General features: G+C 41.7%; 5 protein-coding genes and 2 long non-coding RNA genes across 19 annotated transcripts; 2 read left to right on the forward strand and 5 right to left on the reverse strand.

Moving 5' to 3' along the window:
- Window positions 1-37,369: 37,369 nt before the first annotated feature.
- FAM76B (family with sequence similarity 76 member B) lies at window positions 37,370-50,107 on the reverse strand. Of its 5 annotated transcripts, none has more exons than XM_030234778.2 (10): window positions 49,810-50,107; window positions 49,636-49,700; window positions 49,095-49,149; window positions 47,417-47,572; window positions 46,369-46,565; window positions 44,418-44,465; window positions 44,137-44,217; window positions 43,329-43,461; window positions 40,582-40,683; window positions 37,370-39,942 (listed from the first exon to the last, which is right to left on the reverse strand). In XM_030234778.2, exons 1-10 carry the CDS (start codon window positions 49,912-49,914, stop codon window positions 39,853-39,855), a joined length of 1,032 nt encoding a protein of 343 aa, XP_030090638.2. In that variant the 5' UTR covers window positions 49,915-50,107; the 3' UTR covers window positions 37,370-39,852. The 5 variants fall into 5 exon arrangements, with proteins under 5 accessions (XP_030090638.2, XP_030090637.2, XP_050831544.1 ...); XM_030234777.2 differs by having other exon boundaries at window positions 43,329-43,464; window positions 49,810-50,085; XM_050975587.1 differs by lacking the exon at window positions 44,418-44,465.
- A 431-nt stretch (window positions 50,108-50,538) lies between these two features.
- CEP57 (centrosomal protein 57) lies at window positions 50,539-73,147 on the forward strand. 2 transcript variants are annotated; one of them, XM_009102768.4, is made up of 11 exons: window positions 50,539-50,695; window positions 55,626-55,782; window positions 58,693-58,872; window positions 59,189-59,310; window positions 60,216-60,332; window positions 64,831-64,908; window positions 66,049-66,153; window positions 66,306-66,383; window positions 66,731-66,972; window positions 70,389-70,533; window positions 71,928-73,147. In XM_009102768.4, the coding sequence occupies exons 1-11, from the start codon at window positions 50,663-50,665 to the stop codon at window positions 72,162-72,164; spliced, it is 1,494 nt and encodes a 497-aa protein (XP_009101016.1). In that variant the 5' UTR covers window positions 50,539-50,662; the 3' UTR covers window positions 72,165-73,147. The 2 variants fall into 2 exon arrangements, with proteins under 2 accessions (XP_009101016.1, XP_050836580.1); XM_050980623.1 differs by lacking the exon at window positions 50,539-50,695 and adding an exon at window positions 51,426-51,565.
- A 2,369-nt stretch (window positions 73,148-75,516) lies between these two features.
- Window positions 75,517-137,207, reverse strand: MTMR2 (myotubularin related protein 2). 6 transcript variants are annotated; one of them, XM_030234507.2, is made up of 15 exons: window positions 137,079-137,207; window positions 114,871-114,976; window positions 99,223-99,298; window positions 95,877-95,971; window positions 95,589-95,699; window positions 93,501-93,602; window positions 92,732-92,815; window positions 85,832-85,981; window positions 84,848-85,036; window positions 82,608-82,793; window positions 81,637-81,843; window positions 79,976-80,068; window positions 78,502-78,615; window positions 76,919-77,095; window positions 75,517-75,938 (listed from the first exon to the last, which is right to left on the reverse strand). In XM_030234507.2, the coding sequence occupies exons 1-15, from the start codon at window positions 137,159-137,161 to the stop codon at window positions 75,777-75,779; spliced, it is 1,935 nt and encodes a 644-aa protein (XP_030090367.1). In that variant the 5' UTR covers window positions 137,162-137,207; the 3' UTR covers window positions 75,517-75,776. The 6 variants fall into 6 exon arrangements, with proteins under 6 accessions (XP_030090367.1, XP_018763975.1, XP_050836466.1 ...); XM_018908430.3 differs by lacking the exon at window positions 137,079-137,207 and adding an exon at window positions 136,744-136,864; XM_050980509.1 differs by lacking the exon at window positions 137,079-137,207 and adding an exon at window positions 133,723-133,831.
- On the forward strand, window positions 136,886-160,748 carry LOC127060202 (uncharacterized). 2 transcript variants are annotated; one of them, XR_007778932.1, is made up of 3 exons: window positions 136,886-136,949; window positions 146,795-146,949; window positions 160,611-160,748. It is a non-coding gene; the product is annotated as an uncharacterized LOC127060202 (long non-coding RNA). The 2 variants fall into 2 exon arrangements; XR_007778938.1 differs by lacking the exon at window positions 136,886-136,949 and adding an exon at window positions 146,476-146,700.
- Window positions 152,187-363,353, reverse strand: MAML2 (mastermind like transcriptional coactivator 2). The gene is made up of 5 exons (XM_050980279.1): window positions 362,958-363,353; window positions 216,326-217,774; window positions 164,716-164,919; window positions 162,531-162,642; window positions 152,187-156,934 (listed from the first exon to the last, which is right to left on the reverse strand). The coding sequence occupies exons 1-5, from the start codon at window positions 363,351-363,353 to the stop codon at window positions 155,952-155,954; spliced, it is 3,144 nt and encodes a 1,047-aa protein (XP_050836236.1). The 3' UTR covers window positions 152,187-155,951.
- A 414-nt stretch (window positions 363,354-363,767) lies between these two features.
- Window positions 363,768-364,630, reverse strand: LOC108961360 (uncharacterized). Its single transcript, XR_001989608.3, has 2 exons — window positions 364,473-364,630; window positions 363,768-364,236 (listed from the first exon to the last, which is right to left on the reverse strand). It is a non-coding gene; the product is annotated as an uncharacterized LOC108961360 (long non-coding RNA).
- A 4,567-nt stretch (window positions 364,631-369,197) lies between these two features.
- On the reverse strand, window positions 369,198-383,349 carry CCDC82 (coiled-coil domain containing 82). 2 transcript variants are annotated; one of them, XM_050977916.1, is made up of 8 exons: window positions 383,155-383,349; window positions 382,420-383,001; window positions 381,698-381,935; window positions 380,456-380,548; window positions 378,346-378,470; window positions 377,622-377,792; window positions 372,532-372,717; window positions 369,198-371,974 (listed from the first exon to the last, which is right to left on the reverse strand). In XM_050977916.1, exons 2-8 carry the CDS (start codon window positions 382,978-382,980, stop codon window positions 371,909-371,911), a joined length of 1,440 nt encoding a protein of 479 aa, XP_050833873.1. In that variant the 5' UTR covers window positions 382,981-383,001; window positions 383,155-383,349; the 3' UTR covers window positions 369,198-371,908. The 2 variants fall into 2 exon arrangements, with proteins under 2 accessions (XP_050833873.1, XP_009101018.2); XM_009102770.4 differs by having other exon boundaries at window positions 383,120-383,349.
- Between the last annotated feature and the right edge of the window lie 193,367 nt (window positions 383,350-576,716).

Genomic DNA, 576,716 nt, shown 5'->3' on the forward strand with positions numbered 1-576,716 from the left:
GCAGGTGGCAGTCTTCAAAGGTTTGCACAGGCACAGTTTGAAGATGGCAATGCTTTCATACTCCTGGATCTAGGTCCCTGCTCTGATTTTATTCTGAAATTTTATCAAAGTAAGAATAATCCTTTTCCCCCACATTTATTTTCACCAAGGAAATGTGAGTTTTTGGGCTGCAGCGAAGAAATATGGAGTGGAGAAATGCTGTAGTCAGGCTCAGACCCTGCAGACCAGCTGTGTCACAGCTCACGTCACAGAGCAGATTAAGCATGGCCTTCCTTTGCCATCCATTCAGAAAGGATGTACCTCAGCAGAGTGAGTGTCTGGCTGTGCTGTCAGAGTCAGTGCTGGGTAAACACGGAGGCTGTGGTAGACAAGCACGTGTTTGCTTTACTTCCTCAAGAAGTAACTGCGTGCCAAATATGTGTAGCTATATCAATATACCAGAAGTATGCAAAATTCAAACACTTTGAATTTCATTTACACCAATTACACAATGTCTTTTAGACCAGAGAATATTCCAGTCTTTCTTGGCAAAAGGCACTTCTGGCAGAAGTGAGTGCCTGTACAAATATCAGAGAGAGATTGTGGATTAGGACCTAAACACCTTTGTGACATTGTGTCAGGGAAGGTTTGTATGGGATATTAAGAAAAGTTTCTTTTCCCAGAGGGTCTTCAGGTACTGGGACAGGATTCCTAATCATGGCGCTGAGCCTGCCAGAATTCATCAAGTATTTCAACAACATTCTCAGGCATGTGGTGTGACATTTGGAGCTGTCCTATGCAGAGCCAGGAGCTGGACTTCATGATCCTTGTGGGTGCCTTCCAACTCAAGATCTTCTATGATTCTATAACATTTAGGGTGACACCTCAAGCCTCTACAGTACGGCTGTTCATTTCCAATCTTGATATTGAGGATCCTATTCTAACTGCTGGAGGTCAAGGATTCCTTTGATTCTAAACCCATCTGAGATGCTATAGGGCATCCTCATCTCATCTGTAGCTGGTGCTTCAAAGGGGCACAGGTGTCCCTTAGATCCTGTGCTACATTTGACGGCTTTCAGAGGTGTCCCAAGCAGCCCTACTTGTGCAGATGTGTGTGTGGATGCTCTGGCACATCACTTCAGGTTCATTTTGCGTTTTCTCTCCTTACAGATCCGGTCTTAACACATCCCTCACAAAGCTGCTGTTTGTCAACTTTCCTCTACCAGACCATATGAATTAATGACACTTTCCCATTTCTGCTTTCTGTGCTGAAAGATCAGTGTGGCACTAACACTGCCTTGCTTAATGTATTGCAAAGACACCTGTAGTTCCTAAAGATGATTCAACCAATACTGACACCAAACCTTCCTTGCTTAGAAGAGCTGAGCCCTTCTGGCTGGGCGTCATGTCTGTTAAAAGCCATGGATGTTTTAACTACCTCCCCAAGCAAAATCCAGCATCATTTAGGCTTCAATTAAAGAGGAAATAAAAAAGATTAAATACTACACAACAGTGTTTCCATACCTTTATTTCATAAGCTGCTGCTTCCCAACCCCCATCCTATGTTTGCTTGCTCCTGACAGCCTGGTGAAGAAGAGGGTGTGGGACTGGGAGGGGGAGAGGCCAGAGGCAGATTAATGGTGACTTTCTGAAATTTATGCTTATTTGAGAGAAGTGAGACTACAACCAGAGGTAGCTGTTAAGTGTTAGTGTGACAGGGAGTTGCAGACGCCTCAGGCAACGTTGGACTTATGCTTCACATTTTTATTTTCTGAGCCAGCCCCAAATGAGTATGATCAGTAGGCAGGAAGGACCAGAACAGCATAAGGAATGTTTCCTCCTGCAGCTTCTGAGTGCTAAAATTGCTTGACCCTGCATTCTGTTCATTCACACTGTAAGCTTTAATCCATTCCCTTTTATTTCCTCATGTGTGTCTGCAAAATCTCCTCGGCAGGATGTTGGATACATGGCAAGTTGTGCTAACTGCATATCCAAAATTTGCAGCAGGCACTGGATTTTGGCTCTTACCCTTTAGATGGGTTCGAAGTGAAAATCTGACTCTGCCCTTTGTGTAGCCTCCCCGGAGAAGTGGGCAACAGCACAGATGAAGGAAGCACTGAAATCTTGTAGAAAGGATGTCATGAGCTTCCTTCTGTGCCAGTGCTTGAATAGCTGGGCATCCTCTGAAATGCCCCCTCACAAACTCATGCTTCTTCAAAGGATCAGTCCTTGGTGCCAGAAACCAGCCCATTTGTTATTGCCACTCTGGTGAAATTCTACAAGACAATTCAAACACAGACGGTTCGTCTGAGCAAGGCTGCACTTCCTTTAAAACCCTATGGCACCAGCCAGAGAAAACTCCCCATTTCTGTTTTGGTCCTACCCACTGCAGTTCATTGGAGGCCACTTCTGTGCTAGAGAATGAATCTCCCCACTTTGTGGGGAAGGCTTGTTCCTGTGCAGAGCTGTTCCTTGTTACCCACTTATTACATATGGATCCTTCGTTCCAGAAGCACATTGGCTGACGTACAGAGGAGCAAGGCTCTCCTCTCTGTAGCCAGAGTGTAGCATCATCTACCACTACACCCATTAAGCAGGGCAGGACAGGGTCTGGATGAGCTGGCAGGTACAGCCTGTAACTGTGCTGCCTACCAAAGTAGGCTCTCAGCCTCTGAGACAAAGTTTTCATTGGGAATGGTGAGAAAGATGCTGAAATTGCCTGTGCATGCATCAGCACAGGGCTCAGGATACAGGTCAGGACCACTCTGTAGGAAGAGTCATCCTTGCCCGCAGCCCTCGGTGCTGATGGATGCAGGCTGTTTGCCTCAGTCCATTCCAGCTAGGTTCCGGATTGCTGGGCACACAACACCCTCCCGTGGGCCTTTCCTCTGACTGAGAGGCAAAACGTGCAAACATGCCATGCATTCACTGCAGCCCCACTTCACAGGCTGAGCAATGCTTGGGGAAAGGCTATTTTATCAGGGAAAGGGCAGGGTGGAGGCCAGGGGGAAGAAGCCCTGCTCCCACATCAGACCTGATGAGATGCCAGCGATGTTGCACAGCCTCCAAGCAGGGTCCAATTTTAAATTCACATTGAATCTGTGCATTTTACCAGTGCAATACTCCTCATAAAACATTCACATGGATTGCATTTCTACCTGGTCTTCAGTGTTTTGAAATACAAGGTGCTGGCGTGGCACAACAGTCTTGCTGTAAGGCCCTGCATGCCTGAGGTCTTGTGAGAATTTTGCAAGCTTGACTTATTCTTTTGCTTTTTCTAATGTTCTGCCACCTGCACAGAGTTTTGGTGATCTTCAAGAAGGCTGTGACTGACACTACACGGGCAAGACTTCCTCAGACTATAATGGACAAGGCCCTTAATGGGAATGGAAGAGCTGGGGAAGACTAAACCCAACCTCTCATGTAACTTAAGAATCTCCCTGCAGAAATCACTTAGAACAGGATCCTCATTAAACACTTGTGTCACCCAAGGACATGTGCCCCTTTGAAACAGGGAAAGCTCTGTTTTATAATTTTCAATACCATTTTCAAATCCCACTCTTCTCCTTGACTGTCTGCTTTGTACTTTATAAACTACAGGGTAACTGTATGAATTTTTATATGCAATTCAGTGTGAGATGAGGCTCCTAGAACTAGTGGATATTTCTGCATTATAAACACTGTTAAAAAAACAAATCCCAGCCTTGTCTCTGCTGTGCTGTTTTGTTTTGAATTTTCCTCTGATTCATCTGAAGAGAGCATGTTTCAGAGATGTTCCTACCCACAGTGTGTCATATTGATCAATTTCTGCAAGTAGATAATTTGCCCAGTGATCTTCCCCATTCTGTCTTCCCACCACACTTGGTTGGGTGGATGTGAGTCTCTCAAGAAACACCCAGTGGCTTCTGAAAGCTGTGAAGTCATACAGGAGGAGGTAACCTCCTTCCTGAGTCAGCTCTCAGCTTATGTCCCAGACCAGTGCCAGTGAGCATTGCACATCCTTTGAAGGTGCAGTTGAAGAGGTTGGGGTTTTTTCCCACACACATTGGATGAGATTTCCCAAGGTCACTTTGGGACAGCTGAGCATCCATGGTGCTTCAAAGCTTGGTGGGAATTGGGAAGCAGACTGCCATGAGCAACTTCATGTACCAATCCATAACAAATATGTAGGATAGGTGTAAGGCATAAGGAAGATTTGGTCCTGCTGTTGCCCACTGAGAAAAGGCAAGCAGCACCTCCCCTCTTTAGTCTCATCCTGTCCCTTCTTTCCTCTTGTTATTCTAAAACCTGTATTCAGACCTGAGCCTTGGCTTGGTTGAGTCTTTATTTTCTTTCCCTCCCAGATCCTGCTTTCCTGCATAGCACAATGAAACATCTGCATTGCCTTCAGCCTGCAAAGCCAAAATGTGGCCAGACTCTCTCCCACTCACACTTTCCTGACTGCTGCCTCTTCCTTCTGGCTTGGCCATCGACCCCTCTGGTCTTTCTCAGATGTCTTTCAAAATTCAGCTGTTGGCACCATTTTCCAGCGCCCACTCAGTGTGAGCAAAATAACTCCTACACCCCTTTTTTGAAAACATCTTTAAAGCAAACAGAGAAACATTTTCAATTGTTCTTTTTTTTTTTTTTTTTAATAATCCTTCCCACATTGCTGGGAATTTGAGTGCTAACACTTGAGCAGCAAGTAACATTATACCTGGAAATGTCTCATCAGCCACTGGGGATTTTTGAGTGATGATGCCCTAAGCAAAGCCACTCCAGTTCTGCAGAGCCTTGATGAGGAGCACCGGAGCAGAGGGAGCAGCAGGAGAATGTGACCTTCCTCTAGTAAAAGACACAGAGAAAAATATGGAAACACAGGGGATACATTCAAAAATAGTGGGAACGTCCATCTTCCAACCATCTGGTGCCTTCTGAGGCTGCTCTCATTTCACGCTTCTTTGCTAAGGAACTTGGATCAAATATTGCCCAGAGTGGCTCATGGAAGAGGAGAAAATGGAGAATGAAGAAACACCCTGTGGAGATGGGCACAGTCCTGACGCTGGGACAAAGTGCTGTCCTGTGCCCCAGGTGAGACCCTAAAGCACCATTACTGATGTCCCCTCACCCGTTTGGTCAGTCCCGAAATTTCCCAGTGCACAGACTCCAAAGGAAGCTGGAATCTGTGTGCATCCCTCAGCTTCCCCCTCAGTCAGTGGGCAGCCTGGGCAGCCTGGGCAGCCTGGGGTGTGGGTGGAAATCTACAGCCTCAGACCTGTGCTTCCCACCTCCAGGATCAATGCCTCAAATCCCAGTCCAGAAGCACAGGGATGGGGTCACACCCCAGGCCAGCAACAGAGGTTGGATCCAGCCTCTTCAACCTGACTCTTCTGGGAGAATGGCTCAGGAAAGAAGCTGCAAGGGCACCTCGAGGTGCCCTTCAGCCATACACACACTTTGTCCTTTGACCAAGGACAAAGTGTGTGTATGGCTGAAGGGCACCTAGAGGTTCATGTTTTGCAGAGGACTAAGACAAGGGAATATATAATTTGATTGTCTGAATGAAACTACAAATTCCTTGATGCCCAGGTGAGGTGAATCCCACATTTGAGAAAAATAAAACAAAACCCTGTGCAGACCCTTAAGTTAATTTATATTTTATTTTCTTACCTGATCTTTCATACTAGAACACTTAATACAGACTACACAGCAGGTTGGTCATTATCTGCTGGAGAAGAATTAGAAGTCTAGAAGAGTCCATCTAGCCCCTACTTTTCCAAACACTAAGGTTAGGTGTAAGCCTTGGGTCAGACCTGCAGTTCCTATCAATTGACACAATTCTGTTTACTTTAGGTTGTATAACCAGAGGATGACAATCTTTACCTCATGAGGACATGAACCCTGTACACAAGAGCAAGGAATGATTCTCCTGCTCCTTGCAGGGCCCACCCAAAACCACTACAAAGTGGTGACTCTCTCCAGCACACCTGTAGAAATATGAGGAAGAGGAAAAACCAAAATAAGCCCTGCAAAGGCGCAGCACCATCAGCCCTAAGACACAATCCAGGTACCATGTTCCTGCCATCCCAAGGGTCTCAATGCTTAGTACCCAGACTTACATGGGGGTGAGGGTTGAACGAGCTGTTCTTCCCCTCCCTGATGCTGAGGTGCTCTCCTGGGCCTTTAGTAAACCTGCCTCCCTGATGAGAAGAGGGTCATTGTAATGGAAGAATAGTGAGGCAATGGGCAAACACATCTTCATATCCTGATCAGAACCCTCTGAAGTTCTATGAACAGTTTTAATTTTAAGAGTTTTGCTTTGCATTCTTCATTTGGCTCAGCTTTGTGTTGGTAAAGTAATTACTGTATCATCTCACCCTTGGCTTTCAGCCTTGTGTTATCATGCTGAGCAAGACTTTGAGAATATCTATAGCAGGATAACTATTTATAACTTTGCTGGAGCTGGAGCATTCTGTGGGACCTCTTATCTCTACTCTGAGACCTTCTCTTACTTCTATGCTTGTTGCTGTAGAGCCAGAAAGCTTTTATGGAGACTTCTTTAGAGGGAGGGGGAAGAAAATGCACACTGGCTGGAAACTGAAGGGAAAAAAACATGAGAAGGATGGATGCAAAAGAAAAAGCAGTGCCCAGTTTCTTGCAGGAACATGGGAGCCACACAGTTACAGTCTGGCCAGAAGGAAGGTGGCATGTACACATGCAAAATCATTAAACCATCTTAATGATGTTTACTGCTTTTTAGGACACACTGTACTGGTTTGCAAAACTTGGCTTTCCTGTCTCAGATCTCTCACTCTTTCTTTGTTAAAAAACATCTCTACAACCTGCCTCCTTGTGCTCATTCAGGAAAGGCTGCCAGGCTGCCTGTTTGCTTTGCCCTCTGCTTCCCGGGGGGACCTCAGTACTGGCTCCTGCCCCAGCATGGTGCTGGAATTACATCTCCGGTAGACGATAGCATCCCACAAGCCTGCCAGACAGGATTTTGCAACGGAGAATAACTTCTGTCTCTTGATCACTCCTCGGTTTTCCTGGTTACCAGCAGTATAACATAGCAGTCATCTTTCATTTAAACCGCAGTGAGAGCGTGCTGTCAAAACCAGGCAGGCATCTGTGATCAAAATGCAGCCCTGGCTCATAAATCAGAGTCGCATGCTGACCACACATGAAAGCATGCTCCAGGATCCTGACTGGCTGCCTGGCTCATGAGAAGATGGTATTTCAAGGTGTGGTTGTTAATCTCTGAACCCAGGGGTGGCTGGAGGGATGACATCTCCCCTGCCACCTTGCTACAGCTTTGACAAACAGGGGTATGTGAGTGAGTGCTGTGTTACTACACACACATGTGGGTCCCTGGCAGGCATTTCCCAGGGAGGAGGCAGGACAGGCTAAATTTGGTGCTGATCCTACCCCTTTTCTCAGCCCACATCTGGGATGTGTAGGGCATTTCACAAAACTTTTGTTTGTTTGTTTTTAAACATTTTTTGCATGTGCACAGATCTCCTAGCAGCTGTGACGGCTATTTAGCTTTCTGCAGGTTTTGATTACAAGTACTTTAAAAGCAAATAAAATAAAGTGGTGGAGGTTTAATTGTCTATCAGGTAACCAGAAAAACCAAGTTATTCCAAATAAACTGGCATATCCAGAATAAATAAATGGCAATCAATACTTGAGTGGAAGTTGGGCATTTCCTTATCAGTCATGCCTTTGTAACATTATTGTCAGTGATAATATCCTACATAGCAGGATTTGTCTGACAGTGCTCTTGGGTTTTGTAACAATAAAGAAAGAACTTGGACCTTAATCTCAGAAGCACAGATGAACTTTTATCTGGGCTCTGCTTTGACATTCCAGTGCAGGTCACAGTATGTCCCCAGCATAATTTCTGCAACTAAATCAGCCTAGAGGCATTTCTTCATTGATCAGAGGGAAAATGCAGCTTGGTGGAGACCTTGGGAGATATTCTAGCCTCACCTGAGGCAGGGCTAGCTTCAGGACTTGGACTGTACTGTGCTCCTGTGTCAACCACTGAGATGCTTTACTGGGCTCCCAGGAAGAGGTCACCAATGTTTAAGAGGATCCCAAGGGAATACAAAGTATTGTCCTGAGTTCTCTATTCAGTGAGGAGACAGGCTGATGGGGAGGGAGCTGGGGGTAGGGATGGATCTCTGTTTGCCCTTCATGGGAGGAAGATACTTAAGTTCAGCAACTCCAAATGAGAGTTGACGCACTGAACAAAGATTGAGGCAAGCAGCACTTCTAAGTAGTGTGTTGTCTCTGAAATCTCACCTTTCTTCAGATTTGTTGATAAGGCTGAGCACCTTGATTTTCTGTAGTCCATCTGAGAGTATGGAGACAAGGGTTTTTTTCACAGCATGTGTTGCAAAACACCCCCAGGAAGCAGGAGATGTAAACTCTAGAATGCCTGGGGGTTTGAACCCACAGCTCCCACATCACATGGTGCACTCCGCTGGCTCCCAGGATGCCGGAACCAGACCAGGATTAAATAAGATGGAGCCCAAGCATGCAGACCAGCAATGGGTTGGAGAGAGGTGGGATTTCTCAGGAAAGGAGAGTCCAGGAACTGCTTCTCAGCCAGAATAAGAGAGCCTGTGCATAAGCAGTGCCTGGGAGCTGGATGAAGGACAGTCGCCGTGCTGGCCAGGCTGGTGCTCCTCTGCCTGCTGTCACACTGCCTGCAGAGAGCTCTGCTGCTGGGAAGTAAGCAAAGGAGCAGCTCCTCCTGGCACCTGCTCCACCTTGCCCAAAAGTGCCTGGAGGTTTCTGCCCCGTGCTGCCTTCTGCTCTGTACACACAGCCCTGCAGACTAGCTCTGTGTGACTGCACATAGAGAGTGGGGGTATTTTTGGGACATTGCAGTAAAGGCAAGCAAAAATTATCCTCCCCCTCAAAAGCAAGTATGTAAGCACAAAAGGTTTAGGTGGCTGCTAACAGGACAAGTGGTGAGCAAGCATTGGAATATGCTAACAGATATGGAGAATTAATCTGAAACAAATGCAGTGAGAACATCCTCATCCTAGGGCAAGCTGAGTCACCCTTCATGGGATGTTCACTTCTAAAGAGCTGCTACTGGTAGTTTTTTACAAAGACTAAAGGATCAATAGGTTACCTGCAGCAAGGGCTTGCATCTATCTGTGATAATTCTGCAACACGTGTAACACATTTAACCCGTCCATGCATGTTTATTACAGACAATAATGATCACATAAGCTTCTATAAACTACAACTGCACAGGGCCCTAGCATGCTTCAGCACAGCCTAACCTGGAGTGCCATCATCAATTTAAGTCATATTCACACTTCTCATGTGTGTTATCTGTATTAGGGATCAGGTCATCAGGGCTTCAGTCCTCACAAGGCAAAAGAAATGTCTAATTTTCTGGGGTTTTAAAGATTATCTAAAGGGTCACCTTGGCTTTTCTGCACAGACTGTATCCCATTATTCCTGGCTCTGTTTTGAATTACTTTTCTTGCGCTGCAGGGAGGAAACTCTCACAAAATAAAAAGGGTTTTTTATTAAATGTCTATGCAGTGAAATACAGGTGCATTTATTGATAATATGTTGTAGCCTTGATAGTTTAAGGACCTAGACAAGGCATGCTTTATAGACAGAGGCAATACTTTTATTGAGTCGACTTTCTAGTCTTTACATGTTTTTCTGCAGTTGGAAAAGGGGATCAGTTCACAGGCAGGCACACAAGCCTTTCTCCAAGTCCCTGTTTGCATTGCTCCTCTGATCAGGACACATGCCAGGGCATGTTGCCAGGAGCCTGGGTGCATGCTGCAGTCATGTCTACGGCACAGCATTGCTTTTCACCCACACCTGCTTGACAGGCTCATAAGGAACTGTCCTGTGTTTTAAAAAAGGAAAAGAGTGTTTCCACCAAAACTGCACCTTGACAGAAGAGGACAGGCCAGTCAGGGTCCGAGGGCAATGGTGAGGGACAGGGCAGTGCCCTCCCCAGCGTGGCACTGTCCTGCAGCACCCAGCCAGAAGAGCAGGGCAAGGATGGGGGTGGTGACCAGGGGGCACAGCCCAGCACTGTCTGCCCCTGGCTGCACACAGCTGGTGGAAACACAGCCACAACTTCCTGATGGTCCGGCAGCCCTGAGAGCTTTGGCCTCTCGCTGAGCTGGACTGCCCCAGCTCAGCTGTCCCAGGCAGGATGCAGCACTGCCCAGAGCCCAGGAGGTTCTTGTATTAATGTTATTCTGCAGCACAGCAGCAGCAAGAGAAAGTTATCCTGCCCCCTGCTCTCTATGTGAACTGCAGCACACCCATAGCAGCATTTTTGTGTAGGTGTAGGAGGGATGTGCAAACACTGTCCTGCTTCTGGGCTTGCTGGTTTTGGCTGTAGAGAGAGGCAGCCATTTGCCACATTTACTGCCCTGGAGAGAAAGGCAAGTCAAAAATAAGTGTCAGGTGTTGTTTGAAGCACCACCACTGTGCACATGGTGTGGTTAGAGAGGCCTCAGCCCATGCTGGGTGCTGCTGCAGCAGCCAGCTCAGCATTGTCCCTGAACCCCACGCAGCATCTCCCAGCCAGGACAGATGGGCTGTGCTGTGTGTCTGCACCCCTGTAAGCCACAGCTTCCACACAGCCCCGGTCACAGCTGTCATAATGTGGAGATCAAAGCTGAAACAGCTCAAGAAGCGCTTCCAATGGTTTACAGATAAACCACTCTCAGAGAGGATTAAGGGAGACAATTGTAACTTGTATTATATGAGCCAGGAGCTGACTTGGTTTGAAAAAAGTTTGTCAGTGGGTAACTTCCCACCACAGACTGCTGTCAACTTGTGTAATGCTGAGTCTGATCATGCAGAGGTGCCTTGACAGGTCTGTGCAATGTTATTTTTCAACTCATTACTCAATGTTGCAGCTGAATCCATCAAACCAAAGGTGATTTTACTGCCTTTTGGATAAGCAAGTCAGTGTTTATTCAAAAGGCAGGCTCTTCAGTACAGCTGCTATCAGCCCTTTCACTGAGCCAGACTCAAAAATGAAATGTTTCTTCTCAGCAGATTGGAAAGGGCAGAGTCAGTATTTCCCCTGAGGATCTCAGGAGAGCTCAGCTCCAGGAGGTTGCTTCATTATGGTACTGCAAACAGATTCCAAGGCACACATGTCCATGTGTGTGCATGCCTGAATGCCCACACACACAGGTCAGATTTTGCTCTTTTCCTTCCCATGCACTTGCTGAACAAAATGAGTATTTAGGGAATGATTCTTCTACACTTTTTGGAAATTTCAGCGTTGAGCAAGTTGAAATTTGACCTGTTGTCACCTCTTCATTACCTAAAGCGTTAAGAGTTCTCTTTGCCAGGCTGTCAGAAGTAGCATTAGTAACAATCTCTTCCCTTGTGGACTGAGCTGGGGCAAGCTTTTGTTGTATTAGTTAGTAAGAAAATGCCTTGAATAGTTGATGATCTAAAAAAACAAAATAGGAATTAAAAGTCCCCTATTTTCCAGATGTTCAGCTGTGGTTTAGACACACAGAAAATGAAACCCTCTCTATGCTGAAGTCAATGCTGAAGGCTGAGTAGGACTGCAGGTTTTATCCCAGCTGCTGCAATAAAATATGGAAAAATGTTACGGACCTGGACACATCTCCTTAAAAAGCTTGATCTTGGAAATCTGCACAGAGGCAGGCATGGAACATGTTTCTTGGGTCCCATATCTGTATATTTTAAATCCTTCCTTTAAGTTGCTAACTCCTGATGCTAAAAGAATATAAGTGTCAATAAAACACTGGCCATGACATTGGGCTGAGCTATCAATGAAAAAAGCCCCGTTGCTGGTTCTTTGACAAACTGTTCTAAGCAAGTGACAAATGCCTGGTCTTGACAAAGGAGAGAGAGCAGTACCTCATGCTGTGCTGTTGATGAAATGTTTGCAAGCCCTCTGCTGTTCCACTGCTTTCAGTGCCCTTGTCCATGAATCCATTGCTTTCAGAGAGCTGTGGCTGGTGCCATCTCTCTCCTGTCTCCAGATGGCTGGAAGACAGATGTTTGTGTGGGAGCAGTCATTTCAGCTTCCTAGAGAGCTGATGTAGAAGGATAGGTGATTCTGAGGCACAGCACATCTCAGCCAAAGGCTGGCAGTGAAAGTGAAAATCTCTGAGCCTTATGCTTTTCCAGCCTCCATCACATGATTAGAGATTGAAATAAAGTAAAGAGGGACAGGAGGAAGACCCAGGGGAAGGAACTGACTAAACCATGACAAGATCCACAAGGCACCATCTGCACCTCTTCCAGCTCCTGTTCTCTCCTCATGAAGAGACCTATATGAACACACACACACACAGAATAAATGCTCCTTCATATAAACCAGCTGCAAATGTCTTGCCTGCACTGGATTATTTTTTTAGGTCTGTTTTAAAGGAAGGCTGTATGTGAGAGGGGATGATTGGAAATGGTTTGACCTTTCACCAGAGTCCAGCCCCAACACAAGCTGGAAGGGCTGCCATTTGACAACTCTCTAATTGTTTTCAGGAGACATAATGAGACAAAAACTATCAGCAATGAAAAAAATAGAAAGGCAGAGGTGAAGGTGCTTGCCAGCTGGACTAGGAAGAAGCAGCTGTTGGCTATAAAATGGCTGCTTTGGGTCTTTGTCTTGCCAAACTTGGAGAGAAATCATAGGGAGTACAGAGAAAAAAGTCTTGTACTTCAAAAAATGAAGTTGAAAGTACTCTCAGGTTATGATCTCCTTTAAAGTGTTTTCTGCAATTTTACAGCTGAAGTATGCTGCTTACAAGTGGAAAGGTAAAATTAAACTTTTCTCCAAAATTATTCATGATGGCAGGTTTTTTTGTTGCAGTAACTTCAACATTGATAACACAGAAAAATCCATCAAGAAGATTATTGTTTGCCTCCAGCCTATTCTCAGTCAATCTCTTCAGTTTCCCAAACATGAGACTGGACTCCCAGCTCTAAGATCTGTTACAGGCTGATGCCCTCACAAAAAACCCAAACTGCAATATGATTCCCCCAAAAAGTCTAAAAATCCACTTCAAGTCCCACTATGTAACGTGTCAAAGTCCCAAATAATATCCTGCTCCCCAGATTAAAACAACAACAACCAACAAGCAAATGATCAAGCTGGATGATAATTTTTTTGTATGATGTCGCTGTTGAAGGAAATTTTTATCGGCAATCTGTAGTATCCTAAATTAATTTTTGCCACTCAAGTCCATAATTTTTTATTGCATATGACATGCTGACTCAAGGCATCTCACTGTTCAACATAAAGCTTGCTCTGTCTTATCAGCCACGCAGCCCACAGGCAAAGCAGTCAGCGTGATGGACCCCGTGTGGCACAGAAATGTTCTGAATGAACAGAAACATCAGGAGGTGCATTCTTCTGCTCAGAATGAGCCTCAACAACAGCTGTTCACAGTTTCATGATAAACTTCTTCCAGTTTGGGGCAATGCTAGCACCCCCTCCCCCATGTGCACACACTGTTGCTGCGCCGTTATCTGTTGATGTCTACTCAGAAGCTGAGAGGAATGGTCTAAACACTGTTCACCTTAAAATAATATATTTGTCTTAAAACATATTTTTGGTGGGAGCAAGTAAATTAAATTAAAGCCAGTGTGAAAGAGTTATAGATTTTTTTTAAGGAAAAAAAGCACTCACCCTAAATACATCTTCTTACCTGCATATCAGCCACAGTCGACCAAATCAAAATTTGACAGAAGTCAGAATGCCATATCCATGGTATAAAAGATAATACCACAAATATGGATAATTTATTTTGATCGTGGACAGAAAAAAAATTAAAATCTCTGTGCTATGGAATCTTCATTAAGCCTTTTGAATACCATGTATTCCAGTAGAAGAGAATTCTTTGCAATAAAGTGCTAGTGAAAAACAACTCAACTTCATCAGCTCTTGGACTCTCCATTAACATGAACAAAGTAAGGTCACAGCAGTGAAGGCACTTTTGCTCTAGGGGCTGCTACCTGTTACCTCATTATACATAAGCCAAAGTACACTTGATGAGTCAGTGTAGACTTCAGTGAGAAATGTGCTGCTCATTTTCTGTGACCCTGTACAATGTTATTAATTCTTCTGTCCTCACAGCGGTTCAGTAATATGCATATGGATTTGAGATATGTGTGCTGAATGTGAAAGCAACATTGTTTTCAGATGGAGTACAGTTGTGGGGATTTTTAAGCAAGAACAGGCTGCTCCAAGCAGAAAACATACTGAGAGAATCAGCTCTAAAACCAATATGAGACAGAAAAGTGTATCTTAATATAAAGACACATTGTTTATAATTTGTATGGGTAAAAAGAGAATGGAAAGCAACATCTGTGTCCTCTTTGCTAATTTGGTTTTACAAATGCAGTCCAGCAGCACACACCACTTATTCTTGTGGAATAAGAACTGGTGCAGATCAAAAGAAGAATAGATAAACACTCTTCCATAATTGCAAGGTAGAAAGAAGGTAAAGAGGAAAGTTCTTCCCTATAATTATCCTCAAGCTTTCTGTCATTCCAGCATAGCTATTTATTGATGATATACATGTTGCTTACACAGGGAAAAAAAAAAAAAATTAAGGCATCAGGGAGAGACTAGATTGTTAATGGTTAATGGCTCAAACAATCAGCAGGGTGCAGAGGGGTGCACACCCACCCCCAGAGGCTACATCTGGGTGTTGAAAAAGAGAAGAGAAGAGGCTGAGAAGAGGCAAATCCTTCAAAGCCAGGTAGTGCTTTTTATCATGCCAAAGTCCTTACACCAGCGGCTCAGCTATGAAAAATCCCCACCAGGGAAGTACCAGGATGTTCAGCCTGAAGGCATTCATCCCTTCTGTTGGGCCAAAATTGACTCAACTACATCTAACAGGCAGTTGTGGTGTCTTAGAAGGTGTCAAAGACTCCTGAAGTGTCCCGTGATCCACAGCATCACATCATCCAGTGTAAAACTCCCTACAGGAGGTAACTGGGCATTCCCACTGAGCCAGAGCACAATAAAAAGCCACCAGACTTCATGTTTTGTGGGTCTCCCCCACCCCTGATGGATCAAGACTTGGCACTAGTTGTAAAAATGCATCTTTTCCATGAAAATGTATCTCAAGGAGTTGTTCTCAACCTTGGTAGCCTGGAAGAACCAAGATAGCACAGGGGACCTGTACCCCCAGGACTTGGAGCTCTGGAATTTGTTTTGTCTTTCTGCCTAGGGAAAGGCCATGGATCCCTGATGGATCAAGGCCATCATTTCAACCAAAGCAGTCTGGTTGTGTGATCCATGGGTAGTGACTATGAACCTTTCCATTCTTATATTTTCTTTCCTTTCCCTGATATGTTTTCTTAAGTGATTTTTTGGTGCTTTTATATTGTTTCATTTCTAATCAAAATGGCTACATTTCAAAATTTGCCAAGAGCCTTGCTCTACCTTAATGCAATAAAGTTTGTAATAGTTTGTTATTGGACTTCCCGAGAATTTTGTTGTTCCTCCTGCTCGCTGGCTCTCCTTGACTCTCCTCTGCTGACACCCTCCAGAAGCCACCCTGGGCTGGTGACTCATCTGACCTTCAGCCTTCAGCCCCTGTCCGGAGAGCCAGCCCAGCCTGGAGGCTGAGCCAGCAGCTGCCCCTGACCCTGCTCAGTGACCTGGGTGAGCTGCTCTCCTGAGCTGGCTGATGGATGGGTGCTGTGGTCTGCTCACAGAAGTCTGTTGTGCCCTGATTGTGGGGAACTGAGTGCTGTGTTGGCAGGGGTGTGCAAGCTCCAGGGGCACAGAAGGGAGACCTGAACACCTTGGTCCCCTTCACTGACTTCTCGGTATATTTAAGACGTGTTAGTAATGTGCTTAACTGGGAGCCATTGGACTTCTCCCTCCCTCCTCCCCAGTATCAACAAATAGCTCATGGCATTGAAGTGAGACAAAAGCTTTGCCTTTGCTCTCCCTGTTGCTGTGGTAAATCATGCTGCCACGTTGCCATAGAAACGGCAGCTATCACAAATATCACTACATAGTGGCATCAGAGCAGCTCCAACAGCCAGGTCTTCCTTCTGGGGCCGGTCATCTTATCCCTCATCCAGCCTCGTCTTCCCAACTCTTCTACAACGTGCTGCAATTTTTGATGGAAAAAGAGAAATTTGAGTTTTATTCTTGGGAGTGGAGAGTTTTATCAAGGAGGATTAACTGTGAAAACCCACACTTGTTAGCTCTCAAATACTCAGATGGAGTAGGACAACAGACTATGGAGAGCTGAGACTTTGGTGATATAAATTGTTAAGTTTACTCACATTTGAAAGACAGTGAAGAGAAAACAAATTAATCGCAAGTTGATTTGAAATTATTTGTAAACAGCTTTGGTGGAGAGGACGGAGAGTTATTTTTCCTCAAATATTTATGAACCTAGAGATACAGATGGGTAGTGGGTGAGATTTTTAAGAGACATGGTATGCTAATTTATATTCATCAGGGATTTTTGCATTTTCTATAGCAGGACTGGAAAGCATTAGAACATTTCCCTCTGATCCTGCAGCTCCCCTATGGAGAAATATCTATTACATTCTTTGAAAACCCATTATAACTTCAGTATTGTCCAAATAAAGGACATTGAGCTGTGTTTTAACTAAAATGAGCAGGTTTCTCTGCTCTAGTGTAATGAAGAGTATCTATTGGGATAGGTTTGTAAATTCAACACATTTCACTTACAAACGAGGTTTGCAGAGTAGAAAAGACAACTCTAATTTTTAAATTTTCTTCAGGGAACAGTAACATGAGTTTTCAAAGACACTGGCTTTTTATTTCATTTATTCTGCTTTTGCTAGCCACATGGTTGAAGTTAGGAAAACAAACAGCAGATACTTTCCAGTGAGGAATGTTTACATTACATCTAGCTTATCTGTGCAAAGAATAATCTATGAACTCTCCCTGGCCTTTTGGATAAGCAAACATAAACCTCATTTCCCTTTATTGTCCACTCCACATTATAACTAGCCTTTCCAGAGGGCTTCACAGAGGTTACTCAGTCCAGGATGGCTCCTGGGGATTTCCTTTAATGACTAAAGGGATCAGTGTGTGCGTTATTGAGCGGTCATATTGCAGTTGTGATGGTCGAAGGATAAAGCACACAAGTTTGTAGGGAGAGGTATCATCTCGTATCAAGACCAATCAATAGAGCTGGAAAAAGAGAAGGCTTCAAGCTTGAGTCTTCCCTTGTATCTCTGGAGGTAAACTGATATGCTCCACAGGCTCATGCCTCCAACCCCACAGTCCCATCTCTTTTTTGTGAGCATTCATGCAAATCCTCCGTGAGCTAAAACAGCTCAGGAAACTGGTAAAGAGCTAATCCAACAAAAAGCAGTGCATTTTTTGGGGTGGGTCAGCAATCTGAACTGGCTGTTTGCAGGGTGACACTCGGTGCCATAGGTACAGAAGCAAGGGAGAAAATGGAAAAACAGAGACAGAATGCCCTTTTTGGTGTCCATGAAATGTATAATTGTTGCAGTTTTCTCATTTCATGAGAGGTGAGGCTCTGGTTTGGACATTTCAAATATTTCTTTAACTTCTTTAATTTGCTCACATGACATTCTTTAAAAAAGAGCAATCAGCCTAACCTACGCAAGGATACACTTAAGCTTTCCAGAGCAATCCAGAGGGGGATGATGCTGTTAACACCTTTTATCAGAGCCTTTGCAACGCTTCCTGCAGCCCCTGCTCTTTTTGGCAGGTAGGCACTGAGACCCTGGCTTTATCAGGGCACTCACAGACCTGTTGCCAACACTAGCCAAAATAAGATTCCTTGTTACTTATCGTGCCTTTATCTCTATAAAGACACGCAAGATGAAATAGCTTGAGCATCATATTCTTAGTGTGAGGGTCTCTTCCCTAGAACACCAAAGTTATTGAAATTGTTCACACTTATTTAAGTGAGGTTTGGATCTGGTCTCACACAGGTTGGCATTCAAAGCATGCTGAGGAATCTTGTCCTGCTGTAAAGATTAGAGGATTTAAAAGGCAAGGTAAAACTATAAAATCTAAGCTGCAGGCTAAAACATGGCAAACGGCTCTATTTATTTTTTTATTATACGTTGTGGTATAAATCTTCATTGGAGTTATTAGATAATTTGTTTTAAGGAGATGTACAATTTTGATACAAAATTACAAGGATACAAAAAGTACAAGGATTAAGTATTTGCCACACTTATTCACATTCAGTTATTCACTCAAACTGTAAAAAAATATCAATGCCTTCTTAAATTTCTGCAGACTGGTAATGTATGTTTTGACAAAGCCAGCTAATAGCTGTGTATTTTTAAGAAGAAATATTTTTGAAGTAAATAAAGTTATGAGCTAAGAGGCTTAGAGCCCATGTACAGTTCTAAAGCCTCCTGTTTCATTCAGTCCATAAAACCACACTGTTTTATAGTCTCCCACATGAACACAACATGAACACAAGCTGACTGGACTGAGGTGCTTGACTGTGTCATGAGCACGAAATGCCTCACCCTTATCTCATGTTTTGGCTGCTTTCACTTGCTACAAACTTCATGGTGGTTCCTTTGAAAGCTGCTCTCTTTCAGTGACTCACTTGGACATTATGGGGGGGCTAAATGTTCTGTTATGAAAGAGAGAAAAGTAAAGATGCTTCACTGTTCTCTGATTTAAGTAGGTTTATGCAGCTACTATCAGCAGTCAAGATTATTTTTCAGTAAAGGCATGGCTCCGGGGTTTTACCTTCATATTTCTCTGTCAGAAACCTTCCTGAGAAATCTCTTTCCTAGGAAATATTTTTTTTGTTCACTCAGGTTTCCAATGTGAGCTTTGTACTATAGAGAGACAGACTGCTGTCTTCCTGGGCAAGAAGCAGCTCTGGGGATGTTCAGGGAGAAGTGGTAGCAGCACAAATTTCTTGTGCAGCCTGTGAATGGATCAGTCCTGCAGCCTGTTATGGAGCTCAGCTCCCTGTGATGGCTCTTGTGATCACACCCACGCCACCCTGACCCATCAGTCACAGATGTTGTGTGCTCCCATGCTGCAAGCCACACTGCAAGCCATGGAGCAAGCCATGGCCATGAAATTTTAGTCTTAGTGAAAGGCTAGGTCCTGTTGGCCAGAGTGAGGAAGTAGGAGGAACGAATGGTGCGTCCCTTCAAAGGCAGGGGTATGTTACATAAAAATCAGGCAAGCTCTTCTAAGCAAGCAATACCTCATACTATAGAGGAAGGCAGCTCTTCTCCCCCGAGTCATTGACTGTCTGAAGTGAAAGCAAATTTCTCATCCCAAATCATAATATAGGAGAATAAGGTGAATGAGCAAAACCAGGGTTCTGAGATACAGCAAAATACCCACACTGAAACATGGCACTAAAGTATCATCAATCTCCAGGGAAGGAAAACCCTGCTCTCTCCTCTTCCTGCAGACAAGTCCTGTACTTAGAGAGTGAAAATATTCTCCTTGACCCCCATTTTCTTACTGGCCACCCCTAAGTACTGAAAGAGCCCAGTTTGTCCCTCTCTGCAGCCTTCCATTCTCCAGACTGAACAAACCAAACTCTCTCATCCTGTCCTCACTGGAGAGGTGCTCCAGCCCTTTGATCAACTCTGAGACCTCCTTTGGATTCACTGCAACAGGTCTACACCCCTCTTGTGCTTGGGGCCCCAGATCTGATCACACCATTCCAGTTGGGATGTCACCAGAGCAGAGGAAGAGAATCCCCTCCCTCCACCTGCTGTCCAGTCTGCTTTTCAGACAGCCCAGCCATGTTTCTGCCAGCATTCATCCTGATATTCTGATTTCTCTCTCATTTATTGAGCCAGCATCTGAGAAACCTAGGTTAGGTTTTAGGGTTCACAACTTGGATTCAAGCCTTGCAGGCCCCCTGCAAGAAACAGGATTTCCCAAAGCACCTGCTATGTGCCAGATGCTTGCAAGGGAGAAATGTCAAGGTCTCAAACACCCTGAATAGAAGAGGGCTTTCCAGCTTTCCACTCCTCGATGAGGAACACCTTGTAGTATTTCCTAGGTCTTGCCCTTTGCTTTAGCAGGTGCCCTGACCAGCCCTTCCAGAAAGAGCTCAAAGCCATATTGGAAACTAAGATGTTCCCTGGAGGGCTTGCTATACATGAGGGAAAGTCTTCTCCATAACTGGCAGCACCTGGAAAGGAACCTTCAGATTCCCCGAGTCAAACCAGCTCAATCAGGGGATGCAGACTGGTTAGCTTACCTGGGCCCAACTCCTTATCATACTCAGCTTTTCAGACCTTTCAGATTTTTTTCTGATCCACCTGGGAAACTGAACTACATCGTGTCTTTGGGAAGGGTCTGTGTTGGGTCAATGCTCTGGAGAGAGATTGTAGCAGTGGGGTGCTCTGTGCATCCTGAAGAAAATAATGCAGTTTTGCAACTCGAGTGAATCACCACACCAATTTCTGATACAGACCTCCCCAGCACTCCTAAATCTGTGCACAGTATGGAGGAGGTTGAATGTCACCTCAGAGGACCTCTCAGAATTAGCACTCTTGTGCCAGAGAATTTAAAAAAACATACATTTTCCTAGATTTAATGCCAAATTCTGTACCTTTGCTGAATTTTACAATTTAATCTTCTCTTGCACACCTTTTTCACCATTTCTGTGACTGAAAGCTGCTTAGTCACCTCTGTTGCAAGACCTTTTGCACCTAATTTCCTCACATTTTCTACAAAAATAAAATTTAAAGACCTTAGGGAAAACTGATGCTTCCTAGGTAACAAAATCTAGGCATCCAGTGGTTTATTCCTTGTCCACAGATTCCTTTTAGGGTCTGCAGGCACTTATAACACCAAGACTCATTGCACTGCCTTCCTCAAATGTGCTACCAGTACTTCCAACACTCCTGCCACACCACCACATATTGCTCTAGGCAATCACCGCCATGGAAGAGTACCTGCTAGGATTCAGGTCTGTCAGGATGACATGATTCCTTTTTTCCTCCTGCATTTGATGTTTGCCCTTGCTTGACTTAGTTTGTATGTCCAGGGGATTCTGTTTTCCATCGGATATTCTGGGGAGGATAATATTGTAATTGACACTGCACTACTTTCCTGTTGTTGATTTCTTTCCCATGCACTGGGGAGAACATAATCTTAAGATGAGCATTTTACTTGTGCTGTTCATTTAGAGCATTGGTTGTTGGAGCAAAGATCAGAGAAATACAAAAATAACCATTTTCCTCTGCAGGGCACTGGAACACGTGGTCTGAGCTAGAGGAATGATCCCAGAAACAGCTGTGGCACGAGGCTCTTCACAGGGCCCAGCTGACTCTGACTTCTCCCTTGTCCCACAACAGGGACAAGTAGCAGCCAGTCTGGACTGAAATATGTTAGGGACCTGCTCTTCATCATTCCTTTGTTCTGTGGGCTGGTTCATGGGAAAAAGGGGGGAAGCATCATCTGTATTTTCCAGTGGATGTGAATTTAGCAGGAGCAGGGCTCAAGTGAGGATCCAGCCTTTCATCAAAAGCACAACATTCCCACCAGCTTAGTCCCACAGGTAACCCATGTCAGGGAAAAAATTGAAATTTCTTCTCACTTTCTTTCTCTCTGTAAGCAAGTGGATAAAGTCAATTTCTTTCTTTTCCTGCAGTACCTTCTGACTGAAATACTTGCATTCTATAAGTCTTTGCTGGAACAAAATCTGCACATTTGTTCAGCTTGGACTCCAAAATTCTAAATAATGTTATTTGGATTCTCCTCGGTTACACAGGTTTGGCACTGGCTATGCTGGAGTGATGTCTATCAAATTGGAAAAGTCATCTCACTTTATCATTTCTCCATCCTTGATTGTCTTTCTCTGCAGTTTATTCCTTTCCAATTATATAGAGATCTGTCACATGATTACTAGGTGGCATAACTAAGTTAAGCAGTTAATAATCACTTAAATTTCCTTGTTATGAAATTCCATGCAGAAAAGAGAAGGTATAGCAAAAGTTTATTTGGAAAAGCAAACGTTCCAGGTTGGTATATTCATTAAGGACTGCCTAATAGTCAAGTTCTTGGCACATTATTGTTGTAACTTTTCCCAGCAAGACACAGGAATTGGCAAAGCAATCATCAAAGCACATAAGCATATGTCTTAAGTAGATGCTTTAAGTTAGTCATATGGCCAAGTACTTTGCTGAACTGACAGCTCTATATTACACAGTGACTGCTTCCAGAGATCTGGCCCACAGACAAGAAGGTGTAGGATTGACAAAAGGAAAAGCAAACTTGAAATTATAGGATAACTACCTCTGCTTCAGAAAATATACAGTCTTAGTGATGTAATGAAGCACAAATTTAAATATAAAAAAAATTATTTTACTAGTCAAGACCTATCCACAGCCTTGTACTCAGCTCATAACCGTGGAAGGACATCCATGAAAAACAGGCAGAGGCCACAGAAAGAGGGTAGGGGCAGGCAGAGGTGATTTCTGGGAGATGAGGACAAATGACATGTCAAGGCTGATGCCACTGGCAAACCATAAAGGATGGTTGCTGTGAGAAGATGAGAGGAATGGATGAAACAGAAGTACAGTTCTGGTAGGGGGAGAAGCTTTAAGCAACAGAGATTGGAAGAGTAAAGACCTATGAACAATTAACTTCATGCAACCCTTCTGATTTGACTTGCTATAAGCATGGCTTGACATGATTGAGGGCACTCTGCCTGCATCCTCTTCCACAGCTCACCTGATCTACAGAATCATCTCCACACCATTTGTGAGCGTGTACGAAGAGGCATTTTGCTCCATTTCCTTATCCAGGGATACGTTTAAATTCTGTGCTTCTATCTATTGTTCAAAACTGATTCTTTAGCCTATGAGCCTGGCCTGTGATGCTATTATCACAAGAGTGTTTGAAGTGCTTTTCCAAATAAAAGACAGGCACAGACTTCTAAAAACACTTAAAGGACTGTTGTTCCATGAAACCTGAAGTCTCAAGATAACAGAGAGATAAGGCACTGATTGGAAGATTCTTCTGCACTTTCTGATAGGAGTGTCAGGAAGACAGAAATTAGCTGTAAAATGGCTTTAATGACAATGTAATTTTCCAAGAAAACAAACATCGTTTTCCACGCAAAGTTCAGGGAGTGCAGGTTTGTAGTGGAAGTCAACTGTGTTTTTAATATGCAAACAAAGTACTCAGTAAATATCAGTATCTAATCATGCTATTTTGCAGTAACAAAGTTCTTTCTATAATGGCTCCCATGGCAGGCATGCATTATGAGAAAGAAATAAATTTGAAACAAATTATCACCTCAAAAAAACATAATAGCAAGAGTGAGGACTGCTTTTGTTCAAATGTATTTTCTGTTTTGGGATGTGTGAATTATTAATCATCACTGTACAGGGAAGTGACTTCTTCCACTCCAAAAAAAGAAGACTAAAGTTAAAACAAGGTAGGCTCAGATTCATATCCTAAACACATGAATTTAAGAGAAGAGTGTCTCTCTGCCTTCAGCATAGTCTTTCTGTATTTAAGCAATTTAGACAAGTATAAACGAGATCAGCATACCTTTCAGACACCTGCAAGGAAAATGTTCAAATAGCAAAACATCATTTCCATGCAGTTCCAGTAAGTGCATTATGTTGGTAATTTAATGACTAATTGCAAAATCTATTATCTTGGAGATGAAAAGATTTTGGGAGATTTCAGATCAGATTTCAAGTTTAAGAAAAGCAGGAAACAAAAAAGAACAATAAACCAAATACTGGAAAACACATGCATGACTCAAAGTCCTGCAATAGAAACAGCTGTAACTTCCATGCACATTAACATGATTACAAACAATTACATGATATGTGGGAAAGTTGAGCTCTGTATCAAATGGAATTAAAAAGCTTCAGAGAGCAATTGAAAATGAAAAGGACAAAGAAGCATGTACCTCGCTTTGCCAAAACTGAGCAGCAGATGCCTAGGAGGCTGCAGCAGTAACACTTACCAGGCAGAACAGCAACATCTGGACAAGGCTTGGAGGGCCAGCATCTTCCAAAGCCATCCTTCAGAACTGCCAGGTGTGCAAAGTGTCTCAGGCACTGGAATGAGGCAACTTACTCAGCAGTGTACAGATAAAGGAGTAGGGGGACGGCAACACAGGAAAACATGGAGAGCAAACTCTTATGTTAGAGGTGGAAGAACTTATAAATATTGTTACAGGGACCTGGCTGTGTGAGCAACACGTGGTTGCACAGTGGGACCAGACAGTGACTCTTGCTGGGTAAAATCTGCCTCTGAAGAAAAGGCCAGTTTGTTTTGAAGACTCGAGTCGGACAGAAATAATGGAAAAGCCTTCTAATGGCTTCTCTCAATGGACTAAATTTAGCCTCCTGTGCCTACCCTAATGACTAGAAGAAGAAATTGAATACTTGGGGCAAGAAAAAGCATGCTGAGCTAATTTAGAGCCATTTTTCAAATAAGTTTCTGGGCCAGTGGTTGGTATTGACTTGATGATCCTTGTGGGCCCCTTCCAGCTCAGGGTATTCTATGATTCTAGGCTTCATGAACATTTTGGTAAGTTTGAAGTGTTTTCCCTTTTATCTCAGACTCTGAAAGGAAAATAATCTCCAGTTTTCTAGATTGTACATAACAGCTTCAAATGTCCAGAAGGCATAGAAACATGCAAATCCTTGGCCTGTCTGGGAAAAAGAGTGTCCTGAGAGCAGTCGCTGAAATGCTGGAAACCATGAGCCATCAGTGGTATTGGCATAGATACATGTAATGTAAACTGGCAGCACAGACTCAAAGCATTAGTACCCAAGCAAAATTAACTCTGCGCACTTGTAAGTACGAAGAAATGCCAAATAACTGCTTTGCAAAGAATGGTAAAATATGATGAAATAGAGAAAAGCAGATGATAAACACTTGAAAGGAAAGAAAAGTTGTGTTGGTGCCTCCATTTTTTTCTGATCTTGTTGACCTACTTCTAGAGATATACCCATCTTATGCACACAGCTTATGTGCACAGCTTATCCCTTATAATATATCAGTGTGTTAACTTAAATGATGCCAGTGCTTTGGAATGAGAAAATCAAGGATGATAGCAGATCTGTTGTGCAATGCTCACAGGCAAGGGAAGGATAGACACCAGCTAATTCACAGAAGACTAGCACAAAGAAAGTGCATTTCATTTGGAATGAAGGTAACATGCCCTTACCCAGTGGGACAGAAGCAGATTCCTGAACTGCTCCTACTACACCACCACCATTTCGTACAAGACCAACATTTACACACACAGAGATGATTAGGACAGGAAAGGTTTTCTGTGCACGCAAATCTTACCTCTGTCATAGACTCCAGGGCATGGTGTTAGTCATCCCTGCAGTAAACTCTAATCATTCAGGGCTATAATTAGACAAGCAGGCAAAGGTGGGCCAAATATGCCTTTTAGGAAAACCAAACCCAGTCTCTTGGCCATTCAGGTCAACCAAACCAGGGTGGGAGGCACTGGGAAGGGCAGAAGTGAGATCGGGCACTCACACATGCTGGAAAGCACAAAGATTCCTTCTGCTGCTTCTCTTCCTTCTACCCCAGCTCCTTTGTAACCATTGCTCCTTCCCACAGCCGTAATCCTGCCTCCAAAGGACCCTTAAGCCTGCACCTATTATCCTGCTCCTAGACGTTATTTGAAAACATCTCCTCCACAGCCCACCGTGGGAGAGGAGGGGATAAGCATCCTGCTCTTACTCTTCACAATGAACAGGAGAACACCAAAAGGGAAAGGAGAAAATGAAAATGTGTGAACATCTCTAGTCTAAAAGATCTAGGAAGACAAAAAGAGCATGCGAAAAAGTAATCTGAATTCCATCTGTAAATGGGAAACTAAAAGCAGAGGTGAAGTCCTGAGAAGGCTGGTGGAGGAACCAGAATGGCAATCTATCTCTCCTAAAAGTGATGCAGTGACAAGCTTAAATCTTATTTGCAATATTTAAGATTTAAGACAAAGAAATTAAGTATGTGTCTAATAACCAGCATTCAGCAGGTAGTTCAGCCATGTTTTTAAAGCTTCTCTAATTTCCTTCTTTTGTCAGATTTCCTACATCTAATGTCAGATATTTACTGAGATCTATTTATTTTCCTTTCTATGTTTCTCAGTCTGTGTAGCTATCAAGTATAATGACCTGTATTTTACTAAAATATCTGGAGTTACTGGGGCTTTTTTCCAATATTGTCTGTTCTCTTTGTCTTATCCTTGTGCTTTCCTAGTCTCACTATGTGAAAGCAAATACAAAATTATTATCCACAGCCAAATTGAGGTGCAATCCGTGAATACAAACCTAGAGAGGGATAAGCAGAAACTCCCTCTGCTGTCATGCATGGCATTCATTTCTCTGTTAATTAATGCCTCTTTTCCCTTAGGATTGCTTTGTCCATTGATAATTTCTCAAAACAGCTCATTATTTTGTCCAACTGATTACATCGTTGCTTTATAAAAGGCATTTCTTATTTTTCATCTTAAGAATTATTTTTATGGCCTCAGTGTAGAGACAAGATGTTTTGCTCTTGTTCTTCCTGAAGGGCTTGTATTTTAATCAATTCACAACATAATTGCAGTGTTTTATATAAACACCAACCTAAAATTTAGATCTTAACTAGAACATTCCCCATTTATCCAGTTAAGTGCTTCAGTGTTTCCCAATACTTTTGTGTTTGACCATCTAATGTTGCTTAAGGTATTTTCATAGGGCAGAGCTATTTTCCTGGATAGAGAACTGAAGCAAAGTTGGAGAGTTCATCAAAAGAACAAACAGATCCAGATTTGCATTACTGATGGGGGTTGAGCTTGTCTCCCCACACAGCCAGCCCAGGATGCTCCCAGGTTTCTTGTGCCAGCACCAGCTCCAACCCAGTGCAGCCAGCCAGGCTCACCAGTCACTGAATTACAGCTGCTTTTCCCTGGGTGTTTCTGCCTGATAAATCCTTTTATTGCATAAAGCAGGGATGGGGCTTTGAGCAGTCTGATCTACTCTAAAGTGTCCCTCCTTGCTCATGACAGGGATCTCGAACTAGATGATCTTTCAGCTTCTAAAATTCTGTCTTGTGAAGTGGTTGTCATTTGACAGGGATTCATTTTGTTTCTATAGAATTTAGTTCAGCCTGCAAGATGTGGCACGCAATAAAATTCTTCTTCTAGAAGGATGCATGGTGTTCTCCTGGAGAAGTCTGCCAATTCATTTTGGATATTGGCAACAAGCTGGATCTTTCTCACAAAGCCAGGACGCAGATCAAACAGGAACAGCAAGCAGCAATAGATCTCCTCTTTGTCATGAGCAGGTACTATAAATTCTTACTCAGGTTACTAAATCTCTTTACACTCTTTGACAGAACCAGTTGTGGACTTGACTATTTATTCTATTGCCAAAAGGAGGAAAGAGGAGCAAGATTACACAGCAGTGATCTCATGGTGTCCTCTCAGGATAGCCCAGGACTGCAGTTGTGATTGTGTAGCTGGCACTACAGCCCTCTGCAATCTCAGCCCTATAGGAATGGGACTGGAAGAGCTTATCAGCAACACAGATTGAAATGTCAGGAATAGTTCAGCTGTTAAAAAATGGCATAGGTTGGAAAATATATAGAAATGACAAAAAAGTAATTTAGGGTGAAAGGAAGTTCTTCTAAAAGGCTTCAAGCTATCAAACTGTGAGAGAGAAAAGATCCTTAAATCCTTAAGATGGTCTGCAGCCTGATATTTTTCACTGCTCCTGGATTTCCACATAGTTGTGATTAACGAAAAAAATACCTTGGCTATCAGTATCTGGTTCCTCTTCTGGGATCCTGTCTTGGCAGGAAGTAAGACAACCTTCCAAGACACGTTCTCCCTCCCCAAATACAACTAATTTTTGTTAGAAGACTAGCATCATCCCCATTTCATGCCTGCTTCCGGATAGGATTGCCCACTTCTAAGTGTTGATTGGAATCCCAGGAAGCCATCTGTTCAGGAGACATAGGTTTCCCAAAGTACACCAACCTGCCATTTAGCTCCATCCCAGACTCAGAGACAAGATTACAAGAGATGACCAGTTTGGGTTCCAGCTGGTGATACGAGGGAAGGGTTAATGACACCTTTGAGTACTCCTCGGTTTTGATAAGTATTAACTTACGAATAGCATGAAGGGTCATTTAAGACATATTAAAAACACTGGGGAATAAAAGAGTTATTCAGTTGTGTTGGTTTAGAGTATTCCTGTGATGTTATTTCAGCTCTAACAGTAATAAATTTGTTGTTTGTTTTTAATACTAATATGTTTCTATTTACTCAGCAAAAGTGATGACAAAAAAGTTCTGTCAAAAAGTCACTGGATAACATGAAAAAGTGAATACATACAATAGTGATTTGCTTAAATTATCTCCTCTGGCCTCCTTGGAGGTAATTTAGGATCACTGGGTTCTAGTATTGTCAAAAAGAGCCTTTGTAGAATACCATATGGCCAAAAACATAATGAGTTTTACTGAAGTTCAGCAGAAGGTGTGTGTTTGTATGCAGTGACTAAGCATATGCAAGTAGGAGGCATTTACAGATGGCTGGAAATATGCTACTACTGCAGAACACATATGATGTTTTGTATCGCAGAGCAGAAAGCAGAAATGCTCCAAAGTACCAAGCTTGGCTACTAGCTAATACCATGATTCTGAATTTGTGTTATTTAGGGCCACGGCATCACACTCAGCAGCTGCAGACCAGCAACAAAAAGTTGCTCGCTTCTGCTTCCTAAATTGAAAACAAGTTAATGCAATCATGGAAAGTATGGAGAGGTAAGGAGAACAGACAAAGTGGGAAATAGTGTGATACATCCAGTAAAAGCCCCATTAAAAACAAAGGTATGAATTAGCTGTGACACAGCCATGCTTAGAGCACTTAGGAAATTAAATTTCTTTACTACATGTGCCAGAGTGGTTAGCCTGCATTCTCTCCTCCATTTTGGGGTTGCCTTATGGATTTTTTACCATACTACAGTACTGAGATTGGTTTGGGCTGCTGCTGACTGTAAAATGTTAATTTGAGGAGTGTTCATTCTCTTAGGTAAACTACACATGTGTATTTGCCACTTTACCTAAGCAGTTGCTGGTGCATTGAGATATCAGCCCTCACAGTATTTGCAAATTTTCACCCTAACTGGAGAGGGAGGTGTCCTGGAGAAGCTTATCAAGGGATTGCTTTGGAAGTGCTGAGTGGGAACTGTCATAAAAGTGAAGTTTGTTGGAGAGGTCAGGGAAATAAACAAGTTGCAGTCCCTTCCCACCCATGCAAAGGAACAGAGACCTGGCATTGGATGACAGGTTTGTATTGGAAAAGAAGTATTTACAAAATAAACCCAAAACAACGACTTCAAAACCAAACCACAAACCACTCCCTATTCCACCCATTTATGTTTCAAACCAAAGAGCAATCCTACTGATGTTTACCAACTGGTCCAAGGTGGGCTGAATGGAAAGAGACGCCCTGCTTTTAAGAGAAAATAATTCTATGAAAGGATAGAAGGCATGACTAGGACTCACGCTACTGATCCCATCAGCTTTGCACTAGGCAAGAGAAAAGACAAATTACAAGGCATTTTATAGAGATATGAAAATATATTTATATTCTAAATAAAAAATATTATACAATACATTATGTATTATACAATACATTGTATTGTATAATATTATGGTATAATTATGTTTTATATAAATTATATATATAATTTATATAAATTAGACCTACTCATTTCTTTATTTTTCCCTCTAAGGTCTATTTAGCAACATTATTGTAGGGTCAGCAGGGCATAGAATTCTGCCTTTAAACCTCAAAATTCCATCAATTGCATCTTGAAAGTCTGGGAAAATGAAAAGAAGCAAGCATTTCCTACTTGGATATAAGAGGCAATATACATTAGCATACTCTGGCCAGAATTTGCATGTGCAGCAAAACCCTAAGAAATAAGTCAAACAGAGGCCTCTTCAGGGAAAGTTACATTAAGAGCATTGACACTTCCTCTGTTAGGGAGTTAAGACCCACATATAATGATGTAAAATAGGCTCATCCAGAGGACAAAAATGAAAACTCATTTTTGAATGAAAAAAAATGAAAACTCCAGATTGCTCTCTGGTGACTTGATGGGAAGCACAGACTGGCTGTCCCCCTGGTGGGCAGCGTGAATGGCCCGAAGTGCCAGAGATGTTTATTCTGGTGGAACTGAACATTGAAAACATCTCAGCTTGATCTTGAACAAGCTAACAAAGCTGTACTCTGAGCAAGTTTTGATCTGCCCCTCAGGGGCCCATGATCTGCACTGCCTTTTCCCTCTCAAGGCTCCCATCCTCTGAGTGGCCATCAGTGGTGGCTGTAGTGGGGCTGGCAGCACACCTTCTAACACCCCTCCAGAGGGACTGAGAGAGAGAACCCCCGGCAGGATGAGCACCCCACAGTTCTGACTGCCTCTCTCCTGTCTAAGAGAACAGAGCCCATGCTGCAGCAAGGTGTGATGAAGCTTCCTGGGGTGTGCAGTGCTGTCAGTCACACAGACCTATGCTCCACTGAGAGGTAACTTGTGGTGGCTTGATGGGAACAACCTCTGCCAGCCTCTTGGAGAATGGCTGTAGGTGGACATGGGCTGGACCTCAGCCATCCCAGGGCGTGGGATGAATTGGAGAACAGAGTCACTTCAGGGTGGGCCAGAACAGCTCTTTCACTGCTGCCAGCACCCAAAAACTGGGCATCATTACTGTTGGTAAAAAACAGCATTAGAAAAACAGCTGGAAATGCATTTTACATTAAGGAGCTGATGGCCCTTATTCCCCCCTGAGACATACGGTGACTAACTTATTGACTCCTGGAAGAACAAATCTTCCTGCAAAGAGGCAAAGTCAATGATGCTAATTAGCAACAAAGTGGTATAATTGAATGAAAGTACTAGGAGAATCTTTGAATACACTGATCCTTGAGGGCAGAGCCATGGTCTTTAAATCCTAAGCCAGTGAATGTATTAACGAAGAGAAACCAGCACAGAAATGGAGATGAAATTGATTGATTTATGGACTTTTTGGCCAGAAAATGCAACTACAGTTACAACACTAGTGAGATTTAAGAAGCAGAAGTTAGGCTAGAGGAAACTTCCAGCGGGTTTAAGCAGAAAATTTATATCTCAAGAAATGATTTTCTGTCAACTACCAAAAACATTCTTTCATGTTCTACTGAAGAAGCAGAGATATTTTTAGACTACATAAATTACTGTTTTTATAAGCTCAATTCTATTTTAGTAAATAATATATCAATATCTGTGTTGCTAACTATAGTCGAAGAATGAAAAGCATGTTTTTGTTCTGTTTTCTAAAGCATACTCATTTTTTTGTCTTTATAAGATCAAGCATGTTTATCAGCCTGATAGCAATCTTGACAGCAGAATCAAACTTATGAGTGCATTCTGAATCACTATAAAATTCATATTTACTGCTTTTTAAAATTACCTCAATAGCTTATGTTTTTTTTCCCACACTATCACCTAGCTTACTCAGCTTCAAATGTTAACTATGACAGAATTACGAATGGATTAAGATGGTATCTGATTTTTGCTCTGGTTTCTGTATGCCTCAGGAACAATATTCAGTGAGTTGTTGCAATGATACTTTTCAGGAAAACAGACGCAAATGTCCTCATGATAGCAAGTCAAAAAGAAAGCTACATTCCTTATTCAAGTGGAGGGCTATTCTCCTGACACAAGGAAAGATGTGAAGAGCTACTCTGTACTGTGAGTTTGCTTTTTCAACTGAATTAACAAATTAAAAATATATAATAATATAAATATTTTGTGAAAATAAAATATAAACCCCAACAGTTCCAAAATACTGCTTTTCTGACTCTTGACTTAGGATTTTGATACATAGTCAAACCCAGTCTTAAGAAAACAGAAGTTGTTTTAGAAGCACAGCGCTTGGGATTTGACTGACAAGAGGGGATACAGACTGAATGTGATCAACAACTGCACTTCAGCCACAGGCACCTGACAAAAGGCAGGATGTATTTATGGGTAAGGGAAAGGAGCACCACACATACTCTTGAGGTCCTACATGCTCCACACCAAACTTAGAATGCTGTCTCTAAACATAAAACAAAACAAAGCAAAAGGGCTTTAGAGATCTGGACAGCAAGATAAGTACTCTTGGGAACTTTACTATTTTCAAACAGACTTGTTTCTGCCTTTGCATAGTATGAGAATTATATCATGTTGGCAACAGATTAACAGGAAAGAAGTAGATGGGAAGTTACTTCTCCTTGCTCTGTTTACTTGAAATATGCTACTAAAAATAACTTTTAGAAATGTTTCTTCATGCAAAGCTATTTCTTTTACAAGCTCAGCGAACAATCTTGATGTTATGTAACAGTCATACATATAATTTGATATGTTTCCCTAGTGCAGCACTCTGCCTAGCAGGTGAATGGCTTTTACAAAAAATGTTGGGGTTTTTTTCTGTTCTATTCAAATGAACTGAATACTGAGAGGGAAAAACTGAACACATCAAAATGTTGCTTACCTATTTTTTTTTTCATTTTAAAATACTGTATTTTAACAGATGAAGGAAAAGAATTATTGCCCTGTTTAGGTTTCAGAGTTACAGGACAGTTAAGGTTGGGAGTATCCTCTGGAGGTCATCTGGTCCAACCCTGTTGCTCAAGCAGAGCCACCTGGAGCCAGTTGCCCAGGATTGTAACTGGGTAGCTTTTGAGTATCCCCATGGATGGAGACTTTACCACCAGCTAGGGAACTTGATCCACTGCACAGTCATTCTCACATAGAAAAAAACATTCCAAAGTACAACATTTCAGCATTTAGGATATTCTCCTTTTAGCCCCAGTGTTGTTTTTGAACAGGAACAGCTATCCACGGCGGGTGCTGGCTGCTGCACAGAAAGCACAACCATACACTGTGGGGTTCAAGCAGCACCTAGTGGCTAATCTTAGGTAGGCAGCCATCCTATTTCGCTCTATTTTCCCTTAATATATTCAACATCAGGAAGTAAGGGGAGAGATGCATTCCATCAGTTTTTGATAAAGAGGATCCAAAACTGTGCTTGCTCTGAGAAAATCTTTACCTATCACTACCTTTAGAGCCAACTAAAAGAAAAAAAAGCCACTCTGCTAATCACACCTTAAAAACTGGAGCATATTTCTCACTGGAGAAAGACTGAAGTATCTTCAGTCAAGGAATGAAGAAATAATTTTCAAATGCATCTTGTAAAGCAATTTGTTTTCTATGCAAAAGAGCACCATGCCATTCCAGTGAAAGAAGATATCAAGTGCTCGCTCCACTTTTGCAGGTAAGATACTTGGAGGCCCTGTGCACATGATCTTGTGCACAGTGATCATGAAACCTACCTCAGGGATGGGGAAGGTCATGGAGCAGATCACCATGTGTACATCACGTGGCACATGCAGGAAAACCAGGAGATCAGGCCCAAGGAGCATGGATTTAGGAAAGGCAGGCTCTGCTTGACCAACCTGATCTTATATGCGGACCCACTTAGTGGATAAGAGAAAGGCTGTGGATATTGTCTGTCTGGACTTTAGTAAAGCCTTTGACACCATTTCCCACAGCATTCTGCTGGACAAGCTGCTTGCTCATGGCTTGGACAGGTGCTGCTCACTGGATAAAAAACCAGCTGGATGGCCAAGTTCAGAGAGTGGTGATGAACACAGTTACATCCAGTTGGCAGCTGGTCACAAGGGGGGCTCCCCAGGGATCAGTACTGGGGCCACTCCTGTTGAATTCAAATTTCATGCTCCTGTCTTTATCAGTGATTTGGGGAAAGGGATTGAGTGCCCTCAGCCAGCTTGCAGGTGACACTGAGTGTGATTGTTGATCTGCTGGAGGGCAGGAAGAGTTGGCAGAGGGAGCTGAACAGAGTGGATTGATGGGTTGAGGCCAATTATAAAAGGTTCAGCAAGGCCAGGTGCTGGGTCCTGCACTTGGGTCACAGCTGAAAAGGCCCTGGGAGTGCTGGACAACAGCAGCTGAACATGATCTAGGGTGTGTCCAGGTGGCCCAGAAGGCCAGTGGCACCCTGGCCTGGATCAGCACTGGTGTGTCCAGCAGGAGCAGGGCAGTGACTGTCCCCCTGCACTCAGTACTGCTGAGGCCACAGCTCCAATCCTGTGTCCTTCACTGCAATAAAGACATTGAGGGGCTGGAGCATGTCCAGAGAAGGGAAATGGAGCTGGGGAAGGGTCTGGGGCACAAAGCTGATAAGGGCTGGCTGAGGAAGGCTGGGGGTGTTTAGCCTGGAGAAGGAGGACTGGCATGGAAATACTGCTCTCTAGAACTGCCTTAAAGGAGGTTATAGTGAGGTGAGAGTCAGTCTCTTCTCCCAGATAACAAGTGATAGGACAAAAAATAGCCTTCAATTCCACTGGAGAGGTTTATATTGGTTATTAAAAAACATTTCCTCATGGAAATGGTTGTCAAGCATTGGAACAGGCTACCCAGGAAAATGGTGGAATCACCATCCCTGAAAGTGTTGAGAAAATGTGTAGATTTTGTACTTAGGGACATGGATTGGGGGTGGACTTGGCTGGGTTAATGGCTGGATCTCCATGATCTTTTGTAACCTAAACTTCATTATTATGTGATAAAGGCTCTTTGCCTATAGTAACTTTATTGAAAGCAGCATCCTGTCAGGTATGTGACCAGCAAGCAAATCCTTGTAGATCTTGAAGGAATTATTGAAATTACTGTTCCTGGTTGTGTTTTGTAACATGCACTGCAACTGCAGCACGGCAACAGGTTGTATGAGCATTACTAGACTGCTTCAGGGGAGTCAGCTTGAATTAATTGTTTGCCATTCAGCAATGGTTTAAGTTATTCCAGCAAATACAGTTATACAGCTCTTCCCCTTTTTGGAAGGTTGTAAAAAGCTTCCCAAGGAACATCTATAAATAAAGCTAAAGACATGAGTTGATGCACCTGATAAAGGACAAATTGTGAGTGTGCTACACCTTTTGCTGAAATAAAGCAAAACACACTTATCTATTGATTCAAATAAGGGAAAACATCTTACAACTTTTCAGCAACCAGTTCAAAAGACATTGCTCTAAGGTACTGAAGAAGTGGGAGAGGCTTTACAACAGAAGGTAAAAATCAATTGGGAAAAATCAATTTGCAAATTATAATACCCACAGAAGCCATAGCAAGAATACATCACATTCCTCTGACTCAACCTGTAGTAAGATTGCCTGGGTCTAAACTCTCACCTATTTGTTAGTCCAATCTATTTTCGTTTGTCTACAAGCCTTCTGCAGTCAAAAGAAGACCCTATAAAAGTAGTCTTCTGCTTACACCTCCAGTACTGACCTTTTGCATGCAAAGGTGATGTGGGTTTAACTTTAGCCTTCAGTATTCTGCAGAAGCTGGAAGGCCAGTTTTACAACTGACAATTAAAAATGAATGTACTTACCAAGTACTCCAAAGTTAGAAACCCTTAGCAGAAGGAAAATGGATACTTCACAAACAAATATCTACTGTCCCCTGGCTTGTCTAGCAGATCAGCATCCATGGCACTTAAACCTCCTCCAGTCAAAATGCAAAATTACCTTTTCCCATGAGGAGATATACTGAAGAGAAATTGCCAGGAGCAACAAGGTCAGTTAGAACAGTGCCAGTGTACTACAATGAACATTTCCAAAGGCAAACAGACAAATCCAGACTTGTTTTCAGTTTAGGTTAAAGCAAGGGAAAATGTCAATGATTCATGTGCTGCTGAGTGGCATACCTTCAAGGACAATTTCTGTCTGATGAGTAAGAATAGAGAGATAGTCACCTGGAGTTGGATAGTGAAACTTGCACCATTACCCAGCAGGGGTTATGGTATGCAGTGGTCTGTTGCAGTTTTACCTGTTTTTTTCAACTTACACAGTTATGACTAACTGCTTAAAAGGTGGATGTTACATCTTCGTATTTCAGTTTAATCAAGTGGTTTATTCTGTTCATTTCTAAAAACTGGGCTCTAGTATTGCTAAAAACAAACCCCAACAAAACCAAAAATCTTCCATAAGCAATGCTGCATTTCACAGATAGAGAAAATACATATCTCTTAAAAAAACCCAGCTGTGTGATTCACTACATTCCATAAACAAGTAACATGGTATCTCAGAGGTCTCCCTTCCCCATTAGCCCTGACACCTCTATTACCCTCCTCCTTTATCCAGGAGCACCACAAACATTTCCTTTCACCTCAATAATTCCCCTGTCCAATACCCCCTACTTCTTCTGTGAGATTCAACTGAAATAATTTCTGTACCTCAGTAGTATCAGTACCTCTTCCACTAGGAAAGCTAAAGGAATTGCACATAATATATCCAAAAATGTATATTCTATTGTAGTACCAATATTTTAGTAATCATTGGAATGAATAAAAATTACATGAAAAGTTTTTACTCCATTTCAAAAGCTATAGTTTATAAATACCTGTGTTTTCATAAAAATCAGTGTGGATTCTCAACTTTTGAAAGTACTTAAGACCATAAAGAACTGCCTGAATGCCTATACACAGGTTATTTCAGTTTAAATCTTCTTTAAGGAAATTTGCTTCAAATGATGAAAATATCTTTTCAGGAGTCAATTGGTTACATGGCCAGTTACACACATTTTCCATGTGTCACATGGAAGCCACACCTAAAATAAGTACACCACAACTAATTTTGACTTGCTCTCAGCTTTAAAAATAAATGGCATCAAAGCTGCTGGTGCAAGTTTGCATTAGAATGAGTCTAAGAGCAATTCAGCATTAGAATAGCATATTGTTCATTAATATACCTAACACAAAGTATCAACAGCTTTGAGATGCTCTGAAACTCAAAGATTCTCCCCTTCTCAGTAATTGCCTTGACCAGATAGAGAACCTTACTCTCTTGTTGGACTTCAGTTTTTTGGCGGTTTCTTTTTTGGCTTGTTTTGTTTTGGTTTTGAACTTTAATTCTTGAATGAGAAGTATTCTTCCGGATAGGAGAAGAACAAAGATTGATTGCTGAGAAAAAGATGAGATTTACAATCTGCAGCCCCAGGGCTCTAAACACAAGGAGCCACTGTGACTGGCAGCCAGCAGGATGCTGCTGTGGGCACCTAACTCCTCTTGACACAAGAAAAGGAACAAAGAAATTATCAATGTCACTTTGTGTGTTTTTCTTCTCGATAGGAAAATATTTCTATATATTATAATTTTGTTGTAGAAAACAAAAATATTTTCATGACACAAAGTAATCTGTAGCTCTAGTTTGTTACAATCTGCAGACAGCCCAAGGTGTCTAATCTTAACAGAAATTGAAATATTAAATTCTGCCCATTTTCTGGCCACAGACGTTTAGTGAGTGATATAGCATGAAAGATTAACACAAAATATGCATTTTTGAATAATTTTTAAAGGACAGATGAATGTTTTGACAAGATTTTATTGTGAAACATTGGATTTAGAAAAGGTACAAAATGTCAACGGTCAGATGTGTGCCAGTACAGGATTTCAATTATCTATACATGTGGACAGCTGAACAGCTTCACTGCAGAACGTGGATTTGGACAAACTATCTAAAAGGGGGCTGCAATATTCACAGGCTTAAAATACATAAATAACTTGAGCCAAAATGGCCATTACTGGTCAATGCTAATCAACATCTGGAAACAGGCTAAAAAGCACAATACAGTACAACAATCTCCTTGCAGATCCACGTTTAAAGAACATCAGTTTATTATGTCAATAATCTACAGCTCCAGAACACGATTCTCAGGACTGGCATTCAGTTGGCTAGTTAAGAAATTAATGTTAAAAATCAGATCATGTAAGAAAACCCACAGGGTATTTAATTAGAACTAATTAGAACTAAACACTCTGAAACCTCTAAAAATTCCTCTGACTGGGATTTATGAAGTCAATTACTTTTAATACAGAAGTTCTGCTTGTCTCTTTAAAATGTCCCGACTGCAGCTTGAACCAGTATCATTAAGTAATCTTAATTCAAACATTTAATTTTGCTACGCATTTCTGTATTTTAAAACTCATTTCACTGAGTATGGGTCACCATCAAAATGTAAAAAAAAAATGACCCAAATATTAATTCTGAATTAATAAAAGTCATAAATTTGTATACTAAAAAAATTAATAACAACCCCAAAGATAGCAGCATTCTCTACCCTAGTTTAATATGTTTAAAGAGGAGTTTTCATAAATTTACAAAGTTGGTTTTAGGGTATAAAAATACACATACACTATATGTGTACGAGATATCTTAAATCTTTCATATTTTTCAGTAGTCTGTTGCTGCTGGAATTTATTTGAACTATTGAGAAAGTGTTCATAGTTCAGCACCTGGGTGAACAGCCAAGGGTCTGTAGACTTTTGTTCTTCAATTAAAAATGTGTAGCTGTTTCTACACAATTAAGCTTGCTGAAATATCAACAGCTACCCTGTTACCAGTCAGTATACAGAGCTGACTTAAACCTTTACCCATGTAAGTCTACTTCCTTTTATGCTGATTCATAACTTACCTTCCTGAACAGATACCTTGGGGTATACTAAAAGATTGTTTAAAAGAAATTTCTGAATATGACTCATGTCCATTAGGAGCAGAGCTAACCTTAAACTGATGTAATTTAGAATGAAAATCCATCCAAAACATTAAAACCCACCCTATGACACCACACCCATTCCCTTAATTAATTTCAAGACCACTAATTTTGGCTACTCTTTTCTCAGTGTGCATCTTCAGTGGGGGATGTGAATCTTGCAATTCATTAAGAAGAATCACCATAAGTTACAACCAAGTACGTTAATTCAGACAATGAGGAATAAACACAATTAAACTTTGACTGTGTATCACTAGCTAAGGATGTAACAATGGAATACAATGTCTGCTATGGAATTAAAATTAGTGCTGTGCCAAATGGAAAATGTATAAACAAACCACAAAACTCCAGTGTGGCAAAAAAAAATTGTTTTTTGTTCAGGCAGTGTTTGGCATAAGCAGCACTAATAAAATTCTACACCTCACAGACACAAGCTACAAGGGTTATCTAAAGCCAATACTCACTGTCCATCAATCAGCTAGCCAGCTCTTAATGCTGCCTCGAGCACTGCATTAGCCACTTTGATCTTTGTTTCAGATTCCTCTGTACACACATTTATATTTACATAAAACATTTATTAAACATGATTTTTAAAACATAAAAACCTTATGTACAAAATACCAACATTCCTATAAATAAACAGTTGGAGAAAGGCACTTGCAAGAAAAGTCTACAGTAAATCTTACAAAAACCACACTGCCTCTGTTACTGTACAATAGATAATCTTTCAGTCAGTCCCTATCACAAGAATGTAAAACACTAATTACTTGTTATAACTAAGAATATAACCGTTACAGTCGTATTTACACATACATATATGCCTCTTTTTAGTTCCACTTGAGAGCACCATGATTTCCATTCCAAATTTATATTCTCATACAAAGTAAAAGAACAGTTGCCAGAAACCAGTGTTCAGTGTCACTGCAGATCCATGAACGTTTGGCTGACGTCATTGTAGTTTAAAAGACTCAGTTGCTACTTTGTAAAAAGTACACCTAGTTTGTTATTGCATGTTGTCCTTTCAGAGAGAGCACTGCTATGTTCTCTATGCAATTGTTTAATACTATTGCTGGCAAAAGGTTTCCAATATCAAAAAAATAAAAACATTCTTCAAGCCAGTTGAAGTATTTCATCTGAACAGTAACTAAAAAATGCTGCATATTAATTATAAAAACATGTAGGAAACATGCCAACTAATCTGGTGTGCAAAAATATTTTTTCCACGACACAGGATTTTAAGGGCTTCACAGAATTACTCAAATGTACATTGAGTAGCAAACCCCACAAAGAACCAGTTCCTCAAGGAGATGTGAGGATACTCCCACTTTTATCAAACTTTTTACCCTTTGACAATGCTGCGACCTGTTTGAGCAGTTCTCTGTTTTTGGCCTGCAACACAGATTAAAAGAGTATGAGCTACTGAAATAGTAGTGTCATGCACTTTGCATTTATGAACAAATTATCAAAAGGCACATGCTAAGAACATTCAGAGAAGGTAATGATCACTTTTCAAAGAACTGTGTATGTTTCTCGATATGCATATTTTGTCTTCAACCAAGAAAGTAATCACAGTCCCCATATTGCAAAATTTAATATATCCACTATTGCATTGAGTGTTTGCTCAGTCTGTGATTTGTAAGGCAACTAATTCAGGCTTTCCTCCTGATAAAGCATACTTTAATAAGAGACATCTAGCTGCCAATGTGTTAATGCTGAGTGCTCAAATCAGATTCATAGCCCAATGATAACTGATAAATTGTCAGAGAACAGACACAAAAAAATAAACTTTGAGAAAGCACGTGAGGTAAGGCTTTACCTTTGAAAGTTCAAAGTGTGAGTTTAACTCATATGGAGACTGTTGACTCCAGAACTGCTGTACAATGCATCCAAAGATAAGCATAGCAATGACCACTCATGAACTTGGTGCTACTGTATTGGAGTGAACAATCCTGAGTGAACATGCTGAACAGCCTGAATATATTGATTCCATCTGAAGTATTTCCCAAGCACTGATAAGCAATTACGCACCTGCAACTGTTCCACAGTTTCCTTGTGAGCTTTCTCCATACTGTTCATCTTTGTCCTCAAGTTAGACTCTTGGTACTGGAAATCTGCCTTCAATTCTGTCAACTGAAAAACACAGAACCTATGAAAATTCCCTGAACTGCAACAGGATACATCTTCTAGTCAATATGTGAAATCTTTAGTGAAGGCTCAGGAATCTCAGGAAATGCTGTATTTATTTACTCTTGCAGTACTGACAGCTCAGCACTTGAGAAACAGTTTGAAAAATCTGTATATCTCTTTTATATGCAGAAAGCAACTGTAGTCATATAACCATACTATTGGAACAGAATTTTGTATAAAATAGGCTAAACCTCAACAAAAAAAAAATCAAATACAAGACTGGTGATTTATAGTTTGCTGTTCTTTCAGCTGTGAGAAGCTTACCACAATCTTCAGTTACATCTCTCAGTTATATAGCATGGTAACACCCAAAAAAATCTTTCCTACAAAGACAATAAAAAGGATGTTTTTGTGTCCTTTTATGCTACATTTTGTCCTAAGAAGAAGGAAAAATATATACAATATATTCATTCCAGATTTATTAAGAAATGAAGCCTCTTTGCTAGCAAAGATGCCTGCCATAACAAACCAGAGCATACCCTCATAATGCGACTACCAAGACTGCTATTGCAACCTTAGTATGTGTTAAATCACATGTAGTGAAACAGATATTGTTCCAAAGAACAGTCAATCAAATGGCCAAGTGCAGGTATGTTGCTATGATGGTACATAACTCCCTGAACACACACTGCTGCTCAAGGCATGCACTTACGGCTGTGGTAGCCTACAGGGCATCCGGTGCAAACCACATAGCTCACACTAAATATAAAGAAAACTAGTGGTAAACACAGTGAAGTATGCAACTAGGTGAGCAAACTACCTGTGAACATTCAGCAAACTGTGGTCCTGCCCTAATAATGAAGTCTCAGGGCCCCATGATAATGTTGTGGTTTCTCATTACCGTTTTGTGCAGAAAGACAAACAAGGCTAACAATAAGCAAGAAATGCAAACAATAAGCATGGATAATGACATGGCTGATATCTTGATTCATAACAGAAAGGGATGAATAAGTATTATCTGTAAAGCTGGTGTACTGAGCTGTTTTTGTTGCCATGCTAAATTCAGAGGTTTTACTTTTGGAGCATTCAAAACTGTTCAAATGCTGTCCCTTCACAAATCTTGAGACACAACCTTAACAGAAATCTCCCATAGGTAAGGCTCAGGCTTTTCACCCAGTACATGTCTTCTATCTCACAGCAAAAAAAAAAAATCTGCAGTATGTTCATTTGTTGTAATTTTTCAGCAATGCAAACACTGTCTTTTGTCCTCCCTGCAGCAGCTGAAAAAGTAAGTGACATTCTGAAAGTGAGGATTTCATGGCTGAAGGAGACTAAGTTCGAAGAACTCAAGCCAAATAGTTTTAGCAGTGGGGATATTAAATTCAATAGATGCTCTCCCTATGGAAACAGCACAACGCAAGTCACTGCAGTGGTTATGCAGAAGTAGGTGACATTTCCTTACCTACCACTTTTGTTAGCTTTGCCCAGTAGATTGAGAATAAAAAGAAGTAAGTGAATTTCCTACTAACTCATGATCTTCTCCTAGCTTTATAAGAGAGAGATCAGGGCCTAATGTCTGTCCTTTGAAGAAAATACCTAAAGAGAATCCATGACAGACTTTCACATTAAACACTTAAAGGCTTGAAATAGCAAGCACTTCCAACACTAGGTATATTTTAACAGTGACATAAACAAAAATAGATTCAATATCCTTTACAAAACACAACTATGTGTAGAAATGAAGATACTGAGCTATGGTTTAAAAGAGTAAGCATTTTCCTTTCAGTATGAATGAGTCTTTCTTAACCATCAATGTTTGGTACGCTACCACGCATTCACAATCAAAATTTTACTTGAAAATATAATACATTTGTTTAGAATACAATTCCATAACCTACTCAATACTTAACAGACATTCTAGAGCCACTGTTACAGTGTACTAAAAGCATCTAGTTATTCAGATGGCAGAGAAATAAAGCAAATGCAAATCAAAGCATGTATTTGTTGTTATTTCTCTTTTCTTGTTAGTCATTAGTTTGTCTGAAGAACGAATCTTCTGTAAGAGTTTTGCTGCAGCCACTTGGGCCTGTTGATTTCAATTCACTTTTGTTGACTGACAGCCACTGAATCCAAGCTTTTTTTCTAGTCTCTGACGACCCACAAAGACTTGACAACTCATACTACACATACTTACCAATACTATAAAAACAAATCACTTAATTTTCATACACTGCAAATGGAAATTTGGACATCAACTTAATATGGCTACAATTGATTTAGTTTAGAAGTAAAAACTATGCTAAACTCAGAATGGTTCCTACTCTTTGTCATGACTCAGTTAAGAGCATATAAAACATGCTCAAATTGTCTGGCACGTTTTCCATGACCTGTGGCACAAAGCCTGAGTAACAGGCTAACTTCTTCATGGCTGAAGTGAGGTAAGATTAATTATTCTTTGACTTAGGAGACAAAATACATTCATGATACAAGAGTGAAAAAGTTTTCCTTTAGATGTTAAGATCTGATTAGCTGCTATATAAAACAGTTGTATCTGACTGTTGTTGTATCTTATTGTTTTGACATTTCTAGGAGATGACAAAGCAGCAAACAAAATTATAAAGTTCTTATTAAGCAGCTGTAATTTTTACCTTTTTATCTTTCTCTAAAATAGTCTGATCTCTTTGCTGCAGAAGACGTTTAAGTGACATTACTTCTTCTTTCAGCTGACTTATGAGGACAAAGTTGTCAGTTCCTCCACTGTCTGCAGACTGATTTATAGAGCTACTAAAAGTGAAAACCAATAGTTACTTACAGCATCAAAAGAAAAAAGAAAAACACTTTTAAAAAACTTTCAAATTTGATAATTAATAATTCCATAAACATCCTTAAGGACTAATGCAAAAAAAGTATGTACCTGACAGAAATGGATGCAACTGGCAAATTACCTTACTAATGGCACACATTACATACACCTGCAGAAATATAATTCAGTATTAGCTTTGAGGGGGACAAATACCTTTTGACTGAAGCAGCCACTTTTAACTTTTATTCTAACCACTTGGCCAGAGACAGAATAAAGATTCAGTCTCCCACATTAAGTTTCAAAAGAATTCTCTAGATACTGGGTCAGCTTAAAGCAGCAGGTTCTACCCTGCATCTAAGTGACAGAACAATTTCCCAATGTGAGGGAACACCATTGGGTTGATAACTGTTACCTTGTGCATAATCTTTGTTTAATTTTGCCCCAAATAGCTTAAAAGCAGGAAAATAACTGCTAGTTTTCGGCTAATAAAGTAACTTAATTGATTGACAGCACTCAGATGCCACCCAATAATCCATCTGGCAGGACACAAGTTTCACACCCTCATTCTTCAGACAAACAAAGAAAGGCAACTGGCCACAAATCAGTGCTCTCTTTGGTTGAAATGGCTCAGCTTTACAAAAATGTAACTTTACCTATCTCCATTTGATGGCTTGGATTCCAGTTTGGGCTTTTTCTTTGGAGTTTCATTCTGAATAGCTGCAGAGGATTTATGGCTGAAATCAAACAAAATGTAAACCTAAAGCCTCATACTATGCAACTCTCTAGTATCACCATTTGGAACATGTAAAAAAAACTAACTCATGCTCCTAAGTGGAATGCTAGAGACTAGCCAGAAATGTAAGAAAAAAGAAATTCTTTAAATGAAAACTGCAAGACAAATGAAAAGAAAATTAATACATAATATCATATTTACCTCTGTTTCCATAGTCCCTGATCTTGTTCTGGACTCAGATTGCTGATTCTGAAATATGTGAAATGTACTTGGTAACTGATCAAAGACGCCATTATATGTAAGTTTATGTGAATGGTATCTGTACTTGAGAAAAATCCTTACCCCCTTCTTTTTTCCTAATATGGTGAGCATTTATGAATTTTCAGCTGGACACTGGAGTTCCTGACTATGCTTTAGTATGTCAGGATGCTATAAAATTTCTTCTGGCTAAACATCTACTCTATTACAAGTCACAAGGGGTAGACCTCAAGATTGATGGCTAAACGTTTTTGCTGATACCTCCCAATTTTTGTGAATTTTGTCTTGCTAATCTTGTACTCAGCAAGCTGGTCTAAAGCAGCTCTCCTGGGATTCCCATACTGCCATATGAACACTGCCTGAAATGGTGCTCATTTGGTGCCAGAAGAGTAAAGTTAAGTTTTGGATCCCTGAACATAACTGCTTCTCAGGTGTAACTGATTGCTTTCAATCATTTCAAAAGGAACTAATAGTGAACTCTGATATAACAACGGTAGAATGAAGAAGATTGCACTGAGTGAAATGGCTCAAATAATCTGTATTTCTACCTCATTGTCTCTATTGTCTTATCTTAACAATAACTGAAATGGACAGGGAAAAGGAGTCATATTATTTGGACCAGAAGTGGGAAACCAGGAGCATTGTCATCTGTATGGATATGAGTACTGCTGTAACTCTTGAGTATATCAGAAGCTCTGTCCTGTAGTAAAGAGTTTATTTTTTTTATTTAATCCCTACTGTACCTGTGCCAAATGCTTTAAATTAGATTTAACTTTCTGTATATCAATTTTCAGCAGAGATTTGAAAGAAAAGGAACAGTACAGTAACTCAATGCATAGATGAGAAAAATTTTTTCTTCAAATTCCTAAAATGCAAAATATTCTTGCTTTTTGAAAGTGAAAGTATGGGCCTTTCTTTTTTACTTATTACCAATATAATTTCATCTTATTTTGTTTCTATCTTTAAGTCACACTTAGGCAATTTTCAGACAAGATGAAAAATTATAAGCACTAGAAATGTGAAGCTTAGAAGGAAAGTGTCTGTGTGTCTGAGATCAGGGTCATTACCATTGCAGACATAGTATTTACTATCAAACACAAAAAGTAAGTAGTTCTGAACTTATGCTGCCACAAATCTATCAACGAAAATAAAACTCGTGACTACTATTATAGCAGCACAAAATCCAAAATTAATTCTGGAGTTTATGACTAAATAAATTTGATATGTACATTAAGGTTGGTTTATGCCATGGCCAGAGATGATGTGTTGAGAAAAGCTGCAGAAAATGGGACAAAGCTATGTGAAATGTTATTAGAGCGACAGTAACTGAACCGACAGTTTTATGTCCCTATGTCTGTATCACAGCCACTCCCAAACTGCCCACTCCAGCAAGACTTGGTTATAAAAGCTAGCAAAGAAGTACAAACTGGTCCTAGACTGAAGGCAATCCCACACTGTTGTTTCTGCTTCTCCTCTTGATTTTGAGTATTTGTACACAAATAAGTCAGGGTGAAGCAAGTCAGGATGAGGATTCTCACTGCTAATATACAACTCTGGAAAATGCAGGTACCACACAGCAGTTGCTGCGTAGAAACCCAAATAAAAGTTTGCCCTCAAGTAACTCATTTCTGTAGACATTCCATGAGCCTTTTTCCTGAACCTGTTACCTATTCTAACGTCAACTAGTTTAAAAATCAACAGGAATTCCTTTTTTTTAATGAACCACCTTCACTCAAACTCTAAGAATCCAAGGATTTTGAAAGACCATGAAGAACAATGTTCTGCTACTGCTTTTGAGACCATGTTTTAAATAGCTTTTCTCACTATCTCAGTACAAACAGAACACAAAAGATGAAGAGCAACTAACAACTATTTGAATTTTTGAAATACTTACTTATGATGACTGCTGCTGTGACGATGATGATGGTGGTGATGGTGGTGGTGTTTTGAATGATGCTGGTCTTTCTCAGTAAGAGATGAGGATGAGGAGTTAGAATGTGAAGATCCCAGGCTCTTCCTCTGTTCTTTTGTCTTCTGTAGCACTCTCTTGTAGGACAGCGTGCAGAGCCAACACAATAACTTTCCATCAACCTTGTGAGAAATAATTCAGGTTTGATTTCCAAGTATATTGCACTAGAGAGATGTATGCAATATTTGCAAAGAGATTTTGTTTCACTTCATCCATTATCTTTGGAAAAACAGACATCTTTGGTATGAAGCATCACTATTGTATTTCCAATATACGTAAGTTTCTTTTAATAAAGTGAATCTTATTCCACTTGTCATTTAAAGTTCTGCTACAAAGAGACCTAGCAATTTTTGGACCTGCTCTACATTGTAGAAAAAACAATAACTTTTTAAAAGGACGAGTCTTTTTTAAAATGTGTTACTTGTACCAAGTAAATTCTTCTGTAAAAACGGCATTATTCTTGGGTTCAGTCAAGAGGCTTTTGAGGTCATTTTCTCAGCACCTTCAGGAATGAGAAAGTGGCACTCACCAAAGCTATTTAACAAAACAGAACACAATGGGCTGCTCAGAGCAGCCTACCTCTCTGGTGCTCTACTTAAAAGCAAGGCAGGCAAATAAGAAGAGGTAAAGTGACAAATTCAAGTTATGAACATACATGAGATCCAAAGGATAGGAAAATAAAATAAATATCAAAACATGGGAAACCGTTGAGCTGGTTAACTTTTGATCCCCAGCTACAATTGTCTGCTAACACTTATGCCTATTTTTAGAAAGAGTGATTTAATTAAAAGTTAGCTCAGTAGCTAAAATAACAACAGCAAGTTACAAAATTTAATTCAAATATTGTAAAGCACAGATCAGTTACTTTAATCCAGTATCAGAGAACTTAAGATACATTCCTGTTAATCTTTCTCTTTTGAAAGAGGAACACTACTGTCAGCCTAAGCCATGAGAGATGTGGAACAGAGCCTACCTTCCTCCTTCCCTCCTCTTTTCGATCAAAAGCACATTGCTGTTTGCACTGCTCACAGGTCTGGGGTGGGCCATACTTCTTCTCTGAGTTGGTGCAACGCTGGCATTTTGTGCCAATAAATGCTGCAATAATGTTACAATACTGACAAGGCTTGGGCTGAAAAAAAAATTGAACTGAAGTGAATACATTTGTATTTGCAGTAATGAACACAGGTATTTCAATTTACACAATGATGCTTCAAAACTGGAAGGGCTTCAGATAACCATAAAGAACCTTTTTCCTACCATTTTTCTCTTCAGTACCAAAACTTTCCTCTAAAATGATGCTTCTTCAAGGGTTAAAACCAGCCTGGACTTTCCATGAAAACCCAAACACAATAAAAGAAACATACACATCTATCTGGTTATTTACCTCCTCAACTACTGCTTTTTATTTTTTTAAATATGTTGTCATTTTCTCTCAGTTTTACTACACTACTTAAGAAATTACTTACAGAACTTTAAAAGAAGAGTAACCAAGCGATTTTTTTTTTAGACTGGAAGTTTCTGATGGCATCCCTCTCCTCTGCACAGCTCAGGGATTCAATAACTCTACAGTTCCAAGATTAGTATCCTAATCCCTACAATTCTGCAGGAAACCTAAAACAAACCAAAAAAGCCCCACCACCAAACAAAAGCCAAGTTCAGTCTATTTTATTTGAACTATCAGGTCAGGTTATCAAATTTTATATCATACACTCAACTAGACTAATAGAGTGCTGAAAAAGAAAACTGATGTCAGTTTTCGTAGGTTAGAAGTGGTTGATTAGCTTCAGTGCAGTTCTGTTTTTTGATGAACTACTGATAAAATCATTGATGGGTCTGTTCTGCAATTCATTTTGCTGCATTTTAAGCTTTTGAAAGCATTTCTTTGTTCAGTTTACATACACATTCACAAAGTGCCTGACTACATACCAACAGCTATTATGTTTCTCAAGTAAGTTGAATTTCAACTAATATGGTTTATGTCAAGTATAGGAAAGTTATGCCTTTTTGTTTCACAACAAGATTATCTTGATAGCTCCCAAAACTCCTGTCTGCAGGGCAGCTCAGATACAATGTGTGCATTCACAGAATAGAAAAATTCATTTTTCCAACAGAACTGAAGCTAAAATTAAGTATGAGAAAATGCAAAGCAACATGAATGCAGATAATACTCAAAATCTTTTGTACTTATTAGCCCAACATGATTAACATGCATTTTTTAAGACTTACATAATATGAAGTATGTGGTATTACTAGATTTTCACATTTACCACTCATTAAGAACAACGAGAGCTAATGGTCTTCCTGCCATGAAGCGTGTGCTTATGAGAATACGCAGGGAATAACTCAACGTGCGTGGCATGACATAACATTGCTTTGTTACAAATAGCTATATTGAAATTATTCTTAACTGTTAAGTTATATATAACCCAAAGGGATTTCAATTTGGGGAAAGAAACAGTTACCCACAGAGGAAATCAAGAGATGTCAGGCTTTTCTATCACCTTTCTGGATGGCAATCTATAGCGTGGGTTTGGTTTTGGGTTTTTTTTCTCTCAAAAGAAAATAAGAAGATTAGTTGCAAGAGAACTTTGTTTTTGCTTTGAAGCACAAACAAGCTCAACTTCAGCATAAAGAACCAAGTAACTACTCACCGTTCCAAACTGCTTCACGTTTTGGGCACATTTCTTGCATATTGTGTTGGTTTTGCTAAAGAGATGAGATAAAATGGCACAACATTGAATTGGGTGGCAAACACCAATTTTGAGATTCTTCCCCACGCAATTACTGGCAGACAGAATCAGAGAAGAGTTGGGTTGGAAGGGACCTGCGGTCCAAACCCCCTGCTAAAGCAGAGTCACCTAGAGCAGGTGACACAGGAACAGGCGAATCCTGAGTGTCTCCAGAGAGGGAGACCCCATCACCTCCCTGGGCAGCCTGATCCAGTGCTCTGCCACCCTCAGTGTACATAAGTTCTTTCTCATGTGGAGGTGAAACTTCTCCTCTTTTAGTTTATGGCCACGACTCCCCGTCCTGCTGCTGGGCACCACCGAAAAGAGCCTGGCACCATCCCCTTGGCACTCGCCTCGGAGATATTTATATGCCTTGATGAGATCCCCTCTCAGCCCGCTCTTCCCCGGACCAGCCAGGCCCAACTACCGCAGCTGCGCTGCCCCGAGCAGACGCTCTCCGTACCTCTCCTGCTGGAACTCGGAGCGGCAGTAGGTGCACTTCACGATGGGGTGGGCGATGCGGCATTCCTGCGGGGGAAGCGCCGCGTTACTGCCCGGCCGAGCCCCGGCCCGCGCTCCGCCCCCGCCCGCCGCCCCGCCAACAGCCCCGGCCGGGGCCGCCCCGCCGCCGCCGCACCTTGCACAGCTGCTGGCCCTGCGAGAGCTCCTCGAACGGGTACCGCTGGTTGCACTTGGTGCAGGCATAAAGCGCCGGGGCGGCCGCCGCGCCCGCCGCCGCCATCCGGCGGGGCGGACACGGGCGGGCCGAGGGAGGGGAATGGGGAGGTGCCGCCGGGGCGAGGGACGGAGCGGCCGCCGGGGCCGCCGAGGAGGAGCCGCCGCTGCCCCCGTCCCGAAGCCGCTCCCGCCGGTGCCGCCCTGGGCCCCGCGCGCCGCCCGCCCGCGTCCCCCTTGTGTCGGCGGCAGCGGCGTCACCCCGCGCGCGCCCCCCGCCCTTCCCTCCCTCCCTCCCTCCCTCCGCCCCTCCGCCCCGGGCCCGGGCTCGCGCTGCGGCCGCGCAGCCAATCGCCGCCCCGCGCCAAACCTGCCTTCGAACGCCGCCGCCCAATCGCCGCCCCCGCCGGCCCCGCCGCCGCCAATCCCGCCGCGGGCGCCCTGCCCTGCGCCGGGCGGTGGCGGCGCCCCTGCGCTCCGATTGGTCGAGGCGCGGGGGCTCCCTCTGACAAAGGCCGGCCTCTTCCGCCATCCTCCCTCCGCGCGTGCCCACGCGCCGCCCCCCCGCCCGCGCTGCTGGCTTCAGGGGCCCGCCCACCGCCTGTCCCTCTGGATTGGCTGAGCGGCGCCCTTGCTCTTTCTTTATTGGGCAGCTGCCGTGTCACTCAATCCTGAGAGGAAGACGGGGCGGGACTTACACCCGGTTCTCCCTTCTCATTGGCAGGCTGGGATAGCAGTCAAGCGAGCCAGCGAGCCGCCGCGCGGGTGCCGAGCCTTAAAGTGCCATGGGCTGAGCGGGTTCCCTTTTGGCCGACATGGCGGCAGCTAGGGGCGGCTATCCGCTCACGGTGAGGCTCGGAGGGCATCCCCGCGGTGAGGAGCGGGACGGGCGGGTGGCTTGTGAAATCCGAAGGGCAGCGGCTCGGCAGTGCGGGGCCGGCGGCTTGCGTGCCGGGAGCCCTACAGGCTGTGGAAGCTGGCTTGTCTGTTAAATGATGTGCATATATATGTATGTATGTGTGTGTGTGTGTCTGTGCGTGTGTATCTACACGTGTATATAGGTGTTTATATGTGCTTGTGTACGTATCTGTGTGTGTATATATTTATGCGTGTGTATACGTATGTATGTGTGTGTATATACATGTGTATATACACATGGTTATATGTGTATGTATATATCTATATATATGTATATTTATGTATGTGTAGACCTATGATGCATGCGCACGTGTTTTCTAAAGCGACAGAAAAAAAGATACTCTGCTATTGGGTATCTCGCTGTCCCCACACCAGCGTCTGGAGCTCCTGTTTGTAAGTGAATGGGAATAAAATGCTGGCTTTGGTTTGTTCCCAGGCATGCCCCGGCTTTGGTGGTGGCTTTGGACACAGCTGTGGGCGGGCAGGCTGGCCCCCCCAGCCCGGCTGGCTGGGCCAGCCCGGAGCTCCCGGGGCAGGGCTGGCGGGGACTGCGCCTCTGGGTGTTCTCTTTGTTGGCTGGAAGCGCTGCCTTAAGCTGAGCTTTAGCTTTAGTCGAAGCCTGTGCCCTTAGGCAGCACCTGGCGGATTGGGACAGGTAACCAGCGACATTCACGCCGGGGAGCAGAATTCCCGTGCCCGCATCGCTCCCAGGCAAGGCGCTGGGTGTGCAGGAGCAGCGGAACACGTGGCTCACCTGGTGGCAGGTGACACACGAGGAGGGAGCCTGTGCTCGGGTCATGGTATGCTCCCAATGCCCACCAGGTTGACACCTCAAACAGATTCTCTGTTGCGGTTCTTGTTTGAAGTCTTGGCGTGATGTTTGCAGCTTTCTGGAATAAGTTGCGTTTTTAATTGCTTTTCCTTGGTTTGGCTTTTTTTTCGCGTGAGAAACTCTGTCTTACACGTGCTTTGGAGGAGCAGAGATGGGGAAAAGGCTGCGGTGGGATGGGCTGCACGGAGTGCGAGGTCACTCTTGTGGGGATTCATGGTCTGGGATCTCACTGGCTGGGTGGTGAGCACCCATCGTGGGGTTCTCTCTTGTGTGCCTCCTGCCCAGCACTGTGCTCCAATACTTGCACCTGGGCCAGCAAGAGGAATTTGAGAACTCTTATCTCTTTTCTGACCAAAATTGTTTCTAGCATGCCTGGAGAACAATGTCAGAAGACTCATTTTTAGTCTTCAGTAGGTAAATGTAGGCTGTTTAATCAATTTAGTTAGCAAAAAACTCCAACTTTTTGGGATAAAAGTTGCCCACTGTAGATTTTCTGTACATGTTCAAAAAAAGAAACAAACCCTAACTTTATATTTTTCTGAACTTTGAAAGTAATTGCTTTTAATACATCTGGCGCTCTATGGCAGCTATTTTTTCCTCCCCATTTGGTGTGGTTGCTCAACTAAGTTAACTTTTTTTATGTCTGCTTTTAACTAGAGATGTTATTGAAATGTAGAGTGCTCCTGACTCAGTCTATATCAGGGAGGCACAGCCAGCCCTTAATCTGGCCTGTGGGTGATAGGGGCTGTCCTTTCTTTCCCCCCTTTCCTAGTGCACTTATGAGGGATGGTAGGTAGGCTGCTAATTGAGACTGTCCCTCCAAAATGACTATGAAAGTTTGAATTACTGGGTGCTGGAATGTTTTATAATCACTACATTCAGTATCTCATTATTTGGGTTTCTTTTTCTCATTCCCTACCTAGTTGTCCCGGGTTTGCTTTTTTTTTAAACCACGTGCAAAGACTACTCTGTGTCACTTATGTCACTTAAAGCATTACCAGGTATTAATCTTTTTTTCCTCCTTTTTTTTTTTTTGGTTGTGAGCACCCAGATGAGAACTTTCAATAGCACCCATCCTAATTTAATCTCTGTTTTAAAAACTTTTTGTACGAGTTTGTGTCTCCCTCGCTGTGTTTGGCCTTTGAGAGCTTTGGGAGGTCCCTGTGCTAGTGATGTGTTATCTCTGGTCTGTGTTTTTAATATTCCCTTCTTTCTGCTTGAGTAGGCAGCTGATGTGCAGTGGTGAAAGCCATGAGTTCTGGAAGGCAGTGTTCTCTGACCTGTGGAGATAAAACGTGCTCAGCTCACTCTTATGTAATAGGGTGCACTTGGCTCCTTGTGGGACTGTTAAGCTTCTTCATTTACTACTCTGAGGCTTTAGTGTGGCTTAAAGAAGACTATGAGGAGTACCCTGAAAGAGAGGAGATGTAGTTAGCAAACATGACCTAGCTGAGATTCAGAACAAACATATAGAGTTTCCTGATTTTTTTTTATTTTATTTTTCACAATTTTCCTGGGCATAAGAGCATGATACTCCCTGTGAGACTTTCCAAGAGCAGGAACAATTAAATGATTATTAATAACTTCAGAGATAGGGGAGAAGAGCAGAGAATTGCTGTGATGTTTAAGCTTTGTGAGGAAGTTCCTTGATGCTGTTTCATGAACTTTCCCAAAGTATCCAGTCAAATTCTTTAAAGTCACTGTTTATGAAACTGAATATAAGCCACTCTTTTGCTTAAAAATGGGTAAGAAAAATATATGTGGTAGCTAATTATTATTTAGACTGAAAAAAGAAGGATTGCCTATGTAATAGATGATATTCCAACACAAATTTTTTGAGTAGCTATTTGAAGCAGATATCTGTACTGACTATTCACTATTCAAATTATTATTACTAACTGTTCAAATTAGTACCTATTGCCTGCATACAGGTGGAATTTAGAAGACATGTAACTAATCAAAAGCCTCAATTTGCTTTGTTTTGTGCTCCAGGGCTTTGAGTACACCAGCTTTTTCTTTCAGCTAGTTTGCTGTTGGCTAGAAAAATGTTAGTAATGGCAGCAAAAACAAAATAATTTCTTCACTTTGGTGTTTTTATGCAGTTGGATTTAATTTTGGATTTAATTTTCAGACAAGACTTTACCTGTAAAGACATAAAAGATGACAGTGACATCTAGAAGGATTGTGATGCTGTCAGCCCTACTTTGGCTTCAAGCCGATTCCCCTTTTTCTTTTGACTGTGTGATGGGGTACCTTTGGTTTGAATCAGTAGCAGACAGGATATTGATATTTGAATTGATAGTTGCTGAGGCTTATGTTGCTGCTGTTTCTGTACTGCCTGCTGCAGAAATGCTGTGTTTTGCATGGTTCATTTTTACTCCATCATTTGGCCTTCATATTCTGTGCTCATCAATGCCATATCCTGTAATGCTAATGGCATTTTTGATGTTATCACCTAACAGGCTTTTGATCAGATGGATTCATGTGCTCTGGTTAGACTTGTGAGGCTGCTGAGTGTGAAACAGTGTGTTTATGTAAAAAACACCTGTTAAAAATAGTTTTATTAAAATATTCTTAATTAGGGGTTAGTGTTTCAATTCACTTTCTGTGGTAGAAAATGCATGTGCAAATGCAGTTATTTTGAGAAAAGCCATTATGTTGTGGAGGAAAATGTTATAAACACAAACTGCAAAACAGTCATAAAACTGTGCTTAGAAACACCAATTGATACATTCAGAGTAGTTAGGGTCCTAATTTTCTTGCTCACAATGAATCACTGTGTTTATAAGAGGAAATCAGCTGTGTATGGGCTTTAAATAACTTTAAAATTTTCTTAATTTTTTCCCCCTTATTTGGCTCCTTGTAATGCATTTTGGGCTGTTGTGTAATTTGCTATGAGATACTTAATACTATCTGTATTTTAATTTAGGTCATTATATGCTCCCAATGCAAAAGCATAAAAGCACCAAGATCTGCAATTGCTCCTTTTACTTACTCATGTAGGAGCTTTACAGCTGCCTGGAGCCCACCTCTCTTAGGGTGCTTTCCAGTTCTATCACTGAAATGTTTAGTGATGGATGCAGTTAAGAGAAGTTAAAAATAAGCATTTCATTTAATTTGTGTATACAGATTATAAGGCTTAGGCCAGGTAGACAGTTTTTGAGTCAAAAACATAGACACACAATTCTGCCATGTCTCCTCTATTTAGAAGGACATCTTCCCAGCTAGGTGGTCCTTTCAGGTCATTGCAACATCCAAAGCACAGTGGGTGTTTGCAAAATTGGTGCAGACTGCTGGGAAATCCATGATCTCTACAGCCGCAGTTTTCAGAACAGTCTGAAGGTGATTTAAGAGTCCATTAGTGCTTAGAGGCAGGAGTACTTTCCTGGCTGTGATCTGCTGCTTTTCTTGTGCTTCTGCTGGTTTTCTTGTGCTGATACCACTAATCAGCTGTAGCATAAAGTCATCTGGATGTGTCTTGTGAAGTTCCACCTGCTAATGGAAAGATAAGGAAAATTAATTGAAGCGGGTGGACTTGGAGGGATTGGGACTCTTGGCTCACCTTCCCAGCTGCAGAGTGTCCTGTGCCCCATGTGTGCAGAGTGAGCTCTTGGGTTAGATCAGGGGTACAGGACCATGGTCTGGGGTGTGCCTTATCAGGTTTGGCCACCTTAGGGCAGTATCTCTTGCAGTAAATGGAACCAGTAATTAAGCAGGTCGTTGTTTTCCAACTGATTGTGGGTTGCCTTCTCCTAAGAAGTAGTAGACAGTACAAGTAAATGGAAAAAAAAAGTGTAAATCAGAAGCTAGTGTGGGAAAGATGTTCTTCTGTTTGATACTGGTTTTAGTGACAGGGGAGTTGGATGTAAAATGACACATCCTAAGGCTATAAAGAAGGACGTACAGCTTTTGAGATATGAGTCTCCTGTAGCAGTCCTTCTGCACATCTTCTGATAGAATCTTACTTTATTTTTGCTGTTGTGACAAAGAAACAAATGTGCTGAATAACAGCTTTCTTTTCTTTTCAGGATGATCTGTGCAACACTCAGAACTCTACATCAACTACAGATGGGCTCTCTTCAGCTTCATTTATAGAATATCCAAAGCACAAGCCATTCATTAATTCAGATTTGCAGCGTTCCCAATGGAAACCAGTAGTTCCATATCCTGAAAGCCACAGCAGAGGTAACTTCAGCAAAGTTGTTTTTCTACATGTTTACAAGTCGTGGTCAAATACTGTATGTCTTTTATCATTTCCCTTTGATGTCCAGGTCACTTGTTTTGTAGGTCCTTGGCACTTCTCTTTCCAAAGAGCACCTGATGATAAAGGTCATCTTACAAATGGAGAAATACGCTCCTCTTTGGTAGTAGAGATTTGTAAAAATTCTGTCAGTACAAATTCATTAACTACTCAGGTCTTTTTGTCTCTTCTTCAGTATTCCTCTCTTTCAACTTTTCCTCTCCTGAGTTCCTAGCTGAGTTAGAAATAAGGAGATTTTAGTCCCCAGAATGGCTTGGAGCAAAGGAAGAGGTTTGGTCCTGTTAAAATTGGAAGGCTTGTCATGGATGAAGGATGTGTTGTGAATATTTATCATATCAGTGAAGACTTAAAGGATGCAGAGAGGGCTTCAGCAAAGTGCTGAACTGAGAGCACCAAAAAGAGAGGCAATTTTACTCCCATTTATTCTTCTTGTTTCTAGGCTATTCCTTCTCCCTCCTTTCCCATGCTGGACATGAACAAAAAATTATTTGTGGTTAGTTTTCTGTTGTTTTAGGGATTAGCTTGTCATGTAGTGAGTCTTACTCCAGAGCTGCCTTGGGGTACATACAGGGTGCATCATGAGGAGTTGGGAGACAGAGCAGGACTGATCCTTTGAAGAGCTGTTTGGCTGAGGGTCATTGCAGAAATGCTCCCTTTAAGACTGAAGTGTTATGGAGGCTTAAAGGTATGAACTGCTTGATATTTTTTTCATTATGGAGAAAAGTGAGAAATGTTTAAGCTAAATCCTAATATTACCCAAACTAAGTAAAAAATCAGAATGATAGCCTCAAGTCCCTGTTCCAATAACACAATTCATGTCTGAGTTACTAGAGACTTGTGTGTTAATGACCTTAAAGATGAAATCTCAGTTCTTGCAGCACTATTTAAAATGCAGTATGTACTCTCAAGGCCATCCGTTTTGAGAGTGCTGTTGACACAAAACTAAAACAATCTTTACAGATGAAAAATTGGATGTGCAGGAAAGAGCTTCTTTATGAATTACTGATGCAGGTAATTTTGTAGAGTGTGCTGCATGTTGCATTAGCAATAAAGTTTTGACTTCCAAGTTTTCACTTGGCATTTTGTTTCTAATGGTGACTCTGCCTACTCTGAAATAAGGATGGGTAGTGCAAGACAATCGGATAAATTATATCCTGTTTTAGAAACTAGCAATTTTTTTATTTTCAAAAAATATTTAAATGAAGTGCAAGTCAATGTGAGTAAGTACTGAAATTTTAATCCAACACATGGATGATCCAGTATGTTTCTCTTTTTGCATAGTTTTTAAAAATGCAGAAATGTTCTGCAGTGTATATACTTTAGTAAATTTACGGATGTGGGAATTAATTTCAAATGGCAAAATTGATTTGATTGTTCTTGCTCCTCCCATTCCCCCTATTAAATAAATCTTGTTGAAAATCGTGAAATTGAGTATATTAAATTCTGTTTATTGTGAGTTTAATGTCTTTGTGTTGTATGTTTGTGTCAGCATGCACAGTTGGCTTTAATACTCTTTATAGGAATGACTGAATAATACTTAGCCTGTTGGGTTTCACCTTTATCTATTCACTGCTTGTGTTGCTTCATTGTTGTGTTTTGTTAGTCATTATTGTGTATATACAGAGATTTCAATGTTGCTTTTAACAATAACAGTAACAAACCTGTTCATTGTTTCAGCTATGCCCATTTCAAGTGAATCCTAGGAACAGTAAATACAGAAGAGGGTGCAGTTGGTGGTTGTGATATTGCAAATAGAGCCAAATTATCAGTAGCTTCCCCTTAACTGTGCCTGCTCCTGCTACTTCTTATGTACTTAACAGGCTTGATGTGATACTCTCATGTACTGTTATTCACTTCAAGATTTGATAATATTTCTAAATTTTTTTTGTGTTATGTGGACAAACCATTATGCAGTCCCAACTCTTCTAGTGCTCAAGCATGCTTTATTACAGGTACATTCTTTCTCTGGAGTGAGTCTAAGCACAAAGTAATGGGTTAATGTGACCTTGCAGATTAGTCTGCTATTTGAGTTGTATGTACAGATGTTCTTATGTTTAATTTCAGCAGCACTGTATAGGGGAAAGGGTTTGTGGTTATTGTTCCCTTCACAGAATTAAACAGCCTAACTAAGAGACAGGTAATACATCAGATTACCAGCAGATGGTCTAATTGCAAGGTGATGTGTGTTCTGTTAGAGCTGCTTTTCCTTTTGTGGTGAAGAATATAGAAAGGCTTTGTTTACAGAAGCTGGGAGTGCCGCAGAAAGGCAGAATGGTTCTGCACTAAGGAGATGTATGTTTTTAGATGGAGGAGGGGAACACAAAAACCAGAAGAATTAAAAAAGAAGTCCACCTATAAATAAGCACTTTTATGGCCCTTCTCACTGTTAACCTTTACTATGCTGTGTGGCCATTCATGGGAACACTGTTCATGTATTTGTTGTGGTAGGAATAATGTTAATATGGAAAATTGCTGCTGTTTTCACTATCTAGTTGTGACTTTTCATTTCCTTTTGATAGAGGGTCAGAGGATACTCTGTTTGTTCTCAATTGACACAATATTTATATGCCTTGTTCTGGGAAATAGTTGTATCTTTCCCAGATGTGTCAGGTGAAGGGTATCCACTAATGGCATCTATTTGTTTGAGACTAGTTTTAGAATCAGTTATGGTTTAAAGGGAAACAAGTCTTAATTCCTGGGAGGACTCTTGGATGCTGGTAAGGAACACTCTGACCTTCTTACATAACATGCTTTTATAATAACATTTCAAGTTTAATGTTGTCTTGAATTGATGATTTAATGGTATCTAACAAAATGTACTTGTTCAATTGTAGCAATATTTTCTGCTCTGAAGAATCTCCAGGAAAAAATTCATCACCTGGAGTTGGAACGATTTGAGGCAGAGGAGAATGTGAAACACCTCAGCAGGGAAACAGCAAACTTCAAAAAATTACTGAGTGAACAAATGCAAGACAAAGAACGGGACAGGACTGAAGTGTCAAAGAAAAATCAAGGTTGTTTGTGAAGTGTATATAAATACTATAGAACATTGATGTGGGTGAAGCTTGATTCCTATAAATGCATAAACCAATTCTAATTTACTTTGTTCAGCATCCTTTAATTTGCGGTGACATGGGGAGTTAAAAAGAGAGAATTTTAAGGCATTCTTCATTTTAGGGGTTTTTATACAAAAGTTCATTAGGCACAATATGTAAGTTTTAGATGGTCCTTTTCTTGTTTGTTTTGAAACTGTCCTGAAAACAACAACAAAAAAAAGTCCCAGAAACAAGCAATGCGTGATTTCTGCTTTCTGCCTTCTGTTATCTTCAGAACTGACTTCTCAGCTGGCAGCTGCTGAGTCTCGATGCAGACTTCTAGAGAAACAGCTGGACTACATGAGAAGCATGATCAAGCATGCAGAAAATGAGAAGTCACATCTCTTGGAGAAACAGGTTTGTTCCCAAAACTATCTCAGGGTTAAATCATAAAAGTCAGTAATTACTGTTGTGATTTTTCATAGTTAATGTAATTTTTATACCTTTAAGTGTGGATGTCTACTTCAGCTGGCCTTCATATTCTTAGGTATGGATAGCTTCCTTACTTAAATTTGCCAGTCTTCACATGACCCTGGTATTTTCTTTGTACACCTGTTTCTAAGGCAGTAGCAGCCTCTGGCATTAATATGAATTGTTTGCTTCTGCATGATTGGCTTACTGCAGTAGCTCATCCTTATCCTCCAGCGTTATACCTGTGTGCCACTGGGAGACAAACCTCCCTTTTGTGTTTACAGTCTTCGGGCCTTCAGGTATTTTCTTTACTATCACTGCTCTTGCTAAACTGGGGCTGAGATACTGATTCTGTAGAAATAGCAGTAAAATTTCTATTTCACATCATCACCCAATCATTCCCAATCATCAGTGATTATGATTTTGCCTATATCTAAAATGAACTTGAATTTTGTTTTATAGGTGTATGGGTCACCTAGAGCTATCTGTTCATTGGTCTCTGTGGCTATTCTATTCAGTCTGTTAAACAGAAGAACAAAAAAATCAAGAAAGCTATTTCTAATTTCTTCATAATTTTTTTGTAATGCTTTGAGTTGGGAGGAAGTAGGGACTGCATAATCCTCTCTCAGATGTGGTTAAATTCTGGCTCCCCAACACTGGTGGACCAGTGGTGCAGTTTGTTTCCTGATTGTGGCACCATCTAAAATTTCACAGAGGAATTAGTAATTCCTTTGGACTGTTGATGGACCTCCTTTGTGCTCCAGACACAAAGATGTTACAAAGATGCTTACTATAGCTGCTCTTGTTTTCTTGTGCTTATAATTGTTTGTCTTTTCACTTCTCCCTTCAAGGGCTCCTTGGAGAGAAATCGGCTTCTTGACCAATCACATGTTCGGTCTAAATTGGAAAAGCTGGATATACTGGAAAAAGAGTACAACAGACTAACTACCATGCAGTCCACAGCAGAGGTCTGGCATTTGTCTTGGATACTGTATCACATTTATCTTGCTTATTGTAATCTCTACTTAGTTTATGGCAATAGCAGAGCTGAGCACTTAGTGCTTTAGAGTAAGACAACAACTAAACTTTATTTTAAACTGAGGGGTTGTGAAAACTTGAAATTATTGCTGCAAATGTACATGTCCAGGTAGGCTTTGGGGCACTGCACTGCACGAGCTGGAGTTTTATTATGCCTTAACAGTCTGTTGGTGTTCCTCTTTTGTGCTTAGCTGATGCCTAGGCATTGTAAGATTGCAGCCATTCCTAAGCTCTTGACTTGCTTTCCATGCTACTGAATACTAATAGTTATTTTCTGTTATTACCAAGATTCACCCTAACTTGTATGAATTTGATGGGTTTTTTTCCTCTTAGCCCTCCTTCTTAAGAAACACAATTATTACTAGTTATTTTGTGTGCAGACTTCTATGGCCTCATGTTGCAAGGCCCCTAGCACTGGGTGACTCCCTGTGGGTTTAAGTCAGTCTGCCTTTTCAGAACTCTGTTTGAATCAGTAGCTTCCACAAACTCAGCGTGACTGTGTTTGGTCATACTCTGTTGTGGTGGGTTCACCCTTGAATTTTTATAATTTATATAATTTTATGATGAGAAATAATCTCACCATGGGCTGCAGGGGAATCTCTGCTCTGGCACCTGGAGAACCTTCCCCCTCCCTTGTTGACCTTAGGGTCTGCAAGGCTTCTGCTCTCAAACAGTCTCACTCCTTGCTTCTGGCTGCAGTTCCCCAGCAGGTTTTTTTCTCTCTCCCTGTCTGTAATCCCAGAGGTGCTACTGCCATTGCTGTTGGGCTCAGCCTTGGCCAGTGGTGGGTCTGTCTTGGAGCCAGCTGGCATTGGCTCTGTTGGCGTTGGTTCTGTTGACATGGGGAGATTTCTGACAGGTCCTCAGAGAAGCCACCCCTGTAGCCCCATGGCTACCAATGCTTTACCACACAAACCCCATGCATCTCTGTGCACCCTCTGCAGTGTTGGCCTCTGATGCTCCATTCACATACCTGCTGCTCTAAGAGACACCACAAGTGTCCCAAGCCTGGAAACTACAGAGAGCTTAACCAGGGAGAGGCTTCCTTCTGCAAATTTCTTCCCTGTCCCCCAAAAAGTAGTAGATAGCATATAATCAGGTTGTGATATTTTGGATGGCAGTTCTGGATTCTGTCAAAATCATAGGCTGGCCATCCTGCAAACCAGCCCTTACCTCAGGTGGTGAAATAGATGGTGTTTCTCCAGAAATACATAAGATGATGTTTGGTAAATCTTTAGCTGCTTGGCTTGCTGCAGGACATTTACATGCTGCAACTCTTCTTGGAAGTCCCTGAGCCAAAGCAACTGCAACAAGCTTTTTAAGATCTTGACCCCCTGTTGTGGTACAAGTGGTAGAGTATAAAAGTGGTTGCATTGTTTACTTAGGCCAAACACTTGCAAAGAGAAATAGGAGTCTCCTGGGTATTGTACTCTGAAACTAGCAGTGATTTCCTCCAGGGTTAGAGTTGAAATAACATGTTCAGCAACTGGCATTCCCTCTGAAAGGCTTTTACTAAGTTTTTGATTGGTAGTAGCTGAAGTTTGGTGAGACCGGGTTGTTTGTCTTTTTGTGCTGGGCTACTGAAAATAATTTCAGCCTTATGGCTCTTTTTGTATTCTTTTCTGGATCAAACCACAGGTCTTTGAGTCTTTATCTTTAGGAATTAGTAGCTGCCACAATTAAATATGTTTTAGAGGATTTGAGTGTTAAATTCACACAATCTTGAGCAATCCTAGGACCTGAAATAAATCTGGATTTAGCTGTAATGTGAATTCATTTTTCTTGTCATCATTATGTAGTTATGAGCCATTTTCTGGTTGCCAGGTCTGCCTGCCTCTGTGATTATAGGCTGTGTTTGGATGTGAGCATCCATGTGATAGGTATTACCTGAATATCTTCAAAGAGTGACTGCACTCTACTTAGTAGCATTATATCTATTCCCTCTTTGATCTCTGCTGTAGTTGTGGCAAGATTGTAGGAACATTTACAAGTGAATTTGAAGCAAGAAATAAGAGTCTGTTTTATACAGGGTGTGCTGAAATGGATGAAAAGTGGTGAGGTGATGGCTCATGAGTGAGCAGTGATGTATCTGCCTCTGAGTTCAGACACTGCCAGGCACAGGTTATGTGGGGGTCTTACTGAGAGCATTTAATCTCCCCAGAGACACTACCTGGCCCTATAAGTATTGTCTTTGTAATTCCACTAATGTCAGTAGTGGCTGTGAAAAAGAAATGCTGAGATTGCTTTTTATGTTGAGTACTTACCCTGGAAATGCTTTTGAGGCATCTTTATTTCAGCTGTAGTCCTGCAGTGCACTCTCTGGACAGTTGACTGAGAAGATCTGAACATGTCTATGTCTGAAGATAGAGTAGGAAATGTGGCTGATCCCTAAAAGTGCAGTTTGGGCTGTGGTCTTGTTTGTAGCCAGATGGCCAGAATTTGAATGTGTGCGTGGATGACATTTTCAGCAACTGTAGTTTGTAGTAATTGATCTTAATGCTGACAGTGAGACTTAAAACCACACCCCCCAGTTCTGTGGATTGGGTAAAACACTGGAACAGATTGTCTGCAGAGGTGGCAGATGCCCTGTTCCTGGAAACATTCAAGGTGAGTTTGGAGAAGTCTCTGAGCAACCACCTTGGGCTCAAGTGATCTTTAAAGGTCCCTTTCAACCCCAGCCTAAACCATCCTATGATTCTGGGTTCTGTGAGTAGGTGGTTGCATGAAATTCATTTTCTGTTAGAAAAGAGGTCGAAAATAGACATTGAAATATTTTATTTCTATTTTGTCATTAAAGTTTTTTGCAGTGGCTCCTGGTGATTGAGTGGATGTTCAGGCACCCCTTTGCTGACCTGCAGTCTGCTTGCTGCCCCTTGCAATGCTGTCTTACATGATGGGTAGCACCACTGGGCAGGGTCAGTTTACTTGCCTCTGTGGCCTCTCTCATAATACCTTCTTCTATAAACAAGAAAAAAATTATTTAAGGAATCAAAGTTGGATATATAGTTTCTAACAGGGTCTGTCACAGATGATACTGTAAGATACTTTCTTTCTGTGTAGTTTGAGCTGCACCCTGCAGCTGAACAGGTAGCTGGGGGAATGAATACTCATTCATTTCAGAATAAAAGCCTTGGCCCAGCTTCATGTCAATCTTTACTTTAAACAGAATATTTTCCTCAGTGTTTTCATACTAAAAATTCTGTCAGACTTTAGAGGTTAATAAAAGGTCTTTGAGACTGACCACATAGATACAAAGAGTTATACCAATAATTGTAAAGGGCAGAAGATGATTTTAAGTTACATGGAATACCTTTGTGTCGAATGAAAAAAATCATCAGAATGATTCTTTCATTCAAAAGAAAACATTGGTTCCTATATATAGTGCTTTTGTCCTCAGTGTTTATCCAGGCTTTTGCCTTTTAACACCTTTGTATAACAGCTCATTACATTATTCTTGCAGTTAACGCTTAAGTAAAGCAGAACTGAAATATTTAATACCTCTATGTAGTGGGTTTATAAACAAACAAGTGTGCAAATACAGCTGTCACTCTGTATAACATGCCTTAAGTTTCATTGGTGGCTCTGTGAATTATCAGTCTTTGGAGGAAGAGAAGGGAAATTATTTTGTGGACTGGAGCTCTGGGTTGTTTTTTCACTGCTGTATAAAGCCAGAAAGTTATTTGATAACTTTCACCCTGGAAATTTCAGTGTATCTTGTTTAAACAGTGTTTTCATCTTATTGGAGGTTTACAAAGAAATGTGCGCTTTCCCTGTTAACCTTTTCCTTTGAAAAGGAGTTTCAAAAGAGGTCTTAAAGCTTTTGTGATAAAAAGATGAAATTACTTCAGTTTTATTTAAAGGTATTTCAGGGGCATCATACAATCTTTCCTTCCTGTTCTTTATTAGGAAGGTGGCTAGATGTTCAAAAATTCTTTTCTTGTAAGAGTGTAAGTTACAGATTTTAGCAAAAATACCATTAAAGGTCTAAATAAAGCCAGTCTTCTCTTGCCTTATAATGACATGCCTTTGTTAGCTCTTTTGTAGTACAGAGTCTTGGAGGATCATGTACACAAAGCAACCCACTGTCTAGGGTGTTTTTACAATTGAAGAGAAAGGGCCTTGTCTATTGCTCTATGTGTATTTGGCTGTGACCTAACTTGAGATACCAATTGTGAAAGTAAGAATAGAAAAATGAATAAAAATAAATAAAATAAATAAATTTAAATGTTAAGCATAAGCTTTTGACTGCTGTATTTATACATATACAGGCAAAACATTAGCAATCACTCTAATGCTCAAATCTCCATTAATCCTTAAGTCATAAGATGAACTCACAGTTTTGTGCAAGCTCTTAATATTGTAGGCTTCAGGAAGAAAAAAATAATGGTTTCAATAGTAACACTATTATTTTGATTCAACTTTGACTAGAAAAAAATGAAAGAGCTGGAACAGAAGCTTTATGAGGAAGAACATGCAAGGAAGCTTGTTCAGGAAAAAGCAGCTGAGGTAACCAACAGGAAATTTCTTTTGTACTGGTATGCACTGTAATTAGCTCTTTTCCTTTTTATCAACTTTTCAGCTAAGCTTACTGAAAGTGCCTCCCATATGCCTCACAATTGTGAAATCCTGGTTTTAGTCTTTTTTTTTTCTTCTTTTTTTGTTTTTCCTTCTGCCTGAGGTACTAAATGTTCTGACGTTCTCTGAGCTTTTTGGAAACCTATCACCCCATGTGCACTGAAACTTTGATTTCTTTACTAAAAGTTGGAGAAGAGGAGTAGAAATTCAGACTAATCCATAGGCAACCTTTCAATATATTAAAGTTGACAAATGGACTCACTTGTTCATAACTGTAATTAAAATATTATAGAAGGAAGTAAAAAAGAGGCAACATACTCTTGATTATGAGACCTTAAGGATCCTGGGTGGTCTTCTAATCTGAAAGTGTGGTGTTCATTAAGCATTCATTGTATGCTGGAGAATTATGCACATAATGTGTTAGGCTCTAACATTAACCTTTGCCATAAGTTTGGTGTGATGAGGAAAGGGATACCTCAAGTTAATAATGAAAAATTGTGCTGTGAATGCTTCTTCAGGGCACAATTCCTAGAGCCTTGCAGTATCTTCCTCTTGAACAGTGACAGTTAGGATTGAACACTTAGGATTCTCACTGTTGACAGGAAGTTCTAACCTTAACTTTTTCAACAGCTGGTTTGGTAGTTAGTTTGTTTATTGGGGGTTTTTGTTTGTTTGTTTGTTTGAAAGTTTTTTTGCTGTCAAATTTAATAGACCAGAAGAAGTAGTTGCCTAGTAACTATATGTCATGGGATCAATTCATCATGGTTGGGTGGCTTGAGCTCCCCAATTTCTTGCCAAGAGTAAAGCACAGCTGATGTTTTGGCACTTTCCTGCATGGGACTAATGGACTAAGGCTAATTCTCTAATTTACTAGGATTACTGATGAGTAGTGCTAACAGAGGAAGTATTTAATGTTTAAGTTGGCCTTCAACTGCAAAAATACCTTAAAAATTTGCAGCCCTTGCTTCTGGAGAGCCTATGTTTTAAAAATTCTTGCAGTTTTCTGCTTGCACTGTCTCTGATTATTTATTAATATAATTTCAGTAACTCCCCTTATTCCCTCAATTGTAGCTTCAGACAGGCCTGGAAACCAACAGACTACTGATTCAAGCAGCATCACCACTGCTTTCTCCAAAAGTAAGACAACCCAGGAGAAAAGCTAAGCAGCCAGAGAAGGTAAGATGGGGGGAAGAGAAGGGCAATTACTGAGGAGTTGGATAAGGTTGTGTGCATGTGGTCAGGAAGCAGATTGCCTCTTTTACTACAAAGTAAAGTGGGCTTGGTGCAGTGTAATTTTTGCTGAATACTTGTCTCTTCTTTCTTTCCAGAAATGCTCTGTCAGACATTGCACTGTGCAGCCCCATTACAGGTTGTGTCTGGGTGATGTTCCCTTTGTGGCTGGGAAGGTGAGCTGTTCAATTCCAAAGCTTAGAGCCCAGTAGCTGCAGCTCCTTAAGGGACTTTGGATGGTGCACTTCTGACACCCAGTGGTCAGATCACTTAATTTTCTTTGACACTTTTCATACAGATTGTCTTTGAAATACTTATTGGATATTGACAACTAGCTGAGCTGGTATTTCCAAAAATAGGCCTGCACTATGCTGCTTGACAAGATGTTCTTGTTAGTGTATATCAATTCAAACAAAAATTACATTCTTGTCAGCAAAACAAAAGTGGCTTTTTTTTTTGAATGCTCTCCAGTATTATCAAGTTGTTGATAATGCTACTTAAAAGAAATCTCTTTTCCTTTCAGTCTACTGGTCCCAGTCATTCGGTTACTGCCAACGTGCAGCACGTGCTACACCTGATGAAACATCACACGAAAGCTTTGTGTAACAGACACGTGGTGAACGATACTCCAGCAAAACCCACCAGCACTGGTCATCCTGCCTGCAAAAGCAGGCGGCCATCCCTGACAATGGACTCGTCCTCATCTCAGGAAGAGCTCTCAGAAGTGTTGCTGACTTTACAAGACGAATTTGGACAGATGAGTTTGTGAGTGTGGCACAGATTTTCTTCTGCAGATGATTATGAATGTGGATGTTTCATACTTTTGCCTTGTTGATTTGAACTTGGAAGGTTTTGCCTGAGAGAGTTCTTAGTTTAGGAAATCTCTAGAATGTAATATTTGTCTTGCTGGCTGCAGAGGCTGTCAATTGTCCTTGCAGTTAGAGTCTCTGCTAAACAGTCTGAACACCAGCCCTGTGCTTATGTGCAGCAGTATTAATTTCAGAAGAGGTAAGGCAGAAGTGTGGTCACGGCCCCAGTGCAGTGGACTGCTGTGGCGTGGACCCAGCCAGCAGAGAACCCTGCTGCCACTCACACACCCCCACACCCATCCCTCCCCTGTGTTGGGATGGGCAGTATTCACCGCTTATACTGTTCCAGATACGCCCTGCCCAAGCCCTACCCTTTCCAATATGTCCCAGTTAACCACCATCACCTTTCCAGTCTTTTGATGTAGGTACACACAGATACCATTCTGTAGTCTATGGACTATCCCTTTACTGGTCCATAGAGTTAACTTAGTCCATGACTGTGGGCTCAGCTGTCATAACAGTCTTTCAGGGCAGGAAAAGGTGGTGGGTGGGTAGCTAATGGCAGAAGTGACTTGGGGATGTTGGTGGGTGTGAAGCTGGACATGACCCAGCCATGGGCACTCACAGCCCAGAAAGCCACACGTGTCCTGGGCTGCATCCAAAGCAGCGTGGGCAGCAGGGCCAGGGAGGGGATTCTGCCCCTCTGCTCTGCTCTGGAGAGACTCCACCTGCAGTGCTGCATCCAGCTCTGGAACCCCCAGCACAAGAAGGATGTGGGCCTGCTTGAGTGAGTCCAGAGGAGGCCAACAAAGACAATCAGAGCGGTGATAATCAGAGAGCACCCCTCCTTTGTTGAAGAGAGGCTGAAATCTGGTCTTCTTCAGCCTGGAGAAGAGAAGGCTCCAGAGAGACCTCACTGGGGCCTTTCAGGGCTCAAAGGAGGCTACAAGAGAGAGACTTTTTACAAAGGTGTTTGTATAGTGTTTGCCTGAGGGGTAATGGCTTTAAACTGAAAGAGAGCAGACCCAGATTAGATATTAGGAAGAGATTCGTTACTGTGAGGATGGTGAGGCACTGGAACAGGTTGTCCAGGGAAGGTGTGGATGCCCATTCTTGGAAACATAAAGATCAGGTTGGATGAGGCTCTGGGCAACCTGTTCTAGTTGAAAATGGCCCTGCCTATGGTAGGGAGTTTGGAACTCAATGATTTTTAAGGTCCCTTCCAACCCAAATCATTCTATCACCTCTTGTTCTTTGACCTTCAGCAGCACCTCATCAGAAGGGTCCTCTGAGAGACAAGGCAGGATAGACAGCTGCCTTGGAGACAAAGGAAATGAAGCATCTATGTGGAGATATCCCCTTTTGAGTCCTTAAAATGCCCCAGCCCAAGACAGTCTCTGCCAAGGGTGCACAGAGCCTCTGGGCCAGTCACAGTGGGATGATTCTGCCAGTCATTAGTCATTTTGTCAGGCTGGTTTCAGCCTCCAAGACCAACAGCTGTTGGGATGCCTGTCACTCCAGAAATACAAGTGGGTTCTGCCCCAGTACAGCTTGATGGCATTAGGGTATACTGCACCAGGCTCTGCTAAACCTTGTACTCTCATGGGGCTGATGTGCCCAAGCCATCTGAGCCACACAAACCAGTAAACCTGGTTGTCCCTCTCCTGCACCTGGCTGGAGACAGGGCTTCTCTAATACTAGTCCTAGGATTCTCCATTTCCTGTAAAAAAGAATTAGAATTCCTTTCTATAGGATCAGGAATAACATCAGCCCTACCACTCTGTCTGGGAGCTGCCCACTGAAGCCTTAAGCAGCAACTTTCCTGGAAGAATTCCTATTTGTGCTTCCTATTGTGTGGTTTTTTTTTCCTGCAATTCACATACCTGTGCCTCTAGGGTTGAGGCATAGATTTTCCATCCCACTTGATGTTCTCCCTGTGGTCCCAGAGGTGAAACTCGGGATTCCTTGTGGTGTGTACCCTCACTATCCTGTCTGTAGTGTAGAAGGTGGCTTTCTCTGTTGTGGTTTGACCAGCAACTCAGTCCCACACAGCTGCTCACTCACTGCTCCCAGACACAAATCCTCCCCTGATCTGAACCCCCTTCAGCACCATGCTGATCCTAGCACTGGGACCACGCTGGTTTGAACTCCCGCAGGATATTGTGAGTTCTCTAAGGCTGCTGTAATTGGCCTGGAGCAGAAGGGAAGGTGTGGGTGTAGTTACAGGGATTCCCCAGTGGGTGGCTCCCGCGGCGCGCGGAGGGCACCCATTCCCCCAGGAGTGCCATGGCCAGGGATTCCGTGGCACCGTAAACCAGCATTGCGACCCCCAGTACTAAACTGATACAACGATGCCTAGAAAAGATTTGTCTTCACACATTCTGGTCAGATCTGTCATTGTCCCCTCATGGCCCATGTAGGGTGCCAGAAAATACTGTGTTGGTTTAACCCCAGCTGGTGGCTAAGCACCATGCAGCTGCTTTCCTGCCCCTCTGCTCTGGTGGGATGGGGAGGGAAACTGGGAAAAGGAAAAACCCATGGGCTGAAACAAGGACAGGTTAGTAACTGAAAAAAAGTAAAACATAATGAAAAAGGGAGATGGATAAAATGCAAGGTAAAAAGTCATGTGATGCATAGTACAGTTGTTCACCACCTGTTCGTCCCCAGCAGCAATTGTCCCCTCATGGCTAACTCTCCCCCCGGTTTATAATACTGGGCATGACGTTCTATGGTATGGAATAGCCCTTTGGCCAGTTTGAATCAGCTGTCCCAGATACCTCCCTGTCTCAGCTTCTTGTGCCCCTGCTCACTGGCATAGCAGGAGACACTGAAAAGCCCTTGGCTTAGGGTAAGTACTGCTGAGCAACAATGAAAACATCAGTGTTATCAACATTATTTTTGTGCTGAATCCAAAACGCAGCAATGTAACAGCTACTAAAAATGAAAACTCTATCCTAGCCAAAAGCAGGATCTGGACAAATAGTCCATTAGAGGATAGCTTTGCTGGGTGTTTTGCTTGTCCTGGTTAACAGAAAGTGAATTGTTACTTTACTGCACAGCTGCAGATACACAAAATATTAACTGAGCGAGTGCTGAGATCAACTTCTCAAAGGGTTATTTGGTCATTTTGAATATGCATCTTGTAGTTGGAAGGAATTAAATTGTTGAGACTCAATGTTGCAGCAGCCTGTTGCCACAATGTGCTACTGTAATAATGCTTCAAACCAGCAGAACTGTTCTTACTGGTCTGTTATGGTGTGTTGCACATGTCTGGCTGCTGATTTCCCAGAAGTGTTATTTCTGAACTGGGTACAAGATGTAGAAGCCAATGGAACCTGATGCAAGCCTTGTTCTGTCTGAATTGTGTGCTAGTGATCACCAGCAGCTGTCAAAGCTCATCCTGGAGGCCCCAACTGCTACAGTGAGGGAAGAGCTGGAGAAGGAACTTGATGCACTGGTGGGAAGGATGGAAGCAAAGGCAGACCAAATCAGCAAAGTTCGGAAGCATCGTTTGCAGGTGAGTTTCTTTGCCTGTGGTCATACTTATGTGGAGCTGCTGACTTAAGCAAGGGTTTCTATGTTATACCCTAATCTAGCAGCAATTGCATAAAGCAGAAGTAACTAGAGTAGCACTGTCTCATTCTACCTTTGATGTCCCCAAGTTAGTCTGCATACCTCCATCCATCCCAGTATTTTTGCAGAAACATCCTTTCTGTCACCGTTGTGCCCATTCTTCACCCTGTCCTGGACAGGGCTTTTGCATCTGCTCTCACATTACATTTTACACTGCTCTTGTCCCTTGAACGCTGTTGAACAGTTTCCCTTTACTTGGATTAAATTACCTATTTATGTTTTAATTTGCATTTTTTAAGACTCAAAATACCTGTTTTTCTTATTTTATAACTTTCAGAATGTTTTAGATAGTGTAGACAGTGTTTTAAAGCTTTTCATTAAAAGCTTTAAAACATACAGATTCCCTGTTTTCTTTTTTCTTCATTAATTTTAGTGAATTTCTTCCAAAGAGTTTAACTCCATGTATTTAATCTGGTTCAGTTCATACAAACCACTATTCACCCTCACCAGATATAACTTATACACAAAACACATGCTGGGACCTGACATCCAGCATGGACCTGTGAAATGCTTGCTGTTAGAAGCATTACTCACTTTTGATATCTTATGATCCTCAGAGGAACTGCTGCAGAGAAGCAGATGTGCTGTAGTTCTCAGCAGTAATGATGCTGCATATGCTGTTGGCAAAAGGAGCTGGGGTTTAGGAAAAGTCTTACATGCTGTCAGCTAGAAGGAAAGGGCACCACCACCTGCAGAGAGGGGAGCTACAGAAGCCACCCATGTTGTGGTTTGGGTGTATGAATGTGTCTGAACCTCAGACTGTCCAGTTCCCCATTCAGTCTTTGCTGGGGAGTACTGAGACTGACTCACATGCTGTGATGTTACAGAGCTGTGTGTGGATACCACCTTTTCACCCCAGCAGAACTCTGATATTTCAAAGCTGCATCTCTGACAGTGACTAGCTATTAAAATTACTCGTATGTATGTAAAAAACCCTTGCTTTCTTTTTTAATCACTGGATGGTAACAGTGATAAATCAACTTTCTTCATCTGCATCTTTTTATGTTACATTCCTGATGGCAATGTTCCTCCATAATGAACATCTCAGTTTTTAGAGAGGAGGTAATCACTGTAAGCTAAACACAGCTCTAAGGATGCAACTATAACAATGCTTTGCAAGGAAAATAAAGTATTTATTGTTCAGTGTGACTTGGAAACAACCATTTGCTTACCTGGGTGAGATAAGTGGTGGGATATTTCAGCTGATTGGAAGAATTGCTGAACATAAAATTGAAACAAGATCACTTCTTAATGTTTTTCTTTGGGTTTCTCTTTCAGCTAGAGAGACTTAAGAGAGAATGCAAGTCCAGAAAGACTTCTGCTAAACAAATAAAAGACAGCAGGTTCCCAGTCAGTGAGGTTAAAGTAACAACAACAGTAACCACAAAAGGAAAGAATGCAGGTCCCATCAAAGTGAAGCCTGGAGAAAAGAGTCGGAGAAATCTTCAGTTGCTGAGAGACATGCAGACCTTACAGACTTCTCTACAGAAAGATGATGTCAGCTGGGACTACTGACTCTTCTGCAGGAGATGTTCTTGAAGCATCCTGGCCAAACTTACTATTGGATCTAAAGCACCTGCCTTTCTTGCTGTGTGGAAGAGACTACTGTATGCTAAGCACACTTTTGAAATACAGGCTTACAGGCTCTTGGCTCTCCATCCCTGCATTTGATTGTATATATTATGGTCTAGCTTAAATCAAATTCTATTTTCAAGGTACATGGCCAGTGAATCTTAACAGTAGGGTTCCCCCGGTTCCCTGTGTTATGGTTCCAGCAGTCCTTCTGTTTTTGTTCCAGCACACCAAGCACTGCACATGTATGTGGGTTGGTGTGTGTGTGTGTGATGTGCCAATGCCGTTTCTTGCTGTTGATCCGGGAGGCCTCTTGGGATGCATCTCGTGTGAAAACAGTGCTGCAGTCCTGGGTGTTGAGGGCTTTTGTCAGTTCTGTTCTGTGTGCAGCTGCATCTCTGGGAGTGTCTGAGGAGAACAGGTAAAACCCCTTCAGAGGTGTTCTGTGGGGCTCTCTTCAAAAAGCATCCCTGGTTCTTGATCTGCTACATGCATTATTTAGCATCAGTGGGGGTGGATGTTTGAGTGCTTAGAAAAGGAGCAAAGTAGCTTATGAATTACATTGCTGGATGATCAAGTGAAATTTTCCTACAGAAATTCTGCCTTAGGAAAATGCTGTAGGGTAGGGGGTAAAGGAGTGAGAGAAACCACACAGGTGTTTTAAACTGCAAGTGCCTCAGTTGTGCCATTTGGTCCTGGCATCTTGCTTTTAACTTAAGTATGTGCTTTGATGAGCTATCAGCTTTGGTAGTAGTGCAATTAAGTTTGTGCTCTGACTTGCACAGCTGATTAAATGTTATTTATTATGTTAATAATGTAAAGAATTTCCTGTTAATGGAATGTATAGAAGACCCAGATTACCTGTATATACAGCTGAAAAATAATAAAGCTAGCGTGCCTGTTGAATAAATTGTGGGAAAGCTGCACTTCCTCTGTATTAGCTGGGTGTTTGCTGCAGCACTGTGCCACAGCAAGCGGGCTTTTTATGGCAAGGTGATTTCTCCCTGGGCAGGGGGATGAATGAGAGCTGCAGCTAAGGTTAGAGTGAGAGTAGTGCACCCTTGCCTGTAGCTGAACAGGCAGGGAACTCTGCAGGTCAACACAGGCAGAAGGGAGTTGAGTTTGTTGTCTGTAGGTGATCCACCCAGCTTGTCTCCTTGCACATAAGGTGTTAGATGCTGCTAACCAGGTGTAATGGTTACTATACCTTACTCCTATACTTATAGTAAAGTTAGCATACTTTACTACTTAAAGAGCAGTTCATGCCAGGAGTCCTAAAAAATTGGTAGCTGAAACTTACTCTTGGTCATTTTGCTTGGGAAGGACCTCTGGAGATAGTCCCGTCCCTGAAAGTATTCAAGGCCAGGTTTGATGGGGCTTTGAGCAACCTGGTCTAGTAGAAGGTGTCTCTGCCAATCAGGGGAGATGGAACTGGATGATCTTTGAAGGTCCCTTCCAACTCAAACCATTCTGTGATTCTGTTTTTATAATACTGAGCAGCTAAGTGCTGGTCTGTATGGGATAAATGAAACTTGTCCAAAGATGAATCTTGGTTTTCTCTCATTCTAGACTATAGAGTTTTAACATTAGTAACCTGCAAGACCCTCTGCAGAAGAATGAGCAAGGTTTGGATTTCACACACTGAACTTGCAGTGCTATTTATTTAATGTCTGCATGTCCTGCAAGTCCTTTGGAAAATCACATAGTTGAAAATAAGAGCACAGGAGCCTTATCAATTTATCTGTTTTTATTAGCATTAAGGAAACCAAACAGCCTTCATCGAGAAACAAAATATACACACATAGTCAATTTGCTAATACAGAATGATGCTTGAAACCATCTTATATAGTGATTGTAGGTAAGAGCAGACCTGCCCTTTAACCTCAAAGCAAATCTGAGTCCTTTGGAAGTATTTTGTGTGGATTCTTTGCACATTTGAACCATACTGTGACAGGCCACCCCATAGCAAGCGTGGTGATGCTGTGCAGCCTGTTACTCCTCCTGTTGGAAGGTGGCTGTGGATTTCTCTGTAAGCATGGAGTGGTGATTGCAGCAGTAGAGCAGGCAGAGTGGAGACTGCAGGAGGAAATGACTGCTAACTGCCTTGGAAGGAATGTGGCTTTGGAAAGGCCATTTCTTAGGTGGGAATAGGTCTGCTCTTATGCTCCCTCCAAAAATCCTTCTCTGGTGGAATGGCAGCGGATTGAAGCAGCTGACAGGTATATTAAACAGGTGACAACAGTCCGGGATGCAGTCCTAAAAAAGCAACACAGGAACCCACACCACGCAGTACCCCTTCTCCTCAGCAGAGAGGGGAAGAAGCAGCCTTGCACATACTTAACTGCCTTTGCTCTAAGACCCCTCCTTTGCAACCCTGTGCTTACCTGTTTGGAAGAGCAAGGGGGCAGTCATGGTTTCACCAAGTATGTGTTGTATCCCCTACAGTAAATTTGTGTATTCAAATTCAATTTCAGCTTGAGCTTAGTTGAGTGACACCAATTCTTGAAGCAGACTATGAGGAAAAAGGTAGGGTTTAGAAAATGGCTAAGCTGTTCAGTCTGCCAGAAAAATCAAAGCAGCAGTTGCAATGCAGGCAGAAAGGCGTCTTTGGTTGATGCACAGTTGCTTCCATTAGTTAGCAGAAAGCTGAAATACCATAAGTACACCACAATAACCCTGCACAGAAGCATTAAAATTGCTAATTATGCTTACCCAAGCAAAATGTAATGGCTGATCCCAGCAGTTCACACGTGCCCCTTGGTATTCCACTACCTTTTCCCCTGATGACTGTGAGGCACTGGAGGCCAGAGGAGCTGTGGAAAGCCAGGGGAGCCCACTCTGCTCCCCTCTGAAATAAAGGTGCTTAAGCTGCATCCTGGCACACCCACTGTAAACTATAAGTGAGATTTTAAAGTTGCAGAGATGGAAGTAAACGTTGTCCTACAAAATCATGTCCTGTATTGTTGCTCCTCTACTGCAGTGTTTGATTGGGAGAAGCTGCCATTTCTTTAAATAAGGCATCATTTACATGGCTTCCTATGATCTAGGTTGAGGTGAAGGGAATGACTTGTTTCAGACACTGCTGTTGCTTATTTCCAGGTGTGCTGGCAAATGCCCTCATTGACTCTGCTGTGCAGGAGGGTGTGTGATGGCACCTGCATCTGAGGCTCCGATACAAAGTCAGGTTTGGCCTTTCAAACTTCTGAGCAGATGTTTTTCCTCCACAGTACTTCATGCTCATGCAGAGACTCTTTCAAGCCACGTGATTTCCAGCACATCAGTGAACAAAGAGCAAGCTCCAGGCTTCTTACAGGTGGCAAGTGGAATTGGCTTGTATTATAAGCTAGCCACTGAGAAGGGTAATTGCATAGGGGGTCTTGTCTGTGTTGGTTTTTGCTTTAAGCTTTCTCTAGTGCTACAGTACTAATAAATTACCCTGGAGAGAAATAAATAAATAAGTTGGCATCTCCCAGGCACCATGCTGGAAATCCAGGTGGTTTCAGAAAAGCTGCCCCCCATGGTCCTGGGAAGGTAGTCAGCAGAAAAAAGTCCGTATTATACAACTGTCTGTACGGGAGCGACGCACTGTGCGGGAGAGCCGGCACGCTCCGAGGATGAGGTGGAACGGTTGGTGATCTCTCTCTGCAGTTCCTCCACTTTCTTCTGCAGCTCAGCCCGCTTGGCCAGAAGCTCCTTGTAGCGATTGTGAACTGGTTCCTGCAAGGAAATGTGTGGCTGAGCACTGGGAGATCTGTATGGAAGAGGGAGCCTGAAGCAGAAAACTGCTGCTGGCCTTACAGCTATGAGGGAAGGAGGTAGATGAGTGTCATCGGTCTCCAGCCCGCAGGTACCTGGGGTTGCTCTGGCTCTTGGCTGCCCATTTGGATCCAACATGCACAGAATGGTGACTAAACTAAACAGTCTGTACGTATTTTGAAACGTGACAGTTGCCAAACTCTGATCTCTGGCATTTCTGGGGGACACTGGCCATGGCATCTCAGCCTGGACATAATTTCAGGGGCTTGGGAGGAAAAAAAAACCCAGCCAGGTTCTTCTAAACATTTTCACACAGTTCTGACTGTTGAACAGTCAGTACTGCAAAGTGTTTGCTGGTTCCTGTCTCTAACGCTGCAGATCTGCAGAACTCCTACCTGCAGACACTGAAGGGCACTGAAACAATTGGGAATTTTTGTCCCTTTCTACTAAAAAGTGATGTCAAGGTCATGCTCATACTGCTAGTCTGAGGTGCCTGCCCTGGGCAAGCCAGCTTTCCTGCTGGCTGGGGTCAGACCCCTGGCTTGCCTCAGGCAGCCAGAGCAAGCACCAGGTTCCCATCACCAGTAATTTAAATACAGCCCTAAAATTCCTATATAAACCCCACATCCAGAGAAGTCATAGGGGTTTTAAGATCTTTTGTAAAGAGAACTCAGATAATTTTTCCCACATTCTAAGTGACAAATTTCCCAGATTGCTGAGAATCTTCAGCTCCTGCCGATTTCACAAGGTGGTGATGCCCAGCTGGGCACCCGCATTAGGCAGCTCTAGGTGGTGCTTGCTCTTGGTGGCACTTGAATTTAGGGGTTTGTTTTCAGATTTGAGCAGTGGTGACACAAATCTGCACGTTACCTAAAGCTCTTGAACTCCAAAGTAAGTGTTGGTACTAGCAGAGAGGGCAGCAGGAGTGGGAAGAGGCGTACCTGAGGCTTCATCCTGGGGTTCCAGCGGATGTAGTAGCCGACCCACAGCTCGAGGTGGCGCATGCTGGCCACGGGATACAGGACGTGGTTGGAGTAGCTCACGTACAAGGGGTTAGTAAAGTCTTCCAGTTGGCTGTTGATGTAAGACCAAAGTGATACAGTCTTTTTTGGAAGGCTCTGTAAGGGAAGGGGGTGGAGGAGGCTTTATTTGCCATACGAATCCCAGCTATCTACAAACTGTAGCAGGATAGACATATGCCTGTCATTAATATGGAGCTGGTTGTTTCTTGTAGCTTTAAAAAAAACCCCCCAAACTGTTCTTTTGATGTGGTTACTGTACTCAAAGCACAGGGATGCAGGCAGGCACACATGCCCTGGAACGGAACAACCCCTCTGACCCACCCAGCTGTCAACACAGAACAGGAATCACCACTGCTACAGCGAGGGGACACTGGCATGTGAACTGCCGGTGCTTTAGTTAAACTTCACTTCTCTGAAGTGCTCCTGGAGGACTTGCTGGAGTATTTAATTGCAAAGGAAAAAAAGAAAACATTTGACTTAGGCCCTGATCTAGTGGAATAATTACGCCTGTGAATACTCCCACTGAAACCAGTGCTGAAGTACTTTCTAGATTAAGTACTTCACTGGGCTGAGGCCTTTAAAAGAAAAAAACCAAACCCATGTGCAAACAGCATGCAGATTTTCTTCCCTGGAAATGACAATTACTCAATCACTGTGGAATCCAGAGAAACAGGGACACTGATTTCACTATAGTAAAACGCTATCACTTTTATTTTCCAGCTAGTTTTTATGATTATTTTTAACTGATGTTCTCTCACATGTAATCACATCAGGTCCACACAGCACTGCCCTCGTGTACCTCCATGCTGTTAGGCTGCAGCCATTGGTGACAGAATGCTTCATCTTTAGGTAGGTGAGACAGAGTGAGGGCCACTGTTTTCCTCCTAATTCCAGACTGGGTCTGGATGTACACATTTCTACACTCCTCCCTGGGCAAACAAACCTTGCCAGACAGCAGGGCAGAGCTGGCTTGTGGCAGGACAGAGAGGCACGTCCTTAATAATAGTAGGAGAGTTGTCCTCTCCCAGGAAGATGCAAGCACAGCAAGAACACACATAAAGACCAGTTACTTACTGTAACCTCTGTGAGCAGAATGACAGCATGCACTAGGTAGTTAAAAGCACCCTAAAGGGATCACTTCAAAGACGAGGCATGACAAAAAAGTACCAGTTTCCACAGAGATGGTTACAGTAAACTGAAGATCAAAGCAAAACTGCATTTCCACTGCCTGGGAGACACCAGGAGTTATTCAACCACTAGTGACTAACTGGAAGTAGACAGCATGTCCAGAAAGGAGATGGTGCTGCTCTGAAACATGAAGCCTCCAACAGACAGCAGCTTATGCAAATTCCCCCAAGTCCCAGCTGTTGAGAAGGGGGCTTGGCATTTCCCAGACTCACATCTACAGCTATCTCTTGAGTGAGGAACCAGCTTCTGTAGCAATATCTAGCCAGCTAAAGCGATCAGGAACAGGCTTTCACCTTGGAGAGAAGCTGTCTTACCTCCTTCACTCTCTGCTGCTCACTGCTGCACAGGAAGGTCCCAAACAAACAGCTGTACAGGTGATCCAGGATGGTGATCAGGAAGTACTCGTTGAACTCAAATGCTGTAGGAAACTTTAGGCAGAAATAGAAAATTAGGATTTAAAACAGGAAAATAAACTTTCTCCCATGCTGTGGTCTTGGTAAGAAGTTGGCCTCTTGATTTCTAGAACTGGATCTGTCCCTGTTCCCTGCCTGGCTGGATATTCAGGGTCATATTTGCTCCTTCCAGGAGCAAGAGTTTCCCTCTTGGAAAGCTGCTTTGCATGTTCAGAGGAATTTTGAGCAAAAGCCAGAGGTCTGAGGGGTTAGAGCACTGTGTTTATGTACACTCAGTGCTGCTTCAAATTGAAGCTTGCTCTGCTATGCCTGTCCCTCATGACAAGCCATGCAGCCAGACTCTGAACAAAAGGCACATGTGAAATAAATACATTCAAAAAGTGGAAATTTCCCAGAGCTAAATGAAAATAACCTGGGTGCCTAACACGGCACTTCCCAGAGGGAACAGCAGGGAGGCACCTTGTGACAGAGGTCAGCAGGAGCAGAAGGTCTATGGGCACAGGCCATGTTTGTTGCTGAGTTCTGTGCAGAATCAATCTGACCTGAGACAGGGACAACTGAAGCTCCACAAAGGGTTGATAAGAATAAATGCAGTGAACTGCAAAGACATGCAGGAGTGATGGAGAGGAGATTGGGAGGCCTTCCTCCCTCACAACCAACCTCCTCTTCCCAGGCTGCCCCAGTTGTTACATCCTGACCTCATCAGCTGCAGGTCAGGATGCCTAGCTGTAGAAGCAATCCAAAGAGACCATAATGAAAGTGACTTTTGATGATGGTAAAGCCTCCTCTTCTCTCTGGATGAATGTGGTACAGTGTCATATGTAGTGGTATCCTTTTCTTCCATATATAGTGCCATCTTTCTCCTCCACTCTTCCTGATTTAACCCAGGGTGAGCCTAGCTTTTTTTCAGTGACCACAGCTAACTTTTGTGTCACAGAAGATCAAAAAAAACCTTCCAGGTTCCATGTTCCTGGGGAAAAATCTCCCAGACATAGGGGATGTCTCCTGGACTGTACCTTTGCCATTCCAGGTCTGAAGTGAGGCACTCAGCTCTGTACCTCACATTATGAATTGGGAGCAGTACATTTGCCTTCAGATGAAGTTAAAATGGAACATGTTACAGGATCAGCTTGAGCAGGGGCAACAGGGATCTGTTGTACCCACCGTGCTAGGGACATGCATTAGCAAGTGCTTTCAGGCTCTGTGCTAAACAGACTCCCAAAAAGCCTCCTGCCAGAATCAAAGGAACAGTACAAGCCCAGGAAGGAGAGCCTGCACATGTCAGCTTGGAAACCACTCCTGTGTCCAGACACCGTGCAATGTCTTGGTGCAGTGTGCATGGCTCTGTGGACACAGGTGCCACGCAGCAGTTTACCTGTCTCGTCATTTGCCAGACGCAGTCGATGAACTGCAGGAAGACGGGAGAGCGATCTGCATCCGCGTGGTTCTTGTCCCCATGGCCGACTCTCTGAAGGAGCAGGACAAAGAACATGAGTCACACAGGGCTTCGTGGGGTCTGCTCTCAGTCACCTAAACCTTTACCAAAGGCTTTAAAAAACTTCAAATGAGTCCTGGTATTGCTTTTTCCATATCAGTGGATAAAGGAGTAAAGGACAGCTACTCTCGTTGTCTTTGAAGTGAAAATTCTTTATGGGGATATTTTCATGCTAAGTTAAAACAAGAGTTGTTTGAGTAGAGGCTCCAGATGCTATGCTGGCACTGATTTCAGTTAATAGCTAAAGTTCAGAGGGAAGAAAAATGAGAATGCTTTTTGCTTCAGTTGCAGCTGTTGTCCTGGCTACTTCAGTAGTGGAAGGGTGCTAGATGCAAACACTACCTACAGGCACGATATGCGGCGATAACCGTCATGCAACACCTCGCCACTTCCAAGAGCTGTACAAACACCAGCCCAGCCCATCTCCTGCCACCTCCAGAGAGGCAGCAATGACAGTATTCCCAGAGGCAGCCTCCAACCCTGGCCGTGCTGTGTGGCCAACACATGTGAGGCACGACTCCTCAGAACTAGCAGAGTACATTGTTAATGATTATATATTACCTGGGAGCCCTGAGTACTCTACAAAGATAGAACAAGAACACGTAAGTAACAGAGATCCCTAAAACCGTTCTCCCCTCACCAAAGGAAATCACTGTTGGTATCTTCCTTGCCTAGACAGTGAAAGAGCTAAAACACTCATTGCTCAAATACCAGATAACAAGTTTTGCTGCAGCAGGACCTCAGTCGCTTTAGTGCCTCAGTTTCCCCACCCTCCTCAGAGCATTTGACAGTGCAACCCACCACTGCAAGTGCTGCACACAGGCCTTGCTCTAGCCCTTGCAAAATTAACAACTGCTAGAGAACAGCTACAATGAAAACATGATGGGAACAAAGACTGAAAGGATAGTACTGAAAGGCTCTCTCAATTCCCATCAGTGCAAAACATAACAAACTGCTGTGTCATAAGCCCACAAAGCTGCCTCTCTGCCAACTGCTAGGGCACAACCACAAACTGCTCTTGGTCCAGGCTCAAACTGCTGCTCTTTCACCTAAATAATTAGAAGCCTCTCCAAAAATAAAGTGTGCCTGAAGAAATGTGAGGTCAAGGCTATAAACAAATTCCCAAACCTCTTCAATACCAAAGCATTTCTTAGATGAGGGTGCCCAAGCAGTCTGAGAAAATGGACTGAACTGGAAAGAAAGACAAAAAATGCCCAGTGGTCTCTGCCAGCTCCCAGCAGAAACGCCAGCACCGAACCCAAAGCACACTGCTAGTTTAAGCCTAAGCATGGGAACATGACATTATCAGACACCTGAGACATTTAAATACCACCTGTTCCCTGTATCTAACCAATACAGTCCCAAGGAGGTTAAGAGGTAAATGGAATTATAGGTAGAAAACAATAACATCAGCATTCACCTCTCTTCTGCGAGTTCAGCCAGGAAACCTCTCACAGGAAATGTTAAACTCCTCTCCTCTAAAATCCTTCAAGAAGGACACCAAGTTTCTGTTCAGTGCCCTCCATGGGCTAGGGACTCACCAGCTGGAATCTGTGGCCGAAGCTCAGCCACTCCTTCTCCACGAGCACCTCAAAGCCCCTGATGGTGCGGTAGTAGCCATCCAGCATGAGCAGGGCCAGAGAGGTCAGCTGGGCTGTGCGGTCCCAGCCATCGCTGCAGTGAACCACCACAGATGTCTTCCCCGACTCCACTTTGTCAGCAATCCGAAGGGCTCCAGCAAGAATGAGCTAGGACAAGAGAAGAAACAAATTACAAAATCTCTTTGGAACAGAAACTATAAATGAAAAATGTCTAGTGACAGCACAGGACAAACCAAGGGCTCTGCTTGCCTCAAGGAGAATGGTAAATCAGTTCCAACTACTTTATAACTAGGACAGCAAACTGGTGAACACATTTTCTGCTCCAGCACAATGACGACACATCTAAACTGTAGTGTAGGCACAACCCTAGAAGTGCCTTTGCATAAAACTCAGTCCTTGGACAAGTCAAGATTTGAATGCAGGAGTGTATTGTGTCTGATAGGAATGGCCAACACCTTGCAGCTGCCCCAGGAGCAGATCTGCCCTGCCTGCATCAGCAGAGCAACAGTGTAAGCTGGACAATTTTAGAAAAGACCATTATTTGAAAAACAGTATCTGGAGAAGGCAAAACATTTTGCCTCCTTATTCTGACTCGCTTGGATTCCTGAAAGGCTGAGAGGGCCCAGACTCCCAGCATTTGCTTGTCTGGGCCAGGCAATAATGGGCCCAAACTCCCAGCATTTGCTTGTCTGGGCCAGGATGTCAAGGAGCCGAGCCAAGAACTTGGAAACTCTATGACTCCTGAGTTCTAAGCAGACCTTTCACAGTTACATGTCATCCAGAAACATCCTTAACTTCCAAAACACCATCTTTCAGTATTTCAGCCTCCTCTCTTGTCCCTCTTCTCATTTCCTTAAGATTCCTCACTCCAATAACTACAGTTTTAAATGCTTATAAATGGAAATGCGTACCTTGATATGCTCTAGCCAGTGAGTTGACTCTAAATTAGATAGCCAATGAGTCTCCTCGATATTGGGATACACAATTTCTTTCAGTTTTCTCAGCGACTCTCTCATAACATGAATGTTGTGAATATCCAGGAACACTAATTCTGCATTCTGATAGGCATCCTCGCTCTCATAGCCCCCTCCTTTAGCCTGAAGAACAAAATTCACATACAAATCATTAAGCAAAACCATATTTTGTACTTTATCCCAGTCATTTGTCCTGAGCAAACAACAGCTAACAAAATACCACAGTTGCTGGGCTATCTAAAGCAGGCAAAAACCATTGGCTTTATCTTACAGCTGGGAGCAAACATGTACAGGCACACACTTTGTGTCTCTCTTCTGCCATACCTAATGAATGCTGTAATTTTTACCAAAGAATATCACATTACAAGCCTTCTTTTCCTCTGTAATTATAATTTATCCCCATTCAAGCTGTTAACTCATTACATTCACTAATCTATCACTTAAAAATTTACCATACTATTATAGAGGAGGATAACCCACACACTAATTACCTTCCCTAAGTAGTGGGAAAGGCAGATAAAAAAAAAAAAAGAAAAAAATAAAAGATCTTTACTGCAACAAAGCAGCTCCACCATTAAAACAAAGCTTAAAGTGATGGCATGGAACACAATAACACAATTTTTAGAAGGGAAGAATGATGGACCCTGGGAACTATTGACCTGACAGCCTCACCTTTGTTAGGTGTGGTAGATCATGGAACAGATCCTTCTAGAAGATATGCTCGGGCATGTGGAGGACAGGGAGGTGACTGAGGATAGTCAGCATGGTTCACCAAGGGCAAATCCTGCCTGAGCAGCCCACTGGCCCTCTATGATGGAGAGACTACAGCAGTGGACAAGGGAAGGGCTACGGGTGTCATTTACCTGGACTTCTGTAAAGTCTTTGACACAGTTCTCCACACCATCCTTCTCTCTGCACTGGAGATGATGGGCAGACAGTTTAATGGGTGAGAAATTGGATAGTCACAGCCAGAGGGTAGGGGCCAATTGCTCAATGTCCAGGCAGTGACAAGTGGCGACCCTGGGGAGTCTGTATGGGGATTAGTGCTGTTTAATATCTTCATCAGTGACACAAACAGAAGAATCAATGCACCCTCGTCAGATGTGCAGATGACACCAAACTGAGTGGTACAGCTGACACTCCTGTAGGATAGGGTGCCATCCAGAGGGACCTGGACAAGCTCAGGAAGTGGGTCCATGGGAACCCCATGAAGTTAAGACCAAGAGCAAAGTGCTGCACTTGGGTTGGGGCAATCCCTTGCATCAGCACAGGCTGAGGGATAAACAGATCAGAGCAGCCCTGCCCAGGACATGGGAGTGCTGCTGAATGAGAGGCTGGACAAGACCCAGCCATGGGCACTCGCAGCCCAGGAAGCCAATCCTGTCCTGGGCTGCATCCAAAGCAGTGAGAGCAGCAGGGCCAGGGAGGGGATTCTGCCCCTCTGCTCTGCTCTGCTCAGACCCCAGCTGGAGTGCTGCATCCAGCACAGGAAAGACAGGGTCCTGTTGGATCAAAGCCACAAAGATGATCAGAGGTCTGCAGCACCTCTCCTGTGAGGAAAAGCTGAGAAGGGAAGGCCCTGGAGAGAGACCTTATAGCAGCCTTCCAGTGCTTAAAGAAGGCTCATAAGAAAGATGAGGACAGATGTTTTAGGTGGGCCTGTTGCGATAGGACAAGGGGTAATGGTTTGAAAGTAATAGAGGGTAGATTCAGACTAGACATAAAGAAGAATGTTTTCACAATAAGGGTGGTAAAACACTGGAGCAAGTTTTCCAGAACAGTGGTAGATGCCTCATTCCTGGAAACGTTCAAGGTCAGATTGGACAGGGCTCTGAGCCCCGTTAGAGGGAGCAGTCTTTCAACAATGTGAATTGAAAAATGGTGAAACACAAGGTCTAGGGTGCTAGAGTCTGACCTCAGTACTACTTCAATTTTCTTTTTCCTTTCCACTGTCATTTCCCATTGTAAATCAATAGAATGAATCATCAGCAGTCATACTGATATCTTACAGATACCAGTGAAGGTATAAAAGTCTGTCTAGAGAATCAGATCATTGCATTCAGACTTCTTCTGCAGTGGAAAACCCTTGTGATTCTTAAGAATAATATGAAATGGTGGTGGGAAATGTGCTCTAAATTATTACATTCCCAGTTTTAGACAGAGGAAAAATACCCAACCTTATTAGCTACAGCATTCACACTAGGCCTTGCATCAAATATGAAGATTTTATGGGACTGGGCATTAGAATCCATGATGGCTTGAAGGTACTTTTCATCTTCCTTGCTCCGCTTGCCACTCACGCCCACCATGGGCTGGCTACAGCGCGTGATCGTTGCTTGACTTTCTGGGTGAATCCATGACAAGACCTTCAGAAACAAATGGGAAATAAACAAAGTAAAAATGGGATTCATTAAACCAATGAAGTGAATTACCTGTAACGGCTTCCTCTGGGATTCTCTATCAGGGGATTCCAGAAGGCTGGATTCTATTACATCACAAGTGAATGAAAGAAAGAACTCTTCTGTCTTTATTCATTCTGGTGGCATTCCCAAAGTTTGAACAAACAAAAGGTGATCAAATTGTTTGAGTCTGACTTTTAAATATGAAGCAGAATGTTTTTTCTAGCTGTTGTGTGAGTCAGTATGTGGGCTATGTCTTACTTTATGTTACACCATGTAAAAGCTAAGCACTTTAGGAACAGACTGAATTTCCTATAGACTTGAGAAGTAAACCAGTTCCTTTTCAGTTACGTCTGAAATAATCATCATAACAATGTGCTTTGTCTTAATTTCATTAAGTAAATTCTCTCATCAAGACTATCACTACATATTTCTCTGTCCTGAAAGTCGGAGTAGGCCAGACAATTGTAAACAGCCAAACAGGGCTGCCTTGTGATTCCCAGGAACTGAACTGAGATTTGGTCTGAGTTGTGCTAAATTATCTTATCTTCTAGTTTTGGTTTAGTCTACATCTCTTTCACAATAGTAGTTTCAGCAGATACTGTTGTTTTCTATGTCCTCAAACACGTTGCTGTCACTTTTATTATCTTCTGACCATTTATTTGCTCCCTGGAATCCACTCAGCCTGATCTTGGTATTACTTATTGCCCAAAGGTATGTGTAACAAAACCACATCAAAGTGGCTTTTTCTGTCCCACTTACTGGTATGCGTCCTCTGGATCTGAAGGATGCCACTCTCTTTAACTCCTCGTCGGGAATGTTTACAGGCACAGCTAGAATGGCAGGGTACGTATCACACAGCTCGTAGCGCTCGTTAATCTTGGTCAGCCTCCAGCTTTCATTGGGAATTCCCTAAAGAGGAAACTGCAGGTCAGTAAACGAGCTGCTCTGAGACCTCAGCACAGACAAATCCCCAGACCTGAAATTCAAGGCAGCTTTTGTTAATGAAGGTCATTCAGGGCTGGCACCTGAGAATGCATTATCTTGGTAACTTGTATTTCACGTCTCTCCCCAGAGAGGTGGATGTTTTGCTCAAGCCACTGAAGAGCAGGGAAACTGGGCTTCAGGCAGGGTCACCAATGGCAAAGGGACTGTGGAGGCTACAAATGTAGCAACACAGGTGGTCCCCTTGAGCCCAACTTCAAGATACCTCCTGGTCTCATTACGGGCTTAGAGGAGAGCCAGGAGCAGGATAGAATGGGTGACCAACTCAGTCCCCTCATGGCACTTAGTTCAAATGTGTTGGGTGAAAACTGGGGATACAAAGTGGACTTAACAGATAGGATGGAGGGGAGGAGGAAAAGGGAGAACAGGCAGTAAAACACCTCAAAAAATTAGCCTGATTTGGGTTTAGTGCAGTGTTTGTGGCACAACTGTGCAAACCTCTAAAAACACCAAAAACTTAACAATTGTATGTCTCTGTTTGTGTGACTATGTGATGTGCAACTCCCATGTTTCCATCACACTAAGCTCTCTGGTTAACTGAGGACTTGGGCTGAGAGAGCAGGGAATCTCCACACATACATCATAGAGCTCAGCATGCCGTGATGGAGAAGCCACTCAAAGATTCCCAGACAACAACCTCCAAGTAACACCTGAAGCACAATGGGGACAACCCTGACAACCTGCAGATGTGGTTTGGCTGATGCTGGGAGGAAACAGATCAATGGGGAGTGGCTGGTGCAGCTGCCTGCAAGGAGAGATTTCAACAGACCCCTACTGCAGCCGGGGTGAGCAGTGACACAAAGCATCTCTGTGGGGAAGACACATCTGCTGCAGCAAACATGGCCAGCCTGTGAAGCACCAAGTGTGTTTTAGGGGAACATCAACTCCTTACACAATACATGCCTCTGTTCTAATAAACACTACTCCATTTTAAAGCAGGGTGGTGGGACACTGATCACCACTGTCACAGCTCCCACAGGAAATAAACAGCACATCTAACACGGGTCAGACGAGCTGTGACAATTACGGCCGACCCACACAGACTGTGGCCAGTCTCCCATCCCAGCAGCGAGTCACACTGCCAAAAGAGGTCATGGTGGGAAATCTGAGGGGAGGCCAGACCTTCTGTCTAGTATCAGTCACACACTGCTTTGTGAACCACTGCTGTTCCTTGGCCCTCCCTGGGAAGGCAATGTTACTACAAGGATCACCCCAAAAGCCTGAAGGAAAGCTATTTTTGGCCCAGTCTGAAGCTGAAGAATTGGCAGAACCAGACATGAAGCAGTGTGTATACACAGTTCAAGCTTACTGGTGGGTAAAAGATGCTCAGAGGTCTACCTGCTGTACACAGCAAAGATGGAATCTGCTGGGCCCACCAGCTCTGCTCCCAGTCAGGGAACAGATAGACTCTTGCCAGTGACCAGTCTGTTTACTACCTGGAAGTGAACTAATGGCTAATTAGTTCTCAGTCCTGTCCTAATAAGCACATGCAATGAATCCATAAGCAATTCCTGAAAATTTGACCTCCCCCAAATCTGAATGAAAATTATGCTATCAGAACAGTCTTGGCAAGAAAAATGGGAGCTAACAAGCAGCTACGTGAAAGAAAGGCTCCTTTTCATTTTACCCAGCAACTCTGCAAATGCTCATGGAGAAGACCAAGGAGCAAGCACTGGAAGCACCCCCTTCACAGTGCTGGGTAGTGTGGCTTCAGAACACACTGCTTGGGCCAGAACTGAGCTCTAAAGCTCTCCAAAGCTCTAAGTCTTTCAGCTGCCACACTGACAAATTTGAAGGACATCTGCAAGAGCCCAGACCAGAAAAATGCATGACGAGCCCCCAGATAAAGAAAAAGATGCTGTGCGCCAGCATTCAAATTTCTTTTGACTTGTGGGGAATGTCTGCTTTTCCCTGGCCCAGGAGCCTTGAATCACAGCACCACCCAGAACGCTTCGGATTCGGATCGTGACTTTCTCTAAGGACTGGAGGCAAACAGAAATAAGCCAAGTGGGCTAGAAGAGAAGCTGAATTTGCATCTTCCTTGGACGTTTGCCATAATGCAGTGTAGCTTCTGCATTTATTCGTGCTGCTTCAGATTTGCCCTTTCTCCAGCTGGAATCAATAGAAAAAGCTAAACGTGATATAAAGCACACTGGTATTTCCTCATCTAAGATGCATTTCACTGCTTCCCGGTAAGTTGTAAGCACCCAAAAGCCTACTATGAAACAAAACTGTTACAGATGTAACTCAATAGGCCTCTGCAGGGTAAGGAGCGGCTCTGGGCACTGCCTGCCTGTGCACCTGCAGGAGGAACTCAGGCATGCCTCCCTAAAAGCAGGCTGTGATCATCCTGCAGCCGCCAAGGTACATGGCAGGTCCACATTAGTGACCAGAGACTTCTGCACAGGTCTGTCTTCTTCAGACAAAGATCAATGCTGCTAGCAGCCCCTGATTCTAGGGGAATTCATATCTCTGGTGGATGCCAGAGGGCAAACTGAGGAAGGCAGCAAAGCCACACATACAGTCATAAATTAAAAATACCCATGGCCATTCTCACTGAGCCCAGCTGAAACAATGCATCTCACATCTGTACTAACAAACTCATTTATCCTCCAAACATGATATTTTGTCCAAAATGCCAGTGGTGATCCTTGATGTGCATCACAGGACCTTTGTGCATGGCTAAAGATGCTCAAACACACTCATTCAAAAGATGGATGGTAACAGCCTGGTCTGTAGCTATGCCTGAGACATGCCCCTGTGCTTGGGAACACTCCTTACAACTGTGTCATCTAACCATAGAGACACAGCCTTTGTGTCCTCTCCACACACAAACTAGACTTCATTTCCCTCTAGACAAGACACTCATGCCATACTTTAATGAACTTGAGTTTGGTTGTCACTTGATTTACACTTGATGTTGCGGGAGGTAGAGTTTTTTTGCAGGGAAAAACTGTTGAAGCCACACCAGCACAGAACTGACATCACCACCTTGCAAAGCACATGGTTAAGGTTAAGCACAAGAGGATCCTTCACTGACAGGAAAAAAGAAAATTCCTTGCTGTAGTTACAAGCAGTCACACCTCTCTATGGGATCAAACAGATCCACTCTGAGCTTACATATGTAAGTGCACCTTGATCTGCAGCAGGGAGCACAGGATACAGCTGGAGAGCCAAGCTGGTCCCTCTGCCAGTTACTGAGCCCAGGCTGTGTCCACTCAGCACCAGAGAGCTGTGATCTGTTCTGCAGTAGAGACATACACAGCACAAGCAGGACCTCAGTTAAACCACGGGACATAAAACATTCAATCCTCACTTTGCTCCCTTAAGTTACATCCAACAATCCTCTGGAGGATGATGTTACCAAGCTCTGCCTTTCCCACTCTGCTTGTATACTAATGCTGGACACTTCTTTAATCCTCAAAACAGGCCAGCTCTTCTGAGTTATTAGTTTCTATGTGTTTTCCCTAAAAGCAGCAACCACAGCCCTACACTTCCCCAGCAGATATGACCAGAGCAAAGGATATTAGACAAGAATGACTTTTGTAGGGAAACATCACACAACTTCACAACCTCTTGTAATATTTTCCAAATGCCCCCACCTTATTAAGGAAAATAAAGCTTTAAGTTACTCCAAAGGCATCTTAAGGACTTTTGGTTTCAAGTGAGTCTTATTCACTTTGCAATTCTGTTTTATATTCTGCCAGCCCATGTGTAATAAAAATCAGGGAGCAATTTCAGTTTTAAATTTCATTTGCCACATGTGATTCCATTTACCAACTAAATCTCAAACCTCTCTGAGTTCCTTTTGTTCTCTACAGGTTGTTTATTACTCCCCATAGTTTTACACAATCACAGATTTTTAATAAGTTACATATTTCCATCCTTCCCAAGAATGCTAACGGGGAAGTTAGGGGTTTACTGACTATCTTTCCTAATTGCTACAATTGCTATCATCTCAACATATTTCTATTAATCTTAATAAAAATTGTAATAAATAATTAATAGTACACTCAAACTTGCCATGTCTACCAGTGTGGACATAGAAATTAAGATGGATCCTGGTCTAAAAGTCTTTTCTGGATGCCTGATAGTTGTTGTTTACTTTTGCTCCACTCCCCTCCCCACGTGCCCTTGCTCCCCTAGGGAAAAGACTGACCTGGCCTAAGATATAGCAAGTGAATGCCTGGCCATCCTGCTGGGCTGCTGATGCCCTAGGCCAGCCCTTCTCTAACAGTTTCTAAACCAATTCCAGAAGGTCCTGCTGACAGTGCATATGTCCTGCTTTTCTATTTCTGATCACAACTCATAGAGTCAGAGACAGGTAATCCCATTATCTGATTTGATGATGCCAGTTTTGTTTCACTGTTAACGAATCCCTGCTGCCATTTCAAGACATAATCTTGATTTACTGTAGGATTTGTTATTGCTTTAGCAGAACCTGGCTGGATTAAGAAAAAAGGCTACGACACTCACACAGATAAATTGAACATCCATAGTTACAAATGCTGGAATTAAATAAACAGACCAAAATGCCTAAAAGTTTTGGAGGGGACACAAAGCATCATGCTGCAGGACCTAAATCAATCTAACAAAAGGGATGAAATTCTCCTCCTGGCCAGATCACAACATAAACATCTACTGCAGTATGGCTTGCTTCTTCTTCAGCAGCTGGTGTTGGTCACTTTTGGAGATAAGGAACTGGAGCAGATGGATTGTTTGATCTGGAATGGTAGTGACCGTGGCCCATCACAGGGGAAACTCAGAAAGGCTGTGGCTGCAAAAAATCCTGCTTTGGATTTGCTTTTGCAGTTACCAGTGTAAGGAAAACACCACGAGCTTCAGCACATGGACACTGGTTTCTTGACATAGAAGCAGTCAGGCAAGTTGTCCTCCCCACTCACAAAAAATTAACAAAGAAGCAGGCCACAGCACAGGTACACACTGCAGCAATGCCTCAGCTGTGTCACATCTTACACCCATTTTCTTTACAGAAAGGCCATGAAGAGCTGCAAATCACAGGTGTGCAAATACATGTATCCTTTCACCATGTCACCAAATTCCTGACAAATTTAAGGTGCACCAAATCACAGTCTAAAAACTAATATGGACAGAAAAGCTTCTATCATAAAAACCGACATGCCAGAATTTAGAAAGTGGAATAATCCACACTGAAATTATCTAAGGTCACCTTTTTTCTTTCCAGGTGTTGTAAAAGTGTCTTTTGTACTTCACCTGTTTTGACTGATGCTTGGCTGAGTCAATGCTGTGCCTTCCACGGAAGATTATTTTGATAGCACAGGTATTCTTTTAGGTGTTACTCAAAAATTTTCAGCCCTACAAAGAAGCATCTTGCTCAAATAACTTGGGCTGCAAATCCTTCTCTACAAGCAGATCTTCCCATAAAATAACTACCAAGAAAAAGGTAAAGCCTAAACAAAGCAGTAATCACTGCATTATCTGCTCAAGTTGACCTTAGACACAAAATGACCACAAACAATTGGAGTTTGTCTTGACCAGGATTTTAGACTGTGGCATCTCATTGCAAAATGCACTTTGCACTGAAGGCAGCACACAGTAAGATACAGTAAGATACATCTCGCTTCCCATTAGCAGTCTAGAAGCCAGCAATCTATCTTAGGCAGCTATTTTAGGAGAGAACAAATCACCCCCAACAGTGAAGCACTCTCTCCCATCTGTTAATGACAGGCCTAGATAACCAATTTAGAAGGCATGCCCAGCTTTTAGAAGGCTAGAGCTAGAAAAATGAATCCTTAGGTTTTGGATTCCAGGAATCAGATGAACAACTAGGCTGGGAGAGAGGTCTGGTATTGTTTGATTTGATGAGAAAGACCCAAATAAACCTTTAGATTGCATGATTTTAAATTTCTTAATTTTACAATAGAAAATTGGTTTTATTCTGATGGATCTGGAGGAGACAGAAGCTTATTGTGTCCAGGGCAAACGTGCCACCAAATCATGCTCCTTTTTCTACTTGAGAATTTTACAACAGGCATGATTTCATTATAAACATCAAAATTCTCCCATCTTTTACTCCAAAGAGGACTACTCAAGATTTTACCACAGTATTCCTAATCAACAGCCTAATCACTGCAAAATCATTAATACCTTTGACCAGTCTACTCTGGACACACCACAGCTGTAAATAACAGTACTTTCTGGGCTGATCCCTATGCTGAGAAACCATGCCTAAGATAGTGAAGGCATTCTACACTAAATTTTTTCCTCCCAAGTTGCTGTTTCAGAAAGGAAAATCTGGAAAGAATTAAAACCAACACAAGCAAGCACTGAGGTGTGAAACTCAACAATGGGATGCATGTACCTGGAACATGCACCCTCCATTCCCCACAGCCAGCAGAACCTGATCAACAAGCCAGAGCATTAGTTTTTTTCTAGCAGAGCCTAAAGTCAGCTCTATGCCACCTGAGCTGATGCCCATCAGTGGATGCCTCTATCTCTAAAGCTGTACTGCTCTCAGCAAATACTGCAGTGTGAAAAACAACATCCTAACCAAGCCTGCGCATAGCATTTTTCAGCAGACTAATTCTCTGCTCCATGTAACCTGTAATTTTATCACTGCACAGATCCTTGTTTCTGAACAGTAGAGGATGAGGAAGGATGTGGCACAATACCCACCTGTCTTCTGTACTCCCAAGTTGGGTCATATACTTTCCATCCATTTTCTGGGAAAACCTCTTTGTACTCAAAGGCAAAAAGTGGCTGAAAGAAAGAAAATTTACCTTTGAGAGCCCACTCAGAGCCCATTTATATGATGTTTGATATCTCAAATAGTAATTCATGACTGACCCCTCTTTTTCCCCACCATCACACTTTGATTTCAGGGTTTTATAAAAAAGATTAACACTCTCACTGTAGCAAGTAATTAGCCCAACAATATACTTTCCAATATGTCCCTGATCTTGCTTGGCTATTACCTAGTACTTCACAGACAAAAAAAGTTTGTTATTAAGGAGAGAAGATAAAACTACTTAGGCAAGGATGCTCTTATAGATTAACAACCAGAGCCTTTCAACAAGCATTTGAAACAATTGCAATGTCATAACATTAGAGAACATGGGGGCTGCATTCTAGATTTGGGGCAGTGCTGTCACCATTAGCTGTGAACCTCTGATGGATGTCACTGCTATTTGAGTACCTTCCCTCTGTTACAAGGCTTTATTAGTAAGTCGCTCCCCATGTGTGAAAGAAGGCACTGTAAGAGATTTTTCCTGTTTCCTATATGATCTAAACTCTTACAGAAGTTTAAAACAGATTTAAAACCAGCACTTCTCATCCCCCAAGAAAATGCACCCCAGGTGAATGCTGTATTAAGTAGATGGGACAGAACAAAACAGTTTACTGCTACTCTGTGTCTTTTGGCAACAGCTGAAGAGAAAACACTTACCAGATTATTTGAAACTGGAAAAGCATATTTCATTAGGTTCTCAAATATGGATCGTCTAGTTCTCCCTTCAGGCTTATGAGCAAACCGCAAGTTTCGAATATCCTAGGGGAAGAAAGAGGGAAATCAAGTTGCAAATTTCTGAACCACTTTAAAATCCAAGGAAAATCCAAAAGCCAGAATTCAAAGCGGGGTCACATGACAATGCTTCTTCTAGCACTGATTTAATACTTTGAACAATGTTGTGTTGCAACATTGGGTTTGGTTGAGGGGGTTGTCTACAGCCTCCAAAAACAGCAGAGCAGCTGAGGGAGGGCACAGCTGTGCCTGACCACAGCATTTTGCCTTCACATGAAGCTCTCCACCTGCTGAAAGTCTTTGTGAGAGCCCTGCTCAGGAAAAAGCAATGTTTGACTGGCAGGACTTTGTGAGACAGACATCCTTGGCTGTCACTGAGCTTTTAGGTCAAGCAGTGCTGTAAGACCACTGGAGGGGATGGCCTAACAAAGTACCTCCACAGAGCTACTGCATGTAGGGGCCCCAAGAACAGCCAGCTGGTGCAAAGCATCCAATGCCATCTCCCTTTAAAGCTTCCACCTCTCAGAGCACTCAAGAGGATATCTTGAAACCAAGAACTCCTCCACTTTGAGCAGCAGCACAGTTTAGACAAAAAGTGGTCATCCAGGACCTCCTTTCCAGAGTAATCTACAAAATCAAATTTGGAAAGCAAATAAAACATCTCTAAGTTTTTCCAGCCAAGCCTGCAACTAAAATGCTTGCAGTAAAGAGTCTAAAATTCATCAACAGGAAATGAGCTATCAAGTTCAAGTACATGAATATGGTAGAGCAAGTCACAGAATGAGATAAACAGCTGAAGACTTTGCTTCCTCACAGGGACTACATGACTGATCTCAGACAGAGAACTTTTCAGGATGCATGAGATGTATCTGTACCACTCTGTTATTGCACTAAGCTGCTGTGCATATCCTGGTGAAGCAGGCTGACATATATAAATATGCTATAAAGGGCCAAAACACCCATCCTATAGTTTGTGCCTGACAGGGAAATGATACAGTTCACTCCAAACCTGACCCAGTGTGCCTACAGACAAAATGGCTGAGGACTAGGAATCCAGATCAAAACAGGGAACAAATTAGCTTCCCAGCACAAGCCCCCCCACCCTATATTAGGTGGGTTGTGACTCCCACAGGACAAGGGATCAGCTGGATTATTTGGTACAGATTGCAGTAACTGGTCTTGACTCAGCACACCCACAGCTTGACAGTCTGCTTAGCTTCCTGGTGCCTCAAAACCACAGCAGTGACCAGAGCACTTTGGGATTCCTATTCATTCCTCCCTCTGCTCTTATCCAGCATCCTTTTAGCATTGAGGGGCTCTGACAAGCTCTAAACAGCCCAAGACCTACAAGGTTCTGAATCCAGCTCTTCCTATGTGCTCACTGAGGGAAGCAGAAAGGCCATGTCATCCAGAGTTATGGATTCAGGAGGGGAGATGGTGGCTTTATCTACTTTGTGAGTCTACAGGAAGCAGACAGGAAGAGGCAAACTCTTAATTTTTATTGCAGTGTGTATTTCCAGTTATTCCAAGGGTTCTGGAGAGGCACATGTGAAATATGTACTGCCTTGAAAGAAATGAAAGAACAGCCCTGAGGAGGACTGAAGGCTACTCACCAGTCCATCATGGTAAAGCACTGCAGTAGGTGGACATGAGCTAATGATATAGGGGGGAAACATTTCCTGCTCTTGAAATGCAAATGAATGAAAGGCCTACTGAATTCCACAGTAACTGGAGTCTACCTAGAATAAGTCTGGTGGGCAGCCCAGAGAAATGAGGATGCAGGCCTACACTTCCATGATGAAGAAAAGCACAAAGCCTGAAAAAAGGTTTGGATCTCTTCTCAAATGAGTGGAGCTGGAGAATACCAAAAACTACTTTTAAAATAGTGTTTTTTGACATCTGTGAAGTTATACTGACTAAAATATTTTGCAGAACTTCCTATGATACTACAGAGACAACCTTTAAAAATATATGTTCCCCTTCCCCTATTGTAAAACACAGATAAAAGTTTACCTTGCACACAATCTCCAGCCCATACGAATTTTCACCACGACTGGAAGCACCTCCAATCTTCTCCACTCTGTTGATTACACCTAAAGATGCATCTAGGACAAAAGGAGGGTCCTGTAGACAGTTGAAATTTGTGAGTTTAAAAAGGGGAGGGGGAAAAATCCCCAGCTCCTGCTCCCTTATGTCTATATTCCCAAACATATAGCCACATTTCACACAGAAATACTCTCAAACAACACCCAGGTCTAAAGATTGAAAAGGTAGCAAAAGCAGATTATTTCAAAAGCTTACCCGTTCCATGCTTTTAAAATACAGTCTATAATTGGTAACAGTAAGGGTTCCTCTGATTGCTCCAGTGAAGGGGCAGATGTAAGTAACATCCTTAGCTTAAGGGGGGAAAAAAAAAAAGTAAAGAAGTAGTTAATTTCACAGTTAATTTATGGAAGAAAAAGTATTCCAGCAACAATATTTGTGGGCTCTACCTTGCAGATTATGAAATTAAAACAAGATTAATCTGTGGTTCTAGCCTAGAGCTAACTTGCAAGTTTCAGTTCTGTGGAGAAGGTAAGAGTTTGGGTAGAGACAGCCCCGTCACCCAGAATCCTACATCTGCACAAAACTGCTACCCCTGTCAACAGGCCAGTGTTCAGTGCAAACTGTTTGGTCTTACTGCCAGTAGCTGAGAACATCATGCATGAAAAGAGGAGACCACTCGTGCCTGGATGCACACTTTTGAAGCTGATAACAATCTGCATAAAAGCTAAAGATTGTGCCCGAGATGGTTTGTGCCACCAGGGGCAGGAGAAGGCAGTTCTCATCCATGTGGTTTTTCGGATATTTGGGTCCTTCTGTACACCTTTGCACGTGGAGTCAGCCCTGGGATGAAGGCCCTCATGCTAAAAGCCAGCAGATTTACAGTGATTTGCAGGAGCCATGAATCTGGGTAATAGCCAGCTGCTGCTGATCTTAGGTCTGAAGTCAGTGATCAAGTTACTCTGCACAATTCAATTATTTTTGAGCCTGAGTGATGGTGACTCAAAACAGTCCCCTTCTTAAATGGCCTCAAACATTTCTCACTTGTTCCAGCAAAGGGAAAGAGGTGCTGCTGGCTTTCCACAGCAAACACCTCTAACTGCCCTTCTGTTTTATATCACTTCAAAATGTCAAGATTTAAGTTGTTGCCTCCTCACCTCTGCTGCCTATCACTTCTTCTGCCACTGAAGCAGTTGTCTGCAGCACTGTGGCAATGGTTTACACTATCACCAACAAGTAAGGACTCCCCTCAAAAACAGAGAGGAGACCCACTGAGCTGCCAGATCCATGAAAAAATTCCATGGATCATCTGAATAACCTTAAGCCTCCAAGCCCTAGGGGACCCATTTTCCAAGGGCTGTGTCAGGGGGATGGCTTGCCTCCCACCAAGAAGACAGCAAGCATGAGCATGAGGTGTGAGGCTACTGGGATATCAGAATGGGAACCTAAATTTCTTCCACCTTTATCCCATGAGATTTAGCTCAGAAGGGGACAGAGAAGAAGTCTGCCTTATTCCAGGGCACTGGCAACTCATATAACTAAATCATCCTCAAGTTAGCTCTGCTTCTGCATTGTCTTCCTTGACTCCCAAGATCTGGATGTGAAGAAAGATCCTTAAAACATCAGAAGTGACTAATTTGGAGCAAAATATGTAGCACACAATATCTGGCTAAAAAGAAATAAAATATACATATCTATAAAAAACATGCTAGTAATTCCATTATTTATTTATTTATATAAATTTACATGTATTTGTTTGAAGGACAATTAAACACAAAATGCTTATAGCCATTTCTAATTAAACCAAGTGTTTCATTAATGTTCGATTATTAATCACTTCTTTTCAAAGACTAGTTTGACAGAGGTTTGAAAGCAGACTCAGGAAGCATAACAAGGGTGAGGGCAGCCTGCCTAGTTTTTCCACTGGAGTTCCCATTATTCAAAAGGTAATTTTGAAATGCTTAAAAAAACCCCAACAAAATCCACTAATAAGAAAAGCATGCATTTACATCTAAAAAGGAGCAGGATTTCTGGGTAAAGAGGAAAGGTGCTAGAAAAATGTTTTCCAGGTAAGGAACCCAGGCATGATCTCAAACACTGGCCTTGCCAGTGTGTAAGCCACACCACCTTTCACATTTGCATTTTATTAGCCTGGTTTCCTAAGGAAACAATTTTACTTAATTACACTGCGCATGTACAAATGTACCTACACACATGGCTTGTCTGACCTTAAGTGCCACAGCTGTATGATTTCAGCAGTCTCTACTTGATAAACAGGGATCTCCAAGGCATTAAAGTGCTTCACTGTTTGTGAGAATGAATGCCAGATATAATAGAGAGGTTGTAGTGGTGCTATCACCACGGGAAAGCCTAATGAGCTCAGCCTTTGGTATGTATAAGAGAATACATATGGGAGAAAGAAACTGGAAACCAGATTTACCAATTCCCCTGCTTGTGGAATTCCTGTCTTTTACAGGCCAATCTTAACCTAGATTATTGGGTAGGCTGAAAATATTTTTCTTCCCTTCCCTGTAAAATACAAGGAGAATTACATTTGCCTTCCTTCACACTTTCAACAGGAAACAATTATTGCTGATGAATAACAAAGATTTCCTTTTTGCTGCCTTTAGCTTCTTGCTGGAACAGGCAGCTGCTGTCTGGGCTACTCCAAAAGCCACCCAGTCTTATAGATTTACATGGCTCATCACACCATTTGCCAACAGATAAAACATGGGTAACTCTGACCATGGGAATGGGTATACCATTCCCTAGGAACCCTTCAAAAATCCTCATTGTCAGAGCTAATAGCATCTGTGGAGTGAGTTAGATATCAATCTGCAGTGTATGGTTAGAGTACGAGTTCAAAGTCCTTAGGACTCTGAAGCAAGAGGCTGAGAAAAAGATTAATTATGGAGGTGGTTGTTTGGAGGTTTTCTTGCTTGTTTTTATATTGCTGTTGACAGGTGAATCTTTTTTGTGAAGTATTTTCAGTTTTCATTTTTTGATTTTTTATGTTTAGGACTGAAGTTGCACTCTTCCTTACCATTTTAAGGGGATGGCAACATGGTAAAAAAGCAAATGCAAAATCTTTCACAGAAAATTAATCAAGAGGCTTACTCAAGGCTTCAGAATGGAGAGCATCAGCAAATCTGATGCATGTCAGCACGTCCAGATGAAAAACGAAAAACCCCATCCTCCATCACAGTAAATTCCCTGCAAAAGCAGTGTATCCTTTCCTAAAGCCCATGACAGAGATTAGACACATTATTGTGCTGTGTCAGCCTAGGAAGTTACCCTGTGGCAAGGACAAACTGAAACAGTTGATCCATGTCCTCTCAGGAGGCAGCCAATGCAGAGCTGTACAACTCACACCCCATCATTCACGGCAAGAGCGTTGAATTGCTTTGTACTTGCTATGTGATAAAAGAAGACACAGTTACCTTGGCCCATGTGCTGTGCAATTGCTCAATTAATGAAACAATCTGATCATGGCTCCCAAAACATCTGCACTGCGCTGTTGTTGGTCAGTGACCGCCAAGATATTTTGCTCTATGCATATTCTACTGTTTGTCAGCAAACAATAAGGAATTTCCTCTTCACGTACCCATGTCTTTAATGGTCTCCCCTGGCAGCAAAGGTGGCTCTTCCATTTCAGCCAATTTATTAGCCTCCCTCAGGACCTAGGCAAAAGATACAAGTACAAACAGAAATTCATTATGTTTTTATAAACCAAGAAGTTTACACATACAGGTCAAGAGTATCAAGGACAACAAATATTCAGAGATCTTGAAGTACTGCCTGGGGTCTCTTCAGAGGCCAACACCAGGCTCTGTACTTTGGCAGCACACTTCCAAGGTGTCCTTTCATGCTCCAACCTTCTCTTGCCCTGGCCACCTTCACAAGTCAAATTCCCACACAGTTATGGACAGAGCCAAAGGAATCAGTTCCTCTCCCAGTTGAAGCGCTTAGTGATTACCACAATGACATCAATATTCAGCAAAGCAATTTCTAGCTTACACTGAGGAAAACTGAAAAGGACACCTTGGTCACTCCACTGTGCTCAGTGAGGGTCCCACAACTGCAAAAGTCCTGGCTTGACTCAGTTACAAAGGTATTTTGACAGGTATATATAGGAGGTACAGTTTTGATTTTTTTTTTTTTTTTTTTTTTTGGCCGGCCAAATGACCCCTTTGTCACTTTCCTCTGGGTTCATGTTATACCACAGAGCATGACTTCTCAGACCTCTGACTGCAGTTACACAAAGGTTTTCACAAGAACAGCTTCTGTCATGGGCAGATGGACATTTTAGGAAAGCATGGCTGTAACTAGGAAAGCATAACCTGAGGTCTAAACTGTAAGAACTAGGAGAGAAATGCAAATATAAGTGATTGAGATTAAGGCTAAGTCTATCTGACCAAATGTAGATGGATTTAATCATGTTGTCCCTGCCTCAAACTGGACAGATGACCACAACCTCAGCAGTACAATTTGTTCAACCTCTTAAAACAGACAGAGAGCAGGTAAGTTAGTCCAGACTCTGCTTCATGCTATAGCAACCACAACCTTTGAGTTCAGGGTTGGCATGTGTCCCACCTGGAGAAGACAGGCAGAGGGAGCTCATTGCTGCTCACAGCTGAATGTGCAGGCTTTCCCAAAACGTGTTTTTTTACCATAATGTAAGGAAAGGGAAAAAAATTGCTTCAATTTGGTATCAGGAAATCCCTGCAAAGAAAATTCAAAGACATAGCCTAGAGTGGCATTCTAGAACCTGACACGTCTGTGGTCAACTTTCATGTAGGATCAAGCCAGAGGGAGAGCCTCAGGGAAGAAAAATTCCCTAAACTATGCAAAAAAAAAAAAAAAATTGGAAACAAACCCAAAGAAAGCCCTTGCCACAATAAGAGCACATTCCAGCATTTTCACACAACAGATTGATGCATAGATGAAAAGATTAACAAGATCAAAGCCTTCTTGAGAACAAGATGTACATTTTAAAAAATGCATTCAAAAGACTCTTAGGAAAAAAACATTAATAATAAAAGCAAGTACAGTCCTGGCTTCCTAACAGAAACCTCCCAACTGCACCCACTTAGATCAGGTCTTACCAGGGAGGCTGTCATAGCAGCTGGGCTGGGGTCCACAGGATGAGTAAGGAGAGGTCACCAATGACAGAACTCACACTGGCAGCAACTTGCCAGGAAGCTTCTCTTCCCCCACATCATCAACATCAGTAAAAATAAGGTTTTGCTGCTATAATGAGCAGAAATCGATGTTGAGGACTTCTTGTCAGCACAGCTGTGCTGGCCAAAGATCACACACCCCATCAAAGCCCTGACTGAGGGCCTCCCTGACAAAAGCCTGTGATGTAGACCCACTCTCAACTCCTGTGCATCCAATTCTGTGCTTGAGTAACAGCCCTGAAATTAGCAGGGTAACATCTGGATTATGATAAATGAGATGGAAGCTTCTGGCTAATTAGCCCATAAGTGGTGGTCATCTTTTGGCCTTTTATCTTGGAAGGACATGAGTGAAAATACACCCTGCCTTCAGAACATGATCACAGCTTCTTTGAGAAGGTCCATACCCCACACGGGCAGCAGCTGCTGCCAGGATCACTTCGGTCAACAGCTGGACTCACTGCTCTCCTGCAGATGTCAGCGGGAGCACGTCCAGCAGTAAACATTTGGGAGACTGGGGTGTATCTCAAGCCAAAGCAAATATGAGGTAAGACACATAGAAAGCACTTGGTATGACAAACATCTGCTGAGGTGGCAGAGGTGGGTAGTGCTCAGGTGGGTTTTAAACCCTGTCCTGCAAGTGGGGGAGGGAATAGGCAAGCAGTATGAAAGACAAGGACCTCCCTGTCAACATCATTCTCTGTAGACAAGGTTGAAAGCCTTTCCAATTTAAAAAGTGTCTCTTCTAGGTCTAATAAAATCCATCTGCTCACTCACACTTCTCTAAAATGTCCCCAAGATCAGAGGAAAGGGTTAGCAATCCAAACCTGTGCTCACCTCAACCCAGGGCAGCAGATGGCTGGCTTCCTGGAAGCACAGCACTTCAAGGTTGGCCTCCTTGCCTCCCCTCTTACTATTTTGGGGTTTTTTTGCTACAGTCTTGAGGACTAAATTAATTTTCACCACCCCTCAAGTGACTTCAGCACAGTACCTATCTCAGGTAACAAAGCACTGACTCCATGGTGATTTCAAAGGTGCAAGCACATAATCCCTGGAAAACTGCCATCCTTTCCAGGAGGCTGAGACAGACATGGTCAGAAAGCCCAGGACAAACACTTCTCTCTGTTGTGCCAGTCTATGCACTGTCTGCTCAGCAGTAGATTTTGAATGAGCCTCTAGTTGGGCCACTGGCACTTGAAACCCAACCTGGCAGAAACCAAGAAATGAATGGTAGGCATTTTCCTGAAACCCACTTCCATCAATGGAATTTAAAAATTGATAAAATTGATTCAGAGAAATACAATCTGTGTGGGACTGAAAATGCAGGCAGCAGACAGGAGAAGACATCTGCAGCACCAGCCAAGGACAGGAGCCACCAGCAGGTAGAAAAAGTGGGTGGATGAGAGAAGAGGAGTTTTGGAAACAGATCAAGGAGAAAGAATGGTATGGGACAATGCACATGAAGGTCTGAGATGACGTCAGTGTCATAAATGGGCCCTTTGCGCCTTATATGACTAAGGAGATGACATGAAAAGCCCTTCCATCTTACTGCCAATCCTCCTCTCCCCCTCAAAATCCAAAAACGGTTCATTAAACTGTGAGAAAAATCTTTTTTTGTACATTAGCCTATTTTCAAGACTCTAAAAATAACACTCTTGGGCCCAAATTTAGCCCTCTGCAAACCTTACAAAATTAAATTAAGAGCACCAGTAAGGCGAGGAAGCAGGGAATGGAGCCAGGGACACGACTGCGGCAGCCTGGCTGCAGCGGGGGGAAGGCAGCTGCTGATACATAAATGCTACTGAGGCAGGTACCACACATGCCTGCAGCTGAAATGTGCCACCTCCGTGTGCCTCAGCCTTTGAAATTGTTCAGTGGGAATAAAACCAAAGAATTCTTAGAGATCTGCAATGAAGAGCACATCCAGAGCTGGGCAAATCATTATTACTTAGGAATAGGACCACAATGACTTAGAGTTATACATGGCTCTTTCTGTCACAATCATCACTAACATGGTTTCTGTAAGAAACAGATACAATGACCAAAAATCAGTGGAACACTCTGCCTTGCCTCTAAGAACCATGTCTCCATTATCTTTTCCCCACAAAAATGTTATGCCCTGACTGAGCATAGCAGTGTAACTGAATCTCTGGAGGAATGAAGTCCTGTTACACACCAGAACAGCCTTTATTTCTGTCTTCTTTTACCAAGTAACATCATGTACCCATCCCACCTGTCAGCAGTTCTCCCTCTAGATGAAACAGCTCTCTAAGAGTCTGAGAATGGGAGTACCTTAGAACATAAACACACGTCCTGGCTCAGCTCAGAGGGTGTGAGGACTTTGTGCCACCACCTACCTTTGTCCGCTGCTCAAGCAGCGACTTGGCAGAACAAACCCACACTGCTACATTCAACTACCACTTCTCTACTCCAGGATCCCACCTTGTGTAAGCTCCAGCACATTCACCCCCAGCTGAAGGTGCAGAACTCTTTCATGCCCTCCCAACTACTGCCTCCAAGACAGGGAAACTGCAGTTTTGTTGAGGCAACCTCCAGATCTAAGCAACAAAATCATGATCTCCTTTGTTTGCATGTATGGGGTCAGGGAAAGATATTTAGAACCTGCTAAAAAGGTAAGACTACTGCAATTCAGGGTACTGCAGTTCTGGCAAGTCTCTCCAACCACATGTTCACACTGCCTCCTAACACAGCAGCCTAGCTACAAAAAATAGCATGCTGCTACAAAAATCCCTCTCCTGGATGATGTTCCTGCACAATTTGTGCACACAGCTCATCCTGAGCAGCTGCAGCCAACAGGGGTGGTATAGAGTTGAATTGCAAGCACACTCTATGTACAGCTCTTAGAGGTCTGTGCACAACTGAACACTGTTCTAGAAAGACCTGAGAGGGTACATGACACTCTAAATTCAGGGTTTGCTTTTTCACCATGAAGAAAACAGCTGATGTGCCTTCCTGTTGTACTGCCACAGCCCGGCTGACAACCCCCGTCCTGTCCTGCGCTGGCTGAGGCCAAGCCAGGACTGCCTCCTCCTACCCTCCCTGCCAGTGCTGTCACTGTTCAGTGTCTAGCTCAGTCAAGATGCCCGGGGCCCTCTTTATGACTTTTATAATGGAAGTTTTTCCATAACCTGGATCATTTTGCCAGGACTAGCTTAGAGTGTGACTGCAGGAGTGAAGGCAAGCAAAACCCCGGCAGGAGAGAGGGAGCAGCTTGAACCAACCAGGGAGAGAGTCATTTTATCCCTGGATGCTGCATAAGCCTCCTGATAACAAAGATGCATGAGGAGAACACCTGAGGTCTCTTCTAGCCATCTACCAGGTATTCTTTCGTAACTTTCTCCTGAATGTTTGAGTCCTGAAACCCACAAAGGTCAGATTGTTTAGCTTCACACAACTTAAGGGGAGAGAGGTTTGTGTTACCAAATTGTTGTGTAACAGTTTTCACAAGTCCACAAAGATTCTTCTATCCTGAATCACAATAAAAATGAGAAAAAGGAATCTTTTTTGGCTTAGACAATATTAAAATGCACCCTTTTTTCTAACTTTTTTCCTTTCCTCTGATTTAATCTCTCCTTGGTAACCTCCTACACACTCCAAGTCACTTTGCACATTTTGAACAGAGTTGTTGTGCATAAAGCCACAGCACTGGTTCGACACGTTCAATCCGACAGCATGAACACCTTGCTTCTGTATTACTCCTTTCCCCAAAACCATGTCTGCTCCATCTTCTGAGAAGACAAGCTCTCCAAGCTGGAACTGCTTTTGTTCCAGCTACACAGTCCCCTTGCTTCTGCAGCCCCTGAACTCAGATTTGGCCTGTCTCTGTCTACCTTGTGAGCATGCACTGGTCAGCAGCAACAGCTGAAAGACATGCTGCAGGGACAGGAATGCACATATTGTACGGGTACAAAAACATCCAGAGAGAATGAGTAGTGTTTAAAAAAATCTATCTTTTCAAATATGGAATTGAAAGTCAAAAGCCAAGTGAGAGGTTTAATCTCCTATAGGAAAATATCTCTCTGATACTTCACATTTAAAGGACAACCGGTGAATATTTTGGTTGTACTTAACATATCTAAACTTTCCTTTGCTCCCCTTTTTTAAAATGTCTTTGTCTCAAGAAATGGAAAATTATTAAATCACCATTTAATAATTTTCACCATTTAATAATCACCACTTAATCACCATTTTTGCCACTTTGCAGGCAGCATAGTCAGTAAGCTGCAGGAATACCCATTTCACCTGAAACTGGAGAACTACACTTGTGCTGGTCCCTCCAGGTACTCTGTAGCAGTCAGTGGAAAGCAGGATACCTAGGAGCTGCACCTTTGGGATAAGTACCCTTCCTCCCACTGAAGGCTAAGAACTAGGGTAAAGGACTGTCAGTGCAGATCTGGAAGGGCAAATCCCAATTCTGGTCCCTCCTTGTGGTCAGCATAGCAAAACCCAATCTCCTGGACATCCCCAAACATCTGAGCAGTCATATCCTACACTTTTCAGAGATGTACAAATGTGCTGTGTGCAAAGAGGCAGCAGAGAATGACCCAGGTCAAACACAAATACTGCATGGATTTAATTTAAAAAGGCATGACTCCAGAGCTTGTAAGACAGGCTGTCTTAGTTGAGGTATAAAAGACAGATTTTGTGTCAGAGCTGGCTCTTGTCTGCTGTCACAAAGAACCACATAAGGGAAGTCAGCCTTCCTGTAAAGACTTAGCCATAGGATTACTTTTACATATTTGATTAATTAATTAACTTTGCTTTGCAAAACATATACACTTACATAACTAATGCTTCTCTGCTTTAAATGCCTTTGGGGGGGGTCTCAAACCATGTTCACCTATTCCTTCCCCTGAATTGCCCTACCACTTCATCCCTTTCCTCTTTCATGGCTGTTTCCATCAGTCAATCAATGAAGGACAGTGCCACTATGGCAGGTGCATCAAGATTCATCATTATTCCAATGATGAATGGAATATGAATATTGGAAAATGGAATGAATATTCCAAAATGTCTGAAACAAAACAGATAGAGAAGCCCTTTCCATTCATGTCAGAAAAAAATCCCCACAGCGGTCTAATTCTGGCCAGCTGACACTGACCGAAGATGCAGAACTGATACAGATCTGTGCAGAAACAAGATGAGAATGCTTCTTTAGGACAGTTTTTCACAGGTGGATAGGTTTCTTCTCTAAATGAAACATTTCCTAAAACAGGAAAAAGGACACATTTTTCTGGCATTTCACTGCTAAGGTGCTTCTGTCCTCTCAGTGCTCAACCATCAGGACCACTGAACAGAAGCCATGCTTACTTGACTGCAAACACTGCACTACACTGAGGAGAATTTCAGCTGCCATTTATGGCTATTTCAAGTGTACTTGGAGAAGATTTGTGTGCTAAGAATCCTACTGGAAATGCAATAAAACATAAATCAAGGAAGTAAATGGACTTTGTTGATTATTTTTGAATCATTAGGAATACCACAGGAGAAAGACTATGGGAAAGAACAGAAATATCTCTGCCTGACTGAAGCACAGGGACTTTTCTGAGGATTACGACCAGATGGCTTGAAAAACTGTTAGAGACATTCAGAGCTGCAGGATATTAATTGCAAGAAAATGCTTTATGTCTTATTCCTTTGGGATATTAAAAGTTCAAAGAGTAAAAGACAAAACACCATGGACACACGGATCATTTCAGAAGAGTACACAAAGAATCAAATATACCATCCAAAGATCACATCAAGCCCATTCAGCTCCTAAGAGAGCACTTGGCCAAAGGCAGCCTCCTAGCTTAGTTAAAAAAAATCAAAACACAAGAAGTACTTAAGTTATCAAAAAATGTTCTGACAACAGATCACGTATTACACTACTCTAAAGACAGTAATAATACACAAAGTACACTGCAACTGCCTTTTAACTACTCCTTCCTGACACAACTAAAAAAAAACAAATCACAAACTGTGATCTCTACCTATCATACATGTTTTGAGAAAGCATAAAAGTGCTTGAGAAATCACTTGCTTACTTACCACTGTCTTGAAAATCTTTAAAAAGAAGCTGAAGGTTATTGTATTTAAAAAAAGGAAATACAATCCCTAAAGTAATATAAAGAGACTCTTCTGCAGGAGGAAGCAGCCACCATGCAGTGTTCCCCTGGGGTTTTCTCCTTTGTTTTTTCCACGATGTTCTTCTCCACTCAGACCCGAATGTCCAGTGACAAAGAACAGCATCTCTGGGTTCCCTGGGCTGGTGAATCTCCTGGGCTCTTGCTGCACAACTAAAAGGCAATGCTTAGAAGCTCAAAGGAACACATTGTTGAGGGCCACTCGTTCAACCATGGCTGGCTTGTCTCTTCAAGTTTGTATGGCTTGGTGCCTCAAGACAATTCTCTCATTAGGCTCTGACAGAAAGTCGTCATTGACTCAACTCAGCAACGCTCCCTGGCACAGAAGGTTGCAGATATTATCTATTCAGACAAGTCCAACATTTTTTAATACAGAACCTTCTTCACTGCCAAGGGTTCCACATATGTCTCAAACCACAACGCCTCTGCTCTCCATGGGCTGCTCAAAAACTTTGGACAGCACATTAGCTAGACTCTATCCTTTATTTTTACTTAATTTTGTTAAGCAAACAATTTACATGCAAAAAGAAGCTTAAAAGTTTCAAGGAAATCATTAAGCTAGTTCAGTGACTTTCATATCAAGAGTCTTAAGTGACAGAAAAACCAGACAAAACTCTGACCAAAACCAGAGTTATAAATTCTACCAACTAAAATAAGTCACAGAATACTGCCTCCGTTACTAAGTATTTCACTTGTGAGTTTGATACAGATAAATATATATTTATAATGAGCAAACAATCATACAGAAGGCAACAAAGATGTTTCATTCCGTGCAAAAACATCTACAGAAAATCAAATCTTGGCAGGCACTGCATGCAATCACAAATCCATGTACTCGCTTTAAATACCATGCTTGTTCATTCCTGCCTGATCTGTCCTTCAGTTTACAAAACTATAACTAACAGGGGGCAGGGGGGGAAGCCACCTCTTACCTGGTTTTAGTCAACAAAAAGCAAATTCTTGCACTTTGTAGCTAGGAGAAATATGGCAGTCAATTAGGAAGAGATGAAAATATTTTGGAGAACATATGAAGGCCATTTGCTCACTCTCCTTAGCTTTCCATTCCTAATAGATGGCAATCATAAATGCTTCCAGAGATTTTTTCACTGTGCGTTACTCCACATTCAAGCTTTAGGTACCTCTATATAGGAAAAATTAGCAATGTTTGCTGTCTTTGCTCTTTTCTAACTAGATGAGCACTCAGGGAGTATTATTTCCATGTAAAGGAGACAGAAAACTGACTGCATCTGGCTTTTCTCCCTATCTAATTTGCATGAAATCAATATTTTTCAACCCAAAGGTTGGCTACTCTGGGTTTGTTTCCTTGAAAGGGGGAGGTGCAGAAAAGGACTTATTGGGGAGAGGTGCAAGGAGAGAACCAAGATTTTCCATCTCTTGGGATATTTTAAAATCAAAATTATTATAATTCTTATGAAATATGCAGCACTTACTATAAACTGGAGTTCTTGAAAAATGTGGCAGGGGCTAAATTCCAGTCACTGACAGGGCTGTCCTGGCATGACCATGCTTATGGACAAGAGCATCATTCATTCTCCAGAGCCAGTCCTTTGTGCTTTTGTTCATCAACAGCTTAATGCTCCAAAGAAAGAAAGAAAGCCCATTTTCCCCAGGCACACAAATGCAATTCATATGGTCAAAATCAGAATTTTGAGATAGTTAGAATATGTTTCCCTGTAAGACTTCCTTACTTCTATTCTGCTGCTCTTTAAGTCCCTGTGTTTGACACCTTTGATAACATAAAGCACTGCCTGTTCTTGGATTTGGCCCTTGGACTTTGTCCCTGCGTACAAAGGGACCTATGGAAATACAACTGGCAGGTCAGGTGAAGGCCACTTCTGCCTGCACAGCTTCTACTCCTGTACAGACACATGAAAACATGAAGTGCACCTCCATGTGAGAACAGAACCAAGTGATGATGCAGAGAAATACATGGTCAAGTCTTCATACAGTGACAGTAAAAAGATGAACAGTTTATTCAATTTCACTGCTGCATCACCAGCTCACATCTAGCCAAGTGTTTTGTGACCACAGGTCAATTATCTTCACCATCTGGTGGCTTGTGCAATACAGTCTGTAACTTAATAGCAGTCACAGTCCAGTGCACTGGGAAGGAAAGCTCCCAGCATGGAAGACATCTTTGCATTTGCTATGAACAACTGCTGCTTACAGGCAGCCTCATATGCAAAGAGTCAAGGGCTAGTCTGAAACAGGAATATTTATCTCCATATATTATCACGGAGCTGACTGGCAAGGCTGAAGGTCTTCAAATACCATGGAGGAGCTTAGGCAGAGATTTTGTCATGATTTAGTGCTTGCAAGCTAGCATCACTCACTGACTGAAAAGTCCCTTAAAATCAAAACTGAAAAACATAGCTTAAATGAGTGCTTGGAGTTTAAAACGTTATGTCACTCTCTAAACCCAGCTCTTGTTGAACATGTGTTACACATAACCAAAGCCTGACACACTTCCTGCATTGGCAGGGAGATAGTAATGGAAAAGCTCACTGAGGCTAGTTTTAGTGATTTACAGCAAAGGATGGAAGGGGGGGGGGGATCACATCTTTCTTCAATATGTTTTTCTACTAACAATATACATGTCCTACAAAGAGCTAGTCTAAGCTACTTTGCACTAAAGCTAGAGTAAAGCAAAGGTGGCAAAGTCAGTGTCTGGCATTTCAGTCAATCCTGCCCAATATCATCTAAGGGACACGATTCACCTCAATTGTAGAAGTCTACATCTGGAGATATTACTCTGCACTCTCTCCACAGTAAGAAGAGAAACACATTAGGTTCTCAAAACAGACAGAACTGCACCTTTACTTGAGCCAGGTTAAAGCTGGGATCCACAGAAATCACTTGCTGCCCCTCAAAGTATGTTCCCAACACCTACACCAAGAACTTCTCTAGCTCAACTCCACTACATTCTCACCTAACATGGGCATGTCCTTAAAGCTGAGCTAGATCAGATCATAAATGACCTATGTCCTTCTACTGAGCACAAAGGAATTGTGGTTGGCTAGCTTGAATGCAGACTTGCCCAAACAGACTTAATCCAGGAAACCTAAGGAGACTGCAACAGTATCCGTTTACTGTCTTGGAAGGAAATACTCCTTCGTATACCTTTTGTCATGCACCAGTTATGTATCTTACAAAATACCACATGGGCTTGTCGACAGTTTCTAACCATACACATAATAGAGAACAAATAAAGTTACAAGCCACTCTGTTTCTTCCCTTCAAGTCCTAACCTTTCTAACCTTCAAGTCCTGGGAATGCTACAATAATATTCTTGCACCTCATGCATTAACCTACTTACTGTAAATCCACAAATCCCTCGTATATTGCAAAAGAAAATCATTATGTAGGGAACAAACAGTCATGAATGGTCATATGCTTGCACACTATTTTGTCTGGATTCAGAGGAGTATCAGTATCACTGTTGCCCCTAAAGGGGAGAATGGTTTAGTGTTTGCAACAGCAATGCTAACAACAAAGATTTAAACTACTTTTTCTGAAGGCTGCACAACAAGGCAGGCGACACAGATCTGCTGTAGTTTCCTTCTTTCTAGGTGCAAGAAGCAATATAAAGAAAACAACATATGAGTTTCCATCCTTTGGTTTAAGCTTTTGCTGCATGCAATCCAAAAGCAGATACAATAGGCCTTAACAAATTATCAGGCAAAGGTACTGCTCTTAAGGGAAGTGGTAGCAGGCTCTAGGGCTATATCCACTGCATCTCAACTGCAAATGAACAGCATCCAACCCTTTTATAAGGGCCACTCCAAAACTTTGAACATGCTAAGCTTCAGGCATTATCCTATAAAGCAACAGCTACCTAAAAATGAAAATCCCTACTGATAAAAGATAGAGCATCAGCAGGAAACTTCAGTACTATAAAATGCACAGACACATCTCCTCATATGCATAGGAGAAAATACTGCCTGCAGAACTTAGGAGCAAGAAACTCACTGTATTATATTAACCACCAACTTCCCAGGTCTGTAACAGCCATTTATACACTTTGATCCCTTTGGCAAAGTGGGCTTTAAGGTGTTTTTAACATCTCAACCCAAATTACAAAGTATCTATAGATTTCCTACTATGGATTTCCATTTTCACTTCCAACTACTTCAATTCTGTTCTCGCCTGACCTATAACTTATGTTAAAACATATGGCAGGGTATTTGCTAAAAAATCCCTCAAAGATATATATACCCTAAATCAATTCTAAACAGCTTTAAATTTAAGATGAGGAAAGGGGTGGAAGGAGAACCTAAGAGCACTTTGTTGCTTTTCTGTTGGGTTTTGTTTTGCTGTTTTTTTTCTTTTTTTTTTCCTATGAAACTAACTGAAGCAGCCAAAAGTTATTTAGTTAGTTTATGAAGTGAAAATTCTGTAAACTTTCTACTGGAAAGGCAATTTAATCTCAGTTCCAGATACCGACACGCTCAATATTCATTAACAAAAAAACCAAAACAACAACAAACCTTTATAAAGGTTATTATTAAATACTTTGGAGAAAGATTTAGGAAAAATACTGCACATGCATTCAGTAGGAATCCCTAGTGGCTGCCTCATTTACCTCATTACACACATGTGCGTGCAGACACAGGGTGTTAATTGCACTCCAAAAGAAAACTGCAGGCACAGACTGCAAGAAATTAGGTGGGTCCTTCCTCTGGTTCTCTCCTCCCAATGGACGCCTACTATTCTTCTAAAAATTCCCCACAGAAAGAGAGAGTGCTAATTGTAGCTATCACAAAGTGTTTTTCCATCGTCAAAGAAATTTAATTCCTAAATTTGAGCCAATGCGCACGCAAAGGCAGAGACCAAATAGAGGTAGGAGTGATGATGAATCCACAGAGCAATTCACTCTAGCAGGAAAAATTTAAACACACAACAAGAGAATAATCCCATAACTGGCATATCCACATCAAAATTTTGAAAAGCTTATTTTCAGCCTCTTAAAGCTTATTTTCAGCCTCTTAAAGCAACACCTTCATGTGAGAACATGGCATAGCCCAGTCACTTGCCACCCATACCACAAAGTCACTACAAAATGCATCAGTTCTCTCTTCAGGGCATGTTCTCTTACTCTCATTCTTTCAGGAACAACATGGGACCTCTTTTTGTCCCATGGTAGTGAGATGCTCAGCTCAAATCTCAGTACCTCAGTACTCAAATCCAAGTAACTCTTGGGAGTTCATGCTGTCTTGTGCCAATGAAAGCTGCACAAGATGCTCAGGCAAGTAAGGAAAGAGCTGGAGTAGAGAACATGTTAGTGCCAATGTATCAGTTAATGGTACAGCCTCATCTGCAATATCCAAGGCAAGGCCACATCTCAGAAAGTTCAAAGGAAACAGCAAAAACAATCAGGACCTTAAAAAATCTCTCACAGAACTGACTTTCTCATGGAACAGTCACATGGCAGAGATGTCAATTCAAAGAAACCCAGACAAAGAATGACAAGCCCTGGGAAAGAACGTCCATTGTCCTCGACTTAAGACCTGAAAGAAATCAGCATTAGCTGGCCATCACTCATAACAACTGTTCCCTTTGGGAGCTGGCACCAGGCTGCAAGAGGAAGCCCAGGGAGCAAACAGCAACACACCAGCACTGACAGCGGTGATCAGAGGACAGATGGTGGGTCTGCAGTTGCACTGGCAATACCAACACAGGCTGTACACAGGTACAGAACAGATCATCTGACCCCCAAGAACTGCTCTCCAGCATAAGACACTCTCAGAATGAGGAGTGAAATGATGAACGCATGAGTTCCTCGAGGAGAATTAAGTCTATCTGTAGCAGTGGAAACTGTCTCTTTCTCCCTAAATTCTAATACAAACAGAAGCATGGGAATGCATTTTCTCCAGGTCTGCCTACCACTGACAAGCAGCCACTGGAGTGTAAAGGAATGACCCAGCTTTACACCTACACACAGCTGCACTGCAGCCACTTACACCACCTCTGCAAGAGTAAGCTTTAGGTGAAGCACAGAAGATATGCCAAATTGTGTTCACACAGAGTTGATGCAGGTGAAGACAAGAAGCCAGCAGAAGCAGGTGCTCACTCTTAGCCTGCAGTGACACTATTGTAAATAAGTAATCCTCTGCTTACCATCTCTCCTGAAACACTACTCTAAAATGAAAGAGGAGCTGCATTTGTTCCAACCAAGGCAGAATTTTAGATTACTTAGAGAAAAAAAAAAAAAAAAAAAAAAGCAGGCAGGCTGTGAAGAAATCACTCCTGCATATTATAGGAACTGTGGCACAGCATGAAATTATGGGCTCCTAACGGCCTCCAGGAACACATAGGCATCTTCTGCTCAAACAAATCTCACATGCAGCTAAGTGAACATTCCTCTGTGGACACTGTTTTTGATTGCTAGTGAGTACAGAGGCTGTGTTGAATGGGAAACCAGACAAGCTGAGGAGAGGTGGAATCCCTGCCCAGACAGCTTACAGTTCACACAGATAAGGTGACAAAAGGGAGGAAAGAGTCACAAAACACAATTGGGATTGCAAAGAAAACATGTTGAGCCGTCTTAACCACTAGAAGGGAAAGACAACTTCAGTTCTAAAAAGGAAATATTGGCTTGGCCTCTACCTCTAAAGGTAGCCCTCTAAAGTGAGAAGACAAGCTGCACATCAAAACTGAAAAAAGAATTCCACATATGCAAACTTCAGTAGAAAAAAAATAAATAAGAAAGTTTAATTTTTTATAATATTATATATATATAACATAATATTATACAGTTACAGCTGTAGCAGAATTTGCAATCTTATTCATATCAACAAGCCACTTAGCCTCAATCTAAAAATTATATTTTCTGTATGTTAGAGTGAGTGAATGGCCTAACTTCACAGGGGGAAAACTTCAGATGCATTTCAAATTTCCACACCTAGGCATGTTAAGAAGATAACTATTCGTATCCATAGGCAAAAGGTGCAAACTATCATAGAATGCACATAAACTACTGATTAATTTTCAAATGTTAGCTTAAAATTGGCTAATAAGCTGCCTTTTAGAAAGAAACTTTCACATACTTGACACTTACGAACAGGTGGACTCTGTTATTAATTATGGATGACTGAGACAGCACTCACAGGATGAAAAATCATCACGGTTGTCAAAGGAATTAGCTCTGCACTCTGAAAATTTTGTGCAATTTTACTGTGTTTACATTTTACAAAGATTCTTTACCACAGCTGAGAAATGCTGAAGTTGTTAATACAATGTATCAGTACCAACAGTTTTATACCCAAGGACTTCTTTTTTTTGAGCTAAGCTATATAAACAAACCCCTTGGTTTCATAAGAGGAACATCGAAACTCCTGTGACACTGAAATAGAACTCTGAATTCATAATTAACTAATCTAATAGCAGACTTTAAAGAACTCTGGACCTTTTTTATGTCAGAGCAATTCATTGTGACAGAAGATTATTTTTATCAGTTCGGAGATTGCAATCTTTCTCTGAAAGAAGGTAATTCCAAGGACTCAGTGTTTACAAACAGGCAGAAGCTCTCAGGATTGATCACCTCATGTATATACACATACACATAACATACAGACATAAGGAAGAAAAAGTATATACAACTGACTGGTTGAGGATTTCACTTAAAGCACCTAAAAGAAAATGGAGTGGCTTTGAAAATTCATCTCCAAGTGAGGATTGCAGAGTCAGCTTTTTCAAGATTAAACAACTTTATAAAGAAGGACATCATATGGTAGAGATTAAACTTCAATTTCACCTGTTTGACTTCAGGTCCTTTCAATAATTTGGCTAAATATATTTCGGCATTACTGAAAGCTGACATTATTTTACCATAGCAAACTCACAGAAGCAAGATGTTCTCTGAAGGAGGTCACATTTTTGTATTTTTTTATTTTTTAAGACAAAACATACCCTTAAATCTGGAGAGAAGTTGTCTGCTGAGGTGGAGATGGAGTCAGACGACAAAGCAGAAGCAGACTTGGTGTGAGTGGAATGGTCCGACTGCGACGTGGAAGCGCTATAAAGAGAAACAGCAGAGTGTATCAAAACTGTGCTCAAGAAAGTTCAAAAGCTGACAAGTCCAGCCACTTGCTTACAGTCATATCAGGCATTTCTCACTGTTCCTATCCTTTCCACTCAGTTATTCAGACCTCAGCAGTACTTTAAGAGAACCTGTTCTACTTGCCATTACCAGCGATTACCAAAGCGTACACAACTCATTACTAAAACTCGGCTCTGACTGAGCCAACATTAACACAACCACCAGCTTGAGCACAGGAACACACTCAGTGCCCAAAGCCAGGTGAGCAGCTGCAGTGGAGCTGCAGGTGTAGCTGTGTGTGATGAGAGCCTGAGGCAAGAGGCCAGAACTACCAACCCTTTGCACAGTGAAGGGCCTGGGGACCTGTGGCCCGGCCAGGTGACTGGACACTCAGAGACACGGCAGGAGCCAATGACCCCAGACCTTCCTGCATTTAGACTGGCAGGGTATAAAAGCCCAGGAGTCCCTCCTCAGAGGCACCGGCTGCTATTTTGTTATCTAGTTACTGCACCAAGATTGAGTTATTTTAAGGATCGAGTCATCTGAGACCCTGCTGTGGGAAACCCGGGGTCGAGATGGTAACGAAACTTGGTCTGTCTGTGAGTTTGGGGTGCGTAGCTGCAAAGGGGCTTTGCTCTCAGCTCAGGTGCAGAGAGAGCGACTGTCAGATTGGCTCCTGGATGGTTGGATGGGGAAGTTTCCTTAGCACTGGATCAAATCCTAAATTACAGAAACTAAGGGCCTCCATTTCAGCCCTTCAGATGGGAGATATTAGTGCACTGCAAGGGGATGAAAACAGACAGACTCCTGAACGCACGCCAGCACAGCCCCGACCGCAGCTGTGCAGCGGTGGAAGAAATTCAGAATTAAAACTCTTTTCATCGCACACAACTTTTCTTCTTCAAGGATACTCACAAAGCTGAAGAGAATAAAAAGACTCTCCCAGCATATGTCTCTGGTGAGACATATGCAAAACAAAAATTTTCCTTTTCTATACAGTTTTCCTAATATAGCTGTAAACAATTAAAATATGCTTATATTTTACAGCATTTTTATGCTGCAACCTCTCCTAGAACCCTAATTGCTTAAAATTAGCATTTGATACTAAGGCTTTTAAAACCCCAGCTGACTGCAAAGAAAGAACCTATGAGGTACAATGTTCCTCCCTGAAGTCACTGTACAGTGATAAATACTACCTGTGCCAATTAATTCCCACACTCTTACCAACCCCACAAAGGTATTAGCTGTGTGCAAAGATACTCTTAAGGATCAGCTATCAGACTTGGAAGTCTAGCCTTGGCCGAAGCAGAATATCAGCAGGAGTATTACTGCTACTACTTATATTAATTAGACATGTGACAATCTAGAAATAGCTGTATCTGAGCTTCCAAAGGGCCTGGAGATTTGGTTATTGTCTGAAAATTGTTTTGCTGCTGATAAACAGCCACCAAAAGGCCACAATGTTCCGTTTTTATTTCTATTCTTTGGAGTTTGGCAAAGTATTGCACAGGGAGTGTTGAAAACAAAAAGGACCACAGAAAAATTGGACTCTTGCTGGGAGTTAGTCCTGTCTGTTCAAGAACTAAAGAGCACTGGCACCTCTTTCATCCTATGAAGTAGAAACTTCAAAATGGAACCTTTAGGAACAGTAAAAAGTTATTTAAAATAAATTACTGGTGTGCCAGTCAATTAGCACAGTTCCATTGAATGCACTTGTTGTACAAGGTTCAAGAGCCAATCACTCAGCTTTCCAACATGCTCAACTCCTGTGGTGTTGCCAGGTAAACTCACATAATTCCGGATGGCCAGACTGACTTGTGCATAGGACTCCTGCCCCAGCCACCCTACAGTCTCTGTTCAGGCAGAAAATCATCTTACACTAAAACAGCAAGAACCAAATCTGTAAAACCTCCCATCCTTGTGAATGAAAAGGCCTCATATAAGCACTGTATCTGGGTATAGTTTCACATTACAACAAAAGAGATTTAAAGTTGCTGCTCACATTCCTCTCTCCTCTGGACCCAGACTGCACATTGCTGCCATCTCCATTGTGCTGGACAGGCATCATGGGATGCACGGTTCAATCTGCATCTGATGGGGCAGTAAACTATTAATAAACAGGAAAAAAGTCTTCTGTTGGGTAACAAGGCTGACTGGATTCATTACATGGCTATATAAATCATCAGATGCAGCACACAGAGAGGGAAGGAATCTGTATCTGGAGATGATGAGGAAGGCTGAGAACACTTTGCGCACAGCAGCCTGCAGGCATGCTAAATTAGGCTTAGCACTAAACCACATTTTTACATTACTCTCCTTAAATGAGCTCAGACCCCTTATGTGTTCCCTTGAAACTTCTTTCAGCCTGGTTCCTGCATGGTCAGTCTTCACCTTCGTCTTTGCACCAATTTATTTAATTTGATTTTTAAAAGCATTAAAAAAAAAACAAAAAAAAAAAACAAAACCCACTTAATTTAATCATTCCACAGAGCAGCACCCATTTACTGTACAGCAACCTATAAGGAGATGGTACTTAGAGAGTACTTTAAGGTACTCAAAAGCCATCAGTGAAGAGCAAGCAGATACTGTAGATGCCATTATCGTTGGGTGGCAAGCCTGACTCTTGTCCCTGGTCCCCCCTGCGCCTCCTCCCACACCAGCTCCAGCCGGGGGAGCCAGAGGCTCAGGGTAAGCCTCCAGAAGCCTTCTAGCTCCCTCCCCTTTCAGGGCCCACTCTTTTGTGTATTTAAATGCATTTTAAAGGTCAGCAGCTCTGCTGAGTTTACAAATCCTTTAGCACAGGTGTAAGTACCTAAGCCAGGGCACACCAGCAGCTGACCTGGCCCTGTACCCCATGCAGGACAGCTTACTCAACTAGACAACCATAGCAAAATCACAGTAACCTGTTGGCAGAAGCATTTGCATCAAAAATTTAAGGTCCTTTAGAGACAGAAAGGGGAGCTGGAAAGACCAGACAGGTTTAGTGGAGCGTGCTAGTCTCTGCCCCAAAGCGAGGACAAGCTAGACCCAAAAAGTTCCCAAGAGCTGTCTGTCTAACTTGCTCTGAAAAGCTCCCAGGGAGGGAAAGTGCTAACAAAAGGATCAAAATTTCACCAGTTTTCCTGCTGACACAACTTGTCTGCCCAGATACATTCCCAGTGACTGCTTAATACACAAGCAGTGATTATCTAATTATTGTAAACCAAAGATTTTTATGAAATTCTTAATTAATTTCACTTTCAAATTAAGGGGCAAACAGCATTATGCAGGGGAAAAAGAAAAAGGAAAAAGGGGGATAACCATAATCCACAGTATGTCTGGGCTGTGAAAGTGTTTTCTGTTTATTGATCACACTTGGCTTCAAGTGGCTGTTAAAGAAGGAAAGCATTTGCATTTTAGGAGTGGATTTTCAAAAGCTCCCCACACCAATGTCCCTGTGCACCTGCAGAAACTACCAGTGAAGCCTCCCTACAGTGACAGCAGTGGGAGCTTTTGGGAAGACACTCCTGCAGACACAGCGAACAATACCCCTGGATTATGCAACTCAGCACAGTATGCATAGGTTGCATATGTTTGGCTCACTACCTCTGTTCTCATCTGCCATTTCCAGGGAGCTGAGATGGAAGGAAGGAGCAGACAGCAGAATGGCCACTGGTTTGTGGCTCCCTCCTCTTATCGTTGTCAGGCAGCTGCACAGCTCCAACTCCACTGCTTAGCAAACTAATTAATCTGATGTCCCTGCATGCACATGAGAAGTTTATTAGTTTCAGTGGTTTAGTCAATCTTAGCTCCCCTTTGCTGCCAATACAACAGCAAAGATCCTCAAACCACAGAGTTTCATATGCCTTTGGGTGGGGGAGAACAGGAAAGCATCCTGGGACCGGCACACAAACTCAGAATGAGGACACCAGAGCTCCCTCCATGCTTTGCCACCATTCCCTCTGCATCATCTCAAGCAAATCATTTACTCATGCTTCTGTCATGGCTTCTGCACATTATCCCAGCTTTTGGCAATGTGAAGTTAAAGCTGTCACGTGCAGTACTTTTGGCAGCCTGACGGGTATGTCTGGCATCAGTTTAATGTGCTGAAGACCCCGCTGAGGACATTCTGTTCTCACAGGGACAAACCCTCAACAGCTGCATTTCACCAGTAAGGCAACACAGAGCAGACCTGAGGGATGGGCATGATGGGCTCATGTAAGCACTGGGTTGGGGGGCACCTGACAAACATCTGAGAACACAGGTAGGTTTGGACAGATCTCAGTCAGGGTGAGAAATACTAGAGCTATGCCAGTCATTGCTAGCTGCAATACTACTTAAACATGCAAAATTATGGTATTGGTTCTGAACCTCATCAATGTTCTGGAAAACAACATATACTCAGATTCACAAAATACTTTGAGTCCGCCTATAGAAAAATAAGTGAGCTCCTGTGAGGAACCAGGGATGACCAAGGACCTCCTTGAGCTTTTCTCTTCCCCATCCTTCAGGACCAGACAGCTCTACCTTTTCCTTGTTGATGGATGTCTGTGTTAAGTATGAAAAGAGACCCCTTCAACAGGCCAAAAGCACCTTCAGGGAAAGCACCTTACTCCTGTGACTGCCATCCCTATTTACTCCTCTCCTCATTCCTCCCCCATGCAGAAGCAGGAAACAGGTTTAGGGTGTAACTAACACTGATCTGTCTTTCATCTTGGTAATTATTTTTATTATTTAAATGTTTTTCTTTTAGCCAGATTTTGAATGATAAATGGTCCAAATGTGAGCTGTCGGCACAATGATCTTATACAATGTCTGCACACAGTAGTAACCCTTTGGCTATAAGGAATATATACATGCAACTAGTAGGAGTATTACACTGGAAACTGAGCACAGTGACTCAACTCCTGATAAAGTGTTCATTGTTATTATTAGGACTATCCCACAACATGCCAGGTGGTTTTCAAACATAATTCAGACTCAGACAGATGCCCTCCGGTGGTTCCTGTTCAGGCAATTGAAAGCTATTACTGCACCCGTAGCAGAATTGAAGGTATGCCAGCGTGCTGAGCTTAAAGTGTCAACAAAGATGGAAAGAAGCTGCAAACAGAAATGTCTGTGATGCACAAACCTGACCTGTTAAACTATGAACATGCAGGAGATGTATTTTGGGGGAAACACGTGATAAAGTCTTAAGCCACTTCAAAAAATATCATAAAATGTCATTTGCCAGGAAGAGAAACAAAATTCATAGTTGCCATTTGCTCTGGCTATTGTTACACTAGGAGTTTGAATATGAAGTTCTTTCTTTCCTAGCACAGAGAAGCAATAGTTTTCCTTGGAAGTAGAAAGAACAAGTACAAGCTTCTGAAGAGGGTGCTTTGACCTTGTGAGGATCTGAGCATGGCAGTGAATCCAAGTCAGGTAGAAGATAAGCACAAAGACGCAAAGAAACTGCCAGAATCAAACCATGAAGCCCTGAAGCTTTAACTTGATACAGACCAATGCACCATTTCTGATGGACTGAGCTCTTCTATCCTTACCCCTGTAGAACTTAATACAACATTCTTCATATTCCAAAGCCAGGACATTTTACTTTGCTGTTTTCACACTCCAGAGGAAAGAAAAACTCCTGCTCTGTGATCTCTGTGAAAAGCTTTCTGTGAACATCAGACCTAAGGATGACCACTCCATACAAACTCTTTTCTTATATCGTGTGACTCAAGAAGAAAAGTCACACATGTATCACTTTAAACCAAACAACAACTTCTGGCAAAATCTTAGAAGTCACAAAATGAATATAAGGTGTGATCTGGCTAAACCATCTCAGCCTGTAATTACTGAGAATGGTCATTTCTGAGCAAGCTCTTAGAAGTGTGTCTCATTCTGTTCAGCAAAAACACAAAGTATCCATACAGTATAGCATACTATACTTCTGATCAGCAAGAACATAAATCATATACACCTTCCCAAAGAGAAGTAAATCCTGTGCAGAAAGGGACTGGATATGATGAGGGTGGTGAGACTGGCACAGGCTGCCCAGAGAAATTGTGGATGTCCCACTCCTGGAAGTGTGCAAGGCCAGGCTGGATGGGGCTTTGAGCAACCTGGTCTAGTGGAAGATGTCTCTGCCCATGGTAGGGGGGGTGTAACTAGATTATTTTAAGGTCCTTTTTAGCCCAAACCATTCTATGGTTCTATGACACTTGTTCAGACTGAAAAGTTAAAAAGAGACTTTTGTCTTGCTTATAATTGGTAAGATACTGCCTAAAAATAAAAAACAAAAAACCAAAAAACACCAAAACAAAATAAACAAAAAAAAAAAAAACCCAAAAAAAACCCACAAAACCCACAACCAAAACTAGAGAACATAAAAAGAAAGAAGATAAGATTAAGCTCTGATCCCTAAAGTTCCCTTCCTAAATCCAGGAGTGAGAATATGTATATGAATTTAACACCCAGAACTCTCAAAAAAATTCATGGAACAGAAGAGAAACACATCTCTGGAAAATATGCCCACTTTGAGTTGCAGTACATGCACAGGGCTTGAGGACACCTATTTATTGTACTAATGTCTTAAAAACTAACCTGGCTCACTCCTATAAATAACACAACCAAAATCAGTAGTCAGTGATGATAAAGCCACCTTTCCAGCACCTTCTTTATGAATATTCTATCTCTGTCAGCACAACAAGCAGCTGCTTCATTGCTCACAAAGATGTGCCAATTACTCAGACACTAATTGGCATGAGCTGCTCACACCATTTCTTCTGTATCAAACAGAGTATTTTGTTTCAATAGTCACTGAACTGACAGAGAAAACAGGTGACAAAATGCACCACTGAGCAATACAGTTTCAGGCACAGAGGTCATAAATGAGAAAAACACTGTAGAGGGCAAATTTCCATTTCCTCTCTTCCTGTTTTTTTAAAAGTTTCTCATTATGTACATTCCTAAAAATTAATCAAGGTGAAAACTGCAAATTAATGATGACGAGTGGCAAATACAATTTAATTTAAAGTTTCAGATGCCAAGAGAGCTGGGTCCAATTGATTTGAATTTACAGCAGGGCCATGAATAGAAGCACTTGTAGCACTTGGGCCGTTCTCTTACAAGTATAATGCTCCAGAGGTATTGAGTGCTCCCAGCTCACTTCCCAAACTCAGACCGACAACATTCCCTCCCCAATACTTTCAACACTCCTGTTTCTTCAGGAGAAGAAAAAGCTTATACTGAAAAACCTCCTGGGTCACATCAGAGCAGAGAGAGACAGACCAGCGTTTGTTCCCCATGAATATGACTCTGTCCTAGCCAGTACTGGCTGAACTGGCCTGGGACACCCAGCTGTTGCCCACATCAGACTCTCCCATTTGCAGCAGCTCTCCATGGATCTGTGCTAAGTGGTTCCCATAATCCTTATCTGTGTATACACACATACTCCTAAGGGCCTCAGAAGTCCCTCCTACACCCCTCTCCAGGCAAGCACTTGAAAGCTCTCTTGGCATCTTACTGGATGCAACCAGGGCCTTGCAGCAGGAGCTGGGCACTCTGTGCTGGCTTCCAATCTGCCACAAACAGGTTCTACTGCTGTAAATTAAGTTTTAGCATTTTAACACCATCCCTCCCAAAACAGGAATTCCACAGTGATGGGCACCACATGTGCCCATTATCAAAGGCTATGCCTCTCCCAAAGAGATTTCACTGACCAACAAAGAAGTGGTATCTCCAGTGAGCAGTGACTGGATCTTAATTCTTCACAGTGAAATACAAAGTCAAAACAGACTAATTCTACCTAGACACCAAATGCCACAGGAAACTACCTATAGCATATGTAAGATGCAGCCTTACCCCTCTGAGCATCCAGTACCATCTTTTTAGGCGCATGCAGGACAGACAGCTATTAGTTTCAGGTGAGTTGACTGGAACTCACAATTTTTCTAAACATTTAAAGATCCCAGTTCAACCTCTGCTTGACATGTGACAACCTCAGAGAGAAAGAAATAAAAGCCATAAACAAATATGCTTTTGAAGGAAAAAAAAAGCACAGACTGCCAGGCTGCCTCCAGCATTCAGAGCAGGCATACATTTATATCACTTAATATCATACTCTCGCTATTTAAAAGGGCCATCAATGTCAAAGTTGACCATCATCTAAAAGAGAAGCCACTTTAGCAAACAAATCATGGTGCATGTATGTGACAGACCTAAAATAGCCCCCCCATGCCACTTGCCTGAATGAAAAAGTCGCTTCTGTTGCCAAGCAAAGCCGGGTCTCAGTCTGACTTCAATGTTCCAATGGAGGAAAATGACATTTTTTAAAAGTTGATCCTTCCAAGTAGCATCCTGAGCTGAATATACAGTACATCTTTTCCCATGAGCCATAAAGAAAATGCCTTATATTTTGACTGTGAACAAGCTTTTCTAGGAATGCAAATTTTGCTCTCAATAGTTACACAATGGACTACAGTGTCACAAGCACCATTAGTCATTCTTTTATATTTTTTTTAAACTGAAATCCACAAAAGGCCTACTGTGAGTGTAGAGTACTTGCTAAACAATAGGCTGATTGTTTAAAATATTTGCAAGATTCCAAGAATAAAGACCAACGCCCAAAGACAAACCAATATGCATCATGTAATTAATAACAGCAAGGAGCCCACAGTACCATGCTCTCATGAGTCAACAATCCAGAAGGTAAAAACCAGGAAGGACAAGAGCTATGAGACCCCTGAATCAATATTCTCTGATCAGCACAAGAAAGATAACTACAAAATGATCTGTATTCATGAGAGGAACAAAAGGGAAGTTCAGTTTCTAACAAGCTCCCAGCTGGTATGGGATGATCCTCAGCTACAAGAGAAAAGAAAAAAAAAAATAATTCAAGAAATTGTTAGACTTCCGCAGGGAACTGACATTTTGACTCTGCTCTACCAATTTAATTTCAGCCCATATCCAGGGAGTGCAAAGTTAGTTCCTACCTTCTGAAAGCAGGCTGATAATGCAGTATTTTGGTCTGATTCCAGTTCCTAATGGAAATGTTTGGATTGCAAAATCCAGCCCAGCACAAGCACTTTTGCTTGCAGCATTATGAGTTTGGGCAGGGAGTTGCAGGCAAGGCAGGCATCCCACATTCTCCAGGTGACACAATGGAAAGGCAGCCCTGTCCATCTGGCTCTGCCCTAGGCCTTGGGAAAAAGGTCTGACAGACCTCCTAGAGATGGTGCACACATCTGGGTCTGTGCTCCAAAGCTTATGGGTTTACAACCACCAGCACAAGCCCGTAGCATGACGATAAATCAAACCTATAAAATGAAGAGAGGTTCAAAACACAACTCTGTTTACTGCCAACATAAACAAGGCTGTCTAGAGAACAGCACTCTCACCTGTTCTTCTCTGTGGTTTCCTACACTGGGTTATTGCTATGCTTCTTTTTGGCATCTCTGGTATTGTTCAGAAGAAGCTAGAGCCTTTGTTTTCAAATAGCAAATGCTACAGAGGGCAGGACTAAACTAGAAATTAAGATCTTGCCTGCGCTGAGAAAACTATTTCTAGGTCAAAAAAATATGGCTGAGGTGGAGACATTCCAGCACCTCAGGCTTCAGATGGCTGAAGCAGTGCTGCACAGGGACAGACAGAATGCCAACAGGGAGATGGCTGATTGACAAGACGTCTGGCAAGAGATCTCCTGGGCTGCAATGAACCAGCACATGTCCTGACCTGCAGCTTTCTCCCTCAGACAGCCCAGGCAGCTGCCTCAGCCAAGGGAATCTCCATGCTGCAAGACTGCTCTGGCAAAACGGGAACTCACTACTCCAACCTCAGGTGGCCCCTGGTGGTACAAGAACACCCATTGTCTGCTAGCCCTGCCTGTGGAAAATGCTGATTCCAGAGCTCAGGATGTCCTGTGGCAGAGAACTAAGACACCTGGGTGGTCCTGCTATCTCCTGTATCAGAAAAAACTTGGATTTCTCACTGCCTCCCACAGGAAAAAGAGAGCTGGCAACATCCAACTGTCTCCACAAGTACTTTGAATAAAGACAAAAGCCATGATGGAAATCCTACATACAATTCAAAATCACCCTTGCAGTTAATCAATATTTATATCTACCTTATAAACACTGACATCCTTCCTTTAAAAACTTATCAAGCCAAAGAAAGACATACAAGTAAAAAACTATCAAGATTTTGATGCAAATTTAGACATTCCCATGCCAATTTGCAAAATTAGTCCAGAACCGGAGAGCAAGGAGAAAGAAAAAAAATTGGAAACACAGAACAACAAATCTTTCATTTTCTTGTCAATTTTTATTTTTTAGGAAAAGGCTATTAACTTGTTAAAGGAAAGAAAGAGAAACAAGAATTGTATTAATGAGTACTTACCCTAGGAGAGAAACAAGAACTCAATAAAAAGACAGATGTAACTTGTCTTTTACAATTTGTATTCTGGCAGCACCTCAATTTCTAGCTATGTACTAAGAACCAGTTGTGTTTAGATTAACCAAATATACGTGTACTTCTCACAGTTCATGTGCTGTCTCAGTTTTTTTCTTTAGCTTCCTTCCTATGTCCCTATTTAAGAAACACCTTAGTTAGAACGTAACACATATTGTTAAACTTTCTGATTTTCTTTAAAACACATACCACACAACCCCCTCACCCCAATAAACCTAACACCCACAGGAATTAAAAATACCAGTGATTTACTAATCAATGACATTACTTGTTCCATCCTGGGAAAAATCAAAAGAAGGAGGAAAGGATGGATAAATATAGCCAATGTGGAGAGCCTTGTATCACCTAGCAAAACTGTAACACCTTGCTAAGCTTTCACAGACAACACGCAGCCATGTGCTCTGCCACATTCAGCTCAGAAAAAAAGACTGGGAACACCTTTATTCTGTTGACAGTTCAGCCCCTGCATGAAATTAGTCCCTAACAAAATTTCAAGGCTCAAGTCAGACAAGTATTCAATAATTTAGCAGCTTTATTTCCTGAAATTCCCCCTAGGTCAACATAAGATGTTTCCATAAACACAGAAGGGATTTCACCAGTATCTCCCAGGTGGGTGCCAAGAGGACGGCGCCACACTCCCCTGGTAGTGCCGAGCAACAGGATGAGGAGCAAGGGCCACAAACTAAAATACAAGAAGTTCCATCTCAACATGAAGAAGAACTTCTAGGGTACATGTTGAAAACAAAGGTCTTTCGAATTCTTCTGCCTTGCAGTGAAATGAGGAATAAAAACTATGCAAGCTCATCAGAGGATTTTCTGTTCATCAGTTCTCATTCATCTGAAATGAGGGCTAAACTAAGATCACCCACAGCCACTTCCTCCTGCCACTTCTGCTTCCTTAAGCAGAAATCAGTGTATGTGAAAAGCCAAGTAACACAAAAAGGAATAGGATCAATGAGGTCAGAATAGTTTGCCTCTGGCTTGTGGATAACATGGATGTGTTTGCTTCTACTAAACCAAGGGGAACCCAGGCAGTGGAGTTTAGACAGCTATTCAGCCTTCTTGGAGTGGATCCTTATCTTTTCTCTACTGAATTACTTGTGGAGTTTATTGATTCTGCTGAGGGTAGAGAGGTTTTAGATACCTACTTCCCATGGAGATATAGCAATCTGAACCAGCTCCTACCCTGGTTTAATGGAGATCAGTGCCTTGTGAAAGAGTAGTTTGTATGAGAAAGTAAAGGGGAAGAAGGAAATGCAAAAATAACAGAATATGATGTATTTCTCCTACTTGAGAGAAGCCTTGTCCAAAACAATCTGCACATATTCATTATATCCTTCTCATCTAGGTATTGCCTTCTGTTGCAAATCAAATAAACTTTTTCTGTAAAGGAAAAACTGCTGTGCCCTCCCTTCCTATATCCATTTTTTTGCTTAAATGAAAAACTTGTCACAAGTTACTATTTTCACTCCTCTGCAACACAAGGCTAAAACTGTCTAAATGTTAGAAAAATTATCAGTGGACAAACTTGACAAATATATACAGATACATGGAGAAATGGGGTTTAGGAAACCAGACTACAAATCTCTGCTCTCTTCTCAGTTACAAATATATTTAGTTAACATATAAAAAAGAGGGATGCTGTGAGTTAAGAAATAGCTCCTTCCTCTTTTGGAGTTGAGAACAACCCAAATTCAATGCTCTCTTTGCCCTTACCACAATGATGGGGAGGGAGTTCTGTGTAGGTGGTCACATCTGAATTACTCACTGTAGGCTCTGCTTAGAGTCACTGTGGAGAAACTGAGATGACTCATTGTCTACAAAATTGATTTTTTCTCATTGTCTTAAAAAATAAAAAAATAAAAAGAAAAAAAAGAAAAACCACCAACCCAGAGACTACCAGAACTCTGTGTTGATCCAATCAGATGAGAAAAATCTCCTGCAGGATGCCTGTATTTTTCTGTATGAAAGGTGGAAGCATACCATGCTGGATTCCAAATGTGTAATCTAGAATCAGAGTATGTTTTAACAAAAAAAGGCGAACTCTGTCTTTCTGTGGTGCTGGAGACAGCAGTGATCAGCACAAGCTGTACCCAAACAGGTGGGAATACTGAAAACCCAAGACTGCTCTGCTGGCACAAACCCTGAACACATCCACAATAGTCCCCCACATCCCCCCCCTCCTTCTCACACCCCAGTGTTTAAGGACTACTTTGTTAGTATGTTGCTTCACCTTTGAGGAAAAAGACTTGGGAAGTACTCCCTCATAAGGTGTGGGGGTTCATTTGCTGTGTGGGAGTGAGATATCAATTCTAAGACTGGAAGACACAGCCTTAATTTTCAAGAACAGTCTACTCAAAAGTCAACTTGGGTAAAATATGAAGAGAGGGCCCCACATTTTTAATTTCTTTTCAGAGAAGTTCTACTTACAAGTGAGATGCTGATCAATTTCGATTTGTTAAAAGGTATCCATCTGCTGGTTAAATCAACTGATTTGGACAGTCATCCTTCAGCAATTCATCTCTGGTACTACAGGTCCCAGTGACCTGCCCTTACCTTCAGCATCTGCCCTCCACAGCAGGCAGGCCCTTCAAGCTCACAACTGCACGAAACTCATTCCCAGCCTCCAGCCCTTTCCTGGGCAGATTTAGCAGAATCTGTTCATGAAGGCAATCCTGCTGCCAATGTGTGCAATCTTTCTCTTTGAGTAGACCACTGAGCAGTGATATCAACTGAAGTCAACAACAGGATTTATTAAAACTGCAATAAAAACAGCACAAATGCTTTATTTTCACTAAAGGCAGAAGGTACAAATGAGGCTATGGTTCAGCTCAGTAATTCATTTATCAGTTCATTTTGTACTGGGGTAAAAACACAACAAACACTTTGATCACAAAACATAAAGCAATGATCACAGGTATATTCACTCCAGCAGTTATAGTTTGCACAGAAAAAAAATAGATGGGTTAACCTTTAGCCCTGCCATTCAGTACTGCCATTGTTCCTCATAGGCCATAAGCTTTGTAGTGAATTCTCATGGTCTTGGGATGTGTCACTTTTGCTTTGCCTTTTCTCGGCCTGCTTGTAGCTTTGGTTTAACTGGTTTAGGTGTGACTACAATTTCTGTAACTGGTCAGGCATGTATACCCCCTCCCACAGCTTTGCACAGACAGTAAAAAGCAGCTACTTTTTCCTATACAGAATATTTACCACTAATGTAACTTTGTAGAAAGAAATACAACAGTCTGGTACCACAGCAGAGGACTTGAGAAGTGGAGAAACAGGATATGGCATGGAGGAGTAGAGGCACTGGATGAGAAACGGGGCACAGGCTTGGCACCCGAGACCATGGCCATAAACAAATCACCAGTGGTCAACCAAAGAAATGCAGACCTGGAGCTCGACAAAACTGGCTTCAGAAATAGCAAAGAGAACAAAGAAATGGTGTCTAATACCCACAAAAGCAACTATGTATAGCAAAAGCTCAGATGCAATGTGGAACTGCAGACCAATGAAGAAAAAAGACAGGTGTAAAGTTGTTTCACCAAACTTACTAAAATGACCCCAGGTGGATCGCTTCAGAAAAAGAGAAAGAGAAGAACGAGAGAAAGAATATACCATATAGAAATAGAGAAAAGAGAAAGAGAGAAATAGAGAAAAGAGAGTAAGGAGAGAAGAAGCGAAAGAGGAAAGAGAGAAAGATAGAAAGAGAGCAATAGAGACAATAGAGAAAGAGATAAAGAGATAAATAGAGAAATAGATCAAGAGAGAAAGAGAGAAAGAGTAAATATAGAAAGATAGAAAATAAATGAGGAAGAGAGAAATGAGAGAACGAAGAAAGAGCTAACAGAGAGAAAAGGTCAAGAATACAGCGAGAAGATACTAATCTCAGAAAGAGAGAAAGCATCATCAGGCTAACTATATACAGTCCTCCAAGATATCCATAAGCAATAGATCCATAGAACACTCTACAGAGAGCATAGCGACTATCGAAATCGAGAAAGCAGACCTCTCTACCTAAGACATCTAGCCCGCTCGACCGCTCTCATCTCGTCCCTCTCTCAAGCCCTCTTCCATCCGCTCCCTCTGTCCGCCATACAACGCAGAGCCGCGCTCCCAGATCCCCTCATACTCACGCTCTAACTCTCCCATCTAATAAAGAGAGAACGAGAGAAAGAGGAAGAGCTCAATGAGCGAGAATAAGAGCTAATATATACAATCTAACAGCGAGAACGCATACTCTACCTCTGCGGAAATCACTCAAAGTCACATACGTAGAGCAAGAGAGAAATCCCACTTATGACTCTCAAACCTTTCCCAAGAAAGTATTCCAGATGCTGACAGTTTGTTCCAACACCCACTACTACCAGAATAAATCAGCAACCCTGGAGCAGAAGGGGGGTGAACCTAACACCAGGAAGAGGGATAGAAACCAAGAACTAAAGGTACAACAGTTTTAACTGCATTATTCTTCTTTATTTTTCTGTAATAATTGCATCTGGATTACTTGTGATTAGACTTCCAAAAATTCAGTTATGCTAATAAATTCTTTGCTGTGTAAAAACACACTGCCTTTTTGGCTGTGAACAAGGTTTTGAGTGTAACACTTTGTCTGGACATGCAGTCTTCACATCACAGTAAATAAATCCAGATAAAAATGTTGTTTCATTCTAAACAGGTGTTGCCAGTCTTCCCAGAAAAAAAGAAAAAAAAAACCAAAAAACCCGTAAACTACTGTTTTAGCAAACAGTTCAGCAGAAATATGATCATGCACCCATACCTGACCCAGACCAGATTTGAATCATTGGGTGACCTAGCATTAATGGTTCTGGAGCCATGGCCAGAAGACTACAGAAGCCAGAGCTGTAAAGTGGAAGCATTTGTAAGGAGCTAACAAAATTACTAGAAAATCACCTTGAAGGGGTTATGGACTCAAAAACTGCTAACACTTTCTCTTCATCAAATATATCAGGGTTTAGAAAGCAATGGCAAAGAACTGACGTAGCAGAGAAGCAAGAGAGAAACAAAAAAAGAGCTACCTTGAAATCACTGGAAAATTACTGAGTGAGAACATTCTCTGGCAAAAGTAACTACAGATGGTAGGAAAGGGAAAAGCAAATACTTGAAAAGTTCCACTGATTTTTTTTGTTGTTGTCTTTCACTGATTTTTTTTTCTTCAATTAGCTCCCAGTACTGGGGCAATAAAAAAAGCAAGATGCTATTTCAGTTAAAAATGAAGATGGGGTAATTACTGTGACAGTGTCTCTCCTGTATTCTCACTTCCCTGGGTTATCCCAGACATCTCCAGAAACCAAGCACTTAATTCCCTTCCTGTCACACTCTTCCCTCATGGTGTAATGGACTTCCCATGGACAATTCAAAAGACTTTTTCATGTGGTGTATTACAACTACACTTATACATAACAGCCATATATCAAGGTGACCTCTGGACTGTTTCCTTCATTTCATATGAAGGCCTGATGTTTGTTTTCCTTGACTAAGCTTTCTGGTAACACAGAATATCCTGAACTGGAAGGGAACCACAAGGATCAAGTCCAGCTCCTGAGTCAACAAAAGCCCTTTGGTGTATGGATCAAGTCTCTTTTTACACTGCTGATACACTCAGAACTGAAAAACCAGTAAACCAGCAAAGCAGGTCATCAGGAAAAGATTAATGAAAAAGAAGATGTGGACAATTGATCTTCTGAGCCATTAAAGAGGTATTATGACCTTTTCAAATGTAGTTCTTGCCTGTAGACATGAGGTGTAAAAGAGTTACCAAAGGGAGATAATAAAACATCAGAACTAGGTCACAAAATATATTCAAGGCAGGTGTTAACCTATCAGGAGCACAATAGCAACTGATAGGAATTGTGTAATTTGACACTGTCAGGTCATCCACAGTCTTCAAATTCAGGTTCTGTGACTGCAGCCATGCTGTAAATAGCCTGTAGTTAAGGAACTACGTGTACAACTCAGCGCTGTCTAGCAAAGAGACTGCTAGTCAACACAGCATTGCCATCTCTCTTCAGAGAAGGCAGTGCTTGATGGGACCCAGGAGAGTCGTGTTCTGAGCCCAGCTTCACTCCTTGCCAGTTGTCAGATCTTGCCTCATGCCTCCACTGCAGCTTCTCATCCCATCCTTAGACTTTCTCATGCTGTGCCCAATCTCTTAGCAAGGAGTCTCAGTACTCAACTGCACTTCCAAGAACTTAGTAAAATTACCCACCAGGCATTATTAAAAATAGAGTAGTACTGGCTTAGGCACAATTAAATAGCTAGTCCCCATCTCGTCAACACAGAAAGCATCACCATCTCTACTGCAGCTAGAACTACAATACTGCACATTCCTGTGAGGCTTTTAAACACCAGTGTAACCTTAATTACAACACAATGAACGGTGAGGGTCAATCATATTTTATATTCTCAAATGGAAAATATGCTTAAACCCAAATATTTTTGCCATCAATAAAAAGCATTTTATTGAATGGTCAGAACTGGGAGCAAGAGATGTGCATGTGCCAGACAGAGGAAAACTTTTAAGCTGAAGGTCTCGCACTCTGGGACCAGTAGAAATGGTTTCTGCTGAATGCAGAAGCAGAAATGTGCATGGCAAAGATTTCTAGTAAAAATAATTTGTGAATTCTTTAGAGGCAATGGTTTCTCTTCACTGCTATAAATTAAAAGCTCTAAATTCCTTTTCACTAAATGTTATTTTCATTATTTTCTGCCCCAAACCCTGATATTATAAAAAAGATTCTCCTCATTTTGCAGATCTATATGCAGGCAGAACTGCTATTTAACTTCGCAATACACAGTACACCAGAAAAAACGGCCTGTCTCAGAATGGACTTCAGTTGCAAGTAAGCGTTAGAAATTATCACTCATTTATTAAAATCAACAATAATGAGCCCATCTGGAGTCACTAATTGGTTGTAGGCTTAGTGTCAAGTTCCTGAGATGCAAAACCAGTTCATTATCAACACTCAGCCAGCAATGTACTTGTCTTTAATGTAACAACCTTGCTTTGCACTTACAAGAAATCAAATGCAAGAAATGCTCTCAAAGCCCATGAGGAAAAAGACAGCTACTCGCATTTCACCAAACACCAGAACTGGCAAAAATCTTCCCTTTCAAACTCTAACTTCAATGACTCATCACAAAACAACTCAATCAGCAAAGCTCACACATCTGGTAGCAATGTGGTGCTACAGCTAAAGCCCTCCTCAGCCAACAGCTCACAGACCCAACTCCTTCCAGCATCACTCTCACCCACGGGGAAAGAATTCCTTCAACACAGCCTTAAATCAGACCAGGTACTGACAGAGCCTTATTTGAGACAAGGGGGGAGTTCATACCTCATGGAGTTACCGGTTCAACAGACCTCGCTGCACTGATTTACACCGAGTTTATGTTTTCAGACTTATCCCTGCAAACACAAAGACAAGGAGCATGATTGCTCTCATATGCTTCAGCAAAATGCAGTGCATCGGATCCACAATGTCTGCAGACCTCTGTGGATGATAAACACCAGAACAAAGGTGATAACAAGCAACCAAGAAAGCCGTAACATCAAGCACTGCTACAGTCATGCTGCTGGGAAACATTTAGCCACTGCCTTATCTTTCCTTAATTTTATACTGATGTTGAAATATCACTGACATCTCCTATAGCAGTTTTTTTACAGTACAATCACCTCCACATTTCTGCACAGGCAACACAAATTTATCTTCAGCAGACCTAACAGAAAGCCTCTTAGCTATCTTATGGGACCATTGTTTAGACTGAACTGTGATATGCTTTTTCTGAGGAATACAGAGAGTTGTATGCTCATTCAGAAACTACAGAACATAACCACGTAGGCTGCATGAACAAAATGCCTAATCACTTCTCATGGAAAGTAAATATAAGAAGTTTGCTACCACTTTTTTCCCTAAAGTCATGTGTTCTGCTAAAGTCATACACAACTCTATCTCGCTTTCCCTTCACAAAAGGGAAAAATCATGGTAGAATTTTGTTGGCTGTCCCTTTGAATTCCAGAGGTCAGACAGTCCGTATACAACCTCAAATCTGCAAAAACAACAATACAACAAACCACCCACAAATTCATTTTAAGAATGGTCTTGAAGAAATCTGAATAATGAGCACAGCTGAACTGTGTTTATCACTCACTCACCTAGGATCCTCAGGCCATTCTAGAGATATAAAAGCAGTCCATAACATTGAGAAAAGCTCACTCTTCTGGACATAACCATACTGTAGCTCATCAAATGTTTGAATCAGTGTTTTACCTTACTCCTTCTTCTGTCTCACGGATTGTTCCTGGACAGATAATGCAGACACTCAAGCACCCTTTGCAAGCTGCTAGTCAAATACGACCACAGCTCTTTATGAGCAACTGGCTCACAGTCATGTGTCTTCCATGAGAACAGGATGGAAGGGGAATGTCCACCCTAAGTACTGACCTCTGGAAACCACAGAGAGCTGCAGAATGCAGCGCTGTGCCACACAAAGCCAGCACTGGGTGAGATGCCTGAGACTTGAAAAGCAGAACAGCTGTTTCAGCACAACCATGAGGGCAGCTGAGTTAATTAGCTGTGACCTGCTCATCTGAAACTAACTCGGTATTTTCACAGAGAGTTGGCAATTTTTTTTACCCTGTACAAACAGCTACACTGTAACTCTCACTAGTTTTTCAAATGTTTTTCTAGTTGGGACAGAAATTAGTAACATTTGTTTAATTATTCCTACATCTTCCTCAAGGACCACAAGTACTGCACATTACTAGGGTCTACTAAAATATCAAAGCAACTTTCACTGTCAAATGTCCTTATTGCCATATCTCACGTGCTTTATCAAAAGACAAACTTATAATGTTCTTCAAGATGTGAGCAGTGCTTGGTTTCACTTATTCAGATGTGAGCAGCCTTATGTATAAGTAAACTCTATCAAGCATGTCTCCTTGAGGAGCTAGATCTTAAGTACCTCTAGAAATAATAACAACACTTCCAACCAGGAGCTGAGAGAATCTAAAGAATGCACTGCTGTATGTATTTCATATTAACATCTTTCCAAGTCTTCTAAATCTTGCATAAAACAATTCAGTAACTACAACCAATAAGGCTTCAAATGGCTAGGTAATGGTGATTCTGGGATGAGTGACCTTTGAGTCATTTTTTGATTTTTGTTCCTTTTAAATAAAATGAATTATCAAAACTGATGACAGCATCCTCATGATTCATTGTGTTCCTCATATCACCCCCAAAGCTAACTTCTTTTTAAACAAAATCATTTGGTGAAAATGTATCATAGGTTACAATTTGAAGCCAGTCTAGCTGTTAGATCACAATCACAGAGATTAAAATATTTAAATGCATACAAATAGTCCAATTACCTTCAGAGAATTATTCTGATGTATAAGATCAAATTGCAATACAGCTTTAATGAAAAAACCCTGATGATAATCAATCTACTGTCCAATTCAGAGACAAATATTTATTTGTGCATATGCATCATTAGATTGGCAAGGGAAGCTGATAATAAACATTCTGAAGGTCACCAGCCATCTCTCATTACAAAACCCTGGTTTTATTTTCTTGTCATTTTGCCCTAACCTTGAACCATTTCAACTAAAAGTTTCACAGCGTACACCAACTCAAGATGAGGGTATTTTTATTAATAATTACTGATGAAAACCATTAATCTATTTCAAAGACCCATATTTTGTCTGGAGTCCATTAAACCCTCCAAACTGGCTAGCTATCTTCTACAGGCTCTAGATGTTCAAGCAGAGACTTGAGATTCTGAAAGCTTTTGAATAAACCTTTTTACATCCCAAGGAATCTGTTAAGAGTCTGGGCCTTTCCAGGGCTTGGAGGGCACAGCCTTGCGCATGCTCAACAGCAACAGATTTATCATCTCAATTTCCCCATGGTTTCATCTGTGCAGGGCATGCTGCCGAGAGGCTCAACAGGAGCTTCCTTGTAGCCACTGGCTCTCTTTAGTGTCCACAGGCCTCTTACAGTGAATGGCCTCCAGTTGCCTGAGCTGATGCACAGATAAAAAGAATATATTGGCTCAGTTAGGTAAGGGGGAAAGAAGCCTGCAGGTTCTGGCAGGGCACTGGTAAAACTGCTCAAGGAAACCAGTACAGAAAGCAGGGAACAGAAGAATTCGATGAGGAAGGGTGAAATGAGGGTCAGGAGTCATGAAGGACTCAAGCATGAAGAAACCCAAGTGCAAACTGGGTGCTGCCTGTCTGACCAGCAGTTGGTAACAGCCAAGCATGGGAGTTTTGAGATGCTGCCAACAAAGCGGCCACCAGGATCTTGGGCTCTAAAAACAGAGGCAGAGCCAGGAGATCCAGGAAAGGATCCCCCTCTTCTCAGCTTTCAGTAGAGCATTTCTGGAATACTTCATCCAGGTATTAGCCTCACAGTGCAGGAAAGTCACTAGGGAGCTAGAGGGAGTAAAAGGAAGCACTACTGGGATAGCAGGGCTGGAGCACCCTGCCTGTGCAGAAAGACTGGGGAGAGACTGCTTTAGGGGGACCAAAAAGGCAGCCCCAGTGCCAGTGGAGGATACACAGGAAATGCCAGTGGGCTGTCCAGAGAGTCTGTGTGCACTTCATCTTTGTAGGTTTTCAAGACCAAACTGGGTAAAATATCTGATCTTAAATCTGTCTCTGGTATGAGTGGGAGGCTGGAGTCAGGGATGCTGAGATCTCTTCACCCTGAGTTATCCAGTGATCCTACAAGTTGGGCATGGCAAGGGCAGCCAGAATGGGACAGAACAACTTTCAGCAGCCATCAGGATATCCTTCTCCCAGGCTCTACCACACCAGGGCTTCCCACACCACCAACCCTACCAGTCTCTCAGTGCCTGCCCTTGCTACCCTACTGCAACCTTCTCCATCAAACACAAGGCCCAAGCAGGATGTGCTTTCAGTCACTAAATTCAAATTTCACTGGTAGCTCATGGACGGTGGGAAGAATACAAGTCTCCTTTTGGCTTCCGTGGCTTAAGGACCTTGAATATTACCCACATGGCACTACAAGCCATTCAGACCACAAAGTAAGGCTCCCAGAAAAAAAACCATGGTGGCAAAACCACAGAGGTTCAACAGGCCACAGGAAATTTGCTCCTGAAGAGGACAAGGCCTGGCGTGGGCCCGGCAGCGTGCTGAAAGTCAGCTCCCGAGCGGGTGCCGCGCCCGCCCTTCCAGCACCGCTCACCTGTGCTGCCCATCTCCCAAATCCCTCCACCGCAGGTACCAAGGGCAGGGGCACTGCTCTGCCCATGCAGGGATTTACCGAGAGCCCGGTGGAGGTAGCATCTCCTGTCCTGCTTAAAGGCCTGAAAGAGAGAGCGGCTGTGCCGCAGCCGAGTAGAGTCCACGCCTGCCTTCCTGCTCCGTCACCCCACGGCCAGCCCCAGGGCAGGTACACCCCAGCAGGAGAGACCAGACCGCGGGGAAGAGCAGGAGCATGCTGGCCACGGAGGGAGCAAACAGCACCAGGTCCACCCCTTTCGCTTTCCTCTCCCCTGGCGGCCCCTCCCCGCTCCCTCCCTCTGCCCCCACGCCCCGCGGTGCTCCCCGGCCGCCGAGCCCCGCGGGCGGGGGCGATGGCTCTGCGGCGGGCGGTACCTGGACAGGGAGTCGCCGCTGGGCGGCCGCGCCGCCGCCGCCCGCCCGGCGCCCAGGCTCTCGCAGCTGGAGCTCCCCTCCATGCCGGGCGGCCCCGCGGCGAGCGGTGTCCCCGCGTCCCTCAGCCCCGCGGCCGGCGCCCGGCGGGGCGGGAAGCGGCCATGCTGGCCCGGCGTGCCGCGCGGGGGGCGGGCCGAGGCGGGGCGCTGAGGGGGCCGAGCCGCCGCGGGCTGCGGGAGCGGGGCCGGCCCGCGGGTGGGCGAGGGGCTTGTATCGCCAGGGTGCGGAGTGGGCCGCGATCCCCCTTTGTGTCCTCCTGAGAACCGAGGGAAGGTGTCAGCTCCCGGGTTCCATCCCCGGAGCACGGTGGTCGTTCCTAAGGGTAAAGTAGTGGTCTCTCTCAAGCATCGCTCTTGAAGTCAGCTCACCTACGTTAGGCTTTCCAGTTGGGTTGTGTACCCACAGTTATACCAATTGTGCTGCTCACGTTTGTAATTGCCCCCATCTGCTGGAGAACCCTCACGGAGTCTATCCCTGGAGTGGATGGAGCAGGGGCTGTGGAAGGTCACAATCACAGCAGGCACGGCTGCAGGGCGCTGGCACGGATCCTCTGCCAAGTCACCCGACGGACAGCTCGAATGCATCCACGGCGATCCGTGTCCCGAAGGCTTTGCAGGCACAGTTCGGTATCAAGTGTTCTGCAGGAAGAGCCATGGTATGCCCAGTTCCTTGAAGCAATCGAAGAGCAGGAGAAAAGCTCTTGGCGTTGCTTACAAAGACTGAGGGACTGCATCTTAAGCTCCTCATATCAATGATGCAGATGTCTTTCAAATGTTTAGCTGTTTGGGCAAGAATCTCATGAGGCAAAAAGAATGAACCGCTGGGGATGTGTTAGGAGGCTGATGGGTTTCCAGAAAGACGTGTTGGCAAGCAGCATCTGATGTCAGTAGCATCTGTACAGATGGACCTTCCTGTTTAAATACTACCTCAAAATAGGATAAACCCTCTGTCTTCTAAACATTAGTATATTTGTGGCTGTAGAATGGTTACCAAAACATCATCCCACTTCATGCTCCAATGAGTAAATTGGATGATGATGTGTTTTTCTCTGTTGTTTCCCATTTTGTTCCTGTTGTCAGAAGTCATGCAGGATGCTGAAGCAGGCTTGTAGCATCCCCACCTGAGACTGCATGATCCAGCTGTGAAACTGCCTCTGTTGCTCTTTCCTTTAGTCTCTATCAGCTGCTGTTGAACAAGGTTGATGTGGGATGGTTTTGAAGCAGGTTTAAACTTGAAAATGCAGTTTAGTTGAAGCAGGGTTTATTTTTGTATTTTTCATTTGATCTTCTGAGCAAAACGTTACCAAACTGGCAAATGAGTTTTGGGGGAGGGAAGGTTTCAGCCTAGAAAATTGAGTTCCTGGAGGCTTTTCTAAAATGAAAGCTCTATTTTATGGTTAAAAGCGAGATCGTTGTTCGAAAAATAAGCTAATTGCTAGTGGTTTATTGCAGCGTTAAAATCCAAACAAATTGGCTTGACATTACAATTGAAAATCATTTCAATTGAAAAATCTATAGGCTGTGCTGATTTTGTTATAAAATTATTTTAAATGTTCATCTTTTTTCCTCTTCTCTGGTTGGGGGCAATGAACATTTTAGAAGCACCATTTATTAATAAAAACTGAGGTATGAATGGCAAACTGTCTCTCTGCCTCTTCTGTTTAGCTTTCCATCCACACCTGTGTCCGGCGAGCAGATGGTGTCCTCTGTGGGGACATGCAGGCGGGGGTGCTGTGGCAGTGGTCCTTCAGCATCTTTGCTGAGCAGTCAGGCAGTTCCTGGTAGCCTTTTCCCACTGGTGTGCTCTCTTCCCAGCCCCTCCGGGGATGGAGTTCCTGGCAGTAGTAACCCTTGGGAGAGGTCAGCGCTGTAGAACCAGCACAAAACAGTGTCTCCCTTTCAAATCTTATCAAATTGCCTTGTGGTGAGTTGGTACTACTTCTGTCCCTCTGCTAAGCTTAGTCTGATAAAGGTGCAGTTGTTTAAAAAAGTCAAGTAGGAATAAAAACACCTCCATTGCTATGTGGAAGTATTAGAATGCCTTCCTTTCTTCCTAATTTGCTATTGATGTGGCATCTCTAAGTAGTTTATTGATGAAGTGCTCTATTTGCTTTTCACTGCCCTGTTTTGTTCTTGGCCTTATCCCCAGGGCCTGTGAAACCCTTTAGAAATTCCCACTGGTGCTTTGTAAATGAGAACAAAGCTAATCACCTCCCGCATCTCTCCTGCTGCTGAAAGAAACTAGCAGTCTGCTCAGTGAGTCTTTCTGCTCAACAGTACCACATTTTCAAAGTCAGTCAGAATATTCTCTCTGTGAAGTGTGTTTCCTCAGGGCGCTTAAAAGTGATGGAGAATTAAATAAAGGCCTGACATAACCAAAACCAATTAAGGACAATTCACAAGACTGTTGTATAACTGATGCAAAATAAGTGTCGTTCAGTCTGTTAACCTACTTTTGCTTGCCACATCCCCTACCATTATCTTACAAGTATTATCATTTGGATTTGGGTGGTTTTTTGTTTTTTTTTTTAATGAGGGAATGTTCTGTCATTTTGTGATTTCAACACAGGAAACAGTAAAATAAAATTAACATCATGGATAAGTAATAGAATTATCTGTGTTCATCTTTAATGCTGTGTGGCTGACACAGCTGAGTGATATCTGAAAGAGAGAATGACAAGGAGCTTCCTTGAATCAAAGGTATAAAAGATTAATTCCAAGTAAAAGACAAACAGACATCCTCCAATACTTCCTGAAATTATATGTGGTTGTAGCATTTACAAAGTGAAAAATGCATAGCCCCAGGCTTTCCTAGGTGTTTAGAGGCTCTCAAAGCTGTGGTGAACACAGCACAAAGAGAATAATACTATGTACATGTAAAACATGATTAAGTGAGGGGAAGTAAGACTTCTGCTTCGTCCTGGGTGAAAGTGAGATTCTGTTTTGTATCCATTGTATTTAAACTATGTGTCTGTTGAATTGAGGGCTTTCTAGCTCTGTATATATGTGTGGTCCATATATCTGCTATATCAATGTGCCAGATGTTGTGAATCCAGATGTTCTCATTCCTGGATTAGCTCCTCAGCTTTGCTGCTGCACAGCCAAACACAGGTCTGTTGTGTCTCACTTTGAGCATGGGGCTCACCAAAGCTAGGGACAGTCACACAGCCTGGACATCCTGGCACAACCTCTTTCAGGTGTAGCCAAACTTCGTGAGGAAGTTTGGCCACGGTCTGTGGCTTCTTGACTAAATGTCCCTGGAGCAGAGGAGGAATCGTGTTTCTACAGTGGTCAAAGGGTAGACCATGAAGCAGGATCGTGTACTCATATGGTCCACTCTGAGAAAACTTGCTCCCCTGCCTCAGTCTTTGTCATAACCTGTCCTTGCATGGTACAGCTCATCATTCCCCTCCCTCCCCCTCTTCCCATCACACAGCTCACCCCATGGTTGAAAGACTTATGAACAATAACGGAATCAGAGTCCTAATCCCTCGTGAAAATGATCACCTTTCCCTTTTGCTCCAATGCCAACATTAAAATCTTATCCATCCTAAAGCTAGCTTTCTTTACTGCAGCTCTATGGATCTCCCATATTTTTGCCACTGTACTCATATATTCCTGTGCCCTCTTAGACAGCAGTTAAATGGTTCATGGCAAAGTCAGCTTCACACACTGTGTCTTCTCTGGTCTAGTCCCCATCAATGAGTCCAAAATATTTGCAGCATGACTCAGTCCCATAATTGTTCTGAAAACCACACAGCCAGAGACACCCATGTCTCTCCTTTGATTCACTAAAATGGTTCTGAGATTTATTACATTTTCTTGTCTTCTTGATCTACAGCTTCAGGGCAGTGGGCAGGCAATAAAAGATTCTCAGTGCCTTGGGAAGGGCGGATTGTCACTGGTGAGATCCCACTGTGTTGTATGATCATCAAATCACACTGGAGGTGGCATGTGTTCCTTTTGTCAAGCCTCATCAGCTGATAAAGTATGAGGTCAGAAACAGCAAGAGCTTTGGCACAGGCAGAGAGGTTGATGAAGAACAACTCACTATGGCTGTGATTTGGAGCTGGAGCTGCTTGTGGTTGCAAGAACATCTGTTACAAGATGGTCATAGGGTACATGCACAGATTTGGTCCTGCTGATGCATAATGCCTGTGCTGTTGGAGTTGGAAACTAGTCTAAACAAAGAGAGGGACTTAGGACTTACAGCTACACTGAAATTGTCCCTGTGCCTCCAAAGTTACTATACTTCTGGTTAACCTGATCAGAGTGGTCACCTAAGCTCACCCACAGTGTGATTCTGGACTGGCTATGATGGCACCCTGACAGTGTTTTTGCCTTGCACCCCCTCTGTGTTTGACAGAAACAGAAGCTAATGATCAATCACCCTTTAACACCTTTTTTTAATCACTTGGTTTTTTTTGTTTGTTTGGTTTTTTTTATGCAGTCTACTATGGTGCTACAAACGTGGGGCTCTGGACTTGACCTGGACCTAATCCTGTACACTATAGCTTGTTACCTGTTTTTGAAGCACTTTTGATGGGCACACTGTTTTGTTCTTCCTGCTGCTCTGTCTGTGTACTGCTTTCTTGTCCTCATTCCCAACGCCAGCTCATGGCTGCCCACAGAACAGTCAGGCATGAAATATGCCACAGGCTAATGAGTACATCAGATTCCATCTGTGTGTGCTCAGTGTCACAGTCCGCTGGAGTCACCATGCAATTCACCTGGCTTTTAATTGCCTGATGCTTTTAATTCTCCATGGCCTGTGCATTATTGCAATGCTTGGCAGCCTGTGTTTGCTTACAGCTACGTGATGGCACCGGCACAGTCCAAGGCATGGACTGTAGTGCTGAGCAGACAGGAGCCTGAGGGCCTTGGGCACCTGGAGAGCTTCAGGCCTCGGGCTCTAAGGGCAGGACTTCCACTGCATGCTGCAGAACACACAGATCAATTTTGTGTGTAATTCAAATAAAGCATCTTTTCTCCTGAAGGACTAAATACATCCCAGCAGCTGTCTGGCTGTTTGGGCTGTTGCACTCCAGCAGCTCCTTGGCATCTGTGTAGTGGTCTTCAATCTGGCAAACATGAAGAAAGAAAGAATTACTCACAGGAGTTAAATTTGAAAATTCTGATGCTTGTTAAACCACTACTGCTGGAAATAAATGCATTTACAAAATCTGTAGGGTGAGCAGGCAGGAAGGAATTATGTGGGAGTAAGAATTGGTTTGGTACTGAGAGGCATTAGGAAGGTATCTGAAGTCTCAGCACTTGCAGTCTCTGAGATGGGAAAAGGTGTTCATATGGAGGAGAAAAGTCTCTGTACCTCTTAGATTTCAAATTTGTGTTTTACAGTCCTGATTTATACAACAATTTTCAAGCAAACATTCATTTAAAATTTAGTAATTTTATGTCTACATTGTCTGAAATGGTACTGTCTATATTGCCTATGTGCACACAGACTCAAAGTGAGATTTTAATCTGCAGCTGCTATGTTTAATATCTACAATTAGGGAAATGGTTAAGAATACTTGATTTTATTGCATTTATACTTCCTTTTCTGTTAAGGAGGATGCACATTTGTGGTACTGCTTTAATGAAACACAATAAAATTTTGATGGTAAGATCTAGAGATGATATTAAAATGAGAAGAACACTTCTAGAATATAAAACACAGTAGAAATTAATTCCTTATGGTTTCCGTTTTATTTACCTTGATGGCTGAAATTTCCATGTGAAAGACTCATACTTTCTTTTAAAAGCAACAGGGTGTTATGCTCTAGTGATGAAAGGGCTGGGGAGTTGCAAGCTTAACAGTGAGTGCAATAAAATGAAGTTTTTGAGAGTGTTTGATTGTCTGCTCTGTGTAAGTTACCTGTCTGCAGTGTGTGAGCTGTAGAAAATGTTCAGGAAGCTACTGAAGACATATTTAGCCCATGGATACAATGAGGGAAGACACTTATTGCCATTTCCAATGGAACTAAAGTTTGGAAAAGGCAGATCACAGGGCTTTAATGGGGCTGGAGAAGAACCAGGCTGAGTATTGTAGGGATGAAGCAAGACTGCTCCAGAAGGAACTGGTTCTAGTGTGAGTAGAAGCCAATTTGCTCCACCTGGCTCCATGGCCAGCATCCCCCTGACCACTTTTTATTTTAGCAATGTGGACTTACCCTTGGAGTTGTTTATCATTGACTCCAGGACCATCACACACCCAGTATGGGGATGCTGGGCAATGTTTCTTGGAGCACCAGACAGCTGGAAAGGAGAGTGTGGGCTTCTCCCAGGAAGGTGGTAATGAGTGACTAGTCAGGGAAGTGCCCAACTGCAGGAGCCTGCAGTGTCCTACAAGTGGTCTCAGACTCTAATTTTGACATGAGCTGGAAGCACTAGTTGCTGTTCCTGTTCTCCTGGGCATGGACAGCACTGACTTCCTCTTGAAGGTGGCTTTAGCTCATGAAAGGAGCAGACAGCTTTTATCCATTCTGCCACTTGTTAGATTGATGGATACATCAGTCTGTGTTGCATTCACCAAAGTAATGTATGAAAGAAATATTTGGATGCAATGTCACATGTACTAAAAGTTAGGAAATGGCTGGTTCTCAGATTTCCAGTATAACCTAAAGGAATCTCAGACATTCCATCTCAGCGCTGGATGCAGGGAAAGTTCAGGACAAAAAACATAAAGGAACTGTGCAATTAGAGGCCAGTTTTATGCCAGCACATAAGTGCAGGCTTCACAAGCAACTCCAAATATGCCACTTCTGGTCATAGTTCAGCATTTGGATATCAACTGCTTTTACCCTGTGATGAAACACAAGCTTCTGCAGTTTTTGAAGGCCAATATTAAGCATAAATTATCTTACACGAATGTAATAAGTCACCTTGCTGTTACCTACAGTGAGACCTCTGAACCTTCAGTGCGATAACTCAGAGACTTTGATAATCTTAATACTCTCATTTTTCTAGTGCACATCTGTATGATTTGGGTCTGGGATGTTTGAAAAGGATTGCTGTCTCATGTGTTTGGCTCAAAGGGTAAGGAGAAGGAGCACAATCCTGTATCCTCTTTCCTGCCCTTGAAGGACAGGGGCCTCAGGTCCCTGCAGTTTGGGAGATTAAGAGGGACATACACTGCTGGTGGTGAGTGTATGAAGAAAGATGCTAGCTCTCATTTCTTAGCTGGGGAGTTTCTGACCCTAACAAGGAAGGAGAAGGATGAGAAGTGAGCTTTAGTGCTGGATATGTTGGCACCTCTGTGCAAGGAGAACAAAGAAGCCTAAGGCAACTGTTCTTTATTTTCCTTTTGAGGGATGCTCAGGAGTGGCATCCCTCAGTCTTCATGGGGCCCCCAAGGTGGTGTGACAGGATGGTGACATGATGCACAGTCCTCCACCATGCTCCCAGGTGCAACCACTCTGGCAGCTCAGCTGTGTCTCTGTGTAATATCTGCTGCAGCTCTGCCAACTGGTTCAGCCCATCCTCAGCATGCTGACAGACAAGCTCAGGTGGTTCAGGAGCAGAGACAGTTTGGAGGCTGATGCTTTGGCTGGGACATGTTTGCTTTGGCCAACACTGCTACAAAAGCAACTGCAGAGAGCAGAGGTGCTTTTTGGAGTTGGCAGTGCCTGATGTCAGCAGGAATTCAGAATGAGCCCTGACTTGAACCATCAGCATGTGCCTCATAGCTCCCTCAATGCTTCAGTCATGCTGGAGTGTTGCCAACGTGCTTTCCAACCTAAAGAAACCGAGAAGTGAAATAACAGAGGTTTAACATTCAATGTCTCAACCAAAGCAGAGAGGAATTTCCAAGTCAAAGATACTTTATTACCCCAAAGACAGAGTGCAGAGTATGAATATGTGCTTCCAAAAGAATGGAGGTCTGATTCCTTCACAGAAAAGGATCACAAGAGTCCATTGCAAAGGCAAGGGTTAAGGGTTAACCATAGTTCTATGTGGTTAACCATAGGGTTCTATGTGGGATGGACCAGTGTCCCCAGTAAGAGATATTAATTCTCTTTGAAAAAGGAAAAGAAGGAAAGGAGAGAAATGTCCTTTTTCTGCTCCAGCATTCTTCATGGACTAGATATAAAGCCTTTGGCTGTATGAGCATGTTGCTCAACAACCTAAATATCTGTTAGCACAGTGCACGTTGTAAAAGTACAATGTTCTAGGGAGCACATTCCCACTCTCATTAAACATAACACAAACCCAAATACATTTCAAATTTATACTACGATGACAGTGAAGATGAATAAAGTTATTTTCTTCACTGTGGGGCTTCTGAAGTCACAAATAATGCAGCTGTTTTAGGTGATGGGCAGCCTAGGAAGTCAGACCTGTGTTTGCTCAGAATGAGGTTTACTGCTACAAAGAATTTTCCTTTATTCTCTAAGGATGATATAAATTGCTACTAGTCCCAATTAACTGTTTCAGTGATGACATCTTTCAGAGAAATAGGCTGGAACAGGAGAGGAGAAATATATAATGAGTGAGATTTTCGCCTTTGCTCTGCCCTTCTATAATGAATCAAATAAGAATGAGTAGTGAAGAAGAATAATCCATAAAACTCCCAAGTGCAGTTGGAAGAGATGTTCCCTCATGCAGAAAACAGCCATCGGTCTGCCTCCTAAAGATGCTTTCAGAAGCACTGGGCCTGGTATTTTGAGAGGATGATACTGGAGACAGAAGGGCCTGGAGGCAGAGTGCAGCCACAGCCACAGTTTGGAGCAGAGTGGCTGCCCTGGGCAGAGCTCTGGTGCCCGAGGGCAGTACTGCAGGCTGTGAGCCACAGCTTAGCCCGTGTCCCCAAAGCTGGCTAAGCTGTGCAGAATAGCTCGGTATCAGGGGCATGCCAAGATGTCTTAAGACCCCTTTAGCCCTATTTGTGGAGCTGCAAATTTCTCAGTTCAATAAAAATCTGATTTAATGTCATAGCCTCTCTGAGAAAAACTCTCCATTGTTCAAAATTTTGAACTTCATATCACTGTTTTATTCTGCAGGATAGCACGCTCTTCACCCATCCGGTAAGAATCGTGCAGCATCTTTGTGTATAGATCTGTTAGGTCATGCCTGCATTTCCCTGCTATTGTTTTAGGAGTCTCCTTCCGGTGTTTAAAGTCGGGGAGATATCTTCTTTAATATCTATAGTCTTCCAGCTTTGAAGCTGTGCTGAGCAACAAAGACAGACAAACATTTAATTCTCCTCTAATCCTTTAAATACCTCTACAAGCACAGGGCGTTCACACGCTGTTAAGCCCCTCTCCTGCAGCAGCGGTACATCTTCTTTTAACTCTGCCTCTAAAGCCTGCAGCTTCAGCTGGGGTGGAACAGGAGCACCCCAGTCATCCTGTGGTGGCTGTCCTTCTGGGTGGTATGCAGAGGGATGGTTTTCCATAATAAAGCAATCATCTGGATTTAATTGCAGATACCTAATCCTCTCACAAGGTACTCCTGTTTAGTTTTGTGAAGTGAACAAAGACATCAACTTAGACATGCTCCGGGCTGGATTCGGGTACCTCTGAGAGCTTCTGATCATTCCTGTGATTAGCCAGCCTGATCTGGTAACTTTTACACAAAAGTGCAAGCACAGGATCAAAATCTTTTTCTTCAGGAAAGGGAGCTGAAATAGGAAATTTCTTTAACTTCACTCCCCAGGAAAACATCTGAAGGAGCAGACATGACAGCTGGGACAAACCCATATCTCTCAAGACTCCTGCTGCTTTTTTATGGTGTGGAAGCAGAGTGGGATTTGAAGAGTTGCCTTACAGGATGGGAAGGGGGCTGCAATGCCTTGCTGTTCATATGAATTGGTAAGTATTGATTGACTTAAGCCCCAGATAACATTTTTTCCCCCTTTCCTTCCTCAACATGAAAACTTTTCATTTGTTTTCAATATTTTTGCTGCCTTTCTGTGAGGACCCACAAAGGCATTCCTGTTCCACTGGCTGAAGACAGATAACCACACCAATATAATTTCTGACAGTTGCCTAAAGCAGGTCCTGAGGAGCTTCAGACCCCTTACCCTCCTCAGACAGTCCATCCTCATGCTATCCTTCCTGTTAGAAAAATTCCACCTGGCATCTAACCTGAAGCCATGGTTTCTTGGCCTGTAGAGATCATTATGGAAAATACCCAATCTTTTACCCTGGCAGCAATGATCTATCCATTCAAAGACTCTCTTTCCTATTCCCACTCAAATCTCCTCTTCTTCAGGCTACAGAACCTTCATTCTTCTTTATATAATTTCTAGATTTCTGTTCATTTGCATTGCTTATTTCTGCCTGGACTACATCATATTCCCAGGGTGGCACTATTCTGCAAGCTAAAACCTGAGGGCCAGACATCATCATTTAGATCAATGTAGGCATGGGAGCTGGGCTTTGGGCTTCTTATCGAAAATCTTCCCTTTTATCAAAGGCTGTAAAAGCCTGGTGAAAGCATTCTCTGATGAGAGCTCAGATAATTTAATAAAAAATAGCATTTCTGGAGCTAATCTGTCATCCAAGTGCACAGCAACGCTGTGCCGCGGTGTTGGTGGCCATTGGGAAATTTTTCTTTATTGTACACTCTCACTTGCTGAAAGCTAAAACTGATCTAATAGCAGGAGGCTTTGGAGGCACAGTAAAGTGTATAAAAAAGACTCAATTCTAAATTTTTTTGTAAAAGAAAACCAAAAGGGGAAGCCAAAATAGGCCACTGCTGAGGGTTAAAAAGACAAATGCAACAAAAGAGTATTTCTGAGATTTTGTGCTGATTTGTGCTCTTGAGTCACTTATAAAAAGACTATATTCAATGTTGAGAAACTAATGAACTGTTCTTCAGGAAGGGCTTTTTTAATTACATTTTTTTAATGGTTTACTTGCAAGCACTATCTTGTTATCTGTTGAAATCTTCTCTTTGCAACCTTCTAAAGCACTCCATATATTTTCTGTGAGAAGATTCTAAACTCCCCAATATAAACAGATGGTCTATTGGTATTTGTATGTCGGATGCTAGCAGTTTATATGGTAAAACACACTAGATTAAGACTTTGGCATTGGAGGGAAAGGTAATGAACAAGATTATCGTGTGATGGCTTTACTCTAGTAAGATCCACACAATTAATCAAGACCAGTGTGGATATAATAACATAAAGATGCCATGTAACTATGGGCAAAATCTTTGGTTAGTGGATTTGCTGCTTCAATGAAGGGAAAAGTTGGCTTTCAGGACGTGTTATGCATGAAATCCTGATTTTAGCTGTACTAACGCAGTTAACTTGCGGCTCACGTGTGAGTGGGGACACCACACAGCCCTGCAGCGTTGATCAGCCTTTTGGAAACACACATGGGGATCCTGCCTCTGCTGTACTCCTCCTCTGAGCCTGGGTATCCAACAGGCCAAGGCTAACATGTTCACACTAAGGAAATCAGTGAGAGTACAACAGGTTTCTTTACACCGATTTTAATTTGCCTTTGAGTTAGGTTATTCATAGAGGTACTATGAATAACAGTATGCTAGCCAGAAGTCTTGCTGAAGGACAAGTAACATGGAAAAAACCCACAATCCTTAAGAAGAAACTCAAAAACAGAATAAACATTCATTGGCAAAGCTGTTATGTAGATTCACAAAGGGCTATATTGCCCAATGCATGTATTTTTAGACATTCTTCAGTATTTACCTTAAAGACAATGCTAAATTTGGGGAATCAAATAATATGTTATGTGGGTTCTGACACATTTCTCTTTTTAAAAACTGCACTGTGGGAAAACTCATCAGCTTCCTTCTCAAATAAGTTTGAAGAGATGCAGCCAAATTGAGGAGTTTCCCCATACATTTTTCCTTGAAAAAGTTAGATGTCTTTCACTGATGGAAATTTCACTGGTATACGAATTATATATGAACTGACTGCTATGTGTGCCCACTTGTTCATGAAATCAGCTTATGGAACTAACCCCATAGGCCACATCTACAAGGAGGAGCTTTCCATATCAGATCCTTAAACAATACCACAATAATTTCTAATAAATATTTCTCAGCAGCTGGTACTCTAGGACCTCCTCAGAAATTAATTCATTTAAAAAAAAAATTGTAGGCCTCTAGACTGGAACTTACCTGTTGTACTTAGAGGCCAGGTAAGCACAAAAAGCGATTTGAATACATTCCCTGGTTTTATTTTCACCATGACACTCCAATATAATGGTCTCAAGGACAAACCCTGCCCTTACCTGATGTTCATAGAACTTCACAACAACCAGGAACTTTACCTTTCATCTCAAATTGATATTGAGGGATAGGTTTTGCCATCAGATCTGCTAACTTCAAGAGGAGTGTATGGATGCAACTCAGCATTTCACCCAAACACTGAACAGCACCACAGGGTTTTCTCCATGTTCCTGGACAAGAAGGATAAAACAAAGCTACTGTGTCCGGTCAAACAAGGCAGACCAGTCAACCAGAGTGAAAACATGACAGGCAGCTGTCCAGAATAACCATAGATAGAGCATCTGAAGGCACATAGAGGAATGCAGGACAAGTCTGAGGAGAGCAAGCTGCTCCCCAGGCATGCGGCAGCGCAGCCAAGTGGGGCTTTATTATCCGCCTGCTCTGGGAGGCTCAGGCTGCCTCTGCCACTGCTTGTCCTGAGGCTGCTGGAGCAGCTCATGCAGCCTTGGTACCCAGGCACACCAGCAACACACGTGTGTCCACCCAAAAGGGCCATTGCTTGCTGGGTGCTCTCTCCTCAGTACACAGGAGGCTGGGTCATTACAGGAAAAACAATCATCTAAGCTTCAGCTCTTTTAAAGGAGCTTCTTGCAATGAAAATGCCAGCTCTCCAAATGTTATTTCATGTTGAGTTTTGTTTGGTTTGGTTTTGACTTGTTTTGTTTTGCTTTGCTTTCTTTTGTTTTGGTAGGTTTTTGTGTTTGTTTTGTTTGTTTGTTTTGTTCCATCTTGTTTGGCTTTGTTTTTGATTTTTAAAGACAAAATTTCTAAGTCCTAATCAACTTGCTTTTTTCAGCTTGCCTGACCTTTTCTGCACCCAGAATGCCTAATTTAAAAATTAGAATGAAGTAAAAACTGAAACTTTCATTGTGGTGGGAGGAATCCTGTCCGTGTCATCCCTGTCCCTGCAGCTGCTGGACCTCCCTGCTGCCGTGGGAGGGAGCAGCGCTCTTGGCTGTGCTGCCCGAGCTGGTAGTGGTTCCCACCAAGTGATTTGGATGCACTGGGAAAGGTCAGCCCTTGCCTGGGCCTGGTGCAATTCCTGCTGTGCTGCATCTGGCCAGGCAGGGAAAATATTCACTGCCACTCATGTCTCACACCCCCTCCATGTGGCCTCACTGGCTACATCTCCCTGGGCACAGGAGACAGGTCTGGGGACATTTTCTGGCACAGAAACCATGTGGTGCAGGGTGACTTGTATTTTATACTGTCTTATCCCTCTTGTCCCACACCCACAGTGGGAATGGCTTTTGATTGTGAGACCTGTAGGAGGGTGGTCATGGCCCCCAGGCACTACCAGGGACTCAGAGCCTGATGGCACAGACAACCACGCTCCAGGGGCAGGCAGGGGTCCCAGGCTGTTTTCAGCTCACTGACAAAGATGTACCTTCTGCTGGTGGGCAGCAGCCCTGCCTGGTGCTCCCACCTCCTGCCTGCCTTGCCTTTTACCTTTACAGCTGAGCTAGAAAAGACACACTTTTAGGACATGAGTTTCTTGATTTATTTTGGATTTACCTTTGGGTGAGTGGGTCTGTGCCTTCTTTTCCCCCTTGAATGCAAGGGAAGCACTTTCTATCACCCATACTGGAAATGCTGAAATGAGGAGAGAGCCACACACCTCCTGGGCATGACCTCACTTCAGCATGTCCACCCAGGATCAGGAGTATGGGCACAGCCTCTGCAATGGGACACTGGGCATCTGCCAGCATCCTCCCCCATCCCTCCTGTGAAAGCACCAGGTTTCAGGGCAGGACAAAGGAGCCACTTGTGGGTAGGAGTCAGATACAATCAAGGGACCGAGAAACATAAGCAAAAAACCTGAGAGGGCAGCAGCCAGTAGAGCTGGTGTTGTGAGGGGCAGCCAAGAGAGGTGCCTTCCCACTTATCCTGTAGGTGTAGGAAGGTGAGCAGACAGGGACTAAAAGGGTGGATGTGCTGCATGGCAGTCCCTCATCATGAACCACCAGCAGTGAAACAGTTAAGGTGTGGGGAGCCCTTTTTTTTTTTCTCCCTACATCTCAAAATAGCACAAGGCAGCCTTTGAGCACAGGCAGGGATGTGCTGACATTTGTCCCTTGGAAACATCCCCTCCACCACCCCTTCTGCTCAGTGCATGGGGCAGGAAGAGCCACCCACTTGGAGATGGAGCCCGGAAAGCCTCTCGAGGAACGGGACAGTTCCTCAGGGCTGACCTTCTAAAAATAGCCTGGTAGGGATGAATGCTTGTGTGAAACAGCCTGCAACGCAATGTGGGGTTGTACATGCTGGAATCTCTATAGGCTGGAATCTCTTTAGGCTAGAACGAGGTATAATGTGAAGGAGGCAAAGAGGAAAGGAGAAGCCAGTTGTCTGATTTCTGGCTTCTAACATTAGTGGTCTCTGATAGTGAGGGGAGTGGGGCAAATATTTCCAGAGAATGATCCAGGGCAGGGCACGGGCTTGGGGACCCAGACAGTCCTCTTGGGGTAACTGACTCTTGGGGGTACACAGTTCTCAGCAGAATCCCAGGGCAAATTGCTCTGGGATTCTGAATTTTTGCAGAATCCCAGGGCAAATTGCTCTGCTGCAAGATTCTATCAACCCATTCACCAGAAGCTAAAATAGCATTTTTGTTAACCATTATTTGTTAACACTTTCTGGTAGTGAAACCATGTCTTTAGTCAGTAGGAAAACATCACAGCTCTCTGGCAAAGAGGCAGGCTGAGCTCCTAGAAGCTGCCAGATGTTCATTTTTCTCATCCCCCTCCTAAAATATCGAAATTTTAATTTTCTCAGATGAATGAGCAGTTGACTAAACAGACATTCAATATAAAATTCATAGTAAGAAAAGAGACACTTGGGATAATTTTGATTGATTTACTTGGCAGAGTTTTGATAGCTACTGAAAAACATACTATTCATGTTTAGGTGAAAAATAAATGGAGTCAAATAAGTGTCACTGCATAGTACTAGGAGGTATATACAGCCACATGTAAAAATGCATAAACACAAACATTTCTGTACAGCAACGTTTCTTTTCAGTCTGTATAGAGAAACACTGGTTTATAATATGGGGAAAATATAAAGCAGACACACATGCAACAAGGACATGACAGTTACATAGGTCCCACCTGCCTCCCAACAGCTGAAATAACAATAATAACAATAATTATAATAATAAAAGCCTTTTTCGGGGAAAAAATTTGAAACCTGGAATGTTTTCATGTTGAGGTTTCCAGAGAGCTTCAGATGTGGAACATATCTGAAGGTGATTTAAAGGCTTGATTCAAAGCCCTGTGAAGGCAATGGAAAAACTCCATTGGTTTCAGTGAGCTTGGGGTCAGACCCAGCTATTTAACCATGATCCCGTTCTGCCCTCCCCCAAAACCCAAAGTTGAAATCTGCAGATAAAAATAATCATATCATACAAAACTTTGTATATAGAATACAAAAGGTAACAGTTGACTTTTTGTATAAAATACAACTTTTTGATAGTATATTTATTTCACATATGTATAAATATAACCCAAATAATATGATTTTTATTATTCCTACCAAAATATTATTACTTTTTGTTGTTGTTTTTACAAAAGTTTACAAAACAAATAATTCTTTATATTTACAACCCAATACTGTGAAGAGTGCCCAGTCAATGATGAAAAATAGATTTTAAGGGTAGTGCACTTAGCCATTGCAAAGAAAGGAAAAAAAAGACACTAGCTCCATTCTGATGCAAGTGTTCTGAAGAAATTATACTGGATTCAAGTTTTGGTTGCAAGAGTCTTTCACAAGCTCCCATTTCAAATGCATCAGGCATATATATACAGGACTGGAAATGGCCTCTACCTTTTTTGAATTTACTTAAGACAGGATGTAATTTTGCTCCCAGGGATGGCACTCACAGCCCAGTGTCTTCTTCACTCCAGGCTGAGGCCAAGAGGACAACACTCAGCATTGAGTCCACCACTGCAAGACATCATGGAACCATGGAGTCATAGAATATCCTGAGTTGGAAGGGACGCACAAGAATCATTGGGCCCAACTCCTGACTCCTTGGGACCAGCTCCTCAGCTGAACAATTTTTTTTTACATCATTTGTGGACCTTGAAATCAGTCTGGCCCTAATACAGAAACCAGTGGTGGCTTTTTCAATGGCATGTGGGGGTAGTTGAAGTTACCAGAATACAGTGCCCATTGCCCATGGTGATACTAACTCAGCCTGGCCTCAGTGGCATCCATGGCAGCTGTCTGTCCCTAGGAGTGTGCTGGCAGTCACTGCTGACCTGCTCGTGGACAGGCAGTGTATGAGGCAGAGAAGCCAATCTTCCTTTCACTTCAAACTCCTGCAGCTGCTACTTCAGTCTAGTTTTGCATGATTTATACAGGACACACTTGTTATCTCACATCTGTATCTCTCCAAGGTTAGGTGGGACCCCAGTGGCCTGAGCTGAAAAGCTCTTCAAAGACTTGGAAAAACTTGTACTGACATATCAGAGGGACTGCATGCACCCCGACCAAACTGGGGAGAAGAGGGAGCTCTCTGGGCAGCTGAGCCACCACGTTACACAAGGCAGAGGTGTGCAATGATCACTAGCTGGGATGGCAGAAGGGACTCTTCAGCTTTCTTGTCCCTCTTATTTCTCTGGAAATGGACAGCCTCAACTGGCATATCTAACTAAATGCCTATGTTACACCTTTTGTGGAGGTGCTGGTGCTCATTTGTGTGAGGATGCTTCTTGAAACATCCTGAAAAATTGTGCCCATTTGAAATGACAGGGTGAAATAACTGGAAAAGCCTTATTAAAACCTCTCACAAGAAGTAGGTCAGATAAGTGCAGAGGCTATTGTCAAATAGTCTACTCATCCCACTGCCACTAACAAGGATGAATAAAGCACTTGCACGGGCTGAGCAATGCCTCTTGGCACCAAGGCATGGGAACATAGGCATTGTATTCCTTTGCCACATCTAGTTTTAGCTAATTCAGAGGAGGCTGTGAAACACATTGCACCGCATCATTCGAAAGAACAGCACTTTCATTTGAATAGCAAGATCTGTTCCCATCCATGAATCCTGTCTGAATCACTGTGCAGCTGCTTTATAGTGACATAGCATATCCTTCTGATGCCATTACTGACCAGGTCTGTAGCAAAGAATTTAGTAAAGTCAAGACTATTCCCTGGCAGGTGTAGGACAGCCTGTATCCTTACTGTTCTGCTCTGTTAGCCTTCAAGGCAAGGTGGCTGCAAACTGCTCATGGGAATGGCCCTTGTCCCCCAGTATATCTTCTTTCTATGCACAGAAATTGCTCAGGACAAAATTAGCTGGTCCATCCCCAAACCCAGAACAGATTATTGAATCCAGTGCCCAGAAATAATCCCCAGAACTGTTTCATGTACAAGCACAGATGTGGCTGATGGAGCCTCCTGCTGTGAGTTATAATTGATGTGCATGCTAGTTTCAGGGGCAGAGCCTCTTGTACTCCAGACAGAGGCTGTGGGGACCTGGGCCAACACCAGAACTCTTTCAACTCCTCCCATATGGCAAAGGAGAAAACAGGATGGAACCAAAATGCTGTGCAACCAAAATGGCAGCTTCCTCCCAGGCTGGTAGATGATGGCAATTTGTCTGGGCTAAACCTGTTTAAGAGAAGAAGATCAGGCTGAACTACCTGATTGATACTCGCCATGATTTGAGATGAAAACAAGGACAGTGGCTTAGCTGAGCCACTTCAGGTATTTGCCCTCCTCTAAGCTGGACTGGACTGGGAGAATAGTCAGGGACAAATCATGAGCACCCTTCTCACTCAAGTTTCTATTAAGTCACTGTAGTCCCTGGGGAAGGGCAAGGTGGCAAAGTGAGGATCCTGAGCTTTGGAAGTAGTTCATCTCATGTTTCCCTCAATGCCCAGAATGACTGTGCTGCTGGCAGAACAGCAGCAGCCTCTAATACTCACTGCAAACACTGATGAAAGGGAGAACACAAATGCTAGAGCACACCGAATAACACGCTGGATGATCTGTTTCCTTCTTCCCTTGGATGAGACCACTTACCCTGCTGTGTGCTACAAAAGGTACAGGGTTTATAACAAAATCATTGGGAAAGCAAATGTAAGTTTGTACTGTGCAGAAGTAAACAGTTTTTGTAATGCCATGAGATTTACACAGGGCTTGATGCCGCCTGGGCCAAGCAGTCCCAAGGAAGTAAAGGGCTGTGAACAAGATGACTGAAGAGCTGTGGACCACTTGGGGTCTTACTTGCACTCAGAGAAATGATGTTCCACAGCCTATACCACTGTCTGGTGCTTCCATGTGTGGGAAGCTGAATGCATTTTTTTCCTGGAGCCCCTCTGAGAAGAGCCAATGAGTTTGCAATGGGCTGGGCACAGGTCTTGGGAACAGACCCTTCACATGTTTTCACTCCTTTGTGGCAGGCAGGAATATCACTTACACTTTCACTTCAGTTTTGTTCCTAGAGCTACTCTTCAAACAGGGCAGTTGCTCTATGTTGTATTTTAAAGGACAGCCCAGTCACTGGAGTGTAAATTAATGAAGCATCTAAAGTTGGCATCTAAAGAGAAAGCTAATGTCCTTGCTGCCTCTTCATCTGGTTCCCTCGTGGTACTGTCACTTACGAGTGGTTCCCTAAAATTTCATCGAGGTTGATGTCTTTCATCCAGTCATCATTACCAGGTTCTGTTTTCAGTAAAGAATCTATAAAATCCGAGTCACTGTTGAGCGCAGGTCCTATACTGTCCCCTTGCTGGTTCAGAAAGTCAAACGCTAGGTCACTACCATGGTCACTTCCTTGGTAAGCCCGGGAGGTTTGGTTGGTAGTTGTGAAACCGGTTGATGGCAGAGATGACGGCGGTGTCATACTTGTTCCTGGCTGATTCAAGGCAGGCACAGTCTGTCCTCTCAGCTGATTGGGTCTTATGCTGAGCCCTCGTAGTGAGCCAGCAGATTGTCCATTTAGAGTCTGGTGCATTTGGTTTAGAGGGGGCCTCATTTGGACCCCCGCCGTTAACTGGTTAGGAGGTGCCAATGCACGCTGAGGAAAATGCTGGTTACCTATGTTGCGCTGCAAAGACTGGTTGGGATATGGAGTGCCGGTGGGGAAACGGACTCCTGCAGGTTTCAGTGCATCCTGCTGCTTCACTGCAGCCTCTTGTGGGGCCCAGTTCTGGGCATTGGCAGTAGCCGTGATCATCACATTGGCCGGCCGTTGAGCAGGGATACCTGTCGCTCCATGGGTCAAGCCTGGCCTTATTTGCTGAGAGTTGACCACTGACCCTGTCCCAAAAGCTGCCCCGTTGTTCCCCTGTGCCATGGTTTGCTGTCGGGACACCATGGCGTTATTCTGACTGGGCAGAACTTGATTTTGGTTTCTGTGTGGCTGCATTTGGTTCATTCCTGAAGTCACATTGTATGTGCTTGGTTGGTTGCAAGGAAGGGTCCCGTAGCAGCCCAAACTCCGAGCAACAGGAACAGAAGGCATTCGGGTTCCAGCAGGGGTGGACATGAGGCTGGAGCTCTGGGGCATGATGCTGTGAGTTGAAATTGGGTTGGATAAGGACATGTTGTTGGAGCTCATGCTCACAGCTGGTGAACCACCTGGAAAGAAGAAAACAGAAGTGTTACAACAAGCGTGGGTGCATCAATATGTGGTGTCATTCAAATACCGACAGCTCGAAAATCCAGTTTCCTATGAGCAGAGTTTCTTGAAGAAGACACTTTGCTCTTAAGAGGACTTACATGAACTTGCTCAAGGCCTTGAAGATGCCTATCATACAAAGGGTTGTTTGATCTATACTAAGCCACCTGTGGTTTTTCATCCCTTCAGAGGAGAGCACATGAGCCAAAACTGATGCTCAATGTAAGAGAAATATTGGAGCAGGGAAGGACAGACAGAACCGCTGGGCAGCAGAGAAAACGTCCCTGCCTTCCTTTACAGAAGCACTAGACACGTCAGAAAGGACAAAGCCTCTCCAAGTGATCAGAGATCAAGAACTTTTCCTTACAGGGCATGGTTATCCTGGCTCCCTCTAGAGACAATGGGGAGCCAGAGGTACTTTCATCAGGCTTCTTTTCCACCTTTCTTAGACACCCACAGCAGCAGTATCCATCCTTTGGGAATGTCTGTCCCAGATGACAGCAGGAGCCAAGACTGCATCTCATACAGTTGCAGCATTATGCTGGCACAGGAACTCAGTCCAGTCTGTGACATGCCTGTCCTCCCACGGGGTGGCAGAGCAGGCATGGGGACATGAGCCAGTGCTGTGCCTGGAGAGCCCCACACATGCCCTTTCTAAACTCTCTTCCCAGCTGGGCTATGGCTATTTGCCTCTGCAGAAATAGACTTGCAGTGAGGGAGCCACACATGATGTGCCAGCGCTTGCTGCACCTGAACATCTCCTTTTGTGCATCAGAAAACTACAAGTTAGGAATTGGCAGGAATTTATCACTCCTGGCTGATTCTGCCCAATTAGGATTTTCCTGTAATTAATATCTGCCAATGGATGCCAAGAAGAGAGGATTTTCTTGCCTTCAGTCACCAAACCTTGACACAAGCTCACTTCTTTGGCTACATTGCCATAGTTTGAGGCCACAGCAGGTCATTTATACCATGAAGGCTGAGTGTTTATCCAGTGCAAGATTGAATTAATCCCTGAGAGACAGGTTGAAAAAGACCAACCACTTTTTAAACTCAGCCAGTGTAGATGGCACTGTGGAGAACCCTTTCTGTACACAATCAGCTGCTCCACATTGTAATTCCCTTTGCTACTGTTGCTTCCAGTACAAACCCTACAAAAAGCACAGCTCAAAGAAATCAGGTTGAAGGCAAATGAAAGATGTTTCTTCACACAATGTGTGGGTCAGCTGAGGAAATCTGTGCCACATGGCACAGTACAAGATAAATTCTCACACCTCTTTGGGTGGCCCCCAAAGTGTGAGAAAAGCTGTCAGATGAGCTTGCTACCAAGGTACCACTGCATTTCAGGAATTCTCTGAGCCTTTCCCAGAGGAGGAACAAGGAGATTTGCTATTTCATAGGTTGCAACTAATAGCAATTTTTGGGCATGAGACATTGCCTTGGTTTGATCCTTCGTACAGATGGCAAAACCAGATGGAATTTGACTAACTTCAGCTTCATCACCAAATCTTTATATATATTGGTCTGTGTGACTAATTTTATTAGTTGGTCCATCATAAATTCCTTCCTACTACACAGTGCTTCAAGACTGTGTCATGCTTGCAGCATTCTCCAAATACTTCAGTCTCAGTGTGGGGCATGTTTTCCAGTCCTTTGGTCCTTTGCAGGTCCTTTCAGAACTTGACAGTTTTTGATGTTGATTTCGGAGCTGTACATCATAGCTGGTCACAGCAATAACTGCTGCACTTCTCCAATGTGGATGTAAGCTCTATTTTTCCAGTTCAGCATCATCTTGGACAATGTTTGCCTGTCCAATTTCAATCACACAGCCTGCTCACAGTGATATCTGGAGACCTGTCAGCCATTTCCTTTTGAGCTATGTTAATTTTGTGCCACTCAAGTTTCTTAACCAAAACAGGCAGTAAGAAGTCAGATGCTTTAAGGGACATAACCTGAACAACTATTGCCTTTAAGGTGTGGTTTCATTGAAAGAGATACCATGCAAGCTTGGAAAGATTCTTCTAACATCAGCCCATGTTGCTTGAAATTAATTACATCTTCCCCTTCCTAAATTCTTTATTATTTGGGCTGTATCTGCTCCCCAGTAGTTTTGCTGAGTTCTGCATTAGGCTACTAGGGCTGCAAGCACCTACTTAGTAATTTAATTTTTATCATGGCATTAGCAGTCTCCCTTGGTGTTTCAAGACTAAATAAAAGGTGACACTAAGAATTTGGAGAACCTCTCAGCCAGCTCTTTTAAAACTCTTTTAGACAAATCATGGGCATACATATTTAAAAAGTCTATGTTTAGGAACAGCTATTTAATATACTGTTCCTGTTGAAATTTCACCATAATGATGTTCAGCTCCCACAGTCTGGAAGCAAAGAAAAAATTGTGTATTTCTGCTTTTTCTGCATTATTTTTATACATATGCTATTTCCATTTAGTAATGGATGTAAAGGATCCATTTTTTTCCTTAAGGACTTAAAAAATAACTCTTCCCAAATCATTACTAATGCTGAGTGTGACTCCACAACCAGAGGGCTTGTTTCAAATCAATATAAACATAGATACCTAAATTAAGAAGCTCCCCCTAGCCTGGAAGGCAGCCTGTTCCACAAACAGCCTCCAAGTGGGACTGTAGAGGATCTAATTATCCTAAGAATTGTGTTGTCCTAACTTAAGCACCTAAATTCAGTTGCTGAGCTGGGCAGCCCCTGGGACAGGATTTGGTATGAGGAATCCACCTGGTTTTAGCCCAACAGGGACAATCATATTCCCACAATCAGTGCTCAGCTGGCAACCACATGATTAGCCCCATCTTCGGCTTTGCTGTGGGTTGTGCACTTTTGGAACTACTGTAACATCTCCTATGAAGACAGGCTGAGAGAGCTGGGGTTGTTACAGTGGGAGAAGAGAAGGCTCTGAGGTGATCTAGTACTTTCCAGTACCTGAAGGTGGCTACAAGAGGGAAAGGGGACTTTTTGCAAGGATATGCAGTGACAGGACAAGGGGGAATGATTTTAAATTGAGACAGGATAGGTTTAGATTAGACATAAGGAAGCAATTTACTCAGGGGTGGTGAAACACTGGACTAGTGAAAGAGTTGTCAATGTCCCAACCCTGAAAGTATGCAAGGCCAGGTTGGATGGGGCTCTGACTAACCTGATCTAGTGACAGGTGTCCCTGCCCATGGCAGAAGGTTTGGAACTAGATGATCTTTAAAGTCCCTTCCAACCCAAAACTTTTTGTGATTCTGTGATTTTTCTTTTGCAGGGATGGTAGGGATGGGTCCCTGATTTTTGCTCTTATGAGGCCACATTAAAGAGGAGGAATGGTACAGAATTCAGTGTCATTTCACGAGATGGTTCTCTCCCTCCAGCTGAGCTACAAGTTTGTAGAGTCACTTCATTGCCACTGGGACAAAGCCCCTCCTGGGGTGACCCTGCCAGCTTTTGAGCAGACCTCAGGGCTACCATCACACTGCTCCTGCAAATGCTACACTTTTGAAAGAACACAAGTGTTTGGGAAGGGGTTGTACTTGTTTCCAAAAGACAAAGCTTCCTCTTTCTTTGTTTTGCTATTTTTGTGCTTTTATTTTTAACGCAAGTATTTTCCATTCTTATTTCTTCCAGATGGGAAGAAATGCCTTCCCCAGAAGCACTGTGTACAGCAGCTGGGCACCCCAGGCTACAGCAATTCGGAGAAACAGCTTCCCTTCCCAATTCACCTGCTCCTTTCTTGGGGGTTTCTTGCCATATCATGGCACTGTGGGGAAAAATATAGAGAAATAAAATACTCCAAATACAACCAAGCCTGTGTGATTTTATTTAGCTTTTTGCTTCTTCTTCCCTGATCTGAGCAAAGCTATTCCCAGAAAAAGGGAACAGTTTCCCTACTGTTACTCCCTTATACAAGAGTTTCCTAATCGCTCCCTCTGGTAGCTTTGCTGGAAGCTCCCAGCACAGCCCTTCCTCCCAGGCTCGCCTGAAAGGCTGCTGTCCTCCTGGGGCTCACTCAGCAGGGACTTGGGATTTGAATGGACAAGTGCTGCCATTCCCACGTTTCAAACTGAGGAGATGCGACTCCAAATACCACAAGACTGGCAGAGAGTCCATCAGATTAGCAACAACAAGAGCTGCCACATAACAGTGGTGATCTACTCACTTCAGAGCCTTTCACACATGTGGCTGCACTCACTTCCATTTTCTCTCTCAGGCTAGAAATGGATTGTTTTTAAGTAAAAGCCAAGAGTCTCAGTTAATCATTTGGTTCCAGGAACAAACCTTTAAACAACACACCAAATCACAAGATTCCTCAGCGAAATGCTGGGGTTGCCAAAGCATTTGTTTTGGGAGTACAGGAGGTACCAAGCCAGCGAGCAGGGCCCTCACCATGGGCTATTACCCTGGGATGCTTGAGCCAGTTTACTGGAGAAGATTAATGCCCAGGTCCATTAGAAAGCAGCAGTTTCCAGCAGTAGTTTCCAGCAGCAGTTTCCAGGCTGCAGCAAGCTTATCACTGCTAGAACTTGTAAGCAGAGCAAAGGAGTGCATGAACGCTGCTTGAGCAGCCCAACCTGGCCCATCCCTACATGTCCAGCAGAGTGGGCAGAGGGGTGGCATGTGAGTAAGCTGCACTTCAGAGCTCATTAAAATCATAATAGAAGCTGAAAAAGTTGTGCTGCAAAGGACAGGTAAGAAGGAAAGGCTCAGATCACTGCCTGAATCTGCAGAGACACCAATTATGGAAAAACAAAAAAACAAAAAACCAAACCCCTCTTCTTTTTCTTTAGCATGTTGCATACAAAAATATACTAGAAGGCAAAGAATTCTTTATATACTTACATGCACAGACACTTTTGCAGTATAGAAAACATCCTTTGGTCCCATCTGCTGCATTTCCCCCACCTCCTCTCTCCTCAGCATTTTTTCTTACCCTGCCTTTTCTCTCTGAGTGGCCTTCAGCCAATCAGCAAGGTGAACAGTATGAAAAGCCAAACAAACAATTCTGTGCTCCCATAACTAGACTCTCCCAGGAGGTCAGGGCACAAGAGCTGAAATGAAGGTCTAGTCCTGAAATGTTGGGCATTTCCTGCCCTGGGCAGTTCTGGCAGAAAGCAAGGGCTTTTACTCTACTGTTAGACTGATCTGTTGAAATGCTACTTGTAGAGCAGCACTAAGGCCATGACCATGGCCTGTGAAACAGACCAAAAGTACCAGCCATGATGGTGCCATGTGGGGTACTTAAAAACCCGTATGAGGGTCCTCACACTGTACATGAAGTGCCATTTGAAGGGAGTGATGGTCCTCATCTCAGTCTCTGAACCAAGATGTACCACATAGTGAGAGAAGTATCTGAACAGAGTGAGGCTGCATAGTCAAGAGGACATCTCTGCATCAGGTATTTGGGTGCACATCTGCCCCAGATAGTGCTAATGGGAAGGGTGCCAACTCTTCCTTCCCCATCCCATGCATGCATGGCTCTTATGGGTGGTCTTCCAGCTGGAAGGAAGGAAGAAAGGAAAGAGTTGCTTTGAGCCCATGGGTACTTACCAGGATATTGGTTTGCTTGTTGCATGTTGACCACATTCCTTCTTTGGTCTTTATAATCTGGTGGTGGTCTTGTCAAGTGTCTGTTCAGTTGGTCTTGTGGAGTTATTTTCTCCTAGAGGATTAGAGTAGAAGTACATTAATTTGCTTTTCTTTATGCTTTCCTGGCTCTGTGTTTTGCCAATCTCTTTCTTTTCTCAGTTGTGTACAAAGCTGAAGTATTCCTTCCTTTCACCCTGTCTGGTCCACAGACAGTCACTTGTGAAACTGTGCCATCACCTACTGAAGTCTATATGGAAATATCTTTGCTGTTTGCATTGTGTTTGAGTCTGATCCAACTTTCCTCTCAGCCTCTGAGAACAATGTCCATGTCTGCACTGCAGTACAAAGTGTATTCCAATTTCAGCTTGTCATCTCCACCCACAGCCATGCCCTCCCTCACTCTGTCATCCTACACTGGAGGAGTGACCACAAAACCCAGTAAAATCCTTGCTTTTTGCTCCCCCCAGCTCTCCTCAGTAAGGATAGCAGCAGGACACTTGGTTTAGGACAAGGACAAGGACAAGGACAAGGACAAGGACAAGGACAAGGACAAGGACAAGGACAAGGACAAGTATGGTGCTGGGCTGGCTGTTTTCATGCCACTCAGCATTGCCCTGTGCTTCCCTGTGTGAGGTGCTGTCTTTCCTCTTACACTGGGAATACAAGAACTGGGGCAAGGACAGCACGGAAAAATGGCAGGAAAAAAAATACCATCTGGGTAGACTTCTTTTTTTTTTTTTTGAGCTTGCAGGGAAATGCCTCTGGTGAGAGAGCCAAGTCCTTGAACTGAAATCTATCTAACTGCCCTATGCTCATAAAGATCAGGAAAGAGCAGGCACCAGAGTCAATGCCAAATCTCTCATCAGCATCAGTGTGATTTGATGCCTCCAGAGTGCTCCTGCTCACCCATGAGACATGGTTCCTTGGGATAAGTGCCCCCATGGCAGGAAATTGTGAGTTTGGTGCACATGTGCCTTTACTGGACAGCTGCTGGGACAGCATCACATGTCTTCTGCAATGTGCACAGGTTTTGTGCTCATGGCCAGAATGGCAAACCATCTTGTCAGTGTGAAAGAGTCAGGCCCTGACTGATGATGCAAGTCCATCTGAGTAATTTGGGGATAATCTGCCTGAAAACAGCATGCATATGGACCTTCTAGTGAAAAATCTGTATTTTCTTCTCCCAGGAGCACTTAAAAACACTGGGACAAGAGCCTTCTTTGTGTTATTTAGGCATTTCCACAATTCATGATGGGAGGGAGGGGTCTGATTAAGATTTGTAAGGTTTGTTTTTATATCCTGCTCAACCTGAATCCTTGTGAAGAAGACAGACTGCCATGAAATCCCTGCAATTCATGTAAAAACTAGGCAAGCTTTGTGAGTATTTCCATGTACACAATACAAAAGCAAAGCCAAGTGATTAAATTTCCATTTTATTTAAGATAAGATATTTTAGCAATTAAGTTTTTGCTCTGCTAAAAATTCTGACCGAAAACTGCAGCAGAGAAAGATGACTTTGAACCCCTTTTTCCTTCTGCATGAATTGAAAAGTCAAGAAATATTTTCTTTATAGAATCCCTCAGGTCTCCTAAAATGACCAGAAACTCCCAACTCGTTTCTCAGATACCAAAGGAGTGAGAACTGGCTGCAGATACTTAGAAATGCAAAAATAAAACTAGAGAAAGTAGGACTCATATGCAATTCTAGCCAAGCACACAAACTTGTGTTGAACCCCAAAATCAAGGTACCTGATCCTTGTTCACACACAGGTATTTTAAACTATGCTGCCTGGGTGACACCTCCTGGAAGTAAACTTTTCTCTGAGGTAAAAGTAGCATAGCAGTGCACCTTGGTTTATCTTGCAAAGAAAACCACTGACAATATTCATTGTCTCAAAACCAAGCACATGCTTGGACTGTTCCTGTGATGAAACTGCAGCAGCTTAGAAACTTGTTTCATACAGATTGAAGAAGGTTTCAAAAGGCTTAGAAAAGTGCTGAAAAATACAAGGAGCACTCTTGAAGTTCTAGGCATTGCCAAAACAACCTTGAAGTTTTAGGGGGCTTTCTTCTCCCTGTCTTAGCTTTCTTTTCTATTGTTTTTATGACAATATTTTCCATGTAAAATAAGAAATTAGTAAACTTACAGCTTCTGCCAACATCTGCTGCTGTAGAAGGAGTTGTTTTTGCTCCATCATTTGCCGTTGCAGAGCCTGTTTCTTTTCCATCAGCTGCTGATTCAACAATGATTGCTGGGATGAGTTCATGTAACCACTTCCAGTGTTTGGATTTGAGCAAGAACTGGAGCTTGGAGTGGGGCCAACTCCCTGGCCTACCACAGAGTGTTGTTCCTGAAACAGAAGAAAAGGCTCATGAAGGATGAAAATAATAACAAGCATCAAGAAAAGGAAATAATCCTTTTAATGTAATTAGCTGAAGCTCAGGACACAGCCCACAGACTCTCAGGACAAGTGATCAATACAAAGGCTATGACAGAGTAAGAAGAGGATTAAGTAACTTCATCCCTCAGGAAAGAGTCTGAAAATGTGCTAGGTGGTTCCAGTGGAAAACCTCAATATTGTACCAGGAGCTCGGGAAATATTAACAGAAGTAAAAGAGCTGTCCTGGGGATCTTTCAGGAAATGTGCATCAGGCTGTACAGCAGTTTGTTTGACCACAAGGGAACAAACTCGGTGTCTGCTGGTTCCTACCATCTGGTGAACAGCAGTCAGAAGCTGCAGACTTATTGGTAGAAGTGGCATCTATTCTTAGAAAATATAGAGGTGGGAAGTTAATACTTCACAGTGGGGTGAATGGTGCTGCTTTCATTCGTCCCGTCATCTCCCTGACAAGAACAATCTCTGAGAGACTGCTAATTGAATCCCATTAGCAACATGATTAAATAGGCTTAGAGTGTATCAATTTCCTCAGTAAAATAAATGTGTAACTGGCAAGGACCTTGAAAAGTCTCTTTGGTCTTTGTGAGGAACCTAGATCTGCTGCCTGTTCCCAGTGTGTAGCTCCATAATGAAGGGATGGCAAAAAGTCATCTTAGAGGGCAGTGGGGAAGGAACATGAGGACTCAGACATGCTCATATAAGATGAGAATGTACATGGGATGACAGTATGCTGCTCCTTTTCTCTGGGCCATTATTTCCCTTGGCAGCAATGTGTTTTTTGCCTGCTTGCTCCAGCAGTGTTTGGTACTTGGGCCTTTACCAAATGTGCTTTCTCAGCCTATGTTGGATCACTCGATACCCACATATTTCTGAGCCACACAGCTACAAAGAAAATGGGATACACCGAAGAGATCACAACAGCCAGGAGACACATCCATTCTGTGACCCCACTTGGCTGCAATTCACCATAAGAACCAACCACGTATCTCTGTATAACCTAAGAGGCAGCAGCATTTTTGCCTTGCAACACAAGACCCCACAGTGGGAGTCTGATGCTCGGTGTTGTGCAGGGAGGTGTACACTCTCTCGAGGGGTAGAGCCAGGATCTGAGCTGCTATCCTAGTAAAGCTCTGCTCCATGGCCATTGTCCCCCGGGGCATTTGGGCAAACACGGGCTGACCAACATTGAAACAAGGATTGGTCATACATAGCCTACCTATGCCCTGAAGACCACAGAGCACTGATGTTTAGCGCTTTGCAAACTCCAGGAAAGCTCATTCCTGCGCCTTGGCTTTGCATCCCTCCCCTCCCCAGTAACACACTCAGTACAGACTAATCCCACTTATCTTTCTACCATCTGGCATGGAAGAAGCACAATAATTGTTATGGGTATTTCTATTTTAAAATAACTCCATGGCTTCTAGATGGGGCCACATGAGTGCGTAGCTAGTTAGATAAAGTATTTGAAGGCTGTTTCTGAAATAAAAACCTTGACTTTCTTCTGGAGCCACCTGCACCCCCCAAGGCAGTGTTACAAACCCACCCTTCAAATTTATTGGGCTCTTACACAATTATATCCTGCACACTTTCTTTCAGTTCCAGAAGGAATCTAGGATTGCTCGGCACTGCCACATTTTTCAGCCCTTATGTTAACTGCAAGATAGAAAATACCTCCTCTCAACAGACCCGCTTGCCAAGTTGTTGCGCAAACTTTTTTGTCTTTCCTAAAATATTTTGAAAAGAAAAATATGTTACAATAAATTGGCTTTGACTTCTATATTCAAATGACAACTCTAGCTTGAACCCAGCCACATGTTCCATCCATTAATAGAATTCATCTGTTGTGTTTTTGCACAGATAGTGCAGGCTCCCCCGAATGTGCTTTCAGTCCTACGTAAAAAAACCAACAAAGCCTAAGTTTTTCTTTCCCTCCTTCCCTACCAGCCCATATAAGCAGTGGGGGGGATTTTGTCTTAAGATAAACTGTGTAGTGTTCATTCACAGTATCTATCAAAGAAAGCTCTTCTGTAATAGCCATTGGCACAAAACACCAGCTGCTTGGCAAACAGACCCTGAGAAAACAGTGTAAATCATCAACTTGGAGCCAGGTTGGGGGTTTTTTTGTATTTGGTCCTTTCTCTGCTGTTCATGAAATGTCAGTGTGAGCCTATGAATCTACGATGTGTTACTTCTCCTGCCTGCTGATCTTCCCCTGCAATGGGAGAAGGAAGAACAGTTTCCTAATAAATCAGGAGACTAGCTGCACAGCAGTTTGACCCTTCATGAACCAGTGCTATTGAGCCCTGCTCTCACCCTGCACTTCCATCACTGCAAATCAGACAGCAGAAGGGCTACACTGCTGTCAGGGACCGGTGGTTCTGCCCCTGTGCGGGACAAAGTGCACCTTCTGACACCCTTGAGGTTTGGGTGGAATTACCCTGCTTCTGTTAAACTGTTTCATCCTGCTCTAAACTCAGCTTTACTGCAGCAGCTTTACTACAACCCCATACATCTAGAACTGCTGGTTTTTAATGTCATTCCTGGGTTCCCATGCTGCAGTTCATGTGGTTTAACGGTAGAAAGCCCTGACCAAAGAAAATCTGGAGTGGGACGTGCCTGTCTCCTTCCCCAGGGGCACCTCTACCCAGCAGGTTGCAGAGGCAGCCCAGCATCCCTCCAGCTGGGGAGCCCCGAGTTCTTGCCTGCATGGTGTCACCACATTGTTTCCATGCATAAGGAAGGTAAACTGTCCTCTTTGCCTCCAGGGAGGCAACATGATGGGGAGCACATCCCTGCAGCCAGCCAGGTGTCAGGGACAGGCTGGAAGCGTCACACCCCCAACAGGTACAAATGTCCACCTGGGCTCACCCCCAGTTTCTGCCCTACTTGTTGGCACCGCTCATGCATGTTCCACATTCCTCTAGCCTTGCAAATGACCTGCAGCCCTTTTAGGGCCATCCCTGGAGCCAGATGGGGCTGGGTTAGTGTTCACCAACCACCATAAAACTCCATCTGCCCTGCCAGAGCTGAAGCTTCAGCATGGTGATGCTCGACATCCAAAGCAGATGTGTTGCACCACATTATTTGATGTTACAGTGCCATATAAAACCTATGAGATGCAGAAAGGCAGACAGTGAGAGTTCATCAGAGCTGGTGGCGGTTTTGTTCAGAAGCATCACAAAGAACATTACATTCAAATGTTTAAATTAGCAGTAAAACAAAGCATATAAGACCAAGTTTGCCTTTCACTATCCCTGCTGCAGCTGATTTGTGTTCATACAAATGAAGGGATGTCTTGGCTTCTAATACATATATGAACTTCTAAAAATAGACTTTTCTTTTTTGCTCCTCTCCTCTCCTCTCCTCTCCTCTCCTCTCCTCTCCTCTCCTATCTCCTTCTCCCTTCTTCCTACCCCTCCTCTCCTCTCTCCTCTCCTCTCCTCTCCTCTCCTCTCCTCTCCTGCCTCTCCTCTCCTCTCCTCTCCTCTCCTCTCCTCTCCTCTCCTCTCCTCTCCTCTCCTCTCTCTCTCCTCTCCTCCTCCATCTCCTCTACTCTCCTCTCTCTCCTCTCCTCTCCTCTCCTCTCTTCTCTCCTCTCTCTCCGTATCCTCCCTCCTCTCCTCTCCTCTCCTCTCCTCTCTCCCTTTCCCTACAGAGCTTGTCATGAGCTCTGAAAGCCTTTTGCAAGCCTTATGTCTCTGCATTCTTAGTTCAGAAGTGGTTTAAGGACAGTTGGCTGGAAAAGGATGTGTAAACCTTTCCCCTCTTTCTCCTGGAAATGCTTTGAATTGATGAATAATTTTGATGGGACAGAAGGGAAACAATGGTCAATTTTGTACGAAACCACAATGCCTGCAGAGGCTGTTTGCTTCCCAGCCAGGAGCCCTGACATCTGTGCCACAAGATGAGCTTCTGCTTCTTGCAGATTTTTCCCTCAAAAGGAGATGGGGAATTTTTCCACCTTTCTGTTCCTCTGTGGGGCAACTCATTCTGGGCCCTGCATCAGATTGGGAGTGATAGCTCCGACTTTTGCTCTTCTCTTGCATCAGTTCTGGCTTGAAGAAACAAAAAATTAAAAGAAGAAAGGAAAAGTCTTCAGATCCATCTACGGAAGTCTGCCTTACAAAAAGCTGCTTCCAGGGGAAAGGATGTGCAAAGTCATGTTCATCTGGTGACTGAACCTATGTGTGATGTCCTCACTCATAAGCAGTTTGTGTTAAATGGCATGATGGGCTTGTGCAGCTCTTCACTGCAGGTTTAGAGTGAGGATGGTGAAGGAAAAAGCTCCTCTGTGGATTTCTTCAAGGTACCAGTGGCTGTCTCCAATGTGTGAGCTTCTCAGGAGCTTTCTGATTTGACTGCAAACACCACCCTGGACAACTGAGCACTTGGAAACGGAGAAGGAGGAAGAGGGACAAGAGAAGGACGAGGAGGAGGAGGAGGAGGGGAATGGTTCAACCAAGTCTTGCAGTGTTTCATAGTGCAAGGCTGGTAGCAAAGCCCTGTGAGCCCCTGATGTGAGCCTCCACAAGCCCAGCTGGCATGCTCCTTTCCACAGGCACAGACTGAGGCTCTCCTGCAGCTGCTGGGCCAAGCACTTAGGCTTATTGAGAAGAGCTGGTCTGACTCATGCAACTTTAGGAAGCTGAGCACGGTGCTTTGCTGAACAGCCAATCTTAGTACCCACCAGCCCTCTTCTGAGCCCCTCTTTTTTGCTGAAGCAGATACACCCCTTCCTGCTAAATACTGGGCTTTTCATGCTCGTCTGAACTCCAAGCACTGCCTGCTTGTGTCCTTGCCTCAGACAAGAAAACAAAACTCCAGCAGAACCACAGCAGAGTGCCTGTCAAATAAGAACTCTTTCAGCTCTTTCATATTCCTAAAAATATGAAAGCTGGAGTTTTCATATTTTTAGGAATAACTCCCACTCTTGACTGGAGTGCAGAGGGCTGCTGTATACTGTGAAAGCACCAAGAAGTTCCTGAGGTTAAACTCATCTGCAGCAGCTGAGGATATGATCTGTGTATAAGGAAATAAGACAGACTGGGAAGAAACACAGCCAAGCAGATTCTCCCTTGCCTGCTTGTTCAGCTTGATGGGAGTGGAAAAGAGTATCTTCCTGAGCAACTCAAACTCATTCAACCTTTTTTCATATCTGGGATACACAGCATAAAAGTGAGTCTCCTTGAAGTTTAGGTCTCTAACAAGGAAAACTTGGAGCAGATTCTCTCTAAACTGCCTGCTGCAGCTCTCCCTTCACTATACAGGGAGATGGGGCTGTATAATTAGGCTTCAGATGTTTAATTTAGACAACTGAATTAGGAATCCAGATTAGATGATAGGAGCATTCCCTTACACTCCTCATCTTGGATGCTTCTAGTCACTCTGGAGTAAGATACCTGGAAGAATGAGTGTGAACACCCTATGATTTGTCAAGCAAAAGTAGATGACTTTCTAAGGGTGTTGTACAGAGTGATCTAAAAGCCTCCATAATTAACCAGGTGGAAGATACTATCATAGGCTGAATTTCCCCTAATATCTGTCAGATAATATTTTTATGCATTCCAGGAAGATTGCTTTTATATGTACAAACAGCATTTGAAAAACCTGAACATTGCAAGATCCCAAGAGCTGGCTTTGCTGTGTCTAATATCCAAAGATACAGCTGTGTGAAGGCTGCAAAATAGCTTCTTTCAGTAATTTTGTGGAGTGTTTATAAGAAGTTGGCTCAGCCTCATGGGAGTATCTCCTATGTTTTTCTTTTGAGAACATCTGAGCTCTCAGGACAAAAATTTCAGGGCCAACCATGTTTCCAAGGCACATACACAAGGAAACATGGACACTAGCATTGCAATTTCACAAGCCCAGGCTGTCTGCCAGAAATACTTGTGCCTTCATCCAGCCAGGGAAAAGAAGCGAAAGCTGTGTCACTCCTTCAACTGACTGAATGGTGGAGCCTGAAGGAAACGTGGACTAATCCCTTCAGACACTGAAACTGGAACTGCTCCCAACTGTAGGGAGCACACACCTGATTTCTGCATCCTCACAGTGTAAGTCACCCATTGGAGTGGTATGTTTGGACATCAAGTGATGCAGCAGGTATTCAGCATGCCGAGGGATAAGTATTTCAGCAAACACAACTGCTGCAGCTCTCACTGGAAGATCCAGGGAGTTCAGGCTTTTTAAAAATACATTTAAAAATACATTTTTTTGCATGCTGAAATTTCAGTGCACCCCAGAACTATTTTCAGAAATAGGTAACATTGTGCATGATCCCAAACATAAAAATGAGTGAGCAAATCCCTGAAAGGAGCCAACTCTCACTTTGACAGATAGTTAGTTATTTGGACAATTCTTAATAGAAACCTATTATAGCACTTTGCCAGTTCAACACCAACAGGGAAGCTGCTTGAACCCAAAATCCTTGTGAACATATTTTCAGATTTATTTGTAGCCCTGCCATAATCCCTCTCCAGAGAGCTGCACAGCCCCACAGCCACTAGCAGGCACTCTTAGAACAATTTTCCCAACCCCAACTCCTTCAACTTGGGCAAAGTGGGAGCTGCATCTTGCAGGGTGTAAGGCTCAGATTCAGGCCTTGCACAATCACATAGCAATAGGCCCAGGAACAGCGCCTCATTACCAGCCTTGTCTGACAATCAAGTCTTTAATGAGAACAAAGGTTGACAGTGATTAATCATTAAGACATTTCTTGTTCCTTGCTGCACGTGTTGAAGGCAGACTCCTGCCGAGGCAGTCTGGCAGATTTCCTGTCTGCTCTATACCAGGGCCCATGGCCGGACACACAGGGATGTCTTTTCCCAAAGCCAAGCACACAGATGAATGTCTTGTCTCCATTTCTGAGCACGGCAAATTCGGAATGCATGCGCATTCTGCAAAAATAATAAACCCTCAGCTGTAAATTTGATTGCTGTATATTCAGGCAAAATGACCTAAAGGAGATTTGTTCATGTCAGAATTTTTCCCAGAGACATCTAGGATAGATTATTAGTGTTTTACCATGTGCACCATGATGAACTTTTAATGTCATCTTCTGGCATACTGTATATAAGAAGGTGTCCATTTTAGAAATATTTTGTTTATTTGTAATGAAAATAACATGCATGTGTTGAAAGTTCAACAGAGGAGGTTATTGTGAAATGTCTGCATCAGAAGAGGAATGTTGGCTCCATCAAAGCCAATGGCAAAACTCCAGCTGACTTCAACAGGTCTAGAATTTCCTCCCAGATCTCCATCCAGCCACAGGGGCACAGTGGCACTCTTGGCTTGCAGTGACCTCATCTTACATTTTTTGGACAAAATACCTGGTTCAGAGACACCACTAGAGAGACTCCATTGATGGACTTGTGCAAAGACTACCCCATGCTCTGTATGGAGCTCTGTTTTTGTATGCTTCATGAGCTCTTATTCTGAAATAAGTTTGCCAATGACCATGAATGATGAAGACTCCTATCTGTTTTTTTGGACAAAACCAAATACATAGTGATTTGTTCAGCATTACAATATGCAATGGCTGCAATATGCAATATCTACACTACAACAAGCCAAGCCCTTTAGTTTATCATCACACAATTGCAGAAATTGTGTGATGATAAACTAAAGAAACTGCCCCTCCTCCAGCTGGAACAAGAGCTGGTGTGTGAAGGGACCTGTTTTGCCTAGTACTACAGGACAAGGTACGTGCACACTTGCAGGATCTGTGCTTCCACTAAAGAGTGGTAATTTCCAGCTGAGGAAAAACTTCCCGAACTGGTTGAATTAGACACTTGTGATTATCTGTCTGTATCTTTACTATGAGTATATGTTATCTGTGTATATGTATACTTAATTCACTTAATAAATGTTCTTGTCTCTCTGCCATATGTTTATTATCTTTCCCAAAAATTATCTAGCCTGAGGTCGATACAGAAAATTTCAGCCCACTCAGAAAAGCCATAATCAATGGAAATGAGAGTCTTGCAAGGGGAAATGCTGGGTAATTCAGTAATAGGGGACTCTCATACATACATGTTTATATTTCAACATTCAGTTTACAAAGCAGTGCTAAGAAGGACACTGGTAGCAGGCTTAGATATAATGTATCTCTTTTGGCATCTTGCCTTATCCTCATGTTTCCCCCTGGCAGCAGCTGTGACAGTCACAGTAAAGCAAAGGGTATGTGGCCAATGTACAGGGAGGTGTGCTCCAGAGGCTGCTGTGGAGACCCGGGCTGCTGGGATTCTATGGAGCCAAGTGAATGAGGTATATCATATATGATTCACCCTCCCTATTAATTGTAGTTTAAACAAATTTGTGTCACTTCTAATTAACAAGCACAAAAAAAAAAAAAAAAAGAGAAAAAAAATGATGATATAATATGGAAATTTTCCTCAAGCAATAAAAAAAGCAAAACAAATACCATAAATGCCAATTTTTCTGCAGGAGAAGGGAGCAGGCAACCTGAACAAAATATTTAATGAAGAGAGAACAAAATATTTAATGAAGAGAGAAAAAATAATTAAACACGCAGAACAATAACAACAACAGGATAACCACATCACTGGAGGCAAATATTTAATTCAAATGAGCACAACATGGGTGACACGACTGTCAGACGCATACTAAGATCAAAGCTCTCCTGCTGAGAATACATAGCAAGAACACGAGCACCCTTAAATTGGAGCCTCCTGGAATCAGCCTCCTAACACCAACAGCTCTGAACTCTGATGGCAAACAGTGGCCAACACTGAAAAGCAACGTGTGAAAAATGGCTCTGACCTGCGCCTCCCCTCTGACTGAAGCTGCAGAAGGGACGTGCCTCAGGTGGGACTGGACCTCTTTGTTCCCAGTTACCTGTCCCAGGACAATGACTGGTGCTAACCAAAATCAGCATCTGGGGCTGGTAGCCAAGTGTCTCTGGGCACAGAAGCAGGGAGTGAGATGAAACCAAATGGTTTCCGGCTGGGACAGCCCATGGCACCGGTGCAAGTGCATAACGCAGGGTTCAACGGGGCAGCTTTGCCTGCCCCTCTATGCAGTTTTAAATGAGTCCTTATCACACAATCTCAACTGTGGTCTGCCCTCTCCTTCCTGTATAACAACCACTGTCTTTGTTATAAAACAACTTAATTTGATGGGAGTTAATTTGCACGAATTGTCATAAACCTAAGCTCCTGCCATCCCCTCACACTGTGTTGATGAGTGTGATAAAATGGTGCCAGTGGCTGCAGCACCCGGAGGCTTTGACAAATCTACCTATCCCTCATCTCTCTGTGCCAACAGCAGTTTCATTAAAATGTGAAAATACTAGGTTTCCTAAAAAGCACTCCTGGGATTTGACTAATTTTTCATGATGAAATCAAGACATAGCAAGCAGTATGGTTTTCCCAGGAACCCCAGCAGTTCCAAATACTTCTCTGGGTCAGGCAAAGAGTAAAGTCAGGACCCTGAATTTCAGGAAAGCAAAATTCCAGCCATTTAAAGGGTTAGTCAGTAGAACCCCATGATAAACTGCCCTCAGGGACAAGGGAGCACAACAGAGCTAGGAAATCTTTAAGAAGGCTTTCCATAGAGTACAAGACCTCTCAATCCCCAGATGTAAGAAATCAGGAAAGGGAGGCAAGATCCCAACATGGATGAATCAGGATCTGCTGGTCAAATTAAAGGGCAGGAAAGAATTGCACAGGTAGTGGAAGCAAGAACAGGGATCCCAGGAAAAGTACAGGAATGGTTCCCAGCTGTGCAAGGATGGGGTCAGGGAGGCCAGTGTGGCTGGAGCTGAACTTGGCAAGGGATGCAAAGTGTAACAAGAAGGGCTTGTACAGCTATGTCAGCCAGAAAAGGAAACATAAGGAAATCTCTGCCCCCTCAATGAACATGACTGGCAAACTGCTAAGAATGGATTATGAGACACTCAACAACCTTTTGCCTCAGTCTTCACTGGCAATCTCCATTCCCACTTCTAGTTTTAAACTAAAAGAGCGCAGATTCAGTCTAGATATAATGAAGAGATTTTTTATGAGATTGGTGAATCACTGGAACAGGTTCCCCAGGGAAGCTGTGAATGCCCCAGCCCTGGAAATGTTAACTGGCAGGTTGGGTGGGGCTCTGAGCAATGAGATCTAGTGGAAAGTGTCCTCCCTGCTCATTGCAAGGCAGTTGCAGTAGATGACCTTTAAAGGTACCTTCCAACTCAACTTTATGGTACTGAGACTCTTTTTTTGGAGGGGTAACAGAGCTAGACAGAGCTCCTCCACTTCTGCTTTCAGCCCTGCAGAGTTTAGCTCTTTGCTTGGCCAGGACCCCATCATGGGAATTGATCTTCTGCCTCTTTGCCCTTCTGGTAGCATTACCAGGCATGCTGGTTACCTGCTGCAGGAATAAAAGGTTGTTTCAAAGGTGACATAGGGCCACCAATGCTGTATAATGGCACAGGCCCTTCAAGGAGCACCTGGCATCTCACTGAGCTCACAGAAAAGTGCAACAGTGCTTGAATGTAGTGAGTTGTTTCTTCTGTTCTTTATCTCCAACCTTTAAAAAACTGAAATGGAGCCAGCTAGGGAGGTCAAAATAGCTTGATCCACCAGGGACCAGTCCTGCCTTTGACAGCATGCCTGGGAGGAATTATCTGAGAAAAGTCTTCCTTAAATCAGATGAAGTAAAAAGTGAATTATACTTCTGGCATTTATTTAAGCTATTTACTGCCCAAATCTTGCAGCGTGGGAAAGAATAACAGACTATCCAGAGCCTGCCGTATGCCAGCTATCAGATAACGTGTGACTCCGGAGAATGGGAAGGTTGGTGCCAACAAAAACCTTCCTGGATGACTTCTGCTCATTTTGTATTATTCTTGTGCAAGAGCAGTAAAAACCTGTTTTGCATCCCTGTTTTTAAATAGACTTACTCTCTTATGAAAAAGAACAGGTGGACAGGGTATCACAGTCCTGCTTTCTTTCTCTGAGCAAGGGAAAGCACAAATGCAATTGCCTTTGCCAAATCACTCTCATATTTTGCTGTGGTATTTCCCACATTTGGGATATGGCAAAGGTAAATACCCCAGAGAGCAAGGGGTAGGGGGCTCTGGATAGTCTTTTATACTCACTCTGTCTGCTCTGCCAGACAAGCCCTGGGCTTTGCTGAGGGGGGACACCGTGCTGTGTTCTCGCAAAGCTTTGAAGAGACATTGGGGAGATGTAAGTTCTGCCCTCATCTTCACAAGGCTGGTCACGGCTACACAGTTAAATAAACACATAAACTAAGAAAAGATTCTGTTTATTGGTATCAGACTTTTTAGGGGCCAGGGTGTATCCTTCTCACTGTCTGGTGGCAGAGCTGAGGTGATAAAAAGTACAGTAAGGAGCTTTCACTGGCATCTGCAATGCCCATCGTGCTGTGTTGGACCGGACAGCTCAGACAAAACAGTGCAATAGAAGCACCCAGCTGACCACTTAATTGTGCTTACAAGGAGAGAGAGCAAAAGGGGAAACCAGCTGAACTAAATGAAGTTGTACTACATGAGTTGTACTACATTCTGCAAATAGTTGGTTAGACACCAAAGAGGTAAAAAAAAAAAAAAAAAAAAAGGAATTGGCTTGGTTTGATTTGAATTCCCTGTAGAGGTCATCCCTTTGCAGTCCTGGCAGTTGGACAATAGAGGGCAAGGGAGAAGCACTCATTTATTGCAAGCTTGGATTATTTTGGATTTTAGATATTTTAAACCTGCATATTTACTCTACAGCAAAACTATCTTAATCTCTGAAATCCTTTTCCCATCCTAAAAAGCAAAAGTTGGATTAATTCTTGGGCCATTGACAGCACATGTCTCCTTTAACTTAAAAATAAGGTTTAAATGGGATTTACTTGGCTCACTGGTTTGTACTATCTGGCACAGAAAAACATTTTGTCCAATGACTGCTTTGCAGGCTATTCCTGCAATTGACCGTCCCTGTGGGCCACACAAAAGTTTCTGGTAAGTTTTTAGAACTCATGGGCAGGAGAAGCCTACCAGGAGAATATGTGGGTTCAAACAACAGAAGAAGACTGGCACAGAAGACTTCACATACCTTTGTTAATTAGGAGAAGGGCAAAAATCTTTTGATGGGTCAAGTTGTGGGTTCAGAACATTTAAAATATCATGACAGAAGTTTCATATTGGATAGCAAGAAGTTGTGATATGAGATTTGTAGGGCTTGACACCAAAACTCTTGATAAATTGTACAGAGGTTACTAAGGCTCTGGATAAAACATCTCTAAAATACTGTGTCCCTCTTGTTATTACAAATCTAGAAGTGATGGAAAATAATGAGAATTTTAACCAACGACATAAAGTATACCTCAAATGAGTGTTGAAATATGTATGATTATGTAAATTAGATTGCTTGAGCTAGAAAGGGCAGGGTTACATAGTAGTTGGTTGGCGGGTTAAAGAACTCTTTCCACATACATCTTGTTCTCCAGACAAAAGAGGTGTCAAATTCAGGGAATAAACTCTTGCTAGCAAGGTCTTGCTCTGTAAAAATGCTTCCTTGATTTTTAATAATGTTAGTTAAGCCTCTTGATTTCTGCCCCGCTTCTCTGTAATATTTTTGTGTGACTAATCAGAGTTGAATCTTACAAAAATAATGTGTTAATTAAGCTTTATCTAATCTCAATCTAATCTGACAGCAGCAACCCCCATCTGCTGCTCTGCTGTGCTCTCCTATTTGGACCACCTACTGTACATGGATAATTAGGTGTCGCAACTACTATGGCATCTGAATTCAGGAGAGTGCTGAGCGATTCCGACAGCCATCTTTACAGTGGGACCACCAGTCCTTGCTTTCCCAGACATGCAGAGGACAGGACTTACTGTATTTTCCCATCTAGGAGCCAGAACAAGGCTTGTTTCATGCCTTCAGAAAGTTTGGTACCGAATCCAGTCACCAGGGCTCTCCTGGCTGTTCATGGAATGAAGGCAAATCGCTGTCTCCAGAGGCTTACTGGCCAAGTCTGGCCTCTGAAATGAACGGGATGAGTCTGGAGGTGCCTCTTGCTGACTGGAGGAGTGTGGGGGGCTAATTTTGGGCATACACTGAAATGAGACAATTCTCATTTGATGGTAAGATATCTGACTAAGAAAGCACATGGACACCAAGACTGTAGTAACAGAGTTAGGAGCCAAATGTAAATGCATTGGAAAGATCCCACTGGGCTTTGAACCAGGCTCTGTCATACAGACAAGTTAATAAGTGTAGGACGTGGAGAGCAATGTGCAGAGAAGTACAAATCCAAACACCCTCATGGTTAGACATATTTACTTCTGGCCTGCACCTCTCAAGTCCTCTGGGGGAATTACTGCAGCCAGTGCTCACCTTGTACACACAGTCATTCTGCAAGGATAAGGGATGATTTAATGTATTCTCCCTTGCTCAAATCAGTTATCTAGTCTTTGTCCACAAACACTGCATGACCTGATTTTCCTCTCTGAGATAAGTCTTCCTAAGCTGCTAAAAGCTTGTCTGAAAAGCCAGCTCAGAGGTCAAGTGAGCAGGATTTCATCATTTCACTGGATATCTTAAAGGAGAAAATGAAAACTTTGTGTTACACTGCTAGTCTGACAGCATTAGACATAATCTGGGTCCAAAGAAATCTTGTAATGCTCACTCCACTGGTGGAAAGCACAACTTCTTGAAATACCAGTGGTTCCCTATCCAGGGCAGCTCTCAGTTTAAATAAACAAAAACAAACAAAATGGAAAAGAAACATTAAATTAATCATAAGGGTGAGGCAGACACCTTGCAATCTAAAGTAAGTAAAGGTCCCAGATAGCCAACAAAAGGACTTTGCCTTTTCCTTGCTCCATGAACTCGGACAGAAATTCTCTGCTGAAACTAGGGGCAAAACTCCCAGCAGCATAAGTGGGGCCATGGGCTCCCCAAGAGTTTGCACAGCTCTGCATGCAGAACGATATCTGGCTTCTGCAAGGAGCAGACATTTAAAGGCACAGCACTCTGAAAATCTGTGGCATAAATGGCACAATGGATACACAGATAAGCAGACAGCAGCTGATCTATTCCTTCCTAACAAAGAAGGACAGCCCTCTTTACAGCTGAGAGACCTATCAGCATCTTTGATATCATTGTTCTTGGGGGAACTGCTGAATAAAGGGTCTCTGTCTTTTTGAGTGTAATTACAACTGATTTTTTTTTTCCCTGATAAAGAATGTAGTCATTGAGCCATAATGGCATTATTTGATGACTTAAATTCATCCTCTAATCCCTCCAAAATGGTATAAATTATTGAACAAGTCACTCAACCCTATAAAAGCACTTTAAAAACATTTTGTTCAGCACGATAATGATCAGACAGAATGCAGCAAGAGTTACAGTAAATTAGACTCATGCTCCAAGCTGGCTGCCACTCAATATACTCATAGCTAAATTCTCACCTACTGAGTAAGACACTCTGTCATGGATAAATTAAGACACAGTCAGTTCTAAAGTGTGTTGGCAAGGACCCTTAGTTCCTTCCCATTTTTTACAGAGAACATCCATGTGATTTCTGGAGGTACTATCAGAGAGCTACACAATGTTATGCCTTGGAGAGATGCTGTGGTACCTCTGAGCAAGCTCAGAAACAAGGAAAATTAGTTTGGGTAGAGATAATGCTCCCAGAACACCATTTCCAGCATGTAGATTAGCTTCTCAGCTTCTGCCTGAGTTTCTCTGCTGCCAGCCTCAAGTGGTGACACAAGTTAACCCTAAGGTGCCCAGAGGTGAGCCTCTGCTTAGCAAACCACACCCACCACTATCAGAGCCACCCCTGCAGTGTTACTGTGCTGTGAGTGAGCAGATCTACCCCAAATCCAAGACCAACACCAATGAAAGCCTTGCTGTGCCAGGCTGTGAAAGGCTGATCATGCCTCATCCTATCTCTTGCCCTTACGTGGCAACCACGATGCCCCAGTACAGTGAGGTCACTGAATAGTGGGATCCTCATCTCCACTGATGTCCCTCTGGATCATGCATCATTGGTGATCACAGCAACTGCAAATAAGGCACTCAGCTGAGGACATGGTTTGACAGTGCTTGTGATCATCCAAAATTTGTTAGTTTTTGTTAGTAATATCAGTGTGACAAAACAGTTATTCATGATGCTCCTTAACTCTGCTTGAGTGTTATCACTGACAAAGAAGGCGTACCAATAGTTACAACAACAGTGCTGTAAATTCTGCATTTCTCTGAATTACTGATTGGTAGCTGGCAATTTTACAAAACTGAATTGCCTTCACTAAGCATCAGAATGTGATTCTCTGTACTCCTGTTTAGGAGAGGTGCTACAGTCTTTAGATGTGGCACAGTCATGGACTAGCAGATACTTTTGAACCAGGTCTGTTTTGAGGGATTTGACCCATCTTATGAAATGCAGTCTAGGTTTGTTCCTTTGCTGGAATGGAGAGCCAGTGTGCTTGCGAGCCAAGCCAAAGCACTGATTCTGCCCAGTTGCCAATGTATTCTGGGAAATTTCTGCCCACAAGCTAAACTTCATCTTGTTTCTCTTCATTGTAACTGGTGCCTCAGCAGAAACCGTGGTCTGACCTACTCTGCTGCCCTTAATTCTGTGCAAAAATCAGTGAAACATCCACAACACAGCAAGGTCTAGTACAAGTTTCCCCATATGAGTAATGGTGTGTTTCAACAGCTTTCTTCTATCCCAGATTCTATTCTATTCTATTCTATTCTATTCTATTCTATTCTATTCTATTCTATTCTATTCTATTCTATTCTATTCTATTCTATTCTATTCTATTCTATTCTATATAAATGAGGATTAGGGCTAGCAAACAGCTCCAGTTACCTGAGTATCCTGTTTCCAGCAGCAACTGGTAATAAATACCTGGAAACAGAGGGCAAATAGAGTGCTTCTCCCCCTCATATAACTTCTTCATGTCAATCATACCTGCATGCCGTCATCAGGCCCTCCCAGATTTCTCCTGATCACCTTTGCTGCCTTTCTCTGATCCTCTTCTAGAGAGAATGGAACTGCACTGCAGCAGTCAAAATGGGAGTGAATTGTGAGTCATGGGTTGAAACACTGGGGTAAAGATGTTTTGTAGTCTGCTTTCTAGTCCCTTGCCAATATTTTGTACCTGCTATTTGCCTTTCCACTAACTGTTGACCTGATATTTTCGGAGAACTGCTCATAACAACCCAATATATCTCTGAGCAGTGGCAGTTAAGTCAGAGCTCATGATTGTGTACTGAGACACAGGATAGTTTCTTTTAACCATATCTGTTACTGTTACTCTGTATTTCTAGACATTAGGCATTTTAGAGTAATTTATTTGACAGGAACTTTTTTTTTTTTTTTAACAGCTGGCTTTTAGTTTTACACTGAGTAATTTCTCCTATGAGCAAATTTTTCACTCTGTTGCCCCTTTTAATAGATGTATTTGTCTGTTACACATCAAAGATCTTGGCTTTAATCCAAATGATAAAACTCCTTTATTAAGAACCTGACCATTTATTCACACAGTTTTTTTCCTAACTTGATTTGGCTGTCTCTTAGCCCATTGATAGTCTGAACTTTTTTAGATAAGAGTCTCCACATTTCCATATTTCTATAACAGCCAAAAGGAAATGGAAGTTCCTTTTAAGCAAGATGGGGAGCAGAAATCAGGTGTATGCTAAAACAGACCCAAAATCCACCCACACCAATTCTTCCAACTAACATTCCTGGCTGTACATTCTATAACCAACCATCAGACCACATCCAAAATACAGGGAAAAGACCCAACGATCCCAACATCCTATGTTCTGGTACTTAGAAAAGCCAAAACAATCCTACACCAGCTGGAATGGCCCTGCAGGGACCCACTGGCTCTGTCCAAGCCCCTCCTGGAGTGACCCTGTCCATGAACCAGCCCTGTGTGTACACAGCAGTGGAAAGGACAGACCTGGTGATCCTGCCTTTCTGCCTACTTGGGGATGACTGGGCTTGAAAATTCTCAGTTGCCCTTTGAGGACAAATGTCCATAGCTTTTGTATGATTGGAGCAAGACATTTAATACTATCTCTCCTCATCTTCTACTGGGAAGCCAACATGTGAGTGCTGACACCATGGACACCATGACCCTACTGCTCGTATCTTGGGGAGAAACAAAGCTATCACCCTTGAATTATTACCTTAAGGTTCCTTATTATCACAGGCATGTTTTAGGAAGAGAGGAAAATAAAAGGATCATAGAGAAATTCCTATCATCATGACCTTTCCTGCAATCTTCTGGGGACCAAACCAAGCATACAGCTGGTATCTGTGCAGGGAAGACATGGACTGGAGGCTGAAGCAGAGTCACTTTCATAAGCTCTGAAAAGGTAAAGACTGACATAGGCTTTTGGCCCTCTGTAGATATATCAGGCTGGAGCACCATTACATTCAGAAGAAGAGGTGAAAAAAGAGATTATAGATTTATAGGAGAAATGGAAAGATTTGGAAGGCAAGCTTCTGCTTCTTAGAGAAATAATCTTTCAAAGAAAGCATGCAGTGATAGTAATTGAAAGGAAAACTTCTTGACTTGCTTTTTAAGACCTCCATGATCTTTTCCTCAAAAGACAGAGTTCCAAATTTCAAGACCATCACAAGACCCAGCATTGTTGTACCAGAGGGCAAGGTCAACCTAACAAACACCTGTGCCAGACATTCCCATCATGGAAGTGTGCAGGACCTTTTTACTGGTTGCCAGACAGCTCATTTGGGAAGATTCGCTAAATGGCCCTATCAAATCCTGTAATCAGGAATGCAAGGCACCAGAACTATACTTTTCTGTGGCTTTTCCTGGAGTTGTGCTGTTCATAGCTGATGTTTTGACCTGGCAAGGAATAAGCTTTCTTTTCATCGTTTCTCTGATATTTTGAGATTCCCATCAGTAATGCTGGGAGAGCAAAGTGTGAATCATATGAAGCAAGAGTGGAAAACTGGCTGAGCATCCCCTGGAGAAGACAGAAGTCATCTGATCCACTGTGCTCACCCTTGCTTTCCATCACCCCCCTGCTATCCCCTCCCCAATTCTCTCTTGCTCGACCCTGTTGAGTTTTGAACATTCTTCACATTTAGATGGGAGAGGATTTGTTCAGTGGGATATTCCCTGAAAACTGGCCTTTGCTGAAGTTCTCTGTGCAACAGCAGCACTCCCCCTTTCTGTAATGACTCAGATGAGTAGGCCCAGTGACTCAGTGGCTTGGAGATCTTAAATATCAAGGGACTATTGACAATAGCCTTCCCTAGCTTGAGTAAGGATTACAAATCTCAGTACTTTGGGGTTGAAAGATTCCCTCAGCACCCTTACGCCTCTTTAAGTTGTTTGTACCCTCCCTCCCTTGTCTGGCAAAGCCATAATCAGGTAGTACACCACTAAAAACAGTGGAAATAAAAACTTTTTAATTTCCTGTGGCTGCTTGGGTATCACTTTGGGATCCTCAGGGAACTGAATTAGCATGCAGAGATTGATGTTATCCCACAGTTTCTGACCTCACAAAACTTAAAAGTGTTTTAGCATTTTCTAAAACAGTGCCCTTCAGTCTGTTTTCTCCAAGAAAAGAGAATATATGTTCCTAAAATTGTTGCCATATTTCTACTAAAATGCAAAGAACTGAATTGCCAGAAAACCCCTGGACTAACAAGCAATGGAAGTTTGAAAGCTGCAGATGAGAGCAGCATGGCCTTGTCTCCATGCCAGGTCCTCCCTTCTGCCCACCACGATGAATACACATGGCAGCATTAGGCTGCACTAACAGAGAGTAGGCAGCAGAAAAACAGATATCCAGGAGGTGGAAAAGCACATAATGGGAGATGAGAGACTGAGCAAAAAGAGAGAGGTTGCTAAATGACTAAAACCAAAAAATTGTAAAGAATTACTATTGATTTCCCTAATGTCCCTGTCCATATACACATGGGAAGCACCCAGAACTACAGTGACCAAAATAAACATGCTATACAGATAAATACATGTTTACATGTTTGTGGTGATGTAGGTTAACAATAAGGAGTAGAGGGGATCAAAACATTCTCAAATAATCACACTCTTAAAAGATTACATTAAGCTCTGATACATTCAGGCAGGAAGAAAAGATTATTTAAACTGAATGTGATTTTTACATATGTAAGTAATTTCATTTGTGCACATTTTTGTTCTGCTTTCTTGGGGAAGGAAAATGTGATGCACTTTGAGTGCCTAAAGACTTCAACTTGACATTTATCTCATTTGTTGAAAACAGATCCCTCTGAACTGATTTAATAAAAGCTTCTAGTGCCAAGTTTCCTGCTTGGAGCAATTGTTTTAAATAGTGAATGAAGGTATTTCAGTACCCTTCCCCCTTTTTTTCTCCAGTCCCACAAAATCCTGGTTTTTTTTACTTTCAGATGTTGCCTCTTCGTTATTTTTAAAAACTATCAAGTTTGACAGTGTGATTGTGACTACTTTGTTTTGTCCTAAATGCTGTCTATTCTGTCTCCTCCAAAATCAACAAGCAATGAAATGAAGATGGGAAAGAATTAGCACCAAACTTTGTTGGAGCATTTTGGCAGTATGTGTGTTCACAGTGAAAGTAAACAAAACATTATTTGTATGTATTTGCAAAAAGCTATCAAGTTTTATGACAATAAGAAGGCAGCTGCTTAACTACTCCCCTGGCATTCCAGACAGGATTTCAGGGCTCTTGGACTGACTCACATGTCACTTAGCACATTTTGTAGAGGGTACCTTATTTTTCACTAGGAGGATGATGAAGCATTGCAGCACTGAAAACAGCAATATTGATCATGGGCTCTGAGTACCCGCAGAATTCTTCATACAGTAGCATTTACAGCCTTACTTCTTCTTCTGGCTACTATTATTATTTGAGCTGTAAATTAGTACTGTAATAGTTTAATTTAATTGCATTAGCTGTATTAGTACATTCTGACAAAGAAGTCCTTGGGTGTTTTTGTCTTCTGTGGTGTTAAAGTGTGAGGACAAGCACAAAGAAGACTTTACAAATATGAAAACTAAACGCAGGAAGCTTGGAAAGCTTTGAATTTCAGTAGTAGTTAAATCTCAAGAGACACAAATTTGTCCTCCCTCTTCTTCCCAGAAATCTGCTTCCTTTCTCCGAAGTGGAACTATCCCTTAGTTTCCCAGAGTTCTGCTATCTGGAGCTCACGTGAAATTTGTGGTGGCAAGGACAGTGAAAATGATCTTACTTTCCCATCTTCATATTTTTGGAAGAAATCACCCAAACAATGTTTCCTTGTTTTTGAGAGGAGCAGCAATGATGCTCCTGATAGCACAGATTCCCTCTGCAGTAGCAGATCCACCCCCTCAGCTCAAGCAGAGGAGTAGGTGTGCCCTTGCCCAAAGGTGAGGTGCTTCATGGAGTGACTCCTGATGGAGAGCAGGATAAAAACCCCAGCAAGATGAAAATCCTTCAGTGGCCAGTTTCAGGACCCAGGTAAGGGAGAATAGACTTGAACTGTCAAGCAAATGAAACATAGGTCATCCAGAGGTTATATTCTTAAATCCCTGGCCAACTGACTGCCTGGTTAGCCACCTATGCACCCATCTACCCAGCCACTTCTGTGGCTGCCTATTATTTTTCATCACCTTATCTCCCTTAGATCTTTGAGAAATGATCTTTGAAGAACTTGAACCATACAAGTCTCTAATGATTCATGGTCTTGCAAGTCATTAATACATCCCTGACTGGCTTCCTTGTAGGTCCCCTTCAAATACTGGAAGGAATCCCCATCAACATGTGCATTCCTCCTTTCCTATGATAAAATGATACAGATATCTTTGTTGCTGTCAGCTCATCCAACTCCAGTTTACAGAGAACTTCTTTTTAATGACTGCAGCTCAATGACTCTTATTTAGATGGGCCCCCATGTGTGTTCTGCTTGTTTTCTTTTTCTTTTTTAATCATCTGGCATAGCCCCAGATACCTCCTGATAAATCATATCTAATGTCTGTCTTGTGGTTTTCTGATGTGAACAACAACAACAACAAAATAAAAAATCAAAGTGGTAAAAAGCAATATTAAAAACACATTTAGTGCAATCACGCACTGGGGAGAAATGAAAAAAGCACTAAACTCTACCTTCTTCTCTACAACCACCTTGAAAGTTTGAAAGTTACAGTGAAAACGCAGTGGGTTGTCGAGTGAAGCAGTAATGAGAATCAGAGGATTAAATCAAAAAACAATTAACAGTTTTATTCTTGACATGCTGTTTCCTGCTTTGGGTTTAAATTTATCTTTATCATTCAAGCATTTGCATAACTGCTTAAGTAAGGTGTTAGTAGCATTACTCAAGGAAGTTCAACATTTTGCTGGATTAGAGACACGCATTTTTCAGTCCCCAATGATGACAATTATTGTTATTGCGGTTCCTGCTATTAAAAGCTTTCCCTTCCAGAGCTTCTTTAGGCTTATTTATCTTTCCACTTACTTAAATTTCTAAATTTTTAACATTCTATTTTCCTTTATACCAGCTCCTACTGATTGCCTTAAATCTTCCCGTTTGACTTCTTTCTCTCTTCCCCCCTAGATGCTCCTTCCCAGCCTCATATGGCCACGAATAGCAGTGGAGGCTGTGATTCAGCAGCTGCTTGGCCAACAAGGGCTGGACAACCATCCCACTGGGAGGAAAGCAGCCGCCTCAGCGCTCCAAGCTGCAGAGAAAGTGGGAGGTGGGATTCACCCCTAGCTAGTGGCTAGACATAGAGCGTTAATTTAATCTTCCGTATCATTTGCTCGCAGCTGCTTCCAACGCAGCTTTTCCTTCTGACAATGTCTGCACTTCCCAGCAGATGGCATCTCCTCCCAACTTCTACCTGAGCTCACCATGTGCCCAAAGACAGAGCCTGAACCAGCTTTCTTTTGGAACGACCAGTTTTACATTCTATCTGAGCAGGAAACATGACCAAGGGAAGTGCAAACAGAAATGAATCTACACCATTATGTTTGTTTTGCAGCTCAAGCTACTTATGTTTCTGTCAATGTTCAGACAATTATGGAATTTTCACCGCTGGAGAAAACCCAATGTTTATTTGTAGACCAGCTCTAAAAAGCAACCAAAGAGCGCAAATAATTTGCATCTATTACACCAGGAACTCTAAAATGGAGTATGATCTTTTACTTGGCAAAGCCAAATGGAAGCTACAATAACAAGGCCAATGAGGCTGATGTACTAGACCTTCCCTTCCTAAGCAGCTGCTGGAAAACTGGAACTCAACCCTCAGCCTGACACTGCATGAACACATGCAGTAGAAGAACACTTCCTTGTCCTTCCCTATGTAGCAGCATAGTGTCTTTCCATTTCACCTCTGAGGACAATGTGAGCATGAGTGAGTGACACCAAGACCTTTGTCCCAGTGGTTTGGTAAGTTTAGATAGGCAGGATTTGGATAAAGCTTTGATTGGTACAGCCATAGCAGCACTGTCACCTCTGCACATCTGCAGGTCCAGCTCCAAATGCTCCTCAGAGCCCAATTCCTTTGTAGGCTGTGAAATAAACAGGGAGGGACAGGTGACAGAAAGCTGAGGAGGAGAGGTTTGGATGAGGATGGTGGGAGAGGCTTTCAGGAAAAATGTGAAGGATTACTGACAGAATGCACTGCAGGAAGAATTTAGGACAATACCTCTTCTTGGGACACCATGCTGGCTAGGTCCAGCTCTGTTCTACCTCTTGGCATTGCTTTACTGACCAATGAAAACCTGAAATGGCTAAAACAGAAATGGCCAAACAGAAATTATGCTACTGGGCTCATGTGACCACACATGAATTAACTTTCCCAACCTAGCTGTGAAACACTGAGAATTCTACATTAACAGAAATGCCTACTTTGTAATATAATGATTAAGACGAGATGAAGAGACTCTTGTGTTTAAAGCAGCTCTGCCTAATGAATGCAGCTAGCTTTATAATTATGATCCTACCACACATGAATTAACTTTCCCAACCTAGCTGTGAAACACTGAGAATTCTACAAAAACATGCCTCCAGGTAAAATAAAGCAAGGCAATTATCTGATATCGGGATTTGCATCGATGTCCAGCAAACAGAAAATGAGATAAGCATGTAGAGCAAATGAGCCACTTTCTCAGATCTAACTTTTGACAAGATGGTCCCCCCGAACGCAGTCTGCTGAGAATACCAGTGAGTCACATTCAGAAATGGATTTAAGAAGCAGATAAAACAACAAATACAGAAATTATAGTAAATGAGGAGCCGAATCAAAGACTATTTTCCCCCTGCATTGAGGCTTAAGAAGCCTGCTCATATGAAACATGATTAGCACTGGCACACTTATGGTATTTTTTATATTTATTATTGTTAGTAAACTACACCACTTGTATTCACAATGCTGCAGAAATGGTGATCTTAGAGTGCTTTCAGCTGCAAGCTGACCTAATGGTTTTATAATCAGAAGTCTCCTTCTTGGAAAGACAGAGAGAGCCAAGACAGAAATTGAAGATGAAAACTATATGTAGCATTTAGTTCAAAATCCTGCAAAAATAAAAGCTGGGTCTCTATAGCATGCTTGTTGGTTTTCGGTTCAGTCACGCTTCTCAGTAAAAAGTGAGATTTATTAAAAGCTTGAAAACAGCCAGAACCTGTTCCATTTGTAATCACTGATCATTTTTTTAGTTGAAGGGGGGCAGATAAACTGAAGTTTGGTATTTTTGATACTACCAACTTGTCATTTAGCTGGAATAGCAATTTCCTTTAACATTTTGGACATGAATTTCATTCTCAAAGAGAGAGCAGCCCAGCGGCTGCTAATGCAACACGTGCCAGTTTCAAAGCACCCTCATTTAAAGTAGTAGTCTAAAATCCCCTGCATTTCTGGGGAAACGGTCCCAGTGGGGACTTTCAAAACATAACTTAAATTATTATTTTAGCTAAAACGTGGGTTTTTCCTCTTTCTTAAATGCCCGGTTTGAATTCTAATTGGTCTTAAATTTCAGATTTCAAGCCAACAGTAAATGGGCAGGACATTCATTTGCTGGGCAATTTCCCCCTCCATAGGCAGTTTTGTGCCTTAGGCAAAAGACAGAGGGGAAGATTAGAGAACCACAGGACCCTTTTTCATCCCCCAGCAGAACAGCAGGAGGTGGTGACCTCGTGCCTGGGTCTCTGAGAGAAAGGCAGGGACCTTTGGGAAGAGACATGTCTGGGGGGGTTTAACACAGAAAGCTTCAGTCCCCAGGATGCTGGGAAACAACCACAGGTTTTCAACAGCCCTTGGTTTGGGCTTTTCTGTGACATGGAGAAGACTCCTGCCCTAGACTAGCACAAGGTGAGTGGTTCATGCAGGAGATGTGGTAGCAGGAGACCCTTAATCCAAGGGATGCCAAGCTGAAGCCAGGGGCTCACATGAGAGCAGTTGCTGAACAAGAGATGACAGCCCTGGCCGCACTGAAGTCCTATCTGCTATTTATGCAAATATGTGGGGCTCTTTGTTCCTTACTGAGGAAACAACTGAGAGCATCCTAATCCAGAGCTATGTGGGCTGTGCATGTGTAGGTGTGTGTGTGCTGCTACCTGCACAGGTTCAACACCCACCTCTCACCAAGTAAGGGTTGGCAAGGTCTGGAGGGCTCAGGAAGGAAGAAAACCACCAGAATCTCAGTCTCTTTTCCCCCCAGGCATTGGCTAAAATCCAAAGACACAGGTTTGCCTTCATTTGCAGATGTGGTGGAGACCATGGGGGATTTCAGTCTTGGACAACTAAGATCCCCTTCTGCCTATTCACTAGTAGTACAGGCTGCTCTGAGAAATGCCTTTGTGCTGGGCTTGTAAGGGGCAGCCTTAATTATTCCCGTTCCTCTTAAATCGTCTCTTTGTGCTACAGGCTCAGTCATGATGATTTTTCACTTGAGAGGATTGCATCACATCAGACTTGGGGCCATAAATCCCCCAAAACGGGCAAACTAGTGACAGCACTGGCCTGTTTTACAGCAGGAAAGTGTAAAGTTTATTGTCATTTTTAGAAGTGAAATGATTTTAAAGTGACATAATCTTAAAGGGGAAAAAAGCCCCACACCACACTAAGAGCAACACTGCAGGAAGTTAACGTCTTCCCCAAACAAAATGACCAGGTTATGGGAAGGGGTGGGAGTGGGTGGGTTAGTGGAAGTAGCCAGAGATGAATGAAAACAGGAAAGGAGAGTAAACTCTGATGTGGCTGCGATGGCCTGAACACCTTAACCCTTTGCTGTCGTCCCTTTCTGACATTCCTGTGGCTTGGGCTGCCTTGCCTAACAAAATGGTCTGACCCATGAGTGCACCCCATCCATGAGAAGGATAGACAGGCTCAATCATCCCCCAGGAGCTACGTCCCGGAGCACATCCCTCCAAGGCTGTCCCTTTCTTGGGGACTGCTGGCCATGAACACCTGCTTTATTTTGATGAAACATTTAGAAAGGACATACCGAGATTTGGTGGGAGGGATAGCAGAGCACAGCCCAAAGATCTGACTTGGCACTGTGCCTGGGTGCAGTGTTTCAGATTTAGAGGGGGAGGATTTTTCCCATGTGCTCTGTACTGGCTTTGCACTGCTCCTCTGGAGCCAACTGTCCCCACCCCACACTGAGAGCTTCAAAAGCCCCAATTTGGGCTTTCGGTTCTCTTGTTGCCCAGCCATGCTGGATGGGAGTACCTCCTCTGTCACATGGGATTTGCTGAGCTACTAAGGTGGGGAAAGAGGTGGCCCAAGGAAAAGCAGGAGCATAGAGGAAGAGGAACTGGCCTCTGCTCTTCTTTCTCCAGTATCACCTAAGGAAGTTGTGTCCTTGGTTGAAAAAGAATTCAAAGGCTCTCTTCTGCTGTGCTAAAAATTGTGTCTAACACTCAAAGGCCCTTTACGATCAAAACACCAGAGCAAAGCAGGACTGAACACTTCCAAGGAACACACTACCATCCCAAAAACACTGACAGCAGCCCTGAAGGACAGCACACCAGTCAGTCTGAATATGCAGAGCAAAGCTGTAGGGTCTTCAGGGAGCCCTGTAGCCCTAAGCGTTCCAAGCAATATTTGAAGCTAATGATGCTTATCAGAAAGGAGTCTGTACTCTGTGTCCACAGAGATGGAGCCCTGGCATAGAAATATTTCCAAAGCCTGCTCTTGGGCACAGCTGACCACATAACTCCACTGTGCTCCTGCAAATTCAGCTCCTTGCTCTGTGCCCATTACCTCAGTTAGCGACATCCCAAAAGCCAGCTTTCCTCATACACCCTGCCTCCAGCCTGCAAGAGTGGCACTGCATTGTCAATTGAAAAGGGCTCATGAACACAGGTCCCTTCTCCCAGCGCACCACCCCAGTGTCTCCAGAGGCTCTGGCATCTTGTGATCCTAACACAAGTGTGTCAGTGTATGTCCTCCCCAAAAGGCCTGACTTCCACGCTCAGAGCAAGGGTTTCAGTGAATTACAAGGGACATTTCTGTTCAGACAAACGCGTTTCTGCAGCCAGCTGCAAATCCATCTCACAGTAATGTTTCTATTTCAGTAGGCAAGTCTATTATGTCAGAAACTGTCTAGCCACAATCGTTCAGAACACAAAAGCAATCGCATAATCCCCTTACTCTGTGCAAGATAAGCAAGGCTCCAATAAATGGAACACTTCTTCTCTTGTGGATTTAATCCCCATTTGAGGGTTTTTTTATTGTTATTATTATCCTTTCTAATCATCCAGGAGTAAGCAAGGATTTCAAATGAAAACTGTGCCTAAAGATTTCTCTCTTTATATACATGTACATATATGTAACAAATATGCATGAATAATGCATACACATATACTTTTGCCTGTATGTATCACTACATTCACTGGTGAGATTCACAAGAACTTCTTTTATTCTGATTCCACAAGCAGGATTCCTTCCCAGCAGAAATATGAAGTGCCGCAGCTTCGTGCCAGTGGTTTCAAGTTGCAGGCTTTAAGCTTTCTCTGACCTTTGTACAGAATTTTAATTCTTTCTTTTCTTCCTTGCATTTCTAGCTCAAGGGTGATGAAGGAGATCTACTGACTCAATGAGGTCCCATCACCCCAAAAAGCAGCCGAAAAAAATAAAAGCTGTGAGCTTCATAAGAATTTTCACCCAGCCAGCAAACTAAGTAATAAAACAAACTTTATGGAAAATAATTCACCAGATTTCTCTTCTGTTATGACAGTAAAAGTGGAGATCAGTTCTTCTTCTTAAGCAACAAGACATTTGCAGCCTGGGAAAGACTTCATCTTCTCAGTTCCTGTCATGGGCTTGAACACATCTGTCCCTGCTGGGACTCTGTGTCTGACAGTCAGTAGTGCGTTTCTGGACTTGCTTGTCCTGGCTGCAAGCTGGGGAGAAGGAAAAGGCAGCTTCATACCATTTCCTTTGGCCTGGAAAGAACTGCTTTCAGGATAAGTAGCAGATTGCTACTTCAAATGAGGAGCGAGATAGAAGAATAAAAAGTCTGGAGATGAGAGGGTGAATCCAGTTTACAATAAACCTCTTGGTCATGAATGATTAAGTGAAAAGTTATTCCTTGCTGCACTAATGCCTGAAAATTAATGAAGCATTTAAAGGATACTTAAGACATGATATATATGAAACACATCTTACTGGGAATGCTTTGTCTTTGGCTCAACCTTCAAAGCCCAAAATAGTTTTGCTTAGGCATACATGGCTGGCAGGTAGACCCTGCTCCCTCATCACAGCAAGAATATGAAAGAATAGAAGTTAAAATGCAAAACACTGAGAACTGCAGAGTGCCTGGGACCACTTCAGCTACTAAAAGCAGGAGTGCAAAATGAGGGTAAGAAAATTCAAGTAGTTTAAGCTATTTCCCATAGCTTGGGAAACACACAGATGCCAGAGAGGGCATGGCAATAGCAGAGCAGCGCCCTCCAAGGGCATCTGGTCAGGCCACGGGCAGACAACAGGTAGAAAGAGATCAACTTGCTGCTATTTCAGAAAATATTGTCCCCTCGACTTGATGTCACCTCAATGTTAGCTTTAATGAGGTGATTCTATTTGCCATTCCAAGCAGAGATCCTGGACTCCTGTGGTTACTAAATACAAGCCAAGAGGTCAGGCTGAAGACGTAAAAGTGGTATTTCAAAATGGAAAAGATAAGCCTTGAAATCTGGTTGAAGAACGAATAAGTTAAAGTTGATGAAGAGCAATTTTTTGAACTGTTCTGACTTGGTTTGTAGATTTCTGCAGATAAAAAGTACTGTCAAATTTTTGCCCCAAACAAGTGTTTTTGAGGCACTTTCCACAAAATAAATATATGCATGAACAGTTCTAGTTATTACATACATATGAAGTATCACAATAGCATGTCACAGTTTACAAATGAGAAAAGAACATGTATCATTTTTAGGCACAGAGTGCCATTCACTTTGTCATTAAGCACACTGAAGACAGCACATCTGCGATCTGGCTTGCCTTTATCTGCTTTTACAATGGAAGTGTGAAATAACTTGCAAGAATTACTTCAAGTTATACTGTGAACCAAAAGATTCTGATAGTAGTTAGATTATTCTTAGGGGAAAGTAAGCTAAATGTAAAAATAATGGCATGAAGATATTAATCACAAGCTTCCAGCCTATGTGCACTGATCCATGATTCAGTGATGTCAATGGGAGAGATTAGTGTCTTGCCAGATTTTGGGATGCTACAAAAATAAAACTGTAGGAGTGAAGTTGCACATTTAGAAAGGGTCAAGCATATTGTTTTCAAATTATCACTGTTTTGTGGTGAAATTGATATTTCAAAATGGTTTTCTGTTGGGGGCTTTCCTTTAGTAGTTTTGGCAGGATTAAATTAAATGCTTATTATTTAAATGCAGAAAAAATTCAGAGAGCACCTTAAAATCATAGTCCTGATAGAAAGGAATTTTTATTTTATTTCTATTGCTTATTCAAATTGCACCAACATTTGATAAGCATTAGAAGAGTTCAGACATCATGGATGCTTCATTTGGTTTGATGATAGAATGAAGTCTTTCATTGAAATATGACTTTTAGGAGTAGAGTCAGCATTAGATTTAAATTCAGAAAGTATGAGGGTTTTTTTTTTTTTTCTGTGCCATAAATCTTTACTTCAACTAAATAAATTAAATATATATAATTAGAAAAGGTGTTTTATAGAACCAAAATCACTGAAGTCACTGTAAGGGTTCCAACTGACTCTAATGGGTCTGCAGGATTATAATGCAGATTTAAGCACATTTAATAGAATGAATTAAGACCTTTTTGTTAAACTAAATTAAATAACTCACAAGTCAAATCTATCCTGCAAAGGGACCCACCTAAAGAGTAGATTTGCCTGAGCTTCACTTCTAACTGATTCTTTAAGGAGCTACTGGAAGCCCCTTCCTTCAAACTGTTAATTCAATGGATGCACAGCATGAGCTCTCCCATCCCTCCCTGCTCCACTGCCAGAGGTCTGGCATTAGCTGAGGAGGAACCATGAGACAATAACAGTGACAGGAAATGATAAATGCTTTTTGTCTCCATCCCTGTTTTTGCCTCAAGGGCAAAACTTTTTATTGCAGCCTGGTGGTTTCACCTCTGCTATGTGCTGGCAGCACACTCAGAGCAACTCCACTGGGAGTGCTTCCTTGTGTGTGTGAGTAAGTGTACATAGCATGCACGTGAAAAGATCTGCAGAAACTGGAGGGAAAAAAGGCTGCTGGCACCAGTATCCATCCACATGTAATAAACTTACAGAAAGCTGAAATGATAGAAGTAGGAAAATGAATATAGGGGTATAAAAGGTTCATGCAAAATTGGCACCTACTAGTCCAGCTTAATTCCCTGTTAAATAAAATCTGTTTTGGTTAGCAACAAATACCAGAGACAGATACAACAGTGTGAAATGCATTGCCATAATCCCAGTTTAGCAAGCCTGTTGGGTTAAATCTTGCTTTCTGACACTGGAAACAGACTGGAGTATTTGGCCCTTAGGCTTTTAATGCAGAGTCATGGCACATGTAGGAGACTGAACATGATTTCCTTGGCATGAACTTCCTCAACTGACAAATCAACTAACCAGTTATTTTATCATTAACAAAATCATTTACACAGCCCAAATAAAGCCAGGGAGATTTTCTTGGGAAGGGAGCATAGGGTACCCTCCCACAGCATGTCCCAGCTAGTGATGCCTGGTGTGGTGAATGAACACCAGGCCTTGGGGCAGTAAAACTCCCAGTTTTCTATATGGCCTCTTGGTGTGTCCCACTGCCTTCCCTTTCAGCTTTGTTTCTGTCCCCCAAGAGCACATCTCTGTTCTCAAAAAGGGCTTGGGCTGGCTTAGGGTTTACTAAGGGTCAGACTTGTTCCATAGTTTTCTTTTTCCAAATAGCCTGTTGATCTGTCCATGGGGTTTTTTAGAGCCATGCTTTTGTATAGCATTTGCTGTGAACATGGACACTCAGAGGGCTGGGCTCACATTTTCTTTCCATTGCAAGATCCCTCATTTGTTTCTTCCAGCTGCCAGGAATGTGAACACTACCTGTGGTCTGAAAGTGTTCTTCTAGGCTGTGCATCATTGCAGCAATAAAAACATAGTTAATTCTGCTGTTAGTGACCTGAGAGCCAGAATGTGAGCCATCCAGTCCTCCCCTAGCTGTCAGCGCTATGTGTTGCTAATAGGAAGGGGGAAAAAAGAGTAAAAACTTGTTTCTGTCAGTGAAATAAGCAGCTATGACTCAATGCACACCAGGGACTGATCAGTTGAGTAAGAAGGTATCTTTTCCATTCCCTTCTTTTCTCTCCATAACCAGTGACACTTGGCCTCAAAACGAGTATCACAGTAATACTACATAGAGCCAAAGGCTTATCTTTGATGTTTTTCCCCAAAAACTTTAGAAGTTGGAAAGGAAATTGAAATTTAGACAAAACAGACATTCATTTTATTCTCCTGCTCCATTATTTTACCTACTTTTCTCCTCCTATGCTTCTGACAGATCTCAGTCTAACTAGAAGGGATAGAGTCACTCCTCCTTCCAGAGGTGACCGTATCATGTTTTGATAGACACCTGCTGCCAAGGGCTGGAATTGATTTATGTCTCAACTTCAAGATTCCTGTCAGCTTGGATCACAGAACTTTTCTAGCTGAAGGAATCAGTCAATAGTCCAAACCTCTCTCTGAAGGGACTTCAGTGCAGTCCAAACTGGGTGCTTAGGCAGCAGCAAGCAGTCTGCTTGCAAGCTAACGCCTCTGTAGCAGTACATGAACCAATCATTCATCCACCCTTTCAAACTGTAGCTACTCAACATCAAACCTGGGATGACAGCCACCAGCAGCTCTGGATCAGTTTCTCAAAATCCCCCATTTTTGACATTTGGCACCGAAGTCTTTGGAAAAGGTGGAGATGGCAGGTGCATGCTGACTGCTAAAATCAATTTACATGAATCTGACAGACAGCTGTCAAGCGAAGAGCTCTAGAATACCTGACCTCCAGCTTGCCTAAGCAATTTCATTTAAAAATGTACTGAGTTCTCATTTTTGCAACCTTTTAACACACAACAGCTCTCATGTGGTGCCCCTTCCATCATTAGCAGCTCTGCTGAGCTGAATCATGCAGGACTCATCCAGCGTATTGGTCATGTGCCTGAGTCACATGGAGGGAGGAGGCTCGAAGCAGTGACCCAGGTCACAGACATGGCTCACAGCACCAACTCAGGCCACGGGGTGGCCTCTGACCAGGCTGCTGGAGGAGGCAAGCACTCCAGCAGCACAGCTTCCCTGGGGCTTGTTTTCTGTCCCAGACCCTCTGGCCCACTGTGCAGACAGGGCTTGAGGGATCACAAATCCATCTAATAAACTCTGCCAGGCATGGGCTCTTCTGAGATATGGCAGAGGCCACCACAGTCCCTGAAATGGAGGTCTGCCTCCAGAAAGGCATGACACAGGAGCTCATGAGACTAGTGAAGGCTAAATTTGGGCATCTCTATGACACTGATGAGATGCCGTAGGTGCTGTGACCCAGTGGCCTGCATTGTTCCAGTGAGGAGTCCTGTGGATCTGAGCAGGATTAGGTCCTATACAGGCATTTGTCAGTTCCACTGCACAGCCTCAGAAGCTGCTAATCACTTCTGGAGATCTGGCTACCACCATGCATGCTGAGGGCTTGGGAAGACTACCTGCACTTTTGCTGACTTGGACATGTGCTGAGATACCTCCAAATCCCTCGGTTATGTAAAGGAGAGGGTGATACAACCAGGGAATGCCCCAGAGCTCCTTCAGGATGGCAGAAGGACTCCCAGGTTTGCCCACAGCAGGATGTTTCCCTTGCAGCAGACACCCCAGCATTGTGTCCAGTGGAGACTCGCTGTATGCTGACAGGAGTCACTCTGATGGCAGCATTGCTGCTGCTGAATGGCAGAAACTAAGCTGATAATAGCACTTGTCTGACAGCAGAGATGTGTCCACCCCAGGGCTTTAGCCAGCTCTGTGACCAGCAAGAAGGAGGGGAATGGCAGCAACCACCCACTGTTGCAGCTGGGACTGCTGTGCTGGTCCATGTGGAATTGTGGGGCAGGCCACTGTGTATTTGGATTTCATGGGTCTGGGTTCTTTACTGACCCTGTGGCACTCTCATATCATTCTGGGAGCATCAAGAGCTTCAAAAGAAGAAGTTACTGTGATTTCTACAACTAATTTAATGCCCTTGTACATGGTCACTGTGGCAGCATAAGTGAGGATACAGCTGGGCACATTTCTGAGTCATGGCTTTATGTCATGGCACAACATATTTGGATAACCTATATAAAGTTCTTGGGCTACAGCCACTAACAAGATGATCAAGAACAAATTCTCATCCTCCCTCTCTGGTTATAATAAGGAAAATATGCCTTTTCTTCAGTAGAAAGTGAAATTTCCCACTAGGAGGAGAGGTTTTGCGTGTGAGTATTCCACACAGCTTTATTAGCTGTCAACTGTACAAGCTAATCAAACACACTTTCATAACAGAAATTATTTTTTAATTGCATGAAGATTATAAATTTGCATGATGAATGAGGAATCACGTTGCAAAAGAGACAGAACATTCAAAACATCATTTTAGATCTCATCCTGCTCTAGCATCTTTTTTCTTGCATCTTCCACAAACCTAAGCTCTTCGATTTCCCCCCAGACACGTGGTCACTGGGCTGCAAATGGGACCTGGTGCAGCTCCAGCTGGCTTCCTGCCATCCACATCCATGGGAGCAGAACCAGCCCTGTTCCTGACCGTGTTTGAACACAAGAGATACACTACAGTATAATTAGGAAAGATTAACACATCACTCAATCCTACAGGGTCATATAATCATTTAGAACATGGGAATGGTGTCAGTTCCTGATTTAAGGGCCTCAGTTACAGATATGACAAGCTAGCTGTAAAGTAGCAGGAAAAAAACCCACAGTGCAATCTATCTTTCTTTCTGAACCAAAGCTGCCAGTAGGTACCCAACAAAATGTCCACCAGGACATGTAAAATTCATGTCTGCCAGATCACACTCGGGCCCAGTGCTTTGACTGTGCGGTTTCATTTCAGTTCTGTGTAAGAACACAGCCCAAAGCCCACTCCAACTAGTGCTACAGCAGCACTAAACTAAAGGCAAAAAAGGATTTTTCCCATATCCTGCAAGCAAGGTAAAGATCCTCTTTTCCATCTCCAAAGACAATGTGGTCAGAGAAATTTTTAGAAGAGCTGTACTTTTCTGGCAGATGTACACTTTCTCCTTCAGATCTCCTAAATCCTGGTTTTAGCATAAGATCAGATGCCCAGGAGCCCACAGATTACTTCTGAGGGTCAAAAGATAACTGAGGAAAACAAGGTTTTTATTTGCTGTACTGGGTCAGTGGATTTCCTTGAAATAATGTGGGCTCACCAGCTGGAAGAGGTTGCAGAGCAGTGTGCTGAGCAGCCTGACAGAAAGCTATTAGAGAAGAGTCACGGAAAAGAATTTCAGTTTTTAAAATTTTATCCCCTCGGGCAACATCTGCATCACCAGACTAAATGTTTGCAAATATATCTCTTCAGGATGTTCCTCTGCCATGAAATAGGAGAACAGAAGTTTCCCTCATTCCTTAGATCCAGTCCATAGAAACTGCTGGTGAATCATAAGCAAAGTGGGTGGGAAAGGAAAGAAGAGAAGAGAAGAGAGAGAAGAGAAAGAGAAGAGAAGAGAAGAGAATAGAAGAGAAGAGAAGAGAAGATAACGAGATAGTATAAGAGAAGAGCAGACTCATACTACTAGCGACCTCCACTCCCAGAGAAGATCCGCTCATCCGACGCGTCCCTCGCACTCTCATCTCGCTCTCCGCCTCGATCCTCTCCTCTCCTCGCTCCGCCTCTCCGCTCCTCGCCTCAGCCTCCATCTCCGCACCTCCGATCGCTCGCCGCCTCTCCGCACCCTCCGCTCCTCGCACTGCCTCTACTCTCCTCTCCCTCCTCCCTCTCCCACTCCTCCCTCCATCTCCTCGCCGCCCTCTCCTCTCCGCTCCCACCTCTCCCTCCCTCCAGCCTCCATCACGCTCGCCATCTCCCCTCTAGCCTTCTCCAGGCCATGTCAGCTTCCACACTGGATCTGTTATCCATGAGTAATAAGGGCAGTTATGGAGAAAAAACTGTTTATCCCTTGCAATTATTAAGTGTACCTTTCATCTTCATCACAAAACTTTGGTAATGAGATTATGCCATTTGGCTGTGAAAAACATCATTTTAGCTCCACAGTATCCTTTCCCCAAGGATTTCTGCAAACATTGCCTCAAACATCAAACATGCATATTTTAATGAACTGTGTTAGTCTGCCTTCTATTAAACTACAGTTCAAAACACTAGTGTTAATGAGTTTTCCCCATTTCTGATAAAATAAAAATAGCTAGGGAAAAAATTACTTTTTGCTGACAGGGGGGTTGAAAAGAATTGTGTTTAACAAATAAAAAAACCCTAGCTTTGTTTTCACATTTATTTCTACTGTGTAGCTTGGGGGATAAACCTCAGTGTTGCCATCAGTGAAGCCTTCCTGATTTTCCCCTTAGGGACTGTCCAATATGCCATGCCATGCTGTGCAGCCACAGCAGGCTGCAAAGTGCAAATGAGAGTGAGTTTCAGTGTGATTACTTTGGATCTCCACCCAGGTATAAGTGGGAGCAACACCCAAGCTCTGGAAAGAGCAAGCAGCGGTTTGGGGAATATTTGCTGGCATGTGAGGGCAAGGGCACCAGGCAGATCTGTCAGCCTCACCTTGTGCCAGGCTTGCTGCATCTGCTGCCAGCCAAGGGTGGATCTGCTCCTCCATCCTTACAAACAGGCTGCCACAAATGCACAGGATCATTCCTGCTATCTGCTCTGACTGCTCACGGCAGCTCCCTCCATTCCTTCCATACTAGGATGAAGTCTCATGGGGGAGCTGAGGCATCTCATTTTTGGCAAAGAACCTCATTCCCATGAAAGTAAGCACAGTTTTTACACTGCCGTTTAATAACATGCCAACAATCTCATGCATTAGACTCATTTTCTTGCTGCCATGACTTGGGAAATACACACTGCTGCAAAGCAAGCTTCCACAAAGTGGTTTGTCAAACTTGCCTTCTCCTCTGTGGCAATGGTTTAAAAAATACTCAAACATACTTCTGCCTGCACTATTTAGTGCTATTGCAGACTACACAGTGTCAACCAGCTCAGCTAGAGGGAAAAATTTCTGAGAAGCAGAAGTTTGTGTGTGCAAAGTTTTGTCCTGGCCAAAGTGCACAGCCAGAAGTGGAAAGAATCACACAGATAAAGACCAACCAAACTGCAGGAGTCTGACATGGGCTTAAAAGACTTTGCCCGCTGACCCCGGGTTCAAAAGCAGTTTGAAAAGCAGCCTGTGAAATACCAGGCAGATGTGGTTGCATAGCCTGTGCTGGCTGCTCAGGTCTAAATTTCTTCTCCACCTTAGCTAGGGACCAAATTTGCAATGCTCCTTTCTGGTTGCTCAGAGGGCCAAGACTGTGCTCACAGGCTGGCCCCACAGCTGAGCTCATGCCTCTCTGTTCACCTCTCTGATGAGCCATCCACCTCACCTGCCTCTCCAGAGCAGGGTAAGCCTCTTGGCACCTCCTGGGGGACAGAGTCGCTCATTCCCTGGAGGTCCCTGTCTCTCCTACGACTGCTGAGGCAATGGGGATTATAAGTGTAAGTGAGAAGCATCATATTTAGGTAAGTGTAGTTCAGTGAGGCAGCTGGGAACCTGAGTGATTAGTAGGTAAAATTCTTCCTCCAGGCCTTTTATATCATATTCCCTGAAATGCAGGAAATACCAGAGACCTTCATTTGTGGAGATGAAAAAGCACTGCGTAAAGGTTCTATGGCACCAAACCTTTCAGTCACCATCACAGTGTAGTGACAATTTTTAGTGATTTTTATATGTATGGTGTATAAAATTAACAAACATAATTTATTGCCCTCGCATACTGTAGCTGAATGTTTTACACAGAGGACCTATTCATCACTCTCTAACTAGTGCAAACAAACAGTCTTCCACAGTGTTGATTGATGGATATATTGGGTTTCTTTACTGCTGCTGCTGCTCATACTACTCTTGAATTAATAAACTTGGAGTTTACTTTGCACATTGTTATGTTATTTTTAAAGAGCATTTGGAACACCTAAAGCCTGATTCTTATTAACACTAAGTCCTTGTTACACCAAAGTGGTCTGAAGATGTAATTAAAGCTTTCTTCTATTAAAAATTCTTTCCTATGGTCATAATGATATAAAGGGGATCTCCAGCTGAATCAGAATCATAGACAAAATTTGCTTAAAAACTTGCGATGGTAGGGAGGAGTAAATGGTTTTGTTGTCACTATTTCCCCAGATCACCCTAGTGACCAACAGAAATCTTTTGAACTTAATGCAAAAAGCAGAATTTAGTATTATGGTGGCTTTACATACTCTCCTTGAAGAGGATCCTGATATAATTAGTTTATAAATCTAATTTCCTCCATTTATTGCAAGAAACATATGGAAGCAAGCAAGGCCTTGACACTATTGCTTTTGGCTCCTCCATCAAACGCCATTCCAGTTTGTTTAAGGTATAAATGGCTGAAAGTCACCATTTCCCTTCTGTTGCTTAGGATATTTGCTCCTTAGGATATTTGTGTCACCCTGTGAAAGCAGTCAGTAAACCTGCCCTGAAGATAGCAGCAGAAAGAGCACATATGGCAGTATGCACATACTTCTGGGGCTGCTGAGCTCTCCTAGAGCAGCCACCTTTGAAAAGACTTTCCAAGAGGTGCAGCTCCCGATCACATCGCTGTGCCTGCTCCACAGCTGAAAAGCCAACAGTACATCCACTTTCACGAGGTCTGGGGCTGTTGGGCCAAAATGGGCCAGGTCAACTTGAGACCAATCCAGTGAAAAAAAAAAAATACTGCCACAGTGAGGGTCTGTAGGTCAGGTGACTGTAAACTTCTTTGGAGGAGGTGGATTTCCCCCAAACCAGGCACCATTTCTGGCTCACTTTGTATCAGGAATCTTTTCTGCTATGATCAAGCAGCCTTATTTCTGTGGCTCCAAACAGAACTGTGTGTTATAGTGGTCACCCTCAGAGTGATCAAGAGGTGTTCAAAGATGGACTACAGGAACAGAGCCACTATGTGCTGGGAGGGTATCCAATATATCTTCCAGATTCTGCCATGTAGGCATTTTGAGTGCAGCTTTGCCTCTGCATCATACTGTCTGACTGCCTTCCACAAACATTTCTTCTGAATTAGCCCAACTCCAGGTTTCCATCCATGCTGACTTTTTGTATCCACCATGTTGTGTTGCAAAGATGCCTACAGGAAGTGTACACTGATATTAGGGATAAGATGCCTTCCTCCTGCTTGTTTTGCTGCCTGATGATATCAATAGGTGTCTGCAACTTTCCTGCTGGGAGACAGTGATTATTTCTTCCCAGTTTGTCTTCCCTAAGTCACTCAGGATCTTTGGCCACATGTCCTCTTTCATACTCATTCTCTGAAAAGTCTCACATTAATTGCAGGAAGATGTTTCTTCCCTGCCAGTGTTGCCTGAGATGGACCCACAGGTGTTTTGGGATGCAAACACTTAGAGGTGCAGGATGTCTCTGTATGTACATGTGTGTTTGTGTGCACATTTCCCACTTCTACCACACTTACTCCTGCACTTTACATCACTGTTTTGAACAAAACTGGGGAGGGAATTTGAGGTGAGAACAGGCTTTGTTTCCTTCTCATTCACTACAGAACGTTTCTCACAGGAGCTCAGTAACACCCTGAACCAATGACAAAAAACAGGCAGACCTGAGTCTGAACCAGGAACAAGAACTAGATTGCCTCACAATATTTGAGAGCATTGGCTAGGAAATCAAAATATTTAAATGTATCTTTTATTTTAAACTGTTGCTTATGGAATATAGCTATTATGAACAATATTTTGATTAACATTTCAATAAAGACAGAGTCGCCCTCTTCACCATCACACATGAAAATCACTTTTGTGTAAATAGACATATATGAAGTAGTTGAGATGTAAATTCAGAAGCCTTGGTGTGATATCAATTTCTGCTGTGCTCTACACTTGAACTGTAGCTCTTACCTTGTATTTGTGAAGTGCTAAGGTTCTACTGTAGTGTGCATGAGCTCCATCATACACGAATATCCATCATTTCCATCATAGATGAATATCAACAGATACAGCCTCCCTCAGCATAGAATGTAAACCTTTGAATTTTTTAAATGGTTTAAGCCATACATATTTAAATATTAATGAATTTAAATTCTGACCACTTTGGCGGCTTAAACCTCTAAATCTTTAAAAGGAAGTTTCCTCAAAACACTTTGAAATTTGCAGAAATCTTTGCCTGTCCGAAGTTTTAACAGGGAAGCACTTAGTCAAAACATTTTAATTTGAAAATTTTTTTACAAAATCCTCAAAGTTTATGCTAATTCTGAATCCAATCCTATTTTGAATAATAAAATTCAAAAACCATACTTATGCATTTAAATTGATGGCCTATTTTCACAAATACAGATCTACTTCATCTCTCCCCAACTCAGCCACCTTGTTCGAAGACACCTTTTTAGAAGCACCACATGTCTAGTAAATGCTTCCACTTCACCTGCTGTGTTAGAAAAAAGTGTCGATCTCACCTTGACAATTTTTAACCTTTAAAGAGAACAATTAATAGTTATTCACTCCACAGAAGCTTTATGGATGAATTAGTGTGTAGAAAACAATTAGCATAAATTACATAATTTCATTACTTCTGCTATCACTACTATCTCTGTTCCTACTGATATTTTTGCATGAACTCAATTTGGTTCATGCTTGGTTCAAATGCTTGTAGCATTTGCATGGCTAAAATAACACAAAATCTGGGCATTCTGTCTTTTTTTTTTTTTTTTTTAAAGTAACATTTATAGCATAATTCCACCTTCTGCATGGTTTTGTTGCCACAAAAAGACCAGAGATGTAAGAAAAATTTGGGAAAAGCACAATAATGACTGTTCCAAATATTTACCCTGGGGGACAGAGAGAGCAAAAGGCACCTTGGAAACGTCATTCGAGAGGACATGTCTGCTTGTTGCCCTGAGAGTAATACACTGTGTTGTCCAGATCCATAGGCTCAAATGCAAATATCAAGACAAAGTTATCTAATTAGCAGCCTCACAACTGCCTCTGGGTTTTATAAGTTGCTTTTGTCAGGGTTGGTTTTGTATAGTAGTCTCCTCTGTTTGAAAGAACATAATGAAGGTGATTAAAATGATTCATTAATATTGTGCACATTTGAGCAAACAGTCCAAACATTTCTATATTCCCTGGTATCAAGCACAGTGATCTTCACACAAATGTCCAAAATTCTTTTAGCTTTTTTAATTTTTCCACAACTTGACTTTAATTAATGTTTCATATGCAAATTTATATACAGTTACTGTACCAACTGACTAGCTTTTGATTTTATTTGGATTCTTTTGGAAGAGGAGAGGGAAGATATCCTCACAACAGACTGTATATTTAAATGAATAAATAACAGGCATTTGCCTGTAAGTCTATCTGGTGTCTCATGGGACACCTACTCCTCTTCACTTAGAGGTGGTCTCCACAGATCCCCACTTGGTTCCAACAAAGAAAGGGACATATGAGGTGCCAGTCAGAGGACTAGTTTGTATTTTGCTGTGAAAGCAGAGGAGTAGAAAAGAATCCCATTATTAAACTGAGTGCCTATCTATGACATATCTAACATTTATTTTAAATTTTATCTTAAAAGCAGTAACATTTTTGGCCACCAGCACTCTCCTCAGGAAAGCCAAACAATTGGGAATGTGCTGTTAATTTCCAGCCTGAGTTTACTTATGGCCAATATCAAAAGTGGTTACTAGGTGCACTGGTTGGAAAACTTGTCAGAAGAAAAACAGAGGTGGATATGTTAAAGCTATATGGCTTTTGGATGAACATTCTCTAGATCTGCATAAATAATTTGGCTATGGACACGTAGGTCCTACTTTGCAGCTTTAAAAATATCAGGCTTTAATAGACAGATGAATGTTTGTACCTCCAAAAATCCAATTTCCTTAGTATGTTCAGATGGTGACTCCAGCACTCCAGATAGCATTTCTGGAAGATTAAAAGCCTGAGGCCCTGGAGTTTGGCCCACCAAGAAGTGCTTCTGAAAAGGATGGGTGGCCTTGATAGAATTTCAAATCCGAAACAAGATTTTTGACATCACAGCTGTACTTGGCCCATGAAATAGCTTTCATGGTTACCAAGGAAGCCTGTAATTTGTGGACCAAGAGTTATTTACTTCTCTTAAAATAAACTCAGCAGTGCAAGCCCTACACGAAGAAGAGAAGATGCCAAAATCAAGGACTGTGGCACGCTTGGGTCTCCTGCATAGACCCACAGGATAGTGCTGCTGCTTTCTCACTGTGTTCGGCAGCCCACATGGCTGTGAGATATTTCTCAATGCTGTTCCAGCTCCCAAGAGCTGGGTGCTGAAGAGGAAGGAGGGCTGAAAAGGGACAGTCAGTGGGCTGGAAACACAGGATGAGAGCTTCAGGATTCACAGTAATGACAGGGCTGAGAGGAAGACAGCAAAAGAGGACTTTGCACGCTCCTTGTGCCATGAGGCTGTCATGGCACAACAGGCCAAAACAGAAGAGTACCTTTGGCTTTTTTTTAGGAAGCCCTTGCCAAAGATATAAAAAGCCAGTTTGTATGCCTTTGCTAGGAATATGTTAGTGAAACAAGTGAGCTGGTCATGCAAACAACTTGTTCAACAGAAAGCAAACCAAGTGTCAAAAGCCAGGCAGAGTTCAACAGCTAAGCCTGGAAATGAGACACCCAGATTGTTCTGGATTTGCTCTGGTTCAGCTGATGCAGCAGATAAACAGTTAATGCCATTAGTGAACAAATGGCAGCAATCAAAAACCAACAGGAAAAGGCCACCACTTGCCATAATGTGAACGAAACTATTGCGCCGAACGCCCTCCCCGCTGGGAGGTGGCAACACTAGATAAAAGCAAACGGAAAAAGAAGTATTTTGGAAAAAACCTCTCCCTGCCTCAAATAAATTTCTTTCTGCTGGAAATTTTTGAAGTCCAGTTATTACTGTTAGGCTAGGTTTGTTCACAGGAAAAACAGAGAATGATGGAGCTGAAGAAAGTCTCAATTCTCAGCCTGTGAAATACTCAAAAGACCCACTTTAGTGTTCATGGATCCCATGCATAATGAGGCTCATGTAGTCTGTTGTAGGGAGAAAACAGTGAAGAGAGACAGGTAGCAAGCTTAGCATGCTGCAGAAGGGGTTAAAAGTGGTCAGTTCATCACTCTCCTGTGTGGTGCCTTGGAAGTTTTCACAACACCAGATGTGTGAAAAAAAAAGAAGAAAGCAAGCCCAGTGAGCACCAGTAGACATCCTGGTGCCCTGGAAGCAGTTAAATTAACACCCAGCAGGGACAAATTTGCAGCTTTGGGAACAAGCTTAAAGTTAGTCTGTTTTCATTCCTGGAGTGAATTTGCAAGTGTATGACAGTGAAGTACAGCCTGGGAAGGAGCAGGCGGCTTTGGATTAAGGATGGATAGCCAGAATTTGCTCCCACCCTCCCTCCTCCCACTCTGTTTTGCACTTAGGCTGTGAAGCTCTCAATACTTCTGCTAATCCCTCTGTCTTCCCATGTCTTTTACCAGTTCCAGTAGGAAAGAAAAAAGTAATTCTTTTTTTTTCCCCCCATTCTAGCTGAAACCAGACAAGACTGGAGTCACCCCAACAAAACCTGCTTTAGCTGGGATTGCAGTTAACAGTCCTTCGGAGAAATCTAGTTCTGCAATGGATAAAGTTGGATGCTTTTCTAACTAGAACCAAAGCACTAAATCCTTTAGTAATTCATCACTCAGTTGGAGCCGGGCTGTGGCCCGGCTTGCAACCACTGCAAATTATAGAAAAGACTGGAAAAAGAAAAGTCTGTGAGAGTACATCTAAACCATCTTCACAGAATTACAGAAAGCCCTCACAGTCCCTCTCCCTCATGCAAGTTACATAACAAATTGGATCCATAAAAATACCATCTTTCCTCATTTTCACACCTTGGTTATTGCAAATATTTTGGCATCAGTCAATCACAGGGAACTTTTCAACCAAGGTGGATTACACAGTTTCTTATGAAGGCCTGAGAAGGCCAATCTCCCTCATTCCTCCTCGTGTATATCTTTGGCAAGGTAGGAAGAAACTTCAAACCCTGAAACAGCCTTCTCAGAAAGGTGGTTGATGGCCCAAGCCTGTCAGTGTTTAAGAGGTATTTAAACCTTATAAAAATGTTGGTCTGCCCTGATTTGGTGAGGCAATTGGACTCCATGATCATTGTAGCTCCCTTCCAACTGAACTGTTCTATATATTGTATTCTGTTCTGTTCTGTAAGTTAGTTATGCAATGGCTACACTAGCAGCTGTAGATGGTGGAGGAGCTGTAGGGTCCCCTGAAGGAAGAAAACCAGAGAAAGCGTTGTATTAGTTGCTTCCCAGTGGGACAAATACGCTGCTTATTCTGTCTCCCTGACTGACAGGATGAACAGCATGGCCTGAAATGTGTAGTGTGCCCTTTTAGCTGGCAATTTGAAAGGCTCAGGGCTGCATTTCCTGCCCTGTTCTGAAGACTTCCTGCAGATGCTTTGGGAACTACAGGACACGAAGTCCTTATGCTCCTTCACTTATTCCTGGCATAGGATACAGAAACAGTTTTAAGTGTTACCAATCTTCCACTTCCCCATTGCAAAGTCTGTAGGTTCCTGTCCCCTGTGTATCTGTAGCTCCTATTCTGCTCCATTTTCTCCCACACTATTTTCCTTGGATGTCCTGCCTTCCTCTACCTGCACCCAGACTCACTCTCAGCTTTCTCCTCCCAAGCTCCCAATCCTTCTCACTCATTCCCTCTCACCCAAGCCCAATTTGCACTCTGTATTACTGCCTTCCAGGCTTCTTCCTACCCTCAGACCCTCACTCTTTCTGTGCTTCACTCCTTTACCACCTGCTCTTACAGCTTTGTCCATCCCATCCAATTGCCCTACTCCAGGTCCAGTCCCATCTGGCTCTTTCTTGCCCTTGCACTAAACTTTCTGCTCCCTGACTCTCTCTGTCCTGTCCTTCCACACCCAGTCTCCTTCTTGCAGCCAGCTGTTCACCTTCCACTCCTTCTCCAGACACCCCCTTAGGTGAGGTTCCCCACCACCAGCCACCTGAGGTGAGTTTAGCAGCTCGCTGTTGCTGGCAGAAGCAATCCCATCTCTGCTTCTGGTCTCCAGCTGGGTGCTCCTGCCTCTTCCCTTTTTCAGGTGTTGGCTTTGCCTGACCCCACAAGCTGAAGGAAACCTACATAGAGAGAAAAAGGATAGCTCTCTGCTGGCCTTGTAAGAGCTCGTACAAGTGCCAGAGCTGGTGCCAGAGGAAGAAGTAGACACAAGGTTAGGGTGGGGAAGGACTTCTTGCCTTTTCTGAAGCGTCTAGTCTTTAGATTAGCTCTTCCATCCTGTGTAACCTCACATAAGAGAGTCCAAAGCCTCTGTCCTCCCCTTCTGTTGACACATTGCTACATAACTCAGTGTGAGAACGCAAGTTTCAGTCTGCACACGTCCATCAGGCAGAGCAGCAGAGCTGGGCTCACGGGTGCTGAGAGTCTTCTGCAGAGAGGTGATTCCCCACCATGTGCCTTTCTTGGGTACTCTGAGAGCGCCTTCCTCACTGGTTACATAGGAGGCTAGGGGGCTCACATGAAATACAGATATCTGGTATATATGGATTTATCCCTCCTTTTACTCAATTCCTGTGCTTTCTACTGATTCACTGGGTCTGGTTCAACTCCAGAATCTGTCAGAGGATTTTTCTGCAATGGTAAGCGTATCAAACAACTCCAGTGGATTGATTGTAATGGCTTTGAATGACATCTTCCTTCTCTATTTCTTTCCCCAAATACACAAGAATATATAAAATATACAGTAAGATTTCCTTCATCTCAAGGTTTGGCTGGCTTGCTTATTTAGCTTATAAATTCTTCAGGGCAAAACCTGTCTCTTACACTGTGTGTGTACATTACCAGAAACAGGCATGCAGCAAATGAAGCAGGCAGATGGTTCTGGAATAGTTCTGTTGGAGCATCTGGCTGATTTTCTGGAACAGCATCACATTCAAATGGTAAACTCACCCGTGAAAACTCGCATTAAAGGAACATTACTAGGTCTGTTGCTGTCTTAACAACAGTCATCTGTGGCCTGGGGCAGGTCTCCACTATTAAAACACCAGCAGTAAAAGTGGCTGAATGGAGGAATAAATATTTGCCATTAAATTATTCCTTCATTTTGAACCCCTAGAGAGATAAATTACTGGGACTAAGCACTCTTGAGCACTTCGGGGAATTAAAATAATAAGAAGACTCTAGGGAGAACTGGGGCTTGTTAATTTTTTTTTGTTCCTTGACTTCTTGAGGTATTCATAAATTGCCTGCAAACAAGTAAAAACTTACAGGAAAGGGTTTTTCACCATGCCAGCTCCAAATGGTTGTGGAATTATATTGTTTTTCCAGGCTGCCTTTCCAAAATCCCTGCAGGAAGTTGACTCAGGGCTTGACTCTGGCCTCAGATGCACGCATAGCAATAGCAGGAATCCTCACTTCAACCAGGTAAGAAGCCCTGGTGGACACCATAACTTTATGGAAAAGTTCACAGATCAAGGTAGGCTAACTACCTCCCTAGCAGAGAATCAGACCTGAAGAATCCTTGGCCCCTTTCCTTCTGGTTAACATGCCATCTTCACAGTTCCTTATCTCAGACTTGTCCTGTTACACTTCCTTTCCAGTTAACCTAATAAGCACAAGCTCATGTCCTGTTTTTGCTGATGACTCCTCACTTTACGCTACCACCCCAGGCCGGTAAACTGTAATCTCAGCCACCAGCACTGTGGATCTTGTAGTTGCCATTTGTTCCTTGCAGCCAACCTCATCTTCTATGTACACACTTCAGGACCTTGGCTGTGCCTCTGCTTTCCTTCCCTAGCCCATGCCTTCCAGGTTGTGGTGGAGTATAATCAGAGGGCTGAAGCAGCTAACAATTTTACTGTACCCTCTGCTTCCAACAACAGGTTTTTCCCCCCCACATCCAAGACAACTGACTGAGTTATGAAGGGTCTCTTGGATCACTGCAGTTCTCAAACCAACATCTTGAGACCCGCAGGTAGGGAAAAGTTCACACCTATCAAGTTCTTTCCATAATACCCATCTTATCTTTGAATCTTACAGAAGTCAGATCAATGTTATCCCTTTGAAACAGATGACATTTTTAATCTGAGTTTATACAGTTCTTCATGGAATTACATTTTGCCCTCTCAGTGGACCTCCCAGGCACTTTCACAATGTTAATAGATAATGAATGAGACTTCAAGTGTGCTGACATTAGCAAAGAACTCACCCAGGGAAGTTCAATGATGTTTTTCATTGGTACCTTCATGGAAGTACCTTGAAAAAGCAGTTCAAAAGAGATGTCAGGAACTGTCTCATCTACCTCCCAAATTCCCCGAGAAGTCTTTGACCATGGATAATAACCTACTATTCTTCCAGTGTAAGTGCTTTATGCAAAGAGTTCAAGAAATCTTATGGAACTTGGGGTGTCTCTGAGACTTTGAATTACAATATCCTCAGGGACTGACTGTCCACAATGGGACTGTGTATGTATTTTGTTCAGCAAACGGAGCATGAATGATATAAGGCACTACCAAGAAAACTGTCCATAATGACAATACAGGAACTGACAACATTTTCTCTCTGGTTTCATACTCATAAATCAGCTATGACTCTGCAATTGGTGGTGGTTATTGGGACATACTCAAGTTTTTATCCAGAATATTTAATTCAGAAGTCCTTGTACAAGGGAATGTGACCAAAATGGAGCTATCAAGAAGAGCTGTCATCCAAATATTATTTTTATAGAGAGCTTTGAGAGAAAGGTCACATTGTTATTTTCTAACACTATGGAACAGTTTCTATTATTACAGATTCCAAAAGCCTGGAATCGTTGTCATTTATGATCTAAGTAAAATTCAAGTCCTGGTTTGTACCCATTACCAAAAGCTACTCTAGGTTTTCTCTCTTCATTCCACAAAAATTTGTAAAATACTTCCTTCACACTTGAAAAGAGAGAGATTGCCTCACCAAAGTATGTTCTTCTTTTCTTCCATAGTGGTAAACACAGAGGTTTAGGAAAATACTCTTTTAATAAAGAAGACACATTTTCTTTGAGAAATTTCAGGGGCTAAATTAGAAATGTAAGTTACTACTCAGCAATGAATGGTAAGAGTTTTTTAATAACTAATGTCAAAAAAGACATTAGTTCTTTTGGTCCTGGTGCTTCTTCCTCACATAGCACCCTAGCTATATGAAAGTTTAACACATACTTTTTATTCAGTCCACATGGTACCCATGCTTTAAAAAAACCAAAAACAAAAACTAGAAGGTCATATCCTGATTCTAACTATCCTGCTGTGAGTTCAGTTACACTCTCCTGAAAATAAATGAAATTTCCCTGGGCTTACACTGGAGAAAATGAGAGGAGAATCTGTTTCAGGATCTCTGCAGAACTGCCAGGTTAGTTGAAATACCACCTCTGTTCCTTGGAGATATTTCAGATGTTGAATGCATATTAAGCTCTGGGCATTGGAAGGGCTGGTGTATTTGAATTGTTTGCTAGGAGGGGGGATCACATCAGCACCTGGAGCTCCTCTGTGGTGGCACATCCCTTGGTGCAGTGCTGATCAGTAATCCTACAGGGAAAACATGCTAGGAGCTGCTACTAGAGAAGGGACTGCTCAGTATTCAGTAGGAAGGAAGACTGGTTGGACATAAAAGGAGCCTGTTAAGTTCCAGCAAAGAAAATGATCTAACGTGTGCTCCAATTAGGACAAGTAAGGGCAAATACCACCACCACCCCTTAAACTGTGACTAATCACAATTCTTGGGTTATTGAAAAAGAGTGTAGAGGCATGAAAAAGGAGAAGGTGATCCCATCCTCAAAGCAATTCTTAAAGAACAAGGACTAACAAGGCCCTGAGTTTTCCACAAGCAGTGTTGTGGGTTGTATCTACACTGATGTATCCAGAGCCTTAAAAATACGGACTACTGGTTGTTCATGTAAAGTGGAGGGTGAAGCTCTCACGATCCCTTGTGTTATCCTTGCCTTCAAGGCCAAGACTAAATAGGACACATGCCCACATGTAGCAGATGAAGTGGCCTTGCTCTCTTAGGGTTCCTGTTCTCATGAGCTCAGCCTTCTATTCTCCCTTCCCTTGAGCAAATGAAGTTGAATAAAAACAATTGGAGAAAAATTCAACTTGAAATCCTTGAGTTTAATTTGGCTTTAGGTCAAAACCAGAAGGGGATGAATAATATTTTATTTAGTAGATACAAGCATTTGTTGTTGTTGTTGTTGTTGTTGTGGGGGGGGTTTTTGTTCGGTTTTTTTGTTTTGTTTTTATTTTTTTTACTTCTTCACAGAAAAGTAATAGATCGTATTCAACAAATAAAATGGCTGATCAAAAACTTTGAAAATGTGTGAGGAATTTCTTGGACTAGTTAAAAACATCAAGCCTTCAGTTCAAAAATCTTAAGTCTTATTTCAGAAGCATCTCTCACTGACTGGACTACATTCCTTCAAAAGGGTAAAGTTAGACTTTTACACAGGCCCAGTTACAGATTTTCAGCTGAGGTTCTGTAGAAGTATCACACACCTGATTAAACCTGTATAGAATTTGGAGCTTCCAAGTACTTCCTAAACAAAGAGAGTGTTGAATTTCCATGAGTTTTTTCATGACTATGTGTATGTTGCATTCAGATAGACAAGAGAAAGGAATCTTTCCCAGAACAACGGAGAATAAAAGAGAGAGGCAAACAAACCCTTCATTCAGATCAACCTTCCAGGAAACCAAGATGATTTCCATCATTTTTATGACTTTTCCCTAGAGGCAAAAGACATCTAATTAGCAAATCCCTCTGTAAGTTTGTTTCAATTGACAAAAAGGGAATGTGACAAGCAGAGAAATTATAAGCCTAACATTTCCAGTTAACCAGTTTGGACTGATAAAACCAAGCTCAGATGGGTTTTGGGGATCTTAAAGCTTGGGGAGGAAAAAAATCCAAAGGGTGAGCTAGTTCTGCTAAAGATGTGAAATTCCAGTGTTCTAGTCAGTGATTTCTGATGGCAGTGTCACAGCAATCCTTTGTGAATGTGCCCTCACATTACCAGCTACTAAGCACTGCCGTGAGTTGTGACATGGTCCTGTAATGATCTGAGGAGGAGCTGAATGATACCAAGCAGAATCAAATCTTGATTCCTCAAGCAGAAATAGAGCATGAGTAAAATAAATATTAATCATGAATTTAATTAGTAAATGCTGGTAATTAATCATGCATTACTTTTAATGATGTGAAGAAATACTCAGAGGTGGGAGATGATCCTTCAGGAAAGCAGGCTGTGCAGCCTAAATGAGGTAATGTCCCCATTGCTAAAATCAGCAGCAGTCGACCCACAAGGTCGCTTTGACCTTTGTTGTCTTTACTGGAAGATAATACTAGCAGTGTCTCCTCCCTCTTGATTTAATATCTAGATTTATGTGGCAAGCAGGCCCTGTCCAAGGGGTTGGTGGGCTCTTGCAGCAGTGCAGGCAGGTCCTGAAGGGTCCACAGGACTCATAAATACTGCCAGGTAAACGGTTACATTCAAACCTTTTAAAAACCCTGTAATTCATGGATCAATTATATTTCTAAGTATTGTTCCAGCAACTACAAAATACTCTAATTGAGAGAGACATCATTGATATTCTGAACTTCATCAGCACTTTGGAACAACTGCTAGGGATCTCTAAAAAAAGCCAGTTATCTCTCTAGAGCAGAGGAAAAACAGCATCCTTACTGCAAAAGCCCTGTAATCCGTGTCTAAAAAACTTCCAAGCTTCTCAACTGTGCTGTGGGTCAGGTAGCCACATCTTGCAGAAAACAGCTGAGGGAAGTGGTCAGGTGACTCGAAACACTGGAAAATTAGTTGGCAGAAAGAAATCTGTGGTGATGGGCAAAACCCCTCCTTGGTGTAATATCTAAAGTTACAATATCACTTTGGAGAAGTTTCCTAAACCAAAGACCTTGTGGCCACACAGGTGAGCAATCCCGCTATGCTCACGGTAAATCTTGCACGTACTACTAGGGCCAAGGTGCCCAGTTCCCTTCTTGTTGGCTGGACTCCATAAGCAGCAGCCCAAGTAGTTAACATTACTTCAAGCAGAGTTGCTCTCATGTTTTTATGCCTCTCCAGAATGTGACCTTGCAAATGTTTTCAGAAAAACAGACTTCTGTTTGCAGAAGTCTTGCCTGTCTCCCCTGTGATGACAGATTGCTGGAAGGTTCACGATGGCTGAATGAAGGAACTGTTAAAATTCTTCTGTCTGCCAGTCTTTTAAGAGAATGGGGAAATGCACCTAAGAAGAGAGCACGCAGTGGCTCAAGAAGAACAACGGCTTGCAGACACCTCCCATAAAACAGCAAAACTGTGCTTGCATCCTGCAAACACTCATTCTACAGCATCTTTCCACAAAGCAATTTCTCACACCTCTCCTTAGGTTTCACCTGGTACCTCTTGCTAAGGGAGTTGTTGGAGTAAGTCATGGTTAGTTGCACAGGAAATTTAAAAGAATTAAAAGGAGAAAGGTGTGCAGGCATACAACTGTATTTACTCTTATTAGAGCATCAGCTTGTTCATACAGTTTGGTGAAGAAACTCCAGCTTGGAAGGACTCGTTCACAGTGCTACTTTCTGGGAGTCCATGGAAAACTCAGGCTTTCATTTTTAAGCAGCTTCTTATAGCTTTTTTCACATCTACAAATGATCTCCGCACCTATACTGCAATTCCATATCTTCAAATATGCCGAGATGAAATCCCACCTAAGCTACTCAGAGTTGCCTAAACATTCCAAGGTCAAATACGTTTTACTTGTTTTGCACCTGGTTTCCAGACTCTGGGGTACAGCAAGTTTGCACATTCTCACTTTGATTGGCAGGTCTGAAACTTGGGATCTGAGACCTGGGTGCACAGGGACTTGGCATAGCACAACTAAGCTAAAACAGCAGATCTTGTCAGGGTACTGTCTTATGATAACACAGTGGGAGCTGGCTACATGGAATATAATTGTAGACATATCTGTGGCAACCTTCTCCTTCATCTCTCAGCATGTATTTTATCCACAGAATATTCCCAGAAGTGTGATGGGTGTTTAGAAAGCTCACAGATAAATCTTAGTTTTTCTTTGCCAAAACGATAGCAAATGTGCAAACAGTGTTTTTTGTCATATCAGTCAAAAGATATCTAAAAACAGAATTTCCTAACCCTGCCTCCCTGAGAAAAATGATGGCATAAAAATGAACATTGTAAAACACATTATCTATGATAACATAGGAATTCATTAAAATTTTGACTTTCAAAAGAGCCTAAATTTTTGTAAGCTAGAAAACTTAGATGGGAGTCCAAAATACACTTGCATCTGCCCTGCTAACTCACCTTTCTGACAAGTAGCTACATAATATATAGCAGTGACATATTCATTCCATTGCATGAAGAGAAAAGCATTATCAGCATGTCCTTCTTGAAATTGTTCTAAATGTGCATCCATGATACACCTGAAAAGGTTCTAAACGTGCCATCACCAGCTCTGCAGAAGTGCATGTTGAGAGGGTCATTAAGTGCCACTAGGACACATTGCCTGCAGGAATGAGGCCAGGCTGGAAAAGCCTTTTTATTACTGGGACCAGAACGATTCTGTAACAAAGAAGGAGGAATTGGTCTTACCTGTCTGTGCTGCTGAGAGACTGGATACTGCAAACCTGAGATTTGCTGGCTTTGCTGCATTTTCTGAAGCATCATTTTTTGCTGCATTGCTAGGGTTACGTTAGGTGGCCTCTGGAGAGACTGGTTTGGGAGAGGCTGAGCAGTTTGTGGCTGCGGCTGTTGTTGCTGCTGTTGCTGTGGCTGCTGCACGGGAGCTGAACCCTGTGCCTGCTGGGTGTAGTGCAGAAGGGCAGGCTTGTTTTGGGAACCCAAAACCGAAGGCATCTGCTGGTTTGTTTGCTCTGAGTTAAAGTGAAACAAAGGCTTTGTGTTGCCATGATGCTGCTCTAGAGGTGGCTGAGCGCTGTTGATAAAGTTTCTGTTGAGGTCCTGAGGCTTCTGTTGCATGATTATGTCCATGGGATTGCTCTGGGGAGTGGTTGGTTTATAAACATAGTTGTTCATCCCTTTTGTCTGGTTTCCATTCACTGGCACCCCAAGCATTGCTGAGCTTTGTGGGCTGAACTGCTGCTGGCGAAAAGAGGGACTGGGGATTTTCTCTTGCACAAAGGGTCCAGGGGAAGGTCCTGATGGAGAGAGAGTAGACCAGTTGGCTGACTGGTTCTGCTGCTGCTGTTGCTGCTGAATCAAGGCATGCTGCTGCCGATTGGCTGCAATCTGTTTGAGCTGCTGTGCATGAGACACCTCCTGCCAGTTAGGCAACGGCCGAGTGGACGCAGAAGAAACCTGCGACACCTGTGTTTGAGGCACCGAGGGGATGGGTGAAGAGGCAGACATGGCAGTGGAAGCCATAGTGAAGGCTGGACCTGTAGAAGAAGGCCTCATCTGTGGGGAGCCCACAGGAGCCTGATTCATGCCTGCTGCATACTCACTTTTTATCACCATCTTATCCATCTGCAGAGATCTCACAGGGCCCCTCTGGCTCTGCTGCCCAAGGTCAATGTTGAATGGCTCATCTTGTTTTATCGTGGCATTTATCATATTCTCTAGCTCAACATCACTCATTGGTGGCACCGATATGTTAGTCAGTTCATTAAACAGTTCCTGAAGCTCAAGATCCATCATTTGATCCCAGGAGTCTTCCCCATATCTGTTAGGGAACATGTTCTCGTGGGATGTCTGGCCATCTAAGTGTTTGCTGCAGGACATTGTTTCTCCTGGTTCTTTCTTTACCTCTTTCAAAGTCATATTAAACATGTCATTCCCACTAGCATGGGTATTGTTTGCTAGGCTGCTGGCCTTTCTTTGTGATCCTTGCCCCACAGTCATAGTTCCTGACATTGACTGGCTTTGGCAATTGTTAACATGTTGTCCACCTTGTCCCACTGGGATATTGTCACCCACTCTTATCCTCTTAATGTCAAGGAAAGAGCTCTCTGAAACACCATTGGGCCTTTTGTTGACAGGTGACAGATTTACCACCAACTTTCTCTTCAAGGAGCCTTGAAGCTGAAAGAAGCAGAGACCAAAAAAATATCATTAGATGAATACCAAAGAAATCATTTAATTGCTTGAAAGGCAACAGGCAGGTAAGCATTGCTTAGTTCAGAAAGCTCCTCTGGGCTTTTTTTTGTCAATGAAGCTGTGCAGAACTGTAGGCAAATAGGCTTTAAGTGGTGAATCTCCCTGCCACCACCACCCTTGCCATCAGCATTTTTTGAGCACTGCTGCCTCCTGTTCATCACAGACCCCCTTCCCCACACAGGTATGATGAGGGATGGAGGTAGCCAGAGCTGTAGTTGGTAAAGCCCCTTTGCTCCAGACCTACTCCAATCTAGCTGAGCCAGACAGATCTAAAGTATTTTACACAGCAGAGACAAATGCAGTTATGAAATCTGCCCTTGTGCCTACCAGTGGTGCAGGTTTTAATTTTCTCAATTTTGGTATTTAATCCAAAAAAACATTTTTGACAGCTGTAGAGTCCAAAAGTCCTTGAACACATTATAATGGCACACACAAGAGGCATCCTTAGCTCATGTAGGTTTATACTGGCCAGAGATGTGTATAATTAAAAATGTTAGATATTGTTGAAAACTGAGAATTAGTTCACTGGAGCCATGTCAGGTTATGTCAGCCAAGGGTCTGGCCCATGATGTACTTCCTGCCAGATTATTTCCCAAAGATGTACATTAAATTCTTGTTGTTTATGTCCTGAAATATCTCTTATAAAACATACAGTCCACCCAACTGCTCTGAGAGTTGTAACTCTATTTTCTTTTCCTTGAATATTTACAGTGATACTTCCATTTGCTTGCCAGCCCTGTGGGCCTACTGAAAGGAAAGAGGTTCATGGCTCTGTCTGCCCAATCTACTGATCTGCTGTGGCTGTACACACAAATTCCCACCCTGTGCACAGAAAACAGAGATGTCAGTCCCATGAGCTGAAAAGCCTGGGCTTGGTACATATACCCTCAAGTAAGATGCAGATGCCCTCAAGAAGAGTTGCTTTGAACACAGTTCATAAAAGAACAGATCACTTTGAAACAAGGGCAGCTGTCCTATATTTAGCCCTGTACATTTGATCTTAGAGGTCTTTTCCAACCTTAATGATTCTATGATTCCATGAGCAAAGGGGCACACAACGAGGAGTGTGCACATGCAGCCTTTGCAGAGCCAGCACACATTGTCCCTGTTTCAGCCACGAGCAATGCCAGGAAAATAAGCAGTGAAACAGAGCTCATCTTCTGCCTTTCTGCACTTGGGCAGAGGTGCAATGGCCCTGGAGGAATCAAGACAATGCCATCTGAGAAACACCTGTGTGCGCCAGTGAGAAAATAATAAATAATGCCTGTACACACTGTGATATCTTGGGAGGCTGTGAAGGGCAGAGAGAACCGAGAGCTCTAATTCTCCAGCTAAGTGAGGAAGGATGATTTATGAGATCTTCCACTCACATTATTTTAATCATGCTCTTTCATGTACAGAAGTCCATGGGCACGTAATACTCTATTGTGGCCTCTATGTCCCTCAGTTTCAGGCTTACCCATAGGTAAAAGCTCTTCCCAAATAACTCCAGATGTGAAAAATTTTATTCTGGTGTGAATATCAATTAATTGCTCAAAAAGAGTTTAACTGAGAAATACATATTTCCTCCAAATCCACATATTCTTCCATTGCATCATCAGGTCACTGATTTAGCCCTTAAAAATAAAGTTTGTAATTTCTCTCTCTGACACTGAAAACCCAATTTCATATTTCAAGTTAACTTTCCAGCATAGCTTTTAAATCTCAGATTCATGTTTTCATAAGGACAAACATGTTGGTGCCTACTTTATAAGTCTACAGACTGTGTGCATGCAAGAGTAATTAATTGTCGCTAGGTATCTCTCACTGGGGAGAAGTTTTGGTGGTCACTGCAAAGAGAACAGACTGTCTTGGATTAGCATGTTCCTTCTGACACATGAGTCACTGTACTTTCCTTTGGAACAAAAAAAAGGTAAGTTGCACTTCCTTTTACCATCAACTTTGCTGTCAGTGTGTTTATTAGAAACCATGCTTGTACACTCAAATTCATCTTCCTGGGAAATGGGGAAGTCCGCAGGTCATTAGAATACATGACTTGGCAGCACATTTTGCTTTCAGATGTGTTGCTGACAGAAAGGCTGAACGGAGTTCATCCCCTGCATATGTATATGTTTTATGTGGTTAATATGACTTTCTAAGTTAATTTGGGTTTGCCTGACATTTTGAAGCAGAGGGAGCTGTTTAAAAAACTCCGCATTTTCAGGGCACCTGCACCAAGCTTTCTGACACATGTAAAAATGCTGCTGTTACATTGTGCTGCGTGTAGTATCTGCTTTTCACCTGCCTTTGAAGTAGCTTCTAGCAGATCGCAGGGTGAGGTAGGTGAGCTGGGAAGTGGTTTGCCACACACAAGTCAGCAGCAGAGCCAGGCAGAGCCCCATGATCTCCAGACAGATCCCTTAACCAAGCACCCCCTCCCTTAGCATGGCCTGGAGGACTCGTGGTTTCATGACATCTGCCCACCAAAAAGGGGATTGTACATTTCTGAAGAATAACAAGTGGTAACTTATTACATGTCCCCAAAACCTTGCACACATAACCCTTGGAATGCTGACAACACCATCAGTCAATAGATGTCCACACCTTAAAGCAGAAATGAGAACAAGTGGGGCTGCAGAGGTGCAGGGAACTCAGGGATCTTCACTGAGGCTGCTAAAAAGGTCCTGATTTCACATCCCCTATGAGTTCAGGATATGGAGAGAGAGGGCATGGGAGTGGGCAGCCCACAGGGATGAAGCCCCCTCTACCTCCTTGCACTGAGCTGTTACCAATTATACGTCGGGGGGGCTTCAGGGCAGTGGTCTGTGTTTGTTCAGGAAGATGAGCAGCGTCCATCACAAGCCTCTCTGCATGCTGCCTTTGGCGGGGCACTGCTGCCCCAGCATTATGCCTCTTTTGTTTAGAAGGGAAAGGACCAGGGTTCCATCACTGAAATATTTGCATTTTTCTAGCAATCATGTTTTTTGATTACTGACTAAAAGTCAGTACTCAAGTCCTTTTTACCCAAGCAAAGCACAGACTCTTCAGAAGGAAAGAAAAATAAACATACCAACTTGCCAGATTTCAAGCTCCATCTCTTTCAATTTGCAAGCTAGGATTGATTTGGGTCAGTAAACATAACGCAAAAGTTCCTATAACATACACAGGAACATTCCTCAGATCAAAGAGGCTTGTGATTACACATCTCAAACTGCTTGAACTGTGTAATACTGAAAGGCCCTGTGATGGGAAACGAGTGACATGACAGTAAGTGGGAGAGGAGGAAGCCCTCCATGCCCAGCTCCATCCCACAGGTAGGTGGGCAGCACTGGATGAAGCATCACGGAGCACAGGCATTTCCTGGCAGTATGTGTTACTGTGAGATCTTTTGCTGAGCAGGCTCTGGTGAGTCAGTGTGAGGTCATGCACTTACAGCAAGGCAGTGCTGGATGATTGATCTTCTGAAGTTAGAACTGAGCCTCTGGAGATCATTTCTATGAGACTGCCCAGTGCTGTTCCTGGACAAAGTGCTTGGGAACAGCAGAGGGCAAACTCTAGAGAGGACTTGATCTAAACGACCCGATGTGATACCATGTCCTCTGCAGAGGGACATATATAATATTTATAAGTTTTATATTTAAAACTTATTCAGAGTCTTAAAGGAATTTAAGAGAGGCAGCTTTTTCCTCTAATGCTCTCTGACACCAGGCCAAATCAGCAGGAAATCCACTGAACTAATAATTAGGGCTCATCAAATCCTGGTACCAAATAAATTCTCCTTTTGCAAAAACAGAAAGGTTTTTGCTTCACCATTCTTTTGGTTGAATTGTTTTACTAAATATAAAACTAGAGGATTTTGCTGATTTTTTTTTTTTGGCTCATTTTATTTTTCCAGAAAATGGAAACAAAAAAAAAAAAAGTTTTGGTGCAAAAGCACAGCTTGTCAATGAGAAATTTTACAGATTGTTTTCTCCAAAATATCCATATTGAACAATATTTTTATCACATCATTGATACATTTCTGATATTACTCATGTGTATTCACCTTATATTTCTTTCCACAGGGTCTACCCGATATAGTCAAGAAAAGGATTGTCTGTGTCAGCAGGAAATAATAGTCTAACAGGTTTCTCTTTCAATAAAAATCTTATTTTTTGTGCATTTCATATAGCTTCAGCAGTTGGACTGCCTTTAGAAATTGCTCTTTATGTCATTTAACATTCTGTAGGAAGGAGCGCAGTGCTCAGCAGAGCTCTTAGACTAACCATCCAGCACCTTGAGTTTCACAGCTCTCAGGACAAGTAAAACACAAGCTGTCCCTCTGACTTGCCCAAGTAACTCCATAGTGCCTGCAGATCAAGCCTTTGTACAGAGATGTTAGTACTGTATCACACTGTCATTTTGAAATGTTTATAGCTGGACACTTAAAACTGGGCTAAAACACCAAAAATACCCCAAGGAAACTACAGAGTAAATACCACAGTTTGATAGTCTTAAGTCCCCACTAAGCCTTTTAGTGGAAGACATAAAAGGAAGCATCCTCCCACCTTTGTTCTCCCAACTCTCACAATTTTCTACAAAAGTTTGCAGTGTTCTTACATTGTGTGGAGGAACAACAGGGATGGAACTCCCAAGGTGCTACTGACTGAAACCCCACACTATGAAGCAGGCAGTGTGGCAGTGTCAGCAGTTCCTGTGGAACAACATCTCCGATGATAGAAAAAGCAGCTCTGGATTTTGGGCTTTTAATGCAAAAGCAGCAAACAAATCCACTTTAAAAGGTCCATTTTGGATTACCTAGACTTCTCACAATATATGTCAACTGCAATGGAAACAATGGCTACACTGTAAACAAAATACTCCATGTGGCTGGGGAAGCAAAAGGGCAAAGGATTTACAGGAAAAATATGAAAAATATTCAAACAATTAAAATTGGGCAAAAAATTCCTTTCAAAGGAGGAAAAGATGCTGAATGATAGTTATTTATCCTGTGAAAGCACCTTTGCATTACAGGGCTAGACCTAGCAAGCCACCCTTTAGCTTATAGCCTGATTCTGAATGACAGCAACTCTCAGTTTTAAAATAGTAGTTGGCAGTGTTTGCTGCCAGCACTATCACCTCCTGTGTTGTTCAGAGCTGTGCCAAGCTGGGGAGCACCTTTCCAGGCAGGGACCAGGGCACACCAGTGCAGAGCCTCCCTGTTGCAGGAATCTCTCAGCATGCAGGAGGACCAGACGCCTCTCTCCTTTTTTCTTACCCCTTCAGGCAGAAACCACAGAGGCACCCTGGGGCTGACATAGGGATGATGAGGGGCCATCTCTGAGATACCATCTCTGGGACCACCACAGCAACTAATGCCACAATCACACAGACACCCTCAAGGCCCATTTCTGACTACAGACTCAGTTTTGAGGGTTCCCATCACCACTATTTCTACACATCTGAAATCTGTTGGCTCTGATTGTTCCCCTTCCGTCCCACACCCAGGAGAATCAGGTTCACCCTGATGTCTCTCCTGAAAATCTCAGTAGTGTGATCCTCTTCTGAGGACCTCCTCCCAGCCCTTCTGCTCTTCACTTTCTCTGCACTGCTCAAGTACATTTATTTTTAATCTTTTGTCTTCAGCTGCAGCATCTACCTGACGTGGCTGAGGATGCAAGCATGAGAGTAGTCTTCAGAGAGATTTTAGCACTCTGATATGACAAAGTCCAATCTGCTGGATGATGCTGATCTGGTAAGCACTGTTAATTTTTCATGCAGGACTGAGTGACAGAATGGAGGCCTGGGCACTGCACACAGCCCTGAGAGCTGGTGTGTCCTCACAGCACCATGGCTAGGACAAGGTGGCTCCTCCATGGGTGCAAAGAGCTGTGCAGGGTAGCAGAAGATGTTTCTTGCTCCAGTCAGGTTGCAGGTGCTCAGCTCCAGGTGTCCTCTGCCACCTGCCCTGTGTTCATAAGAATGGGACCAGCTGTTCTCTCCTTGCCTGAGGAGGGGGAGGAGGCACAGGTGCCTTCAGCCCCACGCTGTTGGTGAGCACGGCAGCTTGAGACAGCACACCTGCATTCTGCCTCACTCCCCTCCTATTTAGGTAACCAGCTCCAGGGACCACGTGGATGACCAGGGTTTACTGCCATGAGAATTTTGCTCTACCCATCCCAGAGCTCCCCACTGCCCATGCCTGTCCTTCTGATCCAGGTGTCCATACAGACCTCTTGCAGTGGTCTCCTGACTCTGGCTGATCCTTAGATGTAAGCACTACTGGCAATAATAAAGCTGACTGAGAGGCAACACAACTTTCCTCCTTATTTACTGTAATGTTTAGTGCCACTAAAACTGAATTTATAGTAACAAATAAGGATATTTGGCTGACAAGTATCCACTTAATTTTCATTAGCTGGGACAAGGCTAGAATAGTAATCAGTATGTTAGAAATCCCACAATTTACCTTTGCTTATGGAAAAATTATGTCTCTTGCCAACTCAACATACCAACCTAAAAATGCATCCATATTATTCACAGTGTACTGCCTAGAAACATAATGTCAGGGCTTTGGTCCAGGTTGCTGAAGCACAATAATTATATTTTTTATGCAGATTTTACATCTGATGGATTATAAAATATCATGTCTAGTCACACTCTTTTAGAAAAATAGGAACACAGAAAAACAATAGCATTTTAACTAGGTCAAGATTGCTAATCAGAGTGTAGCAGTCGTTACTGTGTGCAAAACAAATAGGCATAAAAGATCTGTATTTTTTTATTTTGCAAGCTGTGTATCTGTCTTCTGGAGGAGTCTTTTCTGCTCTTTCTTTCTTTCTTTCTTTCTATCTTTCTTTCTATCTTTCTTTCTTTCTTTCTTTCTTTCTTTCTTTTTCTTTTCCTTTTCGACCATGAATAAATTAACAATCACTTTGTGTGAAATCTACAGAAATTTATGTCAACGTTTATTACCATGAAATGTGGAACAAAGCATAATGCAACCTGAGCTTTGGGAAATAGGACTGCTTAACTGATCCTATCCTGATGAGAAGGAAATATCAAATGCATTATAAATGCTGACAGGATGATCAGACATGTAAAAGAGGTCATCCAATACCACCCTCCACATTGTTTACCAGTTTCATAAGTCAGCTTAAGGTATTAAAAACACATACTGTCTTGCACAGGAAGCTCCTAATCCTTAAAAATGTGGCTGCTGTTATTTGATTTGCCTTTTAGAGATCAATAGCACAGCAGATTTCACCTAAAGAAAGATGCTGAGAGCTGTTTGGTTCTGGTATTTTGCTCAGCACTGCTTCCAAATTGTCACTCAGTAGGCTCATTAGAGCACATACCCATGCTCACATGTGGGCTTTTATAACCTATCTAAGCACCCATCTCTTCTGCAACATTCTGTTATCAAAAATTCAGTCACTGGAGGAAGACAGTAGCCCTCCATCCAGACTTGGAAAATAAGGAAATGTTTAGACTGTTTCTTCCTGCAAATCAATGCATCACACAGGACACTCAAGTCAACTGTTTGGCCTTGAGGTCTTCTTCAGGGTATGTTACAGTTCACAGGAGATACAGTCACCACTTGTCAATTGGAATAGAAAGATCCCTTCAGCTTATTACCCAGTCATGCTTCCAGCATCAGACTCCATCAGCCATAGCAAGGAGGGCCCATGTCAATGAGAGCTGCTTTCCATCATGCATCAACTAATACACTTAATGAGCAACTGGCAAAATGGCTTCTTGTTAGAAGGAAGGAGTCCTGACCCTCTGCCAAAACTTTAGTGGAGAAGTGATGTTTAGGATGAAATCCAGGCCTGCAGTAAGAGGTCTCCTACAAGATTGCTGCACTTACTTGATGGTTGGGTTTGACCTGTATTAGCTTCTTCCCCCTGGCTCTCACCCATCATGCACGGTCACCCCATTAAGGACATGAAGTATGAGCAGTACTTAAGAGCCTTTTTCAAAATCTTCAGGTTAAATGTGCAGTGTCAGGACAGGGTAAGTGCACCCCACTGATATTTGGACCTATTTGAGCAAAACAGGCAAAAAATTTGAGGGCTTTGGAGGGTTTTGAAACAACAATTAAAGGGCTTTTAAGATACTCCTATGAAGAGAATGGACAATGGAAACGACAAATAAAAAAATTATGAAAGTTTATATATTAAGACTCTAACTGATTACCTGCATATCAAGAGATTATTTAGCAAACTTGAGCAGCAATAAATTCAATCCCAGTGAACTGATACACTTTCTCATCCAAAGTGGATAGAGTCTGAGGAACTGCATGAGCGATTCAGAGTTCATCGAGGTCTAAAGAGTGACTGATTTTAGGAAATGGGAAGATGCTGACTTATAAAAGGTGATGATGACATATTTAGAAGGGGATGAAAAATATTAAACATCAAAGTTAAAACTAGTCTGTGGTTATTGGGGATTGGTGGTGTAGGGGAAAAAGAGGTAATGGGGTGGGGTGATGATTTTTGTAGGCATATCAAGGTGGTTGTGTATCTTCCCCCAATATATTTGTCATTGATATTGATGAGATGTCTCCAAGTTTAGTAAGAACTCAAGTTCACAGTTCCTCTATTTCTAACACTTTAGGAGTCTGGAGGAAAACTCTAAAAATGAGACTAACTTGACCAGTATCTAGGTCATTCTGGAATATGAAGATCAATATGGAATTGTGATCATTATGGATGGTCATTAGCAGGTTACAGGAAGCCCAAAGGCTTTGTTGTCTTGGACTGGCACATGTTCAGGTGAAATGTTGTTATTTGGTCTTTCTTTAAGTATCATCTTGATGAGAAGGTTGAAAGAGTCCAAACCCATAAAAATGGCCAGAGAAACTGATTGGAAAGGTTTGGAACCAAGGAATCCCTCAGGAAGGAATGCTTCAGGAGCTGGAAAAGGTCAGTGTGAATAGAGGGGACCTGAGCAGCCCACGGTAAGAAAAAGGCACCTATAAGCTAAAAGGAAACCCCAGCAATTCAGGTACTGAAAAGCTTACAAGATCATGTTTTAAAGGAATGTAAGAAATGAATAGAAATGTAAGCAGAGTGAAGAGGGTGAATTTGCACAGGAGGACTGAGAGGATGGTTGCACAAGCAGACAAGTCAAATGCCTGGAGACATCTCCGAAGAAAGTGAAAATAAGTTTTCTAGTTTTCTCTCTGGTTAACAATGAGAATATTTTATGGTACAGATCATCTAGCAAAAGCCTGGCTTTTGCAAAAATATTTGCTTTGGCAAAAGAGGTTCAAGGAGATTGCATCTAGGCAGTACTTTCAAACCTTCTCAGGGATGGGGTGATGCCATTTGTACACTGCAGCCCTCAGGTCCTTTGTCCTGCCCCCTGAAGTAAAGCCCAGCTGCTGAGCACCTATTATGGTTTGTGTTTGGAGCAGCAATGCCAGTGACTGTCGGTGCCCTGGGTAGCCGCAGTCAGCAGCCCATCCCCACCAGCGGTGGCAATAAGTGACAAAGGGTCACCACAAAACTTCAGGGTATTTTTGGCTGCTACCATAGATTTTTTGTGAAAGAGACATTAGTGAATTCATTACAACTGATGCTTTCTATATGGCTTATTTTCCTATGTGCACCGATCACTTGTTGAGTGAACTCATGCAAATAGAAACAGCACTGGAAAGTCAGTAGTTCAAGGCCTCTCAAATATAACAGCCTATCTCAAAGTCATATTTTCCTCCAGAGCAGCCTTGAATCTGTTTCTAGAGTCAATTATGATTGTTGACTTTGAAAATTCAAAATGAGAAAAATTCCTTGTTTGGGAATGACTGAGTGGAATAGCATCTCCTTCCTGACACAACGCACTGCGACAAGGGCACACATGCCTACAAGAATGGATACAGGCACCACAACCATCCCAAGAAACAGCATTCCTTTAGCTATGCAGTGAAAGCCTCTCAGCCAAGGACTCTTAAGGTTCTCTAAACTACAACCAAGATTTGTTGCATCAGAGTTGCATCACTTTTGTAGCCTACACATCAGGTGTGCACTGCTCTGCTGGCTTGGATAAGGGAGTCCAGGCACCTGGAATAAGTCCCCACTGAGAATCATGCAGAAACCCTCTGCAGTTGTACAGCTCCAATGCTGTGTACCTTAAACTTCATTTCTGCAGGCCACTAACACAGGAAAGAGCTCACTAGCTACTGTTTCATTTACCATGTTACTCACAGAAAGAAAATAGAAGTATTGTGGCAGAGGCCTTAGTGGAGAGTTTACTAGAAGACCTTTGGGATCATAAAATGATGGAGCTGTTAATGGCTCCTCTGGATATAGAACCATAGAATCATAGAATGGCTTAGAGGGACCTTAGAGATCATCTAATTTCAACTCCCCTGCCATGGGCAGGGACACCTTTCACTAGATCATATTGTTCAGAGCTCCACCCAACCTGGCCTTAAAAACTTTCAGCAATGGGGCGCCCACAACTTCTCTCAGCAACCTGCTCCAGTGCCTCACCACCATCACAATAAGGAATTTTTTCCTAATTTCTAATGTAAATCCACTCTTTTTCAACCTAAAGCCATTCCCCCTTGTCCTGTCACTGCATGCTCTGCTTTCAGCAGAGCTACTAACAAAGTTACATCAGGTTGCTCGGGACATTGTCCAGGCAAGTGCTGACTGTTTCGAAGGATGAAAACTGCACAACCTACCAGGGCCCCCTTCCAGCTCTCCTGTTTTCTTTACCTCTAGTCAGCAATTTGTGTTCCTTCCTTCTCATCCTTTTGTTGTTCACTTCTAGGATAGATCTGGTGTGTAACTGGAAAATTTCGAATGTATAACAAATGGAGGGAATGTATAAATTTGACTTGTCTCCAAGTTAATGACATATATGATGAGGGAGGAGGAGGAGGAGATGAAAGCAATAAATGACAATGTACATGAGAAATGTCAGTCTCTGTTTCTGCAGAGATTCCTTCAGGGAAGGCATCAGATCAGTAGTTTTTAAATGACATAAGCAATCAAAGGGTTGACTGAGCAAAGTGATGCTCCATCAGATGAATCTGAGTTGCTAAATAATGCTTTTGTTAAGACTGATCTAAAGTTCATTGAGATATACAGGTTTTTAAATGGACTTTGTTGGACTTTGTTTCTCTGTTCTTGATTATAAGATTCCATGACAAGGATTTTATCTCTATATATTTTTTTGAAAAATGCTCTTCATGCATTTAGACAATGTCAAACACATTAATAACGAGCCCTATTTTCCAGCTAAATTTCAAAAGACACCGATGCACATTCAGCACCTCTGAAAAGCAGACATCTCTTTAGGTGTCAAAATATGGATCCCAGCATACTTTTGAAAATATTAGCCAGGATAAATATAATTTTCTATTTTATAACAAACGTGAAACCTTTCACGTTTATGCTACCATTTAATGGGGACTAGAAATCATTACAGATGAAAGGCTTTACAGCAAGCTACTATATTTGAAAGGTAGCAGAGGATCCTGGAGGTAGCAGACTGGTTCCTAGTGGACAAATGGCCATATCAATCTAGGAGCTAATTAGTTTCTTTTTCTCTTTGTATGTTTTTCTTTCCTTCATAATCCTTAGCTAGGAAGCTCTGGGTCAAATGTACTCAGAGGGCACTCACCAACTTTCCCCTGTCAGAAAGAGAAACCAAAAACTCAGGGCTGTCAAAGCACTTCAGTGAAACTTTCCTTGCATTTTACTTAGACTAGGCTGGCTTTGGTATATGCATATTTATTCTCATTTATGGTGTGGAAATAAGCATTTTATAGCCTATTAAAATATCTAAAAAAAAAGAATCAAAGTTATTTATGTCTAGAAATAAAGTCTTTGTTCTCATAGACTCTTCTGTCTATGGTAGTCTGTACTCGGGAGAAGCCTTTGGGAAGGCTGTGTAATCTTTCTTGGGATATGGACCAAATCAGAGCAGCCTCCAGGGCAGCTCTTGCTCTGGCAGGCACAGATGAATTCAGTCATCCACAGGTACATTTCACACACACTGTAAAATAGATAGGTACATTCTCCAAGTAAAACTCAAATTCGAGGGACGCCCTCTATGCTGATATTTGTCTGCATATTTGGCCTTGTTTGTGAATCTGTACTGAAGCCTGATACAACAGTGAGCCAAATCTTCTGTTGCTGTAAACAGATGCAGCTACACTGACCTGTATCAGTGTCCTGTTAAGAACCAGCCCTGAAGCCTGAAATCTGGATTACGAACCAGCATTTACTGGAAGCATGGATTGCAGCAGGAACTTTTGTTGGATGCTTATTGCAACAGATTCCTCACTCCTTTTTAAAGTGCCTCTAGTGTTGCAGGCTTTCACTGAGGGAATACAATGGAGCTGGCAGGAAAGCCATAGCTCTTTAGCATCTCAGAAAAGGAAAAAAAAAAAAAGAAAAAAAAGGCAAAAAAAACCCCCAAAAACCTGCAGCAGTCCTTAAGGATACAGCACTGCTAGGTAACTGGGGCAATGAATTAACAAGGACTGACTTTTCCCTCCCTCTGTTTTCAAGGATAGTAAGTAACAAAATCTGGCAGGCTGAAAAGCCCCTGCTCAGAGGAGAGAGACAAAGAGGCTGGGCTGAAATTCATCGTGTCAGTTTAAAAAGGCAGAGTTTTGCATTTACACAATATGCCCATTCTTGTTCTCTTTGACTCATGGAAAAATATTGAACATTGGACAAGAATGTAGGAATGTGTCTGGTGTCTGATCTCCACAAAAATCTAAATGCCGTTTGCATTCACGTAAGAAATTAAGACTGGCTGTCCAGGCTCCACTGATGTGTAAAGAAAATAACAGTAGTGATAGCAATATCATTATAATAACAGTAGTAACACAATTTTTAAAGCTGGCTGTGTATCTAGTACAAATAGAGCACGAACCCAGGCGCTCCTGGCCCTCAATCCCAAACACAGCTCAGTAGAGCTTTCTAGACCATTTGCCTGTCACAAGCATCACAAAGGCTCCTCTCCACCGACACCATCTGAAACCACTCCTAGTTTTCCTGGTAAGCAGAGGTTAAAGCTTTTTATTGCTTTTTTTGCCTTTAGATGCTGTAATAGTTGCAGTGCCTATATTACCATCTATGGCAGACAGGCTGAGTGTCTGCCAGCTGTCAGGCAGCCTATTCATCTCCAGTTGCCTTTTGCCTACTTTCTGCAGCAGAAGAATTTCTCTTCACTGGATTTCATGTGCTGGAGTCCTGTTCCTGCCGACCTTCCTGCTGCTTGTTTTTAAACCCAGGCTGGCTACAAGCCTGGGGAGCATGGGAGCCCGCAGCCCTGAAAAACCTGGGGCTCCTATGTCACGTGCAGCTTGCCAGCCAGCCAGCTATGGCTCTGGGCCAGGGTAACATCATAAAACTGGCACTGTGTGAGTGGGGTTGCTGGCTGAACCCAGTCATTTGCCTCTCTCATTGGCTTGAGGGAGAGGCAACCAATGGGGTCACCATGGCCTACTCTAGGATACACCAAAACACCCTCCCTCTGCTTGTCCCACGGCAGAGATGTGGAATCTCTATTTATCCCTTACCTAGAACCCCTTCTTCTTTCCTGTTCTCATCTGTCTAAGTTATGAGGTCTGTGTGGAAGGAATACTGTACATGTAATGTCTGGTTGCTCTTGACCCAGGTGTTCCTGGAAATTCCCTCAGGTACCTGCCAGCATCATTAGGCACCAGTATATCTCTGCTATTGTGGTATTTTACAGTTTCACCAGGGTCTGATTTTTAAGTAGGACTGATCAGGAAGACAGGATGGCCAGGTCTCCAGGCCATAAAGTCCAGACCATTTAATCACAGCCCTATGCAATATCATCTTTTGCCTAAGCAAATCATGTTCCCATTTAAGAGAGGCCCTGAAATAATAAGAGGCAATGCTTGTATCTAGTAGTTGCCTCTTTTTTCTCTCAGGTTAGTGATCTGAAAATCTGCAGACCTGCATATTGCCTGACCCACAGTATGAGCTTAATGACTCATTCACAGGAGGTGGAGAGAGGATGAACAGCTCTGCCAGACCTTGTGACGGGTAAAATAGATCATTCAGTTACACGATGTTTGTCAAATTGGTGTGTTTATTCTAAATTTTCCTAGGTGTGACCCAACTCATCACCTCCTTACCCAGGCTGTGAGAAACCACTTGAAATTTTGCTTAAAACTCTAAGGCACAGTCTCATAGCTCACAATTATCAAACCCTGAGTCATGGGTTGCTCTTCCTACCTTTACTGCTATATGAAATTGCCTATAGAAGAGAAATGGCGCCTTAAAAATGCTCCCTCACACAGGCCAGCCAGGAAGCCCACAGCCAGAGGCATTTGCCCACCTCCTTGCTCCCCAAGGAGCCTAGGTTTTGAGCCTCTGAATTTAACAGAAAGACTGCTGTAGACATCAGTGTGTCTTGGATCAGGCTCCAGCTACCCAAGAGAAAAGATGGGCTTTGCAGCCCATCCAGATGGTTAACAGCTTTACATACAACCACTGCCTTATTAAATCGACAGTAAATTAAATGAACACTTAAGACACTCAACTGAAAGTGCTATTGACTGCAGTAATTAAATTGAAATACCTAATTAACCACACCAGAATAGGAAATGAATATATCATGAGGCACCACTCTGTAGTGACTGAGCCAATCAGATGCTGTCTATACCTTAATTTGTGCTGAAATAATTTTTAAAGGGCATTTATGATTACTTAAAGATGTGTTTATACAGCACATGCATATATATGTCTATATATGTGTGTGTATATATATATACACACATACAGACACATATTATATTATTATATTTAAGTCTTCTGTCTGAGCTTTTAGCCTTACATTGGCAGAGACATTAATTCCAGGTCAGCCACCATCCTCCAAGATAAACTCGCACATTATTAAAACATCTAAATCAGAAGGATTACAAATGTCCTTCAGTGGACTTTTTTTCCTTTATTAAGAACATTTACATGAAGGTGTCTGCAGTTTCAAAGCCATTTCAGACGGAGGCCAAAGTGAATGTTTGGGAAAATAAGAAAAAAAGAAAGAGTCTTTTTTTCTCTCTATTTAGCCTGTGCTGTCAGGTCTCTCTGCCTGCTGCTCTAACCACAGCCGCCCTAAAGGGAAAGTTTACTTTTAATTAAGACATCTAAGTGTCAGGATTCTTAGGATCTGAGCCTCTCTCCCTTTCCTCCCCCTCCTTTTTTCAGTCAGGAGTGGAAACTTTATCTCACCTACAAAGGCACACTTTGTGGAAATCTTGATAGAATGCAGTGATAAACCTTCACTCCAGAGGAGTATGGAAGGTTCTCAGCCATACTCTGTGACAGGCCCTCCCCAGAAATTTGGTGATTTTGGGGCTGCCTCAGCTCAGAGAGAACTTGGGCATGGCTACTCCACTCTGCTCTCCAAGAGATGTGCACAACACCCTGGCTCTGGTTTTGCCTTTGTTTGGAGGGGAATTTGCTCCCCACAAATCATGAAACTGCAGCCTCACAATAGAAGTACTTGGAATGACAAAAGGTCAAACTGGGTTACAGTCACTCAACCCTACTGAGTTATTTGGGTAGTGGCAAGAGGAGTTATTTTTAATGACTTCATGTCTTAAGTCTCATGGACAATAACCAGAGAGTGTCTATGAGCCTGCAAGTCTTAATCTTCAGCTCAGGAACCAACAAATCCCGGGAAAACAGCAACATGACAGGGCGGAAGGCATCTTCCAAATTTGGAGGTTTCAGCAGGGAACACATTTCCTTTCATTTCCTCAGTCATCCCACTCATCCTGGCATTGTCCATGGTATTTCCCCTGCCTTGTCACCTGGTGGTGACCAGGTCCTGTTCCTGCCTGGTGCTGCTAATGGCTTCATTATCTTGACACCGCATGGACAAAGCTGAGGCACGTGCCTCTCCTTGATGACCCTGGGCCCTGCATCCTTGTGGGACCACATTCAAAGGGTCTGAACTGCTGGCCCCTCACCAGGCTATGGAGCTGGGGAAGTGGAAAGGTGACTCTACCATGGCTCTGCAGTATTTTGGAGAGGTTGTACAGGTACCATTTCTGTAGATCCTCTCTTTGCTTTTGTCATGCCTCCATTTTGTCCACTTCCATATGTTTTCTGGACCAAACTGATCTCTTATTGTTCCTCTCCTCATAAGTGGAATTGCAGCCCCTGTGGCCCTCTGCCACTGTTTATGCTGGCAGAGACCAGTAGATATTGGCAGGCAAACTTGGATGGGATTCACACAGTGAGAGGGCAAGGAGGGAGGAAAGGGCACACTGTGGACCGCAGTGCCTTTTCCATCTTTGCAGAGAGCATGTCCATGGACAGAGGGAAGGGAGGTCACCAGGTGGGGTGAGAGCTCTCCTAGCTAGTCAGGAGACTGGACAGGTTTTAAAAGGCTTAGATCTGAAAGGTACCTTAGATCCTGTCAGGTATCTGTAAGGCCTGTAAGACCCTCTCTGTGGAACTCGCCCAGCTGGAGCCAGAAGCTTTCGTCTATTTATCTGACAACACTTCTGAAAACATCGTGCTGCCCACCCCATCTTGTGAAGAAGAGGTCATACAGCCAAGTAAAAAATGTGTGCTGGAACAGAGACACCTCAGGCTTCAAAATACATGGACATGCCTGAGCATCAGGGCAAAGCTGCGCTGCTTTGGCCATTCCTCCTCTACTCTGCTGCAGGGAGAGGTGGGAGAAGCAGTCTGCTGCTGACCAAGGTGTCCCACCTTAATGCTTCTGAGATGCCCAAGTGACCCAACCCTGACTGAAGCCAACAGAAAACTTGTAACAGGCCCTAAGGCCTGTCCTTGCTTCATCAGAGTCTAAAAGAAGAACCTGGCCTGGACTGCCTGGCTACTATTCAAAACAGCTCTTAGTTATAAAGAACAAATTGTAAGTTCTCATGTAATGTGCCTGGCAGAATCAAAACTTGTAAAAGAAAAGCCTGTAAACATCATTCCCACTCAGGAACTGTGCAGTGTTATTTTCTGACCCTGATGCACTTTGATATTTCGCAGAACTACACAGGTTGAATCTCCCCCTGATGGTCTTGAATGAAACATTTCAAAAGGTTTCTCTCCTTTTCTTTCTCTCACTGCCTAATACAAAAAACCACCTCATTTTGCTCATGTAGATCTAAAATGATGACATACAGCTTAGAAATTACTTCAAGTTCGGAGGAGAGATTACGAGCAAAAGCAGTTTGAGCTCTAATTCTGCATTTACCTGCTGTGAGGAGCAGGTCCCAAAGCCTGTACCTCTCTGACAAGCCCTGGGAGCGCATGAGGGATTTGTTTACATGCCCAGGGAACAAAGTCATGTCATGGAAATTCTGAAAAAAGCTTTGCTGAATTTTACTTTTCTGCTTTCCAGCCTAGTTGAAAGGAAACACAGCTTCTCTGAACCTGAATCCTCCTCCACTGGCAGATTATTTATTAAACAGCGATGGTAGGTTGGAGCTGTTTTCACTTAAGGACGATTCTTTCAAAGCCTAACAGAGAAGCAGAGTTGCCATAGTTACCTGAGCAAGCCCTCAGCACAGCTCAGTTCCTTCCTACAACCCAAGACTTTAGGTCAACTTGCAAGTTTGTCAGACAAAGCTTAATGGTTTGCTATTTCATGCAAGTGATTTGCATTTATCAAGCGAGAAGGTGACATGCAAACCACGGATAGGATTGCCCCCCCACCCTTTCTTTCTGTGCTGATTCAGAAGCCCATGGGGTTCATACCAGCTGGAAATTCTGCAGGGTATCTGGACAGCTGGGGAGGAGTTTGGAGTAAAAACACATTTAGATCTTGGCACTGGTTTCAGCCATCCAATCCAGCCCATCATTAACAGCTTCTGTACAGCACTACTCTCCTCTAGGGGCTGTAAAAATGAACAAAACCTTTGTTCAACCTAAACTTCCTTTCCTTGTCTGCTGTTCCTGCAGACTTTCCATTCTAGTGGTCCTATTGTTTCATTTGGAAATGTCAGAGAGCTGCACAGTGTGCCCATTTTATAGGGAATATGTTCCATTTTAGGATGCCAAAATCATACATTGTGTTGTTCCACAATTAATTTACTTGAAATTTGCATGAGTTCACTATGGCTTGTCCAAAATGGTCTCCTTTCTTTCTCTCTTTCTCTTTCTTTTTAATTTTAATTCTTTTTTCTTTCATTTCCTTTTCTTTTTTTTTTTTTTTTAGGCCCCAGTATCTGTATTTAGATTGGTAGCTACTGCAGACACTTGTTTTGCACCTGAACAAATAGGATTGCTGAGGACAAGATTAGCTCCTTTGTGCAAGCCAATTTGAACACTGGGCATCCCAATGAATGGGCATTTTGCTTTTGAACATCCCTTACTGGAAGCAGCAAAAAAGAGCAAATACCCTGATTGTATCTGTTAAGTGGGTCATTCCTACAAAGGGAACTGGAAAATCTGCCTTCCTAGTCACAGTTTCCTTCAGCTCTCCTTGTTGTAGTGCTGGAGAGAGCAAAAGGGAGAAGAATGTGCATAGAGACATAATTCTCTTGAGAACCTGATGAAATCAGGCAATCCACAAACTGGCAGTCTTACATCCCCACAGTGCCCAGGTTTCCATATTTCTCTGACCTTTTCCCCTCTCAGCTTCTTCCCCCAGCAGCTTTTTATCATGGTTTCAGGCACAAGAAATCCCCACCAATCAGCACAACTGCAATTTAATTAGGAAGCAGGTGAGATGGTGTAAGCACAGCAAAAAGTGGCCACATATATTGGCCACTTCTGTCATTTACAGCAGAAGTTTTGTGAGGGTCTTGCTAAGGTGCTGCAGTGTGGGATGGATAATGTTGCTGACCTGGGACCAGAGGCTCACAGGGATTTAGACCCCTTAATCCTACTCAAAATTAATGGGGATTAAGTGTCAAAGCTGAGCAGCTGTTTAAACTCCACTGGAAAACTTGAGCCTGAGTTAATATGGTGCCCACTCAAGCAGTCCTGCTGGCCTCAACTCCCCTTTCTGACCAAAATGGATGAAATGCATTTTAGAAGGCATGAGTCCATGCAGGCATAGTGCAATTCAAGTAGAAGATAGTAAAGAGGATCAGGCGACAGAGAATAAAAGAGTAAATCATGAGGCAGGGAGATTAGGATGAGAAGGAAACATGACAGGGGTAGAAGAGCAAAGAGATGCTGGCAAAGTTGGACATGGAAGGAAAAGGAACAATATTAAGGACATAAAAAAAGGAGGCAATGACCCATCTCAGAAAATGAGGAGGGAAGATCGACAGTGTTTGATTTAGTCTGAAGAATAATGGAGGACAGAACTCAATCTGTCCTTCATCAGCAAGATGCTGGTGAACTAAAGAATAAAGAGAAAATGAAGCAAAGGAGTAAGGATGCTTTTTTCTGTCTGTTGTGGAGCGTTAAGGGGCAGCTTATATGTGAAGTACCTTGTCATTAGTGAACTTTTGCAGGATGCATCCATATTACAATCTACTTTTAAATAGAAGGTTATATTCAAATACCATGTTCTTGGCTGGGTGATTGACACAGGGGACATTTGATTTCCAGAGACAATAAACATAAAAGAGCACCATGCCATTGGAATTTCAGTTACTGAGGGTCTTTGCATTTTCCTCCTCTCCCTGCCAACACTGAGTGCATTCCAGCCAGATTTGAGAGACTGGCAGGGTCTCAGCAAAGCAAAACTCTTACAGTTTTCATGAAAATTAGTGGCTGGAAGATAAGGGAGGTGCTGGTTGAACCCACACATTTTTGTTCACCAGAGGCTGGCACAGGTACAAAGTGACCCAGCTGGCATCTAATGTCTTTTGCCTGGTAGGGATGTGATAGAACACAGGAGAAGGAACTGGGTGTGTTGTGTTTGGTAAAAAGAAGGAATGCAAAGGAACAATAATTCAAATCTGTAAAAAAACACAGTTTTTTTTTTTTTTTTCCTGTTTCTTTACCATCTCAATTTTCAGAGGTAGATTACCCTGGATGATTTAGGCCATAAAAGCTTTTGAGTCATCTTCAGTATTTAGCTGTGAAAGATGAGACAGTTCAGTTCAAATCAGCCATCTGAAGACATGTTAAATAATTAACAGTATATAGTTTGCAATGCCATTTACCATCCCACGGGGTTGCTAGTCCTCTGACCTTGTAACAGCCTAATTTCATAAACAATGCTCTGCAGGACTGCACATTGACAAAACTTCTTAAAATAAGGAACTGTAATTCAATATCAGCCTAATCAATACGTGTGGTGGAGCAGGTAGTTTGTGCCGGTTCTTTTGGGCCCCAAATAAATAGAGAGAGCTGAACAATAGGGAAAACTGCAAAGGAAAGAAAGGGAATGTGGTATACACCAGTGCCAAAGCTCGAACACATTCATACTATGTAGTAAACTAAGGTCACTGCCTTTGTTAAGAAAATCTTGGCAAATTGCATCTGCTGTAGAGGTCAGGCAATTATGTTCACAAGGAAACACAAACTTGCACGTTATTTAATGTTTCCAGCCTCTGTAGAACAGTCCTACGTCAGTTTAAATATACAACATCCCTGATGAGTAACAGATACTGCTGAACAAGCTGCTTTCCTCCAAGCTCAGTTCTAACAGTGGTAGAAACATTTACAGCAAAGCTGGGTTTTCACTGAGAACAGCAACCCCTTTGAAATGGAAAAATATTGAGAACAACTCAAAATAAAATTGACTGCTTTATTTTGCCTCTTTTCAAGTTTTCTATTGTACGTGACTTTTATTACGCTTTGTTTCCAGATTACTGTTAGTTTTTTTGTCTTTGTCATTTCATTTTTGGTTTCCCAGGGCTTGCAGCACAGGTCAGCTACTCTACTCTCTGACTGGCTGAATGTCCTTTATCACAATATTTGTCAAATAGGGAAAAGATGAACTAGCAGATAATCACTAAATGTTACAGGTTGACATTAGCAGCAAACTAAAATGCCAGATCATTCAGAAACTTGCAAAACTAAGCTCTTTTCCAAGAAAACTAGAAATAAAGTTTGAAAAATCACTATTTTTTCTGCTTCCATCTTTGTTTAGCTGAACTGCTAACTATAATGTGCAGCTGTTGGCTGAAAATGATCTTGGCATCAGAACACTGGAAAGTGGCAAATATGGCACCATTTTTAAAAAGGTTCAAGGGAAAATGCTTATACCAGGCAAAACATATACATATAAATTTTTTTTAAAGAATAGCTTTAGGCGACACCAGCATAAGCAGATATACTGGAGAGGTCCAGCAAAGCTTTTGCAAAGGAAAATTGTACTTCACAGCTCTAGTAAGGATTTTGAAGTAGATAACAAGCATGTGAACAAGAGGTATCCATTTGACATAGCTTAACTGGAAAGCTTGTGCCCAAAGGCACTCAACAAGATCACTTGCTAGAGATGCTTAAAGAAATTAGGCTGTTGTGCTTAAGAGGGAAGCTCTTCACATTGCTTAAAAGGCAGAACAGAAGGGTAAGAGCAAATTATGAGTGAAAACTCACAAGCAAAGAAGATTACTAGTATCTAGGTGATAGAAGAGCAGATGAAAGCCAATATAGACAAATATAAAATCCAGCACATTAAAAACAGTCCTTATTCTACCTACAGTGATGGGACCTAAACTCAGTCCCAAGGTCAGAATAGACTGTGTTATAACACCACCTCATTGTTCAGAAATGCAAGTGCTCAGACAGAAAGCTGAATGCCAGCAAAGGAACAGAGAGCAAAGCAAAGACACATCATGCTTGCAGTGTCTAAAACCACCCCCATCACAGAAAGAAAAAAAAAAAAAAACTAGAAAGAAAAATATACAGAGAAGGGCAAAAAGAACTCTCAAAGGAAAAAAACCCAAAACCTACCATCCCTAGAGGAACAAGTTAAATAGTCTAAGATTTTTGCTCACCGGGAAAGGAAAATTTGAGAGAGAAATATGAACAAAAATCAATGAATCTTCCAGTTCAGGAGTTGGAGGACATCATGTGAAATGAGCACATGGCAAAGTAAAAGCAGACAAGGAGGTCCTGATGTGAGACACAACTACAGAACTCTTTTTAGTAGGATGTCATTCATGCTGTAAGTTTAAATAGGTTCAGAAAGCAAGTGGATAAAATAATTGACAAAAAATTCACTCAAGTTACTGAATGCAAATACTCCATTTATTGATGCTTAGCCTCAGATGGTTGGAGGCTGGGACAGCATTGTGGAGAAGGCTAGTGTTTGCTCCTCTGCTCATAATAGTGACCACTAGGAGTGATCACATACAGAATCAGACAAACTTTTGATCTCAGCCAGTCCAGACTTGAAATCTGTGTTGTTTATGTAATGAAATGAAAAATTGTGCTTTTTTTTCACTCCCTCTGTTCATCTCAAGCTGTTCTCTGTTTGGGGGTGAGCACTTAAGAAATAGATTGGGAAGGAATACAAAAAGTTTTTTAAGATCTCATGTCTTCTGGTCTGCAAATGTCATTTGTTATAGTTATGTTCATATAACAGCCACGAAAATGGAGCTTTCATGTGGTAGGTATCATTGGCTGCTGGTGTAATAAAACAAACACTAATGAATGCTGATGGGATCTGTTTCTGGGTATTTCTGTCCCATACTGTTTCAAATGAAGCTTCCAAACTCCTCTCTCATCATTATCCCAAATTCATCCATACAGCAAACAAACCACTAGAAAATGTAAGCATTCATCTGTCAGAAGCATCCCCCTATACAGTTCTGAGTCTACAGTGTTGCAGTCTTCACCTTCTAGAGATCAACTCAGCCAAGACTTTCAGAATAAGCTGGAATGCTATTTCCCTTGGGTGAAATCTGTTGAAACTGGTGCATATGTTGTTATTGGAAAACCCAGTAGGGCTGAGATTTTTCTTCCAGTGCTAAAGTCTTGAGAACACCAAATTACTTAGTTGTAGTTGTGCAATCCTGAACTGGACGCAGGGAATGGATGAACTAAGAACACGATTGTCATCTCCAGGCACTAACTACTGACAGTTAAAACTTTCCTTTAAGCACAAAGCATGAAGAAAAGTGTATAGCTGTTCTGCACTAAAAATGAGCAGGTAGATTGAACTGGGGGGAGAGGGTGCTCCAGACTGACACAGTCCTTGGTCTCTCTTCTTGCCTCATGTTTTCATCCTTCATGCTCCCTGTTTCTCCTGATAAAGCTAACAATGCCACACTTGTTTTCTCTCTGCCACTGCTGAGGGCTCTATTTTTAATCACAATTAATATGGAGACTAAAACAAAGCAAAACTTATCTCTCACCCCCCCATTGTTTGTAAAGGGGCTGTTTAGTCTGAGGTCACAGGGCCTGCCTCTGGCCAGGCACCTTCCCAGCCTCCCCCAAAGTCAAGCCATGCTCAGGCCCTGCATGATTCTGCCAACCAAAACTGCCTTACAGCTTTACTTTATACACTACAATTTATATTTTTTTTAATCACTTGAGGTCTTCCAGATACTCCCTGCAGCAGTCTGTGCAGGTGTGTGGCAGGGCATGGGAGCATGGTGGGGAGACAGCACTGCTTCTTGGGCTGTCTGTCCCTACCATGACCACCTCAGACCTTTTGGGCAAGAGTCCATTTTTAAGTAAGGATGGACTCTTAGGCATCAGCAGCTCCTCTCCTGACCATGAGTTACTTTGGCAGGACTCAGGTCACCTTGACCACCATGGACTTAATGTACCTGACAAAGAAGGATGCAGATAGGTTGACTAAAGTGACACCTGACTCGTGATGATGCCTAGGAGCTGAAGCTTCTGAGAATGCATTTCCTTGGGTATCAAAGGCTCAATGAATATGCCCCAAAGAATCCTAGTGCACACACAAAAGCAGAGATCTCAGCACCATTATGAGTTCAGAGAGAGTTCAGCTTTCTGTAATTCACTACAGAGTTCTCTTCAGTTCATGTGTCCCGGCCTTCCTCACCTACCTGGTCAGTTCTGAATGCACTAGAAGACAGAGCAAACAGCCTTCAGAGTTCACCATGCAGGCAGGCAGCTTTGGTACTGTGCCACCCTGCAGGGAGTCCTACAGCAATCTCAGGGGAACAATCTTATTTTCTTTGAATCTTTTTTTATGATTAATTCCTAAACTGCTTATTTATCTAATTTACAAGAACTGGTTGTATTCCAATTTTGTATACAAAGAAATAATAAAACCATCTTCATTTCAAAAGACCTTGCTTATCAAATGCATTTTTCATAGATTTGTTGAGCATTAGTGTATCAGACAGTTTTCTGTGCCTGTGCCAACAGCCACTTCTCCCTCAAGAACTGAATGTATTTGAAATATTTTGAACCCCCACTTTCTGCTTCATTTGCTAAATAATTTCACATTTTTTCCAAAAGCTGATACTCTTTCATCAGATAGCAATCCATATTATTCCTGGAACAGTGGAACGCTACTGACAGAATGAATATTTGGGTACACAAGTAATTTTATTTTTTGCTTCTTTCACTGCAGGAAAAGGCTAAATTTGCACATTTCTAACTAGCATATGTGTAGATATGCACTTCTTGCTTAAGCTGCCCAAAACAGGTTATGTCCTAACTAGTCCTCAGGGTTATTTTCTTCTACTTGCTTTTAGCATACCAACAGACAAAAATACAAGTGAAGGTCAGCTTTAACAGACTTTCATGCATTTGACTTTCCATATATTTAGGCAACCCTATGTGCATCACTAACAGATTCTAAAGGCATGCAAAATTGCACAAGGGAAGTTTTATTAAAAGATGCCTACACTATCAACTGCTTGCAGCTGCCCTATTAAGAAACAACATTATCAGCCTCAGAAATCCTGAAGCTGGTTACTAAAATGGTTACAGACTAAGCTGTCTACTTAGTTTGAGTATATATTTTATTTGAGCAAATGAAGTGAATAAGCTTGTGTGCAAATGATCAGACATGCTGATTTGTGTGTGATTACTCAAGTCAAATGTTTAATTTGCATAACTGAATGCAAATTAGGTACAGAACTGCAGGCTAATGTGAAGCATGCCATTTGGCGCCTGAGAGTTCTAAAAATCAGACTCAAAACCTCCCTTCTTAGTGTAACTAAATCAAAACAGTGGAATTCATCACAGCAGATATCTATCATTTGATTCTGCTTATAATTATTTACCATTAAGGGAGGTGACACATAAACAAGCACCAGAACCACAAGTCTGCTTCATTTTCTCTCTCCAAGAGAAACCACTGTTCTGAGCTTCTAGCATATTCTTTCTTATCTTATATTTTAAACAAAAATATCTGACAAAGGAAAACCTACAACTATACAAAGATTTGAAAGGGCTTCCTCAGAGTAGCTTTTTGGTAGTTTTTTTGGAAGTGGAGGTTTTCCACTCTATGTGGTCCTGAAATTATTTTTAGCTTTGTTTGTTTACAATCTGGAATGACATATTCAATGTGATTTGATGTTTCCTAGTATTCTTGATCCACTCTTTTCCAAGGGAAGCGGTGGAAAGTCTACAGTGTAGTAAACTGAATACAAGACCTATTGTAGGAAATATTTGTAGTGAACAATCTGACAGGGATTGGGAGCTGAACTGGATGATCTAATGGGCATTACATTGCTGGAGCCTAATGATTCATAGTAGCAGAATGGCAAAACGGCAATCCTAATGCTATTTCAGACCACAGTGAATAGGGTTTTCTGGTGTATTTGAAATTCTGGCTTACTGTAATATACAAGGGACCACATAAACTCTGCTCAGGATGTCTTTCTATAATGTTTATTGGTTTCTTATAAACCCAAACATTTCAAAGGCCAGACTTGGGAGCTGAAATATAGTCAAGAGATCAAACAGTGTCTGAAAAACGTCGTAGTCCAGCCTACCCCAAATTGTTGCCTTATATTTGAAGATGCAGTTTGGCTGAGACTGCTGCTGAACATGGAACTGCTACCTGCTTAAACTGGGAACTACAAAGGAAGGTTTTAAAAGAAGACACCCTAAGCTCCTGCAACCTAGGAGGCAAAAGATACAGAGCTTAAAAAACACAACAGCCCTAAAAGCCCCAAATGGCATGATTTTGCATGCCCAGTTAATGATTTATGAGTGACGGAGGTTGGCAACACTGAGGAACTGACTCATGAATGCTCTGCTTTCTCCATCAAGGAAAAAAGAGGCTGAGGGAAATGTCAGAGCTGCCCTTTGGCTGTCTTCCCCACAGTGGGCAGAGCCCCCTGCCACCCTGGCTGTGGTGCATAGGGGAGCAGGAGTGAGCAGCCCTGGGAGGTCACCGGTGCTGCAGCACACACGTGGCATTAAAGAACAGCCAATTCACTGCCCAGGTGGAAACTGAAGTTTGTGCACATGCCTCGAACAGGTGACAACTCTGGCAACCACTGGAGGAGAAAACTAGGAGGAACTCTAGAGAAAGGAGTACTCACTTATCTGCTGGACAATCTCAAGTCTCATGCACAAGTCTTCTGAGATAAAACCCAAACCACGAAAACAGAAACAAGCTCTATTTATTCAAACATGCTAAAAATATCTCTTACTACCACTCTGCATAATGTGAAAACCTAGAAGAGAGGCAAGTATTGATCAGGTGAGATTCACTGGTAGAAGTTTTTGAGAGAGCTGTATGAGCCTTAAACACACTTATTCACTGTACAAGTTCATTTCTGGGAACACACTGTATACTAGCCAAGAAATTCCACTGCTTCACACTAGGTGAAACAGAGCTAACATCAAGGACAAGGATTGTTTTTCAATGCCAATAGAGTAAGCAAGTCTACTCCTGAAGAACCAAGATATTAACAACTGCGAGAGAAATGCAGATATGCCGGGGAGTAGCTGAAATTAATGGAATCACACTTCATTATAAATCAGCTAAGAAATTGACCCTCAGTCAATACAAGTTCAATGGTAGATTCATAAAGATCAATATATATGTATGTATACATCACACTCAGCCTGGAGATGGATCTGTCTCAATACAGCTTCCATCCTTTACATACCATTCTAATTCTGCCTGTCTGGCTGCAGGGCTTTTTACCCATCTGTGGTACCTCATGCAGCAACATACAGGACTAATGAAGCCAGAGCTCACCCATCTCTTTCATAATAGAAACAGAATGAGACACTAAAATTCAATTCAGGAGCAGTTACTTCAGTTTTCTCAGACCCAGGATGGATATACTGGTTCTCCTCCAGTAGAACATACCCATATGAGTTCATATAACAGCTCTTGCAGCGTGACACGTTGGCATGTGTTGGCTCAGTCACGGCCACTCTGCATGTGTGTGCTTGTGTGTGTGTGTACATGTTCACAGTCCCTTACAAACGGGGTATAACTCAAGTTACCATAAACTAACTTATACTTCAGTGGCAGTGGGTTATGCTAAGTCACATTTCCATGTATCTGTCAGGAACTGGGAGTGTGTGCACATGGACTGTTACCACTGGCAACCAGAGGAGCACAATTACTGAAGCTGTACTGCTTGAGAGCCTAAATTCTGAATAGGTACAGGCCACAGAAGAGGCGTTTGATGATATAAGTCAAATTTCCCTGTCTTGATAACTACTTTATTCCTTTTTCAGTGATACTACACAGGCCTCCAGCAGTCGCCAAATATTGAGCACTGATTGTATCCTCACTTACAGAAGAAAAAAAAAATCTTTTGGCCGGGAACTGCTAACTGAAGTAGCTCAGTGATTTCAGTGTACTTTGTTAGGATTTATAATCTCTAGAGTAAAACACAATCAGCATTTGCAACACAATGTGAGTGTACAAAAAATCAACTAGAAATAGGAATATTCCCACAGCCAAGAATTCTTCTGGACTGGATCTGCTGATGTGCCGGCAGCTTCAGAGGCTTGCAGACAAGAGGCTTGCAGAACAGCATGTAGGATGTCTGAACTCATGGAGCAGGAAGAGACAGACAGCCTGGGAGACTTAATAGAGGTAGGGTACCCATTCTGGCATTTTCAAATCTTAGACTGTGGCTCTGTAGGGAAACTATTCTGATTTAAACAATAACCACCACTGAAAATGGTCCCTGCTCCTCTCCTCCCACTTCTCCTTGTGCACTGGCGTTTTTCTGGCCTCAGATGAGCTGGGTTGGAGATCTGAGCCAGCTGCCGGCTCTTGGCTCCTTTCTGTAGGGCTACTTTTCTGCTGATCTAGCTTTCTGAACACGCTTGCTGCTGGGGGCAGAACACTCGGTGCCAGCAGAAGGGGAGTGGTGGGGGAACAGACAGGGGAATGGAGAGAAGCAGAGCTCTCCTTGGCTGCAGCAGCTGAGCACTAAGTCCATTTACTGGCATCTAAGTATGACACCATCAGCATTCCTGTCCCATAAAGGAAGAACAATCAATTCAACTCCACTTCTTAGGGCTTCAAGTCTGATTTTCCTAGCAAATAGATTGCTTGATTGTAAGCTACTTCCCATTGCTTACTGCAAGTAGAGCTGGCAAATGCTGATGCAACAGGACAGCATTTTAAACCTTTCTTTTCCCCAAATCCTCACAAATGCAAACTGTTCCTGGCTGCATTTGTGCAAGCTCTCTGGGAACAGTGTTATAGGGAAGAGACCAGCTGTGGATGCACATGTGGATCCATGTGGGTGCCTTGGTCCTGGGCAGGTGGGCCCAGGCTTTGTTTACCCCTCTGAGATGATCAGCATAGCCCTCCTCCACTACAAGGAGGGGAGGGAGGACACAGGGAAGGGGAGGCATGAGGTCACAGGGCTGAGATGGGACCTCAGGCATCCTGACTGCAGGCCCAGGTGTCCAATGGCTTCAGCACACACTGCGCATTTCCTTGACTGCAGAGGAGCTGTGCTGTGTACTTGTCATCTCATGGCCACAGTGTCCTCAGAAAGCTGTTTGTATGGGGCCTGGCCTCCTTGGTTCAAACACTGCTTTACACAGGTCCAAAGAGCAGAGAAAGTGGGCCAAAATTAACCAAACCCAACCAGGCAGGAACCACCACTCACCCCTTTCTCAAGCTTACACAATGGAAAGGCTTTCTAATTGAATTCCCATCTGTCTAATACAAAACAAATACAAAACTCCAGCTTCAGAAATACAGAGGCTGTAAGTGATGTAAGGCATCTGGAGCTGAGGCTTAATGCTGCTCTCTTCTCCACTCTACCATGCTGTCCTGGTCTCACCCCAGCGTGCACACGGTCACTTTGGGGGTGCCAAGACTATTCCATTAGTGCTGCCTGGTGCATGTGGAGCGGTGTCAACAGGGCAAGCTAAGAGAACATAAATCATCCCTAGCACAGCAGCTAATTAGGCCAGGGAGAGCAAAACAACCTCAGTGAAGAACCACATGAACAACTTTGTCTTATTGTGACACTCCAGGCTTGTGAGGTCTCCTCAGCTTCTGCTGAGATTTCTTAGCTCAACAGACTTTTGATGGAGCAAGCAGCACATCAGTGTCTACATAGCCAAAAAATATAAAACTGAGAATTAAAAGGTCCCAAGTCTCCACTCTTCACCTTTATTCTCCCTCTCTCAGACTGTAATACTATTTTTTGTTATCAACTGGTAATTTGCTGACCTCTCAATTCTTCCCAACAGCTGCAGCTTACAGACTTCTTCTAATGTTATTCCAATGAAAGTTTAATGAGATCTTTGCTTTAAATAACCTAATGAAATAAGGGTACCAATTAATCCCTTTGGGCTAAAGTCAGTTCCTCTTTATTTTTGTTCTCTAAAAGAGCCTGTAAATGTCCCTCCTGCAGACGGTGGTCCTGTGGAACTTCATGGAGATTAACCCATGAGTTTCAACTCAAGTGTGGTGGGGAGTTTGAAATTTTTCAGTCAGAAAGGATTTTCCATTGCAGAAATGGTTTGTTAAAAGCAATATATTTTGCGGAAAGTGTTTCCAAAGAAAAAAAATTACAGAATTTCAGCACTACAGGAAACCAAAAAAAAAAAAACTTCCAATGTGAAATGAAACCAAATGACAAAATATAAAAATTCACCATGACATGGAAATTCCAATTTTCAGCTGATGTAGCAGAAATTTTCAACTTTGCAAATAGCATGACCTCCAACTCTTGAGTACCTTCTCAAGAGGTGCTCAACAGCCTCCATCCTATGCAACCATGCAGAATTCCCAAAACCAGAAAGGGCTCTTCATGTAAAATCTGTATACATCTTACTTGCAAAGCAAGACACAGCATGCCCCTCACTAATTTCAGCATTCCTTGATGAGCTGTTGCAATATTTGCTACACTTGCTCTTGACAAGGCCAGGTGGGATGGGGCTCTGAGCAACCTGGACTAGGGGAAGATGTCCCCACCCATGACAGGGGGATTGGAACTAGATGATTTTTAAAGTCCTTTCCAACCCAAACCATTCTGTGATTCTGTGACATGGGCTGCACCTCCAGTACAGCTCAGAGGACAAGATCTGGGGTATTTGGTGGGGCTAAATGGTCACTGGATAGCTGGGAATGGCTGGGCTGCAGCAGCACAGACCTCTGAGCAGGCTCTTCTATTCCCTTGAGCAATATCAATCTGGGATCTCCCTGACACTACTGTTGGATGGCTTTTGCTCTCTGAATTGGCTCACTTAATGTTCATGTATCTCAACGCTGCACTGTAATCTGCAGTGTAGACAGAGCATTATTTCTCATCTAAATTTATCCAGCTTTAATTTTCAGCCACTGGATCCTGTTATGCCTCTGTCTATCCATTCTAAAAACCTTCTATTATTAGAAATATGCTACAGAGTTGGACAGATCACATCCATCATCACTTTGTGATCCTCCCACTGTTTTCCTCACTTTTAAACCACAGTCTCCTGTCTCTGCATAGGGGTGTTCTTTTTTCAGCCTCTGTTTTACAGTGGGGAAGCAAGTGCAAGGCTGTGAGCGTGGCACAGGCTGTGGATGCAGCTCATACTGGAAGAGGACGATCAGAGGGCAGAAAATACTGGTAAGTGCATCTGCTGTGTGGCTGTGTCCAGCATCACTGCAGGCACACTTGCATTATGTCAGTGTTTCACATGGTTGGTGGTGCCTGAAAGATTATTCTGGCTTTGGCTTGATCTCTCACCTGATAGGTATTTAGCTTCTGTCCTGCCCTGCTTTGTTCTCACAGTTATACACCAATAAAACTACCTTCTCTTCTCCTCTAAATAGTTCTCCAAATCTTTAGGTAAACCAGCTACAGAAAACAGGCTCTGTCGTTCACCTGGCTGTCAAAGCACGGCTGGTTTTGGAAAGAGCTCAGATACGGATCTCATCGTGCGAGATCAGGTTCATCCACAGGGATGAGGAGAATCCTTTGTCTGCAAAAAGCAGCTTGCAAAGTTCAGTGCAAGTTTCCTGCTTAGTCCTGACGTTTGTGCGCTGCCCACACAGCTGAAGTGAACAATGAACTGTGGGAAACATTCCTCTGCCGCTCTTGCCGAGCTGCCAGAGTGGGATGCAGGGCTAGGATTTATAGAGTTAAGAATTACACAAGGTTATACTGCTATATAAAATGCAATTAAGATGCAAAGAATATTTTATAGCCTGACTGCATCAGTGTCATAGAATTTCATAGCTGACTGTGTGTTTTTCCATTTCCTAGAGCACTCTTTAAAAGCTGAAGGAAATGTATTAAAAGTCAACAAGATTAAATTATACATAGTTCCTATTACTTTGCTCTTATAAAAGGACCTCACATGGACACCTCAACCTAAAACACAGGAATGATGATGTTATTTTTGCCATAAGCCAAACATATGTCCTTTAGATTATGTAAGAAATATTTGTGGTTCCTGCTGGTGTTGTCAGAATGTACATCATATATTAGATTCCCGAATACACAGAAATACCCTGCTATTAAAGCTAAACAAAAGGGATTTAACTGGTTGGACTAATGAATTTCAGGAACTGATTATCCATGGCAGTATGATACTGGCTGACGTGTTAAAAACAGTGAAATAATGTAGGACCTTGCCTAAATAAGATTTACACACAGTGCCAGCTAGCTGGTAAAAAATAGCAATAACCTTTTAAAACATTAATTTAGGCTTTTATTAGAATACAAAGAACCTCCAGTTTTTGAAAGCAGGCATTGTCTCCCCTTTTAATTTCAACAGCACCATGGCTTGAATACAACACAGCAGGGTGTGTGTTTTCTAAAGTTGGGTTATTATCAGAGTGCTCAACGCAGTTTGCCAATAAGCCTTTATTTGGCAAAGCTTAAAACTGCTGACAAATGAGATTCTTCCTCCAGCAGTAAAACAAGGCACAGTTAAATATGCCTAATTACAAAAACACACCGAGAACCACTGTGAAGTATGCGCATTGCTAAAAAATCAAATGATCTCTACATCACAACCGAGGGGCTGGCATCCCAATGCCATCTAATCTCATGGAATACAAATATATCAGCACTAAAGACCTAGAGACAAGATCCTGCCTGGTTCGTTCCTTATGCCATCCCACCACACCCAAAAGACCTCAAGCCCTTCCTGAGAGTGCAGTGATCCACTGCCATAAGACAGCCTGCTTCTGCTCCTGCAGTCACACTGACTCTTAGGAACCACCTAACCATGCCAAGATGAGCATCCTGAAGGATCAGAAGCAAGTTTAAGCACACAGAGGAAGAAATCTGAAAATAAATTTCTCATCTTGAACCACAAATTCAATGAACTGATTGTCTGCCTACTAAAGTATGGCAGTGCTTTTTCCTCAGTATCTCTGCTACTTTCTCTCAATTGGTGTGAATTGATGCAGAACTGAGGGTGCAATAAAAACCTTGAAACTAAATGAGAAGATAAATCCGTTTAAAGTTACATAGCTCTTTATATTTTTCTCCAATGTAAGACTGGATCACTAACAGATTTGTTTCTTTTCTCTAAGAGTGTAGGATAGTATACACTTTGAGTTCAGATATGAATCTCATTCCATGACAACTATATGTAGGCATCAGTAGCACTGATGAACTCTATTCTAATTCCAATGGAATTAGTAATCTTCTGTGGAAGATTAATTTGCCCACTTGGGCTAAAGGTTGTTTCTAATGTACCTTTCACCCATCAGCATTTCAGTAGCCATTTGTGAGCAACATTACCTGACTGTCTGAGAATATAAGCAATAAAGAACCACAGTGAGGAAGACACAAAACAGAAAATTATTTTAAAATTGCATTTTGATTGAGAGACATAGCCCATTTAGTTATCATACCATAAAACCTTTGAGCAGAAAAATTCTCTTGACCTCAATTTCAGGACATTTAATAATATTCCCAGACAAAACTCAGACAAACAGGAGTAAATTGGTGCAACCATAAGCAATATTGCTGTTTTGTGTCTGTGGTGCATTTTTTTGCATATTTTTAATATTTTTAAATATATGCCTATTTTAAATGTTTCATATTTACCAGAAATATTTATAAAACATTAAGAAACACAAAGAAAAGTAGCTCATTACAGCAAAGGCAAGTACAGAGTAAAAATGCCAGGGCCTCAAATAAAATGTTCTCTAATATAATGGAGTGTCTTATTTACTGCCTTGTCCCATCACTTCCTTCAGCTGCACTGAGTGTCCCTGAATGGGGATTTACAGCAGCCACCACAGTGTGTCTAGTTGCTTAGTCTGTGACTACATTTAAGCCAGGACTGAAGGGTTTTATGTTTATTCTCACTACTTTCAGGATTGAATTGTCTTAGTTCCCAGCATACGTTTTCTGGCCATTACAGCCCTAAAATCAAATTTTAGTTTGAAAATTAAACTTGGTACTTCCCAGTTTTTCTGTGCTAGCTGAGGTCTGATACACTTGCACCTAAAGAACACTAGGAATCTTGTCAGAAATGCCTGAAATGCCAAAGGAACCCTAAATTCCCTTTTCAAAAGCATTTAAATTGTAAGAGAGGACAAATTTAACAGAGAACTAATTCACTTAGGCTTCTGAGTGCACCAAGTCACTTTTGAAAATAAGCCCCAGTCTCTAAGGTCATGTAAGCCCTTTTGAAAACTTTACACGGCAGCTCAAATTCACCTTAATTGTATTGATAACAGAGCTCAGGCTCAGGCTGAAACAGGATTCCTGGGAATCATGTATAACCAAAGAAAGATCCTAGTTTCATTGTGAGATCCCAGGTTAGGCTTGCAGAGCAGGCAGGGCAAAGAGAAGAGCTTTTCATTGATCACATGTGATCTGTAGATAACTGAGACCCAACAACAGAGCTCTAGATGTGTATCTTTCTGAAAAGGACAGTTGTTAAAAGGATAAGAGGAAACCTTAGGAGAACAATACACATTATATTGGTCTAGAAATTAACAGCTGACCATAGCAGAACTGGTATGAGGGGTACGGAAAGTGCACCGTTCAGGTTGTGAACGTACCTAAAGTTGTGAACAAAGGCATACTCATACCTAAAACTAAACTGCTGTTCATGAAAGGGCTGTGATGTGAGCATGTGAAGTAATGTGCTGTGCTCCCCAGAGCCAGAGGAGCAGGGAAACTGCAGGGAATTCAGAACACTGCCATAAATGAGATGAGGAAGACAGAAGGACCAAGATATGAGAAAAGATTAAGAGTTAACTGTACATAGCTTGCCTGAGCACTGAAGTTAAGTGCCCAGCTAATGTAAATGCCTTGGGAACAGAGTTATTATTTACAGGGGTGCTTTAATCATAATATCACAGGAAATGATGAGTTACAAGGGACCAAACAGGATCATCAAGTCTTGCAAGAGGCCTGCAGGAAACCATCCCCAAGAATCACACCCTGTGCCTGAGAGCAGTGTCCAAATGCTCCTTGAACTCTGTCAGGCTGGTGCTGTGGCCACTTCCCTGGGGAGCCTGTTCCAGTGCCTGATCACCCTCTGAGTGGAAAAACTTTTCCTGCTATCCAACCAAACCTCCCCTGACTCAGCTTCATGCTGTTTCCTCGAGCTCTGTCACTGGTCACCAGAGAGCAGAGATCAGTGCCTGCCCTTCCTCTTCCCCTCACAAGGAAGCTGTAACTGCAGTGAGCTCTCCCCTCAGTCTCCTCCAGGCTGAAGAGAGCAAGTGACCTCAGGCACTCCTCATAAGGCTTCCCCTCAAGGCCTTTCACCATCATCATTGCCGTCCTTTGGAGACTCTCCCACAGTTTAATGTCTTTTTTCTATTGTGGCACCCAGAACTGCCCCCAGCACTGGAGGTGAGGCTGCCCCAGAGCAGAGCAGAGCAGGACAATCCCCTCCCTTGCCCAGCTGGCCATGCTGTCCCTGATGCCCCCCAGGACAGGGTTGGTCCTCCTGGCTGCCAGGGCACTGCTGGCTCATGTTCAACTTGTCATCAACCAGGACCCTCAGGTCTCTTTCTGTGGCACTGGTTTCCAGGATCTCATTCCCCAGTCTGTGCACCCAACTAGGATTGCCCTGTCCCAGGTGCAGACTCCAGAACTTGCCCTTGTTAGACTTAATATGGATAGTGATTGCCCAGGCCTCTGATTTTTTTGAGGTCCTCTCTGCAGGGTCTCTCTGCCCTCAAGGGAGGCAACAGTTCCTCCCAATTTAGTGTTGCCAGCAAACTTAAATGTTCTCTTGAGTTCTACATCAAGTCGTTAATGAAGATGTTGAAGAGAACTGGGCCAACCAGTTAAACCAGGGAACATCAGGAATGGATTTAAAAACTTGGACACGTGTAAGGCATACATCAACTTGAGAAGTTACTGTGTGTAAGCAGCGCCATGGTAACTCTTTACCTGCACACTTTTAGCCCAAAATCTCATTTTCACTAAACTGCCCTGAAATAGGTTAGAGCAGGCTGAAAGTTTTGAGCGCTACAAGGGAGAAAAAAGCTACCACCAGAGCTGATCTCAGCTGGGATAACTTGTTCATGAGGCCAAGTGCTAAGGAAAAAAGAAAAATAAATATTCTGGATATCAGGAAAAAATTCTTAACTCTGACTTAATCTACAGACTTTATTGTTGTGTCTTCAGGAAGAAGGGGAAGACTTATTACTTGGGTTGCCTAAAAGTAGACTGACAAAATAAAAGACAGTGTACTACAAGTGTACAATAACAGAACCAGCAAGGAGAATAGTTAGATGTCCCAAAAGTCTGGACAGCTTTCTTCACCTCTTATTTCTGCAACTGTCAGATTTCTTTCTGTGGAGTACTGAGGGAAAGAGTCTAAAAAAATCCAAGGGCCCTTAATTTCACTTTTGTTCCAGGATTCCATTTACCAGACCATTTTTTCAACCTCTCTGATGTTAGAATAAATGTTTTCCCACTTGCTGTCTGAAATTGAGAGTGACAAAATACCCCAAGAAAAAAATGTTCTCATAGCATTTCCAGCTGGGACAAGACACAAAGGTTGCTAAAAACCTCATGAGAAAGTTTATTGTCAAGATATTTCCAACCCCATCTTTCAATGTTCTGCTCAATGCCACACTGCTGCCAAAACTGACTCTAAGCTTTGCTTCCCCTGAAAGCTGTCTGTCCGTGATCACTGCAATTTTATATAGGATCACTGCAATTTTATATATACCTACCAAGAATATAGGTAGGTATATTGCAATTAGGTGTAACTGCAAGAATTGAGGCTGATGGGCAGTGTCAGTGCGGGTTTGAGATGCAGGAGCTCTTCCCTGGAAGGCAGTGGGGAGCTCAGTGCAGGAAACAGGCAGGTTGGAAGCCCCCTCAGTCCTGCTCTGCCTTCCCAGCATGAAGACCATTGTTTAACCCATACAATTGCACAAGATTTCACAGCATCCCAGGACAGGTCAGGTTGGAGGGGATCCCTGAGGGTCATCTGGTCCAACCTCCCTGCTCAAGCAGGGTCATGCCAGAGTGCATGGCACAGGACTGAGCAGTTGCAAGAATAGCGAGGACTTGGTCCAAAGCACAACCACACATAACACGTACAGGTGAAGGCTGGGGTCCTTGGCACCCACAGAAGCCTTGTCCCACCACATCTCTTGCTAATCTTTGCTAAGAACATCATCACTTGCATTTCTACTCATGCAAGCATCTTGGTAATGCCACCCCTCTCAGTCTTACTTCATGGACTTCACTGAGTGTGGTGCGTCCCCACCAGACAGAGCCCTAAAGATCACTTTTCTGGAAAGGGCCTTGAGTTCTTTAAACAAAAGACATCCTGCAAAATATTACAAAAAAGCTTAAATCAGTAATAAAGGGCCTCAGTGCATGGGCCTTGTCTCATGATTTATCTTTATATAAATATAATATATATATATATATATATATATATAAAATTTCAAAAGGAAACTGTGATCTCCCAAATGTTCTTATGTTCAGTAAAATAACAAAGCTCTTTTTTTGTTCAACATGAAATAGAAAGGCTTTTGGTCTTCACAGTATTTTTTCTCACATCCCTTTCATTGAGATGACATGAGGAAAAAAAAAGAACAAAGAGGGGGGGAAAAATAAAAGATGAAGAAATTTCATTTATCAGCTTCAGATTTTTCTTTTTTTTTCTTTTCATCCCAATCTGAAAATGTAAACATAACTTTCTGATAAGATTCTTATTTTGCAAGAGACCTTTTCCCTAAAAAATTAGCATATACATTAAAAAAAATCAGCTATGAACAACATACAGCCAAAGCCTTGGCCTTGGGGCTTGCACAGGTTTTAGTTTACAAGCATGAGAAGTTTAAATACAAGACTGTAAGTGTTCTTTGATACTGGACTGATTGGAAAAATTCCAAAAGCCTTGAAGTGGAGAGAAAAGATGTATATTTAAGAAAAGAGCAATTAAATAAAGTAAACAATAATTAAAATACTACAATATAAAGAATAGGATGTTGAAAACTTGCATTGACTGAAGAATATATGACAAGAGTGCTTTATTTGTCTCAAACCACAATGCCCAAGATATCATTAAACTTAAAACAATGTGGAAGAAAACTGCTTTAGATCCACGTTTCTAAATGCATGACAGTGTTGTGATTTAGTTATAATGATTGCAGTGCAAGTACTGGTTTAAAGCTAGGGGAATGGGAAATAAGGTTTTATTTTAGGTTTACTTCCTGACACGAAAGCATCTGACTTTTTAGAAATATGATGGGACTGACCTGTTCCTTGTCTCTATGGGTTTATCCTGATGCAGACCATCTCAAATCCTACCCAATAAACTTTGCATCACTTGAATTTTATTAGTGCATGAAAAAGTCAGGATCTGAATGAGTCAGACTGACGGAGATGAACGGAAAAGTTATCAATAGAAAAATCTGAGAAAAACCAAAACCCCTCAATTCTAATTGAACTTGTAAGTTAGACAAGAAAAAGTAGACAGTCAGCTCGAGGCCATGCAGCCTTTGATTGCCAGCTCAGGGAATGTGCAGGTGTTGGATCACCCACGGCAGTGCTGCCCCATGGCTTCCCTCAGGCAAAACCCCTGCTCTTTGATCCCTCCCCCGATCTCAATGGGAGTTCCCCCCTCCCTGGTCCAGGTGGACTAAGGAAACTGGGAAAGCTCTCTCTGAAAATGAAATCCACTTTGCAAATCCTGCACCTCAGCCCCTCCTCTCCACACGAGTGAACTGGAAAGTGGAGAACAAGAGTTCCACCCATTTTTCCAGAGGTGAAACAGGGCATCTGTCCAAATGCCTGAAGAGAGATGCACCACGGACAGGCAGTGGGAAGGACAGGTCTAGATTACCTGTGCAGCACAGACCAGGATAGATGGTGACAAATCAGCATGCTCCCACTGTGGAAGAGCAGATGCACCTTTCATCACTGCTCTTCCCTGAGACAATACCCACATGTCAAAGGTTTGGGCTTAAACTCCTGATGGAATCTCCTGATGAGTTCGTATACAAACGGCAGCATTTGCCAGGAAAGTATCTTGCAATGTTATATGACAACTTTACCATAGTCTTTGAAAGAGCCCAGATCCATTCTGCCAGGTCAGACTTGTGCAGATCCCTACAGGGATCAGGCTCTTTTTCTGCAGCACCCATCTACTCTGCGCTGGCAGTCAGATTCAGATGACCTTTACATTATCTGAAAAAAATGAGAGGTCTGACTACATTTGCTACAGCAACAAGGAAGGAAGGAAGGAAGGAAGGAAGGAAGGAAGGAAGTGGCGGAAGGAAGGAAGGGAACGGAAGGAAGGAAGGAAGGAAGGAAGGAAGGAAGGAAGGAAGGAAGGAAGGAAGGAAGGAGGAAGGAAGGAAGAAGGAAGGAAGGAAGGAAGGAAGGAAGGAAGGAAGGAAGGAAGGAAGGAAGGAAGGAAGGAGGAGAAAGAGAGAGAGAAGAGAGAGAGAAAGAGAGAGAGAAAGAAAGAGAAAGAAAAAGAAAGAAAGAAAGAAAGAAAAGAAGAAAGAAAGAAAGAAAGAAAGAAGAAAGAAAGAAAGAAAGAAAGAAAGAAAGAAAGAAAAGAAAGAAAGAGAAAGAAAGAAAGAAGAAAGAAAGAAAAAGCAGAAGAAGAAAAAGAAAGAAAGAAAAAAAAGAAAGAAAGAAAAGAAAGAAAGAAAAGAAAGAAAAGAAAAAAAAGAAAGAAAAAAAGAAAAGAAAAAAAGAAAGAAAAGAAAAGAAAAGAAAAGAAAAAGAAAAGAAAAGAAAAGAAAGAGAGAAAACATTTTGAGCTTTTAGAGACCATCAAGTCAACACCGCAGTCTCAGCAGGTGTCCATGGCAAGGGTAAGGCCTGTCTAAGCCAGATGCAGGGCATGATGTGGGACAAACTATGTCGATGGAGTGGGCTCTCTGGAATGGCTCTGAAGCCAAGGGTTTGTCACATTACTCTTTCACACAATAAAGGTGTGACACAAGCTGCAAAACCATACCTCCAAAAATGCAGAACAGCTGGAATAACTAATTAATAAATAAATTATAAAAAAACCAAAACGTCACCACTGCCATGGGCTAATGCCGTGGCTTAAGGTGCTCAGAGTACCACAAAGACAGTAGAGCATGAAAACCTGAGACAGAGAAAGGAAACAGCAAAGGAGAGAGGTAAGGAATGCTATAACTTGGCTATTTTTGTATGCTTTGAAGATTTTAAAATTATACCCATTTTTGTGCTGATAATCTTGAAACAAACGCAGGCATACAATTGCAGCCCACAGGAGGGAAAAGAAATCAGGAATATCGGCATCAGTTTTGGTTTGTAGTCTTCAATCAAGTCTGATGCCTGTCACAAGAACAAGAACACCAAATGCTGACCTGAATCCCCTCTCCACCAGCTTTTATTTCTTATCTTTTAATTCTTGCTCCTCTGAATTCTAAAGAAGAAGAGAATCAGAGTCTTGTATCTCTGAATGTGGCATCCTCTATAGCTACTGATTCAGTGGTTTAATTCTGCTGTGGCACTACAATGTGAATAAAGGTGGGTATGTGTTTAAGCATTCAACACAAGGATGTTTGGGGGGCTCACTCATAACTGTCTGCCCTGAAGGTTATTCAGTTTGTTTGTTTGCACCTTTTCCTGTAATACCTCCAATAGTCACTGTCATGGAGAGGATATTTTGGTAAATGTATGTTCCCCCAAATTAGCAAGTTAATTTCTAGGCAGTAGGAAATGTTCTGACGAGCATTCAGTCATCACCACACTAACAAATGACAGTAGCAAAAAAAGCCAGAAGAATTGCACGGCCAAAGACCCCAGAGTATTTTAGAAGTGAGTTGAAAGCCTACAGGGCCAGATCCTCCTCCCTCCTTTACATTTACACAGCAAACCACATCCTGTCATTGAGAACCTGGTGAAAGCGAAAGTTTGCTGAGCAGAAGAGCCCCAGTGCACTCATTAACAGCTCTGAGCAGGAATCTGACCCAGCTCCTGCCTGAGAGGCAGCAGGAAAAAATACTGTCCTCTCAGGAGCATGAGGCAGGTTACAAGTTTCTACCTTGACAGCAAATCTGCCCTCAACTTCCCTTGAATGTGGGAGAAGACAAGAAATGCTGTATACTTAGCACAACAGAAATGCTTTTCTGGCGCTTGGAACCCATCCCCGCCAGGGAATAATGCAAAACTGGCAATATAAACCACAGGCAAAGGGATGGATCTGCAAGTGGTAAAAATTGATAGGGTTGAGAGAACCCAGCTGTCTGATGCTTTGAGGCTACCTGGGGCTTATACTTCCTTTTACTGAAATATTCATAAGTACCTTTCACATAGCTTAGTGAGAATATATTTCTGCATTCCTTTTCCAGCAAACCTGAACTGGACTACACACAAAAGGTTTGCATGCCCTGGAAACAAAGCCAAATTACAGGCATGGATTTCAAGTAGATCACTTAAAGGACATTAAATACTAATATGGAAAGTTTCATTCTGAAATAAAGTAACTGTAACTTGGTTTAACACTGAATTAAGCAAACTAAAAGCTCCTTTATGTATGAACAAAAGCATGTACCCATGGGTTTAATAAGTTTTACCTCAAACACTATAAATTCACCTTTTAGTTATTCCACTCTATCTTCCATGCAGATAAGCCAAAGCAGTACCACTTTAACTGAGTTTTTGTCTCTGGTGCCAGCTTACCCTCTGTAACCAATCTTAAACCAAAATATGGGTATCTCTACAGGGGTTTACACTAGTTTTCCTAAACTAGTTTACAAAATAAAACTAATTCAGATAAAATCTAAACTGCTGAAAGAATGGGATTTATAGATAAATGCGGAGGGATGGCATAAAAGCTTCATTGAATTCTGGCTGTGCTTCTGTTCTAAATCCCATTCTCTCCTAGTCTTCTGCCTCTGTTGAAGACTGTAGGACCTTTCTATTTTGATTTAAAACTTCAGCTGAGTTTCAACTCACTTCACTAGACTGACAATGAAGACTTAATCCCTCTTGGAATCTGTAAGATGTAAAAGGCTGTGAGTTAGCCAGGCTTGATAGGACTTTGACTGGGAAATTGCCAGTGCTTTTTGCTGTTACAGGTTGTTCCCATTCATCAGAGCCATCCCCATCTTCAGCCAGGACTCTGCTGAGGCCCCTAAAAATGGGGTGGTGGTACATGGGGCAACAGAATCCCCCTCTTTTGCATATGAATTCAATCTCATTTCATCTTCTGGTTAGATGCAGACTTCTACATGGCCACAATATCATTACATGGTCACATGGTTTTCACACTCCTTGCAAAACACTCCAGATTGGCTTTTGGTATCTTGGATGGGACTAGTGGAAGGTGTTGCTGCCCATAGCAGTGGGGTTGATCTAGATGATCTTTAAGGACCCTTCCAACCCAAAATATTATATGATTATAAAATAATCAATACAATAAAACACATAGGAAAATGAATCTCATCCCATCCAGCCACTTTGGTCATGCTTGGTAGAGATTGAGTCCTCATCGTGCACGACCCAACAGCTGGTAAAGCATTTAGAAAATGCTAATGACTAACGACAGTGACAAACATCTTTTAGGAGGATATAATTTGCAATCAACTAAGGCAAATATTTATACATGCCATTATCACTTCCTGGTGGGATTACTGTAATCCATTATTTGCAGGTCTTCATGCTACCGTACTTCCTTCGGGGATTTGAATTTTTGCAGAACTGTGGCTCCAAAATGCTCATCCCAGCCAAGATTCATTACTCACGTTACAGGCAAAGCTCCACCGACTTCCTCTGCAGCACAGAACTGACTTAAAAGACTTTTTGCTTATATGCAGAACCAAATGGTGATTAATCCATCATGCCTGTAGTGCAAAACTGGTTTGGGTCTTAATTCCAAAGGTTTTCCATAAATTGCTGTCATTTTGCATAGTATCTAAGGGTTTACTCACAATCTAAACATGTTAAGGACCAAAATAAATGTTGTTAACACAAAAATCACTTCACTGCTATGGCTGTAAAAAGTGTCCAGAGCCTTTTCAAGGGCCTTGATTAACTGAGAAGTAATTACATTCTGAAAAATGCTGAGTAATTTCACATTTGTGGCACTCAGAGACTGGCCTCCATTCCCTTTTGCTTTAGTGCAGATAAATGCTAACTCCACAAGTTTCCACCGATATCAGGGGCTGCTGCTTAGCACTCTGAGAGATCATGCTGCTTCCCAAGGTGCAGTTGAGAGCAATTCCAGAGCCAACAGTCTTTGAGTCACAGCCAGTCAGCACATGGTGGCAGGAGTTTCAAGATGTTGCCACCAACTTTTCTTATTCCTCAGCAACAAACCTCTGTCTCTGGTCCAAAGCTGCAGACAGGACCACAGGAGGACTGTTCAGCCTAAAGGACAGAGCAAAGCTGGTCTTACACTGGTGCTGAACAGTTCATGGCAGAGGCTGAGCCAGAGGCTCCAGAGCTGGCTCCTGCCAGTGCTGAGCCAAGGCTGGTTGATAATCCTGAGACAAGAGTCAGCAGAGATCTGCAAGAGGGAGATGCTTTCATTTTTGCAGTGAATTTTGTCAGGACTTTTTCTGTCAGCACCTTGATTTTTGCAAGCGTCAGCCTACAGAAATAGCTGATGTTGGGCAAGACAGCCCTGACATTCCACCCCCCCTGGCAGAGGCCCACCAAGCACCACTTCATCACCTGACCACCTCCCCAAGAGGCTTTGACAAGGCACACGACAAGCTAAACCGGGAGGGGTTAATTTCCAGGCAACCTCCAGCAACTAATACAAGGCTGTCATCAGCTCAGCGCTAAGCAGATGACTCTGAACACCTTAAAAAGAAGACACTATTTCTGCAATAGTGGCAGGGGCATAATAGCTTAAAGAGATCACCTTTAAACTGTAAAACATAGATGACAAACAACAATTTTTGGAACATCCTCCCTAGCATTATCTGATGTGGGATAAAAACAACATCACTTATTATAAATTTTGACTGACAGTTTCAAACCCCATCACTCCTGAAGAACACATAATTTTGAGACTGAGTAATCATAAGAGCACAACAATGTGATAACAAAGCTCTTCAGTGCAGTTGCACTGCAGAGCAGTTTTACATGCAGTGTGTGTGTCTTGGGGTGAAAAGGAGTCCTTCTGACAACTATATTTGTCTGCAAGATGTGGCTCCTTCGACATCAAAGAAGGAGACAGCATGCATTCCAGGTCCAGTCCATAGGGTGGTACAAACCTCCCCAACAATCATTGAATATCAAAGACCTCACCACTGTTTGCTCCACAGGCAGAATGCCACTCTTCAACCATATCTTGAAAGGATGTTTAAGGTACGTGCTGGCATGTTCATTTAACAAACACATAATTAAACTCCCTTCTAAGCTCTCTGTAACTGATGTTTGTCTCCTGGAAGAGGCTGGCAAACAAACTGCATGTGTCCAAGGGACAGTCCCTGTTGCACAACACACTACTCAAAGGTGATCAGATGTAACAGCAGTGAGCAGACAACTGGTAAGAAGTGAGCAGAGGCAAAGATAAAGCTTAACTAATTTGTGAGCAGTAGTGATGTTCTGAAGTTTGTCCAAGTCTAGCTCAGGTCCGTGTCTTTCTTCAAAAGAAAAAGGGAGACAGACCAAAACACCCAAGGGCTCATGGTGCTTGGAAAGAAAGATGGAGCTGTAATCAAGCTGACTTTAGCAGCATGGAGAGCTGCATCACTGCCTCTGTTTTCTGCACAGACAGAAAAGGTCAGATTTCTAGCTACTAATCAGTAGCTAGAAAGCAGCCTCAGGATTTAGTCTTGGCATCATTTCTGGAAAAGGCTAAGAAGTCAAAGTTTATTATTGTGACATTCTCAAATAATTAACTTATGGATGAGACATGATTTTTTATCAAGTGTAAACTGAAAAAGCATCTTATACACTCAGCAATCCACAGTCATAGAAAAGTCTGGGAAATAGTTTTCTCTGCTTTGGTGTGTTAATCTGAGACCATGAGAAAATGAGAAAACAGAAAGAGGCAAGGTCTCTCCTGGTACCTGAAGAAATAACAGAGCAATGGTAGATGGAAAAGAGAAATCTCTCTCCAGAAGATGGAGATAATTTGCAGACGCCCTTTTCCTTGAAGAAGGCAATGTAACAGGCTCTGGGAAGAAATTATTCCACTTTAAAGGCCAAAGCTGATGAAGAACACTTCAAACCTCTCACCCTACGGAAGTACAACTTTGGTTCATAATTAGGTGAGCTAAATAAGTAGTCTGCAATGGAGCAAGGACATCAGACATGGTGGTAGGTCTTACCTAAGACAGCAGCAAAAAAAGCAGTGAACATTAGAGAGACTTGCTATGAGATAGGCTGCACTGCTTATATGTTGCTGCTTTGAGTCCTTTTTGGAACCCTAAAAGCTCCCTCTGCATTTCTAGGAGCAATTTGGACGCATAACCCCAACCATGCTGATATCTAGCATTTCACCAAAGCTCGTATTTCCTCCTTGTTTTAAGAGCATAGCTTGAGATTCAGGCTATGTTAGCAACTTCTGCGTGCAGTCCTGCTGCATACTGCATGCATCTTATCTAAGGCAGAATTCAGCTGCTGGGCTTGGGGTAAATAAGGTTTGAATGTGTCTTCATAAGCCCCTTTCACCCACAACTATCTGGCACAATGATGACAAGGAGGTCTTTAATCATTACTTCTGGTTGCTGTCATTGCTGTAGTCAGTGACTCAAATTTTCTCCTAGGTGAAACCTGACAGCAAAGCAAGTTGGAGAATGATTTTTGTGTGGAAAACAGTAGGGGGGCACAGAGTAAGGTTGTGTATCACATAACATTAAATCATCTCCTGGTGGCAGACAGTGACTCTGTCTCATGTAATAACGGTCTGTTTGGTCATAAATCTCAATGAAGCAGTCAGCTGTGCTGACAGAAAAAACAAAAAACCAAGAGGGCAGGTGGGGCAAAGCAAAAGTTCCTCTGACTGCCTAAATATTAAGCCCGGGTTCCATGAAGGCTACACGAACAGTTAACACACAAGCATCGTTTCCTTCTCCCTGTTGCTCTTGACCTGGTAGCCAAAGAACACAGAGCACATGTGGCAAATTTGATCTGTAGATAACTGCACTCAGTAGAATTGTAACAGTGCATTAACATGAAAAATAACATACTGCACAGCTGCGTGAAAGTGGATCTGGTGCTTGTCACATATATTTTAATAGAAGATGCCTAGAAGGTGATCTCAGAACAAACATGCCACAAAGCAAAAGACAGAAAGGAGAAAAAACACCCCCAAATCTCTGCATATTCTTAAAGGGGTATTGATAAACAAAGTGTAGGTTTACAAGTGTTGAAATGAAATTGTTTTAAGGTAGAAATCTCTCTAATCCTTTTCATAGAGTAAACCTCAGACACCAAGGGCTTTGGCAGATGGGCTTGGGACAATATGGCTGGGGTGGTGCAAGAGAAGCATCTTGCTGGCACCCCATCCTTTCCCTCTAGCAGTTGATGGAGGGGAGTGTGGGTCAGTGCCTTGGCCAGCTACCTCACTGTCTGCTGTTGTGGGCTGAGGTCACCTTCATCAGGCTATTGAGGGCAGGAGTGGAAGAAGACCCTCCCTTCTACACACTCGTCTCCCAGAAAGGACAACCTCCCCAGGGCAGTGGGGGAGATGGCTGAGGCAGCAACAACTTACCAGCCCAGCAAGGTTCACAGAAGATTAGTACCCTTAGAGAAACAAACACACTGGACTGTCTTGGTTTGGACCAGATTTTCGCTGTAACCTTAAATGTGCAGCATTTTCTGTGAGTCCCTAATCAGAACCATCTATGTATGAGCTTTTTATTTCAAATTCTTGCAAAATGATTTCGCTCTTGTAAAAGACAGAATGATGGTAGCTACATATAAACAATAAATATTGCTATGGCCTCTTATCTTTGGAAGGTTCCAAAGCTAACCTCCTCCAGTGTCTTTCCAGCAAATATTTTAGAGCTGTATCTTCCCAACAAAACCTTGCATTCCTCAACTGTTTATTGTCGGTGAGCTGATAACCTTGACAGTCCATTTTTACAAGGTCTCAGCTAAAACTTTGAGGGAGGTTGGCAATCTCTGTGAGCTTTCCAAAACTGTTGTTTTCCACACTCATGCATTTTCCAGCATAACAAATCACTGACTCTTTAAAAATCCCTTGTCATTAGCATTTTGGCATGTTTCACTTCAAGAAGAAGACAAGCCAAGAAAACTCAGTGATGATGTTATTAAGCTAGACAGGGAGCACCTGAGGATTTCAGCTCCTCTGCAGTATTAGGAGAGATTTTATTTTATTGAATGCCATGAGTGTATTAGGATGAATACCTCTGTTTGCATCCTAGAAAGCTCCCTTAACTACCAGACAAAGGCTTCATCTGGCAACTTTAACTCAAGCCCCAATAAATATTTTTCATGGCTAGAAAACTAAGCGTAAATGACAGATTTAGCTCAGGGGAGCTATGGTCAGGCCTGAACTGCACTGACAGAGCTCTGCTGGGAAGCCTGCATGCTGCCTGCATATACCAATATAATAAGCCCTGTGACCTTCTCAGTTCTGAGCATTTGACAAGGGGATGAAAGTACTGCATGAAAAGCAAATCTCTGAAAGCAAAACCCAGTACTCTCTTCCCGGGGTGCACATGACCAGGTACTTCTGTTTGGTGGGATAGCAGGCACCCCAGATGGTTTCTCTCAAGGATGCACACTCAGACACTGGGGTGATGGGTGATCTCCTTAAAAGAAAAAAAAAAGTGTGTGGGGGGGATAATAGCCACCAAACTGAGGTCATTTAGACCACTTTACTGCTCCTGAAAGATAATGAATGTCTTCCCTTGCTTAGAGAGACAGTGGGGAGAGGAACTTCTTCCAAGATTCAGGGCTCCCTTGCAGAAGACAGGAGGGGAGCTTCAAACCCCCACACTTTTCTTATTTCCAACAGGGAGAGACTGCAGCCACCGTAATTTCCATGAGGAAAGGAAAAAGACCTCTGGAGCAGTGTTTGCAAAGGTAGCTGAGGAATCAGCAACAGAAGAGGTGGGGGAAGGAAGGAGCCAGCATCCCCTGATTGTACCTAGAGCTGCCCCCCTTTGGGAAGGTCTGAGCCCCTGTCAGGCTCTCAGTGTGATTCGGGCTGTCACATGGGCTGTGTGAGAGCCGCAGGCGCTGAGCAGCATGCGTGCGAGTGCTGCCAAACCTCGGTCCCTCCAGGGCACAAAGCCCCTGAAAGCTGGGCCAGACCCACAGGGCAGAGGGGAAAGACCCCATCCTGCAGAGCGTGGAGAGGAGCTGGGCAGCCTCAAGCAGGGTTTTGCTCTTTGGACTTTCATTAGGGATTTAGAAGCAAAGTCTACACTTTTCAAAACCCTCCAGGGGGTGAAGCTGGGCTGTGGGTCCAGCTGGGATTCATGGCCTCAGATAGCCCAGGAGAGCTGGTTCTGTCAGTCCTGCTGGTGAAGTAGGGGAATGAAACAGGAGAAGGCAGTGAGTCCACCAAATTCCAGCAGAACCATGTCGAAATCTAAGCTTCTCCTTTAGGCTGCTCAGCTCTGCTGAGTCAGCAAATTCCAACAGAAAAGCACCATTTCCTGTGTTTTCTGGTGCTGAGCTCCCTCACCCAAGATGAAAGTCCCACATGGATCTTAGAGCCGGGAATGTAGTATAGCAAACCCAACCAGTAGTGAATGTGAAAAGAAGAGGGCATGGGAATTGTGCAAAGAGTTGTCATGGGGGTAAAGCTAAAGAGAACAGATGAGTGGTGCTGCTGAAAAATCAGATTACTGCAAGCATTGCTCCTGGTTCATTTCTTCATCCTTTCCCTGCACACAGAACACAACCAATGCCAACAACCACCACAAGTTGCCCAAGTGAGCAAAACTCATAATTAAATAAACAGCAAAGTGTTATTCCATGCATGGCCATGAGCGTGGCCATACAGGGAGACCCCACATTGTGCTGAAGAAGCATGGGAACCTACGTGGAAGCAGAAGGACCAATTCCCCCAGCCTCTGAGGAAACTCAGAGCCATACAACACCAGAGCACATATCTGTGGGACAGATCCCCACAACTTGGGCCCTTAACTGCAACCACAAACAAGGTATCTTAGCCTTCAGAAATGATCTTCAACTACTGCAAAGAAATAGTTTTGTAAGTTAAAGCCTTTGTGTCATTGCCTTGTCTCCCCTTCATTTAAGTGTATTTATTTTCAGAAGGCAGCAGGGAATCCTTGCTGGATGTGTGTGTGATGGTCAGCATGCTGGGACTGAGCTCATTTGGAACTCAAGGCTCATTTCAAAATCAGGCTTTGCAATATGCAATAGCATTGATGAAGGACAAGGTGTGGGAGAAGGGGTCAGATCTGTGTTTGCTGAACGTGCCAGCTAAAGCTATGTTTGAGGAAGACATCCAGGACTCAAAGCCTGAACTCAACTCTGCTAAAATTCATTCCTGCTCCAGTTAGAGGAGGAAGGGACTGGAAGCCAAGCAAGAGCAGGTCTAGCTGCCTGTACGAAGTGGGAGAAGTCCCTCTGTTGTACATGTACTTTTGGGAATGTGCCATCCCACCAAAGAAACACCTGAAGCTCAGCCCTGCAGACTTTACTCAGGCATGGAATTTCTCACAGCTCAGCAGCCAGCAAATTCATGGGCAAAACATTGCAGAAGCAGCTCATGCAGTATTAAGTGGCATCTACATTTACACAGCTATCATGTAGCTGGGTAACAAATCATTTAATTTCAGAATGGATGCAAAAACTATTTGCTCCTGGAGAACCCAAACTCATATGCAGGTGCAGGATATCACACTGGCTTCAAGAGAAGGATCATGCCCTTTTGACCATTTATACCCCATCACAAACTGTGTGAGCAGGCAGGGCCAGCCCCAAGGACATGCTGTTTTTCTGTTTTTTTCTCCCATCAGGGACCACTGCCCCATCTCTACATGTAGGGGTTGCCTGGCCAGCCCTCCCTGCTGCGGTCTAAATTCTACTGCATCTAAATGTTACAGCAGAGCTCACCAAAGTCATCACACAAACTCTCATTAAGCTCAGCTCAGTTTATTTTACAAACAAAGAAATGGTTGTGGAGACGTTCAGATCCCTCAGTTGGCAGAAATTAGCCCCTGACTCAAGCTGGAGGTCTGGCTCCCAGATTTTTTTAAGGCTGAATATAAAAGGCAGTGGAGCCAGGATAGGAACTGGGTGAAGGATGCCTTGGTACCATTGCCTCTCCAATGCTGGGACTGGCAAGCTGCTGCTGACCACCAAGCTGCTCACCAGTGTGACCATGCAGAGGGACATGTCTGCTGGGACCAACAGCAGGTCTGCTCAGCCCAAGGAATTGGCATGGACATTGTTCTTCAGTGGCTTTATAACCCCACAGGTTATCAGAGGGGTTTCCCAGCTGCCTGCATGGTTCCTGCTCATGTGGTGCTCACATGCCATTTTCCTACCACAGCAGAAATAGTTTTCATTTAACTGATAGGGGATTGCAAAAACTTCTGAGATAAAATAGAGAATAAGCACAAGACAACACTCAACTCCCCAGTTAAGTGTCATTCCAGCTGCTTCTCACTCATGGTTGTTTAAATTAGGGCTGCATTTTTAAAGCTATTCTGTAATTAGGTAAAAATTTGAAAGTGACCTGGAAAAATGGAGAAATTAATCTCTTCTCTTAGAATGTGGGAGAGGGGTATCAAGTTCTGAGATTTTCACATATTCTTTTTTTTTCTTGTCACCTTATTTCATTCAAAAGTGATAGCTTTAAAACACCATGATGAAAAAGTTACACTGGTCTGGTGTCTTCTAAAATAAATTTCACATGAAATACAGTATGTGTTAAAGGCATTTGGATTCCCAGGGAATGTGGGTATACATTTCACTTGTCCTGTTACAACTTCCTATGAATTTACTCAGCTGGCTTCAATAAAAAAAAAAAAAAGGGAAAAAGAAAGGAAAAATCTGTGGGAATCTTTCTGTGTGTACATTACGAAGCTACTAGGTCTTTACACTGATAATTTAAAACCAGCTAAGCACATGTGCACAGATGGGAAAATCTGAGTAATTTGGTTTCATGTGCTTTCCAGCTTGCTGTAGATTTGGATGCTGAGCCCTGCCTGAGCGCTGAACAACCAAGTACCTCTACAAAGACTTAGCATGGCTCTTGCAGAAGATAAAGGCAGGCTATGGGACAGTCTTGTGGCAGAATCTTTCTGGGTAAGGAACCCATAAGCTGAATGCTGCTGCTAACATTTTTTTCCTTGAAAGGGTCCAGCTAATGCCTAGTAGAGGTGCACGACTAAGCTGTTTCTCCAGCAGTGCCTGCCAGCAGCATTTTGCTCTTGCTTTCAGATGAGTTTTCCAGTGAGGGAGCTGTCGGTGCTTGCTGTGATGGGAGCATCCCTGCTTGCTGTGCTCCAGGAGGAAGCCAGCTCATGTGCAAGGGAGCAAGGCCTCTTTCGTGAGACCCAGCCAAGCAACCTGAGTTCGACATTACAAAAGCTACTGAGTGCTGTAGGAGCTGAGGCTCTGTTTGCAAGAGGACCTTTCAGCTTTGACTGATAACTCTGATAATTTGTGCAGGGGTAAGAGATTCAATAGATTCAGCTGTGTGCAGAGCCCCAGAGTCAAGGGCTGTGGCCCTGGAGTAGCACTGGTGTGCCTGCCCTAAAACCAGACCCTGCTCCCTGCTCAGCACAGGGTGTTCAGCTACCCTGGACTTCATTTGGCACTTGATGTAAGGGCAGGGAGCTGGTGGTGCTGGTGCACAGTCCAGGCTGGGTTTAACCTGAATGGCTTAACAGGTGACAGTGCCCAGCTTTGCTGCTCTCCAGCTACTTCTGGTAGGTCAGATAGGTGTAATGAATTATATCCCTCAGGTACATAGGGTCAGCCTTCCAAAAGCTCTGGGAATCTGCCATGTAAATAGGCAACTGCAGACTAAGAGGTGCTTTGCACTTCTAGTCTAGAGTGCACTGGCTCTTTCAAACTGGGTCTTTACAAAAGCTCTGTGCCAGCTGGCCCCTAGAACCCCTTGGCATCAACAACATTTGACTAAAGACCTCTTAAATCCTAGCAGCTCTCTACACCTTTAGGAAATTAAAGCTCATTGCAGATGTAGGAGGAGGTTAAATTTCATGGAAGGGGGTTCCAGTTGGCTGCGGAGCCGATGTGGCCAGGACACACCAAATTCCCTGGCTGGTGGCAAGCAGGATGCTGTGGTTAGCATCACGTTGACTGGCAGCTGGCTCTCTGCTCCTAATAAGGAGGTGCAGCTGGGCTAATGGGAGGCAGCTTTCAGCACTGAACAATGCTGGAACGCGCTCCACGGTAGTGGCTGCAAGACAGCACCACTGCTCTGCCCCACATCATACCCTGGGTGGGAGAGAGGCACATAAACATTAATGTTAGGAAGAGTGGTCAGCCTGTGACCTGACTGGGTGACAGGCGATTCTGTGGTGGCTGCCACCTTGCCAGCACACTGAGGAGCACAGACCTCCGTGGATGAACCTGGGAGGTAGTCATGCTGTAAGCCAACAGACTGAGTGTCTTGTCTTGGCAGCAGCCTCTTATGGAAACCTACAACACACAGCGTCCTGGCAGTGTGTTGGCAACGCTCTTCAATGACCTCTAGTAGTGCGTTTGCAAAGGGTGAAAGCACATCTGTAAAATGCACTGCCTTTGGTTCTGTGCTGTAGTCCAAAACAAACTATTTAGCAGCTGGAGCTCTTGAAGGAGCACATATCCAGGTATAAATTCTTCTTTAATAATTCTTAGGCCTTAAAAAACTATTTATAGTTTTTATAGATCTCCCATTTACCAAATGTATGATTTCACTACACAGCATGGCTTCCATTTGGTTGCACTACCATTCTCAGCCAGACATATACAGATGTTTTACAGTTCTAAACCCTCATGGAGAAACTCATCTAAGCTTGAACAGTGGGGAAGATCATTCCACTTCCTCTGATATTTTTGCAACATTCATGAATTCTCTATTCTTTTCCCTCCTTTTTGGGAGCATAGGAATCTGAGATCCTCTCAGCTGTGCTTTTAGAGGTGGCACGATTGCCCCTTGTAAAAGCTAAAAATTAACCTGTGAACCTCAATTACATTTTCTAACATCTTACTGAATTATGTGCAAAGCTTATCCTGGCTTTTTAAATTAAGGAACACATATACTAGGAAGACAACTTCATATACCACAAAACAAGTTACTCCCAAATTTTTAGATCTGCTAATTTCCACAAGGGAGCTTCTACTCCCTTTATAAACATTGGAACTACTCAACAGAATAGCAAAATCCTTTCTCTCAAAAAAACATAATGTAAAGAAATCCTAAAGAATATTTAATGTCCATAAAACATCTTTCTGGAAAAAAGAAAAAATGCATATTTCAGCCCTGTTTAACATTATATGGAAATAATAGGAATTGGTCTTTCATTTGTCTCTGTCTTTCTGAGGTCTTTACAGTGTTTTAGCTGTTATTTGCTGAATTGAAAACATTGCTTTGACCAGAGGCTGGGTGGTGTCACTTGTCTAGCTGCAGATGTCACAGCAGGGGCCGTATTTTCACTACATTACCACAAACAACACAGTTCAAACTGCATTTAATTAGTGGGTACCAAATATTGCTGCCCGCCTTCTCTTAAAGCCCAGGAAACAGCCATGGGTAAACATTTCACAAAACAGCACAGGGTGAATTTAGGTTTTCATCTGCTACCTCAGCTGGCCCCCTCTCAACCCCCTGCACCAACAGACATGGACATACACTAAGGGCAATGAAGTGGATAGAAAGGAAGGAGACTGGTGTGATTCCAGCATGGGAAGAGAGGACTGGGGGATCTGTCTACCAACAATGCCAGCAAATGGAGCTGGGGAAGGCAACACAGGCCACCATTTCTAGACAGATGATAGAAATCATCTGTTTAGAAAAACCCCATCAACTATCTGGAGTTGGATATCACAGACAGTGCTTCAGCATAAAGGCTAAAAATCTTTAGGATGTATAATGATTTAAATAAAATCTAAAAGCAGCAGAAAGCATTCTTTCTGGGGTTGGACAACTGCTGAAGCCTCATCCAATCTCACTACAGGCTGAAACTTCTGGAGCTATTTCTGAATGCCCAAGTGAGCACCTCCTTCTGCAGGAGCTTCCCTCCCTGGCACCTTCCTCTTTGGGAAGTGCAGCCTTCCTAATCCCCTCCTCCAGCCATCTCTACTGGTTCTCACAAACAAATGACAAGTTGTTCCCTAAAGACAAGCTGTCCTCTCAAGAGACTTCTTCACAATGCCAGACTTCTACATTGGATCGTTAAAATCTTCCTCCATGATAAGCAGGTGAAGGAGGCCTTACGATAACTATCACAGAACTCACATAAACCAAAACCAATTTTCATGGGATCCTATTGAAGAACAGCCACAACTAAGGATGTGTCCTCAGTTTTCTGAGCACATAGCTGGTGGTTTCCTGAAAAGAAGACTGTTCAATCCCGAGTTTACTGCCATAGAAGAGCTGGGGGTGAGTCCGAGAACTGTAAGATAAAGAACTGTAGAAGCTGGCAGAGGATGCTGCAGGGTTTTTGGGTAAATCAGAAATCTCACTGTAACCACAAGAAGGCTGAATACCTCTGTACACCTTCTTATCAAAATACAAAGATATTTCAAATACCTCCATGAAGGAAAATTAGGTAACTTTATAGATTCCTAATCAGTACCTGCTTTCATGCTAAACAAAAAAGGTGTGAGGTTTCCAAATGACAACACCACCATGGTAACTTGGCTGCATGTACAGCCCTACAGTAATGTACATAGCATGACAGAGAACAGCCACCTGCCCACGGTATAATATTGACCTGTGTTTCATAAAAATCACTGACTTGAGAATCTGCCTTCCAGACAGTTCCAAGCCTTAATATAACCCTTGAAAAGCCTCAGAGGAAAGAGGCTTCAGTGTTTTTAAGCCATTAGGCATAAAAGTGGTGGAAAAACCTGGAAACCACCAACTGCATAAATCAACCAAATAACAGTCAAGTCATCACCTAAGATTTTCAATTGGAGGTGAAACCATTTGGATTTTGATCTGTCATGCATGTGCAAGACAAATAACACCATGCATGCATGCTGCCCCTTCAGGGAATTATTAAATCTCAACACACCTTACAGTGTTTATGGACAGTCCTGCAGAAATGATATTACAAACTGTCAAGAATAGGGATGTGTCAGCCACCTTCATGAAAAACAATAGTAAGTAACAGTGCACAACGTGGATTTGGTTATTCAGTTAATCTGGCTGCAATTCACCAATTTTCTGCCCCTGAATAAGAAACATATAACTACTTTTAGGTCAAGCATCAACACTTGGGGCTACCTTATATTAAGGAAGACAACAGACCCATTTTTAAACAGAGAAAATAAGAAACTCATGTCTCAGTCACATTGTGACTCAAAGCCAAGAGAAGCCAAAAAATTCAAAGACATTGGCTAACTCCCACAGAACTGCTTGCAAAGCCAACTTTTAGCCCCAAGTGAATTTCTTCAGCGAGTTATAAGTCACTAAACTTGGCTTTTAAATGTTACTTGCTGACACAATCTTAATCACAATGCTGCAAAAATACATAACAACAACAACAACAACAACAATAATAATAATAATAATTTTAAACTAAATGTTTCTAGTGTTCAGAACTTTTCAGAACTCCCACAGATAGCAGTATCTGAAATAAAATATTTAGGGAAGAGCAATTTAACTGTGGTGACTAAAGGTAGTATATGCAGCAATGGTTCTGTATATCTATTTGAATTTAAAAAATACATCTGTTTAAATTAAAAAAAAACCACATAAAAAAACCAAGCAACAACAACAACAACAAAAACAAAAAACCACCAAAAAACCCTAAAAAACCCTCAAAGGTCAAAATACACAGACTAAGGATTCAATTCTGATGAGATGAGAACAAATATTTGCCCATTTGCAATTCTGTCAGTTAAATGTTAGTGCTCACAGCAAGGACCTTATACCATAACTCTTGGGGTCTTTGTCTCACATAAGTCTGCACTTAGTGCTGGAAATTATTATAAAATTCTTTTAAACAACTCCTTGAAAGGTCCTAGGTGCAAAGCATTTCTGAGGTAGACTGATATTTTAAAAAAGCTTAAGAGTTTTTTCCCAAACAAGGAGATCATCAGGCCAAGATTTTCTCCTTATCTGAATAAAACTGAAAAACCTACACTCCACTACCTCAATACTCTCCTACTCTGGGATTTGCATGGTCATACAGCCAGGGAGAGACTTTGCACCCCAGAGCTGACAAATTTCTGAGCGGTCTCAGAACCCTGGGATTTCACTGGAGTCTTGCTTCCCAAGTACTTCTGAAAATGAAGCTTCTTTTTAATTGTCCTACAGCATTTCTCATGCCAAAAACATCTGTGAAAAGCAAGAGCTGACAAAAATGCACCAACATTTTTTTTCTTTTTTTTCACTCTTGCACATTGTTTGAAAGAGGTTTAAAGCTAAAATAAACTTCTCTGAAGCAACGTGCAGTTCACAGACAATGGCAGCAGCTGCAGATAGCAGAAGTTCATTCCTGTTTATTATATTCATTAAAACTGAAGGGAGAACTGTGGCAGCACCAACTTAATGGTCATCTGAACATAATTATTGAGAAAGCATTGTTCTTGGGAAAGATGCAAAGTGTCAGACGGAACTTCACACCCTTGTCATAAAACCCCCACTTATTTCCTACCATTAATTGGATAAAATGGGCATTGTAGGATCAGAGGTGGAGGGAAATGGGTTAATGAGCATGTGTAGGAGGCAAATGACACTGGAAACTCAGTGTCTACAGAGAGTGGGCAGAGGAAACAAAATCAGATGTGAGCAAATTTCTGGAAGGGAATCGGGTTGACAAAACTCATGAGACAGCATTTTGTGTTCCTATCATCCTTGAACAGTATGAAAAGCAAAACTCTGGCCAGTTTGCACATGTGTTTCAAACAACAAGTCAAGAGAGAAACAAAACCAAGTTGTGAATCAAGGGACTGCATTGACAGCTGCAAAGAAAGCTCCTTTTGGAATCCAGACACATCCTTGCATCCTACAGCGTGCACCGTGCAGGGGTTCCCAAGGTGCCTTTTGGTACCATGAAATTCCCTCCATCTCTCTAGAAGCTGGGGCAATTCCTCTCCATAAGCCCAGTGAGCCTCCTCAGTGTTCACTGTCAGTCTGTCTTCTCTTTAGTTTCCTTCCTCCTTTCCAAATCAACATTCACAGCCTTCTATTGGTTGTCTGATGCTAAAGGGGGAGGGAGTTCTCATTGCTCCCCACAAGCAGGCTTGATGCCAAGAGCAGCACATGGGTTGGACTCCATCCCCTCCTCAAGCAGGCAGTGGGTGGATTTGCTCTTCAGGCTCTTTTGGGTCAGTGCATGTGGCTGTGCCTGAAATCTGTGTGTCCCTCCACGGGCAGGCATGAAAGGTAAATAATTTTGAGTCTATAGGCAACCTCTCAGCTCTTCCATCAGTCAGTGTTCTTCAGTGGACAGATCTATGGGGCAGCAGTGTGGGAACATATGTCCAGACCAAGTGCAACAGCATTAGTCTGTACAGCCCACCACATCCCATGGTTCAGGATCTGTATGTGAACCATGAAGTCCATCCATGGCCTTGTCTGCCCAGCTGAAGATCTGGAGAACATTACACACCAGTGTTGCATGGGGCTACAAGCTCAACCATGAATTCCACTCCCTTCTCAGCCAGGACCCCCACTGATTCCTGTGAATGCTTTATGTTTCAGAGAAGGAACTGTTGAGCTCTTCCTGGACTATAAAACTTATTTTCCTTAGCTGGTAAAAAAATGTGGCCTTCAGGCTTCAGCTGGCCAACACCAACTGTCATTCCATAGCTATTCCCAATGTTCACTGCTATCTAACAGCAAAAGCAATTTTTGGACCCATTGGAAAAATACATTATACCTTTCAACAGAAAGAACAGTGATTCTTTTAACAAAATGTACTCCCTTTTTCTGAGGCTGATCTTCCTTTGTGCTCTGTCTTTTCCTGTGAGTACCTGGGACTTTTTGGTACAAGGATAATTAGTCTCACCATTCACTCTTATATTAGTTGGTAATTTATTTGTTTGTTTATTTATTTAAATTTACTTCTGCTAGTCCTCATGCATTTGTAGTTGGTGCATCTAAGTCAAGGACATCCAAAACATGCTTTTTGAGCCTGGTCTTCCAGTGCAATGATGTTTATACAATTGTGTGCTCACCTGCCTGACAAATTGCCTTCTCATCCCTTCCAGGAGTTTTAGAACACTTGGAAAATTTCTTTAGTGGGAGGCTGGAGTCTCAGAGGACACAGCTGAAGCTCTAGGAGGGCTTCCAATCCTCTGTGAATGACCATCATGGCCCCTCCTCACCATGCACAAAGATAAAGCACAGGAACACACAACTTCCCACTCTACTGTTGATCCCCTGATTCCATTGCAAGGGCCGTAGGCTGTCCCCAAAGAGGTCCCCCATCAGACAGCTGGAGAGCCAGGACTGCAGGTTGCCTCCTCAGGTGCTTTAGAAAATATAACTTTTGAACCTCCACTTGTTTTGGTTTCATCTTGTCCATCAGTTCAGATAAAATTTTGCTTGCTCCAGCAATCCTAGGGAGGAGAATGCATTCCTCCACTCAGCTGGATATACAGGGAGCCTCTCCGTCGTCACTGCTCTTGGCCTTCTCACTCGATCTCAGGAAGTCATTACATGTTATACAAGTAATTAAATGTGCTACAAACTCTGGGTGATTCCTAATTCCTTGCTGCCTTTGCTCACTGGGTTGGGTGTTGACAGTACTTGGAGCAAGAGACCCACACTTTGAGTGTAAAACTAAACCAAAGCTCTGGTTAGGGTTCACATTTTAGGAAATTACAGACTGCAGTCCAAAACTGTGCTTTGAGCTGCTCTGTAGTCTGTGTGTTTCACAGTACTGGGAAATAAGAGTTAGTTCACCATAATTCTTTCATAGATGACAAAGTGGGAAATTCACCCTTCAGTCCTTCTGAAAGCGCACTCTGTGCTCCACATGCCAATTAGTGCTTCTGAAGGCTGCTGTAATGCTGGAAAATTGCCAGCCAAACTCAGAGAAGGGCATCACCTATGCAATAATCTCAAAGTGACCAAAGCTTACTGAAGTCGTTACACACTTGTCTTCCCAGTCAAATGCTCTTCTCAGATTGTGTATTATGGTTTCCATCAAAATTATTGCAAGTTTTTCAGTGGCATCCAAAAATCTTCAGTGACATTGTGAAAAGCAGAAATTTATAGCATTTCTTTTACACCATTTAAACTCTCTCACTCACAGGCTGAATGCGAACTTACCACCAAAAGAAGAAGTGAGTTCAAAAAGCAAATAGACAGGTTCACACAGGACTGACCTGGTGGTGTCCACAGGCAGTCTTGATACCTTGGTGACTGCTGCAAACTGACAATGTTCACCAAGGGAATGATCATCTGATTTCCTGCACTCTGCTCTAAATATTTACTCCTCATCATTACTCGACACAGGGACCAGGTTAGATACACTTTGCTCCTACCTCCTGTGGTAGCAAGCAGGATGTTGTTGTAGTCAGATGAATTCATGACTTCTTACAAGGAAAAAAGACTCAAAGAAAAATCTGAAATTAGGGCTTACTTTCAGTACATGTAGTGAGTAGTCATCTGAATTCCCTCAATATATTTCCCCCAAATAGGAGTATTTTGAATTTTTTTTCTTTTTTTTCTATAAATCATAGTTGAGACGCCTCTGGGTGCTTCAAAAACTGACTTAAAATCTTAATAATGTATTAGTAAACTAAGTAAAGGAGACACAAAATTATTCTGTAACTTACACATTCCTTCCCTTGACTTAAGCTACATTTTAAAGAATATTTTCAAGAAAATTGTTATTTCATTCTCTTCTTTAAAAGAAACGTGTGAGTTATTGGGAATTTTGGTACCTTTATTGCTCACTTTATTCAGATAGCATTGCATTTTTTAATCCAATTTAAATACAGTATGCTTTTCATTAAGAATAAACAAGTTTGTGTTACATTTAAAAGTTTGAAATCTTGAAATCTTTTATGTGAGACTGAACCAATCTATTTCTGTAATTTAAATTAAACACAAATAGCTTTCAGGCAGTGCATGCTGTTACTGAAGTTTTAAGAAAGTACAACAACAGGCTTCGGGGAAGTCACTTGCTTAGCACCTGGAACAAGAATTTGCTGAAGTGATAAACCAGCATTTGACAGCTGCAACTTGTTGTGCAGGTGCAGAAAGCACTTCTTCCTCTCAGTTCCTTCAGCTTAGTTCAGTTCAGTAATTACTTCACTCAATGCTAAGACACCACTTGAGAAATACAAAAAACCAGCAAACCAATTTTCCCTGTCTAGTCTAGGAATTAAAACTATATACAAGATATTTTCACCCATGAGTTCCAAACTGAAGGACAGGACAGCCTGAAATAATCTGTCCAATCCCATCCCTAAAGAAATGTTTTCTATCATTTAATACATTAAGCAGTTCTTAAAAAATAGATTAGTTTTGACATACTTATTTTTTAATTATCTATCATATTCCCTTAATAACCAGTAACTTATTATGGTTTTCTAAATGTACTTTTGTATTCCAGCTCTGTGCATGTGCTATTTGATACAAATTACCAGAAAAATATCCATAATAAAAATGGCTTTATTTCACAGTTTTAAGTAGTAGTATTGAAATCTGAATATATATGTGGTAAACTATTCTATGGCTTCAATCTGTATGCATTATACATCCTCCAAATTGTTGAAGCCCCCTCAGTTTTAATGTAAAACCCTTTTTTAGCTTCAAGGTATTTTAGTTGTTGTGAAACAAAGACTTCAGTTTTTCATTTGGAAAATCTAAATTAGACAAAGCAAACCAAGACTTAAAATAAAATTATTTCAATGAAAAGTTTTTATTTACTGATTTAAATAACAATGGTGACCAGTACTTTAACTCATTCTGCCTTAAATATATACATTAATATTGGCAAACCTTTAGCTTATAAAAGAGGCAAAATTTCTAGCGCAGCCAGCAGATACATAAGACAGAATTTATAAAAAACCCCAATAACATGAGCTCAAAATTGTTTTGTCTTTCTTTCTACCACTGGATATGAAGGAAATTCTTGAAGGACTGAATTTATGTTAATACTGGAGCATATATGGAGAGTAAAAATGTTATAGTTAATTCTATATTAAAGATTAAAAAATGAAAATGGTGAAGAGGGGAAAATAATGTTTCCACATGCATTTGGGAAAGGCAGAGATGATGAGGTAAGGCAGAAAAAGAGTTTACATGACCTTTGCTTCTTTTGCATGGTATAGAGAGCCAGCTCACAGAGAAAGAAGAAAAGGTAGGGATTTTAAAATCTATTTCCCCCACCAAAAAGCTTTATCATCCAGAAACGTGTGCATGAGAATTTCAAGCTGCTACATCTTTTCCTTTCACTGTTTCATAAATCACTCTGCTCTGATCTCACAAATACTTCTTGCTTCCTTACAACAAGAAGCACTTTTTTTTTTCACTGCAGCTGCAAAATCTATAACTCCAAAATCATTGAGGCGCTGCCCTTTGAGGGGTGAGGGGGAGGAGGGAGGGGGAAGCCATTTGCTTTGAAGCCCTGTGCTCCAGAGGATGTCATCCTGGTTCCTTGCTGGCCTATCTCTTAAGCCTGTTAATGGGCACTAAAAGAACTGTCAAAACTTCCAGTTCAGTGCAGCAGCACATTCTCCAAATCCCATGAATGTAACTGGCTTGGTGTGATAAAACAAGCTGGAAACAGAAATGCTCTTAGTTAAATTGAGCTGAGATTGATGATGCTTCACATTGTCCCCTTCCCAATACCACACCACCCTTTCCTGCACCCTTTATAATCAAGGGTGATTATAAAGACGACTCTTGAATCACCTAATTGGACATTCTGGTTTATCATTGCCCAAATCCTACTACACTGACTCCAAAGATTTCAGTTCATTGATGTCCTTGGGAGAGACCAGTGGGTGCCCCAAGTGGAGGATAGAAGAATGCTGCTGGTGGTGACTCATGAAATTACACCTTGCCTCATGACTGCATGATTCAAAAAGCCACTTACACTTCCTCAAGTGTGAGCATCAAGTCTTACTTTCATTCATCTCCCCATCTCTGCTATAATGTCACATACACTTTATGGTCACCGGTTTGCAAGGTGGTCCCTGTAGCACTCAGGAACACGCCCACCAAGCAGAAAGGTAAAACTCAGGGTTAGAAATAAAGCATGTAATCAAGAACAAGCAGTGCCTAGAAGTAAGATGAGAGAATCCATCACAAGGGAAGATATCCACTGCCCATGTTAAGAGTGGGAAAATATTCCCTCTTCCAAACACAGTGGTCAGAACTGCCCAGCAAGAACATCATAGAGGAAATGCAAGGGTAATGCAAGTATTCACAAGGCAAAGGATAAAGTCCCCAAAGTTAGAACGATACAGAGAAAACCAAAGAGCAAAGATAGCTGAAGTACAACCAATTTGGGATTTTTTTTTTTACTGGCCCCCTGGGATATATTTGCCCAGAGATCAACTTTGTATCATTTTTGGCCTTCTTTTTTTCTGCTCAAAACATAAAACTACAATGACAGGCAGAAATCAAATGCTTCATGGAATGCTTTTAAATAAAAGATTTGACTCTGGTTTACAGAGTCAGGATTTAGTGGGTTTCCTTCTCTCCTCACACCTGCCAAATTAGATAACAGCAGACTATGTCTGATTTTACAGATAAGGTGAAAATGCAGCACTATCCATGTTACAGCACACAGCACAGCATGATAACAAGTTCAGTGCACTTTGGGAATTCAAAGCCTCAATTTCTCATGGAATCAGTCTGGGGTACTGGAGCAAAATGCTGTGGGCTTTTGGATTAAATACAATCTGTTGACAACATCAGCATCCAGCCTCACTCAGGAGTGTTCAGCAGAGAAGCATGCAGATCCTCTGAAAGCAAAGGATCATCACTGCTCTCCTCTAGCAGCACTTAGGCTGCTTTCAGCCCCCATTTAAAAAGTAAATGCTATCATAGGTTCTCCATAGTATAGAGCCATATTGTTCCTCCTCCTCTCAAACAACATTTTAAGCAATAAACCTGTGGTGCTCACTGAGTTAAAGCTAGCCAGCACACTTCCACCTAGATGAGCAGGCAGCAAGGCGTGCTTGGAGATGTAGCAGGCCACACCTCAGTGCAATGGGTTGGGGTCATAAAGAGAAATCAAATTCGCTAATTAAGGAGGTTCTTTGTTTCATTTCATGGAAGTTTAGGAGGCACCTCATCTTTCTGCAAAGCTGGAAATATGTTCATAAAAGTGGCACTGCCAATATCCCTAGATTAGATTGTGTCCTGGCCACAAAACAAAGAAATCCATGCATCCTCCACCCTTTTATAGGGGAAGCAGAAGTCTCTCAAAAGTGTAGTTAGAGTCCTTGTGGGGAGGGTAGAAGGGTGGTTTTACTACTGATGTCACTGCCAGCATAAGCCTTTTATGGTCATGACTTAGTAGTTGTCTCTGTGCTTCAAAATCAACAAAGAGAGGAGAAAAAAGGCTTGCTTCCTCCTTGGGAAATGGTGTACATTCAGGGAGGAAGCTGCCTTCCTGTTTTCTCCATAATTGCAGCTTTGCATGGTTTTAGCAAGTTCCACAATTTTAAGCCTCTTCCATATGGAACATGTTCCTCTAAACATCTGGCTTCTTTTTTATTGCAGTGATAAAACAGATTTATTTTCTACAAACCATGTAAAATATTACTTTCTCAGTGTACGATCTACTGTGCTTTTAAAAGTAAAAAAATATGCAAAGAGATCAATGGTCTTGCTTTTTTTTTTCTTTTACTAGTACCAAATCCTTTTCTAAAGCGGACTTAAGGATTAATTCTGAATCTGGAAAGAAAGAAAGAAAGCCTGAACACCTACATTTATTATATCCAAGTTTCTTGATGCAGACCAATGACATAAACTCAAATCAAAAAAAGAACTATAAATCCAGAAATGGCAAATTTCTTAGGTCCAGGTCAGATTAGAATGTGTATCCCTTACACTGGTCCTTAGACTATATACATAATCTTGTCACTATCACTGGAAGAGAATTAAATGCTTTGATTAGTTTAGAAGTCATCTGTCTAATTTGCCTCAATGATATTAGAAAAGAATGTCTCTTGCAAAGAAAATTCAGAGGCCTGTATAGTAAGGAAGAGAAGAGTATTCTTTGATTTTCTAATGGCAGTTGGGCTGCAATGTCAAATTTCAGTGGGCAAGGCACTCAAGCAATAAACCAGGAAAAAACCCATTATAAATCAACAGATTGTCTTGGCTTCCCATTCCATTAGCTGTTATTTTTAGCTGTACCACATGCATGGCTGAGCAACAATGCAGCAGAGAGCTTCTTCGGAAGTTTTAATCCTTTCCTCTCTTCTCTACTTCACCTGCTGCTGTCTGAAATAACACAAGGATTCACTGCATGAAACAAGCCTAAAAATGAGCTGTAAACAATATTGTGAAAGATCTGGCCAATACTTGATACAAGGATGTAGTCCAACTGTGGCTTCTGTAGAGAGCTGGAAAAAAAATGAGTCATTTTCTAGATGCTTTGACACATACTAAAGTGAGCAAAGTCTGGCTTCATGCATCAAAAATGGTGATGCTTTATTCCTCAGCTGGCAGCTTGATACCATTTCCAGATTTATGCTGCCTGCAAAGCCCATCTGCCCCTGTGGGATGCAACCAAGAAGGGGAAAAATTACTAGGGCTGGGTGATTTACTTGGGAGATGAACAGGAATGAGAAACAGTGATAAAAAGGAGGGTCAAGAAATGGGAAAAGTCTTCATAAGGCATGCAAGCTGCATGAGCAATGCTGTCTGGAGGTCCCTGTGGTGCATTCCTGTGCCTCACCACAGCCTAAATGATGCCAATAAACCCAACCAGCTGTGCTTGCTACACCTCATATGCCAGACCTGCTCCTGGTCAGGAGGACCAGGACTGGGCTGGTTCTCACCAGCAAGACAACACCCATGTGGGACAGCACCTTGGTACCACCCTGTCAACGTCCTTTCCAGGTCCTTCTGCACTGGCATCCATCACCTCCCAAGAGAAAGTTTACTCCAAAATGTTAAGGAAAGAGAGCACAGCTCGTCATTTAAATGAACACTGCATCCTTGAATGTGCAAGGGTTAAATTTGACTCTTTTGAGTCTACAATCAAAGCCAAATCCAGGCCACTCAGGGTAGAGAGTGACTTGAAGCTGAAGTAAAACCAATTGCTTGGTGTCCTTGCTCAGCCTGAGAGAGGGGGGATGTAACCATAAACCATTTCAGGAAGGGCTAAATCCCATAAAAAATGTCACTGGTCCCATCAACTGTGATGGCACCAAGGGTCTGCCATCTGCCATTCTCATCACAGATGAGAATTTGTACATTTTTAGGTGGCACAGCCACAGGTCATCTGTGCTCCTCAGGCCTCATTGTCCTACTGAAGAGAGGAGACAGGGCAGAGACTTGGCTTTGGTTCTCCACCATCACATGTCTGATGACAGACACAGATCTGAAGATGCAGATCTGCCTGAAGGGGTCACAGTCTTCCTCCTGTTATTTCCAATCAATAATTAACTCCCAGTCTAACTCAGTGTGAAGATGTTTTCTTGCAAATACTTATTATTTTTGGGTGTCTAAGAGTAACTGTGTAATGCAGCAGAATAACATGAAAAGTATTTCACTTGAAGTAAGTAACACCCCTTTCTCCTTAAATGGCTTTTGCTATCTTCTCCACATAACTGTTTCATTTCAAAATTTATATATAAATTGCATGAAAGACTTATTAAAAGCCATTAGATATCCTCTTACTAAACACACCCATTTTAAAAATCACCTCAAATTTACTTAAGTTCACAGTACACACAAGGAAGCTGCTGGTGGAAAATTATGAGACATGGAGAGACCTCATTACAAAGTTTACACCTATATATATCATAATCACTTTGGATATCGATGCAAATTTTTCTAATGTTCTGATAAAGGTAGATGCATGCACCCCAAAAAAATACCCTTACACCTTAGTGGTTTGGAATCACCAGTACTTAGAACCTTGTTTCCGTGTGAAGTAGGTGAATGAGTAAAACCACACATAAACCTACTCTCATTATAGTAATATCCTATAATTTCTTTTAATCTGGTCCCAAGCCACCAAAGGAAACTGAAACACAGTTAAGTACCATAGGACAGGTTGCATTCGGAAGATTAGGAATCTTGTTGGAGGTTTGCAGGAGCAGGCTACGCAAGTATCTATCTGATTGAGAAGTTGATGATTGTGCCTTGAGATAAGACAGGGCTTTCACTTGCAGGAGAGGCAATGAGCAGAGAGGTTTACATCTATTGTATGGGCTTTCTCTCATTCTGAGTTGGAAACCCTCGCTGTGATCAGAAGGAAATCACCTGCACTAATGAGTGGTTTTGTTTAAACTGTACAGTTTTAACCATCAGTTGCACTAGAGAGGTAGCATCCATGCTCCTAACCCCCTCACAAAGCCAGATGTGCACTCCATTTAATTAACAAAATTAACAGATTTAACTCCTGAACCTCTCTTTCTCACTTTCTCAAACTGGGGCATTTCCTGAAGTCATACAAATTGTTTCCTACCTGACACAAAGCTTGCATCCCAAAGAAAAGCCCAAGTCCTCTCTCTCCTCTCTTTTAATTTCAAAGCCCAACACTACCTTGAGTCCCAGGTTTACGCATTTCAGGAGCAAAACTCCTTGTGTCATCCTGAGAAAAAACCTAAGAAGAAATGACTCAGCTTGGTGTTCCAGTGTGCAACTTCTTTCTAGCTACAACTGCAAAAGGCATGACCTAGTAAGTGATTCTTCTAAACATTAGAAACACTGCCATAAAACCAACCAACCAAACAAAATTAATTACATCCCAAAAAACCACACAACCAAACAAATGCAAAGAAACAAAAAACCCTGAAGAGCTATACTTTTGTGTGTAGCTGTGTTACTTTAGGTGAGGCAGCTCCTAACAACCAGAGACAAGGTTTGTGGCATATCCAGTTCAATCCCAGTTTGCACAGGGTGAATGTGGGTAGATTTAGCTTCTCCATGCCTCATTTTACGTTTTGACAAACTTGCTCTGAGGGTGTCATGCTGATAAACTTATTAACATAAGGAGAGATCTTTGTATTCCTTGGATAAAATGACTGGGGAAGTGGAAGCATGCCATTATCATGTTTAGGTAATGAAGTAAAGAGTCCTCAGTTGGTGACAATGGCAGGGATTAGCAGATGTATGTAAAGCAATTTTTACATAAACTGGCTCTCAGAAGCCTGTAGAGTCAGATGCCATTGATCACTTCACTGTATTTGATATGTGTAATTTTAATTCATGTAGAATGAAATGCACTTAGGAAATGCAATTTAAAAGGCTGGGTCCTGAGTCTTTTGCTGCAAGTGCAAAAGGAAAGCCAAGTGCCTGTAAAATGAAGCCCTCCACTTTGCTAGTGCTTCATGCTTCCTTAGTATCAGCAACAGTGAGTGAGCTGGGTTCTAAAGCCAAGTGAAGTGGCTGCCCAAGACTCACATTTATAAACACAGGAGATTTTGGATGGATCATATGAGCAGAAACCTGGCTGGTGAGACAACATCAAGTTGACCAAGTCACTGAAATGTTTTTGTGTGCAAGAGGTCCCTGAGACCTGTCACAGTCTCTCCCTGCCTGAGGACCAGTGCTGCCCAAGCTCTTTTTGCAAAGCAGATAATGGAGGAATTCATTACTTTAATCAAGCAAGATATATTCTCTGTTGTTGCAGGCAAAGATTGATTGCGTTTTTACCCATTTCCTTCCTTAGAAGACCAAGGATTTTTATTCAAAGTGCTAAACCCTTCCTCAAATTAGCTGTTTTGGTGAGAAAAATACCCAATTTTTTAGACACTTTGAGATTTTATGAATGCAGGCAAATTAAAGCACTTTAAAAATAAAGGCTACCAAGTCTAAGGGAAGTCTGGAGGGCAATCAAAAGTGCAACATGCTGAAAAGTTGTTTGTTGTGTTGGTTTTTCTGTTTCCCTCAGTCATTTTACTAGTTAATCTTCCTGGGAACAGACTGATATTTACTCATCCCATGAGAGAGTGGAGTTGTCAAACAGCCAACTGATACTAAGGGATAAGGTTTAAGGAACTCTATTCATGGTCATCAAACGTGAGGGAGCAACACAGTTCTTTGGTGATGTACATATTACATATTAGCTGAATTTCTCCAGGTTACATGGGGAAATGTCGTATATTGTCTGTGGGTAAATAAGTTACAAACTCTGAGAACGATCCCCCAGGGAGTCCTACGGAAAAAGTCTGTGGCCATCAAGGCTGTTTGACAGCAAGAAAATGATAATGTTCAACTAGAAAATAATGTATGGAAAGATTCAACCACCACATTTTCCATACTAGCTTCCCCTGACACTCTCATGGCTCCCAGATGGCTCCCAGCATTGTTCCATGTTGTGCTGTGCAGACTCACCAGCAGAGATCACCACCAGCCTGGGCACCACTGCTGCAATCTTCTCCAAGAGGAGAAAGTGCTCTACCTTTTTGCATCTCCTTATAAGCCATGCTTTGCTTTCTTCTCATCTGGTTGCCAGTTATGTTAAACTGCTGTTAAATCAAGGGTTTAGAAGGCACAAAATCTGAGTTCATTTTCTCACTCTGTGCTAATTCATGTGCAACTTTATGGAGAACCGATATACTTGTGTTCCTGCTAGGAAATTGAATACCATTGGGGTCATTCTCCAATGTTCACCACCATCAACACACCACAAACCATATTCAAGCCCTTATACTCTTCTAACTTCCAAAGCAGGGTTTGAATATGCATTCAAATTGTCTATTGGGGATGGTGAGCTGTGTGAGTAAAACATTTGAGCTGGTTTGAGACAGAAATCAACCACAGGCCATTTAAACAGGTGATCCCATTTGTATAGGCAATCATGTCCCACTAGCTTGCCTCACTGTTTGTGATGGGTTGTCTATGGCTCTCTGCACTCCATCTATCAATGAAGGATCACATCAGTTCTGTCCCTATGACATGGAGTTAAGATGCAATAATACATCATCTCACTGTAACAGAAATGATCACAGGTAGGAAAGATCAATGTGAGTATAATCTTATGAAAAGCTGTATTTTTCCAATATGTTTCTGATTTATTTTGTCCAGTGAGTCAACAAAGGCTGCTTGAAGTTTTGACCCCAATGATGCAAAGCACTGATAATGCAGCCCTTTGGAAACATATCAAAGATGAATGTACTTTGCAAGAGTACTTCACATCTCACTATTTCAGTGCATTTCATACCCTAACCCAGGATCTATAGAGCCTTGTTCCAAAACTGGTCCCAATGGCAGTTAAGTGATATGAACTGACATCTCAGGCTCTAACATGCACAATATGCTAACATGGATGAACACAGGCTCATTCATATTTAGGAAAAGGCAAAGTTACATCAGCTGAAATGCTCCTGACTACTAATTGCATTACCCAGGTGCCCATCAAGTAAAGAAGGGGTTTAGATACTACAACAATGTGTTTACAATCTGGAGCTGGATCCTGCAGCATGGGACAGTTGAGCCATGGTAATTCACCTTGAACTTACTGGAAAACTGATGCAAAGTAATTTGTCATAGTTTAGCCTGTAATTAGCTGGAGTTGAGATTAGTCTTTTATTCTGGTCCCAGGTTTAGAGCTTGTATGCACATAGAAAACTCCACAGCTCAGCTAAGGTGTTGTGGCTTCAAACATGCTAATTTGGGTCTAAATCTGACCACAGCATCTTTTGAACTAGATCCAAGCAGAAACTGCAAGGGGTAAAGGTTTTGCCTAAGTGCTGTGAAATATAAAATGGGCCTTGCAATCACATGTTTCTTAACTCACCAAGATTTATCATACTTATTACCACTTCATTGCCTTCCATAGAATTATTTCTAATTCACCATAGCATATGTCAGAGAAAAATCAAGAGCACTGTTTCCCCTGATAATTCTCAGCTACTAATTCATTGGTATTAGACTCAGAAAGGCAAGAGACAGAGAAAATAACCCTTCTGTGAAAAATAATCCACTTGAGGATACCTGTATTTCATAATCATATTGTTTTTGTAAATGAACCTCCAGAAAATCAAGGTAGAGCATCCATGTAAGTAGTGAATGTACTCCCTCCTGAGAGACAGAGGTCTGTACAAAGCCTGTGACAACTCAGACAACTCAGTCAGTCTTATTGCTCCTCTTATTGCATGCATATATTTTTGCTCTTCTTCCATATGTCTTTGCTGAAGTTGAAGAATATTTTTGGACATGTGTATATGGCTGTGCGAAGAGAGGCCAGTCCAACCCAGTGGATGGGAGCCAGCTCTAGTCCAGAATTATGCTTCAGTTAATGTGTCCTGCTGATCTGCTGACAGCAAGGAGAAAATAAACAAGAGGTGACAAAAAGAAGACCCACAGAGCAAGGAGACCTTGGAGAAGGACTTCAACCTCTGAGACTGGTTACATATGCATGGAGAACTGAGCCTCTCCTCAAGCCATGAAAAGCACCTGGAGCTTTTCTGTTCCTACACATTCAGGTTTGTCCAGTCGTGTCAGATTGGCTGAAAACAGATGGGGGTGAAGTAGCCACACATCAAGTATTTGTGCAGAAAAAGAACCACACTGCTTTTCCACAGCACAGCACAGCCATGGAGATCCAGCTATCTGAGGCATGGAGCTCACCACCAGCCCTCCAGGGTGGTACCACCCGAAGGCAACCAGGATGTGAAGTGTCTCCTCAAAAGTTTGATTGCTTTTTAAGAAGCCCCGTGCTCACCATCACTCCCAAGAATCACTTCAGCAGCTCCCAAGAGGGCTGACCTGTGGACGGAAGCCGCACTGCTTGAGCTAGGAGGGAGCACAGAAACCCATTCCAAATGTGCATTACAGCAAGGGCTATTCCATGGCAAGTCACTTAAGCCAGGATGTATGTGGAAGCTGACATCAATGATGAACAAGAAGCTGAACACTGGAGAAAGCTCACTCAGAGCCAAAGCAGTTTAACGGACCCTGCGAAATGTCTCACTGTCACTGAAACCAGGATAAGCTCTGCACACAAAATCAGGACAAGCTCCCCATGGGAGACAGAGGGGACAGCACAGTGACAAACACAAAATCCACAATGCAATCAAGAACTGCCTTTCCCTGTTCAAACACGCACCAGTACTCAGATCCTCAGGCAGGAGGGTGGAAAGAAAGCCCACACCAAATTCTGCATTACTGTGGGGAATCCAACATTGGGGCACAGTTGAATTGTAGCCTTGTTAATTTCACACAGGAAAGTAAAATAACTAAGTATGGCTGCCAAAACTGTACAATTGCAGATTTGGCTCATGAAACCACACCACGGTTTCACCATCTTTCCCTTAATACCCTTGACATCACTGCAGGTTGCATGGATTAAATCCACTCTCTCCACTCCACAGCTCTATTCAGGGATTAATTTCAGACCATCATGGCATGGTAGACAGCAAAGGGTTACTAACACTAAGCACAGTGTGGTGGAGCTTGGCATTGTCTTTCCCGATTTCTTATCTTTGTTTCATCTACTGAAGGCAACCAGCTCTACCTCATAGTGATGACAACATCACACTGATGCAAGGAGCTGTCATTACAGTCTTCTTTCATGGTCACTGCTTGTCCCATCACACAAAGCGGAGCCTGCATGAACATCAACAAGTGCTTGGAACAGGTTTTCCCTGCATAGCTTGGCTTTCACACAGCTGTGGAGAATGAATTTCTGTGGTCCCTTGTAAGGAAGCAGTGTTCTTCCAAAACAAACAAAAACCTCAAACCAAATGAAACCAAAAAGATGGTTTTTCCCCCTAAATAAACCCCAAACTGGAAACTTGCATTGTCATAAAAGAAGTGCTGACTGGTTCCCAGGAAGGTAACAAAAATGTTTACCCTCTGGTAAAGCAAATCGTTTTGATCATAGAGAAATACAGCACAGCATGAACTTGTTCTCGAGGTCAGAGCCTTCCCTCTAGTATATTTCTGCTCAGGGCAGGCACAGCATTGCCTTAGACTCCTCCAGACTTTCCTGATGGGCCCCTAATATTTCAGTTATCTGAATGTAATGCAAAGGCAAACACTTCCCCACACTGGTGTCTGGCATGGTAAACAAAGCAGCCACTGAGCTGAGGGGCACAGTCCTGCAGAACACAGCCCCAACTCCAGAGCAGGGATGTTCCCTGGCAGCTCCCCACACCAGCTACACCCCAGCTCTCCTGGCCACATGGGAAGATTGGATTCAGCTTTCCAGCTTGCAGATGGCACCCTTTGGAGCAGGCTGCTGGGGACTTGTGGGGACTCTCAGTGCCATGTTCCATTCACCCCGAGAACAGCCCCGATGCCAGTCTGCATCGGCACGGGTGCTGCTGCTGCCGGTCACTGCGAGCAGTTGGAGGCAGCATGCATTGTAAGGGCTGTCAGCACTGCAACCAGTTCCAGGGACACTCTTTTTGATTTACATTTTCTACATCCTTTCTGAGAAACCTCAATTGTCTATTTAATCCCTTAGCACTGGGGCAAAAGCATTCAGCTGTGCAACCCAGTACAGCAGGCGCAAATTTGATACCCATTGAAACTGAGAATTTACCAGGCATAAAAACCCATATGGGGACAATATAATCTCTGGTGTAATTCCATTTCATTTTCATGTACCAGTGATGAATCTGACTCAGCAATCAGTATTTCCATCTCACACCAGCTTCCCACATCCCTCTAGTGTGTTCAGTAAAAGCGATTCCATCTTGCATTTATATGTGTGTGAGCAGAATTAGGTTTACTCTGCTGATGTTCTCTGATGTTCCCCTGCATGCTCTGGTCACAAGCAGGGACCACAGCATTGCTGTCTCTGTAAACAGTTTTCCATAACAAATAGATCTCTTTTCAACCACATAATTTTCAACTCTGCTTACTTTCAGAGTGTGATGGGAGCAGGGTTGGGAGTACGCATAAAGACAATGACATGAAACACCAGGCTGCAGAAAGATTCAATTAGGGCAACCTTGGTGCCTGAGTAGAGCACTGCTCTCTTCAAAGGGCAGAGACGTGCTTCAAAAGACTGTCACACAGAAAGTCCAAAGGTGACAACACGGGCCTGATGGTTTGTAATATACTTACCAGTGGGTGCAGCTGAACATGTGTGTCTCTTGTGAAGTTTTATTGTCCGGATAACAAATTACACATCAGGATGTATGAAAGTCACAAGCATTATACCCTGACTTTATAGGTCTGGCACTAATGTATGCATTTGGATTTAAAGCACTTTCTTGCAAGTTAAAACCCAGCTCTACTAAGAACTGGTGTAATTCAATACTTCCTTTGAAAAACCTCCCATAGGAAGATTAGAACAATCTTAGTGATTACAGTCTATCTGGGGTCCACAGATGCCACTAATCTATGGAAATTGTGAACTCAAAGGATTTATGTCTAAATGTGATTTAAAAACCACTACCAAATCTCCATCATGGTGGTTTTTTTTTTAAATTATTTCTTTCTTTCTGCTCTCTCTCCCTTCTTTCCCCCTGCCCCTAGACTGGATTTCTGTACGTGGCTGCAACGTCTGTCTGGAGGACAAACAGGCAAAAGCTGAACAAGCGCCTGCCTCTTCTGTGGCCCATGGTGTGTGTGTACCATCCTCCACAGCAGTAGCAGCAATTGCCCCAGACGAAGGCTGGACCCTGGAGCCTGTCTGCAGCCCTCGCCCTGATGAGAGGCAGCTGTGGGCAGATTTTGGTTTATTCTGTGTAAAGAACTATCATGGACTCCCACATGAACAGGAATGTAAAGAGAAGTCACAAATCAAACCTGAACTGTGCAAGCCACTTAGGCAAACGCTACTTGGGCCATATGTTTTGCAGGTTCATTTCATCGGCATAGTAAATTGGTCTGAAATTAGAGCCAGATTTTAGAAGGCAGCACCAAAGATGTGTCCCTCCAGCATGCATGCACGTGAAATCAAATAAAGGGACAGATCACTCCAAACCTGAAAAGAGGCTGGGTAAATGGACACGTACATGCAGGTCACAGGCATGGGCATATCCCGTGGGTTTTATGTTTGGTGTGCTCATTTAAAGCCCTTCCAGGTGACTCCTTAGGGTCTGTCTCCAGATCTCTGACTTTGGCACCAGCTTTGTCCTGTATGGACACTTCCCAACACTGGATACTCCACACACACACCCTTACATATTTCGGTGGGCATACATCCACAAATCGTTAGTACAAACTTTTAAATTACAGGGCTTTCAAACTACAACAATGACCTTGTCTTCCCAGCCTGTGCAAATAAACTATTGCAGATTACAGTCCTGAGTTTTTGTCAAGTCTAAACAAACATGTAGAGCACCAGAGTTCTGCAGTATTGCATTACCATGACAGCCAGCTCTCAGCAGCTCTCCGAGGCAGAGCAATGCCCTCATGGGATTCCTTGCCCACCAGCTCCCCGCTCACCAGCTCAGAAGATGCAGATCCAGCAGGTCCTTAATCCAAACCAGGGTTTTTGTTTTACAGCTCCGTAATAAGGAGGTTTTGCTTACCCCAAACCTGGCTTCAATTTTATCTCATTTCCATAAATAGCACTAGGAACCTTTGGCAATGTTTTGCCACATTTTTCCAGTGGAGGACAGGCAAAGACTAAAGGCCAGTGCTATATAAGGGTATCTGAACAGCGTTTCTTCTGCTTCTTTGCACCTAAGAGCCTTTCAAGCCTCCTGCCCAAATGCTTTATCCTCTTCTGTTTTTCAGTCCATATTTTCGAACTGTCATTCCGTTGTGTTTCACCTCATGTCCTCTGAGTTTCCACCTCCATTTTGTCACTTAATCATGTGGGCCTCTATAACCTCTCGTTTGCTTAGGGTAAATCTGGCATCTTTAGTAAATCCAGACTGTTTCACTCAGGGGGCACATTCACAGGTAAATCTCCTTACAGGCAGCCACCTCTGACTCAATAGTACATCCTGCAGCTGTCAAACAGAAGGTGATAAATCATCTACCTCTGATCAAATAAATCCTGACTCTTTTCATTCACCCATTAAACTTTTCCCACATTGCTGAGGATGGAGTGTTGAATTGGGTTCTGATAGCTATGGACCGAACTTTTCAACTTAAAAATCGTCTCTCTCATCAGCAACATCCAAACACTGTTTGCTTAATCTGTGCTGAATAAGGGCCTGAAGAAAGTGAGATTTGCTTTGTTTGGTTTCTCTGAGGTATTTGGAGGGTGGTTTGTGAGGGTTTTTGAGTGGTTTTGAGGTTCTTGTTTGGGTTTTTTGTTCTTGTTTTTGTTGTTTTCACATGCTTGGAAGAAGGAAAAGAATCCTAAAAGGCATTCTTGGATCAAAATCCTGCCACAGAGCTAGGAAAGGGTTAAAAGCAGCCTGTCTGCATCTCAGGGAGGGAAAAAGGAGGCTGCTCTGTCGGGCAGCCCCTGCCTCTACACAAAGCTCCATTGAGCCGGGGCAGGATGGGGCAGGAGGGGTGTGCAGAGCAGTTGTAACTCCACAAGCCCCTTCTTTTCACTGCAAAGACCCAGCAAGCCCCATTGGCAGCTCCCGCCGAGTTTGCAGGCTCTGCCAGCCAACTGCTCCCTGTTTGTTCCTTTTTCTTAAAACAACAAGGCACACAGGGAAAATAAATACAAAAAGCCCCCAGTACGTGCGTACATTAAGCTGCAAGAGCTGCTGCTCCAGTCCAAGGATTTTAAAAACCTATGGTTTCTTCTACCATGCTAATTTGGCTGTGTTGCACCTGCAAAGTATTTTTTACTCCACCATCTTTCTTAAACACAGATGTACATGCTGAGCCAGAAGCCTTCAGAAGTGCTCTGTGTTGATTTAACTCTTTCCCTCTGGCCTCCAGCGATTTCAATAAGATCACTCATGCCAAGGCTGATTGCTTTGAAAACCCCCGCTCTCAGGTGCAGGGTCCTTGTGCTCCAATTTGTGTGCCTAAATTTCAGCTACCTATATCTACTTCTTGACTTTCAAATATAGGCTAAACTATACAGCCCATAAGTTTTGATTTCAGTAAGGCTGTTCAGTACCTATAAAAGAATCAGACCACTTGTTTTGAAGAGCTCAGACACGGATTTAGGCCCCAGATGCTCAAAAACTACAGCTTAAATTTAGACATCTGCATCTGTACCACTGGCAAAGAGTTTTTATTTTTGGAAGCACTGAGCCCCAGCAGCTCCCATTAATTTCAGTAAGAGCTGCTGGGAGCAGAGAGTCTTGGAAAACTCTTCTAGGGAAGCTGTGCTAACATTAGACTCTTGTTTTCAAAAGCGTTGGCTTGAAAAGAAATGACACACAATCAGGAGGAAGGAAAATGTTTGTTTAGCCTTCCGATTTAATAAAGCCGTTCCATGAGCAATGGTTCTGGTAAACTCCAGTTTCTTGAGAAATGGTGCCCAGTGTCCTCAAAATCCCACCACCAAAAAGCAGTCTGCACAATTCCCTCTAATACTGCCAGCCTGTTTAGTGGGACAAACTCCTGTGGCCAGATCCTGACGGCTGGCTGTGCAGTTGGCTGCTGCCTCTGAAAACTGAGTGACAGCTGCCTTTCCTCCAGTGCCAGCTTAATTTCTTCCTCTTTCTTCTAACCAGACTAATTTTCATGGAAACTGCAGGAACTTATGTGTTGCAGACCTTTAACCTTCTATCAAATTTGGTTGAAAAATTGCCCAGAACTTATTACAGACAAGAAACACAACTGGATGAGATTTGTTTCCTTAGGAACCTAGACTAAAAGGAACAATTAATCAGATACTTGTGGATATCTGAAAAATTCAGGCTAGCAAAATGAGTTATAGACAATGGAAAAGAAAAAAGAATCTACAAAAGACAGAGCCAAAAATGTTTATAAGTCTATGAGACCTGATGGCAATTAGAAGTCTAAATGCAGGCACAAACCTGAAGAAAAATTATAGAATAGACAATAATATGTGGCATTTTATTCCATTTTAACCTGTCCCTGTGTGAAATAGGTGAGAATGGTGGTGTTTATGGTTGCTCTAGGTGGAAACCACGTGGCCCACGTGAAGTGTACAATTCAAGAAAGCTTCACATGCAGGTAAATCTCTGAGCAACATGCAGAAATAGCTACAAAAGCAGCTTGAGGATCCCTGCCTTGGGAGTCGCAGCATTTGCGAAGTGTGTGGTGCCTGAGGAAGAAACAGCCTAACAGGAGTCTTTGTAGATGGTATTTGCTATGCTTTTAAAACACTTATAAATACAGCCCCAAAAGCCATAAATTCCATCTGTGTTCACAGCTGAAGGAGACACCAGCAACTCCGTCTCCTCTTCGATGAGACAGGAGAAGATGTCAGAGAAGTACACTGTGATTTTCTAGAAAGCAATGAAATGAGGAAGAGAAATACATGGCAGGAGTAGTTCAAGTATCTTTAAAAAAGATGCTTGGGAAATGAAGCTTGTGAGGGTAGTGGAACTTCATTGAAAAATATAGGAAATGCCCCATCTCAGGACGTGAGGAAGAGCTTTGAGGCTGAATCCATAGCCTTGTATTGCTCTTTAAACCGTGACAGCTCTGGATGTAGTCTCCAGGATCTGCTTTTGGAACAGGCACCAGCAAGTTGCAAGATGGGAGAAATTTCACTCTCCTTCCCCTTTTATCTTTCACATAAGAAGAAATTGGTTGTAAAATTTTGCTACTACATCTTTGTAAAAAGAGACAAACAGAAGTTGCATACACCAGACATAAGGGCTCAGCTGCCCTTGCTGGCAGGAAATATCATTAACCCCTTTGGCTGCAGATAGTGATGCAGTAGGCAGGTTAACACAGCTAGGGGGATGGCAGTGCTGAGAGGTTCAGGAGAGGAGCATAAGGCAAGTCCTGGGATGGACAGGAATAACATGCAGGGCTTTAATTAACTTCCATTCACTTTTCTACAAGAATTGTGAAGGAAACTCACCAAAGAACACATTTTCACAAATCTTGCAGCATTTCCTTTTGACAGCTGTCAAATGCAATGCCTCCAAAGCACACGTGGTGGCTGCTGGGGATGGGTGTCCCGGGTGCCCTGGCTGAGAGGCTGCTGGGGCTTCCCTCATTTCTTCCCACCTGCTCACTGCATTGGAGAGAGAAGCTGGGAAAGATTGTGGACAGCTTCCCAAGCTTTAAGGCTCCCTGACCTGAAATCTTTCATTCTGCCCAACAAACTGGAAGGATGCAGCAAAAGGCAGCCTTGGGGCTCCCAGTGGCCAAGGCTCTGTAGTCCGGCAAGAGGACCATCTGCAGGAAGCCAGCAAATCCATCAGCAGTGAAGCACTGACACCTTTGCTATTCTTCTCCCATGTTTCTGATCAAGAGATCTAGTGCTAAATCTGTCAATAAGCCCACAGGAGACCTCTAGTCTCCAGTTTCAGTAGCAGGAAACATTTTAATTCCTCTCTAGGTTTTAGGTTAGCAAATTTCACATGAAACCTGTTAAGAACAAATTTTTTCCCCATCTTCTCTCAAGGCAATGAGGTGGTAGGGAACGTGACTCCGAGGGAATGCTGCCTCACACAGTTTCCCTATCTGCCTGCATTTGTTCAGTTTTGTAGCAACGCAGAAGCAGCTTTGGCCAGTCTCATGTCACTCTAACTAGATTGCTGAGAGCTGTTCAAAGAAGGCAACTGAAGGAACAGACAACATGAAAATTTTCTAACTATGGCAACGGACTAAGATTCTGAAATGGGTGCTGTAATATCGTAACGTGAAAAAAGGGCTACGCAGCAATAAAATATAAAATATGACAGTAAATTCAGAGTGTGAACCTAAGATTTTGTCTCATTCAGGTTTTGTAGACTGTTCTCAGAAATGCATAGCACAGGGTTAACAAAAAGCACCGAAATACAGACCAATCCTTTCTCTTACTGGGGGCCTGCACTCTGCCATCCTGTTTTACTTCTTATTCATAGGGTGAAAAACACCCATTGGTTTCAGAAGATGTTTCAGATCAAAGACTGAAGCATTTGTGCCTAGATTTTCAGTCCACGTATTTTACACACTTCTGAACGCTAACAACAATGCTGTGACTCTGTCGGGATACATGCATTTAAACCAGCATCAAAACTCCTTTATGAGCAGGATTTAAAATGTTGAATGCATTAGAGAAGAGAAACGTTTGCACTGTGTTTCTTATTGTTGGTTGCTTTTCTGTAAGTGCTTTCAACACCACCAAATTAGTCCAGAAGTGGTTAAAAGCAGCTAAAGGCAGCTTTGGAGGACTCAGTGTCAGCTGGCATTCTAATGAGAATTAGACAATCGGAAATAGACAGCTCTGAGGCCAAACAATTAGCCAGACAATTAAAAGGCTCTACTGTACAGGGTTTTATGTGGGATAGGATAATGCAGCTGCAATATTTGTGCTAATAAGCTAGACGGATAAGAATGAAGTTAATTTCCCTTCTCAGCCACTAAATGAACAGATTGCTCCATTTTAGCCTAGCCCAAAAGGACATGATTTTTCCCTGATAGGAGAAAAAGATGAGAGAAAGAAATAAAAATGTTCTATCCAGTCTCTGTCTGGATAGCCAGCTGGTGTGGAGTTTGCAGTGGTCCAGCAGCAAAGCCACCCTGCTCTTCTCTGTCTTCTGTCGTCTGCAAATGCCACTTTCACCTGGGTCCCAGCTGGCTCTACCCTGGAGCTGGATTTTTCTGGAAATTCTGAATTTTTTACATATGTACAGGATAAGATTAAACATATCCAGTTTGACATTTTTGATAATATTTTGCTCAATACAGATGAGAGGTATGACAATTTAATGTGAGAAATGAAAACAGGAAAGATTATAAACACAAGCTGTCACTATCTCAAAATATGCATGTAAGTTTTTTATATTTGGAGAAATTGCAGTGTGTTGGCACCCCATGGGGCGCAGAGAATGAGCCTCCCTATGGAAAAACTCCCTTCATGGTGATATCCCCCTGTGAACACTGTACACTGAACTATGGAAATGGCACATGTGGGAGGCCAGAGTAATGCAGAAACATGCCTGACTCCATAAGGCTTATCTTTCCCTATATTCTGAAACCCTATACCTCTCTAAACCCATAGCATACCAATGACATGCCAAGAGTGCCAAAGATCCAAACCTCATTACCCATCCAGTTTTGCGAGGTGCTAGTTCAGCTACTGCAGCAGCATCTCACACTGGTCTCTCCCTCAAGGCAAAACCCTCTGAACTTTAACATCTACCTGGGCTATGCAGAACTGTACCCAAACCCCAAGGCCCAAAGCAGATGATACCAGCTTGGTGCAATGGGACATGGTCCATTTCCCCGGACATTATTCTGAGCAGCTGGCTCCAGATGGCTCTGCTTGAGCAGGAGGGTTGGACCAGGTGACCTCCAGAGATCTCTGCTGACCTCAGCTGCTCTGTGATTATGCGGCTCTGTGGTGTGCCATGAACCAAGGGCGTAAAACACCACAGAGACTTCCACCACTTTCTTTTGCACTGAAAGGGTCACATGTGGGAAGGAGCGCTGGGAGTTTGTGGAGATGTGTCTAGGATCCCCTCTGAAAGCACAGACACAGACAGGACCATCGGAGGTTTCTGGTTCCCTGTCCTTTAGGCAGTGCAGGCTGCTGCCAGAGCCTGCTGTCCCACTTTGCATTAGATTACTGGCTTCCGTGGTGGACCAGCAGCCATGTGTTGCTATTTAGCAGAAAGCATCAAGCATCCCCAAAACAGTGAAAATGAGCTATTTTGGTTTGGTGGCTCCTTGCAGTTACAAAAGGCCAGAAGCAAGTGTCATGCATGGGATAATTGATTCCCCAGGAAAACAAGCCACTTGGATCACAAGCCACAGGTCCATTTTACAGCGGTCGCACTGTTGTTTTTCTGCTGTGACAGCAGTGGTTTTGTATCTTTGAGGCTTACCGCGCTTGCACAAGACAGATCAGACGTGGTCAGCTTTCCACACTGCCCCTCTCTCCTCCCTCTTCCCTCAAAAAGCCATCTATCTGAAAGGACACGTGACAGTACGACACACTCAGAGGCACATGCATTTACAATGCATTGGCATGGCTCAGTTCAGCCTGTAATTACCACATTATGGCTTCAGCCAAGCCATTTCTCCAATAACACCCAGATGTACCAATTACTGCTCCTCTCTAATGAAAATAGATGGGAAACAGGTGACAAGCCCAGTTTGTAGCAGAGGGAGGGAAAGAAAGTTTTTGTTAATGAAAAAATGGCTCTGTATCAGAAGAAGCTGAAGCACAGTGAAGCTGCCCTAAAGTCTTTGCTCTCTGTAGATCTGATATGGAAGATCACAGAGCTAGCTATCACTTTAATAGAGGCATCTGCATTCTTAACCAAAATCTCTTTTTTGCCACTGGAAACTGGAAGCATGTGTTTGTGGCTGTGCTCCCATCTTGCCAGACCTGGCACATGAACTCTGGCCAAGTTCTGCTCTACCAGGCGCCTCACTTTACAGATCCTGAGCCAGAGGCCCCTTTGGAGGGTCAGGTGTGCATTGGAGTCCTTAGCCCTTCTCTACCCTGTTTTTAATAAAGCCTTTTTGTATGACTGCTCCCTGGCTCTTGCTCTTTTTCTGAGCAGGCACACATGGAGTCAAGGATCTCCACACTGTGAAGATCACTGACCAGTAAAAGCTGCAGGGCCTCAGTTGCCTCTTCCCTGGGCAACATGATACCAGAGACCAGGGCAGGGATGTAAGATGCAAACAGCATCCCTCTAGATGACTGGAAATGGCATTTTTGACCAAAAAGTCTTTCCCAATAATTGCTATATCACAGCATTCTAGGTAGGCAATTTTGTCCAAAAATTCCAGAACAAATCAAAGCTCCTGGAAAACAGGCAATGGCTTCTTCCACTTGGTATCATTCTACCAAGTGGATAGGTAGAATTTGCAAGCAGCAATAGGGGAAGTTTTGCCAGGCTGGTGTGCAAAACACTTATATTGATACTAGCTAGCACTGCTGCCTACGAACCACAGCACTGGAGAAACAGTAGTGGCACAGAGCTTCATCAAAGGGCTTCAAGGATGCATTTGCTCTGTCTGGGATATACAACTGAAAGCTAATTAATTCTAATTTTGTCTTTCACATACATAACACCCGCCCTAATCACAGTGAGGTACAGTGATGCAGCGCTGGTGGAGAGGCAAACAGACTTATGCCAGTCTGTAAAAGAACAAATTCTTTAGAACCATAAACAACAGTCGTTGAGGGCTTTTTCTGCTATGACTTCATGAAGATTACAAATGATGCTGGAGCACTTTTACTAGTATGTGGGGAAGTGTCAATCACATATGACTAATAGACAGTTGTTAATCATTTACATGATTAACATGTTAGTGCTTCCCCCCACACTGATTCAGTCACATTTGTCAACTTGCTTTTGTTTATTTTATTTTAAGCAGCTCTAGCAACAAGATGTGCAAAGCAGCACAGTTATCTGATGGACTGAATCACAAGTCCTCTGTGAGCATCGCTGAAGGATTTCACTGGAGATGTGGGTGCAGAGCCCAGGCAATCAGCAGTGGTTTCTAGATGGGTTTTGACATACTGCCTGTAACCAGCTGAGACCCAAGTCCACCTGAAATCATTGGAAGGTCCTGCACAGCTACAATTTCACCCAGCAGGATCCAGGAATGTCTGTTACTCCAGGGTATTTACTACATAAAGAGGGCCAAGCTGCCCAGCTTTTGTTTTCTATTGAATTTAGCTATGATTTTCTGGGTTTCCCCATTGTGTGGCTTTGGCTTCTGAGCCCATCTGCTACACTTCAGGGTATGTTTTCATTGTGGTGCGTGGGCTCTTGGCTCATTAACATGGTGTTAATGGAGTATGGCAGCTAGAGCCTTCCTCCACTCACTGATAAGATGCTCCTTCCAGAAGGAGGTTTGCTCACAGCAGATTCAGCAGCTGAAGCATTTATCTGCCATGGAGTGTTAATAACTGTCGGGGTATAATTACCAAATCTCAATATTTACAGAAAACCAGCCTCTCCATTGTGCAGTTAATAGCACAATCCTGAGTGTACAAAATGCCAATTTGCTATGAATGAGGAGCTGCTTGCTAAAATTCAAAAGCAATTAAACTGTAAGCAGTAGCTGACATTTAACGACTGTACTGTTTGCCAAGGAGTCACCACTTACTGGGTGTAATTCTGGCAGTGAGGATGTTTTTTTGGGACAGAAGGACCTGGGGACCCTCCTCCCCAACTACACCACAGAGAGGATTAGTGCATGCTGTGCCTCTGCTGGGAGACTGGATAACTCAAACCATTCTCAAACCTCTAGCTATAAAGAAGAAATTTTTTATGATGAGAGTACTGAAACACTGACACAGGTTCCCCTGAGTTCTGGATGCCCCATCCCTGGAAACCTTCAAGGCCAGGTTGGACAGGGCTTTGAGCAACGTGGTCAAGTCCCCGCTTTTTGCCATTGGTTTGGAATTGTATGACCTTCAAGGTCCCTTCCAACCAAAATAATTCTATGCTTCTATGATTTGAGTGGCTTCAAACAGCTGGCTGGCAGCAGATCCCACTACACCTTCTTTAGCTCTTCTGATGTGAGATCAGGTTGTGCACTGAGAGATGAGGCAGCTCCTCTGTTTTCTGCTACTTGAAGAGAGGAAAGGTGATTTAGTTTCCCTGTCTTTATTCTTTAGCTCAACTGGTTTAGTGTGTAAATCCAGAAATGTATGTTGTGTCTTCTCTGCATGAGTAAGGGACCTGGTCCTCTCCATGTGATCTGCTTTCTCCTATCAGTAATTATGCTGCACATTGAATTAGACAGAAATTGGGAATATTATTATTATTATTATTATTATTATTATTATTATTATTATTATTATTATTATTATTATTATTATTATTATTATTATTATTATTATTATATTATTATTATATTTTATTATTTTATTTTATTATTACTTTCCACTACTTGGGCAGTGGAAAAATCCACTTTTGTTAATATTCAAAGAAATGAAAAGATCTATTCAGCTTGGGTTGAACAGAAAAATATCCATTCAACTTAAACTAAAATTTTGAAGTTGAATTTAGTTTCTCTGGAATGATATTTCTGTCTTACTGTACTCTATTATTACAAAGCTGAGACAAACTGCAAAACAAAACTTTGTTTCCCAGAAAAAAAAAAAAAAAAAAACCCAAAAAAACCAAAAAACCAAACAAACAAACAAACAAAAAAAACCAAAAAACAAACCCAAAACAGTTATTTCAAAAATGTCAAGATATGCCTGTTCTGCCGTCACTAAAACCACTTGCTAAATTTCACAAATATTGTTAAGAAGCTTTGGTTGATCCAAAGCACTTTTTTTTTTTTTTTCAGCAAACAAAATCTGTGCTGTGCAATTTCTTCCCAAGCTCCAGAAAGCAGCCTTTATCCACATTGTCCTAGAGCACCCTGGAAGTCAGGACTGCAGGGCTTCCCCCAATAAATTGAAATAATGAGAGAGTCATCTGCAGGAACTTTACAGAGGATTAAACGGGGCAGCGAAAGCCTGCCTGGTAATCACAGCAGATCTGTGGATATTGTGCTTATCAGCCAAGGACTAAGGCCGGCACAGGACACGGTGCAGGAAGAGGCCCTGACCCAGCCAGCAGCCAAGCCGTGCTGACTGCAGCCCTGCAGGGGAGGAAACCTGGCAGAGGCTGCTTTTGTGTCCTCACCCCTCATCCAAGAGCCTGGCCAAGGGGGATGGAGGGCAGCTGGTATCTGTGCATGGGGCACATCTTGGTTATTATTTCTCAGCTTCAGCCAGGTCCTGTGTTTGCCCTGAGAAATGTAAATCCATTTTTTGACCCTAAGTCTTAGGCAGCTTTTGCAACCCCTCTTTTCCATTTTCCCTGCTCTCCTACAGCCCAGTGCTGTGTCCCAGAAGTACATCCCATCATCTGACCCTTTCTGACAAGGAGATAAGGATAAGCAGTTCCTGTGCCTACTCTAATTTTTTGGATAGGAAAAAAATCCACTTTTGCTAATACTCATTATGGCTAGGGATAAAGTTCTCTATCTCTCAGCACATTTGGTAACTATTTACTTAACTAAATGGTGAAAAAGAGAGGCCTCAATTCTCCAGAGCTGCCTCCCTCAGCTTGTTTATCACTGTGTTGCAATGGTTCTGTGGTTGTGAAATCTTGAGCTGAAAAACTCAAAAGGAAATTTCTAGTGACAAGTTTCCTTGAGGCTGTAAACAAACAGAATTCATTAGGAGGATGGGAGAGAAGCAGGAAACATCAAAATTAGCACTTGCAGCGTGCATACACATACACACACACTCACCAGCTTGATCTAAAGCTCCCACAATAGATAGGAAACTGAGTTTTTTCTGACCACAGTGCAAGTGGGATTGTGTTTTCAGGCAGCCTATTTCATCTGCCATGCCCTGAGAGTGCTTTACTCTTTCTACACCTGCTCGTGCATACTCCAAAACAGGGCTCTCTAAGAGCTCTCAGGTGTTTGCTTGCTTAAAAGAAAAATAATGAATAATGCTTTAAAAAGAAGCTTCTGAGCCAAATGTACTAATGGCTTTTTACCTGTAGCACCAAGAACTTGTATATCCTGGCTTCGTGTTAAAAAGCACGCTGATTAAACCATAATATTATGTTTTGATCTAGCCTACAGCTGAATGAATTACTGGCAGGAAACACAGCTCATGAATTCAATCAAAAATCCTTTCATTTGTCACAGCCGCTTCCTGTCCGTCTTTTAAACATCTGCTTCTCTTGTTCACGACAGAAAAAGTCTTTGTTAAAATAATAAGCATTTACCGATCCTTCTCTCGAATAAAGTGCGCGGCTCCTCAATGAAACATGCTTTCCCCCCCACTCCAAGTTTATTTTATATATCTTTAATAGCTTCCTCATATCCCTTTCTTTCTTTCTGCTTGGAAATTCTGGAAAATCTCAAGCTGACAAAAGATGGCACTTCCAAAGTGTGAGCTCAAGCTGGCCTTGGCCTTTCTGCCAACGGGATCCAGAGTTTGGGATGCTTTGCTGCAATCCCTGCCAAGAACCTCTCCAGCTCCTTAAATGGAAGCTACTTCCTCCCTGAGAAGGACAAGCAGCCATCTAGTATCCCAGGGAGAGGTGTGTCTCCAAGGTGCTTGCTGTCCCCTGCATGTGAAGCTGCAGCTGGGAGGAGCATACACTCGTGGAAAATGTCACCAGTCCCTCCTCATCAGTGCCTGAATACCACAGCTCCTCCTGGCCAGAGGGTCAGGCTAGAAGAGAAACACAGAGCTACTCCTTCCTTAACTTTCCATTTCCAGTCATTGCAGTGACCCCTTGGACCATGGCTCTTTAGTGAGCTATTTGTGCAAGTGATAGTATCAGTAGTGCAGCCTCCTCCAGCTGTCCTTAAGTGTCTCAAAAATCCACAATCTACACACTGGGGTTTATGTGCATGTTTAGCACTATCAGCAGCTCCACATTTCCTTACAAGCATCTGCAAGGAGGAACACCAGTCTTCCAGATAAGTTTTAAATCCCTACTTTGATGCATACCTCTTTCTGTGCTAATTACTTCTTAATAATTAATTACCTACTTCCTGCAGCTCTTTTGAAATCACTCGGGGTGTTCACTTCTAAACTTGATGATCCATTGACCAGCACCAAAGTGAAGCTAAATGTGTGGTGAAGCCTAAGAGTTGTCTAACAAATCTTAATAGCAGCCAGAAATCTGTCAGTGCAGGCATCAGGCTAGAAAGTTTAGGGCTGGACAAGAAACATCTCTGTTAGAAAAAAACAGAATCTACAAGGGCCAGCCTGAAAGATGCGCACCCTATATGCCAACCCTGTGCCTCTTCCTAAAGCTATCCAAGGAAGGAAACCCTGAGTGACTGCAGTGGTGAGAGTAAGGACAGATGGCTGTCTATGGGAAGTGGAATTAAAGTGTTCTTCCCCATTCTAAGGAGCTGGAAAAACCAAGCCAGTCCAATCAACATATTTTCATTGTTTTTTGCATCATGTAAACTTTCAAAATGTGAGAGATGATTGAAAGCTAAGATCGTATGTGAAATAAGCTGACGACAGACAGGAGCAGAAAACTATTAGGGAGACTTGCATGATGCTTTTCCAATGCTCAAATGACTACTTTTTAAATTTCAATTTTCTCACTGAATTCTTCTTTAAAAAAAAAAAAATTAATGTGATCCTTCTGAAGCATAGGTTACTTTTCTTGCAAGAGAATCTCACTTTCACTCTGATTCTTTATGACTCATGATCTGAATAAAAGTGGTATAAATAAGTGTTATGACAAACTTAATAATTTTAGTCTCGAGTCAGCCCAAAGGTCAATCTGTCTCAATGTCCTATCTCCATCTCAGACTGAATGAAGGTACATGGGGAAGAGGATGGGAATGAGGTAAACACATAGGACTAAATCCTTTATATTTTCCATCCATTGCCAGGTGTTACTAGTTTAGGGATCTCCTGAGACAGAGCTGGGATGTTTACACATCAGGGCTGTCGTTTTTTTTTTTCTTCTTCCTGAGATACATTTAATTGCTTTTTACCTTGCAAATTGTTAGCAACACAGAATCATGTGGGAGTGAGTTCTACAGTTTAACTGCAACTGTTCCTTCTGTTCATCCAAAGCTCAGCACCACCATCACTATACTGGAGGTCCCATAGGTCTTGTGTGAAAAGAAACAGCCTAAACCATTTCCAGCAGACTCTCTGGAGGGCATTCATGGTTGTCAGCACCTCTATACTATTCTTTCACTCCCTTTTCTGACAAGGGAGCTCCAGATATGTAGAAATTGTCCTATAGTTCAGGTTATCCTCTCAAATTTGGTGCCTTTTTATTTCTAATACATCCTTTCTGAGATGGAAAAGCAGAACTAGCAAATTTGTATAGCTCTGTTTTTTCTCTTTTTCCTGATAACTCCTGATGTTTGATTTGTTTTGCACTGCTGTCAAGGAAAAAGAGGCTGTTTTTACAGAGCTATTACAACTCAGGAATCTCATTCCTGAACAGACACAGCTAACTCAGAGTCTATCACAACTGGCATCTACAGTTAGGAGTTTTTCCCATGCACAACATCCTAAATTTATCTAAAAGTTTTACCCTAAATTTATCTAAATTATCTGCTTTTTTATTGCCTAACTACAGTGAGTGCCTTCTGCAAGTCTTTGCAGTCAACTTTCATTTTTATTACCCGTAATAACTTACTATCAATAGCAAACATTGTCACCTCACTATCCACCCTCTTTTCCTGAGCGTGGGAGATAAGATCTTCAGTCCTGCCCGGAGCCATTTCTCTCCTCATCTCTGTTACAGTGACAAACCCACACTTGTACTGGTAGAACTTGTTTTGCTTGTGAAAAGAGGTTTTCCACTACCAGTACAGCTTTGCCAGATGTGTCCACACTAGGAGAACTTTGCCAGATTAAGCTGATGGTATTTTTGTACCAATGAAAAGAAAAAAAATCCTCTCATATGGTTTACAAGCATCCTTCAGACACAGTACATGAAACTCGTGGGTGAAGTGCGTCCCTCCCAAAGAAGGGGGGCAGTTTAAACAGGGTGATATCATGGTACAGCATAACTTGTGATTTGTAACCTTGGCCTGGGGTTTAAATCAAGATGGCAGTTTCTACTAGTCAATGAGAAAAGAGCTTCTCCAGAGATATAAATTAAGAAAGAAAAAAATGAAGCTGACAGTGAGCTTTGGAGCATGAATTGTTCTCTCTAAGTAAATAAGCAGACAGTTGGTGTCAGAGCTTCTGGTGCACATCCCCGCATGGCCACACTAAGATTTCTTTGATGGTACTTGGATGGCATCTGAAAACTGGCTACTTCAGATCTGCATAATCTTTTTGTTCCAGTTGACCCAAGCTGGGGCACTTGAGCATCCCATTTTCCTGCCCTCTGCATTATTTGGCAACCGAGGGGTGTGGAATAGCTAACTGACTGCAAAGCTTGCATAAGAAGAAATCCTGGGCAGTATCAACTTGACTTTGAGCTAGAAATGATAAAAGACACATAATGGAGCAAGAGGGGAGTCTGGGTCACTGTCCATTTACCTGCTGAACTGCAACAAGCAAACCGGCACCGGGGCTTTGCCTGCTGGAAGCTGCTGGTGAGAAGATCACAGTTCACCAGACAGTGCCAGGGCAGGAAGCTGACCCATGCAGTGACTGCATGAGGTGAAGCATGAGCCAGATGGGGCACCTGTCACCTGGTGAGTTTGGAACATCCCATCCCTCCTCTTCTTTTTTTCCAAAGGAGGACATTAAATGCAATTAGAAGGCATCAGGTTTCAAGCAAACCAAAGTAGGCAGGTTTCCATCCAATGCAAATTAAACTGTGGGACTCATTGCCATCAGCTGTTGCTGAGGCCAGAAGTTAAAGCAAACTTGTGGAGGGAAAGAACGTCCATTGGAATTATTAAACAGAAAGATACTGTCTGTGACCGAGGAACTCTGAGCCCTACAACTGCATCAGGAAAAGGACCGTGCTATGTTTGCCTGTTTTCATATGTTTTTCCTCCAGCATGCACTCCTGGCCAGAACTAGGACAGGATCCTGGAGTTGACATACTCATTTCAGATCCAGTATAGTTATTCTTCAGCCATGTGCAAAAGTCCTCATTTTACAGTTGTGTGTGCTCCAAAAAATGCCTCTTGCTTTTAATTTTGAAGGTTTGACTAACAGACACAGGCAAAGTAAGCCCTCCAAAATATGATTTGTCTAATGTACAAAGTCCTAGATATATAAGTGATGCCAGTGTTTCTCCTCCCATATTGTTCCTGTGTTGTGTATAATCTGATTGAAAAAGGCAATGCAATCCTCTCAAATGAGAGCTGTGCAGTGCCAAACATGGCAGATTCACAGCAAGCAAGAGTCTGGCTTTTTGTACCAGACGTAAGTATGTCAGCCCGGAGTTCAGAGGTGACTATTCAGACTAAAGAATTACTCTCCCTCTCTATGAAGCATCTATTTTGCCTCATTAATTGTTAAATGCCAGAAACTAATTTTGTTTTAAATTATCTTTAATACCATGCATTTTTAAAAAGGCTATAAAGCTCCTACGCTTCAGAATGGCAACTTGACACCCAATTCCCATCTGTCTCCTATTAACAAAAACAATCTAGATAATCTTCAGTCTCATGTGGAAAAAGATATGAAAAACTGATTAAGGTGATACAGTGTAGACCACCAAGCAGTCAACAGCATCTTAACAGTATCCATCTGACCTGGTGGCTAGTTTAAGGAATAATTGAATGACAAAGAGATAAAATGGATAGATGAGGCCAACTATGTACATCGACAAACTGAGACTCATTTCACAAGGCATAGAGGGTGATTTTTTTGAGTTTCAAACCACTCCAAAACTCCATGTTCCGGCATCAATTACATGAGCAATCTTGTCTTCAGATGCTCATCCTAAGTGCCTAACTGAAAAGAGACAAGACCATGCCAGGAATAGTTTGGATGAGACAGGACACACATGCACGATGAAATGCAGACTGGACCAGCAGCTGCACTGCTGACTCCCAGGCATGCACTTCAGCAGGGATTTCAGGTGAGCTTTATCAATGAGCAGCTGCAGGGATTTCCTACAGAGCTTGTGTGGTCTGGGTAAAGCAGATGCAGGTAGACTGCAATGGAGTGGCTGGATGCCCTAGCAATAATCCTGCAAGTTGGAAGCTTTGGGCTTGAACAACAGCCATGGATGTAGCAGAAGAGTGTTGGAGTCAAGGGGCTCAATGACCTTCAGCTCAGCCCGTATTGCTCAAACGTCCCAGTGGTCTGGTGCTGGCCCACTTCAGGACACCAGAGAAACCTTTTCCACTCCAGGAGAGGTTCCACCTCCATGTGGCCCCACAAGCTCTCACTTTCCTGGACACACTACACTATGCTGACTGCTGAAGGGTAGAAAAAACCGTTCAGTGGGGAAAGAAAAGGCTGATTTCTGATCTGCAGCTCCTAGAAGGGATGGGACAGTACAAAAGTGGGAGACCATGAGCAAAATCTGCTGCTGAAGCACAGCACTTTGCAGTATTTCCCATCAGGACCTGAAGAGCTCACTTTGCTGTTGCTAGGGCCCAGGGTGCCAGTTGCTGCTGTTGCTTCTATAAATAAAGTTTCCATTCCAGGATAAACTAAGCAAGCAGTAGTTGATTTTTAGAAAAAATACCCTCTTCATCCCCTGAATACACAGAGAAGCAAAGGACCTCCACATCCCCCTGCCACTTGGGCAGCCCAAAAGCAGGGAGTAAGCTTACACAGTGCAAGGCAGCTGAGGAAGAGCTCTGTGGTGGCAGGCAGGGACAGTCCCTGGCTGCAACCTGGGACTGCTGTCTGCGGAGCAAATGGGAACTTTCTGCAGACACACAGCCGGTTCCTCATGCCGGGAGGATCACACGCGATTGTTGTGTTTGGAGAATTCCACTGCGTATAATTATTCCTTTGATCATGTTGAAAGAGCAGTCACCGTGCACTTGAATCGTGGCTTTGCTGGGAATTACCAATTTGAACAGGGAAAGGAGGCTGTGAGAACAACCAGTCCAAGGAAGGGCCTCTATTACAAATTCCTCTTTTATTCTTTTTTTTTTTTTTTTTTTGTGCATATTTCAACCAAACTGTGCTGCTGTCAGGACAAGCAAATCATTCCAGGAACTGCTTTCATTATTGTTAGCAAAGTGGAACTCCTGTGCAGTGTTTGCTTTTGGCCCAGGCAACTGCCCAAAGACTGAACTTCAAAGGTCCCTCCTTGACTCACATCACAGCAGCATGACCTCGGTTTCCTAGCCACAGTCTCCTCCAGCTCAGGATCTGCTTCTCCTTGAAAATCTCCACATGGTTTGGGCTCACCAAACATCAGTGACCTCAGTCATGTGCAAGTATCTTGCAGCAGAAAATGAAGTGTCTAAGGCAGCTGACTTTCATTACCTCACTGGGTTGCTAATCCATGAGGACAGCCTGTAGCTAGCAAGTGTCAAGAACTGGACTTTATAGTAAAAAAAAAAGACTAATAGGATTTTCCTGGAGGATAAGGAAAACTCCCTTCTGGGGAATTCTCCAATGTCCAAAAGACTCAGAGTCAACAGAAGGTCAAATGCTATCAAGTCCCTGGCAACAAAGCCAGGAGTCTCTAAGTCCCATCAGCACCTCACATCGTGGTCTAGTCCAGGTAAACACTGAGACAGAAAAAACAGAGCCTGGCTTTGGTGCACAATGCTTCATTCCTCACTGAACCAGACTATCCAGCTATGAGAAAGAGAAATCAGTGGCTCTGGCTCTCAGGACTTGCCCACTAACCTCTGAGGCTTGCCTCTGACACACTGGCACTCACTGCGCACAGCCACTGGAGAACAGTAAACCAAACAGGCAAGCACTTCAGCTCGAGTTGCCCAAATCTGAGCCAGGCTGGGTTTGACAAAGTAGCACTGACTCCATTAAGCTCTTTAGGGGATTCAGAGACTGCCTTCTGTTTTTGCTGCCTACCAATCCTTCTGCTTTTGGGCATGACTCTGTTTTGTGCCTGTGTTTGAGCAGCTTTGCATTCCGAATGCTGGCGTGTCCCTCTGGGCTGACGGGCGCATGAGCTCTAAAGCCACTATGGCCTCTGCTACAGTCAGATCACTGCAGACGCTTCTCTGCTACTCTGCCAGCTCCTGGCTTATATTGACTCCAATAATTAATTGCTTTTGCTATTTTTAAATATGAAAGGGTCTCTGTTTGGCTGTCAAGTGTAGTTATCGCAGGCATGAAAGAACCAGTTTTCAGCTTAAATTTATCCAGAGGTTGCTTGGGATTCGTAGAGTAGATCTAGGGGCTGCAATTCTCTCCTGAGTACGTTCCTCCATGGCTTCATGAAGATTTGCCAAGTCTCACACAGTTTCACCCTCCCTTTCTCTGCAACATTAGGGCTGGGATGGAGCACCACAGCCCCAGGTGCTGCCTTGGCTGAGCTTGCTGGAGCTCTGTCCTGCAGCGCTTGCCCCCCTTGAAAGGTGGATCCTTCCTGATCATAAATCACATTTTCTGGAAAAGGCTTCATAGGTGAATTTAATCTCTTCGTGCCAGACTACACTTGAGGGCCATGAAAGCATCACTATCCTGATCTGGGAAATGTCCCAGTGGTGGAGAAGCAGCACAGGTGTCAGCTGGTGTCACAGCAACACCTGCTTGTCTTTACTGAAGCAGGATCAGAGTTGCCTCTAGGGACAGTGGTTTAAACTGTAGCTTTATATTTTTCCTAATGGGATCCAAACAAATGTAAGCCAGCAACTTTAAAGTAACAGGTCACACAACCCTATGTGACCTGGGTTGATTGGAGGCTGCAACAGGAATGATCAGGACAGCATAGGAGCAAGAGAAAGGCTTCACAGCACCTTCCCCCTCTTGCTGTTTATTGAAAGTATTACTTGGGCAAGTAGCTAAGGGTATTCCTGCTGTATAAAGTAAAAAAAAACCCTGAACTTTATTAATTTTTTTAAAATTTATCTTGACTTGCCAAGTGAGTTGACCATAGACTAGCAGGCTGCTTACCCAGGCTACATTGGCAATGCTCTTTCTTTGTCTGGAGGCACACTGAGCTTGCTGCACCTCAGCACACTGGCTACGGCCACAGGGTACCACCTGCTCCCACTGAAGTGTGGGGCTGGCATAAGCCATGGTGCTTGCTGGGATAGAAACCATCAGCTGATGCCCTGAGGATCTGTTTGGGTCACAGAAAAGCCTTTTCATAGGGCTGTTATGGCACGTCCCACTGCAGGGACAAGCCAGCTTCTTCTGGCAAGGTGTCATAGTGCCAGCCAGGTCTTGCCATGGACAGCCATATGACACCAGTGATAGCCTCACCCAGCCATTTACAGAAAATGCCTCTCCAGAAACAGCTGCAAGTTGCTGTGCCTACCCTGAATAAAAGGCTGAGGTTAAATCAGGTTTGCTAGCTCATGTTAGCCAAACCCAATGGAAGACAGACTCACTTTTGGTAAACAGATGTGTTTGTTTAAGATATTTACCACCCTGGGTGTTTGACTCTGTCAGAATTACTGCCCTTATCCAAACTGGTGGATAAAACAAGCAAACATGCCTCGGGCATCTCAGTTCACTGCCTGGCGTGAAGCAGCCTCCATGTGTCTGTCTCAGCCTTGGGCTGCTGGGATGCCTGTGGCTCAGGTATGTGCTTCTGGAAGGCTGGGGAGAAATAATCTAGCAGAAAAGTGGGGATTTATGGCACCACAGCACAAGTTCCTAGAGCTAGACTTTCAGAGTGAGGGTGGTACTTGAGGAGCAACTCAAACCACTCAGACCTGACATTTCTCCCTCCCTTCAGCCTAGTGTTAGGGGAGTAGACAAGGAATAGAGCCATAGCTGAGTTATCAGAAAGTCACAGGGACATCCATGGTCTGCACAGGTTATCCCCCCTTTGTGCACATGGCATTGTGACTCCCCAGCACGTGCCCAATGGACCACACCAACCAAAGCAGGTTCCAAGACTATTGCAAGGCTTTGGCAATAAAATAGGGGGACATTCTTCCTCCCACTCTGGAAAACTTGGCAGCAGGTATAGGAAGCCAGACATGCCACAAAAGCAGCAATCAAATAGTTTTCTTAATCAGGGTTCACTTTGTAAGAACTCCAGCAGGTTCCTGCATTTTACTGACTGTTTTGGAGAGTTGGTATTGGTATGTCTCAGGAATCTGGAGAAAACATCCAGCAAGTAACAGGGTATGGGTATTTCTTAATTTATGTGCAGTACAAAAGATGTCTACAGTGACAGTGTGTGGCACCTCTGTCTAGCCCCATCTGCATAACCCAGGAGCAATCCCCACACCAGGCAGTGGAGACTCAAAGCCTCTCATTTTCTCTTTGCTTCACCCTGACTATCAAGACGAAGCAGGCCAGCTGAGATAGCAGTCCTTATGTTTTTCCACTGAATGCTTCCTTTCCAAGACACTTATGCACCAAGTCCCACAGAAGCCAAAGCCAACAGTGTAATAATACCTGTGCAGCACTGCTGAGCAAAAGGTCAAAATCAGGTTCACTGTATCACTCATGCTCCCTGTCTGAGGAACTGAAGGTAATCTTAAAGATTATGTTAGGACTTTTGGAGATTTATTATATAATTCCAGGCTGTCTATGGGCTTTCTCCCTACCTTGTCTGGTTGCCTACAAATTATAATAAATTGGAAACACTGAATGCCTGAATATCCAATATCCAGGGTCCCTGACACACCAATGACTGATGTTTAGAGTTTTACTTCTCAAAGTGAATAATGTCAACGTGTGTGACCACGGTCAATTTATCACTGTGACAAAGACGCAGCTATAGCGATTGGGGACAAGAATGTAACAAACCCCAAAGATGTAATCCTGGATGCATAGCTCAACTCTTATTTCATGATGTTGCATTATTGTAAAATGGGAGAGCTGACTCTACAGGCTGGAGACTGTGATTCCATTATTGACCTGCTCCTCCTTGTCTCCTCACAGGAATTTTACTGGGTACAACACAAGATCTTTGTGGATTTTGTAAGCTAAGCATTTTCTGAACCAATTTATGCACCATGCTCTTCTCTCATCTGCAGCATAGTAATTCTGGAGTGATTCCATTTCTTTTTCATTAACAGGGAAGAGAAATCTCTGTAATATCACTGACTCCCCAATATCATTCTACCTTTAGGGTTACAGCATGGTGGTTTTCACAAGTAAATAAGAAGGTCGCAGGAAAGTACATATGTTGACACTGGTGGGAGAATTTTAACTACTAAACAAGTCCTCAGCAATTGACCATATCTGTAAAGTACCAGAGGGAAAAATATTTTGCTTCCACACAAACAAGAGTGATATTTTCAAACATGTATCTAAAGTAAAAAAAAAAAAAGAAACCAACAACCTCAGGAGCAGCACAAAACATCCTTTGTTGCCGGACGTGAGAAAAACACTACAGTTCTAAAAAAAGCCAAAGGAAGGAAGTGGAAGAACCTCAGAGGCGAGTGGGAGTGCGAAAGGAATGTGACTGCATTTTTCCCCCTCCCTGCATGTAAGCTTGCTGTTTGCAGGCAAAGGGAGAGCTGTTGGGAGAGTTTTACTATTTGGGAACTTCGCTGTTCAGAAGTGCAATGCATATTAAAGCAACTGACTCTTAGGTGTTTTCTTTCTGAACTTCGTAGTTAAAAAACCCAACATCCCAAATGACTACCAGGTTCAGCATCCAAGTTCTGCTCTTGGTTCTACTTCTGTAAGCTCGAAAGGATCTAATTTCTTCTGATTACTATACTCTTGCATTTTAATTTTACCACCCTGATGCCCCCATTTTTTGCACTTTCCTTGCTACATCCAAACCCAATAAAACACAGAGGGGGGAGCAAGCACTGACAACTTTGTCTGTGAAACATTTGGAGACACTCTGAATTATATTTTGTGTAGCTCCCAAGCCACTGAGATTGCCAAAAACCAAGCAGAAGAAAACAGAAGAGTAATTTGAAAACAATGTCATGAAAAGGAAATCAATTTCGTATGCATTTCTGAGAGTAATGACCAGCATAAAAGAAAAAGAACTCATGGACCACAATCTTAGGAGGACTTTATGTCATACAGTGGCAGATACCTTTGGGCAGAGTTACAGGTACTGCATCTTTAAAGCATCTATCTGGACCACCATGCCAGAAAGAAGCTCGATGGCCCTGGATAATGAATGACTTGCTAAGCCAGAGTCCCTGCTGGCAGGATGTCTCCAAGAGACATGCATTTGCTGAGCAGTGCTATATGGGCCTTATTTGCTTTACCAGAGAAAAGGGCTTGTCATTTCAGCATGAATTTGAATTCTCTGGAGAGCCAGCAGTAAGAAAGAAAATTTGAGATGTTGAACCGAAATAGGAAAAAAACCCAAAAAACAAAAGAATCTGAAATAGCAAAAATCTTGACATAAAATGATTTCTTTGTTTATTTTTAAGTGATGTTTGTCATCCCACTGCCTGGCTAAATGTTGCAGTAACTGTGAAATAGACTGAAGTTTGTTTTATGAAGAGTGATGTAAGCCTTCTGAAAGCCTTCACCTTTCACAATCCCTCTTTGCAGCATGTTCCCTCTCTTTCCAACAAGAAATATCTTGTTTTTTGTACCATTTCTCTTCACTAGCTCTCCATTATTAATGAGGTTTGCATGAGAACATACTTTCTGTTTTGTTCTAGGGCTTGTTTTTTTCTCCTCTGCCCACAGCCACTCCGTGTATGTCTGTACGCTGCTGCAGAGAGCAAAGGCAGCCAAAGGGCACAGGGAGGACAAGAAGTAGTAGCAACAACCCTCCTGACAAATCAAGCTAACCATCTGTCTCCTCTTTCTCAGGAAGGTGAGAGGAAAAGCAATTTTGCTTCTCCACAAAAAATGTGACAGAACCCTCACATACCCCATGGCTACGGTGGCTGCCATGCTTCACATTCCTACTTGCTAAAGATTTGCTGTTATCCCAGTATTAACCTGGATGAGCTTATCTCTGTGTCCAGCATTTCCTGTGGAAAAGCATGAGCCCAACTGCTGCCTTGCATTCAGCAGGACTTTTTATGCTGGTGCAAAACAGGTGGGAAACCATATCTCACTGAAGGACGCCTCAGCCATGTCTGTGCAGAAGTAGGGAACAGTAACTTCATGTCTTTTTCTTACTGTGGGTCCTCCCAAGTACTGAGACCAAGAAGAGCTCCCAAAGATGATCTGCTTTAAGCTGAACTTTTTAAAGTTACTTGGATGTCTCATAGTGACTATGAGAGCCCCTTACAGCTCTCTGGTGAGACAGAGTAAGGCAACACCTTCCATCTTACACAGGCAGCCAAAGAGAGCTGAAGGATGTGCTTAAAGCACATGTGGGAAGTCTGTGGCAGAGCAGAAGGAGTCATGGCTGCCAAACCATCAGGATAAGTCCTTTTCTGACACAGGCCCTTCTTCCCACCCTTCATAACAAAAGCCTGACTCAGGCCCATGGCTCTGGGGCCTCTGCAGTGACCCACTCTTCACCCAGACCCTTCTCCAGGGGTGGTCAGAGCTCCCGGGTTTTGGTGTGAACTTCTCAGTGCCGGTAGTTGAGAGCAGCTCAGGGGACACCAGATGCCAGGGTGATGAGTTCCTTCTAAACATACTGACTGACAGTTCCTGTGGTTCCGCTTTTTTGTTAATGTGTGCAAAACTGGCCCTGATGACTCTTCAGCTACTTCTGCACTGAGGGACATATGGAACCCTGATGGCCAGGGAGAGCTATGAAAGAACAGTTCTGGTGGAATGAGTGTTTACAACAATGAGCTGTGATTGAGGAGCTCAGTGACCAATTCTGTCTTCAGCTTTCTGAGTTGTCCTGAATAAACCTCGATGGACTTAATCCACAACTCCTCTGTTTTCTGTTTTTGCCTTCAAAGTCTACCAGGTTTGAATTTAGATTTCTCTCTGGCTGTGGGCCCCTGTCATCATGACCATTATATCCTTTCACCAAGCCCAAGAAGAGATCCAAGCTGTCTGCAGAGAGACCACTGGTCCCTGCACCACTAATGAAGACGGACAGGCTTGACAACTCATGAGCATTTCTAGAAGGCAACATGAATGCTGCCTTCTCAGCTCCCTTGCTCAGAGGGGCAGCTTCCTTTCATCTTAGTTCTGCAGCTCTTCAAGGCAGCACCTCTCTCCTCCAGCCTGTGGTACAGCAAGGACTCCCTCTGGGCTGGGGCCCACCATTCCTGTGTAATGCTGAGACTCATAACAGGACGCTGCCCGTGGTGGGAGGCAACACCCACACACGCAGGGAACGACGCTGGGAAAATTCTTCGGTGCTCCTCCCATGGCCCACGTGTCCCAGCTCTGCTGGCAGCTATCTGTGGGGGGCCCTGGGCTGCCTGTGCACTGCAGCCCCTGTGCTCCCACCCCTCCCTCCACCAGACAGCAAGACCAGTGTGACGTGCTGGTGAGGATGCACGTGTGGTGGTGCAAGGCTGCCCCGCATCACTGGCTCTTGTAGGGTCAGCAGCAGCCACTCAGAAAATGGCTGAAACCAGAAACCACTCTGCTCTCACGTTAATGAGACCACTCTTTAGAAAACAGCATGAAAAGTTAGATCAGATGTGTTTTTCACCGTGGGAAATGCACTGCTATTTGTCATTCACAGGATGACAGTGCAAAGAGCTATGTGCACTCTTCCCCTTCACTTTCCATCTCCACTTGGGTGAATGGGGTGTTTTCCGTGTGCCTTCCACCATAACCAGAGTTAAAAATAAACTCACTGGCTGTCACTGTGCCTGCTTGGTGACTTGAAGTACTAACAATAGCTTGAAATTGGCTGTTACAAAGCTGATACTCGACTTATTACCAACCAATTCAGGTTTTGATTCCTGCTTAGTGGCGCTGAGCGAGGTGAAAGTGCTGCAACCCATTACCCAACCCCTCAGTTAGCCCAGGCAATTTTTTTTGTTTGTTTTCTTTACAGCAATCTCTTGAGTGGTTGCAGAAATGCAAACAGAAAGCGCTCCTGACAGATTGAAAACAATTAGGAACGTCTCAGAGTCACTGGAGCAGAGATTTTGTTATGATAATAAAGAATGTTCTTAGCTGGTGTATTATTTTAAAAGGAGAAAATTAAAAAGAAATATATCATGAAGGAGCTGACAGTGCTCAAAACCCACATCCTGTTGTTATCCATGGGCCTGGTACTATATACTGCTGGCAGCTGTGAGATGAACTTTCCCATTAGGCCCCTTCCAAGCCCTTAACCCTGACCCAAAGGGACCTTCTTTCCCTCTTTTAAAGGGAAAGAGAGAAATCAATCTCCCTGCTGATTCAGCTGTGGGCCTCTTATGTCCAAAGAATATCAGCACTGCAAAAAGAGAAGGGAAAAAAAAGTGCAGATTGAAGTTTTTTTAATGATGTGGATCAGTGATATTTATGGACTAAGGTTCCTATCCCTGGGATCCATTTGATGCAATCAAATTACTTTCCTAAAGCATCAAAGACTCAGATACTAAACTCAAACCCCTTGTTTGGTCTTAATTCCTTCCAGCATGCTTAGAACTAGTAATTTCCAAGACCAGATTAAAGTCACGGATACTACTACTCCTAGATCTTGTAAACTTCCTCCTGCAGGACTGCCTTGCTTGAGAATCACAGACACTTTTCTCAGGCTTTTTAACAGCTACACACATGTCTTTTTAATTTCCTAAGACAAGGCTAGTTCCTTTCAAGATGTTCCACTGGTTCACTGCTATTACGGTCAAAGCTTGCTTGCTTTCCCTCTTGTGACTGTTTTTTCTCTATTTACAGGCTTCTAGGAATATATCAAGCTGCTTTTTTTTTTGAAACAGCAGTGTTTCCCTCTTCTTACCTGCTTTGTTTTGCACAAAAGAGAAAAAAAAGAGAGAAAGGAGTAAAACTTAAAATACTCAGAAAGCAAAAAGAAAAGAAAAATAGAGAGAAAGAGAGAGAAAGAAGGAAAGAGAGAGAAGAAAGAAAGAAAGAAAGAAAAAAGAAAGAAAGAAAGAAGAGAGAGAAGAAAGAAGAAAGAAAGAAAGAAAGAAAAGAAAAAGAAAAGAACAAGAAAAAGAAAAGAAAAAGAAAAAGAAAAAGAAGAAGAAAAAGAAAAAGAAAAAGAAAAAGAAAAAGAAAAAGAAAAAAGAAAAGAAAGAAAAGAAAAAGAAAAAAGAAAAAGTTCCACCACACTTAACTCTACCTAAGGCTCAAATCTTTTCAATCTTCGTAAAAAGCTAGCAGTGCCTCATTTAGAGGCAGAAGTAAAAAGTTCACCAGAAATGCCCCCATCTGGAAGCATTTACTGGCTTAAGGTATCTCTGTCTTTTGCCATGTTTCTGTGAAGTCACATTTACAAGCTAAGCCAGCCTTTCTGCTCAGACAGTCAGGATACAGAGGCAAAATAAACTTTAGCCCAGAGCCTTGAGGACACTCAGAGTGCCTTGCAAAATGCTACTGTCACAAAAGTCCCCTAGAGCAGCACTGCCTGCAAGACACACTCTTGAAGAAGAGAACCCAGACATCTCAGCAGGTCTTGTACTCCTCCAAAGGTTTGTGCCTGGTCCTGTATACCCCAGAGTGACTTCTCAGAAGCTACTGAGCAGACTTTGATGGAGGTAACTTAGCTTGTGCCAGGACAAGCTGGGGCAGGTCCAGGCAAGGAAGCTGGATGGGGATAAAAGGAGGCAGTTCTCTGGAGAAATCCAGCCCAGGTGAGCAGCCTCACTGAGACAGTTCAGTGAAGATCAGTTGGTTAGCAGACCCCAGCCTTGACACACAGGCAGCTCAAGGAGTGCTTCAGGTCCTTGAAGTCTCACTCAGAGCTCAGGGCCCAGAATGATTCCAAGGTAACTCACTTAAACTTTGGCTGGTTTCCCATAGATTTCCCCTGACTTAACCATGTCCAAGCCATTGTTTTGTTGTGCAAATTCATGGCAATATTCTTATGCTCTGTGTGCAGATGTGACTGGTCAGGCCTGGCTTCTTCAATGCAAGAGCTCTGAGAAGTAGAATGAGTGAGAACTTGATGGGAGGCACCTCTGCAGCTGAAGGTGCTGAAGGCTCCAATATCTCTAATGCTTTTACCATGAACTGGACACACAAAACCAGAGGGAGGGAAGATGAGAGGGAAGAGGGGAGGATGCTACTACTTTGTAGAGTGAGAAACCCTCCCTTCAGCAGAAAATAGCAAATCTGCCTCCTCTTCGGCCTTTCATAGATAATTCTGGTGGAGGCAGAGGAGGTATCTGGTGTTACCAGATCAGAAGTAGGCCACTGAATCCCACAGACTGAATAAATCAAAAATAAATCCAGATACTTTGTTACTGTGGCAGTAGAAGCATGCATAAATGCACTTTAAACCCACTACATTTTGAAGTTATTTCTAGCTTTGGTATCTAATATGAAGTATCCAGGTTGGAAAACTCTGACCTAAAGACTTGCTCCATTTCATCTGTGAATGAACTCAGCAAAGGTTTTCCTGGCCTGACTAGGAAATTTAACTCATTCATATGTCAAAACCACTTTAAAATCTTTGGTGATGAAGCATTATGGAAGAGCTGAGTGCTCAGAAATTGTGACTCAGCCTTTCCTCGCTCCTGTCCCACCCCAAAAAACTGCAATCAGGAACTGGCTCAAATAGTGAAACAGTGCCTTTTTTTTTTTTTTTTTTTCATTATGAGTAGTAATGGAGAAGGGAAGTATTTTATTGGACTCCTAGGTTTAAAGTGATTGTTGATCTTTCCCAGCTTTTCTCTGCGCCTGATTTTTTCTTCTTGATGCAGATTGAGATGTAAGGTATAGGATGTGACCTAGGAGGAGCCCCAGTACCTCCAGTGATGGGGAAGGGCTGTGCAGTCTGTGTGTCCTTTTACAGCACTCCCTCTTACAGCAATGCAACTTCACAATTTCTCTTCTTGCCTGTGATCCCTGAGAGTGCCACAGAGCAGTGGTGAGCTGGACTTGATGTTGGGATCTCAGAGAGGGAGGGAGGCCACAGAACCTCAGCTGTGGGGGTGAAATGGACCATGGTGGGAGACCTACACCTTTGGAGTAATCACAGCACTCAAGGACCTGGAAATTGAAATGAGACCAAAACCCAAGGCAAGACCACTGCTGCAGTCAGGCAAGCTGGCAAGTTGCCAAGGATAAGGTGTTATCATCATTCTAATTAGCTGCTGAGTTATGATCCCTGATTTCATCATTTTGAGAAGTGCACAAAGAAGACTCTGGGGGAAGAGCCTTAGCACAAAGCACACTTTCAACACAAAAAACTAGGCTGCCAGGATCACATCATCCTTTGGCTTGTGGACTTACACAGTGAAATGTGCTGAAGAAGGAAAGCCCTCTCTGTGTCTGAGTACCTCTAAGGTTAGAGATGTGACTGAAGCTTTAAGGGGAATGAAAATAAAAACTAAAAGAAAAAATGAATATAACCACATATAATCAACTAATTTTGTGAACATTTTTCTGTTGCCATCAAGTTGCAAACTGGACACTACTGCACATCACAAACATGATAAAAATTGTTACAGAAAATAGGAAGAATGAGTTTCTGTAGGCTTCACATTTGGAGAGAGGAAACCTAGAGACCAGAGAGAGGAGCTAGCAATAGAAAGGACAGCCTAGGAGCTGGAAGTTATAACTATGAGACGTTGTGACCTTTCAGGCCTTAGACTTCAAGTGAACCCTGGCAAAACAAGACTCTGTCCAGAGGGCCAGGCACAATGGCAACAGGGTCATGTCACATGAGATGAAAAATTCTGTATTAGACAAATAAGAATCAGTGAGCTCTGCAGCTGGCCTCATCAGCACAGCTTCCCCCCCATGGCAAGCTCTGACATCTGCCAACTCCTCCTCAGACCTGCACTCCTGTTAGTTGGTACCCACAGCTCTGGCAAGCACTGAGAGACCTTTGCTCTCATTTTCAGTACATTCTTGCCTTTCCTAACTATGTATAAACTGTATTAGAAAAGAAAAGGTGCATGTAATTAGTCTTCCCTAGTGCCTGTCTGAAAGAAAATCAGTTTTCCCCAAGTATGCAGATTTGGCATCCTAGCTGTCATTCTGTAAAATGGTGGAGAGTTTTAAGCCTATGGGTCTGCCCTGCAAAAATGCCAGTGAACACGGGGCCGTGGTGGTTTCATAGAGACACAGGCACCTACACCAGAGTCCTCTGCAGCTCTGTCTCACAGTCAGCAGCTTCACAAGAAGCTGTTGCTATCACACATAGTCAGCTACTGTAACCACCAGGTTTCAACCAGGCGCTCAACAGCAAAGGTACAAGAAGCTCTAATAAAATGCTTACAATTGCCTTGGGAATAATACCCCTTCCTACTACTATCAGTGGAGAAACTGAGGTACAGAGAAGCAGGCAATTGCTCATGGCCACACAGAGAGTGAGTGGCCAGACTCCAATCTCTTCCACTGACACTCTCAGCTGCAATCGCCCCTTTAGGCCATGCTGGCTGCCACCAGGAAAAAACAAGAAGCAGGTTGCAACTTGGCAGCTTACGAGACTATAAATATAGTTCAAGGTTCTGCTGATATAATAATAATCCACAAGAGTGAAATTTGAGCCATTTATATGTGTGTGCACAACCAGAGCTGGAAGATATGTTTATAATGTTGCTCAGAGATTTCCTTTCCATTATAGTCTAAGCAAATGCACACTGTGCTAAAGACAAAATATTCTCTTCACATGACTGCTTTCCTGGACCTTTCCCATCTTCCAGATGCAGTTTTCTTTTCTACCCCTCCCTTTCACTTGTTCTCCTTGCCATCAAAATCCTCCTTGCTCATCTGGATGGGTCAATAGGAGCAGGGAGCCACCAGATTTTCCCAGATGGGAATAATGCACTCAGAGTCTCTCCTTCTTGCAGAATCAGTAACAGGATACAGAGGAATAGGAGGCAAGTGTAAGAAAAGGGAAAAAATAAAGATAGTAAAAGGATAATTTGGTCTTCAGAACACTTCCTAGGAAGTCTCTAGTTTGCACAGTTAGTGTACAGCTGTACACCAAACTGTAATTTAGAATATGGAGTAATAATGGCTATCCCTGCCTTCCTACCAGCAGAATTTGTGAGTGAACTGAGAAGAAAGGTCACTACCTCCTTTCGCTCGTACATCCCTCCAGAGATGTCCTTCTTGCAACTTTCTTTTCCTCTCTCCTTGGCTGCCTTGCTTTGTTCAAGTCACAAGGCACAAATAGACTCAGGGACAGGCAACTGGGCCGGCACTTCTCCCCCTTTTTTGGTTGATTTTACTCACACCTTCATGTGTTTTCAACATACTCATCAACTGCTTTCTGTAAATAAGGGAAGGCTTCACTTCTACCCACTCACAGTTTTTGTTTTGTCAGTTTCTCCTGTGAATTCACCCCATGTATTATAATGCTGGATCATGTTTAATTTATGCCATTTAGTCTTTCCTTCAGACCAGCCTCCCTGGCCAGCAGCCCCAGAATTTTCATACCACTCTCCCAGTGCAAGTACTTGGAAACTGGACCCTTCCCTGTAGAGCTCTCTTGGCTCTTCCACTCTGGTTGGCTCCTTTCCTTCCCAGCCTACCAGCTGTTCTGAGAGCAGCAGCTACTTCAGAGCACCACAGGCAAGGGCCCAAACTGCTTTGTGCCCTTAGGATAATCAAAGTATGCTCTAGTTCAGGGTGCTTTCATGTACCAAATCACTGTGGGGCCTGACTTCTCAGAGCACTGGAAACTCATGTCAAAGTCAGTGGGTAACAAGAGGTTCACCATCCCTAGGAAGCACAGTCAGGCATGTGGGAAACAGTAGCACCCCAGCTGAGGGGACAGATTAGACCATAGGACCTCATTCAATTCCCAGGGAAATGAGCTGAAATCTTTAGGTGAAGGTCATAACTAGTCCTAGTCATGTCAAATAAGTAACTCCCACAAGCACAGTTTGCACCAACTGGCTCAAATGCATCACATTCCTACTCTAATCACTGATTAAAGAGGAGGAAACTGCACATAAATTCTTTTATTGCAGAGGCTGGACTTAAACCCCTATCAGCTCATATCTTGTTGCAACCATAAATCTTTTTCAGTGACAGCAAGTTTTTATCAAGAAGACCCATATATTCCTAATATCTGGCAGCTAGCCTAAGATCCTAAGTTTATAAAACTTGTTTTAAAATAGGCCAATAAATTAATTACATATACTAGTGTAAATATCCAGAGTTTAAAATGCAAGTTCTGGACCACAAAATCATAAGAATGGATTAAAAAACCCAAAAAATCCAAGAGATTTAAGAAAAAAAAATAAAGAAAAGAATTCAACATTCATTCACTACCACATTTCTGAAGCTAACACATTAACTAAATGTTCACAATATTTTTTCCCCACAGACATTATGGGGTCAAATATTTTTGAACAAACTTGAGATTGCTACTTTCTCACTTTCTTTCAGTGCTGCTGGCTTAACAGAGAAATAGTATTATTAGAACTTGCCATCATAAACGTATGAATTCACTGCAAAAAACAAATGAAGTTGGTCATTATGGAGTAAATCTTTCTCCTAATAATGACACTAACTATGATGGAACCATGCCAGAAGTCTGATGCCATTTTGGTTAAGATTGGAACTTTATATTGTCCCAGAGATACTAGCAGACATTTGAATTAGCTGTCATAGTTGGCAGTAAATCCAGACCTGCCCAATCCAATACATTCTTTAGCTTACGAAACGGACCAAAATGATACAATGGGATCTTCATGGGCATTAGAAGGAGTTGGAAAGGGTGAGGCAATTTGGCAGGTGTAGAAATGAGATTGGGAAAAACAAGATAAATATTTTCCCTGTGAATAATTGTCCACAAAATCTGCAAGTGAGACAATAAAACCCAGCTTTACTGGAATAACTTTGGTCTGTGGAAGAAAGGTCTTTGGTGAAGAGGATTTAGAATGATAAGGGAGAGCAAAGGAGCATCCCATACAATGCAGCTGTGAGGCAGAACTGTGTGAGGGCAGGGTGGCTTTGGGAACACCAGTGTCTGCTGGGGACTGTGCTGACCAAATCCTGTTCACTTCTGGAAGTGGAATAGCACAGTCAGGAGCTTCCAGTGGTTCCTCTGGGAAAGGCAAGCAGCTTCAGGTGTTTTTACATGGCATCCCCATTACAGAGGCTACTAATTTTTCATAAATATTTTGGACTATAGTCAGACCACTGCCTCAAAGTATCTAATGTATCACTCTACCAATTTGATAGCTAAGATCAAAAAAGGGGCTCATGTTGTTTACTACTTGCATTGCCTAGCTCTTGGCTAAATCAGCACATAATCTGTTCCTATAGTACTTACAGGCATCATGTCTGAGCTAAGAAACCTCCCTGCAGATTGGTAAGGATTTGGCCAGGTAGCATTTGGATTGCCCAAGGATATGAGTGGAGAAAGCTTAAAGCTGCGTAGAAGTCATTGAGACATTTAAATAAGGCACAAACCACAACTGGCCTTCTGCTATCCTATTCTTTCTGCAGACTGTACAAGAAGCTGGAGGAAGACAACCCTACCTTGTCACAGCCCCAAAACAGGCATGATGTTTGCTATAAATTGACATTGGGCAGAACAAAAACACCAGTCCACATGTCAGAGAGCTCTTATCCTCTATATACCTAAAAGATGCCTGTTGCAGAAAGACTTAAGATGACAATTTTATTATTGATTCTGATTATTTTCATGTCAAAATTGATCTTCAAGCCTCCACAGATTTCTGGTACAATTGGTATTCAAAGATGGATAAAGAGGGAAAAGATTTGTGCTTGCTGAGAGAAATATGCAGTTATGTCTGTATAAACTTCTGAGCAGCATTTGGCCCTAAATGTCTAGCTGGGACTCAAAATATTTCTAGAACAATACAGCTAAAAACCCGTTTTTTCTAGGCCATGAGATGATGACTGTGTGGCTCCCCTGAGGATGGTGTAGCCCTGAAACAAGGCTTTGTAAGCCTTTTTGGAAAGGTTGAAGACCAAGCAGAAGGCAAGTCTGTCCCAGGTCTGTCTGGAGCAAACATGCTTAATCCAGAGCAAGCAGGAGGTCTGGTCTCAAAGAAGGGATGCTACACTGCAAGGGCAGCTTGCAGAGGACTGTTCATCCTCCCCCTCCACTGTATAGGAGGCGAACACAAAGTCATACAAAGCAAAAGGGAGGATTTTGCCCCTATGGTAAGCCTTGAGATCTGTATTAGAAATATTTCCTGTAGATGACACATTTACAAACAAGCAGAAAGCACACAAAGGGAATATCACTATGCAGTCAGCAACGAAGGATCTGAGACTCCCTTGATTTCATAAAGTACAGACATTTTTATTTTATCCATTGCATCGTGTCAGGGGTTTTGAATATTCGGACAGACTTAAACTGTTTTACTTTTGACAAGGCAGAAGGAAAAAAAAAATGCTTCCAAATGGCTCTGGTAGACACCAATGGTCCCTCCTAAACACTCAAACAACAAGAAGGTTGCAACACAAACTGACCAAAGAAAGAAAATTTATAGATGTTGCTGCACTATAAAGCCAACCCAAACATGTCCTCTGTGACACACAACTGAAGGAGGTCACTTGCATATTTTGATTCCCAAAACAACAAAACAACCCAAACTCCCTGCCCCCAGACTCCCAGTGCCTGCTGATGAGCAAACCATGGAGTGGCTGCATGTACACAAACGGGGCAGGTTTTCCATCCAAGTGTGTGGTCCAGCTGTTCCTTGTGGTGGGAAGAACAGCCACAAGGCTATTTCATCTTCTACCATTCAGGACTTGGGAGCAGGATGGGTAAGTGCTGCATGGGCTCTCATTGCACAATGGAACCTGTGAGATTCTCCTGGGCTTGAGGCCAGGATTTTCACACAGAGTAAAGGGAGCAGGGTAAGCTGCTCTGAACATCATCCCAACTGATGGCTAAAATTCTGTCTTAAGCTGTACTCCTTGGTAAGGGCTCCTGGATATGCAGGGTTTGAGTCAGATAGTTTATCAAAGTTTATCCCATTCCCTTCTTATAGGAAGGCTGTTAAATAAAAATTCTAGGGATGGAAGGTGATAATGCAGCCACATCTTTCCTCATTCTTCCTTACTCCCTTTTCTCTGCCCCTATTCCAGAACTCTGTTTTGGTGGATGTACCTTGTTCTCAGAATCGCTTGCATTTCCTGTGGCTTTAAAAAAAAACCCCAAAACAAACAAAAATAAAAACCAACCAAACAAAAACAAACATAAACAATCACCCCCCCAAACAAACAAAACAAAACTGAAAAAAAAAAAAAAAAAAAAAAAAACCAAAAAAACCCTAAGAAAATTCCCTAGCACTTTCAGGAGTATGCAGAGAGAAAGAGCAAAGCCTCTTTTTATCAAAGAGCCCAGAGCTTTTGCTCATCTGTCACCTGTAGAGACGAATTCTCTCTTCAGACCAACCTAAACATGTAAGAAACTCCAATGCTTGTCACCAGAGTAACTGGAAGAACTGGGCTATGTGACATTTAACAGGCACTCTCTCAGACATGCAGGTAAAACCTGTATGTAGTAATTGTGCCCATGTACAATCCTCCTTGTCTCTGGGGATTTTGCTACATAAATTAAAACACATCAGCATTTCTGTTATCTAAACCTTTCCTCACTAGGGTTATATATCTGCTGCAAGCCTTCATTCTGAAATCAGCTGTGAGTTTATTTTTCTGTATGTGGTCTTAATAATTGAAAACCAGCTATGATCTCCTCAGCTGAGTGGCATTTTGCAGCACATTTGTCCATATTGAGAACTATGTCTGCTTCATATTTGCAAACCAAGATAAACAGAAACAAAAGAAAGGCAAAACAATTTGCAGCTTTCCCGTGCACACACATCCAGCAACATTTTTCTCTACCAGCAAATACATCACAAACACATTAGGCCAAGAGTGGCAGATGTGAGGAGTGCCAGTTCTTTGAAATAGTTTATTTTACAACCAATTAGACCAATAGTCCACAACCTAAAAATTCTCAAAGTTGGCAGTCATACCAGGGAAATAGAGACCTCTGTTAACATGGCCTCCAAAGATGTGGAGGTAAACATACTGGCTAAGTCTGTTTCTTTTACATAGAAAAAGAGAATTTACTCACAAAACTCTGCTACTTTCTCTTTTTCCCCCTTAAGTATGCTCAGACAGATTTTTATAGCACATAGCCATCGGATTACTGTATTTGTATTTGAAAGGTTTGGGGAGGAAACTGTGATCTATATGGTCTGCTTGGCCTCTGAAGTTTTTTACTTTCTTTCTCTGTAGCTCAGGGACATGGGAACAAAGCTGCCTGTCACAAAGGCTCTTCTAGGAAGTGGTCACTGGAGCTCCACTTTCTGCAGAGTATTTTGATAAGACACAAGAATTCACAGTTCTTACTGATTCTGCAAATATCGCCAACCCTCATAACTCTTGCCTTTCTTTATGTATTTCTTATATTTTTAATGTTACTGCACAATATGAGAAAGATGATGGCAAAGCAGCAGCCTCCCAAAAATTGTCCCTATCTGTTAAAGGTGGACTGTCTACAATGGACAGCAGAGGAAACCACCAAACAAGGAGACCACCATGGCCACAAAATGGAAAGCTCTCTTGGCTCCTTCGTGGTTGCTGAGCTGTGTTTAAGGATCTGCCCATGACAGTTTTAGAGAGAGCTTAAACATAAAGAGAAAAAATTTGCCTGATGTTTGTTTCATTTGAAAAATTCCTCCTCAAATGTGCAGACAGACTTTCTCAAAAATTCTATTAGTGGCCAAGGGGCCTCTACAAAAATCAATTAGTGGCAGCAGAACCAGAGCACATAGGGAGTGACCAGAGAGTCCGCAAAGCAAAGACAGGTAGCTTGTGTCTGGAGTGGGTGAGAAAGGGAAATCAGTCATGAGGCAGAAAGACAATGGTGTAGTCAAAGAAATCCTTAGGAAACTTCTCCTTTTGACATAATTTTGAATAAATTAATTTGCCTTTCTATTCTCACTGCTTTAACATTTGGAGGCTTTCTTGAGATGAGTTTTTAGAGTGCACTCTCAGCACTCTCAAATTATAGTAATTATGAATTAGTCCTTTCAGACAGAACTGAGGTTTTACATGAGATTTTTAACTCACATCTTTGCCAAGTTCTCATATGTCCACGTTTCAGGCATGGATAAGAAGGCTGGGTCAGAAAAGTTGCTCCAATTTTGATTGCTTACACCAAGAAATTCTCACCAGCAGGACCAGGCTATATAATGAAGGTCAGAACTGTGAAGAAGCATTAGAAAATGCAAGTAATGCCGAAGTGCTCAAGGTGATACTTAAAAGGATTTTACCAGAAATTCTGACTTGCTCCCAGGACCAGAAACATTCCCAGGAGTACACATCCAGGGTACATTAGTCACCATTGGACTAAACAGCAAAACACGCTGGGTATTTAATGAGTTATCCTCAATTTAAGGCCTATAAAGAGCCTACTTTTCCAATAGACCTTTTTTAATTTAGCCCCATTTGCTGAAGATTGCCCATTTAATGCAACACATCATTATGTTTTTATTGTTAGCTTTTTATGAACTGTACCAGATTAGCTGCAGAGAATTTACACTAGATGCTCTAATTAGACCTTTATAGGTAGCCATAATTTTCTTTTCATGTGCCCATAAAGACTGATAAATTAATCTGCAGGAACATGAACTCCGTCATCTTTTCTCCCTCTTCACCACTCACTCCTTGTTATGATAAAGCCCTAATGAACCCACTTGCACAATTCCCTTCTGTTTTGTTTTCCTTTAAAGGCTAATTTCAGCTAGACAATTCAACTAGCTGCAATATTTTTCCATATATGATGCCAGAGAATAAGCGGCAAGCATGATCCTTTCTTATATGGTTTAATCATTTCCATTCTGAGTGGAAAATGATCCGTCAACAATGGCAAACAAAGAGGTGTGATCCATAAAACTTTGGATCATTTGTTTAACAAAGGGGAAAATAAGGCAAAAAGATAAACAATAAACTCTAGGGCTGCTAATTGTCAGTTAATTAGCAAAAATTGTCAGAATAGGACAAAAACCAGTAGCAAGGGAAAGAGTTTCCTCATTTACAGTTTTGAATATGCTCCTCGCACAAAAGACAGCACTCTTAAAGGATCCAGTCTCTGATTCAGCAAAAACCATTCTTAAGCAGCAAAATCTTTAAAACTGACTTAAATATATACAAAAAACTTTGTTAACTAGAAGGGATGTTTTGCTTTGAATGGGATGCCAATCTACTCTACCCACCCCTGATCCTATTGCAGGATCTCTATTAAATATTTTTTGTCTTTCTCAAGACAGAAATCAGTGAAGACAAATAACATGGTCTTTTCATTAGTGCTGGCACTTGCAAACTGAAGACCATAGTTTTTGCTGCACTAAGTCCTTTACAGCAGCTTGTCTTAAATATTGGCTCAGATTCAGCAATTGAAAAAGAGGCTTTGCATTGACACCTACAAAAAAGGCTTACTGCACTCCCAAACACCTGTAAAATTTCCTTCTTGGGTACTGAAATGAAAGAAGTTATGCTACCAGTATCAGCCATCAGCAATAACGTGGAAGCAGCAAGCTTGCTAAAGAACTGTTCAAGACATAAGGTAAAAATGTGACTTTGGGTTATTAAATGAATGAAAACTGTATTAGTGAGGGAATGTGGTGTTCAAGAGGTCTTGGGCGTGTTTCAAAATGGACACTATACCAAAGTGCCTGCTGTACTCCTTTATACCAAATACTAAGGAAGAAAAATGCAATTTAAAAAAGCCTGGGTGGGGAGGATTCACCACAGGTAGTACCCACAGCAAATGGTAAAGGAGCTGAGTCACTGCTGGTCCTCTGTGGGATTATGTTGAGTGGAGGAAGTCAGGTGAGGTCCTCATGCACCCTAGAACCAGAAAGACCCACCACAAAGCTCTCCTTAACACAGGGCATTGTAGTTTCCCTTGGCCTCCTCTCATACTAGGCTGGTTTTTTTCTTGCTTTGTTTTCTAAGGAAAAGAAATACATGTGGTCCTATGTGTACTCATATCTGAATCACAGAATCACAGAATCGTAGAATGTTTAGGTTGTGTGGTAAATAGGTATGATTCCTGATGACATAATTGAAACAGTAATCAATATTGATACAGTAATTAATATTCAGAAATAATAAAACAGTTAAAAGGTATAATGCCAAGAAAGAAAGGGAGAGGAGGGGTTCCACCCCCCCACACCCCGCAGATGTTCAAGGCAGGAAAAATCAAGAGATAACAGTTACTAAAAATTAACAGAAAGAAAGGAAAATCTGGTTGGGTCCCAGGAAAACGTTAATTATATGAGATTTATTGCTTTGATGCTTAAATATAACATGACCTCGTATTATGTTAGTTTTGGCTTACATTATACTAGCTTGGTGTGCATGTGTAACCCAAAAGTGAATTAAAGGACATTGAGGAAGAGGAGAGGCCTTCATCAGTGACGACCCCCAAAGAGAGGTGCAGCCACCTAAGAGTGGTGGAGCATGCGCAGTAAAAGTGGTGATGAGGGCGGAGGTAGAAGTGTGATGAATTGAAAATGGGAGGAGATGGCATTGACATATGGCATAAAAGGGGGAATTTTTGTTTGACAAGCTTGTATGTGAGGTGGCAGGGGTCCAAGGACCCTGCACTCCGTACCCCACGGTTATTTTTTTGCTTATGGGCTATTATTGGAACCAAATTATCCCTTATTTTAACCAAATTATATTGTCAATATTTTAAGTGTATCCGATTTTATATATTCTAAGCTACTCAATTAAAATTGCTGCTACCTTTAATATTGTTTGGGTTTTTTTGATGAAGGGATAATTGGGCAAATAGAACAGGTTGAAAAAATCTTCCAAGATCATCAAGCCTACCATTAACCTACACTGCCAAGTTCACCACTTAAACCATTAAGTGCCATAATTACATGTCTTTTAAATACCTCCAGGGACAATGACACCACCACTTCCCTGGGCAGCCTATTCCATGCCTGATGATCCTTTCAAGGAAGAAATGTTTCCAAATGTATGGTCTAAGCCTCCCCTGGTGCAATTTGAGGCAGTTTCTTCTTGTCCTTCACCTGGCTACACCCTCCTTTCAGGCAGTTGTAGAGAGGGATAAGGTCTGCCCAGAGCCTCTTTTTCTGTGGCTAAATAACCTCAGCTCTCCAAGATGCTCCTCATCAGACTTGTGCTCCAGACCCTTCCCCAGCTCTGCTGCCCATCTCTGGACATGCTCCAGCCCCTCCAGCACTGTCTTGTAGTGAGGGGCCCAGAGCTGAACACAAGATTGGAGGTGTGGCCTCACCAGTGCTGAGTACAGGGGGACGGTCACTGCCCTGGTCCTGCTGGCCACACCAGTGCTGATCCAGGCCAGGATACTACTGGCCTTCTTGGCTACCTGGATATACCCTGGCTCATGTTCAGCTGCTATAGACCAGCACTCCCAGGGCCTTTTCCACCAGGCAGTTTTCCAGCCTCTTCCCCCAGCCTGTAGCACTGCCTGGGGTTGTTGTGACCCAAATGCAGGACCCAGCCAGCACCTGGCGTCACTGAACCTCATACAAATGGCCTTGGCTCACTGATCTAGTCTGTCCAATCCTGCTGCAGAGCCTTTCTACCTTCCAGTAGATTGACACTTCTGCCCAAATTGGTATTGTCTGCAAACTGATGGAGGATCTCTCAGATTATGGATAAAGATATTAAAGAAAACTGGTCCCAGCACTAAGCCCTGGGGAACACCATGTATGACCAGCCACCAGCTGAAGTTAACTCCAGCTCACCACTCCATTCAGCACCATTATCAGGGCCCAGCCATCCACCCAGTTTTTCATGCAGTGATGACTGCATGCATCCAAATATGAGCAGCCAGTTTCTCCCGGAGAATATTGTGGGAAATGGTGTGAAAGGGTTTGCTAAATCCAGGTAGATAACATCCACAGCATTTCCCTCATCAACTAACTGGGTCTCCTTATCTTAAAAGGAGATCAGGTTAGTCAAAAATACTGGCATGTGCCTGGCCTTAACCACTAATTCTTATATTTGCTGGCCAATTTTACAAAACATTGAGATATTAAAGAACATAAAAGAATTTGAAAACATTTTACACAATGACATAACTATTGACAATAGACAAAACAGAAGTATATTCATGACCTCACTGAGGCAAAGGTGTGAGATTATTTACTCCTTAGTAGACATCAATGAATCCACTCACGGCAGCCAGGACTCACTTGTTCCCATTCCACAGAACAACTAGATGTATTTCAAGGGGATGCTCCCCCTGCATCTAATCTGGCCCTAAACTGCCCTCACAGTGTCAGCTGTGAGCCTACTACATCAATTGAGGACAGGGGCTTCTTGCCTCGGCCCCTCTCACACCTCTCTTCTGATTTTCCTGTGGAAGAGGAAAAGGTACCTCGCACCATGCTGGGACCCTTATCCATCTCATACTGACTTCAGGCACTCATTTCCTGCAGATCTCAGCATATCTGCTTCTGCTGTGTGCTAAGCAACCAGCACTTCTACTGTTTGCAAGACAGCAAAATTTAAACATCCCAAATCTCACAATCTTGGATAATGCAATCTTGCTCCTAATTTGTGGCTCTTATTAATTTATGATAATTTTGATCCAAAACAACAAAGTTAAAAAGGAGAAACAAAAAAGTACATGAAGAAGGGAGTGAGACTGCAAAACATAGTTCAAACTCCCCCTAGATGTAACCGTTCCAACAGAGCAATGAATTTTACACCAAACACCAGTCTTGGCAGTTTCATTTAATTATGGGACCCTATACACAACCCCATCAAATAAGTAATCGGGGACGTAGTTTGGCTCATGGACTCAGGCAGTGTCTCTCAATTATATTGGGGGAAAGAACATTAGGCCTTTGGAACAGCTAAAGCCCGTGTGTGATTTTTCACCTTATTACTGGCAAGGATACAGGATGTGTTTTTGCAAATGCACGGTTCATCAAAAAAATCTGAAAGGACTGTGGAGGTCTCAGCAAGAAAAAAGCTCCTTAATCCCATTTTACAGGTAATTCTGAAGGGAGTTTGCTCAAGTAAAAATAAGCTAACAATGCATAAAAGACAGAAGATATTTTAGTTCTGCTTGCATGCATGGCAGCAATGCCAGACTTACCATGTGTTCTGGACAAACACTGGCATCACAGTGAATGGCATCATCTACCAGGTGCTGACACTGCGTGTTACAGGGCTCCCAGAGGGAGCAGGTTCATTAGCCATGTCTCCTATTGCTATCATCCGCCTTTGTTTAAACCCAGAAACTGAGAAATGATTCCCTAACAAAGAATAGTTACTACTGCCCTCAAAGGCACCAGCTTTTGCTTTCTAACATCCAACCCACCACAACGTGCTCAGCCCTGCCCAGGTCCCACACAAACTATGTGCTCACAGAACCTTCTCTGGGCTGGCCACAGACGTTTAGAGGCAGGGGTCCAAGGGGAAAGGCTTGGCTCACAGCCTCGGTTAGAACTAAGCTACGGACACGTGAGCCGGTGCATCCTATCGTGGCAATTCACACCAAAGTTGCTTCCCCAAGCAGCACTGCTGCCTAACTGAGACAGTGAATTATGCTGCCCTAAAGGAACATTTACACAATCTTTATGAGGTGCTCTAACTCTGAAAGGGGCAGAAGGGGCTTTTTAGGAAGTACAAAAGTCCCACAAGCTCAGTATCCCTAAAGGAACTGAATATACACAGGATGGGACCTTTTGGTCAAGTCTATGTTGTGGTGAACTCGGATACTCTCTGTGCATACCAAAAGGCATTACAATTCATCTTTAGGGATTTGCATGGGATCTGCTCAATGTTTCTGCGGCTCAGCAAAAGCAAAACAAAAGCATGTTCCATATATTTTTAAAGCAGGATCTGTCTGATACATCTTACCAAATAAAAACATTTATTTGCTTTAAGGAGCTAAAGCATTTTGTGAAAAAAAATTATTCAATAGATTTGGAAACACTAGTGGTATCCCCAGTGTAATAGCACCACTCCCCAAGCATTCAGAAATCATGAGTCAGATGTCTCACTCCAAAAAAAAAATCATACAATTGACTTCAAACCATGCACATAAAAAGTGTAATCAATTCCAAAGATGTTTTTGGATTTCTTAGTATATAATTGGGGTCATGTTCCAATCATTTTTCTGACAAAAAAAAGCACTAGATATTTTCTTTGCTTTTCAAACAGAGCTGAGAGATTCTCACATAATCCATTGTTTCTAGGAGCTGAGGTTTTAAGCAAAATAGAAAACACTGTCTGATGACAAAATCATAAAGCTGGCGCTGTTGCTTGTGTGATACTTTTCTCCTATCATTAAAAGCCTAGCAAGGAAGGAAAAAAACACTAAGATGTTCAAAAGGCTCTAAACAAACTCTGCTTTTGCATATCAAAAAGTACTTTTTTTTCAATTTCTGTTCTGTGCATTAAATTCAATAGGGATCAAATTCTTTTTATCAAGTCATCACTAGTGACTAGCATAGTCATCTGCAGCAAGAGTGCACTGGAGACCTCTATTTGTGACAACTTTAGTGTCCTTATAGAGGTGTTACTGGGATGTGAGGGCATTCAAGTCCTGAGACCAAGTCACTGGGAAAAATCCCAAGTGCAAGACATGCCACATTGCCACAGAAAAAGGCAGATATGTATCCTTGCACCAGGCAAATCAGTCCCTACAGTGGTCTCCTCTCCCTGTGGCCAACAGCAGTTCAGACTGATAGCTCCAGGCTGGGCTTCCACGCAGACCCAGATGTTGGCACCACCCTCTGTAGTGCCAAGAGCTCTGTGCTGTGCCCCACAACCACCTCCTGACCCTTCAGCTGGCACACAGCTTTGTCTGGCCATGCATGGTGGCTTGCTGAGCCACAGGGCAAGCACAGGCAGTGGACATTGCAGAAGCTTTGAAAGTTGGCCTTACATGTGAGCCCTCAAGGGCTGCCTCCAGGGCCTGTTTGACTTGCATTATAGAAGTACTCTGAAAGCTTTCACCTCTGTCTTAAATGGTCATGTTTACCTTTCTCCTCCTGTGGCAAACACTAACACGCAGGCCATATTTCATCTGTTTGTAGAGCTCTAAGAAGGAGTGGTTCATTCTAAACATTTTTGGTTTTATTCAATGGAAAAGAGTAAGCACTTTTAAAGGTATACTTTTTCTGACCTATTTTGATGTTCATAGATCAAATACGACCCAAAGTATTCTTATTTTACTCCATGGACACAACAGGATCCAGGAAGATCAGATCTGCTACAGAAGTTTTGTTTTGGAGGAAGGCACTGGAGAACTCAATAGGTGCATGTAAAATAGGATTTCCTTATTAAAGCCACAGCTCCTGCAAGGTTTTATGACAGGACAGGCATCTGCCTTATTAAGAAACAAGAAGGGATGACCATTTCCCAGATCACCATTCAAACCCTACGGTCCCCCCCCCCAACCACAGGGGACCTGTAAAAAAAAAAACCTAGCCTGTAACCACTAATAAAGCATGTTTTGCATCCAGCTCAGACATAGACTGTTTCTGTGCTCAAAAAACCAACACTATACCCAAAATGTCAATGGCATCATATGTTTCTTATTGGACTCTTTGGACAACATGAAAACCACTGCCACCAGTCAGTTTTTAGCCAGTGTTAATTATGGGCCCATAGTTTGTTTCCTAATGAAAAGACAAAAACATGCTTGATCTCTTCATAGCCTCTACTTCTTGTAGAGAGTTTATAAAAGTCTATAGGAGTTCTCTACAGAAATAACGTGTGTCTTACCTGGGAGGACATTTGTCACTATACTCCCCTCCTGTCCAATTTGGTCACATGTAACAGCAGTGAGCTCAGTTAAAGGTTGCTGATGCTCACTAGGAATAGTGTTTTTGAAGATGCACTTGAAACTTAGTGAACACAATTCACTCCAGTATATAACCTTGCCTTCCTCTGTACCTCAGTCCCCTTCAGGTCTAGGAATAAACAGAACAATTAACACTGACATCAAGAGTAAGTAATTATTCTCATGGGGCCAAAATGGGAATCTGTATCACCAGGAAGATCAAAATACGGATACTCCTGTTTTCCTGAGAGAGGGAGCTTACACAATTCTCATGGGGAATGTTAAGCCAGGAACACTAAGCCTTTGAATGAAAGGCAGTTTTTCTGAATCCCCTAACACTGGGCTCGACCGCAGAGCCAACTGCCCTGCTTGGTGGGAAGGAAGTGAAAGACCAAAGAAAAGCAAGCATAGTAGTGCTTTTTTGATCCTGGAGTGATTGTAGTAATTGTAATCTTTTACATCTAGCCACTCTTCACAGTAAAATAATGAAAACTATATCAAGATGTAATAATTTGCTAAACATCCAGAGGGAAAAGGAAACCCAGATAATAAGCAGCATAGATTTAAAATTAGTGTTTCCTTTTATTTTAAACACACACTATTATCACTGGATAAAATCTTAAAAGAGGAATAATTCAGTATGCCAGAATAGCGCCACTGTGATGTGGTTTGAAAACTGACTGAAGGTTCATAACCAAGGGCTAATTCGCATGTAAATGTAATGAGTTCTGCCCTGTGAGGCAATGCATGAATCAGTATATTAAAGTGGAATTTTTTTTAGTACTTACAAATTATCTGAAAGAAGAAATAAACAGTTCAGGAATGAAATCACCAACTGCTAACAGAACTGGAGAAACATCAAGAAACAATGAAAACAGCAGAATATTGCAAATGGAAAGAAACCTGCAGTTTAAAAGTGTGAGAAGCTGACATTCAATTCAGGCACAAAAATGGCAACTTGTTGCCTGTGGAAAATACTTGGCTCACACACATTCAGCAAGGTGGAGTCCAAATCCAGATGAGAGTACAGAGGAAGAGCAGATGAATGCCATAAACATGCACAACCAGAGGGTCAGTGGAATCCATACTCTCACTTCACACTTTACACAGGAAGTAGGTGCCTCTGTCCTCCTGAGAGATCAGTCCTACAGCACAGCATCACCAGCCAGAAGGTGGGAGTTCGCAGGTGTGTAAGCCCAACACACAGAACACAGGCTCCCACCTCCTGGCATTGCTGTGCTGGGAGGAGACAGGCTCAAGGGGACTGAGCATGGCCACACAGTGGCCAAGTGGCTGAGTGCCCTTGATGTCAGGTGTCTCGGAGGGTATTCTCAGCTGGCAGCGAGCTAATAGGGCTGCCCTGCCCAGAGCTGGTGTCACTGGGTCTGCTAGGGCTCAGCACGTGTGGCACCAGCCCTTAAGGCTTTGGGTGGCCCATAAGGTGATGCTGTCTTGGGCAGAAGACAGGGTGAGAGAGATGGGGGCAGTTTGTTCCCTGGCAAGAACAGGATGGACAGAAGCAATTGAGTCCAGGAGGCATGATAGCATGATTTATGAGGAAAACTCATGCACTGTATGGAGAATCTGGCAAGAACTTATCAGGAGAAGCAAACATGGATGACAACAACCTCAAAATGCCTAAAGGATGCAAAAATCTGAAAGCTAAGAGTTTATGGCCCATTTTTCCACAAAGGATTCAGACTTCTGCTATTTACATCTGTCTGTGGCTAGTACTTGCGAAGAAATGAGAGCTGAGGCCTTCTGAAAATTAATTAAATAAACATAATGAGAAAGTGAAGCAGGAATTAAATCCATGCTGAATCTCAGAAAAAGACACCCTGACGCTGTGAAGCTGTGGAATGGTATCCCAAGGCATGCTTCTTCACTTGGGCCTTTCCAAACTGGACTGAAGAAAGCCTTAGCACTAGTCCTGCAAAGAATCTGTGCTTCTCTGGGTAAAGACTCAAACTGCTTGCACCACCAGGTGTTTTCCTCGTCAGTGTCAAACTTAATTACACAGCACAGGTTCACTTTTGAGCACGTTACAGGAAAAGAACATTCTGAGCTGAAACCCATAGTTTCCCAGCCTCCCAGAGCTCTCACCCATTTGCAAACAATTGCGAAGGTGGAAGAATTCAGGGAACAGATGTAGCCTGCCCCCCTAGTCCCATCTGTTCACATCAGAGAACCACCACGCAATCTGGCAGGGAGAGCTCTCTCCACTCAAGATAAATGCTGGCCTGGGCTAAGAGGGGAGAGGGAAGGGGGGTCAGGGAGGGGCGGTGGTCGCGGGTCAGATCCGAGAGGCACTGCCAGTGCTGCGTGGGAAGCTTGCACGGCATCTGCCAGTACCATGTCTGGCTCAAGTCAGAGCAAAATCCTTCAGCAGAGTCTGTCAAAACACAAAGAACTTGCCTGAAGCTTTTAGCATCCCCCTGAGCACACATCTTCCCACGAACACCACTGCGGCAAGGAAATGTCTCTCGCTCCCCAGTCAGCCAGAGGAGGCTTGTGAATTTGGGGATGTAGGCATGAGAGGATGTGCCAAATACACAGTGTGGAAGGGAAGACTGAAGTAAATGGGTGCTCAGAGGTGTAGATATGAAAGGCAGGGGAATATGGCTTGCAAAGCATTTGTATATTTGGTTTCTTGCACTGCAAATCATTAACAGCAGTGCTGGACACCCTTGACTGGGATAAAATCCCTGTGATTTGGGAGCCCCAGTGATACAGGCTTAGATCCTGTGTATCTAGCAGTCCCTGCTTCTTCTCTTGAAGTCTGACTTAAAGCATGGCCTGCTCACCCTTCTCTTCTTCATCACCAGCTCATCCTGCAGCCTTTCTGCTCATCTGGAGCTGCTCCACATCTCTGGGGAGCACACAAGGCAGTGGCGAGGTGATGGAGCTGTGATGTGACAGCCACCGGTGCTGGGCAGAGAGCAAAGTTCAGCTGCCAGTTCACACTCCTCCCAAGCCTCCTCCTTCTCTGTCTACAAAAACGTGCTGGACATGACTTTTCTTCTCCTTTTTAAGGCTGTTGCAAAGATCTAGATCCATGAAGCATTCAGCTAGAGTACCTTCAGGCAAGTATCCAGGCTGTAACACAGCCTCAGCACTGCTCTAACTAAGCCATCCTCCAGTTCTCCCTATGGCAAAAGTAGTGTAAAAACAGCACGCAGCCCAATGTACAGCAATAAAATGATGAGAAAAGTACACAGCCTGCTTCTAAGTAAATAGGGAGATATAACATCAATAGAAAACAGCAAAGCTGACCCTCCTCCACTCTTGGGAGTAATTCAGCACTTCAGATGTGAGATCACAAAATATTAATGGGAAAAGGCAAAGCCATAATGCTTTTCTACTGATAGCTGAGGTGCAAACTATTTTGAATCCTTTTCTCCTTTTTTTTTTTTTTTTTAATAGATGTTCTTGTGGTGGTGTTTGGGGGTGCTTAATATCCTCTGGGAAAGATAAACATCAGTGATTATTTTAGGCCTGTATGACCTTGCTGAGGAGTAACATGACTCTTTGCAGGGCTAAGAGCAGACTTGGCAGAGCCCAGTTGTAAGGAAGTCTTCTATTGTGCAGACTTGCTTTGCCTGTGAAGCAATGTTTTTTTGTCTTGCAGAGCGGAGCTCAGAGAAAAGGCTCAGCTTGCACCAAATTCTAGCAGAAAATGACTGACTCATTTTTAGAAAATCAAACAGGATCACAGGAGGAAGTAATAACTGGCCTTCGGAGCTGAACACTTTACAATTATGATCTTGATTCACTCACAATGGCAAGGGAAGAAGATAGCAAGTGACAGTGGAAAGCAACACACATTCTATTCAGTTTCAATCAATCTTTGATTTATGACAAATTTCACTAAATGTTAAAAAAAATGCCCACCCAAACATGTTCAGCAATGTTTTCATTTAAACTAACAAAGCAGCGTTTCAAATTTCTGACCACGTCTTGGTTGGCCAACAGCAGAGCCTCTTTCCTGAACAAAATGATTTGTTGTAGCAGAGCGGAGCAAGCCACAACAGTTGTAAATCTGCGTTTGCTTCCCTGCACAGCTCTGGTGCACCTGCAGATGAACTTTCAGTTCTGAATAAGACACAAACAGCCCTCGCAATAAATGAATTTATTGGCTGTCACATGTCCAGACTTCTGCAGGGCACTTGAGTCACGGATGGAGTTATGAACAAGGGACACGTTATAACCAAAGCAGCAGAATGCAATTATTTTTAATGCTGCTTCCACCTAGTCTCTCACTCCTTTTAAGTCCTCTACAGTTTTGCCAAGGAAGCCCAGGTACTGTAGTGGTCTGATCTTTTCTCCTTCCCCTCTCCCTCCCACTCACGTATAGCTGTGCTTGCCATGCACACTTGCACTATGTGGCATGTGGCTGCAGTCCTATGCAACATCTCTTGCCCCTTCCCCCTCAGCCAGGTGCTGCACCCAGCCCTTAACAAAAAGTAACTCATTTGGGGTTAATGAGTGTGGCTGTGAGCTATCCTAACTGAGCTGAGCTTTCAGCACAGCTCAAAATCCTTTCCAGATTAAATTTAGTATTATGCTTTTGGGTTGATGGTTTTTGTCCTGTTTTAAAATGTCATAAAGAAATGCAGGACTGCTATCCCTGGATTCAGCAGTCTCTGCAATACCCTGAGTGATGAATTTGGCAGGATACTAAGAGCTTTGGTTTACATATGGGTCAACCTCTAAGAAGTAGCACTTCTATATAGAACAATGAAGCTCCCAGGCATCCACAGACTTAATAATATCCACTTCACAAGCTTATCTTAGCTATCTTCTCCCTGTTACAGTGATTTAAGTATTATCAAGTAGGCTGAAAATCTGCCTTGGTCAGCTTGATGAGACTTGTAGGAGAAGGAAGGTGTCCTCTTGCAGCTGTGTTGATGTGTAACATGAGCTATTCTGCATCCACAGAGCTTCCACCTGGCTGAGACAGAGGTAAAGAAACACCACAGGAATTCACAGCCCTTGCATAAGTTTGTAGTAGCCACGTGAAGAAGCAAGGCTCTGTTAGCAGGAGACTGGGGAACCGTGGGTACCTCCTCATCCCTCTTTTCACCAGGCTGTCCACACAATTGCCAGCACCCTTGATTAGTCCCTCTAATTAGTCTCTGCCTAACCATGGCCTTTCCTTCTCATTTGGCTAGCTTGAAATGCTGATAGCTGGAAAAGTTATGACTTTAGCAAGAAGACACCGCTAAGCCAAATGGAGAGTACTTCACTGTATACAGGGAAGCTTTGTACACCGCTGCCTAATAAAAAGAGGCATCAGGATGAGGATGCAGTTAGGTTTGAGGTGAGTTTACAGCTTCACTCCAACTTCCTCTCTGCCCACTGCCCTGAAGCTCAGACAAGCCCAGTGCAAACAGAGCAAAACCCCTGGGGGGCCAGAGGAAGGAGTGCGCAGAGCTTTCCTTCCCTTTTCTTCCTTCCCTTCCCACCTCACCCCAGTTCTGTCAGTTTAACTTCTCTGATACTTGTAGAAGAACATAAGCACCACTGACACCCATATCTGGGGGTCTGAAAATGTTATACACTAACACAGCAAGACCTGCTGTAGGACATATCCTTATTGAGGGACCCTATCCATTGAGGGTCTCCCTCAATACTATTAAGACCATTTTTGCCTCGGGGGAGGAAAATAAAACAGGAACTCTGGAAGCTGACTTCCCAGATTTCTCTGACACCACAGCATGCATGACCCTAGAAAATTGCTGCTGCAGTTTATACCAGCCAGCTCCTCTCTGGCTAGTGGAGAAAAAGCTGAGAAACATTAGGATCCTTAAGGAAGGAATCTTCAGTAGCTGCTCAGATGGAGCAGCATTCAAAAAAACATCCATTTTCAAGACATGGTTCAGTTTAAGGATGACTCGCTGAATGATAAACAACTTTGTGGATACTTTTGCTGTGCACTCAGCAGTAGCTTTTCCTTTGGAAAAACAGTGATATAACTGGGTTCAAAGTGTCATTAAGAAGCCCAGCCTTCATGCACACCAACTATTAAAAACAATCCCTTCATTTCATAAGACCTTACTGGCCTTGGATCCATCCACAGCTGTTGTTCTCTTGGTTTTGTTGCTGAAAAGACTTGGAACAAGTTATCTCCTGGAGCAAACCGGTGTGTTGTCAGCTGATGTCAGTAGTGCTGCGCCAGTTTGCACCAGTGGCAAATCTGGCCCCAGCCACACAAGAATCAGGAAACTGAGGTTACAGAAAGGGTTTTTTGTACTACAGGAATGAATGACAGGGCAGTTTCAGTTTCCTGTGTGACTACATTTCTTGCATCCCTCACTTTTGGTCTTTCTCACACGCTACATCCCGAGCACTGCATGCTGCACGGAAAGATTAAAGACGTTGCAGATCTCATTAATCTGGAGTGTCCCTGAACATGTAGCTACTACAATTCTGTGGGTAGGACAGAAATTTCTGTACTGAACCAGTAATGTCACAGAAATAAGTAAGAAAAAAAAATTGCAGGATAAAAGCAACTCCTTTGAGCAGACATTTAGCTTTAATGCAGCAACCTTTCATCTCCCTGGCTAAGTCCTCTGCTGGTGTAAACTGTCACATCATCATCAAGCCATATTATTTACACTAGTTGATTTGTCCTGCTGTATTTGGAACACAAAGTTAATCTACTTTGCGTTGTAACTTGAGATATCACAGCCACCAAGTAACTAGACAATCATCTCCAAAGACAAATCCTGTTAAATGCAATGAGATAGATAAAAGAGGCAATGGCTTCACTGACAAACCGTAGGTGGATCCTGTGGTAACACCTAACCTTTAGACCTCACCTAGATCACAGTGAAACCAAAAGAAGTTTCTGTTACCTCCCATGTTGGCAAGATCTGTCCCCAGCTTCTCAGCTGGAGCTTCCAACTCAATCACAGAACACTGCAAGCCAGCCTAACATCAGAGACTGTGATGGTACCCAGGCAGCTTTTTATCTTTGGAAGTAAACAGGTAGTGATGCTGTTGGCTGCAGTTGATGGGAGTCTCACATGGTCAGAGGTTTTGCAGGATTCACCTTCTGAGTATGATCACAGGGGGGCTGCAAGATCCAGAAGTTTGTCACTGACTCATGCAGAGTCAAGATTTCCCTGTGTGTTCTCTGGCCAACCCCTATAGGAAGTAATTTTGCTTTCTTCTGTTCTTTTAGAAATCAGAACTTTGCTAGATGAAAGTTTATGTTGAACAATTGTAACACCTTTCCCTGAGAAGTGTATGTTAAAATAGGACACCTAGGTCCATCTATTATACCACTGAACAGTCAGATAGGAAATTCTAATTCAAAAAAGAAAATCAGAAAATTACCCCAGCAACAGTTCTTTCCTATAAGAATGGATTTTTTGAAGCATCCAGAAGTCATGAAAGAAAGAAGAGTCCATAACAAAATCCTTTTATTTCCCACCTTCTCAAATACATTTCAGGAAGAGGCAGTTGCCTCTATCTCAATTAAATACAACATAAGAACATCACGTGGCAGCCAGATTTGTAGAAAAATAGCCAGTTACAACAAATTATACTATGCAGTGGTGTTTTAATGCTTCAGAATAACCCAGACACTTCACACCTAGATTCTGTACATTCAGAGGGAGTGTGGTGAGAAGGCAGTGGCTAGCCAGGGATTCAGGCAGGGCTTGCTCTCCTGGATGAGTCCTGTGGCCCCAGTTATTCATTCTCTAATGTGGGAGTAATGGAACTGGATGGTTTTGTAAATTGCTTTGAGATCTGCCCATAGAAAGTGATTTGTAGAAAGCATGCATCACTTTTAATTCCACCTCCAGGGAATAATGGCACTACTCAGAGTACGGGAAGCTCAGTATGAAGATAGCTTTTTGCTGGACCTAGGCCTTGATTAATTTTTTTCCCTGTTTACACTGTGTATTTACTTTTTACACTTCATTCAGAATAGATAATGAAAACAGTATAGTCTGCTTCCACTTTTGTTTCTGAAATAGATCAAAGACTTTAATAGACTCAGCAGAACTCCAAATGCTCCTTTCAGTACAGATTCAGCCAATTAAATGGCTCTGTTCACTTTCAGGAGGATTACTTGAGATTTGATTATTTGCACTGCTCTAAATTCAGTCCTTAGAAGAGAGTGGAACCCATTCTGCCAAAAAAGTGGAAAATAGCAAAGGATTTTTTTTTGCACTTCTGTATTTCATGCAATCAGCCTTAGCAAAGTGAACTGCACCCCTCCTTATTAAAGCAGTCCTGTCCTTTTCTTTTTCTCCCTTCCTTGGAATTGCTACAGAGGGATAAAGTTCTGCATGGCTCACTCACTCACACAGTTGTAATAAGTCAGAGCAGGCTGGCGCCCTGCCCAACAAAACACAAACTCCCCTGAAGTCTCCAGCTTTTCCATGGCAACACCACAGTCATCAACACAGCAAACAATCATTCCAACCCCTTTTACTTCTCCCCTTGTAGCACAGGGAAGGATAGCATTGCACCCAGCCCATGGACCTGTGCTAATTATTGGGCATGAAAGAAAATAGTGATGGAGATCATGTAACCCTCTGCATGGAGTTTTACTGAGATCAAAGGAAAGAAGAGGCACTGAAACACTTAACACTTCTCACTGTATTTGCTTAAATGAAAAGATTGTTGCTCCATGCTCAAGACATGAAACACCAAAAAGAGTAAACACACTGAGACTGAACGGGGGGGTGCAAACAGCACTACAAAGCAAGAGTCTAACCCTGAGCAGAGCCCCTTGTCACCTGTCACTGCAAGGTGTGTAATGGCCTGATCCTTGCCATGGTTATTGATGTGCCAGGCCAGTGCCTGGCTTTCAGGGAATAACCGCAGAATGATGGTTCTGCAAATAGAATTGTTCCCCACCTCTGCTGAGAGTAGTGCTGCTCAAGATCTTCATGGAGGAAGAAGCAGTTACCGGTGCTCCAGCAGTTACAGTGCTGGGGCCCTGATCTGTCACTGCTTTGCACTGGCATCCTTCACACCTGTCCAAATAAAAGCCAACACCAGAGCTGAACACCACCATCCTCATCTGGTAGCATTTTACTCACACTTTGCATAGGTATATAAGACCTCACAAGCTGCAAAGCTATAGAAAATTAGGCCCAAAAGGCCCCAAAGTATCTTGTTTAAACTAAGAGCTAGTGGTTTTCAAGCTGTGGTCTGCAGACCCATGAGGGTCTGAGGACTACTTCTGAAGGGTCTGTGAAAACGAAGTAAGAAAAGCAAGTCACTTGCCACAAGGCTTAAATTAGTTGCAAATGAACCTTCATATGTATTGGAAAACTTTTAGAGGATCTGTAGTTTATAAAAGATTGACAGGTATGTCTACAGACTTTATACTCCCCTGTAGACATGGTATGAACCTGCTCTGTTCAAGAAAAGCTACCTTGTTTTTGGATAATTTCAGGGTACGTGTGACAGCATGGATAAGCATATGGGCAGTTCTCTGCCACTAAACCTCAGCAGTGTAAACTCAAGAATGGATGTAGTTTTCCTGGCATAAGCAATATTGGAATTTCTTTAGACTGAGATTTTTTTGTTGAGTTTTTAGGCCCTCGTTAAAGTAAAAAAAGCTTTGTAGCCTGGAAATACCATAGGCTGACTAGCTCCTTGTGGACAAAGTAGTTTTTAAAGTAAATTGGCCCCCAAACAGCCATTTCCAATTCAAATCCTGATACAAAAGAATGTTCTTCAGGCTTTAAAAAATTATGTAATTATTTTTGTAGCATTTGAAAAAATTATTTATTTGGAAAAAGTTCAAAATGGAAATAATACTCCCAGTATTCAAGCTTAAATGTAGGCTGAGGTAGCCCCATGCTTTGAATGTGCCTGGCCTTGGAGTAAGCCTGTGGGAAGGTGTGAATCTCTGCTGCAGGACAAGTGGCCTTAGGGTGTCAGTCCCCACTGCAAAATCCTGCCACCACTAGTCTTTCTTCACTGACACACGTGTGACTGAGGCAGTGTGGGGTCACAGTCCCTTGCACAGAGCTCTGCAGCACAGTACAACCTGTGGGAGAATTCATCCTTGATGAATGGTGAGTGATACAAACAAGGATTCTGGGGGACTAACAGCGCTTCAGTTACATGTGTTTCAGTCCAAGTTAGTGCAGGAGCACTCTGAACCATAATCCCAGCCTGAATAATTTGTTCAAACTTACATTAGAGACATTTTGGTGTGGATAGCTTAAGAAAGAGGGTGAGTTTTCTACACTGTAGACATACACATAGCTCAGGCAGGATTTGTTGCAACTAACACAAACCTTGACACCCTAACACTGAGCTGAACTCTCATTGGCAAGAGAAGCACTTCATTTGATACCCACAGTCTGATGAGGTCCTAATGATGGTATGTTCCATGTCATTTTAAGATTGCTTCACCCTGGCTGCTGGGTTACATCTGCAGTGCAGGCCAAAATGTAACCCACTGGTCAGTGTGTGTTATGCATCCATTTCTGTGGCTCATCCACAGAGGAAATGAGTCTCTCAGCTACTACCCTGAAAGAGCTGGTTTGTCCACCCACACTATGATAGCTTGTAAGTTTAATTCTAGAGGTCCCTGACCTCTAGAATTTGGTGGTGGTGAAAACAGTGGTTAGCATGCAAGTTTCTGTGTGTTAACATGAACTAGGACACAAGAAAAGAAGCAACCCTATGATTATGTACTGATGACCTGAACAAAGCCAGTCAACCCAAACGGAATTCTTCTATGAAAATGATTTTGAATTTGATTTTTCCTTATCTTAAAAAAATAGCATTACACTTTAAGGCTGGGGCCAGTCCTTTTTTTCTTCAGTGGCAACATGAACACTTGTCTTCTGTATGAACAGGCTCACTAGTAAAATCCCACTGGCTCCTACTGAGACACAACAATAAAACTTCCTCCTAGGACTCTGTGATGCACTGCCACAGCCGTCTCAGAACCTACAGACCCAGAAAAGCAATCTAGAGCTTTGCACTAGTCTGTCTCACCTGTGATAAGATTCCTTTCAATAGGCTGGGGAGCCTTAGGATGAAAGTGACATTCTCTCTGTCATTCCCTCATGTGCCACTGGTGATGGCTGCAATGTGTGTTAGGATGTTAGCCCCATGGGGCAGCCTCAGCTGGAGGAGGTCAGATTGGTTTCCAGCGAGACCAGTAAAGCAAAGATCAAATGGCTTATTAATCAGAAGTGAAATTACAGCCTTGTTACTATCGGTACAGATTTTCTTCTTTCTCTCATTGGTGTTAATCAGAAGAAATTAATGAGATTGGCTATAAAAATGAAGGGTCCTGCCCTAGCCAAGGGTCTACATGTTCATTTTCTGCTTTGTATCCAGCTGCTCAAGTGTCCTTCTGCATGCAAAGCCACTGTCTGTCAGCAGCTCAGACTTTTTCATTCTGCAATGCCAGGTACTCCTTTCCTTCATAGACAGATGGGGTGGAAGTTCTCTACCATCTGCCTAGTGTTCCTTGCAAGCAAAGGAATCACTTAGCTCACACCAGGAAAGCAAATGTGAAGCCCTTCATATCACCATCCTACATTATGGTTCATTCCTGCCCAGTCAGAAATGTCCCTTGCCGTTAGCCACCGCAGCCCCAGGTACGAATTGCTCTGGTTTGCATGCCTGCACCCCCCATCACATGGGTCTGCTATCTTCTGCTGGCTGACAGCCTTTAGACACACCAGAGGGCATCATCATCAGTGCAAGCTGCTAGTGTTTCAATAGGAATCAAACACTCCAGCTTAACTTTGCTTTCTCTTTTTCAGGACTGTTCTTCATGAATAAGCAGACTTTCTTCTGCCTGCTGTGAGTGGGAAAGGCACTCACTGTGTCTCCTGCTAAGCAGCCCATCCTGGCTAAAACTAAGGGCCTTAATGGGCCCTCATAAGCACCTCTGGGTGCCTCCCTGTCGTGCTTGGCTTGGGAATAACTTGTGTGAAGAGTGCGTCTTTCTTATCAGTCCTCACTGGAACAGGTAGCCTGGAGAGGTTGTGGAGTCTGTCTCACTGGAGATATTCAAGAACCATCTGGATGTAATCCTGCTCCATAGGACACACAATTCTGCATCTAGAACAGTTCTGCTTGAACAGGGGATTGGATCAGATGACCCACTGTAGTCCCTTTTAACCTTATCCATTTTGGGATGCTGAGTTTCTGCATAACTAGACAGCTCTTTGCCTCAGTAACTGTTATGTAAAGGGAATTGCTGGAAATGTTTTAGTGATGAAAGAACAGACAAAAAAATTAAAGGGGGAGGCAGCGAGGAGGAGGATTGATTAACTGGACCATCCTAACCATGTGTTACTGAGCAGTGCCACCAATAAAACTAATTGAAAATAAACACTGACAGTAGCTGTAGCTCATTCCCATCAAGGAAACCAAATGAAATCCGATGGCGTTTTCTTCAGAAAATGGTCTCATTAATAATGTTTCTGAGTGGGGATCAAAGGTATCCACGGCCTTGCATTTGAATTTTGCTGGAGAAACTGTCTAAGGCACAGGAAACCTTTGAACAATCCATTTCTGTTCTATAGTGTCTCAGTCACCCACACCAAGTCTCTCCCACCAGGTGCTCACCACCTCAAAGTCAGTGGGACAGGAGAAGGACAAGAAGGTCTGCTGTTTGCAATGCTCATTGCCTAATAGAAGAGCTTGTATAGCTCTTTAAACCTTTGCTCAACATTATGTCTCATGCCTCTCTACCTCATGCTTTTACCAAGGCCCCAGTCTCCTTCCTGCCATTCCTTGATAAAAGGATAATAAATGCAGTAAAGATACTAATGTGTTAGGTTAGATTAGATTAGATAAGAGATAGTTACAAAAGACCAGCAGAGTTGTTCTTGCAGGACTTAAATGTCTCTGCCTCTAAGCAGCTTTGTTTTGCTTTCAGATCCATTGCTCCTGTAATATTGTACCTTTAAAGATCATTTCAGAAGAAGCTAGGTCCTAATAAGTAGTTCATTACCCCTGTGAGAGGCAAGGGCTCTGGCCTCCCCAACAAAGCACTCACATTGAGTTGGTGCCCACACAACCTTCAAAGTGCACACACAGAGTGGTTTGTAAGCAAGAAAAGGTGATGGCTAAAGAGCGATTAAGTGCTGAGGGGGAAGACTTGTTCTGTGGAGACAAAGAATATGTTCTGAGGAGACAGAAAAGCACAAGTTTTAGATGTGCATTTGTCTTGCAATAGGCCTGATAAAACAGGAGGTCTGGCCACTGGCTCCTGTTGCACAGCTAGAGTGGAGCCAGTGAACGTGGTTTCTTGGTTTCTTCCTTGGAAAATGACAAAAAATAATTTTACTGCTTCTTGTAAAAATGGCTATCCTGCTCTGCATCAATTTGCTTTCCTAGTCCCAGGGTAATTTTTTCAAGTTTCCTTTGCTTACATGTCATAGGATTGTACAGAGCTAGACACTTGAGCACTGACAGCAAAATTTCACTCTCTTCCTTTGCCCTCCAGCTCTTCTTCTGCCTTCAGCTCCTAGCACTGGCCTCTTAACACCACTGAGATCGATGGTTACCATGTGTGCTGGGAAGTCCAGGCATCCCACCACCCGGCCAGGACCGTGAGAAACAGGGAGTCTGAGAGACATAGTTTCAGCCCTAATACTGCATTTCCCAGCTGGGACCTGCCTGTGTGTGGTATGCCTAGAGTCCTTCACAGGTAAAGCCCTTTTCAATAAATTATTGCCTTTAATTTTTTAAAATACATTTTCAGTAATATATCTATAGAATGAAAAGCCAAAACAGAGGGAAAGCAGAAACAGTGACAGATCAGAAGGCAATGATAATAACTCAGCCTTCTCTAAAGGCCCAACACTTACAACACTGGCAAGAAAAGAGACTGGACTGTCTCCTACTAGCACAATTCAGGATTTTTCCTAGACCACACTTACAAGCAAGGAAGGAAATGGGCCTTTTACATTTGTACTCTAGTATTTCTAACTGTTCAAAAAACAAGAAAGCCTGTCTTTATACAAGGCATTTAAAATAGTGTTTTCACTGTACAGCAAACCAAAATGTCAAGTTAGTACTACAATTTCAGAAAGTAAATAGGTAACTACTTCTTAGGTAAATACAAAGAATACTTTGTCCTCTGGCACTGATGGATGACTCATTGACTGATGCACTGATGTCACATGTTGGCTTTTTTTCTTTTTTAGCCATGGCTTCAGTTTGTATTCTTGACTCCAGCAAAATCTCCTAGGGATAAATGTTCCAAAAGTCTCCAGAGATTTTAGGCTGAGATTCAAAAATACAATTAGATGTCCAGTTCTCCTTGGTTTCAGTTCAGTACAGAGAAGATTTGATGCCTACATGTTTTGAGTCAAAAAGATTTGGATTCCTAACTGTTCCCAGAATGTCATTGGGATGCAGGAGAGGAATTCAAGAGTCCAAGGGTCTAACTCCCTGTCAAACACAGTCATAGAAATAAGGTTAACTCTGTATGAAGAGTTACCTTTCTAAGATGTAATTGCTCTTCATTTAATGGCAGTTGCTTTAAATAAACTGCATCTGGGTACGCACCACAGTTACGTTATTGAACATTCAAGCAGCACAAAGGTGGTAGCACTACCAAAATGTGTTAACAGTTCAGAGACACTCAGATTCCAGAGTGAAAATGTAAAAGTGGCCAGGAGAGCCCCCACATTTTCTGCCTTGACTGCACCACCCAGCCCTATTTAAGAGTCACTAAAAATACAAGATAGTGGATGAACTACTATTCTTAAAACTTTGGTATACTCTTAAGCATTTTCTGAATCAGACCAATAAAGATGCCTCCTCCAGAATGGGGTCCACTTCCAGAATGAAGCAGCACTCAAACTGCAGAAAAGTATTTAATCATATGTTTATTGTCACACATGTTTTTTTCGTATTTTTCTGAACTGGAGCCTAAGCACTCGCAACTCTATGCCCAGTCTGTGAGTGCTCATGGCCTGTGGTGAAGGGTCAGAGAACCTACAAGTGCCTTGTCAACTCACAGATGCTTTTGCTCTAAGTTTCTTATGACAGCGACACAGGAACTTTGAGCTCATCCTTTATAAAACTAGTAACAGAAGAGAATATGCTCATGGTCATTAGATGTCCAATTTAAGCAAAAAACTAAAGACAGCTAGAGAAGCAGTATGAGTGAAGATGAGGAGAACATGTGGAAAACATGTGTTCAGCATGTCTCTCTTAGCCTGGCCCTCTGGCCTTTCCAAACTAGAAAAACAACATTATGAAGCAGCAGTGTCAGAAGCATGAAAGGAGAGATGGGAGGGCAATAACCCAGGTGAGAGGGGGTGCATGTGGAGGAGGAGACATGGCTTATAGCTTTAGGAAGTGGAGGAGGGGGACAGCAGAGAACTTTACCAGGGGAAGGGGGTGAGTGTGACTTCAGTGACCAAAAGTGGCAATGCAAGGCTGGGGTGAGGAGTCCTTCTGACCTGGGTCAAAGAGCCTGTGCTTTGATGGCAGCCTGGGAGACCCAAGCACAGACAGTACGTCCTGGGAGAGGGCTGCAAGAACCACAAAATAAAGTGTTGCAGTAAATAGCCCTTTTGGTACAGCTGTCATACAAAGGCTGTTATCCTTCAGAGGCATGACAGAATGAACACACATTCAGTACACTGGCAAGGGGGTTATCAACCTCACTAGCCTTCCTGGCTCTAGCAGGGTCCCTCAGATGTATTGTGTATGGTACAAATGTATGCCAAAGGCCTTACATATGGTTGGTTTATACAGAAAGTTTTAGAAGTACATAGTGTTTACTCAAGGGACTGGATTAACTTCTGCAGAGCTATTCTGGTCCACCTGTAAACACACGGACTAAAGGGCCTTATGAAAAGTAGTTACTGTGTATTTCCAAGTGGCACCTTTTAAAACTTGGATATCTTGTGTTATGAATGCTGGGGGTTTGTTTTGGTTTCTAAGTACCAAAAATGACAAGATCATGCTATACAACTACTGGATCCAGTTATTTTTTCCCCCAGTTCAAAGCTGCTTTTTTCCCACCAATCCCCTAGGGCTGAAAAAGTTGTGTGTTAAACTTGCAGCAGTGTAAACTACTGCTGGCAATTGCCCTCATCCCAATGCCCTTGCTTAGATGAATAGCAAGGTCTGTATGGGATTGACCAAGGGGATGAGAGGGGAGAGGGCTGTGGTGCTCCCAGGCCTGCTTACACAGGAGCCTCACAGACATCAGCCCAGGCACATCTACAGCTTCCTTAGCTGCTGAGAGTGGCACTGATGGCATTTTAGGAGCTACTACATGAAGGATGGTCATGCCTAGTTTGAGGATGGCCTTCACACTGCACCTGGGCTGTGCTCTCAGATTCACCATCCACAGACAACATACAGACAGTATACTGTGCCTTCAGGTGGCCACAGGGCACCCCTTGAAGGACAGTCTTGACTTATGCAAAGGGAAGGAATTAACTGAGCCTGGAATTAGCCATTAGCTCTGTTTTCTAAACTATGACTTTGATGGAAAGCAAGAAGATTTTGTAGTAAAGGGGGGAAAAAAGCAGGAAGCTGGGGGCTGGAGGGGAGGGGAGGAATGGAGCCAGATTGTGTTTGCAGCTGCTGGCCATCAAATTTCAATTCAATCAACATGACTGAGTTCCAGCTCCTGAAAAAGAGAGCTTTTGATGACATATTGACATAGCCTGAACTACAGTAGTCCAAGTGGCAGTGCTATAATTATAAGGATTATATTTAATACTGCACTTAGAAATGAAGGCCTGAAACACTGTGACACTCTCTCTCTCCCTAAAAGCTGGCCAAAATATGTCCTAGGAACCATTATGGTAATACACAAAGTTGGTAGGAAAAAAGAAACGTCAGAACTCAAATCGTTATAAAAGGGAATCATGTGGCTGGCAGCTCAGGTCTGTTGGGAGTTGAGCAGTGAGGAGGAAAAATGAGTGTGAAAGGAAGGGCAGTTGGATTTGCAGGAAAAACGGCAAGTAGTTTTTAAAAGTACAGAATTAACTGGTTTAAGGAAATAAGTCAATTGATAATTATTTCACTACTTACTTGTGAATTTGGATTCTTTTTGTAGCATGTCGTGGACTTCAGCCAGGCTGAGGCCTGTTTGTTGAACAAAGACCAAACCCTGCAAATATTTCTTGACTTGCTTAATTCGACACATCTTGATTTCAGTGCGATTACCCATGTGTGCACAATTAAGCACACGCATAAGCGTTTCCGGGAACTGGGCCATGGAGGTAAGCGGCCGCATGTTGAACACCAACTCTATCTCACTTGGAAGGATGTGGAACCAAAAGCTTTCAGAGAAGCAGAGAGAATGCATTTCTTTGGAAAACAAAATAATTGACTATAAACTAGCATAATGATCAGAAATAAAAGGCCTGATCCTACATTAGGCTGATGTTCCACAGTGCCACATCCACAGTATTTCCCATAGGCGGTTTCAGGAGGGGCAAATCAGATCATAATCAGGACTGAAAATGCAGATGTTGAGATACCATAACAATGAGGGAAAGGGGAAGAACAAAAAGGAAAAAAGAGGGAAGGAAGGGAAGGGAAGGGAAGGGAAGGGAAGGGAAGGGAAGGGGAAGGGAGGGAAGGGAAGGGAAGGGAAGGGAAGGGAAGGGAAGGGAAGGAAGGGAAGGGAAGGGAAGGGAAGGGAAGGGAAGGGAAGGGAAGGGAAGGGAAGGGAAGGGAAGGGAAGGGAAGGGAAGGGAAGGGAAGGGAAGGGAAGGGAAGGGAAGGGAAGGGAAGGGAAGGGAAGGGAAGGGAAGGGAAGGGAAGGGAAGGGAAGGGAAGGGAAGGAAGGGAAGGGAAGGGAAGGGAAGGGAAGGGAAGGGAAGGGAAGGGAAGGGAAGGGAAGGGAAGGGAAGGGAAGGGAAGGGAAGGGAAGGGAAGGGAAGGGAATGAACCTGAAGATGGTTTCTAAAGCAACAGAACCCTAAATAAATGGTCTGATTTTGCAAAGTGAAAAACATAAACTGAACAGCCCATGCAGCATTTTTGCCAACTGTCACTGAGGTGGTATTTCTAAAATCTGGTGGGATGACTCATCCCAGAACAACAACTGTTGCCAACAAGGTCTTTCCTTCAAGTCTAGATATTTGAATAAGAGAGATACAAAAACAAAATAAACAGAAAAATCAAGGACAGCTTCTTGTCTTGGGGTTCAACTCTGAAGCTGCCTGTGAAGTCACCCACTCTCCAAGGTGCCTCCCCAGTCTACTGAGTAGGCATCCAGGTAATCCTCTGGGCCAGGGAAGGGATTGAGTTTGTTAAACCAAATTCTTCCTTGTGCACTTAGCCACCACCTCTCACACCATGAATATGTACAGGATGCATCCTCCTGATCCACTCTGTGCTCCACAGCAGCAAACATTACCAGGAGAAGCACAATCCTGCCAACAGGTAGCACAGTCCTCAAGTAGTTTGAGACAGACACCCTTAAACTCTGTAGGAGTAAGCCTGGACCAAAGACTCTACTGTTGTGCAGTAACTAAACAGAGCCCTGTCAGCACCAATGAACGCCCTTCTTTGGCTAGTACAGACTAGCAACGATTTCAAAGATGCTTTCTGAAGCAGTGTTATTTTGCTGAATAATTTATGTCTCTGAGTCTTCTGAAAATGAGCAGCATACACTTCAGTGCTGCAATAATACTATTCAGTGGAGACAGTGCACATTATGTTCAGTAAGCTCATTGCTTAAACACCGTTGCCATGACTATAAGAAAGTGATTATACTATTGTTTACAAGAGACTCTCAGTAAGTCATTACCACAGTAGCCAGAGTTTTGCCTCAAGTCAAAATTTTTCAGAAGGAAAAAAATAATCTCACAGGTATAATTAACTTTGTGATCAAGATAATCCATTGAAAGGCTTTGGAAACTGAATACATCTTACAGTAAGGAATGAAAATAAGTAAGGATCACCAGTCTCAGGACTGTTGACTTACTGGTTTTCTGACTGTTTCATGGGTAAATTCCATTGAGAAGAAAAGCCCTGCTAACTAAATAACTGTTACAGCTAATTTTTAATTTATAGGGCAAGCACCAATATAGGAGTTCAACTGTGATAGGTAATGCTATAAAACCAAACCACTTTGTACATAAGGTAAGGGGAAAAAAAGACTAAAATTTTGACTTAGAAGAAACATTTGGGATTATGAAAAATGGCTTTTCAGTGTCCTGGATTGAAATCAATACCCAGAACACTCAGTTCTGAATCCTCTAGTGCATATACATGTACAAGAGTCCAGTACATGACCTCTGTATCTCAATAACATGCTGATGATCAATAGTTTCCAAAAGTAAGAAGCAATTCTGAAGCTGTCGGAAAGTCATCCTCACATTTCCTAGGATCAGTAACAGGCCAGGAACACAAAGCAAAGAGATGATTAATAGAGTGCTGGACTAGGAGTCAGGAAATCTGGGCTCTGTTCCCAGCTCTGCCACTGACCTGCTGTTTGGCCTTGGGCAAGACACTTGACCTTTCTGTGCTTCTGTTCCTCCTTCCATTCTTTGTCTATCTTGTCTCTTGAGGCACTGAGCTCTGCAGGGAAGGGCACAGTTCTCACTGGGTGTTTGTATAACACCTACTCTAGGGAGGTGGCTGCAGAGATCTACAACAAAGCCAGGGTACCACCAGGATGACTCTTGCACAATAGCATGTTTTGTTTTAAAACAGAATGGCCATGATGAACGCTCTTGGGGTTTCATCTGCTAGTCCAGGATCTTACCAAGTCTTTTAACCAGCTTCAGGCTCAGGCAGCAGGTAAATGGGTTCGCAAGATCTACATCCTCACTTGTCAGAAGCAATTTCACATTGATTCCTAATTGGTAATTTCTCTCCACCTTGATTCAGCTGGGTTTGCAAGCACATCGGAATTATAACTGAGTGACATAGATAAAAATAGCTACAGGAGCCATTTATGAATATAAGGAATTTCTTTAGGGAAATGACAACACCTGTAGGTGAAACTACAGTCATGAGGGTGTTTTCAAATTAAAACTAAAATAAATTATAATTTTTAGGTAAGTGTGTTGGAATTTAGCATAAATTATTCAATTAAGCAGTATTTCTCAGTGTTTTTCTCACCCTGAGCCATAAATGTGAACCACCCTCCATTACTACCAGATGAGAGACAACATATGCAGGGCAAGGTGGCTCTCACCTGCTCTCACTGGGGAGCAGCTGCAGCCTCAGAGAGACCTGATGACTTGTGTATATACTCTCAGTCCAGTCCCACTCTGCTCCCAGTTAGCTGAAGCATCAAGTACATGAAACTTGGACACAGAAGACTTAATTGGGAGATTAATTTGAGCACATACTAATGCAGAATCAGGAGCAAGTAAATCAAGAAAATATAAAGCATACACATCCATGATTATGAAAAGAAAGTAAAAAAATGCTTTTCTCTGCTAAAAAGAAAGGTCACTGCCACATCTTGTGCTTTTATTGCAAATAGTGGCAACATGGTGCCATGAAAACCTAGGTCTGGAGTCATGTGATTATGTAAATTACTCATTCAAGTTTGTACTTCCAATACTCACATTGATGGGTCAAAGGCTAAAAAGGTGATTTGAAGCTCCTCCCAGGCTTTGTCAAAGCAAACATTCAAAACTCCTGTTTTAGGCTCCATCAATAATGATATTGGCTTCTGAGCAATAAACTCACCATCACATCTCAATTCACTTTACAGAAGTGATAAATAGTATCTTTCATAGAAGAAACTGAGGTTTATGGAAGTGAAATAACAGGACTAATCTGTTGAATAGATCCTAGAGTCAAAGTGGAAACACTTAGATTTCGGTTTACAGCATGCTCACCTAAAAGCAGTTGCTTGAGAGTTGCACGTATTTTGGTTTAGGTATTAGTGTTGGCACTACAGTGCAAATATGGACTGATTACTTGCATCTAAAAATACTTTGGACGAACCCAACAAGGTATAACAAATTTACAAGCTGGCTCTCAAGTGGCTAAAGGAAGCTTTCCAATAGGAATCTAGGGCATAAATAGTTTATGCTTTTATTTAAATGAAAAAAAAAGCATGGAAAAAAATCTATATCTTAGTACTGCTAAGTTGAAAATTTGATCTAAATCTCACTCAGCACCAGCTCCTTCTTTTCTGCAGCCAAGACTACTGCCTCTTTCACAGCTCAAAGCTGTTCCAAAATGAAGCAGCATGATATAGGTAAGAACCTTTTCAGGTTTACAGACTGTGATTAAGATTTGTGGAAAATACAGACCTGTCAAGAATCCCATCAGCCTCATCTTACTCCTGCTGGGAGTACCACCACTGGGAATTCATACAGGGGAATACTAACATGCAGACACCAGAGAGAGGTCAAAGAACAAAGACCTTGTTCTTCTTCTCTTCGGAGCAGCCAGATGGCCAAAGCTCCTCTAAGCACCATGCAGCTGATTTCATGCCCTCTAAGGTGCTACATAGAGGTTGCTTTAATCACCTGCTTGAATTCCAGGATATGATCATGTCAGGTCATTGTTGTGTAGAGTTGAGCCTTCAGCAGAACCCAAGGTTCCATGTGCTAGTGAGACTGTACCACCAGAAAAGCTAAAGCATAGAAGGGAAATAGTGCACAGCAGGAGACATTTGCAAGACCACAGAGACGCTTTCTGGCAGAGCTGGCATCTCTATGCCAGTGCTTTGTTAGCTGGAGCAGCTTGCCTGCTTCCAGCTCCTCCTACACCACATAGGGAGCACAATATAAATGAAGCAGTGGAGACATCACCCTTCCCAAAGTTGTCAAAAGGACCTGGATGGAGCTATTCTTTTCCAGTAATGAGACAGTAGTGAAGTTTCAGCTTTATAAGGCAGCAGACTTAATAAGAAAAGCAGACCACAACTGGCCTCTGAAGACAATATCTTGGGAGAAGGGACTGTTGACAGCAGTTAGGAAGAGAGGCACTGTGGCCTTTCTTAACCTGCTGACTAACCTAACTGCTGGGGCTTTTTTTGGTCACTGCAACCTAACTGAACCTCACATACTCCTGCAGGGAGTGCTCTTTGCGAGGGGAGAAGTACCAACAGTGATGCAAGTCAAAGTTTCTGCAAAACAGCTTCTCTGACTCAGACATACCTGTCTAAGGTTCAGATTTCCCCACAGAACAGCTCACATTTTTGCTGGAGTCACACTTTTCAAAGTAGAACAAACAGAAGCTGAATATCACTTTCCTTTGTTGTGGTGCTACAGAAAAGGGACTCAATTTGAGTACTGCAGGGGATGCAAGAACTCTGTCAGAGGACATGCCAAAACAGCCACAGATGTTAATAGGCCCACAGGTTGGCCGTGGAGAGCACATCAAGTCCAGGCAGAGACATTGTTCCTCTGCTCTCTGCCTACAGAAACTTTGGTGGTGGAAATAGTCTGTTAAACAGTTTCAGAATGGAGGAGACTTTCATTAAATGTATTCAAAGTGGAAAAAGCTTTAAAGGGTGCAAGTGATTTGATGGGAGAGCTAGGCCTGAAAAGGCTCCTACATACTAGCATAAATTTAACAAATTCACTTGTTGAAACCCTCATTAAAAACAGCTTCTATGCAGCTTGGTCTGGAAAATATTCTCACAGTTAAGGGGAACAAAGATTTTTAAATGGCAGCCATGTCCATCCAAAGCAAATAGCTCTCAGCAGGCCAGAGGGCCCATAACAGCAGATCAATGTTTTCCACCCACACAGACAATGTGACTTACTCCTTTTACCTGACTCAGCTACATAAATTGTAGCTGAATTATCAGAACACAGCTTTGCTCCTGCAGAAGCCCAAGGAGCAGAGAGCAGTCCTTTATCTCACAAACAGAACATTTCCATTGCTTTGGCACCAAACTTTGTGTCAGTGAAAAGACTGCACTCTAGCTTTACAGAATGGTTCGTGCTTTAACCCACCTGTCCTCATGACACCATTATGTCACTTCACCCCACAGCTGGTCACCTTATCCTGCTTGCTTCAGAGCGCTTCCAAATGTTATGTGCATCCACAAAAATGCAGGTATTTCTGCAGGGTGCCCTGGCAGCCAAGCAGCAAACAAAACAAAGAACTTGGGAGATGGGGCTAAGTGTCAGCTTGGGCAAAGATACCAGAGCACAGTCGCTCCTTTTAAAATACTCAAGGATGTTTAACACTAGCACAGAGGAGGCCAAACCTCAGCAAACACAGTGTGGATCATTAAAAAAAAAAAAAAAGTCCTAAGGAAATTAATTCAGGATCTCCAAATAAAATAACTGACTAAATTGAGGTTTTACAAGTCAGTCTTGGCTCTTGGTACCAGTCAGGCAACCCTGGTTCTCACTGAGATCCTCTGGTAACTGGGACAAACCCACTGACTCTTCTAGATCTGTATAGCTGTTGATAAGAATTAAGGGAGCAGGAGGAATTAACACATTCCCCTCTTCCTTGGAATATATCACTTTTATGGGATGGTTTTCCCTTTTCTTTTTTCACCTGCTTGCAGACTATATCGGGGGAGCAGATCACTTTTACAGTCACTTTTCAAGTACAGAAAATATTAATGTATTTAATTACTGTTTTAAATGAATTCTTGTAATGATAAAATCAGCACAACCATGAGATGGGTGAAAGTAGAACAAGTCGCCTGTGACTGATGACAAACATTGCTTAACACACTCAGAGCCACCGGGGTGATGGCTGCAATGGAAGAACCTGGCCAGAATAATACACTAATTCCTATGAGACAGAGTTCCCAGCTCTCACAGAGCAAAATGAGCAGTGCTCAGCCTGTGTCAGAAGGACGATGGAATGAATTGGCTGCCAGAGACCTGAAACTGCAATGCAAGAAGTTTAGTATTACCAGTTCAGTGCTTAAGGCACTGAGGAATGCCCTCCAGAGCTAACTGTTTACATATAACGTAAATAATATAAACAGCTAAGTGCTGGAGGGCATATACATACATATAGATGTATGTATTAAAGAAAGACAGAATATTTTATCTGTTCCACTCTGCACCACGAAAAGTAACACCATCATATAAATAAACAAATGTCAGCTCTTGGGAAATGCACGAAGGCAGAAAGTACAAAAGCTTCCCTAGCTGCGTCCCGAAGAATAAATCTCTCATTCACACACACCCACATCCATTGGTCCAGCTAAAAAAATCTGATCTCCAGTCAGCAATTAGAAAATGCTGTTGCTAAAGATACTTTCTCAAAAATCAAAGTAACAATGTTAAATTGAGGCCAAACCAAACTCCTCTAAAAACTCTCTCTTCTGCCAGTTCTAAACAGCCCACTGGGAAAAGATAATTATCAAATAATAGTACCAACAATGTCAGATAATCACTTCAAGCTCTTTGATATGTTCAAGGAAACATTGTTTCAAATGTTACCAAGTGTCAAATATTTACTTTTGAGTCCAACTGTGTAAATGACCCATCCAGTGCCACTAAACACGGCAGGCACATGTGTAACAAGAGCAGTGGGACCTGCAAAGCAGAGGAAACAACCCAGCTGGGTTTTGCAGACAAAAGAGCATCCTGGTAGCCAGAGCTCCCCAGCGAGAGTTATGACTGCCTTTGCACTTATCTGTGTGGAGCTGTGGGGTTTTTTTTTAAACTGGTGGGCCTACAGCAAGGCACATAGAGCTTTACGTTCCCCTTGGAGTCAGCTGTGTTTCCAGCCTCACATGCTCAGTGTGAGACTCCAACCTGTGCTCCTGTCTTGTACTTCCCTGTGCTAGAGCTGTACCTGCCACAACTGAAACTCAGAGCTTGCTCCAGGACCCTGTGCACCCTGTCTGCTCTGAGGAATAAATCTGGAATTAGAGGAATAGCACATGTAAGGCTTCCACTGGATTTCCTCTTGAGAATCACTCCATAGAGGATGAATTCTGCTTAGAGATTGTTCTCTTCCCATCCATTTATAATGCACAGGACAACAGGCTTAGTCTACCTCATCCTTCCTCTTCTAGTACCCTTGGAATAACTAGCAGAGATAATTCCTTTTCCAGCTATGGCTGGAGGAAAAGCAAGACTTTCTTCTTTCCTGGTCCATCCCTGCCCTATGAATTTCCAAGAATAGGAACACAAAGCTGTACTACCTCAAAGCTGCATGACCCTCAGCCACTTGAATACACCCCACTCAAACACTGTGTGTTTTGCTATTCCTTGTTGATATTTGCAACACTGTTCTAAGGAGCTCTCGGTACGAAGGTGTATCTCCACGACACAGAGGTGTGACTTTGAACCAATGCCTTTCTCTGTTTCCTAATCAGAGCAGCAAATGAGGAATGTCAGTGTCAAGCATAGAATGGGAGGATGTGCAGTGACACCCTTACAACAATGCTGTTCCATGAGCCAGCATTTACTCGGTGTCAAAACATGGTTCAGGGCCCCAAACGTCATGCTCACTGAAGTCACACACCTTGTCAGCATGAGTACCAAAGCCTGGCATGCAAAAATGATGGGGACTTTGTCAGACCTTTTGCTTCTCAAGGTCATGTGTGTGTGGAGTTTTCTGGGAGGTAATGCAACATGCAACATAGCGAGGGCTCTGCATAGCATGCCCAGCAAGCAGCAAGCTAATAGCCATTAGTAATATTTCAGAAACAAGAACAACCTCTCTGCACTTAAAATATGAAAATCTTTCAGTACTTTCTTGGGAGTTGTTTCATTTAGCATTTCCAAACAGCTGTCTCCAGCTATTTCATAATAATAGTAACAACTAGCAAAAAAAAAAAAAAAAAATCAAAAAACAAACCAAAACAAAAAAAACCCACATAGGCCTGTTGCCTAATTTCAGAAAGTGAATTTTTCTGGGACTATAAGGCAAAAGCCCTTTTTTTTTTTTTTTCCCATAGGGCAAGTGCAAAGCATTACATTAATACACACTGGAAAAATAAGATAATGGCTTTCTTGATTGTGACGAGGAATGTGGGGAGATTTAATCTGAACACTGAGTCAGGTGGAAGCGCCTAAACTCCCCTCGGACACAATGTTATCGCATTTAACGCTTACATCATCACCCTCACGAATGATGCTGAGTAACGCAGCCCCAAACGTCGATCCACGCACCGCACGGGTAAGAAGGGAGAAACAGCCACAAAGGTCCCGTTTTAGCATACGTCAGGCACTAAGAAAGATAAGTTTGATGTCTGGAGCAGAGGGAGCGATCTATTTTCAGCTGTTCGAATAGCAGCCGTGGGCCTATCAGGATGCAATGCAGTCACTCCTCTCAATGTTTCGCATGTGTGCCGAGAATTAAGAGTTGGGAGGCAGCACAGCGGAGCAAACGCCTTCAAAAGCGTGGTGCACTGACTGCTCGTAATAAAGTAACAGGAGACAAGGCTTCGCCTCCTTGACATGTTCAGAGCAATTTCCAGTTGAAAAAGGTCAGCGTATCATTTACAGAGCGGCAGTGCCTGGAAAACTCTCGTAACTCTGCTCCGCGAAACACTCTGGGTGACAATAACAACCTGAGCATCGCTGCCGGGGCCATCGCCCGGAGCTGCCCCGCAGGCGCGGGCGCTCCGCTCCGGACAGTGCCGCTGCCCCGGGCTTAGGCACCGCCTAAGCAGAGTTCCAGGGGCACGGCTGAGAAACGACCTAAAATTGGTGCCTGAAGCCCTGGCGAACGGGATGGAGCGGGGCAGGGGGAACAATCCTGAACGCGGGTGATACTCGAGCGCTACTTTTTAGCCTCGCTCGGGAACGCGCTGACAGCGTCGGCTGCCAGTGCCCTCCTCAGGGACGCCGCTGTCACCGCCTTGGCAAGGCGCGACGGCAGAGGCGCGCGACGCGTTTTTAGGTGCACGGCGTGATGTAAAAAAACCCCAAAGCAGCACCCCAAGCAGTCCCAAAATCCCTTCGAAGAGCACACACACACACCCTCAGCCCCCGAGCTCGGCGCCTGCCCACCGCCCCTCACACACTCGATGCCGCCGCGGGCCCGGTCCCTGGCAGGGCCCGCCCCGCAGCGCAGCGGGCCGAGCCCACGGACACAGCCGGGCCCGCCGGACGGCGCGGGCAGGGCGGGCGCCCCGCGGGGTGAGCGGGGGCTCGGCGCGGCGCCTCCCCGCCGGCAGCGGGCGCTGTGACTCACCGCCAGGAGCGCCGAGGCGCGCTGCTCCCCCGCCGGCTGCTCCCCGTTGATGCCGCCGTTGCCGAGGAGGTGCTGGTGGTAGTCCGGGGGCGCCGCGCCGGCGGCAGCGGCTGCGGCGGGGGCGGCGGCCGCCTTGGGGTGCTTGCCGGCCTTGCGGGCGCCCTGCCCCTGCTGCACGAGGTGGAGGAGCTGCAAGGTGCTCTCCCGCTCGCGGTCGGAGCTCTCGGCGCGGCCCCGCTCGTAGCGCCCCTCGCAGCTGAGGTGGTGCTGGCGGCAGACGGCGATGCGGGCCCGCAGCCGCTCCACGATGGCGCTGTGCACCCGGGGCGCCGCCGGGCCCCCCCCCAGCAGCCCGGCCCCCAGCCCCGCGGCCTGGGGGGGAGCCGTGTCGCCCATCGCTGGCTGCCGGTCCTGGCCCTCCGGATGGGTCGGTCCTCACTGCCGCATGGAGGAGGGCGGGGGGGATGGGGGAAGGCGGGGGCAGCGGCGGGAGCCCGAGCCCGGGGGCTGGCGGCGGGGCGGAGGGCGGTCAGCCCCGCGCCCCCAGCCCACCCCCGCCCGGCCCCCGGGCGGTGACGGCCCCGCGGGGGCTTGACAGATCGGGGGGCGGGAGGGGGTCGCTAGGGCTGCGCCAGCATCGGCCGGCGAGAGGGGCGGGGGTCGGGGCCGGGCAGCCCCGGCCGAGGGGCGCCCGGTGAAGGGGGGACGGCGGGGCTCCGCCGGGGGAGGAGAACGGGGGAAAAAAAAAAAAGCCAAATAAAGCGAGCCGCTGCCTTCAAAATGAATCCCTGGAAGGAGCTCTCCGTCGGGAATGAGTGAGACTTGGCAGGTTTATTGGGTTTATTTTATTTCGGGGGAGCGGGGGGTGTTATTCCTTGAAGTGAAAATTTAAGGCATTGCCGTGGTCGGCGACGTGGAGAAACCCCCGGCGGACCGAAAATCTCGTAGGTTATCTGGAGTGGGTTTGTTGGGGTTTCTCTCTCTCTCTTTTTTTTTTTTTTTTCTTTTTCTTTTTTTTTTTTTTTCTTTTAAGTCTTAAGTAAATGTGCAAATAAAGAGCCGGGGAAGGAGGAGAAAGAGGAGGGTCGGGTTAGTTCAGTCTTTGTGCTTTCTCATTTCTCTCGCCCGCTCGTTGCTGGCCACTCTGCGGCGTGGTGACTGTGTCCGGCTGGCTGCCGCTAAACTGTAGTTCCTCTAAAAATCAGAGAGATCCCCCGGTCCGGAACAATGTCAGTCAGTGGACTTCCAAACCACGCTTCGCCTTCACTTAATTCAGCCACTGGATAAATCGGTATTGCTTTCAGTGCTCATCTGCCCCCTTAGTATTAAGCAGCAAGCTACGGACTCAAGTCCTCTCGCGTACTTTCCCTTTTACTCCCAGATATCGAACAGTTTCATGTACAGTTTCAAGAAAAGCACGGAGGAGGGGGGAGAAGGGGAAGAGGGGAAAAAAAACCCAAACAAGCAACCCAGCCCCTCTTCAGACAGTAATTACAAACGGAGAGTTGCACTTACAAACTTCCAGCATTTTGCCCCCAGAACAGTCCAGCAGCCACTTTTCCTTTGTGTTTTTGTATATTCCATGCCCGCTCCGGCGGGCGGGTGTTTGCCGGTGGGCTGTCGGCGCTGCCGGTGCCGGAGCTGCCCGCGGCCCCTCCGTGCGGCGCGGCGCGGAGCGGAGCAGCGCGGAGCGGAGCGGGGGCGGGAGGCGGGTGTCACCGACAGAGAGCGCGGCCGGGGACGCGGCGCCCGGGAGGCCGGGGCGAGGCGCGGAGCCTCCCAGCGGCCGCCGAGGGGAGTCGGGCTGCCGCTGCCGCTCCCCGGGAGGTATGTGCATGGGAGGAAGCCAAGGAAATCCCCGCTCCCCTCCTCGCCCTCTCTACCTGGGTGCCGGGCCGGGCGCGGAGCAGCTGCCGAGGAGCGCAGCCTCCCGCGCTCTCCCTCCTCCCCCGGCGGAGAAACCTTCAGGCGAGTACGAGGGAGTTCTCAAATAAATCACGGCGCTGCGCTCCTCTACCAGCTGGATTTCTCTGGAACAGACGGTATAAAAACAAGCAGTGCGTTCTAGGGCGCTCGCATGCACGGGACGAGTGCACGACACGAGGTCAGGCTCGGGATGTGGGAGCTCCGCGCGCTGACAGGAGCTTCTTGGGTGTCCGGGGCAAGTCACGTAGAGCCTACACTGTGGTTCCTTCCCGGGAAAGCCGCAGGCTTAGTGCTTCTCTCGCCCGGCTCCTCTATTTAGAGCAGGGCAATTTTAGACTGCGAGATCTGGCCTCTGGAACTGGCCTTACTGCAACTGGCAGCCGTCAGGTTCTGCGTGTTGTAGGTGAGCTGTAAAGGAGGATGCAGAAATAGTTGGGAGCTGGCCGGCTTTATTAAAGCAATATGCTCTTGTACTACTGTGGCTGCATTAGCCAAATTCCCAAATACCTCTGAGAATAAAAATGGCCCCCAAACATGCAGAGACACATCCCTGATGGAAAACCTCCAAAGTCTTTTGGGACTGTACAACCCTTAGTAGATGGTTGCGTTATCTCTTTAAGTTCTGCAACGGGTCCAGTCAGAAATATACACAAATTTCATCTCAACATACTGAGACCATTACGCTGAGGATGAGGAGGAGCTGACAATAACACTCTCAGGTGTTTTTATCGTCTTCCAAGGTCATGCAAATAAATACTTTGAATGCCAGTGATGGAGTGACACATTCCTGGAAAATCCCCCAGAATATAAAAGATATGCAGCATTAGACATAGGGGAAATATAAATCCCCCTACTTTCATGATCCCCATCTCCTTCATGCAGCAACAAACATGAGGGTTTATTGCAAGATGTGGGTTTCCAGGTTCTGGCTTGGTGAGCACCAGCCAGAGCCTCCAGCACGTTCAGCCCCATGTTTGTCTCAGCAAATGCTTTGAGACTGCTGAGGAATAAGGTCTGTGGGAGAGGGTTTGGGATCATGCTGCCTTCAGGGGAAAGCATTATTGCTAACAGGAAAAAGAGTTTTTTGTTGTTGTTTAACCTTGAACAACTGAGGAAGAGTGGGTTATGATTTGATATGTAACAGTAGCTTGAATCTGTTGAGAACAGTGGGTTGGCACAGCTGGAAAATAAAATGAAATTATAATGTTTGTAAAATAGTAGACAATGTTACCTTTGCTTCAGGCCTTGCTTGGGCTTTTATTTGTTCTGTACTGCTCAGATGTCATTGCTGTGCTTAAGGGGGTCAGTCACAGAACACACGTGACACAGTAACACACGAATCTCATGGAGACTAAGTGAGAGTGTTTTAAATGATGGCTTAGCTGTGTTTTTCAAAGTGGCTGTGGGAATATGAAATCCATGGTGCTGCTTTGGAAGCTACCAAGACAGCTGGAGGAATTCTCTCTTACAAGACTTCGTAGAACTCAGAGAGTAATCTTTCCAAACAAAGATTTTTTTTTTTTTTTTTTTTTTTTTTTTTTTTTGTAATTTTGACTTGAGACGTTTAAGATGCGCTTTTTGACAAGCAGCATCTCGAGAGTTCGGTTTGCGGTTTGATCTCTCCCTTCCGAGGCGAGAGGCAGCCGGCTGCGGGGCTGCGCTGCGAGCCCCGCTCGCTCAATCCGCGGCAAATGCTGCCCCTGGTGTTTCCGAGCAGGAAATACCCTACAACCATCCCTCGGCTTTCCAAGTTTTGTTCAGAAGACCCTGGCGAATGTCAACACCCCCTGGATACTGACATCAGTTTCGGACTGGTCGGTTGTCAATTTTCTTAAAAGCAAACGGTTCTTAACACGTTGTAACATCCCTTGCGATTAGTGGCATTCTCATAAGCACACTCAGGATAAAACAACCTAACAGGTCCTTGAATAATTAATTACTTTATTCCTTCTGTTGACACTAATTTGTGACCTTCTTAACTGACATTGTAATCTCACATGAACTGTCATGCTTGAGCATTTTTTCTGTTTGAATTCCCTACTGCTGTTGAAGCTCTGAGTTTCCAAAGCAGTAGCCCCCTCCAGATGAGAAAAACGCTTATTTGTGCTGGGTTCACAGCCAGGAATTCTCATCATAGACATCCCATCATGGTAATAACTTTCCAAAAATGGAACAAAAAGACTGTGCTGAACCTGTGTTGCCTAAAATCGTGAGTGCATGCTTAAGTCTTAGCACATGCCTCGTTCATCTGTGTTTAGAAATCACACATCGAATTGCTTCAAAGTTACATTAACTCCACTGGAACGGCATATACTTAATATCAGTCCTACAGAGGACTTTCTGAACTCTGAATGTTAAGCCATTTCCATTATTTACTTTTCAGAGAGGGTTCTTCGCCCTTTGTCATTTTGATTTCCTGGGCTATTCCCTGCTAGGCTCATGTACAATGCTGCTCACCTGGCAAATTGTTTAACTTTGAAGCAGAGCTGACTGCACCTGAGTCAGTTTTCCTGTCTTTAAATTTTGGGCACAAGGTGCTTACAATTGCTGCTTTATTTAAACTGTGAAGTAAGAAATCTTGAACAGAGCATTTCTGTTCGGTTTGTTGGTTTTGGTTTTTATTTTTTTAATTAATACTAATTAATTCAAGGAAAATGTGTTCATATCTTATTTAATAAACAATAGGGGGGAAAAACCCCGAACAATCCTATGCCACCACTTACTACCTAGACAATTACCAAAGTTCACATCAACTATTCAGGGAAGTGGAGCCACTGATGGGGTTATTATCAGGTTCTTTTAATATAATTTTAACATGTTTCTCCTATTACTCTTTGGCTGGTAGATCATACTTTTTTACATTATTTTGTCTAATCTCTGAATTCAGAATAGAAATTGGAAGTTTTCTTCTCAAAGCAGAATCAGAAAGGCAACTTTTTAAAGTCTACTTTGTGTGTGCTGGATATTTCTCTTGGAATCGTATCGTATTTACAAGTGTGTGTGTAGCACACATGCATACTAGCCCACTCTGTTTATCCAGACAGACTTAAAAACAGATAAAACTAGAAGTCTTTATCCAAATAAATGTAAACTAGAGGAGTTAAGTATGGGAATCGCCTGTAATTGCCTGCTGAAGTGCTAAAAATAGCTGCTTTTTACAAACAGGAGAAGCCTTCACTGTTGAAAAAGTGGCAGTAACAGCTACCTACTATTAGCAAACAACTTTCTTTCCAAAAACTGAAGGACACAGATGGAAAAAAACCATTTCTTTTCATACTTTACTGCAAGAACTGGACAGAATACAGACCAAAGAGAACCTCCTGTCCCAGAAGTACATCGTGTTAGCCTGATCCTGTGCATAAATACCTTGTGTGAACTTCATCATTATCACCGTCTCTAGTTACAGAACTTAAACTGGAGCAGATTATCAAAACATTACAGGAACTAAAGTAATTTCCAAGTATGATCATTAATCACCCATGCAAAGTCTAATCACATACTGAGCTCTCTTCATTGTTCCATTAAGACAGGTACTTTATCTTAATTAGAGCTACTTCAAAAATTAACACTAAAAACAATTTAAAATGTCCTACTGGAACAAACATTTTATTCTCTCACCTAATTCCATTCAGTTTCTCTGATGTAGAAAAAAAAGCATGCAAGACTGGTCAGATTTCTAACTTTTCCCATCATTAGGTCTTTGCACTTTTTTTTTTCCTGCTAGAAATATTCTGATTGATTCTATATATAGAAAGTCTCAGGGATGAGAGTCTATGTGCTTCATGCTGTACTAGCATTTGCAGACAGACCTGGAAAATTTGATCTAAATTTTTACATATTTACTCTTCTAAAGAATTTTTTAACTTCCTGTGGTGAAGACAAATGTAAAAGTGATGTAATGACACTTCATATTTGCTGTCTTTTAGAAACACTTCAGATAGAACAACAGCCACAAAAGAATTATCACTTCCTCCCATCTCAGTGAGGTGAATATCAGAGTTTAAGAGACACAATACACTCAAAAACATCAGCTCCTGCCAAATCAAATATCTGTTTCTTAATGAAACAGAAATGAGTGCTTTCAATTTACAGCATTTTTTTAGTCCCACTGGTGATACCAAAGCCAAGACTAGTAAACCTATGGAAGCACCTTTCTGTCTAAAAGTTCCATCAGAATATTTTTGAATACCTGCTAGGAACAGAAAAAACAATGATCTGGAAAAAAAATGCTGTAGATTGCACAAGCTTTTTAGGTCAATAAACAGGAGGTGACAAAGAAGTCTGAGATATCAAAAAACAAGCAGAATGGACCAATTCAATTTCCAATCAAACTGTATGTATTCTTGAAATATTACTGTAAACAGCAAGCCAGAGTTTCACAAACTTATTCTTTATTTTGGTAGTGAATTGTTTTAATGTAGCAAAATGAGAGATCAACCATTCATTTTGACAACAATATTATGAAGCAAAGTCATAGTCTTGAGTTTTCAGAAAATTCAGAGTAGCAAAAATTAGGACCAGTCAGGAAGGCTCTAAGAGGACATATTCCATTACATGGTACAGAACTCATTTCATTATGGTTTTCCTTTGTAAGAATTAAGGTATGTTATGTTCTAGAGAAGCAAACCAAACTATTCAGAGATTTTGTTAACAGAAAGAAGTGAGATATCAATAACTAAAAAGGATATATTCAAGATGGATTCCTGAGTACTTTTAAGTTGATGGGTGTGTTCCCACCAATATTCCCAGAAGAACAGAGATGAGGGAGGAGAAGGAATACAGAAGGAAACCTTCAGCTTTGGTAACCAGGGAGATAGATGTAAGACATACCAAAACCTCAGAATTTTATGCCTCTAACTTACAGATAAGGTATGGAAAGAATATTTTCAACATAAGTTTACTTCAGAGCAAGTCTCAATCTGTTTACTGGGAATTTTCATCTTGGTTTTCTGTATCTTGTATCTGTATGTGGTACAAAGGAGTACTGATGCTACTAACTCAGCCTAATAGCATTTAAAACATTGCTGAATTTCAAGTCCTTAAAAAAGTGAAAGCAGTCAATTTCTTACAATGAATGCTTGAAAAAGAATAGTGAATGATAAATCTAAGGTAGAGTCTCTATGTAAAAAGGCAGCAGATGTTCATTGTTAAGCAATACATCTGGCAGCAGTTGACTACCCAATCTGGATATCTGTTCCCAGTAAATTGGCAAAATAAATGTGGTGACTTCTTATGGACAAATCTATGAGAAATCAGGTTCCATTAGTTTTGCTGCTGAGAGAGCAACATGTTAAAAGGATTCAGAGTGTTAACAGTATCTTCCACTAAGCAGTTCAGCCACAAAAGACTAATAGAGTATGTGCAATACAGCAAGATGTAGGATTCAGAAGGCTGTGCCCTAATTTTATCTTAGGCTATATCTGATTCTTTTTATATGCAGTCCAAAATAAAGGGACAGAAACACTGAATAGTTTGGGTTGGAAGGGATCTTTAAGGATCATAATGGCCAGGAATATCTTCCGATATACCAGGTTTCTCAAAGTCCCAACCTGACCTAACCTTATCATCCTTCTAGGGGTGGGGCATCCAAACCTTCTCTGGGCAACCTGTGCCAGTGCCTCACCAACCTCACAGTTAATTTTTTTTCCTCTATATCCATCTATACCTACCTTCTTTGAGTTCAAAACCTGTTGTCCTCTCACTACAGACCTTGGTAAAAAGTATTAGTCTTTCTTCATCTTCCTTGTAGGCCCCCTTTAAATATTTAAAGGTTGCAATATGGTGTCCCAGAGCCTTCTCTTCTCCAGACTGAACAACCCCAACTCTCTCAGCTTATCTATAGCCAGCCCTCTGATCAATTCAGTGACTCTCCTCTGGACTTGCTCCAGCATGTCCTGTCTTTCCTGTGCCAGGACCCTAGAGCTGGATGCAGCATTCCAGGTAGGGTTTTATAAGAGTAGAGGGGCAGAATCACCTCTCTCAGCCTGCTGGCCATGCTGTTTTGGATGTAGCCCAGGACACAGTTGGCTTTCTGGACTGTGAGTACACATTTATAGTTCTTGCGCAATTTTTCAGAATGGGCAGTACCATACTTAACCCTTCCAAAATCCTTGAAAATCTACTCTGATTTGGGTTTCATGCAATTCTGGTAAGCCATGCATCCTGTTTCTGACTAACTCCTACTTTCTCTTAAGTTACACTGCAAGAATTTTGCTTATCTTCATTGGGCATATTAACCCATTCTCTTAGGATTGCAATTACTCCAAGTTGCTGCCATTATGTTTGCACAATGTAACCCAATGTTTAAAATCTCAGTAAATTGCCCCAGCTACTTATCAGAGACAGCAATGTGGGCCCATGTGTTCATTTAAATGGCGAAGCCAGACTCAGTCTGTATGACGCCCATACTGTGACTCATCACCTACTTTCTCAAGAGAGGAATGACTACTCTGCTGCAAATGCAGTCAGGACTGCAGAATATTTCCTCTGTTGCCTTGCAACTGTCTATACTGATTCCTCAGAGGAGAAATAGATCTTTGCATTTGGGTCCTGTTTGTTGTAACTATCATTCTAACTGACTGGACTTACTTACACATTATGAGCAATAAGGAAGGTAAGATGCAAGTCCTAAGTTCTGGTATAACATGTTCTTACCTTTCCAAATACATCCACTTCAAAAGATCTCAGCATCTCCTGTGTTCTCTACAATGCAGCTCAATCTGAATAAGTGGAAGTTTTATTTCACAAGTAAATAGATATTGAACTGCTATTTCTAACAATAGGAAAACTAAAGTGATTAATGCAGTAAGACTGCGAGGACTGATTTGGTAAAACTTTGGATTTGTATTGACACAGATGAGGAAAAAAAAGATACAGCACATTATCAACCAGTAATTTAAAGGCATATGAATTTACGTGTAACAGCCTACATAGAAATCTTGAAGTCCACGCAGAGATAAAGTGCATGCTGATGAAGTAGGTCATTTACATTTTTAAAGGTGTCTTTCAAAGAGCTATATGACCTCTTAATCAATTTTCTCTTCTTGGAAATTGTCTGCATCTTCCAGGTAATCTTCAAGATCATTGTATCTCTGTGAATGAAATAAAATTTGTACAATTTATCCATATTTAATAACTGTATTAGGTAAAGACTGCTTTTCTTGTTCAACACGCGACCAAGCATGCCAATAACAATTTAGAGGCTATATCTAAAAGCATACTAAATGCAATTGTACTACAAATTGTCTTAAAATTGTTTGTGAAGAGATACTGAACAAGTAAAAGTTCTTCAATGTAAACAGAATTGTAAAATACTCTTGCTGTACCCAAAGTACATCTTTCCCATCTTTCCAAGTTACAGTTCAAGTTTGTTATGTTGCTGCTTTTAAATGAAACAGGGGCCTGCCCACCACAGCCCAGAGATCACGCAGCTGTCAAAAAGCTTCATGTCAAAAGCTGATACAAACTCTGTGCGAGCACAGCAGCAGACCACTGTTTGAAACACTGGGTCAGCAGAAATGGGGGAATGGTTCAGCTGAGTTGTATTATTGATGAACAGTAACTTAGAACTGATCCATTAAATCAGACATTTTATCTGAACTTACTTTCATCTGCTTGGAAAAGAATACAGGGAATAACCCAGTCATACCTTCTGAATCCATCCAGTCTCTTCCAAGTGGCTGAAAAGCCGCTCTACAGTGTCTTTGACTGGTTCATCCTCAACACCATCCAGTTCAACAATGGAGCTGCAATTCATGTATAGCTTGTACTTGAAGTGTTTCAAGTTGTGATAAACTCTTGTACGATTTGCACACACCGTACCAACCTTCAAAACCTAGGCCAGAGTGAACAAATCATTGCCTTGGATAGAACCATGATTATCTTTACAATATACAGAATTAGTGAGCTAATCTAATAAGATTTAACCAGTCAGTCCAGGAAATTGTTTGCAATAATGAAATAAACAGAATGCACTACATGCATAAAATTAGCCCAAGCCCATGTAGTTTCCACAGCCACAGCAGAAAGATTTTTGAAAAAGCAGGCAGCCAGCAGGTCCAAGCAATGGCAGCTTATCAGTGCTGTCTTCTTGCAAACACAATCGTGTTTGTAATTGGTTGTATCTTTCCCATCTCCTGGTGGAACTTTGTTACAAAATCACCAACACTTTAGACAACCATCACATTGTGAAAGCAGAGGAAGAGGAATTGTTTGCTTACTTTTGCTTAATATCTAAGTACTTCCTAGGGAGAAGGAATACCAGTTTTAGCATTTTGTAGACTGAAAAATATTCAATATTTCTTCAAGAAATACATATAAATACACACAGGCATACACCTCACAGCACTTAATAAATGGAGAGGCTGAGTTTCAAAAAAATGAAATCTGAACTTGAAGCTTTATACAATACAAACATTAACTGGCAACTGTCTGGGAGGAATAGCTAAGCTATGATGGTACAGAAAATAAAGCCTCTGCATCTCCCAGTTATTACCAGTTTTACCTCTATGATTTCCATGCAGAAAAGATGGAACTGACTTATTTCACAGTTTTTTCAGAGCAGTATTTATAGGTAACCAAATGGTAAAATGTGCCTGTTTTGAACTGATGTCTTGTCACACCTTTCCATAACAAGTATGTAAATAAAGTTCTCTGCATTAGTAATGCAAGCTACCTGCAATTGCATTGTTGTTTTACATTACACGCAGATATATATACATAAGAATCAACTAAATTTTACATTGTAAGACTATTTCTTCTGAGCCACAAAAGTGATACCTTTTATTGCTAATAATCTGAATACTCTCAAATTACAAGCAGGTTAAGCTTTAATTCATGCTTATATCTCACATTTTCAGGGAGCTTTTCTGAACGCATGACCAAATGTTTGCATCTGTGAGCAGTCATCCAGACCACCTGACCTATCTGTGCAATCTAGCACTAGCTCTATCTGCTGACAATGAAAGTAACAGAAAAGTGTATTTTTAAAGATTATGTAAATGGAATTTGTATGTGTTAGTTATCTATTCTCTTAACTATATGAATATATCTTAATTCCTTAAATATATGAATCAGCAGCTCAGTGGATATCACCAGGCATAGTATCAGTTAAGTCAAAAGAAACACACTCAAAAGAACTTTTGATCTGACCTACAGTAAATTGTTAGTAACTGAAATTTTAAACATTTTGAGATAAAAATGCCTATTACTATATTTTAAGTCTCTACTGATCATGTAAATGTTGTACCTATATACAGCTCCATTTTCTAGTATCCCCAAAACTGAAAAACTAAGGCTTGTTTGGTGCTGGAGGTGCTTCTGAAGTGCAAGAGCTATCAACTAATGCTGAGCCTTGATTAATCCAAATTTCCAGAAGCACCCTTTCAAATACTGCAGCAATGAAGAACGGAATCGCCAGTGTTTCGTAGAGCATTGCACAACTTTTCAAGTATCACAAGCAATGAGGTGTGGCATTTGGAACATTATGTGATATAAAGTAGGAGATACCATCTAAAATCAAACTGGTAGCCCAGTTTTCTCCCTTGTGACAACAGCTAGCAGGAGATAATTAGAAACTTAGTATAAGATAGTTAATATAAGATCCAGCACAAACATTAGAATGATCATAAGACTGCACATTTTCTGGCAGTCAGGAGTTAAGATCGTCTGTATCATCCCAAATATCATGTTCCAGAGTGTGAAAGAACCTTCCCCAAGAACCTTCCCCTGTCTAATTTGTTTTGTGACCCAATACTATTTTCCCTTCCAAAATATCCTGTGGCAGTGAGTTTCAGAGCTTATTTATGTGCGACGTGGAGAAATGCCAAAGGCAAATAGCTAAATATCGTATAAATGTAACCGTGTATTGTGTTTTTAAGCAAGAAAGATAGTCTAAAAATACAATGCTATTTCAGAATGCAGCTTTGGAAAGAATCTCAGTACTGCACTCTAATTTTTTTCCCCCCTCACAGCTCTCAGTTGCTCTGTGTTAATGCTTAACTTATCTACTCAAGCGGGCCCTATCAGCCAAAGTTGTGTTAAATCACTTTATAAAGAATGCAGGAGCATGGTTGGACACTAGCATAACATGTAGTGACTGAATCCATGTCCTCTAAGCATGTTTATAAACAGAACACCAAAACTGAGAATAGAAAACAGTTTATAATCCAGGTGACACAAGGAGCAAGGAAGTGTGGGGGACACTTATATCACTAAACCTTGTGATTCTCCCTGAGCAGAGGAAAATGAGAATTGGCACCTAAACAGTGAACAATCACTGCAAGCCTAAGCAAAATTGGAACAGCTGTTTCTCTTCTCTTTCTACTGGCAAAGCAGAATACTTCAGAGATGAGAGAAAAGTTTTATGCAGAAGAAGGAGGTTGGAGGTCTGTTTTTGTTCTCTTCACATCCACTTTTCTCGGGTATTTTCAAACAAATCTATAGAAACTAGTCTAACTATGTGTTTCTGTTCAATTTGATCTGTCAGTGCTGAACTGCCTTCTCTATCAGTCAATCAGGCTTGTGAAATGGCAATTTTATGCAGCTCTGTGAGCCTCGTTTTCTTTTATATTTTTTCTAAATTGGCAGGACAAGTTGCTCAATGCATTGCCAGCAGAGCTTTAAAGACAACTTGAGAACAGTACTTTTAGTAGTTTAAACTGCAGGTCACCATAAGAACACAAATGCTGCATTACAAGACACTATCAAAAATGACTGGAAAGTGCTCAATTACTCTCTCTCCTGAGCCTCCTTAACAGCCACTGAGCTATACTGAGCAGGCTCATAGCAGACAGCCCCAGATGCTGGTGTACACAGGGTAAAAAAAGCTCTCATTTTGTACTGCTAAGCCAAAGAGGACAAAAATGAACTAGCAAGTTAGTTCAGTATTCCATAGGATATTTCAAGTTTTTTCCAAAGTGAAAAATAGCCAACACTTTATGCAGCACAACATTTGGTCAGCAGTGAGGGAACTGCTACTGTTATTTCCACAGTTAGGCTGAAAGTTAGGTAAAAATTAAATTCTTGTGCTAGTTCACTAATTATTTCTGGTTAGGTAAGGCACACACTTCCCATGAAAAATGGTATTTTTAAATTAGTGATCTGTATGTAAGGAAGAATGCCTATGACAGACTGTAGTGTCAGTGCTGGGATGATTACAGAGGACTTATTGTTTTCCCCTTATTAAAAAGGGGAAAAGCATTGCTGGAAAAGGCTAGCTTTCTTGACTATCATGCACATACATACTTTTCAAAAACAGAATATCAGCAACTGCTGCTCAGAAAGGTCTGTAATATAAGAAAAACTCTTGTCACAGATTTTCAAGCTCCTGCATTACATGCAGAGCCTGTATGATGACAAAATGATAATCATACTGATAGCTCTCAAATCTGTAAGTTAAAGAATTTGCAAACACCCAAACAATACAGGTTTGAGCTTCAGCAAGCTATACTTCCTGTTTGACAAGGGCTTCACTTTATTTTTACTTAAGAAATCAAATCCTATTATATCTCATTACCAAATATACTTAAAAAAACCCCTGGTTCTGAAACTTTTGTATTTTCAACAAATACTGTGAGGAACTTCAGCTGTGTTCAAAAGTTCTTTTACACTCACAAATAAAATACCATCTGTGTCTCCTGAAAGGGAAGAAAGGCAGAACTTGGATACCAGCTTGGTAAAACAACTGTAGCAATATTTTATTATTGACAAATCAAGTGCTTTGAATTTATCATAAGAGGTCATGAATTGCATCACTGAAGTCATATGCATACCTAAAACCCATAACAATTATGTGTAGCTGTAATTTTGAAGGGAAGATCTCTAAATATTAGAAACAACCAGGTTCTTGAGAGTCAAGGTTTTCAAAAGGCTCAGCTGTGAAATAAAATTGTATTAGGCTATTAAATTATTTTAGATGACTTACTAAATCACCTAATGGAACATTATGTAACAATATGAAAGATGCCTTTTAGTTAAAAAAAAATAAATCTAATCCAATATGTTCTACAAGTGACAACTGAGGGAGAAATAGATGCAAGACTACCTAAATGGAAGTGTTCTCTAGTTTGTACAAGTAATTCCAATAATGCTGTAATGGGGGAAAGGCTCTAATAAAATGTATTGCTGTAGCTAGGAACAAGTTTTCTTGAAAGGAGATCAGCAAGTGTAAATGTATCTGAGATGCCAAGATAATTTGTCCTGAGTGAATAGCTAAGTGGAAAAGAGCAGATGTGGGAAAAACATCTGAAGAATGAAGCAATAAATTTTGACAAGGTCACACGTGGACTGCTAGAATGACCATTGCACTGTTTCACTCAGTGTTTGAACCTAGAGCAAACAAGAACTGTTGGAGTGAACATGGACCTTCCAAGTGCTAGAGGCAGAGCAGGCACAGAATTACTAAACCTAGCGACGCAATGTTGAACAAACCTTACCTGCACCAAAACAGAAAACACAATCATTCAAAGGAAATGATTGTCCCTTTTACAGAAAGTTACTTTTACAACATTTCTGACCACCAATCAATGCAAGATTCCTGCTGGGAAAGTCTTAAGGGCATTATAGGCAAAGGTAAAGGAATGGCTTTTTCATTAAGGGGTAGATGTGGGCAGGAAACAGCACAAGGGTCATTGTGATGCAGGCAAAACCAAAGGTCATAGAAAAACATCTGATTTATTTTCTTGATAAAAGAAAAACTTAAAAATAAAACTTAAAAATATAGTGCTGGTTTGAAATTACCTGTTTATCACCTGACATGAAGTCATCCACTTCCAAAGTTTTACTATTATAAAGCCTTCCAGAGAGCAGCACATTGAACTTACACCACCGCTTCAGCTCACAGGCCTGACAAGACATATTTGTTGCACTTTGCAAGCTTATGCGAACATCTGGGTAACAATCCACACGCTCCTGAAAAACAGATTCCAAATAACATTAAAGAACCTCTGTAAACTGAACAGTGCCTCTACCAGGCTGCTGAGTACTCTGTACTCACACAAAATTAGTCCAAGAGAAATGAAACCAAATTTCATTATTCCAGTGATCATTAAATCATCACACCCATGACACTAATTCTCTTCTAGTACTATACATACAACAACTAATTGCTCTATACTGACATATTTTTTGTAGTAGTAGAAAGTTCATGATGAAAATACTGTTTATCTTCTTGTGGGAGGAGGAAAAAATCTTGTTGGAATGTTTAGCAAGTGACAAAAAAATCCTCAAATGTCAACTGCTGAAGTTAGCAGGAGACACATTCAGGTAGCTGAGAACAGATTCCATTCTGCTACCTGAATGTTTGTCTGGTTATCAACATGTAAAATATTTCTGGTATTTATATAAGCACCAAAACAAATTATTTAAGTTAAAGTACAATAGTTGGTATCAAAAAGGATATATAATTATAGTGATTGTTGCACCTTTACAGAGAATTTCAGCACTTAAAGTAGAATCTACATACCTTGTATCGATCCTTCCAGCGACTCCTACAGATTAAGTTCTCAAGACGAGGCTGAATGAAGCGGTCGTCCAAATAATGAAGTGAGAGCAGCATCTCTCGTGCATACTTCTTTTGTCTCGTTCCATCTGTTCAGTGAGAATCATCACTAATATGCTGACCACCCGATGCTGTACCAGCTCTTTAGATAAAATTTTCAAGGACATTATGCTTCTGCATACTAAGAACTATGAATGATTTTACTAAACTATTATTGAATGCATTTGCTACTGCTACCCATAAAAGTGATCCAAGCAATCCATGCATCTTGCTAAAGGGATAGATTTTATTATTTAAAAGGGATACAAGAATAAACTCTACAACCAAGCCAAAAGCTCTCATCCCAAATGGAGATCCATTCACTCAATCCTATTTAAAACAACAGAAAAGGATGAAGCATGTGGGGGAATATCATGCTTTTCAGCCAACCTGTTTACGTTGTTTGAAATGTATAAGGGAAGTGGTTGGAATCCACAAAAACGAACTGCTCTGAGCTTCTTCAAAGCAGAAATTTTGACAACTCTTTGTCAATTACAAAGATCATAGAGAAACTGACCCTTGAGTTAGCCTAAGTACTTCCAAATTCTCAAGCAAAATAAATAAAAAAGCATGAGGATGAGTAAAACTACCACTATTACTGTTTCCCAAATACATGCGGGACTCCAGGAATTAAACAGGACTTCCCTAGATGGAGGCCAATGCACACTGCCCCAAAACCTCAGTGTGTACAGATATAAAACTTAATTCAGCTACCTTCCCATGCCTTCTAGCAAAGCTGCTATCCTAAAAAAAAGCAGACCTGAGAAGGACCACTGGCTATCCAGCTTTCTATATAAACATAGTTAATTACCATTATAGCCACCATAATTGCAATTACCTGTTTTTCCATACTTTACACACACATTTGCAGCATGAGTATGAAGAGGCTGTGCTAGACCTCAAAACAAAATCCCTCTCAATAAAAAGCAAGGGTGAACTCCAATACTACAGTAGCTGCTCTTGAGTCAAAACTAATGAAGAGAGTCACTTCCATTAACTCAGAACAATTCATTCTACCTTACAAAAATACATTTTTGTAATGCTAGGCTATGTTCATACAATGTTCATGTGCAACCTCCAGCTCACCCGCAGAGCTCATTTACTTCCAACCACTTGGCAGTAAATTGTTACATTTTATTGAGAAGATATCATTTGTAATAGAAGGAAGTTATTACAACATTATTCTGGCAGTGTTTACTTATTACTTTTCAAAGGCTTGTTTTTACTCGTTGAAACAAAACACACCAAACACCTGAAAGAACTAGCAGTGGTAGATGAAAGACATTTTTTAGCTCCAAGAGTACACAGCCTTTATTCTGAGGTCTGTGGTGTACTTCAATTTCTTCATTCCCTTTAAGTTCCTGATGACACCAAAACCTCCACTCTTGGCATTTCACTAATTCCTTCTATAATCTGACACTGAGAGTCCTCTCCTTAATCCCATCTTTACAGGGCTTATGAAACTATGTATGAGGCTGTTATTCAGCCACACTAGGCCAAATGCCAAAAAGTACTTCCTAAGAAAGAATAAGACGAGTACTGGCTGCAGCTGAAGCTTATTTATCTCACATGTTAAGAAAAAAAGAAAGGGAAAAACTATGACATAGCGTCATCTCCATAACTAAAAGCATTTATTATCTATCAAATTCCTAAGAAAAAAAGCTGTGAAGCACAAGAGATTATGATAAACCAGCTGACCTTGCAATGTTTTCATTGAGATATCTGCTTTGAAAATAATTTGGTTTTCATGCTGGAAAGGCTACTACTGATTAGGAACACAGAAACACATTCCTACATCTCAAGAAGGCATTTCAAGCCTTCTGTGCTCACGAATTAAGTCTACACATTTTTCCAAGATTACTGTATCATTTTCAGATAGAGTCCCCTCTGATCTCCCCCACCAAGGTTATTTAGCAGGAAAATCACAGAGTTCAGGACCCTCAGTTCTATAATCAGGAGAAACACTATTCCCTAGAACAAATGGCTTTGTATGACTTTGAATGCATTAATATATTATTTAATGAAATTTACTTACCATATAATGAGCTCAGAAAAGTGTCATCAATTGCATTTATGAGGAAAGCCTTTACTATTCTTTTGAAGTGTACATAATGATCACAGCGAGATACTGGGAAGAAAGCAATACAACCAAAATTTACTAAAAGAAGGGGAAAAAAAAGTCACATTAGAAGTCCTACAAGAAGAATTTTTCTCCAGTATTGTAAGTTTATAATTATAAAGTTATTTAAATATAGATTTAGAAATAGTTTAAATGCACAACATATACACCCACAGGATTTTGCCTTAAAATTCCCAATGATCCTACAGAATTGTAGCATTCTAAAGTCACATGTCCTTCCAGGAAGAAGAGTCCACAGTAAGACCTACAAACACTAAGAGAAGAGAAGAATTTGTTCTACAAATAGCAGAAAATAATATAAATCGGAGAAGACCAAGCTTATGTTGTAGTCATGGGTTTTTTTTGCTTGTGCTTTGTTTGTTGTGTTCTTTTTTTTTTTTTCAAATACAATTCTGCTGAGGCCTTCACTGGGGAAGAAATACCACAAATGCTTGTGACTACCTACAACTAGCACTGACTGTCCAGTCACTACATACCTACTTCTGAACAACAAAATATGGAAGAAAATAACTTGCATATGGTTCTGCTTCAAATCTCTCTGCTCCATCCAGAAACTGGTTTTCATAAAAGAACAGCTTGAAGAGTTTTCTTGCTCTGTGTAATTCAGCCCAGACTGGCCAGTGAAGTGAGAAACCCCTCTAGACCTCTGGTCCCAAGTCTTACCACCACAGAATAAAAATATAAATATACAGTAAAAAACCCAAAACAAAACAAAACAAAACAAAATCTCAAGCCCCAAACTCATAGTGAGAACAGAATTTGGACAGATTAACATAGCTGCTCTTAGCATAAACCACAAGACTGCAGGATGAAAGATGATGCCTTCAGGTCTCCATAGGAATGAATGCATCATAGGCAGTCTACTTCATCCTAAATCAGACCAACTGAAAAAAAAAAATCGTGCAACAAGGTTTCACTTTCTCCCCTCCAACTTATATCCTCTCTTTAATTAGATATTTAAAGACTGCGAAGTTTACTGTGGAAATCAGAATACTTTCATAATAAATTGAAACCTTTCAGGTATCTGCTTTTAAATACCATATCCTATTCCTTAGCATTTGTATTTAGCCCATTATTTTTTATTACAGTACTACGAGCTAGTTATACATGAAAAATTATCACTAATTTTGATCTTACACTGTGGGATGTAGCGTGCCAGCAGCTCACTGTTTGATGGATTTGGTTGCTTTTGATGTGGCTGATTTTCATTCTTCACATGCTCTGTGTTGTCAATGTCATCACCATCATCACTGTTTTCCTCTTCCTCTATTACAAAATCTTTCATGCTGTCACCATCAGTTTCACTGCCTTCTGATGGTGTGAGGGGCAACTGACAGAATGGTTCCTCTTCTATTGCTGCTTCACTATTAGAATCCTAATTAAATTTTAAAAAGTACTTCAAACACAAGAATTTTCAGTATTTGCACAGACAAAATGCTACATACACCAGCTAAGATTTCTGACCATCTAATAACACCATTTGTTCAATTAACAAGAAAGCACACATTTCAAAAAAATACATCATTCTGTACTAGACAACAATTACTTTCAGCTTTAAATTAGCCATTTCCATGTACCTCCCTTGAGTCTACTGCTAGAAATTAAGCTAACACATCTATAAGACTGACTCCAAGACTCTAATACTTCAGCAAGTATTCTGCTTCCTGATAAAAATAACTTGATAGATTTTCAGCAGTCAATAGTTATCCAGTTAATGCGACTGTTAAAATATTACAGAACTACTAATTTGTCATGAATTCAAACCCAAAAAATCCAACTGATTTGTACCTCTTAACCTCTCCTGAGATTAATTTTTTTTTTTATTTCCTCCAATTAAATTTCAAAGATAAAACCCTGACCTCACAATTTGCACTGCTGCGGGATCTCCGAGCTGTGCTGCGTCTTACAAGTTCCTTCAATTTTGCAAGCACTTTCTGTTTCCTGCTAGTAGAAACATTCTCTGTAGGGCATGTTTGATCGGGCTGCTCTTCTTCAGAACTCTCATCGTCATCCATTGTACAGCGGCGTTTGGCAGAAACCTTTCTAACAAGTATGTCACTGCCCTCACTTTCATCGCTGTCGTACATGACAGAGGTTCTCAACCTCTTGCGCCTGCCAGGTACAACGCGCTCATCGTCACCATCTTCTGCAACTTCCCCATTGTGGTCCTTCTCCTCCTGACCCGCAGGACTGCTCTCCACAGCCGTCGGATCTTTCTCATCTATTTCACTTTCGGATATGGCAGACTCCTCCTTCTCCTCCTCCTCCTCAGAGGTGGCTGAGGATTCGTCATTGCTGTCCAGCAGAATGAGCGCCCTTCTAGTGCGTCTCCAATCGACTCGGGATCTGGGTGATGCCAGCTCTGTCCCGGCTGTCTTATTTCTTGTTTCGTATCTTCTGACAGCTGTTTCTACCCCCATGGGAAAGCTGTAGCAACACACCTAAATATAAGCCGGCAGAACAAAGCACTTATTACATTGTACTATTCAAAGGGGGAGAAAAAATAAATACATTTTGCTCCGCATGCTCATGACTTAGCAGCACCATTAAGAGACTCACGCGGAAACCGGCACCAAACAGCACTCCGCACGCACAGCTACTTCTCCAGAGGATACACCTCACTCAGGATGCGCAGAAGCGCCCGGCGTGGCTGCACGGAGGAATGAATCGGGTCTGGGGTGCCGGTGCCGCTCCCAGGGCCGGCTCCGGCTCCGGGGCCGTTCGGAGCCGCTCCCGAGACTCGGGACACCGCGACTCGCGCGCCGCCGTTTCCCGCCGCGCGCCGCCTGCAACCGCCCAGCGCGGGCTGCCGCCCCCTCCTCCGCTCCGCGCGCCGCGATTGGCCGGCACGCCTGTCACTCATCCCGCCGCGATGTTTACGGAAGTGCGGTCACGCCGCGGTGGGGGTTGGGTTATGTTTGAGTTGGCGCGCTGGTGAAGCGGAGGTGGTGGCGGGTTCGAGTCCCGCCCTGGCGCCCTCCCCGCGCCTCACCCGGAGGTCTCAGATAGAGCCGTTGTGTGGTGGTTTAATTGTTTATGCCTGTCCTCGGTGCATCCCTGAGAAAAGTCTGGGTGGGCTTGTGGGGTACGGCACCTCCGCAGCGGGGCTGGCAGGGGCCGCCGCTGGTGTGAGGCGCTCCCCGCCTCAGCAGCTTCCTCAGCAGCCGTGGGAGCACACCCGGTGGGTTTGTGAGGGGTGCCTGAGCTAGCTGGGGTGTCCGACCTGGAGCCCTTATCGTTCCCTACGAGTGCCTGAAAGGAGGGAGGAGCAAGGATGGGACAAAGGGAAATGGCCTCAAGTTGTGCCAGGGGAGGTTTAGGTTGTACATTAGGAAGAAAATTCTTCCCTAAAAGGATGGCCCACCATTGGAACGGGCTGCCCGGGGAAGTGGTGGAGTCACCATCCCTGGAAACGTTCAAAAGACGTGTGGCTACAGCACTTGAGGACAGGTTTTAGTGGTGGTGCTGGGCCGGTGGTCAGGCTTGATTATCTTAAAGGTCTTTTCCAGCCCTAAGGATTCTATGGCTCTGTGAGTAATGAGCTTCTGCTGGTTTTCTGCATAAAGCATCTTTGAATAGGATGCTGGATCCTGTTCAGAGCTAATGAGCTTAGAGATGCATTTTAATAACAAGATTCATGTCTTAAATTTTCTCTGCTTTTCTTGATCTCTGGCAGAAAACTGCTGTTACCTTGGAACTCGTTCTGCTGATATACTTTGGTACTCTTAACAAGATCTTGTAATTGCTTCCATATATTTCTTTAAAAATAGCTGCTAACAAAACCATAAGGAGAGAAAATCCTTGAAAGGACAGACAATTATTTCTCCTCTTATTTACATAATGAATTTGATATGGTGAAAGGCGTGTACAGGTGTGTTGTTGAATTCCCACCAAAATGTTTATATTGAAAGGATTATAATGGTTATAATTCAAGGATTATATTGCATTAGGGGATTTGTAGTCCTGGAATGACATTTCTTTTAATTGCTTTACATTTAAAGCCAGTATATGGATTTTCACATAAATATACAGATCAGAGTTTACCCATGATTTATTATTTTCTCCAAAGTGTGGTGAAAGTCAGCATTTTAGGGTGCTGCTCTGTCCCTGGTCTCCACCATATTTCTTGCTTCCAACGTCGCCACCTTGTGACAAAAGGCATAAAGAAATGCTGGTGGTTTTACTCCTGTAGTACAGCAGACGGGAATAACATAATTACAATAAAAATATTGTATGTAACTAAAAAAAATATCTAGTAAATACATTTTTTTCCTACTTCAATTACATGAAGAGTTTCAGTTTTGAGTACTGGCGTCTGAAAGACGGCAAGACGATTTTACTATTCACAATATTTATATCCTGATGATTTTCCAGGGGAATTGACAGCATGGAGTCATGTTTGATCTTAGACTTTAGGAGCAGAATTCAGTCAAAAGACAGAAGATTTCCAAACAGACAAATTTTTGTCAAAACTCCTCTCTAAGTATCTTAATATGTTCTGTACACATGAAACAAACACATTTGTCTCATAGGAAATAAAGGCAGTTTATTTTCTTGTGTACCATAGCATTTTTCCTGACTTTGTGCAGTTACTATGCCATGTGATGGCAGCAGCATCTCCCCAGTACAGAGTTTTATATTTTACCGAGAGATTCCAGTCCCCTGTGATTTTAGATAATAGAGAAAATATTATGTTGAAATATTTATTTTAAGTGGCAGTCCCCAGTAACCCCTTCTGTTGCTGGCTGCTTTAGCCACAGAGTGTTTGCTCTGCTGCTTCCCAGCTGGTCTGTTAGTTGTCTGGCAGTTGTTGTGTTCGCATTGCAGTTTCTCTGGAGCTTTAGCTCTTCTGGAGTTCAGGGTTATATGTCCAGGGTTATATGAACATTCCTCCCACAAACCAGACCCTTCCTGCTTGGGGTATTCTCCTTTCCCTAAGGTAAGCAATGGGAAGCTCAGAGCCCGCGGTTCCCAGGGACTGTTTCCTGCAGCAGTGTAGCATTTGCAAACACCCCATGACTCCCAGGCATACTGAGCATTAGGCTGGCTCATGCCCAAATAGTACTGTTGGAATTTACCCCAACTGGAAAAAAGAACAAAAACCAAAACAAATAAAACATCTTTAAAAGCTCTTTTTTGACTTTTAAACTTATGAAGAGGTTCAGTCTGGCTGGGACTGGCACAGGCACCAGAGTTGCTGTCTGACAGATTGCAATAGCTTAACAGCGTGTTAGAGAAGAAGTGGTAAGCCACCTCTGAGTTTGACCAGGGGTTTAGGTAGTGGCACCCATGACAATGAGCTTTAATGCTTTTGAAATAAATTTTCAGCATTGCAGTTCCTTAGAAAGGACTTTTTACTGGTCACCAGCTTACATCACCAGGGACTCCCCATCCCTGTTCAGTCCTTTTATGTCATGCATTAAATAGAGACATAAATCAACCACACAATAACAGTTTCATCACCAGAAAGAGCTGCTAGCACTCATAGGGAGGTCCCCAAGTAAGACTATACCCAAAGTGTAGAAATTGAATGTAAGGTTGTCTTCTTTTCATTTTTTTATTCTTTTATTATTTCTCTCTGTCTTCCTTGAGCTCAGCCTCCTGTAGGGTACATGAAGAGGATATTACAGGGGACTCGCTATCTTGCATTTCTCTGCCTCCTATTTCTTGTCAAAGGAAGACCATTTCCCTAATTTTAGGGAGAATCTCTGCAAATGGTAAGCCTCCCCAAAAGCCCTTTCAGATGCTGGCTGACTTTGACCTGATTCTTGTCATTTTTTGTTATCACTCTGTAGTCAGTAGCAACAGAGAAATTGACTTTATTAATTACAATTTCTTAAGTGAAAACATTTTAAGATTCGATTTTCAAGGCCTATTTTAAAGAGCATACATCTCCATTTAGAAGTGTGTTTCTAAAAAAAGTTTTAAAAGTTTCCTGGAGCACAGTTTTCATAGTAATTCTAAAGAACCCCCGTCCCTCCCGCTTTTGTGAATAGTACAACTTTTCTCAGAGACTGGAATTCATTTCAGCACAGAAGCCTTTTTAAGGAATTAAATGGGGTTTATGAGAGCCTTAATCCTGATTCTGGCTCTTTGTGTGGTGTTGAATTTCATAGAAAGAGTGAATTTCAGACAAAAGAGACCAATGGAGTTAACATTTAATCTCTTTTTGAAACACTGAGAGCTTTCTGGTCTTGTGAAATTTTGAAATGATGTTTCATATACAAAAGTTTTCTTTGTGTGTCTTGTAGGCTGGATCATGATTACTAGATGACTTGCATGATATGGTCAGCAGTGCCTTTGGGAACTCTCTTCCCTGCTATTTAAATAGTTGCTATTTATCTAATAGTTTATAAAATGTGTAGTTTACCTTGCCCTTTGGATATGTAAGGTACAATCTTTTATCTCCAGTGCCTGGAGTATATACAGTCGAATGGTAGGAGGGTACAAGACTGCATGTAGTTAAGGTTCATTATTACTATTTGAAGATCACCTCTCCTTTGATCAGTTTCACTCCAGTAAAACTCAGTTTATTCTATTTTCACTGCCTTAAGATTTCAGAAGTACCTTGGTCTTTCAAAGTCACAGAGAGTATGAATTATATCCTTCCGTGCTGAGGTAAGAGACTGGGGAATAAATAGGATTTGATGTTTGTCTGGTGCTGGTATAAGGGTGAGGCATTCCTGCAAAATCCTGGAGAGACTGTTTGAATGATCTCAACGTTTAGATAATGCTTGCTATAACTCAACCATGTTGATGTGCTGAATTTTGAGCAAGAGCAAACCAAGGCATAACTTACTAGCATCCCCAAGAACTGTGTAAGGAAGCTCAGCGGTTTTGTACATTGAGGGGAGGGGTATTTCATCCTACTTTCAGAGTTCTTCACCTTCATTTTAATATTTCATGGAGAATTTACTTAAATTTACTTAAACTTTTGTGTGGTTTCTTTTCTCTTGATCACAAGTCAAACATAAACTCTTGGCAGCATGTCTCTAGTTGGAGTAGGGTCTTTTGCCAGGAGGAATGTGATGAGTCATGATATGTGACCAGAATAGCTGGGCTGTTAAAATTGCCAAGAGCTGATGGAGTTCCACCCACAGAACTGTGCTTAGGTACTTGAATATATTCGTTTGTGGCAGCAGAAACAAGAGACTCTTAGAATGAACTGTAGTGGCAAAAGCGTTTATCTGCTTGTTAATGCATGTGCACTAACTTCTTACCATGCTATATACTAGAGTCTCTGGACCTGCAAAAGCCTTTCAGCTTTAGCTTAGCCTTCATTTTTGGCTTGGCTTGATAAATGACTATTAAAAGCTTTCCTTTGTGTTTGCATTGCATTATAGATATAAAAATAAGGTATTTAAACTATAATGAAGAGAACACCTGCCTGGTTAACCCAAACTGCATGTACTGCAAACAGGATACCAAAATATACACAAACAAACTGACATCCCTACATTTCTTACTGTGTATATTTCTAACTTAATTGAGGGAATGAAGGTGACGTAACCCTGCTTGTAAGGAGGTGCAGTTTACATATTGTATCTCTAAAGGTTAGAAATCTGTTAAATTATTTGCGTAACAGCAAAGTCAAAATAAAGGACTATTTTGTCCCAGGGCTGATGGTGGTTCTCTCAGACTTACTGTTTGAGTAAAGCACCTTTCATGTGTAGGTATTTTTTCTATTCAGATCATTGGCAAAAAGAAGAGGTACAGGTATCAGGACAATTGCAGACAGAGAGATTTTAGAGTCTTAACCTGCTCCTGCGGAGCCAACAACAGAAGTTCAGCTGACTTCAGCCACACAGATTCAGACAGAAAGATCTTCAGAAAGATTAACACAGGAAAAAACATGTGTGAAAAGGTATACAAGAGAAAAAGAGAAAGCAGGTTTCCATGGGTGTTCTTCAAAATAGATATATATTTTAAAATGTAATTTTAATTGTAGATTTACATGTTTCAACCATATGAAAAATGTAGATCACATGGAGAGTTCTTTCATTGTTAAAATAACTAAAATAGAAGATGGATTTTCACTTTACATATTCATCTCTGAAATTCTTTATTTTTTCTTATTATTGTGAAATTTGCACATCTGCTCTGGTTCAATATTCTCCCAGCCTTCCCAGATACTCTTTTGTATCTGCTCACCACTGGCCTGTTACACAGCAATACTGAATTTAGAGGGCTTATTTTTCATTGTTAAAATCTGTGACTCTTTCAGCATAATTGGGGGTATATATACAAAATAACGGTATTAACAACAAGTATTATGTATCAAAAGTATCCAAAAGCAAATGGTAGACAAGAAAGACACAAATGCTGGTACCTGGTAAGTAATTAAACCTGTTCCTAAGAGCAAGTTCTTTGTAAGTACAATAACTACTTGTTTTCTTAACAAGCTATGTTCATCTAATGTCCTTAGCATAGCTATGTCTTTGCAGACACCAGATGTTGCAGTGGGGTTTTTCCTCATCCTAACTCTTTAAATAAAGTTTACCATCCCCTCTACTCTGTGCTTGTTCTCCAGAAATAGCCTTTGAGTTCACACACGCCCAGCTTACATGGGGCTGAGGTTGGGATGTGGTCTCTGGTAAGCCAAATGAAAGAGTGTTACACAAACCTCCTGTCTTGAAATTCTGCCTAGAAATTATCAAAACCACAGACAAGTAGGCAGAGCAGAGGATCTCAGCTGCTGAGGTCATCCACTTCCTTTGAGATTATATAGATCAGAAATATTCAAACCTCTACCACCTTTCCCCACACATTCAAGGAGTATTTAGTCCAGAATAGCAGCATTTTCAGCAAGGTGAAATGGCCTGAAAGAAAGAAAGCAAGTCATTTACTAAGTAAGCAGTCCCAGACTGAATTGCCCCTGAATGCTGCGAATGATGAAATAATTTGGTCATGTGAAAGACCTCAAAGACCTGTGCCCTTAGAGGTCTGGGCTAGATTTTTATCTTAGATTTCTTAGGCTAATGTAGTTTCTCAGTTCCTTTCCCATGACTTTTTTATTTCTGATGTTATCTAAGCATATGTGACATACTTTCCCATTCAGATCTAGGGCTATATAGTTCATTAACTGGTGTCTTATAGTTTAGCTGTACAACATGCTTAGGAATTGTTGTGGCTACTTTTTAAGGACATGGGGATACTGGGGGAGGGAAAGAAAGTTCTTGGTGGGGAGTGTTGGTAAAGTTGCTTTTATTACATGTGAATGTTTGCCAGTAGCTTAATTTTAAAACTAGTGCTGACTGTAATTTTCATGTATTATAAGGCTTTTGCATCCCACTCCCCCTCTTGACTTTTGTGTAATTTGACTTATTAAAAAAATATGATTATTATTCTTTATATATTCCAATAAAAGGTTTAAACAACTTATTTCTGTCTGAAATCTCTCTATCCTACCAATATATTGGTTATATAACCAATTGTGAGCAAAACTGGTCACAATGAAAAATTTACTTTAGCCTTCTGTGACTGGTTATACCAAACACTTTGGAATTTCTTACATTTGGATGTAATAATATGCAATGACAGGGATTTTTACCTTCACATAAGGTGCCTCCTTCGGTAATAGAGCATAACATATTTTGAGATGACGCTTTTCTTACAGTATTCACTTTTTAAATAAGTACTCCACACTTGAAGTTGGTAAAATGGTGGTTAAAATGGCATGTTAGATTCCAAGCATCACATTTGCAAACTGCTTAATATTGTTTGAAAACAGAAGAGTGCAAAGCAGAACACTAGAATGCAATTGTGTGACTGCTGCGTCTCTGTTTTGCCCACGTACCTTGTGCAGCTCAAACCACAGTGGCCTGATGTTAGCTGCCCGCAGGGGAGGCACAGAAGGGGTGTTTCAGTTTCCACTCACTGTTGCTGTTCTGAGTAGTCATTACTTGTGTTAGAGAAGAACCTATCAGCTCAGACATAGTCCTGCACTGTTGAGTATTGTGAAAAGATGGTTTCTGTTCCTTTGAACGTATGATTTAAGGATGAAGTAAGAGACAGAAGGCGGATAATGGGAAACAAAAAAAGAACAGAGGGAGACAGCCAGTTATTTATGATTGCAATGACAAGTGGAGGTCACATAACCACAGTTTTGTAAACAACATGAATCAAATCTCAGAGAACTTTGGAATTTGATTGTTGTTTTGGCTGAAAACGTATCTGTAGCCTTAAGTTATTAAATCACTCCCTTCTTCCTCTGACAATGCCAGGCAAGTAGGACCATGGGCAGTTATCTCAGCATTTTAGCTGGGAAGCTGAAGAAAGTAAAAGAAGTTGAGAGAAGCACCTAAAAACTTAATACAGACAGGAGACCACTACTGTTCTTATTAAAAAAAAAATTAGGCAAAACGAGTTTTGTTCACATATGCATTCAGACAAACTCAGGGTGACCACTTTCTCCACCATGAGCATGATTAAGTGATTAGTGCTGAGAAGTGTTCTGCAGCTGGAGAGATTTGCACTCTAAATTGGCTGTAGTTTCTGCCATCCTTTAGACCCCCTAGGGTATTTTGCTTAGTCAAAATTGACATCACTGTTGCAGTCCAAAGATATATTTAAGCAAAATTCTGTGGAGGACCTTCCAGAAGGATGTGGTGACCAATGGTGGAGGTGGGAGCAGGAATGATGGATATTTTATGGAAATACAGCATGGTAAGATTGCTGTGTGCTGCAGGTCTTCCAGCCTGCTCTGGGTGCAAGGCTCACAGGGCTCACTTGCTTGCACCTAAACCACCTAAGGGTGCAAAAGGAAGAAGTGGAGGAGGAAACAGAGAAGAAATCATGGAGAATGGTAAGGAGGAATATGCAATGGTTGCCTTGTACATTTATCTAAGATTAAGGGTGGTCAAGGGTAGAGAACGATGCTGCCTGACTTGAAAGCAAAGTTGCAAAATAGATAGGTGTGCTTGCAGTAAACACCTGGCCCAAGGACTGGGGCCAGACCTCTAGTGAACTTCAAAATTTGGGAATGTGTTCTCCTCCCCTGTGACAGTGGCTCAGAAGCATCTGGCAGATCTTTGCTTATTCTGCCTCTGCTGTGTCAACAGAAACAGAATAACTGACCCAGAACAAGCCCTTTTCTTAACTGCCAAAGTAAAGTATTTTTATCTTTCATAAAGTATGCAGTTTTACTGCTTTCTTGTTAGAATGTGGCTCTAGAGAAAGAATCTTAAGAGATTTTTTAGCATGGGGATTTATATTTTATGACAGCAGTCTTTTCAAATAGGCATTTAAAGCAGGTTTTAAAAGTGATTTTTGAGGAAAGGAGAAAGAGCTGTTACTATGGAATAATGTAATGATAACCCTTCCTCATTAGTTGACAGGTGCTGATTTATCTTTTTCTGGTGATTGTAGATTATGTAACACTGATTGTATTTTGGGACACAGATAGATTTCTGGATTTATCCAGTATGGTATCAGGATATTGCTTTCTTGCTGGGTTTGCTTTTATTCTGATCTGATGAAAAATTACTAGTTGCTAAAAAGCTGTAGTCATTTAGTAACTATTTGAGAAACTGGTTTATTAAAAAGTGATTTTTTTTTGGTACAAAACATGTCATAGAAATGGGTTTGTTGAAATTACCCTCTGAAGTTAAAGATTGATAGAAGCATTTGCCAAAATTTTGAATATATTAATATTTTCAAAATTGAGAAATCCCTGTCTCATATTACAAAATAATTCTGTTTTAAACTATAAATTAATAACAGCTTTTTGTAAATTATACACATAACCATATTAGAAATCACACACTTGAATTTACACAAATAAAATGGTTAGTACCTTGCATTAGTATACCATTTTGGTTAACCTTTTTGTTCAGATTTAAAAGAGTTTGTAAATTTTTCCCCAGTTCTACCTATTCCTCACAGTTTAGAATAAGATTTATTCAAACAAAAAGTTTCAAAGCTTTTCTCATTAAGTAGGCCAATTCCCACTGGTCCTATTAAAATGAAACAACACTGCAAAGAAACCAACAAAAAAACCAAGTCTGATTGTTTGTCTGTATATCTACAGCCTTGGGAGATGTGTGTGTGGGAGAGAGGGATGGAGAAGGGGAAGGATAGATGAAATTACCATATGCGTACTCCTAATCTGATGCAATGGAAGATTAATTTAAACTGCATGGTAGCTTTGCTTTGTAGCTTATCAAAGAAACTTAAAAGGGGCCTGAAAGCCAGAACTGTAGCTTGCAAGAGACTGCTTAATTTGCAGAATAATCTGAGGTTTTATTAGTCCAGGACCCAAAAAGATCCTGTTCTGCTAACACTGTCCTAAAGGGACCTGCTTCCTTGAATTCAGGCTGTGAGCTCCACAGGCAGGGACTCTATTGAAGGGGTTGATCCCTTCTGGTTCTGGTGCAGTGCTGAAACAAAGTCTTTGAAAAAGAGACTACAAGTCATCAACTGTGGAGGATGCTTACTCAGAAAAACTAGGTAGGACTGCCAGACTGACTCCAGCCCAAAACCTGACGTGGACAGAAAGCCCTGCTGACTGCAGTGCACTTGCCTTGCACGGCTTGTGCTGTGACCCAAAACTTTGATGCATTCGTGTTTCCTTTAGGCTTCTTTTGGTTCATGCTTTTGGGCTTGTGGGGGCAGGAGGGGCAGGGTGGTGTTGACGTTTTCTGTTTGTATCTTTTTTATAGTCCCAAGTAATTATTTGGCTTTTTTGTAAAATATATCCTTTTTCAAGGTGACCTATGGTTTTTAGGTGCTTGGGAGTGCTGTTCCTGACATGAATCATGCTTGTGCTCTATCATGCTGAGCTTAATGCCAAAACACCTTTCTCTCTTTAGTGTCTACAAAGAACTTTGTGAGTGTTTTTAAATTAAACCTTTAACACATTGCAATGAGCAACTCTGTCTCTTTCCAGCATAGGATATGCCCAGTAGATGGCACCTGGAACCCACACAGTGACAACTGCTTGCCCTGAATTCCAATGTATCTCAATTCGCTACGCTGAAGTGATTTTTAGTTAACACACACCCTATGTTTTCATTAAGACTGGCCAAAGGAGGTTACTTTAACCTCGATTAATAAAATGTATAATCATTTTGGAAATATTTGGAGTCGGAGACCTGCCAACTGCTTTTTTCTTTCTCTTTTTTTTTTCCACCCCCTGGCTCTTGCAGTAATCAATACAAGAAACTAAAATGCAAATCACGGAAAGTGTCTCCCATTTCACATCTCCTCTCAGCCTCCTTCCTGCCTCTCCCTGCATATTTTAACCCATCCTGGAAATCACGGTTGTCAGCGGACTGGTGAGGGAACCATCAGCCAAATTTGCTCTTTCTCGGTATTTTTCAAGGAGAATAAACGAAGCAAATGCACAGAAAAGCACCGCTGCCACTCCCCGCGGTATTACTGGGGGAAGGAAGGGACGGACCTTGGCACAGTCCCGGCCTACCTGGGGGCTTCTACTGACAAAGAAATGTTTGGGAACATTTCGCCAGAACGAGGGCGAGAGTCGAGGCCGGCAGGGGCCGCTGCTGCCCTGCGGGAGCTGCTGGCCCGAGCCCCCGCATCCTCCGCATCCCCCTCTCCGCGAACGGCAGGGGGGCCTGCGAAAGTGTCCTCAGCACCAGCATGGGTTCCTGCCCATACTCCACAGGAAAAAAAACAAACCAAACCCAAATTTTATTTTATTTTATTTTATTTTATTTTATTTTATTTTATTTTATTTTATTTTATTTTATTTTATTTTATTTTATTTATTTTTTTTTTTTTAATGACTGGCCCCTTCCCTTACAAAGTTTTCAATACTCTGTAATTAACTACCAGCATCTATTTAATTTCATTAGTTTATTTATTTTGCAGTTATTCTGTGGGAAGCAGGCACATCTTGAAAGCAGGTTAAGCATATTCCTGTTTTGCATGTTGAGTCCATCAAGGTCTTCTATAATAGTCAAATATCCTCTCGATGTTGAAATATGTACTCTAAAGGCACCTAAAACCAAGATTTTCTCTTACTGCTCCAGGAGATGTATTCTGGAGTACACCTGTGGTTGTGTCATCTCCACGTTGCTGTGTTGCAGGTATTTAATGATAATTAACTGAAGTGTGAAGCACCTGAGTGCATTTTAACTCCAAGTATACAAGCAGCTCTCCTGAAGTCAGCAATTCCCTTCAAGCACTTGAGGTTAATCATGTGCTTAAATGCTTGACTGTCTCTTCATTCACCACATCACAGCCTGCAGAAGAGTTGTGAAAAGTATTATGATTAAATATGAGGTAGGGGAGTCCAGGCTGAGATCAAGGCCGGTGGCTCTGGAAAAAGCTTATTCTGTCACAGTCCTGCTGGGCACAGGATCCTGGATTTGGGGATCTGAACATGAAATCAGTGCTGATCTCAGTAGTCTGCTTGAAGATTAATGGCACTGTCCTGCTGGAGGGGCTGTCACAGCATGTTGTAAATCCACTGTCATGTTGGATGTAGACACTAAAGAAGCTGCAAAATGCTTTAACAGAGCCTGGATCTACACTAATGGCCAACTTTCAGCATGAAATTCCCTGCTTACACACATTCCTCCTGCAGCTTCAAATACCATCAGACATTGTGTAAGCTGATCTGAGTTTAAGTCAGCTGATATTGATTTAAAAGGATAATCTCTACAAAAGCATTGACCTCTGCATATGAAAGAACTGAAAAAATCCAGCAGGGAATACATTGTGAAACTAAGTCCTAAGGCACTCACAGGCTTTGTCTTGCCCAAACCTAAACCCAGCCATGCACTGAGCCCACTCAGGATAAACAGCCACTGCTACATGAAGGCTGCATCATCAGCTCTGCAAAGCAGTGGCAGTTGTTCATATGGTGAAATGTAGGGGGATACAGCATGGGTAAATGAAGGTGGTATAGAAGGTAATCTTATGCCCCAATGAGTTGCAGCTGGGCCAATTACTAAAGATTAGAAGCAGGCCTGATCTTAACAGGCCATACCCATAGCCAATAAGAACAAGTGGTATAGAAGAGAGGATTGGGGGGATCGGGAGTCAGAGGACTGCTGCAAGGACTAGGACCACTCAGTGCTCAGAGGAGCTGCCTGCGAGAAACATCAAGGAAGTACAAAGCTCTGGCCATATGAAATCCTTGCACTATAATGACGTAAGAACTCATGCTATCCAAGACAACGCTGAAATCCTGATGAGATGTCAGGACTAGCAAAGCTTGGGGGAAGGTGGAAAAGGAAGGGGAAGAGAAGGAAAGGAATAGGCTACACAAGGATAAGGCTACACAACATGCAGGGAATAACAGTGAATATTACATGTGATTTTAAACATCACAGTAATGAATACGGTGCAGAGGCAGATGGGAAAGAGCAAGCAGTGTCTGCTTTCCCCTGATTTAGATGTGGACAGGATGTGAAGGTCCTCAGCTACATACCTGGAGCAGCGAGTCATTGTAGGCTAAAGTTCCTTCTCAGTCATGTAAAGCTATTATTTGGACCTTAGTAGCTTCAATAATAACAGCAAATATGTTCATTATGTAAGATAGTGCCTAACTCAGTCCAGTCAAATGGCTGTTCTGTCAAACAGAGGCTAAATGAGATAGAATTATTTAGCTCAGTACTGGAGCCAATCCTATTTAATATGTGTACCAAGGATCTGGACAATGGAATCAGGTGCACCCTCAGTCAGTTTGCAGATGACACCAAGTTGGGCAGGAGTGTTGATCTGCTGGAGGACAGAAAGGCTCTGCAGAAGAATCTGGACAAGCTGGATTGATGGACTGAGGCCATTTTTATGAGGTTCAACAAGGCCAAGTCCACCTGGGTCACAGCAGCCCAGGCAGTGCTACAGGCTGAAAAGGGCCTGGGGTGCTGGTGACAGCAGCTGAACATGAGCCAGCAGTGCCCAGGTGGCCAAGAAGGCCTGTGGGATCCTGGCCTGGATCAGCACTGGTATGGCCAGCAGGAGCAGGGCAGTGACCGTCCCCCTGTACTGGTCACTGGGTGAGGCTGCACCTGGAACTGTGTGTGCTGTTTTGGGCCCCTCACCTAGAAAGAGAAGAGGTGTGCAAACACCCATCTGGAGACCTGAGGCACTCTCCTTAGAGAGGTGTGCTGCTTACTGGTGGCTCACATCAGGGATGTCACTGAGGGACTACCAAGCCTTGTACAGGACACCATTACCCACTGCTGTTGTTTCACGTGGCACAGACAGGAGCACTCTGAGGAGTATCAAGAAGGATAACACAACCCTAGGCGTGCTGATAAGGGATTCTGGACCACAAGTACTAGATTCTAGGATTATATTGGATTCTCTTGAATTTAGACATAGACAGGCATCTGGTAAACATCAGTAAACTCGTTTTATTATTGGAAAGCAATTTTTTGAGTATTGTTTTCTACTCCTTTAAAGTTAGCTTAAAAGGTAAATTTGAAACAGTCTTGAAATATTTTGCTTTGTAGATAAGCACTTCAAAAATAACAAAAATGCTAAATAGATTTAATAAATATATTTTTAGCAAACCCATTGAGTACAGTCTTCTGAGTCAAATGCATAGCTCTGAACTCACGAACCTCACCTTTTTCTGCCTCTACTTCTATTTTTGTTGTAATATTTTGTTTAGAAAGTGAAAACAGATTTCACACTGCTGAAAAGCCAAGCCAAACTCCTAAGGGAGTTTATTTCAATGATGTGTGAAGTTACCAGAGCCTTTTTCCCTCCTTAATTTCAGGTAGTACAATATGTAAATTGGCCAGAATACTCTGGAGAGTTTCTTTTGGGAGTCCTCCTGAAACCTGTGATGTCTCACACTTTTGATTCACTTCTGTCTGCAAGTGCATGTGCAGCACAGTGCCACAGCCTCTCTCCCACTCCCTGACTGGTATTTTTTTAACCTAACTTCAAGCACCTACCCTGCAGAGATATTTTTTTCTTCCACTGAGCTGTCCAGGCTTTCATAGTCGATGCAAACAAGAGAAAGGCATTTCTAAGGCATGAGTCACCTTACTGTAATGTACACAACTAAAATCAGGTAGAGTGCTTTTGATTTAAGAGGAAATGTGAAATGTTCCAGGTTCAAGGCAATAAGAATCATTGAAATTAGGATTTCAGCATTATATTTGATTTCTTTCTGCAAAGGGAATACATTTGAGTACTGCTTTCTTATGGCTCTTTGTTGAAAGTGTAAATAATTCATTAATTATTCTGAAGTGTTTGGATAGTAGGGTCACATTGGGTAGGTAACTATAGGGCTATCTAGGCAGCATAAACATTCAGAATGAATCATGAGTCTGTGCATCAAAAGTGAGGTTCATTAGTCTCAGAACTGAAATTAAACTAATGTACTCAGTGAATAGACAAATTAATTTTAACAATGTCATTGTCACTCTGTGTTTTTACCTTGAGGACAGGTAGAAACCCAAGGCAAATAATTTTCCCAAGACATGAACCATTAGGGAAAGAAAATGCTGCTCTCAGATCACTGGACTCTCCATTGTGCACACTGTGCTGCCAGGATGTTAGCAAGCCAGCATTCCTATGCTAGATTAGGAAAAAAAAAAAGTTTCACTCATATCATTGAGGCTTAAGATGAAACACAGTCTTTTGGCAAAGATACATGACTAAGGGATCTGTGATCCCTTCCCAGCTCTCTCTTTCGTCTCTACAGCCGACATTTTCAGATATAAGTGACTTAATTACCTAAAGTTCTAGGCAGAGAACACAAACAAATGATTGTTTTTTTAGGACTGCTGAGTCACTGAAGCTGAATTTGAAAATTAACCTCTAGCTTTTTAATTCTTTGAACTTGCTATGAAAGCAAATGGAAGGTACTGTATGAGTACCAAGAATAATTATTCTGTAACTATCACAGTGTCAGAAAAAGAATATTTTGAAAGATCTATTTTTTTTTTAAGTATGGAAAGGCATCAGTAATCACAAAATGCCTCTGAAATCTCCTTGAAGTGTTATAAAGCCAAAAAAGACAGCTTCAGCTAAATCTAGAGTGGTTCAGCCACTAAGATATTCAAAGACTGACTTCCAGCAGATTTAGGTTTATTACAGCCCTGGCTAACTCATCCACTGAGAATCTCACTTTTCTGGCCCACCTGGTATAGCTGCTGTATATGGACCACAAAATGTCCCAGATCACATCTCAGTTGTTCTAAATGTCCATTTTGGCTGGTGCAGGGGACAGCTCTAATTGGTTAAGTATGTTCTAGTGTCTGGCCACCAGCTGCCAGCCACAACATCACACAGTGTTGCCTTAATGCTGTTTGTTCCAATCAGTTAATTTGTCTAGATTATGAACTCTTCTGTCATCCGGAAGAGAAAAGCACTTTAAGGCTATTTCAACCCGTCTGCTCTGCCTTCCCCTGTCAAAAGTCTAATTTGCAATTAGGAATTTCAGCAGCACTTTCATGTGCTCAGAAAGCAGCAGAGCAAAGCTTCCAGGGAGATTTGTTTCCCATAGAAATAGAGGTATCAGCAATTCCCAAGAAGCTGGTCTTTATCAGAAGTTAGTAAATTGTTAGTATTGTCGTTTATGGGGCTATAAAAGTGCACAGAGCTGAACTCTCCTCCGGAGGCCGGCGTGGTAACGTGCGCCTCTCATGGTTGGTTCCTCTCAGGCAGCCACGCTGCTGGGGGATCAGGAAAGAACTCTCTGCTGGGAAGCCTCAAGCTCAGGGTAGGCCTGTCGTTTATGATGCCCTAATAATGTGCTGGTTTGAGTAAAATAGGGATGAGATACATGAAATCCTCCTGGTCTCCTATGGGACTTGCTGCCAAGGTTTACTTATGTAGCTGTGCCTTAACCTTTGCTTGTAGCTGAGCTTCCTCATCCCCTAATTTAAAGATTATTTTCCTAATGAGACCCTAATTCAGAAAGATGCTGAATTGCCTCCTGGAAAGACATTGATTTTTCTATAGTTCCTATCTATTTCTTCCAGCAATACCTGTGAAATTATGGCCTTTGTTTATTAGTTCTGTTGTTGTTATTATTGGTACAATGCAAGATTCTTCCAAATGAGTGATCCATACTTCTGACGGTGTTGTTTTATAATTAAATCCTGGGGCCACAGTTTCTAAGGGATTTCAGTCCAATGAGTAATTGCTCAGTGAAATAATCTGTAAATGAAGAAGACAGGGATGAGCAGACTGGCATGAATACAGAAAGTAGGAATCATATTCTTACAGGTAGAAGTCCTGGTAACTCTCTCTCTTGGAAGTAGCTGCCTTGAACCATTTTATAGTCAGTGTAGGAAGGTGAATTATTCTGGGGTGCAGTTCCTGTCAGCACACAGCTAATTAGACAAATACCTGCTTTACTCAAGTGACTAGAAAATGAGCCCAGAATGGCTAGATCAAATGTAGATGTCTACACAGTAAATATCCAAAGTGAAGTTAAATGAATCTTAGGGTGAATATGTTTTGAGGAAAAAAGCCATTGTCCTCAGGTTGTGTGGCAGTTGCAAAGAAGTCCCGTGTTAAGCTCTGAATCTTATTACCTTCAAAATTAGAGTATTGTCCTGTTTTCTCTGGTGTTGCTCCATCCTTCCCATGTCCCTCTCAGTCCTGGGGCTCACAGCAGTGGGACGGGTGGGAATGTCAGCAGCCAGTGTCCTCAGTTCTTATCCAGCAGGGTTTGATGGCTGGAGATCCCAGGGTCACTTTGGGTTTATGTTTCATTAGTTTCTCAATACAGCCTGCATTACATGGACTTTATTTTCTTTAGTCCTCAGTTATTTAATTCTGCAGTCTCTTTGTTATATCTAAAGTGGTTTAGACGGTTGCCTGCCTGTAGGAACTACTGACTGACCACTGGGATTTGTGTTTACAGTCTGGGACCTCCAGTACATCCTGTGTTTGCATTCTTGCAAGCTGTCTTTTATTCTAGGATCACAGGTAGTATAATCTACACACAGAAAATCTACTTGTTATCACTATAAACTAGAGCTAACTCAAAGCAAACCCAACTGCTGAACATTTCCTCCCCCAGTTAAATAAAACAACCTCATTATCAGCTTAGGCCAGAACAAGCCCAAACAAACCCCGACACCCTTTTCTGTCAGGTCAATAAAAAACATGTGGCCTTTTAGTAGGAATGGCAAAAAAAGTAATATTTACTGGGCTACACCAAACACCATCCAGGAGCTGTTTGGCTGTGTTTGCATAGTGCTGTGCCTCATCTGTTGTGCTCCAGAAGTCGTGTAGCTGTGTTGACACTGCTGTGCTAATACAGCTACACAACTGCTGAGCAGCGTTTAGCTTGCGTGTGCCCAGCTCAGCACACGGACAGAGAGAGCTTCCATCTGTCTCCAGCCGTCTTTAGAGGCAGGTCCACAGTCTGTCTGCCTCCTGTAAAAATGCAAGCAAGTAAGAGGACAAAGATCCTGGAACTGCTTCTTACAGTGATGGCTTAGTGTTTAGGAAAGCCATCTGAGTAATTCTAAATGCCTGGGTATTTGGCACACCTTCTTGGAACACGTTTGGAACATCCGATGTCCTGATCATTGACCACCTTGAAAGTGGTTTCAGCAGGCATTGGCTGACTGATGAAACACAGATCACTAGTCCCCTAAAAAAGTTTTTTGTGCCTCTAGTTATTCAGTAGTATAAATTGAGGATCCGTTAAAAAAATTAGGCATCTTCTTCAGTAATTACAATTTCCAAGGTCTTAGCATGGTATTTTTTAAATGCAATTGTGGGATTACTGTACTGAAAAACCAGAATCTTTCTAATTGTTTAAATTACTCCCCACTACCAATCAGAACAGAATACATACTCTATTAAGTTGACAATTACCATATATTTGAGCATTTCACAGTCCACTTAGTCTCCTGATAGAGTTCCCTGAATGATCTCTCCCTCTCGTTTCTTCCTGTCTAGCAGATTGTTTTAAGAAATGTTTAAACAGCAGATCAGGTGATAAAATATTTCTGGTAATCCTTTAAGGTGAATTATAAGCTTCTGAGAAGAAGGGTTGACTTCCATTTAAAGGATAAAATATGGCCAAGTTCAACAACCATGGAAAAGTAGCAGCCACCTGGCAGTAAACAGCCAGAGGCGCGCTAAAGGGACTGGTGGATTTTTTCAAATTTTTTGGGGTTCACTTGAATAGATAAATATCATAGAGATGACTACATTTCAGCTTGTTCTCTTTTAAATGAATGTAAAGAATGGTGGCTCCCAGGGCTGGAGTAATCATGTTGTGAAAAAGGGCTTCTAAACTAAATGTGGCGAGTCTTGTTCCATGTGTTCCTTTTTATTCCTTTTGCTAACCATGTTAGGCTCTGATGCCTAGCTTTGATGCAGATGCCTACTTCATTGACATCTTAAGTTAGATGAGATAAATTCCATATGCATCCTAAAGGCAATGCCTCCTAGCTAGAGTTTCCAGTGATAAATAAGGACTTTTATAAAATTCTGGACACACGTGATACTGAAATTTTAGCATGCAGCTTTATTTTAAGAGGCTATATCAGATGAAAACAACACAGACACATGGGACAGGAACATAACTCATGCAAGCTCATCCTGCCAATTCAAATGGAAGGCTTTTCCCTTTTGAAGGGATGACTTTGTGTCAGTGGACTCTGTTCCAGGGCAGAAACTGTCTCATGTCACTCTCCTTTTACAGTGGACTGGGCATTGACTATCTTTTCTAAGTTGCAAGGAGTTGATGTAAATACCTTATCATTTTTTTTCTAACATGACATAAGTACATGTGCTCCTGTCACATGTTCTTGTCTGACCCAGATCAAATTTCTACTGTCTGGTAATGCATGATATCAATGAAGGTGGAACCAAGGTTGTTCTGTAAGGGCTTTTATGCCTCAGCAATGACATCTGCCATCTGGCTTGTCTCCTGTGCTGATCTGTGCTGGCAGACCCCATTTTGAACAGTGAATAAACCTTATCAGGCGCAGACATATTTCTGTTCATTGATCCCAGTCACCTGCTTAAGTCTTATTTGTGCTGTCTGACATGTCTTTCAGCCCAAGGAGAGCTCCCTTCGCATGATGCGTGAGGAATGGGGCAAACATGTTCTGGCATCTTCCAGTGCTGAGACTGGCTCCATAACAAGCTTCATACTCTGAGATGGCTGCTACTTTGAAAGCTTTATTGACCTGATAAATGTTCCTAGCTCATGTTAAATGGGCTGTGAGTCTGATCCAGATGGCTTGCTGGATACGGCTTTGAGGTCAGAAGCTGCTGACACTTGAGCCAGCCATGTGCATAAGCTACAGCATCTGGGATCAAAAGCATAATTCTCTTGCTAATCAAACCAGGCCTCTGTCAGTTGCTGCTGGTTTTGCAACATAATTTTCTCACTAGATGCACTAACAAAAATAGAAATATTTGCATCTAATAACTTTGGATAATTGATGCAGGGAAGACAAACTATCAGAAGATATTCTGCCTCTCTTTTTTCATTTTCCTTTGCACGCAGAAAGGTATCCATGTCAACACTGAGCATCCTATAAATGGATTGTGCCATTTCTCATCAATGCTTGAAACAGATTACCCGGAGTTATACACATTTTCAAATCAACTGAAAGATTAGTGTTCAGACAAAATAAGACATCACATTTAAAAATAAAATAAAGAATACAAAATTGGGCCAGCACATCCAATGTTTTTGCTGACAGATATAATTTGTTTTGCTAGAAGGAGGTATGTTAAAGCTTTGGTGAGGACAGCACAAATATATTCAGTCAATAGAGTAGAAATTCTTAGCAAGTTCACTTTGATTTTGGTCACACCTTTCTTCCAGTACTCCAACAGAAAATCCATAGCTAGTTAGTGGTGCAAGACAAAACAATATTTAAATCAAATAGCAAACAACTTTTGAAAAGTACAGTTCTTATTCATAATTCTGTGGTTGCACAACAGTGCAATCCTTGTCTGAGAGAATCAGCTTTCCATGTAACTAGTGTGTCTACTCAGAACGCTTCATGTTTTAAGTATGAAAAAAGCTTACTAAACTGATTTGGTTGGGATGAGAGGGGTGGTGGTGGTGGTCAGATTTCTTGGGAAAATTAGACAGCTGCCAAGACCAGTGTTTTTTTGGAATTGCTGCTGAATGGCCCCTTTTAAAAAAAGATCTTTACCACAGCTAAAGTGTCACTTTTGCCTCTGTACCGTCCACCCATGTACCAGCTTTTCCAAGAGCCATGAGCCTTCCAAATAGTGATTCTAAACCTTGGAGGGGGGAAAAAAAAATCAGTACCTAGTCAAGGTACTTGAGTCTTGGGCAAAAATTGATAGATCATGGAGATTATGGCACTTCTGCTGTGGCGAGCAGAAGGCTAGACCCCCCCCAGTAAATGAGGACTAGTGTGACCATGTTTGACTGAGGATCGGGTGTGATCAGGGACTAAGTGGAGCCCCACCGGGATGGGGGCTGTGTGTCTGTGTGTGTGTCTGTCTGTGTGTCTGTCTGTGTGTCCGTGTACCCTGCTCTCCCTGTGGACCGAGGGCGCTTCCCTTGGTTGGAGACACCGCGCAAGGGAACTCCTGGAGGCTGAGAGCCTTCGAGGGACCGGCTTCCCGGGCTACCCTGCTGGCACCTTCAGGATTCTGAAGCCGGTCGGGTCGTACCGATTGCCTTGGGGCTAAATCCAGATCAGTAATGAGGAAGAAATTAAAAGCGGCCCGCGGGCTCCCGCCCCGCTGCCGCCGGAGGTGCCGCACGCGCCGCGGCCGCTGGGTGGCGCCGTCAGGAAGGAGAAGGAGCGCGCGCGAGGCGGCGGCGGGAACGGGCCCTCCTGTGGCGCCTCGGGCGGAGCGGCGGGCGCTGCTCTCGGCAGAGGGACGGAGGGCTCTGCGTGGCTCCCAGCCTCCTGCCCGGCACCCCGGCGTTCGCCCAGGCTGCGGGGGCTGAGAGCACGCCACCATGCAAACGAGATGGGCTTGGGGGCGGGCATGCCACCACTAGTCCTGCCGGCCCCGCTGGTTCTGATAGAAGACGGCGCTGCCGCGGGCAGGGCAGTGCCCAGCCGGTGTGAAGATCATCGTCCTCCTCCTTTTCCCTGCCGTCTGTAGCACCCTCAGAGTCTCCCCCGTCCCACAGAGACCATCTGGAGAAGACCCCGTCCCGCGGGCTTCCATCAGCTGGCAGCCCTGGTTTCCGTGGTGATGTTGCAGCCGCTCCTGCGCCCCTCTCCTCTGTGCCCCCGAGTGGGGACGGGCTGGCACCAGGCACCGCTGGTACCCCCAGGCCCGGGGCAGCCTCTGGTTTCCCAGCGGGTGTGCTGGTGCCAGGGGCGCTGGGTGGGCTGGGAAAGACCTGCAGGGAGCTGGCAAGGGGATGAGCCCGGCACTGCCAGTGATGCCCAGGGTGTAGGGGTGCCCAGGATGGTGGAGGTGAGCTGTGTGGTGGTGCAGAATCGCTTTCCCTTTCGTGGCTGCTTTCATGCAGGGCTCCTGTCCAAGCACATCCAAAAGGGAAAGTGGAGCACTGCTCCTCCGGGCCATTTTTCAGAAAATACAACGGCTACACCAGTGTGCTTTCAGTAACAATTAACTTCTGTTGTGTTTAAATATGCTGAGTGCTTTAATACTCAGCTTTGCTGTTGGAGTGTGTGCCTTGAGGAGAGTATGGCTAGCAGAAGGAACCATCTAGCTGAAAAAAGTAAGTATTCTGTGAAAACTGGAACCACTTTTCCTTACCTGATAAGAAATTCAAAAGTTATGGGATGTCTTTTCATTTCCAAACTGGGAAAAAACCTATGGTTGAAAACTGAAATTTAATGTGAGTAAAGCTATCACATTGGCTTGTTTGTTTCAGATTTACAGTTTAGACAATATTTTTTGTGATGTAAAAATGTTTTTAAGCAATATTTGCAAACAATACTTCAATATATTATAGAGGATTTTCCATTTTTTTTTCTTCCAGGCAAGATTTAGACTTTGTTAGGGAGCTGTCCCAAGACATTCTGGCTTAAAAAAGCCCCAGTATTTCCAAAGGGGTGAAGTGCTCCATTAGTTTTGTAACTAAGTGTAATTACTCACATTTTTATTTCTTATGATCAGCATTTCACTAATTTTGAACTCCTATGTATCTTATTCAGAGGATATTTTCAGCATTAGCTGTTTTAGTGGGAATTTTTATCTAGGTGTCATAGACAGGAAGTAAATGTAAAAGGTACTTCAGATGTAAAGTAAACAATCATTTAAATCCTATGGTAGGAACACATTTATATTTCATGGTTTCTAAAATCAGAGTACTGTAATATCTAGATCTGGATGGCTGCTTTCGAGTGGAAATGATAAACAACATTGTCCCTTGCAGTTAGATAGCAATACTGAGAACAGTCCATTCAGCAACAAATCAAAAGATTTATATTAAAAAAGGAAAGTCATATTAATCTTGCCTAAGTTGCACCAATGTATGAAACTTATTTGAAATAGAAGGTAGAAACAGTAACCTGTAAAAGATGGTGATTACACTTCAGCATAGAGAAGCGATGATAACATGGAAATAGTTCCTTTTCTATCTGTAACTTGAAACTATTTTTTTCTTCTGCATTGAAACAGAAAACTCAGTATCTGCAGTCACTGACTGAAAGGATGGTCTTGTCTGATGTTACCCATGTATGCTGCTTCACAGAATACATGGGGAGAGGTGCATTGCAGTATGCAAAAAGTCTTTGTCAAATATAGAGTGCTTTTGATCTTGGTTTTTTATCTTGTGTGGATGTTTGTGCAGTGGGCCTGTATATGATGTGGAATAGTGTGTTTTACTGATAGTGCAGGCAAAGTAAATATCTAATGCAGTATGCTAAATGATGTGGATATGTGGATATACAGCTATTTGTGAGTTTTGTGCTTTTATTTAGGTATTCCTGACTGCAGAAGGGAAAATAAAAAATTGTAACTGGTAGCTAGATTTATTTGAACTCACAGTTTTATAGTAGCAGGTACAGATACCATGTTTATGATTGTTTTCCTTAGACACTCCCAAATTCAGGTAAGATAAAATATTTTCATGGTCTCTGACCAGGACTTGGGAGTTTTAGGCTAAACTTTGACTTAAATGCTGCAACCGAGCACAACCAAGCAATTGGCTTTATGGGCATGACACAATATTTTATTTTCCATTTGTAAAATGGATGAAACCACTAAGACCAATGGCTGATCAGCCATAAGTGAGTCTGCTACACATCCCCAAATGGATAAGATGACCTCTTGAGGTCTTTAGCAGTTTTATTTTCTGATTTTTTTTCCCCCTGCCTTTTTCCATTTAAAATGCAGTGCATCTGATTGGTCATCTCAAAGGGCGTATCTTTTCCTGTATATACTCAGTTTCAACAGTGACATCTAGTGCCAGCAAGGGGCTCAAAAATACAGCCTTGGTGTGAGTTGGTTATTACTGCTCAAAAGCAATACAGCAGATATTTATTATCTCCCAGGAAAAAAGTTTTCACTGAGACAAAGAGAGAATTATTGCTTTATGAATAAACAACTGTATAGACTTTTCAGACAAAAAAAGAAGTGATTGCAAAGGGCTTTCCAGGAATAGTATAATTCCTTTTGTTAAGTTGCTCTAAAGGACACTGTGTTCCTTGCCATTTTACCTCAAAAATGTATTTCTCCATCTGTGGGGAAATTTGTTTTCCGACTTGGTGAAGTATGGTCGGGTTTTAGAGCTGTTATGAATCTTGTGCAGGAAACATGGGAACGGTTCTGATATATGACAGATGTAGTGCAACTACTGTGATGAAAACCATTTGAGGAACTCATATTTTTTCTTTCTTCTCTGCTGTGTTCAGAGAACCCTTCACTGTCTATCATCAGTCTGGAGTTACAGAGCTCCAAAGCTGAATGTCAGAAAACTCAGAAAACATCTCTGGTTCCAGCTCATCCCTCATGTATCTCCATGGATTTGGATGAGATTATACTAGGAGTAAGCTGAGCCCAGTGATCTTCACTGAGCCTGCTTGACTTCATGAGATTCAGCATGAGGATTTGTAATGCTAAACTCTCAGTAGAGGCCAAAGAATTGTGTAAGTGGAGTGAAGGAGTTAGGAAATGGGGAGGGGGAGGGAAGAAGAAAAAGTAAAGAGGGAAGATAAATCTGATTTCGAGTTACTGTCAGTTCTGACTATATCCTTGCTCTTTATATTTCCTCTGCTTTTATTTGGTTTTCTTTTTGTAGTTCTTTTATTAATTTTATTTTCATGGTTTAGTGATTTTAGCCAGCCTTTTCTCTGTGCTGCTTATTCAGTTTTTTAGCACTGTAATTTGAACATCATTTAACCGTTACACGTATTAATCAAGTGACAGGGACCCCCTGGGGAAGCAATTCAGCCTTTTAGCAGCACTTGGGAAATCTCCTTTACTCTGATTCCATGGAGCTCTGCATATGCTTAGTAGCAGAAAGGAGCTGTGAAAAAGGGAACTTCCATAGGTCTAATGCAGAGCAGGTGGAGACCTTGGGCTGTAGATCTACTTGAAAATAATAAACTCTCTCATTTAAAGGAGATAGTCTAGAATGGGTGTAGAATTTACTAATGTTTGTGAATATTGTGCTTTTGTGGTTGTTATTTCCCTGTTAAGTACATTACTGCAGTGCCCAGATATAACTGTCATGGACTATGATTTGTACTTGATACACAGACTGGCTGTAAATCTGAGCACCTATTTTGGGAAAGATCTCCTGGATGAAGATTATGTTTTTGAAGTGAAAAACAGGGGGAAAAAAGAGTAGATTTGAAGTTCTTCTCTGAGTTTCGTTTATCATCAGCTCTTGGTGACATTATCAGGAGCCAAAAGAAAAAGTCAAATTAGAAATCAATTGAACCGTTACACTCCACACAGATACTGCATTTAAGCTCGTGTTTGACTCAGAGTCAACCAAGAATCTTGAAAGCATTTTCCAGGAAACACCTAAAAAATCAGGGAAAAAAATCAAGGAGGAACATGGAACATTGAGGGGAAGATATGAATGAACTGACGTGGATAATGAAAAAAAAAAACAAAAAATGACACCAAAGTGAAAGCCATCAAAAGGCATGGAATGCAGTGAAGTGCATGCAGAGACATGGACCATGAAAATTTTATTTCCTTTGGGGAAGGGAAACAGGATCCTGCCAAACAGAAAAGAAAGGCTCTGGAAAGGAGTTAGTAAATCTTTGGATTTTCTTGGTTTTTTGGGTTTTTCAATTGAATTTCATTTGATCATATCTCCTTTCAAGAGCCTTTGTCTTCTGATTGGGTAAGGGAAACAAAATCTTGCATTTTCAGTGGGGATCCATTGGGCAAGCTGTGGTGCATGTTCCTGCACTTGATGGCGTACCATGCCTTTGGATGTCTTTCACTAAAAACAAGACTTTCTTTTTTTTTAAGTATCCATGCCATGTCCCTCACATCTTCCCCTCCCAGTTGTGTCTTCCTTGATTTTTTTCCCTGCTTTTGCAACATCTGTGAAGTATGTTTTGGCCTCTTTCGGTCCTTTGCACTACAACTGATGTAATCCCCATCCATTTTCTTGTAGTCACTAAATCTCCCCAATTTATTTTTCTTCCTTCAATTTCATTTCCCTAGTTTGTATCTCCATTCCAGAGTGTTGATAAGTCCTTCTTTTCCGTTTCAGCCTTCATTGGGGATCAATTTGGGCAAGCTTTGGTGCATGTCCCTGCACTTGATGGCATGCCATGCCTTTTGATGGCTTTCACTATAACCGAGAAATTTTTTTTGTGTTTTTTATTTTTTTTTTTAAGTATCCATGCCATGTCCTACATATCTTCCCCTCCAAGTTGTGTCTTCCTTGATTTTTTTCCCTGCTTTTGCAACATCTGTGAAGTATGCTTTGGCCTCTTTTGGTTCTTTGTACTGCACCTGATGGAATCCCCTTCCATTTTCTTGTCACTAAATATTCCAATTTTTTGGTTTTTTTCTTTCTTCTTTGGTATAGTGAAAGACATCAAACTTACAAACTCTCTGGAATGGAAATACCATTAAAGGAAATGCAATCAAAGCTAAAAGAAAAGAAATTTGGTTAATTTGGTGACTACTAGAAAGCGGTCTGGGAGGAAATAAGGTGCAGAGCAAAGGACCAAAACAGGCCAAATCTAACCTCATAGATATTGCAAAAGCAGGGGAAAACATCAAGGAGGCAGACAGAATTTTTAGGGAAAGACATTAGAGACATGGCATGGATACATTAAAAAAAAAAAATTGTCACCAAATTGAAAGGCATGTCTTGCCATCAAGTGCAGGGACACGCACCAAAGCTTGCCAAAATTGATCTTCATTGTAATTGCAAGGGTTTTTTTCCCTTTCTTTTTTTAATATCCCTGCCATATCCTGTCAATACTGTGTTCCTTCTTATTTTTTCCCCTGATTTTTCTACATCTGTGAGGTTTGTTTTGGCATCTTTTGGCCCTTTCCCTACAACTCATGTAATCCAGGTCCTTTTTCTTTTAGTCACTAAATTTTCCAAGTTTCTTTTTTTTTTTTTCCAATTTATTTCTATTGATCATATCTCTTTTCCGGAGTGTTTGTAAAGCCTTCTTTTCTGTTTCCTGGATTTCAGAGTGGATCAATTTATGCAATCTGTGGTCCCTGTCCAGGCATTTCAAGACATCATATGCCTTTTGATAGCTTTGAATTCAGTGAAGGCTTTTTCAGCATCTGTGAGGTCAGTTTTGGCATATTTTTGTTCTTTGCACTGCACCTCATTTCCTCCCAGACCATTTTCTTGTAGTTACTAAATTCCCCAAGTTTTGGTTTTGTTTTTTATTTTTCATTTTGTTTGTGTCTTATCTCTTTTCCAGACTGTTTTTAAGTCTCTATCTCCTGTTTGCAAGATTTCATTTCCTTTACTGAAGGAAGGAATGATCAGTTTACCTCTTGAAATTATAATTTGGAAGGGAAATGTTTTACAAGAGGAAATGTGCATGTTTTCTTTTCCACCACAAACTTTCAATATATCAGGACAAAATATGAATGCTTTTTTTCATTATGTTTTGCTTTCTGTAACTTTAGGGAGAATGTAATGGTAGTTAAAGCTGTTCTCTCAGTAAGGATAAGAGGCAAGCAGAGTTATCTGTGAGATTCTATTTCTGTTTTGTAGTCCACAGGCTAAACACATTTGTGGCAATAGTAGTTAACGCTATGAAGGGAGATTTGATGTGCACTTTCCACTGCAGCAAAGTCTCCATGTTTGAACAGGTTTCCTCCAGGTTTGAGAATCTGTTTCCTCCCAGAGGAAGTTTGTGTAACAAAACAAATAGGAAGTGGTGAATATGTCATTTTTGATAGTACAGGCATTACCTGAATGGTTTTTCTATAAGAAGGTTCAGCGATGCTAAAAGTAAAACAAAAAATCTTGCTAGCATTGCTGTATTGATTGAAGACACAAAATATTCTGGTCTAACTGATGCTTGGATTCATCCTATGTTTAGTCTTTATTCTCTCTGGCTATATATATGTGAAAATGCATTCTTGTTAAAATTAAAACCAAGTTATTGATCTGTCAAGCTGCTTCTAAAAACTCATCCTCTGTCAAGAGCTGTGCTGTACAACATGTAGCCCAAAGCAGCCAATTTGCAAAAGACAGATACCTTAGAAGCAAAGTTGTCATGACAACTTTAACTCCATATGCACCTTTTCCATGCACACATTATGAATGAAGGCATGAAGGGGTTGTCAAGGTAACTTAAACTGAGCATCATAATTTCTGGGATTCATAGTTTAATCTAAGCATTGGTTTTGTTGGGTTTTAATTACTGCTTTGTATTCAGAATTCTAGTCCTGTATTTACACTTTTAGTTTATTTTGGAATCTTACAGATGAAGGACATGCATAATATGCAAGAAGAAAAAAAAAATACTCCCAAGACTTCTGTTGAAATTTGCATAGAACTCCAGGTATAGCATTGTGTTAAATCTCACTTTCAGCAGTACTTTCTGTGAAGAGAGGGATCTTTGATACCTTTACTCTAGATACCGTCCATGGTTTCGATTTCATGGCAGTTTTACCTTGGGATAGCACCACAGAGCTAAATGGCACTGTTTCTAATGCACAGCAGCGTAAGTAAAGCAAATCCAGATAAGCCTGTTCTTTAAGAAATGTAACAGACTTTCCTTCCTTTTTTCTTGTGTAAACAAAATGAAATAAATACAAGGATCTTTTACTCTGGTCAGTCACTGGAGCACTTATGGCTACCTTAGTCCAACAAGGAACCATCTTCCTTAGATCTCACTTATGGGTACAGCTAATGTGGAAGACGAAGCGATGTTGGATGTCTGACTTGTTTTGTCAGAGCAGAAACCACTCCCTAATGATTTCCAATAACATCTTCAGGGAGAAAGCATTGGATAGATGGATGTTTCTTTCCTGCGCTAGCATCAGTAAAGCATGTTCACCAACACTGTTATGGAGAAAGCTTTTGCTGCCTGCCACCCCCAGGGACCTGCAAGCCCACCTTCCCTCTGTGCATTCAGCTGACTTTCCCAGTCTGTCCCTGACCGTGCAATTTCAGCAGAGCCTCCCTGTCAGGCTGCAGCACTGTTGCAAGTATACAGAAAATTTGGTATCATGTCCAAATACACGTTGTTACATGTTGGAAGCAAATTGATGAAATGTTTCATTTCAGTCCAGTGTTCAAGGCTCCAGTGTGTAGGAGAGAAATTGCCATAGTCTGCACAGTCTGCACTGATTCATCTGGACCTGAGCTTTGAACTTTGGGCCAGATGTTGGTACTAGCTGATACAAGTGATACGGAGTAAAAGCTGCTGGAATGCAAGAGTCTGAGCATGAATTGCAAATTGGAGACATACCAATGAATGCTTTCAGCAATAACTTTTCACTACAGATTCATGAGGTCCATCTGTGCTAGAAAGTGATCAGCTGCTGACTGCTGTTTTTAACAAGAGTGCAACAACATCAGGAAACTCTCCAGGGCAGGATTAAAATTGAGGCAATAGAAGGAAGCTTTCCCTGCTGTTGCCCTGAATCACCTTTTCCATGGATAAGGGCCTTTTCTGCTGTGGTGCCTTGCCAAAGGCACCGTTTGTGGAAAAGAAGGATGCTCAGAGTAAAGCAGATGAGAGCTTGCCCAAAGGAAAAAGAATCACCAAACAGAAGCAGGGTTGTGTTCTGAAATGACCCCTTGGGGGAAACTGGTCAAAGCCAGATTCCTGGGCAAATCTGAAAAGCTGCTGCCTCTCTCTGCAGGGATGAATGTTTGGGACAATCTGTGGAGTAAACAGCTGTGTCAGGAGGAGAGGAAGAAGCACAAGCTGGAGAATATAGAGGCAGCAGTTGTCAGCTGAGTGGATGATTCTGATAAACTGAGTCTTATAAACACTTTGAGCATAATTCTGTACCTGCTTCTGGTCTGTGAATGTTCCATCCCTGTGGCAAATCTCTTCCATGCATACTGTGCAGTTCCTACTGACTTTGAGGATGAGTTTGGAATAATCAATCATATCCTAAAATGTACCCAATTCACAGTGCAGGTACCACACCTGTATTACGGAAGGTCCATGAAGTGTTGCTGGCTGTGTGTTATTGTTGGGAGATGTGTAAATGAATTTTAAGTGGTAACAAAGTTTTTCATAGTCTGATAACTGAAGGAGATGAGAAAGACCTATTAGTATGAATTTTACTGTCTTAAGCACAGCAGGTTTCCCACCACCTTGAGGAAAACATTTGAATTGACTTAAAATAATTAAATGACTTATCCACGTATGGGAAGGAGTGGGAGCAAAGCCAAGAAAGCTTCACTGGCTAATTTTGAAACATATGGCACAATTAATAATGGACTGAAACTGCAAAATTAGAGCTGGATATTGGGAGTTTTGGATAGTGTGCGTTGATTCAAAATGAACAGCACTTGAACACCACAGTGACGGGTACATAGAAGGATCTAATAATGCATACATTCAGGAGATATAAAAGTGTAGAAGTCTGCTGATGCATAGGGGAAATAAGTGAAATTCAGCTATTACTTTTATTGGCTATAAACATTTCACTAGAAAGGCTTCATTACCTAGCAAGAGCTGACATGGAAACCCCTTATATTCTTAGTGGCTGTGAGCATTTTCCATATGATTGAGACATGTAATGTTAAAGCAACACATCTGTTTGGACTCTTGACTGAAGAAATGTGGCCTCCAGGTCATAAATTTTATGATTTCATAGCTTATTTGAAAATTCCCATTCCTCTCTTCCCCCAGCAAAGTTTGCTAGGGGTTCAAGTGGGCATGTTTTATGTTGTTCATATTGGGATTCTAGACAGAGCACATGCAAACAGAGTTCCCTTGGTCTTAATGGACCATCCTTTCAATATCAGCATTTTTGATGAGTGTACACTCATTTTTGGTGTCACTTAGCATCTTTTCTGACCTCATTCTGCAAATTGCTACCTGTGAGTGCTCTTGCTAACTTCGGGGGAAGTAGTTTCATCACTATGACTATGTATACTTGAATAAAAATTTGAGGGAGGGGAGCTTTCCTTTGTTCTCATTTATAAATACCACTATAAAGGTTAAAGCTCTTGCTTTAACTAAAGAATGAAATGTAAGTTTATATATATGACATTAAAAGACCACAAAATTGGGTGGCTGTGTGGGAAAATGCCGTGTTTGAGGTTGATATGTATTATGCCCAAATTCTCCCTCTCTTGTAGTGTCTTGTAAGGTTTATGGCCAGAGAAAGCACAGGAATTGGAGCTAATCTGGTCCCATTATACAGGGTTCATAAGCTTGCACAGACAATCTGAAGTCAAGTCAGAGGGGCAAGAGCTGGCTGCTCTGTCTGGTTTGCTTTGACAACATCTTTTGCAGATAACTCACTACTGGCATCACGTACCATTTTTATTTTTGGTGTGATCAGGCATACCTTTACCCAGAAGAAGATTGCTACATAGCTTTTTAAAAGCAGTTAGATTTTTTATTTGCTAGACCTACTGTTTCCTTGGTTTATTTTAGTGGCTCAGGTACAGGCTATGGTACCTGCTCTAGGATGGGCATGTAGAAATGCATTTATCTGTTTTATTTTCATAGCAGAAATGGAAAGTCTGGAAATAATTTTATAACTATAAAGGGTACCTCCAGATCCCTGACACAAGTTCATCCTTGTTGTGATGGGGGAATGAACATTTCTCTGAAGTTCTTAACTGTCCAACATTGAACACAACTGGAGTGGAGAAGTGGAATAAGCAAGAGAGTGGAGAAGAAAGGAATAAGCAAGTGTTTTTTCAATCATGCAGTGAAATGCTTTCCCCTCTGAGCAAGACAAAATAGGAACCTGTGATTGTCTCCCAAGGCTCCTTCCTAATGTGGCATAGCTAAAAGTTACCCTCTATTGAGAGCTGTGTCTGAGTGTCACTGTCAAGCCCCAAGGAAACAAATTCAGAGAAAACAATTGGCCTTCATGCCTCTGGATTGTAATGTTAATTGCCTGATTTAATGCAACTTCAAAATTTCAACTAGAGACAGTTCAGCTACCCTCAGTCTCTGTCTTAGATTCCTATTTCTTTCCTGAAATAAAGTGTCATCTATAACTTTGAAATTTTTGTATTTGTCACTTTGTAGTAGATCAAACAAAGTAAGATTTAAATGCAGAATTTTTAATATATGTGTCTTCTTATGCCTTATTAATGCAATCAGTCAGCTTAGGAAAAGTATGCCAAAGATAACAAACTTGCTGAGTGCATTCTTTCTTCCTCCTTCAAAAAATATAGGTTATGCTTATGAAGATTAACTGCTTACTTTGGAAAGTGGAGTGATCTATTTTTATGCAGGTGATGTAGAATATGGACAGCAACTGTTTATGCCTTTTATGTCCTTCAGGACCTTATTCTGTCAGGTTCAGAGCAATATGGCCCACAAAGCCTTAGCCTGGTACAGGCAGAGCCCAGGATGTCAGGGAGAAAAGCTAGGTGAGAGCAGGTCCAGAAGGAGCTTTGGCTGGTCTGTAGCTTCGGGGCACATTGCACAGTGGGCACTTGGTCTTCACAAACCTCTTCTTGCCCACCACACAGGGAGGAGGGTTGCAAGGACAGCTGACAAATCCCACAAGAAGCACAAAATTCCCACTTGGGGGTGATACTTGGTGAGGAGGAGGAGAACACATCTCCAACTCTACCCTGGCTTTCTTCTCTCCTGCTGCTGTTTTGTCAGGTGAGTCAGATCAGCCATATGGTAAATAATAAATAACTAAATTATTTCCTTTTTATTTTACTGGATATTTTTAACCTTTGCGCAGAAGATAAGCAAGACTTGATTATGCATCTTCATAACTGAATGTGTTGAGGATTTCCAGGATGGAGCCCACACCAAAATATTTCCTCTCTGGCTGCATTGCTGCATGATATGGTTCTTACCAGCACAGGGTTTTTGTGGTTGATAGGCTGATAGGTAAGAGGGGTACATGCAAATACTCCTTCAGTTCATTTGGTTACTTCTGCAACTGGTCCTTGCTGGGGGGGTATTTTCAATGTCTGCTAACCCAGACCTATATTACAAGCACAGAAAAAATGAGGACCCGATTTAATGCTTTTGCCATGTAGTGGCTTAAAACACATGCATCCTAAAATTATCTATTAATTAGATTTTACATGCTGAATATCTAAGCCTTGTTTGCAGCAGGAGGGGTGAGGATTTGCAATTTGCAAAACTTCTAGGTGGTGATTAGTCTGTTAAATCCTATTCAAAACTGGCCTGGCTTATTTCTCAGCTGTGAGAGAGATCTTTAGGCAAATACGTTCACCATATGAACACTTTGCAGGTCAGTGACTGTACATTCAAAAGTATTTTACTTAGCAATAAAATCTTCATCACAGTTTCATTATCATAAACATGTGGTGACAAAAGCAGTTCAGAGCTTTGCACACCGTGTGTTGGCTTTATATTAATTTTTAGTTACAATTCTTCTGGGGTTACCTACAATGACTCAAGGTCTTGCACTAATTGAACAGGAGGAAAGAATAAAACTAATGGACCACAAAGGTCAGTAATGTGGCTTATGACTCATATAATAATTTATTGTAAATATATGAGAGTGGCTGTATATGTGTAGTCAGATGGCAGCCCTCCTCTTAGTAGTGCTTTGGTCATTCATGATCTATTTAATTTCATCTGATTTGCACATATATTGCATCTTTTGTTATTTTTGGTCTTTTTGCTTCAGGTGCTGCTAAAGAAAATGAGCAAAAGTTCTTCTAAAACAGTGCTGTGTTCCCAGTAGTGAATGCTTAAATTAGAAGAAACTGAGCAATAGTATTGCATTTTTTTCTCAGAAATCTGTCCTGACTTCCAGTTCAAGTTTGCTGGATGTTGTTGGAAATGTTATGCGTCTGGAAAAACTTGTGTTGGACTGGTGTGGATTGCAAGGCTCTGACCTCTGTGGCATGCAAGAGTCTTTGTAGCTCTTGGGTGCCATCATCACAGGCTTGCTGCAGAATGGATGATGCTTGCTGTAAATACTCTGTAGAGTGGTTCTGCATATTAGCAGAACCACTGTGATTTCCAAATTTTGATGAAGCAGAGAAATACACACAGGGGAGAGACAGAGACATTATAAAATGTCCCAGCTGTGAAAAATGCATTTCTTGTTGTTTTGCATTTTTTCAGACAGTGATTTTTTTCATAGTTGTCGAGCTGCAAGACAGAAATTGCTAGAAAAGTAGACTCAAACATTAAAAGATGCTTTGTGGTTTGGGTTTTTTTAATACTGTTCCATAATTTCCCAACAAATGTTCTAAGGGCTTCTCTTGAAAACACAGGAAAAAATTGCTTTCAAAGTTTAATAATTTGAACTGGCAGGGATATCAGATTGGCAGAAGAGAAATCTGGACCTGGTACCTTTCCTAGGTCTGTAATGCAACAATTGACTAATGCCAGCTGTGGCAGCAACTATTTGTCCACTGGAATGAGACCAGTCATTAGATACTAATGCATTCTAGCCACTAATGAACTCTTCAAGATTTGAACCAATGATTTACAGGTTAATGATCTCAAATCTTATTACCAATGTGCATGGAAATAATTGAGAATTGTGGAGCAAGGGGGACTGAACTGCCTAGTAACACTCCTTAAAACAGTAAGAAGCATTTTTCTTATAAATGACTTGCTTTTGAAGTGTTCTAAAGTGATTGTACAAACTTCATATCATAATTATACCCTTGATTTCCTGAGTAGAAGAATTATTGTTTTCCAAGTACCCAAAAGTGTAATCTGGGGTCAATAAATGAACAGAACCAAGATCAACTACGCCACGCTTATTTTGAGTCCCTAACCATACATCCTGAAAGTTCCTTTTCAACATCCAGTTTACCTGTGGAACCAATAATTCCAGTGTGACTTGTCTTCCTATGAAATTCTGTCTGTTGGTAGAAAATTTAGGCTCATATGTCTGATTTAACCCCTATTCACAGTGTGAGCCATGGCTGAATGAAATTTTTCCCTTTGAGGTGATGGATAGAGCAATATATCTCAAACTCATTCCATTGTACCTGTATGGCTTTGCTTGCTCTTACAATGAATGGTTTCCATATCCTAGGTCTCCAGTTCCTGTACCTGAAACCTATGAAAGATGGCATTTGGGTGAGACTGGGCTCTTGCCTTACATGTTAAGGTAAGACCCTTCTGCCACTAGGACATTCTGAGGAGTATAAATTTTTAAATCATATCTACAGAGTGTGAATGAGAGGACGTGTGGGTAAGGCGTTGGAATTAGTGGCAAAGTAGTATTTAAAGTAATGGTGTATACATGGTAGGTCAAAAAGACAGAGAAAAGATAGATAAAGTAGAGGAATGCTGTAAATAAAATTCCAAGTGTTGGAAGTAGTGATAATGGTTCCATGACCTCAGATCTCATCACAGATACAAAGCTGGTGCAAAACAGCTCACACTGGATATGAGCTTTTTTCGTCAAGAGAGGCTGTAAAGGCTCCAGGGTTCATGCATTTCATCACTACTCATAATGAATCCAGAAGACTGGATAAGAACTTTCCAACTGGTGTCCCTCACCCTCTGTGTCACCATAAGGCATCCAGGACAAGGTACTAGAATACACAAACATCTCAGTTCTTATAGCCATAAAGGAATGAGAGAATTTTGAGATAATGGGTGTGGGTGAAGCAAATCTGTTTCTTCAAAAAAAAAAGTCTACTTCTCTATCTGTGTGGCCTTGCCTTGAGTTTTGCTTCTTTGACTGCTGTATAGGAACCCTTCTGAGCTATCTGAGCCTGCTCCAGACCTTGCTATAGCTGCCTTTACAAACCCCATGTTGTTATCCAACTCCTGGAGACACCTGGTAATTTACTGGGCTTTATAAAAAGAATCTGCATCAGAACAGGCAATTCTGGCATAGCCATAATCATCAGGTTTTTATCTTCTAAAATGCTGTGAAATAGTTTGGCACTGGATAACAGAGGATAATATAGGACAAGATTATTGACCTACTATGAGGAAAGTTACGTGGTGAAGTTAACTAATTTCAAACCCAAGCTAATCCTGCACTGCTGCCAGTTGTGGAATGACTTTGTCAAGGTATTATATTAGCTTAATTCTTGCCTCGTAACACACCACTTTGACCAGCTTTTTGACACAGTGTATAGACAAGAAATAAATTAAAGCTTTAGAGATAAACCATATATACAGCCTTTTTTATTTTGTACAATAGCAGACCTAACATTAGGAAAGGGACTGCTAAATTATGGTACTGAAGTTTTATGAAATGTAATTATAGGTCCAAAGATATTTTGTATGGAAGGGAAAAGCTTACTGTACACTATTAAAGTGTTTTATGTCCAGAGATGACTGACACAATGCATTATGGGGCTAGAATAAGCATAATTGTCCAGGAAGAAATAATTGAAAATAGTCCTTTAGATGTCAAAATAAAGCTATACATCATGTGAGACTGTCAGCAGTTATTACATATCTTTGGTTGTAGAGACAAGCTTCCTTGGGGGCTCATAACTAATGCTTCAAACAAAAATAACGTTACTTAGGGCTTGTGCTTCACCATGTCCATGTGGGCACTGCTGGGCTGGTTGAGTTTCAAGTGGCCACACATTTTGCCATTACCCTGCTGGAGTAACGGGGGTCTGTGAACCATGGGGAGGCAGGACACCCCACAAGTCCCCTGATCTACTGACCTTGGTTGTTCCCAGTGCCTCAGCAGGGTGGGAGCATGGCAAAGACATGCTAGTGCCTACAGCAGTGTGAGCTTGTATGTGCTAGCTGCAGCTCCAGAAGAGCTGGAGGTCACGGCCTTAATGATCCACAAGGGTCATGTGCATCTGCTCTGCAGCATTACAGCCTGAATAGCTGCAAGTAAAGTCCAGGTAAGAAAGCAAAAAGGGCCCTTGCATGGTATCCACAGATGTTTTATTCAGCCACCCAGTGGGATGTTCAGGTCCCCTGCACACACACATGGAGGGTCTAGGTTTCTCTCTTGCCAAGGACCAGGGGGTGAGCCTGGTCTGGGGCAGTACAAAGATGAAAGCCAATCAGGGAATAGGGAGGGAGTGGCTCAGGGACATAAGAAGAGGGGAAGGAGTCAATGGGGTCTTAAACAGCTTTCTGGGGAAAGCTTCTTCTGTCTCCCTCCCCCAGGGGATGCCCCCAGGATCTCCACACTGCAGGATGGGAAAAATTCTCTTTGACCATGAGAAGTCACAGCTGTGGCTGTGGTCTTGGAATGGAGGGGCAGAGTCATCAGCAAACATTTTTAAATTATATTGTGTCTTAACTAAAAAGAAATCAATAAATATGTGACTATATTGAATTTTTTGAAAGCTGAGAGTCTTTGAATGAATGTTTTCATGCATTTTGCATACAGGTGATGTTAATTAGTTCAGTCAGCTTGTTGTAAACTAGCAAAGTTTATTTTTTTTGCAAATAACAGAAATGTATCACACAGGAACACCCTGAGAGTTAATTAACTTTGGATAACCAATTTGATATTCCTTAGATAAAAGCTCTGTACAAGCTGAATACTCTTGCTGTTCAGGAAAGGCTGTAGTACCTTTATTCACATGCAGCAATAACTTTGTAAGAAAACCCAGTAGAGCTCATTGAACTTACTTCAGCAGCAGTGACATGCACTAAACACGAGCCAGCCCTCCCTTCTTCTGTATTACCACTGATTAATACATATTTATCACCATTGCAGTGAAGAAAAATCACAATAATTTTGTTTGTAAGTGTATGACTGTATAGTTAAAATAAAAAAAAAAAGGTTTCTTGAAACTATAGTCTCTATCTGTATATGAAAGCTGATGTGAAAAGTGTATTCCACTTTAAAATGCAAACCTCATTTAGACTGTAAGATGAATATTTCTGGGCTGTAGTTTTTCCGCCAGAATAATAATTATTCTTTCAGTGAGGATCTTGAATAGACAGGGAGGAGAAGGAGATGGAGGCTAGCAGTGGAAGAGGGCTGTAGTTTGCTGGAAAGGATTTTAAGAACTGGTTCTTCATCTGCTGAGGATTTTCATAGCTTGTTCCGTTGAGTGAGGTAGAATCACACACACCTTTCTGTATAAGTGAATTTACATAAATACATAAATACAGACATAAGATGCAGTCTCACAAATCCATGCTTTACATCATAATTATACCAATTAAACAGAAGGGACCCATGTCCATGCTTACTTAAATGTCCAGGAAGTAATGATAGGAGTTTTGAAAACACCTGGACGAAGGGAATAATAATGTAAGCATACACACATGAAGTGGTTTATTGGAAATGACTTGATCAGGTCGTGAAGTGTGAGAAGTGTGTTAACAACCTGAGGAGCACTCCAAGGGCAGGACTGGTAATGGTGACAGCCAGGGAATAAAAGTCCTCTGGACAAAGCGACCTAGCTGGACACACACTACCGAGCTGTGGGTTTGGAAATCTGCTGGAACAGGTTTTTTTGCATTTTTTTGTTTGAAATGGGCAGAATTATTAATATAACATGAATCAAAATTAGAAGGTATCTGGGGAAAGTTATTCCAAAACCTTGTAATTCCTAATCCTAAAGGAAAGAAGATAAAGAAGCAGCTCACCAATCAATTTTCCATCTAGGAAGAAAAGCAGGTATGTATTAGAACTTAAAGATCCAAGAGTCAAAGAACCTCTCATAAATTTGCAACAAATATTTCTGAAGATAAATACTGCCATTGTTATGGTCAAAATAAGAGAACAGTGTGAAATACAGTCCAGATAGATATGAATATAAGAAAAAAGTCTATATAGCTATCAGAACAACAATCTGACAGGGACCCCAAGCATTTTGGAAGAAGGGCTTAAAACTGGAATGAATCTGCTTCAGACAAAAGATGTAGTTTAAAATCACAAAAAAAGGAATTTTATGAAGACAATCTGAAGAATATGTTTTAGGGAATAAAGCTCCAGTACAGTTTAGGCGAAAGTAGTAATTCTACAATGCTTTGCAAAAAAATTTGGTGGTGGTACCCGATTGTAAAGTGGAGATGGGTCAACAATGTAATGTTGGCTTAGAAAGCACTTATGTCTCTCCTGAATGCATTGGCAGCCATGTCCTAGGTGAAACATGATGTTAGCTAATTTAGTTTACCTCACATTTACAAAATCTGTGTTGGAGGAATGTTTTAGATGTTATATTTTAAGAAAATGCAGAATAACTTAAAAGATGGTCAACAGGGAGAAATGTGGCCTATGAGAAAAAGCTGGAGGAATCATCTCTTCTATAAAAGAGAGGAAAAAGTGGATAACAGGACTGGAGTTTTCAATCATAATGGAGGTGTAAGGGCACTAGTGGTCAGTGGTTCCCCATGTCTGTGGAGAGAAGGATGAGAAGCAATCAGATTAATTTGTAGCAAAGGAGATTTAGGTTATATATCAGAAGAAACTTTCTAATTATAATGATATTTAAGCACTGGAACAGATTGCCTCAGGAGTCTCTGTGGACTCACTGCCAGTTTTAAAGAAAGATCTAGTTTCTCAGAGGTGGTCTAAGGCTGGCTGAACTTGTCTGAAAGCTCCTCATCAGTAGGAACTGATGACCACTTACAACTCCCCCCTTTCCCATAGGACTGTCATGTAAATTATGCAGAAAAAGTAATATAGAATAAGCAAACTCTTCCATAAAAGTTGATGGGTTTAAATGTTATTAGTCACTATGTTCAGAAGAGCCTGTGTTGGGGCCTTCACAGGATGGGGAAGCATGATTCATGCAGCAGTCCTGGGAGTGTGAGAAGTCTGAATATGAACAGCTCCCTGCATATAGTTATGTTACATAACTATATGAAGAGAAGTGTGTCTCTGCAAGCTACCTTTGTAGAAATTAAAATGCAGGAAAGAGATTAAATGCACTATGCTTCATTCATGTGGCTTTCTACCTATCAATGGGCTCTTTACTACAGTGCTGTGCGTCCCTGTAGAAGTGACTAGAAAGTGTCATGCACCATTGCTGGGTAGCAACTTTTATTTTCCTTAAAGCAACTGCACACTCTCTGTGAAGCAAGGCAAAAATAGCCAAAGTAAATAAAAAAAAACCCCAAAGCATGCATAGTTATAACTGAGGGGTTGGTTCTGAAATCAGCTGTTTGGAAGCCAACTGCAGAGTCAAGATTTTTTTTCAGATGCACAGATAGGAAAAGGAGCATGTAACTGAAATATCTTCTTCATAGATGAAATGGAGTAAGGAATCTGAAAGGATGAAAAAAATCTGGTTTTATCTGTAAGTCACTAAATAGTTAATGAAAGATGATTTATTTGTAATTAGATTTAAAGCAGTTTCCTTTATGGCAGTTTTAGGAAGGTTTGTCACAAAATTGTAGACTAGTAGGAGGATACAGGCTGGGAGGTACCTGCTCTAGTCCAAGTCCCACCTAACAGCAGGTCCAGGATCTTGTCAAGTTGTAAATATTTGCAAACACAAAGATTCCACAACCTCTCTGTATAGCCTATGCTGATGATTAACCACTTTCATGTTCAAAATGTTTCCCTGATGTCTAATTGCAATTCCCTATGTTGTGTCGCGTGACTGTTACCTGTAGCCCTTTTGTTGTCAGCCTCAGCCTCTAAGTGCCTGCCTCTGGCTTCCTCACATCCTCCTATTAGGTATTTCTTTTAAGGGCAACAACAAGATCCCCTCTGAGCCTTCTCTTCTCCAGCCTGAATGAGCTTAATTCTCTCACAAGGCAAGAGCTGCATCCCTTCATTGGACATCCTCCAGTTTATTATTTCTTGTACAAATCTGGTCATAAAACTCTAGATGTGATCTCATGAGTGCTGATAGAGAAGGATCACCCTTTTCAATCCGACCAGGAGAATTTTTACCTTTGTTGCTGCAATGGCTTATTGCTGATTCATGCTGTTGTCCACTGGGACCCTCAAGTACTTTGCTGCAAAACTACTTTCCAGCCAGTTCTCACTATGCCTGATTTGTTATATACAATTGTTGTGTCCCAGGTGCAATTTTAAAGGCAGATTTGAAATGCCATGTCAAAGAGCTCTGAGGGTATGTTTACACTAGTAAAAATAAATTTAAGCTTGCCAGAGGTCTGAACATCAAAACCTTGTTGTGCTCTAGCTGAATGTTAATGGTCATTTTGTAATTCAGCATTCCTAGGTGTATGATATTAGGAACATATCTAAAGGTACAAATGAATGTCTTCATACATTCTGAGGTTTAATTGTAGGAAAAGGTGTGTGCATAGTGTCAAAATGAGGAAATATGAATCACTAGGAGTTGCAGGGTGTCATGCTTAGTAAATACTGTGTAAAAATGCAAAGCTCAAACAAATGGTTCATAAGTGCTTAGTTCTCTTTGGGAGAATTTAGGATATTTTAAGCATTTTTTTTTGCCTAGTCTAGATAAACTTCGTTGAAAATAGGCAAGGATCAGAAGTTATTGTCTTTGTAACTCTTCACCTGCTGGGGCTGAAGAGCTGAAGAAAGGTAAAACAAGAGGGTGCTTTTCCTGGCTCTGTGCTGCACAGAGAAGTCATCTTTCTGCATGGGTTTGGTGGGTCATTGGACAGCTGGGGCTACCACAGTTTAGACATTTTGTTCACTGTGGGCAGATGCCAGACACAGCGATCTGTGCATGCCTGTGTTAGATAAACCTCCAAATGCAGCACTTTTTAATATTGTGTCAGCCTATGTGGTCATCAGCATAAGAGGGATGTAGACCTCATAAGTGGGTCCAGAGGGGGGCTGAATTCAGTGTGGTAGGTGTAGCATAGGGCCTGTCTGGCATTGTTGGTTGCTTCTTTGTTGCCCGTGTTAACCCAAGTGACTGGAAAGGAAATACAGACATTCTTGACTGAAGTCTATTCTCCTGCTGAGGCATCCACCAGAAAGAGACGAGATACTTATGTCAGGTTTTTAATTTTGCTTTATAAGCCTTACTGCAAGTTGTTTAATTTTAGAAATATTAGGGTCTGAAAACATGCAATATGGATGTTCAGCAATTACTGAGAGAGGAGCAGAAATAAGTAATCCTCTAGCTCCTTTTCTGGCTTTCATCCAGTCAGTAGAGTGGTCCTTACAAGAGACAAGCAATGGGAACCTGATGTGGCCCCTCACAACATTTTAGGACTACTCTGTCTGCAGTAAACAGATGTTTCCATACAGTCCACTCACAATGCCCCAGTGACATCTAAAAGGATTCTTCTCATCAGTTCTGATCATTGGGAATGGCAGGAGGGACCTGCAGCTGGAACGGCCTGGTGAAAGTTTCCTATCCACCATCACTGGAGTTCTCTCCAGTGTGTATCCTCAAGCAGCCTGGTTAGCCTTGCTCTTGGAGCACACTTTCTACCCTGCCCTTATCATTTAGATGCAGTGGATAGCAGCATCTATCATGGAATCATACAGTCATACAGTTACAGAGTGCTTTGGGTTGGAAGGATCCTCCAAGATCATCCAGCTCCAAGCCCCCTGCCGTGGGCAGGGACACATTCCAGTAGACCACATTTCTCAAAGTCCCATCCACCCTGGCCTTGAACATTCCTAGGAATGATGCATCCACCTCTTCTCTGAGCAATGTGTGCCAGTCTGACTGTCACAGTAACATCTAATCTAAACCTGCCCTCTGTTCAGTTTAAAGCCATTTCCCCTTGTCCTGTTACTACTTCATGCCCTGTAAAAAGTCACCAGCTCTCTTGCTGCCCCTGCAGGTACTGTAAGGTGCTAAAAGGTGTCCCTACAGCCTTTCCTTCTCTGTGCTGAACTACCCCAACTCTCTCAGCCTCTGTTCATAGGAGAGATGTGCCAGCCCTTTGATCATATTAATGACCCTCCTCTGGACTCACTTAAGTGGTTCACATCCTTCTTATGTTGGTTACCCCAGAGGTGGACAAAATATCAAAAAGTTCTTCATTTGGAGGGTTATCTAACACAGTAACAGGCAGGATTAAGTCCTGAACCTGTCAGCATACATCTACAAAACAAAGCAGACAGTGTGGACTGGGTGGTGTGTACAGCTCTGTTTGTAGAATCCTGATGGACAAGTTGAACAAGGGCCAGCAACATGCCCTTGTGGTGAAGAACAATTCAAAACCATATCCTGGACTGCCTTAATAAAAACAGCAGGTTGAGGACCATTATTCTTTTCCTCTCTTTGGGATTTACGAGTGGTGCTTGGAGCACTGTGTCTGGTTTTGGGCTCCCCAGTAACCTGGAATGTACCCATTTATTCCTCAGGTGAGTCTTATTTTGGCCTGTGCACCTGGTCTACCTCAAGTGAGAGAGCTAGTCGCAGCTAGCCAGTGCCCACATAACAGAAGGTTCAAAACACATAGTGATTTTTAATGGGAAGGCTGTGCTGCAGATTCTTGTGAGCCTGTTTGATGATCACATCCATGCTAAGGAATGCTTAAGGCAGCCCTTGGGCAGAGACAAAGGTCTGTGTGTGCGGGCTCTGCAGGCAGACGGGATAAAGGCAGAGAAAGTCTGTGCCTCATCTTCACAATTATTATCTCCATTAATAATTGCGTTCAGCTTGTCATTCACCCTGGGATTTTAGGAAGAGCCCCCCTGGTGTGCCTTGAGCCTTTAATTCACCCTCACTTTCTGCACCACCAGGCCTCAAGTGTAAGTTATGAGAGAATAAAGCATATAACAAACTCCTACACAAGCCATAGGTTTTGGGCTATTTAAATTACAGCTGGGAGAGGGGAAATCGTGCAAAATCTTTGGGGGGTACTTGCTCAAAGAGCTGGAAAGATTCAGCACAGTTTCTCTCTCTCAGTTTTATGGCTTCTTCACTCAGACGCAACAATAAAAATGTTCCACTGGTTTAGCTAGGTGGCTGAACTGTGATTTCTCTGCAACACTTTTTCACACTCTAAAAGCCTAATGACAAGCAAGCAAGAACATGTTAATTGGGACAATTGCTCCTAGGGGACCCCAGGGTCCTGGGAAGTTGAAGGTTTTCATTAATTCTGTAGAGCTGGCTGCAAAAAATAACATTTCTTATCCCCGGGAAATGTCTTAGAAATGGGGTAAAATATGAGTTTCCAAGTAAAGGTAAAGCACATCAGGTTCTAGAGGGTCTTTTTAAACTTTTGTCACCAGGGCTTCCTTCCCTCTTGATGGTTACTCACAGATTTGTCCTGAGTGGGGTTAGGAGGACAATACCCATTAGTTCAGGTACGCTGAAGGGGAGCTGGTGGCCAGATTTCTTCTTTGCAGGCCTGCAGCCACCACACAGTCTGTGACCCCATAGACCAGAGGTAGCTGTTCCTTTAACCACTTGGTCATCTCAGCCATCCCTGACAGCCTGACCAGCTAGAAGGCATGCTAGAAGGCATGTTTCCCTATGCCATGCATCAGCCTCGGTCTCATGAAAGAAATTAAATGCACTGGCTGGATTTTCCTTTTATTTTTTTAAATTTTGAATAAAATTGAAGATAATTGAAGAGCCTGTCAACTAAACTGCTATCAGTAAGCTTGTGGCAACAGCATGTTGAATGGACAGCCTGCTTAACACATCCTGAAGTCAGTGCCTTGGCTTGCCTGCCTGCCAGGCTTGGGGGCTTTGTCTGGATGAGAGCCACAAAGAGGGGTGGCTGCCTGCCCTGGGGGCGTTTTGTGGCAGTTGTCTACAGGAGCTGCAAAGGTCTGCAGAAACGGGGCCATGCTGTGTGTCTGAGGCAGCAGTAGTTGCCTCTCTTCTGTCCTGCACATTTGTAAGATTAATGTGGATTTCCTAAGAGATGGGACAGTTATTTGCTCTCTGTAAAGTTAACGTACCAGGGGAATTCACTGGAAAAATGCTCCAAGAGTCATCACTCAATGTAAGTGAATTCTGGCAACAGAAGCTTTATTACTGCCATGGCTTAGACAGATGATGATGTTTGTCTAAGTAAATGCTTTCTTTCTGAGTGTCTCATTACCATTAGGAGAGGATCCAGCTCTAGAAAGGGGAGGGAATTCCTACTCTCCCAGTGGCGGCTGGTACCATGGAGCTGGTGAGCCTGAACTGACCTCTGTGGTCACTTCAGCAGCCCTCCTGCACCAAGCCTCAGTGGTCCCCTCTCAGGGGCATCTCACTGGCCTGTAAATAGCCATGCTTTCTATCAACTGCACACTGAGGACCACTGATAACCTTTTGCTCCATTAAACAATATTATTTTCTGTATCTGGATGATGGTTTTTATGAGTCTTCCAGGCAGCCCAGACACTGCAGTAGATTCCCTGAAACACATGTGACCTTGCTTGGCTACTGCAGTGGCTTTTGCTTTTCCAGCAAATTCACCTTGTGAAAATGGGGCTCATTTGGCTAAAGCTCATGGTTAATAGGATAAGCATCCCTCAGGCTGTGCTATATGTGTTGCTGAGTCTTGCCCCATGTTCTACCTCTCCTCTAGCATGGGACAGACTCTTCTCTGAAAATCAGTGCAAAGATGAGGGATGGACCCCTGTGAACGCTGCAGGGTTTAATTTGGGATTTATTGCTATGTTGTGCACTTCTTGTCTGCAGATATTTAACATTAAATACTGCAGCAAGCTTGCCCAGCTGAAGATTAGCAAATCAACACTTCACTGGGGTCACCCAAGAGTGACAGAACAGGGATAAGAGCTCCTGTCCAGACTTCAAAAGCTCTTCCCTGATCCCTTGGCTGCTCAGTGTCTCTCAGCTGTACAGGAATCAGTCTTTTTATCTTTTAACACAATCTGTCATGAGGGCTGCACTTCTGATTCCTGATTTCTACTCTGTAACCAGCCTTGGTATCCTGATGAGATTCTAGGTCCCCAGGAGTTGCCACTTGCAACCATTTCTGAGCCATCCCACCTTGCCCTTTCTTTCTTGCACTCCTCTCCTGGCCTGAAAATGAAAATCGTAACAGGAACAAGTATGAACTTACATGTAAGTCATTCTTTAAATAAACTACCATGAAAGGATATTTCAAAAGAAGGAATATTTTGAAATCTTCACATACACCTTTCTACAGTCTGCTTGGTAAAGGCAAACCAAGCAAGTACAAGAAAACACAACTCTGAAGGAGAATATGGGTATTTTGGATCCTGCATGAAACACTTAGAAAAAAGGTGAAGTTTTTTATCTGTGTTAGAGAGTACTGACCATGAGCTGTGTTGAGAAGAAAGGGTTAGATGGTAGATTGCTCAAGTGACGTTGCAGCTAGGAATGCCAAGACCCCAAGGAAAACAATGTGGAAACCTGATGGTACCTGTGTCCCTGTGTTGTGTGTCTCTGCAGCCCGATGTTTTGGGCTCCTTCAGCCACCAGGTAATGAAATGAATTTACTCTTTGCTTTTCAGCTGTGGTTTTTTGGTTGCCCTCAATCACTTGTCGGTGTTGATTCACACAAGCTGTGATTTATTTTGCATTTGTATGTAATTATCATGGGGTTACAGTCCCAGGAATGATTAATTTCTCCACTTGTTATCTGTGCTGACAGGCAAGGTGGCTTTTGCTATCACCAAAGTGCAGGTTCATGTCAAGATCCAGATCAACAGCTTGCCTATCCAGAGTTCCCATCAGGACCTCAGGAAACTCAGACAATGGGTAAGGTGCCTCTGGGCTCCTTGTGAAGACACTGGTGTGTTTTCTGCCTTATGCCACACCTGAGTGCCTTCACAGATAACTCTGTCGCTCAGCACATAGTAAAGGAGACTTAATCCAGGGGAAGGCTTTGCACTGTTGTTCTTCTCTGTACTGTTGGGGAAATGTTTTCACAAATATTTTACCCTTGTGTTTTGTCTTTGAGGATCTTAAACAAAAAAAAAAAAAAAAAAAAAAAAAAAGAAGGTGAATTCAGAAAAAGCAGGTTTAAAAACAGCAGTGAAAATGTGCTTTCTGTGAAGAGAATTTCCTTCTTCCCCCTGTAGGTTTTTTTCCCCCCAGCTTTTCTCTATCTCCCTGTTCCTCCTCTTTCCAAGCTTACTACAGTCCCCTGCCTAGGGAGGGACTTGACCTGTGGTGAGTAGCTCAAGGTATCTCACTGGCTGGGCTTGTATCTTAGCTTGATCAGGGTCGTGCAAGTTACTGTGAGAGAATTGGGAACCTCTCAATGAGCTGGGGTGGCCCGAGGCTCACTCATCCTCCAGGGGAGGATGCTGCAGTGTGTCTGTCTGCTGCAGATGCCTTACTCCCTCTACCTGCACTTCAAAGAAACTCATTAACATCCTCTGTGACTCAGAAACACTTCATAGATGAGGCTGCAGCCAAGAAATTGTGCAAGCTCAGCGCCCGAGTTTGTGTGCTGTTCATGTGTATGAGGGGATCGTATTGGTGCAGGGCTGTGTGTACCGCAGAGCTGTAGTCAGGAAGAATCTTCAAAGTTTTGCCTCTTCCTAAACTACAGTTTTTATTGCTCTGTTTAAACTTCACTGCTATTTTTTTACAATGCTCTGACACATATATTAGTGGGGATGTGCTGTATCAGAGCTGCAGAACAGCCTGCAATTCCCCAGCTTCCTCTGTAGATTTTTATGCCGGTGCATCCATAAAGGAACTCCAGATCTTCCAAGTTTTCCCCATGAGAACAGAGTAACACCTTTCCTCTGGAAATACTGTAATAAAACAAAGGGAATACAGCACTCCCATTATGAAGATCCCATGGATGGCCTTTATCATTTATCAAAAAGAAAAGGTGTTCTTGTAATATCTGCTAGAACTGTACACGAGGGAGGCTGCTTGGTAGAGCACATTAATAAAAAGTCAGAAACCTGAAAGATATGCCTTTGCAGATTCACAATTGTGCATTAATTTATTTTTGTAGCTTTTTCTCAATAGTCCAGTGGCTTCTGTCATGAAGCAATTTCATTAAGGCTTGGAGTGTAGTGGTAATATAAAGCCAAGCTTCCTGCAAAGGCTTCATTGCCCTAAAGAGTGTGTAATTGGCCAAATGCCTTAGAAAGTTTTGCTTGGTTTCTCCAGAGCACAAGTAAAAATTAATTGCCCCAGCAGTAGCTGCAGTGCTATCATCTAAGGGTGTCAAAACCAGTCTTTCCAAATGGCATATTCTAACTGAGCAATAGATATGAGACTTGCCATAAATGTGATTTGTGAACATCGTTAATGAAGTACTAGACCTAATTGACTTCTCCTGGCTTTATGACAGCATAAAAAAAGTTCTGCACCACCAATGATATTTCTTTTAAACTTCTCCAGCTGAATCTCTAACACTGCAGAGCTCTCTTAAAAGCAAGCTCTCACTGATATTTATTTGGGAAAAAAGAAACTGACTGTTAGACCGCATTTTCAGTCCTTTAGAAGTAATAAGAACAGACCTTCTATTGCAGAATGAAATTAAAATGCTCTGCAAGTATCCCTGAAAACTAAAGCACATTAGAAAAGATCAGCTGAGGGTAGTTGCTAGTCTGATCATTTGAGAATTCAAGAATGGACTAGCAGATTCAGGCTCAAATCCCTGTCGTGATTTGGTTCAGGGATTTACATTTCTTATGTAATCACCTGTTCTTGATCTGAAATAATATTATATTTTTGTCAATAATTATCATTCTAGCAAGATATTTTGTTTTTCAACTATCTTCTGTTCAGAGATACTGAGGTCTGTGACAGCAAGTGTCACCATTCATACTGGTGCTTGCAATTAAATAGTATAGCCCTTTATATTACTTCTGGAAGTCTAAACCAGCCCAGATACAGCTTTACCTAGTATTTTTAAGGGATATTTTGCTATTTTCCTGTATTTGAGGCTTATGCTTAGCCCTAGAAAAACAAATAATTTCCATGTCCTGAAATTGATTTTTTTTTTTTTTTGCATTTACCTTTTCTCCCCCCAAAAATTAAACATTTTATGTGCTAAATTTTATGTTTTGGCTGCAATTTTGCTCCTCACTACTCAGTGTAACTTTTTGCTCGGTGCCAATACAAGTGAAAAAAATCTGAAAGGTAAAATCAAATTAAATGAGTGACCTCTACGTATTTGCTTGAAACATTTGTAGATTACCATTTCACACATTAAACCTTCGCTGATGATGAAGGTTGCTGTAATGTCAGACATGGCAAACACCCCCAGCCACTGCTGAGTTAATGAACACTGAAAGAGGACCTTTGAGTTGATGGTAAATGATAAATCCTGTTGACTTAAACAGTCATGTAATCCTGTGTTGATTAGTCTTGCTCCATTTTTGTTGGCAGTTTGGCTAAAGGTAGAAAAGACTTTTTGTGGGTCTGCTGGGTCATCTGGCCCAGGCTGTGCTTTGGGCTTCTTCTGATTACTCTAGGGAGTCCCCAAATCTTAGTGCCCCCAGGAAAGGGCAAATGGGTCTTACTTCCCTGACTGTCCTCCTCCCTTTCTGCTTTCCTCTGTCAGATCCCTGGTGCTGTCAGAGTTTGCTGGATCTGTTGTACTTTGTTTTGTGGAGTTTGATAAATACAGTCAGCTGAAGAAGTGATTGGAGATTGAAAGGTGCGGAATTTCCCAAACAGTCAGCATCTTCAATTTACTGATTTGAGTGAAACTCATAGTGATTGTATTAATATTAATCACAGCTCTCCTCTTTCTTCACTTCATTCCCTCAAGCAGTGCATTTATATATATATGTATGAGGAAGGCAACAAAGGACAATTATAGGGTGGCTTCTGGGATGTGCCCTGAATCATGAGCACCCTCCTCATAAAGAGGAGTTGGCTGCAAGCTACTGGCAGAGAAGGATCCTCCTGCTTGTGGGATTTGTAGTCACTGGTCACAACGCAGAGATTTGAAGCAGAGTGAGGAGCATGGGGCATCAGTGGGGTAGTTCCCAGACTATTGGTAATCAACAAGCAGTCTAAAGAGGAATTCTCCAAGTCCCCCAGATTTTTGAGGATCCAAAAAGACTAATCCCTGAATCTCCTTTGGGGAGCCCCGTTTCCTTCTGAATTTTGATTTTAACTGTGCATCACCTCTGGCTGTGTTTGTATCAGCCATGGTGCGGAGCAGTAGCATGAGGCAGTAGGGGTCAGCCTGTGCAGTTGTTGCAGAGGTACTGATGTCCACACCATGTGCATCTCAGAAGTTTTACACTGGACCTCCTCAGGAGCCCTGTGGTCACCTGTGGTCAGTGTGCAGGGGGTGCAGCCCCTCCTTGGCTTTGTTGGCAAGGAATCCAGCTGCTCTCCTGTGCCTGCTGGAGCCTGGAGGTGAAGGTGATTGCTTCCAACATGAATTATCATCCAGACTAAAACACTGAGTAGTTGGAACCTTTGAAACTGTTAAATTGGAATGCTCTTAAACATTTTTGAGAGTATTTTCTGTTCTTGTACTCCTGCACTGAAGAGATGAATTTAGTTGCAGCTGTAAACTTACATTTAACATTTTGAAATCCTTGTGAGTTTGCTGGCATTGAGGCGGCAGTTTGTCTTTTGATTACCTCCCTGCTGTATAGTGTGATTTGTGATGTGAACTTTCTTCTGTCTTTCTAATAATCTGCAGCTTGAGTATTCTAAAAGCATTATTTATGCAGCATGCTCGACACTGAACTATGCTGTGCTGCTTCCATGGAAACCTCTGACAACATATCTGCCTGGTCTGACAGGTAAACAATGCCTCCTTTTCCCTTATGTCAGCCATCTCAAAAGCCCTGCTATGTCAGACCAAAGGTCCATCTGTCCAGTGTCTTGTTTCTAACCATGGCAAATGACAAATGACTAGGGAAAACTGCTGAAACGGGCCAAGAATTTATCAGTGCTGCTATAAATGCAAACCTTCATAGTTTTGGAACCTTGGGAGTAAAATATTTAACTCAAAGGTCTTTAATATGTATGTGTGTGTATATATATATATATATATATATATATATATATATATATATATATATATATATATTTCTTTCTGGGTATTGTCACTTTTTGGACCTATGTAATAATACAGAATAGGAACACAGGTTAATTTTTTTTTTTTTTTAAGAGACAGCAGAGGTTTCTAGACCTCCTTTTCCAAGCTGGATCAGCTGTGAAATCAGACTACATTTCTCAGGTCTTTATTTGGTTGTGTCTTCACAGACTCCAAGGATGGGGACTTCAAACTGTTTCCGGGGAACCATTCTTTTTTCCCGCCTATGAGATTATAAATAAGAAGTCAAGTAAACTTGCTAGTACTAGTAAACTCTGCACTTTGCCATTTAAAAGTCATCTATCTGAAATCTCTTTGCTTTATATTGTAGACTCGAAGAATTTGCAGAAGGCAATTTTTTGGAAATCTCTGTAAACTGCTGAAGATGGGAAAATCCCCAGACACATAGTTTCAGAAATCATGAGCTGTGAAAAGGATTATTTCTGTAGTTTTTGGTGTGGAAATATATAGGAGGACCCTGACGTGGCTGGTTGTAGGAAATGAACAAGTCATGCAGTCAGCAAGTTTTTTCTGATCTGTGCTGGAGATTTGATAGGACCCTATCTTTTGCCTTCAGTAAATCCTCAAAACAGAGATCAAGAATTGTGTATAAGGCATTAATGGATATGGTGGGCTCGAAGGAAATTGAGATTGTTCAATGCTGAGGGTACCATATGTGAGATACCCTCTCCTTTTTCTGGGCCCTGGGTTTTTTTCTGTGTAACTCCAAGGTTCTGCTACCATGCCCAGATACTTCAGGCAGAAAAGGAGGAAAGAAAAGAAAAAAGTGAGAGATCTTTTTCTTTCCCACTTAGGAGCTAATAGACAAAGCTCTTTTTTTTTTTGCATAACCTGGAAGTTTCACCAGGTGTTTTGTTCTTAGCACATGAATGCTGTCTGTTTTTCTGGTCTCTTCAGCCCCTTTACAATTTCCAGAGGTCACTTGTGCTGGGAGAATGAGTGTATGTCCAGTAAATTCTTGCTCTCTGCTCATCAGGCTGGTGTGCATTTCAAAAGTAGAAGACTAATTTCTTTTTTCCTTTCCCGATCCTGGAAATGAATTATTGAGTTTATCTTGTTTAAGCTAGAAGGATTTTCTAAGGAGAGTAATGCACACATCTGGTTTTACTTGCTTGATTTCAATAAAGATCAAAGATAATATCCATATACTTCATCCTCTCTAGATGTGTTATTTATAGGTGGCAAAAAGCTTTCTTCATGGAAACTTTAATTAAGCTTAATTTGAGGCCACTCCTTGGATTTCTTAAATTAATTTCTCAGTGTTGAAAACTGAGTTGATATTTTTCTTCCTGCTTTCCCAGAAGAAGGGCTCTGAAAGTCTGTTTAATGAATAGAAGTACAGAGGTACAAACTCTACCAGTACTTAATAATATTGTCAGAATAAGCAGCACCATTAGACTACAATCATCACAATAAAAGATCTTTATTTCAAACATGGTTGCATATGGCTGAATCACTCCCAGGTCAGAAAAGCATTTACTATATAGCTTTTCTTTGCAATAAACAGAATAATCAATGAGTACAGTTGAACATGGCTTTCTTATGATCTTTGAAGAATGTTAAAAAGTCGCAACAGAAATATTTTATTGTTCATTTGTTTTCTAGTTTTATGCTACTTGCTTTTTATCTGTTAAAGAGAAGAAATATTACCAAAGGCTGTGTGAGAAAATGTTGCCAATATGTTTTAGCCATCTTCTCAATGACTCTTTGAATCATATCCATCAAGGTAACTGCTTTTTCTCCTGTTGTTTAGTTTGTGACAAAGATGTGATAGTTTTTGGCTTTGTCTTTTCTTTCATGCTTTTATCCAATTTAACTCTATCAGGAAAAAAGAAAAATGCATTATTAATACATTTTTACTGGTTATCATCCTCCTTGTTCATTCTGTGGACATCTTACACTCATTAACTCTTGAAAAGTGTTGTAACAGCTATGCTACATCCCCGTTTTCCAGGGCTGGCTTTTGGCTGCTTTATGGCAGGGAAAGCTCTGAATTGAGCTCTATGACTTTCTAACTCAAGTGTCTTTCTGAGTTTATTTTGAATTACTTCTGATGTCTGTAGTCTCAGGATACTCTTGACCCTCATGTGTCCCTTCTCAAATTCTTACTGCATCACATGATAGTTCTTACTGGTGTCTATAAATGTTTTATCTGAATTTGTGTTCATAGTCTCTACTCAGTGGCTGTTTTCCTTTTCTATTTACACCTTTTTTTATACTTTCTCTTTTAAAAATATTTTTTGTATATGTCATCCTTTATGAAGTGCGCTTCTTTAACACAATTTCAGTCACATCTGCTATCATTAGAAAGGTCTTGAAAACATCAAGGGCTTCACATAATGAAAACATCAAGTGCTGCAATAGAGGCATCTATTGTCAGAAATAAAATTCCCTCTCCTCTCCTCTCCTCTCCTCTCCTCTCCTCTCCTCTCCTCTCCTCTCCTCTCCTCTCCTCTCCTCTCCTCTCCTCTCCTCTTTTCCCCCTCTTCTCTCCTCTACCTCTCCCTCCTCTCCTCTCCTCTCCTCTCCTCTCTCGCTCTCCTCTCCTCTCCTCTCCTCTCCTCTCCTCTCTCCTCCTCTCCTCTCCACCTCTCCCTCTCCTCATCCTCGCTCTCCTCTCCTCTCCTCTCCTCTCCTCATCCTCTCCTCTCTCACTCCCTCTCCTCTCCTCTCCTCTCCTCTCCTCCTCCCTCCTCTCCTCTTCCTTCTCCTCCTCCTCTCCTCTCCTGCTCCTCTTCCTCCCTCCTCCTCTCCTCAGTCCTCATGTCCTCACTCGCTCCTAATGCCTCTCCTCTCCTCTACCTCTCCTCGTTCCTCTCCTCTCCTATACGTCACGTCAGAGGTCCTCTCCTTCGTCGGCGTCCGGGTCGTCTCCCTCCATCCTCTTTCGCAATGCAAAATTCGCTCTCCCTCCGGATCAAAGTCCTCTCCCCAATCTCCTACCACCGTCTCCTCGGCGAATCCTCCCATCCCGTCATCCTCTCCTCCATCCTCGTCCGGCAAATCCTCTCCCTCTCCTCACTCCTCAACACCGCTCCTCCTCCTCTCCTCGCCTCTCCATCTCCTCTCGCTATCCTCCTACTCCTCTCCATCTCCTCCTTTACCTCTCCTCTCCTCGTCCTCGCCTGCATCACTCCTACCTCATCTCATCTCACCTCTCCTCTCGATCCTCTCCCTCTCCGTCTCCTTCCTTCGAATCTCCTCTGCGCTTCATCTCTCCTCTCCTCTTGCCTACTTCCTCCTCATCCTCATCGCTCTCCTCTCCTCTCCTCAATCCTCATCCCTCTCCTCGACCCTCTCCTTCTTCCTCTCCTCCCCCTTTAATTTCTCAAGGTCACAAAGGCAGAGACAGGTGGCTTCATTCAGTAGGTAAGGAGCTGCCATTTCTAGCAAAGGAAATACAGCTTTGCATTGGGCAAAGGAGCTGCTCTGCCAGGGACTTAGTGCAGGAAGGCAGAAAGAGAGGCAAAGCTGTTGTGAAACCTTAGCAGTTGCTCTCTCTTGTTTTGACAAGAGGTTATTGCTTCCATTGACCTCTGGTAGCCAACTTCCTACTGGGCATGTGCTTATCCTCAGCCCTGACCTTGACTGTGATATAGTGGATAATCTCTTCAGAAGGAGTGTTTGCTTTTGTGGCTTTGGAGTACTTTATCAAGGAAGATGTTTTTCTCTGACTAGAACCCTGAATTATCTACTCAGCAGGTCACAGACAGCATCTTCACAGAGCACCCTCATTCTGTTCAGCTCTTCTTAAGGAGACCAACATTCCATCAGAGAGGCCTTAGAGATCTCTGAGGAGCTGAAGAAGGGGAGAGACTAGAAAGGAGGGAGGGAAAGATGAAAGGAGAGTCAGAGAAGGCCTCCAGAAAAGCTATTGGAGATCATTCTGATTTTCAGTAGGAACTGGAGGACAGAGATTAGGTTAGGTGTGATTTAGGATGTGTTGGGTTTACCTGGCTGGGCTATGAGTACCCACCAAAAAACTCTATCACTCCCCTCCTCAGCAGGGCAATGGCAAGGAGAAAATAGGATGTTAAAAAAACCTAATGGGTCAAGATAAAAGCTATAACAAAGCAAAAGCAAAGATTGTATGCCAAAGCAAAGGTTAACAGGGGATTTATTCTCTACTTCCTTCCCATCAGCAGATGATGCTGTGCCATTTCCCAGGGGACAGGCCTTCAGTACATGTAGTGATTGCTCCAGGATAGAAACATCAGAGTAATGAATGCCACAGCTTCCTCACTTTCTCTTAATTAATGGCTGAGCAGGCATCATATGGTATGGAATGTCCCTTTGGTCAGTTGGGGTCAGCTGTCCTGGATGTGTCCCATCCCAAGATTTTGAGGGAATGTTGGAGAGACAGCCCCAATAACTTGTCAGCACTACTCAGCAGGAGCCAAATCAGTGGGGTGTTATCAGCTCCTTTCAGGTACCAATGCAAAGTACAGCCCTGTGGGGGCTGCTGTGGGGAAAATGAACTCCACCTCAGCCACACCCAACTCAATAATACATGTCCACCCAGGAAAGAAAACCTTCCCTAGACTGAGAGTAGGCAACACCTCCTGTTGCAGAGAAAGGAAATCTCTAGCAAGGATGTGACTTTACACAGCTCAGCTCAGGCAGCCCAGCAAATTTACCATCAATCCATCATCCCCCTAAGAGGAAGGGATCCTGCAGCTGGGGCAGCTTTGCTTGGTGATACCTTAAAGAAGATTCTCTGTGCTGTGTAACATCACGTTGCCAGGGGAAGAAAATCCTTCTTGCTCTCTGAAAGAGAACACAGCCTTTCTGACAGGCAGGCTTTTGGTTCAGAGTCAGAATGTGTACAAATGCTCAAGCAGGCAGCTAAATGTCCTCAGAATTTGTTAAGCTAATAGATATTTTCTGCATAGGCTCCTAACAACTTCGAGTGATATCTAAAATATTTAAACAAAATTGCTCATCTGGTCTAGGGTAAATCCATTCATATGATAATTTGTAAGGTTGCTGCTCTTCCTTTATATTTCATTATTTGGGAAAAAAAAAGTCTGTCTAATGCCTCATTTAAGATTCAGTGGAATCTTCCTTGCTTCAGTAATTTTCCTATTAAATTACAACTATTAACACTTATTTCTCACCCTAAAGGAAACCAATAGAATCACCCAAACTAATGAAGTTGTTTTCAGCAGCAAGCACCTCGTTACGGGGGTATTTCTAATTACTGTTAAAATGAACTGGAACACAATGCCTCCAGAATGGGATGTCCCAGAGCTATCAACCCAAACCACAAACATCTGTGCAACTCATAATCTCTTCATTTAACCTTTGTAATAGCAATATAACCTCAACTAATTTTTAAATGCTGATAGACATTAAAATAAATAGATATGAAAATGTCACTAACACATTTTAAATAGAATTCTAATTTATGAGCCCTGACTCCCAGTAAGGAATGCAGTTTTTGTCTTTCAAAAAATAACTGTGCCACCTGGAGTTTATCTTTCCTCTTATATTGTCTAGTCTGAACTAATTTTTTTTTCTTTCTGCACTAATTGTTATATTTAGATATCATCACCCAGAAGACTATGTTGAGGAGTGATTAGGGTATAGCTTACACATCAGAATGCATGAGCTAACTAGAAAAGCAAAGCTTCAGATCAGATTTAATTAAGATAGCTTACACTCTCAGTTCAGTTTTCTGCCTAAAGCAAGGGAAAAAAATGAAGATTAACAGTTTCTTCCAGAAACATGATACTCCTGGGATAGAAATTTAGAACTCCATAAGCAAAATAACTTTTACTCCTGTGAGTAGTGCTCCTGAAATCAGCATGACTAGTTACGTGAGTAAATGGTACTCTGCATAAATTAATAATGCACAATCTGGCCATATAGAATCCTTGCTCTGGTGCAGATTACTAATTGCCTCTGAGTCACTCAAATAATAAAAAAGGAAAAAGAAGTGATATTCATATGAGTAATGGCTTGCAGGATTTTCCTTTTTAGTTTTCATATATGGAAAACTGAACCTTTAGCACCTAAATAAATAAAATTGGGAATCTTTGACTGGAGCTAGCTAAAGGGCTGTGTCTGCAACTCATAATGCATTCACCTCCTTACAAGAAGAAAGTTGTTTTTTAATACCAGCAGCTTAGTCTATAAACAACATGCATAGCTGTAATCACCATCAATTTAGTGCTCACATTATAGGGCAGTTAGAAGGTTGGGGGCAACTGAGATCCATTTCCATAAACAGCAGGCAAGTAAATAATGTGAGTAACTGCACTGGACTATCTATGTTAAATCTCATTCGTAGATCATCCTTAGGCTTTAATGTTACAGAAGCATGAGCCAAAATCTCTTCCATCCTTTCTCCTGCTTCTGGGTGCTAAGTGCTGGGCTTTGCAATGCTTACTGAAGTAGAAGGCAGAAGAGTAATTTTATAAGCAATGGAAATGTGAGGCCTGGTGTTCTTTGGATTTATACCTTTTGGCAGATGACGGGAAGGGAGAGAAAAGATGATCTTCATCTGAATCTTTTCTCTTTGGGCTCTGTTCGAGGTGTATAGCCTCACGTCTATAAGCTGGTGTACTTTCCTTTGGCTGGGGAATGAATGGGATTTTTCCTCTGCTTCTGGCCATTCATTTATTTGCATGAAATTTGTAGAAAATTAATCATCTTTCAAACTCTTGTTAAATTGCATTGAAAGTCAATCTGTAGGTTCCAGTGATATTGAGAAGGTTATGCAAACACACCAGTCAAACACACATACCTAGCTTCAATTCCACAGGAAAAAAAAGGTCTAAAATACAGAGGTGGCTTTTTTTCAGTAAATTAGGTGAATAGTAAAAAGTGGGAATATTTTCAGTTTAAGATTCATATAGATGTGGACATAATTGTAATTTTTAATATAATCTGATCTTCAGTGGGAAAAGGTGCTATGGAGACAAGAAAACCCCAGTCAGAGGCGATGGCTCACTTTGCTAGTTGCTATTCAGGTCAATAAGGACAGTTCTGTTTTCACTGAGTTGTTTATGACCTATGGAGACAGAACAAAGGTTGAAATACAAAGAACAAAAACCATACTCTTAATGCAAATGATATCTCTATTCTTTCCATTTTTTATTCCTGACCACTCTCTGAGCCTTACTATAAAGCTTGACAGAAGTGTATCTGTGCCCTGATAAACTGATACACGGGGAGAAAAAAAGTGCCTTGGTTCCTAAATCTTGTCCCCAAAGTGCAGGAAATTATGCAAAAAAAATTTTCAGAAAGTTGTTTAAGAATGTCTTTGCATGGTCTGAAAGAAGATACAGAAACTGTTGTGAAAGAGGCAGACAATTGACTGGCATAATTTGCTGCATAGAGGGAACAGGGAGACAGGGTAAGTGACAAGAATAACAGCACCAACTGACAGAAATGTACCTCTGTCATGAGCAATTCAAAGCCTACTCAAGGATATTATCCTGCTGCACATCAATACAGAGCCTGAGTTGAACTGGAGATGCTGGATGATTTCACTGAGGCTTTATCTGTTTTCCTCCCTTTTTAGGTAATATTACTGACAGGGTTTTTGATTTGTTCTTGTTTTAAATTATGGCCATCATTAAAAACTAGTGTGTAGTTGATTTGCTTTGTAGTTCATGCAGGTTGTTTGAAAGCCTTTGGAGGGAAAGAAAGCAGCAGGGGATGAAAGGAGAGCTGGGATGGAGAGGAGGGCTGAGGCAGGTGGAGCTGTTCATGGCACTCTTCCTGCAAGGCTGCAAGGAAGAAAGTGGTTTTGCAACTTTCCCTCAAGGAGTCATATTCCAAATTTGTGCCAACTTCTCTTCCGGGTTAAGACACAGAGGTGTCAACACTGTGTCAGATCAGAGGTGAATCTGGCTGCTCATCCTGTGTTTGACAGTGGTTAATAGCAGTGATAGAAGAGGGTAAGATGCCTTCAGCCATAGAGCCCATACAGCCTCTTGGGGTTCAAAAACCTGAATGACATAAGTATCCCCTCTGAAGACAGAAAGAGAGAGTTGGGGCTTTTCAGCCTGCAGAAGAGAAGGCTCTAGGGAGATCTTAGAGCAGGCTTTCAGTACCTAAAGGAGCCTACAAGAAATCTGAAGAGGGACCTTTCACAAGGGCACAGAGTGACAGCACAAGGGGAAATGGCTTCAAAGTGAAAGAGAGTAGGTTTAGATCAGACTTCAGGGAAAAAAATCTTTACTTTGAAAGTGGTAAGAGACTGGCACAGGTTGCCAAGAGAACTTGTGGAGGCCCCATCCCTGGAGGTGTTCAAGAACAGCTTGGATGGGGCTTTAAGCAGCCTGATCTACTGGAAGATGTCCCTGCCCATGGCAAGAGGGTTGGAACTGGATGATCTTTAAGGTTCCCTCCAACCCAACCCATTGTGTGATTCTGTGATACGACTATCTTTGATAGTCTTTGGTCAATTTATTTTCCATTATCTTGTCTACTGTCTTTTGGAAGCCTTGTGTGTCAGTAGGATCCAGGAGGTCTTGTGTTTTATTTCCCAAAAAGACTCCATTCACAGCCATTCTGTACCTTTGTTTTGAACTCTGTGATCTTACCTTCCTGGAGCTGCACATAAATCTGGTGATTCACAGGTCTGCAGTTACTCTTACTAATCTGATATTGATAGAAGGAGCACTGAAATAATGAGAATTTAAATTCATTGAAGTCATTGCCATGACATCATCTATGAAGAAAGATGGCAGGTGTTTCCTGCAGAGCTGAGATAGTGAACTGTGATCAGATTCAAATGCAGTAATCCAGTTTGAACATGACGGACCAAGTGATCATTATGCTCGGAAACATGGTTAGGGGAAAAGAGAAAGTTTCTTAGACTTTAGAATTAAATAAACCATGATCTGTGGCAACACTAACAGATAAAGCCTGAAGAATTTACACAAGTCCTTATTTTAGTCCAAAATATAAGATTATAAGCTAAACATAGGTCCAGAAGCATGAAAGAGCTGATTTGAGATGAGCATGTGCAATGGAAAATTTTTTTCTGTTCTTTTAAATCTATTAGGTCTACTAATCTTAACTCACTTACATGGATCATTAGAGATTCAGTGCTGTCAGTGATCTGAATAAATCATTTGGCAATACTGATGGAGACTACCCAGAGGCCATTACAACAGCAGCCTCTTCCTTTGTCTTTCTGAGCTATGAATGAATCCTTTCCAACAAACTTTTAAAGAGACTCATTTGTCAGAAGCAGTAGCCTTCCTACTAATTTATTGTTTTATATATAATGGACCATTCCTTGAGCATGATAACATTCTCTTTCTAAATGCTCCCTTTTCTATGTGACAAAAACGTGGGAAAATCAAAGCTTCTTTTTGATGGAATCGTGGTTTGATTCCTTCCCTCATCCTTCCCCAATCAAACTGAATTCATACAAGGGAAAGTGTGACAGGAAGCTGTTAATTTTGTTGACAGCATTGCTTAACTGCAGAGATTAATCTTCATATGGCTGTTTCTTAAATCTCCTATTCATCACTGAATTATATCCAGGTGAACTACTCTGGAATAACAGCATGCTGAAATTTCAGAACATTTTAACAATCTACAAGAGATAGTGCGATATGTCAAAAGAAGCTAATTTCCACCAAAATTCCTTTAAAATAGAGTAATAATGATATGGCATGGCATTTATAGGGAAAACTGAGAGCATACCACAGAAAACTAGGAAAAAAGTGACAGAAAGGCAAGAGTGTTGGGCAGTTTGCAGCCATGGCACACACATGATTGTCATTAAGAATATTTATTTCCAAACTGTTTTGTTTTTTTACTAGCTCATTAGATTAGTTCCTCATTGTGGAGAGATTTATCTGAGATTAAGAATTATAACAAGCAATGTTATGAACTAATAAGCACATCTAATTTGGATGTTGTTAGAGCATTAAATGGAATTAGTGACAGCACCATTTCATTTCATTTTCGTAAGGTTATTATCACCTACATATTCCTTCCATGAAATGGGACCGTAGCTGCTTCAGTGGCTATAATGGGAGCACACTCAATATTTCTTTGTTTCTGTTTTCAGGTCAGCTCTCTCTATTAGATCATGTTCATCATTAGGAAGGAAAAGTGCTCTATTAGAGGAAGGCTTTTCCTTTGGTGATACAGGAAATATTAGGCTGGGGATTGGAAGGGACATTGAAGATCATGTACTTCCAAACCCCTGTCATGAGGGATGACCTTTTTTGCCTTAATGTGAAAGAACAGGGAGCATGCACCTGGATCTACATTTTGCAACAAATAATTGCCAGGAGTATCCTGATGGCTTCTCATGCCATGGGCGACAGGGGGAACAAGCTTTCCATTTTGCAAAGCTTCCATGCAGGGTGTGGTTCAGATGTGCTCCGCCACCTTCCTCTCATCAGGGCCACCGAGAGCTGCGGCATTTATCAGATGGCTTCCCTTCTTCAGGTCTTCATTGAGAAATTCATTTCTGTGCAACAATGCCCAGGACAGCGCTAATGAGTTTGCTGAAGTGCTGGAAGCAGGATAGCCATGGTTTTGTGGCGCTCTGCCCAGGTTAATCAGCCCTGTTTCTCAGCAGCGTTAATTAGGCGAAGCAGAGATCTCTGTGGTGGTGAGTATATCTGTTCTGATGCTCAGTTATTTCAGGCAGCTCCACGTTGCATTGCACTGTGCTGGTAGACCTACACTCAGCATCAAGGACATTAAGAGGCAACCCTGTCCAATAGCTCTGTAGGCTTCCAGCTCTCTCTCTTCCAGTAAATGTGGTGCAAGTTTTTCATCATAAATTATCTAAGAGATACTCCTTGGAGACAGACCTAATGCTGGACTGAAACTCTGCCCCCCTGCTATGAGTAGAAATACTGTCATTGACTCAAATAAGATGAAATCCTGATTCCAAGTGAAGCAGTGTGAAGTAGACAAACCTGTTTGAAATGCTGCAAGTTAAACAGCTATCTAAAAAAGAGAGTATTGGACATTAGCATGTCAGGTGTTAATGGCTTTTGTCAGTAGCCACCAGAGGCAGAGCAGCTTTGCTGGCAAAGGTAGGGAGCTTGTTTTACCATTGCTGGGTAACCAGTACCCCACTGTGGCTTGCAGCAATAGAAAGCAGTGCTCAGATCATGCAGGTGTCCAGTGCCAGGGACAGCTAAAGCATGCCTGCCACTTTGCACCCCTGGTACAAACTCACCAGACTTGCTAGCATGGGTAGGGAAAGCTAGGGATGGCCTGAGCAGCCCTTTGGGATACCAAAGATCTGATTTGCACATTTAAAAATCAGGAGTGAAGAAATAAAACCTTCCCAGTATATACTGAGGGGTGGTTGGGGGACAACTCTCCCTTCCAGCTGAACAAGGTTTGTTAGGTTTTTAGGTTAGGTCCCAATTTCCCTTCTGTACTAGCCCATCTCTTTTCTTTTCTGTCATGGCCAACACACTAATTATTCTTGAGAGACAATCTCCTTTGTACAACCTGTGCATAGTGAACACCCTGTGAAATCCCATGTGGCACCTCCTGGGACATGCTTCAGACCCCTGGCTTGGGAGCTGCAGGGGAATACTCATGGCTTGTCTCCACAGGGGGGTGCAGCAGCTGGCCTTTGCCTGGCTCAGAATCTCCACTGCTTGCCCTGGTAACAGTTTCTTCTCTCTTTCTTTACAGGTGATCCAGAGGTCATGAGGATGTGGAAATAAAATAGGAACTGGAGTGTGAACCTATTTCTTCTTACAAAAGAAATGGCTCATGCCTGACACAGTCAAACCATTACAGTGCTTGCTCCCTGCTTGCTGCTGTGGCAGAGCTTTCTGCTGCTGGTATTGTCTGCAGAATTAGCAGGGTGAACAGGACAGAGGAATACATGAGGAGACCTATATTATAGAGTCATAGAATATCCTGAGTTGGAAGGGACCCGCAAAAATCATCAAAGTCCAACTCCTGGCCCTCCACAGGAGAGCCCAAGAACCTGGGAGTGTCCAAAGTCCACTCTGGCAGGCACCTGGGAGAAGGCATGCACTCACTTGAGAGTGTATCAGGACAATACTTTGGTTTAAGGGAAGTAAAACTTTGCAATGTCCTACTTGTGAAAGTTCATAGCAATGCAATTGTCATCCTAGCAAAATTAGAGCCAAACAGACCTTCACTGAACATGGGCTACTTTCAGGCAGAAATCTCTCAATTCTTCCTATTTTCTTTTCTTTTTAAGAACATTATGCGAGCCTGCTTGAATCAGAATATACTAATTGGATTATTTATGCTGCATTTGATAAAGTAATTGAAATAAATTGGAGGGTTAACGATGACTCACTGTTTTGGTGAACCCCCATGGTATAAACAGTAAAAACAGGGAATTAGGCTGTTTCACAAAAAACATTTTCTGAAGCTATGGTCTTTGATCAGTTCTCCCAAGTAAATTGACACCACACTGATGGTCATAAAATCAATGTGAGGTGACAGAAAAAGGGCTGCTCTTTTTGTGGAACAAGAGCATATCTTCTGTGCGCCCTACACATTTTTTTTCTCTCCTGTGACCTTTTTAAAGTCTGTTGGCAGGGATAAAAAAATCACACAATATTTCACACACAATATTTTCCTCAAAATGAGATTGTAATGTAGTTCCTTCCCATAGCTGCGGCTCATCTCTTGACCTCCAGCTTCCCACATAATCTAATTCACTCCTTCTCTTGCTTGATGCCCCAGAGACATCTGCTGCAGCTCTGAGGAGCCCTGAGTCAATCTCTGCTCACATATCTGAGTGCCATGTACTCCCTAAGCACCTCTGTCTTGGGAAGATTGTGACTTCCTTGCCTGCAGGGGTAGCCACAGAACAGCAAAAGAAAAGGCCACCTCTCCCAGCTTCCAAAGCTGTCATCCCCTAGCACTTGTCTCTGCTCAGCCGTGCTGCAGCGTGTGACTAATAGCAGCGGGCTGCTGCTCGGCGCTGCGCATCAGGGCAGAGCCGAACCCTCCCCTGCCATGCCTGCGAGCAGCACTGTGCTAAAGGTGGTCTAAACATTTCCTACCATATTATCAGCCTATCCTGCAAGCCACAGTGAAGGCAGCAATGCAGGGAGATGCACTAAATACGCACTGCCGCTGTCGGCTTTAAGGATAACCGGATCGGTAGAGGTAGGGAAGGGGTATCAAAACAAACCTTTGGCTCTCAGTGGATGTGATGTGTACTGTTGGAAGTAAAAGAACTGATAATCAGGAAACTATTCTGCTGCATCAATATGCTTGACAAGCTGAAAAATAGCTACAAAATTTCATGAATATTTCTGTGTAAATTGCATTTAAACTAATGTTAGTGCTTCTCCTTGTAGATTACGAATTAGCAACTATTCTTCTGTTAATGTAAATTTAACTTGTTGTTGTTCTCTGCTTTTGTACCAGCTCTACTCCAGTAGAAACTGAAGTGCAAACTTCTCAAAGCATCCAGATGGCAACAATAATTATTATCTTTAGCTACCATGATTACGTTGCCCAATCTGTGATATTGTAAATCAGTTTTCAGATGGTCACAGGAGTTGTAGCAAGTTTGTGAAAAACATTGCTCATTATATGTTTGTTCAGAAGGATTGAACCAGACAACTGCAACTCTTTCGACGTAAGTAAATCAGTGTGGAAGTTTAGATCTAAAAGGGACTCTCTGTGTGGAGAGACCAGTATGGTGGGATGCACACAGTGAGGAATCCATCAGTCATGTGGCAGAGTCCAGGTTTATCTGAAATCCACACTCCCAAAGCGGGTTCAATCAAGGGCTCTGCTATTTTCTCCTACTGGAACCAAACTAAAGTGTAAAATGAGAGAAGTCTCTTCTTTGGGCCAAGGCAAAAGCATGACATTCAGTTGTAGAACCACAGATATTCAGCACCACTGAAGTGAGGGTTCAGCCCTGGTGAAATTTGTGAGATTTGCATGTTTTAATTACAAGCTTGCATAGGTTTTGCCCTCCAGAGTTTATTTTTCCCCTTAACCTAATTCTATCCAATCTGTCATCTTTTCTTAGAAACATTCTGAGGCCACATTTTTTGTCTTGCTGAAAATATTATCTCTAAGTGTTTTATATTCGCAGGGTAATGGTGACATTGAAATGATAGGAATGAAAAACTGATTTTTAGCAAGGCTTTTATAAATTGTCTTCTTAGATTTATGATGTGTCATTTGATTTACAGCACTCCCATTTTTGTGGATGCTGCTATCTGTTAAAAATTCTACAATACTCCTCTTTTTTTTTTTTTTTTTTTTGACTTCTCAAAGGCTAAAGTAGCATGTCTTTACTCTGATATTTTTAAATTTGGATAACTTGATAGTCAAAATTGCTGACTCCTAATAAAAACAGAGCTTGTTTTCCAAGATGCTATTTTATCTTGAGCCTCTGATTTTTTCATCTTACAACTACTATGGGGAAAAAAATGCTGTTTATTTTAAATCTTTAAAATTTTAAAGGTTCCAAAACTTACTCTGACAAATTAATCTGTCTTTTGGTGCTCTCAGAATTGCTCCTGAGTTTGATGTATTTTAGATTTTTTGAATGTCTCCAGATATTTTTTCCTGAAGATTATCAGTAGTCAAAGGTGTTAAGCTTCTATTTTCTCAAGGCATGAAGACTGAATTTTTCTATAATGAACTCACTGTAGTATCTTGATTGGAGGGAGTTAAGGAATTTTCCCTCACAATCCTTCTGGCTGTACATTTATGGCAATTAAGAGTCTATTTATGGTGCAGAGCATCTTTTCCCATGCTCAAGTATAGGAATGCTGCCCAAGTGAGTGCCTCTTCCTGCCTGTGTGCATTACTGGGGTCTGGTCTTGCCACTATCGAGGGTATATTAATAGATGATATTTTCTTTCCTGCTAAAGGGAAGAAAAATAATGGCTCAGATAACTATTACAAACTCACAGGAGGCCCTTCAGCTTCCACAAGGCTCCAGTTTACCTTTTGCCCATACTTGTCAATGGAAAACTTTTCTTAACGCATGATGTTACCTGCCCTGGCCCATGCTGCTCTCTGAGAAAGATGCTCCCTTCCTTCATGGTACCCATGAAACTTATGAATAAAGTTTCAGAGAAAGGCACAGAGAAAGACACTATTTTTAAAGACTGGTAGGAGAAGGAATGTAATGCCTTGTTGTTTGCCAGTTAATGGGTAATTGTTTTCAACAGTAGAGAAATATGGATGCACAAGCATGGCAGGAATATATTAGAGCAGTGTTAAAAAAGAGATTACTATGTTTAGAAACAGATATATAGAACTATGAAAACCATGAAAATATTTCTGTATTGGACTAACTCCAAGGTCAGGTCTGTTTCAGCTGACAAACTGCCAGATGTCAGTCTTGTGGCAAAATCCTCAGGTCAGCTATTGCCTTTATGGTCCAGGAACAAGCACTGTGGTGGGTTTGCTTGGTCCTTTGTGGATGAACCCCTCCATGCCTGTCTTTAATCCCTGCATTCACAGCTTTATGGTACTTAGGCTGGTCCAACACCAGGAGTGTGATGGAAACAACAGCTTTAGAAATAATCCTAAACATGTAAGGAGGTTATTTTTTTTTCATAGCCACGGTTCTAGACTGTTGGACTTCCTGTTGTACCTCTTTTTTTGAGCACACTGCCATATAGCATGTGGGCAATGTGGGAGGTAGTGAACTACAAGGTGGATATTTCATGTGACTTTTTTCCTTTTTTTCCTCTTAGTTTAAGGTCCATTAATCCTATGTAATCTAACACTGAAGATATTGGGGTTTGTAGGGTTCCACCACCACACCCCCCCCTCCCCCCTTACTATAAAAGTTTCATAGAAATTAGTGAAATTTTCTGCAACTTTTAAAAGTGTCCTGACAGATTTTTACCCCCTAGTTCATTAGGTAGCCACAGTTAGGCTTTCTATGATGCAGCCTAAGGTTGTGTGCTTGTATGAAAAGCAAGGAAGTGAGTGAAGTTGATGATAAGAAAGGCCACTGATGTGGATCATGTTCTCCCTGCTCTTGCACAAACACAGGTGATTTCTGCTGTGATTTGGGAGCATGTATGTCTTGGGCAGATTTCACATGGAGATCAAAACAACGAGATTCTTCAGACAGCACTGCTGAGGGAAAAGAAAAATAAATGCTGCCCAAGCTAAGAAAAGAAAAGGAGAAAAATCTATTTCATATTATCTTGAGACTGTTGTCTAAAACAGCTTACATTTAAGGCCTGTCTTGTAAAGATATATAGCAACACCTGTTTTTGAAAAGTCTTTGAATATAGACAAAGCAAAAACCTGCCACCTGTGTGACAAGTGGACTCCACGTTCAAAATAGCAAAGCTTTTTCAGACCATATCAGGCACGTTACTGGCATCTTTTCTGGCAAGAATGATGAAGAAAGATGGAGCATAGATTTCCCACTGAAGATGATAGTTTGTCTAACTTTATGCCTTGAATCCTTTACTGGAATCCTCTGATTTAGGAACATAGCAACTTCTCTTGAGACTTTGGCTGCTGCTCTTATGCCTCCCAGCTGTCCTGTTATCTCTACTGCAGGCTAGGTAGAATCAGTGAAGGCGATTTTGGAAAGCCATGATGTTGGCTGTGGCCTTTTCATGTCTTTTTTATGAGTATTAGAGCTGTCCATATGCTGAGTGGAGAGGGGAGGTGGAAATCTCTAAGCCTTCTTAGCTATCCTAGAAGATAAGATCACTGAAATATTCAATGATAAATGCTGTCTGTATGCTGTTTTAAAGATGTTTTGGCTATTCGGTTGGCTTCTACTTTTCTCTAATTATCTTTAAGTTATAATTCTGTATTTCTAGTTATTTTCTGAGGCAGAGAAACACAAGAATTGCCATGGTCGAAATAAAACCTTGAAGGAGAAAATACCAGTTCCTGAATGGCCAGGGGTACCTTGTCCTTCTGCCAGGGTGCTAAGGATGCACTAAGTGCAAAGCTTGCCAGCTGGCAAACTCAGAATTTTCTTGAAGGAGAGAAAAACATCCTCTGAAAGACAAAACCCTTTAGACAATTATTTTTCTCCCCACTTCCTCTAGAGAAAAGCAACTGAGGTGCACTAATGGTAAAGTCTGACACAGCTGAGAGCAATCCTGTGCACAGTGATTGGAGGGAAGACACAAGGGCCAGGATTGTCTTTTAATTTGTCCATTGACTGAGGATGAAAGAAAACTGCTGTCAGTCACAAAATGCAAAGGGAGGTATTCTAGTGTGCTTAGGACTGCAAAAGGGACTCTTTTATCCCTTCAGTGATCTATGAGTAATTTCTGAAATAAAACCTTCAAGTCACCTGCAAAGCCAGTTTCAGAGAGAACAGTAACAAACATTTCTTCTAGGAGCTCTGGAGGGAAAAAGAAGAAAAAAAGGAAAAAAGAAAAAAAAACATTCCTGCCCTTTATTTTGTCTGGTATTATCTCCTGTACAAATGTCATTAAGTGACATTTTTCTCCTACAGGCCATCCAGTATATAGGAGGATTATTATTCCTTCCTTCTCTCTTCCACTGAAAAACAGATAGTGGCTGACAGTTAATGAGGGGGACTCTAATCTGACAGCACTATGAAAGCTACTGACAGAAAAGATCTTGATAGTGGCATAAGAAATTCCTTCTATCTCAAACTACCATTAAGGTGCCTGTCTGCAGCTGGGAAGTCAGGATATTCTCCTCTAATCGAAGCTTGTTAGATCTGTATCCTCTTGTACATCTGCAACCTCTTTAAGAGGAAAACCCAAAACAGCTGTAGGGAAATAAGAAAATAAAGGCATTCAAAATATAAGGACCTACTAAGATTAAATTCCTAAAGAGAAGTTTGTTGCCATCTTTCTGTGCTCAACAGTTAAGCTGTATTTTGCTTTCAGTTGCAGCGTTATGCCTGACCTACTCCATGTGCATCTATGTGGATAAAGAAATGGAGATTTAACAGTGGGAGCTTCTGTGTATCACATGGGACTGTCCAAACTGTGGAACATGATGTCTAAATTTACATGACAGACAGCCTCCTCCTGATTTTGGATAGTACAAACTGTTCTGGATTACTTGCTCTAGACCACGTGGCATGAACTACAGAGCTCAGCCTCAGCCCTGTACCTTCAGCCCCAGGGGACCACTCTGTGGTACAGGTATTGACTTTTCCCTGAGGTGGCCCCTAAGTGTTTCAGAGCAGAAGTTTGTTCTAAATATGCACTCAGGATTTTTACTCTGGTATGCTCAGGCCTATGGTTTTAAACTATTTAAATTCTGGACACTGCTGGTGTTAGAGACAGAAGTTTCTGACTGATGAAGGGCAGATGATGAATGTCAACCATTTTGACACAGCTTCTTTTTGAGGACATTCAATGATTTAACTTTTGAGATCTTTTACTGTGCTTGAAGAAGGGGTATTGCAGACCTATATTGGAGGCTATGAGAAAGGCAGGGTGGGAAGTGCAGCAAACAAAATGTGGCCAGAGAAGTTAAAACAAGGTTTTGTTTTCACAGAGTCTGAAGCACTGAAGACTTTTTGTATCAAGTTTGTTACTTGTTCAGTCTTTATTGTACTTTTCCAAAGAGTTGTCCCTTATATGTGTATTTCAGTAAAAAAGTGAAATTTTGCTTTGATGTAGGTTTTCTTTCTTTGAGCAAAGAACAGGCCATCCAGGTGCTCAACCCTTCCTAACAGGAAAACTTGAATAAGGCAGTCATCCTACCCAGCCTGTCCCTTGTATTTTGTAGAGTTAAACTTCATGCATTCTTGCCAAAGCTCTGATCATTTTTGAAGCTGGCACATATAAATGCATACTGTACTCTCTGTATTTTTCCCACTGCTATGTTGTCTGCTCACAAAAGGTTGTAATTCTATGTGCTTTTCTCTAGCTAGCCCTACTTTTTTTTTTTTTTTCACCTACACATTCAATTTTAGTGTGCCATCTGCTTTCAACCTTCTTAATGTTATACTCCAGCTTTTAATGACAGAAGATATCAAGTGCCATGGTTCTTACTTTATTGCTAAAGATGGCATGCAGACCTTCTTTAAATGATTCCAAATCATCTAAAGCCTCTCTCTGGATGGTTTTCAAAGGCAGCCTAGGGTTGTCAAGCTTCTACTGCAGAGCTTGCGAGCACTTTTCATAGGTTAATCTTTTTAAAGACCTCTCTCTGAGGTTCTTTAGTTTCCTAAAGGCTCTTTTTTGCCTACTTCAAAGCTTTATGTGAAAATTACATACATCATTGTCTTAATTTGTCCTGACAGGTGCAAATTCTTGTTTGACCTAAAATCTAGGCAAAAAAACAACTAAAAAAATCCCTACCTTAAAAAATGCATAAAATAATTTTTGTCATTTTTATGCACCAAACTGAGACTCCCTTTAATACCTGATGTTTTAAAATCTTGAGCCCTGATTATTTCTGGAAAGAGATTGAATCAAAATAATGTGGACCTTCAGCTCAGGAATCTGATCTTAATTTTGAAGTGGAATAGCTTCAATAAGTACCTTAGTCAGTTTGAGCTACTTTTTGGTTTCCTAGCTGTGGAAATTGCAGCTTTTCTCTGGAGGTCATGTTTCTGAGGAGCAGCAAATAACCTCCATGAGTGTCCTGGGTTTGTTATCCATGATGAACACTTCCTCCAATTCCCTGATATGTACAAGGGATGGTGCTGATCTGGAGGCAGACTGCTGGCCAGGACAGAAGGCACTGAACCTTTCTTTTGGCCAGCTTAGGGATGTGTGTGCAGAAGAGCCCTGCTTTGGTGGAGCCTGTTGTGTCCCAAGTGCCAGTCTAACCAAGAAGGCCATATAGCCCAGCAAACAGCAATAAAAAATATTTTTTTCTGGGGCTTTCATACAAACAGAAGACTGGTTTTCTTGGGTGGATTTCTGAATAGGTGTTTTATTTCCTTAGATTTTGAACTGTGGTTTCTGCTTGCACATAGGTCTATTAAGGATTTTGGAAATCCCTGTGGGCACCAATCTGCATCTTTAAGTGCTTTAAGTATCTTTACAGTGTTGTTCTTCGCTTATCTACGGGGAGATAGCTCCTCAGCAGAAGTTAAAATTCTTTCTAGAAATACCTCTGCTGTACAGAAAAGATATTTCTCTCTATGAAACTTGTAGATTGGTTTTTCTAATACTCCCAAGCAATTTCACAGCAAGGATTAAATTCTCAGTTACACTTTGTACATTTACCCAGGTATCTAATAGAAATTTTTCCTTTTCTTTTTTTTTTTTTTTGGTTAGTAGAAAAGTCAAATTGGAATAGATGAAATGACATTATTAAATACCAGAATGAAGATCACCAGGGAAATAATCTAGCTGCTGTACTCTAATGTTAACTCAGTGCTTCTAAATAATCAGTAATCAGCAGCTTGAATTAGACTGAGATAGATCGAGCTAAGTGCTTGACTATTCAAAGTGAGTGCAAGAGATCTGGGGAAAAGTTCAGGGCAGTCAGGGGAAAAAAATGTACTTCATTAAACATGCAGGACTAAAGAAATCATGCCTCTTTTATTTTAAGTAAACACATTATCTTTTGATATATCTTGGTCTTTCTTCATGTGAATAATGAATCATGCAGCACTTCAAGCCCTGATTAATATTCTTAATTGCTCTCCCTCTTTCGTTCCTGCAGCTGGCAGATGGAATGCTGCAGATCAGACGGTGCCATGTCAGTGGTGTTTGCACTGCCTGTGTACAAATGGTGTTACAGACTGCATGTTTATCCCCTTTGATCCACACACAACTGGAGCAAGGTGCAATCATCAGGATTGGCATTTCTTTTTTCTTTCTTTTTTTTTCTTTTTTTTTAAATCTTTTTCCCCCTATCTCTGTGGTATTAACCCTGTTGGGAGCAGTTGATAGAACACAGACAGCCAATTGCTGTAATGCCAAACTGTTTCCAGCAAGGAAGTCTGGAAATCATAGGAGACCTACATCAGGTCCTCCATCTTCCACATCTGTCCTCCCTGGAAAAGTATATGCTAGAGAAATGCTTGTCTTCCACCAAGCTGGGCTGAAAACTCCTTAGTGGGAGTGTCAATTGTTTCTGTGCTTCTCTGTGCCACTGCTAATTAAGATGGATATACAAAGAATCTAAAAGAAAGAGCTTCATATTAGTAAGAAGCTCAGTGATGGTTTCTAATTAGCTGAAAAGTGAATGAAGGTTTAATTCTGTTTGCTGGGGGCAAAGAATGAGTTCTCGAAGTGAAAGAATCCTAATTACTTTAGAAATTCTAAGCTATTCAGATCTTTCTTTTTCTTGTGAGTTTGTGGTTATCAAATTACCTTCCAGGTGAAAGAATTACTTTTCTCACTAAATGCAAACTCTATTTTGATAGGCAAAGCAAAACCTTCCTGCTCTGTCATGACTCTTAGCAAAAACCAGTAGATGAAGAATGACCATTTTATTACGGGCACATTGTTTTGTGAAGCTAAAGTTAGATGAAATTTTATGTGGTCAGCATTGCTATCATAGTCTATGCATTTGCAATGAAAATATTTTAACTTAAGACATTATGCTATGCATAATTCCCTTGTTTTTGGACATGGGAGGGTTTGTGTGTTTTTCAGTCAGTTTTTTAAGAGGATATTTGTTTTCTCATGTATCATGTAGGACTTATGAATGCACCATCCCACAAAGGTACCAGAGACTCATTAACATATCAGAAGGTGATTGCCTAAATTTGGGACTCTATTTTGAATATTATTCTTCTTGGCAGAATGTAGGTAATGAATCAAATGACCTTCTGTGATTGCTTGGATACAATTATTAAAAAATTAATGGAAAAAAAGTACAGTATCACAGGATATTAAACCAGTACACAGAACTGCAGCAAAGCCCCCAGGCTCAGACATCATAATCCCTCATCAGCTGTTTCTCTGAAATATTTTGGGACTTTGGCATTTAAAGGACTCAGTGATTATAACCATGATGTCAGCTTGTAGGAATTCAAAGAAAGGTGTATTGGAGAACACCCAGAGAAAATAATACATGTGAGGCTATGAGACATCCATTTAATTGCCAGAAATATTCTGAACATGTTTGCATTCAGGACACGTCAGTGCCACCCTGGTTGCAGCCTCAGGTGACAACGCAAAGCAAGGCAAACTCAGCTCAATAATTTCTGTAATTTCCAGCTGTAAGGTGATAGTCTAAAGAGCTTCTCACAACATCCTACTTACTTATGAAACTTTCTATTTCCTGTAGTTTAATCTTCTTTGGACTGAAACCATATTCCAGTCATGTTGTTGTTCTCACTATTAATAGCTGAAGGCACTCCTGTAAGCTCCAAGTGTCTGGTTGCAATTTCCTGGAAGTGTCAATTGTTCTCTCTATATTGTTGATGTTATCACTGAACTTACATTTTTGTTGCAGTATTTGTCACAATGCTAAATTCTCATTGTTGTGAAATGCTTTTTGCATTCTGTGCTGGAAACCAGAGCATTGTGGGGTTACATGCTGTACCAGCTCCTTTCTTATTTTCAACCAAACTATCTCATCCTTTTATTTTTCTGGTCCAGTGTATAAAATAATAATAATTAAATAAAATTTGTTGAGGTGTTTCATGTATCTAGTGGTGTAAAGATGTGTCATTTTGATTTGATTTACCACTCTGATGTGCAAAAAGGCCAATTTTCCCTCTGGAAACATGTGACAGCTCTTACACAGTTTGCATTCCAGGCATGTTCCAGGCCAAAACCAGAGGTGTATTAGAGAATTTGTCTGACACAAATTTGCCCAGGTCTTGCAGGATGCCAAATCAACAAGCCCAGCATCTGCAAACCAGGTTTTTTTCCCTCCTTCCACGCAATCCATCACTGTTTTTCTTCAGCATCTGAACTCGTGGTGAACTGTCTGTTCTAACAGGCTTCATCTTCATTACAGGATAATATAATGTGTAAGTGTAAATTGGTAATGAGATGTTAGTGCTCTTGGAGAGTGATTTATGAGCAGGAAGCAAAATTCTAGTTAAACAAATACACTTCTGTTTGAATGCTGACAGAAGATGAGTAGAGCATCTGATCATTCCTTATATCTTTAAGAAATGGCTTCCTAATGAAATCAGATACTTTAAATATCTAGCTCTCGAGCTCAAGACTTATTTGACATTTCATTATCATATGAATTACATTTTTAGTTGGGCAAGTTTAGACATAAAACTTGGGTACTAAGTACTGTGTGAAAAATTGACTAGGGGAATTATAAAGATTCTAATATCTCAGCATTTTCTTTGCTTTTATTGATCATTGCAATCTAGCTGATGTGTCAGCAGCCAAAAAAGCATTCTAAGTAAGTTGATATATTAAAAATGATACAACCTCACATCTAGATTTATATTAGATGAAATCAGGTGACACACAAATGTGATCTACTTTGTGACTTTCAAAATTTGTTATGTCAAAATCAAAGGAAATTAGACTGAATAATATTCATATTTTAGTGCTAGTTGTGCTTATTTATTCAGGTACTTACTGTGATATGGTCCCTAATATTTATTCTGAATGAAAGCCCAGAGAATTATAACTGCCCTAAAAAATGTCATTTTCCAGCAGAAAATTGTTTGTGTTTGAGTATAGTTAGTGTATGCTTAGTTGTTACAAAATTGTTGCATCACCCTAGTTATCACATTTTGGTTTTGCACAGATTTTATTGAATTATATCCTGAATAATACAGGGGAAAATTATTGTTACAAATAGGAAAATTTTGGTTGGGATTTTTTTTAAAGTTGCCTACTTTAAATTGGATTTACCTGAAACTTGGTGTGTCATGTAGTAGTCTGGCTGGGTGCTTGGTTAAAACAAATCTATCTCATGTTACCTAAATTATATATGCTAAAAACCACAGCATTTGCTAGTTGTTTAAAATGCATATGATAAGTAAAACTTATAGGGGAAAAAAAAGAAAAAGAAAAAAGGACTGAGGATTTCAGAGTAATATTTAACAAAGAGGTAGTTCTGTTTCAAAATAAATCCCAGCTGTGTCTAAATTATTGCCCTGTCTGCTGTTAAATGTTTCATTTTTTTTATCAGGCAGACCACAGGTAAGGCAGGGGAATCAACAGCCATGTAGATGAAAAATTCTTCCTTGGATAAGTCATTAAAAGAGATTGGTCCAGGGAGAGATGTGTCTCAGGGAAAGATGGGCTCAGATTTGTATTCTGACACAAACTTCCCCTGAGGTAAGTGGGGAAGGACCATAAATCCCATATTCCAAACAAAAGGGTTTGTTTTCATTTTCAGTGGATCAAAAAATCCCAGGGGCTGTTGTAGACCTAAGGAGAAGCTTGTGCTCTACTTTTCTGACTTTTCTAAATGGGGTTTAATGAACTTTTCTTTTTTACAGTGTATTCTGCAGTCATAGAACCACTGTTTCCTTTTGTCAGTCTGGAAACACAGATAATTTCACAAGGCAGCCCAACAGCATCCAGCAGAAATGTTCTGGAAACCTCTGATGGGATGAAGAAAGAAAAAAGTGAACAATAGGATTGTATCAACATGTAAGAAAACATGGGGGGAAAAACCCACAAAAATTATACTTTTCCAGGCTGTGAGTAAGGGAAGGTGGAGGGAAAAGTGATGATGAAATAGTGAAATGATGATCAAAAGGAAGAAGATGTAGTCTGAACTGGGGCTCACTGAGGAACGTGCATGTCTGGAAATTCAGGACCCATTGTGTCCTCCTGCTTCTATCTACTTCTTTCTTCATCTGCTTGGGTGGCACTGCATTTTTGGGAGGGAAAATCACAGAATAGTCTGAGGGGGAATGTTGAAACGGACTCAGTTGAAACATAATCCTCAAGGAAACCTAACATGAGAGGAGTTTGTGCCTGAAGATTATTCATATTGTTGAAGTTGATGCCACATGTCTTCCTTTTTTCCTCAAAGGATGCTTTTTTCCTTTGACATCCATAGGGTTAATCCAGACCTCTCTGTGTCTGGTGTCTTTCATGGGAAAGCTTTGGCAACAAAGCTGATCTCAAACTTCTCCACCAGGTTACTTCCTGCCTTTCTCCTTTACCTCTGAAAAAATTCATTAATTTTTATGCTATCCTCTATTCCTCTTTAGACTACAGAATGTGCTCAGAACCCATTTGGCTTCCAACTCAGTTCTTTGTCGTCCTGCAAATTTACTATATGTTGCATACAAAACCAGAAGCACACCTTTTCCCCCTTGCTGTTGTTAACTATTTCTTTTTAGGTAAGATTTTCTTCAAGGAAAAATATCACTAGTGCAGCAGATATGAAAATATATTTTTTTTTTCTGCATGGATATATTTGTAATGTCCTTTTTCAGCAATATTTCAGTAAGGAAAGCAAAAAAACATTATATTGCTGCTTAGTCAAACTCTCTGCCTGGCATGTAGTCTGTCTGCTGTGCTTGTGCACGTTACAGCTGGAATGCACATCAAGTTAACCAGCTTCATCTCTTCAGAGCAGCAAGGTGGGCTTTAATCTGCAGTTAGTAGAAGTCCCCCTGCTCTTTCAAAAGCCTTCTTTCTATTAACTCTAATAGCCCACCACCTCTCACTGTGCTCCCTTGCTTTTCTTCTCAATTGCTATTTCCAGATTGACTGTCTGATCTTCAGCTGCATGATCCTGACCACAATATCCAGTGGCTCTTTTAGGTGCTGTTTGTCCTGCCCGCTCCCTCTCACCCTGCTGACATATTGCATCTCCAGAACTAGGGGAGATTTATCAGGGCTCTACTCTCCTTCTCCCAAATCACACCTTCTTTGAGGAAAGAACAAGTGCTGTCTCCTGTTTAACACTGCTGGCCTTTGTCCAATTTTCAGTATCTAGTGGGAGGAATTTTGTATTTGAAAAGTGATGCTTGTGTATGCTGCCAGAATTAAAGGCCATTTTTTATTCGAGGCAGAGCTCAAGCAGTCTCTGCCTCAGGTATTCCTGCCCTGTCGTTCCAATGATTCTCTAGAAGCTGCAAGTTATGAACCCAGTTTTTAACCTGATCTTTACCAGACAGGAAACCATTCTAAAACAATAGAAAATGACCATTGTCTTATTTGTAAGTGGTAATAAAAGTGTAAAAAATACACCATGCTGAAGGTCTGTAAAACCCTCAGTGGCCAATAAAGCCATCTGATGGAGCTGAAACATCTGATAGTGTCTGGAAAGGGCACTTTTGGGTCAGTCTCTGCTGTGGAGGAGCTGAGTGCTTTGCATATAGAAAGGGGTATTGTTTGGGAGGAAAAGGACAGAGATTTTATTTTTAACTACCTAGGTTGAAAAGAGAAGACAGGTGGGGGTTTCTGAGAAAGTTTGTCCCAGTCCCAAGGAAAGGGACTGGAAAGATGGTTTCAGTTTCACCATCCCTGATGGTTCCTTGGGACCGGCCTTATGAACACAGTTGAGCCTCTAGACAGTTAACAGTGGGGTTGGGGCTTCCCAGAGGAATCAGCGATGGAGAGGGCAGAGGTAGAAGTGAAAGACCAGAATATTCTTAAAAACAATTTGGAAAATATCCTTCTAAGATGCCCACCAAGAAGAAGCTTTAGTAGCTATTCTGAAAAAGTGCTGTGAGCAGAGCTTTGGAGGAAAGCAGGCTTTCCCAAAGCCTGGAGTAACAACTGGAGACATGAAACCAATGCACAACACCGACAAAGTGAGGACTGTAAATACTGAGTGGAGGGAAGGGCTTAAGTCAATATTAAATTTCTTTCCCTAATTTTCCTCGACTGCTTTATACAGTGCTCTGGATTAGTACACAATTTTGGAGTGCATGGTACTTTTCCCAGCTTTTACTCAGCCTAGTGAGCAGTATTGGAGCAGTGAAGATTTTGTCCCTAGGGCAGGTCAGTGCTGTTCTGTTCCTGTTTCTGTCCAGGATTCTTACTTGCAGAACATCACAGAAATACCACCCTCTCCCCGTGAAACTGCTGTTTTCTCCCCATGCAATTTATTTTGTTCCTGTTCTGCTGCCCCCTGCCATGGTTTTTTGCAGAGAAAGCTCTACACAAGGCCCTGCATTCACCCTAAAAGGCCTTTGCATTTGGATGGCTTGCTTGGCACAGATGGGAGAAAGATGGAAGGTACAAACCTGCTCCTGTCAGAAAGGGTAGGTGTAGTGGGGCCAGGGGCTTCTGTGGATGTAATTATGGCTGAATAGTCCTCTCTGTGTATTCTGGGGTCCTTGTGACTCCAGTGTTGTATCAGTGCAGCTTTACTGATTGCAAGAGTTATTTTCTGATACATGCCATCTTAAGGAGACCAGCACCTGAGGAATGCAGCTCAGACCTGGATTGTCAGCTACATCTTCATGGCATCCCAGGTGGCTGAGGGCAGAGGCTTTGTGTTGGGGAGTTTCACCTAAATGAAAAAAAAAAAGCTTTGGGAAGATCAGACCTGCACCCAGCACCCAACACCATGGATCCTTCCTTCCCCCAGCATTGGTAGTTTCCAAAGCACAACTACAAAAAAATTCAAGTTGCTTGATTTTACAAGGAGTTTGAGTATGTACACATATTACAATCCTGTACTCATCCTTCTCTGAAATGATCCATTAATGATCATTTGATTTCAGTAAAATAGGATTTTTACCCCTCCACAGAATGGGGGTGGGGATTTGCTTTTTCATGTGGCAAAATATGAATAAACTCCCCTACAGACACACAGTGTTGGGGTCATCCTTCACATCTGAAGTTCTGTCTTAGTTTTCTCCTCATCAAAATATCTCTGGAATTACAGGTGAAGAATTTTGATTCTGTAAGTTACTGAGAGCAGGAGACCCCTCCAAGAGTTCCCAGATTCATGGTTTTGGTCCATTTCTGATGGGCCTGCCTTGTTTAGTGTTCTTATTTATGGACCTGTTAACAAAATACTGATTTGGGATATATATTTTTTCCTTTAAGGGGAAAAGCTTTCACATTTGGTCTGGAAATGAGACTGTTTAAACTGCTGCTCATTTTGCACTGGAGTTGCCACATCTGCAGCTGGAGCTATGCCAAGGCTCTGATGGAAAAACAAGCAGATGGACTTCTAACATTTACAAAGGGTATATTACAGCAAAGCAAATGGGAATTAAATTAGTGAAGCCATACACTCGGGCATCTCATGTGAAAGTTCAGGCATATCTTTGAATTGGAAACTGTTCTGTGCTCTGGTTTCATTTTATTTTGTTGAGAGGGAAAGGAGCAGTTCCTCTGCCCCAGCGGTCATAGTGGGAAAGTAAAAATTCATTATTTTGTTCCAGACACAAAAGTTCTTGGTGTGACTCAGGGAAAACACTAGAGTGGAATGTAGAATTGAGTTCACTGAAAAGTGTCATGGTTTAACCCCACCAGGCAGCTATCCCCTATCCAGCCACTTGCTTGTTCCCCACTGGTAGGATGGGAGAGACTTGGAAGGGTAGAAGTATGAAAACTCATGGGCTGGGATAAAGACCGTGTGATATGTAAAGCAAAAACCTCATATGCAAGCAGAGCAAACCAAGGAATTCCTCCACCCCTTCTCATGGGCAGGCAGGTGTTCAGCCCTCCCCAGGGGAGAAGGACTTCATCACAGGCAGTGGGGGGTTAGAAAGACAAATGCCACCAATGTCAATGTTGGTGGGCATCTTAGGACCTGCCAGGGTCAGCCCACACCACCCAGGCTAAACCAGGACCATCAGAAATCTCATAAAGCTGAAGATAAAGACATTCATGGAAAATGAAATGGGAAACTTTTTTTCCTTGTGCATTATAAATGTGATCCGGTTGAACAAGTATAGGTTCTGCTCCTGAAATTGCATTTTTCTTCACTTTCTTATTTGATTTGATGTAAAAGATTATTAAGTGACACTTCTTGACCTAAGATCCAAGTTTGGAGGGTGATGAATTCTGTTTTAGCAGATCACATGTTTCCATGGAAATTTTGTTTGGAATGAAAAAGCTGCTGCTATCATTAGTCAGTGTCAACAATATATAGATACAAAAATCATACAGTTGAATTGGAAATGAGAAAGAAAGGATAGGACTTGTCTTTGGCATCCTGCCAATAAACATTTTTTTAAGACAGAATGTCTGTGGTTTTTTTACAGTCAAAGAAAATGTCTCCTCTCCTGGTGTCACAGTGAACAAAGCAAACTGGACAAAACTGCTGGAGTAGGAGACCAGTCAGCTCACACAGATCATAAGTTTTAAGTAGAGCACAAGGTAGAAAAATATGAATAAGTACTCCTGCCTACAGAGAGGTTGTTAGCAGAAAGAATTGACTACATATTTAGTAGAAAGTCTCCAGTCTGTGTTGTATTCAGGTTCAGTGATGCTACTGTGTTGCATTTGATGTGCTTCTGGAGAAACTAAAGCAAAATCTCATTAAACTGTAGCTCCTGGTGGTTCTTGTAAAGGCTGCATTATCCAGAGCAGGTGGTAGCAGTGACAAAAAGGTGAACACATCCATTTCCTTGTCTGATTGGCAGCTCCATAATAAATGCTACAAACCATGCTAGGAAGAGTATAAGGGCAGGTCATGGAAACACAGCGGTCTTGATATTTCAATGAGTTGAGTTCCAGCCAAAAATGCACATTTTAAACATAGCCAATGATAAAATGATTAAGGTTATACTGAGAATCAGATAATGATATGGCTACAGGCTGAGGGGGAAATCTAATCTCAGAGCAAGAACTCTGAAAGGAATATGGGATGCTAAACATGCTGTGGCTGAAGGGAATATTTTGATTCTTTAAAGAACAAAAGCCCAGAATTGCTCAGGAGAGAGAGGTATGATGATACCTACCTTGAGTTTAGCAAAGCTTTTGACATTGCTTGTGACACCTTCCTTCTATCTATCCAAGATGGGATATTACAGGTTGGTGGGGTGAGCTATAAGATTGGGTCACTGCCTGGGCCATCAGGCTCAGTAATTAATGAATTGTGTTCAGTGTGGAGCTCTGTGGGCTGCAGGGGCAGTTGCCTCACCATGGGCTGCCCCATGGGCTGCAAGGGGATCTCAGCTCCCGTGCCTGCAGCACCTCCTGCCCCTCCTCTGCACTGACCTTGGTGTCTGCAGGGCTGCTCCTCTCACGTTTTCTCACTCCTCTCTTCCAGCTGCTGTTGTGCAGCAGTTTTTTCTGCCTTATCCAGGAGTGGGCTCATCTTGGAGCCAGCTGGCATTAGCTCAGCTGGACATGGGGACATTTCTAGCAGCTCCTCAGAAGCCAATCCTGCAGCCCCATCACTCCCAAACCCTTGCCACACAGACCCAACCCTTCTGTCAGTGACCTGGGAGAGAAGGCAGATGATATCTGACCAGCTTTATGGATGATAACAAATCGAGGTAAACAGTTCCATTTTCAGGCAGGTTTGCTGCCCAGAGACCTAGAAATATGGGCTGACATGAACCTTCTCAACCTGTACAAGAAGAACAGCCAACTGCTGCAGCTAGGAAGGATGAGCCCCTGCACTACCAGAGGGGCCTCCCTGGGAGCAGCTTTGCAGAACAGTCCCTGTGGTTCCTGCTGGTGGTAAAGCTGAGCATAGAACCAAAGGGAGGCTGGTAGGTAGAGAGGGCACCAGCACACTGGGCTGTAGGAACAGGGTCAGAGCCAGAGCACACAAGAGAGGGTTTATTTGCTTTCTAGTTGGCATTTGTTAGACCACATCTAGAATACTGAGTCCTGTTTTGTTCCCTCTAATAAAAAAAAAAAAACATCAGTAAACTGAAGCGAGTTAAGGGGGGCCACCAGTGTGGTGCTGGATGGAGTACCTGACCTGTGAAGAGAGGTTGGAGAGCTGGGCTTATGCAGCCTGGAGCAGTGACAGCTTTAGGGAGACCTAACAGCCTGTGCTGAGGAGATGAGGAGATGGCTCTTGGCTTCTTCACTGCTGATCTTCTCCCTGGTATCCAGAGACAGGACACGTGGGAATGGTTTAAAGCTGTGTCAGGGGAGGCTTACACTGAACATTAGGAAGGCAGCCTTTCTTTGCTGACAGAGTGATGAAACTCTGGAACAGCCTTCCTAGACAAGTGGTTGATTCCCCATGACTGTCAGTGTTTAGGAGGCATTGGATAATGTCCTTAACAGCATGTTTAACTTTTGGTCCACCATGAATTGGTCATGTAGCTGAACTAGATGATGGTTATTGCTTGGTCCTGTCCTGTCCTGTCCTGTCCTGTCCTATCCTATCCTATCCTATCCTATCCTATCCTATCCTATCCTATCCTATCCTATCCTATCCTATCCTACTTTTTTAGTGGTGCAGGTGGGAGCATGACAGAGAGTGGGGAGGTACTGATAGAAGGAAAAATTTTTTCACCATGACAACAGTTTAAAGACAGTAGGACAGCCTAGGAGGCTTTTAAGACCCAGCAGGATAAAGCCCTGAGCAGCCTGATCTGAATTCAGTGTAGACCCTACTTTTAGATTAGTCTAGACCTCCCCTCTGAATTATTCTGAGACTCTGTGATGTTGACTGCCAATCTTGCTTCTGGAATTAATGTAGTTCTGGTGTTGCTATTAAAACAAAAAATTGTCTAACTGCAAGGAGGTTCAAAGATCCAAAAGGGGGGTTTAAAGGAACTCCCAGAAAAACACCCCTCAGCATGAAGCATGAATAATGATTCATCAGTTAGCTTACAGATGTAAGCATGAGAAAACTTGGTAATAGTAGGCTTTTCACACTAAGAGGAGATTATTTGTGCCTATATAACTATTTGTGAATGAGAATATCAATTTATATGTACGCTTAAAATCAAAAGGGAAAATTATGCATATAATTGCATAAATACTATGTGTGAAGTTAAGTACTGAGGATGTCCACAGAGATAATACTCTGAATATTTTCTGTTGATATTACTCTCTGTTAGAGAGAAATATCAACAGAAATCAGCAAATAAACCTGTTGTCTAATTGGTCTGGCTAGATTTGCAGTTTTCTAAGCATTGCTAAGAAAGATTCATGCTTGGGTACAGCATGTTGAACTAATGGGTGGCTGCAGAAAGGATCCGAGCAATCTGTGATTAGTTATCAGATGCAGTGCATCAAGGCTGGCACCTGGGTGCATAGCTACTCTCCATCACTAGAAATCTGCAGCAAAGGCACCTGTATGTGCAGAGGTTTGCTCCAGCTGAGCTCTGACTGCAGGCTTTGAAGCAGGGCAGTGCTGTGACTCCTGGCATACACAAGTTCAGGTTAGTCTGTTGTTATAAGCCCCCAGACCGTGCTGGTGGGGTCACTGGGAGGATGGGAGGGCATAGCTGGTGTGTGTGTGCAGAGGCTACAGGTAAGTGTTTTGGGAAAACTTGTGCTGTCTGAGCAGAAATCTGGACACTACAGAGTGTTGACTTCCTACCTGTGAGGCTGTTCACTCCTTATCACTGGAGGAGGGTGTAAAAGCTGTTTACTTTTTCTTGAGAGACGTCTTAATTTCTTAAAAGTCACCATTAAACAATTAAGTTCTCTTATTCAGTACATAAGAGGACCTATAATTTCTAAAAACTGTTTTGATGATAGGATAACACAGATATAATTCATTTTCACAGTGTAAGCAGCACTTTACAGCTACAATCCATCAAATTCTTACAAATCTCTGTAAGCATGCTTCACATTGCAAATCTATAGTGCCGGGTTTATTTTTAATCCATGAGCCTCTTCTGCACAATTATTCAGAGGAGTTTCCATGGTTATGCCTATAACCTGTAAATGAAGCAGGGTCAGACTGTGGGCACATGCAAGGGCTGTGTTCACAGTTAAGCTGTTAGCCCAGTCCTAGCAGAGCCTTGACCTGCTTTCCAAGAATATGCTCAGCTAGGTCTGGGGAGACAGCACAAACCAGGGACAGTTCCCAGAGAAGAGCCTGAATGCAGTCACTGTTTCTGAAGATGAGAGTTTAGCCAAAAGGATAAAGCTGTGCTTTATCCAGTTGGTCTCCAGGCTGGAGAATGGTCCCTGGCCCCTTTCACTTACTAGAATAGACATAATCCTGGTTGTTGTGTTCACAAATATATCCTTAGCAACTTGGGACCCTGGTGGCATTCCTGTCAGCCACTTGACTGTTGGTACATAAAGCTGTGGTCCTATGAAGGGCAGAAGCTGTGCTGCATATTCTCTGTTTTGTGTAACTTGGTGCTATTACAGTGTGAGAGGATAGCCTGAGCTGCCACCTGTGCAAATAAAAACTTGTTCCAATTAACACGTATCGAATGAACACAGCACCAGATAATTGCAGGAAGATATCTTTGGAAGGATAAAAAAGTACTTTCCTTTGGAAAATCAATGTGCTCTCACCCTACCTCTTTAATGACTGTTCATACCTGTCATTGCAGCCTTCCTGTTGAGACCACATGTCTTCCTCCCCAGGCCATTAGCTGTCTCTTTTCATTTGTGTTGCCATGCCATAAAAAAAGAAAACAAACACTGTGGGATCACAAATGTGGCCATAATTTTTTATCAAGCAATTTAAAGCAGAAGCTAATAACAAGGAAAATGACTAATACTTGAGTAGGTTGCTGCATATACAAACAACACAGTAATTGTCTCTCAGTCTGGGCAAAAAGATAATAAAAGTGTTTTACAGTGCTCCTTAATCGTATGAAAAAAACTTAAAATCAAGACTTTATTGCAGAAAAAGGAAGCATTAATCTGTCTGAGGGCCATTTTGTGGAGAATGCTTCCTGGGGAGGTGTGGTGATAATTACTTATCTTTAAAAGACTTCTGGGTTGTGGAACCAAGATGTGGTGGTGAAGGAGGTACAGCAGTTATTTATGAGCCCCTAAGCCCCCATGCTCCATTATATCCCACATCTAATGTGACTTGCAGGTCTGCATTTTCAGCATGTTTCTTTGGGTCCCCTTCAGCATCCAGCTGCTGCAGGTAGTCAGAGGAAACACACTGGCTGAGTCATTCTACAGTGTCATGTGAATTTTCTGCTTTCCTCAGTGAAGCATCGAGTTGGCAGCTCAGAGTGCAGAAAGGACAGGGAAAGCACGGTGATGGCCACAGCTTCATGGGAATCAGGCAGGCAGCAGAGAAAGAGTCACAAAGATACTGTAAAACACCAGGTCAGAGGAGCTTGTGACCACAGTGGTAGCAAAAGCTGACAGGGATGAGCTTGGCTGAAACAAGGTGCAGCCAGGGGAGGCAAAGGAAAGTTGGTTTAAGCAAAATACTGGAGGAGAACAAGCTCTCTTCCTGTTTGAATCAATGGCAAAATTCTCAGGAAAGGATCTATTACATATTAGGGTTTGGTTCTTGCTAAAGGGCCAAGTTAACTACTCAACAAGGTGTTTAATGTTTTTTTTAAATTATTTTGATAGAAGCCATCTTTTGACATCACCTTTTAGCAGAACAACAAAACCCTTGTTCTCTGTTAACTGTTCCATAACTGAGACCTGGCAAATAATTCTGGCTTTTTCCCCCAGAGCTCCTATATGGTCATGCATGAACTTTTCTCTGCTTGGTGGATATCAGAATTCTTTTTAAGTGTAGATGTTCAACCTTCTTCCTGTGGTTTGTGTTTTGCTTGTACTTAATCTGCATTCTTCCAGGACACATTTGTTGTAGATTTCTGCACTCTGAGCATACAAACACTAAATTCAACTGACAGCTCCTAGAAGGGAATGAACAGAGCTAAGAACTTCTCTTCAGTTATTGACACCTAACTCTGTGAGTGGAATAAAGCTCAGTATCTGAGTGCCAGGTAAAACTGTATAGATTATTTATTTAATCTTGAAAAGCCTGGTCTAATGAAACTGAAATATTTCTCTAGCAACTCCATTCTAGTGAGACATGGAATATTAGTCTCGCATACCATTTTTGTGTGATTTTTTTTTCTTTCAGTATGATTGTAGTCACATTATAAGACATGAGCAAGAGTTTTGGTGTAAGACATCATATATAAAGGGGTTTAGAAAATTGGACAAACCCCCCTGAGCCATCTTTTGTATGGATTTTAAGGTCTGACATTCTTACCTTGTCTCCACACTTTCTGAAGCCTCCCTTTATATTGTTTATTATATGCTGTATAAGTACTGTGCATTATGTAAACCAGTGAAAATATATTAATAATTATTTAAATTAGTAGTCTCTGTCTTCTATTTGCATACTCCAACCTATTCCCTCACCTCTGCCAGGGAGAAGCAAATTACTTCAGTATAGATGACAAGAACAATTCAGCCTCAGAAGGAGAAATGCATGGCATAGTAGAGATGAACAGATGAGAAATGAATGAATGAGCAAATTTAAGAATAAATTAATAGAAGCAGGATATTTTGATAGCATCTTTAATGCATGAAACACAGGGACATCAAGAAACATTTGTGAAAATGTTTCTTCTGTCAATATGAGCAGGTAGTGTGGTTATATATATGGTAAGTGGAAAGTGAATGGAAAAATAATTTTGATTTATTTAGAATGCTGTGTAACTTTGAGGCAAAGCTGGCTGTAGAAGCACTGCAGCACATATGTCCCCTACTCAGCTCTGCATCCTCCCAGAGACGTGCTGTGATGGAAAGGCAAGCTCCTGTACTTGAATTAGTTGGGATCCAACCAGGGTTTTGCTTAGCTTTTTTTTTTTTTTCTTCCTGTAACTATTAAGTATTGTCATCTATCATTGTTAGAAGAAGTACTTAACGACACCTTAAACATAATTTATCACTCACTCAGTCTATAGCAGTAAAAATCTCTAATTTAGAAAATCCAGATTGGAGGCTAGCACCTTTCAGGCTGATCTGTGTAAGGGAGTTGGATGTAGGAACAGGCATTAATTTCAGCACTGTGATTATTACAGGTTTTTGGCTTACAAAGACGGAGGTGATAACTGGAGCACTTTAGGGATGAGACTAAAACATATCTTCATGTCTTCTGCTGGCTCATGGTGTGGAAGTAACTCTGTCCTAATAATGAGAAGCCATTCTCTTAGGCTACAGATAAATGTGGGCTGTCATTTCATTATGCAGCAGGGTGACAAACCATGAAGTGCTCTGTTACCCTTCTAATACCTTTCCTCACTTGCTACATGGCTGCAGGGAGTCTCTGTGTGATGGAGAAGGAGATTCAAGGCTGAATATGGGTGGTGCTGATGTGGGCAGAAAGAGCTGAGGTGAGGGGGAGCACTGTGCAGGGATGAAGTGACTCCCAGGATGGGGACAAGGAGCAGAAGAGAGCAGGACTCTGAAGTCAGCAGACAGCAAGCTGTATGGAGCAACCTCTAGCAAGAGCAGGCTCACAATGAAGCACTAGCAAAGGTTTAACTCCTGTGAGCTTGATGAGCTGGGATGACACCAAGCACACGCATCCTGGACACATCCATGTGTTCTAATACCCCAAAAATGCTTCTCAGAGGACACTGATCTTTTGTGATTGGCCAGTTGTCAGCATTTTGCAGCTAGGAGGCCTTGGCATGAAAGTCAGAAGAAGTGTGAGACCTCTTGCAGAGAAGAAAAATTAATCCCTGGGCCTCATGTTGTCAAGCCAAAAGAGAAATCGATGCCTTGGACTGACTACCTAGAGCTGAGGCTAGACAGAGTTAGAGAATAAAGTAGGTATTTATTAAAAGGCCTTCAAAGGATACACCTTGGGCAGTGCAAAAGCCTAGCAGAGGCTACACCCAAGATGGAAATTCAGTTATGATTTTTTTCAGACAGATATAAGTTTGGTATATTTGCATATCAGAGGTTAATTGGGGAATTATAGCTTCAGGCCATAAAGTCACATTCCCCCAGTTTGCTTGTCACCCCGATGCACTTTTGTTTATATTTTTCAGGCCTGAGGCTGGGATGATGACCGTGGTTCTCAGGTCCAGAAGGATTGTTTAGTTTGACCAAAATGTGAAGAAAGCTAGCCAGCTTCTCTACAGATTTCAGAGTTATACACTAATGCAGTACAGAATCTGAAAAATATAAAACTTATGGCATCAAAATGACATGGCATTTCACATACCTGCCTAAGTTACAATCCTCCAGTAGAAACTGTGACTTTTTTAAAAAAACATTTGTTTAAATATATCTTTCCAGGTGCATGGTGGAGGTCACCAGATCAGTCTTTGCTCACTCACACCTGTCCAAGCATCTCAATATTTTTCCTGCTCAATTTAATAAGATCAAGTCTGAGGCACAGAGCATATAACAGATTATGAGCAAGTATATTCCAAAACTCCTCATACACATGAGATGCCACTAGGCTTCCTAGCTGCTGTGACACAATTACTGCATTACAGCTCTTTAATAACACAGTGGCAGTGAGATCAATGGCAGCTGCAGTACATCAGCTTTGTCACTGAAACCTTACGGATGTCAGAGATCCGTGTGCTCTCCGAGCAGATGGCCCCCATGAGCACTTTTAATATTTTCTGCTTATTGTATGATTTAATTTTTAATCTAAAAATCCTTAGAGTCATAAACGTTACGATCCTTTCCTTTTCTGTGCAACTAGTGCAACAGTAATTTATTCCAGTTGTTTAACCCTGCTGAGCACAGAAGCTGGGGGTGCTCTGTTTTACCCTGATAAAGGTTTACTCAAGACCCTGTGGAGTTCATGCTGCTTCCCCAACTCTTGCTGAAAGCAGCAAGTGTGTTTGTTCCTGTACCTACCACAGTGGAACTGAGCTGAATTCACAAGTGGGCAGTGGCAGACGTCTGGTGGTGTTCACCAGCTGGGGAGCACCCATCACTCCAGCCAGGTTTGACTGGTGCTTGTCACCTCCCACTTCTGCCTTGCTGCCAACTGAATTTGCACCCATTCTGCTGATGACCTGCTTGTATTCACATTGCATTCCTCTTTCTCTCTTTTTATTAATCTAAAACTCTTTCAGGCAGGGTTTGACGTCTCTGTGTTGTTTTTTGTCTGGCCTAGTCTGACCCTGGTCAAATATGAGACCTTCTGTCCTTTTGCAACTACTGCTACTGGTATTACTACAAAAAAAATCAATGGCATCATTAGAAAATAAAACTCCTGTGTGCTTTAGTGCAGCTGACACCCAGCTGATACATTGCTACATTAAGACATAGTGATATCATACTTACATGTCCTTGTTAGTGCTCCTAGAATGATAATGTGGACCTTGATTCTCAACAGCTCTTTTTAATTTCCCTAGTGAAGTGAGTTGCTCTCGCACAGAAATCAGAATAGGTTGTCAGCATTATCTATGAATCTGTGAATATATGAACTTGAACTACCTCCTCTGCCTTACTGGGTTTGAAATTCTGCAGCATAACAGCTACTTCAAGTAAGAGCACTGTTGTCTAAATAGACTTTGCACGCAACAGGCAGCTCATCATCAGAGCAGAAGCATTTGGTGAATGTGCTTATTCAATTGGCCTTTTTATTACATTATGACTACAAATTTTAGAAAGTAGAAATTGCATAGTTTTTCTGATTGACTTCAGGCTTTGGATGCCCCTTTTTTCATCACTTACCTAGTGGATGGAATTGCATCTCATGATAGCCTCATGGCTTCTTCTGTCTCAAAGGAGGTAATAGTCATCTCATGTATCTGCCTTTCCATGTTATCCAGTCACAGATGTTTTCTATCCTATTGATTTACAAGTTCTAAAATGAACAAAAAAAAAAAAAAGGAAATGGTAAAAATTTCTGGAAGAGAAGGACATATCACAAACAAGTTTTAGCTCATTGCTCAGTCTTAGTATTTTTAAAGTTAAGGTTTTTTTAGTAAGTTAGGTCAGCTGAAAGCAAATAGGGTGAATTTCAAATGGAGTATGAGTTCAGGCTTCCCTAAAATCTGGGGCCCCTGAGCTCTGAGAGACAACTGTAAAATCTTTGCCAACATATATGCAGTACCCGTATTGTCAGTGCTGAGTTAGGATCTCTCCCTATCAAGATAGAAAAAGGTTTTTTTTTTTTTTTTTCAAATGGTTAATGTTATCCTTAGGTTCTAATTTCTTTCTGCTAATGCCTTACTTATGTTTGTTCATCAAACAGAGCAGGCTTTGCTCTGCCAATCTTGACTTTACTTTTGTCTTTCTACTTCCAGCCAGACCTGTGTCTGGGCTGGAGTTGTTAAAAATCAGCCCTACAAGTGCAGGCTCAGATGTTTCCCTGCAGAAAGGCAGAGATAGAATCTCAGCCCATGGCTCCTGAATAGGATCCTGGCTCAAGCAGCTGTTTCATAGCTGAACACAGAGACATGGAGCCCTTTATCCACAAAATAAACCTGCCAGTGGAAGCCCTTCTTGGCTTTGGCAGGAGCTTGGATTATTATGAGCCCATCCAGTGACCAACTCACTTCATGCTGCTCAGGGAAGCATCTCAATGGAGCTGCTGGTAAAATGTGAAATGATTTGTAAGCGAATGATAGAAGAAAATGTTGCTACAGTGGAGAGCAATGAAGTGTATTCCATCTACAACTGTGATAAAAAACGTGTGTGTGTGATTTTACAAATACAGTCAGGCAGCCCTGTGGTCTGAAGACTGTGGTGGAAAGGTCTTCTGCTACATTAGCTGGGGAGGAGATTTGTAGACCAAATCTACAGCCCTCTTTCATTTAGGTGTTGACCATGCACTGAGAATGTTTCACTTGTTCTTGTAAAAATTCAATCAGTTGTGAGGAATGGAGCTGTGGAATTTAACCTATTAAAAAAGATGAGAAAATTCACTCAGAAAGTTTATAGGGCCAGAGAGAGGGGAGGTGGCTGGATTAAAGGGAGTTTCTCTTGTTGACTTTTTGAATTTAATTTTGTGTTCCTTTTCCTCTTCATGAAAGCATTTTTGTTTCATATTTAGACCCAGACATAGGAAGTTATTTCTGCAAAATCTCTGTTTGGGGGAATGTTTGACATTCTGTTTCTCTGTGAATGTTGGAGCTATAACATTTTTGCTACCCTTTGAAGGAATTTATCAATATTTGAAAGAGGTTTTATTTGCTGTCAGCACAACTTGCCTGATAGGGTGTATGTCTATCTGTAAATAAACTGAGCCACATAATAAAGCCCATGGATGTGTTTGTACTGACACAGGCAGGACATGGAGGAAATGAAGATGTTGCTCCTGCACAACATATTTACTAGTTAATTTCGTAAAAGGTGTTATGAAGAGGGGGGAAGGACTGTCTCAATGTAAAAAAAAAATGACAAAAGGAAGGCAGACATGATGTGAAGAAGTATGTGGGGTTTGGAGTGCAAGCAGATAAAGAGTCTCAGGTATTTGGGAACCAGTCTACCCAGACTGGCAACCAGCCTTGGCACAGGGGAGGAGGGACAGGTTAATGGAGCATGTGTCATTGTGTGCACTACCACAGTTTCAAAATTGGCATTCTGTGGTACTTTATCTTAGAGATTAGAAAATCAATATTTACTTAAATATATGGTGCACTGCTAGCAAATAAAAGTAGAACAGTGTTTTTTTCCTTCTGAATGGGAAGTGACTGGTAATTAGTCTTTGAGATGGAATCAGGGGTGGGAAATCTATGACCACAGCTTTTTCAGGCTGAGGCTTGTTGGTCTCCATAGCCAAGTGACAGAAAATAACAAAGATTTTCTTACTTGTGAGTCCAATTAGTGAGGAGTCTGTGGCATCATCAGCATTCTTCAGTGTCCAGTCTGAGAAACCTCTGCCCCGTGGGGAAGTACCTTTTTTAAATGAAGAGCTAATAAAATATTCCATGGTAAACACATTTTCTTTCTCAGAGAATTTCAGGATAGTTTAATTGGTGCTTGTATGGACTTTTAGGGCTATATTCTTTTAGTACTGAGTTTGCAATGGTTATCATAATCTAATCATAAAAATTTAAATTAGACTTCTAACAGTGAGCATTTTAATCCAAGTTAGCTGGAAAATAGCTCCTCTGCAGTATTCTTAATTTACTTAAATAAATTTGTCAGCATTATATATGTGTTATGCAATTACTTTATGTAATATATTATTACTACTTCCTTAATATAGCAATATTAAGTGTATTTTTGCACATTCATAGCTGTGCATAACAATCATAACAACCACTAAGAAATGATGTGATAGGACATTGCCTGTCAATGTACATTTCCCATTTGGAGCCAAGAGACAAGAAAGCATAATGGACTTTTTCAGAGTTTAATGAGTTCCCGTGGAGTTCAAGGTAAAACACAGAAGGACTGGCACTGAGGAAGTTGGATCTTGCATGTAAGTGGCTTGGGCAAGGGAGAATTTACTGCATGCCTTCAGAGGCAGGTTTTCTCCTAATTTCTTCCAACTCATATGGAGAGGATGAGGTCTCGAAGGACCTTGCACAGAACTAGGTTGTCTGACAAAGGGACGAGTGACAACCTGTACAGCTAAATGCTGTAGGCCACATAATTCTGAATTATCATTATGGATACTCTGCAGAAGCCATTTATAAGACAAAGCCAATTAAAGGACACATCTAGAGAGGACATATTAGTGCAAATGCAGTCAGAACTAAAGTTTTGTCTGAGCATGAGATGAGCCTCACGAGAGATGCTTTGTACGGATAAGCCCCACAATGGATTGCGACGTAAAAGTGAAGGCAAAGCACGGTTATCATGGAATGAGAAGCATGTAAAATATAGGACGCTGCAGACAGAGCAGCTGGAGCTGTGAATTCTTCAGGCGCTGCCAAAGTGGCACTAGAAAGCACCCTTGTGCTCTGTCTGCAGCGCAGTGTCAGGAGATGCTGTCTTGACTGGAGATTTCTGCCCCAGGCTTTTCCTATGCAAAGCCCATACTCCTTCTCCCGCAATAACTCCTGTTCGTTCAGGTGTTCAGTGATGGTTTTCCTCATGGCGGACTCTGTCCCGCTGGGCAGAGGGGCGGGCAGCCCGTCCCCGCTGTTCCGGCCCGTCCGGAGCCGCTCCGCAGCCGGCGGGCGCAGCCACAGCTGGGGCGCGGCCAGCGCATCTGGCAAGGGCACAGGGCTCGCTTCGGCCCACGCTGCTGTAATTTCGCGTTTCAGCTCCTCCAGGACTCATGGGTTAACGCCATCTGGCCCAATGACTTGTGGACACCGAATGTGGCTGCTTGGTCTGAGGCTCCTGTGGGTTCACTTCAAATTCCTCTCACTCTTCTGGCCCGTCTGCTGCGAAGGTGTCGCCTCTCAAAAGCTCCCCGTTGTCTTCAACAGTGCAAATCAGTGCAAGGAAATTAAATAAGCTTCCTCTTCTTGTCCCCAGAAAAGATGCTTCTTTTACACCTTTACAATCATTCTGCTGTAACTGGTCTGATCCAGAATTTTAATGTATTTGAAGGAGGACAGTAAGGAGGGAGACCAAAGCATTTTTAAAGTTATTTTTAAATTATCAGTATTTCTGCCTTATATTTGACCCACCCTGTTTTATGGGCTTTTCTGTTCTCCTTAATTGAACCACTGTCTTATTTCTTAAACACCAACCAATTTGCTAGTGCCTTTCCTATTGAGCAGTGCAAGTGGTTTCCTGGAATTTCTGTTTTTTTTTTTTTTTTTCCAATCATGATACATTTATCTTTATTTCTGATGCACTATTTTTGGTATTCTTCAGGCTTCTCATGGTCTTTCTGCTTTTTTTTTGGACTGTTCTCTGACCCTCTCATGCCCTCCATCCCTTTGCTGGCTTAACTCATTTTTATATAATTCCATCTATTCAAGCTGAATATCTATGTGATGGAGGATATTATTTAAAAAAAAAGTCCTATGGGCTTTTTTAGGTGCCATGACAATTTCATCATAGTATTTTTATACTTTTTTGTATAATATTACTCATCCCACACAAGCAATTCCTCTGCCTTTACCTGCTACCATATTTTTCCTGTAAGTTTGGTTACTTGATAACATGGTATTCATCTGGTTTCTCTTCTCCATCATGGGCCAGAGATGCTTGTTACAGAATCACAGAATGATCAGGATTTGAATTGACTTTAAAGACCATTTGATCCCAACCCCCCTGCTCCATGGCATTTACTAGATTTTCATTTGGTCTGAGCATTTTACTTCTTCTGTCTTTTTGGGTTTAGGCTTTTAACACTGCTGTAGAAACATTTGCAAGTTCTGCCCTCACCCTGTCACCTGAAACTGGTGTGAACCCGTGGAATGGCACTGAAAGTGGCCTAGTTCACCTTCCTTATTTGTTGTGCTTATGCTGAAATTATTCTACCATGCTTCTCAGAGGTGCACTGAGCATTAGCCACAACCAGCCCAAAGGTCACATAAGTCTGAAAGAAGAGCTCTTATGCTGTCAGCTTTTCATCTGCTCCTACTGTAAGCATTCCTTCCTGATGTAGTGAGTTTTAGTGCCAGCAGCCTGGCTGTATTATGATTAAAATTCATTTAATATTTCTTCTTCAAGTTTTCCCAGTTCCTAAAATGCCTATTTCACTCACAGAGATGGTGGATTTTTGCCTGTTTCTTTGATTTCATGCCTGGAGCTGGCAGTATTTCAGAGAATGTTTTCAGTAAAGTCCTGTCACCCCAAATGAAGCCTCCAGAACACCTCCCTTGCCCCTCCTTACATTAATCTGAACAACATGGATAATGACAATGACAATGTATGTTTTGTGCACCCCAAGTAAGTGGGAGAATTTAAAGGGATCTGCTAAAGTTTCCCTCCTACCTACAGACACTCAGCACAAAGGGTGACACTGCTGAGGTGGGAACAATCTGAGAACCCCACAGGCTTCAAACAGGACCCTATGTTCTGTTTGTTGCTCCTCTTCAACTCTTCTCACCTCAAGAAATCAGACTTGCCACTTGAACAGGTAATCCATGTTCACCTATGCTAGGAAAAACAAACAGGATTTTTTTTTTTTTTTGGAAGCTTACAGTAGTTTAGCTTCTCCTTCTAAGAAGTAATTAATATTACATTTCCTTTTACTTTAGTAAAGGTAGATAGCAGTTCGTTAGAAATACTTGAGAACATGAAAGAAAGCAACTAAAACCCACCAAACAAGCAGCAAGCTGTATCTTGTGTTCCCTGCAGGCCAGGTCCCAAGAGCAAACCCAGCTGTACACAGCATTCCCTTGGTTACTCAGCCCCTACCTGTGGGTCTGGCCAAGGGTTGCCTCCTCATCAGGATAAAAAATGTGCCACCCCAGTTCCACTTGCATTCTGCCTTTGGGTAGCAGGCACACAGCAAATCATTAAAGCAGCCTCATCTTTGCCAGACAAGACTCAAACATGTCCCAAGTCCTAGACCAGCACTTAAAGAGCATCCCTAATTGTACAACCCAAGGCTCCCGAAGGTCTTTTTGCTCCCTGATTCCCGATCCCAAACTTCTTTCTCTTCCTACCTCTCCCAAGAAAAACTGCTCTCCAGAGCTTCCTGCTCACTGTCATCTGTTTTCTGTTCTTACCCATCTGTTCTGCTACTATAAGAGGGACACTTGCTAGGGATACTCAAACAGAACTCATCACCTACGTTCAAATCTCTCATATATTGTAGAAAACAAAAGCTCTCTGCTCACCAGCAGTATTAAACCTTCTTGTATTTACCTTATGTTGATGGATGCTCAACATCTTTAAAATCAGGCTGTTGTGAACACCTATAATTCAGAATTATTGCTAAGAACTTGTCACAAAGTTTTTTTCTTCCAAACACAGTGGAGCAGGCTTCCCAGGGCAGTGGTCACTGCACAAATCCTGACAGAGCTCAAGAAGCATTTGGGCAATACTCTCAGGTACATGGTGTGATTCTTTGGGATGTCCTGTGCAAGGCCAGGAGATGGACTTGATTATTCTTGTGGGTCCCTTCCAACTCAGGGTATTCTGTGATCTCCTGATAGTGCTTCTTAGCTGGACTGCCAGGCCTGTGTAGGGCTCCAAATACCAGCTGCATTTCAGATGTATAGGTAGACTTGGTATCATGATACAAGACAAGAAATGTAGCATAAGTTTACATTGAATTTTAGTATCAAATGTGAATCTAGGCAGTACAGTAGAAAATCTCTATTAATGTATTAAATAAGTAATCAGAGAGATAAATGAAAAGCAAAGGTCTGCAATGACCCATTGCAGTCTCTTCTTCTCCCTGCCCTTTACACCTGCAACACTTTATTTTCAGCACCTTCATTAAATTAGTTCTTCATTAATTGTGAAGCTTCCTTCCTTCTTGTCTGTTTCAGCCTTGTGGCTACTGTACCCATAGTGCTTCCAGTGCTGACACAATCAGCTAATAATAGAAATGCTGATCACTGTAATCTCAGCTGCAGGAAAAGTCCCACAGGTCAAATTGACCTTTAGTGTAACCCTAAAGTTTCCCAGGGATAAGTTTAACACCTTGCAGAGCAGTTCATCAGCCCTGCACATTTCTGCTCAAAGGGAAATCTAAATGTTTAGAGCATGGTTTAGACAAGTGTTACAGTAAGTTGCCTCTTCTTTCTTGAGGTATATGTTCACTTTCTCCCAACACTGCAGCTGTTCTGACATTATAAAAGCAGCTGAAACAGGTAGTTTTTATCAGCTATTCTAATAATACTATTATTTTAGAAGCCTCATTTATTTGCTTGGTCTCTCTCTGGTTCTGAGATAGTAAGCATGCACATCTCAAGAGTGTATCTGAGAAATTTTACAAAATCAAAATGAAACAGGCATTTATTTCCTTCTCTTTTCAAATTCTGACATTGTGAAAATCAGTTGAGTTAAAAGTATGTGTGGAATTATAACCTTTTTTCCCCCTCATTTTGGTTTATGCAACTATATTTGATCTGAATTACAGCCTGTCATTGCTGCCTACATAATACCAAACTTTTACTGTATTTTCACGGGGTTTGCTAAAAGAAAAACCTTATGGATTAATAACCCAAAGTTGAAGGCAAGGCACACCCCATTCTAATGGTTTATAGGATAATTTAAGTCAGTTTTGATGGAGAAATAGCTTTTTTATTTTTAATATTTAAGAGAAGGTGTAGCTGCTGTCATGTAAGGGTAACAGTAAGAAAATTTGAAGACAAAATATTATGGGTCTGATAAATCCCTGCTTCCACTAAAAGTAAATAAGGGAAGAGATTAATGCCTCATTATTTAGGAACCTAAAAGTTAGATTTATGCAAGGTTCCTCATTTTTCTGGATAGACTTGTCTGATTGGAAGACAGCCATCTAAAATACAACACTATGGCCCCATGAAAGTGGTTTGTTTCCATCTGCTGACTGTACAATATCTGGAGGGAAATGAAGCTACTCACAGGATCTGGAGGGCATTGACAGGTCCTGCAGTTCCCCTCCCTACCCAGGGTTTGGTGGCTGTGCTTATGGGAAGCCTTGACCAGGGCAGCAAATCCTGGGGTCTGGTAGCAATCCCTCCCACACTGGCAAAATCACCATTCATATAGAGCTGGGTCAAGCACCACAGTTGTAGTGCCAAAGTATTTAAAACCCCTAACTTTTACTTTAAAAGCCCAAGATGTTAAGAAAATATTACAGATTTTAGATAACCAGTCCAGTTAGAAATGATGGTTCTTGGGAAATCTGATCCTTGAACTTATCACAGTATTTGGACATCCAAAATCAAATCACTGTAAGTCTTCTGTAATTTCTGGGGAAAAAAAAAAACAAACAAACAAAAACAAAAACCAAAACCCCCCCAAAAAAAACAACCAAAGAACCACTGTAATCAGGAACCATTAACACAAAATCACTGAAAAATAAAATTACTAGCAGTTGCAAGTGGTTAATACCTCTGAAAAAAAAAAATGAACTATTGAAGCTGATGCTTAAATATTGATTTCTATTCCTAAATTTAGGCATCCAGTTTTGAAGAAGTTGGCTAATAACCATAACACCTGAATAAGTGTTTTGATTTTCAGAGCCTGTAAGACTTTCATATCTCATTAAAATCAATACCTTGAATAATAACTGCTGCTGTTTTGCAGAATTATTTTGGATGCTGAAATACATAGTTGTGTCTTTAAACCTCAGGCAGATAATCATGCCCTTATGTGTGCCATTTATTCTCAGGCATGTCAGTGTCTGGGCATTTGTCTTGAAGGACTTAGGTTGTTACTTATTAAATACAACTGACCCAGACAAAATGAATTAAGTCTAATCAGAGTGACACAAGGGAAAGAATCTATGTGGGATGGACCTTAACTTTTTTTCCTTGTGTACCCCCAAAAATACTTTCTTTTTTTATTTATTTGGATGACAGGCTCTTTCCTGACTTTTTTAAAAAAATGAAATGGAGAGAAAGTTGAATCTTTCCTTCTCAAAAAGCTTTTACCTCCTGACTGTCCACTGCATAGAATTAGAAGACCTTAAAGTACTAATTGTGTTTGTATACAATGATGTGGACATCAGGAAACATTTATTTACTAAGAGGGTGGTCACAGACTTGAACAGGCTTCCCAGAGAAGTGGCTGATGTCCCAAACCTGCCAGTGTTTAAGAGGCGTTTGAACAAAGCCCTTAACAACATGATTTAAATTTAATTGGTCAGGCAATAATTGTAGGTTCCTTCTGACTTTACTAGCTATTCTATTCTATTCTATTCTATTCTATTCTATTCTATTCTATTCTATTCTATTCTATTCTATTCTATTCTATTCTATTCTACAGTAAATTAAATTAATATTTCTATCACTGCAATCTAACTTTGCTTTTTAAGTACCTAAATGAAAAAAACCAAAGAAAACTGAGTTAAATTTAGCATGTCTTTCTAAGGCCAAGTGAAGGCCTGAAGTTGAAACGCTGGGAGACCCTTATTGTTACAATGCAGACATGAACAGTGACATTTCAATGTTTGTAATATTCAATTTCTTCTAGATGAGCTAAAGCAAAGCAGAAGACAAAAACATCTGTTCCAGCCTGGGGACATGCATTGGTGCTGCTCAGTGTTACTGCTGGCACATCAACTAATCATACAGACGTTGTTAAAACAAAGATTGTTTTTTAATCCTATAGAAGCATAGCATAATAAAAGCTTAAATAGCCTCCAAACATATTTGACATTGACATACAATGCCAATAAATAAAAGCCATACAATGGATTGTGAGTTGTAGATGGATGAGTAGAAACAGAACTGTTTCTGTAGTGGCTTTCCATCAGCAACCTCCTATTTTTGAAGAAGAAAACAATAAAAATGACCTAGTGCTTTATTTTCTGTGGCAAAAGAAGTATTCTTTGAAATTTTTCTAAACATATTGCAGGGAAATTAATATTTTATATTCATACAATTTGCAGCTCATGGAGCTCAGATTTTTAGAAATTACTCTGCATCAACTTTCGTTCAAAAGGTCCTTGAAGATGAGCAGTGAGTGCAATCTAGCACTGTCGAGGATTAGCTATTTTGAAGAATAAAGAATACCCTGTCCTTTATCATTAGATTTGATTTTGTTCACCAGTCTGTGACAGAGCCTCTAATTGGTATGGACACACCACAATGTGTGGACAGAAACAAATTATTTTTGTTAAATACTTAGGACTAATCAAACAAATTGTCCTGAGTGACACCAACTAAGCCTGTTTGCATACATTCATTCAGTGATTTTGTGTTAATGGTTCCTGATTACAGTAATTTCCATAATTGGCACTTGTAAAGCCAACGATAGTTCCAGTAATTTATAGGAGATGTAGGTATTCCCTAAATGAAATGTTTTTCATGGCATGAAACTCAGTTATTCAACTGTACCCTCAGGGCTCTTTTCTCAGTGGTGCCACATATTGGCAGGTTTAACTGATATAAGTTTAAATACTAGAAGACTTCAGTTTGGTTTAGTAATGGAGTTAATTCAGAGGGAACTGAGCAAAGCAACTGCCTCTATATTTTACAAAAAAGGAAAAGAGCCCTCATTTCTGCCCTTTCCCTTAATGTTCTTTACCTCTGCTCAAACAAAAAGCTCAAAGATGGGTTATTTCTACTATATAAAAAGGATCAGGTTGTTTGGGTTTTTTGTTTGTTTTCTTTGTTTGTTTGTTTGTTTCTTTTGAGAAATAATCTAGGAGGAGTGTGTAAAATGATAGTGTGCAAAACATGTTACCAAACCCCAGCTTAAGGGGTGCCAGCCCCTATTGAAAAACCTCCTAGGCCAAGTACTTTCCAGCAATTATGTTTTTTAACTTGGCAAGGATTAGGAAACAGTCAGTCTTACAGATCTAGGACTTTGGCTGGACACTGAGGACCTTGATATCTCACAGAAGCATCCCAGGTCTTGCATGGATAGGATCTGTATTGTGTGGCAGTGAAGGGGACATGCAGGCCTGGGGCAATTCTGGCTGCACAAGAATAAGGGAGGAGGAATTCTGCCTCTCTTACAAGCCCTAGAAAAGAGGGCTTTGTAAGGTTTATGTGCTGTATAAGTCTCCATGTACTGCCTCTGCCTAATAGCTTTTTCTTCAGGTCTCTATCTCTTCCTCAAGTCAGTGGTAAGAACATGCAAGCATGTAATGCTTTCCACTGGATAACAGGGAAGTACAAGAACAGAGGGACAGAGGGTTCCAAGTCCTGTGGGGCCATATTCAGAACTCTTAACACAGCACAAACCACAGTGAAATATTGTGGTACTAACGACTGTGGATTGCAGGTTCTTTTATTTTTTTAATTAATAATTGTAATGAAAATATAATATTACAGTTTAATGAAGAATTAAAATAACTCTGCAGAGCAAAAAAAATTTTCTTGCTTTCAAATTCAAAGCTGTTTAAGATCCCCTGATTATATAATCCAATGAATCAGATTGTTTGAAGTCACTGCCAGTTGCTCTATTCAGACAAGTGTGCCTAATGTTTAAATCATAGTGACACTGGAGGAAGTTGACTACATTTTGACATATTTTCCTGTAAAAATCTCAAACAAGCACACAAGAACAGAGAAGGTTTACTTTCCACATCTGCTCTAAGGATATTATGACTTTGTCATAATGCATGTTATGTTGCCTGGGAAAACTTTTAAGAAGAAAAAAAGTCATGAGCCAAGGTCATCTTTCCATTTTGCTGGCTTGTAATGTGTTGCAATTGCTCATTTTGAATGGTATTTGTGTAGGGATTCAGACCTGTAAGGGATTTTGCTGATTGTGTGAGGAGTTTTATATGGAAGTAAAGGCAAAACGCCCAATTGGTTTCGTTTTGTTCTGATAGCAAGAAAATGAGGCACTGTCGTGGTTTAACCCCAGCTGGCAACAGGCATCCTTTCACCTTTCTCTTTCAGGCAATTGGAGCTTAAGCATATGGATGGTAGGTCTGCTTGATTACAAATCAGTTCTGCTCTGCACTGAATTTGATCAGAATTGCAGTTCTTAGAGAGTACCCAGACTGAGGAATACAAAGAGCTTCAGTGGGACTGCCAATTTTCTTGGTGCCTCTTTGCTGAGTGGGTGTGTTTTATACCAGTGTGCCTCATGGAGTTCATCATACCAGCTTTTCTGAAGTGCCTTTATCTTTTCCTAAACACATCAAACCACATTTCTTGAGGGGAATCTGGACTTTTCTTTTCAGCAGCATGAGACATGAAATGCAAAAACATTTAATAAAATAAATTTAAAACCACAGTTTGTTTAAGGACTCCTTCCTGTGATTTAGTTGTAGTCTGCTGACAAACTAATTTACAAATAGTAATCCTACTACAAATAGTGATCCTCTATGATGCTCGGTGAATTCAGCTCTGCTAGGTTTTAGATCAATGCCACTGCAGTATGTAATGCCAGTGGATGCTCTGGAAGTGATGTGTACTCTGAGAGACAAACCACACATATGGACATCCTGCATGACAAGGTGGGGTTTTTTTTTGCTTGTTTGTTTTTTTTTTTTGGTTTTGGGTTTGGAGTTTTTTTGCCTGATTGTTTCTGGTTTTGTGTTGTGTTGTGGCTGTATGCTTCAGTTTTGTTTTTTATTAAATAAATATTTGGCTACTTTGAATCCACCTCAGGTCTCAATGAGAAATATAAGAAGCCTCAGGAGTATGTTATTTCCCTTCTACTATTTAATAAATGTGAAATAAACCATGAATAGTTCAGGCCATTGTACTTAAGAGAGCAATAGTATATTTAGGGGTGTAAAAAATACATAGTCAAAGTTGCTTTTTAAAAGATTATCAGCTACTTGGCATGTTAAAACAATTCCTTGGGTAAAGAGTTGCTGGGAAAATGCTGTAGGCAAAGGCTGATGGTGTCATTTTCCCATCTAGATTTCCCCTTTGTACACAGATGATGTAACTGCTGTTGTAACTGAATGGTTGCAGTTGGTTCTTGAGGTTGTATCCATCTGGGTAGGTGGAGATGGCTCTACCTGGGCTAGGCTCCCTTCCCTAAGAAGAGACACCTGTGAGCACAGACCAATTTGTCATTAAATATGCTGGTCAAATATACAAACTGAAACAGGATAAAAATGTTTTACAACAAGTGACATGATGCAGACTTTAATTATTTCTGGACTGTTCTTGATGTGCCAAAGTACATGCTCTGTCTGAAAAACTGAGCCCAAATATTCTGGAGGATTTACCTGAATAAATTAAATCTATTTTTGATGCTGTTTCTGCTCTGAGTAGGGGATAGGACCAAATGACCTTGCAAGATCCCTTCCAAGCTAAATTTTTCAACGGTTATAATAACATTTATAAGAATCAAGAAATTCAAAATGAAATTTTAAAATGCAGTTTGAACTGTTCGTCTCAGCTGATCTCTTTACAATTCTGTGTCGCAAATGAAAGCATTTTAAAATGTGTAAGTCAAGAAGCTGTGAGCAGCTGGTAGGCTTGACGGATCAGGTTTGTTCTGTAAAGTATTTCCCTGGTTGGGGATGGTGAATAGCATTACAAAGAAAATCCTATTGACACCATGCTATTCAAGTTCTGTATTCAGGGCAATTATAATGGACCTGAGCCTGAACTTCTCCCTGGGGTAAAATTCCTCTTGAAAGAAACAAGTGCTGCTGACCTTTATCCTTTAAGAGATTATATTGCCAAAATAATCTTATGCTCCTGGACACAGCCAGAACTGAGTCTGTGAAGGGTTTCAAAATATATGATTAATTCAACCTTGAAGGTTTTTGCTGCTTGCTTACTCATACTAGAGTGGCACACAAGCTAGGAGATTAAAAGCTATGTTCTTCCCCTCTGTTAACATGACTGGGTAGAATGGGAAACATAAATAAAAGGATTACTGCCAGCACAGCGTGCAGTTTATGGCAATCCTGCTGGTGTGCATCCGCCTGGGTTCCCAAAATGTACGGGTGGAAGATTCAGTAGGTATTACTTGTGACTTGGTCACCCTTCAGGTCTTCTGGAGGCTAAACTGAAGGTAGTGCAGCTCTAATCTACCTTCTCACCCTTTCAGAATTCTCAGTCATAAGGCAACAGTTGAAATCAGATAATAAAAGCAACAGGACACCACTTCTGCCTGAGCTTATGATTGGAAGCTCTTTCTAAGATATGGCTGCTGGAATCGGGACTCTGTATTAAAATGTGTCTCCCCAAACAAAAACAAACCCAGTCCCTGAATATTAACCAAGAAACTGCGATATCTGCAAATCCTCCCTTGGTGCCTTATTTAACAAAGTTATTTTTTGTCTCTTGAGACATGGGAAAAACCCCCTGAATTCCAGCTTGGATCACCAGATTCAGAGCTGTAAATCCTTTTGGTGGTATTCTACATCATGTCACATAGATGATTCTGGAGGTTTGCTGAGTGACCTCTGTAAATCCTGTAATCCAAGCAGCACAATGACTGCAGTACTGCTAAAACAGCTTTAGATGGAGAGTTTAGACAGTAGAAAAAGCAAATTGCTGATTTTAGGTACAAAAGATTTAGATGATGGAGTCTGAGTAACTCACCGTAAGCTCCTTTTGTTAGATCTATTTGAGATTGAATTTTAGGATGGCATGAGCGTCTTGAATCAGTGGCCAGCACAGGAACACTTAATGCACCTCGAGAAATGCAAGGGTCTCCTGCCAGGGCACTGATCTGGCAGTCATTTGGGAGATTCCCATCACTTTGCCTGTATCCCAGGTATTTTTGGAGATCTCAGGTGGCACTGGAATCTTATTTGAGGACAGAGAAAACAGATACTGTACCCCATGTCTATCATAAAAAGTGCCCAGAATTAATATGTCAAGTATTTGTATCCATCAATCAGCTGTCAATGTTGGAGATAAAAATATCCCACTCTGTCTTCTCGAAAAGACTGGCTTAAGTAAGAACCTGATGTGAAAACTGAGCCTACTGATTCAGGATTTGATCTAATTGATAGTGTCTTGGCTATATCCTTTTAAAAATCTAAATGCTATTGATTTGAGTGGATTTAATTTATCACTAGTGCAACATAATTATTTACAAATGATCCCCTGCTGCTCTCTCAGGAGCCTGACAAGCCAGCTGACAGAAAATCATTTAGTTGAGAAAGAGAGTACTTAGTATTGCCTAATGGCTCAGCTCAGATATGTATTTTAATACATGTTTTTTAATGCCAAGAGTGGCTGATAAAGGGGGTTGGAAGCATGTTAAAGCTGCTGAATCTGGGATGAATATAAGAGAAAGCATTTACTTGGTGACTTATCTCTGAAAGTCTTGAGTGCTGAGGGGAGAAGATAGGAGAGCTGAATTGTTGGTAATCTAACTTAGATTTTTTTTTCAGTTCTTTAATGCAGTGGCATTTGATTCCCCCTCTTCCCCTATTTGCTGGAACTATTGTAGCTCAGCCAGTATCAAAGAGCTGAAAAATCAATGCAAGGCGCAATGTCTGTGAAAGGTCAGAAGTGAAAGAGAGTTCAACCTAATAACATTTTAAAGTCCTATGGAAAGGATATTTCATAAAATATTAAAAAATCAATTTAACTTCCATAAAACTTTAGTTTAGTATCAGTACTAAACAGAAGATAACTTAGTGAGAGAGGAGATGGCGGTCAGGCATTCAGACTTTTATTGCAGCTTCCCTACTCTTGAGCTGGTTTTTTTTGCCCTGAAATGATTGAGAAAGGACAATATTTTGGAAAAAAGGGAAATCCCAATTCCCTTTCTAATACAAATGTTTATTTCTAATTTACTAATTGTACCCATGATGGAGTAATTTAAATTTCTTCAGGCTGCATGAGAAGTCTGCCTTTTGCCTCACCTTCTTTCAGTTCTTATGAAGTACCTCAACCTAAGAACAAAAAAATTCATGCTTCCTTATCAATCACTTACATTTGGCTTCATAAAATCATCTCATATTGCTCAAGAGTAATACGTTTGGTTATTTCTTGAATGCAGTTCAGCTTGTTAAAAAAAGGAATGTCTAGAGGATCAGAAAAGTGCTTAATTTCCAAATTCAAAACCCTGACAGCCATAGTTCACATAGTTTATAGCTCTTTTATCACAGCAGAAATTTTCACAAACTGCTCATATCTCTCCATTTTGGAGTTTGCAACTTCAGCTATTTGTCTGTTACTAGAACATTCAAAGCAGTTGATGTTTGTTCCATTTGTTTCAATTTTTTAGAGCTTCATTCATGTTTTCTTAGGCTTTGGAAAAAATAAATATTTTTCCAGTGCTAAGCAGTGTCAGATTCATTGTCTAAGGAGTCCTTCTGTCACTTTTTTGTACTTTGGAAGTAGATTATTTTTAGAAAATTCTTGATTTAACCAGGAATTTTACATATGGAATCTTACAGAAACAATACTTTAAAATATTTGTAATTGGTAATATAAATGGGCGCACAACTTCTTAAAGTGAGTATTTGTTATAATGGATGCTCAGTCATAATGGGATTTCTGCAGATGACCCCAAATCTTTCAGTAAAATACACCTGCCAGGGTTTTATCCAGGCTTTAATTTTCTTGCTGTTTTCCTGACATGCTTTAAGCCAGACAGAAGTCATGGCTTTGGTATGAAAGATGGTCTGCAAAATTCTGATTTAGCTCACTAGGCAGATATGTAGAAATTTTTAAATGTTCATTTTTATGAGCTAAACTCACCAAACAGAACAGAATTCCCTGTCAGTGCCTGTCTTTCATCTTAGTTCATTCAAGAACTGCAAACTACTTATAATTTTGGCAAAATAGTCTGAAAGGGCCATTTCCAAGAGAGAAAATCTGAGCATACCAAACAGAAGTAACTTCAGCAGAAAACTCAGTAATGTTGACTGTTATCCCTGGAAAATGCAAATTATGGTGGGCTGGATGCTGGAAATCATTTGGAGTACTCAAGCTGAATTCCCTTTGGTTTTGTGGATTCAAACCCACAGCTGGAAGTGCCTTAGTACAAAGCACCTCTTCCAAAGAGTAAACAACTTCTTCTGACTAGGGCCTGTTCAGTAACTTCTCTGAATTATACCTGAGCCATCATTCTCTCTGAAATGTAGCAGGACTTTGAGAGTCCAAGCCCAGCCAGTGTGAGGGACCCAACTCAAGCAGCCTCCCTGGCCTGGAGGGCTCAGGTTTTCCCAGCTGGACAATCTGTGAGGAGTCATGGGCACGACATCGACTCCATCTGGCTCAGCATTGCCGTTCCAGCCTGGTACAGACACAGCACAGGATGCTGTGGGGCTGTTCCCAGAATGTGCCCTTCAGGGTGAGCCAGGAGGCCAGAGTCCAAACCTCATGCAAGACCAGACCTCACCTCGTTATGGTTACCAGCCAAAAATTGTTGCCATGTTTGCCATTTCTTATTGTATTGATCAGCAGTTACAGTCGCTTGCTTATGGCTATTTCCTAAAATTCAGGGACTTACTGATAATATATTTAAAATTTGTTTTCTCTTAAATACTCAAAGGAGATGAAGGACAATTGGGAAATCCTAATAGTCTAATTATTCCTTTGTGGTTTCATTTAGCTAGATTTTTAGTGTGCCCTTCATCTTATATTAAAGTCCACAAATCAATATGTATATAGTATTTCAGATAACATAGAGTAGGCAATCAAATAGTAGTAAATGTGATGGAAATAGGATATAAAATGGGGAATTAGCTAGTGGTTTAATTTAATTTATACTCCGGAGTTGTCATTAAAGGAAAGAACATTTCAACCATTAGTGAATGAGCAAATATTTACTCTGTTTTAATGGGGAAATTGATGGTGGTTTACTCATTGATGCTTTACTTCCTGAATGATCTTGTTATTTCTTTATCTTTTTCAAGTTTCACAAGTCCTGGAACCTAGATGGTAGAAATAGATCATTCCATTGGAGAAATTTAAATCCCAAATAAACCAGGACTAAATTTAGATTACAGTGCCTTTTTGGGTTATTTTCCTGGAGGTATTTGGAAGAACATCACTGAAATAATGGGACACTGTAACCAAAAAAAGCGATTACAGAACTACTGGAAAATTTGCCTTGGGAGGGATGAGGGATGGTTGCTGTGTCCAGTCTGTGGGTAGAGGAAACACACGGCTGCTTTCTCGTAAGTCAAGTCATTGAGAAGGCCATTATAGCAATAGTCATTGCTACATCCTGCCTCCATGGCAGTGAGCCATGTAGGAGCAGCCTGCAATCTTCTGCTGTGCCAGGAAAAGGAATTTTATGCTTATAATGAGCTCCAGATACCAGCCACTATGGAGAAGAAATGATGAGAGGTATGCCATTGTTAGCAGACAACAATTCTCTTTCAAATAGCTCGGCTTTCAACAAAAATACCCGAAATCTGTCAGCTGTTAGGGGGACTTGGGTAACTGGAATACCTGCTCATGTTTATGGTCAATACCCTGGAGTGAAAAGCAAAGTCCTCTTGCAAGCATGTACCAAAAACAAGGACACCACAAAGACCCTCCTCACAGCTGAAGACACTTGCCTTGTGCTCATTTGCATAATCAGATGAGATATTAACTTTGATAATAGCACCATCTATTGAGGATTAACAATGATATTTAAACTTTAAAATGCTACTCACTTTTTTAGGCTTTACAAATCTGGATATATTTTAAAATTGTAATTTTGTCATTATATATCTGATACCTACTGGTAATTTATTAAATATGATTAAATAAGCCTATCTGCCTTCTAATAAGGTTCCCATAATATCCAACAAAAGCTTTTGTTTAAGGAGACCTCTGTTTATTTTTTTTTTTGTTGAGAAAATAATTTTCCACTTCCCATACTTTGGTTGGACCAATAGAGCAGTCCACGAAGTTATTCTGCTCTCCTTTTATAATATCTCATTATTTTAGCAGCAGTCTGCTTTTAAAAAGGCATAATCTTTAGTTGCAGCAGTCTTCTTCTAGCCATAGTCAACAATGTGTTCTCTTTGGTTTTGAATGGTTCATAGTGTTAAAGTTATCCCGGATTTATGGTTTGGAGTTTCAAACACATGGAGCACTGTTCATGATGCTGGCATTAAATGAACTGGCCAGGCTCTTTTCAGTGATGTCCAGCCACAGAACAAGGGGCAATAGACAGGAACTGAAACACATGAAGTTCCATCTGGATACGAGGAAAAAACAGATTTACTGTGATGGTGACAGAGCATTGGAACAGGCTGTTCAGAGAGGCTGTGGAGTCTTTTTCTCTGGAGATGTTTAAGACTTCCTGAACAGAATCCTGTGCAGCCTGATGTAGGTGAACCTGCCTGAGATGAGTTCCAGAGGTCCCTGCCAACTTCAACCATTCTGTTTCTATTTAATTTGTATTTTAAAAATGTTTGTATTTAAACATAGATTAGAAGAAAACACCAGAAAATCCTGTGAGGAAGATTGGTATTGTTGAGCTGAGGTGTAGGGTTAAGAAAATGTGGGTAAAATCTTGTCTCTTGGGCTTTTTCTGATTTCTGAGAAGTTAGTTTCTTATCTATAAAATGGAGTTAGAAAGCTGGAGAGGTTTCTCAGAGTGCTTATTTTTCTGTACTGTCCAGACTTTCAGGGCAGAGACATAGTATTCCCCTAGTCTTCAAAATTATCTAACTCTGAATATGTTGGATGTCTGGGCACAAAATTAACAGATGCATCAAGATCTTTAGATCTTTATGTGAATTTCCTTCCACCAAATATGCTATTTTTCCTTCATTTGCACTGTCAAATCAATGTTGTTTCCTTTGGACTGCAGCTGGGAATTTCAGCTTTGTTTGCTCTACAACAAAGGGTGTCACTGTCATGCTTACACACACAAACCTGGGCTCCCATATCCTGCACATCACATCTCCAGGAGAAGTAAAAAAATGTCTCTGACTGCCTGACAGTTGTACTCATGTGTAATGGGGAGTAGACATCACTCTCTCAAGTTCATTAAAATGATGGTTCACTAGGAAAGAGGAAAAACCGGGCAAAAGAAATGGGAAATAGCCAAGAAGCACCACAAAACACTGAAAAACCACCTTTTCTACTGACAACTTCCCAGTAAGCATTTTCCAGCAGTTTTGGATTTGGTTTGCCACATCTGATTCAAAACAGTAGCTATTTTTTCTTGCAATGTGGTTTCCTTTTTCATACTTGGTGAACATTAGTGTCCAGAAAGATAGACAGAACAGCCACAGTACACTGCAAATATTTTACAGGAATGTCTGACAACAGGTTTCTCCTAGCCTGAATAAATTTCAGATGTGCCTGCCTTGCAGAAAACAAGGGGAAAATTGTTCTCTCTGCTTTTATTGCTTTAACAAACACAATAATGTAGAAGCAGCACTTGGAAGATTTATACAAATCAGGCTGTCTGCAAATGTTGATTAATGTCCTTCTGTAAAAATAAAACCCCAACACTGATTAGCTACAATGCAGTGCATTTCACACATGTATTAAGACAAGGTCAGAGACCCTGTTATGGATGGGATAAACTTTTAGAAGTTGCTGCTGATTGCAGTCACATTCAGTTTAACAATGCTGCTCCTCATAAATATCTTAATGAGTCTCAGGATAGTCTTCTTGCCCTGTGAGATTAGTAATATCCAGAAAGAGCAAGTTCCATGCTCAGCAGGGAAATAGGTTCAAGCTTCCATCCAGTTTAATGGGCTGCTTAAAAAGCAGCTCCTAGGATTCTTCCTTGCTCCTGTTGCCACCCCAAAACTGAGTTGGTTCATGAGATAAATAGGAGATTGTAAGGAAGGACTCTGTGAGTGGCAGAGAAGACTGGGGTTTCTTAAAAATTAATGCTGAAAATAAAATTGCATTTTAGACTAGCTATACTGTTCAATACAGATAGCACAAATAAATATGCTTTATAAGAACAAACCTTATAACAAACCTTACAAAACCTTATTTTAGTTACCTCCAAGATGTGCTACTTTTGGCTTTGATTTCCATACTGGTCCCTGTTCAGCACAGCACATTAAGGACATTCTTGCAGCTTCATATGCATTTAAACATGGATATCTCAGCAAAATGACCTGGCAGGTGTAATTCAAAGAGGGATTGAACCCAGGCCTAGCTGAATGTGGGTGCAAATTAGTGTGGTGTATAACCTAACAAGGGGGCTTAACCCATTGCCTCACTTTAAACACATTTGGTTCTCCCCACCTCAGACCATGAGTTTCATGCAAAGCTTTTGTGCTTTGTAAGCAACTTACAAGATGTTACTTGGATTTTTAGCTGGACTGATGTTTCTTAAAAGGAACATTATTAAATACTTGATCTAACAGAACCATGAGATTGCCCATTCTAGCCTGTCAATTAAGAGTATCCTTGAGGAAGTGTGATTGGCTCTGGACAATGTCTGTGGCCATCTGGATATAATGTGTGGAAGGAGACTTTAATGGCAGTCAGGTTTTTCTTTGGGAACCCAACATATCTGTGTCCTTCCTTTCACTTTGCTCAAGACTTTCTCAGTGACTTTGGGCAAATTGCCTCCCTGTACCTCAGTTTATCTGTAAAGCCTCAGGCATGTGAAGATAATGAAGATGCAATGGCCATTGAGGGTTTCTTGTCATGTGACCATCACCAATTCAAATAAAAGGAGGCAGATTTGAAAATGAAGAAAAGGAATAATTTAGTTAAGCTATAGAAACAATTGCCACCAAATATTAGGAGGGCCCAACCTCATATGAGTTCCAGAAGCGAATGGACAAATCTATGTTTCAATGAAGTCTATTAGGCTCAGATTTACGGGTTGTCTTAAGACCTAATATATTCTCTCACTACAGATTGATAGAACCTGGGAAACAAGAGCAGGAAAACAATTCATGTTTCATTCCTCCTTAATTTCTTTTTTTATCTTCTAACTGCAGTCAAATTCATTCTGGTCTGTTTTACTGTGTCTGTCCTTGAGTCTCTATATTATTTTTAGGAATAAAATTTCAGAGACAAGAACCCTGAAACAGTTTTCTCCCTCCCAGTTTTTTCTATCCTTTCTGACTGCTAGAACTCAGCCCTCACCTGACTTGGCATAATGAGACCAAGACTATTAAATTATTGTGTTCCTAACTGGGGGTGGATATCACACACATGTGCCATGTTCTGCCTGAGGAAATAGCTGGGAAGTTAGGCTGCAGTTCTTCTTAAAAAAACCCCTGAGAAACCCAGACTGTCTTCTGCTATTTTTATTCTCTCAGTCTCTGAGAATAGTGGAGCCTTGATTTTGGCTGGAATGTCTTGATGATACTTTGCTATCAATAATTAATGATAACCAATGATAATGGAATAATTAACTCTATTAGAGAAAATGTACTGTCACGAGGCAATAGCACAATTCCATCTCTCAGTTCTGAAAAGAAAGCTTGATCTCTGTATTAGGTTTTTTGATCCTTATTTATTAAGGAATGATTTATTCATTTTCTCTACAAAAGTGGACTACATCAGAGCACAGAATGAAAAAGGACCGGCTAAACACAGTCGCCTGCTATTTCAAATAAACATTTTATCAGTCTTTTATAAACTGATTGAGGTAGGCTGCTTCCACCCACTATTCCTCCTTGACAGATATTCTAGAGTCTCATTTTTTTCCTGGTTTGAGTCTTCCAGAGCCCATTAACACCTTTTTTTGATGCTAACATTGTGCCTTCATTTACATAGCTCTTTTCTAGTATTTATGTCCCTGATATATTTATGAAGGGTTCTCATTTTCTTGTTCAGGCCTTGTCCCATTAGCCTAAACATGTCAAGTATGTCAAGTATTCACTAAAGAGATGGTCTCTCTGCACACTGGTAACTCCTGTCTTAGCCTGGCCCTATTTGAATTCATCCTTTTTGAATATTTTGCATGCTCTTCCAGATGAGACTTCCTCATTAACTCATCACTAACCTGCTCTGGGGGATATACCTCTGCTATGGAGAGGAAATTCTATCCTTACAGTAGTCTTAGAAGCTGCACAAAAGACTAATGCCTGTTAGAAATACTTCACCTCAGTTATACAGCTAACACATTTGTATTTTCCAGGATCACATCCTTGGTATGTGGACATCTTGCGATGAACAGATATACTAAAGTCTTGCTCTGCCATTTACAGCTGATAAGAACTCATTATAAAGCTAAAGTTCAAGATAATAGTCATACAGGCATGACCTTGCTATTGGTCTTATTAGATTTTTTACTATTACTATTATTCCAGTTTGCAAGGTCACAGAATACTACTTCATGAGTAGCATAATTCTATATTGGCAGTGACTCCCAACTTCTCTGTCATCAAGTTTTGTGAGCACATCTCTATCAAATTCATTATTGAAAACTTTATTTAATTCTTTATATAAGTGGATTTTTGTGGCTGTTCTTTGTTATAAATAAGTAAAGTAATTCAATAATAGTTTTCCAAGACTTATCCTTTAAGAACTGTACTAGTGACTCTAACCCAACATGTGATTATTTCTTTTTCTGGTTTTTTTTTTTTTTCCTAATGTTATTTGCAGTGTTTTTGTACTAACTCCTAGTTCAATTTCTGTGTATCATCACAGGAATGGCTTTACTCAGCTTCAGTTAGATGGGATTTAGATTGCTTCTTTGTCTTGGTAGTTATTTTGTCAAATGTAAGAGAACAGTTTTGGATAGAGTAACTTTGATAAACCTCTGGTTTTTTGTGTTCTATTCTCCTTCTATTACTGTGTTCTTAGTCATTTTGCCTTAGAAACTGTCTGAAAGCCTTGCTTTTAATTGAGCCTTGCTAGCAGATTTCTGGATATCTCTTCCACTCATTCCCTTCCTCCACTGCTACCTCAAATGTGGCCACAGCTTTTTTAAGGATGATATTAGCGACATGAGGGAGCTGTTCTTAAACATAACTTTGGATAACCAATGACTAGTCTATAATACAAGAAAAAAAAAAGAAAAAAAAATTCTGATGAGTGTGCTGAATGTCTGATCATACCATATTGCATGATGAAACAGCTGAACAAACACACACACCAGGAAGTCATATCAATATATCCTTACAGATATTATCAGGGTAGGCAATCAGTGCTTAAGCCTTGCTAGAATCTGTATTTAGTAGAGTGTGACACTTATAAAAACATCACAAAATTTCCTAGGATCTGATTAAGTGAAGTGGGCTTTTCAAGGTTTTGAAGACATCAGCAGTAACAGAAAATTCTTAGGGCTTTAAAAGAATGTTTAAAAAAAGTGCAGGACTTTCTCCTGGGTAGCCAAAACTGAAGCATTCTAAAGACACTGAAATAGAGGTGGAACCAGCCCCAAGAAATCTTATTCCTAGAATCTACAAGCATGGCCAGGATAAAACAGCAATGATTCATGGAAAATGTTAACTTAAAAAAAAAAAAAAATCAAGCTTGTATTGCTTGTTTGCTTGAGGGTTCTGTGAACCAAGATGCCAGCAGTGTGGTGCAAGTAGATGAAAATGTGATAACCATGCAGCCTGCCAATAACACAAACATGCTGGTAAATAGATCCTGTTGAAGAAGACTCTACAAATTGCTCATCGAAACAAGCCAAGCTTTCAGATATCTTCCTCATTTTCAGGACTCTTCTAGTATAAAAGATGAGCAAAGAACTGAATCAATGAAAGGCTGCTGTACTTGAAGACATTTTTTCAGAGCTTCTAAAGAATTCAGTATTAAAAGGAAATCTATGAACAACAGTTTTGTAATTATTTGCCCCAGAGGTAAAAAAAAGTCTTAAGAAGATGCTAAGATGTTCTTTATTTTGGAATAAAACCAATCAGTTTCACTTTTATTCAACCTCTGAGAAATATATCCCCACTTGGTGCCCAGCAGAAGTCATTGTCATGGCTCTTCCTTTCAGTCACTTAATCCAGATTTTGGTGACCTATTTGTAGAGAGTAGAATTTAGCTTCAAAGCCTTGCACTGATCACATCTACAAAAGCTGGTTACCTAAAGAAATTAGAGACAGAAGTTCTTTAACTTCTTTCCACATATTGCTGCCAGCTAGAAAGCGGTCAGACATTGTAAACTGGAACTCTATCCATTGCAAGTGCTGATCTGTATGTCCAGCTCTGAGTGTATACTGCCATTTCAGCCTTGCAGAAATATTCAAAGATGGAGTTCCCCTTACAAATACATTTTAGTCTTTTTTCCTTTCTATGTTTATGGTCTATTCTGTGTTCTACTTCTTATAAATTCATTTAAGTGAATGAACTTAAACATGCAGTTCAAACTAGTCCTCTGAAGAATCCAGGCAAAAGACAGGGGACTGAAACAAATAGATTGAAGCTGCTGTAGATGTATTTCACTTTTGTAATCAAGAATTGATGTTGCAGTGAAAGTGTACACAGTGAGTCTTTCTGATTAGATTAGTGAGTAACAATTACCTCAGTACATGAAGTACTGTTAGCTATAAATGGCATCTGGAAAACACCAAGCAAGTGACAGGAGTCTATATAAATATAATTTGGGAATGAGCCAGCATTACCAAGGAGAGTGGTGAGTATACCCTCAGGCTGTCAAGACAAGCATTGATTCCCTGACAGCAGAGTATTGCTTGTCTGGTGTAAGAGCTTTGAAGAAGATAAATAGGGCACTAAATTCTTCTTTAGTTCCTGACTTAAAGTACTGTTGCATACTCTAGAAGCAACGACAAGGTATGAAGTAGTTGTAGTACAGAAATACTTGAAAATCATTGGCAATAAGCCTTTGCCCAAGACATAAAGCTGCATCAGTTCCTGACCTAATAGCTAAAAAATCTTACCAGTACATGCTCAAATCTTTTAGCAGAACACAAAAATGACATTAAATGAAGCAACCTGTCATATTACTGTCAAAAAACCTGCTGCTGGCTTCACAGAGGATTTGGATTCCCTTTAGCTACAAGCTGGTCACCCTGCCTCTACATCTAAGCAGCTCACAGCATATGCTGATTTCTTTAGTATACAAGATGAATGTAGTTATTATTTTTCTGTAAATCACAGATATTTCCTGAATGTGTTAAACTTCAGAGTATCAATCATCCTTTTAAAGACTGTACAGTATGCTCTTAAACTGGAGATATGAAAGGGACTATTAAGTGTCCCCTGGGCTTTGCTGAATGGTTCTAACATTTTGTTATAAATTTATAATTTTTTTTTAATTTCAAATGCTATACAAGAGCAAGGCATAGAGTTAGAGCAAGAAGGAGAACAAGAGTGAGAGCAGAGGTGAAAGGGAAAGATTCTATTTATTAATCTATGGTACTACTCCAACTCACATCATGGAAGTTTTATAGGTGCAGGAGGAGATCTCAAGAAGTTTCTTAATTCATCCTTGCTCAGACAGAACTCAGTACCCCTTCCCCAAGCCTAATAAGTGACTCTGGAGTGTGTTCCTTAAAGTTTTGGCCAATGACAAGGGAACAGAAAGCTTTGTCTATTATCTAACCTAAAACACCATGTGGGAATTCAGACGTTTATTTCTCTGTCAAGTCTACAATAAACACAGAGAACAAATCTTCACTGCCTGCCTCATCACAGCTTTTTACACAGCAGGATGTCTGTTACCCTGTTACTGCTGCACTTTTGGCTTGCTGGCAAAACTAAGGCTGATTTCTTCAGCTTCTCCTTATAAGCTTCCAAAGTTCTTGACATTGTTTCTCTCCCAGAAGGTATGTTTACCATATCTCCTGGATGTTGAATTAGTCAAGACATAAAGATCTATTTCTTTGATCAAAAGACTCTGTATAATTCATGTCTGCACAATAGGAGAATAGGACTGAAGATCATTATTGAATACAGTTGTGCCAGAAATCAGAGCTAAATCATTAACAAATACAGTGAAAGAATGGGGCCTTTTTCCCTACCAAGTCCTTATGAAGATTGTGTAATACACTCATATCATGAGATCTGGGCTGAAGGAAGCAATGATTCCCTTAGTGACAATTAATCTACTTGCCTTCAGAGACCTTGGGCCACAGTACTCGTACCAAGTGTTCACCAAACTGATCACACTGAAGGAGAGGAAGGGCCCCCATCACAACCTCCTTCACCACACTGGAATTGACAGCACTGGTTCCTTTGGCTGAGTCTTCTCAAAATAGCTTTTCTCTGTCTTACTCACTCTTTCTCTCTCTCTCTATTTTTAACAGGTTTGGCCCAGCCATGAATGTGGCAGATCCTGCAGTACTGCCAGAAAACGTGAAGGAGCTGCAATTGTCTGAAATGGCCAAAGCTCACACATTTTGCTGGTTTTTGGTAGGGCTGACAAAAAATTTTGCTGTAGCTGTTTTTTTCTCTAACGTTTATGGGTAAGGATCATTACTAAGAGAAGAAAATTCGGCTTTTTCATTATCCATTTGTCATTATACTTTGTTTGTTAGTTTTGTCTACAGGAAAAAAAGCCTGAGTTCTACCAATAACACTTTCAACATCTCAGGTGGCACTTTCTGCTTACACTAAGCAATTTCTCTTTTCCTATAATCTAAAATTTTGGTCAAAGAATGCTGAGACAGGCTTACATGCACAAAACTTTTCTAGGGTTTCCACGGCTGATGGCAGACATCAATTGCAACAGTGAAAGTTACAGTGCAGCAGGTGATGACAATAAGGATGAGATGGTGAATTTTTCCTGTCCTTTCTCCCTAGCACTTTGACTAGTCCTCTAATATAAACTAAAACCAACATAGGAAGAAAGGAAGGAAAGGGAGAGGAAGAAGATGTGAGTTTCATGCATTTTCTCCCTGGGAAACCTGATACAACAAGAATATTGGGTTTTGCAGATGCAGGACTGTGAAAATAGCAACTGGAGGGCAACAGCACAAGAGCAAGGCAAAACCTGTGCCCTGGGAAAAGCCCTACCACAGCAGCCTGGGTGAAGGGCTCAGAGCTGTGAGGGAAAGGCAGGAGGCAGAACTGCAGATGCCACCCTTTGCTTTGCCACATGTAAAGCACTCCACACCAAAGCATTTTCCAGGAGTGCTCTCTGTACAGCCCGGTGGAAGGGGAAGAAGAGTTTGAGGATGAATGCCTCACCTGCTACTTCAGTATTTAAATAGCAGACTTGTGAAAGAATAGAAAATGCTTGTAAACCTTGTTAAACAAGGTTTAAAGTGGTTTTCTTGAATTTCCCCTCTTCACAATGGAGCCAGGAAAAGCGTCCTCTTTAGGACATGATCTATCTTTCTTGTTTTTCCAAGTCTTTCCAATGTCTTAATTCTGTTTATTTCCTACATATCTAGTTAGCTGACTCCTCAAATCTAACCTCAATCTGCTGGCTAGAAACTAATCTGATTATGCCTAGTCCTATAGTAGGTTTGATTACTGACTGTGATTATCCTTGCAATGGGCTCTCATGACATTGAAAGCCGCTGTCAGTTTTCTTATTTACGTGTTGCAACTCAGGTCCTTTACCCTTTTCTCCAAAACCAGTATTCATCACTGATACTGGTTTTTAACCCACTTCATTCTTTCTGATCTCTTTTCATTCTTTTCCTTTCATTTGTTTGAGAGTAAGTCCCCAGTTGAATAGAGCAGTTTATCTTGTGCTTCACTCACAACCAGTAATTGTCTCCTGTCTTTTTACTTTGGAAATTCTTACTAGCTGAGAATTAAGTTCATCCTCGTTTTCAGGAGCATTGTATTGTCTAATTTGATTTGAGTCCACTATGCTGATACTTTCCTGCAGTTTTTCCTGGGTAGACATATATTTTCTATTATTTATTTTTGCCTTTTCATATTTCTCTATGAATAATTTTCCATTTGTGTTTATGTATTTTAGTCTTGATGTTTTCTGGGCAGCTTTTATTTGAAAAGATGCTTTTCAGGACTATTCCTTCCAGCACCTCCCAGCTCTCTATAGCTCCATAGGACTAGCAAACACATTAATCCAGGTGGCCAGTGAACATACCAAAAGTACCAGTACTAACACATCTGGACCTGTTTGCCTGAGGACTCACCAAGACTCCTCACTCTTCAACTGAGTTGTGAACTAGTGTCTCAATTATTATTTTTTCATTGCATGTGTACCTATCTCATTCAGAGCTTGTTTCTTTAATTTGCTCTTAAGATGATTTTATTGTACAATGTTCAAAGTTGACTTAATTCCAGATTTTTCACAGCTCCTATTACCCTGCTTCCACTGGGCCACCAAATGAACTTGGTTGTTCCTGATTTTTTCTTCAGGAAACAGCAGATACATGTTATCTGCTTTGTATGGGCTAAGTGTTTATAAACTGATAGTTAATCTTAATAATGTTAATGGAATTTTTTTCCGAGAATCTTTGTTATGTTAACCTGTTCATAATTCCCTAGATCTTTTCCCTCCTTTCTTGTTTATACTGATAGCTAATTTACAGTCCTCTGGGACTACCCTGACTTTTCATTCATTTTCAGATATAACTATTAATAGCTAAGAGAATACCCTGCCTATATTCTTAAGTAGTCTACTGTGAATTTCATAAATTCCTGATGACTCAGATACACATAATTTATCTCAATGTTCATTAACCTGTTCTTGCACTGGCTTGTACTACTGTCACCTTATTGAAACCAGTTTAGCTAAATGTCTGCTCATGCTTAATCATTTTTGGTGTAGACTGAAGACAAGAGGTTGTATACTGCTGCTTGTGATGTCCTTGTTCCTATTAGTGTTGTGATTGGTGTTAGAATTCCAAGTCATTAGGAATCCCCTGATATGGCTTATGCAGCTGGAACACTTTACTGTATTTCTCTCATCCCTCTAGTATAATGATTCTGCCTTTTCACTGTCTTTTACAGAGATAAATGAAAGTGATTCTACTTTAAAATTCATCCAAGCTTTAGAACAATTTCCTGGCTAGAAAGCAGTACTTCAGCTACAATTTTGTTTCTTAAATAGATCATAGAGTCATAGAATCATAGGATGGTTTGGGTTGGAAGGGACCTTAAAGATGATCCAGTTCCAAATCCCTGCCTTGGGCAGGGACACCTTCCACTAGACCAGGTTGCTCAGAGCCCCATCCAGCCTGGCCTTGAACGCTTCTGGGGATGGGGCACCCACAACTTCTCTGGGCAACTTGTTCCAGTCTCTCAGCATCCTCACCATAAAGAATTTCTCTCTAAAATCGAATCTAAATCTCTCCTCTTTTGGTTTAAAACCATTCCTCCTTGTCCTGTCCTTGTCCTTACATCTGTTCATGTAAATGTTGATGTCCCTCATTTTTCTAAGTATACTTTAACTTCTGGAAGGAAGGCAGCCATGAGGTCTCCTTGGTGCCATTTCTTTTCAAGCTGAGCAGTCTCACCGCTCTTGGACTGTCTGAGAAAGCCTCCAGCCCTCTGATTGTCTTTGTGGCCTTCTTGTGGGTTCACTCCAACAGGTCCACATCTTTCCTGTGCTGAGGACCCCACAGCTGGATACAGCACTAAGGGTGGGTCTCACAAAATCAGAGTAGAGGGGTAGAATCACTTCCCTTGAGCTGCTGACCACTCCTATTTTGATGCAGTTAAAGATGAATCCTGTATACACTTAGAGAGTCTTCTGAATTACTCACAGCCAGCTCTGCTACTTTCCCAGCAGATATCTGGGGGGTTGAAATCACCTAACAGGGTGAGAGCTTATGTGTGGGATGCTGCCTGCAGCTGAAGCAAGAAAGCCTCACCAGAAAGCCTCCCCCTGGTCAGTCACAGTGCAGTAGAACCACACTTCAGGTGTCCTTTGTTGGTCCTGTCCTTCCTTTTAACCCACAGCCTTTGATCTTGTGTCCATTTTTCAGAAGCAGGTTTTCACAGTCTCCATTCCTTAACACAGAGCACAACACCCCACCTGTCCTGGTTTAGGGCAAATTTGGGAGAAAACCTCCAAGGGGGGGCCCCTCCAGAAAGCAAACTCACACGGCCCCTCGCCCCAACTGGTTCAGGAAGGATTCCTTGGAGAGAAGTGGAAAGAACCTGTTTATTTAGCAGGCACAGCACTCCCAGCACACAAAATGAACAATATCAGATGACACCACTCTTTCACTGCTCTGAAAAAGATGACAAATTCAGAAAGTCTCTCTTGGGGGTGGTTGCTCTGTTATCAGTCCCTCCGGTGCTGGGGCAGCAGCTGCAGCCACAGGGTGCAAACTCTCTCTCAGTGTTTCCCAGGTCCCAGTCTGGTTCCAAAAAAGAGAAAGGAAAAACAGTCCAGGGAAAAAATTCAGACTGTTTAGCTAAACTAACTAATGAGCAGAGGCAAAAAGCAAGAGCAAAGCAGGAGCAAAGCAGAAGCAGGAGCAAGAGCAAAGCAAAAAGCCAAGCAAAAAGCAAAAGCAGCACTCTGTACTGCCCTGCCTCTGTGTCCCACCAGCCGTAGGTGAGCAGGCTGATAACAAAACAAAATTTGGCTCTTCAGAGCCAGTCTTGAAGGCACAGAACATAATATCCATCAGAAACAGAACACAACAGTGGGGATACAAGCATCATAATGTCACCCTAGGACACCATCCCTCCTTTCCAACCCATCCCTTCTGAAAAGCTTGCAGCCCTCAATGGTGTGGTTCAGTGATTGCAGTGTTTCAGTTGTGCCACTTGTCCCACATTCACAGAATGTGTATTTTTAAAGGATTTTTAAGAAATACAGTTGCAGCACTAAATAAGCTAAAACGTTGTTACTGAACTTGTGAGGGTTAATATTATATGAGACACCCATATGAAGACCTGATACTCAGCAGTCCACTCTGTGGAGTAATTACACCTCACTTGAAATTTAACAGGCATTTGAGGTTTTGGGATTTTTGTTTTCTTATTCAAAATGCTCATTTCCTTGGTGAATAGCTGAATACTGAAAAAACCCCAGTTCTACCAAAATGTTCTTTTAGATAAAATACTCCTGCTTGATCTTGTGCTCCCAGTCTCTGTGGTAAATTTATGTCATTGACTTCACCTTTTGGGATGGACCATAGTCTCACTATTCAGGTAGTTCCAGTTCATATGAGTAATAGAATATGAGTAATAGAATATGCTTGCAATTATTTAAAAAAAAAAGTATAAATGAAAATATTATGTGCCACAGAAATTTTACTCTTAGGAAAAAAAACCCCACATTTTTAAATCAAAACCATAGTTTTCTAATCAGTAATAGGGTTATCTGCAATCTGTTGGCCACTCCTAACCCAGGCACTTGCTATCCCTCTCTCTGCTGAGCTATATATCTGTGCTGCTGGATTTGCTGAGGCTGCCTTTTCCTCCCCAGAATCAAGACAGCTCTTCTTTCTGAAGTAGAAGATGTAGACCCAGCCCGAGTTGTATTTGCAGTGCTATAAATTGTCATGGCCAGTGACATCCCACAGATTGTGTATTTGATAGTTTTCATTCTGACATATAAAACAATCAGCGAACCATGGCTGAAAGCTGAACTAGCCACTGAGGATTTCTGGAAGACTGTGATGGACAATACTTTTCAGAAGAAAAATAGCCATCTTTGGGTTTATTTGCCAGCAGGATTAATTTTATTGAGGGCACAAACCAAGGCCCCTCTGTCACTGGGTAACAGTACTCTGTTACTTCTTAAGACAGCTGAGGAGGGAAAGTCAGAGGTGGCTGATCTTTCCCCAGCCCCATATGTTGTGCCAGTGCCTATCAATAAAAGAGTTCAACACTTTTATTAGATGCTCTGATGAATGAGCTTAGGATGTGAAATCACTGAAGGCCATACTTTGGTCAAACTTACAAATGAAAATATGAAATGTTGGGGATAGGAGTGAAGGGGACAGACAGAGTCCCCTGGAAGAAAAACAATAGGGAAAAAACACATTCTGCAGTCTGAATGATGCCACTTTAAAACAGAGGCATTAATTAAAATTAACCAATTTACCTTTGGTAATCATGAAAGTTATCCAGATATGAAAAATTATTATGAATGATTTTGGTTTACGATAAAAGCTTATTTTCCTTCTCTTTCCTCTTCCATGTAATAATGTTAGAAAATTATAATGTGATATCACTGCTATTTTCATAACAAAATATTAGGGTATCATACATGGATTAATGGGAGTTTTGGCTGAATACAAAGTGTAAGAATTGGCCCTTGTGATTTCATTTAGTGGAGCCAGCTAAGGTAGAACTAACTAAGAAGGGGGAAGATTTCTGTACTTTTTAAACACATATGTTGGGAACTGTGTCTCTGTTTTAATGAAAAAAATCAATAGCATAGCAACAAAATTATTAAAGAAAGCAAAATATAATCAGAGTACCTGTGCAAAAAGCTATTTCAAAAATAGTTTTCCTGCATTCAGTATGATACAAAGTGTTTGGAATGCATTGTAAAATGTATTTAGAAATTCAAGGCCAAATTGCTTCCCCTCCAGAGGAAAAAAAAATGGATATGAATGTTATTTCTTGGGAAAACATCTCTGTTTTATTTAGAGGAATATAGGAACACTATGGTGATTTTCACTAGACCCTGGTGATTCTTAGTTGTCTCACTTGTAGACTAAGTGATGACTTCTTACAGAATCTGTTTCTCTCTAGACTGAGAACTTTTCTGAAAAGCAGACCCCTTGGGGGAATATCCAGTTTGGCACCTAAAAAATGGCTTTTCCTACTGGATCTCTTTTGTCATTGTAGATAACACCCATGTTTTGTTTCTGGACAGGAAAAACAGTTATTTCCTGCCACCTTAAGAATATTGTCAGGGTTTTATGATGATTATTTTAATGGAATGACAGTGAGTCCATACATGTAATCCAAAGGTTGAAAGGTCATACAATTGATCTCAGATTGGGATCTGTGAAAACTGAAGTGTCCTTCTTTTGCATGCACAGAAACTAACCTAATCATTTCACCTTGAGTTACTGATGAGGGTATGTCATTTTAAAAGGACAAAACCCCAGGAAAAGAAAAAAAATGTATTTTATTCCCCACTCTTATAAAGTACTATAAGGAGTTCACTAATGTCTGGGCATTTCTGGCATTGATTTTGTGTTCACTGTCGTGTTCAGTCAATTTGAAGTGATGTTTCTGTGCTACCTGCAGGGAGCAGTGATAAATACAAGATGTGCCCCAAGTGCCTTGACACCGCTGAACGGCCAAACTGCAGGACCTCACCAATTACACGGCTAATTCTCCATGGCAGACCTGTGTGTTAATTCACAGGTAAGAAAACTGTCAGCACAGTCTGACCAGCAGCACTGACACCAGGTCTGCTAGTCAGAGAGAGCTACCCCCAAAGAGCAAACATCACACTTGTAAGTTTTTCTGGGTGGCACCTCATGACACGTCCAGTGAGCTCATGGGATAAAACCAGAGGATGGGAGAGAGATATTGAAAACGCAGAGATCTAACAGATGCCATAGTGGATAGAGTCAGGAAATGAGGAATAGTGTTGAGCTGTGGATGTCTGACCTCCTTGGATGCCTGACTTCCTTGACATACCTCTTACTTTTGTGATGGACCTTGGCAGCAGCACAAATTCCATAGTAATTGTAATGCGGTAGAAACAAGTGGGAAATAGAGGAAAGGAAAAAACTGGAGGAGCTTTAGAAAAGTGGAAGACAGACGGGAATGAGCCAAATGCCTTGGCTAAAGGATGTTTAGGCTGGAAACAGTTGAGATGAAAGGGTTGGGGGCAATTTATGTTGTGTGCTTTATGGATGAACAGATCCTCAGTTTGTGAAGTGGAATCAAGGGAAATGGGAACATGCCGGCAGTCTAAATAGAAAAAAATGCCATTGAAACTGGAAAACTGAGTAAAACTTGGCAAAAAAAAAAAAAAAAAAAAGAAAATTAAAGATGTAGGTGAAAGATGTGAGGAAAGAAAACAATAGAAGTTTTAGTTCTAGAAGTGATGGAGTGTTTTAAAAGTTGACTGCAACAGAAGACTGAAATGTAGGACTTCTCTGAAGTCCCTTTAGAGGGAGGCCATAATGATCCAAACTCAGGTTCTGGGAGGTATTGCAGACAAATCCATGGTGAAAAACTCTTTCATAAACGTTTCTAGGTTTCTGAAAAAAAACATCTGATACTTTCCAAGTTAGGAGAGCCACCATAAACCCTCATCCCATGCTGTGAGATATCAAGGTATCATCATATCAGTCATTAAATATTTTTCTCTGCCTAATTTCTTTAGAGCCCTCTAACAATAGTGAATATATCATGTATGCATTTACTTGCTGATTTATTTTTCATTATGATTTTAAAAGTTCTTAGAATTGCTTCAGAAAGATGGATAAACCTCCCACATGGATCCAGCCCACCAGTTGTCCTTGAAAGAGCCAAGTGGAGGAACTCTGACTTTTCCAGTGTCAGCTTGTGTGAACACTGATCCAGACTGGGCTCATTCAGACTTCTGGTGATCCATAGCAGTGCCAGTTCCTAAATCAGCTAATTTTGCTCTATGTGCATGGATCACAATAGCAGGAATTTTGATCCCATTCCTCTTTTGCCTTCCATATGACTGCCCAAAGAGCCCATGGTGGCTCTTTTGGAGCTGTAGACTTTGGTGAGAAAGTTCAGGCTGTTAATCCTTTTGTTTTTCATTGAGTCGTTTTCTGATACACAGAATCCCTGCAATGCAGTGTTAGCACAGTGGGGAGGAGGTAGCAGTGTGGGTTGCACAGCCCTGCAGGTATGTGCTTGAGCCAAGGCAGTAAAAAACCCCACATGTATTGGAGACACAAAGCAGTCTGCTCATGAGATCTTATATTTTTGAACTTCTTTCATCTGTTGCTTTTTACTCCTTGGATGGTCCACCAGACTAGAGTTTTCTGGGTAGGGGTCATCTCAGGCTTTTAGAATTCTTGTCTTCCCCTCTTCATAATGTCTTGTTCCCCAGCTTTTTTCATTAGAAGAAAAGAGAAAGCTTATTGGAGTGAAAGGCTTTATAGGCAAAGAAGGAGCTAGGAAAAACTTAAAATGACACCTTGACTGTTCTCAAAAGCTGGGCTTTTTGCTCTCTTCCAGAGTTTCTGAAGGCAGTTTCACTATTGCCTTAAGAAAATCCAAGCCTAGCTGGCTCCCAGAAAGATAATCTTGCCCTCCACACATGACAGTGTGATACTCGCTACCTACTTCTTTGTGTCAGCCCCAGCTCTGATTTCACAGGGTTACTCTGTATAGGTATCTGACCCAATGAAAATTAGCTGAGTCTCCCTCTCCTCTCCTCTCCTCTCCACTCCTCTCCTCTACTCTCACTCCTTCTTTTAGTCGCCTTAAGCGCCCGGAGGCATTCATCAAGAAGACAGGACTGGCTGACTAGGACAAAACGAAAATTTTCCAGGTGTTTCCTAGGACATCGGAAGGCAGAGGGGGAAGGACGATGGCAAAATTAAGCAGGGATCTCCGGTTAGGGGAGGAGCTAGGAGGAGGGCAGGGGTGAGCCGAAATCCTACCACATCAGTGATGCAAGTCCGATGCGAATTGAAGATCTACGGGTGGGGGCTCCCTCGGGCGACTCGTCCTGCGGCTAGGCGAGCCGGTACAACGGCTACGTTCCTCTCCTCAAGCGGTCCTCTACACCTCCGTCTGGCTGGCTCTCCTCTCCTCTCCATCGCCGAAGTCTCCTCTCCTCTCCTACTCTCTTGCATCCGATCTGCCCATCGTCCAATGAGGTGCTCATAGCAGGCCGTCGAACATCCCAGGCGGTCGTAGTACGCTTGGCTTCGTCTAAGTCAACAGCCGTGATCGGCGTCGCACACCCCCTCGTCCCTCAGGGATCCTCAGCTTCACAGGTCGATACTCATGGCTTCCGCTCTCCACCTCTACCTGGCTGGTGCACTCTCCTCGGGATCAGTGGTTTAGCTCCTGACTCCTCTCCTAATCCGTCTCCTCTCCTCTTCCCGGGGGGGGTCTGGCTCTCGAGTCGGCGGTCTCGTCTTCCTCGTGTGACTCTCGTCCTCTCTCCTCTCCTCTCCTCCTGCCTCTCCTCGTCCGTCTCGGCTCTCCTCTCCTCTCCTCTCGCTCAGTTCCCATAACATCACTATGTCTCCTGACTGGCCGAGTGGGAGCTCGCGGCTCTCTCTGTAGCAACATCCTCTTCCGGTCGTACCGGTCTCCTCTTCGTCTCCCTCTCCCTCCTACTCCTCTCCTCTCCTCTCCTCTCCTCTCCTCTCCTCATCCTCTCCTCTCGCTCACTCCTGTCGTCCTCATCCTTCTCCTCTGCGGCCTCTCCTCTCACCTCTGCTCCCTCGTTGCCATCTCCTCTCCTCTCCTCTCCATCGTCCTGCGTGCCTCTCCATCTCCTCTTGCCTCGATCCTCTCCTCTCCTCGGATCCAGTCTCGGGGGCAGAAAGACTGTCTCGCCCTGTCTCCTCTCCTCGCGCTGCGTTCCTCTTCTCTCGCTCATCCTCGTTCCTCTCCTGCATCCTCTTCCACTCTCCTCTCCTTCTCCTCTCCTCTCCTCTACTCTCCCCTCTCCCTCCTCTCCTTCCTCTCCTCTTCCTCTCCTCTCTCTCCTCTCCTCTCCTCGCCTTACTCTTCACACAGACTATCAGCTCCTGAGCCATCAGTTGCAAGGTCTAATGGTCACCTGGCAACTGATGTTGAATTTCAGGAATGCTGAATTTCAGGAATAAGAGGGAGCATGGTATGTTCATTGAGTATCATGAAAGTATGGACAGGTCTGACCCACACTTGTGGACAATGGTTTTGTCTCTGAGGGATGCCAGGTGTTTGGAACAAACCCTTCCAGGGCAGTTGCTCACAGGAATGCTCCAATCCATTTTCATCACATCTAACTTTAGGCCTTACTGAATCACTTAACAAAAGTGTTCTCTACAGATAATAGAAAAAATAGTCTTCTCCAGAGAGAGTTTGGTATTTGGTTTATGCTTTCTCTCTCTTCATATTGACTGCCTGAGAAGCCAACCATTACTAATTCTCAGATACCTGATATAAGAATATATAACAAATTAAAATTTTGCTCTCCTTTAGGACTGTTGTAAACATTTTGAAAGCGACTTTCTGGAGAGGAAAATAAACTGGGTCTTGATCCAGAGGTGTTGAGAACAAACAGCTTCTTTATGTTCACAATAATGTTTTAGGATACTTTATTCTGCCATAGACATTCTGGATTACTTCCCTGGGTTGAGAAGCCCTTTATTACACCTTTTTGACAAAGGTAAAAAAGCATTTGGAAACATACATTCTATTTTAAAAATGGAGAGTAGAAGTAGCTGTAAACTCCCATTTTAGCAGTGTGAAAACATATACATGCTTCTTGGAAAACTCTCTTTAGAGAGTTTGAACTCTTCTGCAGTATGCTCCTACCCTACAAAGGTGTGTGCAGTTCCATCCCTAGTGATACACCTGCCCTTGCTCTTTTTAATAAAGCATTCACCACTAGGCTCTAGCAGTGCTGCCAAGATAAACTCCACCTTGTGCCTGGAATTCTCCTTGGGTCTTGTTTCGCGGTTGTCAGTAAAGATTCCAGAGGCCGCACTCTGGGTTCAGCTGTACTCAACTTTCGTCCTGCATGGGAGTTACAAGAAATGACTGGAGGCAGAATCTGATTTCCAAATTGCAGCTTAAATTCTGTTTATGTTGCACAAAATGGAGCAGGATTCAGAGTAATCTTTCTCAACTGGATTGGAGCAGCGGGATAACAGGAAGAAAAAGCAGTAAAAAATTTTACTTATTGTAACAAGCAGATCATGTCACCTATACTCAGTAAGTAGAATTGTTCAGTAAAAAATTGCCATATTTGCCTGCCTGCTTTTTGAGGCAGAAACACCTAATTTTTTTTCCATGTTGAGTTTTTTCAATATTGTTTAAACTGTGTGTCAGGTTCCACATTGTTGTGTTGCAAAAGAGAACACGGTGTTTGCTATCAGCAGTCCCTGATGGGAAAAGCAATGAAACCATCCAATTGCTTCTTCAGAAGACTGAAAGATTGGGAAGCTTTTTTTTAATGTAGGTAACACTCACCTATGCTGCAGCTAATCTTTGGCTTTCCAGGGAGAAAAATGAAGCATATTTATTATATGCTGTAAGTCAAACACAGCAGAGAACACATGTATTTGAGCAGCTGCCCCTGGCAGTGAACTCTTTTGCCCCCATGATTATGCTATTGCCTGAGCTGACATGAAATCTCCTGGCACATCAGCTGTCTCTAAAGGCACACAGCATTGCAAGGGTTGTTTAACTGCAGACTAAATCATGAAAAGAATAGGAGCTCTACAAGTTCCCCATTATCCATATATTTGTATTGTGCTGTTGCTGGCTGTTCAGGCTGGCAAATGGTGACAGTGTGTGTCTGCTTGCTTTCATTTCCACCCTGGTTCTGCATCAGAATGTCTGGGGCCGTCAGCAGAGTTGCTGCTCATGTGCACTTGCTGGAGATCCCAGTTATTCCAAAGAACCTTAGAACAGGGATTGCTTAAGTCTAAATATCTGGCAACCCTCTCAACATTAATTCCTTTGCTCAAATTAAAGTTGGTTATGACAGAAAATCACTGCTCTTTGATGGATCTTCATAAGTGCCTTTAAATGAGGTGACAGTTTCAGCTGTTTTCTGCCCTATTTGGGCTGAGGAGAAGAGCCTCCTTGGGGAATGGAGGTGTGTTGGGTGTTGTGTGTTGTGAAGGCAGTAAAGTTATTGGAGCAATACTAAGGTGAACTTGACCTGATTAGTGCTGCAGCATCACGTGTGGGATTCCCTGGGTGCTAATCCTCCTAGCCTGGCATGCCATCAGACATCCAACAATCCCAGACCACCCAGCAGTCTGTGGGGATGGTATGGTAATTTAACCATGACTCTTGACTCACAAACTTTTGCTCCAAGCAAGAGTGTCTGGACTTCTGTGTAGGCAGGTGCTGGGCTGCCAGCAGGACAGGGAAGCAGCATGGACCAGGTGGCTTCCAGAGGTGTCATCCAACCTCAACCATTCTGTGAATGAAAAGGATAATGAAGAAAATGTCCAGGCTATATTCCTATGCCCCAAATGCAACAATAATTGCCTTCAGGTCTGCCTCATTTGCAAAGGCTGCAGTTCCAGGGTCTCAGTAGAAATCTGAGCACCTTCTATTCATTATTCAATAGGCAAAATCTGAAATCCTCACTTAAGCACTCAGATAAACGTGCTGATGCTAAATGTACCAAGATTTCAACTCCATAATGTATAATGCACTTACAGAAATCAGAAGATATTCATCTTTCTCAGGAATAGCAAGGGTTATAAATGGGTTTTTGATGGACTCTCTGGCTAAATGGTAAACAGTCAGGAATTTGAATACATATATTTTTAAAAAACATTGTATTGGTTTTTTTTGCATTGTTTTTTTTTGCATTACCAATGGTCTTCAACAGTATTACAGCTGAACTTGTGGTGAAGAGCAATCTCTGCAAACATCACAAATTAGAGTCCGGAAAGAAATTCTAGGAAAAATGTTTCCAAGGTGTAAATGATGTAAGGATGTAGGCAAAATTCCTATTTTTTTTTGTTTTTGAATGCTTGCATATATGCATTTATACATGAATGGACATGAATAAAGGTAGCATTTTGAATATATCTGAATCTGTGCATTTTCACATAACTGATAGATTTTCCTTTAACATAAGTCTGTTAAAGGAAAAAATGTTAGATTGCATGCAGGAAGCTTACACAGACTTTTGGATTGCTAAGACTCCAAGCAAGAACTATTAAGCAGGATTTTGCTGGGTTTGGGGTAACATATTTTTCTTCATTTCTGAGCTCAGTTATGTGAAATCAGCCATCCTGCTGGCTTCAATATTTTATGCCACTTCAAGGTATGTTTTTTAAGCATTTTTACAAACTTGCACAGGTTGGTAATAGATTTTTGCCTTTTTCTGAATGATAAACAAGAGGTTTTTAGTGTCATGCTATGCATTCTTCCAACAGTAGACAAAACCCAAGAGCCTTTCTTTGTCTAGCTGAAAAAGCAAATGAAAGATTATTATTAACATAAAAAATTGTATGACTGAATTTTTTATCAAGCACAACCAAACATTATTTTTCAGCTATGAGATATGAAGTGTTTCTTATTCCTCTCCAAAATGGTTGATCTTCTACTCAGTGTTTTATTCATTTGCCCTCAAAGATTTATTTAGAGACCTCTTTTTTTCAAGAATTCACCAGTAAATCTTTTGATTTGCTTAGAAAACTGACTGAAAAAAGGAAAATATATTAATGAAAGAATTCATGCCTTAAACTTAGAAAATCTATTTTAAATTATTATTTGATGAGCTAGAAGAAGATTTTCATTTAACTTCAAAGAAACAACATTCGGGTGTTTGTAAATTAGGAAAAGGGTACTTTTTTTCCCAAAAGTGTCTGTTGGAAATTGCTATTAACATGAAAACAGGATATTTCACAGATATTTATTTATTTACTTAAACTTCATAGTATGAATTATTTTTGAAAGAAACTTAAAAACCTATTTGAACCATTTTCTTGGTTCATTCTTCAAAATATTTTTGGTTGTCCCTTAAGAATTATCTGTTAAACTAGTAAATGCTTGGGAAGATGAGTCCTTATTCTTCTTCAGAGTCAAAGATCAAAATTCCTTTTTTTTCAAGTTATATTTTGGTTATGTGATGGTTATAGAAAATAGTAAGCTTGTGGGGAACTTCTCTCCATTTTATTTACTTGATTTGGAGAACAAGAAATGCTTTCCTAAGGCTGAAACTATCCTTAAAGTAGAAAAAGAAGTGGTAAGATATAATTTTTAATAAATTACATAAAATCTTAGTATAATGGAATTATTTATGCCCGGAAAAATGGTATGTTGTCAAAATTTATACAAAAGATAAAGTCTAATAAAATATTCTGCTGTCATTTTCCTACAACGTGATGGACATTACGTATTCAACAAACTGTTATATGTCAACAAAAAAATTAAAATAACTTACAAATTCAGTGTTGCTTTTATGAAAGAGAGACAGGAAAAAAACACATCTTCAGTTTCTGGTGCTGTTGCAAAGTCTTAGGAAGAAAGGTTCAGGCACACAAAGGGATATCCTAACAGGAATAATCAGTCATGGCTGCTGCAAAAAATCCAGGCAGCTAAGGAAGTTTAAAATTAAGGTAATAGCTATGGCAGTTCTTCAACTTCAGTAATTTCTTAGGTTGTTGTTTTCAAAAAAAAAGTAAAAATTTTCTGAGTAGATATTACTAAAAAAAAAAAAGCTTTGAAGCAATTAGCATGTAGCAAAATATTATGTTAGAGAAAGTTTTTGTGGGAATCAGATTTTAACCTCTACACTTTGTTCACCATGTCAGTGTCGAATATTTCTATCATTAAAAGTAAAAATAAAAAAAATCCATTTAAGCATAACCCCCCCTAAATTTTACAGGAACTACACAACCAATCTTATTCATGAATCTGCAGCAAAAGTTTTGCATATGCAAATGACAGATGCAGCTTTTTGGAAGGCTTTTTATAAAGTCCTATGGTTTATTTTTGAAATTGTTCTTGGCACTGTGAAATATTTCTGAAGATCATGAAAGGGTTTAAAATAGGAGAATCAGACAGATTTGCTGATATTTTTCCAGTCTAAATTGTGCATTAATCTTGTGATTGGAACCCTATCATCTTATGTACAAACAACAGGTGGTGAGACACAGCAAGTTCTTCAATTAGAAATAACATCTCTCTTCCCTGCCCTACTATTTCATAAATGTTCTCAAGCAGTCAGAAAAGCCTGTAAGCTACAGAAGCATAAGAATTATGCACCAGAACAGATAAATGGTCCAGCTACTCTGACATTTTGTTTCTCACAGTGGCTCATGCCAGATGTTTCACAGGAAAGTAAAATACCCACACAATGCACCTGATTGTGCAGTATTTTACCACGAGATGCAATTTCTGTCTGTCCCCAGCTGGTGATCATCTCATGTCTGAAATAAAGACTGTTGGCCCTGTAATTTTTAGCCTAGTTAACATAATTATAAGGCATGTTCTTATTAATATAAATGCCTTATCGTTTTTTAATCAGGCTAAACTGATTTTGCCTCTTAGATCCTTATGCCTCCTTTTTAGCTGTTCTGCCTTTCCAAGCATGAGGATTTGCTGGTGTATTCCCAGGGCCTGCAGCAGCCACTGACTTGGGCAGCTCATTTCCCAGAGAGCTGCTGTGCCATGTCACGAGCTGTCACCCTCCCCAGAGCCATTGCTGCTGCTGGTGCTGACACTGACACTCCTAGTGAGCATTATCCCATACCTAGACACCTGCTGCACTACCAGTTCCATGCATCCTTGTCCCACATTCTGCCCTCTCCCTTCCAGGTGTCCAAGACCTCACATGCATTAAGGCAATATAGCTGCAGCTGCTTCTGACCACTGGAGTGAAAGAGAAGAAGCAATTAACAGGTTTTCTCCACTCTCCTGGCTGTTGGCAGTCAATCAGAACCAGGAATTTAGGTATATATAAAATAACCAAAGTAAAAAATTCTTAAAAACTGACAATCATTTGTAGAAACTGTTGTTGGATTTCAAAGTTCTGTATTTTCCTGTGCTGGGCTCATCACAGAACATCTGTAAGCTTCCGATGTTAAGGATGCTTCTTAAAGATGGACTGAGCAAGAAAGTGAGTTTAATACAGTTGTTGTGGTTTATCTCTGTTTTGTTAACAAGCCTGAAGTCCCCAAAAGGTCACCACACCCTCCTCAGGTGCTCAGCAGGCGCTGGTATGAAATTTTTTGAGACTTCTGAACTGCAATTAAAGGCGAAACTCCAACTGAGTTGACTGAACTTCATGTTCACTCTGGAGTCCCAGAAGTGCCATCAGGGGAGTCAGCTCAGTACAAAGACAACAATGGATAAATACTAGAGAACCAAGGGATAATTCCTGTTGGAAGGGGCCTCAGGGAGTCCCTAGATTGACCGCCTTCCACAGCAGGGCCAGCTATTAGGTCAAGTTAGGTTACTCTGGGGGGTTATAGAGTGAGGCCTTGAAAACATCTAGGGTTGGAGACTACAGAACATCTCCTGGCAGCCTCTTCCACTTTTTCACTATACTCATGGACAAAAGGTCTTTCCTTCTGAATCCTTTTCAACTTATGCTCCCAATACTCATCTCCACCGTACTGTAACCAGCACATCAAACAGGAAAGACTGTGCCCACTGCGCCCCAAAAAGATCATGCTGGACATTTAGGAAAGGTCCATAACACTGGAGAAATGTGGAAGCTCTAAGATGGCAGTTTAGATTCTTCTAAGCTGTGTCAACTGTAGCAGGAACAAGGCATTCTCTAGAGAATTCTGTCCTTCTCCATTGTTAACCGAGCCAAGGTTTCATTGGATAGAGATGATTTTTTTGGCTAGGTGGTGGTGAATCCCACCCTCACAGAGGGTAGTGGCTCAGAGCACTCAGAAACAAACCCCTTTAGCTGAACTGGTGCTGATGACTGCCCCATTCAGCCAATCTTGAGAAGAGGAAAGGTCTCCCTTTCGTTGAAGATTTACAGGATGAGAAGCTGTATTGTTTCCTATCACTAACAATGCTGATTTTTAATCCTGGTATGAAGGTATGTTGATTGGTTTTTAAATAGAATGTTCCAGTGCTAATGAACACATCAATATAAAAATATATTGACTCCTGTGGTAATCAGTTTGTTTTATTAAACAGGCATTTGTCTTCCCTTAAATCCATTATATTTTCTGCATCTATCAGCGTGAATGAATATAGTAAATAACAACCTGTACAATTTCATTGGAAGTCATATATTTTCATTGGAGTATCTATACATAAATTAATTATGTGCAAGTTAGCAGAGTAAACAAACAACTGTGAAATGCTGTTCTGATTTCTCAATTCTTTAAAACTTTCTTCAGGAAATCTGGTAAGTCATTGTCTGTTCTGAATCTGGTCTGCTCAGCAAGCATTACAAACAGTCATGAAATTCAACATTTTCTTGATTTCAGTAGATTTGTATTACTTCATTTCTCTGACCTTGGTTACATATAAAAGCAAAAAACTCGCTTGTAGTAAGTTTGAAACTTGCATGGCATCAAAGTCGATTTGAGTTAAGCATATGCAGGAATTGTAGATGAATAATTCAGAAGTGCCCCTAATTTGTCATTAGTAGATGAAAAATGTCTATCAAATCAAGCTTCCTCTACATGCTGCTATAAGGTATTACACTGTAGGTCGTGATGTGTCATGTCATGATGGTGATACCTCTGATTACAACGAATACTCATGATTACCTGTGGTGAACTAGGACATGAAATGCCAGTCTCAGATATATCTTTTCCTAGATCTGATTTTCCCCATGGAAAACTGTGCTGAAAACAGAGACTACTTGTCAGCAGAAAAGGAAGACCTTTCTTGTTGAAATGTCAGAACCAACTTTTTGCTTTTAAAATTGCTATAACTCAAAAATATATTTTTGTGTGAAATCTAATTCTTAAACTGGTGTTTTCAATCTCAAAGAGAAGCATATTATCTGAAGAAACAATTATATTATTGCATATCAATTCATGATCTATTATACTAATTTATAACATTATGCAATATTAAAAAAACCAGGTTTTTGAATACATAATTTTTCATTATAATATTCTTCCTTAGAAAAAATGTAATCAACCTATTCACACCACCTATACATGAAACCTATACACCTCCTTTTACTAAAAATGTGATTTCATTTTCATAGTGCTCCATAACTTTACTTTCTGTAGTCAAGTGGTCCCCTCAAGCAGACATACCATCCATCTGAAATTTACTATTTGTCTTACATATTCTTATAAGATGTAAAAAAGAGTTTTTACTTCTTACCTTCAGTTTTTAGTTTTTTCAGCTTGTAGAACTAATTTTTAGTTAGTCCTTGCATAGCAAATTTTCCTCTTCCAATTTTAAGGGTATTAGCAGAAGTAGTTACAGTGAAGTGTTTATAAATCATATTAAATGAGTCTGAAGGATTTTTTGCTCGTGTGTGTGTGGGGCGCGCCTCTGTGCATGAATACGTGCTACGTGTGAAAGAAAAGCCAACTTGCATACTTTGAAAGTCAGACATCAAATAAGTGTAAGCGAATTTTGAAAATATACATTTTTATCAGTATGTAATTTTTGTACGTGCATTTCCTCCTCTTTATGTTTCCAAGCAATTCATTAAAAACTTGAATTTTATGCACAGATTTCTGATGTGTGATGAAACAGGAAGTCAAGTTTTGAACCAATTTGTTTGTGCTGTATCAGACAGGGATGGGTAAGGCTCTGATATTCACGGAAAATGAGGGAAACCACTTGAGGTTCAGCACCTTCTGCTACAGAGTATTTGCTGCACTGAGCACTGCTAAAAAAGGCTATTACAGCCCTTATATCCTCCCATGACAAATCTTCCAAATCAAAATAGCTGTGGAAAATCTCTTTAAATGAGTGCTTGATTCCTTGCCAATTTAGTCTGCGGCAGAAATGGCAATCCTTGCTCCACCCATCAGTGAAGGCAGGGAACTTTTACTCTCGCTAAACAAAGGAATGTTTGCTTCTGGTTTTGGTGGAATAAGAGGTCCTTCCCTTTCATTTGGTTTCATTCCTATTAATTCTTCTTTTTCATAATGGTAAGTCCTTGATCAGTGTGGACCTTACAGGAGGTCAGAGAAGGCATAACTCCACTGATATCAAAAGGTTAGGCTGATTTGCACCAGCTCGGAATATAGCCGAAGAGGGGAAAAATCAATAGTGGATCAGACCCTTTATTATTTTTTAATCTGTGGTATCAATCATGTGTTACAAGACAATGTCCAGTTATTTCTTTTCTAAGATCAAACTTCAATATGGACATTCAGTTCAGCATCAAAAGTTGACATGAGAGGCCTTGAGGTCCTTCACCTCAACCTTTCAGAAGCACAAGTTTAATTGAAAGGTAGCAGTGCTGACCTTCTTTCATGTGCTGCATTTTACATTGCAATGCCTTGTTCTCTCTTATTGAGATGTCAAATCAAATATATCTGGGGATTTCCCCATGTGGTACTTTCAAAGCCTGTGATTTAAAATTCCTCATTTTTCACCTGAGATGAGACGGTTTCAATTCTTCTGTCTACTGTAACTAGAATTTCCTAAAACCTGTCGAAATTCATGTGATGGTCCAAGCTTCTAGAAAGCACAAGCTTAAGTTCAAAAAGATGAATGCTGTGGGGCAACTAAAATTGAAGGATATCTTCTTCAAGAAGATGGAGCCATTCTGGGCTTAAGGAAGACTTGGCTTGAAGACAAATCATTCTTAAAAAAAAACAACCAAAAAAGGAAATATACTTTGTACTGTTTCTCTTTAGTCATTCTACTTATCTGTAATGTCTTTTTTCTCAATTGAATGCAGCTACAAGGGAAGGGAGCTCTTCTCTCAGAATTTAAGGGATGCAGTAGAAGCAATGGTGCGTGTAAATCTAGAGGAAATATGTTTTGCAGAAAATTGCATTGAAATTAAGGTTAAAACATCTTGCTGAAAGGGTGAATCACTGCAATGTCCCCTTCTGGAAGCTGCAGCAAAACTGATGATAATAATAAAATCCTTAGGAATGTAACCTTAGATTTTTAGATAATATAATGTAATTGAAAATAAAGAGAGAGTCATAGTGAAAATAAGGACTGACATTTCCCTCCAGATTTGGTCATGTCCCCCAGAAGTGCTGGAATGGAGAGCACACACTGTGATGTTTGACCTCCTTGTATTATCCTTCGGAAAATTCTGCCTCAAAAAACCTTCAACAGTAGACACATAATTTCCACTGAAGAGTAATACTAGAGAAAGTGAGGACTTTAGGGCCATTCCTTTCCTTTGAATATCAGATGAGGCAGTTTCAATAGCAATATCAATAGGGATCAAACAAGCAGGGGAGATAGGTCATGTAGATGGGTGTGGTTTTATTTAATTCATCCTAAAGGAAATTATAGCAAAATTATTGAAATATCAAAGGCTAATAGAAGCCTATTTCATCAGTTCTGTGAAGTATTGATTTTGAAGAACAAGGAGCCTGTGCCTGAGAATATACAATGAAGGTATGTGTTTGCTAAAATGTAAATTAATATCTATGGTATCATATTTACATCAGCAACAAATACTCAGGCTTGATTACTAGAGGAAGACAGAAACAAGGAAATTATCCTCTTGTTTTTGTTTTTCCAATTAGACATGAAACAGGATACTGCATTACCTGTTTGCATGTAGCAAAACGGAAATAAGCAGAAAAGGATGTATCACATAGGCTGCATCACCCAGATTTTGCAGGTTAAGTTTGTGTATGCCGGAAATTAGGCTCCTAAAGAAGAAGATAGAGAAGGCTGGAGGGTTGACTGCTCCTAATATTTATTGAAGGCAAGTGAGAAGATGAAAACATGGACTTGAAACAAGTGAAAAATTTATAATTTAGAAACCATAGTTTCTGTGATAGAGATGAGAAGCTCTTGAGAAGATTAACAACTCATAGAGTCAAGAGTTGAGCAACATTTATCAGGTTCAGTAAAATCTGGGTGTTTGGCAATATCAATGTAAAAATACAGATGGCAGTATGTAACATGGTGAAATTTGAACTGTACCTATTCTGAGGAAATAAATTGTGAGTTGAAAAACTTCACCATTGATTGAAAAGTGCTTTTAGAAAGCATCTTCTGCAAATCTGAAAATAAACAAAAGGAGTTGGAATTACTTTTCATGGAACGACATTATGAACAAAAGGGAAAGTCATGTGGGAAGCCCAGGGATATAAAGATTTCAGAAGATCTCATAGAGAGACCCAAAAGAATGTGTAGGCTCTGTTTAGGATGAGAGCATCCTTCAAACTGTCTGGAGGAGTGTGGCAGGGTGACATTTTTACATAAGGGATCACTGCTGGCCAAGCAAGGATCACCCTCATGCCGCAATCCCTCTTGCCAAGACGTGGCATGGAAAGGCACAAGAAAGATCCATTGTCAGGACCCAGGACATCCCTCTGGCTGTCCTGAGCAGCCAAGACCCCTGCCAGGGGTCTCAGAGACCCTGGCACAGAGCCCAAAATGCCTCTGGTTTTATGACCTGTGGAGCAAGTTACCAACCTTAGATGATCTGCAAGCCATGACAATTTAGGTAGAATGATAGTGAATTTATCACAAGGTGCAAAAGTAGATTTTGGGGTTTCTACAATGGAGGTTCAGAGGGCAATCTGGAGGGATCTGGGAGTGTCCTGCCTTTCTCCTTCTTGTTCTTGGCCTCCATCTTCTGCTGTGATGTTGGCACTTTTAGATTGGTTTAGAGTAGAAGCTCACTGTCTAACACAGGTGATAGGTATTGGCAAGTAATTGTAAACATTGTACATGTAGTTTTTAGTATAAAGACATAACACCACCCTGGGGTCAGGCAGAGTGCCTCTGACTGTCTTGCTGAGTGGACTTTGGCTGGACAGGAGAAAGAATTTTATAGGTAAGATACAATAAACAACCTTGAGACTGAGAAATTAAGAGCTCCGACTCCTTCTTCAAGTGCTGGGCTGGGAAAAGAAACTTTCCAACTTTTCTCGGGGTCACTCTGACAAGCTAGAGACCCCGACAATCTGTTTGAAATTGGTGACTTGGTGAAAAATAGAAAAATAGCTTGGAATAGATATGAGCAGCTTTCAGTGAGAAACTGGCGGGACCTGATGGAGTTGGCTCAAGCTGACAGCTGCTTTAGCCATTCTGTCTTGGCAGAGAAGTTCTGTGTCTGGGCAATGAGTCCCAAGTGTCCTGGGATGACACTACTCCAGCCTGGCAGTACGGCACCTGTACCCAGCAGGTCCATGGGCTTTTATTTTATACAGTGAGAAACACCATCTGGTTGTAGCACGTGGCCACTGAAGTGGCCAGCCCTGAGAGGTCAGCTCCCTTCACATCTCCACCTCATTTAACTCATTTGGAGGGCACAAGCAGCACTGCAGCTAGTTCTAATTTTTTAACATTTACAAGTAAGTAAAACATTGGTGTCTCTGACACTCTATTCCTTTTTGCTGTAGTTTTTGCAATCACAACAGTTATTTCACTGTTTTTCTGTGCAATTTATTAATAACCTCTCAGAAAATGATAAAAAATCCTCCCTTATAACTTAATATATCACAGCAATTTTATTAGTTGTTTTGTGATAGAGTACTTTTCATTTGGTTGATTTTACAGTTCCCTGGAACTAATATTTTTGAATTCATTAGTTTGTCCTTTAAATTTTGAAGGATGAACAATTTGGTGGGGTTTCTTTCTGAATTTACTTGATTTTATTTTTATGCTATTTATTTTAGCTATACCAATGTCTGTGAAACATCTAGAAAGAAGCTTTGGACAGAATTGAAATCCCAATTAAAAAATCAGACTAAATGTTTTTCTAGAAGCCAACTACCCTTCCACTGATGATTTCCTTGAATTTTGATAAGATTCTGCAAATGCTTAGTACATTACTGAAATGTACCAGAGAAAAAGATTCAAGTAATGTCACCCAGTCTACTGCAATTAGATTTGATTCTCTTATACTCTTGTTCTTTCATAAAAATCAGATCTACTTATAGCTAAAAGGCTCTAAAATACTCCTGCTTAGCTGGAGGATGGTGCTTAGTAGAGGCTAAGCTTCTATTTTTAGCTCTAGGCTGAAACTTCATGCTAATAAGTCATACACAGAGGAAATGCCATACTGAATGAAAGCAGAGTATTCCTCTATGATTGCTGCAGAATGGTGAGCCCAGCTGGATGAGACACTTGCCCCAAGAAAAAGGATCCAATTACAAAAGCTGTGTTTGCCTTCTGGACACAAACCTGGGTAGCTTCTCCTCATACTGATTTATCCCAGTAGAAAGAAAGAAGGTCCTTGGTTTTGTTTTTCTTCACCCTGTTTGCTTGAGTAGGATTTATTACATCATCTCATGTTAGGCATGAGAACTGTACGAGGAATCCTAGAGGATTCTGCTCTTCACTGACTGGAAAGAGGTTTTCATTCTGTCATTGACTCTGACTTCCTCCCAGACCTTACACAATCTAAGATTACAGAAATCCTTTGTGTCTTATCTTTTAAATGACTTTTATCTGATTGTCATTGGACAGTGAATTATATTAGTTGTTTTAAGGATTCCTGGGATATATTGGTGGATTTTTGGTCTGTCTTCATAGCTGCTGTGCTAATTGCATGAGGGGTCTTAGAATATCTTATGATCAAAGGCAGCTTTGTCAAACTCACTGTAGGTTTGAGGCAACAAAGGAACAGATGGTGATGTAATAGGGAAAACCTCAAATAAATGAAAAGGTGTGTAACACCTGATAGGAAAGAATGACTCTGCTAACTTTATGCCTGCAGACATTTCTGGAGTCAACTGTATTCTCAGCATTTTGGAAATCAAGTTTTTGCACACCTTTCCTAACTGAAAAGTTTGAAATCTGGTTTCCTGATTCTGTCTGTTTGTGAACGTCTCTGCTGAGGCTTTGGTATGAAACTAACTAGCATGGAGCATGGCCACTAGCATTTAGAAGAAGCATCAACCCTGGATTACAATATTTTACTGGATGATAGCAGCAAATAACAGCATAATACCCTCCTTCTTGGCAACAAATCAACATTTCTGTGCAAGTGAATTGCTGTGGTCACTGTGTCTGTCAAAATTTGCATCCACTATTTTTGTTTAAAGCTTCCTAAAGATGTGATAGATTGCTATACACTGTGTCCCCTACCCACTCAGCTGATGGTGTAAGGAATTGTCTTAATATCACAAATTTGCAAAGACATTAAGTTCACCTTTGCCTTACAGAGGAAAAGAAGGAGAAAGAAGTTATGTCTCTGCTGTTTCTGTTTAACAAAGCCTCAGGAGATAAATTTGAGATGGTAGGTGTAAACTGTGTTTGCTTCATCCATGTACTGCTCACTATTAGTTTTTTTCTATTTGCCATCATCTCTCACAGGTAGTACCTTTTTTTTATTAGACTTTTATTTCCTTTCTTCTTTTGCTTTGCAATTGCAATTAATAAATTCATAGATAATGTGACTTCCCAAAGATACATTTATTGTTACCATTTGCCATGCTGTTCTGAAAAGACATTTTTAGGGCTCCTTGAAGTCCCTTGTGCCATTCTGCTGGAGAATTTTGTATGCTGGAAAAGGTCAAGGTTCAGTAAAAAAAAATGTTTCTCTAGTCCTGTTTTAAATTGGAAACATTACCCTAAATCAATTAACAATATGCAGGAAAGATTAAGGAGTTGGGGAAGGAATGAATGCAGGAAATGAGTACTCTCTAGTCTGAAAATACATGAGTATGACTTAGAAGCAAGTAAAATTTATTTCCTTCTCTGTGCCAAGGAACAGGAGTCCCAGGAGATGTTACAGGTAATTGAGACTGACAAGCTATGTATGTCACTGACTGCTAGATTGGATCAGGCATTTCTCATGGCAGACAGGTGACTTTAGTTGGTCTGTCCAGTCAGAATGAAAACACTCAGAGAGTTGTGGTGGGATTTGAAAGCTGCACTAAGAAGCTCAGAGTCCAGTTATTTTGGCTTTTCTATAAATTTCTTATAAACTTGCTTGTTTAAAGTGGAAATTCCTGTTGGGTCCATTCTCACATCTGACGAGCACTGTTGGTCTGCCTTACCTCCAATGTCTGTTCCATTTTGTCCATCTATGTTCAGTCTGTTCATGTGAGTTGTTTGTTCACAGAGTATTATTCTGTTCAGAAACGGGCAAAGATGAAGACTTCAAATCTTTTTCAATCAAATAACTCTTCACAAAAGTAGTCCAATTCTTTTCATGCTCCTGCCCTGTTTTACTGGTAAATTAACCAGGTTTTCTCAGAGTAATTTGGCTATCTTAGTAACAGTTGGCTTCAAAAGTGATCTAATTAAAGATGTGCAAAGGCCCTTGTAAAACTTAAATTTTCATGTCCTCTTAGATTTAATTTTTATTATTTTGTATTTTGTTCAACTTATCAGTGGCACCTATTTCTCAAGTTGAGGCAAATCAGAAGTGTGAAGGAAGAACATTCCATCACTCTTGCCTCCAGTAAAAGCAGTTTGCCTTTTTTTGGATTAATTAGAGGCTTTCCATTTCCAGTGCTGTCAATCGTGTATCTTTTATGGTCTTATATATAAATTAAAAGTTAAAGAAATCTTTGAGCAGATGTAATTATTGCACATCTAGTAGCTGATTGGAAAAGTGATTATCTTTGTCTGTCAGATTCTCTCCCTGTTGCTGAAATTCCAGAGTACAGAAAATTTTTGAAAAAAATAAATCTAAGCATGGCTTTTCATGTTAGCTTTCTTTTCCTTGGTATATTGTTGCCACATGTACAAGTTTCAGAAATCTCATCTACCACAGGTATAAAAGAGGTTATGAGAGAGACATTGCATTAAGAAAAAAGAATCCTAATTTAGATGTACTGCAAATGACACCAGTACTTCTGCATGGTGGTGGGTTGGCACTATGGATTAGTGTTAGTTGTAGAGGACAATGGGATAACCATCCTCTGACATAATGGGATCCACTCTGTGGATAACTCAGCATCACCACTCAACACCTGCGGGGCCAAGGGTGGCTTCTTGCTTCTAGAGCATTCAGTATTCACAAAAGGTTCAGCTGAGGTACAATCTTACAGGATACTACAGGGTTCCTTTTTATGAGAACTCTCTGGCTCGAACTGAATGACTTATTATGCCAAGTTTCTGCCCAAGCATTCAATCCATGTGTTTTTCCCTGGTTCATGAACAGATCAGACTCTGATCTAGGTGTGTGTGTTGACTGAGTTTTCTGTGTGTGTGCTGTCTCTCAGTATATTCAAATAGGGGAACTGAACTGTGGAAAACACTGCAACTTGCTGCATCCATGCTATGGAAAAAGGAGAAATGAGGCAATTTACTGTGAATTCATTTAAGCAGAGCTTCAGGGTCATGGTCACCCCTTTTGCTTTTGTCTCCCTGGAGTCTCATACTTGTCTGTTTACAGCTAATATATTGCTTTGTTAAGAGTTTTCTTTTCTTCAGCAGTGCCTGCATTTCAGTGACACATGAAATGATCCTGACAATACAGGTCTGATACACACAGACTCTTGTAATAAGAGCAGGAGTGTAAGAGTGAGTTTGCTCCAAGTTGTACTGTGCCGAATACAGATGAAATGGTCTCCATTAAAATGTTCAAGAAGAATATTTTTTCCTAGATTTTGCCCATTCAGGTATTTGATTTGAGTATGCAGAGTTAGTTTATATTATTAACTAATGCAGTTATGTATCTTGTATAAAACAGTTGACATCCCTGGGTCTACGTGGAAAATAATATTTCAAGATTATTGCTTCTCATTGCTGAAAGACAAACAAGAAGTTTCTATCCTCTGAACCAACATTGTGAGCTTGCTCACTCCTTCCCTTACCTTTTGCCGCTTTTTTTAAATTGACTTTCAGAAAATGTTTTCAAGATGAGTGAGAGAACCTTGCTTGGTAACCATGGTAGTCTCTTCTTTGAATAGAGACTACCCCCGTTTTCTACTTCACAGTATCTGTATCATGTAGTACAATATATTTTCAGATTAATGAACTGTAACATTGCCCATGTACTTTATATAACATTATATATATAACACTAATTGTGACATAATACATGTCTATATTACACAATTAAGTCTTCTGTCATATGAAATAGGACAGAGACCAAAAGACAATATTTTTGCAAGATTTTTATATAATGATTTTGTCAAAAAAAAAAAAAAAGAGAAAGAAAAAAAATGGGAGAATAAATTTGGGAATGTATGTTTATGTTTGGCATCTTTTGACTTGATCTATACACCACCTGGGCCTAGATTTGAGGATTTAGATGAATCTTCTGAAAACTCTCAGTATACAATACAGCAGAAGAAAGTAAAACAAAGATGATGTAAGGAATGAAAGAATCAAGATCTACCAGGGTAAAATCAACAGCCGATGTTTTAGAAATATGTAGGAAAACATATCCCAAGACTGTACCCAGTGAAACACACCTTTTCATAAGCTGTCATTCGAAAGAAATAAAAAGCCATGTGAATGCTGATCAACAGCAGTAATCAAAAATGCCAAGGACTATATCTTACAAAGAATAAGTTTTGAAGACTAGCAGGCTAAATTCTTCTTCAATCAATAGAATAAAAAATATCCTACTCAATATACCTACTCAATAAGGTAGCACAGGATTTTAGGTGCTGTCACAGGCAGGATGAAAGAATTTCCTTTCTCCCCATCTTTTCATGACAGCATTGAGGTTGCTCTGCCCTGCCATGGCTGCAAAGCAAGAACATGTCTTAGTGTCCTGGTATCTCCTTGTCTGGGTACATCTGGGAGCAGAGACTGTGCTGTGGAAGTGCTCCAGTCCACACAGCATTTTTGGGATGAAGTTGCTGCATAGATTTCTAACAAAATGTTGCCCCTTTCTTTTTCAGATGTGTTCATAGATGGTGAAACAGGTTTGATAAGACCTCAGGGATGTCAGTCGACTATTTTCCAAGCTATTTGCAACTTTGATAGGACAGAGGAACCTCTTACACTCTCTCTCCAAAGCTCTTTCTCCTTGAGGTAGCTGTTGTCCCTCTCACAGAGGGACACAAGAGGGCTGCAGGGATCTTCCATTCACATCCCAGGGACACAGTAAGTTTATACAAGGTATGAGCAAGGGGATTGAAAGTCATAGGGAGCACAGATCTGCTTAGAGCCTGTGGAGAAGGGCGACCCCCACCAAGCTGTTCTTTTCCACTCATAGTCCAAGTAGCCAAGAATGAACATTAGAGGGCAAGGACTGACTCTGCAGGTATTATGGTGGCCCTGGGGACCAGTCATGACCAAGTCATGGTCTTCCATGGGGAAAGCAACAAGGCTGCCTTGGTGGTTGGAGCTGCCACGCACGATGATGTTCCAGTTCTCTTGGCAGTCGATGAATGGCATTAGCAGGCTTCTCTCCTGCAAGTGGTTTCTTTCCCCATTTAAAAACAACTCAGTTATACTCTTCCTGGGCATGGCATGAGGTAATTTTTCCTTCTCTCATATTAATGTCTGTCATCTGCCCTTTTGTCTCGCTAATGATTCTCAATCAGTCTGCTGTAGCTGCTCTGGATACGCTACCTGCTCCTGTCTTGGTTGGCAGTGCTGGAAGGTAACACAACAATAACAACATCCATTTGGAAAACTTCATGTAGGAATAGCTTAAATATGATATTTAAAAACTAGACACGTTGGCCAGCCTTGTCACAAATAAAATACTGTTCTTATTTCTTTAAGGCTAGATTGCAGTTTGGATTAGGCATTCTGCAATAGTGTAAATGGAAATAAAATTTGATTTTACTTTCTCAAATTGTAGGAAATTGCAATTTTCTCCCTCCACAGAAAAAACTCTGTTTTAAAAATAACCAAAGTTTAATGTGGACATACAGGGTTGTTTTGCAAGAACTCACTATGCCCAAAGCAGACCACTTGTTCATAAGGAGGTATCTTATATACATACAAATATATTTATTCTGATATATATAGTATATTTCAAAAGCTGCTGCTGTGGGGGAGACTCACCAGAAAGGGGGAAACATAGCCCAAAGAGCACTGCTGACCAATCCCTCTTGCCAGGCTGGGAAGCTAAGGGAGATGGAGGGAAAGGTCAGTTATGTGTGGCTGAGCTGAGTCAGAAGAAAATGCCAGAAGATCCTACAAAGCAGGGGGAAGTGAGCTTTAATGCACCAAGTTCTCTCCATGGATTGATCTGAGACTAGTGTGACCATGAGTAAATTTGTCCCTGTGGAACATCATCTGACCTTTTCTGACTGATGAACCACAAATGATGATAAATAAGACTTCTTACTGTCTTATATTTAAAACCAATACTTTCTTGCTTTAAATTTTGAAAACCAAAACTCACCTACAGCTTAATTTCCCTAATTTTTAAATTCATTTGCATATGACACTTTATGAAAAATCAAGATTATTCATCTTTTGGTTTTCAGCCTGCTTTTGCATCCACACTTTTTTTTTGGTGATCAGCTTGGCTTATTTGAATTAAATTGGAAATCCATGCGGCTTGTCATCCTCTAGATGACACATTCTCTCTCTCTCTCTCTCTCTCCTCAGCAGGCAAGGACTGGTTACCACAGCTGTCTGTATTAAAGCCATGGTTGTGGACGATGTAGCTTCTAAAGCATGAGTTTTTTATTTTTTAGTGCCATAGAAGATTTTTAGATAGTATTCTGCCTGTGACTCAGTTCAAAAGACATCTTTTTGATCAATATCTTCAGGGTGTACAGCTGTTGAGACTTCAGGTGTGACAGTGCATTCAGCTTCTACCAATCACCGATGGATCTGATCTTTTTTCAGTTGACTGAAGGAAGAATCCTTTTGTAAGCATTTTTGCACTTCTCACAGGGACAAGGCTTCTTCCTTCTGTAAGGTTCTTTGGCTTTTGGCTGGAACCAGAGGCCCTTAAAACCTTCCTTCAGCTATGGTAATTCATCACAAACACCTAGGGAGGCAAAGGTGCTCAATTTGTTTTTCTTGTCTTAAGAAAACCCCACTTTGAATTATTTATTTATATATTTATTGGAAGTCAGGTCTCTCATTGTTAAGGGATTTGCTCTTTTCCTTATAACTTGTTTTTCTTTTTCCCCATCCCAAATGCCAGCCAGAGGAGAAGTTGCTTCATTTGCGCTTTCTGACTTTTTCTGAAGGGAATCTTTCTCTTCTGTAGAATGGAGTAGCATCCACTGACTATCTTTTTAATTTATTAAAAGATAACTTATCATGTAGAACAAGAATCATGGAAAATCTTTAATGTATTTTTTCAGCTGTGCAAAATGGTGAACAAAATATAATCAGCATTTAGATGTCAAGTGGAATGTGTAGAAAGTCTTTTTAGAAGACACATTGCCTGAAACTGCTGTTGCTAACCGAGGTAATGGAACTATGTAAATACTCAGACTCCATAGAAAACCACATCCACAGGAAAGGATTCCAAAGCAGTTTTCATGAGGCATCTTCCATGGAGCTATACACTGGTCTTTAAATCCTCCACAATGCTTCAAAAAATTCAGTGGTGTAAAACTACAAATGAAACATTTACATGAGAAGAGAGAATCCAACTTGAAGGTTTTTTGCCAATTTGAAAGTCTTACATCCCTATCAATAACCTCTCAGTCTTACAGACTCTGCTGTCAATGTCCTTTACACCCTGATATGAGGTGGGAGGACGTATAAAGAGTGTTGACTTTTCAGTTCTCTGCTCTTTCAGTTTTTTCTCTGGAACTTGCAAGTATGAAAGTCCTATAAAATAATCATAAAAGAGAAAGAATCTGTCATGTCGTTCACCATGCTCTTCCTCCATTCCTAGGGGGATGTATTGGGTGTTTTGCCTTCTGATTTAATATACATACATACATACATACATACATATATTCATTTATTTTATAATATTATAAATTATAATTATATAATATATAACATTATATAATATATTTTATTGTTATATAATATATAATTATTATAATTATATATAATTATAATATATAATTATATAAATATATATTATATATTATATATTATTATATTATTATATTATTATATAGGTATATTTATATTCTTTTCTAAACGCAGAAGTGTCCAAAGTAATTTCTGATGTTATAATAGAAAGCTCAGGTCTCAATAGGATGGCAGAATACATTTTGGCCCTTGGTTCTTGAGTCAAAAAATGTTTAAAAAATATATCTGACTATTATGTCAGGTTTTGTCCAACTGTTCTTTCTGATCACATCCTTCTTCCCAAGAGATATTCTGAAATCTGAATTCAGCAAAAAGTTTGAAATGTAATAACTAGATTATTTAAAATAGCCTTTTGCTTTTTTTAAAAAAAATATTTTTCATCTTAAAAATGACAACAGAAATGCAAAGGAAAACATTTCATCTCGAATTGAACAAAATGCTTCATCTGGTTCAAAGACATTGCTTTTAGAATTTGTCTTGGGGTGTCAGTGAACTGACAATATCAGGTATTCATGAAGCTTTCTCTGCGTTTATCCTCAGTGTCTTTGAACTCTCAGTATTGCCATTGTTTTTATTTGTTTGTTTCAAATAGAAATGAGGAGGGGGGAAGTGGAGCTGGAAGGTTCAGACTGTTCTATTGGTTCCTCATTTCTTTTACTCTTATCACTTTCTTGTTGTGCAATCCCTTTGAAAATAATCAAAATGCGTTTCCTCTCTTCCAACCAGGGCATTTTATCTAATTGAAAGCAACCAGCAGGTGGTTCTTGTAAAACCTCATTAGCCTATGATTGTTTTTGACACCTCTTTGAAGGAATGCTACATTATCTTACAACTGGAAATACACCCTGTGTATAGGTTAATTGTCATGGATTTGAATATAGGGAACACTAAGATTTTCAAGTTTTATTTTTTAAAAGAGAGGATATTTTAGCAACCAAAGATAATTTTACTGTCTTACTTGCAGAGTGTGTTGCAACCTTGGTACAAAGAACAGTTTCCATTGGTGACACAACCACTGAGCAAATTTCTGAATACTGTGTCTCTGTGAGAACATGAAGATCATTCTGGTCTGTCTGACCACATGCCAAAGGGCAATTTTGTAATTCCATGGAGAGTAGCCAAGAAGAAGAGAGAAAGAAAACGAGACATCTACTTGGACAATGATGTGGAGAGAATAAATGTACCCATATTCAGTTGCTCTTCAGTGTCTGCTCCTGGTGTTTCTTGCTCTTTTTAAAGCTGTGGAAATCCTAACCTGCTGGCATCATTCCTTACTAGGGATCCACTGTTGAGAGATCAAAAACCTGTGTGGGTGTGGTATGACACTGAAAATCCTCTGAGCACTTCCAGAAGATTGCTCAGTTCAAAACTGTGACTTTTAATTACATTGGTACTTATAACACACACTCTGAAGGAAATACTCAAAGTGTCTTGTTTCAATTTAAATGTAGGAGGCTGCTTTTAGCCTGAAAGTATTGAGAAGGGTTATTTTTATGATTTTCTCAGAGCGATTACCATGAATGTATGATCTACAAGAGTAGTTATTTTCTAGGGTTCTTTTTCATATGTATTTATATTCTGACTTGTAGTTGTTGTATATCTCCTAAAGCTTTTGAGAGATACTATGTGCATTTACATAAACAAATGCATATTCATGGCATCAGAGAAAAATATATAAAAATTTTGACACAACGTACAACTGTCAGTGCAATGTTTATGTTCTGGCTTTTCCTCATGCATAAAAAATGAAACATGTGCAAGTAAGCAAGGGAAGACTTCTCACAGAACAAAGAACCAGAATAAGCGTGGCTGCACTTCTCAGCTCATGTCCAAATTGGCAGAAAGAAGAATATTCCAATAGGTAAGGCATTCTGGGTCAGGAGGAAAACACTTTTTGCAGACAAAGTTTTCAAAACTCAACATACAACACAAATCATTCTTTAATGTCAATGAGTTTCCTATTTGCTGACGGTGTTTTTGTTTTCCAAAACATTTAATTGTTTCACCTGAGGTATTAGCTTGTTGTTATATTAAGTTTTGCTTCTGCTTTTCTCTACCTTTGGTATAACAGATTCTCAATTAAAGATAACAACTGGGTATATAATGTGATTTTTATAGTCTGTTATCAGTTAAGAATGACAAGGATTTCACTTCTCAGCATTCCCTCTAGGTCCATAAAATAGTATGACCCTGAAATAATTCTCATAAGGTTTCCCCTCTGAAAAATAACCACACTTCAATATGCTCTCTTGTGTTAAGGAAATAGTCACTCTACCCTGCTTCAGTTTCTCCTTCTTTTTTAGACTATGGTGAAAGAAATATCAGGAAAATCAGTCTAGGTCGGTCTCCAGGGCTTTTGAAATCTGTTTCCCTATACAGGGAACAAAAGAATTAATCTTTGGACAATGAGGACAGCAGAGCAGTTAACCTCATCGAGTCTTTACAGCTCCATCACCAGATTTGGAAGTTATTTGCAAACTAATCACAGAAAAGGTGATTTCAAGGAGTGAGGCTTTATCATCAATGTTTCATTTGTTATTTCAAGTGTTTTGGCATAATGCAGTGCTTTTTTTACCACATGAGAATGATAAGCACTTCTCTGATGTGTAAATGAGAAAATGCAGATATTTTTGTTTAAAAAAAACCCCAACAAAACAAAACAAAAAAGACCAGCCCCCAAAAAGGATGCAGTAACAGCTATTTTTTTGGGGGATGAATAGTTAGTTTTTTGTCTGTAATGCTGCATCTTTGTAAGCATGCCTAGCACATCTCCATCAGTCTCAGAGCAGTTGGAGTGAAAAACCCCAAGAGGTGATAAAATGGAAGTATAAAATATGTCTTGAGTACTGAGCTGAACCAGGAAGGAAAATGAGGTGTTTTAAATGAGGCACATGGCTGATGAAAAAGAAGTCTCATGCCAGCAGCCCAGAGTGTACTTAGATGAGGCAGAATACTTAAGATGACTTTGTATCAGATACAGAGAAATGTAGGCAATAGCTTCAAGATAATGGGATTATGAGACTCAGAGCTAGTCTAGTATTTAATTTTTATTTTTTTAAATGACTATTTAAGGTGTCTCTGCAATCCAGAATTCTTACACCCAGTCTATTAAAACTCTTCTGCATCAAAGCTATAGCTTCAGTAAGATGGAGGCAAGCAGAAGCGTTATGGCAAATGTGAGACAAATCCAGAGAGGTTAAAACCAATGAAGACAGAGGCCACACAAAGAAGCAAATGAAATATCAAGAGAGAAAAATTTCTTGAAGCTCAGTTTTGCTGCCTTTCCTTGTGGAAGACATTCAGCAAATGAGAAAGGTCCCACAGCATTTTGGGCTGACCCTGTTTTCATTCACTTAAAACTATATGGCAGATCTGGTTATTCTGATTGACTAGCAGCTGTGTCTGGAACAGCAGCAGGTACACTGTAGCATGACATCTCTGGTTTTATAAAAGAAATGATTAAATGACTCACTGAGATTATTTAGTCACAGATGTTGCTGCCATCTAAACTGACAGTACAAGACTACCTCAGTCTGCTGTAGTTATCACATGAACTTCTTCACTATGGTCTAGAGATGGAGGTGTGGATAATGTATCTGCACATGTACACTTGGACTACAGAACCTCTGGCAACTGGACTCAATAGGTCAGATGCTGCTGAAAGCTACATCCATCCCCATCTCCCAAAACTGCCATGCTTCAGCATCAGAGCCTCTTGACACAGTGTAGGATAGAAGGGTATCCCTGGCCTGATCCTAATTGCTACAGTTGCTGATTCTGAACGGTCATACATGTCATATACAAGGAAAATAAACAAACACAACTTTCACTGGCCTAATCATACTGATAAGGAATATTCTACCTCAGTTTCCCCAGGGAGTAGTACAGTGCTTGTCATACATTAGGAATTTGTTCAGATTGACCGAGAGCAGTAGCTGATAAAATGCTGGAAGAATTATAACAGTTATATATAATAAATCCAAAGATATATATTTTGATTTTCATTCATACAAAATTAAAAATCTCCCTCAGTTTGCTAAAACTATTATTGTGTTAGAACTGTCAAAGCATGCATAATCTGGAAAACATCATCCTTATAAAATGATTGCTATGCACGGGTTAATAATGATTCTTAGAACCCTTAACTTTGTGCCTAGTGGAAATTACTTTGAATAATTCCTGGATAGTTTCATGAGGATGCTGTTGACTTGAGGAAAGGTTCAAAATGCCAGGATCTTAAACAATAAAAATAAAGGAATCATTTAGTGCATGGAAATATACTTGACACAAGATATGAAATGATCAGTGTTGTTTTAAAGAGTTTGGTAGCAACTAATTGACTTCATGTTTTTTCCCTCAAAAAGCAGTTCAAATAGTGGCAAAATTGTGTTTCAACCAATGTTTGGGTTGAGTTTAAGAAGTACCAGTAATGTATGTTTTGATTTTGAAAGATGCTGAAAACTGGAGAGGGGGCAGGGGGCATGGCAAAAGTGAGTCTTGTATGCAGAAAGAAAAACCCATGTATTGTTTTGCTTTTCTGCTCCTTACTATATTGTCTTTTTGATGCTTACAGATTTTTCAGTCTTTTCCTTGTTTTTGTAGGAATTTGAATTAAGCTGTTGAGCTGTAACTATCACATTTTATCTCTTCTTTCTTCTCTCAGTTTTAAAGAGCCATTTCCCCCCTTTTTTGTTTACTTTAGCATTTCATTTGTTCTTCATTAGCCTTTCATAACAATTGCTTTTGGCTCTCAAGTTACTTTACTCAGTGTTCAAGTACTTTCTTATTAATTTCAATAGGCTTTCCAGTTTCAGTGAGTTCTGAGTGAAAATATTTTATGAAGGTATTGAGCTTTATGAAATTTGGGGCTCAGCCTGTTCTCATTCTTAAATATACACATACATAGATTTATCATAATATGTATCTCTGTCTATCTCTCTCTATATATACCTATAGTTAGATCTCTGTTTACATAAATATATAAACATATAAAAGATAAAGATATGTTCCAAAGAAGAGCATTGCACAAGAGTTGAGTTGCATCTGTATTTTCCTAGCAGTGGGCACACTCCCCTAATTATTGCAGGTGTAATTTTAACACAACTGCTAGGAGATGTGCCTTTTAGTATGCTGTGCTATTACTCTATATGAGTGTCTGGAATGTCATGGGGATGGAGGATAAATCTCAGCTCTTTTTTCCACTTCCCACCTGGTCTAATCCCTTTAATGCATGTAGGAATTAGTAATAGAAATCTGCTAATTCAGTGACATATGCTTCTAAATGTTTCATTTCTAATGCTGTGGCAAGTAAAATCATTAGCTTAGTATCTTTTATATCCAAGATGCTAAAACTGTATTACTTAGATAAAAAGAATATCAGCTAAGAGGTGGCAATAATTTAAGGGTAAACTAATAAGGAATGGCAGTCTTCTATCTCATGGGCCCATGCAAAAAGGAATTTTTCTTAGGGAAAATAGTAAATCAGAAGCTCTTTCGCAAGCCAGCCTATTGCAGAATTGCCCAAAGAGCTGGACCATATTCGGCTTTGTTATGAGTCAGGAAGTTACCCAGGATGATTTTCAGATAAAGATAGAACCTCAAAATAAAAGATGGGGTGGAAGAGTAGATACAGAAGAGCCTCAAGTTAATGAAGATGAATAAGAAGGGTTTTGGCAGGACTAATATGTCTTGACATATGAGTCACCCCTCACTGCCACTAGTGAGTTTTTTAATCCTGACAGGCCTGAAGGCAGAACCAGTCCTGAAACAGAGAGCAATTTTTTTTTTTGAGGAATACCTAGCCCAGAAATCACTGCTATCTGGCCACACCAGATAATTAGTGCCTTGTTTAATGTGAGATTTAATCCTGACACAAAGAGAATGTAAAGAAACTCTGTGCTACTTACAGAAACTAAGAGAACATGTACCATGAGAAAGTTAATACGTGAAGGGACCCTTGTCAGCCTCTCCTATCTGCAGTTACTTGCACTTCATGGGAGCCTTCACTGGGTAACTAAGTACATGCAGATATTTTATCTGCATGTGCAGTATCCCTGAAGTTATAAGGGGTTTTGTCCATGAAGCTGACAATAATAAGACAGTTGGGAAAAGCCTTGCTAGATTTTCATGCATAAAATGTATTTACTCATTATCAGAAAAAATAAATCTTGGGAGGAACAGCGCCAGACATTTTCTCCCAGCTGTCATATAATCTTTTTCCTCAAATCAATAGCACCTTATGCAGCAATGCATCAGACAGTGGGCAGTTATATTGAGTAGTTATTAAATTAGACTCTCATCCATCCATATCTATTTGTATTTCATTCTCTATCCTATTCCTTATACAGGGATAATGGATAATGAAGCTAGGGGAGTTTTTTGTTGCGATTCCCAAAGGCAGCTGGAAGCATTGCTTGTGACCACAGACTGTCTTTTTGTGGGAGATGAGTAACTGGGTTTTCAGAACCATTTGAAAATTGCACTGGCAGAGTTTTGATTTTTTTCTCAGAAGTAGCTAACAGAAGTTTCCTCTAATCTTCATGTTAAACGACAGCACTGGCATTTATTACAAAGTTGTTGTACTCCAGAAATGAATCTCTAATTATCAAAAGTCAGCTCAATTGGTGATTAATTTTTTTCTGAACCATCTCAGTTTTCAGATGCTGCAAATTTGGGAGGAGCATATAAAACAAATTGTCTTTAAGCTTACACTTTAAGTTCAGGCTTAGGATATATAAGTAAGATCATGCTTATAAAATCCACAAATAATCAAAGAAACAAGAGAAAAAAAAATCCAAAACCTAAACCCTCTGTCTTACTTAGGTATATTTTTTTAGATGTGATTTAATGTTTTTTTCCTTGGAGAAATATTAAAGATTGCTTTTCATCTGAGATGTAGAAGTGTACTGGTATTGGCCAGAATAGAGTTAATTTTCTTCCCTAATCGCAGGCACAGCACTGTGTTTTGGGCTTGGTATGAGAATAATGTTGGCAACAAATAAATGTGCTGGCTGTTGCTGAGCAGTGCTTACCCTAAGTCAAGAACTTTTCAGTATCAAAGAGCAGGTGCACAAGAAGTGAAAAGAGGCATAGAAAATATCAACCTTTTTTTCTCAAAATATTTGTAAATCTTAGAAATTAATGGGACACTGACTGTAATCCATCTTGAATAGCTCAGATGGTAAAACCAAATAGACATCGAAATCAAATAAGGAAACAATAGATATGAGGGAAAATTACAGATTGCTCTCAGGGTCAAATCCCTGACTAAAATGCAATAGAATCTAGTGAGTTAAGAGAGTGACCATGATTTACAGTGGCCAATGATTTGCCCTCTATGCCTTGCACTCTGACCTTCACTAATGCCTGGCACCATCGATTCTCTTTTTTCTCTGAGACACTGATTTCAGAGGGGAATTCTACCCATGAAAGCAGGGCAGAAAAGGGGCCTTCCAATCTGAGTTGTCATTTCCCAGATGTGGGAGTGCAGTGTATTAATCAGAACAATCAATAGCCCCCTGACCCTCAATGCATCCCACTCAACAAAAAGACATCACCTCTACTTTTGATTAATCAGTGCCAAGGATCCATTTCTGAAATAAATCCCTCTGAGAAATAGTTATACCAAGCAGATTTAGGGCCTGATTTGCACTCTGTTTGGGACAGGTTTTAGGTGAAGATGCTCTTTTTAAGTACTTGAGAGTCTTGAAGCCCAAGAGAATGTTTCCATTGTATACAATGAGATGTATGGGGCTGTCCCTTCAAGGATCTTCTCTCAACCCATTTGTCACTCAGTCTGCACCGATAGGGGTGATTGTGTTGATTCAGGCATGGGACCTTGCATCTGGTGTAACAATCAGTACCAGTAAGGACACTGAGAACAGCTCTGGGAAGAAGGGTTTGGGGTTACTGATGGATGACAAACTGGACATGAGCCAGCAATGTGCACTCACAGGTCCAGAAAACCAACCTGTGCTGCGTTAAAAGAAGCATGGCCATTAGGTTTGGAATTCAAAGTTTTGAATGATGGATGTGTTCAGCATGGAGGCTTGCACAGCAGTCAGCACTTGCCAGCTTTTGCCTTGTTACCTACACAATGAATCAACTTAATGAGAGAAGGTAAAGTTCAGCATTGCAACAAATGCTTTCATACACCACTTCTGAAACCTGCCCTATTACTCATTTAAGGTGGCAAACTCGTTTTCTCCCAAAGACTCACAGAGAAAGAATTTAATTTTCTCCTTCTTCAATGTTCCTCTTTACTTCTAAGACTATGGGTAACTTTAATGTCAGTGGATATTTTAGACTTCTTCCTGATCTTAATGAATCTGCCAACCAAGGAGGATGTGAGTAATAAAAAAATAACAATTTTAGCTCCTGGTATGGCTGGGGTTTTAAGATTTAATATCAATTTTGTTTTTGTTTTTGTTTTTTTTTTTTGTTACAAGCACTTCTGCACATTAGGAAACTGCAGTATGTTAATACAGATGTCATTACCAGTACCAGACTGACTAATTTTGGTACAAAATGAAACAAAATGTGGTTAAAATGGCTATACAATCCCCCCGCCCCTTTGATTTTTTTGTTACTTTTTCTTTTCTTGTCTAAAATTTTTGCATGAGAGTAAAGCCTGGTCAGTTAAGTAATCCCAAAGTGTCATGTGACAGAATAAATGAGACTTTTTATTGTGTGTGTGCATCCAGCTAATGATTGCTGGAGTAAAGAACAGGAAGCAGAATCACAGCATGCTGTTGCAAAAATTAGTTTTTCTGTGAATTTCACTGGTTCAAGTGAAGAATGTGTGCTTCATTCCTTGTGCAGAACAGTTTCTGTATTCATTTTAACTAGCTCTGCAAGAAAATGCCAGTATATTGAGGTGCCCCAATTAAATTTTGTTGATGCAGTGAACTTCTTTATGGCTGAGCAGTGCCACTGCTGGCAATTAGACTAACAGCATAGCATACATCACTCAGAAATAATCAGTCGACTTTTGCATGGCAGTATGAGGGAATTTCAGATGTTAAGCACAAAGACATTATTCCAAACAACCCTTTCTCAATTATTCCACAAGTTTTCAAGGAACATGCCCATCCTCATTTATTTTAATAAAGGAAGTGAAGGACCTCTATTAGAATATTTTATTATATGCAAAAAAATGTAGAAATCATATAAGCAGATGTTATAAAAATAATGGATATGCTTTTCTAGAGAGTACAAGAAAAGCTGTAAGAAAAACAACTTCCCTTCTCCTCACCCCTGGAAAAAAAAGGAAATGATATTTTAAAAAATATATTGCTTACCAGGTCAGTTCCATGCATTCAGTGACCCTAATTCCATCTAGATACTGTGCTGGCTGAGATAAAACTTAATGGCTTTAGGGTGATATGCTCAAGGTGACAGGAAGATCAAGAGAGGATAGGAAAATGAGAGGGAAAAGGAGAAGCTTTCTTATGTTTTGATAAAGGTAGATCAAAAGAATAAGTCCTATTTGTGCTTGTCAGACTATCTTGTGCCTGGCAAGCAAGGTTTGCCAGGTCTCTGATCCAAATGAGTAAAAACTGTTTCTTTTAGGAGTAACAACAGTGTTTGTGTATGGTATTACAATCCTCATTGACATTACTATTTTTTTTAAACTCAGGGTGGAATTGGACCAACTCCTGACTTGTTTTAATACTTCTCCTATGCTTCTCTTTATACATGAAAGCTGCAACCTTTCTCTCGCTCCCATCTCAGGGCTGTCCCGGGAAACACGACATTATGACGGGCTTTGGGAAAAGCTTTCTAGGGAAACTAGATCCCTCTTGGCACAAAACCAAAGTGCCCAGTACATCATGAGGTTAGTTGCTGGTGTTCAAACAATTAATTTAACCAGTAAATAGTGTACCTTTAGGTGGTACTCAAGATGCTGCATTTTGCAGGACAAATGTTTTGCTGTCCTGCCCCAGAAATGGTTCCTCTAAAACTGGGGGCTGTCCATGGGAGACCCCCTGTGGACAGGCGCATTTTAGGCAAGGAACAGTGCTTCAGAGCATGGCACTTGGTGATCCTCAGCTGCAGTGACCAGAAAACCTCAATGATCCATTACCGTTCACGTGCTTTAGGTATTTGGTGAGAAAGAGTAAGATTGATGCTTAATTTTAGTCACTAATGATGCAGTTATTCCAAAAGAAATTGCTGTTGTTTGGCCACCTGCTTTTAATACCTGTTTCAGTGAGGAGATCGTGACTTAAAAGAGCTTATTTCTCTTTTCTGACTGTAGAGGAAATCAAGATGACTGGGCTAGATCTAAATGCACTACTGACTTATACATTTGGTTGGATGGATTGTGCCCTAAATTTTTCAGAAAGTCTACTTTTGAATGCACAGATATCCCACAAAATCTATTAATCAGCTCATCAATGTCTCTTTCTTCTTTTTAGAATCATCAGACTGGGTTTGAATTACATCTGAAATAGCAGTAGAGTTTGAATTGCAACTTTCAGCTGACTCATGACATTCAGAGATGTGATTCTGCTGATGAAACCTTTGTATTTAAGTGAATGTATCATTAGAAGAAGAAACTATCACAGCCTCAAACTCCCTCATTCAAAGCAGACCTAAAGCAGGAAGACGTGCTGAACTGTGCTTGAGCAGCATCAGTGCATTGGCAGATTTTCTGAGCTTTGAGGGTTTTTTACACTTTTTCTTGCTCTCCAGTCCTCATTCAATTTTTCCTAAGTTGAGGTAACTGAAGGTCTGCCAAGCTTGGAGGATTTCTGGTTTTCTGGGCTGTTCTTGTGTTATTCCTGATTCATGTGAAGAGACCATCACTGCCTTCCTCTAGTAGCAAGGAGGGCAAGAGCTGTCACTGAAAGGCACGTCTGCACTGTATGCTGCACCTATGGACAGCTTTGATTCAGGCACAGGAGTCAGTTTCACCTCAGGACTCTTGTGCTTCGTGGGCTCCAGTTTTTCCCACTTTTTTCTCTGCCGAGGAATCTTCAATCATCTGCTTCTTTAGGATAGCAGATGTTAACGAGGAGGGACCTCCCACTCTCTGGAAAGTATGAATCTGCTTTCTATGCTTCATAGATGTCTACACACAAGCATGCCTCTGGAAAAAGGTGGACAGACCACATTCCATGTGGCAAAGCATCTATCTCACAAAATACATATCCAAGAAGCAAATGGTGTTTTCTTCTTTTCTCTGAGTCTATCACGCTGTGTCTGCAACCAGCCTCTCTTCTTCACTTTGACTTTTGTCCTGTGACTCAGTCTCTATCTAGACATACCTCTTCCCAAAGCACTGTTTTCAGGAAACATAAACCACCTCAAACCTGCAACTGAGAACAAGCTATTTTTCTGTGCTGGGTTTTTAATGACATAAAGTTTCCCAGAACACTGTCTTCTTTAGTAATGGCATATATTTTCCTATTAGTAAATAGGTCACTGGTGAAACCGAAGTGTGAAGGCAGACCAAATTCTGCTCATTCCTTTCTATCTTGTACTGGTATATTTGACAGTCCTTGAAACAGTTTCTGACACTGTATTAGGTTTGAGTGGCAATATTGTGGTAGCAACAGAACTACAGGGTGACTTTTGTGAGATGCTGCCAGAAACTTCCTCCACGTCCAGCAGAGCCGATGCTCCGTCAGCAGAGCCGATGTTCTGGGACATGGATCTGCTGCTGGCTCAGTTCGAGCCTGTCAACAGCAGTGGTAGTGCCTCAGGAATAACAGATTTAAAATGAGAAAAGCAAAAACACCAGTGAAAATGCAGTCAAAGAGAGGAGTGAGAATATGTGAGAGGAGCAGCCCTGCTGACCCCAAGGTCAGTGCAGAAGGAGGGGCAGAAGCTGCTCTGGGCACGGGAGCTGAGATTCCGTTGCAGTCCATGGGCAGATCATGGTGAAGCAGCTATGTCCCTGCACCCCAGGGAGGTCCTCATGGAGCAGAGATCCACCTGCAGCCTCTGGAGAATCCAATGCCAGAACAGGGATGCCCAAAGAAGGCAGACACTGACTTCTCACAGACACTGTGAGAAGTATGAAAGATAAGAAACTGCAAAATAATGGGTTGAAGATAAAAACAGACTCTGAAGCTATTTCAAACGGCATAGAAAAAGATTCAGTCATGATTTACTAGGGGCCATCTCAATAAAAATCTATGCACTCCTGCCTGTAATGGCACTGTACAGAGAGAAGACTCCCATAGCCTTATCACTCCCCATTTCTACTCAGTATAATAATAATGTACAGGGAATTTCTCTGCCCATTAAAAGAATGCTGTTGTACTGCACATGCTTAAGTATCTATACTGAAATATTGGAATAATGATACAATTACCTGTTCTGCTCTTTGTTCTACAGAATTACCCCCCCTTCCCCAATTCCTTTTTCTTTTTTTTTCCCTTCTTGCCTGGCTTAGAGAAAATTAGAAAATTAACAGTGTTAAGTGTCAGTTAACCCCATTTCATACTAATGGTCCAAATATAACAAGTAACTTAAAAATTTGCTTATTTTGTTTTAACAAGTGTCACAGAAAATTTGGGTTGAAACATAGTACATGGGAACTGTTATCTTCCCAAATTCCTTCTCCTCCTTCCCATTTGCCTTCCCTTTACTATGCACTTGAAAACAAGTTGGTGCTTATTCAAGATGCAATGCCTGAATATTCTTCAATCACTTCCCATTACACCCTTGTTATTGTTTCAGGGTTCATGAGGTTCACTTGCATTAGTCATAATCAGTCCAATGAGATTTTTTTTTTTTCCAGCTAGAGGAAGAAAATCACATGGGCCAAGGGATGTCCTTCTACTTTCAGTGAGACAGTTGTTTTTTCAGGAGGGCACTTTTCATAAAGATATAATTTTTTGTAAGTTCTCTGGTGACAGACAAGGTGTGCAAAAATCCTTACTCGATGTGGTCACCTTTCTTTTACCACTTACCTCCTACCATGCTCTAGTCAAGTGCTGCAGTGGGAACCTGGAATCCCAAATTCTCCTCTCAAAGCCCAGAACATGCTCATGAGCTTTATGCAAAGTGGGAATAGATGGTGGTAATTTTCCCATGTAACCAGTTATCACGACTCAGCATATTAAACTTGAAAAACTAATTAGAAATTACAAAAAAAAAGGAGTACTAATGTCATTTTGATATTACAAACATTGCCATTAGCCCCCATATGTTAAGATTATTTGGCCTATGTATACACAACAAATTCAGGCCCCCCAAACCCCACTATCTTCCCTTCCTTTTTCCAGATTAGTTTCTCTACCACTGCGTCCATACCCCTCACCCATGCATTCCTGCCCTGCCCTGCCCTGCCCAGTAGAAACATTCAAATGGGCCAAATTTTGCCTGATTGTACAAAGATGAAATTATGCCAGGGATTAATTTTCCCCCAGCTATTTTCAAACGTCAGATTATGAACTACTCAAGAGAATGATTCATGGCAAATCCTCAGAGGTTCTCTGAGGAGGAAATCTTGTGCTTTTGTCTAAGACCGGCAGCTCCTGGTTCACAAAAATGCTCTTTGAATAATAAGATGTCCTTTATTCTCATGTGAATTCCCTAAAGGTCAGCTTAAGCAGGCTGACACAGTTATAACTAGGGAAATTTCTCAAACTGATGGCTCATTTTATTTTAAGAAGGGTGTTTAGTCAACAGATAAGACAGTACTAAGAGCTTGGCACAGCAGCGTGTAATTGATGGTTGCAAAGAAGCGCTGTCAGAATTGAAGCTTTGACAAGCTGCCCCATCTTCCCTGGAGAACTGTGACTTTATGGTGCTTTCCCATTTCTTTCTTATGTGTTGTAATTCCACCTTCTTTTTAATTCTAATTCTTTATGTTTATGTAACTGTAAGCTGCTCATTTAGTATTTCTAAGGCTGATTCATGGTAACTGCCTGGATGCCTTTTCTCAGCTGGCTTTGGCTGAGTGAGGGACTTTAAACCACTGCTGCAGTGGTCAGCAGAAATTAGAATCTAAATAGGCAGTTTAGGTGAACTTTTTGCTTTCAGGATGAGCTGAAATGCCAAACAGTGGCCACTTCCCACAGCATAAATCAGTAATTTCTTAGCACTTTTTAACATAATTGTTGTGGTTTACTTTATTTTCATCATAGTACCTGGAAAAGGATTAATGAAATCTAGATACAGTGGTATTAAATATTCTTCCAACCATAGCAACATTGTTTAGTATCTGGAATTTTTGAGTTGTTGCTTCTTTCCTTTTTTTTTTGTTGTGTGTGTTTTTTTTTGTTTGTTTGTTTTGGTTTTTTTTTAATAAGGAAAGGCCATTTTGATTTGCCTGTGGTTTTTGAGTTTACTTCTTTTTTAATTTTCCCAGGTATATTGGTATATTTGAACTAGCAAAAAAACATGGTCTTTTTCAGGTTTAGAGAGTGGTTTAAACTATACCAGAAAGCACAATTTCATTAGTAGTTCCTAAACATGGAAATTCTTCATTTTTATGGCTGGAAAATTTCTAGGTTACACCAGACCTACACAAAACAGCTTTGCTTCAAGTAAGTTATTTTATAACCCCACTGAATTGTATTCAATATCTTAATGCCAAAGTACATTCAGAAAAATCACATTTTTATAATTCCTTATCTGGTCTTTCCTTATCTAGTCTTTCTCAGAGGGAAACTCCAACTTATTTTCTTTCACCTTCATGCTGTGTTCATTGCATATTTTGACATTATCCTTTATAAAAAGCTCCTCAGCTGAGCTATACATCATGGAAGTGGAGCTGTGTATTGCTATTAGCAAAAGATTTGCTCTTCTAGAGCATTCTTAGATTTTACTTACTGCACACAATTCATTTAGACCCTCTTAAGAAAGTTCTTTGTGTTTATTTCTGTAGGAATAACTAGTGAAGAGGAAACTTTCAGATTTTTCTATCCTGCATGGACTTTTTACCATTTTGATTCTCTCTGCTTTTATATATATATATATATATATATATATATAATATATATATATATATATATATATATATATCCTACATCCTAAAGTGTCTGAAACTTGCAAATGAAGGTTAGGAACCCATGACTACCTATTCAAAGAATAAGCAATTACTTTAACAGCAGAAAATAAATGAAAAGAAATTTTATTTTTTTTTGTTTTGTTTTCTGGTAGCATAACAAATATGTTGAGGATTTTTTTCAGTGGGGAATTTTTACTTTTTTTTTTTTAAACCCACAAAGGATTGCAATTTGTAAATGCCATGCCCCACATTTTAATGATTTTGATTATAAAAAAAAGAGGGTTTGGAACTGTTTGACAACAGAAAATAAAAGAAAAATATACCTAAGTATGATATGTTATCAAATATGTTATTGAAACTTTCTATGTTAAACCCCTTTACGCCTGCACATTTGAATGTGCTTAAATGACTTAATATTCTGATCTGTTTCAGTTAGTTTTCAGTTCTTGTGCTACTGATTTCTATTTGTTTTTTTGCAGATGATGGACAATTGTTTATGCTTGATTTACCACCCCTACCTCTAGGACCACATCCTGCAGGGCTGCCAGCCTCCTGCAGCCCATGGAAATCATTAGCAATAAATCCTCTCCCGAGCTGGACCTTATGGTTTTCTGGTCCAACTACTATGGGTGATCAATTTTGGATATGGTTTTTTGTAACTTCTGATGATTCTCAGCATGGCAAGATCGATCTCTCATGTAAGAGAACATCAGTTACTGTCTCTTATTTAATTAGTGTCAACTCAGTAACCTCCCACAGGGCTCAGATGAGCAAGAGAACAAGAAGTGGCCAGAGGTCCATCTGCCTCCGACGGTGACCAGGGGAGAGGCCATTCAGGGACAGCATGAAAGCCCCACTCCTTTCCCATGTCTCTTTGTCTTTCCCAGCAGCTGCAAGTATTGCAGCTGGAATAGCAGCAGTATGTACATCCCTGCCCAGCACTTTTAGCATCTTCTGTTCATGAATTTTATCTGATCACTTTGTGATCCTGCTGATGCTGCCTCCTCAGATTCCTATGGCAGCAAAGTTTACAAATTTACTGCCTGCTGTGTGTAGAAGTACTTTCCTTTGACTGTTTTACACTGACTTTTTTTTTTTAAACTAGTTTCAGCAAATACCTTTTGCATTTCAGGATTTAATAAACAACTGTTCAGCATTCAGCTTACCCACAGTCTTGGAGAGTTTGTAAAATTGAGCCATGGTCCTCCTACTTAAGCTGACAGGCCCTAGCCATAAGCAAGCTGAGGCACATGATTCCTCCCCTCTTTTTGGAACTTCTGAGATCACAGCTGTCCCCAGTTTTGGTCTCCAGTGCAGGAAAGATATTGATAAGCTGGAGTGAGCTCAGGGGAAGTCCCCAAGACTGCGGAACAGAAGCGTTTGCCCTGTAAGGAGAGTTTGGGGGATGTTGGCTTGGTCAGCCTGGAGCAGGGTTGGCTTTGAGGGAACCTAACAGCTTTCTGGAAATATTTACTTAAAGGTGTTGGATGATGAGAGGAAACAAACACAACTACAACACAGGAAACATGAATATTCAGCAGGGAAGCCTTTAATAGTGAGGGAAGTCAGGAAATGGGATGGTGTCCAAAAAGGCTGCGAAGACTCCATCCTCAGAGGTGTTTAAGACCCAGGTGGACACATGCCTGAAAAGCCCAGAGTAACACTAAAATTGGGTGTGCTTTGAGGATGGGTGGCTCAGATGACCCCTAGGCATCACTTCCAGGCACTCTGATCTGTCTTCTTTTTTTCTTAGATGTTTGAGAATCACAAAGAGTTTTTGCAATATTGTGAATGATGGCTTAGAGGAGTGAATAAAGTGGGTCTGCTGTAAGGACAGACACCTAATCCAAACACCACCAGGTTCAACATAAGGTCTTTGCCTTAGTTGTTACCTTCTTTTGGCCTTTTGAGAGCTACATGGAAGCACCCAAAGTAGTCTGAAGGACCAAAGTCCTGTGTGGATCTGCCTGTAGATATGATTATCTCTTGTTTCCATCTTCAGAAAAAAGCAGAAGATCATAAGCCTGTCCTAGTTGAAGCTTGGAGTAATTTTATCATTAGGTTGGGATTTATTTCATCATGATATTTTTCCTTGATCAGGATAAGCAAGGACTGTATAAGAAGGGTGTTCAAGTTCTGATCATTTTACCACTGGTAAGTAAGGGCTGCTGTTTTTCTGAAGCCCATTTAGGCCCTTCAGTATATATTTTTTTACAGTAAGACCTAAAAAGTCACCAAGACAAAAACTGCCCAGTTAGGATGACTTTCTCTCCTTCCTTTCCCTGTTTTACTGGTGTCTTCCCTCCACACAGTCTCTACATACTTAGCAATGACCCTGTTGCAGTTCACCTAGGCTTTCTGTAGCCCCAGATTCTATGCTAATGCTTTCTGATTTGTATTCAGACCAGGTCTGGCATGGCCTCAAAGAATGTGTTTTCCCTGCACTAAATAGCTAAGTCATCCTTTCCCCAGTCCTCTGCTTTGGTTTTCTTCTTTATAAAATCTCATGCAGCGTTCCTAAAAGTCTAAGGCTTTAGAGAAAAATTTCCCCATTACTGTTGAGACTGTGGCATCACCAGGAGGCCCCAGCACTGTGCTGGGGCTGTGTGTGTGACTGATGGCTGCGTGGAGCTCCCCAGAGCAGCATCACTCTCACATGTGCTGCAGGAGCACGCGTGTATCTGGGCTAGAAGTTGCAGTGGAAATTGGTGAGCTGGGGGGCAGGTTTTAACCAAGTAGAAGCAATGGTCTTGTCATATCTGCTACTATTCCTACACAGCATGTGTGCTGTTCCGTGTGGGTGCACCCAGACCACGCACTGTGAGCTTGAGGCTCTCTGTACTGTGCTCTGCTGGGTGATGTGGATGTGCTTGCTGGCCATGATAGGCAGAGGCTGCAGGGGAACCTATTTCTGTATTAAATCCATGCTTATTTTTAACAACTGGAGAAAAAAAAAAAAAAAAAAAAAAGACATATTTGGCAGGGCTTCTGTTTGTTGCTTTGTTTTGAGTCATGAGAAACAAAGCATCCAGGAGAACTGAAGGTCAGATCCTTCAGCCATTTACAGCACTGCCAGATCAACACTCTTGGCTTCAGATGTGAGGAACTTGAAGAAATTTTGGACATGACTGAATCCCCATTGTCAGGGGACACTCAGAGCAGTATTTATTCATACAGTACCCTTTCCTTCTGATCATCAAGGAGTTTAGGAGAAAACTGACATCAAGCCTTAAGGTATTTGTCTAGTTAAATAAATATATGGAGTGAATGTGCCCAGTTCTAAAGATACCTTTGTAAGCAATGGCTTATGCTGAGAACAAACACAAAGAAAATCACAGTTGTGCAATCTGTGCTACTCAAAGGACTAAACAATGAAACCTTTCATAGTAAAACCTTTTCTCAAGCTTGCTGGTGTGCAGCCATGTAGAAGATTCTCAAATACCCATCACAGTCCAATTAGCCTAAGGCTTGTGATGAGAAGGCTTTTTGTGATTTCAAGGTGAAGAGATGAAACAACACAATAAAAACAAAACCCTTCCCCCACAATTTCACATTTCTCTAGCTCTCCAGTGAGAGCTTCTGGCAGAATACTTTTTCCTCAAGGAAAAAGAATAAATCACTGAAGTAGATTAAGGATAGAAAGAACAACACAGTGTGTAGGATGATTTTAAATCCAGAGAAAGTGACAAAAAATTTCCTGCACAGCATCTATTTGCTTGCCTGAAATAATTTCACTGAGAATTTCCTACTGAACATGTTTACTGTGTTTACTGTACCTGATTAATAACTAACCAACAAAGTACCTCTTCCATGCTGATGTCTGAAGTGTCACATTGGTTTGTTGTGTTTCCTTGACCTTAATTTTAATTAAATGTAATTGTTTCAGCTCTGCTTAAATATAGCTGTTATGTTCCAATAAATCACTTCTAGATATTTCATTAGTGGTGAGTACTGAAAATCAACTTGAGCTCAGGAAGAAAATGTAACTTTGGCTCTTTTAGCTTGTGATTACTTAGCCAGAAGGAGTTACAGGGTAGGAAAATATTTTTAATAGATACATTTATTTTTGAGTGGCTGAATCCCAATCCATAGAAACCATGAGAAAAAGGTGTGGGAGTATTACTGTAGATGGAAATATATTCCAGTGAGAGTACCTACGAATGTACAGACTTTTGGCTATGGCTAAGCATTCTTCAAACTGGGACTCTAGTGGGACATTCAGCTGTCAATCTCCTCAAGTGCTGGAGTCTGGGATCCTTCCAGGAATAGGTCTTGAATGAAATATTTAAAGGGAAGAGCCTTTAATAGTAAAAAAAGGAGAAGTGGAAAAACAGTGACTCTTGGCTAGTTGGTGGCTGTAAGGGTAAAGAGTGGCTCCTCTCAAAGTTTTGGTCCAAAGCCTACTGAGTCTGCTGGGTGGGCAGGGGACCCAGAACTGTTTTTTCTTGGTGCTCCTCAGCTTGTGTTGGGGCAGTAATTAAAAGTGTTACCATTTGAAGCCTTTGTACATTCAACGTCAGCTGGTATATCATGCCATGACTTCGTGTCAGGGAAAAGCAGGGAGCTGCATCAGCTTTAGCACTCCCATCAAGGTGGATGGACCTACAAGGACAGGCCTTCAGGGCGACCTGGTCTTAGTCTTGTGGCCTTCTCATGATTTCTCTGCACTCATCCATGCTTTAAATTGCTCATTCCTTCAAAAGTTCAAGCAGAGAAGACCATGGGAGGGAAGGGTTCTCTGATTTGCTTGCAGATCCACTCAGCCTCAACTCTATATTTTGCTTCTAAGCCTGTGATTAAACCTTTCTACTGGTTTTCCCATGTTCATTGTCCCCCCATCTCCAGTCCCACTTCCCTGCTTCTGAATCCTTCTATTTTCAGCCATCCTCCTCAATCACCTCAACACACTCCACTCCATTACCTGCTCCTCAGCTTCTCATCCCTTAGTCTTTATGGATTATTTTCTAACTGCAGTAAACATCTTCCCTTATTCCTTTGGACTCTAGTTATAAAAGCATTTGCTACTGGAAAAGACACTATAAAATATCAATCTCTTTGTGTGTGATTGAAAAGCATAGGGATTGGGACTAGCACAGTTCCAAAACCATCTAGAAAAAAAAAATTCAGTTTTTACTTAAAATCAGAATCTGCTTTCAGTTCTGTCAGTGAGATCTGAAAACCAGATTTGTAAACTTTTTCTTTAAACTTGGAACCAAATATACTTTGTCCTCTTGACACAGTGTTTTTAGCTGTTTTCAAGGGATTTGTCCAGTGGGCAGGATCTGCCCTCTCTAACACTGGTGTCCAAAAAAGGATGAAGCAGCAATGTTGTGATAGAGATAGATAATAACCTTCTCTGTGGCCACTTTTCTTTAAGACCCAAAGCAATTTGAGGAAATGGATAATTTTCTACAAATTTCTGTACTGTATGGAATACATACATTAACATTTTGGTTAATAGCTCTTACTAAAAAAAAAAAAAAATCATAACAAATTTCCTAATAGATAATTGTAGCCATATATATACATATATATATATATAGAATACTATTTATAGAACAAGTTACTACTCAGCGTAAAGTAAGATGGCAGAATCAGGTTATGTTCTAGTCACTGGCTAAAGTGATTGTGTTGTGTGATGTGAACTGAGTTTAATTTAATGTCCAGAAGAGACATACTTCCTCTCCTGGTAAAAGTGTTTTGGAAAACTAGGCTAATAAGGCAAAAGCTAAAAACATGTCAGGAGTAAGCTCCATCACTCCAGTAACCAAGGTGATGTTAATAGCATAAGTTAAAGGAGCTGTACACAAGGCAGTTTTGTAAAACCCACTACACTCCTTTCTTTATTCAAAACAAAGATTTAATTGGTTACAATGTAGCTGAATTGAGCAAATAAAAAGTATAATTGATCATGACTCCTATATAGCACTAATAGCAGTTATTTTTTATTGTATTGGCAGCCAAAAATGCATTTCCTCTTGTCCCGAGTCACTTACCACCCAAATGAACATTTTTTAATGGAACCAGATCATTAATAGCTGCTTTACTGATTTCCATATCACTGCTTGAATGCACATTTAAATGTACATGAAAAGTTAGGGCTTGGCTTCCTCTGCTGCCTGAATATGAAATTCTCATTTTGACAAACTGCTCATTTTGAAGCTTGCAAAAGAACTGAAAAGAAAGTGCTGACCACTAACTAGGTTAGTTTAATTACCCTGACAGAAAAACTTGGATCATTGTCACAGAAAGGAAACTGAGGAAACAGAGGGAAACTCAAGAAAATACGACCAGGATCTTAAGTTTTTGGGAAAGGACTGTGTTTGATGAAAACCAATATATTTTCCTTTTTTTTTTTTCCCTGCATAGAGCATTGCTGTGAGGAAAAAATTACTTCTTTCTGAGCAGATTTCACATTTTGTCTGTGCCCAAATACACATATATATATGCAACGCAGCTGTGTAAAACTGAAATTTTATTTTGTGATTGGAGTGAGGTAGATGAGTAGCGGCTCAAGATGTGCTTGTAAATCCACTGTGTGAGGCATTCTGCTCACTACAGACAGATGCATCCCATGGGCTTGGCATCACTTGCCAACAGGGAACACAGAACAGATGGGTGAATGGATGTGGATGAAATTTAGGGCATCTGAATGTGGAAGAGAGATAGTTTCCACCCTCACAGAAGAACATTTAAACAGATTTCTACTTTGTACATGAATGACTAAGATACAGAGGAATTACCTGGCTTGCCAGAACCAAAAAGAAAGAAGAAATACCTGGCATTTCAACACATGCCTTTTGGACAGCAGTCCAGCACCAGAGTCCCAACACCTGTTTTCTTTTCTGTGCCTTCATTGAGGCAACAAGGTGAGATACAGCACTGAGATTATTTTGTGGCAATTCAATATATGGTAATAGAACACCCAACATTTCCCTCAAGGTTAAACCATCATACCTACATCTCTGGTGCAGTAAGAAAGCTGTATAAGAAATACAAAATTTTAGGAGCAAACACATTGGTTTTGATTACCACAAGAGTTGCAAAGATTTTATGAAGGAGTGAGGATGGAGGATAAGGTCATTACATAGCAACATTCAAGATCAGTGTCTTGCTTTTATGAAAGTTTCCTTCTTCAGCTTGAGCAAGTAATTCAGTGTGTTTCTCACATCTCCTACACTGGGCCATCTGTTAGTTAGCCATCTCAGCCAAGATGGTAAGTGATACCTCAAGTCGCTTTTGTTCCAATGACTTTTTACAATGAAAATAAACAACTCAACTTCTTTTCTCCAAATGCTGAAATATTTAGCATCTTAATAGCTCTGTATAACGACTTAGACAGTTGGAGAGATAGCACATGCTTCCCACTAATACCAAATCTATTTAAGTCTGTCTAGAGGAAAAATAAAACCCTCTCTTTTTAAAATGCAATTCCACAAATCTCAGTAGCATTTTTAGTAACTGTAGGTTATCTGCTAATCTCTTAACCTAAAATCTCCCACTGTTCTCCAGTACTACCAAGACCTGAGCTGGTTTTATTGGAGCAAACAAGCTGGAATTGTTTTAGTCCAGAATAAATCCAAAGAACTTAGACTGGGAGATAAGAGAAAATTAGATTCTTAAGCAACTCACAAAGGGCTCTTCCTTATTTCCTCTCCTCTACTAATATATAATAATATATATAGCATTTTTAGTATCTTCCACGACACAGTTGTAAGTACATTATAAGTAATAGAAAAAGGGAAAAAGGTAATAGATCATGGAACATAAAGAGTAGATCATAGATAACAGATAATAGATAGGGGTTTGCTTCTCCTTTGGAAAAGGATACTTTTTTTACTATCATGTGCTGATAACCTCTCTCCACTGGAGAATTAAAATGTGTTTAAAATAGAGCAGGATTTTTGATTCTTTATAGCTTGACTGTGTGAAATTCCAGACAGGCCTAGCTTACAGGGCCTTTGAATTTTTCATGCAATTTTCATTTCTATTTATGATTTTCCACAAGGAAAGTGGTTTGAAATTTGGATCTCCCCCTGATACTATTTTATCTGTTCACCTTTCTTTATTGATTAATTTCTCTTAAAAATGTGAAGCCATTACACAAAAATTGACAGACTGGAATATCCCAAGTATACTCAGGATGCAATAATGTGCATCATGCATTTAAATTATTTTTAATGGATATCAGGTGCTTTTTCAAAGACATTAATAAGCAAAAGAGTATAGAAAATGTGACCGGGGCTTTTCTTTTTGTAAGTCCATTTATCATTTTGCAAATATATGAGCAGTATACATAAATGCATATGACAAAGGAGGCTTTTTCTGTCAATTAATTTAGTTTCTCCCAAAATTGTACCATTTGCATCCTTCCTTGGCTGCAGACAGCCAAAAGTTTTGCATAGATTTATGTGGAGCAGTTTGTGGTCTGTTGAAAGAAATACTTGTAGTCGTGGTTAGGTGGTGACCTGTGGGTGAAAGAGCATAAATCAGGTATTGTTAAGTGATTTAACTTTCTGCTTCATTGCTCATGTTGGCCACACTTATATGAACTCTGTGTGCTTTAGAACAATGTTGTTGTATTTTAATTTTTTTGTCTATCACATTGTGTACTTTAGTCTGTTTAATACCGTGTTCAGAAGAGTGAAATCATATTGCTCGTCACTGGGTTATTCAACTACAACAAAGGAAAGGTCTCTATTTTGTTAAATAATGATCTTGTCTACAACTCCCTATTTTGTTGCATAGAAATGGAATACAATTAAATTCCTCTGAGATACACAGGTTACAGGATGTCTTGTGTTAACTATACAGAGAGATTCAAAGACCCAACTTATACTTTTCTAATGAATCTGTATATAGTGCTATTATTCTCCTTCTGCTTCAATCTTTCCTGTTTTTAATTTTTTTCTTTCAAGATAGTGAAGCACAATAATTCATGGCTTTCCATATGCAAATTTTTTTTCTGGTTTCATGTTTTCCATTTAAAAAAAAGGATTTCCCATTTATGATCATATTGAGAACTACTAAGGAGGGCAAAAGTTAAAAGCCGAGTGTAAATTACCAAGTGTGGAAATTTATTCACGTGTTTAGAAATTAGATTGTTATTGTTATTGTTAGATTCTTATCTACTTCATAAGGGGCTTGTACGGTCTCATGTTCAGAGGGCACGTCTTTCTGTGGAAACACCTGGAGTCAGACGATCTAGAAAGAAAATAGAGGGCTAGTGGGTTTTGAGTTTCATGTTCTTCCCTCTTTCAGCTAATAGCAAAAGGCTACATATATATGTGAATTCATTTTAATTATGAGTATATATATATATATATGCGCCTGTACATACATTTGCATATACACATATTTTAGTGGGGATGGGTGTATATAAGTGAGAAGTTATCTTTCATATTGACAAAAAAATGCAGCTAATTGGAGAGAAACAACTCTTTAAGGAAAGTCTGAGGCATGGTAACCATTTAAGCAGCACATTTGGGATGACACTTGGGTAACAAGAAGAAAGGAGTTTAATACCTCTTTGACCACTGACAGAGATGGACACTGGTATCAGTGACCCAGGCTCAGCCCAGAGACTTTATTAGACTCAGTGTTGGCTCCTGTGGCTCCTTCACCTGCTTTCACAACTTCTGCCCAATTTATTTCCATCATGTCTGCACCAGAATATTTCTGGATAGACCTGAATTTTCATTAGGAGCAGAAGGAATGATGCCTATTCTTGTGCTGCTGAAGGAAGCTGGTTCTTTCCCCTGCCCTCATCCTTTGGCCACTGGTAGTGGTTCATTGCTGCTTCACACTGGAGTCCAGAAATGGTGTTTAACTCTTTTATTGTTTTCTGCAATAAACCAAAAAGACATCAAACAAACCCCATAGTTATTGCAGGCAGCTAGAGAGAAGGGAAAATGAGGCCCATAATTGTCCTGATGGATCAACTATGCTCCCCAGAAACACTATAAATGTGTGTAAAATAGCTTTGGCATTCCTTTAACCAGGCATGTTAAAATGACAGCTATCTATAAATTTGTCAATAACATGGAGTACCAAGGAACATGTGAGTGGTTTTCAGACAGTAAATGAAATCTATTACATAGTGGTAACCTCTGTTTTCTGCATAAATATTTTAAGATTCTGAAATCCATCCACATCATGATTGAATAAGTGAACCAAGTACCAGCATTTGGCTAAAAATATCTGTAGATAGTACATTTTCTCTGCAGAAGTCCTACCAAAAAAAAAAAAAATTATTGATTTTTAAGCTAACTGCTCCCAGAATACTATACACCATTAAGAGAGATGGGTACCTTAGTGCTGGATTTAGGTCAAAGTAGAATGTTTGAGTGACATGTTAAGGGAAGAAATAAAATCTTTGGAAGTGTACTTTATTGTGTACAATACACAATTTTTCCTTACATGTGATGTCTGCAGCAAGCTCTCTTTCACAGAACTGGAGCTGGCCTGTGGAATTAAGTTTTTCAACATCTGAGATGACTGCTTTAGCCACTGGGCTTTGAGGAGAGCCTCTTTCTCTATCCATAAGTCACTGTATTTCCAACTCTCTCAGAGAATGAATATTTCATTATATAGAGAGAGTTTGGAGCAGCTCTAACACAGAGAAAGAGTATTCTCCCAGAGTTAAGAACCCTCTCTCCATGAAATTTAAGCAGAGTTTCAGGTATTACTGGGTGAAATGCTACTTTTGAAGGATCAGAAGTGTCTTTCCATGTTTTGATGTGACTTGATGAACTACAGGTATGGTATAAAACATCCTCCTTCTGTCCTGAGAGTTGAAAATGGATTTTCAAGGAAATATCGAAAAATGTTTACAATTTCAGCCCAATGAAAACAAAATAAGGAGGGATTCTCCTACCATATCAATCTGAGAGTAGGAATTGTGAAATTTCACTAGGAAGGTTTAAAGAGTCCTATCTGGTACTTTTTCCACCCCAAGGAGCACAATGGTGAGTGTGAATATGTCCCCCAACCCTGGGGAGCATGGGTGAGATAGTTTAGAATACATAAGAGACTAACCAGGGTGCAATGTAATTTTTTTACATTAACATAGAGCTGAGCTTGCAGGACTGTGATAGACAAGCCTTTGAAATGCAATAGTTTGCATGCAATTGCTGCATTTGACAGGCTATGAATCAGCAAAGAATTTGGGTTCCAGCACTGAGACATGAAAGAAAGTATGTATTTAGAAATGGTATATGGAAGGCTAAATATTTGTATAAGTAAAGCTAAAAAAAAAGAAAAAAAAGAGTGTTTTCTTACTATTTTCTTTCAGGGATTAAACTTCTCAGGAGTATTTTAATAAAAAGGACCCAAGCGTTTGCATCCACTAACTCATTTCCTTTGCTGAACTGTAAGAACTTTCAACATAAGAAATATTCTAGCAAAATGCAAGGCCCACTCAGCATAATAACAGTTTCAATTATTTTGAAATACATTTAACTTTTTCTTGAGATGCTTATTGTGGTATATCACTGTGTAGCTGTCATTAATGTCCCGGCTTCTTTTTCTAGCAGATTTCTAACAGAAATCTAGCAGATTTCTAACATTTTTCTTACAGCTTAAGAATACATAATACTTGACTGAAATAAATGCTCCTCCTGGGGTGGCCTTTATTACTAATGTCAGTAGATACTGAAATTTGTTGTTCATGGGATGTTCTGACTAAGAAATAATACTGAAACTCATGGTTGAAGTAAATTATCCTTTGTTCACGGTAATAGCTGACATTTCCTTTTGTTTCCCTTTTTACAGTAAAGGAATCAACATTCTTAAACATAAAAGAAAACAAATGATGAAAAATCTAAATAATCATAAATGCCTTGTATTCCTTGACATGCCTGCTTTCTCTTCTCACCAAAGTGGTTGTTTAGTTATGATATCTACACAGAGCAGCATACAAATGAAGTTTAATATGACAGAAAAAAAATAAAATGTTAGACTGAATCATTGCCTTTAAAGTGAAAAGTCTGACACTACTGAATTATCAGCTAAAGAGTTGCTTTCTGAATGGATTAAATCCCCAGAGGAGGGCATACAAAGTTATATTCTGCTTCTCTGGCAGCTGGAATATTAATGGTGATGTTCTTGAATCATCACACCATGCCAAACTGGACCAGCTGATACTGCTAGCAAACCTCCCTTAGAAAGTGGAACTAAAGAAAGCCTACAGATTTAATCTGGGAAGGAATAAAAAGTGCTTTACTCCTGCTGTTGACTATTCTGAACCAGCACAAGAAAAAAAACCACTTCTCTAAATACATATTCATTGGAGAGGAAGGAAGCTTGATTTAGTCTAATATTGCCAGCTACACAGAGCAAGCTCAGGGGCCAGAGCACAAAGTGTGCATTAACATTACAAAAGGGAGAGAGGTTATGCCTCAAGCCCCTGAACAGCTGAAGGAGTGCCAGATCAAGCAGTGGCAGGGAAATTTCAGCCTGCCATGGTAATACATTCTGGGTCACCTGAAAGATGTAAAGGACAATGGTGTATAAGGAAAAGTCTGACTCAGAGCTGCTGTCTGGCCAAGCATGCTGGAAGAGAGAAAGCAAATATTTCCAGCAATGTAAGGAACAAAAATTGCTCAAAAATTAATGCCCAAGCCTTTCTTTGCTCCTGTGTGCTCCCTGTCTTTCCCAAGCACAGGGTGGGTCTGACCAGCTGTCCAGCTGGCAGCAATCTCTGTACATGCCAGGGGGTTACACTGACTGACAGCACCTGGGGGTCAGCCTTGCCCTTGGTGTGAGGAAGAGCTCATGGCTTGTGTGATGGGAACTGCTGAGAGGACAGGGGTTGCTGTGCTCTAGAGTACTGTGGGGCAAAGACTGTCAAGTCTTCTGCAAAACCTTGGCTTTCACAGTGTCCTTTCTGCAATAAGAGGCGTCTGAGACTTCAGGCAAAAGTAGTGTTCCCTCCGGTGAACTTGATGAACTCACAAATTAAATAATCTTCCCAGCAGCCTTTTTTCTTCCTGTCTTTGATGCAATCATTCGCAAGAGTTTTTTTGACAGGTATTAGGAGCAGCAGTGGTGCTGGTGGTGAGCACAGTCCTGGCAGTGGTGCCCTGCTCTAGACAGGGCCACAGGCCATCCTGAGCATTTATTTCATAGAATCCTAGGAAAAATCCTGGGTTGCTAAAGGTGGCTTTCAGGAGAGGTGGCAGCATAACATCTCCTAAGACCAGATCTGTTCACTTGCTGAAAATAGGTACTTGTATTGCTTAGCCCAAAATGTACCTTCGTCACTGAGTGCAGGGAGTACATTTTGGGTAAAGTCTATAGAGCTTTTTATCAAAACAACTCACGCTGGAGTCCAATCAGGCAATCACCTTTGGGTAAACTATCTCCAAACACATTCCATACAAGCACAACACAGGAGAAGCAAATGACCTAAAAATTGTTTTCTTTTCTCTGAGGCCTCTCTCTGACTTTCAGTTTCCCAGGAGAAAAACCCTGGGCGAAGGTATTGTGTTCAGAGAATGTGAATCCTACATGTGTACGTGCTCTAGTGCATGGGTATGGGAAAGTTTGCTTCTCTGTGGCACCTTGCTCACAAATTTGAAATTATTGGCATTTTTGTATAGGCCACAATGCAACAAATAACTTTTATACACAGAATGCTTTGGAAATCACCTGAGCAGTGACCGATAGATCAGCGTTGCTTTGCTAATACTTCCCTGCTCAGTTTTAAATCAAGAGAAATATAAATGGCTTCATTCTGTATTTTTTATTTTCCTTTATTTTAAAGTCTTAGAAGGTTTCATGGCCTTTTGATGGGCTTAGGAAACAGTTATTAGTCGTCTCCTTCCTTTCATACTAGGCAGCAGAATGTTTAATGTTAAATCCTCCTGTGAGCTCCAGAGGGCTGCAAATTAGCACTCTGTAGAAAGCAATGAGGGAAGTGATGGCCATTGGTATATATCCTATATAAGTAGCAGTTCAGCATATATGTTTTCACAGTAATCTCATTAAAATACTGTAAATCAATAAACAAAAACTGTAAAACCATAAATGCTCAAACACTGTGTGATTAAATTGAGTGAATCAAAATCCCAGATGCTATTTTGGTCCTGTGCCGTGCTGAGATTTTGTTATTGTTACTGGCACCACAACATCTGCAAGGATAATTTTTACGTTCATTATATTTACTGTGTTGCTGAGAGAATTAGAAGCCCCTGAAGTACATCTTAAAAGCCTTTATAGCACTATAAAAGACTCTGTCACTGTAAACTCCATTAGCCAAGCTCTTCAGGTTCATAATGAGATTCCTAGGAAGAGGACAAGGCAAAAGAATGACAGGGTCTTATCCCAGCTCCTCTTAGGGAGTGTGACATCCATTGACCCAGGAGGAAACAATGGATGCAAAAGGCTCAGTGAATTCCTGGCCTTGGAATGGCAGCCTGGGCTTGGCAGGGCTTCTGTTTGTCACTTTGTTCAGAGTCGTGCCATACGTCTGCCTCCAGTTCTGGGCTGACAGGCAAGATCTATGGATCTGCAGGAGAACCTGGGCATATCTGATGAATTTCACTCTCCTTTTACTATTGCTGCTTTTCATATCTACTAGTTTATTTCATAGATATATATGCAATGGAGATCTTAGCAATATCTGGAGGACTTCCCAGTGGCTCAGGTAGTTCTGGTGCAGGCAGTACAGCTGCCAAAAAGCCTCTCACATTTTGCTATTTTTTTCTTCAATTTTCTTCTACATTTTAGTTCCTATTGGTTTTCCAAAAGGGAAGAAAAAGAGTATATTGGACCAAAAGCAAAAAGATCAATAAAAACATCTGTCTTTGGTATAGTTTTCAATAGTTTTCTGCATCACAGACATGAAATGGTCCATTCATTAATTATAAGAGTCATTTTGACATGGCTGAACTCATTCCCTGCTTTGACTGTTACAGAGGAGTGGCAGGTCTGCAGGGTGATGTGGCCTTTCATAAGGCAGTTCTTTAAGATGGTGAGATTCACCCCTCAGGTATATTTTGCTATTGGTTACAGTGATCACAGAGACCCCCTAAGATGTCTCTAGCTGATGATTTTGCACTTTGATATCACTGAAAAACAAACTCCATTCTTACTCTATCAATTGCTATCTTTTGCACCTGAATTTATACCATGGGCTTCAAAAGCAGCACTGTAGGTTCCTTTTTCAGAGACAAAATAAATAATAGAGAGTCAGTCATTTGAGAAGATTGCTGCTTATTTACAGGAACACTGTAAACTGGCTTATAGGTCTTTTTTTTTTTTCATTGAAAGATCAAAAATTGCAAGAACCTGTTTAGTACCAGCACAGAAAGGTCCCACATGCCCCTTTCTACGAAAAAAAGGAACAAAAAATTGTCCAAAGAATCCCAGCCCCAAAGCCTATACTTCCCTCTGTATCAGAGATAAAATCTATTCCCAACCTTTACCAAGTCCTGCTAAGGCAAATATTTTCTACAGCTGGTGGAACTAACACTGACAGGTAATTCAAACTTACAGAATCACTGGCAAGTTATTATATTTCTCTACTAATAAAAACTGAGAACAACATATAGCATTACAGAGCATATGTCTTTCTTATATACTGTGAGCACTTGCTTCTTTATTAAAAAAATAACTCTGAAATCTTTATTACAGAGAAAAAATATTATCAAAATAAACCAATAAATAAGACAAAATGTCTGAAGTTTTGTGTTTGGTCTAAAAGGGTAAACACACATTAATGTGCATATACAGATACTAGAGCAGCTCATTTATGAGCCCCAGAACAGCATGTGACATACACATCTCTGTATAAAAATCAGCTGTAAAGCTTTATAGATCTAATGTGAGGTCAAGGTCTATATCCTGAAGGTCGCTAAAGATGATAAATGCATCTTTTCTCCATTCCTGGAAGCGTTCAAGACCTGGCTGCATAGGGCTTTGAGTAACCTTGTCTAGTGGAAGGTATCCCTGCCAAGAGTAGAGGGGTTGAAAGTAGAGATCTTGAAGATCCCTTCCAACCTAAACCATTCCATGATCTTCCAGATCCTAGTCCCTAATCTTATTATTAGCAAACCTAGATTTTATTATTTTTTTTGTGACAAGTAATTTCTGCTTTGCTGATTAAAAATTTCTCATTGCTTATCAGATGCACAACAACTCGAGCATCAGATGGTACAGACTTAGATCCTTCCACCCTAATACACAAGAGGAATCTGGTGGCAGTGTAAACATTTCTTTCTCAGGTTATTCATTTCCTTACACAACTAAGAATAGCAGGATTGGGACTAAATTAACATCCTGAATGTGACAAACTGTGGCTTATCTATAGAAATCCTCACCATCTGTGTTTGGATCCATAGTACAATTATTTTTGAGTTGATAATTTTGTATCCAGTTTTTGGATCAACCTAGAGTTTTGATTTGACTGGCTTTCTCATGCCATTTGCTGATCAGTTCTTAGGTAACTAAATTACTCTCTTGCCAGACAGTTGATGGAGCCAGAAACCCCAACAAAATTTTCAGACACCATCTGAAGATATCTCAGACTGCTCCATTACAGCCATCAGCTCAAGGCCACAGAACTTTGGAATGATTTGTGCCCATAGGTGCTCACTTTTGGGCAGCGTTTGAGCCTTATGTTTCTGCCATAAGCATACACAGGGGAAGGAACCAAGAGGTACATTTTGGGATGGCAGAAGGAAACTGAAAAAGTGGATGTTTTTACTTCATTGAGGTCTTTTCGTAACAGGAGCTACAGGACCTAAAACAGTTCTCAAAAGCCCAGAACTTTGCCAGAAAAAAGAATATAGAAACTAGGAGAAGGACTTTGACAAGAAGCTTAGGTCTTCTCCATGAATGGAAACTTTGACATTAATTTTACTGGGGATAGTGAATATTTTAGAAATAGAAATGGGAAGTGCACAGGATGGGGATTTGGGTAAGAACATACTTGACTAGTGTAATTTGAATGTCTGTCTTGTTGAATCACTTGCAGACTTCATAGGAAAATTCTCAATTTAAAACCAGATTCTCTTATGCTTTCATCCTGACAGCAGTTCATACTTGCAACAGGGAGAGAAGGATTTTTTTGATAATAGTTATTTCAAGTTTCCACAGCACTCAGTGGGCTGGAGTCTTCTTTGTGCCTCTCCAGTTTTACTGCGGTGTAACTCCATCGACTCTCTGGGAGCTGCGGGAGTTGTCAAGCTGAAGTGTTATGGCAGTGAACTGAGAGAAGCAAAATATGACTGCCACCCCAGTGCAAACAGAAAAATTGCTGACCATAAATTGTTGTTCTGTTCTTATTTAATTTAGCTGTGTGATTATAAAGTTTCTTTTTGCTGTCGACTGATGATGAAAGACCATAAATAGTCCACACCTGAAGTGTGTTTGTTTCATTTCAGCAGAGACAGAGCTGGCCAATATTTTACCTTGCCTGTGGGACTAGTGAAAGGTCAATAAACTCTTCAACGAAAGTGCTTCAGGACTTTGCATGAGAACAGCATTCAGCATCCAGTTTTTGCAGCATCATCCACAGAAAGTGGCCAGCCATCTCTGCTCCTGATCTCTTTTTTCACTTCTTTCACTGCCCATGATTTTGATATTGCCTCTCCCACTCTTTCAAGCACAATGTAAAACTTGGGCAGCTCTTTATAACAAGTGCATAATTTCTTTGATTGGCCCCCACGATTTCCTGTGAGTAACGCTAGAAAATATCTTTTGGAACAGCCTTTATTTTAGGTCAAAGAATATTTTGAAATTCATACTTCATTACGTCTATTTGCTTTCTTAATTATTCATTAAACTGGATTCTGCTAGTTATTTCACACTTCAATTTTTTTCCAACTTCAACATATGATTTTTTTCAACAACCTTCTTTTTACTTTGTAAAAAACCACACTTTACACCTCTAAACCCAAAAATGCATAATACCCTTTTATCTCTTTTGATATGAGCGAGATTGAATTGAATGACACTCACTTTGTTCCCTAATTATAGGATTTTCTGTGGTTTCTAAACATTTTCTAAATCACCTTTTATAAAACCTCAAAATAGCAATTACATCTACCGTTTCTGTTTCTTTTCTTGTCTGATTTCAATGTATTAATAAATTCTCAGATTGTATCTATGTTCTAGGAAAGTGTAAGGAATGCTTGCAGAAATCTTGCTATTGTGGTACATCTCATGGTTTCATAAAAGGCTTTGGTTTTGTTCTATAAAATATTGTAAAAATAAAACCTTTTCTGTAATAGTCAATCTTAGTTCTAAAATTCTGATTTTCTGCTAAAACCTGATAAATATTTTCCATGTAAAACCATGGTGTAGGAAATGACATAAAGGAATGATCCATGGTAGTAGAGATGAACTGTTTTCTGCTTGTTGAGTAGCAGTTGCACTTTATGTACATCAAGAACATAGTTATCTTAAAAAATATATGTAGTGAGGTATATTTTTTAAGATACTAATTCCTAAATTTTGTATTCTATGGTAAAGGTTGAAACTGTTAATTATTGCAGGACCTTTCATATTTCTTTTTTTCAAAAAAAATATCAGATTCTGATTTAGAGCAGAAACCAATACAACCAATGGGCCAAGTTAGGTAACAAGTTGGTGCCTTTCAATTACTACATTCCATGTAGGAATCATTCCTGCATTTTGTTGGACAGAGAAAATTGAAAACAAAATCCAAGCCCAGCAAGTCAGATTGCCGGGTAGTAGTGTGTTAATGCACTCATGATTTGCTTTGCATATTCGTGCTTCAAAAAGATCACAGTTCTTTGCTTGTCCTGCTAGAAACGAACCAGGAATTGGCCATCTACCTTTAATTTACATGGGAGAGTTCTTGCAAGCGCCTTGTATGAAGTTGCCTTGCATGCAGCGGCACTACGCGACACTGGGAACCCTATTCAGAGCCCAGTGCAGCTACAGCCAGCCAATCCACACCCACCATATTCAGCCCCTGTGCAAGGGGAGACTTGAGCAAAAGTCACAGCTCCGAAGAGCTTTTCATTGAAGGAAAATAGGGGTGCGTGGGCGACAGGAGTGGAGCATATTTCTGCACATTCTGATCTGGATAGGGGAAGAGGATGGTTGTGCTCATACCAGAAGTCTGCATATGGATATGGACTCGGGGGTGACCAGATGGCAAGGAGAGTGAGGAGAGGAATCTATACCTAGTGTGAATTGGAATTTACATTCACTGCCAGGGCCCAGGTTCAGGGGGTCATGATGACACATCCACTTTCATTGAAATTATTCTCTGGCAAACAGAGGTGTCTAAATTGGCAAAATGAGGTGTCTAAATTTTGAGAAATATTTTTTAATTCTGGAAATCCACTGTTTCCTGGTAAGTGCTTTCACATGAGCTGCTGAGGCAGACATGTGCTCATAGACATTTGTTTTAGCCGAGAGTAGATGATGGAAACAGAGATCTTCCTCTGCTGCATAATGCAGTGTTGCCCAAAACCCTGAGTTACCTCAGCACAGCTCTGAGACATCTGGAGATACCCATTTGGATCACGAAGCTCTGTGAATGCATTTGATTGGTGCTGAGCCAAGCTGAAGTACTCAGCCTTCGAACATAAGCTCTATCACTTAGTGTTTGCATGTGTGTGGCTATCTGTACCACACTGTCAAGACTCAACAATCTTTCCTTTGGCTACATGTAACCCCATCTGTGTTTAGTATGGCCTTACTATTTTACTTTCTCCCACCTCCATCTGACCATATAACCTTCAAAAAACTTTCCACCTAGTAGGAAAACCGCCTAAAACAAGACTCATTTGAATGTATGAAAACATGTACAAGACAGGTATTAGCTGCTGAGCAATTCACCTAGAGTGATGTAGACACATTTAGGGTGCAGTTAAGCTTATCACAAGCGAGATGTTGAAAATCAGACCTGAAAGTATCTTGGAGGAGCAGTTCAAAAGGAGACATCACCTTAATAGGCATCTAGCATTTAATAAAGTTAATTCCACTCGGCAGTACCTGTGTAGAAATGCTCAGAACGTACTTGAAAATGCAACATCAAGGAATGGTGGCACTGTAGCAATGGTGTTGGAGAGAGGGAATGGAATTGTTTACAGATACCTTGGTGGGTTTGCAGTGATTCTGTTTACTCAGAAAGGATCAGCTACCAAATGTGTTTAATAAACACATTTTATATGTTTTATATATGTGTGTGAGCACATCTTACAGGGCATTATTAATTTCCTCTGATTCAGATAAAATTAATTTTTTAACCATGCTAGCCATAAAGGATACTTAATTTCCCAAGGCTCTGCTCATACCACAGCTCTCTAATTCCCTCATGTCTGTTATAAGCAACTCCTACCTGACTGATCATGAGCAATACCTTCTAATATGTCTACATTATTCACAGTATAATTTTATTCCCTAACTGCCTAAGCTCACCTTTCATGATGTAAACTTCCTCTGTGATTCTGTAGGAAATGAACTGTATTTCTAAGCTATCACTTGTGAACCTACCCTTAGAACCAAGAGGTCTTGACCAGCTTGCTACAGTGTTTTTATGGCTAAGTTTTGGAAATATCCAAGGATGAAGGCTAAACACCCCCCCCCGGATAATCTAGGACACCACCTGACTGTTTCCGTGATGAAAATGTTTCTCCTTATGTCCAGTCTCAAATTCTTCTATTTCCACTTAAGTCTGCTGTCACCTGGTTTAGCATCATCTTCAAATTTTACAGGAGTACCCTGTCACCTGCTCCAGGTCATTGATGAAGATTGCTATTCATGTTGCAGGACTGACCCATGAGATTGATCATGTAACTGCAGTGTTATACCTCTGTTTGATCCACCCATCCAAACCATGACATCTCAACCTGGAAGCAAGATACAAGAACCCAGATATTTCAGGAAACACATTGAAAGTCTTTCTGAAAATGAGATTAATTACTGCTCTTCCTTCATTTAGAAATTGAGTAATTTTATTTTAGAAAGCAATTAAATTGATCAGCATTGATTTAGCCTTTGTAAACACATGCTGACTATTTACAGCCATATGATTCTACTTCATGTGTGCAGAAGCAAGCTCCAAGAGCACTTACTCCATGGTTTTCCCAGGGACTGAAGTGACACTCTCTAATACTTAATTCTCTAGATAACTATCTTGGCCTTTTATTGAAAGTAGATGCAATATTTTCCTTTCCTCAGTTTTCAGGCACGGCCCCTCACCTCCCTAACATTTCAAAGATGGCAGATTACCAAGCAGGTATTGTCTTCTGGAAGCAGGGACAGAAAACAGATTCGTTGTGATTTGTTATGGTGTCTTGAACAGTACAGTCCACTTGCACACACCTTGCTCTTTACGTAGCCTTCATCCCAATATTCCAACTGTATTTGACAGCCACAGCCAGCACCCATGCATTACTCACTCTTTATTAGCCTGAATGTATTATTTATAGGGTATAAGGTCATCTAATGTTTGTCTTATTAGTATTCAGGCTTAATGATTGGCATTTTGGGACATTTTAAACTTAAGTGTTAGCTTTGTCTCTTTTCCTTAGTCACAATGTGCTATCAAGAGTAGGAGGAAAACCAACAAAAAATGGATTGGGAAAATAAAAGAATCTTCACTGTTATACATGTTAACATAGAAAGAGAATTATTTGTTTGCATAACAACTACTGCTTTTGTGAACATCTTGTGTATAAATCAATCATTGGAGTCTTACTGATGGCCCATTAGATAATTACCACCAAAAAATCAGCTTCTCAAAAAATCAGCTTCTCTGATTCAGAATCAGATGTATCAATCAGGTGTTAAAACAGGTATCCATGAGGTCTGCCAACTCACATCCTTCTTTCAGCAATCCCCTTTGTTGGATACATTTAGTAATACTATTGTCATCAAGTACTGATGTGCTGAATTCAGGTGATGGAAAATCCATTGTGTCAGTCATTAAGTTTTTTCACTGGGTACTACTGTCATTTGAAGATTGACACTTTATTTCTCACCTCCAATTTGTCTTGTTTCAAATTTCAGAAAACAGATTATTATATACCTTTATCTACTATGGATATTCCTCTCCTCTTTGAAGTGTTTGCCTGTGTATTATGTGAAGGCTGTGATCAAGTGATGGTCTAGTCTGTATTTTTAGAAATTAAATAAATTAAGTACATTTACTTTTTCATACTTTAATGTGGCTTTTTAAAATTTTGTGCAGCTTAGTTCCATCTTTTTTTTTCTTAATCTTTCAAGTTTTTCTGCCTCTCTTTACAAAGTATAAGGCTTAGTAAAGGTTTCCAGAAAAGGTCTCATTAATTCTATGTGTCATAATAATAATAATCTCTCTTCATACTACCCCTGCTGCTTTTATGCCAAAGATTGCGCCTGCTATCATAGCTGTTCTATCCTGCAGAATAAAATTCATATAAAGAGCCAGGGGCTGAAATCTTTACATAATTTGGGCAACATAACAGTGACAGCTGTTAAGTATGTCTTACGGAAACATAGCAAACCCATATTTTGTCTGGATCTTATGCAGGGTGTGTGGAAGGGTGCTCACAGCCTGCTGAAATTTTCAGGAGCATTGTGGGGCTCTGGCTGCTTGTACAGTCAGTGGGGAAATGTTTCTGAAGAATTTTCTCAGCTCTACAACTGCTGCTTAGCACATCATGGTAGAACCTACCTTTATTCTTGCGCAGTGATCCAAGTCACTTAGTTCCCAGAACTGGTTAACTACCCAGCTGCTGAATTCCTTGCATTGGTGCCGCGCTGCTGTGTCGAGTGCACTCTACTCCCCTGAGAGCGGGGAGGAGGCGGAAGCGCCGGCTAGCAGGGAGCACAGCAGCAGCTAGCAGCGGGGGAGCACTACCTAGATGCGTTGGGGCGTCAGGCAGCGCCTTCGACAAGGCAGCAATATCGAGAGGAGCGGCAAAAGTGGAGAAGCTTAAGAGAAAAGAGGACCTAGACTCAGCTGGTGCAATCCAGAGATTTTATTGTCTCCAGGGGATCCAGGTGAGAAAAGGCGCAGAGCAACGAAGAACAGCAATATATAAAGGGGGTGGAACATAGGTATTGATACAGTACAAGAACCAATGGGGGAAAACTGAGGAGGGGAATTGAATATAACTGACATGGACAAGAACTAATGGTACATGAGTCAGGGAGGGGCTCGAAGCTCTTGCCCAATCACCCTCGGGAAAAGGGGGAAGTTTCTGGAAGAATGGGCGGGGTTTCAGGAGATGGACAGGGCTCTGGAGGAGGGGAAAATGTAACAAGTGGGGTGGTTGCTAAGGGAACAGGGGTGGAGACAAGGGCTTGGCAGCCTTCCCAGAACAGGAGGGAACCAACTCAGGGAGAGGGGGAAACCAGGGCTGAACCATCAACATAGGCTTAGGGATGCAAAATGGGGAGAACATTATAAGATGGGGAGAACAACACCAACGGGGAAAACAATACAAATGGAAACTGAACCCGCACCACAACACATTGGAAATTGTCTAATCATACCCCATTCATGTTCTGGTCCCCGATTCCATGTCTGCTTTTTATTTTTCAGAATCACAGAGAGATTTGGGAAGGCACCTCCAGGAATCATCTAGGCCAATCCCTTGCCCAAAGTAGGGTCACTGAAAGCAGGTTTCTCGGGACCATATTGAGTCAGGTTTTGAATATCTCCAAAAATGGAAAGAGTACAGCCCCTCTAGGGAATTTATTTCAGTGGCTGGCCACCTTCACCATGACAAAGTATTTTTCTTATGTTTAAATGGAAATTTGTTGTGTTGCAATTATGTACATTTGTTGTTCTTGTCACTGGGCATGACTGAGAACAAACATAAAATTGTTCAAGCTGGAAAGGACCTTTATGATCACTGAATCCATCTGTTGATCTAACACTACCACGTCCACCACTAAACCAGACCTTAAGCACCACATCTGCATGTCTTTTAAATACCTTCAGGGATGTTGTTACAATCTGTTTGGAAAGAGGTGCCTCTGCCCAAATTAAGGTACAAACATGACTAAATGCCAATACCAACACTATGGATTTTATTTATTAATGTATGTGAGGTAGATAGAAATAGAAAAAAGGGTGGAAGAGAGAAGGAGATCAAGCACGAAATAGTCATCACTCATGGACCTGCCCTGTCCTCTTTGCTCACCCATTCGGGTATTTATAAACATTGGTTAAATCCCCCAGGCCTTCTCTTCTCCAGGCTAAACAGTCCCAGTTCTCTCAGCCTGTACTTGTACGATGGATGTTCCAGCCCCTAATTACCTTTGGGGCCCTTTGCTGGACTCACTCCAGTACCTTCATGTCTTTCACGTTGGGTTACCCAGCACTAAACACAGCACTCCAGAAACATATCCCTGTGGTTAAGCAGATGGAAAGGATCACCTCCCTCAAACTGTTTGAGATGCTCTGCCTAATGCAGTCCAGGATGCTGCTAACAGACAGTGATATCCAGTTCTAATGTGAAATACAGGTGCATCTCAGGGCCAAGAGCCCAGTTTTAATTCTTTCTCCTAGCTGTCATGTGAGAAGTTTATATTTCTTTATCTTGTTTTTGTTTGTTTGTTTGGTTTTGTTTTGGTTTTGTTTGAGATTTTTTTTTCCCCCAAACCTATCTTACTTCATTTGATGAACTAACCTATAGATTAGGTTAGTTCATCAAATGAGGCAGGAGTTCCTCATTGCACATGGTTTGCCCTCACTGAAGAGAGGTGTTCAAAATCTCCTAGACTAGATCCTGATTGTTTTCTTTCTATGTACTCTTATTATTAAGTTGCTTTTTATTTGGCAAAACCAAAGAGTTTAGGCTACCATCGTTTTTCCAAAAGGGTGGTCCTGTACTGCTAATAGTTTATTTTTAAAAAGGGTGAAACACCTGAATACTGAAAAGATATTTGACACCTTGAAAACTCTTTTTGCCTCAAAGTCAGTGAAGTGAGTTTGATATTTAATTTGGATGGATTGGATTTTCTTCTGCAGATCTTCATGAGTACTCGCTTCCTCTCACTGTCTGTGTGTGTCACTTAGGATGTCCATATGTGTATCATACAGGCTAAAGTGTTTGAAGTGGTGGCAAAGCCAAATTTAGATTTCTAAGTGCTCTGAAAAGTTGCAGCAGCCAGTTGCAAGCATGGACAGGCCATTTATTACTTAGATGGCGGCTTTGGCCAAGGCTTCTGAGTTGTTAGTGCCTGCTGAGTGAGTCTGTTCACATTGGGTTCCTCAATCAGAACCAGGGTTTAGAAACAGTGAAACTGCAACCAATGGCACTTGGTCCTTCTAGCACCATTGCTTTGCTAAAGTCAATCCACTCTGCATTTTAAGGAAAGATATTTCTCAATGCTTTGGAAGGAAATATTAGTATTCTTGTCTTCTGAAAAGATTAAAGAAGGAAAAGAAAGGCAAAAAGCCAATCAATTTAGTTTTGATTTGTTATTGCAAAACTGAAATTGAACCATCTGTCCAGCTCTCAGAGATGCAGGATGTGATCTCTCCTCAGCCTCACTTGTCTCCTGTTACCTTAGAGTCTTTCATTTTCTATGTGTGCTGCTCATCAGAGGTAGCAGACCTACCTCTCAGAAAAGTGAAGGCGGTTTGCTGGCTGCTTCCCATGCTCCAGTCAGGTTGTGAGATGCAGTTTTGTATTAATCCCAACAGAGACCTCCTAGTAAATTCTGTCACTTTTGATTCTAAAATCTTGACTCTGGGTCAAATTGTTACTGAGAGGGAAAATTCTTGTGAACTACATAGGTGTTATCAAAATCTTTCAAAATCAGCCCCTAAGAACTTAGGCATCTATGCAGGAGGGTGAATAAATGTGAGAAGAAAGATGATTTTAAAAGAAAAAAGCAGAAAACAGCCTTTTCACTTCTATACTTCTGCAAATTAATATCATGCTGTAACTTACTTTTCTTGTCAGTTTGGCAGGATGTACTTTTTCACCAATTTTATTCCTATGCTGAATCATTTCCCTAGTGTTTGTAAATGACAACTCTCTATGTTGGTTTTTCTCCAGATATTGTATATAGTATTTGCCTGGCCTTTAATAGTACTACCCGTCTCCCTTTCATTCTTAATAGCATTCATTTTCCAGACTAGACTGAATGAGCAAGTTCCACAAAAGGGAAAAAGGAGTAGCAGTTGTGAAACAGCAGGTTGGTCTCTTTTCCAGGATCATTTCCCAGCCAGCAAAGCCTATAATAGCAGAGATAGTAGGTTGATCATTCTGTCATGTCCCTCAGAATAAACTGAGCCTGGTTTACCAGGCTTAAGCATCATCTGAGAGGCTTTACTCTGTGTTTCCTTACTGTTGTGGTTGTGGGGCAGTTCTGGAGACAGATGGGAGGGTATAGATCTGGTACTGTATAGATCTGGTACTGAATGAAAACCATCCCTGAATATCACAGTGGTACATTGAAACACTTAAAACAAAACGGAGAACAGTACCTTGACCTTGTTAGAGGAAATCCTGACTTAGATTCCTGATTAATTTTGAATCTTTAGATATTGAAATTGAAACCTTGGTTTCAGACTTGATCTCCATTCAGAAGTGAATTCTGAGCAAACAACCCAACTGTCTGTAAAGACTGACTGTTTAAAAGCAAGGATAGAAAAAGTCCCAGATATCTTCCCTGTGATAATTTGCAATCCTACAGGTTTGTAGGAGAAATACACAAAAGTCAGTTCATGCCTTCATTCAAAGTCACAGGGACCTCTGCTTCTAAAGACACTTCAGAAATCTAGCAATGTCCAAGGTGACCACTCCAAAGCAGCTGCTCTCACACTGGGGGGGAGTCTGTGTTAGACATGTTGTGGTTAATTGAATCGGGCAACTCTTAAAATAAAAGATAGGTGTTATCCTTTGATAAATTTTCCACTTTTTCTCATTAGATAAAACTTCAGACTCCTCTTTAGGTGTGAGATTTTGGTTTTGTTTCTTTGTTTTTTGGGTTTTTTTTTTTTTTTTGTTTGAGAAGAAATACAGCTGTCCACTTTCCATGTTAAATGCAGCTTTTCTTTACATGCTGCTTGTTCTGGGCTGATATGCAGCTGCTTATCATTTTCAATCTTTTATTTTTATCAGTGCTTGATTTCCACTTAAAATTATGTTTAGTTTTTTCCATGCTCCAATATAAATTAAAATGCTACTGTTTGAACCTGACTCAGAATCAAGGCCTTGTTGCACATTCAAATAAAATACTTTGTACCTAAATAATAAATTGTGAAGTATTTCATTCCATGAGCATCAATAGAATTTGATTCAGGATTAACAACATTTTTGTGTGTAGTTGTGAATATTTAATGTATGAAAAAGGAATATTTTTTTTTGTGAAATCTGAAGATAAGGTGGCAAATCTTTCTGTTCATTCTATGTTGCATTCATGGGAATGACGTTGTAATAGAAGGGTCTGGTGGGCAAGGTAGCAGTTTTATGGATTTACTTGAGCAATAAAATGCTCCAATTGCATATCTAGAGGGAATAAATTTGAATAAATTGAAGAACAGAAGAAAAAATTTGCTTATGGTTAGGGCTTTGGTATTATCCTCAAGAAGTCAAGATTCAATTGATGCCATGTTGAAAATGTGGTCTGGTAATGTAGTCTCTACTTGTCTCAGATATTTTTAAGGATAATACACATTTATATTGTTTGAAAGTTTATTTTCTCAATTAAAAAACCTACTTGGTATAACATTTTGGTTTAGATTTAATAAATTTCCTCTTTAGTTGTGGAATGGGAAGAGACCATTGGCCTTTTTCCACTGGAAGTTAGGTTTGCGAAAACAGCTCTCCTGAAGGATCATGTTCTGTGACCATTACTAAAGCAGGACACACCAGGTTTATTTCTTTCTCCATGAAAGCTTATCGTGGATCTGATCTGGCTAGCACCTGCATAATTCATGTTGGGTACACAGACCTGAATCATTTCCTGCACAGTGCAAATATTGCAGTGATTCTAAGGTATTAATTTCATCGTTAATGTAATTCAGCTTGATTTTCAGTTGTTCTGAACATCACAGCAAACCTCTTTGACATTGGTAGCAAACAAGTGGCATGTCCTGGAGAGGAACCTGTCCTGTTACTGCTGCACTGCACATAGGGAGGATAAACAGCCACATCCACAAATGGGGTCCTGTTCGTATATCCTGTTCCCTAATATACTGAATTAGAGTCTGACTCCAACACATTCATGCAGGCAGGAAGGAACAGACTACAGCAAAGTATATGTTGATACCTGCATTTTTTACTGTTGTACTAGAGGAGAGCAGATTCAGAGTTTCAGTAACATCTAAAAATGTTAATATCTTGATGGACAATTTATCGGCTCATATTTCTGTTTACATTTAAAAGACATTCTATTTTTCAAAAAAAGTTGGTCTTTTCATTGTGACATCTTGTATCTTCCTTTCAGCTTAGCTCTCCTAAGTTTTCTAATGTGTTGGTCACGGTAAGTAGTAGCATTAGTTGAGAAAACCATCCTGCATGAGAACCACTCTGTCTCCAAACACATCCCTAATTCACTTGCTTGCAAAATTTTTACTACATTTTATTTTCAGTTTGAGGGTTAATTTTTGAAATCTTTTTTAGCTCTGCCTAATGTTCTGGAGGAATTTATGGGGATATATTATTTTAAAGAAATCACAGTGTTATGCAAAATATTCTGCCACTATAGCAAGTTTTTTATTTTTTTTTTAAAGATGGATTAAAAATCCTACTGTTCTGATATCATTGAGTGGCTTTTGTGTGTTCCAAATACATATTTTGTTGAATACTGCTTAAACCATTTCCTCTGTCTTGCTGTAAAATAAAAATTTCTGCCATGGAAAAAAAAATATTGTTACAGGCGAGAACAGAAGAAATTCTTGTAATGCCTAAGCCTCAGAAGAAGAAAGAACATTTGCTCAACAAAATAAAAGTCCTCTGTAAGAAAGTATGGGACAGATTTACTGCAAATAGAAAGCATAAAGGATCACTAGAATCAATGCATCCTCCTCAGCTTTCTGTTATTTTTAATGGTTTACCTAATACTATTGAGAATTGAATTTTCAGGTGTGGATATGATACTAATGCAGGAAATACAGCAAATAACGAAGAACAATGAAGCTCTGCACAGAGGACTTAAATCATTTAAATGCCTTTTTCTAAGAGACGATGTAAAATAGCAAAGAATCCAATGAGGTAACAAACAGAATGTCACTGCAGCATGTTACTAGGAGTTTGTAATAAATCTGGGGAGTTATTATGGAGAAACTCCCCATGGCCTTCAACCCACTGTGCTTGTGTATTGGAGAAGGCAACCAGAATTGCCAGGAGAACAATATAAATCAGAAAAGATAGTATTATTGTAGATAAAGTAGTTTGACTGCGCCTAGAGCGCTATAAACAACACCGAACATCACACCTAAGAAAAGACCTAAGTGCCCATGGGGGTGCAATAGGGACCAGACAGATTTGGTCTCAAAGGCATTTGCCTGAGGAACTGGCATGTTTTTAGTGACTGAGATAAGTTTTTGTGCTGATATAGCAGAGATTCTCCAAACTGTGAAAGTGATTAATGGAAAAGGCTCAGGCAAGTAAGCCGAGAATTTACCGACTAAGCAGGGATTGCCCAAAGCATTATGAGGGTTTGGGCAAGCATCCAATGCTTTACTTTTGCCCATCTTTAGAACTCCTAGCCACTTCAGGAAGTCCCTGCAGCAGATGGCTGCTCCCAGTCATTGAACTGTGAAATAGTTAGGGAATTCACTCCACTGGTCAGTGTTTGTTGGAGGAGTGTGTTGGAGGTAAAGAGAAGTGCATTGTGTGGTTCCCTGAGCTTGTGATAATTCACCAACCTCTCCTAAGCAGGAATTTGACTCAGTGATATCTGATCTGTTGGACAGGAACAGCATCCAGGCTGGCCATTTTAATACAGCCTGTCTACTAGACAGCCTTTGAAGCTGTCAAGGGCAAATCAGAAATCTATTCTTCTGGGAAAAAAGTGGAAGGCTGTAGGTGTTGTGGAGATGGTCAGTGGTTGCTTACATTTAGTTTTGCACTTACTCCATGATATAACACTGACATCAGGCAGAAATGATGGCCTGAGATCTTTCCTGGAGCTGGATAGATTAGACACATGTATCACATGGGCAGATAAGGTGCATTAACACCGTGAAGTTCAGCTAGGACCCTTGATGAGAGATGCATAAACGCGATGTGAAGCTTGGAGGCATCAGAGTGCTCCCAGGATCATGCAAGATCAAAAACTGTAATTTACACCTACATGTTTTCAACAGAATTGTGCCAGGAGGAGTTGCAGATCATCAGGAGTTATTCTGTGTGGGAATAATAAAACTGTGAATTGTAAATACCAGAGTTCATCCCAGGCTTCTTGGAGTTAACTTAGTGTTCCAGCTGTGTGGCAAAAATATATGGAGCTGGAAGGACAGCAATCATGAGGAACCTTGCACAGTTGATCTGCACATAAACTTTGAAGAGGCACTTAACCTGGTCCAGAACCTGAGATATGAGACAATTTTGACTAATACCACTCCCAGAATATGTAGGCTCACCACAGAGTAGATAATTATCTTCTGAAAATTATTTACAGTTACTTGTTGAGGAAGAGATGGTGTGACTTTCTTCAATTCAATTTCACATGTGTGGCTTTGTGCCGAACATTGTGATCAGTTGTGTCTAACTCAAGCAAGCAAATGAATTTTTTTGCTACACACTTCTTCATACCCTGTACTCACCCTGCACATGTTATAAACACTGGGTGCTGCATCCTTGCTGCCACAGGTCATCTAAGCCAAGACACATTGGCTGAACATTGCTGCAGAATGACCCTGTCATGTGAGGCATTTGCACACCATGGCTGCCTCTGATTGCAAAAAATGAATCTGATGATCTTTTCAGTTCTGTGTGTCCCTTTTTTATCCCCTTGCTCCCCCACCTCCCTCCGGAATTACTGCCCAAGAAACTGTAAAAGGGCTTGCAAAATGATGGTGCAGAGAGCTCTTATTCAGGAGTGTGAGAAAAAGGAAACTTCAGTACTGACAAGAGTTGTTTTCACTATGTAAAATGGAGATTGCAGTCATGTTGGGTCTCAATAAGCTGGTGATAATGATGGATATGTATATGAAGCTTTGCTATCCAACAACAATTTAAAACACTGGGTTTTGAATGTATCAAAATAAGACAGTAAAAATATTGTTTTCTGAATCTTTGCTAGTTTTCATCTGCTCACTGACACAGGTAAGGATGATGGCCTCTGCTGTACAGACATATAAATTCTTATCAGTGAGAGATGACTTAGTGTGTGCAGTGTCATTTAAGGTGAAAGTTCTTGATCCTTGGTATACCTATTGCATAAAGGATTTTCATCTCACAGCTATGAAAGAAATTACTGTGAAGTAGAGAAACATTCAGATTTGCTTTAAATTATAGAGATTTTAGGGCTGACAGCAGTCGAAAGCATAGGTGAATTCATACTGGGAGGCACTTTATGTAGAAATAGTCTGCTGCAGGTGCCTAAGATAGCTTATTTAGAGCTGTTCTGTGTTAGCTCTGCAGTTCTCTGCTGGAGAAGACATCCCTTTACGGCTAAGCTCTCACTAACTTGTGTTGTGGGAGAGAGGAAAAGTCTGCAGTTCCTTCTCAGTTCTTGAGTAAGCACAGCCCTGGATTAAAAACTTGCATTCTGAGATGGTTCCTCAGTGGAATCACAGAATCTCCAAGTCAA

Source organism: Serinus canaria, chromosome 1 (assembly GCF_022539315.1).
Source record: "Serinus canaria isolate serCan28SL12 chromosome 1, serCan2020, whole genome shotgun sequence".
Lineage (NCBI taxonomy): Eukaryota > Metazoa > Chordata > Aves > Passeriformes > Fringillidae > Serinus > Serinus canaria.

Excerpts from the sequence above, each read along its gene's own strand:
- FAM76B (XM_030234777.2), bottom strand. The coding sequence starts at position 49,914 with ATGGCGGCGGCGGGCGCGGCGGCCGCCCCGGCGCTTTATGCCTGCACC. Across the intron at positions 47,573-49,094 it reads ACGTGAAGCAGTTTGGAACG|CCCAAGCCTTGTCAGTATTG; the intron begins GTGAGTAGTTAC and ends TTTTTTTTTCAG. Across the intron at positions 44,466-46,368 it reads CACAGCAGCAGTCATCATAA|AATCAGCAATCTGAGTCCAG; the intron begins GTAAGTATTTCA and ends CACATATTTCAG.
- MTMR2 (XM_030234507.2), bottom strand. The coding sequence starts at position 137,161 with ATGGAGGGGAGCTCCAGCTGCGAGAGCCTGGGCGCCGGGCGGGCGGCG. Across the intron at positions 78,616-79,975 it reads TCTGGCAAATGACGAGACAG|TTTCCTACAGCATTTGAGTT; the intron begins GTAAACTGCTGC and ends TTCTGCCTAAAG. Across the intron at positions 75,939-76,918 it reads ACCCCAGGATGAAGCCTCAG|GAACCAGTTCACAATCGCTA; the intron begins GTACGCCTCTTC and ends ATTTCCTTGCAG.
- CCDC82 (XM_050977916.1), bottom strand. The coding sequence starts at position 382,980 with ATGGGGGTAGAAACAGCTGTCAGAAGATACGAAACAAGAAATAAGACA. Across the intron at positions 380,549-381,697 it reads GGCACGCTACATCCCACAGT|TATCTCGCTGTGATCATTAT; the intron begins GTAAGATCAAAA and ends CTTTCTTCCCAG. Across the intron at positions 371,975-372,531 it reads AGACTGGATGGATTCAGAAG|AGATACAATGATCTTGAAGA; the intron begins GTATGACTGGGT and ends TTTCATTCACAG.
- MAML2 (XM_050980279.1), bottom strand. The coding sequence starts at position 363,353 with ATGGGCGACACGGCTCCCCCCCAGGCCGCGGGGCTGGGGGCCGGGCTG. Across the intron at positions 164,920-216,325 it reads TCTCTCAGCAGCACAGACAG|GAACAACACTCTGTGGTAGG; the intron begins GTAAGACCAATT and ends CTTCTGTTTCAG. Across the intron at positions 156,935-162,530 it reads ACAAGCAAACCAATATCCTG|GTGGTTCACCAGCTGTGAGC; the intron begins GTAAGTACCCAT and ends TCTTCTTTCCAG.
- CEP57 (XM_009102768.4), top strand. The coding sequence starts at position 50,663 with ATGGCGGCAGCTAGGGGCGGCTATCCGCTCACG. Across the intron at positions 60,333-64,830 it reads CCATGCAGTCCACAGCAGAG|AAAAAAATGAAAGAGCTGGA; the intron begins GTCTGGCATTTG and ends AACTTTGACTAG. Across the intron at positions 70,534-71,927 it reads TTCGGAAGCATCGTTTGCAG|CTAGAGAGACTTAAGAGAGA; the intron begins GTGAGTTTCTTT and ends TTTCTCTTTCAG.